We start from the raw sequence: 576716 nt of genomic DNA, 5'->3' as shown, positions 1-576716 counted from the left end.
AAATAAGTATAGGGTATCAAAATTATAATGCGCTGCAAGCCACACCTTTTTCAACTATTTTTTTAGATTCCGCTATATTTTGCAAACTAACGCATTCACCTTCGGTCTTCATATAAAAATATCTCCAGAAGAAACTGAAAGGCATGAGTTTAAAATAAGTACCTGCCATTAGTTTAAAGGATTTAACAAGATCGATTATCAGAAATAAATGTCAAGAAATAACATCTAATATTAATTTCAACATCGGATAAAGTTATCCATTAGGCAATTCCAAAAACGACGTCAGAGTACAGAAGAAATTATTTTCAAAAAAAGCATAATAACATGAAATAAAATATTCGAGGAGAGAGAGAGAGAGAGAGGACAAAATAGGATACAAAATATGACGCTAAAATGCAACCAAACTGCAATAAAATTTCCAGGACTGCCATATAAATCAGAAGGGGGGGGGGGGAACTAGAGAGAGGAAATAAAATTGAAAATAGAAATAATGAAAAGATTAATAATACTTTTACCAAATGTACAAGGAACTTTTTCATTAAACATAGATATTACTTACCAAAATAATTCCGGCAGGAATTATTGGCGGAGGGAAAATGACCACCTAGTAAGGGGAATCTCATTCTTTTACGAGCTTTCATAAACAGAGGCAGCTATTGTAAAGGCTCATGACACATCTTCAAACCCTTGTTTAATATGTGATCGCACTGTCATGCTGACAAGTTGAAGAACTCAATTTTTTACGCTATTCGTTTAGCAATTCCATTGCCCGGTGTGAGACTACAATTCTGCTTACTGCAGGCTTGAAAAAGTTCAGTGTTTTGTTTCTAGAGCAGAGTTTATAGATTATGTAAAAAGTAATAAAAATACAAAAAAAAGTATAAATTGATTTAAAAATATATAAAATAACGAACAAATGATTTTTGCATTTTATGATCATTCGAGTAAAAAAAAAAAAATAAACTCAAATTAAATTTAAAACGTTTCAAAATTCTCTGAGCAATTACATTAAAATAATTCTCTATAAACACCATACAAGAGAATCTTATTTACGCAAATATTGTATAGACAACACTATCACGTTCAGTTCTAATTGCAGCACACTCCACATAATACAATATTCTAGCTTACATTGCGATTATAGTCGTGGAATAATAACATGATCTATATGAAAGTGAGTTACGATTATAATCGTGCTATAATAACCAGCTTCGTCTACTAAATGATAACTTTGTTTAGTTTAGTTAATCGCTGAGTCCAATTGATCCTTTCCTGTTGCGCTAATGGATATCACATTCACAAGCTGGCTGCTAGAAGTAACATGATAAAATCAGAATCCGTCGGAGTACAGGACGGAAAACGAATCGCTCTAATAGCTGTTGTCATGAATATATATTACTTTATGCCTGAAGGATTAAATGGTTGATCGCAGATGGGCGTAACAAGTCAAATAATGTTCATCTCTAAGATTACCCAGTCTTTCGCTTGTATATAAGAAGACATTTACGCTTAAAAATAGTTTAAATGTAATTAGATGGGAATGAATTAGGCTAGAAATACATGTTTGAATTTATACTGGATACGCGTGTGTACACACACACACACACACACACACACACACACACACACACACACACACACACACACACACACACACACACACACACAGACTTTTCTTCTTCATTATTTCCGTTCAAAATGAAAAAAAATTAGATGTCATGGATAAAAATTTTTTTAATTATTTTCAAATATGGTAATAATATATAAATGCTAATATGTTAAAAATCTTGACAGACTTTTCGATAGTTGTCATCAGGGGCGACCAACAAAATATGAGAAATGTAGTTCCCTGGAATGCATGCTTCTCCATAGCATTGCACAGTGTACAGGTAAAACATCTTTCCAGTGGTTCAAGAATCTCTGGAAACATCACTCCTTATGAGATTTGTTTCTTCTCACCATAAAGTTATAAACAATCAAATAAAAATATGAAGATAAATTAAAAGGATGTTAGAAAACACGGCCCCTTTATATGAAAATAAATATCTGATTTTCTTATTTTATGGCGAGGCTTTGACTAATTAAATACTGTACGTAATCTTATTAACAAGAAAACCACTTCTTTGACTAAAAGACCCAATAGGATGGAATTTTAAAAGGACCATATTAATTTATTTTACTCACCCTGTACTTATTAAATTAATTATCTGACCAATAAAACACCGATACGCAAGGAAAATTTGACTTTTTTTTTTTTTTTTATTTGGACCTGAGCGCGTTCTCAAGAATTGGAAATTCTTTCTAGGAATAACGATTTATTATTATTATTATTATTATTTGTCACCTCCAGGGAGCCAAAGACTCATAAATGCTAACCACTCGGCCAGACTGGCTGGCCGAGTGGTTAGCATTTATGTATCCACAAATCAGAAGAGAATTCAGCCATTTCCAATTTAAAAAAAAGAAATACCTAACGGAGTAAAATTTTGGAATCCAATTACGAAGAGTGTCCCAAATCTCCGAGGTCAGTTACATTACAGTTCATTTGAACATGAAAAAGTTATGCTCAACACGTAATTTATTTTACTCACTTCTGTGCTTACTAAATTAATTACATGTACAATAAAACACTGACGAATACGCAAAGAAATTGTGACTTTTATATTTGGAAATTATGGGCGTCCTCGAAGAAATGGAAATTCTTTCTGGGAATGAACATTTACCCACCCACTAATCAAAAGAGGATTCAGCCATTTCCGATTTAACAAAAAAAAAAAAAAAAAAAAGTAATTTCGTGCTATTAAAATGTACTAGAAATTTAGCTTTGCAGAATATTGTAGAAACTACAATATTCTGTATTCCCCACTGAATATTTTAATGATCAGAGTACATAAAAACGAAGCAAATAATGTGATGGAAAAAATAAAATACACAGCTCTCAACAGTTTCCAGTATCGCTTTTTTCAGAATAAAAGATTAAAAAAAAAAAAAGAAAGAAAAGAAAAAGAATAACACAAATATTCCACTTTCTAAACTAGAAAGAAATGCCGCTGGAAAGTTTTATGTTTACACATGCTACTTTATTCCAACCAAGAGAACTTCACATCGCATGGATAAATAAAGAGCTCCGGTTATATACTTCTCTAGTGCTTCCGCTTTCTTTAGCCATGCCGGGAAACAAACGAGCACACAAAAAATGCATGGCAGTTTGATATATTGAAGCCATCTAATACAAAAGATACGTCTTGTGGCAGATTTTTCTTACAACGAAGTTTTTCAAAGGAGGAGCGCACCTGTTTTTAATATTTAAAGTGAATGAGGTACACACAAACACATATCTACAACTTCTTGTTCTTCTAAATGGTATAAAAAAGAAAAGAAAATGAAGTTAAAGGCATGTCCATGTAGTTCAAACTTTCAGACATTTTGAAACGCCATGAGATCAAACATGTAGATGGCAACATTCATCGTAGCTTGTTTACCATATAAGTATTTTAACTGAAATATGCAACGATTCGCATTTGTTATGTTTTCGTTTTGTTTTGTTTTTAAAAAAAGAATGAAAGTATGAAATAGATAAAAGCACACATCAGAGTTGACACTTAATCGTCATAGAAAATGGGCACCAACATGGAGTGCCGTTCAGAGTACAGTCTGAACAACGTCAAGAATGCTTTAGTTGGAAAGGCCTGATCCCCCCCCCAAGGCACCTGATGTATGAATCCCGCCTAGAAAGTAATGGGCATTTATAAATTTTTTTTTAAAATTTTTTATTATTATTAAACACAGGTGAACAGGTCACATACGTTTTTAACAACGCAAAACAGAAAAACCACCTGAAGAACAGACGCAGATGACAGATATAATTACACTCGCTTCAGGAACTCAGTTGCTTCTGCGCAATATTCAATCCTAGCAGTAGGAACAACATTAAAAACTCGCAACTAAGAAACGTTGTATAAAAAAAGAATGTCTACAGGATGAATCCATATTAAATGTGCAACTGCAGAGTATTCTGTAAAATCATTTTCGCTCCATTCAATTTTGTTATAAATCTCTTCGATATGATTATATCCAACAGTACTGGAATTGTTACTTGATTGTTTAACCCGGGAAAGGGGAAAAATTAAAAATAAAAACTTTACATTGTATAAAAAAATAAAAATAAATTCAATCTACAAACGACTTTATAAAAGGAAGAAAGTAACACTCAGTTTTAGTTAAAGTGAAAATTTGAAAATCGATGGTCGATGATCACCATCATCTACCATCACTAGAATGCAACTCAACTGTGTTGAGTTGCATTCTAGCGATCGTGCCAGATGAGTATGGCCGATGTTCCTAATCCTAACTAGTTTTATTTGTATGTACGCGTGTGTGTTCTGCAGATTTAGCTTAAAAAATAGCAAAAGTTTTCTAGTTTTCTTAAAAGTCCTAGATTTTCTAGATTTTCTACCTGTCACTAGAAACGTTTTTACGTTTCTGGTGACAAGAATGATTATCACCTATACAAGCCTTCTTATTAATTATCGTCATGTTACACAACACCCAGGACCGAGTTAGCAAGAGGCTACCTGGGCATCGAAATCTTGGATTCTGAAGACATAAGGTCTACTGTTCTTAATTTTGTTTGAACCATTGCAAAAGAAGACAGCCAGTTAGAGTTGCCAACTATTTCACATGGGCTTATCTTTATAGATCAAACAATGGTCATCAGTCACTCTTGCAAAAACTGAAGGTTTGTGACGCGCTGTAGCTTGAGACAGCAACGTGTGGATTGCACATCTGTCACGGTGTCTCAGCAGGCCAAAAGAATCATATTAATGGACAAAGTAATATACGAGTGGCAATTTCCCGAGAGAAAGCTGATAGCGATTGTTTCCTTCATGATAAAAATTGTTTTGTTCATAATAAAAGTCCTGAAAGCAATAAATGAAACATAATATATTAAAATGAGATATTATATATACATCTCATTTTAATGCGATATTACGACCTTTTCAAAAATAAAAGCCCAGTACACCCTGTGCAAATAAAATAGCACGTAAACAGTGAGGGTATTAACGTGAAAATAAAACGTGACGACAAAGTAGTATCAATGAAGAATGGTCATTGAAACAAACACCGAAGTAAATGCATCAAGAATCCTCAAGTGACAGCATCATGTGGGGTGGGGGGGAAATAAGTCAGCAATAAAGAAAAGAGTAGTAAATAGTGTCATAAATTCTCTTAGGATTCAAAAGGATGGTGATAAACAATTCTAAACAATATGTTTTATTGCAACGTCAGAAAGAAGACAACTCTACAGAGACTGCATTTAGTTCGCAATATAATATCTAAAAAAAAAAAAAAAATTTGTCGCTAAGAAAGTTTTACAAGAAAGATAGCATTCCTTCTGGGATTCATTTAGGACTGACTTGCTCGTTGGTTCTAAAACTGCTATTTTTTTCGTGAAAATGTACAGCGTCAGAAGCTTAAATACAAAATCCATAACTATTAATCAAAAAATATAACGTTCATATGACGCATGAACGTATCGAGAATATTGAACAGATATATGTACATCGTATGACAAAATAAAAAGAGGAACACTTCACGAAATTAAAAATCCTTTATCATATAAAAAACGTATTTAAACAATAAGAACTCACTGACGAACATATGCTCTCCATATTGAATATTTGATTTAAGCCAGTCAACTGTTGAGGTTAAGTACTTCAAGCTTCGTGATGGTTTCAAGATCGAAGAGAGGAATATACTGTGGGTGTACTGAACGAATGAGCAATAGACTCGTTTGTATATCGTCAAAAACTGATGTCAGATGATTCAATTTAAGTGATTACCAGAAAGCAAACTGTTGTTCTAGTGACAGTGCTACACTTTTTCCTGAAAATGTATAGCACGTTAGGAGCTTAAATACACATTAGAATATGACTATTAGTTGCAACAAAATAGATAGCGTTCATATGACACATGTACTTAATAAAATCTAAAAGAGGTATGTACAGCGTACGACAAAATAAAAAGAGGAATTTCGTGAAATTAAAAAAATCCTATATTATATAAAAAAGTCATTGAAAGAATAAGAAGATACTTATTGAAACGATGAGTATCTTCACGACTAGTCGTGAAGATTTGTTGGCTTACACTTGGATAAATTATTTAACAAGAATATCATTTTTGCAAGTTGAATTTAATTTCCAACCAAGCAGATAAACTTTCTACAACTACTAAGTATGTTAGAAGTCGGTTTTGCGTCCGTGAGAAGGTAAACCAACCCCGCAGCCAAAACAAACAACTAACTCAATACTAAAAAACAAAGATCAGCAGGTGAACCATATATTGAGTAATTACTACTGCAGCCAAGTTTAAACGCGTAACACGAGAATAACCACTTACCGCATAAAATGGATTGTGTATATTCGCACGTACTGCTCATCTTCTCTATCTGCAAACATCCGTTTTCATTTCTTTTTTTCTTTATTTATCCTTTACATACCTACTTAACAACAATACTAACAAGTTCAACCATGCTTCGTCAGACAATCATTATACTCTCTCTCTCTCTCCAGACTGCTTCTAAACCCTGTTGCTGTAGGTTATCGCACGTATTTTCAACTCTCACAATGAACTTCATTTATTGATTTTACCTTTTTTTTCCCTTCACTATCGCAACAAAACATGAAGATTTTGTGATTTATTATCACATGCATTGTATTAGGCACAACTATTTACAAAGAAGATCTGGTCATTCAAATACAGAAAAAATTCAAATAACATTTTCCTGCATTCACGTGACAGGGAAGGGTTAATTGAGTGCACCGTGACTTAAAGAGGTCAAATTTGTGGAAGGTTCTTCGCAATGCGAACTGGCTTTTATGTAGGGAATTTCAGTGCATTATTTTCTTTTCCAAGACCAACTTTCGTTTATTTCTGTGTCTGTTTTATGAAGCACTCAATCTATCAGAATGACTGCAGAGCTAACATAGAACATTAAGTCTAAAGGAATTCTAAAATTGATTTCTTGGAAGACATTTCTTTAAGTACTACAAGTACTTAAAGAATTGCGAAAATGGCATTTCTTTAAGTACAACTGCCAACTGAAAATGACAATGGTACTTATCCATTGCTGTTTTCCGAGTTTTTCGACTTCGATCTATTTATCCTTTCGTATGGTTCAACGACACTTGTATCATAGAACGTTTAACGCCGAATAATGAACCAGAACATTTGATGTGCACGCCACCACTATCGAAAATAAATAACATCTTTCGAAATTCTTTGGATTACGGTTTAATTTTTTTCCTCGTTGCATATACTATTCCGAATTTATTTTAACAGTTCACATTTTTCTACATTAAAACAGCTCTCTAACCATGCGTATAATTTACTACGCTTCAGAAAACGATTTCGCGGTTTTCTACCGCGAAACAGTTTCGTGGTAGAAATCCACGGAATCGAAAATCATTTAGAATGAGCTGAAAAAGTAAACAAACTGCCCTTCTCTCAGTAAGCCAGCGCTCAAGATCGGTACTAAGCAAATAAGGGTAGCCAGTTTTCTGTAGATACATATAAGCATCGCATGCAACGCAACCGAATCACGATAGAGTGATCTATAAAGTTAGAATAACAGAGCATGCCGAGTGAAGCGAGCGTTAAAACTTACCACCTGTGGCAGCTTCATAATGATCAGAAGTGCAGTAATAGAAGAGGAAGAGATTCGAAGAGACTGGAAGTTTATTCCACTATTTCCCCCTTTGGAGTGCTAGCAAAAGATTCCGCAGATTATTCTAGCCGTCTGTCTCCTTGAAAGGCGAGCTTATTTTGCAAATAGCTATACTCTGTAGTAGCTGCGATTTGGATGCGATAAATTCTTAGCGTCTTGCATGTTGGTACAAGTCTGCCTTGTGTTGTACTGAGAGTGGCGGGAACAACACGTGGAAAGGAAAGAAGATTTCGATGATGTTCACTATCCAATCGTTAGCAAGACGACTTCTGCGCTTGAGCATTACCATGGGAACCGAAAGAGTAGCAGTTGCAGCGAAACTCAGGTGCGTTCACCATCTTTTTTGTATATTTTTTTATTCTCTCCTAAATATCTCAGTGGTGACTAGAGATAAGACCACAAGATAAACAATCGCCCGAATAACATAGCCCTACAGCTGAGAACTTGACTGATTAACGGCCATAATGTAATGAAAGTATATAGCAAACTAAACTTAACATAGTTATTTTCAAAATATCTCAAAAAACAAACAAAAAAAAACATATATCGTGAATAGATACACTCGTGTGTGTGCGGAGTCGTGCGTTTGTCTGTGTACATAAGACAAAAGTGCGATTAAAATATACTTTCGTACTTTCGATGTTCATGACATTTGCTATTTACCTTAGCGATTTGCTCGGATCACTAGTCGGTTGTTTCACATTTCATAGCACAAATGTCGTCTGCTGTTCGGTAGCGTTGCAGCTTACGCTCTAATAATTACATGACTAGATCTAACTGCGGCACCGATGCACTATCTTTGATGAGCAAATACGAATTACATTAATGTTCCAAACTGGTGATATGAAAAAGAAGGTTAGTTTTAAACTATTTATCCGATCGTTTATGAAGCACTAAGAGAAAACAGGCTTAAAAAAAAAAAAAAAAAAAAGGGGGGGGAGAAGGATATTTGGAAGGGAAAAATAATTCAAAAATAAAATCCTCCATAGGTTTGAAGTTTCTTCAATTGGTATATAAAGTGGAGACGTATTCATCTCGTCCTATCTGCGTTTATTAATTATATCGATCTAGGAATGTTTAATGTCAAAATTTCCTGACGATGCGAGAAGGGTGGTTAATAATAACAAGGACTGCCAATTTAAATATTCTATTTCAGTGGTCTTAGAAGTAGCAATTAAAAATTAACAATTCAAACAAATCTTTTGGGGATATACTTATTATTTGGTACGAATAAATTCAAAACAATGGCGGATAAAATTTTCTAACCAGCGCAATAATTACTAACCTGGTTTGCCGAGTACAGTCTTCACTCTCTCAACCGACAAGCCGTAGGCTCGAATTCCACTGTAGCATGGATGTTTGTAAAGGTGATGGAATCAATGCCTGACGAGAGAGACTATTACCCTGCTCAGTGGAGATCTGAAGTGGCTTGAAAAGTTTATGTTTCGTAGGGAGTGCAGATTCATTATTTAATCCTCAACCCACTTACAGTTCTAATGCATTGTAGATTTTCAACTTTCGTGAGTGGAATCCACATAAAAATAAACTAAAAATAAGAGCGACAAATGGTTCTTTTATTGACTGCAAATCAATGAAAGAATCCCGTGGAATTATTCTAGTATAAAATAACAAAACGTCCGTACGCAGCCAGTTTTAAATGACAAGATCTGGATTCGAATTCTCTTCTGGGCGGAATTTAGTTTTCAACTGAAGGAGAAATAACCAAAATCATATGGATATTATAAGCTCCTCCACATACGGAAACAAGTTTTATTTACCTGTAAAGAAGACAAACTGGCCAGAGAACACTCAACTTCACAGGTACAGAGAATTGTGGCGATATGATTAACCGTCTCCTTTAATTACTAAAATTAAGTTTATAGGAAGACAAGTTTCTTGACAATATAAGGCCACTGGTTCTAACTTCACAGACAGGTTTTATAGAATGGCAACTATGAAGGGATATTAATATTCTTAGGGAAAGGGGGGAGGGTTGCACAGGAGACAGTGATATCTAGTGTAAGGGAAGGACTTAAGTGAAGTTGACTCACTCTGTTAAATATATTTTAACATTTTCTCAAGAACAGCGCATATTAGAAACCTCAAATTTTGAATAAACTGTTGAAACATTGTAGAATTACATACTAGGTTCCTTAAATGTAGTGAAGGATTTATAAGTGTTCATTTAATGAGACTCCCTTAGTTGTACAGAAAAGAGAGGCTGTTAGCCTATAAAAATTGGCAGCTTTAGAATTCCGTTAGCATTTTGATACCGATATTTAGCAATTGCTTCAGCGGCGGATTATACAAATGCTAATACTAACATTAGAATGGTGGTGTGGGAAAATTCTATTCGTCTCTATTCATAGAAAATGAATCAACGGTGGCAAGATATTATCATAACATTTCCGAAAACTTCAGAAAAGATAAAACAAACGAAAATCAGTGAGCCGTATTAAAGAAACAGATAAAAAAGGTATTCGAGCGAAACAATATAAAACACAAAGTATCACGACCAATCACACTTTATCTCAAATATTTCCTCTTTTGCTGATATCATCCTGCGATAAGATGTCTGGGAGGATCTTTCTCTGTCCTCTGTCTGTGTGTGTGTGTGTGCGCGCGCGCCCTGAAAATGCGAAGTGTCTCCCAGCAAAGTACGTTATCAATAAATCAGTAAATTCGTTTATTTATTCAAAGTGAACCATTTCACAGACTGCATGGAAAGTTCAAGGCGAACTTCTTTACAACGTATTTGACACTTTGATAGCTTTCTGGAGAACAGTTTGGATGCTCGCCCAGTAGAAATCGTATAAAAACCAAGTCGGGTTAAAAGAAATGATCAAAAGTCACGAAAATAAGAAAAGCCCCCAAGAGTGGGTTATCGTGAAATATTTATGAAGACGTACGGCAGACATTCAAACAGTGATGGAGCAGTGTAAGCACACTCCCATCGAACCAGTAAAGTGCAGCAAGATTTTTTCTGTGTTTTGTTTTGACGGCATCGAAGCTAATTGCTCTTGAAAGATCGGTCTGCCTAGCGAGTGCCACTCCAAGTATGGCGCTTTTATAAATGGTTTTATTAAATTATAGCTAAAATGAACTTTAATTCTATTCAGGATTTTTTATGCCATTAGCGTAAGAAAATATGTGAGAAATTAAGAAGGGGAAAATCTTTAAGCGTTTTTTTATGAAAAATAACACACGAAGGTGCTTTCAGAATAACATTCCAGCAACTTTTCTTTCTCGTTCATCATGTAGAACCTTTACGTACCGAGGCTGCATATTAAATATAACCCAAGATAGTCGTGTTTTGAATAACACAACGTATCAATAATCTTACTTATAATTTTTTTTCTATCGAATATTCAATCAAGAGAAATTAGATTAAACTATTTAGCATAAACTCTCAAGTATTTAACCCGGCGTTAGTAAGATGTTAAGACTGATTGGCTGTTTAGATTGCATCTTCTCGTACTATGATAGCAATTAAACCAACACTTTTCGAAGAACGTCTGGTTCTTCGAAAGACTGCAAGCTATGAATGAAGTGACTGTTTCAAGGATTTACTGGCCTATTTGACTGCTTTGAGGTGTGTCCCACCACCTGTTCAAAAAGTCCCACCTCCCCCCCCCCACAAAAAAAAAAAAACTGGAAAAAAAAGTCCACTACGTATAAGACTAAATAATCATCCTTCAAATGAAAAGATACGGGAACAATTTCACGGTACTTGATAGGTATTACAAAAAGGGAAAATTTTGATTCGGTGAGTGCGTATGTTTATGCAAATACGTACGATAAATATCTGTATAGATATTTCTCGTATCTAGTTTTTGTTTGTTTGCTTAAAGAGTAAATAACATTAACATCACCACCAGTGTTAGACGATTCACCACGTAGTCAGAAATAACAACAGTGAATCAAAGAAAACCTAAAAATAGGATGTACTGAAAAAAGTGGATTGCCGTCACTCCCCAGACACATGTTATAGATCGGCTATTTGGTTGTTTAGAATTAAAATCCAGGATAAGATCATGAAGCGAGAGATAGTACGTCTGTTAACTGTATGTTTTCACCAGCTAGCCGTTCTACTGACTGCCTGACGAGAGCGTTCGTGTTGCATATTTAGTTATTTTATTTAGCGTATGATAATATAACGGTTATGAAGCCTGTACGGGTAGGGAATGCAGAATCTTATGAAACCAATATAATAAACTGATTATAATTTAATTTTAAACTGCAAATTGCCTGTGTTTTCCTGGGCGATTTGCCTGGTTGCTAGAGGAAATCCGAGTTTTGAAGGGGAAATCCATGTTACCTCTGTATTGAGACCAGCTAACTTACCTTCAGTTGAAAAGTCTCTCGATAAATGTTCTCCACGTCCTAGACAAGAACCGAACTCCTTTCAGCAATAGGGTATCGTCAAAACCGACTGAGCTGCTGAGGCTCTTTCAGGTTTCCCATATCACACGTAATGCATAAAAGAGAAAACACTTAAATTTATGAAGGTCACACAACTAACTCATGCGATTTTTGTGCGACTATTAAAAAGAAATGAAATAAATATACAATTATGAGAAAAGAAAGAAATGTTTCAAAACGAGCTGAATCATGCCACGGGGGGGGGGGGTATTCAAACTTATAAAAATGGTAAGGGATCACCAATTCTCCTTCCTCCGTTTAGATTATGCATAAGGGAGTGAAGACACATGGTGGACTTCGATCAGAATGCGAGGAATGTTCTAAAAGGAGACTTTTCAACTGAACCAGTTTTCATACGAGGATGACAGGGTTTTTGTTCAAGGAAACTGGGGTTTTATCCCAGTAAAAAACTAAATCGATAGAACACATACAATTATCGGACCTAACGCGCTTGCCTCGTTGCCTTATTTGCAGTATAATTATAAATAACAAACTTGTTTAATACGTACTTGTTGTACGTATTAAATGAATGAAACTTTCGCATCTACACGCTTCCAGCTTGAGCTCTTCATTATCTCTACTTCTCCCTTAAACACAAAGGTCATTACTCCCCAAACCAGATAGGAGAAGTCGTACATTGCAGATAACCCCTGGAAATACTCCATTTCTCTCGAATATCGCAACCGTTTTCTTCTTGATGTCGCTATCCATCGAAGTGGGAAGCAAGCTGCACACATCGATCACAAGTGACCCGAATAAAGGTGTCCACCAGTGGGCGGTAAGACTGACAGTATCTGAACACAGTGCCTTATGGCATGTTAAGGGAGGCACCCACTAATCCAGCCACCTGGAAGGAAGATACTGTGCACGCAGCGACACAAGCCCCCATTACTGCAAAACTGTCATCAACAGACGGTGCCAACCCTTTAGTACATGCACAACGGTAGTAAACGCATGCTAACCCAAAACGACTTGCACGTGACAAACCCGTCTAGCAAGGATCAACAGTCAAAAGTAACTCCCCGTCAATTATATTCATTCATTCAAAATGGGAGAAGTTTAAACGAATATCCTTTAAAGTTCATTAGAAAAGGCTCACTGGGAAAAAAATTTAATGAACTGCCTTTATAATGATGCACGCTGGATCGCACACCAACAGAAGCATTAACAGACATTTTCATCCTCTGTTAATTCTTTCACTGCTGTAAGATTAATACGCACGTACAATTATAAAACAACGCCTTTATAATTTGTTTTAAACGTGTAATACCGTACGTAGTCTTATTAACAAGAATAATACAAGACGTGAGTTTTTAGTCTTTTATTCTTATTATTAGAACGCCTTTATAACTAACAGTAATCCGAGGAATTGTCTACTCATCAGGCAGTTAATCAGAAAGATCTGTTTCAATTTGTGTCAATAACTATATTTTCATTCCATATCGCCATTTAAAAGGCACTGAAAGGTATCATGAATCTATCTCAAATAGCTGTGCTAATTTTCGAACTCATTCATCTTACCTCATAAAAATTCCACTAGAATGCAGGTAAATAACAGCTCCCCCCCACCCACACACACACACATAATCACGTACTTCAGAACACGACGAAATTTTACAAATTGGAGCGTAAATGAATCCCATTAATAAATATTCTTTACCAGTGAAGTGATGATAATCGTGGAAGACGACTATCCTCATTACAAGTTAATTTCAAATAGTATTCGGGATCTTTCTAGGAATTAAAATTTCTACTTTGCTTAATTGCGCTGATTAAGAATATGATTTGAGTTTATCCGGCCTGTTCGTCTGACTCCGCAATGGTTAAAGATGTTTGTGATTCTTTCGTTGAGAAATGAAATTCATCGCGCGGTGTGAGGCTACCGCTCTGCTCTATTGGATATTTTAAATGGCTTGAAAAAGTGTGGTTTTTAGAGCAGGGTTTCCGGACTATGCAAAAAATACCAAAAAAATAATAATAATAATAATAATAATAATCCTTAGCCCACCTACAGATTTACAAAACCTTTCGTGGGTAGAGAGTCACTAAAAAAGAAAAAAAGAAATCTAATCCTTGATTCCTGTGACTAGATCAAGGATTATATGGATTAAAAAAAAAAAAAGAAAGACGGAAAAAAAAAGTTCTTGTATAATACTAATACATCTGAAAGGTAGCATTGTTTCAAGTATGGAGTATGCACTTCTTGTAAAATTATTGTTGCAGCGCATAAATTTTATTGCATGTGTAATTTAATAAATGAATAATGAAGTTTTATGTGAATTCTATCCACGAAAGACAGTTGACATATGGTACGTTTAGTGTAGTGGGTTGGGCTTGGGAGGGGGAGATAATCTAGGAAACCAAACATGGCAACTTCTCCAGGTTACTTCAGGCCTCTGATAAACAGGGTGGAGATCTTTCCACCTCACCATGAAAATCGTATAACAGCTAACTAACTTAGATAATTTATTTAATTTCTGTAATTAAATAAATTGGATCATAATGATGAAGATAATTATTTAGTAGCGAAGTTTGCCATTGTCTGTTGCAGGTCATGTTTACCGATTTTTTTTTTTTTGACCGATTTAAAATAAATATGCCTCTACATTTCGGTACACTGTTTATGCACACTAACCGTATAGCAAAAAGGCTCTTTCTCTTTTGTGCAAAGCGCGATGGACAAACTAAATCATAAAATTATCTCTCAAAAATATTTTGGATTAAGCCGGCCGAGAGATATTTTTAGTAAAAACTTTAATTATAATTAAGGTTGCAATTTTATTATAGTAGAGGTTTTTAATTCAATACTTGCACTGAGATAGTGGGTAAGTTTAATCTAGTTACATATTCCATTAGACACATTTTTCTTCTTGCTCTCATATTCATGGCAAATTGCCAAACAGTAACAGAAAATTGAATGTGACAAGGAAGTAAAACTTAGACATGCATAAAAATGTTTTACGCTGTCTTCAAAGCTCGCTTGCTGCAACAACATACCAAGATACAGTAGACTTGCTAATTAGGGAGATATGTAAAGAATCTCTGCATTAGTAAGGTCAGGTAAACGAACCTAGAATTGTTAATATTATTAAACTCATGTGATGTGAATTGCTTTATAGCTAAGGTATGAAAGATTTTGTGCTATCATTAAAGTTATTATATGTTGCGCTAGCGAGAACATTAATGGGACTGTTTATATTCCTTGAGGCCTTTAAAGAGATCTTTAATTATCATATTTCTCATAGGAATCTCAAAGCCATTTTTCCTATCGTACGTCATCTGGGAATTTAAAAATCACGGCAGCAACAAAATGTACATTATTTTGCCCATCTGGCTGAAAGAATTGCCCATTATAAGAAAATTGGTTTTAAAAACATTCCCTCAAGTTTCTATTTCATTTTCACCTGCGAAGCTCTTTACCCAGTTGAAAAGTCTTCCGCCCGTTACACTGTGTGCGTGTCGCTGCCTTGAAATGAAACGAAAATATGTATTTAAAAAATATAACAACAGACAGATAAATCATACCTGAGATGAAACCATAACTCTTAGACTGCACTGTTCAAATATTGAAATATTCTTTTAAACTGTAGGTGAATTATAATTTCAATACTTTCGAAACGTAAATCTTAGTAGTTCCGAATATCGATGTGAAATTATTTTTAGAAACTAAACCAATTTACACGATGCACATATATGCATGTGTTGTTGTTGTAGAAGAAAAGAACTAAAAGGCTCTTTTCTAAAAGCTTTTATTAGTATTATTATTTAGGAAATTAGTTCCTAACCGAAACAAGAATCATTCAGGGGAAAAAAAAAGATCACCCAAACCTATAAACCTTCAGAACAAAACTGTAAGGAGACTATCCTTCAATGGTCACCGTCTTTTGGGGAGAAAGAGAGGTTCTGAATTCCCCCCTTCCAATTGTCACAAGGCGGCACACTACTTTAGGCATTTCTTTCGTTTTCTTTTTAATAAATGTTTTTAGATAAATGAAGTATTATCACATCTATAATATGACATTTTACCTTTATTATTTTCAGATAAATATATTTCTATTTTTGTAACTTTAATCATTTATAAATAGTCTGCTTACATGTTTTGTTACCATAAAATATCACATTCTATTCGTATTCAGTATTTTTCCCTATTTTCAAAATGATTTTTAGGATTTCATTCCTAATCCATTTCTAGTCTTAAAATATTTTAAATTTTCCGCTGAAAATACTGACTTCTTTGTGACGTGAGATTGTTTCAGCATCCCCCACCCTGCAAATATCTTCTGATACCTGATTTCTACACTACGACAATAGTTCATGCCAGAGACCCTGCGTCTCCAGAAATTCTTAGCCGAGCATAGTATTTCGTGGTTCAGCAATGTCTTAGTCAAGGAATTTGTAGCCCTGAGATTTATTCCTATTACCTAGGCTGAAACGCATCCTAAAGTGAAAACCATTTCAAGACGGTGACGATATAAACTAATATTATACGACCTATCACAGAAGCAGCGAGCTGAGACAAATCGATGCATAACATTCAGAAGGATCGTGCTTTGTAGAAGATAATTCAAAGTAACTTGTATGTACTTTTAATTTCTCTATAAAAATTCTATTCGGGATATATTTAATTGGCTCTCGTAGAACTAGCTCAGCAACTGAGCATAAATGTAAATATAATCAATAAATCTGAGTCTTCTTTAATAACATCATTAAAGAATTTCTTTTACATCACTTATGAATAGACACTGCTGAAGATAAAAAAATACTTGAAAGGTGATATTTGAGTTGGAGGAAGAATTAAGTACTATTTATAATCTGTAGGTTATTAGTTCAAGCTTTTTTATGTTATTATTTCCACTGGAAATTTTTCAGTCGCAATTATAACCTTTTTTAAAGACATTAGTCCTCAATAGAGCCTTTCATTTAGTAGCATTCAATTATATGAATACAAAGAAGAATATAATTTATATTCTTTCTTAGAATTTTTAAATTTTAAGAAAATGTGTTAATATATTTTTTAGAATAAAATTTTAAAAACGACAAATAACAGACATATACTAAACGATGCATTTTTTAATGCTTGAAATACTTATTGAAAAAATCAAGAAAAAAAGAGAGGGGGGGATGAATATCTCTATATCTCATGATATAAGTCAAAAATCAGATAAGACGCAAGATGTAAAAATATCAGGTCCAAATAACTTCCCGGACTCAATTGTAGTTTAAAATTCAGTGATGCGAATTTGAAGTAAGATGACTAAGAAACAAACCATGTCTTTGAACGTAAGTTAAGGACTAGGAATCCTGATGTACTGGTTCTTTCGCTAATTTCTTTACTGAAATAGTGGAGACGGATTGCACTGTCGAAGCAAACGAGATGATTCTGATAATAAAATTTTGACAACACAATTTACAATTCAAATTCCGAAAAACCAACCAGTTAACTTCAACGTAAGTAGAACAGTCACATCTCGATCAGATTAATCAAACAAACTGAGAATTATCTCATCGATCGTGGGGAAAAATATTACTTAACATTTCAATTTTAAACTTCTGTATTACAGCAATCAGAAATCTTACAATGGGAATTTGTTGCTGCTGAACTATTAAGTTTGGAATTAAAACAGCGCATTTCTTGTGACTATACGTTTTATTTTACTTTATTTTTCTTTTTTTTTTTTTCGCCCATTATTTGTAAGTGTATATCTCCGTTGTTTTGATGTCGTTTGGAGGAATGATTAAGCAATTTTAAAGTGCACATTTATCAACGGTATAAAATAATGGACGTATGTCACGTGGTTATAAATGAACGTTTCCTTTATTCCATTAAGTTGCAAATAGTTCTGTCTATTAATGATGAGATGGCGAGTCAAACGGAACAAGTTCTATCAAAGATAGTTTAGATTACTAAGAAACACACCTAGTGAAAAATGGTTTTACGTTCTTTGTGAGTCCGATTCACATCTTAGCAGCCGTTGTTTCCATGCCGAATTTGCACGATCCCGTTCACCTTTCTGTGCTAGTGCAATGCACCAGGTAGGTTAACATCGATTAGCAACGAGCTCCACGTGTTCCATTTCATGCTGTTTTTTTTTCTTTTCTCTCTCTCTCTCTCTCTCTCTCTCTCTCTCTCTCTCTCTCTCTCTGTCTGTCTGTCTCTCTCTCTCTCTCTTGAATGAATGAATGAATGAGATGATGCCCCAGCTCGAGGAAGCCTCAATTCAATAACATCCTCAAAAGAGCCATACGAAACGACCAATCGAATCATTGCAAGTTAATTAGTAGACAACGTCTCTGAAAGAAGATATCAGCACGCCAGATCGAACTCAATAACAAATCCCGAAAAAAATAGAAAACTAAAATGCCATCCATAATTTCGTTATTTACACCGGCCATTGATACGGCAAAATGCAGAGACTGAAAGTATATAAGAGGCTCCGTAGCTCAGTCGATATAGACGAAACCATTTGGTAGGAATGACCTGGTTTCGATTCCGTCCATGACATCAGGGATCTTTATTTGGTCTCTTTCGACTAAAGGTGAGTTAGCCAGTCTCATGCGGATGGGTAGAGGATTTTTTTCACCGGGAAATCGTGTTTTTCGTCTCTCAGAACAGGCAAACGGCCCCCATTAACACACACAGTGATCTACAGTCATAAATACTTACCTTTAGGGGATGCAGCAGAAGAGTGACGAGCCGGCTGCATTAATTCGTCGTAAACTCCTTATTAGGGGATTCTTCCCTTCTCATCCGTCCCTTAGGACGGATGAGAAGGGAAGGAAGGAAGGAAAAGTATAATATTGAGAAACAGACAACATTAGCATGATCGAGTTGTCAACCATAGCATCACGTTTTCTAGGACATTTTAACAAAGACTGAGTTAGCTAGTGTTTGAAATTGATTATAGTTGCAGGATTTTCCTTTTTTCAGAAACGAGTTGTTCTTTCCGAAGAATAGACGAACAAATAGGTCTGAAAATATATGCAACTCAATGACATAATGCTGATGTCTTGTGGGCCTTGGCGATAATGATGTACAACTCAGTACGTACTTTCGTATAGTTAGTTCCTTTGAAGAAAAGAAAAGTGGATAGATCAGGTAGCTGGCAGTAAAACCAGCTATTTGATGAGCTAGTTCCTTGTTTGTTGATTCTTCGAGAAATCATGAGTTGTTATTCTAACTGGAGTGCGATCTCTTCAATTAGTAACCAGTTTCACGGATTCTTGAAGGCCTTCGAACACTGGTCTTTCCAACCCAAGTCTTTTAAGTCTTTTCGGCAGCTTGATAACGGCAGCATCGTGCTGGACGAGAGAGAGAGAGAGTGGAAGAAAAAAAAATCAAAAATTAGATTCATATTTATTATATGAAAGCGGTAAAAACTTGTTTACCACAAACACACGCACACTAGCTCCTATCTCTACATTTTTGCCAGCCTAACTACTACAAGTATATTCCACAACATTATGTGCTAAGTGAATCAAAAATAAATAATTCACGACGGACTTAGATATTCACTACTTGAATTTCTTCACTATTTCTACCGAGTAAACATCATTAAAATGTTGCTGTCATTTACAAGAAATACCAAGAACAAAATGAGTAGGATAGCGGAGATGAAAGGCTATACGACAGTGTCATGAAACACGTTTTGGAGAAAAAGAATGGACTCTTTCTCCAAACTACGGACGTATTTTAGAGGAAGAGAGAGAGCAAGAAGCGTATAAAAGGTGAGCTATTTCTTTATGCGAAAGAAACAGTCGGTTCCGCGAGTCGATGCAGCACGAAAGTAGCAAGGTGATAGGATAGCACAGAGCTCATTAAAATTTTAGAGTACTTGGAATTAGAGATGAAACGAAGTTAGAGTTCGTATCGAAAGCTTCTGCTTTAAATTTTAAACAGGTGAGAGGGTTTTCTAATCGCATGAGAAATAATCGATAGGAAAATCCCGGATGAGAGTTCACTTCATTTAATGCTCCAGAATTTAGCAAGCTAGCAAGTGTGCCAACTATTGAATGCCGTTTGTTTGCCTCCTCCGGAAATTTGCTGAAGTGCTTTAACGAATATTTTACTACATTGCGCCACCTATCGAAGATTGAGATCACTTTAATTTTATTTTGCTATTTTATTATTGATTTTCAGCTACAATTCCTTCGCCAAAAAAAAAAAAAAAAAAAAAAAAAAAAAAAAAAAAAAAAAAAAGGTTTATAAATATTTAAGTATGCACTTTACAGAGAAATGGATACAATATTACTAAGACCTCCTTTTGTTTATTGGATATGAACAATAACAAAAAACTCAAAAAAAAATCACCATCAAAATTGCGTTCAAATTTAGTGTTGTCACTCTTATGTAAATAAATTTATAAATTCATAAGTGTGTGTGTGTGTGTGCGAGCGCGCGTGCGTGCGTGCGATTTATAAATTTATTAATAACACCAGACGCTCACAATAAACTAAACAGATGCTCTACTTAGAACCAATCAAACACAAAATGCGATAACTCCGCTATATAACCAACCTGTTGCTATAAATTCGACTCAATAGGGAATAGTTTTTCTTCTTTTTTTTTTTAACTACCAACAATATCCTTAAGACATAATGATGACAAAGTGGCCTAGAGAAATGTGTTCTGATCAAATCCGTTGTTTGCTGTGAGAATTACGTACAATTACGTGCTCTAACAAGCTCCTGCCTTTCAGCAGAAGTCAAAGGACCGTGATAATTCCTCGGCTTACAGACTTAGCGCTTTACTAGTGTGTTTTAAGAGGGTGCTTTTCCGAAAGGAAGCAGACGAAGAAGTCATCAGTTGACTTATTATTAAGACCCCCTTTCAGAGAAACTAAAGCAACTGTCGATGCCTTTGCTCTTCACCACGCTAAGAGGTTGGCATAGCAACCAAAACTGATTTTGAGATGTTTTGGTAACCAACAAGCTACAGAATAGTAATGGAAAATTCTGCCCTGTTCAATAAAGCAGAGTCGAATTATGATTTTTTTATCTATAAGTGTAAATAAAATAGTTTTTTTTGTGATATGTCCACAATAAAGATCATTTTAAACAAAACTTTGAAATCAACTGAAATTAAGTTGCGTGTATGACCTGTTTTTCTGAAATATCTTGGTAAAATAAACATAGTTATTCAACTTACTATACTTTTCTTCTTTTACATTGCCTCTTGTGATAAAAGTAACGAAACCCAATTGAATAAAGCCTATCTAGAACAAACAGGAACAAGATGAGGAGTGCGTAGACTTTATTTTAGCACATTACTTTCTTGATGACCACTGAGGTGAAATTCCAGTCAACTTTACTAAGCTAGGATAATAAATTTTGTTGCTTCTGAAGTTAATAAAAAAAACTGCTACTTTGCATCGCCACCAGAAATAAAAAAAAAAACTTCTAGATTCTTCGCTACATAAATAAAAATAAGATAGAAAATTCGCTTCACTGATGACGCTGACGAGCGGTATCTTATATCACAGACGCAGCATCGTAGAAGGGATGCAATCCAAACGCCGATGCAGTTAGCGTTAGGCAAGTGTTAAAAAAATAAATAAAAATAAAAAAGTCAAGAAACTGAGTTGCTGTCCTAGTGTAGAGAGCAGGGAGGACTGAACATAATAATCGATTTTGTTAATTAAAGTATTTAAATTACTGTAATTACCAAATTTCATACATATATAACAAATACGATATCAAGGCATATGCGGCTGCACAATGATAGTTCTAGTTTGTATAAAACATACTGGTGTCTGGGTTGGCAAAAAATTGGCGACCTTTCTATAACAAAATGCTATTTGTGACAACGTTTGGCAGTCAGGTAAACGACTGTTATTTGAAAAAAAAGTGATGTTAGTAGCAAGTTTGACGTTTCCAGATTTCTTGCGAACAAAACGTTTAAATTAGACATATTTGGTCATAAAATACTTAAAAATGAGACGTTTTGTGGTTATGAGACCATCGGTACTTTATTAATATAATCCTATCCTGCCTACAGTCGCTAGCGAAATTAGTAGGCAGGAGTATATATTAATAAAGTACCGATGGTCTCAAAACCCCAAAAAGTCTCATTTTTAAAATGTTTAAAGACAAATATAATTTTTATTATCAGAAATAATTTTAGTAAATCAAATTTCGCTTGAAGAAGCAATTAACTACTATGTCTCAGCGTAGCAATATAGTGAACCATGTTATTTAATGTCAATACTTTTAATTATTTCATTTAGTGATTAAAGTAAATCAGTAGAAAACAGGTAATAAGATTCATTAAAAAAATAGTTTTCAACTCGTAAACACAGTATTAACCATTCTGATTTTTGAAAAAGGAGTACCGATACATAATATATGTTTCAGTTAATAGGTAATGATATTTAGATTGCTTTTATGAACTTTTGGCAAGTGATATCGTACGTGATACCGAATAGCGACGATGGTAATGACATTAAAAAGCACGCAAAATATGTTGCATGGGTAAACAGATAAATTCGGGAATGCTTAGTATTTTATTACCTTCATTTACTGAGTAAGAAACAGCAATTCATCTCGAGTATTTATTAACAAGAGATCGTATCTTTTATAATTTTTCCAGTATCCTCATGTAGAAAGCTTTATTTGATATCGGTACTGGAACCTAAATTTGGCAATGTAATGGTTTATTTACTTAGTGTTTGATATCTAACATGTAACTTACACATTTAGCATTTCGTACCATAACACTGCCTTATGTTGTTCTTAATTCTGCAAATGCAGCTTCGTGGACTTCGTTTGTCATAAATTTACTACTAAGTTGATAATGTCATTGAACAAATTATTAATGGAGGCAGATAAATAAATAAATGATTGCTTCATTCGTACACGTAAGTTTCGGTGGTTTAGTAGTTCTGTGGGAAGTTTCGGTATTGAGTCCACATTGTAATATAAATAATGAGTTTAATAAAAATAAACAATTAAAACCCGACAAGTTTCGTACGTCGTAAGACTTACATCATCAGGGGTAGTAGTAGTAGTACATGAAAGTTGTACATCTTAACAATTAATTACACATATTAGATGTTTTTGGTAACTTCACAACTGTAACATATAATTGATAAATCAGAATACAAATGGCAAATTCGTTACTGTATGCGTGTTGGAACATTGCTAGTTGTTGCTACCACGTTCTGTGGTATGTATCACGCATCCTAAGACCCTGGCAATTAAATTTTTGATGAAAACAGACCATACTTGATGTAAAATTAAGCCTTGATTTTTATTGCGCTCTGTGGGGATCCTAATCATTTGCGAGGCTTCTTTAAATTTTCTTGTAAAACAGTTATGATCAATATATGGCATTTTTGTTTGTTGCCAGAGTACTTGATGACCAGTAGTGGTTGTGTAGAATGCTAGGCCTGATTTATGCTCTCTTCTTTTTTCGACGTATTTTACGTGTTCAGACGTGCGGATCTCTTCCGACCACCCTGTCTGGCCTACATAACAAACTCCACATCATCCCATGTTTTTTCATGGGATGATGTGGAGGTTTTGGTTGATGTAAGAATCTTGTAGGAAACTCTGTCAACAAACAAAAATGTCATATATTGATGGTAACTGTTTTACAAGAAAATTTAAAGAAGCCTCGCGAATGCTTAGGATCCCCACACAGCGCAATAAAAATCAAGGCTTAATTTTACATCAAGTACGGTCTGCTTTCATCAAAAATTTAATTGCCAGGGTCTTAGGATATAGCATGCGTGATACCACAGAACGTGGTAGCAACAACTAGCAATGTTCCAATTCCATACAGTAACCAATTTAGCATTTGCATTCTGGTTTATCAATCATACTTAACAGTTGTGAAGTTATCGAAAACACCTAATGCGTGTAATTAATTGTTAATAGGCTTTTGTTGTGAAAATTTATGTACCATTACCCCTGATGGTGTAAGTCTTACGACGCATGAAACTTGTCATGTTTAAATTGCTTATTTTTTTTTTTATTAAACTCCTTATTTATATTATAATTTGATCTAAATACCGAAATATTCCCACAGATTGTTTCATTCACCACTAAATTTCCCTTGTTGACTTGTATTTGGCTTGCAGGAAAATGTTTTCCTTAATTTTAAACCTTAATTTTGTAGTTTTAGTTTATGATACCAATTCAGTTCTTTCGGTGAAATAAGCTATGACTTTAAGTATATCAAGTTAATTAATTAGATTCTTAAGAAATGAAATGCTTTTTATGTAAGTTGTTTCAGTCATCAACGATAAAAAGACATGAAGTTGAAGATCTCGATTCCTTTCTTTTGGCAGCTTTAAATCAAAGACGACTCTATTCTGAGAAGAAAAAAACAACAAAAAGTACTTTGAAGGTAATGTAATTCCACAGTTGTTATTAGGGATCAAAACAAAATAACACCGAAGGAAGAAAAAAAAAGTAAAATATCTCATGCACATGTTCCATATTCACCGACGACGGAGTTGCGTTCTCTGCACCAGTCAAAAAAAAAAAAAAAAAAAGTCTCGGGGAAGTTAATCCTAGAGCAACATATTTTCTTTTCCTTTTTACGCATAGCGAGATGAGCGAATCGGTTTATTTCATACCAACACATCGTAACTCTCGCAACTAATAGAGGGAAGTGACACCACCACACCACCATTCCAAATCAGTGTCTCCATGGTTACCAGGAACTGCGGAACAATGAGGGTTATCGACTCATTTTCGCTGATTTTAGTCCTAGCCGAAGCCCCAAATAGCAAGAGTTCGATGCCACACACACATTGGGTTTTGTAGGGAGCAAAAGTGTGGGGTCGACAAGGCCGCAAATTATGACAGACGTTCTATCCACCCGCGGTAAGACACGGAGTCGTAAGAAGCTTTGTTGCCTTTACTTAAGGAGTAAATAACGCAATTTGGCCAGCAGATAAGTAGTCGTTAGGAGGAAATCTAGCGAAGGAAGTTTTTGTCTTCGAAAGGGAGAAAAATCGTTACTTTTAGAAGTAAGAAACAGCTCGTGATCACACACCTGAGTAAAGGCTTCGCAGAAAGTTTTAAATCACTTTCCCTGCTGCCGTTAGGGTTTAATATTTCCCTTGGTGAGCCAACACCGCCAAAACTCTTCGAGGATAAGCAATCTTATCTCTGTATGATATTGCCAATATCTCAGAAATGTCGATGCACTGCGAAAAAAGAATAATAAATCATCTAAAATGCACTCATTTTATATATTTTAGTTAAATGTTTCACGTTATTTTCAGTTGGCTGTTGATGTACTTTCTAAAAATTGCATGGTGTTTCTACGGACCTTTAAAAGCACAATTACAAAAATTATGAGTTCAGTGCTATAAATTAAGATTTAAGTTTGAGTTTGATTGCATGAAATTACTGAAAAAGCAACTAGAGACTTCAGGGAGATCTCTCTCTCTCTCTCTCTCTCTCTGTGTGTGTGTGTGTGTGTGTGTGTGTGTGTGTGTGTGTGTGTGTGTGTGTGTGTGTGTGTGTGTGTGTGTGTGTGTGTGTGTGTGTGTGTGTGTGTGTGTGTGTGTGTGTGTGTGTGTGTTCTCTGCCGATTTTGGAACGAAAAACCAGATATTTCGGGAAAACATGCACGTAAAGATGGCATGACGTGAGTCAAACTTCAGCCATTCCAAATGAGAGATACATGCCCTTCTCCTCCTCCTACTAAACCAAGAAGGCAGCCTTAATCTTTCAGACCGCTTTGATGGAAACAGTAGAATGTGTTACTTGTTTCAAATCACTTAACAGTTTTAAGTACAGGTCACAACATAATCTTTTAACTGGAATATGTGATATGCTAAATACTAGTTGCACATCCTTGGTTATAATCACTATTCGGAATCAGATAGCTATTTGTGCCATCATGATTGAAAAAAAAAAAAGTTTCTTGAGGGGAGGATTCGCTAGAGACGTGTGGTCAGGAGAACATGCCATTACGTGGTGTATCCTATGGGGTATCTGAACTGAGAAACTAATGAAACAGAAACAGGAAATTAGACATTCGTCTGGCACAAATACGTTCGAGGAGTTAATTACTTGCAACGGGCCAGCGATGCTGGAAGAAGCTCGATGAACCTTTTGAACTGGGAGCGAGAGTATTTACTCCTCTCAACTGTGTGCTGATGAATCTTGGTGGGAAGACAGATTTCTGGTATTACAACATTGCATGCAACGCAAATTAACATTACATTGGTTATACTGCCGAATTAAACAATGAACAGGCAAATGAAGTTTCTGCAGATTCGAATACCTTAGATGCCTTTCCTTAGAAAACAAATTTACATTTGAACAGTTTGTTTTCCTTTGCTTTCACCAATAGCAAGAAGACAAAATGCAGTTACAGAAAACCGGCAGCATAGACATTATTGTTACGTCAGTGTAGCTATGACAACAGAGCAGTTGTTTTTGTTTAAAGCAGGGTTTTCGAAAATTTTGTTTTATTATTAATTTAAAATGCTCTCATAAATAATTCAAATCCTACCAGTAATGTCAACATCGCCGAGGAAAAAGAAGAGAAGGAACTAAATCCATAGTCATTTCTTAATGCGTGTGTACTTGGCTAACTCCATAAACAGCTGGAAATGTCCATACCACCTGTTATCAAGCATGTTAACGGTACCCACTTCGATTTCGATAATAAGCGAGGAACAATTACTTAAAAAAAAAAAAAGGAAAGGAAAAAGGAATCTTGGATCTAATTACTGTAGAAGTGAAAATATGTACCATTAGGAAGATTTCGCCGTAGTGATTTTTGTGTGGCCCTAAATGCATTTCGGTATCGTCTTTCAACAGAATCAAGTGCAGTTAGCAGAGTTGGGTTTAAAAAAAATCTCTTATAAAGACTTTCTTTTAAGATTGCTTGCTTCTCCATCCATCGTGACTTTTAAAGGTTATTTAATTTTGTCTGAAGCAGTAGGAGAAAGATTTCCAATGCAGTCCTCATCATTAAGGAAGGATAATTATTAGAAAAGAACATTCCTGAGAAAACGATTATAAATCGAAAGGCAGTTAAAAAAAAGTTCATCATTTCGAGCTCGTGAGACATAACTGCTGCAATATTCCTTTCTCATCTCTGATCGTTACCTTTTTAAAAAATTTTTTCTCCCTTAGCGGACATTAATAAAGCCAAATCATTAACGGTTTGTCTTTATTACGGGACGCAATGCGACGTTAAAAACACTGCGTTTGTTCTTAAAAATCAAAGAAAGTTTTTCTGTCTTTCAACTAAAGGAAGGAATGCTGGCAGCATCTGAGTTCTTATCCAAATAGCTCGTAATGAGATCAACACGCCCGCATCGTTTCTCTCTTTATTTCTCCGCTGATGCAAAAATTAAATAAAAGAAAACTGAAACGTGTACGGAACCAGTTTCGAATTAGGAAAAGTGAAAAGTAAGTTTGAAAAGTTGACAAATTTTCTTCTCAGTTCATTGCGTGATCAAATGAGAAAAACGACCAGAATGGAAGCGCGGATTTCTTGAATTATCTCTGCGGAATAACGAGCGAATATTCTCTTTGTGAGGCAAGAGCCTTGCAGAAAAGTCACACGAAGTCTATCAGAAAGTAAGTTCGTAATCTACTTTTTTTACTTGAAAAATCAACAGAATTTTACAAAACAATCAAAAGTTAATAACGGGATGTGAGTATAGTTTATGCACCTGTTCTCCAGTGGTCTTAAAATGTAGTTTAAGTCTTAAAACCTTACAAATAGTAAACAAGCTGAAAGATTAGGTGTAAATGTTAGTAAAGATTAGTAAATATAAAACCAGGAGTCCTTAGGACCAATGTTATTTTTAATATTTATATAAATGCCATTTGTAATTTATAATTACATGACTTTCTGATTCTTGTTCGCAAATGATGTAACCTGAATTTGCTTAATAAAACAGCAGATTTAAGACTTCGATCAAAAATTTTATTTAAAAAAATAAAGTATGTGCAAATGGGATGTTCTTATGAAAGATCAAAGCATTGGAATATGATAGAACCAAGGAGAAGGAAAGTAAACGTTTAGGGAAAACTAAACCGCTCCGTCTCTTTCTTTCTTTTTTTTTTTTTTTTTTCAGACGTAGATAAGAAAGAAAAGTAAGAGTTTGCGAGGGATACATTCCTCTTATATGTACAGTTAAGTGTGGGAAAAAAAAAAAAAAAAAAAAAACCATTTAATATGCAAGCTTCTCAAGTATACAATATCTCAAGATACTATTTTCGTAACTCAAGACAGATCTACCTATGTAAATTACCGACATTCCTTCATTTAAATAAACACTAATAACCCTTCACGGTTTAAAAGTATAGTGAAGAAGCATATCCTAAGTGAGATTCCTCAGCTCAGTCGGTATAGACGAAGCCCTTTGGTTGGAAAGATCTGGATTCGATTCCCGTCACTCCGTATCTCATACGGAGATAGGGGTGTTTTTTTCACCCGGAAACTCTGGTTTTTCGTCCCACAGAACAAGCTAACCGGTCCTGTGAACACAAACAGCTACAGTCATAAATACTTATGGCAAGGAAATCAACGGGAAACCACCTTGCGTCATATCTCCCTAGCTGCAACCCTCTCGAAGAGAGGAGGCCACAGGATTAGGATTAGGATATCCTAAGTACTTATTTAGTTCACATCCCAAGATAATTCAAGCTAATGAAAGACCTTTAGATAGAGAGGTGCTGTCTCTGACCTAGGTCTCAAGAAGTAATATAAAGAGCTCTGTTTCAGTATTGACTAGATTGTATATGGTATTGTGCTGTGTTATTTTGTGAAACATTTTATTTTATTGGATTGTGTTTTGTTCCTTGTATGGTATAAGAGAGGAACCATATTATTTTGTTTGGTTTTCATTGTAGTGGTATTCTGCTTCATGCATTATACTAATCTTATTTCTAAAGTGCATGGGATGTTCAAGAAATTTTTACATAGGAGAAACCATCCGTTATGGATGTGCAATTGTAGCAGCTTGCACCACCTTTGCCACGTGATACCCTCGGTATTGCACTACATTAAACTGAATAGGAGAATCTGGAAGGACTATTTTCGCGGTCCTTTTATTATAGCCCCTCTCTCTCTCTCTCTCTCTGTGTGTGTGTGTGTGTGTGTGTGTGTGTGTGTGTGTGTGTGTGTGTGTGTGTGTGTGTGTGTGTGTGTGTGTGTGTGTGTGTGTGTGCGTGCGTGCGCGCGTGCGTGTGTGTGCGTGCGAGCGTGTGTGTGCGCGCGCGTGCGCCCGCGCAATTGAAGCCCTCCATTTTCCTGTAAAATTTACTATTCTGTGTCCCAATTTATATATAAATGAATGCACATAGCGCGCACACGCGCGAGAGAGAGACACGGTTGGTTCTCGGAATTTTTTTTAATAAATAAAGCACACACACATGCGAAATGTTGCTCGGGCATATACATTTATGTACGTAACCGTCTTACTGACAAATCAGATATTAGTCATAATGGCCAGCTTCGATTCACATACAAAGAGATAATCACGTATCGATTAATGCACAAATGCGAAGCTGCATTTCTCTTTCTAGTGAGTATGAACAATACTTACATAAAGCGCCAGATCTAGGTTCGCATGAAACTAATAAGCAATTCTCTTCGTAGGTCTGGACCACAGAATTACTCTATTTGCTTATTCAAACGACCAAAACGTTGGGAAGAGAAGTGATGCCTGGTGAGCGGTACTTTCTCTGTCTTCTATTTGCCATGCCAGAATATTATAGATTAGCATTATAAAAATGAATTAATTAAATGAAATAAAAATGCATTAAGTAGATTTATTAAAATGTTATGTGATAGCTTTGTTTCTCAACGTAACCATCGCTACAACAGTTCCAAAACTCAACCACTTTGTCGACGGTGTTCATATAAGTTTGTATAAAAGAGACCTATTTGTGCACCACTTAAAACTACTAAAAGCCGCCTACTAAGCGAAAGTAGATTTCGTCATTTAATTTCAGTATAAAGCTGAAAAAATATCACGTTTCATCATCATCCGTTCAATGAGAATAACGCATGTTCAATGAGAACAATCAGAATAACGCAGTCGTTTGCGCAATGACAAATTGGTGCTGATAAGTGGGTATTGTAAACATGATCCTAATAGGACTGGTAAGAGGAAAAGCAATGTATGGCGTTATTATTCAAGAAATGGATAAAGTGATCTGTGAAAACAGAATTTCTACATCAGCAAAATAATATTTCGATCTCTCTCTCTCTCTCTCTCTCTCTCTCTCTCTCTCTCTCTCTCTCTCTCTCTCTCTTCCTCTCTATCTATCTCTTTTTTTCTATTTGAGCAAATGACATCGGTACTTCACTCGTTCAAGGTTGACTAACAATATATGCCTGTTTGTAAACATTGACTAGTTGTAAATTGTTTTTAAGTACTGATCCTTATATAAATAAATAAATACTCCTCGAATTAATGCTTTGTGGACGACAAACGTATCACATGAAAGAATAATTTAAAATATAAATCAATAATTCTTAATATGAATTTGCCACTAGACTACCAATATACAGTCATGAAATATTCAAAGCTTTATGAAACATTGTGAAATGTTCCTGTGAATATGGCCTATGTTCGAAGGTGAAGTGGCCTGCGAAATCAAAAATACCACAACTATGGAAATGATTCGAGACTATCATAAACGACGCATTTTGCAATCCATTCTTCTAACGTTGCGTCATTCATCATCACTCTATTATGACAACCGAATTTAGAACCATTGGAACGTGTTTTGCAACAAAACAGTTTCCGGTTGAAACTAAAATTGAGATGCTTTTTAATAGATGAATTTTAATAGTCAATAAATTTTAGTAGTTATTTAAGTAAATTTTAGTTATTAAATTTACTTAAATAACTTTATTTAAATTTAACTTAAATTTATTAAATTAAAAAATTTTAATTAAATTTGTTATTAAAAGTAAATTAAAATAAATTTTAATTTACTTTTTATAATTTAATTCCAAATGTCCAAATTTCATTAAAATCTGTCAAGACAGATTAGTTGTATACGTAGATGTTATATGTGCAAACAAAATTCCAGGTGAATAGGCTTTTGCATTTTGTAAAATTTACCTACAAAAGTAGTGAAAATAGATCAGTTCTATGAGGATGCATTACTCATCTTGATATGATTTAAGGAGAATTCTTGTTGAAAATAATATAATACATTCACATAAGTATATTAAGGATCTTCTATCATTACGTGAATAACATAAGAAATCAACTGGTGTGTTCCCATATTTAAAAGGTGAAGATTTATCATTTGCGCTTTTGCAGTAAGACATTTTAAGGTGGGCTTTTAAAGAAGAATCACAACTCCATTGCGTCCGTACTAATTCTGATAATTATGTGAACATGTTCGTTTTCTGTGTTGGGTTTAGCCAGAGGTGTCTTATTTGTTCAGTCGCGTGAGAAAACTTTTTTTTTTCACCGCTATTCACTTGGGTCTTTTACTTTTCCCTTCGTTGAATAAGAAAAGATAAGGAAAAAGCCCAAAGAAACGATAGCTTTCGAGTAGTGCTGGTCATCTGGAAAGTTTTTCTTGTCTAAGATGATGTGACAGTGCTACGCCACCAGACCACCATTAGAGGAAAAAAGTGCTACCTATCGATCAATACGAGAGCGAGTAGAGTCGAGCTGATTCAGCTGATGTTCCAGACGTAGGAGGTGTGATAGCGAAAGGTAGCAAGTTGATATCACGGAATTACCTCCACGGTTTGCTTGTGCACTTTTTCCTTCTTAAACTCGTTGTCCAACTTAAACGAACTAAACCAGGCAAGAAAGTTGTGAGAAGAAGAAAAAAAAAAAAACCTTCATTTCAAGGCATGGTACATGGTACGTTTTGAACCGTTTTTGAGTTGAGTGGTTCTCTTAACAAGTGAACACACAGGGGACAAACACCTTTGCTTTAGGTAATTTTCATTAGCAAGAAACCCTCCGGAGTATATTTTGTTAGAGACTGGTGCAAGGAGAACGTAAACTGGTTTGGAAAAACAATTCAAGAAAGGGGGAAAAAATCCTCTGCAATAAATTTCAGTTAACTTTCCAAATATCAATTTCATTAAAATCTACGACGCACCTAAAATTTCAGGCAAAAAAAGAAAAAAGTCTTTCTTTTAACTTTTCCCAAATAATACTAGTAAATTTTAACGAGGACGTTGACGGATATACATTTAACTATAAATGCGAAACACGCTACAGCATTTTCTGGTAACAAAACACGTACTTGCCAGCAAAAGCACTTACGAGGGCTAATAATAATTTCTTCGAGTATAGTGTTTACCTGTGCAGTGAAACTTGCTACTTGTATTCTTCTGTTCACAAGAAATAGTACAGCAGGCGTTAATTTCTGAAATTAATACTAGAATTTCACTATAAAAAAAAAAGTTTATTTCAAGAACATATTTTCAAAAACAAACGTGCACAGAGAACCTAAAATAGATCTGCCTAGACCAACGCTAGAGCTGGAGTTAAAGCTTGGTTATTTAGGATTTATGGCAGAAGCAACTAAGTCTATGAAGCCAATGTATTGTGTATGTTAATTGCGTGTGCTCAACTATCCAGTTTGCCTGTTTTGTGGGAGGGAAAAACCCTTCCACCTCCATATGAGACTGGCTAACTCGCCTTCGGTTGAAAAGCTCTGATAAGCGTTCTTCGCGTCCCAGACTGGATTCAAACCCAGGTCTTTCCAACCAAAGGGCATTGCCGATATCGACGGAGTTACAGAGTCTCAGAGCTAAAGCCTTGAGCTTTTGGCATTCGTGTTTTATTGTATGCATCCTGTCGATTACAATACACAGAGTTCTTTCGGTAATAATTGACGAGCAACTGTAATAAATCAACCGGTATCTCTCTCTCTCTCTCTCTCTCTCTCTTTTCCATAACCAGAGAACGTCCTGCTTTTGTCAGAGAAACAATACTTAAACACAACGAAAAAAAAAAAAAAAATCCAGCGGTTCAGCATATCATATTTTAGCAATAAGCTTGCACTTAGCAAATGATATAATCAGATACTTTTTTTTTTTTTGCAGTCGAAAGCTGTGCAATACAACAGCCATCCCACTTAATAAAGTTTCATTAAATGATAGATTCCCTCAATAAAGCTAGCCAACAATTTCAAAATTGGCAATTGTCCACAAAACAAAATAAATACAGTATATGGGTTTCGTTTTACTTCTTTCCAAATGTTGCATTACTTTTAGAATTTTTTTTATATTATTAAAGTGAATCGATGCAATGGCTACACATTTCATCCGAAGTATTTCAGCCAACAAACCAACATCACTAACAATACCATCCTCTTCTCTGCAGTAAATGTGGCTTTCAATCCAAATGACACCACACAATAGTAAGTGCCAATGGATCTCATTTCAAAATAGCTTAATGATAAAAAGAAAACGAAATTAAAGCGATCAATGGTCCGTCCGCAATGACTTCAACATCCCACCCACTGTCTACACCTTACCAGCACTATCCATCACAAGTTGCGATGATGATGACCTGGAATCTCAAGACCAACAACTCGCCGTCACAGTATGGGGTTAAAAGCAACTGAAAAGCTCTGCATTTTCGTATGGCGCTCTCTTGCACACCGGGGAGATAGAGCAATAGATTATTTTCTGCCAATATCATATTTTCTTCCTTTGTTGAAACATTGCTATCTTTGTGTGTGTGTGTGTGTGTGTGTGTGTGTGTGTGTGTGTGTGTGTGTGTGTGTGTGTGTGTGTGTGTGTGTGTGTGTGTGTGTGTGTGTGTGTGTGTGTGTGTGTTTTTTTCAGTCATGACTTCCTACTGCCTTGTTTGTGCAAAATTGTAACGAGAGAGAGAGAAAGAGAAAGATTGTTTACATCTAATGCTAAGGCAACAACACGAAGAAAGAGGTAATCTTTAGATAGTTGAGGGTCATACTAAAGGAAAAGGGAAATGCTAGTTTCGTCATCGTCACATACCAATCTTAAATTATCTACACATCATGTATACATCTACAAAAGTACAACACCGATGATTCGATCCTATTATACTAAAACCATAAGACACGTAATAGGAAGAAGCCGCACCGCATCCTCTTTTGAAAACGCAAAAGAAAAACCGACATTTTAACAGTGTCTTCGAAGGAGTCATCTCACATTCAAGATGCGTCAGCACTGATGTTCTGCATACTAAAAGTTTCTTTGACCAAATAAAGTTTCGTTGTGTCAACAGGAAATGTTATCCTCCTTGACTTTTTCTGTTACTAGCGAGAAAGACTAAGGGAAATCTGCAAACCCACTCTTCGTTAATCTAATCTCACAGACACCGATTGCATGAAAAGATGGTGCGGCGATAGAATTTCTTCCCAGTGTCTTCACTTCTCTGCTGTTTTTCGTGTAAAAGACTAAAAGAAAACGTCTACTGTTCACATTTAAGACGATTTTCTCTAAGTAATTCCATAGTTGTTAACACTAATGGATTTGTTACTGCAGTTCGCGTAATGCAACAGATGGCAAATCTGCGGGTTTTACAGAACACTTTTACAGATTACGGACTACGGTGGGAAAATGGTGATAACGTGGTGCATCATGGGCCCTTTCTGTTATATACAGGAACCCTTTTTGAAACAAAGAGAAAGACTTCTATCCTAATTATGATACATTACAAAGAATAACTGGTACCCGATGAATGGAAGCATGTGCTAACATAATGCTATTCTTCCCAAGAGGGCTGCCTAATATTATTCGCCCTTTAAGTTAACAAGCCTCTAAGACTAGCGCGTTTTCCTTCGAACATTACGGTTTCCTGAAAGGAGTCATAAATCTTGCATCAACACATACACACGTGTATAAACCTAGTAGCCAGATGTTAATTCCCCACACCAAGTTTCAGTGGAGACGCCTAAACGGGTGATTTCTCTCTGAGGGGTAGTATATTGTTGGAGACGAGGAGTTCCTTACATAGTTGAGGAATGTGCAAACAATTAAGCTTCAGCTCCTCCTGCTATATTTCTTATTTTGGACGCACACACACATTACGCTAGGTGCTAAGGGCATGGGGCTATCAAATCACGTCCTACTACCAAGGTGCTAGGTATATGTGGGAAACAGATCGTTAGACTGCTTTATGGCTGTCAGCCAAAGATCTGAATTCCCTTAAGTCTCTCTCTTTCTCTCTCTCTAAATAACAGCCAACAAGCAAAGTGAGCACGAGCAGACACACCCTTTATGAGCTTAATGCAGTGTTAGAGAATGTTTCCATTCTCTGGAAAGTTTCACATGTTAGGAACTTTCCGTTAGTCAATATGAAAGTAAGTTATATTTCAATACAGCTGCTTCGAAATATCTTGGGGTAACAAAGGCGTTTCAGAGGGAAAATTTCTACGTGATACATCTACTACATGTAAGACTGTCACATAAACGATTTTGGAGGAATTGTGAAAAATCAAATCAAATAATATTTAATTACCGCGTAAAGTAACAAGCAGAATCACGAGAACGCTTTATACGAAATAATATTTTTTTCATAGCATTGCACTAATGAATAAAATGAAGTAAAATTTTTAGCTTTTTTATGCTATTTTATTAAAAAAAAGCTTTTTTTGTATTAATAAGACTTTACAGAATAGGCCATTCATCCAAGAGGCAGTGATTCTCGGTATTCTACCAGAAAATGAAGTCCGATAACAAAGAGGAAGAAGAGTTGAACAGTTTCGCTGGTTGCTTCCCCTGCCTTTCTTCAAACGGTTATATAACAGTTATTAAGGAATTATGTTCGTTTTATTTTATAGTAAATTATAAACGCTATCTTTGCTCACAAACAAAGGTTGTCAGCAAGCCGTATGGCAAGTTTCTTTTCTCTTCATCATCACTATTGTCTAATAATTCCTGATATGTACCCTCAAAGGGTCTAGGTGTACAGAATACTAAGACAGTACTACATGAAAAGTTTACGCTATCACTAACTTTCCATTTACAGCTTTCTTTAAAATTATTCAGTTATGTGCCAGAACTCCAATGCTGTCAGATCTTATAATTCGATCTTCTAAGACATTTCTAACTGCATCAATCCACCTAGATCTTGTTCGTCCTCTTAGTCTTTTTTTTTCTCTACCATTCTGAGAGTTAGCTCCGTTCACTTCTTAAATGTAAACAACGTTCAATTCCTTTCAAATATCTTCATTTTAATCTGATTCTGCCAATGATGTAATTTCTTCACTTGCCTGATTGTTCTCAGACTCTCATATCTGTGGTCCGCAATCTTTGATCAAACAAACCCAGCTCCCAGTTCTGTAAGTTAAAACTGATTTGGACAACGTCTTATATACGGCAACTTCATATTTTGACTAAATTTCTCTCTTATCCATGTAAGTTCATTCAGCTGACTCCCTATCACACCAGCTTTGCTGATTTTGTTGTCTATTTCATTTGGCATCTTCATTAAAAATGTGCTGAACAGCTGGAATGTTTCATTTGAACTACAGGTTCTCCATTCAGGATGAAACTGGTGTAGTCAATGTTCCCACCTATTTTCATAGTTCTGTTCTTCTTATTGTTGATTTTTATGCCAAATTTGTTGCAGCAGCTATTCAATTTTAGTTAAGGAATCCTGAAGGCTTGTATTCGAATTATTTAAAAGTACAGTATGATCTGCATAAAGTAAAGAGCAGAGGTGAGCATCTCCAATTGCAATACCACGTTTAATACAACTTTTTTTCATATTATAATCCATATAGCTTATTAATAATAGTAAGGATAGTGTAAAGTGAAAATCTGATCCCTACAACCCGTATGTGGCCTGAACCCAGCTTGTTCTCCTTCAAGTTTCTTATGTACACATGCATAAGTGTTATATGGAACACTCAGGGGAAATTCCTCTGTAATTCCATATAAACAGGGGACTGGTTTCCTTACTGTATGTATTTCGGGTATTTAATAGATTTTTTTTTTCAAACTACAATTATATATATCACACCCTTTGCTCCTTAATAATATATATAAAAGTATTATTTCTATTAACATATACTGTGTATGAGAATCCTAACTTACTAAAAGTCGTAAACGTGTCGTATAATAGTTCTAGGAGGTGGACAAATTACTAATATACAGTATTATGAATTATATATAAAATTCAATATACAGAAAGTCGGTGCAGTTTCGTTTCCATTCCTGATAGAATACGTAACAATCAAATCTAAAACATTTATGGCTCATTAAATTAATTTAGATTTCTCTCAAAGTATTTTAAGTTGTTTCTGAAAACATGAAATGACAAATTTCGAAAAACGAAAAATTTCGGCAAGAAAGAACGAGCATCCTACCACAATGTCGAAGTATATATTTCGACATTGTGTAGTGTGTATGTGTGCGTGTGTGTGTGATACATTCTTATAATATAATTATTATAAGAGGATGTAGTTTCTATTAAGGAGAAATTGAGCTGACATACAAAACAAAATTCTAGTCGTTTTTATGCATATCAAAAATGTAATCGTATTGGCCATTTCGAAACAGAGAAAAGTCGCCGAAAAAATACATAATTTCGATATAATTTCGAACCTCGTCCTGATATGTAATGACTTTTTGTTTATAATCAAGTATGGAGATTTAAAAAAAAAAATAATTTAAGTCGACTACAAAATTTGCTACCGCAAGATAAAGTGTAAAGTAAGCAAGCAACCCGCTCTTCTGTCATTCCTGCATAAAGGGAAGCGAAAAGTCATCCACCATGTGGACATAAACAATTAGTTTACGCCTAATATTAATTACGTGCGGGTGGTTGACAAGCATGCGGTGCTGTGGAGCTATTATAAATCATCGAAGCTCAAGAGCAGCATCTCTCGCAAAAGATACACGTACAGACCCTTGGGAAATGATTCTACTGTCTCATCTCTCACACCCAGTGCGGCTATAGCGAACAAGACCACTCGTTCAATTGCAATTATGAATTAGGACTGGCCGGTTGACTAGCTAGCGCACGCACACAAACACGTCCCATCTCGCAGTGAAATTATGAGTACTGTACTTCCAACTACATGCTCCATGACTGGATTAAATCCAGTCATGGAGCATGCAGCTAACGGGAAAAAAAAAAAAAAAAAAAAAAAAAAAAAAAAGGGGGGGGTGGATACTGAACATTCTTTGTTTTTCATGCCGACGTCTTCATCTTTTATTTGTTTGTTATCACGTGATCTCGTTATAATGATGTCGTCATACAACCTATAAAATTGCACTCTGTTGTGTTCTATTGTCCACAACCAAGGACAGAAGTGCTAAGTAAAACGCTAACCTTGTCTGGCAGAACAGCAATGAAGTTCTATTCCGATTCCGCCAATGAGACCGCTATCAATTTCTACTTAGCAGCGTCCTGAGATCTATCCCATTAATCACGTTTCTTCTTTCATTCCAGACACAGATTAACTCCTAATGACAGAAGATTCCGCGATGAACGCTTCTAACATGCGCCAGCTGTTTGCTCATGACACAGAAAGAAGTTGCACCATAAGCATCCCAACTTCTTATCTATAAACACATCAAGTCTGTCTGAGAACAAAAGATCGCGTTAATAGCGACTGGCACAATCTGGCAATCCATCGAAACAAAAAATGTCTCGTAAGGAGGTCAAAAGCTGTGGTAAAAATGCACAAATAAATCAAAATTAACGAACACTTTTTTGAAGTAATTTGACTTATTCTGATGCAGAAAAGATAACCTGTTGATGAATCCACATATTGGTTTACGTAATACATAAGATAAATTGCAGTTCTGCGAATTCGTCATAATAGTCACTATGGTTTCACAAGGATACTCCATTTCCCAATCTCCAATTACGGAAATTTATGACGTGAAAGAGAAGAGAAAACATATATTGCAGTCCTCCGTATAAATTACAATACTCGATATTGCGTTAGTTTTGCGTATTTTGAGTATACAACTTAATGCGCCTAAGCAAAGGAAAGTATTACCACCCTGGCGTTCTCACCAGTGAATACAAACTATACGATCAGATTAACTATGAAGCAGAGTAAGTAGTAACGTGTACGCAATACACATAGTCTAATTACAGCCAAGCATACTTGTCATCAGGAGAGACGGACCACACACACACACACACACACACACACACACGCATGAAGTTCGTATGAAGCTATTTTAGAGTGACGGAACTTACCAGATGGAATCATTCAACCTGTGACCACGTCAATATCGTAGCACGTGAACGAGCAGGTGACAAAGCTTCGTGTTTGGAAATTAATGCTGTAATTAATATTCCGACAGTTCTGCAATGGGTCAGTCTGATATAGAACCGTGACGTCCAAACGCGGTTAATATGAGGACTGGGGGGGGGGGGGGGTAGAGTGGTACCGCTTCTCACCCAAACTCCCCATTAGCACTCGCATAACCCTTCTGGAGAAACGCCCAACGGTGTAGTGTAGACACTTGTTTTTCTCTCAGTGAACACACTCCAGTCACACAAGCTAATCAATCTCTGACTGCACATAAATAGCACGGATCGTTGGACATGTTTGGCTACACGCCTTTGTTAGCTGAACTGCATTAGTGCACTATATCAATGTATGCTAATCGCCTACTCAGTTAGTTATTACTGTTAGACAATAAACTAAGCTTGTCAGACAATGAGATATCATCCACTCAGAGGAGAGGAGAGAGGACTAATCATTAGTAAAGAATAATATTATGACAGACCTTAGAGGTCAGAATAAATCTATGTTGGCAAAAGCTACTGGCGAGAAACACTACGACAATAAAGAAGAATCTATTTTTTTATGCATTATTATAACAATAAATGCAGTATAATCATTCAGAAGTTAGAAGCTAGTTTTATATATTTAAAATACGTTACTTTTATGTAAATTACACAAAACTAAAGTCTTCAAAAAAAAAAAAAAAAGGAAAAAAAGTGTTATTCCACAAGTGTCGCACACTTGTGGAATAACACTAAGTTATTTCGAATGAAAAGCAAGTGATTTATATTACTGTTTTGCTACTTTATTTATATACAGAATTTTTATATATACACAATATTTATACAGCCTATTCTCTGAGCATAGCAAATAGCTGTCAGGACAGTGAAACCATAATCCCAAACACTAGCTAAAATACGATTCTATAGGCCTCATTGAGTTCATTTTTTTTAAGTCGTTCCAAACTTTTTAAGTTTTAAAGGCAGACACAGTTTTGTCACATGGCTATAAAACGGTAATGGATAATAACTTTCATTTCTTTTAATAATTACTTAATTATTATTTTTTTTCCTTCCAAATACCGTATTTTATATACCAAAATAAGAATACGAATTTAGCATATATGAAATATTGCAATCTTTCTGTTGGTATATCTTACTCGGAATTATGTTAATGTTTGCATATCAGGTTCATTTAAATAACCGTTTATTTAAATAACCATATATTATAAACCTGCTAGTTATGAGAACTTTTAACTCTTCATTCGGCGTTGAATCTGATTCCATAACTAGCTTGCTTTGTTTCTGTATGGAGCGCTTAGTGGGCAAATAGAAAACAGAAGCATGCCTATGAATAGAAAGCCCTGCGTTTCTTGACTAGGATGCGACGAACAGCCAAAGGGGCTTTACAATCGAAAGCGAATTAGATGGCCTCATACGAATGCGACAGCTTTTCTCTTTAAAATGGAGAAAAGTTACTTCAGGCGCAAACTTTGTTTGCTTACATTTGGATAAAGGATTAAACCAAGAATATAATTTCTTGGCATCTTTAATTCATGGCGTTTCTCGTTTTCAGAAAATTTTCCCCATATCCAGATACAGATAAACACATAAACACATAAAATACACTGTTAAGAGAGAGAGAGAGAGAGAGAGAGAGAGAGAGGAGATATTTCTGGATTCGCATTGTTAATTATCAGAAAGGCACTCTTTTCTGATAATTAATAATGAAGGATGCGCAATTGACACACAGGATAACAAAAAAATAAATAAATAAATAAATACCAAAGCATCCATACAGTATATCCACTTTTTAACTAACAAGGTGTGGGTTGGAAACCTGCCCTGCCCATCGATGTTTGCAAATGTCTTGAGACAATAAATGAATTTCGTCAACTGGTGAGGATACTATCTTGCTTACAGGAGCTTAAAGTGGTGTCATAAGTAACCTAATCAGAAAACTACCATATCTGGTAGTTTTCTGATTAGCTTACTTTCGAAAATAATGAAGTATAATTTACAGCTATTATTGCTGTTGGTGGGATTCATCTAAAAAAAATGTGACGTCAGATTCTCCTTAAACCAGTAAGGAAATCAACAGAGAAATAATAATAAAACAGATCGTAATTACATTCTTATTGAGCAGCATCATTAATTAACACAATTGAACCTAGAGCCCTTTTTGGCTTATCCTGCTAAAAACATAATTTTGCACTATAAATGGCTATGTTCAAACCTCTTACTATTATAATTAATGTTTCGTACTTCGGGGAGGGGGATATGATATGGCAATGCCAAAAAAAAAAAAAAAAAGAAAAAAGAAAAAAGTGTCACAATTGGAACTGCAGTCACGAAAAGCATCTTGGATATCATTTCCGCAACACAAGTTTTTCATATTTCATTATTAGTTTATTTAAAACACAATTCAGGTAAAGTAATTTTAAAACTATGTAAATTTTATTAACCGGTTATTTATAATTACGCATGTCTTATAAATAGCATGACATCTTTGAGGGGGGGGGGGGGGTTGTTTAAACTTATAATAACAGGCTCATTTTATTTATTTGTGAAAAGTTCCGCTAGGAGAATATATATTTAGCAAAGGATGATCATTACCGCGTATATGGGTTGTTCTGTAGCAGAATCCCACTGTGAACTGAATGCTCTGATTAAAATAAAGAAAATATGTGTACAAATTATGTATACAACATGATTTGTACAAATATGTTATACAAATATGTACACATATGTTATACAAATATGTACACATATTCAAGTTTGTTCAAGTTTGTTAATAGTCAATAGAATAAATTTAGTGCTGTGCTTTTAACTTTTGTTTATCATTCATAACTTTATATCCTTCGCTCTTTATAGAAAACAGATACCATTTCATTGTTCAGATACTTTTGATAATGTGGTTGGAATAACCTGGTTTTGAATCCTGTTTAGGATACGAAGAATCTATATAAGGTTTTTTTTTTTTTTTTTTTCCCCCAATTGAAGGCGAGTTAGTCTCAGGCAGAGGTCGCGTGGTTTTCCTTCTTGACTGACTGATTTTCCCATTCAGTCGTTTCCGACCGTAGGCGACTTTGTAGGAATTGCCCACAAAGCATTCCTATGAGATTTTTACAGGGTAGCTCACCATTGCTTCCTCCCCCCTATTTTATCCAGTCTCGGCACCGGCATATGGCTGGGACGTATTCATGACTGCAATCCATGTGTTCACGGAGCCGGTTTGCCTGTTCTGGGGGACGAAAAACCCCAGTATCCGGGTATAAAAAAAAACCTTACCTCCGTATGAGACTGGCTAACTCACCTTTAGTCGAAAGACACCAGATAAAGGTTCCTCACGTCATTGAAAATCGAACCCAGATCTTTCCGACCAAAGGGCTTCGTCTATACTGACTGAGCTATGGAGGCTCTTCCTGAATTTTTTTTTTTTTTTTTTAAATCTCTCACACCAGACAAACTGGCCTCACACGTAAACTTACAGACCTGATAGTAGCATCGGTTTCATGGTCTTAGTCGCTTCAACTGAAATCCAAAACAACATATTTCTGACAAATCACTAGAAATATTGCAAATTCTGCCGCTACTTCTCACGTGACCTTCAAAGTATTATAAACGAAATTCATCTTGATAGAATTTTTTTTCTTTTCAAAACACAGTAGATACAAAGTGGATACTACCAACAACGAAAAACATATTTGAGTATACAACCTATCACTTCTCATCACATTTCTCTGATAAAAGCTTTGTATGAATGTAATTTTGTATTTAATTCTACTTCGGCATTAAGCACCAGACTCACACAGAGAATACATGCAGTATTATGTTTCCATACTCAGAGTGTATGTGTGCGTGTGAAAGGGATGATAAATGTTGAGGGATTTTATGTTAAGAAAATGGCGCTGTTGCGTGAGAAGAAATTCGAAACTACACGTAAAGATTAAACTCCGATGGACAATTGTGTACTACTAAACCAGTAAAGGGGAAAACTTCCTTATCGTACCTCCTCCCTCCTTTAAGCATCATTGCTTAATCTTGGTTCGATGCGTGTCATTTTAAGACTGGAATAGCTACCGCATTGCAGGAATATCGTTCCGCGTTCGTTTCAAGCACGAACACATCAAGAAACTATTCATTCGACTTGAAGTGTAAGGACTGCCCGACGATCAACGAGATAATTTCATGAATGTATTCACTGTAATAAGATGTTAAATATCTCTCCTCTAACGTATAATTGTGCAAAGCTTTTTTTATTTAGTTATCGCGTAAATCATATTAGGCAAGAAATTTGTTTTAATCCAATCCCCAAATGTATGCAAAGTTTGCACGTGAAGTATCTTCAACACCAGACTACCAACTAAGCGAAAAAGCTTCCTACAACTATCTCTGCTTCAGAGCATTTTAAAAATATGGTGATACACAATTTTACTACTTGTATATGGGAAATATAGGATTTCTGTATTGATTTAGCTTAATCCCACTTAACTTAATTGATTTAACTTAAATCCACTGAGGAGACCTCAATAAAGGTCGAAGCGGATCTGGGTAGTGAACTTTCTCATAATGCACAACAATCTACACGTCCCGAAAGGAAGTGTGCTTTGCATTATGGGATACTAAGGCAATCGATGAAGTGTGAAACTAAAGCAACTGATATGAGAGACTTTGCTCGCAAACTTTTTGCTTACACTAGGATATAATATAAAAACAAGAATATAATTTATTATACGTTATAATATAGAATAGTATTCAAATAGAGGATATTATAGATAGATCCAATTTTATAGCCAATTGTAGAAACTTAAAATTTCAAAATTTACCAGCGAGCTATGAGAATTTAACCTTGGGCATCCGAATTGCCTTGGTATAAACTGCTTAAAAAAAAGGATCTCTGCTAGGAATCCGTAGGTTCGCGTAAATTAGGTTTCACTAACCTGAGAGCTGTTTCGAACCGTTGGTTCTCATCAGAGACCGAGCAGAACCAAAAGTTCAAATAGTCAAATTCCAAAAACGTGTAAGTCACAAAAGATGACTCTCTCTAGTAGATGCAAACTTGTGTGACCTGAAGAGGCCATTCTCACAAGTAGCTGACAATAACTGTCAACAAACTGGATGTCCTGTGGATCTATGGGTTCTACCCGAAAACTGTGTCGAACCTCAGTCCGGCACAGTCACTGGCAAGTACTGCCACCGCGCCAAGCCTCCGCTCAGCGCAGCACAGAACTCTCTCTCTGACAAGAACAGTAGACCAGGAAGAAACATAAAGAGAGCAAAACGAATCTGTTTAATGCCATAGCAATCATATGTCAGAAAATTATATTTATCATAAATGAACTCTCGGTGGTGCATAATCAATTACTAAAGGATAGAGCCGCAAAGCTTCAGTTTGGCTTAAGATATTAAAATGGTGGATATTATGGATCCATCCATATTTTATAGCCAAGTGCAGAACGAAATTTAAAAGTTTCGTAAATTACCAGAGAGCTTACAATAATGAAGCCTTTTAGCTATATACTTAATTGATTAGCGTGTCTTATGCTTTAATAAAAGGCGAACATACGGATTGATGGACAGAGCTCGTATCTTTTAAGTAGAGCATACTAATGACAAAGGTTATATTTTCATAATGTCTCTCTAGTAAATCTCGAAACGTTTACGTTTCTTTCTACATTTGGCTACAAAATATGGATGGATTCATAATATCCTTCATTTTAAAATCTTACTTATGCAGAATTGAAGCATTTCGGATCTATACTTTAGTTAATAACGTATAATGTTCCTGTTTAACTCAAGTTTTATCTCATGATTCAAAAGTGTCATCAGTTTCTCTATGTCAGCCATTTTTTTTCCTGATTCAAAAAAAAAAAAAAAAAAATTACTATATGCTCTAATTCTACGAAGATACATAAAGATTTTCTTATCTTTATATATTTAAAGATTATTTTGCTTCCATCATTCTAGGAAACTTGTGAAGTGAAAACGATTCGGACAAAAACTAAGACAGAAAAGTTACACGAACCATTTGTTTATTAGATAATCAGATAATTAATAATCCAAAAACGGTACACAACAGAATATGTATTCTTAAGAAAAACTTTAGATATAAAGCAAACGTTCCAGAAGCACTTATAACAGAAATTTCGATTGAAATGCTTATAAATAAGGAAACAAAGCAGCAGCACATTATTAAAGCAGGCTACAATAATGATCACATGCAAATGACTTTTATTTTCTGAATCAACGCACTACAAGGAATTTTAATTTTCGCGATAATATCGAAGTACTTAAGTTTCCAGTTGACATCTATTCGCGAAGTTACGAAAGTGGTAATGCTTCACCTGGTGACTGGAGCTCTTAATATGTCTGCAGAGGCCAATTTCTTACTTCTTTGGCTCGTTAATGGAAGCAATGAGCCCTGAGCGCCATCGTTCACCATGACAAACAACTATTATGACTATGTTCAGGATGACGACAATGAAAAGTGATTGCTGTATACTCACGTGACAGTAAAGCCTGCTTAATAACTCCTTCAGTCTACCAAACTAACGTTATTATCCGTGGGAGGACCTAAAATTTATGTACTCAAGATGGAATCTTCATTTTCCCTTCTTGACCAACATGACGTATAACTACATGCCATAAAAGTTTCTAGTGCCTGTCTTAACGTCATGTCAGAGTCAAATTACTGAAAACATCCCTCGCTACCGGACCATAACTAAATTACGTTAGTGTTCCGTAATTCGGAAGACTTATAGCGACTATGTCTCATCAACAATGTCACGCAAATAGACAGCTTATGAAATATTAACTTTTATTTGGTGGTGCTAATGCATCCTCTTTACAAAGTGTCAAAACACTAAACAAACTCTCCGTCAATAAACATTAAAATGCAGTCGGGTACTTAAAAAAAATGTGTGTATTTTTTAAATCGCTTACAACGAAGATAAAAAAGTGGATTAAAATGAGAAAAGAACAATAAAGATGAAAGAACTTTCTTTTTAATGATAGATCAAATAGATTTCCGCTGAAAGAACTCACTTTAAAATGACATACAACAAGCAGCGCAGAGGTTTAAATAAGTAATAAGTAAAGCAGTAGAAATTTTGGAAGCCCTGAGTGTTGGAAAATTTTGGTTGATATGTAGCAGAGAAAATGGATCTCGTTCGCTTTTATTTTTATTTAACTTAAATCACTTTGCTTTAAGTTAAGCATATGTAAAGAGAATTCATTAAATATTCTTATATATATATATATATATATATATATAAAGGAGAGTGCGCATGACAAAGGAGCTCCGTCTACGATGTCGGACTATGATGATGTTTTCCTGAAAAGCAAATAAATAATACAAATTCCTATTTTAAGTCACGAACATAAATATATTCCAACTATACAGATTCCCACAAAATCAGGGCTTACTGGATAGCATAGGTTACAAAGTAGTGAGGATTTTCCTGTAATGCAGAAGTGTAATACAGTGAAGTGAGATCTTTAGGGTGAATGACTACCATCACTCATCTACATAACCATATATACGTGTGTATTTACGTGTGAGCACAATTCCTCTATCTAAACAACAAGTTGCTGTGCGGCTGGCAAATAGTGATGAGGTTCCGGTGGGAAAGGGGAAAGGGTGTATGAGGATGTAAAGCCGAAGTCATAGAGATCAACATGCCAAGTTCCTACCTCTGATGGGGCGACCTTCTATATCCTCATACGGATTACATCAAGAGAAAGAGAGAGAAAGAAAGAGAGAGAGAGCGAATGCAGAGGGAAGCGTTATCCCGGGAACGAAATCATGCGAGACAGTAGTAATGGTAGGCAGTGTAACGAAACCTGATTTGACATGGAAGGATCCCCCCACTAGCAACACGAGATCGCAGGATATCCGTGTACAAGTGTTGTGTGTATTATTCACCTTTCGGTAGTTTGAAGGCGAGAGCCACGTTCACGGTGATCTTATCTCTTAAATCCCCCCCAAGCTAGTCTCTTCTCTTTCCCTCCCCCATCTCATTCTCAGCTGACATCAGAGTACACTTTCACTGGATTTGTGGGTGGGTGGGAAGAGAAGGAGATAAGATGCCCTTTTCTATGATGGGTACGATGCATTATTCATGTCATATGTTATTCAACAGTCTTTGGATCTGAAACCAGCTTGCTAGGCTTTACGCAAACGTAGGTCATCTAAATGCAAGTCTTCCCTCTCATATAGCAATACCGGATATCCAAAATAGGCCGTCGTTTTCATCATTCATTCAAAAATTCTATGCGGTTCTCATATGCTGGGTCATCCACCTAAAAAAAAAAAAAAAAGCACCGACGGGATAACCATAAATTCACATTTCCTCCACCTCTTTAATGAGAAGTAGTTGAGAATGTAATCAGTAATTCAGGTGCTCTTTATTATCATACATACATACAAGCTAATACCCGAATACGGCATTTAACAGGTACAAAGTCGCTCACAAGGTAATAGCAACTATCGCAAATAAGATGGATTAAAGAAACAGTTGTACTATTTTTTTTTATGAATCCCAACCAGCGAAAGGTTGTTAATTTACAGTACAGGTAGCTCTCGATTTGTGCTGGCAATGGATACCACGAAGTATGTGCATTATTCGAATTCGCACTATTTGAACTATATATATATATATATATATATATATATAGTAAAGAATAAAAACAAGAGATACTTATAATTTAAATTTATTGTTAACAAAGTCACAGAGGAGTTATAGAGTGCAAAATAAAAACATCTTTATGACCTTTCGAAATATTTTAGCAACACAGAGTGAATTGTTTTTTCTTTCTTTCTTAGAAATGTAAGTTCTGGAAGGCGTCCTTTTTCAGAATAAACTGGTTTCATCCACGATAAATATTTATTAATCAATGTATCCACTACCTTCGATTAATTTTTAAAACATCAACATATTTCGATGCTGTGTCCTCATTTGCATTGGTCGCTTCACCGGTAATTTTAAAATTATGCAGCTGAACTCGATTTTTAAATGGATCAAGCCAACACTTGCATTAAACGTTTCTTCTACTTCATTACTTTTTTCTTTCACCCTCTTAAAAAATTTAAAGCTTTTGTCTGAATGAATACTTCCCTTGGAATGAGTTTTTGATTGTAATCCACACAATTAAAAGACACTCTATTTCTATCATTGTAACAAGTGTATTCCATGTAGATGTTTGAAGACAACAAAAAAGCTGATGCAACTTTGTCTTTTTTTTTTATTATTATTAGGGCATTCCGACATCTCATCCTATTTTAAAGTTGCTATGACCACGTTCATATTGCTCATTGTTCATGTTCAGTCGCATCAAATTTTTGCTCTAGTGAGTAGGTAGGGAAGAAAGTAGTCAAGTTAAAAAAAATAAAGGTTTTCAGAAGTTCATGATGAATGAATTGTATGTAATAACGAGACTCTTCTTCTTCTTTTTCATTTACTTATAGATCATCTGGCATCGGTCACGAACGGTGGCTACTTCCCCGATCAGCTTTCTTCTAATCTAAAATATGTTTCTAAAGGTCTCGTTCAAAAATTTTAGGATGGATATTTCTCCGCAAATCGATGCAGTGATAACTTTTGTTTGTGATGTTTTTGAGCCCCAATAGGACAGCATTCAATTACTGTTACCTATTGCACTCAAATTAATGCATATTGATTTTCAATTGGGTATTTTTAATATTAGCAATTCAAATGTGAGCGAGATGGTTAAACCAACAATGTACAACGATGTAGCACGTATTTTTATTATTGCTAATAAAAATACGTGCTACATATTTTTATTATGTAGCACGATACAGTAAGAAGCAGCAATACAACAATTATATATAATCATGAAAAATCTATATTCCTTCAAGACATTTTATTCTTTTTTTTTTTTCGAAATTAGCGCGTTATTATTATTAACATAAAAAAAAAATTCAGCTGAACCATAAATGGAAATAAAAGCACCGCCGCACTTCTTGATTTATTTGCATGTCTTACTAATACTGTTTTGTCCTACGCCATAAAAGACTTCATGTTCGTTACCAAACAAGATTATTCGCAAAGCATTTTTAAAAATGTTTTCTCGTCTCTTCTTAATTTAATAAAAATAGCTTTCTGTGAAGTTGTTCAAATCCTTATAAGAGTGCAAGATTTTTGTTTTTTATTTTTATTTTTGCACAGTATGAAACAAGCGTTTTACAAACCTCCCAAAAGATGCGATGCAATCTAGAAACTTATTAAAAGTCCCATCTTCAATAGAATACATTATCTCTTTGCGCTGGCTGCAGATTACCTGAGCTAATACGCAATACATAATTCAACACGTTTTCATACGGAAAGAAGAAAATAATCTTCGGCTAACATTCATTAAATATTAAATGGAAATGAGCGAAAAAAAGCGCGGAGAGAGAGAGAGAAAGAGAGAGAAGCCCGCTTCTTTCATGATCAGCTTAATATCTGGGGTAAAACATATCGTTTACTGAGCAGACAAGATTTAAACACAGCAATGCTCAGGTTTGTTGTACAGAAGGTAGGAGGAGGAGGAAGAGTAGCAAGAAGATTAAGAAGATAAAAAATATTTAAAAAAAAAACCAATGAATTATCCAATGTAACTAGCTTTTTAATAGGGCTATTTTATGAAGTATCGAATGCAGTGAGAATGTATCATATTCAGTGAGTAGAGTCAATACAAATTTACGACATACATAATCTAACCAACTGATTCAATTAAAAAGAAAAGAAACAGGCATGATGGGAAAATACTTGACAATGCGAATCGGAAGATGTTAGGTTTAGATTTCAGAGGCTCGGAGGTTTAGAATTAAATTTAATTTTTCGCAGTAAATCCTGAGAAAAATAAAAGTATCCATAAATCCCTTTACAATTCATCCAAAGTATCTACAGATTCCGTTGTAATTTAATAGATTGTCTGCAAACTTTTTGATTGTCCACTATATTAATACGTGTGTATAGGTGTACACAAGTCGACATACTATAAGAAAAAATGCTCCACTAAACAATGTCCAAATGTGATAAACTTAGCTGGTTTAAATTAGCTGGTGTTAAAAAAGAAAAATAAAACCTGCTGATGTCTTTGAATTTCATGCTTAATCTTTAGATATGCGGATATCTTAGTTGTAAGGAAACTTTGTTTACAATTTCACAATCCTAAAGAGAAAATTACAACATTTTTCTAGGATCGTCGCAATTTCTAAGAATACCGAAATATTGACGAATTTAAACAGCACTCGAGGAAGGGAATATCGATATTGATTTATTAGCGAAGCAGCCGGATGGACCAGTTCTAGTAATGAGCTCTCTTTCTTTCACCTTTTCTAGTTGGAAAATTTGCTAAGCAATTCTTATTGCTTCCATCTTAGTAAATCGGGAGTAGTAAGACTTTAGAGTGTTCGAAAGAAGATGCTTCTGGCGATAATTTTAATGCATTTATGAATAGTTTCGTGACTTGAAGAAAGTCGACACAAATGCACGAAGCATAAGCAGCTGCCACTAGAGGATTCTCTAACAAGAAGGATATTCACAGCAAATGAAAATAACAGACAAGTTGGGTCTGATTAAAGGTCTAACTCAGATGATATTAATTAGGGTAGGCTGAAGCGTAAACAACAGTAAAAGTATGAAATAGATTACTATGAATAAATTAGCACGCCAGCAACAACAACCACGGGAAAAAGCAAACTGGAAAGTATGCTTTTGTCATTGTAAATTACAAAACGGGAATCTATTGGCAAAATAAAATTCTACTCCACGATAAACAAGTAGACAAAAACTGAAGGTATTTAGGCATCAACTTGTGGATTTAATCTTCATGATATCCGCATATCCCAAAATTATTTTACAACAGGGATTTGTGTAGATTAGCGATTTTTTAAAGAACCATACTACTGCCAAAAAGGGGGAAAAATGGTTTCATAACAACGTGGCAAGTTAGAAGGAACGAAAAATACTTAAGTTAAAAGCTATCATTATTATATTACAGTTAGAGAGGTCTCGCCTGCAAGCTGAATTATTACAACAAGTCATCCTTTGGGTTATACAAAAATCTGCCGCACTTCTTTTAAATACATTTTTTGTTACAAACATAAAATGTTACAAACATTTTATTACGTTACATCATTTTATTAAAATGTTACATCATTTTGTTACAAACAGGATGATGTCTTGTGGATTATATCCACAAAACATCATCTTGTGGATGTAATCTTCATGATATCCGCATATCCCAAAATTATTTTACAACTGGGAATTGTGTAGATTAGCGATTTTTTAAGGAACCATACTACTGCCAAAAAGGAGAAAAAATAATGTTATAACAACATGGCAAGTTAGAAGGAACGAAAAATACTTAAGTTAAAAGCTATCGTTATTATATTAGAATTAGAGAAGTCTCGCCTGCAAGCTGAATTATTACAACGAGCCATCCTTTGGTTATACAAAAATCTGCCGCACTTCTTTTAAATACATTTTTTGTTACAAACATAAAAAAAGTTGATAACCAACCAACCTAATCTGAAAAGCATCTGCTGAAGCTGTACCGCACTGTACTTTGCATGTTTTCGAAGTAAACAACAAGCGAGGGGAGGGGAAGCTACATTCCCCATTTACGAAGGAAAAGCTAATGAGCATGGAAACATGTCAGAATGAAGATGGTGTTACAGAATTTTTTTTTTGAAGGTTAGTAATTAACCACTCGTTTCCCTAGGCAACCTAATGCTTTTAGCAAAATTTTGATGTAAACATGTTTTCTAGAACTTTTATGAAATTATAGAACTTATAAAAACAGGTTTATGTTTGTGTCTATCCTAATAATTATGAAATTAAGTTGTGCAATGTGATTATTTTGTAGTGATTAATTTATGAACAACACCTGATCAAAATGATTTGAGGTTTTCACAAGCTTTCTGCTAATACTGATTGCTATTTATCTCAAATATTTATACGTATATTCATCTTTATGTTTACCTCATTCTATGAGATAAAGAGATAGATAGATTAGACAATATAAGAATTAAAACATGAAGTTGATGATGATGATAACAAAAATTAATAGAAAAATTGATAAATTAGAAAAATTACATATATGTCGTGTTTGGGCCTATAATTCCAGTACTGCAAAAGTCACGTGTAATAATCTAGGAACAGGATAATCAAAAGTCAACGTCGTAAGGAACGAAAAATACCTAATTTAAAAGCTATCATTATTATTATATGAGCGTTAGAAAAGTCTCAGCTGCGAGTTACAACACCCAAAACTTCCGGACGAAGACATTGAGAGACACCTTGAAATTGTATTACATATTTCGTATGTTACAACTAAATACCGAGAAGGTCTTATTCTCGGAGGCAAATGTTTTATGCAGAAGTTCTCAGACTTTGTTCTCAGCATTAGAAAAAGTGAAATTCCAAAATATAAGCAGAAATGACGAGTCAAAATCTTTTATTTTATTTTTTTTCCAATAATAATAATACTGTATATTTTAAATATGACACATTTTATAGATGCAGGTGTTGTTAGGTCAGTAAAAGGATTGTACGATTCATTAGTGCTGCACATTTTGCAATTGAATATACCGTATATTCGGTTCCTAACCAGTAATGAGAAATATCACACGTTAAGCATAAGCAGAACGCTCAGGAAGTGAAATGCCAATTTCAAGTTTGAACTTTCCAAAGATAGATTTTCCGTAATTCAGTAATAACGGTGCACTTTGGGCTAAAAAAGAGGATTCGAATTCCATCTAAAGCGCGAAAATCTTTATATGGGCTTTTCAAATGAATTTAAATTAGCTGGTCTCATGCAGCTAGGCAGCATTCTTTCCCAAACCTCATGTTTAGAAAAGGATTTAAGTTACGGTTTTAGTCTTAAAGCTATGCGTGATGCTTTGAGGATAAAATGGCATCGAGTCCAATACATCACTAAACAATTGGCTTTATGTTCACCTTGTAACAACTGTGAATGTGTGTGTGTTCAAATAATGATCGTGGTGTCGATGGCTTTGATAAATCTGATAAATGGACCTAATCATAGCATTTCGAGCCACGAAATGCATCTTTTACTCAGAAAGCCTAATTCATATCAAAATCCATTTACATGGCGATGGCTAGTTGTATACCAAGAGAAAGGGGTCACAGTCAAGTAACAGACAAACAGTGGAAGTAATCTCTCGAGAAGTCTCCCATGCAAAATAAACACTGCTCTTGAAGGTCTACCAGTGACAGCCTGTATCTACAAACACTTAGTCTAAAGCGCAAATAGAATATTTACAATGCGACGGAAAGCCAGAATTCTAAATGAAAACTCTAATGGGAAAACGGCACGGTGAATAACCATATTCCATTATTCATTATATAGCAATCGTTATTATTTCTCCTGAAAGACATTAGTTGACTCTTATGCCTTTAGTATATCTAACATATGCTCGTGTTATCGACAGGATAAATGTGCTAGTTATTGTATAATAATCCCCGTGGCGAACGGATTGGCCCAGTGGTAGCGTATCCGCTCTTCAACCAACAGGCTGTAGGTGCGAATGCCACCATGAACATCGATGTTTGAGATGCGTTTACATGAATTTAATTTCTCAGTGTGAGATCACCACCTTGTTTATTGAAGGCCTGAAGTGGCTGGAATGACTTTCATGTTTGGTCACTAGGGCAAGATTATGGGATTATCCTAGTCCTTAGTCCACATACGGTACTTATACCAATGTACTATAGGCTAACAATCTTTCGAGAGTGGAATTCACGTTTAAAAAATAATAATAATTCAAGACGATTCAGATGCTCCAATTCATGTTTTTTTTTTTTGTTTGTTTGTATAATTTTCAGGGGTAGATCAGTAGAATGATGCATGTTAATAATGCACTCTTTATGATAACGATGCAAATGAGGAAGCGCTCTGTAGCTCATTATAAACGTAATTATTTATCGAGCGTCACTAATAGAGAGAGAGAGAGAGAGAGATGGTTTATAATTAGTGACTGAATAGTATAATAACTTAATTATTATAGTGAATATTATCGATAAATCCCAATTTATCGATAATATTTACAATTACGGGGCTTGTACTGGCTTTTGGAACTTTTATAGACTGCCAAGCATCCGAATTCGTTTTATGATAAAAAAAGAAGGAAACACAGCTATGAAATTGTAGTTAAATAGAAAATGCTATGACTTGCAATGTACAGCCAAGGCACGAGGATTAAACGTATAAAACTAGTATTCGTAAAGGAGGTGAATACGACTACTGAAGCCTTGTTTTTGCATAACACATCAGGGAGCTCGAACAGAATATTTTTCGCTATTGGCGACTAGCGGAATGTGAGTACTGTATATGGACATGCACCTTCTCCTCTCAATTAGCGGCGGATAAAGTGATGGTTGGGTGGATGGTTTAGTGAATTTGTAATAAAAAGAATAAGTTCAAATGTTCAAGTGATCTGGAAAGTAGTACGGTGTAATGTGATGTACGTGTGGTGCCCGAGACTGTGGTATCAAATACAGCTTAAATAGAATAGTCATCGTTGGTAGATCATCCTCTCATTAAAGGGGAGGATCTGCCAAATGTGAGGAGTAAATTTGAAGGATAAAGATAACATTGGCTAAGTAACGTTCTAATTTCAATGTCATATTTTTTAACCTTACAGAAAAACAAAAGTAGAGACCCAACTGATAACATAACGTAATGGCAAAAAAAAAATAAAGGACAAAATTAAAACGAAAAAAAAAATAATAATATATTAACCTATTTCTTTCACATCAAAATGCTCTAACTTCATTTAATTTTTTTTTAAATAAATAAAACTATGAAGCCTTTGCACGTTTATTATTTTTTAAAGTGCACTTAATATAGAAATTAAGAATACCAGCATTGTTTTTTTTTTTTTTTTCTTCCCCAGTGCCAAGTTCACTGGCAAAATTCGTGACATCGCCGCATTCCTGTTACTAAATTCCGTCACCGTAACAAGATACTGCATGTATGGACCATCCCATCAACGGTGTTTGAGCTTTCACTGAATAGTCGGATAACGTGATACAATCCAAGATTGTTTCTTATGTTTGTGTGCAGGCGCAAGCACTGTTGCGGAGTAAGGAATGTTTTTCTTTTGTGCTCTCCGGCAAGTTTAATTAATGAACCCGCTTCTCCTTTGTATCGATTGTTTAAACTCCCTATTGATCTTTTCTTCCTTCTAAGAATTGACTGTACTCCTGTTCTCAGCTCCAATAACGCACTTAATAAGAAATCTTTTGGTTGCGTCTGTTTTTTTTTTCCCTTCGCATCTGTTCGATTTTTTTTTTTTAATGTAAACGTATTTAGCAGGTTTAATGAATTCTTAAAACGAGTAGGCAACGAGTTAAAATAGTGGCAATAATTTAAATAATATGCAACAAATTGCGCCAAAGATTAGAATAAGCTCTAATTAGACAAAAAAGTACAAACGTGTTGATAAAGTAAAATAGCTTATCTTTTTGTTTTTTCCCCTATCGGTAAATAAATATTGACAACGTCAGTTTCTTGTCATTTTATGGCAGATATTACTTCTGTGTAATCCAAATATGGACTTTAAAAAAGTAAGATTTTTAAGTTTGAAGTTATTGCTATTTGCAAATGATAATAAGATACCGGTTGATGTTAAATACGTCACTTGGTTGGCACTACCGAATACTGAGTTAATTATTACGGCTTTTTTTTTTCTTCAGTTCTTCACGCTTGTAATCTAAAATACTTAATTAGGTTTGTCTTAATTTTCGACTTTATTTTTACAAACCAAACATAAAAGGTCGAAATTTTCAATTTTAATTTTCACAGCATTTCTAAATGCTTTCAGAAAAAAAGACTAGATTCATAACAAAGGATTCCTGGCGTTTAAGATATTTTATCACATAAATAAAGGTGGAGAAATGAGAGACACTGCCACAGTGTCAAGCGCCTTAAATGACTCACTTTTCTTTTCTTTCTTTTTTTTTTTCGATCTTTGGAAGATCTTCCTCCGCAGTATCTATTCGCATAAATTCTTATCAACTAGTCAAAATTATCTAACATTTTATAAATCACTGCAAGTTACATTTTTTTAAATAGGTTTTCGATGTATCCATATATCACAGTGTGGCAATCTATTCGGGCACGTGAAACTTAAAAAAAAATAATTACCCTTTTTTTACTGCAAAAACTGTGGAATAAAGATCCACAAGTTTATAATTCTTATAATCCTATTAAAAGAACTTTTAAAATACAAATTATTTTTAGATCAAAAATAAAAAAAAACTGCCGACTATGTCCAATGCCAAATATTTTATAGAAAAAAAAACTATAAAATAAATTATAATTAAGAAGAAAAAATTTTTTTTCATTATGCTTCAGTTAAAAAGTGGTGGCATCTGATATCATTACAGGAAGCAATTTCAATACTAAGTATTTTCAAGTTATTGATCAAAATCTCCACTGTGCAGTTGTTAAAAATAGTAATTTAATTTTTATATAATCACCATATGTTAAGTTTTGATGGCTTTGGGAAGAATATATAAATACCTAAAATTAAAAGATACTTGAGAATTTCGAATAGCATTTAACCAGTAGTTTTAACGTAAATAACATTTTAGGTTGAAATTTTGATCATTTTGAAAGAAGTATTGGGGAACAGCGCTATATTTATAGAAACCTAAATTGCGTACGCACAGGCACACACATCAAAAAAAAAAAAAAAGTCAGATAATCAGGATTTCCAAATGATCTAACCCTTAGCCCGGTGCTAATGTGCTCTACGTTTACAACCTTTCTTAGATAACATCCACATAAATAATAATAACATTATTACCCAAACCGTGTTTCAATAGCACGTACAATAAGACATGGTGTATTATTGTGTTGAATGGCACCAGGCTGGTCGTAAAACTAATACAATGTAGCATTGCATTATCCATAAGTGTTGGATATCGGCTGACATTCACCCTTTCAGGCACTACAACCTGAAGTTCATACCAGCAGAAATAGTTCCCGATCACCACACTTTCACAACCAAACTTCACAGTTCAAACTTCACACCCAGGTATAAAAAGGTGTTTCCCAAGCATCCGACACGCCCACCCAACTGTAATAGTATAACCTGATTTTTCATATTTTCAAAATTAAAGGATACTTTCATTTTGATCGTCAGGACAGCAACGATCTTAACACATCGCACAACTGTTTTATGAGCTGTTGACTATTATGGATGACTTGGCTTATGTCAGCCTGAGCTTCCGTGGAAACGGACACTCCTGCAGCTCTTTGCGTAGCATCCTACTAACCTGAAACCTTGTAAGAATTATTGACTTCCGGGTTAAGCGTCTTCATATTAGACCATAGATTTCCGTGTGCTACCCTTCCAAAAAGTCATGGTTGGTCTCCTGGTGCTAGTTTACTGGATGTTTCCTAGCTGAGGCGGCGCTGTCATAGTTCCACCTACTGATGTGGCCACATATGATAACAGCTCTTTCGAGGTGTCCGCGCTTCTTCTCCATATGTAATTGACAGTGTCTATCCAGACAGACAGTCGACTTTTCGTGTCTTATATATAGTATAGGTCCCATATGATGGGAGGATTATACATATCAGTGGCTTTCATTCTAAAATAGGGTTGTTGTTTTGGAATTACCCCGAAGCAACTAAGACTAAGAGCCAATGTTATATGACAAATGCCTGTGCATTGGCAGATTTTTCTGTCGCCTCCTTATGAGACCCAAAACAGAGATGTCCGAATATTTATTTAAATATGGTGTATTGTTAAAATATCTATTAATCAAGGTCTCTTCTTTTGTAATTATATTATCTATACTGACAACCAATTTGAAAAAAAGCGCGTGTGTGATTATTTACTGTTGAAATTTTGAATTCAAAACCATACGGATAACATTCTTTGTACGATTTATAAAACAAGAGAATTCAGGGAAAACAAACAAAAAAGTGCAAAACAAATAGGGGATCTTTTTTTTTTTTTTTAGCTTTATAAACAAGCATCTTTTATAAAAGAAACAGCATTTTGCTCATATTTTTGCAGTATTTCTTCGGGTGAAAAACAAACTACATACGTATAAAGAAACAACAAAAGAACGAGTACAATTCCAATTTTAGTTCTTCGTTGCAAGGTATGAACTAATATTCCAACTTCCACAGCGTTCAGTGAATCAAATCTCCAAACACGCTCGAAAGAGACGCCTACTAATTTAGTTTCATCTGCTTGGCACGCTGTAAATTACTGCGAAACAAGGAAAACCACGTTCATCAGTTAGAACGACATGAAAACTAGCAACCAAATGCTTTGCATATCCTTCAAGACAGGCTATTGCAATGCTAAGCAATTAGAGACGGTCGATTCTATTGAGGATATTAACGTTATCTCTATAAATCAAACTAACAGTTCTACTTTTGCCTCGTTGCTATAGTAACAAAGCTCACAACAAAGAGGCATCTAATAAAAACTTACACACACTGAACTGATTATCTGAAAGTTAATTTCTGTCCCTTATTTGTATTCAGTATGTAGTATTTACCAAAGGATATTGTATTATTATTACAATCCATATATATATAAGTTGGCAGAGGAAGCTCGCGTTGGTTGCAATTATAAGAATTATATCGCAGTCTTATGCCGAACCAACAAACACCAAAGACCCTGCAATTTTGCAGTTTTTAAAACATCACACGCCCACAGATACTCGGATCAGGTTTCACCATCTAGTATTTCACGAAGAATTAACTCCCTTAATGACCTAAATTAATTAGGTCATTAAGGGAGTTAATTATATTGTTTACAAGGGGCGGATGTGGACAGATTACAAAACCGGTTCATGGTGCTCTAGCGATTATAATGAAACTATAAAACTCTTGGAAATTTTCCAAATGAGCCTTTCTGCATTAAATAACAATAAATTGTTAGATGTATCTAATAAATGTGGTACCAAATGAAGAAATAATCGAAGTAAAACGTATAGAAAATATTCTCGAATAAAGGAACGAAGAAAGTAAACAGGTAATGGAAGAACTTCTAAACAAGGAAGAAAAACACAGAGTTCATTCTCAAAATAAAAATCTCTGTTCGCAGCTAACCGGGGTGGTCTCTTGGGAACAATCGAATTGCAATTTAACCCTAAGAAGGAAAAAACCTTAACACAAGAAGAAAAAATCAAAAGACGTAAACAACACCTCGGATAACATTTGATTGCATGGCATGGAAACGTGTGTTATTTTACTAAATCCAATGAACATCCCCTCCCCCCTCTTCCTGAAAAGAAAGAACACGTGTGAAGAAACATGATTACAAAAACTTTCGCTCTAGTTAGTAAGAAGATTGTATTTTTGTAGCCATTAACAGGTTGGTCTATTACCTCGTCTCGATGGGAATCGGAGAAGAAAAAGACTGACAGGAGAGACAACAAAGAGATCACGGAAAAGACACAGGCTTCTATCAGCAGGAAAATATCAGTTATGGATGCGTATTGAAAGAATAAATTCACATAAAGCAATTTCTCAAATTCTTAAAGCAATTTCTGTCATGACAAGGAATATACCGAAGGAAAACTTGAGAGGAAACTTTTGAAATGCTCAGCTAGTAGTTTGCAAACAAACAGCAATTATCCCAATATGAATTGAGTTGTTTACTGCCTTTGAAGCAACTGACTGTTATTGTTTCAAAGGATGAACACGAAACTATTGCAAACCAGATGCTATAAATTCAGTTCTGATATTAAATCCAAAATATCTGATGTGCGCAATTTCAATTGTTACATAGAATTCTAAGAATCAGCGCTCTCTTTACGAAAATAATTTTGAAAATAAATTCTTATTCATAGATTAAGTAATATACTAAGTGTGTAATGTTAATATAACGGAATTCATTTAGTAAAATTTGCCTATTTTTAGGAAGTTATGATTAAGCATTCTCTCGATTTGTTCATAAGATCAATAACATCTTCTTGCACGACACCTTTAAACCAGCTACACACTTACGTTTAATAACTTTAATATAGAACAACGCAGTTAATTGCGAAACTGACCGAATTTATTTATGTTTGTATTCACTAGAAAGCTTTTCCCTTAGGAATTTCTCGTGCATGTATAAATAAAGTTCACCACGATTTCTTAGATAAACTTCGTCCAATAGTTCAGCACATGCTTAAAATCATTTAAATATGCTGGAAAGAATAATTTGCGCATGATTGTAAATAATTTACTCCGAAACAAGGAAGATATAGCAGGGTAGGATAAAACAGCCCTGAATGAGTTATAAGGGTTCTCCGGAAGTTTTAGCTAGCTCATTGCCATCTTCATCAAACCCGTCAAACTTCTCCAGCAATTGTCCTCTCTAATTAAGGAGAGACCTGTCCCTTTGTCGTTAGCAGATGCTTCGACCTACTTACTTTCAGACAAACAGACCATTCAGTTTAGAAACGAATCTTTGAATATCGGCACTATATTAGGCCGATAAAACCTCCTAATTCTGGATTGGCCCAGCACGGAGTTGACACTACCCATGTAATAATACCAAATTACTTCTTCGAAGTATTTTTAAATATGAAAGTTTGTTTCTAAGAAAGTTCCGAAGCCTTATTACAAACCTCCGATTTTAATCGCAATGATACACTTTCTCTTCCTAAAGTGTGGGAAACTGTAATTTCTAATTGGGTAAATTAAAGCATGTTCCCCTTATGTTACTAACGAGTATATCTGAATTTTCCATTATTCCCTTACTGACTATGTTTAGTGATACCCAAATCGAAATATTTGTTAAGTAGTTTAGTTAATGAAACATTCTACCTTCTCAGTGTGATTCCGTGTTCCGACAATCTGCAGGTTCCTCTACGTCACAGAATTAGAAAAGTAGTGACTGAATGTACATTGGCATCGGATATTAAGTAAACAAAATGTCCTATATTTTTCCGCAGTTAATTTCATCATAATAGTTTAATGGTCCAAATTCTTCTCTAATACGTGTGACTTTTAGGAGTTTTATAGGCGGTTTTAAACAAATAAATAAATAATATACGGCGTACTGTCTTAATCCGATTAAGTTGCGATTCTTGAGTTTGATTCGTTGTGAATATTGCATAGGATAGATCGATACAGAAAGAGTTGCATAAGCCTTACCAGTGCACTGGCCTTTACATGGTATGTCATACGATTTTTATCTGCTGCTATTCTGAGATGGCATGGCCAATCTACATGTGCATTCCACTTAGTGCTGATTACTATTTTCCGTTGACCAAGTGGATAGCATACGTGCTCTCCAAATCAACAGTCTGCGTGTTCAAATCCTGCTGCGGTCATGGATGTTCGTGATTATCCTTCGGCGAGAGATAAATTTCACACTGATGATCACTGAAGGATCCCGAATACCGGAAAAATGATCCAGACGAAATCTCCATCTAGAAATCATTGCTCCGATTCACTTGTATGATTCACTTCTGGCAACAGACTCGCTTGCCTTGCGAGTCTGTTGCCAGAAGATGTGGTGTTTATATCCTTTTAATCTATTATTATTTCATTGAAAATGTCATGATTTGCCTCGACTTTCATATTCTTGTTTCAAATCATATTTTTATGTTTGTTATTTGTATCGGATAGAAGCATTGTTCTTAATTCTTTTGTGTTATTTGGTTTCTTAGTTTACAGAATTCTTGGTTTAGTGGACTATGCTTTGTATTGCAATTTTTTGAAAGCTCACTTTTTCCCTTAATTTTATTGCATCTCATGTTCTCTATTCTTTGTGATTTTTAATTATGGATGGAGACTGCTGTATACGATCTCTAATACTGCTAATTTTCTCTTTGTACAGTATAACTGTACAGTATCTCTGCATTCATGATTTCGTTCCAGATTTAGGCTTTTCTCTCAAATAATTTCATAACTGTTCCTTCCGAAGCTCCTAGCGTTTTTAATTTGTCGCCGTCTTTTTTTTTTTTAATTTTTTATACTAATACCTGATTGGCAGTGCTTCTGTTAATCTCGTCGTTTATAACCCGTGCATGTGCAACCCGTTTATGACCCGTGTTCCTGAAAGTAAAACTTACCGATAAGAATGAGTAAATAGCGGCAGTTACAAATAAGCCGGTCTACACATCGTTTAGGAAATTTCTTCAACTGAGTAATATATAAGCTATTTGATATATCTGTAAATTCTCCCCTTTTTCAACTAGAAGTTCACTGTACTGATACTGATGATCCATTCTATTCATGATGAGAATATTTAATTATAAAAGAGCGCTGTACCTTTACTCTCTCCTTTTTCGACGTCCACACATATTTGATCGTTACTATTTCACCTCATCTCCCATTAACATAAATTAACGCTACCCACCTAACAGTTCATGTGAATATGGTTGGTTGTTTTCCCAACAACTAAGGGAGTATTCTTTGCCGGTTTGAATAATTCACCGGATGACGAAAAACTCTCTCACCTCGACATGAAATTGGTTACCTCATCTTTGAAATAATAATTTTTTTTTAAATATTCCTCTCCAAAATCGAATTCGGGTTTTTCCAAACTAAGGATGGCATCCCTATCGATTGGAGAACAGAGACGCTTTCTGTGTACACGGAACAAACAACAGAAATCAATGAAGTATTTACACTTAGTACCAAATAATTGAAGTACTATATATTCCCAGTAACGCAATTACAGATGCGATAATAATTGTCAGTAATTAGTCTTCATAATAAAGAAAGAGATGGGGAAGTAATGCCAATATCAATGTGATTAATCATTTCCTTTGGAGTTACAATTATGAAATTAATGCTAGGTTAGGTTAATCGCGACAAGAGAGAGATTCGTCTTCTCACATCGAATTCAGAAAGGAGTTAAATATGCCGTTATAAGTGGTCTATTACAAAATTTAAAAAGAAAAAATACTTAAATCATTCCTACAGTAACAAACCATAAAAGTAATTCGGCTATTCCCACAATGTTTAGATCGGGAAATAAGCTGAAACAAGTTCTGAAGAGGTTTTAATTCCCAGAAGATAATTCTAATATTTTTCTCTTTCAAGTGATCTTTATCACGAAGACTATTTTATTCTCTGAAAAGAATGCATATTTTAAAATAGCTGATCGCCTTAATGATCTCGAATGCTGTCGGAGTTCGCTGCGCACACACATCGATAATTTGGCCTGAATAACAGTGAAGATGTATGTTTGAGCTATAACAAATGACCCAGTGATTCATTCTTTCCATAATTGTAATGAGGTGTCCAAGGAGTTGCTGCTTGGAATGAACAGCATTCCCAAGAGAGAGAGAGAGAGAGAGAGAGAGAGAGAGAGAGAGCTGTATGTGTGTGTGTGTGTGTGTGTGTTGATCAGTCACACCTTAGTGCAGTCTAGAATCTTCCCAATCTGTACAAACTCATGAAGCTCGTCCTTCCCACTGTTTCCAAACAAACAATAAAAAAACAATTTTTGTAAATGTTGTTTGAATTGAAATAACTAAAAACAAAGTTTTCCTTAATAACTAAACTTCTATGTTTCCATCTCTCGAGGGAAAGAAATAAAAAAAAATCGCCTAATACAATATCAGTTTTTCGTTTCGTTCCTTGACTGTTTTTTTAAACCATATTTTTTTTATAAAGTTTCGTTTTCTGCGGTTCTTTTTTATTTCCTCTTCAAATTGGCCAAGGTTTCCAATACTTAGATTAGTTGAAGGCTCCTTTATCTCTTTTTTCCCCTTTTAGTAAATCCCCTTTTCGTTTTTCATCCTTGAGCAATTTTAGACAGAAACTTTCTTTTCTATCAAAGTACTTAATGTCGTCCCTCGCTCTCATGATGTGAAATGTTATTAAAACAGAAGCAAGCAAACACAAGAAACGCACCAACACGTATTACATGCTCAATGATAGCTTACAGAAAGAGAGAGAAAGATGAAATTCTTTTCGTTTAAGTACAGAAAAAAAAAATGTTCATTATACACTATTTTAAAGCTGAATACTTTTCGAGAAGAAGAGTATTTCGTCAAGTGTTTTAGTTCTCGAAAATGCAGACAAGATTTAACATTATTTTATGCTTAAAGAAGCGTTTACCAATGAATGATACCAACATCTTCGAAGAATTCGTGGTAATACAAATAATAAATCATTTAGCATGCCATTAATAATTCAATTAAAATAGCTACAGGAACTAATGAAGCATATTATTTTTGGAACAGTGATTGTTGTGTTAGGGGAACTGCCTTGAAATTTTCAAAGTACTTTCCTACCTAAGCCGAGTGTCCTGAAAAGACACTTGGCTATCATGCAATGATTAACATCACACCTAAAATGAACTGAACATTAGGTAAAAAGATTGGGGAAAGCTCTTGTTCTTCAAGATGCGTTACACTTATAAACAGATTATTAAATTCTTTTAACTTCGATAAAGAAAAAAAAAAAAAGAAAAGAATTTTTTTTATATATTTTGTAAATAAAAGAAAGATAAACTGAGAGTTTATCTTAAAAGCAACCTTGCTTTACAAGCATGTAACAGCCTTGTAGCATTTATTCGTGAATATTGAAAGCTTTTTTTTCCCCTTAATGTATACCTTCAGGGATGAAGTTTTGTCCATTTTATCAAGTTACTTCTGTGATAACATTGGCAGTTATATTAATACAAAAGCTATGGAGGGAACAGATGCGATCTCAATGCACCTTATATTTGAGACATGGTGAAAATCGTAATCTATCGCCAACACGTTGATGATAAGACTAAAAATATAAAAAGGTTTAAACATTACTAAATGAATGCAGCGTGTCGGGATTAGAGATCGAATCGAGTCACAAAGACGTATACAGCCTGCAGGAAGAAGCTGGTGAACAGGACAATATAGCACAAATCTCCAAAGGCGAATAAGTAATATAACATGTAAGAAATTATCTTCTGAAGCTAGTAGTAACTTTGGAATGTACTGGAGATTAAATAAGATCTAAATGAAAGTCCTTGAATATAAGTTTTTTTTTTTTTTTTTTTTTTTTGTATTAGTAAACGCAGATCATGACTAGGAAAGAGAAAAGGAAAGAATCATTACCGCGAAATAAATTGACAACGAAGCAAAGAATCTAGTATGAATGGCAATTTGCTTGTTCGTTAAGGATAAACAGTCGCTATTTCGAGACGCTCTTAAATCTTTTTAAGACCGGCAGAGGCTGTTCATGAATTCACCAACTATGTAACTTTAACAAACTCATTATTGTCCCGAAGATGCTCTCGCTAATAATTAAACTCGGGGCATTTTCATTTGCAGACATTTAAAAGGGAATGCACGGTTTACGAATTCATTTTTCATTACTTCTGTGACTGAAATGAGGCGATGAAAAACTGCACATGTCAAAAGAGGCAACTCATTTCCAAGTAGCTGCATTACAGTCTGCATTTGTCTTGCCAGCCTCCGGCGGTGATGACTATACTCTAGTCCTCAGTGCATTCTTTTGTATCCTATTTGATATTATGTGACAAACCACTGATTACTGAATTCAAAATTCAAAATAAAAAATATAAAAATTCCTGTCGCACTTCGCCAGTAGGTATTCAAGTTTCTGTTTGCAAGAATGTCTGTCACGCTGAATAACCAACCTTCGTGAGAATAATTGATAAAACACATTTTGGTCTCCACGGGTTTAGTATGTTACGCGATGATAGATCACGTTACTGTAACTTATTATTCCAGTCTTTTCTTAATTATCTGTAAAGCAATGACTACAATTTGAACCTTTCAGAAAACCTTTCTATCTCACTACTTGAGTAAATTAGAAAAGCGTAGTATTAAAACCATTTTATGAAGTGAAATAAGACCATTTATCTTTGACTTCTACTCGAAATGAACAAAACTGTGGCTTGCCTCCGGGTTCTTTAATGTTTATTTCAGTTCCTGTTTATCCATTTCTTAAAAATAAAAAAAGACTGAGTTGAGAGAAATGGATTTCATTTAAGCCTTCATTAATATTTCTAAATACGAGTAGGTCACGCATCTGATATATGTTTTTCGATTAGCTTTTAAGTGCAGAAGTTAAATTTCCAAATAAAATTTCCAGTAAACTTCCAAAGAAACAATTGTTTTCAACAATCAAGTATACACGCAAAAATAAATAATTTATCATATCGAGCTGCCAATTTAACTGGAGTTTTACTCTGACACTCTCTTATATGACTCTTTCAACTGAGTAAAGGAAATAAATTTGTTAATTTATCCCACAAAAACTAATTTTAAGGAAACATGGTTAGAAAGAAGTATATTTTTATGTAACTCCCATCTACCTGTGGTACATTAATATAGTGTGTGCTATTTTATTTGTCATAGTTTTGTTTATTTTTTTGGACAAAATCCAAAATTCTATTCGGAAGACCAAACAGGAACTTACAGGCCACTTCAGGACTTCAATAAGAGGGACGATGAATGAGCAACGAGCGTTGATTTCATCATCCACCTAAAGACATTAACAAACGTGCATGGCTGACAGGATGAAAGCTTGCAGCCTATTTAGTTGGTTGGTAAAGAGGGTACGGTATTCATTCCGTCAACCTGTCCATAACTAACTTCAACACGAATATAAAAATAATAATCAAACAACTCTCCCCAGAGAAAACAAAAAATAACTCGTAACTTAAAATAATAACTTAAGTCAAAATTAACTTTACTTCCATTCTAATGAACGTCATATTTCCACTTCCATATTTCGATTCCGTTTGCATACGTTTATGGAACAGTCCCCCAAACTATTTGCAAACATGGATTACGGAGTTAGTCTATCATAGTTAGCCTTCGGAAAAAAGAAACTCGGATTTCAATCTACGGACGCAATAAAAGACCGGGAGAACATACAACGAATACGTAAAATAAACAGCGGGATTAGAAGCACCGCCTTTCGTCTAGCATGCAATGAACAGCAACGATTAGAATAGGTGGAGATCAGCTTTCTGCCAATTTGTAAAAAATTGGGATATAAAAAGTGCTGTTTTTCATGACTCATATAATAAAAGTGGATTATTAGTCGCGTCTTCTTTTAGTCAATCTCCCCATGACAGAACTTGTGACCCAGTGTATTAGATTTCTCCATTTATCTCTATCTTCTGTCACTCTAACCGCATCTTCCAACCTTAGTCCTGTAAAAACAGGAATTCGATCTCGCCATCTCCCACAGGCCTACCTTTTTTTCTGCTCCTGGCATCTTTCTCTGCATGAAGAGTGTTTTCAGTATTCTTTTCTTTTTTTCTTGAGATGTATCCAGTCTGTTTTAAAAAGATACGAGCCTTGAAGTCATTATTAATTATTTCTTTGATTTTACTTACGGATGGCCAGACGCCAGTAGCCTAAATTTGATTGTATAATCTCAGCATCACTGGAGTTCCTGCTCTGCCATGCTCTTATCACACTGGCATAAATTCTATCATTACTTTGGCGTTTTCATATTTTTGATAGCTAGTCCCACCTCCTCTCTGGGGAAAGGAGGTTCATTTTTCTGTTTGTATCAAATATTCATTATCTAATATACATTTTTTATAGATCCTGAAAGTATTCTTTCTATATTGCTCTCTAATTTTGTTTTGTCAGTTAGAAGGGTGTCTATCACTTTATCTTCTATGAAACTATTAGCGAGCGCTTTGAATTTTGAAAAGAAAAACTTTGTTTCATCACTGTCTGTCTGTCTGGGACACATTTTATTCACGTATGTTTCTTCCTACAAGATTTCTCTATTGCCTTACTGACTTCTTTTTAATAATTTCTATTTCTTTCATTGGTTATTCACCTGGATTTAATTAGTCGAGTAAGGAGTCTGATATCGAGACCCACAAGAACAGTTGCTTGTTTCCATGGGTTATTACTGTGCAGGTTATGGCTGATTACCGCGCACAGCAGTAATCAGCATGTTTTTGCTATTGTCTGAAAGATATCCTCAATATTTTTTTAAGCTGCATGCTAATTGCAAATAAATTAAGTAAATTAACTAATCTGCATTTAAAACGGTGGGCTTTCAGTTTTAGAGATCTACTACCGCCTGTAGGCAATTAGGCGTGCTTCGGTGTGTGTGTGTGTGTGTGTGTTCGCGCTCTCTAATTTACTAATAAAAAATATTTATTAGTAAATCCCGATCACTTTCGAAAACTACACGTAAAGTAAATCAGTAAATGTGTATTACTTTTTAAGCTAGAATAAATTTCTGTAATAATCAACAAATACAAATTTGTGGATTTGAAAAACAACTATCAGGTAATTCTATTAATGGGCTAAATTAAGATTGATACAACAAAGTGCAAATGATAGAACCCTGTAGAAAAAATTTAAATATGTAAAGAGAACCACATTTATCATTTAGACAAAGATTAACATCTGTTTTTGAATGTTGATTATGTAAATTAGTTTAATAATAATCATCTACTAAACTTCTTCATTAAGGAATAGTTTTTTTTAGGTAAAAAAAAAGCAGGTTGCGTATGAAAAACATACTTTCTCGATAGTGAAAAAGCGTTCATAGTACATTTCATACTGGTATCATTTAACGAAATTGCATGTCCATGCTATTCCTAGTATGACTATTGACTAAAAGTAATTATTCAAAACATTAAAAATGACAAAAAAAAAGTCGATAACAAACGATTGTTCTTATATTATATTACCTTCAACATTCATTTCAGATCATATATATATATATTATTATACTCTGAAGATTTCATTTCGAAAACGAAAAATTTAAAACTCGAGAATTCTGACAGAATAGTCAGTTTTGACATTGTTTCTCTTTTTACAAATGTGCCAACAGAAGAAGTACTCAAAATACTTAAAAACAAAGTTTCCAAGAAAAATTTTGCTCTATTAGTGCACTGCATAAACTCCGGCTATTTCTCTTTTGAAGGTAAAATATATAAACAAACCATCGACTTAGCTATGAGCAGCCCATTATCTCCGGTCTTAGCCAATATTTTTCTAGACGACTTTGAAGAGAGAGCTATTTCAAACGCAACATTAAAACCTAAACTGTGGCTGCGATACATGGACGACATCTTCCTTATCTGTAAATATGAACTAGAGGAGCTACAAATCTTCCTAGATCATTTAAATAATCAACACCAGAACATCAAATTCACGTCAGAACTAGAGATGAACGGCGTCCTCCCTTTTTTGGACTTAAAGATCACCAGAATGCCTGATTGTCTTAAATTTTCGATTTTTCGAAAAACTACTCACACAGATAGATACTTGCATGCCTCTTTTCATCACTTCCCTCCACAGAAACTTGGTATTATTTCCACTCTAGCCTATCAGGCAAGATCTTTTATTTCAGTAGAAGAAGCCCTTCAAACAGAACTCAATCATCTGAAAAGCACATTCTTAAACAACGGCTATTCTTCTCGAAGCATCACTAAACATCTACACCCACGTACCCAACCTCGACAAGAAGATAACTCCAATCCTATTACTCACATCCAATTGCCGTCCATAAGCTCTCTATCTACAAAACTGGCAAAAATAATGAAGAAATTCAACATTAAAACCTACTTCACCACCCTACCAAAGCTTCGTTCTTTTCTGAGTCGCCCAAACCAAAACACAACCAGTTTCAGTTTCCAGGAGTGTATAAAGTGGCCTGCAACTGCGGTAAACCTTATTATGGACAGACTGATAAGTCTATTTCACTACGTCTTGAGGAACACCGGCGTGACGTCTCTTACAAAAGAACCCGTGCAAGCGCACTCTCCAGTCATGTTCTTTTCTCCACTAACTCTAATCTAGAAGAGCTTCAACACCAGATAGACTGGAATCTTACGACCAATCTCCATAAATGCGGTGACGAACTTGAGAGACGCATCGTAGAATCAAAAGAAATAGTTCTGGACCCATCACACAAAAACAACAATTTAAACTACAGTTTGCCTGACGCCCACAGCGCAGTGATTGAGTTCTGGCGCTCTCGAATCAGTTGCCACTCACTTACAACTCACGCTAGTCCTGCCACGCGGACACCAGTTCAAATATGACTGTTGCTATTCCTATTTTGTTAATTTGAGAAGTCCATGTTTTTTACCTTGTTATTTTTCTAGTTTTATGTTTTTATTTACACACCTGAAGAAATCGGCGTTCCGACGAAACTAATCGTGTTATATTAAAGTTTTTCTTACCTTTCTAGATGTTCTTAGTCAGTATAATTATTAACTTTTAAAATATTTAATATATATATATATATATATATATATATATTAAAGATACCAAGCAATTTTATACTTGGTTTAAATCCTTTTCTCAAGTAAGCAAAATAAAGTTTTGCACGTGAAATATATTCACGTCTGAGCTACTTGTATATAGAGGCTAATGACTTCATATCACTTGCCTTAGTATGTATCCCATAATGCAAAGCAGCACACTCCCTTTCGGGCGTGTATAATGGAATGCATGATGGGAAAGGCCACTACCCAGACCGGTTTCGACCTTTATTGAGGTCTCGTCAGTGGGAGCCAGACCTGGGAGAGATACCAAGGTTGAAGTAATGCAGACGGTCGAAACCGGCATCTCTCCCGGGTCTGGCTCACACTGATGAGACCTCAGTAAAGGTCAAAACCGTCTGGATAGTAACCCTTCCCACTATGCATTGCATTATATACGTCCGAAAGGGGGATCGTGCTTTGGATTATGGGATACATACCAAGGCAAGTGATATGAAGTCATTAGCTTCTATACAAATATGCAAATTCACCGCCAATTTCAAGACCTTTATGGTGAAAGATCGATACGCGTGCAATTCTGTACGTAGTAGAGAACGAAGAACAAAAAATGACAATGGCAGAGTTGACACAGTTTTTCTTACTTGGGAAAAGGATTTAAACCAAGTATAAAATTTCTTGGTATCTTTAATGTATAATACACATCAGACTATACATCAGACCTAAGGTAAAAAACTTTCTACATATATATATATAAACCAAGTTTATATAAAATCACTTGGTATCTTGAATACATAATATACCCAAGTTAAAAAAAAAACTTTCTACATATATATATATATATATATATATATATATATATATATATATATATATATATATATATATATATATATATGATCAAAATTGAAGTATCCCTGTTTAAGCCCCTTGTGCAGAGCCACTCAGTGATCCAAATACTACAAAATTTTACAGGAACACATGCAGAAGCGATATATGAGGGAGTAGTTCCAAAATTCACCGCCCGGGGAGCTTGTATGTTGTACTGAATTGGGACTATTCTTCTCCCCTCAGATGTTGCTTCCGCGTGACGCATAATGTACTCGTGTTCCAGCAAAAGTCTGCAGCACTGGATCACTGCGTGACGCTCCAAAAGGCCTTAAACAAGAATACTCTAATTTTGATCACCCTGTGTGTGTGTGTAAATATACATATTCCCGAGTTCCAGAGTTAGAACTTGGATTGTTCATCCCGCAAACTCAACAAAAACCGCCCTATTTCAGATACTAAGTATATCGTGTTCGGGTTAAGGATCACGAGATGACGACAATGTCTGCCGTGTATTCAGTCTCAGGCTCCACAAAGTGAAGGCTAAGAGGCCTTGCCTACTCCGTGCAGGGGAATAAATGTATTAGCAGATTCATTTTATTTTATTTTCATAGTTTGAAACCCTCCTCTAAAGATCAAACATGGAACTTTTCAAGCCACTTCAGATTATTTCTTTCATCACTTCTGCTACAAATTTTAGTGCACAGTGGTTTATTATCGAAGACATATTTCTCGTTTTGACAAGTTTGTCGAAGAGTGCTAAACAGCGTGCAATGATCGATTATTTCAAACAGACAAAAATTGAGTGATATTTAAATTCACCGCCAATTTCAAGACTTTTATGGTGAAACATCGATACGCGTGCAATTCTGTACGTAGTAGAGAACGAAGAACAAAAAATGACAATAGCAGAGTTGACACAGATGGTCGATTTGAAGTGGGTGACCAAAAACCAAGCCATTTTCCTTTCCGATATAAATTATGCCATCTCCTCCTTATAAACTGGACCGGGTTCCATCGAACTTCGGGCTTAAAGCACATCTCAAAGATATACGCAGACAATTTGAAAATGACGACAGGTCAAACCGAAGATGAGAAAATGGTTCCGATGCTAAAGAGATTTTCTAAGGCAGCTTTGAAAAATTTGCTAAGCAGTGAAGAAAATGCATTGAAATGGAGGTAAGAAGATTATTGTGTTGAGATAGTCAATAAAAATAAAGTACAGAATTCCAACTATCTTATTTATTTCCCCGATATATGTCTTTTGTGCGAGGAGCCATCACTATGGAGCCATTACTTTCGGAATCGCTTTCGTACGAAAGCTTCCCACGATCTCAATTGCGAGCCATGTATCCCATATAATGGAGAACCAGATCAAAATACTCATGTATTTTGATCTGGTATGTCAAGAGGCCAGCCTCATCAAGTCCTCCGACAATAATGTGGACAACCTGTAAGCAGCAGAGTCTATACTTCAGGTTGTTTGCTTTATGAAGTGTTTTCTTTGTAAATTTTGGACACACCAAAATTTATGCAAGCATTGGATGAGGAAAAAGTGAAGGAATTAGACCATTAACTTCTTTGGTTGGAAAGCCATATGTTCAAGAAGCGGTATTTTCACTTTATTACTAGATAAAAGAGATTAAAAAATCACTTTTCATCTTAAAATGAATTACAGTCTTGAAGGCAGATGAACAGGATTTTTTTTCATTTTCGAAATTCCTGTGTTTCTCATACCATAAGGCATAACATAACACAAACTCTCCAGATAATAATAGTAAAGCATGCAAATAGGATTATAACTGAACTATCGGAACATTAACCGGGTTTCTATTAAGTCCAAGTTACTTGGCCATAACGGTTGTTTCATCCTCCCCTAAAATATGCCACAGCCTAGCACAACTGCTTATTTTCACAGAGGTTTGTCAAATCTCACTTACTCGATGGTGTTAAGCATACTGTAGAGGAGCTAATATAGCTTTTTTGAGGTTTGTGTTGAAAATGAAAACAAAAATATATAATCACAATTCTACATACTTAATTTTGATTTATTATCAACTCCGAATTATATATTTGATGAATAAACTTAGCAGAGAATAAAAATTTGGTAATCCGAAGGCCAATGTATCTACCATATAAGATATAATCTAAAAGATTATAACTACAGAATATTTTTATCTAAGTTTTTTTATTAAAAAAAAAAACAGTTTAAGCTATAGGACAACAATTGTTTACATATCAACAACAACATTTAAGCTGAAACAATTCTTAGGCGCAGTTATTATTACAAAACATAAAAAACGATTCTCACTTCAGAGACAAAGCTCAAGACGTGTACCGAAAGTCTTGTTACAAATTCTGACACTTCCGTGCTAATCATGGAGAGAGGAAACAAGGCACATATTTATATTTCACCATCCAGCAATGGAACAGTGAAGCTAGAGAGCCAGGATTCCAATTCAAAATTGGAGCATGCTATGAATGGATTGGATCACGATATAGAACGTGGTATGCGAGCATTGGATCACAGTATGGAACGTAGTATGCAAGCAATGGAGAAAGGAATGCAAGCGTTCGAGAATGATATGAAAGCATTTGATCATCGTATGAAAAAACAGGATTTCGTAATGAAGGGCATGAGCCACACCATGCAGAATGTGAGTCGCGATGACAAAACTAAAACCAATTCCAAGCAGAAGGTGAACATCTTTAAACAACGGGAATATTAACATTAAATGCAACAATATAAAAACAGTTCGTCGACCAGCATCAAACAATCCAGATAATTCACAACGGGAAAGGATTCCTAAGTCAAAAATATTGGACAATGCTGGAGGACCTAACGCTGCTAATGAAAATGAAGACATTCAAGAGGACGTTCACAAAGAGGTAAAGGGGAAAGAACAGAAAACCAGTAACCAAAAACGTAAATTTTATTAATCTCTCAAAGCAAGACGATGAATTTTCTTCAATTTAATTTAGTGTAATGTAAACGAATCTTAATTCAGTGGATGTTTCAAAATTTGTTCAAGCATTATTTATTGTAAAATTTTCGCTTTATGTAGTACAAGAAGTGAGGTTATGTTCCAGAATAGCCGTTCGTGTAAAATGCATTCTGATTTACAAATATAAGTACGATTAACGCGAAAAAGAAAAGAAAATCTTTTACTTATCAGTATTGTAGTTCATTTCCAGTTTGAGTAATTAATCATTATGTCGCTAATTTTTCTTCGATAATTTAACTTCTAAACTAAATTAAGCGTGACTTATTCTTATTTTAATATAATAAAATGTGTCTTTGTAGCCATGTGGGAATATCTAAAGCCTCACAATCCTGACTGTTAACAATCACCGACCAGAGGAAATTTTTTTCCATCCTGGTCCCGAGATAGTCGATTTTTGGTTGCGTAATCTCCCGGAAACGTGAGTTTGTAAATCGACAGTTTAGAAATATCTCCTACATAACTCACATTATTTCGGACAACGGTTAATACCAGTTCTGAAACACGAGATGACAACAGCTGTCTTGTCAATCTCTCTTTTCCAAGTCTTTAAACTTATCACCAGCCATAAACTCGGCTGTTGGTGAGTACTAGAGTTGAAGACCTTCCTAAAATTACAAAAAGAAAAAGGGGTTTGTCTGTTCCCTTTGATTGATAAAAAAAAAATGCATTACACAGTTTATTTGATTTTTAGTTATAACTAGTTCGATAAATAATTAAATAAAATAGGGAAAGGTTCATTATGAGTTGGTGTTAAATATCTTCTTAGTCTAAGAAGTCTCGGAAGTGAAACTATCTTCTTAGATTAGCGTAGAACCATAAATACTAAAAGGAAGATTATATATATGTTACGGTTAAAGTGATAAATCCGGTTATTATTACTAAATTACCGGTTGTTATTATTAATAATTACCGGTTAAAGTGAATAATTTATGAGAATTAATCACTTTTACCAGCTAAAGTGAATAATTCCTAGAGGAGTCTGGTAAATGTAATAAAAACATGTTTATAGGTTTTATATATAGGTTTTCATTCTTAATAGAAATTATAACAGCTTAGGTTAGGTTAGATTAGGTTATCTTATAATGAAAACAGTAAGGAAAGTACTTCTTTTGCACTCAATGAAATCAGAAATCGTTATAAACTAACCTACCCTACCCTACCCTACCCTACCCTACCCTAACCTTTATCGGTTGGAAATCATTATAAACTAACCTAACCTAACATAAACTAAACTAACCTTTATTGGTTAGGCTAATTTAGGTTAGGTTAGTTTTTAATGAAAAAAGTAAGGAAAGTACTTCTTTTGCACTCAATGAAATCAGAAATCAGAAATCGTTATAAACTAACGTACCCTAACCTGGATGTCGCATGTCGAACCAGAGTGTAGTCGTAGTTTGTCGTGGGCAGATTAATGGGGATGAAAGATAAACGTTGTTGTGGACGAGCTTAATGATTGCAGGCAGATAAATGGGGATAACAAAGAAATGTTGTTGTGGGCAGATGAATAGGGATAATAGATAAATCAGAGAGGAACTGATCAGTGTTTTTCTCCATTGATGAGGAAAGAGGTACAGCAACAACAACTTTTATCTATTATCCCCATTCATCTGCTCACAACAACTTTTATTTGTTATCCCCATTTATCTGCCCACGACAAACTACGACTACACTCTGGTTCGACATCCAAGTTAGTTTGGGTTAGGTTATAATGATTTCTGATTTCATAGAGTGCAAAAGAAGTACTTTCCTTACTTTTTTTCATTATAACCTAACCTAAACTAACCCAACCAATAAAGGTTAGGTTAGTTTAGGCTAGTTTATAATGATTTCCAACCGATAAGGTTAGTTTAGGTTAGGTTGGTTTATAATGATTTCTGACTTTTTTCATTATAAACTAACCTAACCTAAGTTGTTATAATTTCTATTGAGAATGAGAACCCATATATAAAACCTATAAAAATGTTTTTATTACATTTACTAGACTTCTCTAGGAATTATTCACTTTAACCGGTAATTATTAATAATAACCGGATTTATCACTTTAACCGTAATATAAATGTGTGTGTGTGTGTGTGTGTGTGTGTGTGTGTGTGTGTGTGTGTGTGTGTGTGTGTGTGTGTGTGTGTGTGTGTTAAAGATACCAAGCAATTTTATAAGTAGGATTTAATCCTTTTTCCCAAGTAAGCAAACAGACAGGTAAGTCAAGTTTGCTCCTGAACATAGTTCAGGTCTGAGGCAACTCGTAGTAAAGGTGGAGCAAGTTCCGATCATTTTCCTTAGTACCCAAGGTAAAAAACTTTCTACATATATATATATATATATATATATATATATATATATATATATATATATATATATATATATATATATATATATATATATATATACACCGTTAGCAGAGAGAAACTGGAGAGGAGAACAGAGTTATCCTAATTGTCTCACGCCAAATCTTAGAAGGTATAAAATAAATAATATATTATATATATATTTTGTTACTGAGATAAAATTTAATTCGTACACGGGTGGTCTCTGAAAAGTTATAACTTAGATCCACAACATCCTTAAATAGGGCCTGAATTTTTTTAATGCGGGTCCCACCCACGAAGGGTTATTAGTAACCTTTAGTACATTTGTACCGTGGGTGGGCTAAGAATTTTTTTTTTATTTTATCAGTTTTATATATATATATATATAAAGATAAGCCGAAATTTGAAACATTTTTATGTCATGTTTTTTGTCTCTTCATTATTTTCAGCCGGGTTAAGCCGATAAGCTGTTAAGCTGATAAGCCGAAATTTGAAACGTTTTTTTGTCCCTTCATTGTTTTGAAACGTCCAACAATGTGTTTGCCTTCAAGAATCGTTTCAAAACAATGGAGAACCGGCTTACCAGCACTTACTTACCAGTAATTTTTTAATCGGCATTTCGATAAATAAAAATATTTTAATGAATGTTGTAACAGTTTCAATGTTGACAAATTATTTTAAATATAGTTCCTTGTTTGAATATAGTTCCTTTCGAACATTATAAATATATATATAAAGAAACTTAGAAGCTGAATCACATTATTATCTCTTTATATTAAAAAATAAAATAATAAAAAAAGTCAAAACTTTTCATGAAACAGCACAACTGATTTAGAATTTTACGAAGGTAGTGCAGGAACTGAGAAACTGGGACATACGCAAGAAACCAAAAGAGTGGCAAATGTAGCAAAAGCAGGGGATAAAGAGAGCACAAACGGAGGGATGCATGTAAGGCAGCTTTGCCTCCATTAAGACTTTTTCCTAACTTAGAAGCCCTGCGCATTTTTCTATCTCTAGGGAAGCGAACGTACCATCGGAATTTGACGAATACCATGGCGGTCAGTAGCCCGTCTATCGGAGCAACGCCATGACTTATTTTACAGGAATAACCACTTTATTTTTCAATATAAATGCACATAAAGAAAAGAAAAAGAAACCACGGGATTCTCTCACATATCACTCGAAAAGCTGGGATTAGTGTTAGCAGAGAGAAACTGAAGAGGAGAACAGCGTTATCCTAATTGTTTCAGGCAAAATCTTAGAAGATATGAAATAAATAAATATATATGACGAGCATGCGTCAATAGCATGATGGATAATAAGTTTAAATTTAATATAAATAGTGTATGAACATAAAGACAGTGATAAGAACTACGGTTCAGAGTAGCAATTGGAAGTTTTTTGAAGGATTGTTAGATCGAGAGGTCTTAGACGATAGTTTAACAGTATTCCAGGACATGTGACACAAACGTTCAAAATGAATGGCTACGTAGACAGATATTACTCTGTGCGCTAGGTTCCTAATAATCGACTAAGAGTAAAAGCGCTCGAATCAACCAATATAATGTGGTTGTAATGGAAACGCATGGCAATTATCCTTAACTTTTTGAATTTTCGGTGTATATGCTAGAAAGTTAGCAGTAGAGATGGACGTCTGACATTATTAGTGATCTAACGTGACCTTGCATAAGACAGCTGTTTGTATTCGCTCATGGATTGGATTTTCTCCCTCTTTTCTCTTCCATCATCTATGTGAATGATGATGAGGCCGAATGAACTCTCCACTTCTGTCAGTCCCTAGAGAGTCCGAACAGTTTGGTGTCGCTTGTTGTGATCTGATTTTCAGGTCCTCTTTTATTCTGTCTATCCTTCGAATTCTGGGCACCCTTTGGATCTTTTACTTTCCATCCTTGTATTCAGGGCTTTAGTTGGTAATCTTTCTGATCCCATTCTAGTCATATGGTCAAACCATCGCAGTCTTCTTTCTTGGGTTTTGTCTATCATTGTTATTTGTTGTTATAGTCGTTTCCTTATGTCTTCGTTTCTTAGTTGGATTGGATCACGTGATAAAAATTGTTTGTTACACTGCGATACACGTCTTCATGTTATTAATATTCTGCGTATTTATTCATGACATTGTTTGTATATTACAAAATATGAATTACGGCAATTGGTGTTCTCCCCCCCCCGAAAAGTCGTTGTCAAGTAACACATGATTCACAGCTATGTAAGCAGTGAGAATGCGATTGATTATCCTAACAAGAAGGGATCAAATGTTACTAAATACTGCAATAAATACTCTAATTAAAATCGATTTTCTTTGAAATGGTCATCTCAACTAGGGAAAATGGTTTACCTACAGAACTAATACAGTGGACTAGCATAGAAACAAAGTAGGTCATAAGAGACCATGAATGGAAAATTAGTTCCAAAAATAGAAGAAAAGAATGAAGGGGAGAGAAATTCCGTTTGGTAAGCTTGGATTGGATTCGTGAATTTCTGTACAAGTGGGTACACAGACTGCTCTTTCTTGTCCAGGGAACAATTATACCTTGAGGGAAGGTGAATGATCTGACAATAACGAAGACTGTACTGAAGTCCTATCTCTGCATAAATATCCTATGTGAACACTGTAGGTATGAAAGGTCCTGCTGCCTCGTCAAATACTGAATAAGTTTAGACAATCTCTTCAGTGCGTACAGGGTGAGGGTTCGAAGCCTACGGGAACAAATGTTTTGAATATCTTTAGGTAGAAGATGATTTCTTCGCCTGTGAGTCTCATGCTTACTCGAGACCTGAAGTGGCTTGAAAAGGAACAGTTTAATCCCTAAAAGAGGGTTTTAAAATTATCTTACCATTAGCCTACCAATAGTACTAAACACTAAATATAGTGTTCAGTCCTATTGTTCTATAGGTTTTGTTATTCTATACTGTTCTATAGGTTTTGTTGTACGATACTGTTCTATAGGTTTTGTTGTTCGATACTGTTCTATAGGTTTTGTTGTTCTATACTGTTCTATAGGTTTTGTTGTTCGATACTGTTCTATAGGTTTTCAACCTTTCATGGATGAGAATGATATTAAGAAAAAAGAAGCAACAAAACCGACGGAGTAATTCAGAAAGGAATCGCGTTTTGGATAATAGCTTAGATTCGTTATTCGTTCTAATCCAAGATTTCCTATAATAATATAATAGTTCAATATCTATTATGAAATGCCTAATGGGGTGGCCCTCTACTCAACCAAACTTAAAAAGACAAGTGAAAGACAGAACAATCGCTCCTTGGTGAAAATAAAAATTAAGCTGAAGTCTCCATGATTGAGTTATATTTTGTGGCAACGCATCACACTATTGGGGGGGGGGGGGAGAAAATGTTGCTTAAAGATTTGGTCTTGCGAAATATACTCGTAATATGCATTTCCTTTGTGATAGTCGGCGGTTTGAATTATGAAAGTGAAAATTATGTATGGGATGAAAAAATACTGTCATCGCCCACTGAGCCCGGCTAACCCACTTTCAGCTCAAAAAAAACATTCTTAAAGTCCTTTATAATCGAATACCAATGCTGATCAGAATCCAAGGATGCTTGTTCAGCTTTAAAACTGCAAAATTCCTTGAAATGCTATTTACAAGAATTCGAAAACCGATTTTTTGCACAGTGTTCCTGATTCTCAAAACTAATGGTAAATTGGATTAATGATAAATGTTCGTTCCAGATGGACGTTCCACGAACGTCCATCTTTACTCGCAGAGTTTTTAAATATTATTTATAAATTCCAGATTCAGTATTTTCATGCAGATGACATATTTCACCTATGGCTAGTAACTTTTTATTCGATGGGTGCTCCATCTTATGTTCACATAATCTGCCAAAAATAAATAAATAATGATAAACATCTCACTTACTGGATGGTGTTAAAAGAATGCTGTAGAGAAGCTAATATAGCTTTTTTGCGTTTTTGAGGTTTGTGTTAAAAATGAAAACAAAAATATATAATCACAATTCTACATAGTTAATTTTTGATTTATTATCAGCTCCGAATTTATATTTGATGAGTAAACTTAGAAAATAAAAATTTGGTAATCCGAAGGCCAATATATCTATCATATAAGATATAATCTAAAAGATTATAACTACATGATATTTTTTATCTATTAATCTTATAAAAAAAGTTTTAAGCTACAGGGCAACAATTGTTTACATATCACAATACTCTCCATTGTTATCAGCAACAACATTTAAAGCTGAAACAATTGTTAGGCGCAGTTATTATTACAAAACGTAAAAACCGATTCTCACTTCAGAGACAAGGCGTGTACTGAAAGCCTTGTTACAAATCCTGACGCTTCCGTGCCAATCATGAACAGAAGAATCAAGTTGCTTGTTCAAAATATGAACAAGTACCTCGCTTTAGAAATGGGATCGTCGGAAAAACAGAGCCAGGATTTCAATTGGAATCGTTGGAAATCGTTAGAAATGGAATCGTCGGAGCATGGTATGAATGCATTTGATAATAGCATGACACATGCTATGAATGCATTGGATCACGGTATGAAACGTGGCATGCAAACATCGGAAAATCATATGAAAGCGCAGGATTTCGCAATGAAGAGCATGAGCCACACCGTGCAGGATGTGGGTCGCGATGACAATCATGGTATGAAAGCATTTGATCATGGTATGAAACATGATATGAAAGCATTTGACCATGGCATAAAACCATTTGACCATGGTATGAAAGAACAGGGTTTCGCAATGCAGAGCATGAGCCGCACCATGCAGAATGTGGGTCGCTATTACAATCATGGTATGAAACATGATATGAAACCATTTGATCATGGTATGAAAGAACAGGATTTCGCAATGAACAGCATGAGCCACACCATGCAGAATGTGGGTCACAATGACAAACCTAAAATCAGTTCCAAGCTAGAGGTGAACATCTTTAACAGCCAGAATGTTAACATTAAATTCAACAATTTTTATGACCATGGTATGAAAGAACAGGATTTCGCAATGAAGAGCATGATCAACACCATGAGGAATGTGAGTGGCGATGACAAAACTAAAATCATTTCCAAGCTAGAGGTGAACATCTTTAACAGCCAGAATGTTAACATCATACACTGCAACGATATGGATATTTTCGGTCGACTAGCATTAAACAATCCAGATAATTCACAGTGGGACAGGATTTCTAAGTCAAAGACAATCGCAAGCAATGATACCAATATTTTTCGTCGACCAGCAATAAATAATCCAGATAATTCGTGGGACAGGATTCGTGAGTCAAAAATATTGGACAATGCTGGAGAATCTTACGCTGGTAGTGGAAATGGACATTCAGAAGGACGTTCACAAAGCCGTGATGGGGGAAGAACAGAAAACCAGCGATCATTAAAACGCCCAGATACCACCGCTTTCTCAGAATACAGCGCATCCAAAAAACGTAAATTTTATTAATCTCTCAAAGCAAGACGATGAATTTTCTTCAATTTAATTTAGTGTAATGTAAACGAATCTTAATTCAGTGGATGTTTCAAAATTTGTTCAAGCATTATTTATTGTAAAATTTTCGCTTTATGTAGTACAAGAAGTGAGGTTATGTTCCAGAATAGCCGTTCGTGTAAAATGCATTCTGATTTACAAATGTAAGTACGATTAACACGAAAAAGAAAAGAAAATCTTTTACTTATCAGTTCATTTCTAGTTTGAGTAATTAATCATTATGTCGCTAATTTTTCTTCGATAATCTAACTTCTAAACTAAATTAAGCGTGACTTATTCTTATTTTAATATAATAAAATGTGTTAAGTTGACCAGAGAGCTTACTGGAATACACCCGCCGGCATTTACCAATCTCCCTAGCGCGGACCACTTTAGAAAACATGAACGCTGCACAGGCGTCCATATATTCGCTTTCTAATTTGGTCCATTTTTTGATAGGGTTTCATTGGCCTGACAGCTATTTCGAACTGGTTGGTTCTCCTCAGAGACCGATTTATAAGTAAAGGCCTCTCTAAAAATTAGGCGATCCCCCAGATCTACGAGTGACCGAAAGATCGTCCAACTCAGCTTTGGTTCCACTCAGTGTTTTTGAATATTATTATATAAATTCCAAATTCAGTATTTTCATGCAGATGACATATTTCACCGATGGCTAGTAACAAAATATTCGATGGGTGCTCCACCTTGTATGTTCACATAATCTGGCAAAAATGATAAATATTAAATATGCTGTTTGTATATAAGGTGGTGGATTCAGCTGCGATCTTTGACCACAAATAAATATGGTTAATGCTGAACTTCAGTGAATTCAACGAAAATTTTATAAATTTGAAAATTTTACGAATTATTAAGCGGAACATATGACGGCCAGACGGGACAGGGCCCCTTTTTGGAGCTGTCCTACTAAAGATAGCGCAAAAATAATCTGAATAGGCGAAGATAAATTATCAAGTTGTGATGTTTTTTTTTTTTTTAAGTTTATAAGTTAACGAAACTCGAACTCTTTCCCATCGTTTTCGGAAAAATCATATTATTGAAAGCGGGGGGGGGGGGGAACATCTTGGTTGAAAGAAAAATAAAAATCCCTTTAAGGCATTGAATTTTTTTTTCACTCAAGTAGTGTTTCAATAATTTCTTATTGACCGTCGAACTGTTTCCAGTTGACTGAACACTATACGAAATCTTGAACAAGATAAAAAAAAATGTCTCACTTTGACACTGAATTTAGGTTTACAAAATTATTTCATGAGATTAAAAGAGTCGAATATCAAAAATATTCATTAAAAAAAAATACCAGAATAAATAAATAAAAACCTTACTTGAAAGGCTTTGTTCGGAGGTTGCTACGTCTATAACTTTAAAGACGATAAAAAAAAAAAAAAAAGTCAGACCTACTGAGTTACATTCATTAATGATATAAAAGCCAGTTTCAGTCAATCCACCGCTCACTTCACATCAAAAAGATTGCTTTGAATAGTACAAAAAAAAAAAAAAAAGTTTTCATTTCCTACAACGACGCTTCGCTTCCAAATATCCGGAGTAATTATGTCAAATAAACACATTTAATTAGCATCGCAGAAATAGCCTGACGGAAAAAAGATCTCGAAGCCTTTCTCAACTCCAGTGCCTTCATTGGGAAATTTATCAGTAGTTTGGTTCGAGTTACACTCTCTTTGTGCAGTTTCCTTGAAAAGAGTCTTCTAACGTAAGGAAAAATAACACAATCAACAAAATACGTAATTTCCACGTGTGATGTTTACCTGTCCTTTCATTATCTGTGCACAACATAGAAAATCGCTCGCTGTGAAATCGATTCCAAGAATTGTACCGTTAGGACATCGTGTTAATTTGCTCTTGGTAGAAATAAGATTCTTTGTTTAATTTAAATAGTGTGTTGACAAACATGCATTTCATCTGCTAAGTTACTACGTTAAAAGTCTGTAGAACTACGACTGACTTCTCTCTGCAACGAGAGATGAAAAAATAGTCTTCATTTAAATTTCTCAGCGATTTCCCACTGTTAGTGCTGTACACTTTCGAGAGGATGAAATGTGAATAACGTACAAAAATTCTCTGACAGTAATTCTTTACGGGTGTACACGTGCACAACTTCCTACGCATTTCCACACGTCAGAGTGAACACGGACAAAAGTATTATTATAAGATTTTTTTAAAGATTAATTTAAGCTAATTAAAGTTTTTTTTTATGGTTAGGGTTTTTATGGCAACTATGGAATAACAGTTCTTTATTAATTTATGCCATATTTAGATTCATCCACGTACGCTGTCACATGAAGAAGAAATTCCATTATTTTCTTCTGGACTTAATCTGCTTTCTATTTCAAACGCTTCGGGAAAAAAACGTCACTTATTTTTAAGGACTACTTGCCATTAAATATGTAATCATTTAATTGCAAGCATGTAATAATTTAGACGGACATCTGGGAAAAACACAGAAATTATCTTGGACAAATAACGCAAAATATATTACTTCAATCTGTTCAATTTACGTTCCTTAATTTTTTCGTGACTATTAACAGCAGTCATTAAACAAATGGAAAAGCGTTTACATATTAAAATAAAGATTAACGGCAGGTAATCACACGTTAATACTGTATTACACAATGAGATCAGGTACGGTCGGCGTTTCCCACAGACACAAGGACACAAATGAACTATGAATAATTTTTACAATTTGCCCTGGGGAATTGCGTTATAGGGTCTCGAATATCACAAACACACACAAAAAACAAATTTATTAAATAAAAGATAAAAATGAAATATTCAGAAGCAAATCCCATAACATAATAGTTAAGAACGACATACGCAACTAACCAATTTTATCACTTTATCTTGTATGGAATACAGGAATGAAATATAGAGTGTAAATGCAGCTAATTCTGCCAGCCACGCGTTCACTAGATCGTGATGTGATGCACTAGTGTTGTGCATCACATCACGATGATGTCGAATTGTGGACTTAGGCAGAAAATGAAATTAATTTTGAATTTGTATAATCCATAGTTATTTGGTATGAACTGTTGCTTGCTATTAACAATGTTAGCAAAAGCTTACAAAAAATAAAATAAAATAAAAATCATTTTGGCTATTTCATTTTTAAAAAAAGATTTCCTTTCTTTAACATTGTGATAACTAGCACTGAAAATTTTAAAAGGAAAAGAAGAAAATTCGTATCTAGATAATACTTTAAGAGGTGCTGAAAATCACAATATGTGATCATGTGATTTATCTGATGAAATTAAAGTATTTCGTAACATTTTCTGCGATAACATTTCAATGTTTGAACATAATATGTAAAATTCATGACTCATTTCCGAATCTTAGTATTTTTTCAAGAAATGCATTGATAATTTGCTACTGCCTCAGGAGAACGAAGCTTCTCCAAACTAAAATTAATAAGAAACCATCTAAGAAATACAATAAACTCAAGAAAGTTGTCTAATTTAGCATGACTGTCAATAGAACGTAAATTATGTGATCATATTGATATAACATAATTAGCGATTTTTCAGAAATGAAGGCAAGATAAATACATTTCATTGAATAAGTCTATAATAATTTATGAATTATGCATGTCTTTATTTTAGTACTCATCCAAACATATCACTGTTCTATCACAACAGAATACCCAGACATGCGCAATCGTAAATAAATTCAGTTCTTTGATATTTTGCCGACTTTCATTCATATAAATATCATAGCTTCACACGTATATTTCGATTTTGCCGTTATGAAGGTATATGTGTCGAGGTGGGAGGATAGAACATATTTTATTTAACAGTCTATTAGTTTCATTTAAGTTTTAAATGTTTAGCCATGTGGTATGTAGGCATTCATTTATAATCTTTCCCTGGGCCCCGCAAATGTTAGGGAGGCCTGCGCTTGTCCGTACAAAATTTGCTCCAATTTAAAAAGAAAGAAACCACTCATATCATTCGTTTATGATATCATGTTGGTTTGCTGGTTGTATGGAGAGGGGGAAAACTATACAATTACTTCTCAAGTAGGATCCAGATCTCCAGCTCAAACACTTTCCTATTTCAGGTTCTCTTAATCTAGTTTTCTTCCACACAATATCCAAGATTAATTGCCACTACTATTTCTCCACGTTCTTCTAACCATGTAAGAACAAGAGTAGCTACTGGCAAGCACCCATACAATGCCCAAATATACCGAACAAACTTCTCATCATTCTCCTTAATTCCATCCACCTCTATTGTTTGGAACAATCCCCCCCCCATATTGTTTTTCCCACCAAATACAACCTACAACTGTTAAGAAACATATCAATAGATTACGTCTTTATCTATAAACACATTTACCACAGATGGCACTGTTAAGTTATTGGTCCTGTGACTTTTCATGTGTGGGGGTGTTCATTGAAAAAAATAAAAAATAAATAAATAAATAATAAATGCTCTCGATATTTATCTTACAGGGAAATCTTCCACCAGATCTGTTAATCAGCATCCTGCACTCGTCGCTTACGGGTATATCCCAATATCCATGATTGACTTCACTGTCTGTTCTAGGACCAATTGGTCTTTTAGTGGGATGTAGCTTTCTAGGAGAGAAACCCTGCACCTGCCACCTCCGTATTACACCCTAACCACTTCAACTTCAATATAAAAAAAAATTTCTTTGATTTCAGAGAAATATTCCTCGTATTGGCGAGAATCGAATCCGAGATATGTTCCAACCAAATATGGCAAGTCGTGAAGTCGTGTTATCTTTCAACTTCGTAAGAAAGCCAAGCATTAGGTAAGAATTTTGCCAAGGATGATCAATGTTGGGAGGGGGGGGGGGACAACGCTGTATTTCCTATCGTATGGATATTTCTGGGGTCACTAATCATCACACATAGCATCTATAATTACACGGTTCTCTTAAATCTGTCACAAAGCAAATACCAAAAACCAAACATTACTAATTGCATTTCAGCTCCTCCTCCTCCTCATCATCATCAAATTCCTGCCATGTACCCTCAAGGGGTGTACAGGATATGATAGTACTACATGAAAAAATTATATCATTACTAACTTCCTATCTACAATTTCCTCCAAATCAGTCTGTTACTTGTCAAGACTCCAACATTATCAGATCTTATATTCCTATCGTCCAAGGCACTTTGTACCATATCAATCCACCTATATCTTGGTCTTCCTCTGGGTCGTTTTGCTGCCAACCTGGCAGAGAACACTTGATTTGCTAATCATTCCTCGCCCATTCTGTTTAAGTGACCATACCACCTGAGATTAGCTCTGCTAACGCATTCCTGGATGCTGACAATGTCAAGTTCTTTCCTAATATCCTCGTTTTTAATATGATATTGCCATTGATGCCATCTGTTCACGCCTCTAATCTTTCTCAGGACTCTCATATCTGCGGTCTCTAGTCTTTGGTCAAGTGTTTTACTTCTGACCCAGCTCTCAGATCCATAAGTTAAAACTGGTTTGAACACTGTCTTGTATACAGCTAATTTAGTGTTCCGACTAATTTCTCTCTTATTCCATATGAATTTATTCAATTGACTTCCCACCATACCAGCTTTGCTGATTCTGTTGTCTATTTCTATATTTAATTTACCATCTTCAGTAAAAATCGTGCCTAAGTAGCTGAAATGTTTTACTTGTTCCACAGCTTCTCCATTCACAACACAGTTGATATTTTCGATGATTCTGCCTATTTTCATTGTCTTTGTCTTTTTATTGCTTACCTTCATACCATATCTATTACAACAGTTATTCAATTTAGTCAGAGAATCTTGCAGACTTGTAGCGGATTTATTTAGAAGTATAACATCATCTGCATAAAGCAAAGAGCTGACATTAACATCTCCAATTTTGAAATCATGTTTAATACCACTTTCCTTCATAATGTGATCCATATATATAATGAATAATAGAGGGGATAATGTACATCCTTGTCTCACACCAGATTTAACATTAAACCATCTTCGTGCACTTCCTTCAATTCTAACTGCTGACTTACAACTCAAATAAAGACTAAGTATTGCTCGATATAATGCCCCATTGACACCATATAACTGCAGCGTATTGAATAGCTTCTCTCTTGGCACCTTGTCATATGCCTTTTCCAAATCGACAAAACTTAAATACAGATCTTTGTTATATTCCCATGCTTTCTCGCCTATTTGTCGTAAAGTGAAGATCTGATCCTGACAGCCTCTGTTTGGCCTGAATCCAGCTAGCTTTTCTTCTACAATTCTTCTCAACCGTTTCTCAAGTATACTTGCATAGATCTTGCCAGGAACACTCAGTAGGGAAATACCTCTGTAATTCTCACATTCACTTTTATTTCCCTTTTTTATACATGGGTAATTTGAGAGCACTACTCCAATCATCGGGAATTCGTCCCTCTGTCCAGACTTTCTGTACTATGCAGTGCAGCCACTGTAAGACTCTTATACCACCATACTTCAGCATTTCTGCTCGAATATCATCTACTCGATCTGCCTTTCCACATTTCAAGCCTTTGAAGGCTTTTTCTACTTCAAGTATGGATATGTATTTCTGCCTGCATGCCTGGTCAGTGTTTTTTATCACTGTGCTGTCTTCACTGCTTGTTTCATTTAGTAGTTTTTCAAAGTAATTACTCCATACTTCAAGGATATCTTTTTCTCCTATTTTCATGTAACCTTTATCATCTCTAACTCCTTTTACAGCACTCTTTCCTCCGTTTTTAAGCTTCTTCAACAACCTCCAGAATATCTTACCACTTCTTGATATTTATTTTCTATATTCTTGCCAAAGTCCTCCCATGACTTTTGTTTAGCTAGTTTTACACAGCGTTTAGCATTCTTGCATTTGTCTCTATATTCTCTACGAGCACAAGGTGACTTATTTGACAGGAACTTTTGATATGCTTTTTTCTTTTCCTTCACTGCCTCTTTAACTTCCTGTGTCCCCCAGGGAGTTCTGATTTTTTTATCCTTGCAGACAACCTCACCACATGCCTCTCTGGCAGAATCAATCAATGTTTTCTTCAGAATTTGCCACTGAATCTCCAAGGTTTGGTTGCTGTTCTCAAACTCTTTCATTTTTTCTTCAATAATCTTTGTGTATTTTAGTCTACAGTTCACATCTGAAAGCTGCTCAACTTTTATTCGCTTTAAAACTTTCTTACATGTTATTCTTTTCAATATGAAATTCAATTTTATCCTGCTCAAGACTAAATAGTGATCACTTCCAATTTCAAATCCTCGTTACACTCTGGTGTCCTGCACCAGGGAGAAAACATCACTATTAACAATAACATAGTCAATGAGATTTTTCTTATTCCTAGCCTCTTCTCTCCATGTGAATTTGTGCACATTTTTATGTTGGAACATGGTGTTAGTAATAACCAGTCCATGTCCTGCGCAGAAATCCAACAGATATTTGCCATTATTATTAGCTTTCCTCTGTTCTCCAAATTTTCCCAAAATATTTTTGTATGTCTCACAATCATTTCCTACTCTGTTATTTAGATCCCCAACAAGGACCAATTTTTCCCTTTCCATTGTGTCAGTTGCTTTTTCTAAAGACTCAAAAAATTCCTCCACTTCTAGAACTTAGTAGAACCTTCTGTGGGACCATAGGCACAAATAAGTCTCATTGTCCAGTTCCCCGTTCTCATATTTGCCCACATTACTCTACTTGAGACTGACTGCCATTCAAGAAGATTAGCCTCGTATTTTGTGTTGAATACTATGGCTACTCCTTCTTTTCCTTGATTGTCATTGCCTGAATATAACATTTTATATTTATTGCTCAGAAAGAACTCACCCGTTTTGGTCTTTTTTGTGTCAATCACCCCTATTATGTCGATCTGGTACTTATCTAATTCTTCAGCTAGCTCCATTTCTTTGCTATTCAGGCTTCTTACGTTGATAGTACCGATCTTTAATTCTGGTGATGTTGAGTTGGGGTTTGTTTTCAGATTTGTTCCAGTAGCTGACTTTTCGTTGTTCGCCCTGGTTCCCTGGCGAAAACAACGGGGGCCTTGTCTATGTTAATGATGGTACAATATGTCATGAAATTTTGTCATGTTGTACCATCATTTTTTTTATTTTGGTTTAACCAATAAGAATACAATTTGGTCGCCTAAATCCCAAATTGCCAGCCCATCCTCGTTCGTTCAGTATCAAAGTAGATACCCAACAGGGTGCACCATGAGAAGGTGAGGATTGGACATTAGGTCAGAAGCCCTGGTCGGTTCTCCGCATTCCTTTAAAGGCTATGTGGAGGTCTCCTCTCAGTTATATAGCTTTGACCCTGAAGCACCCCCATTTCAGCTCCAAGCTTACCAAATTAACCTTTATAAGTTTCTCCTTTGGTTTCGATTATTTTTACCTGTCTATCACAATTAGAATACTAAAAAGAATTCGTCTTTCAAAACGCCGCTATTAAAAAAAAGATTCAAAAAGAACCACTTCGAGTGTGTGTGTGTGTGTGTGTGTGTGTGTGTGTGTGTGTGTGTGTGTGTGTGTGTGTGTGTGTGTGTGTGTGTGTGTGTGTGTGTGTGTGTGTGTGTGTGTGTGTAATTGATGTTAATTGAATATTGTTAACGAAGCATTATGTAAGTATTATTTTTATCGAGGATGAGATCCAAGAAGAACAAGATATAAAAGTATGGAATATGTAGCATGAGTATCTAGTTTAATTAGGTTTCAGTAAAAATCAACGTTTGAAGTAAAATTGTATCGCTGTTTACTCTTGGAGGGGGGGGGGAAGGACTGCTAAGCTTTAGTTTTAAAGCGAGTTATAAGGTTTGTTAATTGATATTCAGAATACTGCCAGAAGCAAGTTCCCAATACAAATAAAGAGAGAAATTAACAAGCTTTCAAAATCGACCAATCAATGCAAATTACAAGTAACACTAAAACGCCATCTACTAACAAAAGAGGTAACCCTTAAGATTGTTATAATAATTAAAGTTTTCCATCATTAATAAGTGACTTGTGTTTCGCCTCGATGCACACCTGTATATCACTTAATTCCTTGAAGCACTTTGAGGGATTTCTGCCCGAGGCGAATAGTGAAAGGAGCTTAGCGCTCAGCAATGCATGAAGGACATGCAGATATTTCGTGATAATGAACTCTCGGTCTGAATTTCTAATATGGTACCTGTTTGGCAACCAACAGGATATGGATGAGAACGAAAACTGCCGTTAGAAATTCGTTAGCTAAAATGACTCGTTGATATAAGCATAAAGGGTGCACTATTCCTCTTTAAGCTTCTTACGAACTCTGTTCATTTACTTTCAAGATGTATTTTTGCACATTCAATTTAGTCTGTATCACTAAAGATTAAAAAAAAAAAAAAGAACGAAATGGAAATCAATATCTTAAATTGATATTTAAATAACTCGTAAAAGTACATCATTATTACAAAACACCATTCTAGTTTTTATTACAAGCTGATTTTTCTTCATTGATCCGTTAAATATTTGCGAGATTACGATCCAGTAAACTGCAACGGGTAGTTCCAAGAATTCTTGTTAAATAGATAATGATATTGAAGAGTGATAGCGTGAGGACCACTCACACAATCAATAATCAGAGCAAATCAATCCATTCAACACTCGACTGTTCGATTTAATGTTAAAGATGCCATGATCTCGTTACCAAACAAATTTAATTAAGGGGGTGTAGTTCACGACGTGCATGCCATTCTTAGTCATCGTAAAGTTAAATTTGGAATCACAGTTCCATTCTATATTGCTCATCTCATACGTTATTTCCTCTTGCGTTTGCGCCAAGAATCAGAAATAAAGAGGAAGAAATAATTTTGGGACGACTGTCTCTTTAACTCTATAGGCTCTTGTTAAAATTATTCGAGTAGATAAAGGAAAACGATCCGGAATATCAGTAATAGTTATGCCAAGGCTGGACTTCGTGACAATATAAAATCAATAGCAGATAGAAGTGTAGAAAGTTTGGGACATAGAATTATTGATATTCTGTCACGAACCGAATTTCATAATTCGGAGAAGCTTCAGCCCAAGAATTCGGGAAGCGCGCAACTAAGAAAGATTTTGTCAGTACTTAGATGCCAATGTTTTAATTAGAAATTCGATTCTAGTGAAGGCAATATGAGTGCATATATCTTAGAAATATATGTGAAGATTGCCAAGTGAGAACCGTAAGCAAGAGAGTTTCTTTGATGCTGCAGATAACTAGCAGTAGTGACATTTACGGAGCGGTACTTACGTGGGTGTTTCATAACAAGAAAAACTAACATTTGAGCGATATGACGTTTCCGGTATTCATTTAAAACTTCATCGGCAGATTTCGCGATAAATCCGTTCCGATTTATATATATTTTTATAAATCCGAAATATATATATATACACAACGTTTTATACATGCGTATATTCGTTAACTAGAAACAGAAACTGCGCAAAATAAAAATCGGTCAGAAACTTCTCAGTAAGTACTTTCCTATTGTTCGAAGAGAATCACAGAGAAAGATTTGAATTTCAGGAAAAAGATGAGATGTCTGGTTGTCCATGTCACAAAATAAATAAATAAATAAATAAATAAATAAAGTATGTATATTATTTCTGGGAAAACTCCCATGTTACTCCTCTTAATAAACTATTATAATTACGGCTATTTTGCCTGCTTCAGTTTAGGAGTGCCCCTGTTTAAATGTCATTGGCTATTTACTCATGGATTCTTAGGGCATTGTGTGTGTAAATGTACCAAAAAGAAGTATATGTAGCATAAGGAATAGAAATTTACGCATACCTTTTTCTGGCTTTTCCTCTTTCTGCGATGTCGAAAAACTACTGAGTGTGTGTGGGGGGGGGGGTAGGCAGTTTGGTAGAATTAAGTTAGAAAAACCCGAGTTTTTTTTTTCGTAATATATATAAACATATATATTATATTATATAGGTATTATATATATATTACGGGAAAAAAACCGGGTTTTTCTAACTTAATTCTACCAAACTGCCTACCCCCCCCACACACACTCAGTAGTTTTTCGACATCGCAGAAAGAGGAAAAGCCAGAAAAAGGTATGCGTAAATTTCTATTCCTTATGCTACATATACTTTTTGGTACATTTACACACACAATGCCCTAAGAATCCATGAGTAAATAGCCAATGACATTTAAACAGGGGCACTTCTAAACTGAAGCAGGCAAAATAGCCGTAATTATAATAAATAAATAAAATCATTACAATCTAAGAGAGGGGAGGAAAATTTTTCTTATTGCCATTATAGGATTAACCGATAATGAAAAGCTAAATATGTCGGTTCAGCTCATCAAGACAGAAACTTTTACCCACGCTTGAGGATTCGCGTACAAACATGTCAACTTTCTACTTCAGCAATCAAGTTATTTGAGAGAAAAAGCAAACTTCGACTCACCATGGAGGTCGTGCATGACATTCCTTTCCGTTAGAGCATTTCTACTGTCCGCCCGCCTCGGCTGGCAGGGGACAAGAATATGGCACGGAGTCGTCACGGAGAGAAAGGCCTCTCAATAGGCTGACGAAGAAGGTTAGGTGAGGGGAAAGAAGTGGGTGGGTGATAATGTAAAGGGAAAGAGAGAGAGAGTTTCGTGCAAGCTGTTTACATCGTTAAAACGTAAAACCGTGTCTCGGGTGGGCAACGTCCCGTACCCAGTGAAAGCGCCTGACACCCCTAACTTCGGTAACTCGGTTAGGTGAATACGGTAGCCATGAGCTTTTCTGTGGATGGCCAACGGTACATTGAGGCTCGGGAAGTTTAGAATGCCCGAAGGGAGTTGAAGAATGAAAATAAACACGACCTTAAACCTACAGCAGAAACTCGTTAGAATGTGGTATGAGTTGTGCTCACATGCGTTCAAAAACTGTTATACCATAATTAATTCATAGCTTGAAGAATAAAGCCGACCTCCATTTTAAATGGATCCACTCATTTCGGCGTGACGTCACCGTAAAAATTTATTAAAATCGTTATACAACCACTTTTTTCGCTTAGAACTCAACTTGCTTATCCTAAACATGATCGTACTGTAGTTCTTTGTTTACGGTAAGACGAAGAAGAAAGACCCTATTAGATGTAAGAATGAAATACAATAGTTGCTGCTAACGATGGCTTTTAGATTTGCGCAACCAACAAAAGATTCCTTCAACGATGATCCTGACCTTGAGAAGTAGATCGAATAAACTTTAGGAGGCAGCACACGAGGGTGAGTGAAGTAAAAACAACACAACGGAAAAAGAATGAACAGATAAAATATCAAAGTACAGTAAAAATAATAATAAAAAAACTTCACAGTGATGTTATTAACAATGAAATAAAGAACGGTATTATAGGATAAAAAAGACTATTTTTAACAAAAAATTATTTGCTTCAGTTTAGGTAATATGATTGTTCTTTACTTTATCATCTTCCATGTAAGCTTGAATTTAAATTCCACTTTCAGTATTTTTAAACTATGTTCCTTTTTCTATGTTTGTATATAATATGACATTTCAGATTTATTATAGCACACTATTATTCAATAGCTAACATAATAGGATGCGCTTTGGTTTTGTCACTGCATTACAAAACTGATATGAAGAAAGGAGATAAATGATCGGAATTATGAAATTGTTCGACGTAACCACCATTCTTCTCCTTTGAAATATGTTAGGAAATAATTTCCTTTGAAATACAAGACACCGAACTGTATTACATAATAAATAAAAAGACGAAAAATCAACTTTCCTTCAACCTAGTCAATATTTTTTTTTTTTTGGATTGTTCTCTTTAGATAGTGTAATCCTGACATGGCACCTCCTCTACACTTGAATCCGATATGATATTTAAATATCTGTCTGCGTATCTCCGATACTATGTTCAACACGCGTGGTCTTTAATATCTTAAATACTTTAAATTAAGTTCCATTTGCTAAGAAAAACCGTATACAAAGGTTTCATATCACTCGAAAACTCAGGCTTTTATGCAACATTAAAAAAAAAAAAAAAAAAAAAACAGCCACAGAACACACGAAGCTGGTCGGAAGAGCTAAACATATGAGATGAGTATTTTGTTTTGTTGTTATGTTCCAACGAGTCGTTTTTGACTCCAGGTGATTCTATGAACATACATTCTCCATTCAGATCTGTCCCTGGTCATATCTTTCAGAATTTTCAAGCGTATTCCAGTTGCTTCTTTAACTCCATCCGCCCATCTAATTCTTGGTCTTCCTCTTCTCCTGCTTCCATCAACTTTAGCAAGCATCCTCATCTTCTCCAGACTGTCATTTGCTCGCATAATATGTCCGAAGTATGACAATTTTTGCTTGATGATCATAGCTTCGAGGGAGCAATCTGGCTTTATTCTTTCTATCGCTGATTTATTGGTTTGCTTTGCAGTCCATGGTATTCTTAGTAAGCGTCTCCAAACCCATAATTCAAATGCATCTATCTTCCTTCTTTCACTCTTTCTCAGGGTCCAATTTTCACATCCATACAGTACCACAGGGAATACCATTGCTTTCACGATTCTGATTTTTGTTGCGAGGCTAATATCTTAATCTTAAAGATCTTGCTTAAATTTGTCATTGCTTTCTTTCCGAGTAATAATCTTCTTTTAACTTCCTCAGTACAATAACCATCTTGATCAATTCGGGATCTTAGGAGCACAAAATTGTTCACTGCTTCCATTTTCTCCCCATCTACTTCAAAATCATTAAGTTCACATGTTGCCATAACTTTTGTCTTTTTGAGGTTAGGTTTAAGGCCATATTTAGCATTTTCTTCTTTAACTTTCATAATAAGTATGAGTATACTGTCGGTAAATTTAATGTAGCATGTTTGCATATAATGCGAAATCAAAAAACCTGTTATGTATGCATTGCATATACGAATTTTTAAGTAACTCTTCAATGTTTACATTTATCACATTAATACCATTTAATACTACCTGAGTACAAGTAGGTATTTTGACTTTATTGCATTGCAGAAGGACAATGAAGAAAAAGATTCGATCACTTTTCTCATCTTTTATGATGTTTCACATTTTAAATGCTAGCAGAATAAATACGCTTTACAATACACAATGCTGTGCATTTCTTTTCAAATTGTGCAACAGGACGGAATTTTCGATATTTGCTGTAAAGACTTGCGATGTTTTTATTCAATCTGCATGGTAACAACTTCAAATTTACAAAAAAAAAAAAAAAAAAGAAAGAAAAAAGAAAAAACTAAGAGACAGCGAATTATTTCGACATTCATCGAAAGGCGATACTATTGTAAGAATGCCCCAAAACAGCACTCTGATCTTTAATACAACCAGGAATTTCGATCAGCTAGGAAACAAACACTCTTGTTTCTCTCTCTCTCTCTCTCTCTGTGGACGGGACGTGAATAGCAGAAACAAAACCAAAAAAAAAAAAAAAGAAAGAAAGAAACTTGCTTTAACAGCACAGCATTTCTTTCATCACAATAAGAAACAGCGGATCGACCAAGCTTATCAGAAAATTCACAAATATCCAAAGACGAGATTGCAAACAACATTGTCTCAGTATTTCATTATTCAGAACCTAAACACGTCAGATCTGTTTGTTATTTTAGTAAACGGAATGTTTCAACAAGAAATCTCAAATCGATTTTATTTCCATTACATGGAAATAAGATCGGCCGAGGAAATCACGAACACACACACACACACACACACAAAGCATATTTATTCAATGTCAAATAAAAAATAAAAATAAGTGCGATTGTGTGAACAGATTAGTGAGAAGTGAAGTGAGACGGCGTTTCAGTCGATTTAAACCAATCTCGTTTACAAAAATAATGGGATATGAACGACCACACACGCATACCGATTTATATGGTCGATAGATTGTTGATAATCAGACTGTAGCTGAATTTCAACTTCTTTTAGTTAAGCTAAAAGAGGCTGAAAGTGTGCACATGAACAATGTTGTTGCGACAGCGGATGTGGGTGAGAAGTGCTACTGACACACACACAAACCCATCAGAGAAGTTAAAGATTAATGTTGATAAATTTGAATATACTAATATTTATTTTCTCTCATACTAAAACGCAGTCTGGTTTTATTTCCCAAAAGAATGATCCCACTTCATTACCTTTGATAATACTCGGATCTACGAATCTGATCACATTTTTCTTCTTCAACTGATGTCCGCATTACACATTTCCAAACATCACAGCCTGTGCAACCTCTAAAATATTGTCCTTTCAGGTTCAAAACCCTACTTCTTTGCCTGTATATAAATTCCAAACCCTCCCTACCTTAGAATATTGTTCTCGTAGTTGCTTTGGTGGACCAAAAATCTCCTTAAGAAAGACAACCAGAAAAGGGCTAATCCGATTTACCTGCTATTCCCACATAGGGCCATAACTATTCTCTCTCTCTCTCTCTCATAAACGCTCTATTACTGTCCTTAGACTTATTCTATAGATATTTTCCTGCGCACCATTCTGCTTGATATGAATAGCTACCACCACTTTCTTCTAAGACAAGAAGAATATAAACATCTGTTGATCAACTTCTATTTCCAACCAACTTCGTTCATCCTACTATTTCTTTCCTACCTCTGTTTTTTGACAACCTCCCGCAATCTTTATCCTCCCTATCCAAAAAGAATAAACCTACAAACTCCAGCTGTTCAATAAATATATCAATAAATTCCTTCATCCCCAGCATGGTGCTGATGTGCTATAGGTTTTGCAACTTTTTGTAAGTGCGGGTAGGGGCTGATATAAATACATATATAAAATATAATTGTGTGGCTGGACTGCGTTTGGAACATCGCCGTACAGTCTGGGGAAAGAAACATGTTGAGAAGAAAAAAAAAATACTTCGGTGAATTCAAAGTATATAATCAATGTACATAATCAGCAATACAGCTCCTAGAGGCTGTATTGCTGATTTCCACATTATGGTTTCCACATTATGGGTAAATACCAAGAATAGTGAACAGAGATTGCTCCACCCTTACTATGAGTTGCCTCAGTGTTGCACTAGCAAATGGGTCAGGTTTTGCACTATCCAGGTATTTGCTTACGCTTGGACTCGCCGAACTTTATATAGTTTCTATATTCGGCATGAAACTCTTTGAGTTTCTTATTCGGCTATGAAACAATATGGGATGTAATATCCCTTAACTTAAATATAATCGATGTTTCTATACGGATGTTTGGAAGAAATTTCCAGTTACTAGAAAATACATGTCCGTTTTTCGTCCTGGCACAGCTAATTAGGAAAGTTTATATCAGTGAAGTAACATTTACAGTTAGAGATTTACAGCAAGAACATACCAAACTAATGACATCTTCTCCGAAGAATTTACACTAAATGAACTAAATTCATCAATCGAGAAAACTGCACCTAATAAATCTCCTCGTAATGATCTTACCTTTGGTCATATGGTCAAACACCTTTGCAAAAACGCCAAAGGACAACTTCTGGACATTCTCAATACCTCTTGGCGAACAGGCAAACTCCCAAAAAATGGAAAAAATCAGTTATTGTACCCATCCTGAAACCTGACAAAAATGCTGCGGAATGTCAAAGCTATAGAATCGCATTAACTAGCATACTCTGTAAAATTACTGAAAGAATCATGCACTCCAGGCTCATGCACTGGCTGACAAAAAATAAGAAACTTAACTACTACCAAACTGCCTATAGAGCCCGTCATTCGATAACAGATCAATTATTCCACTTCTGCCAAACAATAATAGACTCATTTCAGGAAAAACCAACAAAAAAGACAACTGCCATATTCCTTAATATGACTGCTGCTTTCGATCGTGTTTGGATCAAAAAATTAATACAAACAATTTTCCTCTAATTCCTCATGGAATTAGAGGAAACGCTTTAATCTGGATTGCTGATTTCATTGGAGGAAGAAAGATCGAGGTTAGAATCAATGCAGCAATATCAAGAGAGAGGAGAACCTGGGCTGGTGTTCCCCAGGGCTCAGTACTCAGTCCCTTACTATTCCTTTTATATGTCAATACTATTCATCCTTACTTTACAGAAGACACAAAAGTAGCTTGTAACGCAGACGATATAGCCATCTGTCACACTAGTGATAAAATTAATGAATCGGAAGAGATTCTAAACGAATCCATGAGAGGATTAGAAAAATGGTCAAATGAACTTAAACTCAAAATCAACCCAGACAAAACAAAACTAAACACCTTTAGTACAGAGAGGAAAAATAGACATTCCTACAATCCCAAAGTCATGATCAACAACAAGCTAATTGAAAAAGTCGCAAATCCAAAATATCTCGGTATTACGCTCGATCAGGAATTACGTTTTGCACAACACATCTCTAACACTTCCAACAGAGCTCTAAAAAAATTAAATATACTGAAAAGGCTTTGTGGAACAAATTGGAGCGCAAAGCCAAAAATCCTCAAAACTACTTACACTATACTAATAAGGCCAATAATGGAATATGCAGCACCCATCTGGTCACCTTCAGCCTCATCGGTAAAGGAAAAATTAGACAAAATACAAGCAAAAGCATCCAAGATTATCGTTGGTGCAGTCTCATCCACTACCAACATCAGAGCCCAACAGGAAATGTGGGCTCGACCTGCTGGAGGACAGACGAAAATTTGCCACCATAAAATTCATAAATAATATCAGAAGCTACGATCATATCTCCATAAAAACTTATGAACATTAGAATCAAAAATGCAGACTTCACAGATCATCAACTTTACAATATGATGACACTCTCAGGAAGGAAATAGGCTTGATCAGCTAAATGCCCAGATAAACAAAGAACTTCTATTTTCCAGTCCTTTACCTCCATAAATCTAAACCTTACCAAACTCTGTACAAAAAAAGAATCAAAAGAAATGCTCAAAGAAAAAAGGCCTAAAGACTATGAACCTTCTTTCATCCTCCAAACAGGTTATTTGTTATACCGATGGATTGTGAGACACCAATATGATTAACGTAGGCGCTGGTGTTCTCCTTCTACTCCTGAAAGGTGAAAAACTTTCAATAAAAGTTGGATCTGGGAAAATTGCTTCCAATTTTACCAGCGAACTTTACGAAATAAATAAAGCACTCGAAGCCTACTTAAAATTATCATCATTCCAACAATCTGAGGGAATTATAATTTACAGTGACTCAAGAACAGCTATGGAGGCAATCAAAAATGGCAATACCAAGCTCATACAAGACACCCATAAACTCTTAAATCAACTAAAGTGTTTAGAAAAACGTTGCATTTTACAATGGATTCCTGCTCATCTAGGCATTGATTACAATGAAGCAGCTGATAAATTAGCAAAAGAGGCCAGAGAGCTCAACCCAGAAACTCACATGATAACTCTTGCTGATGCTAACGCACTAGCAAAAGCTAAATTCAAAAAACTAATTCCACTGAAATCAGTGATACATCAAATTCCCGAAATCAATGCTGACAGAAAGACCTCCATCACGATAGCAAGACTACGAACAGGACATTATAGAGGAATGAAGATCAATACAGATGATACGAGAACATATAGAAACTGCAACAACTGCCCCAATACTGAACTGACACCCACTCACATCTTTACCTGTCCAGCAATTACAGCAGCCTTGCAAGAAATAGATCCTAATCCTGAACAACAGCTCTATACAAACAAAATCATCGACATAGCCAAAGCAGTTCAAGGAGCACATGGAAACATCTAAGACTCTTCAAAGGACAACAACAACAACAACATTTACGGTAATTGAAGGTCTGGCAGCTCTTCAAATTGCGCATATTGCGTATACAAATTATTTTTTTAGGTATCTTAATCTTCTATCTTAAGATAATAAAAAACCACCACGTAAACAAAGCATCGATTTCAGAGTGTAGACAGAATTGTTCGCGCAGCCACTATCTCAGCAACGCTGCGTAAGTATAACTCACCTTGCAGCAATCTTTACATAGGCTCTTGAAAGCTTAAGAACTGGGCCTTCGCTGAGTGACAAATTCTCGACCACCCAAAGTATTGTTTTCGGAAAGAGTTATTCTAAGATATTAATATCCTTCAGGATATTAATTTCAGGAACGAAATTCTGAAAATCGCTTAACATATTACAAAAAAAATACAATATTATTAAGTTTAACATGTGATTGTAACGACTTAATTATGACAGTATTCATGTTACCATCGTACTTATTATAAGTCAACGATATTAAAGGAGAAAAGGACTATGATTGTGTTCGTATATAAAAGGTCATTATATGTATTTAGTTTTTATCCCTTGTTTTTAAAAAAGGCAAGGTCAACTGTTAAAGGATTAAGGCCGAGATGGGAAGGCAACGGCTCTTGCGATATTTTCGAAGTTTTTCTTGTATGAGTATAGCAATACCGCTTACTGGTAAAATCGATTTCCTCTTAAATAAATGAATAAACAAATCTGCATTGTTTTAAAAATATAAAACAAGATTACTCATTCCAGTTTGACGGGAATTATGATGTATATTTTGTCTATTAATTATGTACATAATGATTGCTTGTTTTGATAAAAGAAAAAAAAAGGCTTCCCTCGTTCCCATGAACCGAATGTCTACAAGAACAGTAACTATGTCACCTCACTCCTTTGCAACACGTTTCAAGATTTTTACAGGATCTTGAAATCTTAAGATTTTTTTTTTTCTTTTGGGGCTGTCTTTAAAGCTTTCGTTGAGTGGTTTAAGTCTTCTCTCTCCTCTTCAACACTGAGGGATTTAGAGGTATGATAGTTATGATAGTTAAAAATGTTCTTGAAATAAATCGAGGCGTAATACAAATAAAATTCAGTTTTGACCTTGCTAAGACATTTAACAAATTAAACCTATCATCTGAAAGAAGAAAAAAAAATCTTTCAATACAAAAATTATTTCATTCAAGAAGGAAGAAGTTTTACCTGGGAGAATTTTGCTCTTGAATGAAACAAGAACAGCAACTAATTCCTATGTTTATAGACCATAGCACCATGCTTACCATGGAGGAAGGGGATAACTGTCGTGAACATCCAGTATCAGCGAAATGAGATGTATATATATATATATATATATATTCAGAGAACGCTATTCGAATCACGGCTAACGAAGTAAACATTATTCAAGAATGTGTTCAAGAATAAGACCTACTTGTTTTGACTGATTTTCTAAGGGCCAGCACAGAACTCAATAAGGACACATCAACGCCTTAATAAAACAGCAGCCTAACAACAGAGTGGAATATTCCTCACTTGCCACGAGACAATTATTGTCAAAAATAAAAAAAAGCAACGGGAAAATATCATTTGCATGATCTGATTGGTAGGTGGATGACGTTTCCGTTCTCCAACCAACAGACTGTGGGTTCGAATCCTGCTGTGAGCATGGATGTCTGTGAATGTCTCTAGGCCCCTTGTATGAGACTACCAGTCTACTTTATTAGAGGCGTGAAGTGACTTGAAAACTTACCATGTTTTGCGGGTGATATGATGAAAAGAAATGTTATATTTACTAAGCTGCTTTATTGCATTCCGCATGGTATCATCACCGTTTGCATTACAAACTGCGAATTCTGAGAAAGAAACCGGTCCTTTTTTTTTTTAATCCATTTATTTGCAGAAATGGTGCTTCTGAAATCCACTGAGTTGTTTGTTTAGTTACAATATAAAAAAAAGTTCGGGGGGATGGGAAAGAAAAAAAATCTATGGGAAAAGGAAAATAACTTATAAAGGAAGTCTGTAGATTCTTTCTTTTTCTTTTCTTTTTTTTTTTTTTAACCTGGATGAAAGAGAACGATTTACATACATCTGACAGCACGTGCTGAGGCAGTATTAAAGCTTTCTTACATAGCTTTGTGCATCTTTCTAACTATAAATAAACAAATAAAAAGAAACGAATAAAATGCGTGAACACGAGTCTCGACTCGAGTTACAGTATTTGCCTAAGTTTGTCGTTCTATTCGCATGAGACCTTATTCCATCAAGCCAGATTGAAATGGCGAATTCATACAACTGCAAGTTCCAATCATTTTATGTGTTGTGTGAAATTCCATAAACTCTGAAAGCCACGTTCAACCTATTATAGTGAGTCATTGGGGAACTAGTTCGCCATCATAAAAAAGTTTCCTTCCACAGTAACTTATAAGTCCCTGCACGTCGACAGAAGACAACCAACGGAGAGAGAATTGGGTCTGCGTTTCTAAAATACGATGGAAAGAAATGTATTGATGAGCCAAATGGGACGAATTCCATAATTGCCTAGAAAGCAGCTAAATAAGATCGGCACGTGGGGGGGGGGGATGGTTAGAAGCTTCGGCTCATTACCGTTAGAAAAATAAAATCTTTTAGTGGAGTGTAGCAGTTTATTTCTAAGTTTTGAATTACGAAGAACAAAAACATCCATTTAAAAAGAAATTCCTAGATGCAAAAGACGAGTACTGACACACAATAATCTAAGATGGCACTATCAAGAGAAAGCCAACACGATTTTGCGAAGTCTATAATGTCTTCCTATAGTAGAAAACGTGAATTTTTGTAAACAGCTTCATAATCCCAGCCGCCTCATTTTCGAACGTGGACTACTTTTCACTCAGAATGGTATTCCCTGATGACAATTCCCCATGTGGACTATTAGATAAAGTCGCAGTTACTTCAGCAGGCATGATAAATAGAAAAGAATGCCTTAGATGAAAATACATTCACGAAGAAGAAAGAATTCTCCGAAGTAGCAGAAACAAGGCAATTTTTACTACTTTAGGTATTCGATATATTCTTGTTTTATGTGTCGGCAAGAAGCCTTCTTTGATGCTTTATCGAACAAACCAATGAGAATCTACATTTAGCAAAGCCAATCAACGTTTGCTTTTTTCCCAAACCGAATGAATAAATTAAACCCAATTTTAAGGTTTAACTTATTTAATTTATTTCGCCAAAAAATAAACGCAAAACCGAAAAAAAAACACGAGTTCTTTATTTTCTTAAAATCTGAAGAGTTCACTCAATATTCCAAAAGAGGGCGCCAAAAGCTAGTACGTAGTGTGCGGTAATAGAACCAAGCTAAATGCTAAACGTGGCGTTATTCTGACAGAGAACGAGTAAGACGTGAAAGCGACGAATTAATTCTCGTGCTGCTGTTGGGAAAGAATTTTTACATTATTGACATTGCTGCATTGAAGTGGAGCTCAATCAGGACTCGCTTGCGGGCAATAAATTAATTAGTTCCCCTTCCAATAACGACTTGGTCGTTCAGCCTTCAGTGACGTTAGATGTCGTTATCTCCTTCCGGCAGTCAACAACTTCCAATAACCTCCGTGTCGGCAGTTATCAGATCCTGAAGTTTTCCGTAGGTTTTGCTGTTATGAACGTCGTCGCGGACAGTTAATGTGTGGAACCATGGCATCAACAACCCCATCAGGACGCTCTCTTAAATCTCGTCCCCTGCTACGAAGTGGACAGTAGAAGAAAGCGAACTACCTTCGCACTCCAATTAAATGAATTTCTCGTTGCAAGATAGTGTTGTGGTGCGAAGGGAGAGGGAACACGTGCCACTGAATGAATGGATTTTTCGGGGTAACAAGAGACCCAGAGTTCAAGGATAAGAAATTGTGAGAAAATATTTTCTAGATCACTCGAATTCCTTCAATAAATATAGGAGAGAACGTCTTTTTTTTTTTTTTTTTTAATATATATAACTACCCGAAGACAGAGCGGCTTCTTAACGTAACCAACCGCTGTTTCAGTGAATTAATCTCATTTCCAATACACAGCAGTTAGTAACGTTGCCTTTGTCACTCCACGTAGTTTAATAAAATACGGGATGAGGGGAGGGGAGGAGAAACAAGTTTACTATCACCCGAGTTCAATAAGTTTACTTACCTATAAACTGAACGCACGCACGCACGCACACACATACACACATAAACCCACATTGAGGTTCTAAAGATGGTACACCAATTCGCAATAAATAATGATAATCATCTGACATCCTAGTTTTGAATCCATTCAGTACTATATTACCAGAAAAATTTACTTTTTCTGGTAATCTAAAGACGTGTTGATGTGATTGAAATTAAAACTAAAATAGAAGTAACAAACAATTCACTTCAATTTGTGGGTGTCTTCTGTTGAATAGCTCTTTGAATAAAATACAACATAAACAATATTCCGCCTGGAATTGGAGTTACAGCTGGTCGAAATTTGGGCACTGATGATTTTCCTGTAATCCTGCTTATATACAATTCATAACTGTCGATGACCGGTACTTTCTGGTTTGGTTTCATATAGATGTTTTGTTTTGTTAATACTAACTTCCCAATATATTCTCGATAATAGGATTAAAATGGTTCGAAAGCCGAAAGTTGAAATATCCGAAGTTGGAGGTCGCTACACTTTCTTTTAAGAAGCTGCAGAGATGATGTAGCGATTTGGTAGCTACATTTTGGGCGAGGGAGAAAATAGTTATAGGCGGCTGTGCATAAAAATTTCTCTGGTTGCGTAGGTTTTTCGATCCCTTTTATGCCAATTAATGGCATAAAAGGGATCGAACAGATTTATAGGGTTTTTTTTTGTTTTTTTTAAGTGGTAGTGGTGTTTGAGAACGCATGCCCTAACCAATAAACGCGAAAATTCTCGCTAATCAGTACAAATTCGCAAACAGAAGATTACCAGACCTTTTCCTACATATACACACATGATAAACATTATACGCAAAATAATAATAAAAAAATTAAATCGCTCAGGATTTAAAAAAAAAAATGTTAATAAAAACTCATCATATATGGTTATGGGTAGGATTCACATAAAGCAGTAAAACAAAAAATGATATGATTGGCAAACATAAGAAAGCATGGACTAGAGTAGATACTTCGCATCCCAATCGATATAGGCGAAGCCCTCTGACTGGAAAGACCTGAGTTTGAAGGGCTTGTCAACTGAAAGTGAGTTATCCACTCTCAGGGGATATCAAGGGTTTTTACTCCGGGTTTTTCTTGCGAGTAGTTAAAAGAATCCGGTAAACACATATCTACAGACAAAAATAATCATCCTTAGAGAGATGCAGCAGAGGAATGGTAAGTCGGCTGCGTTAAATTGCCTAAACCTCCTAATCAGGGGACTCAACACGTCTCGGACGGACGAAAACTGGATGGATAGCCTAGAGTAACAAAAATATTACTCCATGCCATGCCATGCTCTGTTATGTTCACCGATCATGTCATTGTTTTAATTTATTTTTCTTTAGATGATCTTCGGCATATCTGTAAACAGATACGCTAGAGTTGTTTGTTTTGGATTTACAGCCGAAGCAACTAAGGCTATGAATTGAGGCAGTGGATTACGTCTGTAAATTGCGTGTGTTCTACTGGCTGATTTTCCTGTTTTGCGGGATGAAAACCCGGGTTTTTGGAGAGGAACATTTTACCTCCGTATGAGGCCGGCTAACTCAGCTTCGTTTGAGAAACCCCAATAAAGATTCTTCACATCCTGCATGGGATTGGAACCCAAGTCTTTCCAAACAAAGGGCATCGTTGATTCCGAATGAGCTACGGAAGTTAAGATATTTAAGTGGTTGCACAGGATAGGAGTAGGAATCATTCAGGATGTTGATCCCCAAGTTCATAAAATGAGTCAACCAAAACAGTGAGAGAGAGAGAGAGAGAGAGAGAGAGAGAGAGAGAGAGTAAAATTGAAACAGATCGCATTACTTAACTTTTGTGAAAAGCAGTGGCGGATCTGGGAGGAAATAGAAGGAATTACCTCTGTCTCAAGAAATCGAAGTGAAAAACTATCGTGAATTATAGGATAACAAATATAATCTAAACATTAAAAAAAAACAGAACATAACAAAAACAAAATCCTCTTTTGTTTAATTGTAACACAAAAGTTAAAAATAAATTTTATTAATGAAAACCGGAAGTGAAGTGCATTATTTAAAAATGTAATTCTTAAAAAAATGATTAAATATTTTTAGTTGTCTCGTAATATCTCAATCTTCTGATCTAAGAAAGCTAAATGCTGATTCCTCTCCTAGGTAAAGGCGAATAAAAAAATTGCAACAGAAATGAAGTCGGTTAGAACTTCAAATAATCCAAATGTTAGATGGATGCACGTCCTGCAATTCAGTGTAGTGATATATATAAAATAAACTGTTTATATTAGTTGCATTTTTAAGAATTATTTCAATTTATCTTTATTAAATTACGCACGAAAAAAAAACAGATCTCTACCTTCATAATCCTATTGATAATGATAACGGAAACTAGTAACGAGTTTTTGTTCATATTTATCTGCAAGTGGACATGCACTGCTATGGAAATCTTAGGTTAGGAGTGGGTTGCACACACCGTGAAAGAAGTGGGACGTAAACTACCAACAGCCAGCATCGCCATTCTCAGCTGCCATGTTGAAAGACGAGAATCGATCTTTTTAAGTGTTTTCACATTACGTGCCTTCAAGGTTACATCAGTGGGCGTTTCTGCAAGGATTTCCATTAAGGAATGGGGTGTAATTTGTTGTTACGGCAAGTTCATAGACAATATCCGTATCTTTGTTCAAAATGTCAGAATCTCTGTTCTCCAGGTATTGTATAAAATAATGTCGAATAGGTGTGTTTTACTCAATTTAATTGTAATCCTTAACCAAAAAGCAACTCCATTAGTTAGAAAACTAAAATAGGTGCCTATTAACTGAATACGCTAATATGGCACGGTCCACTATATTGTAGTTATGATCTATAGCAAGAAGTCCCTGCGAGCCTCTCCAGTTCGGTCGGTTTCGACAATGTAATTTAGTTGAAAAGACCAGAGTTCGAATCCCATCTGGGACATGAAGTATCTTTATCAGGGCTTCTCAAATAAAAGTGAGTTAGTCGGTCTATTACGATGATGGAAGGATTTTTTCTTCCCAGAAATTCGTTTTTTTTTAATCCTGCCAAACAGGCAAATCGGTCAGAAGAACACACGAATTGATCACCCGATTCTGTGGGATGCGATTTCGAAAACCTGTATGGCAGGGTGTCTACGCGTAAGCGTAAAACAGTTCTTCTTATTCCTTCCCTCCTCTTTAATCCTGCAGTGTCGAGGATTTTCTACATTTAACCGCTGCCGTATCGAGGTGGTGAGCCCTATGCCTCCTATGTCTGCAGATGCGTGTGTTCACGGGTCGGTTTGCCTGTTCTGGGGGACGAAAAACCCGATTTTCCAGGTGAAAGAAAAAACCGTACCTCTGTATGATACCGGCTAACTCACCATTTGTCGAAAGAGACCAGATAAAGGTTCCTCACGTCACTGATCACTGACGGGAATCGAATCCAGGTCTTTCCGAACAAAGGGCTTTGCCAATACTGACTGAGCTGCGGAGAGTCGCGCAAAATAGTTCAAACGCAACACTGAATGCCTTGAACATCCATAAAGACAACCCATATTTGCAGATATATTAGTTCAGAACTAAAAAGAAATAAAAATAGTCCAACAGTTACTTGTGCCAATCTAGCAATCATTGGCAGTACTTTCAATCATTTAAAGTAATGCGTTTGCTGTTAGAACTGATGCCATACATTAAGGTCTCTATGAACGTAAAGAAAATCATAAGGTCAATAGGTTTAAAAAAAAAAAATACTATTCTGCATCACTAATCTACAAGAAATTTAATTTATAATAAAAAAAAGAAACATTATGTACAACATCGTCCTAAATTCACATAATCATAAAGTGAAGTCCGAATATGCTGAGCACAAGTCAACTGTTTCTTCTGTACATGCAAACACCAATGGAAGACCAGACCAGCCAAGTGGAATTACCGAATTCATTTTCGATTTATCGCATTGTATTTATTCCTTAATGATCCAATTCAGAGGGGAACTAAACGAAACAGTCGGAAGCGATTCAGGATTGAAACAGCCCAGTTATTGGTCGATTGCAAAACACCAACAGTACACGAGAATAGTTTCTGCTAAAGCCGTTACTTTATGCAAAAACGGTGTATAAGACATATTAAAGATATGTTAGAAATATAACGTTTTTTTTTTCTGTATATCATGAAGCAGCATGTTTACAACAATCATTTTCCAGAACAGAATAAACATCAGAAATAAATAGCAAAGTTAACTCGTGATTATTCGGCAAATTAGTATTTAACTTTAGTACTCCCTTTTTTTCTTTAGAAATCGGTTTATTTTTAGCAATCTAGTTAGGAATATCCCCCCCCCCGTAGTAAACTGTAGTCAAATAATCTGCAATCTCTGAGGAGGAGCAAAACAAAAGAATGTGATTGCTTAAACAATAACAAGGTTTTATTTACATCAATAAACATGACAATCAGAAGAATTTGAAATTTATTTTACCTTTCGTCTCCGTACTTTTTCGTACACTCTTCTATTCGTTCTTTCTCCGTAACGATCCCGTTCTCTCGTTCTTCGATCATACTGACTTCGATCCTTATGTCTAGTTCGATTTCGAGCTCGTTCTTCGGAGCGATTCCGGGTTCGTTCGCTGGAGCGATTACGATGTTGAGTCATGGTGTACTCCGCAGACGCCAACACCCACAGAGCAACCTGCAGATCCCGGGATGATCTTTCACTACTTCTCGGTCCCCGTTTACAACAACAACAACAACAGGACGTCCAAAGCGAGCCAAAAAGCTCGCTGAGTAATTTTACGGCTCGGCAGGTTATGGTGGTGGTCACTCTACAAATCGGTTCGCCCGCACACTCCCACACTCCCAGAGAGAGAGAGAGAGAGAGCAACACTGACCCTGACTGCGGGACGGCACGTGGAATTTATTTCCGGTTTGCAGTGCCAGGATAGGAGCACGTGAACTGTTGCGAACAACAGTTGTGTTTTGTAGCTGTTGCTTAGCAGTTTATTTGCACTCCCACAAGTTGCCATTCTTAGAACTCATCCTACGCCGGGAGAAAATGTAATTTTTGTCAGCGAGGTTAAGGGTTAGAATGGGATTTAGTTTCATTATAGGATCATAACAGACGAGTTACAGAAATAGACTTCCGTGTACTCATTTCATAATCAAGCAGTGAACTCTTACTGGGAGTTAGAATAAAATCGATGTAGTTTCTTAAATTAGAAATGGATTCATACACGCAATCCATTATTGATCCAAATTTTAGCAACCAAATGATTATTTCATTAATATATATTCGTGACGCCGCTGACAGTTCGTTCTGAAGTATGGAATATATGTTGTTGCGCTGGGTTGTAACCGAAGTGTCGAAATATGACACCAGTTGTGATTGGTAGCGGCTGTCTCCGCTAAACGCCGAGCAGCATAAGGTGTAATTTAAGGCAGTGAAATGCAAAGGTCATCGGCTTTGTAGCTGGTGGTCGTCATAGCTAAAGCGTTGCAGATCGGCATATGACACAAGAATTTCCACGTGCACAATTCGTACTAAAGGCAATGCAGTCAATCACGTCTTAGTAAATATGGTTCACTACTGTGGAACATATATCGGAAATAGTGTAGGCCATAATTTCCCTTAACATCTGTTAATTATATTTGTGGTAAGAGGACAAAGATGACGACAACTGGGCGATTCAGTAGCGAATGCATCAAAGTTAGGGTAAGGATGACACTAATTGAATGAATGATAAGAAACATCTCACCGCACTGTAAAATAGTGACCTCTTCGTAGAATAATAGTGGGAAAGTATTCTTCTTCTTTTTTTTTTTTCTAATTTGGGGCAAATGGGAATAAAGATTATTAGAAGAAACTCTTCGCTAGTTATTTTAATCTAACTCGATTGGTTTCTGCACGCAGAAAGATACCTTCTCTTCTTGTTCTTTTTTTTTTTTCTCAAAGCAACCTAATCTCTTTGAACTTTATTCTACAATTTTACCCTGTTATTTATTCTAATCATCTCTGCAATCGATATACTTCCACAACGCCCAGGCAGTTTCATAAATCGTCATGACAGAACTGGGCGTGTTGATGACAGAACCACATCATCACAGTTGCCTTGTCTTCAACATCTGATGCGAAGTGATGGTCTCCCAAATGTTACTTCAGCTTCGGGAAAAGATGAGGATTGTATGGAGCTATCTTGGGACGTAATTAAAATAATAATAAAAAAAACCAGCTGCATGTTACAACAAACTAGAAGTGTTTGTACTGACATGAAGCATTAAATAGTGCTCAGAGTTAATAACGGTGCCAGTAAACATGCTCTTTGGTTCTCACAAAAATTTCTTAGGGTTTTCCAAAGCTTTCGTGTCTGAAATGATGTGCTCAGTTTCCTCTCTATGTCACAAGGGACGGAAACTGGGTGCAAGAATTCGTTTCTTTCTCTTTCATAACAATATGAAGGAGAATTATCAACAAATGTCCACTCGCTTTAGTTTCGGTTCCTTGGTGAACCGAAATGTTGGTGATAGTGTTCATTCCTAGATGAACACTATCACCAGCACTCTCTCAAGTGATAAATCGGTTTAGTTTCCTGTGGTGTCTGCTTCAAACATACGATTCTCTTGGATCACATTTCATCAGCGATCCATGTGAGTTGTTGTTCTACACCTTCAGCTACGCTGACTGAAATTCGTATTCGCGTTGGCATATCTATAGTTTGTATTGTACAAACGTGCAGTCAGTGCAGATATCGAACAGCAGATATCTACACAATCATCTTCACAAAATAGCTGCGATATTTCAGAGAACTCTAGTGGCAGAACTGTGAAAGTTCTCATGCAAAAGCAGGGAAACGCCTAACGAATGAGTACAGCCAGGTTCGCGGAGCTACGTGGGTTTGTTTTGTAAAAAAAATAAATAAATAAATAAAAGAAAACAAAACAAAATTTCTAGTTCAAGCAGCTTAAGGCATTTCTTAAGCTGTCTGAGAAAATTCCTTCTGAATTAATCTTCTCTCTCTCCCTTTTTTTTTCTTTTTCATCCACAGCCGAAATTAATTTTACTATTAATTGTACGCAAATTAACAGAGTAATGCGCGCTACTGGTAGAAAACCAAAAATAAAATTAAAAAAAAAAGAAAAGAAATAACAATAAAAGAAAGGATAATTAATGCGGGACGTTGTTTAAAATATTTATTTAATGTAAACGAGAATATGACAAGTTTCTTTAATTAAATCTAAAAAAAAAAAGACGTGTGCGTAGCAGTTACACATAAATTGTGTGGTTAGGGTGTTGCGCGATGACGCAAAGCTTAGAGAATTTTGGCTAAAATACACGAAGAATATACAAGCAACTACGGTTATTAACAACCAGTGGTTCTCAACTATAAGGCAACTTCCTATTGAAAAAAGAGCCATGAAAGCATCTAGGAATTAAGCTGTTCGCTAAAAATTTGATCAAAATCAGTTCTGCCTTTAAATTCCATGTGTGTGTGAGGAGGGGGGGGGGGGGGGTCTTAAAAAAACCTAAACTTCAAATGCTTTCATTAACACTCTCAAAATAAAGCGACAACAACAATCTGGATATTGAAAAACCATGTTTTTATGACTAAGAAATCAAGGTAAATTTCATAGTTATTTTAATTTATTATTACCATTATTTTTCTCGGTTATTCTTGGGTTTATTGTAATCCTCAAGAATAACATTTTTTTTTTTTTTTTTACTTATATGCATAATCTTAGAATTGTTTATTGAATAAAAAAAAAAAAGGTGGAACTACGCAGTAGGTTTGAACTTTTTCAGTGTGTATGAGGAGACGGGAAAAGAAAGTTGCCCAAATGGTCGAAGCAGATTGCAGGTTTAAATATACGAAAAAGAAACCAGGAGGTGATTGGTTATGTTCTATACACAAATACCAGGAGCATCTGATTGAGTTTGTTGCCTTGATGAATACGTTGTGGCCAAAGACTGTTGGCATTAGTGAAACTTGGCTCTCAGAGTCAGATGTAGTAATTAGAATCGCGTGTAACGGCTAGCATATTTCTGATGATATCAGAACTAATGATATCAGATGATATGAGTCCAGGTATGGTAAAATCTCAAAATGCAATAATATTTTTTTTATTTATTTATTAATATTTTTACTTCCCTCTCTCTCTCTCTCTCTCTCTCTCCAAACTTGTCTAGGCTTTATAATTAAAATGCCTAAAAAATGCAATGCAATCCTGCTACGATGATAATATATTAATTTAAAAAAAAAAAGTGTTCTTCTTACTCAGCAGTTCTCTTTTGTCTCTCAGAGAGAAGAAAGCATAAAAATGTGCAATCTTAAGGGAAAAGCCGCTCCTCCAAAAGCGATTTCTTTGCTTTTTCAAATGGTCAGCAAATCCTCATAAACACTAACGTTTTTTAATAGACGACTAGAAACTTAATTCAATTAAATATTGCACCAAAAAGGGGAAAGTATTATCGAAGCTAAAAATATTTTTTTAAAAAATTGTTCGTTTCAACAGTGCTAAGTATCTTACATATAAAGAGAAGCTTTACTGTAGCATTTCTAACGAGAATGCAGTTGCTACAGGAACCATATAATAATCCAATTATAAGCAAAGAGTCTTTTTATGGGAGTCTTCTTAAAATACAAATGGTTGCTGTACTTATTAATGATAAAGAGAATGGTTGAAAAGTTGCGTAAATAAATATAATAGATTTAGTTAGGTACTGCACACGTATTGTTATCAAGTTTAGAGATAACGTGAGAACACGTGTCGATGATGATAAATGATGACCAGGGAAATATCTACAGAAGTGCATTTAGCAAAAACTAAAGTCTATTTGTGTAGGAAGTGATGTGAGGAAAAAGACATTAATCAGGTTAATTGTCCTCTTTTCTAATTCAAGAATTTTTCCGGAACCGCTCTACGTGTGTGAAAAGCATTCTCAGTTTCCTCAAACGAATTTTGGATTTGCTTTCTTCTGCGATGATGGGGGAAATCGCGTTTTTAAAAGAACAACCATTTCTACTGAAGGCAGATAAACTTAGATTTGCCAGAAACAGGCAAGACATTTCTCTGTCGTAAACGGCATTTGAATGCAGGTGTTCTATAGTGGAATGCCACTCAGTGATGAAGGGACTGCATTATCGAAGATAAGAATAGAAATTTCGTTGGCTTCTGTAATGACAAGTTTCTCAAATAACAAATATATGTAATCATCTACTTAGAACAGACTGGTATACGAACAGTAAAAGACAGAAGGTGAATTATAAAAACAGAAGTTGAATATAAAGCCTTTCTTCGAAATCTAATCAATTAGCTGAGAAAAATGAACAAATCCCACCTGCGTTTCTTCAACTTTTCCTCTGCATTTATTCCAAGATGAATTGAAGTAAGAAAGATCTGCTTATCGATAAGCGTATTGGCGATCATTAATTAGCAAAGGCTGTCAAACAGATTGACAATGGATTTCTTTATTGTTTTTACAAGGATCGAATTGGGAGAGGAGTATGAGAAGGATTCAATGATAAAAATGTCTTTCTTTTTAGAATAAGTCATTTTATAATTCATATAAATACCAGTAAATAGAAATGTATAAAAGATGTCTCAAAATGTCCAGGCTTATTGGAAATTGTCATCAGGACCATGCTGTTTTATTTTTTTTTTTTTAACCACTCAGACTGGTCAAGACTGACTATTGGTCACATTGATGAAGATTGTGTGAAGTTTGTCATTGAAGTACGTGTACTTTGCCATTGAAATAGATAAAAAATCAGATGGCTGAATAATCTTGTATAAGGAAATCACCTTATGTGTCATCACATCTTTCTGCACGTGCAGCTATGACAGACGAGTCGCTACCTCGAGTTCCTGTTCTTCACCATGGAATAAAACCATCGTTCATGCAAATAAAGAGAAGGAAAGAGATGAGGAGGATCAAGTGACGTCATGCGTCCGAAACCAGCGACAACGTCGAGATGTTTTCCGCACAGTTGTTGCGAAAAGGCGTGGAAGTAAAGAACGCTAGGGATTGCCTCAGAGAAAGATAATAATCCACCGCTAATGGACTCGAACGGCAGTCGGAAGCTATGCAGTGGTAACTAACTGGCATTCCCTTTCCGTCAGGTTAGCGTCTCGCGATTAGCAGTTACTCGGAGCGAACTAAAGCACACCACAGTGAAGTAAATGGCACGGAAAGCGGCTTTACGTGGTAGTTCCCGACACTAATAACCTCCGCTACTTACCTCTGGCTTCCTGCAGGCCATAAGTATTCCACATTAACACACAGAAACACCGATGGCTGCTCTGCACTGATTGAAAAATTGAATTTTAGGATCGTAGATCAAAGTTCACCTCGAGTGCCCCTTTCTTCCTCGCGGCACAAATACTTCCCTATGAGTTCTGTTTTATTCTTCCGGAACATCGTTATTATTGCATTGTCTCGAGTGTCCCTTTCGACATATTCTAGACAGCGCTGAACTCACTTCAGAGTAGCGCAGTTAATTCAACTCAGTGAGTGATGAAGAACAGCGGGATTTTGTAAGAAAGTACAAAGGAACTCGAATCGAATAGCGTCGGGGGAGGGGGAATAAATAAACAAATACTTCCCTATGAGTTCTGTTTTATTCTTCCGGAACATCGTTATTATTGCATTGTCTCGAGTGTCCCTTTCGACATATTCTAGACAGCGCTGAACTCACTTCAGAGTAGCGCAGTTAATTCAACTCAGTGAGTGATGAAGAACAGCGGGATTTTGTAAGAAAGTACAAAGGAACTCGAATCGAATAGCGTCGGGGGAGGGGGAATAAATAAACAAAGTCTAAGTAGTTTTTGTTGCAACAGATAACGTCATAAAAAAACAGACTACAGTTCTTTGTCAAATACTAAAAAAAAAAAAAAAAAAAAAAATCCCGAAACAGCTCATCATTTCAAACAGGCCCTGAAGGGTGTCCAGAATGAGTTGATCATTTGCATGTGATTGAAATCTTGCATCATTCAGTAATTACTTTTACATGAAATCATTACCATAACAGAGAAATGACGTATTGTGTCCTAATCATTGCTTAACGATTCGGTTATTGATTGCTTAATTGATTTTGAATATGTTACTATTCATATTCTAACTTTTTTTGCGATATTAAATAGTGTATTTAAAATTTTTAGTTTCCTACGTTGATTTTACAGACCTACCTTACAAAGTAATCCAAAACTTCCGAGTACTAATTCTTTCGAAATTACGCCATCTAGTGGAGTAAATGCGAATTTGCATTTACTCCAGGCGCCACCAGGAGCTTACTGTAATGTAACCCAATTGATGTAAACCGATTAACCACAATTTCGCCAGATGGCGATGTGGTTAATCGGTTTACATTAATTGGCATGCATAGACCGTTCCGGTCTGCCATCGATATCGTGCGAAATGGGATACTAACAGTGTAACTGGCGATCTACAACGTTGTCGACAAAGCGTCTTGTGTCGTTAATTATGGATAAAAATAGTTTGAATGTAGCCCTTCAGTCCGCAATTTCACGCACCACACACAGACCTCTATATGACCTCAACTGGTTGGCGCTGCACGCACACTCTAAATTGTTTTTGGATTTCATTACTTTGAGTGGAGCCCAACTCTCTCTCTCTCTCTCTCTGTGTGTGTGTGTGTGTGTGTGTGTGTGTGTGTGTGTGTGTGTGTGTGTGTGTGTGTGTGTGTGTGTGTGTCTTGAAGAATCACGAGAATAAGAAAAAAGATGTGCGGAGCGCCACGTTCGTTAAGTGCTCTGAAAGTCTCATTCTTAAAAGCAAGTTTTCTTCCTATCATTAACTGCACTGTGATTAAGCGAATGTGTTCGTAACTAAAAAAAAAGGATTTGCCTTTTATAATGTAGAGAAAAACAGAATATCGTTATAGCATGATAAAAAGCACTGTGCATAACATTGACAATACACCATACTCATAAATTTGTTGAAAATATGAATTGAAAACCAAAACAACAGGAACATCCGTGTTTGCTTATATATATATATACTGAATGGGCAGTTCATTATGGTCCATGAAACCACCATTTTTAATTTACTGGTTCTGTAATCCTTAAAAAAACAACTATAGTCTTATGACCAGAGAGCAGTCTGTTCACGTGAAAGGACTATGCAGGACTGACACACGCAATATGTCGTGTGAATGAGGTACAGCAGGAAGATCTCGCCGAGTTCCATGCCTGTTAGCTAAAAACAAGTCGAGTGCTCAACTGACACAGAAGCACTGATATTTGACGCTTCAAGAGTGGCAAAAAGATCGCCTGCAACGTATCTACGTTCCAGTTGTTCTACGCTGAATGCAGAAGGATACATCGACAGTAGCACGAATGAATAAAACCATCGTTCCAGATGATGTCAATATAGAATGGTGGGGTCGAGTGTTTTCCTGATACTTGAACATTATTGACCGCCAGATACGGCCCTTCATGCTCACAATTTATCGATGCTGATTGAAATTATAGTCGAAGCAATAAGGTGCGAGATCAATATTATGCCCATTAATTGCATGGTTTTTGTGACCATCCCGTTTTGTAGGATAAAAAACCCAAGTTTTCGGAAGGAAACTCTGCAATCTCAAACTGACAACCCGAACGGAGTTTCAAATACCTTCATTTGAAACTCCGTCGGTGAAAGTGAAACGATCTGTTCGAGAAAACCGCAAGAACCTATAAGAAGCATGGAGACCACATAACGTCTGTAGGATGATTTCGGAACCTTGAATTAAATTCATTTCGAAGCCGAAGGCTAAAAGGAAGTGCTGATGCTATTAGACTGGCCACCTAGAGGTATACGTTTACAGACAATGATAATTAATGTTTAAGTTTTCGTATGCTGCCTTTCAAACGCTGGCATTTTTGTCGAATGGAAATGCTTAAAATTGCAACAGATCTTCTCCATGGTGTGATATGAATTTTAAACAGATTATTTAAAAATAATTAATGAGGGAAGTAGCTAGAGATATTTCATTTTCTTACAGGTCAATGTTTTGTTCACACTTTCGAGAATTTACGGAAATGATGTCAAAGAAACAAAAGGCTTCGATCAAAGATGAGGAAGGAATAACTTGAAATTACTATTACGACATGCGATATGTTTTAGGAACAAATCAAGTCTGAAGATAACCAAAGAAACAATGGAATGAACAGTGCTATGCATATTCATATATCACACAAAATCATGTAAAAATGAAAAAAAAAATTTGAAAAATATTTAAAAATTATTAATATGAATTTAGAAAGCTTTTCAGCAGAATAGTAAGTTCCAAAATATGCAATTTGGCAGCAATGATTTTTTTTTTTTTTTAATATCTGCTGAACTTACTGGAGTTGGCAAATAAATTCATATCACTAGTTGTTTTGATGTTTTTAATAGCACTGTTTCCGTGAATGATTTTGGGATTATCCATATCGCAATATACAAAAGAAAGGGATTATCTATATCACAATACTACATGAGCTATTCAATTTGACACTGATTTCAGTCAGACTGATAACCTGTACATAACAATCTCAACTGTTGGTATCGTAATTTGGCTCGTGAAAATTACGCTGAGGAAATCTTTTGCTTTCTTAGCTCAGACATTTTTTTTTTTTTGGTGAACTCAAGTTTATCTAATAAGGCAAACACCATATTTGTACCGCGTTTTAACACGACAGAAATGTCATTTATCAAAATTGGTTACAAAAGTTGTCATCAAATCAACGTAACCGGAGGATACCAATGATATCAACACTGTAGGTGAACCAAACAGTGCTGTTCCTCCGGCACAATAAATTACAATAAATACTCAAATTGTGAGCACGTCATTACTTCGCACAAGAAAATTGACTGGAAAAAAAATCGATACAAATAATTAGGCAATAAATCATAAAAGTGTATTTGACTTTAAAAAAAGTGCGCTTATATTATTAACATTCTAGAGAATAATCTGTAGCATTGTAAGCACATTGGTTTGAAGTACGCCATAAAACTTTTCGGATACTTTAGCCGGTCTTCCTCAATAACTCTTCGGGCATTTGTCTCCCCTTATTTCCATATGCATACTCATGCAGATAATTATTTTACACTATTAACTCCTTTCTAATTAGCCATTCTAGTCTGCTTTATTAATTTCTGTGTGCCACATTTTTTTTTTTTTCATCCGAGGTTTGCAAACACCGCAAGAAAGAAAGAGACTACTTTTTTTTCCCGCTCACGACATTAATTAATAGAAATGCAAACTTTCTTTGAAGTCGCTCTCCAAATTAACGTAGATAACTCTTGGGAGGGGAGGAGAGGACGTAACCAGTCAGAGGAAGAAGGGAAACCGGTGCGCAAGTATGAATAGGTACAGTTCTGTTGATTTCGTTGTTGAAGATGGAACAAACAGAGAAAGACGTGATTTTAGAAAAGTAATAGAGGGGGGAGAAAGAGAGCGGGAGGGCATGAGAGGCCTTCACGCGAGGTAACCTTTCATCTCAGGTATACCGTTGGTGAACGGCATGGATCCGAACGAAATGAAACGACTTCGAGGACCTTTTGTTAGAGACTTTTAAGGAAGTCAACATGCTGGTAATACACGGCGACAAAAGACCCCCCGCCCCACCTTCTCTAAGAGGGGCGGAGAGTGGTTGGAATATGTATTAATATTCTGCTTTTACGTCTCGTGAAACGGATTGCATTTTTGTGAATGTGGAAGAAGCGAGAGTGCCTTATAGCTAAAGGAAGAATTGAAATACTCCGCAAAGGAAACATGGAAAAGAAATGCGAAGAAGTAACGCATTCAGTCGTGAGATGCACTGACATGCAATAACCTTAGGCAGCCGGATCAGAAATTTTGTACCAAAGGATCGGAATCTAATACTGAACTAGCAAGAGTACAGTAGTAGTAACCACAAAATGCGTCACACTCTAAGGAAGCTTTCCCGCATTGTAGGTGAGCTATGCAACCGAGCTGCTTTGGAGGATTACATTTTTTTCTCCAGTACAAATAGCTTCTAAAGTGATTCAAATGAGTGAAATATTCAATTACGCAGAAAGCGTTTACAAATGAAGCAAGAAAGAGAAAACATCGTAACTAAATCGTAAAAAATATAATCGACAGTTTAAAAACTATAGCAAAGAAAAGACAGCAGTTACTTACAACTTCCTCTACTGGTTCTGTGAACGTCTCTGTAAAACATGCTTTTTCAGGATATTTTGTGGGAGAGGATGATTCGCTGTCAGCTGGCCCGGGAGGAGACGGTGCCCCATTTCCATCTGCATCACTACAAAAAAATAAAATAAAATAATAATAAATGCTATATAAGAAGGCTGAATATATAAAATAGAACAAATTTGCAATGTACAATGAAAGCATCCCAAGCCTTGGTATGAGATGAGTTGCAATATCTTTCACTAGAAGCTGCAACTCGTCTTGTGAAAAGATAGCAAGTGTCCATATTTGTAAAATATGTTGTCGCTTAGGATGGAATTTGTTGGTTCCAGGTGAACTGTTATTATCTATTTCCTTGCGTTTATTTATTAGCAAGTACTCATAATGTTAGTAAGTTTGCAAAATGGTGTAAAAATGCAGGTAGCGAAAGTTCTGCTTGTACGTATTCTGCTACTAAACACAGAAATGCACCTTACCACAATCCAGAAACAGGAACAGTCACTTACCGATTGTTTGCTTTCGGAGAAATGCTCTCGAGACTTGCGATGGCTCTGTCCCTCTCGTTTTTCATCTCGCTGTACTGTCTTAAGGCGCTGATCTTCTGTTGGACAGCAACGGCGTTTTCTCGAAGGACTACGTTGCGCTCTTTCAGTGCCAGTTCAAGACCAAGTTTTAGTGCTTGGTTGGAGGATTTATCCTCTGTCAAAAATTCTAGAAGAAAGAAGGGGAAAAAATGAATAAAAACAAAGAGACATTCGCTAATGATGTTTTATTATTGGAAAAGAACATTGGGTTTTAATCATGTCTACGAACGAGTAGTCTACAAATTCATGATGACAAAAAAAAGTTTCATAATGATGGCCAAAAGCTCGGGTTATCTAAAAGATCTATAAGAAAGCAGAACAAACCTAGTGGAGGAACGGTCTAGGGATGTGTTGCCATGACAACAAAAATGTGTTTAACAAGGCCAATGATTGAGCGTGTTCTTGATCCTGAACTGCTTTGTCCAGGTTGTACTCAGGAAATATGATCACTAAGGCTCCTATTCAGTACCACGTGACAGCCTGCACAACTGAAACATCACCGCCAACGAACATAATCAGGCAGCGTCAATCGCCGGCGGGACTCTCGCAGTAACCCGAAGCAGACAATTAAATCATAGGAATCTAATTTCGAGTTCGCCCGTGCTGTTGCTACTTCCCTCAGTACAGAGCAGATTAGGCGCTAATTGGCACTTTTCCTTGCTTTTGGGATCCTAAGTGAACATCCGTACGTTGAAGTGCGCTATCTTATTAAGGATTTTTTTTTCTTTTCCTTGAACAGCACAAAACACGCCACAAATCTTTAGTAGAAGCTAGTCTTTATCACTCTCATCCCAAATAGTAATTATAAACTTAAATAACTTTGGAATAACCTGCAGGTAACTGAACAGAGGCTCACTGATAGTTAATTACGTATCATAACAAATTCTTTTCTAGTGATAAAAAAAAATAAAACTTCATGGTTATCTCAACTCTCCCCATTGTGTAATTGTAAGAAAGATGAATCATTTACGTTTTTGTACTTCTAAGAAGGATAATAAAAGCAAATTTCAAGTTATTTGAAATGAAAGTTTTATAATGAAATACAAAACAAGACTTTTTTCGATTGTTTTTCTATCCATAAACAGTATAATTACGTGAAAAGAAAATATCCCGATCTTCATTCATGATCAAGATAATATTTTATCCCAGATTTTAATTTCCGCTAACTGGAAGTCAAAAAAAAATTCAACTTCCGGTTAGCAGCAGAAGTTGACACTTTCAACTTTTAACTTCCGTTTATCTAACGGATGCTTATGGATAATCTTTCGGCTTACTATTATTGCCATTCGTTAGCTACCGGTGACATTTTGGTATGATTATGATTAAAAATGTATTTTTTTTCTCTTACCACTTTCAAAGAAAAGAAAACAAATCTGTCATAGATCTTTTGATGATTTTGATAAGAATTACGATGTACTCAGTAACTGTCCTGTTTTTCTGCCTCGTGCTGAATGATTACAAAAATGGAACACACTGTATTTTAATAATGAAGAGAGTTAAATGATGTGCAAGTGCTCTTGTGACGCAACGAATGTTGCAAAGAAAAATAAATAAATAATAAACATAAAGCTAAATATTTTGAATTGGAGTAATCCGTTATGCACATATATAACCGGTTCCCATGCAAAATATTCCTATAGCAAATCATACTGAAATATTTAAATAACCGCCATGTAAGTAGTTCTGTAAAACGAGTATGGGCGGTATAACCCTAGCACTGAAAGTATTAGAAATGCCTGTCTAGAGGCTATAGGTAGTAGCAACCCTACCACTGGAGTGTTACTCGGCAACAAGCTAGTAAACTGTCTTGGGGAAATTAGATTCCTTTCAAGTCTGAACCAAAGGAAAGCCAAGAAAAAAGATCATGACCTTCGGAAAATGTAAATGATATTGGATAAAAGAATATATAAATAATGAAACTGTAACATAAAGAAGAGGAACGTGTTGACCACTAAACCAATTAGTTTTATCTAGTAAAACTAATAGTTATTAGTTTTATTTATTAATAGATTTAACGGCCAAAACAGGAAACAGAAAATTCTAAAACAAACATACGTAAATTTAATGAAGACATCTATAATCGTAATGGAAGCGAAATGAGATTTGTAATTTATAATAATATGACAAATAATGAACTTATTATTAGAATTCCATGTGATCTCACCAGGCGTACAGGTTATAATGATAGTACTACATGAAAAACTTACTTCATTGCAACAATTTTCCTCCAAATCAATCTATTACCTGTCAAGACTCCAATATTATCAGGTCTTATATTTCTGTCTTCTAAGGCACTTTTTACTGTATCAATCCACCTATATCTTGGTCTTCCCTTGGGTCTTTTTCCTGCCAACCTTGCAGAGAACACTTGTTTTGCTAATCTTTCATCTCTCATTCTGTTTAAAGTGACCATAAGTACCACCTGAGATTAGCTCAGCTAATTTCTGGATGCTGACAATGTCAAGTTCTTTCCTAAATATCCTAGTTTTTAATATTGATATTGCCATTGATGCCATCTGTTCACGCCTCTAATCTTCCTCAGGACTGTCATATCTGCGGTCTCTAGTCTTTGGTCAAGTGTTTTACCTCTAAACTAGCTCTCAGATCCATAAGTTAAAACTGGTTTGAACACTGTCTTCTATACAGCTAATTTAGTGTTCCGACTAATTTCTCTCTTATTCCATATGAATTTATTCAGTTGACTTCCTACCATACCAGCTTTATTGATTCTGTTGTCTATTTCCATATTTAATTTACCATCTTCACTAAAAATCGTGCCTAAGTAGCTGAAATGTTTCACTTATTCCACAGGTTCTCCATTCACAAAACAGTGGAAATTTTCAACAATTCTACCTATTTTCATTGTCTTTGTCTTTTTAATGCTGACCTTCATACCATTAGAATTACATTATTTGTCATATTATTCATGATCACCTGGATGACAAATGAATTATCGATTACATAATTTCAAATTTTAGGCTGATTTAATCCTAGATTGAGCATATCGAGGTTTTGAATAATATTCTTCTATAATATTCTGAATTTTGTTATCATATAATTATGATGATAACAAAATTCAATTTAAACCGATAAAATGATTAAAAAAAAAAAATAGAAAATGCTTATCAACAAAGTTACAAAATTTTTTCGCTTCAATATTTTAGAATTAAACAGCAGTATCAATAATGCAGTGATCTTAAAAGCTACAGAAGAATCAAATCACATAGAGAAATGGGAAAATATATAACATATCCTGATAAAAGTAACAAGAGAAAGCTTAGGAATAACGAGTAGATGTAAAAGTAAAAGGGAACTACACAACTGAAACAGAGAAATGGAAATGAAATCTGGACAATAAAACAAAAAGACAAACAAAGATTAATAACAGCAGAAATGAAGTTTATGAGAAAAATTGCAAAGTATACTCTATTTGATCACAAAAGAAACGAAGAAATTATGAAAGAATTAAACCAAGAACCAGTAATATAAAAAATTAAAAAATATAAACATAAATGGATGGAACACTTTGAAAGAATGAAAACAGAAAGATTACCAAAACAAGCCTTAAAGTACAAGCCATTAGGAAAAAGAAAACCAGGACGTCCTCTTAAATGATTCAACGATGACGTCTAAGGCCGGAACAGGCCATGCTAGGCTTAAATCCTTGATACGCTTGATGATGATGATGATAAATAAAAAAAAATGTGAAAAAATAAAAAAAGATGTAGAAAGATGGGCAACCCATTTTCAGAATCGTTAGATTGATGATTATAAAGAAGTAAAAATGCACAGAATGACGTAACAGAAAATATTAAAATGTTAGAACTGCAAAATATAATGAATAAAATGAAGAACAGAAAATCAACAAGAGAAACTATAAATATGACCAGACAAAGATGTTCCTTTTTTTGTTGTTCGTTTTAGTCTGCGCACAGAAAAATGATGACTAAAACAAAACAAAAAAGAAACATGAATTTCATGAAGCTTTTCTGGAAAAGTCTGGTGTTTCGAAATAAGCTCATATGTTCGAAGATATTGGGAATTCGTCATTGTCGACATCAGATCTTTTCGTGGTGTATTAAATTATACACATTCCTCTTATACGAAAGCAAATCTCATCACCACTTTATTAAGTATATCCCTTTCAGAACACTTTACTAATTGGATAATATAACCGGGAATACATCATGATGATAAATAACAGTTTTGGATTTGAGCTACATCCATTCCCCGTCCAACTTTTTTTTTTCTTTCACCACAAATTCTCCCAAAGCATGAGAATATAACAACTTGAACATTCGCTCCCAGTGATTTGTTTCCATGGCAAAAATAGGTTCTGCTTACACCGCAAGTTGAGTGGTCAAGTGCTGGTCCCTTCCAAAAATTCTGCATTCTAGTCCAACTTATGCCACAAATTATTTTTTAGTAAATAATAATAATAATAATAATAATAATAATAATAAAGAATAAATATACAGTGCAGTTCAGTTGCATTCCGTGAGATATTTAGGATAAGATATTTTTCTTTTGATTAATATGAATACTTTTTTTTCCCTATAGGAATCCAATATTTATGAATATTATTCTTGGGAGGAGGGGCCGGGAGTCTCAAAGTACCCCTTTAATCACATAAGTCGTGTTCTGGTAAAACATTAACTTCAGAACGTTTCATTTTTGATTTTAGTTCTGAAATCAGAGAAGCCACAAAAATTTCCCGACTGTGTGGTAAAAGTTCTTCGTAGGAGAAGATTTGAATAAGGATTAACTCGGACGAGTTGAAAGGAAATAATTCCATTTTATACAAATCAAACAAGTCTGAATTTCATTTCCTCGGAAAATGGCTTAATTTAAACCATTTGTTACAAAATACAGACGTAAGTGAAATCCACACTATTAAGAAAAACTCTCGACGCCATTGCACCAATGATAGCGCAATATACGCTGACAGCCTTGGATAGCCGGTTATCTATGATGACTGAGGGTGGAAACTGGCTGCCCATTAGTCTTCAAAAGTTAATTAGGGGTAAATGGCCTCATCTACTCCCTTTGAGGAATAAAAGACGTTAGCGGACGGATAAAAGCGTAGAGGATCGCGAGTCACGCCACGAATCACAAGCGGAGATGAAGCGAGTGCCAAGTAGCGTAGGACCGATAAGCAGTAAAGGGGAGGGATCTTTCAACTACCAAAAATTAATAATAATCTACGGTACTTACAGACTTTTAAGACCCACAATGTTAACAGACTAGTTTTCGAAAACCATAATTTTAGAATAAGGTAGTTAGTCTTACGCCTAACGATATATTTTTGTGTGTAAAGTGCGTGTGTTCACCTGACCGATTTGCGGGATGAAAAACCCGAGTTTAAAGGAGGGGAGGATCATCTCACTTCTGTAACAGGATTAAGGTTCTACGCGTCCCACTGAAACCCGGGTTCTTTCCAACTAAGCCGAAACAGCATAGTTGGGATGAAAATATAAAATAAAAAGAGACACTACAAAATAAAGATTTATTGTTACAAAGACCATATATTTACATCGTACTTAAGCTCTTACAAATTGCCTACCGGTTTCGCTAGTAACTGACCAGCTTTCTCAAGGCTTGCATAGTACAAAAAAGAGGTAAATGCAAAAAAAGGTTTCAAAATACAAAGAACCGTTAGGTGACAAAGAACCGTTAGAACCGTTTCAAAATACAAAGAACCGTTAGGTGTCACCCTAGCTACCTGTTAGGTAGCTAGGGTGACACGTTCGCGTGACATAACTACTCAGCATCATGAACACGCGTTACATGCAAACGCGTAATATGATTATTTGCGTACTGTAGCTCTGTTGAACTGAGGGAGTTAATTAGATTTTTCCAGGAATCGTTCAGAATGGCCCTTGATTTCTGTTTAGGTTACTTCCCGTACGTAGTACAACTGCCGCTTCTTTAAATACTCGATGTCTGTAATCCTCGTCCACGTAGGGCATGGAGCTGTTATTCCAGTCTATAGTGTGGTTCGAAGTTGAAAAGTGATGTGCCAATCCTGAGGTGATCGTTCTGTTGTGATTAACATCGCCTATATGTTCTTTCTGTCTTATTTCCAGGCTTCTCGAAGTCTGTCCGATGTAGGAAAGACCGCACGTGCATGGAATATTATACACACCTGGATATTTATAAAATGGCACACTGTCTTTAGGGGATCTTAGGACCTGTCTTATGCTATTTGTTGGTTTAAATACAACCCTGATGTTATGTGTCTTTAACAATCTTGCAATTTTTGTTGAAGTTGAACCTATAAAGGGGATGACTGCTGTTGAGATATGCTGGGCGACTGTTCTTTCTTGTTGGTTATCTATGTATAGAAATTTGTTGATGATGTGTCTAGGATAACCATTTTGTGATAGAGTTGTAGCTATTTGAGACAGTTCTGTTTGAACTTCTTCCTCGTCAGAGATAAATTTTCTAGCTCGATTTCTTAGCATGTGGATGATGCTGTGTTTCTGTGACCTATGATGGTTAGAAGAGTAATGTAGATATCTTCCCGTGTCGGTTGGTTTTTTGTAAATCGACAGTTTGATGCTGTTTCCTTGTCTTTTTACTAGTAAGTCCAAGAAGTGTAGCTGTTCGTTATTTTCTACTTCTAGAGTAAATTTTATTTTATTGTGGAGTGCATTGATTCTGTTAACAAACAGATGTAGGCTTTCTAAGTTGTCTTTTCATATGATGAAGATGTCATCCGCATATCTCCACCATATAGAAGGTTTAGGAGTAATGCTGGTGAATATTTCATCTTCAAATTTCTCCATCTTCATCATATGGAAAGACAACTTAGAAAGCCTACATCTGTTTGTTAACAGAATCAATGCACTCCACATAAAATAAAATTTACTCTAGAAGTAGAAAATAACGAACAGCTACACTTCTTGGACTTACTAGTAAAAAGACAAGGAAACAGCATCAAACTGTCGATTTACAAAAAACCAACCGACACGGGAAGATATCTACATTACTCTTCTAACCATCATAGGTCACAGAAACACAGCATCATCCACATGCTAAGAAATCGAGCTAGAAAATTTATCTCTGACGAGGAAGAAGTTCAAACAGAACTGTCTCAAATAGCTACAACTCTATCACAAAATGGTTATCCTAGACACATCATCAACAAATTTCTATACATAGATAACCAACAAGAAAGAACAGTCGCCCAGCATATCTCAACAGCAGTCATCCCCTTTATAGGTTCAACTTCAACAAAAATTGCAAGATTGTTAAAGACACATAACATCAGGGTTGTATTTAAACCAACAAATAGCATAAGACAGGTCCTAAGATCCCCTAAAGACAGTGTGCCATTTTATAAATATCCAGGTGTGTATAATATTCCATGCACGTGCGGTCTTTCCTACATCGGACAGACTTCGAGAAGCCTGGAAATAAGACAGAAAGAACATATAGGCGATGTTAATCACAACAGAACGATCACCTCAGGATTGGCACATCACTTTTCAACTTCGAACCACACTATAGACTGGAATAACAGCTCCATGCCCTACGTGGACGAGGATTACAGACATCGAGTATTTAAAGAAGCGGCAGTTGTACTACGTACGGGAAGTAACCTAAACAGAAATCAAGGGCCATTCTGAACGATTCCTGGAAAAATCTAATTAACTCCCTCAGTTCAACAGAGCTACAGTACGCAAATAATCATATTACGCGTTTGCATGTAACGCGTGTTCATGATGCTGAGTAGTTATGTCACACGAACGTGTCACCCTAGCTACCTAACAGGTACTAACGGTCTTTGTATTTTGAAACCTTTTTTTGCATTTACCTCTTTTTTGTACTATGCAAGCCTTGAGAAAGCTGGTCAGTTACTAGCGAAACCGGTAGGCAATTTGTAAGAGTTTAAGTACGTTGTAAATATATGGTCTTTGTAACAATAAATCTTTATTTTGTAATACTTTATGACCAAAACATGTACAATTTAAAAAGAGACACTTTTTATTTTATAAATTTTCATAATATTGAGAATTATATGAAGATAATATTCGCGTAAGTTTTTTCTTCTTTTTATCAGTTATTTGAATTCCTTTCATAAAGATAAATGCAACAAACCACTTCATAACAAGTGATTTGCGGTTGCGAAGAGAATACCGTCATTCTGTTTACAGTGTCGTTTGGTTATAACGCTTACATTTTTCATTAATTATGAAGGGAAGGGACGACGACCTTGATTTGTAGCAGTGGATGAAACCTCCGCTTTTCTACAAAAGGTGGATTAGAATCCCACATTTGTGGATATTGAAAATCTTTAGGCAGCAGATGATCATAATAGTTTACTGGAAGTTTATTATTTTGCTAATTGGAGCAAATAACATGCCTGAACAGCCGCATTAAAATACTCTTGCCGTTTGGTATCCCGATCATATCTCATGACATTTAATTCTTAGCTCGCCTAACGCTAATGTGCTCATAAGTTCCCAACTTTTCGTTGGTAGGAGGTGCTGTGAAATTTAAAGCCATATTTGGTGATACAATAATCTAATAGGCTTATAACACACCGGATATTTCCCGTTACTTATGGCATTACAAATACCTGTTCTGTCGGTAATTACTGATTTTGTTGTAACGGCATACGACCAGTGAAAGGATTGGGATACGTGCAAATCATTTTATTTTATAGAGTGCTCAGTCATGCCACGAGGTAACCAAAACAGATAACGTAAAAGAGATAAACAGCGAACAGCGGTAATTACCTTATTTCTTACTCAGTGGTGGAATACGTAGAATTTGACCGTTAATACTGAATATTAAAAAACTTCGAAATTTGAGAAAGAAGTACTTATTTTCCGAAAATATTTCGTTATATTGATTTTAATTTAAATTTCCATAAAAGCAATTAAAGGCATAACAGTTAGGATTGAGATTATAGTGAATATTAATAATAATAAATGATTTTGTATTACTTATAAAATGCGTGATTTTTTTCTTCACAGACTGATAAACATACTAAATATATGAGAAGGTACCATATTTGCTTCAACACTGATAATTATACACAGTTAAAATTAGCCGCAGACAAAGCTTATAAACGGACCACATCCAGGAATAAACACGTGCCTATAATACATCAGGCGACCGTGGTAGAATACATCTAAGCCAACATCTGACGAGTGAGATATTTGCCTGACTGGTGAGCCAGTGCAAATTTTTTCAAGGCCTGCCTACGCGCTTCAAAGCCGCATTTCCTCGATGCGCCTGGTTATTGATCAGTTGTTTGTATCTGAATGGAGCATCTTTTGCTTGTACAACGGACTCATCGTGAACTAGGAATATTTTGATTTCTGCTCATTCATTTGAAGCTATTAATTAGTAGCATCCATAGCTAATCAAGCAGCCTGCTTTCCAACGTGAATAACAGGAGTGATCAACTAAAGCACGCGGACCGTGCATTCCAACAGAAGACATGTAAAATTCCATATCTGCACGTTATCACGACGCTACAGCCAGAAACTGGCGTGGCTCAACCCAGATTAAATTTGCCATAGTGAAACACACTGAATAAGAAAGCGGAAGAAAAGAAACTGCAGTATCATTAGTTGCAGATAACTAATTGAGAACGAAACCACGCTGAAAAGATAAATTAAATCTAAAGTTTAATTTAGTTTCTGGTATGATTTCGTTTACGGAACATGTTTCGCTTACGGAACATGTTTCGTTTACGATTAATGAGAAAGAGAGAGAGAGGGATGGCAGCACACACACACAGTATTCTGTTGCGTGAATGTGTGTATGACATGTTACTTCCTAGAAGAATTTCTGCATTACGATTCGTGCTGGAAAAATTCAGCGAAAAATATTATTTTTATTACCTTTCTTTACAAAAATGGAAAAAGCGAAGCAGAAAATTCTGTTTAAGAATGAATCATGCGATGTGAAGTTTTAACGTGGCGCTCCCTAACGTGAAGGCATGAAAAGTTAAACCTTAAACACCGAAACCGAAAGGGGAAAAAAATTATATACGTTTGGGTGCGCAAAGGCGTCTTGCTATTTAAATATTTTCTACAGTGCTTCTGTTTTAAGTTGTTTTTTTTTTATTAAAAAAAAAAAGTTCTTTAGTAATAGAGAGCAAAATTTTGTGCACTGAATAGACGAAAATGTTCCATCTAAATGAAACAATAGTAACGTCATGTTTTAGTATTTATGTGTAGCCATCCCTACCGGTATAGGTGGGGAATCCGCACTCCAAATAACGCGCATATTTATCAGTAACAAGACCACGATTCTGAATCATACTAATGATGTTGAATGCTAAATTGTGCACTCAAAAATCGAACCTTTTTTTATATAACAGGACTGATAACTAAAATAAATGTAATTGGGCCAAAATAGCAAAGATCACCTCTGCCAGAGGCCTCCACGTCAGTCGGCTGTTCAGAAAGGTGTTGATATCCACTGAAGTCTTTCAACAGGGTTTCTTATAATAAATAGAGGAAATTTTATTCGGAATTATCTCATTAAAAATCATTTGAAAATTATACAAAAGACATGTGCATAACCGGGAACAATAACTCAACTGATTTACAAAATGTATTAAGATAACACATATCGTACATAGAGCATAATAGTGCAGTATACGAAACAGTATTGTGATTGGCACATTTAACAAATTTTCGTCTTCGTAGCTACTGCTAATGACATTTAAAAGGTAATATGCAAACAAATAAAGTAGCAACGAGTCATTGAATTATGCCCTGATGCAAATTTGGTTTATATTAAAACTAGCAAAGATACCCAAAACATTTAGAGGTGAATGTGCAGAGGATTCAGGAAGTTGACCGAAATGTGTTCGTGGAAAAGTAGCTGAATCCCGAAGTTCTTTTGAAGACTGTAGAGGTCAGTGTATTATGTTTGTTAACCACGTGTGTTTTTCTAGCCAGCTATCTGCGGGATGAAAAATCGGAGTTTCCAGAAGGAAAACTGTGCCAACTCTGTATCAGAGAATCTCGAAGATGGCTGATCTGCACGGGTGCACGTTACAAGAGAAAGAAACATTCCTAACCAACCGTAAAATACATGTAATAAAAGATAACTTTTCGAAAGTGTTAAATCATTATTCAATAATAATATACCTTAAAAACAATAAAAATTAAATAAATATAGATCCTACAAACGTTTTTCGATTGTCGTGTAATATTTTAGTTACTCGGCATATTATTTGTGATCAAGCTATCATTAGTGATAAAAGATGATTCAAACGGAGTAGCCATGTTGCTTGCGCGAAACAGTAGGGCTCCCCGTGGCCAACAGTACATCCAACAGCTTGTAGGATGATTTGTCAGTTGGCGCTACATAATTTGTACGCTCTTGTTTTCTAAAACGAATGAGAACAGAAAGAGTGGAGTTGTGTATGGAATGTAACCCTAAAAAATTAAAACTAGATAAACGAGAAGTGTTGAGTCGTTATTAAAGATAAATCATAGTTCTGTTCATTAGCTGCTGGGGATGTTTTTATTTATTTATTTATTCTCTCCCTGACAGTATTATGATACATTTTAGAAGAGTTTGTTACTCACTTTCTCAGATAGAGGCGAGAATCAAGCAATCGAAATGTGAGAAGGGATTAATAATGTGTAACGTACATTAGATGGATTTGAATTTGGATCAAATCTTGGTCGTTCAAATTCAAATATGAACAGTCAAGATTCATTCTTCATGTTTGTTCATCCCTGAATAAACATAAAGAAAGCGAATGCTTTTTTAAGCAACTTTCGCACAACTGAATACCAACTTGTATTTCGCAAACACCAATTTGATTGAATACTTATTTATTTCTCCCGTCCATTTCCTTTCCTATCAATTTTCACTTGCAGTAGTAGGAAAATGTGTTATCACTGATATCAATTTATATTCCTGTATATAAGCAGGAAGGAATATATGAATAGATGATAATTCATCACGTGATCAACACACAGCGTTATGGGCGACGCATCTTCATTTTCATTTTATAAAGATAAATAACGGAATTCGTTAGAGTGACATAACGCCGTAAAAATCCATCTATGTCTCGATAAAAACTAAAATTTAAAATGGAAGAAACATTTTACTTCCTTTGCTTTCATCGTTATTTACTACAGAAAATGAGGTGAAAAATCAAAGTAGTACTGTAAATTGTGTGTGTGTGGGGGGGGGGATGCCCATTTTCACCTTTATCATATCACGGTATTTCTAAATCTGATAGCCCATTAAAACGAACTGTTCCTCCTTTAAGTTGTCTTTTCCTCTTTTATTTATTTGTTATTATTTTTTGTTGCTGTTCCTTGGGCTCGTTTTCTTGTCATTTTTTTTTATTTTAATTTAAGTGGTTTAAACGGAAAACCTGCAAACGAAATAATCATCCGAAATGATTGCCTGTCGCCCTAGCAAGCTTAAAATGTTAAATCGTCATTCAAATATGCAGAAGTTCGCTGCTACTTCAATTTATGCTGAAATCAATCTGCATATGTAACTCTTGAGGAGGAAATCGGAAACAAGCTTGGAAAAATGTAATGTGGTCAGAAGACTCCGATTTGCATTCAACACGTCCACAGTGCAACTGGAAGAATGACTCTTTGGTTGATAAAGACTAAGTTTGATTCTTTACAAGTGAGGAATATTTTCTAAGCCTTTCTTAAGAAAATAAAGCGAAGATGGAAGTTTTTCATCCGATAACGCAGACAGGTCAGGCGGAGATCACACACACATTTGATATAATGCATTTGTTTCACAGCATGGCCTTATGCATCGGGACAAATTTTATATAACTCGGAGAGCTACCGTCGGTAGTCGGTATCGATGACAACCTTCGGCTGATAAAACCTGGAATCAAATTCTCTCGTATCATGAGAATTAGATTTATAGTTATAAACAGAAAGTTAACCAATATCAGAGAGACAGACAGAGAGAGAGAGAGGGGGAGAGATTGCAAGATTTTTCTCTAGAGGAAGCTCTTATTTTTTAGCGCAATAATACGTAGGAACACAAGATGTTGTCAGCTTAAAATTTGTTAAAGTCGCATATTGTGGTGTTATAATAATCTTACTATGGTGTAATCTGAACTCAGGAGAACTCAGATTTACATCTTTTGCACAGTTACGTAAAAAGATGGAAGAGTTGGTTTCTCGCCTCCATTTCAATGCACGATGCTCTAATATTAGCAGAACATAATATGGGTAGCGGGAAGTGCCGTAGCCTGCTAGAATAACTTAAAATATTATTTGCAAGCAGAATTATTAAAAATTAATATTCTATTAATAAAAATTAATTCTTCTATTTAGTACGGAAACTGTGGTTGAGCTTCTAATCTACTTGCCAGAGAGCGTATTTGTTTGCACAAATGCAATGCATTATTACAATGTATGGGTTTGCACTCGTATGTGACTTCCGACGGTGACTTCTATTCAGGAGAAACTAAAACACTAAATAATTTGCATACGCACGATGTACATAGAAGTATGCAAATTATTTAACATATTTATTATTCAGCAATTGCAGCTCGGTTGGTCATGATGATACTCTTTCGGTGGAAAGATCTGAATACCACTCCCCTCTATGTCGCTAAGGTATTTATAAGAGCTTTTTCAACGTTCAATTACCCATTCTAATTGCTAAGGCACCGTGATTGCTTATTTTCTCTTTATTTATTTTCATAGTCTGTCATACCAAATATTTAGACTCCATGTTATTGAGCATAAAATATGACATAAAAATAGGAAAAGTAGGAAACATGAGGATGAATATTGCGCAATTTGGGTAGGGAAAACTAATAGCGTCTAATCGTCATTGATATATTTTACGATGAATTTTAAATACTACACAAAGAAATAAAAACACTTAAGAACTGCGAGTTCTTAACAAAAATAAAATTCAATAATAAAACAATAGGGTACTATCAAAAGAAAAGTTCCCGTCATTCTTCTCTTTAAATACATTTCCGTATCTGTCGATAGATGGCAGCACAGCATAGCATATTGTAGAAACTCACAGGCGAGTTCTGTAATACAACTTACAAAGAGAAGCACAATCATTTTACGGTTTTTTTTTTTTTTTTTCATACTGAGGTTACAGATGTTCACGAATGCGAAGCAATTCTTTTAAATAGCAGGAAAAATGAATAAATTAAATGAAATAATATATGATTATTTGAAATGTTGGAGGATGTTTCCGTAAAAATGCTAGATCTCACTTAATAATAAAAGTTATTATTAAGTGATGATTGTTCTTGTTATTCGATCAGCCAGGGAGCAACTCATCGCCTATTTCCACTTCTGATGGAATTGCTTAGGCCAACGATAGCAAACCTATGGTATGCAAGACAATATGTATATAGACATAGACAATGAAAAATATTCAAAAATCATATTCGTAAGACAACTAGCAAAGCTCAGAAGATTTCTGTTAGATCACTTGTCAGGCCAATAATCAATTATAGCTCTCAACTTTACTCATCTGCACGAGAAAGAATAATATACAATATAGATATCTAAGTTGTACTGCACTTAGCTGAGTTGGGAGGGGGGGGGGAATAACAAGTTAATGAAGTAAAAATAATAATAAAGTACAATGTTTAGGACAGATATCTGAATCGTTAATTGATGTAAATCAGACAATACATTAGTAATAATATTGACATGTTAGTAAAATCATAATTAGAAGTACAGAATACTTAATTATATTATTATCACTAATTGCTATTGTTAACCGCACTAAATTTTTCGGTGACAGTTAATATAGCAATAAGTGTATGAATAATAACTAGTTTTTTGTGGTGTACAGATGGTGAATGTACGTAACGACCTGTGTGATTAGGCTTGCGATATACACCGAGTGAAAGTCTTGATCATCTTTTTGGTAATAGTCGCTCAGTCCTTAATGTCCCGTGGTACATGAACCTAAAGTCGTTCAGTTCATGCAGTTACCACAGTATGACCATACTGGCCAGTGCAATATCAATACCTAGATTATTTAGGTTATCGCCTGATTTTTATGTCGCTAACGCAAGGACAAGCGCCTGCCTTAGATTTGGCCTAAAATTTGCACCTATACTGAATTTTTAAATATTTGACCAAGCACATGATTATTATTGACTCTCATTTAAACCTAGCTTACATACGCCCTTAAATCTAAACTAATACTAGCTGCTAGTAACCCCCCCCCCTAGCCCTAACTGAGAGTTCAAACTTGGAAATTAATTCATCTCACAGAGTAGCTCATTACTGGTGCTGTTGAGTCGCACAAATCACTGAGAACAGCAATGCCTGTGAGTCAGAATAAAAACCTCCCTACGGTGCATGTGCATAGGGACACAGTGAGAGTCTTTAAGGGCACTCCACCTCTTCTCAACTCGGGCAATGGAAGTCTGATAGCCAATTCCCTACGGTAAGGCGTGTGTGATAAGTATTTTGTATTTTGTATATGCTGTTATTAGAGTTTTTTACTAAATTTAACGAAAGTTAATTATAAAGGACGACAAGTTAAAAATTAGAATGCAGCTAACTTCCAAATGTCGGCTTTATTATTATTATTATTATTATTATTATTATTATTATTATTATTATTATTATTACTGGCGTTATTGTTGATCTTTGACATTTAATATTATGACTTAAGAGATTAGCAATTTCGATGACAATTAGTATCATTAAATTGCTATCGTTTGTGCATGAATAAAAACAAACAAAAAAAATGAAGAACAGTAAAAAAATATGAAGAGTACTTTGAGGGTGAATAAACATAAGCGAATGGGGACGAAACATCGCATTACGTGCTGTTTCGTCGGATCAGAGATTCGTTATACATATACATATTAGGTCACAGAACAACGCGTAACAGATACACTGCAATCGCCAGTTCCCCCCCCCCCCCTCCTCGCAATGAACTAGTTCGTTGTTGAGGCTGGTTGGTTCTTAGTGTAGTTTGTCGTCTTGGATTGTGGTTTAGAGAAAAGTTTCGTCCAGGTGTTCTGGTTTACCCGATTAAAAAATAAATAAATAAAGTCTCTCTCTCTCTCTCTCTCACACACACACACACACACACACACACACACACACACACACACACACACACACACACACACACACACACACACACATACCGTATAAATATAAAATGATAAGCCTTTTTATGAAACGTTTTTGTGTCACGTTTTTTTTTGTCAAGTTATTTGAAACGTTTTGAAACTCAGGGGCTACCCTGAGTGTCGAGTCTTCAAAATTCGAGTCATCAGAATTCAAGGAGAACCGGCCTACCAGTCCGGAACTCAAGGGGGGGGGGGGGAGAGAAACCCCTAGTGTATATATATATATATATATATATATATATATATATATATATATATATATAAGTAAAAAGTCTTATGCTTACTTTAATATTGTTTCCATTATAAATTGTGTAATAATAATCATATTAATAACGTTCTGGCATACCACTGAAATATTAAGATATTCAACTTTTATCTCTATAATAAGCATATTTGTTTAGAAGAGGAACGTATGGGATTGTTTTGTAAGTAAAACTTATAATCTAATTCGGAAGCCAAACTCACAAAGTGGCATTTTTCTGGGATTTTTGAAACCGACGAGAAAAAACAAAATGGATTATTCATTTCATACTGAACATTATAAGGCGAAGAACACAATCTAATCAAAGTGAATATCAAAGCCAACGTAGCCATGCGACACTATTCTTGACACACATGCACACTTAGAGGGAGATGGAGAATTGTGTTCAGAGTAATTAAACTGTTAGCGCAAAAGTATGATGATGCAAAATATCTCCTGTTCGGCAATACCAGATTTTATAGATTGTTTTTTAAAATAGCAACGACCGATCTTTTTTAAAAAACTAAATATGCGATCTCATTCTTTTTAATTAATATTTCTTTAATAAGTTCATATAAAAGAAATCTTTACGTATAGTTACGATCTGTCGCAAACTGATTACGATATTTATTTGAAAGGGAAAAAAGGACTCATCTCGAAAGTTGATGGGAGAAAAAAAATATTAAAATTTCAGATAAAGTTTTTACGCAATTAAAGAAACGCACGTCTTGTTTATATGTAACAAGCGAAGACTTTCCTTTTCTTTTTTTTTTTTCTTTTCTTTCTGTCTCTCTTTTGTTTTTTTTTGTTTTTTTTTTCCCGCGTCACCAGGAGGTAGTGCATTTGAGCAAAGATGTATTGTGAGAATAAGAAAAGCTGTTGATTAGAAACAGAAAACTTCTGGAAGACAGAGTTTCATCTCTTCCACCTTTTCTGTTTCTACAGTACAAGGGAAGAACGGATTTTATATTAGAAAGCAGAATCTTCAGATGCAGAACTTCAAGAACCACATAGGATCTCAGTGATATGTATGATTTTGCAAAAAAAAAAAAAAAAACCAGTTATCAGTAGTTATCAGTTGCTTAATTATATTGAATGAATCCCAACTGTCAAAGGAAGAATCAAGAATTTATTTACCTTAAAGGAAATAACTGTGATTTTTTGTTGTTTCTTCGTTCTTCTCAATTCCTGTGATTTTCAACCAGATGTTTGCTTGTATTTTATTTATTTATTTATACCACAAAGAACATTAATGATGTTTATTTTGTAATTACAAATTATAGTTTGAATTTATTTTTTGCTCTTACTCAACCGTTTCGGTTGTCCTTTTCCAAGAGCAATGCTTAAGCATTGCTCTTGGAAAAGATAATTAAATATAAATATAATAAAATATAAATGAACGGATGATGATAATTTTCTTTTTTTTTCTTCTTTCTGGTCTTCATCTATTTTAAACGTCGAAACGTTCACAAGATGTGTCATTAGGAAATGTTATTGATAATCTCAGACCCAAGTGTTCAACTCAATCCAAAGAAACCTTATCTGAATTCTCCGAGATGAAGTCAGAAATTACTCCAAATATATCCAAATAAATAATTTAGATAATCAAATATTATTTACAGTAATTTTATACAAACTCATTTAGTAGCTAGAGTTAAAAATAAATTTTCAATTTAAACATTTTTTTCCAATTAAAATTACAGTAAACAAAGATGGCTGTGCATCGAGCTCAAGTAAAATTAAGAAACTCGTAATGAAACCAAGAAAGAGCATCACATAAGCCATCAAACTTCTCTTCAAGAAAACGTCAAGTTCTGCATTCCGTGAGTGGACTAAGCAGAGTCGCTAAATTATATCAACCCTGGTATTGAATTCTCAATTCAAAGTTTATTAGTGGTCATCCTTTCCCTTTTCAACAAGAGAGAAAACTTTTAACAAAAGAAACCAAGCATTCTTACCTTCCGGCAACAAAGGAAAATATCCACGAACAGAAACGTTTACCACTTCCACCGGGAAATATGAAGAAATGGCAGTTCTTACATAGCGCAACGGAGACACAGATATTAAAATAATGTCTTCTCTTCTAATTGCAAAATCTATCTGAATTTCATTTAAAAAAATTATGAAGAGAATGAAACTGAATTTTTAACAGTCGTATTGGAACCTTGGCAGTTATTCACAACGAACAATAGAAAATCGGAGCATTTGGCCTTTTTCCCGAGCAGTATACAAACGCTTTACGCTTTGCCGCAATCACAAATTTATTCAGTGGACATCGACGATGTTTCTCAATGATTTGAGTGCCAAAAGATTTGCTGAATACAGTTTGTATTTGTCTGATACAGTTTGTATACGATCGTATCGCAGGGAATACACAGAACCAATATCACTTGTGTATTTGATCGCTGCGTCAGATATTAAAATATAATTTGTGATCTTGTCTATCTACTGACTGTTTACATCCATTATTAACGAAGGCAGTATTATTTTCCCCTTAACACTGATTTATCATAATATTTAGATGGAGAATTTTTCTCCTTCCCTTTTTATTTCTTATAGCATATGATTATCACTTTTCACCGCTTTTTTTATTATTGTTTTCATTATTGTTTTGTTTACTTTTTAATTTTTTTTTTATTTTAAGTTATTCGTTGTTGATTTTAAATTTGAAATATAACGGAGTGTCACGACGAAGAGAATATCCAGTAAACACAGAAGAGAGAGAAACATGCAACACGCTAGATGTCAGCACAGACCAACGTCCGAGAGCAACGTAGAGCAATGGATCGCGCGCACACACATCAAATAGAAACGTCTTTGAAATCCGCAGGAAAGTTTCGAGGAACGAATGTCTCAAGTAAAATTATCTGCTAAGTACTCAAAATAAATGAGGGTGGGTGTAGAAGTGAAGTATTTTTAAAGTATAAAATTTTGTTTCGACTAAGTGAAGTTCAGAAATATTTTTTTTTTTTAATTTTCTTTTTCCCCCCCCCTCCCTCCACCCACAGATCAGCAAACCAATGATATTCAGCGACTTTTCTTTTTTTTAATTTGCAAGCAGCGACCACTTGTCCGCTGAGGCTAAAACCAATCCTTTTCACTATATACTGCGAACTTTGCTCTTTTTTTTTTTTTTCTAAGTATACTTTTAATAAGTACTTCCCGCCCCCCATAAAGAGGTGATCTGCGTAAATAACTGGCAATTTTCTCAGATCGGACACATCGGCTGCGGTAAGATTATTGTAATTTCAATTCTAGTCAGCGATTAGAGTGACATTTACTGGACTTTCAGTCGGTTCCCAAGTTAGTTGATTTCTGGAGCAGGTTTTTTATTTTTCCGCCCGTTTTTTTTTTGTAATTACGGCCGAAGCAACTAAGACTATGAGGCCACAGTTGTGTTTGTTACTTGCGTGTTCTACGTGCCGGTTTGCCTGTTTTTGCAGGATGAACATCCCGAATTTCGGGAAAGGAAACTCTCTACGGAGGTGGAGAGAACCAGATAAAAGTTCCTCACGTCACGGACGGGAATCGAACCCAGGTCTTTCCGTAACTCAGTCGGTGCCTTTTGGTCGGAAAGACCTGGGTTCGATTCCCGTCCGTGACGTGAGGAACCTTTATCTGTCTCTTTCGACGAAAGGTGAGTTAGCCGGTCTCATACGGAGGTAGGAGTTTTTTTCACCCGGAAACTCGGGTTTTTCTTCCCCCAGAACAGACAAACCGGCCTCATGTGTGTGTACACGGATTACAGTGAGGAATACTTAAGACCCAGCCATGTGCTTGATTCTTCAGCTATAGGCCGGTCCCAAGCCCGGGTAAAAATGGGGCGGGGAGAATTGAGATGGTGCTGTACTTCAACGTAAAAGGGGCCTCGCGGCAGTTGTATCATACCCTAAATAAATAAATAAATCTAACTCATCTTCAGTTCGTTAGGGTTATAGAAGCTCTCTGACTGCTCCCTCTGAGATATCAAAAGGCATTACGGAGTTTATTATTTATTTACACACAATTTCGCTAGTCAGACTTCCAATGTTGTGGTGGTGAGAAGTTATTACGTGGCTCCATAATCTTCTTTATAAACATTCTGCATTTTCGTTAAAAACGAAGAGAAAAAGCATCAAGCCGAGTCAAAATAAAATAATATTGTACGCAATGTTATCAACGATAGGTTAGGAACAACATAAAAGTTCTTAAGAACAAGTCATGAATCACGTGTATTGTTATTCTGGGAAGAAAAAAAAAACTTCCGTCTTTGTATGAAACCGAAGAACTTACCTGTAGTTAAACAGCCTTTAACGGCTGCCTCGAGTTCCAGACAAGATTCGAAACCTAAGTAAAAAACCCAACGAGAGGACAAGTTTCGCTCTTGAGAGTGCTACGTAACCTCCTCTGAAATCTCTGAAAAGTTGAATCAAAATAAATTCCACGCGTTAACAACAGAAGGGAAGAATTATGGTTTTAAACGCCTAGACGAATTCTTTGGTTGGAAAGACCCGGGTTCGATCCCGCCTATGACGTGAGGAACCACCACTGTCGAGTGTTTTCAATCAAATGGTGAGCTAGCCCGTTCGGTTGTTACATTTCATATCGTATCAGACCAGAAGAACACACGCAATATATAGACAAAGGACACCACGTTAATAAGGATTAACAGTCCTATTCCGCTGGATCTGGTTTCGTACTCGTAAGAATGAAGGAGAAGTGGATGCCAAAAGACTGTCCGATGAACACATAGGTGCGGAAGTAATAGTGTTTGCATTTTACGAGTTCACAGAGTATAATAAAAAATTAAGTTTCTAGAAGAGTAATGGATAAATAAATATATAAAGGATAATAAATAAATAAGGATAAACACTTTATTTATTGTGACTTTCTTACAATACTGACGGTACAGAATTAATTGATACAAAATACAAAATGCATGTTTTTTTTAAAGGTGCGTGGATAAAACATCTTCATTTTGTATTAGCGTTCAGGTATATCAGTGTTCGTTCTCTGTGCGGTGACATTATATATTGAATACCTTTAGTAAACAAAAAAAAATAATAATAAATAAGAACTTGCGAAGAAAATTTGTTCTCTTTCTGAAACACCAAAAAGTTCGGTTGTTTGTTCGTTAGACGTTAAAGTACAATTTCATATCATATTTTTCCTTATATTTATCCCTAACCAATATATTTCTCAAAAAATATTTATTCCATATATTTCATAGATTACTCTTCTTATACGTAAGACTGTTTAAAGTAAATGTGGACACTGCGAACTTGAACTTGACCCACACTCAGAGCTGGTTGTCACAAGGAGAAATCAAAAAGTAGTTTTCAGAAGTATGCTAATTCCCCAAAACACAGATATAAATGGAAGTTCGAAATCTAATCTAAGCACTTAAAAATAACTCATTTATGTTTGCATAAAGACATTTTAAAACAAAATAATAAAATCGCGCTGATTTATTATTTTGTTTTAATGGAGAATTTAATACAGTACTTGTAATATTTCATATATAACGGAAGAAGATAATAATAATATTTTTTCTACCTTCCCAAAAGATGGCAGCACCATGGCTGTATATGTGTTCTTTAGTAAAGTAAGCGGCAGTCGGCAAGCGTCATCCTTGCTTGCTGACAATAGCCTTTCCCATATACAATATCTTCATTTTAATAAAGAATGAATTTCAGGTTCACTACCATATGTGTCACGTGATATTCGGCTGTAAATAAAACTCCGACAAAGACAACGGAGAAGCGCAGTGATTTATATTATTTTCTTCATTAAAATTATTTTGCTACTACTTAAAAGTAAGGGGGATATTATATATCTCCCTTGACACCCCTACAAAATTTGGGTAATAAAATCTTCAAAAAAAAAAAAAAAAAAATCTTCAAGCTCATAACATGACCGGAATTCGTTCCTACCTAAAATTAACTCTGATAATATCCCCTTAACTGTTTCCTTATAACTTAGATATCCCTAACACGGCTCTCTCTCTCTCTCTCTCTCTCTCTCTCTCTGTCATGCATCGCACTCTTAAGAGAATTTTTAAATCGCAATTTAAATTCCTAATTTCATTCTTTTCTTTTTCTGGCGAAATTCTGTCAAACAGTAGAGAAAAAAAAGGACTACAACTCTGCTCCCTAAAACAGCCTCCTCCCAGGGTATACACGAAAGTCCCCTAGCGGTTTGGCACCCGCATAACTACAAGAGGCCTCTCGGTTCGTGCGTTTCTTCTCAGTTTAGCTCGAGGGAGAAGAGCTATGCAAACAAACCTCGAATGGATGATTCCTCACTCACGAATTAAAAGCGATGCAAGGTTATGTCCAACATCAGGACCTGACTATCGGGTTCTATTTATATCTCGGTTCGCAGTTCTCCTATCATTTAGGAGGCGAAATATGGGGGAACGACGGAATAGAAATTAAGATGGAAAGGATAAAAATTGTTTGTGTAACCTTGACTGCACAGATTTGGTTCAACCCACTTCGGCTACGAAACGTGAAATACCTTCTGTGAATGACATCTCTCCGGAAATGCTTAGTATGCCTATAAACATTGTCACCAACCAGTTATACAAGACGCATCCGGACTACGTCATGTGCAATCCTGCTGTCATTGTATCACTTGCAAAGCACTCAATGGGGAGGAAGGGGGATGCTAAGAAATATAAAGAGCATTTATATCATGAATTCCATGAAGTAGAAAAGACAGGAACCTGAACATAACTGCGCATACTATGGTAGTGAAATTAGATTATCAGTAAAGTAGAAAATTTTATGTGTGTGTATTATCGTGCATTAACTGTATCCGAAAGGGGAGACAAATAACTTTTCTTCTTCCCTGTTGTGAGAAGGACAGAGGTGGTAATATTACTCATATTATGCATAAAGCGGTAAACATGTAATTAAGCCTTCAAAGTCCACCTTGCTACTAGCCATGAAGATTTCAGTTTTTCAGCAACTACAAAAACATTCGTAAGGCGGGAACAAGTCACCGGAAGAATGAAAAAAGCCTCACACCACTATCTCCAGACGTTAAATAGCTATTATTATTCGATGTACGAACAGCTTCTGCTTGACATTTATTCAATGTCCTCCCCTATGCACTCTGACCGGCCATAATGGACCAGTGTGAATGGTACAGCGAAGTCTGCAATCCATCTGCGCTCTTCCATCGTGGAAAATGATATTCAAGTTCAAGCACATCGCTTGAAGAAATAAAAAAAAGAAGAAAGAAAGAAAGAAAGAAAAAAGAAAACCATCTGGGACAGCTTTATACTTATTGTTATGCTGTGGTGAAAGACACAGCAGGTCACTACGTACATCACGACAAGCTATGCCAGATGAGCGAGATATGCAAGAAGAACATAAAGAAGACAAAGAATAACTTATTATTTAAGAAACTGAAAAGCATGCGCATTATATTATTTTTTTTTAAATATGTATAAGCTACTGACGAGTATTTGTAGCCCAGTAGAGGGGGTGAGGAATAGGAAACTGAAGAACATGTCGATTCAGTACTATTCAGTTTGGTTTCTCCCCAATTAACAGGGCAACTAAGGTGCTATTTATGTTGTGAGAAAAATACAAATAAAGAGTACTCGAAAAAAAAAAAAATTGATAGATAGTTACGCTGTCTTGTTGAACTTGAAAAATATAGGAAGGTCTTTTGCAAAAGACCTTAATGAGGAATTAAAACGTGAACATTGCAAATGGAAAAGCGATGTTACGAAGGGTAGGAAGAGTTCGAAAAGTAGCGACAGATTTTCTGCATCAATAAAAATAAATAAATAAATAAATAATACCGAAGGGAATCGCAATGTTCTTGAGAGTTATAACCGATGCTTGACCTTCGACCTTACTGGACATAAGGTTCCAAAATTAAATGTCTTCATCAAAGCATTCACAGCATATACGTCTATCTGAACGAAAAGCAAAATGCATTGCAATAAAAATGCTTTTCATGCCACACTGCATGAAAAACTTCGTGTCTCTGAACACAAAAATACAATTTCAACTGTGATATATCCAGGCGTATACGCACAAATAAACAAAAAAGAGCGCAGCCTCTCAGAGAACACCCAATTCTGAGCCTAAATATAGGAACACACTCTGAAGCACAGTGAGTAGCAAAGAATCCTGACGCACCCAATGACTCGAACTGTTTTTTTTTTGAAAGGTGAAATAAGACTAATAGACAAAAATGGGTGATTAAAGTGTAAACGTAACAAAGCACCACTGGTGAAAATTTCTGTAGGAATACTTCGAATTTCAAATGAGTTCAAAATTACGTGTGGGAAAGGAAGGCTTCAAATTCAGTTCGATATCTGCTTATGAGGCTATCGTAGAGTGGGTTAATCAAAAGGAAACAACAACAACAAAAAAACAAAAAGAGGAAAAACATCCGGTTATTTCTGGTTATGGAGAGCAGCTAAACAACCTTCAAATAAGCCTTTATTCAGTCCATCCTTAGCAAAGCTGAACTTATACAGCAATGTTTCGATTGGCTGACACACGCACGTTTCAGATTTTAAATAATACCTTTTACACGTTACTTTTTTTCGCGAACTTAATTGAATAAATTCTTCAACGAAAAATAATATGCGTTATTAGGTGTTGCCTACTTCCTTTGGTACAACCGCGGAATCAATTCATTCGGCGCTCCAGTGGAATCGGCGACACGTGTTAACGAAAATGTCCAATTTTCAATGATGCGGGGTTATTTATGTCGAGATCTACGTTAAAAGATCCTACGGTGATGTTTAAAAAGTATTCTATTGAAAAGGGATTGCAAATGATAACACACTGATTTAGGACACATTTCGCGCTCGTTCAAGGATGCTTGCATTCCATTTTCAAAGGGTGCTTCCAGCTTAAAAACCGTTTCTAAAAATCAGTGCGATCTACTGTAGTCTATCTAGAGAGCAGCTAAGCAATGCGGATGGTGATTATTATGATTGTTTAGTATTACGTAAGTCAACTAATGAAAGATGTTTTCTTCGGCAGGTTTGTCAGTTATAATGAAGGAAAAACTCGCCTTTTAGGTCAATGATGAATGGTCTCATCTCATGAATCACTTCAGAAAAGTCTTGACTGCATCCTACATGGAGTTTCATCAACCCAAAAGACAGATGTTTTGTTTTGTTTTTACTGGACTACGTGGTAATAAGAAACACGATTAAGTCGTCGAGTTGGAGATGGGGGGGGGGGAATAATGAGTAAAGTGCAAAAATGTTAAGCTTTTTTTTTTTCTTACAAAGTTCCTCAAATGTGTGAAGTCCCAGGATTGAGCTGATTTCTATCGGAAAGCAAGTCTGAATGAGAAGTGACCCATTGAATGGAAGAAATAGTACTGTATTTCTTGCATGTTAGCTATCTTAGATGCGATGAGGGGTAGCCAGACACAATTACGAAATACTGGACTGGATGAAAATATTAGGAATAAGAGCCTGGAGTTCTCCGACTGGCATGTGTTCAAAAGTGAGTGACGTAGGCACGACGTCTCCTATGGAGACTTTGGTAGATTCCGTACTGGTTATCACGAATTAATTAAAGGCGAGAGGTTTCCAGGAAGTGCAGACACTAGCTGCTACTAACGGGTTGTCACGGGTAGTGAGTCGTCCACGGAATTCTTTTACTGAGCGAAAAATGTAAAAATTAAATAACACATTCATTTCTCAGATGGATCTTCTGAAGAGGTCGTGTCGCACGCAGAGTTAGCACAAGCCCTTTCGCAATTACAAAAGTACCGAAGCAAATTTCAATTTTGGCGTCTGATAAGTAGCTTGCGTTCTGCAAGTGAATTAAAACTCGTTTGTAAAGATTTAATAACTTCAAGTTATTCCCAATGGTGAATGAATTTTGTCTATTAAAAAAATTATTTAATAATAAATATAAGCATTTATTTACAGAAAAGGTACTCGTGTTTATCCAAAAAAAAGGAAGGAAAAAAAAAACTTTGTATTCAGTCACTAAATAAGCTTCATTACACCCCCCCCTTACTTCTCGCAATGCTCGAATTTCCGAATAAGATCGGATTTCTTTTCTTGGACTGACCCACATCTTTAGCCTTTACTGGCAAACAAACCTCAGCTACAACCTCTTCAGACTCCAAAAACCTTTCGCCAACACACTACTCTTTCTCTTCCATAACTCCCAACGCTATACAAATCCCAAATCAGCCAACCTTAGAATATTTTCTCATATCTGCGGTGGAAAAACAAAATATTTCCGAATGGTTGATGCTTTCTAGAAGATTCATCATCAATTTAACTGAAGAACTTTCTCTCTCTCTCTCTCTATTACTGTGTGTGTCTATTACTGTGCGTGTGCGCACGCACGCACGCACACGCACACGCGCACACACAGATTCACTCCAGTCACTCTTACAGACGTTCTGTTTCTGCTCAATAGCAGAAAGTACGTTCTCGTGGACGCTGTTCTGCTGAACTGCCACCAAGGACTGCCGCTTTCTTCTCAGACTGTAAGAACATCAGCAACTTCTCTTCCACGTCCATTTACTGTCCAACATTAAAACTATCGAATCTCCGTTCTCCCAAGGATATTAGCTGCTTAGGAAAAACATCAGTGTCGCAGGACCGTTGTTAGGCTAGTATTTCTTCTTCTAAGTAAGCACTATTTTGTCGTCCTTAAATTCTAGAAAATATAATTTACAAAAATGTTTTTATGGTTGCGATACAATTCTGCCACCCTTCAAATTTGAGGCTATTAAACGATGCCCTTAGTGGGTTACGACGGCCTGAGTGTATTTGTGTATTCCTACTTTTTGCCTCAACTTCTTGCCCACAAAACGCCATTGACGGTTAGGTTTTGTAACACTTCTGGAGATATAAAAATAAAAAAGTCCATTAGCAGTAACGTGGTGAACTGTTTTTTTTGAGGTATTTTTAAAGGATGTGAAATGGTCCCCGTCAAAAGAATGAAACCAAGGAAGCTGGTAACAAAGGGATTAAGTACCTAACGTATCAGAAGCAACTGTTTAAACTTCTCTTTATTTGTGAAAACCTATGTAATAAATAAGCACTCCTTTCTAATATAAGAACCAATTTTTACTCAAAAAAAAAAAAAAAAAAATTGGCTAAACAGTTTGTTAGCCTAGTTCTCCAACAGGCTGCCGGTTCGAATCCCACCGTCAGCATAGATGCACGTGATTGCCTTTATGCGGAAGATGAGTTTCATAGCCCAGTGCGAAATCATCGTCTACTTATGGAAGACCTGAAAAACGTTCCGTATTTGGTCATTTTCCGGATTATGTAATCTACAATTTTTAACATCATACACTATTGAGGTCATTACAGGTCCATCTAGCTCATAATTAGGTGTTATTTAAAAATATATAAAAAAACTCGAAATTCTGAAGATATTAACATATGTCATAATACGTAGTACAGAAGTAAAACATAAAATTTCATCTTATAAAATAAATTTATCCGAATTTTGTAAATGAACTTACAAATATATATAAAAATCAAATATCTCTAAGAGTCTGTCGTCCGTCAAAATACAACTTTCTAAGTGGACGCTTGGTTGTTTGATCCATCCTGGTTATGAACTAATGATCTATTAAGTTTCAATTCTGTATTTTTCTGTGCCCCGATTATTCACTCTTCTAAACATCTTCAAGCACTAAGCTTTCTGAAGACCAGTTTGGAAGTCGCAGTTTGGTGTGATTAGAAAAATCTTCCCCACATTTCTTACCTATCACCAAAGATACATTCCGTCTTTTTCGACTAAATGCAAACTGCAACGTAGAAGCAACGGTAATATTATATTGCTGATGATAAAATACAAAAAGAAAGAAAAAAAAAAAAAAAAAAAAGAGGAATATATGTTCGGAACCTCAAGTAAGGAGAGCGCATGCGCGGTGTTTAGCAATGACTGCGCTAAGAAAAGTTGACTCACTGCAGACGTCTACTAACAAGAGGAGACACACAGAGAGAGTTCAGTGCCCAAGAGAACGAAACAGCTGATCGCAGAACGAGAAGTCGGTGAACTTACCAACATTCAAGGATATCTACTTATTGTTGTTGTTGTTAATAGTTTGCCAAATAAATTAAAGAAATAATAAAATAAGGAATTTATGGCACAACTATATAACCTGATGAATTCTAAACCTATGCATACCAATGGACACCATTAAGCACACATTTACATAAATGAAATGCGAATTCCGTTTCCTCTTGTTTCCGCTAGTGATTTGGAAAGGATACAAAACTGTGGCGCGGAAAGTTCGCCAATAATTCCAGTCACCCCCTTCAGTTCGAGAGGGAAAAAAAAGTTTCCAAAAGTGATGGGGAAGGGGGCACTTGCGGAACACGTTAAGACGATATAATTACTCTCAAAGTTGTTCTCTTCTGTCAACGATCCCTTCTCAGAGGACTCTTACTCAACCTGTCACGAGGGAGGAAAGAAAACAGATCACGTTGCCGAGGAAAGAACGCCGGCTGAATCATTAGTTTCGTGGCAAACGTGGCCAACAGGTCTTTCAGAAACAGGAATGAAAGAAAGAAAGGCTGATTTCATTCGGCACGTCTGAGCAGGTGGGATGTTGTAAATATAGACTGGACCAACTAAATGATCGCCTGTCAAGACAAAATTCTTGTATAGGGCGGACACTCCAAAAATAGTCTCGAAACAGAGTACATGGAGAGAGAGAGAGAGAAAGTGTGTGTGTGTGTGTGTGTGTGTGTGTGTGTGTGTGTGTGTGTGTGTGTGTGTGTGTGTGTGTGTGTGTGTGTGTGTGTGTGTGTGTGTGTGTGTGCGTTGCTCCCCTTATATCACTTTCACAACAGATGAAGCCCTAACATTACTCAAGGACAAGTTATCCAAAAAAATGTTAGCCTTGCTTACGCATTGCATCAGGTCCGGTTACTTCAAATTTCAAGATAATATATACAAACAAAATCATGGACTGGCTATGGGTAATCCTTTATCCCTTGTACTCGCAAATATTTACTTAGGGGATTTTGAAACCAAGGCTATCTCTTCCTTTATTTTAACATCTAAAGTTTGGAAACGTTATGTGGATGATGTCTTCATTGTTTGGAGCCATGGACATGATTCCCTTATGGTTTTCCTCGAACATCTCAATAGCCGACATCACAGTAAGTTTACTGCCGAGCTTGAAACGGATAATTCCCTGCCTTTTCTTGATGTCAAACTGACCCGCTCTTCTGGTAAACTCAAAATATCGATATACAGAAAGTCCACACATACGAACAGATATCTGCATAGTCAGTCCTATCACTTCCCTCCTTATAAGCTTGGAATAATTTCCACCTTGGGACATAGAGCCCGTTCTCTTCTGGATGACCCAAATGAACTTCTTACAGAAATAAACCATCTCAAAACTTCTTTCGAAGTTAATGGATATTCCAAGAGAATCATTGAAAGATTCCTTCTTAATCCTCCTACACATCGTTCAGAAGAAACAAATAGATTCAAAGGCAATATATCTATTCCTTACATAAGTACAGTTTCACATAAATTAGCAAATGTTCTAAGAAAATACAATATCAGAACCTTGTTCACTCCACTTCCAGAGATCCGTTTCTTAATAAGCCACCCAAAACCTTGTCATCATCATCTCAAATACCCTGGTGTATATAAAATATTGTGTGATTGTGATAGTCCTTATTTTGGGCAGACAGACAAATCTGTTGAATTGCGTATGGAAGAACATATGAGGGGCATTACTTACAAGAGACAGAGAGCCAGTGCATTATCAAGTGATATCCTTTTCTCGGCTAATCCTAATGATGATAACCAAAGTCACAAAGTCTGCTGGGAAAAATCTACTAACATCTTCCGTTGCAATGATGAACTAGAGAGAAAAATCGTGGAATCTAGGGAAATCATCTTCAATCCTTTTCATCTAAATAATAAATTGGGCTACAACCTCCCAGATAGTCATTCAGCTGTAATCACGTACTGGCGTTCACGAGATGCTACTAGCACGCACTTTCCCAACAATACAACAAACAAAAGAACAGCTTTAAATACAACGATTTAATGTCAATTATGTATAGAGACTCTCTATGATGTTCATAGTTTATTTAAGCTCCAGTGTTTTAGTGTTTTTTTCTTTTTTCTTTCTTGTATAATGTCACCTGATGAAGACTGTTACAAGCCGAAACTAGTCGTGTTTTTATATTAAAACCTTTTTACTTAAATCTCGGTTCTAGTCATTCATTTCTTTTTAAAAAATATGTATGTTAACCGAGTTAATGATCATTCTTTCATATATATATATATATATATACTAGGGGGATAGCCCTCCCCGTCACCTACGGCGCCCAACCCCCCGCGTTCCGGACTGGTAGGCCGGTTCTCCTTAAATTCTGATAACTCGAATTTTAAAGACTGGACACTCAGGGTAGCCCCTGAGTTTCAAAACTTTTCAAAAAAACATGACATACAAGCGCTTACATATATATATATATATATATAAAATAAGTTTAATGACTATTACTTATTTTATAATATTTCTACCGAGTAAAAATGAATTCTCCTAATATATATATATATATATATATATATATACAGTATATATATATATATATATATAAACGACTGTATATAATTTTCACCTTGCCTCATAGACCTGATATCGATTTCCGTCTAAACCGCGAGGAACTTTATGAGGTCTATTCGACTAAAGATAAGTATCCTGCCTCATACGGAGGTGGAGGGTTTTTCCCGGAAACTCGAGTTTTTTTATCTCTCAGAGCAGGCAAGTTGACCACACAGAGACAGAACACTTCTGAGAATGATGGTAGCCTGCACTGCCCTGGCTAGAAATTAGTAACTCCTGACGAATACGTCATCTCAAATCCAGATGCCAACATTGGTATCCTGCATACGCCCATACACTGACAACAACTTTCAGTACATGAATTCTTCGTCGGTATTCATGATGTCCTTTGGAAAGAACTGCGTTCGAAACCGTCTAGGACGCGAATAATCTTTACAACGGCTTTTTAACTGAAAGTGAGTTAGCCAGTATGGAAGGGTAGCGCTTTTCTACCCGGGAAAACAGACCAACCGATATGCAATTAACAGACATAATACAAGGGCTTCATAATCTTAGTTGGTTCGGCCATAACTTCGAAGAGTAGTTCAATATATGAAAGTGAAGATCACGTACATATTTTCAACCTTCCGAGGGTAGGATTTAGGGAAAAATAATCTCACCTTTAAAGGTATCAGTCAATTAGATCGTCCACTCTACATAACGTTTTCACTTTCATATACGCTACCGACACATGACATGTTAGCCTGTCGGCAGAGAAGTTAGCGTCTCCAACCAACGGGCTATGGATTCGAATCCCACTGTATGCAAGGATGTTTGTGGTTAAATAATCCGGAAACGCTGTTTAGAGAAAACTAAACATGGAACTTTTTTGCAGCTTCTTCAGGCCTTCAATAAGTAGGGCGGCAGTCTTCTCTAAACAGTGTTTTCAGATTATTTAACCCTTAGTCATCTTATGATAACGACGATATGTTTACAAGCTTTTATAGATGATGTGTATTAAAAAAAAATATATTCACTGAAAGATTAAAAGATTTTTGTCTACTAGAAAGCTTCGAACAAATGCTACCGTAAAATTTTAACTCATTTAATTAACCCAATAATTAATTTCTAGAAAATTATAAAATTTTTATTACTGATGCTTAGTTAAATAAAGAAGTGGGAAAAAATGCAGCGATCAGTACAGTGCAGGGAGAAGTACTTGGCTTAGATGCAGTTTATAGTCAGCAATGAGAGAAGTCACATTAAAAACAACAATAAAAAATAAGAAACTGTTCGCCATATTACGTAGTTCAATTGTAGGTGGAGTCGAGGATATCACTTGTCAATTGCAACTTTGGCACATTTCAAGGTTTAAAAAAAAAACAAAGTTGTCTTCTCTCTAGACAACTCGCAGTTGTCCAGAGAGAAGACAAGGGAAGCTGACGTGCACGATACCATCACAATGATGCGTGACGTGTATAGCCAAGGTAATTAGAAACTTGTCTGAGTATTATTTTTTTTTTTTTGTCGTTTTCATGGACAATCAGTAAAAAGGTCCATCTCCAAGAACTGAATTTGCCGCTATCAAAATTCCTATGACTTAAGTTTCCTCAGGAAAACAAATGCAAAAACTACGACTTGTTTCCGAGGTCATAACAGCTGAAATAAAACAAAATGCTGAGGTAGCAGCGCCATCTAAAGTTAGCAGCTCCAGTGAAGGTCGGATGTCTATAGCACTAATTGCGTACACAAAGGAAATGGCACTGCGCAAACTCGGTGTAACAAGCCGTCGGAAATTTAGGGTTAGCCGTCGTAATCCCCCATACACTAACTTGAGTTGCTATTGCAATCTTGCTGTACTAAGACTCTTATTAAAGCAGCGTGAATCCTGACTTTCTTCACCAATGAGGACTTACAAATCTCTGGGGAAGGGGATTTATTAACTGTCCAAGAAAGGCAAGCAGAATGAACGTGTGTCGTTCTGCCTAAGTTTGGCAAAGCGTGCCAAACTTACACAATTACAGAAGATCGCCGAAAGGACCATCACTTGAATGTTAAATAAAATTTAATTTACAAGTTTGCATTTAAATGTGCATTCTTGAGTATATAATGTTTGTATTTTTAGTATTTATTTTAAAGCAATAAAAATAAATTATTAATAAAGGTATTATTAATTTATTAAATCGTTCGTATAATTTTAATAAATTTGTTATTTTACTGTATTATTATATATTTAAATAATATACAATTAAGCAAATATTGATAAAGTAATTAATCATTAAAATCAGCTTCCAAAAAAAAAAAAAAGTCACTCTTTTAAGGAGGGTGAATAGTCAACATAATGTTTGAGTTCTGAAATTTCAAACGAAGTTTCAAAATGCAATCAAGCAGGAGTAACTACTTAAAAGAACCATCCGAAGAGTCTGAAGTCCCTTTTATAAGAGCTTTAATTAAGGTCCGGCTTACCCTTAACCACAGGTTACGCAGGTTCGTTTCAGTATTGATTGCTCTTCAATGTTTTTTTTTCTATGACAGACGAAGCCTTTTTTATTCTTTCTTTAATAAACGAGGTCATTCTGTGTAGACAGAAGACGCAAAGATGAGTTCATGATCGCATGTTTGTTGTCTGTCACATGCAGACAGCGAAGCTTTCAACAATACAGACTCATCATTGAAAAACTGAAAGTTTTAAAAGTGTTGCAGTGAAAGGCGTTGTATATTTAACACCCGGTTATTTCTGTAAAAGACCTCCGAGATAATGAAAGGCATTTGTCATTTATATTCCTTTAAAAAGCGCCAAGTTTTGCCATTCATTTCTTTCACTGAAGAACTATGTTTTGATAACATAATAGCACTCTACGGTATTCTATCGATTTCACTAGAAAACATTTCCATCAAGATATCATTGATTTTATTTACTATCTCTGAAATTACTAGTTTAAAGACCGGCAATTATAACTCGTGTTGATACCACTGGTGTAAAAAAAAAAAAAAAATGGAATAAGAAACACAGAACTTGTCAAAGAATAATAGCGATGATGATGATTGCATATTATAAAAAGAAGCCGGCTATTCTGAAAGAATATTACGTTTACGGAATGTCCATACTACATTAATCATGAAAATTTAATATTTCATGACAACAATAATGCAACAAAATTATAAGAACATTCAATTTTTTTTCCTTTTCAAGTCACTTCAACTTGCTTCATTTTATAAATGAAATGTCCAAGCTGTAACTTGCTGTTCCAATATTCTCTCTCACGCGTGATACGACCAATGGCAACTTGAATTCGATATTATAATGCATTCAATATTTTGTACCTTTAAACTTAACATAAAACAAGGTAAGAAAATTCCAATATGATGATGTGTGAACATCAAAGAAACAGATATCGGACTGCTTCGTCATTTACTACATAAGCAAAAAAACATCAAACCTCCAGGCTCGGGCCTTCAAAGAGATATTCCACTTGCAGAAGATAACAAAAATAAAATGAAATAAAAATCATGCTGGTCAGAGTGACGAATCATAAACTGCTATTATAGGGAGGACCTCACGTGAGATGTTCCCGTAGCAACTCTAGATTTTGTTTCCGTATAACAGATGACAAAAGGATTGATGTGTTTTCAATGTCAACATAATAAGATGGAGCTGGACATGATGAAATATTTCGATGTTTCCATGGCAACTATAGCTTCCGCTCACGTATAGCAGATTATGTTGAGTAGATTATGCATATTGGCAATAAATGCCATTATAAAATAGGGGTGCAATATACCATACTTATTGTTAACCAGGGATTCGTCGTGTTATTCCAGGAAATCTAAATCTATTTAAAGCAGAACTGTTGAACAATTAACATTAGCAGCTATCAACCGTCAAGTGCTTTGTTAACGTACAGATGCAGTAAGCAATCCAAGTCATATTTTGATTGAGATCATCAACGTTAACACAAAGTTTTGCAATGAACACGACATATATTGTCGTGTTCTTTGCAACATATGTCGTATCTATATTGTCATACAGGCAATATGTATCATGACGTTCGTGCTCATATGTGCTGCTGTTTTCTGACGTGATAAGAGCAGCTTACGTGTAAAACGTTTTCTTTTAACTTTCTGACGTTAAAACTATTGAGACGAGCAGCGATTTATAATCTGCGTAATGAAAATGTGCCAAACAGGTTCTAGGAGCTGAGATTCAGATAACTGCAGTCCAATCTGATGATGTCAGAATTTGATTTTAAGAACTGATGTGGTTATTTCCACATCAGTAGCCGCATATAAAACGTTATAAGCATGTTCTTTGAAGCGCGAGGCGATTAATTTCTCTTTTAGCGCTTAAAAAAATAAGAATTATGTAATATTTATATACTTTTTCACGGAAATCACATACCTTCACTACCTTCTACTGTCACGCGGAATGTTTCCATTTATGTATTAAATTAGAAAATGTCTGCAATGATCCTTTGCTTAAAATTAGTGTCAGAGGTCGAAAGGAATAAAAACCTCCCAGTTTCCGAGCAAATTTCGACTGAAAGCCGACCAACCTTTCATTCCGAAGATATCCCGTACAAAGTCACATTATCTCTCTTTCGACCAGCGAACATTCCTCCCGAACACATCCATCACCCCCACCACTATCCGTGTTCCAAATACGAATACGATATCTCTGGTCGGAAGGTCTTTGTTGTTTGCCGTCCCGTCTGTGACAAGGACACGGGCTTCAAGGCAGGTAATTCTGCCATTCCTCTGTCACCAGCGCTCTTCTCCCCCCCTCCCCCTAAATGAAGATCAACATTTAACGATCCGTCCCGTCACGAGGGAGTGCTGTTTTGGCCCAAAGGATGCCGGAAGTGCCAAGCATTTTATGAGAGGGATAATTAATGTTCAAGTGTAATTAAAATGTCACCTTAAATACATCTCCATCTATAATCAGAACGGTGTTAACAAATTTGCTGGTCTTCATTGCTGCCTTTCGAAAAAAAAAAAAAAAAAAAGTTTCAATTAACTTCAAGAATATTAAATTAATATTCTTTTTCAATTAACTTTTGCATTTTGTCGAAATTCGTTCAATCAAAAGAGTTAAATTTAAAACTTTGGTATTTTTACCTATCTTTTAAAAGATAGGTAAAAATATCCAACACATCCAAAGAGATGTGTTTCTTTTCTATGTAATGACAAGGTCAATGCTTTCCGCTGTTTTAATCATTTGAAAGTAGAGCAGGCCAACAGAGACAGACGGACTCTTCTCTCCGCAGGAAGCAACCAATTACAAGATAAAAGAGTTTTTGTGTCGTAGAAGACAGTCACAGAGCGCCCAGTTGTATAACGCTATTGGATCTAAGTTCTCCCTAATGACAGCTACCAGCACACATTAACATCAGCAGAACACGTTTTACGACACTGTCGAAACGGTACGCTTCCGACACACCCTGCCGCCTAAATATAATAAAAATTGTAGGACGGGGGGGGGGGGTGTTGCACGCGACGCCTAGTGCAGCAGTTAAAAGGGGCTTTGGGAGTTTATCCCAGGCTTCTTAGAAGTGGCAGTGAACCTTGGAGGAAGGACACCACAGGGATGCTTGGAGACAAAGAGACACTTGTGCATCCCGCCAACTGCCCAATGGCAAGTGAAGGCAGAAAAAAAAAATAGATGGTTCAGCACGTTTTGTTAATTTTTTTTTTTTTTTTTTTTTTTTTTACCCAGGTGCATCGAAGTGATTACTTAATTATACCTTTCTAATATTATCATGAAGCACGAAATTTCCTTTAGGTAACGGTAGCCATGAATTAAACACACGCATGTTTATGATGCAACGGTATTAAGAATGTCATCTCATTCTTAATCCAAAAACATTTCAAACCTACTTTTAATTTTTGTTTTTCCAAATTTATTGTGGCTCCCATCGAAATCGTTGATATAAGGGGGACTCGAACGTAATCAATTATTTTTCATAAGTCATTTTTAGCCGATCGTTTTTTTCTTAAATAACACATAAATTATTAAACTTGATTTTTATTTAAATATTAGCATTACTTCTCTATTTAAAAAACCTTTTTTTTTTTAATTTTAGACTTTTTTTTTTAATATGGCGGACTTTAAAGTTGAAGAGCACCATTTACGTCATTGTATGCTGTTTTTGTTTCACCAAGGAAAGAATGCTACCGAGGCTACCAAAATCATTTGCTCAACTTTATGGAGACGTATTGAAAGTTAACAAATGTGCGATGATTTAGGAGATTTGCAGAAAAAAAATTTTGATCTCTCTGATCGTCCTCGATCTGGAAGACCTCTTACTCTAGATGATGATGCTCTTAACTCTCGTTGAATCAGATCCAAAACTAACCATATAAGAATTAGCAGAGAACTTAATTCATCATGGTCAACTGTCCAAGAGCACTTACATAAGAGTGTCAAGGTTCTTAAACAGGGTGTATGGGTACCGCATGAACTGTCAGAAAATAATAAAGCACAGAGATGGGCGATTTGCAATTCATTGTGGACCAGACAACAAAATGACCCTTTTTTGGAACGAGTCGATTTTTTTTTTTTTTTAATAGCGATCATCCGTTATTCGTTTTGTTGATGGCGATGGGAATATTTTTAATCATCACCCCATTTTTGTAGGGGTTGATTTGACAGGAGAAAATGAACAAACCACAGGACGTGGTGTTAATCCTTATGTAACAATCGATGGTGTGGCTGGAGGAAGTCGCGATCTCCCCCAAAATTTATATAATTTACATTCAATTTCTGGATGTGAAACTAAAGTCTCTACTTCTACTTCTATTATTGAACCCTCACTCTTACAGGGATTTTTATACTGTTTCGGTGGCCCGATCACGTAATTCTATCAAGTATCAAACTCGTCAATTGGAATATCAAATTCGATTACGTGATCTTGAACTATTTTCACCAGATTGTTTTTTTGAAATGTTTCGAGATATGCTTAATGAGATTATTCAGCGTTTATCAAGTATAGGAACTTTTTCTCATGTTCAGTTGGGTGTTAGTGCATCCCGTTTAGAAAGCAACATTAAATTAGCTTTCATTTTTTTAGATAACAGTAAAGTTATCCAAGATGCCAGGTTAGTTTCAGAAGAGCAGATGATGGTTGCCTACTCTCCTATTGAAGGCACTGAGCCTGAAAATAGGAAAGGGAATGCTGTCATCTCCTCATTTGTAGCTGCCTACAGTAGGATAAAGTTATATGAGGTCATGGAACCTTTGCAAAGACGGTTTTTATACACAAATACTGATTCTGTCATTTTCAGTGAAAAACCGGGAGATTACTCACCATCCACTGGTGAGTAAACCTTGGGGAGCTAGGCGACGAACTCGACGGTGACTTTATTGTTGAGTTTATTACCACAGGCCCCAAATCTTATTCCTACAGAACGCGGGGGGGGGGGGGGTAAGATTGTGATCAAATGCAAAGGCATTACTTTAAATTCTCGCGCGGCCACTGAGATTAATCTGGAATCTATGATAGCAGCAATAAGGGATGAGCCACAAAACATCCAAATTCCTGTACCATTTTCTGTCCATAGAGACAAATAGAGCTGTCAACTCAAAACGACCTCCGTAACAAAAAGATTTGGATGCACTTTTGCGAAGTGCATAGTGTCAACAGACACATGCACTTTTCCCTATGGGTATTTTAAAGGATAATTCCTTACACTCACATACCCCATAAGCAAAAGATGCCATCTATGGGACAGAAAACTACACAACATTCTACCTGGTAGGTAAAAATCCATGGTTGTTTCCCAACACGATAATTTGCAGTGTCGCCCTTCTCTTGTACAATTTTCACATCACTGTTATTGTTACTATTATTCCACAATAGCTTTTTTTTTTCTTTTTTAATTCTTAGAATTAAAAAAGAAAAAATTCGTCTTGGCATGATTACATTGGTGATTGTGATAAAAAAAAATAAAATAAAATAAAATAAATCTTGATAGGGATATTTTTTGATATTAAAAGCAAGTATCTATTTGTTTTTACATGATCTCTGATTATATAAAAATAATCACAGTCTAATTATGTTATCATTTTAGATATGTTCATACATCCATTTACATGCATTATTTCGGGAGCTACTCAGTCAGGAAAAACAACATTCGTGTTGTCTCCCATAGAACATTGTAATCAACTAATCTAACCACCACCGGAGCGAATCGTTGACTGTTACAGTGAAAATCAAGATAAATATAAAAAATTTACCAATATAGAATTCGTGGATGGTTTGAAGTTACCTGAATTTGATTCTGATGTGAGAAATTTACTCGTAATTGATGATTTGGTTCACCAGGCTAAGGACAGCACGGAAATAGCTGATGTTTTCATAAAAGGTTCACATCACCGTAACCTCAGTGTCATTCTACTGACACAAAATTTATTCTGTAAAGGTACACATTTTCGTATAATTTCTCTCAATAGTCATTATGTTATTGCTTTTAAAAATCCCTGAGACTCTTTACAGTTTTCTCATTTAGCTTCCATGAAAGTATTTCCAGGAAAAACGAACGTGTTAGTTCAGATTTATAAAGATGCAACACGCGAATCCCACTCATATTTAGTTTTAGACTTTAGACAGGAAACACCTGATATTTTACGCTTAAGGTCACGGATTTTGCCAGCAGAAGAACCCAATACGGTATTTATCCCTGAATGGCTGATAGACTCAAACGCTATGAATAGCTCATCAAGTACTTATCTCATTCCTCTCCCAAACAAACAAATGATGCTTTAAAATATTGCACCTCCAGCCAAATCACCACACTCTGTGAAATCTGCAAAAATGTTTCATGTGGAAATATTCCATTAAAACATAAACAGAAGTCATGCCTACGAAGGAAAAAAAAATTATAAGAGCACTAAGTAACAAATCGCTTCCCTTCATTACTAGAAGAAAACTGGTTTTACAGCACGGGGGAGCACTGTTCCCATTATTAGGCAGTATCATTGTTCCTTTATTGAGTTCACTTATTAGAAGATGAATATGTTTAAAAAATTTACACTACTCCATTCACCAGAGGAGCGTGAACTATACACATTAGATGATGAAATGAGTGCCATTTTAAAAATAAGAAATAAACATGCAGATGAAAAAGTAAAAGTATATTTAAATGTTCTGCAAAAGTATTTAGGGTTGAAAAACCAATTGGATCACACAGAAGGAGAGCAACAGGAACATAGACTGCCACATCCAGAACCTTCACTGAACAAACTGAATAACCAGAACCATTCCCATCAAAATCAGCCAGTCCCTGTGAGGAAAATGCTTCCACTCCAATCCCTCCCCGCAAGAGAGCTCGAAGAAGGAGTACCAAATTCATCTCTTTATCTCCCCGAAAGCTGCGTGGGAATAAGAAACTGGTTTGGAAAAAAATGGTAGGTGAAAAAAAGTTTTTTTTTTTAATTCTTTTTTATTTTCAGTAAATGATCTGTAACAGCATTAGTTACTACAATATCATTTAACCACAAATCCTTAGAATAATATTTGCTAATATTTTGCATAGAAAGACCACGACATCTCAATATTAAAAAATATACACAATGCAAACCACACGCGACAGATTCCTTAGCTTGTACAGCTATAGAATTATAATGCCATTTATTAGTGTTGATATTCAGAAAGTTAACAATATCGTTTTCGGGTGGACGACCGAAGCTATCGAAAAAAATCACCGTGTTTGTCTTTAATATAGATAGCTTGCCAATATTGTCCTGGCAATCAGGTCGGATCTGTGTTCACGACGAACATCGACTGTTGTTTTCTGATCGAATGTTGTGGCAATTCATCACGAGCACAAACTCCTAAACCCACTTTTCTTGTGGTGGGTTCTAACTCTAGTATGCTTACTAATTGTTCAGTGTTCATACTCCAGTAACACAGAACGATCCTTTGTTACGGATAACGTACACTCAAATTCTGCATAAAGAATCACTGTGGTGTTTTCAGGAAGAGGTTGAGCAAATATGACTTCGAGTCGCACACTTCCTCTTCTTAATAGGCTGACATGGGGGGGGGGGGCAACGGCATTTTGATCTGGCGATAAGTCAAATCCATAGAGAACGTTTCCCTTTACGTATTCCTCATAAGAAATGTCATTATCACAGTCTCTGTTCCATTTGCCTAGCGATGTGAACAGTGACATGTAACATCTGCTGTAATGCCTTTCTTTGAAGTTCGGAGTCAAAGGTTGTGAGGGATACTGAATACCGTCAGCTGTCACTACAAGAAAATTCAGATTGAAATGATGAAAATTGAATGGATTTCTGTTGAAAGTGCCATTAAATTCATCACTAGCGACTAGTCCAATAATTAATCTAGATGGTATTTCACCCAGATACAGTTGTCTCGTGTGGCATCTGACATACCCTTGGGAATCGAAAAATAAGACACTTGCACACGATTGATGGGATATACCATGTTTGACTTGTCTAACACAGACAGGTGACTAGTTGAATCTTTGGATTTATTTTGACTTTGCGGACAAAAAGTGTAGCCTCTTCAATTTGCACTTTAGCCTTAGAATCAGCATTTGCAGTCGGTAAACAAAATTCGGGAGAACTGCGAACCAAACGAACACGAACAGTAACGTTGTTTATCAAGTACCGGTCTTGATGCATGATGTCAGCGTGTATTCGCCCAAGCATCTCGACACTTTTCGATTGGTTAATTCAAGCTTGTCGTCTACGCATCCCACATTCACTTTTGGTAAACATATCACTAACATTAACCACATCATCTTTAACAAATAGTTCATTTGTCAGTTGACTGTTTTTAGCATCTCTGTCATAATTTAGTAGGTTTTCAATATAAGCTCTATAAGGATGTGTCTGATGCCACATTCACTAGTTTCTCTTGGAGAAAAACGTCAATTTGACTGAACAGGGAATGTAAAAAATTATTCACAACACCAACAGAAGAATCTTCGATAAGTTTATTATCATTGTCAGTGATGCGCACACGAACGCGTATAGGTATGATTTTCCCAAATCCAAGTATTCTTCAGATGTACCTGGTATGAAAAATTCCACAGGACCTCCACTGTCAGTACTGGATATTGGTTGGTAAGTGACATAAGAACTTCTTTCCACACATATGTTGACACGAGGGTGGGAAAAAAGATCAAACTCTGACATCATATCCTCAGCAAAAGATGTCATCTCGCTTGCGCTTTTTAGTGTTCGTTTTTTTCTTCTTGCTTCCTTGACCTCTCTGAAGTAATCGAATCTGAGCCTTTTCAGCAATGGTTTTCCCAGCTTCTGATGCTCGGTTTATAAAGGCTCGACGTACAGGTACCCCTTCCAATACATCTCCTATCATATGCTGAACGGCTTTTAAGGCTGGACGACCGACAAATTGAGCTGCATGTTTTAAAAGTGGATTTAGAAAGGAGAAGGCACTTCTGAAAATGCTACCTAATCCGTACCCACGCTGTATTGGGGGCCCCATAAACATTTGAGTTACACATTGCAGGCAGGTGAAGGATGACTGATTATCTGAGATAATCAGTCATCCTTCACTTGTCGGAACTGTAATTTAACTTGTCTCGCCGCCACGAAAGTGGAACAACTCGCCGCTGTCAGAATGAATTTCAATACTAATTGACTGAAATGTTTGTTTTCGTAACGGATAATAATCAGGTTGAGCAAAAACGAAGGAACACTTGGTGCTGCACTGAACAACTCGTAACAATGGTGCACATGTATCACCAACTATCTGTCCTTGGATTAAATCAGAATAAACAAAATATGCGGCTACACCCCTCTTTATATCAATTGGATATTTCCCTGTGATTGTACCTTTCAGTTTAACACCAATCTGATTAAAACCCAGTAGAAGGCCCAAACCCGAGACCTCCTTGGGAAACAACTGGTTATAATCTTTTGGGACTGTCAGAGAAATAGTGTTGTTTGGGTTCTTTTCTCCAGTAATCACAGAACTCACATCAAACACTGCTTGAAGAGTTCAGAGGGTGAATTGTAACTGCCATGGGGAATCTTGTACGCTTTGTAAAATTCTTCTTTAGACTTTTCGAAAATTTTATTTCCTGTGATGTTGTTGTCGATATTGTTGACTCCTCCTCCTCCTCCAACTGCACGTATCATATGAAACTCATCGTAACCGGAATCGATGTTATTAAATTCTCCCGGAAGATGAATTTCGGCAACAGCAACTTCCCGTTTACCTTTAAGTCTGATCTCGTGTGGTAATTCCACTTGAAATTTCGTTTGCGTGTTTGTAGGAAATATTTTCATACTGGCGTTACTGGAAAGGGTTAAGTAAAACATCTTCGCTACGAACCCAAGAATTATACGATGAGGGATAACCGAGCCACTTAACAAAATACTGAAGCTTTCCTTTCTGTTTGCGGTGTTTAAGTACTTGTTCGATTAGATACACATCTTCCGGAAGTTCATTGGGTATATCAGCTTTTTGCAGTTGAGGTTCATAGAAAGTTCCCTCCACTATCTCTCCATCCCGACTGTGAACTCTATATACTACAGGGTTTCTATCAATAACCTGAGCAATAGTGAACAATTCTCGTGTCCAGTTACTCCAATACCCTTTTCTAAATTTGTGGGTATCATCACTTAAACCACACTATCACCTACTTGATATTTTGGTTTGGTAGGCTCCTCTTGGGTTCCGTACAAATATTTCCAAACACGATCCTCGTTGTGAAGGTTAACTTGCGAAGGAGCCATAACGATAGCGCGGTGTGGTGTGAGGTTATAAGTATGTACAAGGGTCGGCAAAACATTCGTATAACTTTTACTTTTAGTATACGTCATCCACTTGTAGATCTTTGTTTTCAATGTTCTGATAAATCTTTCTGCAATGGGTGCTTTCATTTCGCTCCTGGTCGTGTAGAAATGAATATTATGGTTCTTAAACAATGCACGAACTTTCTTGTTGCAAAACTCTTTTCCTTGATCAGTGTTTATGTAACATGGCACTTCCTCTTTAAAAATAGACTCGAAAGCATTAACAACAGCTTCTGCTGATTTCTTCTTCAGGGTTCGAACCCACGCAAATCGGGAAAAACAATAAATGCATACAAGAAGGAAACACACACCCCCCATTCTCTTTTGCATGGGATGACATATCTGCCAAATCACATTGAAAAATGTGTAAAAGTGTCGGGACTTTGATTTGATTGCGTTTAAACTTTCTTCTAATGGGTTTATGTCTCACATAAGTAGGTTGTGTTGCTAACCAACTTTTCACGGTTTCATGTGGCAAATTTGTATATTTCTGTAAAGCTTTGATACTTCCAAAACTAACTACTGTATTAGGATTATAGTAATCTGCTAACTTTTCCATTACTATGAATGGCTTTTTTTTCTCTGCAGGTGAAAATCAAGAACCATCGCAAAAGTGGCAGATACTTGCTTTTATAGCAGTACTGCTAATATTAGTGACCGCAGAAATTGCCATAATCATCTGGGAAACAGCATCAAAATCAAGCAATCAAGCATGGCTCATCAAAGAAATGTTACAAGAAAAACACCATATGCATTGGTGTTTCTATCACAATTCCATAGCCAAACCTAAACACCGACAGAGAGAGACATATGTTCCCCAGAAATTTCCGAACACATAACGTCACGATTTCTGTAAATTTCAATTTCTGCATATTGCATTGTAAATAATATCTGTGAAATAAATGTGTAAACTTAAAAGAACAAACAGTGTCATTGATGTGTTATGTATGTTTAAGTAAGATCACTTTTGAAATCACCGTGAATTCACACACGATTTGTTTATTTATTTATTTATTGAACTTTAAGATCTTAATTTTAGACAAATCAAAATATTCGGATGAATTATGAATAAAATATGAATTTGAATTAGAATATGAATATAGAAGAAAATACGGATGAGCTATGGAAAAAAAAAAAAAGTGTGTGTTTAAGGGACACCAATATATAATTAAATTATTCAGAAAAGCTCGAAACACTGCCGCCATCACGACTTTCTCTAAGAATTCCCACCCTTTAACAGGAAAGAAATACCCCAAAATGTATGTGGAAAATTAGTACACTCATCTATAGACAACCAAACACAAAACATGAAGACAATGACGGATGTGTGTCACCCTGGGAAAATTCCAAGATATCTTATCTCAAAAACATCGCCCACAATTCCATAGCCAAACCTAAACACCGTGTGATATCACAGAGAGAGACATATGTTCCCCAGAAATTTCCGAACACATAACGTCACGATTCTTATCTCTAAATATCAACCACAAGGCAATAAAAGAACCAAACGTACCACGTGATGTCCCTGACAGACGAGGGGCCCCCAGCGAAATTCCAAACATTCCAAACTATAACAATAAACATTCACGTCACGATTCCTTATCTTATCTTAATCTTGTTAGAAGTGTCCCACCAATCACGACACGAATCCTTATCTCTACCATCACCCATAATTCCATACGCGAACCAAAACACAAGAACTCACGTCACTAACACATATGCCCCAATCACGACACTATCCCAGGGAAATTCCAAACATTCCAATCTCATGACGTCACACCCACAATGACGCCATCTTCTTATCAACCCAATCACGTCATGATTCCTTATCTTATCTTGATCTTGTTCAAACCGCCTGGACTACTACTACTACTACGGATGCCTGTCACCCTGGGAAAATTCCACGATATCTTATCTCAAAAACATCGCCAACAATTCTATAGGCAAACCAAAACACCGTGTGATATCACAGAGACATATGTTCCCCAGAAATTTCCAAACACATAACGTCACGATTCTTATCTCTAAAAAGCACCCACAATACAATACGCGAACCCAACACACCACCCTGACAGAAGGATTGGCGAAACTCCAAACATTCCAAACTCTATAATAGCACACATCCACGTCACGATTCCTTATCTTATCTTGATTTGGTTAAAAGTGTCCCACCAATCACAACACTATCCCTTATCCACTAATATATCTTCCTTTTCCTTCAAAACAATAACGTCATTTATTTACAACTAACAAATGACGTCACTTATCTTCATCTGATAACAACAAACATTCACGTCACGATTCCTTATCTTATCTTGATCTGGTTAAAAGTGTCCCACCAATCACGACACGATTCCTTATTTCTACCATCACCCATAATTCCATACGTGAACCAAAACACAAGAACTGAAGCCATTGACACATATACCCCCAGGGAAATTCCAAACCCATGACGTCATACACAATGCCGTCATCAGATGAACAACCAATCACGTCACGATTCCTTATCTTGATATGGTTATTGGCTACCATACTACTGATCTTCTCCAGGAGAATGCGAGCAAGAGATTTTTTTTTTAATCGCTCTCGACTATCAAAAAGACTATCACATTTATCCTGGTGCATAATATCTTCTATTTTAATTGTTTCAGAACACAAACGTATTTAAAAGTACGATAAAGGTGGTTCAGAAGCAATTCAAAAAAAAAAAAAAAAACATTTAGTACAAAAAAAGATTAATCGAAAATGGGTACCATGGTACAAATAAGAAATTAAAAAAAAAAAGAAAGTAGCAAAAGAAAAGAAGATTGTATTTAAAACAGATTTACAGGATTTTCTTTTACAGCAACAAATTTGCATTTATTACTATAAAACAAATAGTGAGATAAGAATATTTAAACCAGAATGCGGGATAATTAATAATAAGAAATACTGAGAAAAAATCTAACAAACCCAATATTAAAAGAGAGAGAGAGAGAAGCAAAATCCAGAAACTACAAAGGAATAAACTGCCCTGCACAACATTCAAATTATATATAAAAATAATTGGAAATATCATAAATAAAAAATAACTGATGAGCTAAAATATGAATTATATAGATGAGCAGTGGTGGAAACAGAAGTCATTAGAATATAAGACCTACTCCCCCCCCCGCCTCTATTTTATAAAACTAGAGTATTGACATAATCACCACACACACACACAAATAACAGTTCTATAATAATTACAAAACAAGGAAAATCTCAATAAATTAAACATTAAAATCTAAGAATAAAAAACTAATCGGATTTGTTGTTGACATCAAATCCGATTAGTTTTTTATTCTTAGACTAGTTTTTTATTCTTATACTTTTATTCCTAATAAACAACTAAAGATCGGATAGTAGAATATCTGGATGTCATAAGTCTTCTGGAAGAATAAAAATATAAATAAAGAATGAGGATCTATAATAATAATTTCGTATGATGATACAACGGCCGTGAGTTCCTTTTATGGGGAGGTACGGCACCAGCTTAGTTCCCCCCAAATTTTATCCGGACTCGGAACCGGCATAGCTGACGAATCAGGCCTATGGCTGGGTCAGTATTCTTGACTGTAATCCGTGTGTGTTCACGGAGTCGGTTTGCCTGCTTGCGGGAGGAAAAACCACAGAGAGATTGGCGGAAAAAACCCTGCTGTCCACGCCCAAGACCGGCTAATTTGGCTATGGCTGAGGAAGATCCTTAAGCTGCTCACGTTGGCGATGGGAATCGAACCCAGGACACTCCTTCGCCAGGCATATGGTTGCGAAGCGCAAAGCCACTAGGCTAACCGCGCGGGCCTGAGGATCTATAAAAGGAATTATTCGCCTAGCGCTATCATATGTAGCAGAAAATACGAAAAATTAAATAAATAAAAAGTGTAGTGAAAACATTGAGAGAAAATTGAAGATGTAACAATAAAACAGATTAGGAGTGCATGAGAAGAAACTTGTAAAACAGGCGAATGAATGATTAGCTCCAACACGAAAATATGACAATTGAATGCTGAAAAGAAGAAGTTTATTTTCCATTTCTAGGAGGAAAGAGTATTCGAAATTCAAGATTTCGAATTTTTCTGAGTATTTTTAACGTGTCTGTCATCCACGAAAAGTTGTAAACGCATCAGTACCGTGGGTGGGCTAAAGAATTTTTATTATTATTTTATTTTATTATTATTTGTATTTATTATTCTACACAGTTCTCAACTCCTACTCTAGAGACCAAATATGAAAGTTTGCAGACGTTTTAGGCCTCTTAACTGTAGAACTTATCTGTTACCCACGGATAAGTTCTACAATGGGTAGCAGTTGTCCATGCATACGAAAATATCCAAAGATCAACCTTCATCGCAAGTACAAAACTTAGAGTTGCTTCTTGTTGGTCATGTTCTTCAGCATTTTGAAATCATTTATAACAAGGTATGGAGTTTTAAAAACGTAAGCTAGTCCTTAATCATTATATTTTCAAATAAGTTACTGAATGATAAAAATTTTGTCAATGATTAACAAAGGATCTTTACCATTAATTTAACTCTTAATACATTTTATGGCGAAATGCATCAGATATACAGTATATTAAATAACAAAAATATACACTAGATCCCCTCTTTAAGACCTGAGAAACCATCGTTAAATTAAACGCGTCGTCGTAAATCGAACCCTAATTTTCCATAGGCACGGTGTTATGAAATAAGATTACGTTCAGTTTCAAATCTATAATATAACTTTTTTTAAAAAAATACAGTCTTTAAGAGTGTTTATCGCACATTGAGAAAAATGAAACTTGGAGCAGGTTTCATCAGTTTCATTCCGGTTCCTGAAGACTAAAAATTTCCTACTTCTAAGGATTTTGTAGTCTCAAATTCACTTTTCCTCTTTCTCAACATTTTTGAAGGTATAAACATGCATTGCACTGTAAGTAACTTAAAACTAAAATGACAATAAAGGAAGAGCGAGGCAAATTACAACAGTTCGCTTTAACCAAAGGCTTATCTTCTGCATCCAGACACAAGGAATCATAGTCACGTTTTTTTGTTTTTTTTTTCCTTACACGCAAATAGGTATGACTATTTTATGATGTAAAACTCAATCATTGGATAAACAATAAACCATGTTGATTAGTCATTAGAAACCATTCACACTAATGTTTTATTCTCAGTTTTCTGTGATCTCAAATAGAAAGATAGCATTCCATTGCCAGGCTTCTGCTGTAGTCCGTTATTTCGAAAATACAGTTTTTTTTTTTTTTTTTTTTTTTTTTTTTTTTTTTTTTTTTTTTACCCTGATCGTAGCGCGGGTTGGTCTACTGTATTAAATGACAAAGCATTACAGTAATTGAAAAATATTTCAAAAATTCCTTCAGTTTAAATACATTTTGAAGAGATCAGGTGTCCGCCTCGCGCATCAGCTTGATGCTAACCCGTCTCTGATTCGTCTCGCTCTGTTTCAGTTCGTAGTTTGTAACGACGCACGACGTCTGGGGAATTACTTATGAGCCCTACCCTTCCTCCCCCCCCATACCATTTTTACCATCTAGAAGAAGATTTTTGTTAATATGTTTATTTCAAACTTTCACATCAGTGGCTCAACAGATAGGATTAAATAAAGTAACATCTGTGAGTGTTAGCAGTGGTACATTAAAGGTCTTATCAGAATAACCGCAAAAGCTATTATGACGAAGGTCCACAGAAGAAACGTCGGGTATAATTAGTAAATATTTCCGTGATAGAACATTGGAAAGCTGGCTTATTATACCTCTGTAACTACGAGATGGGACTCCAGGAGTGTCCTATGTCTGTATGTGTTCACAGGGCCGGTTTGCCTGTTCCGGGAAACGAAAAAACCCGAGTTTCAGGGTAAAAAAAAAAAAAAAAAACGTACAACCGTATGAGACCGGCTAACTCACCTTTCGTCGAAAGAGACAGATAAAGGATCCTCACGTCACTGACGAGAATCGAACCCAGGTCTTTCCAACCAAGGGCTTCGTGTATCTGAGCTACAGTGGCGTAGCTAGTTTTTGCCGCCCGGGGCGGTCCCTGAGTTTGTCGCCCCTCTCAATACACACCAAAAATATTACAAAAATATATTTTAAAAATATTACAAAAAGTCATTGTTTATGTTTATTTTAGTTGTTGAAAACAAATTATTACTTAAGTAATAAAATTACTAAGTTACATAAATATAAGAATCGTCGAAAAATAAAATTGTGTCTCAGGTGAAAAATACCGCCCGGGGAGGATCTCCCATCCACTCCCCTCCCTAGCTATGCTACTGCTGAACTACGAAGGCTCAAAGCAGATTATATCATGATAACTGATTTTTTTTTTTCATCTCATACTTGTGGAATATAGCCTTGTACACACTTAAAGTGTTTTATATGTAGAAAAGGATAAGCAGTTTGAGCAACTCAATAAATAAAATATTGTTAAGTAAAACTGCCCTTTCCACCTAAAATGGGGGTAGAGGGGGGGGGGGTTGATGTTTGTTAATCCTGTGCACATGTGTTCCCGATCTATTCGCCACAAGTGGGTGTGCACGTATCTTTCTCTAGTTCCGTTTGTCCATGACACGCACAAAAGTCGACCTCGCCCGGCAAACAATGGGCTGTCGCCAGATGTCGTGAGCACGTGCCGCATGATACACAATCACCGATTGCATTTAGAAACATCCGTAACGCGTGTGCTAGAGTAAAATTGGTCGTAAACAGCATGGATACTTTTTTACGGAGAATTAAAAAAAAAAAAAGAATGCAAATAACGAAAAGGAAAGCTGATTAAACACTTATGGAGAAGTTAACGAAGCAGAAAAATGAATAGGGCATATCAGAAACAAAAGATTCTATTTTAAATTCCTGTTTGGTTTCGCAACAGAAGCAAAAAAAAAGTGCTACTTTAAATTCATGTTTGGTTTGTTCTCAAGCACAGATGCTTTGAATACGGAATACACTAATCCGGTGTAATTGACACATTACGAATTAAAGGTTATTAAATCCCAAAATGGAGAGATCATGTATATAACAGCCTACAGCGATTTTTTTCCCTATCTACTATATAAATAAGAGCTTGCGTTTTCTTTTCCTCTTTTCCAAGTAAAATCACTCCACTGATAATAACGTTGCCAGAAGATCGATAGCTTGTTAAATTCCTAATATCAAAACATACTTTACTTTCTTAAAGTGCATTCAAACGCAAATGATAACCGCTAGCGGGTTTTTTTTTTTCTCCTGTTTTGACAGGAGCAAAAGATGATTGATCACACAACAGTATACACATTAAAAAAAAAAAGTGGCACGGTTTACTTTTCTCTTTGAAGCTCGCTAGTGTTTTAATTATGGTTGAAAGAGGGTGGGGAGATGGCTATTTTATAAAATTGTAACAGCCGTAACAATCCATTCGAATAATTCAATTAAGAATACATAAATGATTAACATATTAATAGCAGGACGATAATCTCGAAAGGAGATAGAGTATGCTAAATCCAAGAAAAATTTGTTTAAAACAATGAAATATTACTTGCATTCTGCCATTAGAATATAAGTCTTGAGCTTCTACAAATTTAAGGAAATGATATGGCATCCTGAGCCTTTTTAAGCTAAAAAGGAACCATTTCAAGCCTCCTCCAGTCAGCTTATGACTTTTGCTTTTTATAGCTTTAATCGAAACAAATTAAGGCTATGAGACCGTTTATTATGTCTGCTAATTGCGTGTGTTCTTCTGGTCGGTATGTCTATTTTGCTGGATGAAAAACAGCTCATAAAGCCTAACGTGTTTTCAATATAAAGGTTGTTATAACAGGTATCCGATTGGATTCCGAAACTTCCATTGACTAGAAACAGCTTCCAGAAAATCAAATGATAAACACCATGTAAAGTTTAAAAAAAAAAAAAAGAAGGTTAATTTCAATCCTTACCCAAGATAAAAAAACATTTTAATTCGTATGAATAAATACGGAAGCGGCAAAGTTTTTCATCCCGCAAAATAAGCAAACTGGCTAGAAATGGCTGACAATACTGCATCAGCAATGACTAATGAATGACCTTTAAGAATACTGGTGTTCTTTGACCCCGTAAAGTCAAAGATCACTAATGGATCATCTTCTTTGTGTTATGTTAAGGAAAGCCATGTATTAGGAATAATTCAAATTAAAGTCGGTGAAGGACTACTTACAAAGATAAAGCGAAAGCCTTGCTGTAATATTTTTCAATGCATTTTTAAGATGATATTAAAAATTAATCCTGGTTTGCATTTTGTCCCAAAATAATGTTGCAATCAGCTGCATCAGAAACAGACATACTGATAATCGATTCTCTACTATAACACTGCATAATACAGTAGAATCCGCTTATTGTGATCGCGGATAATATTATCAATCGGCAATAGTTATCAAAATCAGTGTCCCAAAACACACCATTTAATGAATTAAAAAATAATCCGTCTATTATAATCAAAGTTCCGGTTATTGTTATCAAAATCTTCGAATGTTTAGCCTTTTGCGTTTCAGAATTCTGAGAAATAAGGGTTAATCGGGAGAAAATTGGATAAAGAACATTTGTCGAAACCTGACTTTTCTTCATTTAATCTTATTCTTCCGTAAATCTTATATCTTCCAGGGAAATGCAGGTGGGTAATCTTAATCTTTTTTCAACCTTAACCTTCCTTAATTCTTAAATCTTCCAGACAAACAAGGGGGAGGGAGTATAAATACAGTCTGTGATTTTCCGTGCTTTCTTTCAGTAAGTGAATTTGACTTTAAGTGCTCGTTAAAACAGCCTTAGCATTATGGCAAAAGCAAGTAAAAAACGTAAAGATTTATCTTCTCAAGAAAAGCAAAGAATTTTGGAGTGCTATGATAAGTTGCCCAAAATGATTCAGCGTAGTGCGGATGTACATTTAAAAATTTCACAACCACTCTTGTAGAGGATCTTAAAAAAAAAAAAAAAAAAAAACAGATCAAACATTGAAACTTCAGCTTTAGTAATGAGAACATGGATCGGAAGAGAGCCAGATCTGCTGAGAGTACTCAAGTTGAATCAACATTAAAAATTTGGTTTAGTAATGTTTGTGAAAAGACTGCTTCGATTAATGGGCCTCTGATGGTCAAAAAGCAGAAAAAGCAATGGGCAAAGAAAATTTCACCGCAACTGATGGATGGTTTAACAGGTGGAAAAAACGAGAGAATGTTGTGTATAAGCGTATTCATGGTGGAGAAAAAAGTGCAGATTCTTTAACAGCTGATGCGTGGATTAAGACCGAGTGGCTAAAAATTATTGCTGAATATTCTTTCTCCCGAGGATATTTACAATGCAGACGAAACAGAACTCTATTCGTGCAATGCCTGAGCATAGTTATTTGTTTAAAAGTGAAAGTACTAAAGGATTTAAATATTCAAAACAGCGAGTGACAGTTCTTTGTTGTGCTAATATGAAAGATGAGAAACGTGGGTCCTAGTGATTGGAAAAAGTAAAAATCCTCTGTGTTTTAAAGGTGTCAAAAGTTTGCCTGTTGACTGTTGTTCGAGTGCAAATGCTTGGATGACTAATGACATTTTCAACAATTGGTTAGTTAAGTGGGATCTTAAAGTAAAGCGAAAAATTGTCTTGTTAGTAGACAACTGCACTGCACACACAAACAATTTATCGTTAAAGAACATCAAAATAATTTTCTTGCCTTCGAACACTACATCATTAATTCAACCATGTGACCAAAGCATCATACGAGCTTTTAAAGCTTATTATCGCAGGGAATTCGTGCGAGAATTATAGCTGAACTTGATTATATAATAAAAGAGCAATCTGGTGCAAGTACAATTGCAAAAAAGATTCCTCTTCTTGATGCATTGCATTTGGTAGCAATGTCATGGAAGCAAGTCTCAGAGAAGACTATTGAAAACTGCTTCCAAAAAAAAAGGTGAATTTTTAAGACAAACTCTGAAACTCCTTCCGAAGAATTTGAATATCATACAAATGAAATTTTTGATAAAATCCCACACAGTATGTTCAAAGAAGAATTTGAAATTTGGTTGGATATTGATAACAACGTTAAAGTGGTGGCTACAATGACAGTGTCGGAAATGTGTCAAGTTGCTTCCGATGAGAACTTTAAACTAATAGAAGAAAGTGAACCTAATGCAAGTATAGAGCGAATTTTAGAAGCTCCTCCAACCCAGATGAAAGAAGCTCTACAAATACTTCGTCGCGGTGTGTGTGCAATATAAAGGACAAACTTCGAAAGGCATTATGAGTATGAGCAATTTATTCATGAACTACTATATTCAAAGAACGAGAGACAACACTAGATAAGTTTTTTAAATAAATTTTGTGTTGTTGTTGCTTATTAAAAAGTTGTTTATAACAATAAATTAAATGAAATAATGTTCATAACAATAAACTGAAATAAATGATGCAATTTTTTATATCCTTTGCTTAATATTATCAGCCGGTTATTGTTATCGAAAAGAGACTGTCCCAAAGTGATCGCAATAAGCGGCGTCTACTGTATATGCAAGGAAGAATTCACACTTCAAGTTTACAAAATGAACGTGTAAAACAATAACTTCAACTTTCAAAAAAGTATGATGTATAAAATTGTTAGCACTTCAAAACACACACACACACGGATATGCCAAAATTTCGATAAGTTGTTTAAATCTTATTCGTCCACAGCAAAGCCAGAAACAATAATAAATATAGGCCATTATATTTATTAAGGAAGTTACGTCTATGCATCTCAAAGTCCCCCGTTCCTCCCAATCCGCCACACACATACACACGGCCTTTCTCTACCCAATGACGATCGAAGCTGTGTTACAGCATTACAAATACATTCAAGAAAACCATTAATAAGTGCACTCACCTCTTATAGAGTCATGCAGCTGAAGTACAGAAGGTCTATTGCGATTACAGCGATTTAGTACTTGACCAGCGACAGCAATGACCGATGTTAAATCTGTCTGGTTCACTTTAAAGTCCTAATGCGGATGTTACGTTGGTATTATTGATTAACAGCTCATATACACTATAAGAAAATGGAGAGGGTGAAAAACAAAAAAACGGAATACGATAGTTGGATGGATGATATGTACATTGCGCATGTTCACAATAGGAGATATCCCGCCACGTAAGGCCCGAGGTCATGAAATATTTTGCTTTAATCAATGAGGTCGACTAAAGTGGCACATCGTTCGCTGCAGGAGTCCTTATTCTATCAACCAGGAGCCAAAGAGGGCCAAAGCCTGCTTTCCTCTAGACAATGCGCATTTATTTGCATATCAGCCAGAAAGTGTTACCTTGAAACGGATACCAATGCCAATATGAACTCTTAGCGTTATATGCACTTGGTTACCTCAACCTTGAATTAAAAGTATTCTAAACGATTTCATGTTGTTAGTTTTAAATTAGAAATATTTGTATAGAATCGGAAAGGATAACTGCAGCAAGTTCGTAGTAATTCATCACTTTATTGCGTGCTTCAGAAAAATGATCCAGCACGATAATGTCTTTCTAGAAGGATTTAGATCAAATTATCCTGCATTAATTATAAATGTATTGTTATAACGTTTTGAAATTTTAAATAATGTAAATTGTTTATTTTCTTCCAGTATGACCTTCTCGCATGCTGGCTCTGAGGTTTTTAGAATCATGCAGTCAATGGTTCGAACAAAATATCAGATTATTATTATTATTATTACGTCTACCACCGGGTGACCTGGGTTCATTAAGGGTATCATTAACTCTCAATTACTTTTAAAAAGTGCGCTGGATCTTATGAGGTAAAAACTGGAGAATCAGTAAGAAAACTACATATTAGCAATTGAGCCGTGTACTGGATGACAAGACCGGTTACGACAAAAGCATATAATCTCTTAAATTCTCAGTCTTGAAAAGGATGGATTGAGCATTGAGCTTTTTTACATTTGTAATATTTCCCTTGCAATTCCTCTCATCGTTTTATTTATTATTATTATTTCACATAAGCAGTGAAAATAATATTAACATGTTCAACGGCGCTGTCTCACGCGATGAGTCTTCTCACTCCATGGGGACGCTCGTTATGATGTTAATAATAATAATAATAATAATAATAATAATAATAATCAATGTCTCACGCGATGAGTCTTCTCACTCCATGGGGACGCTCGTTATGATGTTAATAATAATAATAATAATCAATGTCTTGTTATTGCATCACACCTCCATAGAGTCCCAGGAATCATCGCCGGAGATTGCACGGTCCTATCGTGGGGTATACTATCCTTAATCACCATCTGCAATACACCATACTACGCCCTACACACAGCATTTTTGTCTTTTAATGCGTGTGTTCTCTGGCTGGTTCGACTATTTTAAAGAGGAAAAATATCTGATACCTCTGTACGAGATCAGCTAATTAATCTTCACCTGTAAAAACCCATACAAATATTCTTTGCAGTTTGACAAAAATCGGGTCCAGATCTTTTTCAATCGAAGGTCGCTGTCCTGTCTCATCCTTTTTCCAACTGCGCTAGGAACGAAGGAACTTATAGATAAAGTGAAGGAAACACGTTTCCTTCGTGGAATTTCCTAATCAACTGCATATGATACGATACATAATTCAAAATTGCATAACCTTTTCATTCCTTTATTATTTTTTTATTTGCGCTAATCGGAGTTCGTAAAGCGAGTAAATGCTTTAACTTAAAATTCCTGTGAATTCCTTGTGTACTAAACGAAGAATTACTGAATTTAACTTCCTTATTTTCTCATTATTTTTATATGCCTCATGTAAAATAAGTGTAATAGTAACTTAAATCTGAAAGTTGTTTTTCCCAGTTAAAATATTCAAGAGGAGGTTGAGATAAGTTACACAAATAGTTTGCAATGTCAAACTAACTGGGTATTCCATCTAATCTTCCAAGCACTAATTCAACAGGAACTCCTATCGCTTCTGTACCCTTCAGAACTCAGTAAATATCCCAAGGGTAAATAAAGAAGGAGAAAGTGAACTCCTTAATCTGTATTTCCAAGAACTCGAGATATCTAAGTCTCTTAAGGAGGACTTTAGCTTCGCAGCTGTACTGGGGATAATACAGAATTGGAAATCAGCAACAATGAGAAATCCATTGTTTTACTTTCGGCATAAAAAAAAAATAATAATGAATAAAAATTCATTCCCCTACTACAAGCCGCAGTTTTTACATTTTAATAATGTGTAATATAAGAATTCAATTAAATTTATTGAATTTAAAGTAATTAATGATTTAATAAAAAATAAAAAAGAGAAAGAGAAGCAAAAATCAGAACTTAGTTAAAAAGAAACATGAAATATATAAATCAGATAATGTGATTTAGTATTTTTTTGTTTTGTTTTCATTTCCGCGTCGTCACTCATAATTTTGAGCCTCCGTAGCTGTCGGTATAGACGAAGCTCTTTGGTTGGAAAGACCTGGGTTCGATTCGAGAGACCAGATAAAGGTTCCTAACGAACCTTTATCTGGTTTCTTTCGACGAGAGGTGAATTAGCCGGTCTCATACGGCGGTAGGATTTTTTCACCCGGAAACTCGGGTTTTTCGTCCCCCAGAACAGGCAAACTGGCCCGTGAACACGCGCTTCTACAGACATAGGACACAGGGGGTGATAGGTGAGCTGGCCAGCTCATACGGATCTTCTTTTTTTTTTTCTCTCCCGAAAACTCGGATTTTTCGTCCAGACAAACCGGCATCCTGAACGCACATACAGACATAGACAATACAATACAATGCTATTGGACAAGGAACCATCTTGTTTTATATAGATCCCTAGTAAAGCAGCACTGCTACCTCCCCCCCCCCCCCACAACCAACAACAACCGTTGAGTTGAGAGAAAACACACGCTCACAGTTAACATGAGTAGTACGCAAACCTTGAGTGAAAAATTGTCTTATATCTGAAGTTCGGCTGAGTAATTCGGCATTCATATCATGCACAATTTTTTAATGTCGATCCCAACAACGAAAGATTATAAACTTGTAGCACATTAGTACACCGTGGTAGGCCGAGGGTTTTCTAATCAAACATTTTATTCTAGAGATCAAACATGCAATGTTTTCAAAGTACGGTTAGGATATCATAATTTATGCTTTGAAGTATTAAATTTTGGTCGTTGTGGACCAAAATTTCAACCTATCCAGATCCTTTAATAGAATAATACTGTCACCGCTGTTGTTCACTCTCGTGCCAATTTAATTATTCTGTAAATGTAAACAAGACTGCAGCGACAGCGTTAGAAACCAAATCTTATGTACATTCTTCATAATTCCAATTTCAAGGATAAATATTTTTGGAGTTCTATAGTAAGCTAAAAGGATCGCACAGGAACGGACACTCTGGCGTATCATGATTGCTAACCTCCAAATTGGAGAAGCTACATAAGAAGGAAAAGAAGTGGTAAGCTAGGAAACTATTCTAATCCTTAACTCTAAAGCAGTTGCTAAATTCATAAACTTTCTAAATCAGTTCTTCACGATTTGTGAAAAATGTATTAATTTTTTAAGAATATATTTCATTCAGTTGCAAATGTTTTAAAATGTCAGAGCATTTAGAGTTTTCAAAGGACTGATCAATGTTTTCGAAGTCACATCTTCGTAATCAGTACAGATAAACACAAAATATAAACGTGCGTGTGTGGACTAAAACCTGAACTATTTCCGATTAGCAGCAGGCTAAATTACGCGTTAATTCTCATACATCGTACTGAAACTTTTAGATAAAATGGAATTTTAAAACTTAAAACGACTTGAACACGAATGGACAACTAGTTACGTGTTCCATTAAAACTAAAAAAAAAATTAATTCAGATACACGGAGAAGATCTTTAGAAAATAACTACGAATTTTGGAGGTGATAAAAATCATTCTCATAAAAAAAATCCTAAAAACTTATCATCCAGATGATCATGACTATTCGGCTCTTATCATTATGTACGGTTATTTGCATACCTGTAGCTATCCATTGGCACTGATAATTATCATAGACGTATAGTTTTTCATTAGGTAATTAAAGGAAAAATAGCACAAGGTGATCTGTATATAGAAACTCGTACATAAAAAAATAATAATAATAAAAAAACTAGGGAATGTTAATGATTGGTGAGAAGACGATCAGCTAACAAAGCCAATCGTCTACGCAGCCTTAATCTTGAAATTGCATCACACCCTGTGACCCATTTAAAAGCCTCCCTTCGGCAGGTGGAAAGGTTGTAAGCATAATCTTTTGTCTAACCTATATACGTTGTTAATGTGCTTGAGAAAGAAAATAAATGTTTTCCTCATAAAAGAGCATCTGCTGTTAATGACGCTGCTAGATAGTTGCGGATGAAAACTTCATAAGCAGTCCCCAAATCAAACATTGAATTGCAAGGATGAGAGAAAAATGTATAAATTCTCAAAGTAACAGCGGAAGTCAAACACATGACCACTTTCGATAAGAAAAGGAAACAATTGTCAATGAAAATCCTAACAGTATTCAAAGAAAATTCAATTGTGAAACGAAGACACAAAGGAATGGGTTTTAGTAGTTGCCACGATAGAAACTATTAACTAGTATATTATATAACCATTATTAAGAGGATGTTGTACTGATTTGATCTGTATGCTAATACCAAAAGGTGAGATGATCATGTGTGTGTGTGTTCTCAAGCAGTTGGCTAGCACCTCCGTAGCGCAACTGCGGGAACAGCGCGACATTTGTTCCTTTCATTTGAAAACGTGGAGTCGAAGTAAAGTCAGTCGGTCTCATACCTAGTCGGAAGGATTTTTCTTCTAATTTTTTTTTTTTTTCATCTAGTAAAGCAGACAAACTGACCAGAAGAAATATACGTAATTAATTCAGTTGTTCTAATAGAATGAACCCATGGCCATAGTTGTTGAAGCCGTAATTCCAGCCTAATACCAGTCAGTTCTGCAAGTCAAAGTTTTATCTTCCTGAAGTCTCAAACTTCAGGAAAGTAAAACCACGCTACCCTCATTATGAGACTAGATAACTTACCTCTGATTGCAAAGCCATTGTAAAGGTTCTTTGTGTCCTAGACGGGATTTGAATCCATGTAGAAATACAAGGATAACAGGGTGCAATAAAATAAAATCTAAATATTTAGAGAGATTTCATAGATTTACCCCAGGAATAGAATGAAATTAATCCCCACTCACATTATTGAATACTATCAGCAAGACTTTTAACCACCGTGCAGGCCACAAAGAAAAGTATTCCTTTTTTGAGACATGATAGTTATTCTCTACATTAACGTTTTTTTTGTATTTTTTTAAATTTATTTTTCTGAAATTCAAAATGTGCTTTTTTTGAAAGATCTGCAAAACTTAATCAGACACTTTACTATAGAAAAATCTCATGAATAAACATAAAACAATTTACTTCACGCTAAACGTCTCCGCTGTATTAATTCCTCCTATCGTTTGCTCAGTCACGACAATGCCAGTGAAAAAACTGACGTACGGTTTCAAAAAAGCTGGGTTTGAATGTCGTCTAAGACGCAAGAAATCTTTACAAGAGCTTTTTAATAAGGGCCAATCTTATAAAGAGTTTCTCATGGTTTTTTTATCCGGAAAAGTTTTCCATTCACAAAACAGGCCAATTGGTGGAGAGAAAACTTGTGGTTAAGACATAGTACACGTAGCGTAAATCACATCGATCCACTTATATTGGAATGCTGTGGCTGAAAATTAACTTCCTTACACAAGGACAGGAAGAAGAAATCACGCTGTAGCTACACACATGTTAAGGGACTAAGGGTCGTCTATAACTACGTAACACTAATTTTCGGATTACTAAGATCCTCTCCTCGATCACAGTCTACCTCAAAAACTGAATCCTTTCTCCTACTGAAGACTATCCCTACGAAGTTAATTTTGGATCACGGATTGGGATTATGTCTCGGAAACATCATAAAGATAAGATGTCATAATCGACTTATCTCTTTCGTGTTAGGAACAGCCTGGAAGGTTTTAAAAATTACGACTGTAGTTTCTCTCTATTTCACTTTTTTTTAATTTTTTTTTACTATTCTCAGTTTTGAATGACAGAGATAATTACACTCGAGGATGTTAAAATAATAAAAATGGACAGAACCCAGTATACAATATCGAATAAGTGACAATGCAATGAGAGTAATTTTTATTTCTCAATGACACAAAGGAGGTGAATACCACCGGAATGAATTCTTCCACTTTATTTGATGATTTGTAGTGAACAAATAAAACGTGATGTGAAAGCAGCCATGCGAGTCCGCTACCAAATGATTTTTCTCAGCACATGAACTCTTGTGCACCCCACAAAGAGAGAGAGCGTTCAGCTGTACCCCCACCTGCTGCTTACGATGACCTTATAAAGCCAGTCATTGCTCTCTCCTTCACGTGGTGCTACTATTACTACTATACGAGTATGCTTTATTTTTATAGCGCCACCTGTCGGGGAAAGAACGGCTGATCAATCACTGTCATGTCTGAATTACACAGCAACTCTTTCTGAAAGCCCTCTCAACAGGTTGATGGGCGTTTTTTTTTTTTTTTTTTTTTTAAGACGAAAGATGTGGCAGGAGACCTTAGAGATTACGTAGTATCACCAGACTGCAGAGACAAACTAAAGAAATAATAACACACGATTTCAATTAATAAAGGCTTGTGACACTAGGATTTAGCATGTGATTAAATCACGTGATCTCAACTGAAATTTTATGCTTTCGATAGCAGTTGTTTAGGAATGTGAAAGAGGGAGTTCACTGAACACACCACAACATTTGGAAGTCGTTCTCCAGCAATATGTTAAGGTCAGCAATCGTATTTTTCCTTCTATCATCCTACTATACACTGAATAATTTTTTGAGTCAATAACAGGGGTAATTTTAGAATCTTAAAATTACCTTCTTTTTAAACTAGCTACGCCGTAAATTATATTTAACAATAGCTAGTTTTAAAAGAAGATACATTAACCTTAAAGCTTTAGAAGTATTCTGACAAAACCAAGTTTATATATACAGGCATATTCCGGGCATACGACACGTTAGGTTCCAGACCACCGTTGTATAGCGAATCAATGTTTCAATGTTGATTTTTCTTCTTCTTCTTCACTTGTAGATATATAATGACTTAATAACATTTGAAGAAGTCACATATGTGCACCAATTCTCTAAATATGATTATAATCTTCTAATTCTAATAATTACTCTAATTATTAGAATTAGATTATTCTAATAATTAATCTTATTCTAATCTGGAAATAACATCCACGAAAAGTTTGTTGTCGGATGTTAAAAGACAACAAGACGAGTGTTGCTGTTTCACATTTAGGAGATAATGCCAGTGCAGAAAGTATTGCTTGAACAAGAAATGTCCACTGTTGGTTTTCCCAAGTTTCTTCTGAGAGAAGGTGTTGCTTGGAAATGATGGCCAAAGTCTCCGCGGAAAGTTTTATTGCCCCTGTGTGAGTATCTTCATCTTGGTTTATAATGTCGACATTACAAAGAAGCACAGCGTTTCCTTCTGTGACACTTTGTGAAAAGTCCGATCTTTCTCAAATGTGTATACCTGGGTTCGAATTCCGTCTAAGATTTGAATTGTCATAAGATTTTTTTTTTTTTTCATCTGATGGTGAGGTAGCCGGCAGACTAGCTTTCCCTACCGAAAACCGTTTTTTTTTTTTCAGGAAAATCGGCCAGAAGAATATACTGGTGCCTTCATTTCAGTTTCTTCAGCTCCATAAGCAGCAATTCTAATACAGAATAGATAAAATGAAATGGAAGACGGGTTGAGTCCCTTTGCCAGGAGTTTTGCGCAATTATAGTGCAGGCAGTTTGAGGGATGAATAACCCTAGTTTCCAGGAGGAAAACCTCCACATGTCAGCAGTAACTCCGTCAGTATAGACAAACCCGTTTGACTGAAAACACTTGCTTTCGAATCCTGTCTAGGACATGAAGAACCCTCATCAGAAGTTTCCAGATGAAGGTGAATTGTCTGGTCTCCTATATGGAGGTTTTCCTCCTGGAAACTAGGGTTATTATATTCAACCCTAGTTTCCAGGATTATATTCAACATTCAACATTAAATCGTTTGTAATTTTAATGGATGAAGAGAGAATTTCCGCTCCGAGAAGATGTTTTACATTTATTCAGTTAGTTATTTTATTTTAATTTTTTTCGGACTGCCGATAATTATATTCGGACTAAAGTCATACGACTGAAATTCAATGTGGCACGAACTAGTCCTTATCCTTATAAGGACTGGCTTAAAGGGGCGAAGCAAGAATGCTTTTCATATTCCCCGTTGTCTGTAGAGGACAGTGTAAGGATAAAGTGTTATTCAGCTATTAAAGCTCTGATCATGCCAAGAGGGTAACAGCAATAGCCGAGCCTCAGTTAGAACTTCATTGGCTACACCACTGCCATCCATTACCCTCCCTGGGAACCCATTTTAGTCGCCTCGTACGACATGCATGAGCTACATTGGTGCTATTCTTATCTCGGCAACCACACGGGGAAAATGATCTTGGCACGAACTAGAACACACACCCAATTCTTAAATGATTATGTCATCTAAGGATAGAAAAGGTTTATTTATGAAAATGTTTTGTATAACTCTGCTTTAGTAAAATATGCCAGCAAGGAACAGAGACAGTGAAACGTGAGAAATGCGTTCAACATTTACAGAAAAAATACATCTTCATGTTCATTTTTGAGAACTAGAATTAAAAAAGGAAATCGTAGTAATATTGCAGATTGCTAATCCCAATGCAATTTGAATATACAAAATAATCAGGATTTTTTAAATCGATCCTTTTGGCCACCTTCATTTTTTTTTCATCTACAGTTCCCCTCCCCCCCCCCTTTATTTGCAAATATTTGATTCTGATGCATCAACGTGTTCTTTCTCACAGTTACTACAATCATGTACAATTCCTTCACTATTTTCTATTCTATGCAAGTATTCAGTTTTTAACCAGCGATCCAAATTAAAGTGATTAAGAAATACAAATGAGAGATATTATTATTCAATATTTTTAATATCAATTTTAGACTGCATTTCATGATTTGTTAAAAACTATCAAAACAACTACTAAAAAACTGAAAGTATTATCTGTGCCTAATAACCTGTTAATCCATCACAACGTTTGACAACATGTGCAGGTGTACGCATTGTAACGGTTACAATTTCACATACGAACCATTCACAAATTTATTAAAGCTGAATGAAAAGAAAGAAAGATGCATCAAAAAGAGATTAATATGTACAATGTTTATATAAACCTCTTATATATATATATATATATACATGTATATTTAAGTGAACACACATTCATTAATGTTATGTCTTTTTATATATATATAAGAAGACATTACTTAATTTTTTGTGCTAGGTGTTAATCAAAACTTTTCAGATCTTTCCCCTCGTACAATGATAACATTATAAATTCGATCATTTGTTTTCTTTGCTTGAATAATGTCGAATTGTTTGTAATGTGATGAGGGATTCTCAAAACTGTTTCTTCTAGGGCTCCAGACGGCTAAACAATGTGAAATTTCAAAAGTTAAGGTATGGACTTTTTAAAAAAAATCAAATTGTCACCCGATGAACTCTAAAAGATTTCTATTGCACTCTGCACAGTAAAAGGAGACAAACCATAAAAAAGTAACAGACACAAGAAGTTTCGAGAAAAATAAGTTTTATTGCTTCTACTACTTCAGTTACAGAGACTCTACTTCGATAGCGGGATTAAAAACCCGAGTTTCCGGGAGGAAAAACCCTGCTATCTCCGTATGAGAGCGATTAACTTACAACGAAAAAATCTACATAAACATTCTTCTCGTCATGATGACAACTGAAGTCGGGTTTTTGCAATCGAAGGGACGCTACGGACGGTCATTCATCCAACTGCTTTATGAAGGCGCATTGCAGACAGGTTTCTGAAAGTAGCTTCCAGAATGTCGTCTTCTCTAATCGAGAGGAGTCTTCTGGATTCAGCACCGGCAATTCTTCCATGTTTGACTGCAAACTCTCTCTCTCTCTCTCTCTCTCTCTCTGTTACCTGTAACAAAGGGAACAGAATTCATTATTCAACCGGATCTTTAGACGGGATTTCCCTTTTCGGAAGGACACCAGCACGAACAATGAGTGTCACCGTTTCCTCCCCCTCCTAACGGGCAAACATGTGCTGCACGGGTGGCCCCACCCCATCGTCCGGATCCGGTTGTGCTGATCGATACTCAACTTAACCTAACTTAAAGAACTAAACCTGGCTCGTGGCTGCCAGCTCAGAAGAGCGGCTCTACACGGCCTGTAATGCTGTGACGTACCCCTTCTGGATGGACGCGCCGGATTTCAACTACGCAAGACGTCGTGTAGGAACAATTGGCGTATCCTCCAACTCCTAACGACAAAGTTCGACTACAACAAAGTGCTGTTCAGTTGGAAACCAACACGCCCATCGTACATCACTTGGGTTTCTCAACGAATGAGAATGGTCACCTTCAAAAAAAAACAAAAAAAAACAAAAAACAAATAAATAAAATAAAAAATAACAAATAAAATAAAAATAGAAAAATCACCTGAAAACGACAAGAATACAAGAATACGGGTGAAAAATTAAAACCTATTCTGAAAGCAAAGTTGAATTTGCTAATCAATGCTTAGAATTATTATTAAAGGAGAAAATAAAGACCAGATAAATAAATTAAACACTATCATTGAATAATTTTCACTAACTACTCGTGACACCATTTACTCATTCATTCGCTCGCATGCAAGTTACCAATATAACACCGATTTGATGTTTCCTTGTTTTTGCCATCTTCTGCAAATTCACTTGTGACATCGCAAATGTACTCATCGAAGACTCGACGTTATGTCTTCCGGATGAAGAATTAATCATTGTGGTAAATTCTGTATTCCTTTGTAATTTCAACAAAAGAAACCAAACAATGATCCAGAATTAGTGAAAGTGAATTTAAGCTTTCCTGTCAACAATGAATGCATCCTAACAGAGTCATCTGCTGTTGAAAGAACGATTATTGAATTTTCATTGTTTAATGGAATTCCCATGCGCATCGGATAAATAAATGCAGGACTGATTTTGAAACGAATGGGAGGTAATGTGAAAGGTGTCGGTGAAAATGGAATGTGTGAAATATGTTGATTGCATTTAAAGGAAATTTAAGTGTAATCAACATATTTCACACCTTTCAATACGAAAATAGAACGCCGAGTCTTCGATGAGTATATTTGCGATGTCACAAGTGAATTTGCAGAAGATGGCAAAAACAAGGAAACATCAAATCGGTGTTATATTGGTAACTTGAATGAGAGCGAATGAATGAATGAGTAAATGGTGTCACGAGTAGTTAGTGAAACTTATTCAATGATAGTGTTTAATTTATTTATCTGGTCTTTATTTTCTCCTTTAATAATAATTCTAAGCATTGTTTAGCAAATTCAACTTTGCTTTCAGAATAGGTTTTAATTTTTCACCCGTATTCTTGTATTCTTGTCGTTTTCAGGTGATTTTCTATTTTTATTTTATTTGTTATTTTTTATTTTATTTATTTGTTTTTTGTTTTTTTTTTTGTTTTTTTTGAAGGTGACCATTCTCATTCGTTGAGAAACCCAAGTGATGTACGATGGGCGTGTTGGTTTCCAACTGAACAGCACTTTGTTGTAGTCGAACTTTGTCGTTAGGAGTTGGAGGATACGCCAATTGTTCCTACACGACGTCTTGCGTAGTTGAAATCCGGCGCGTCCATCCAGAAGGGGTACGTCACAGCATTACAGGCCGTGTAGAGCCGCTCTTCTGAGCTGGCAGCCACGAGCCAGGTTTAGTTCTTTAAGTTAGGTTAAGTTGAGTATCGATCAGCACAACTGGATCCGGACGATGGGGTGGGGCCACCCGTGCAGCACATGTTTGCCCGTTAGGAGGGGGAGGAAACGGTGACACTCATTGTTCGTGCTGGTGTCCTTCCGAAAAGGGAAATCCCATCTAAAGATCCGGTTGAATAATGAATTCTGTTCCCTTTGTTACAGGTAACAGAGAGAGAGAGAGTTTGCAGTCAAACATGGAAGAATTGCCGGTGCTGAATCCAGAAGACTCCTCTCGATTAGAGAAGACGACATTCTGGAAGCTACTTTCAGAAACCTGTCTGCAATGCGCCTTCATAAAGCAGTTGGATGAATGACCGTCCGTAGCGTCCCTTCGATTGCAAAAACCCGACTTCAGTTGTCATCACGACGAGAAGAATGTTTATGTAGATTTTTTCGTTGTAAGTTAACCGCTCTCATACGGAGATAGCAGGGTTTTTCCTCCCGGAAACTCGGGTTTTTAATCCCGCTATCGAAGTAGAGTCTCTGTAACTGAAGTAGTAGAAGCAATAAAACTTATTTTTCTTGAAACTTCTTGTGTCTGTTACTTTTTTGTGTTTTGACTCCTTTTACTGTGCAGAGTGCAATAGAAATCTTTTAGAGTTCATCCGGTAACAATTTTATTTTATTTATTTATTTTTAATGCATAATTTGAAATGGATTTTTTAAAATTTCATCCATTTCAAGTTTAAAACCTTGAAATGGATGAAAATAATGTCGAATTACAAATAATTCGACATTATTCAAGCAAATAAAACAAATGATCGAATTTATAATGTTATCATTGTACGAGGGGGAAGATCTGAAAAGTTATGTAATGATAAGTAATGTCTTCTTATATATATATATATATATATAAGAAGACATTACTTAATTAATATATATATATATATATATATATATATATATATATATATATATGGGAATAAATATATTCCCATATATATATATATTTATATATATATAAATATATATATAAATATGGGAATATTATATATATATATAATACGTTCTTTCTTGTGGCTAGATTAGTAGCTTTAATATAATTTTTGTTGTAGGTGTTTTTCAGAACTTTCCAGACCCCCCCCCCTATAGTATTGCATTTAATGGGACTTATTCCCAATTTTGGAAATAATACAATTTTTCCGCTTTACATAAGATTTATTTTATTTTTAAAATATTTTTCCTTTATCAAGTCAATATATATATATCGGTTGGCATGATAAGAGGCTAAGTTATTACTGTGTGTGTGTGTGTGTGTGTGTGTGTGTTTATATATACACACCTATGTATATATGTAAGGGGTTTATATAAGCATTAAGAATATTAATCTCTTTTTTGATGTCTCTTTCTTTCTTTTCATTCCGCTTTAATGTTCGTCTTCACCTAATGAAGCCATCATGCTCACAATTCCCTTCTTTCCAAGATAAAAAGATGTTGTTTAGAATTAGTTGCCGAACTTGATTTTCCATTCCCGTCAGTCTAGCTCTCAAGAGTTCGATTACCGTCAACAGTATTCTGAAAAACCAAAGAACTCTTTAGAGTGTACAGTCATGCACCAATATTTAGCCCATCTACGATACAGTACGTTGTTTTTGCGAAAATACGGCTATCTGTATTTTCGCAAAAGGCAAGTGATCTGTCACACACAGATCACTCCCAAATATAGTATTTGCCTTTTTGCTGTAGGTTAGCCTTTTGTTCATAACAACTCAGAAGCAAATCAGACTGAATTATTAAAAAATTATAAATAATCATAAAATAAAAATAAATCGATAAAACATATTTAAAGCAAATCAGAAATTAAAATAAAATAAAATTTCTTGCAAAAAACTGCAATCATTTACAAAACTTAGGCCAACTAGAATTCTCAGAAACAGAAAAAAATCAATTCAGAAAAATACTCTAAAATAAAGTGTTTATTCCAGAAAAATAAAATAAAGATCTGAAAGGAAAGGAAAGGAAAGCCATTGCGTTTAGGGAAACTAAGAAGATCTATTCGAGTATGAGGTGCTCAATTCACAGCGAATAATATGCAGAGTGTTAACCCAAAAGAGGAATCAAAGTAAAACGCTAATGATTATCTTTTAGTGTCAAACTACAAATCAGGGCTCGAAGCTACTGTTCGAGAATGCAGGCTGCCTTGCCACGACTCACGTTTTTTTCTATACTTTTCTCTAGGGTGTTAGTTTTAAAAATACGAAAAAAGACAATTACTGTGAACATACGATAAAATCAAGGAAAATTCTCTTATTCATTCACCTTAAAAGATTCTTTGTGGGAAGGAGGGTTACTGGCAAGCAGGCCGTGAGATGTGCTTATCCCTCATCTACATGCTATTCTCAGTCAAGTTTGTTCATTATATAAAAAAAAAAAATCCTGCCACATCAGCCGTTTATATTAAGGTGGATGATTTTTCAATGATTCACGCTTGCCGGGTTAACTTCACCTTCTTTACACTAAGTTTAAACATGAGCCACATGAAATTGCTGCAGGTGAGCTGTTCGTATTTTTTTGCCAAACGTTCCAGTTAACAAAAAGTAAACTCATCGTTAATATGTAAGTTAAGTTAGATTCTACTCTCGAGAATTTAAAATAAATAAAATTTTAATCAGGCATCTCAACACCAAGATAATTAATCCACTAAGTCACAGGACGCCGTGCTTTACACAACTACGGCAGTGATTTCGAGCTGTAATATGTGGGTAGCATCAAATAAACATAAATTTCTTTAAACCTGCTTGTGCATGAATAAACCAATCCTAGAGCATTCATTTGTCTGTCTGCCTTTCTCAATGTACCGAGTCTCATTTACGAGAGTAGAAACCTTCGATATATAAATGAGTTCTGAACATGTAGGAAGTTGCGTGAGAACATAAAACGTCCTTAAAGTTGTTTTCGTCTTTCAGCAAAGTGTAGTGTGGATGTCTTATTTATTTGGAAAGCACTCAATTAGTGAGATTAGTCTGCACTTTCACCACGTCTCTGATTTCTAGCATAGCGATCATTAAATGTCACTTTCGCTTAACTAAAATAAAGAGGCATCACGAATTTTAGTCAGTTTTTTTTTTTTTTTTTTTTTCTACATCTTCATTTGGCACCATCATAAGACAGCTGCGGCGTGTTGATTTTGGGTACAGTTCAAGAAAAGATGAATGAGACCGAAGTAACCTTTCAACTATGTTTACATCTAACACCGCGGAAACGTCGACAGTCAAAATATCGATAGATGAAGCACCAACACATCAAAGAGAGAACAAACTAAAAAGCTAGAACATCGACATATAATGAAGGCACTTAGGGGATAAATTTACTCATGTTTCTGATTCTCCCTACTTGTATTCCCGATTTTCTACATGTGTTTTCCTTAAAACTTTTCTTTCACATAAAACAAACAAGAAACATCTGTTGTATAAACAAATAAAGAAGCAGAAAGCTGAATGGTTGCAATTAGAAGCGGCTACTTTGACATTATTTTTGATAATCGGTGGCAGTGCGACAGCTTCTGCTGTTATAATAGTGCTTGAATTGCAGAGTGAAACTCCCAACGATTAAAGCAATAATCAGGCAGTCGATTCTAAATGGCAGCCAACTTTCTATTTCCTCAGTACTCAATTTATATTTGCATATAAAAGTTCTGAACTATCTCTTATTTTTTCGATGAAGTAGTCGAAGAATAACTGGTCGAAAATCAACTGAACAATGTATTTATTGTATTTTACTTTCTCTTCCACCTTTACAATCCAGCCTTCCATTTTAGTCAAATTACGAGGAAACTGTCACATGAACTATACAAGAAAAAAACTATATTGCAAATTTGATCGAAATCAGTTGAACCACGTAATCTGCATGTAGAGGAATCCGAGAAAGAGAAGAATAAAAAGAAAAAATATATATATATATAAATATAAAAACTGCATCCTTTGGGCACTTTTCGCTATATTCAAGGGATTCCAGTTCTTTATGAATTTCACGTGTCAAATTGAGTACACTGTATCCCAGTAAACACGGCTGTTGAATAAAAACGGCAAGTCGATAATATTCATCTTGCAGCGGATGCTATGGTTCTTGTAAAAGTAGTCAATGACTATAGAACTCAGATTAAGTCACTGTCGAGGCTAGATATCAGCATTCATCAGGATTCCTTAATATGTTCTTATTCATTGATTCTGAAAATATGCAGTGGAATCTCTGCATTAATAAAACCAACTACTGCATAGTGGAATAGCCTGATTTTTTTTTTTTTTAAATTTCAGAAAGCTGACTTCCCCTCTTCAAATAAAAATTAAGGTGATTAAAATCACTCGTTTGGAAGTCATGAAAATTAGCAAGACGCTAATTATCTTTTGTTTAAAAGGTAAATTGTATTCGTTTTATGATGGAACAGATCATCGAGCATAATCCATCTTTGAACAGGCAATATCATTTCATCGACAGAAAGATTTGTAAAACTGAAGTTCGTGGTTTTTTATTTATTTATTTTATTATAAATATACATTCTCATATACACATTATCATCATCATTGGGATGAAGGAAATATTTCGCTAACTAAGATACTTCCCTTAGAATTTACAGATTCTTTCTATTTTCATTTGCAGATCTCGAAAAAGTTGTGAACGATTTTTTTTTTTTTTTTTTTCACAATTCTCGAACAGCATCCATCGCAGTTGCCTTGATTTAGTTTAGATGAATTCCTAGAAATCGCCGAAAAAGTAAGTCCCTGTAGTAATTGTCCTTTTCGAATGTCTATTTAACATTTATATTTAGCTAAGCCTAAATCGTCGGGGAACATGGCCTGACACTTGCAATATGAAACAGCGAATGCAGTGATAACGTTTATAGATGTTTTATCTTTAAGCACACGAAAATGTATCATTTCAAAAAATTCTGTTTAGGTTTTAGAAGATCTTACTTGATCCTTAGCCCAATCATAGTATTAGTGCATTGCATATTTTTCAACTATTTTGAAAAGACAGAAATACAAAAAGAGAGGCATTCAGCTAACTATAGAAAACAAAAATGAACAATCAGATATTTGAGAAGGAATATCAGCGGTTATGATAACATGAAAGCTCTTCGCATGATACGCACGTTGAGAATTCCCTGAAACTGAAGATCGGACGTATTTAGTATTTGTGGTTGATAATGCGCCATCTGTGCAGGTTGCAAATACACCAAATCAAAATAAAAAGGAACTGACTCAAAAAAAAAAAAAAAAAAAAAAAAATGTAATCAAAATTCCGTTAATTTTTTGTTCTTCTGGACATGTGTTAATGAGTAGTTATGAATGAAATCGGCTTTTCACTCGAAGCTATTACTGGCTCTTTATATAAATACGTGATAACAACACCTTAAAAATTGAAACTTTTTGATGTTAACTTATGGTCTTAACCATAAGAATATCGAATTTTTTTTTTTCAAACATGATATTAATAATTCTTAATGAACAGCCTTGGGCACATTTACACGTCCACTCTTAAACAGAACATAACGACGATGCCCTTTAGTTTTGAAAGACCCAGGTTCTAATCCCGTCTAGGATGCGCAGAACCTTTACAAGAACTTTTTAACTGGCAACGAGGTAGCCAATCTCATGACGGTAGCAGGTTTTATTTTACTCTTTCTTCTCCCTCCTACAAACTCATATTCAGGTTTGTTTTCCGTCCTACAAAACAGGTAAACCGACCGAAGAAAGCATGCAACTGACAGATAAAATAAATAAACAAACCCTTCCCCATCTCTTATGGTTAAATTCTAAACGTAATAACCCGGACTGAATGAGTACTATAGGGCTAAAATTATTATGCAATTATTAATTCAACATCCCTGTAATTCTGCTTTTCTTCTAGATCACTTTCTTAACCCAAATGTGGAAAATATATTTTAACGAATCGAGAAAAAAAAAAAAAAACGATGGTGGAAGCTAGGGGTTGCTTTTATTGTTCCATATCCGTTAATAATTTTTTTCTTTATTATTATTACTTCATTTCATTTATTTATTATTTTTATTATTTATTTTCTGTGATTCAAAAATAGAATAGTAATCCACAAATTTCTTGAGCGTGTCTTCTGACGGAGGGTAGTCATCAAACATTCGTGACGGCACGCTAAAGTGTTTACAAATAATGTTTGATATGTCTCATATTCAAATTTTATAACTTTAAGAATTCAGAAGAGGAAGTGAACATTTAGAAACTAAGAAGCAAAGATCATTGGTAATAAGTTTTCTGTCAGATAAAAATCTTCAACGGACCGGCAGTCGGAAAAACAGTTCTCGGTTATAAGCTCACTTCGGCATCTCTCTCTCTCTCTCTCAGGCTGCAGCCCGTAATGAAGCGAGCTACTGTGACACCCAATCAATGAAGACCGGTTAACTTAATGTTCACTTAAATATCAAAGACTGCGGCTTTCTTGAATTGTTGTAGTGTTTGTTATTCCAACACCAAGGCTAACAACGATTGCATTATGTAATTTGACGAATTGTGTGGCAGTCTGTTAAAACGTGTAAAAGCTTTATAACATAAAGGGATACTATATTACATCATTGGATCCTGCGTGATTTTAGACCTCCAGTTAAAACTTATTTGTTTATATGCCAGTAAAACTAACTCACAGCCTTTGATCTTTAGGAAATTACTATCTCCTTTGCCCCTTTTCCCCCTCTCTACCCGTTTGACTTAAGAATGTGTGATGGTTTACGAATGAATGGGGTGAGGAGAGGTCGCAATTCCATGAAAACGATCACGTGATAAATTATTATTTCCTTGTGTGGAGATGTCTAATAAAAACGCAAATATGTAATGAGTAGTCATGAATGAAATCGACTTTTCAGTCGAAGCTATTACTGGCTCTTTATATAAATACGTAATAATAACGCCTTAAAAATTGAAACTATTCTGATGTTAACTTATGGTCTTAACCATAAGAATATTGACATCAGTTTGGCTTAGAAGTAAATACTATTAGTGAAACAAATACACACATTTCAAAACAGTTTTCAAAGAACAGTCGCTGGAAAAAGGATGTCTGTAGCAGAATTTTTTTAATTATTATTTTTCCCTTCAAGGGTAAGTAAAATGCACTTAGATGGCGGTGCTCAAAAGTCTGAATCCTAGCCGCACTAGAATAAAATAAAAATTGGGTTCCCCAAACAATGCGACTTTAAAGCTAAAGACCTTCAATTCCACGATTGAAAGAAAATAATTCTGATAAAATAATCCAGCATATTTTTTGCAACTTTTGTTCTTGCCTACCAACCACTCTCCAACTTCAAGAACATGATAGTTTCATGCAGCAACCTCTCTCCATCCCCTTACAATTACAGATATGACTTTACTCAACGAGATAAATTATTCAAATTGCTTGAAAATAAAAACATGTTTTGCAATCATAGGATCTCACTGATTAAATAATATGCAGTGACATTCAACCGTTGTCCTGCGCAGTGTACGTTGCTATGCGTTCCCTATGAGGTCATGCTATTACACATGTATTTTAGTGACAATCATTTTTATAATATTTATATAATATATATATATATATATTTTAATATAAATATTTTCATAAATATTATAAAAATCTAATATTACTCCATTCGGTGTTCAGTTGTCAGTCCAAACAAACTATAAAAAGGCAGACTTAATTCCACTGGAATACCCGATCAATATATATAAATATAAATAAATATCCCATTGAAATATTTAATCAACCCACATAAACTCCAGAAGACTTTTTAAAAAGGATGTTTTTAAAAAAACATCTGGTACATGTTAATCTCTTCACTAGAATGAAGCTGTGCTATTCTTCATACTTTACCAATCAACTTTAATATTCTGCTTAATCTCAATTTCCGATATTAATTTTTGTCTATGACACGAAGAATATTTATATGGACTTTTCAACTGAAGGTGAGTTAGGTCTCATACGGGAGATAGAAAGGTTTCCCTCTCAGAAAACAGACAAATCGGCCATAAGAACTCACGCAATTAACAGGCTTCATACACTGGCCTCATCGCCTGAGTTACTTCGACCGTAAATACAAAACAACCAACATTTAATTTTTGTGAAAAAAAAAAAAAATTCCGATTTTCTGTTCCTAAAAGCGTTCGTTTTCAATTATATTCGTGTGGTATATGGTTCGACTGCAAACACGTCCTGACCGAAAGTCTTCACGTGATAACAAATGTCCAGGCAGGGATTATGTACGCTTTCTGTTACATTATCAGATTACCAAGGAATAATTTTAATTATTATTATTACGTGACACCTCCAGGGAGTCCAAATAGTCATCGAGGGAGGGCTTACTCTACAACTCTCTATCTCCTCCACGCAATCCATCACCATCTACCGCCCACCACTAGTATTTTCACAGACATTTATGCCCACGGCGGGATTCGAACTCGCAGCCTTTTGACTAGAGAGCGGATACGCTAACCACTCGGCCAGCATAATGGTATTCGACAATTGATAGCTTGAAGAAAACATAAATTCAACATATGTTCTCATTTACATTTGCCCTACTGCTGTAATATGAAGTGATATGCAAAGTTGATTGTCTAGTATAACACTGTACAAGAGAATAAATAAAGAGTAAATACATGCAAACGTGCCATAGGCGGAAGTGCAACAGGTTTCGTAACATGTTTATCAGTGATAAATAAGACAATAAACTATGGAAACAGATTTTTTCTTACTTTCTCACGACTGTTATTACACTTTTTGATGCTCCAATAGTCGAGGAATTACAGACGAGAGGATATCGCTCAATCTTTCGAAAGAGTAAAATACAAGTACTCGTGTGTGTGTGTGTGTGTGTGTGTGTGTGTGTTAATAAAGAAGGTTTACTTTTAAAAGGCAAACTATTTCGAATTCTACCTAATATTGTTAGTTAAATTATATTTAATGTGTGCTATTTTTTCAAACATACATTAATGATCTCCTCTGGTCATGCATGTATTAATGACTATAGTGATGGAATCCATACTCGAGATATACAAAGTACCCACGGGAGGGGAGAAGAAAAAAAAAGCAAAAGCCAGCAGAATTGCATAACGACACGAAGACAATAAAAATCAGTGACGCCATCCACAAATAATTGCACTAGCACACGGAGAGAAACTTGTTTTCAATGCAAATATTTTTAGGATGTTCGTGGTTACGATAACGATGGGAAAGGATAATCTCTGCAGGCAGGAAGTAAATAATCTCTACTGAGGTGACCGTCACGCGAGCGTCAGTTGTTACCAATTTACAGTCCACCAAATAGCAAACAAATGGATCTTTTTATCAGCTCCATTTCGTAGAGGTAAGTTATATCTCACTTTTTTTCCACCTAGTGGGTTTAGAGGGAGAGAATGCGAACATGCTAAAGGATGGTGTAACCTTTTGTACAAAGGTTATATCAACCAGGGCACCTCGACTCTTTTTACAAAGACAAAACACCTCGACTCTTTTACTGCACTAGAAAACTAAACAATTGCTATCTACATCGACGTGCACCTCTGCCCTGCTAACCTAGTTAAGAGTATCACCCTCCCGTAAAATTATAATCGTAATGGGAGAGCCATATGAAACGAGTATAAATAAGTGTCCAAATATTGAGTCAAAAGCAGTTCATAATACATACACACAGCAGTCAGCCCTTGACTTACCACGGAATTCCACTTTGACAATTCCATTTTCAGTGGGAAAGGTCGTAAGTCGGAAATCACTATATGAACCATGAGGATATGTTTACCATTAACACGCCCGATTAACGAAACATGAGTATACAGTGCTTCTGTGTATTAACCAATAAAATAATCAGGATGTTTTAGGAGTACTTGATATCAATAGAAGTTCCAGGAAGACCATCCAGTTGTATTTTCAATTAAAAAGCAATTTCGATTTCTGTTTCTTGCGTATATATACATACAATTAGGAAGCAGATTCTTTTCTTTAAAAAAAAAAAAAAGGTTCGAATCCTATAAAGGGAAGAAAGAACGTTGGCTTCAGAAAACTGTTGTTTTCTTTTGGGAAAATATAATGATAATAAAGAACTATACAGTAATAGCAACTTGAGCTACTTCAAAGTTAAGTCATCTAAAGATAATGAACTTTGTGTTGAATTCTTCCAGAGATAACACACAAAGGGGAAACTTCTTAAAACGGAAATGTACTTCTAACATCACACAGAAATGGCGCACTAACTGTCATGTGGCACAACGTTTAAACAGTAGCTGACTAAAAAAGCCAACTCGACGGTCCACAGCACACACATCCTTGTGGGTTATATTCAATAAAGGCGGTTGCAAGTTTTATAATGAGCAGGAAGTATAAGGTGTTGTTCGTGCTTGAACTACAAGAACAATAAATCTAAGAAGATGCAGGGGGTTCGCAGCATGAGAAGTCATGCATGGCGTAAGCTGCAGATGTAGAACAGCAGACTACAGTGGCAGTTACTTGCACGTGATTTAACCCCCCCCCATCCCCCAGTACTTTTCATTGTGTACACTTTCGCCGGATAGTGTAACGCGACCCGTTAAGTGGGCGAATGAACTGAGGATACATTCCTACTTGGAATGTCTTAGAGGTCAATGGTGACTGGACGTTGAAAACGACGAACAGATGATAGACTCCACACGTCTTCGTGTGTAGTTAGTCGTATTAGCTGGAACGTAGTTTAATTAGGAATGTGGAAGGGGGCAATAACTCACCGCAGTGATCTATCTATTAGTGCATGCCTTGCACTTATTGCTTATCAACGTGTTTTTAAGGATACATGATACATGCGGCTATTAAAGAAAATAATAAAAAAAAAAAAAACGTGGTAAGGGCAACTATGTGAAAAAGGAATTATATTTCTGATCGCGTGGAACCCAAGCGGCGAACAGCTAACTAACGGCTATATATCGTAGACGTTTACAAATTCCCATCTGGTTTTTTCTGTTCTTTTTAAAAACTGCCACGATTTCAAAATGAGCTGAAATGTCTATGGCACGTGATGAATGTACACGCAAAGTGATTCATCGCATTGTCACTGCACGTGCGAGTTTCTCTCTCTGTCGTTTTGTTAACACAATATTAGTGCTATCTTTGCCGTAGTCTGTTCTCCTGATTTTGAATATATTTGGACGTAAAAGATTTTCTTTTCTTTGATAAAGACATTAAAAAGATCTTTCATGTCCTTTTTTTCCCTGATTCAGTATAGCCCACAATACATGATACTGAGATATTAAATTTAAACTTAGCGCTGAACAATAAAAACAACTTGTGTACGTAATCATGGCTGGGAGGAAAATTTTTGCCGACCTAAAATTCACTCATAAATGCTTCAACTTTATACACCGATAATAAATTCTTCCTTTTATTGTAATAAAACAGTTTTGCTGAAGACAGTGTGTGCTTTCTTGTTTCCATGGCAATAGGTTTCGCTTGTATTGACAAGATGCTTGTAGTAAATGTTGCCACCAGCGTCCTAAAGATATCGTAAGAAATTGTTAGAATTATTTTTTCTCTTGTGGTTTATTAAGTAAATTACGATGCTTATTTAATAACATTTTTGCTTAATTAATTACATGTTAAAATTAATAACATGTAATTAATTAATAAAAATGGTTCAAATTTCAGCCTATATTAGACAACTGTCATAATAAATGTCTAAACATTTTCTAAACTTTTTTTTTTGAAAATTAAATTGTAAAAAAAAAAAATGAACTGTTTCGTCGCAGTCATTGTACGATTTTTCAATTTTTCTCTTTAATTATTATTGTAATGTAATTATTATTATTGCTAAACATTTTCTATTAAAAATGATCGTGAAGCAGCATCAGTGAGTTAAAAAAAAAAACATCTCCAAGGCTGGTAACAATGTCGACCTCCTCTGATTATATTTTCTACTGTCCAGACATATAATGCAACGACAATCTCAGGAAATCCTGCTGACTTGTAGAATATATTTACCACATGTGGCCATGATATGATATGATAAGGCAGTTTCTCCTTTACATCTTTGATTTCCGAAGTTTCGATTCTAGACCTTGAGTAGAGGACAAAGATACTTACATTCAAAAGTCTGACCTTTAAAAGTTTGACCCCATCCATGGAAATTCCACCCACACGTTAGTCATCATTCTTGAGTTTCCTGCAAAATTGTTTTCACTGGTGATACTTAACAGATGCTTACGCTGACGACCAAGCTGAAAAATCTACTAGGGGGCGTCTCAGTACTGCTCCCGCACGTGGTTTATTTGTCTTCCTTTCTGTTCAAACAAGAACACTCCTTGGGCAAGTAAATTATAAACATGAATGAAGTAAAATAAAACGTAACCGACATATTTAGTTTCATAAGCTATTTTCGCTATACGCTGTTCATTGACCCCGGGGAAAGAATGAAATGTTGGCAAAGAACTTACGTCACGTCCATTGAGACGATCACGATTCGTGAGCGCATGCACTTTAATTGGATTATATTTCAATCACTCTTCAGGACATGCTTGACAGGATAATCAGAATACTGAGCATAGCTGCACGAGACTGGTTTCAAATTCTTTATCCCGTGGAGAACATCTGTTCATATGTGAGCACAGTTATGCTTCCAACACTAGCTTGCCTCAGTTCTGGATTTTTACAAATTTTCTTCTAGAGGGAATGGCGATGATTGTTTTCATATCTTCGGTATTCGCTGGGAAATATTCTCCACAATTCCTCATTGTAGGTTTGGGCTTCGAGACGATCTTATCATATCATGCCATACCATAGCCTCACCCAATCCATCGTTTTCTGAATATTTAGATATTCAACAAACACAAGATCATTATGTGACGCTACACCTTACTGCTAAAGGGTGAATTATGAATTGAGATGTCTCTCATACAGCTGTTACATTTGCAACTACAGTGGAACCTCCGTTGTCGAACTTAATTCGTTCCCGAAGGCTGTTCGGAAACCGAATTGTTCGAAAACTGACACCATTTTCCCATAAGAATTAATGTAAAATGGATTAATCCGTTCCCGAATCCCAGATGATGATTTATTTAAACCTTTACAACAGTACTTCATGCATAAGATCGTATACAAACATAATGAAAATGCATAAAATCTTACATAAAAAGAATAAACACAATAAATAGATAAAATATAGACGAAAATTGATCGCCTCTTTATTTTTGAGTATTGTACAGATCGGTGATTTCGCCATACCGAACTGCATAGCAAGATCCGAGACACGAACGCCATTTTCATGTTTGGATATGATTTCTTCTTTCATCTCTATCGTGGTTCCAACAACTTTTCTTTTCGCTTTGCTGCTATCGCTATTCTTCTGCGGCCCAATGGTGGCTTAAATTAATAATAATTTATGAAAAAAAAAAAAAAACATAAAGAAAATCAAGAAAACTCACTGCAAATTCGAGTAGGTGGCTGCACTGAACGAAGGGTGCCTCGTTACTGACGCTTTCCCGCCTTACAGCTCAGCACGCAGAGCACTTGGTTGCCGTTTGTCTGTTCGGAAACCGGGGTGTTTTTTGTTCGGAAAATATGTTCGGGAACAGAGGCGTTCGATAACCGAGGTTCCACTGTAATGTTTAATAAAGGTTCCGTTGAAACGACTGCATGTATTAACGATGGAGAGTTTAATTATAATATTCTATAATGTGCATCTTAAAAACAGTTCTTCCATACATCTCTGTTCAGTTCTTCCATACATTAGTCAGTAAAGGAAGGCTGGGATTCTAATCCTATCTAGAAGCCGAAGAACCTCTAAAAGAGTCTTTTCGAGTAAAGGTGAGTTAACCGCTCTCATATGGCAGTGACAGCTTTTTTTTTTTTACTCCCTCCTTCTCACCCGGAAACTGTTGCTCATCCCACAAACTAGCATGCAAAACACATACAAAGAATACACTGGTCTCATGGCCTTTGCTGCTTCAGCCATAATTCCAAAACAATGACGATGTTCGTTAACACGGTCAGCGAAATATTTCTTTTAATTCTTCTGACTACAGAAAAGGAGGAAAATACTTCGGACATAATTATTCGAGCTATCATTTAATAACTTCCTTCGCCCCCCCCTTTTTTTTTCACCTTTGATCGTGATATCAATATCAACAAAAGTAATATCCCTTCACTTCCTTTGTAACGCATGCACTGGACTACGCAAAATCTTCAATAAGAATATGGCACACTCTCTGAACAATTACAATGCAAAGATATAATGGCCTTTGTAAAATATGTGGAAATGCCAATCCTTGAACATTTAACTCTTAGCTCACCTGCAGGCTAATGTGCGGCAGGCCTATTCTTCCTGGATAAGATTATCATAAACATTTATTTTTAAAAAAACTTGGAAAAGATTAATTCTATTCATTCCCAGCACAGAAACCTCACACGTCGACAATCTTGCTAGCACAGAGCAACTGTTGCATACTTTCTACAAAAAAAATATATATATATCACTTCCGCAGTAACTGGATTCTTAAATGATATTTCATTCGGATGCAAATAATAATTGCATTTGAGAGTGGGAAAAAATGTTTTACCACGAAGACCTCCACCCTCTACAGTGTAGATAAGGATAATCGTTTTCAGTTTCAGTAAGTGGTGACAACATAACTTCTGTCAAATATTACATTTTTTTAAATCTACGGTCATAAAATGTGTGTCTTAATCGCATGGTATAGTGATACCGTTTCATTATTACAATTGCACTGTAGACTTTTGTTTCGCAATAAGTTTGACACTGCAAAGGATCCAATGAAGTCAAAAACTGAAATGACGAGATAAATTTTCATAGACGTACCAAATTTCATCCAGCCAGTACTGAATGATTATTAGTATCAGTCTGAATCAGGGAAAAGAAGAGCAAGGAGCAAGTTTGAGTTCAAAAAATCTTCAACAAAAAACCAGGTGATTTGATTTTGCTAAAGCCGAGTTGAGTGGCTGTTTAATTTGGCCGCCCGTGGATTTGTTCACTACATCCCTATGGTTAGCACGGACCAGCCTATCATGCATTTCCTTCATGTAACCGACCATCGATCTACTCAACATCCATGCAAAGAATGCATTCTATTCATTCACCTCTCTCTCTCTCTCTCTCTCTCTCTTTCTCTCGAAAAACTCGCCTTTTGTTTCCTGATAACCCTACTGATGCGTCTCGATTTTCAAGGATAGCTCTCTTACTTCGTTCCCCTTTCGTATTATTAAAAAACCTTCACGTTTTCTTCATATAAACTTCTCTCCAACTTATTATGCTGAGGTATGGAAATATTCTTATATTCAACATTTCAAAATTAAAATATTATCTTTGTTAAGTGCCTTTGCACCTTCTTCATTGTATCCTTATGTCCATAAAATGTAAGTGACCAATGCTGTGCACAAGTCCAGATGAGATGTGATCAAAATTGTGGACAAAGGTATAATAACTTTTCTCTGCTTGTGAAAGTCCTTCAAACTTCAATGTGGGATAACATAGACAAAGAAGATATGTGTTGACACTCCCCTTCTATTACACCAGGATCTTTTCTTTCTTCTACTTCCTGCGCCAATATCTGGCAATGGCATGCCAACTCTCTGATCTAAAATGCAATATATATATATATATATATATATATATGTGTGTGTGTGTGTGTGTGTGTGTGTGTGTGCGTGTGTTAAAGATACCAAGCTATTTTATATATAAACTTGGTTTTAATCCTATTTCCCAAGTAAGCAAACAGACAAGTAAGTCAAGTTTGCGCCTGCACGTAGTGCAAGTCTGGGCAACTCCGCACGTAGTGCAAGTCTGAGGCAACTCGTGGTAAAGGTGGAATAAGCTCTGATCACTATTCTTAGTATTTACCCCTAATGCAAAGCACATCTCCGCAAGGAGATGTATGATGCTATGCATTAAAGGCAAGGGACAGACCGGTTTCGACCTTTATTCAGGTCTCACCAGTGGAAGCTAGGCTTAGAAATACCAAGTATAATACTCAATAAAGGTCGAAACCGGTCTGGGTAGTGGCCCTTGCCTTTAATGCATAGCATCATACATCTCCGCAAGGAGATGGGCTTTGCATTAAGGGTAAATACTAAGAATAGTAATCAGAGCTTATTCCACCTTTACCACGAGTTACCTCAGACTTACACTACGTGCGGAGTTGCCCAAACTTGCACTACGTGCAGGCGCAAACTTGACTTACTTGTCTGTTTGCTTACTTGGGAAATAGGATTAAAACCAAGTTTATATATATAATAGCTTGGTATCTTTAACGTATATTATACCCAAGGTAAAAAAAACTGCAATATATAAAAATGCAATATATATATATATATATATATATATCGCATTTTGGCACGCTACTTCACGTTTTCTCTAGCACGACAAGTTGAAAACATTATGCAAAAACAAAAAAACAAAAAAAAAAAAGATCGAACAGACAAGTGAAGCTCCACTATAAACATGACCATCCTTTATTATCAATTTTGGCACACTACTTGGTGTAAAATTCAGTGAAAAGATAGGAGGGTTGGTTGAGTGGATAGCTTCTTCACGCTCCAACCAGGTTGTAAATTCGAATCTTACCGTACGATATAGATGTTAGGGAATATCTTTCGTAAATGAATCATGCTTACTGGAGATGCCTGAATTGGCTTGAAAACAGTTCCATATTTAGTCTTTAAAGTAGGATTTGTGAATTATATAACCTTTCGCCCACCTACGACACTGTTATAGGGTTAAGAATCTTTCTTGGGTGGAATTCACATAAAAACAAAACAAAAATACGCCTCTAATAGCAAATATGGAAGCGGGCGTTGCCTCTACAAGATACAGCTTACTGTTTTTAGGCAATTTCAGTCTACCCACCAAAAACACGTTTTCTCGAGCAGGACAAGTTGAAAACACATTATGAAAAAAAAAAAACCAGACAAGTGACGCTCCACTATAAACATGACCATCTGCTTTATTATTCTGAAACATGGTTTGCTTAACGTTGAGAGGGCGGGGTAAGTATAATATGCGCAATGAAATTTTTGTGAGTTGATCGTAGCCGCTAATAAAACAACGGTTTGTTTAACAACCAAGCCTACCATCCACTTTAATATTTTCATATGTGGGTTACAGTGACATTTCAAATTCATCTCAGCCGATTTTCACAAACTAAATTTAAAAACTGGTATAGTACGCAATTTTTACAGTCCTGTATAAGAACGCCGCCCTACTTGAACGACTGAAAAAAGCACCGTGTTTGGGATCTAATAGAGTGCCTGGATTATCTAATCCTTAGTTCCTCTACGCCATTAATTTGTTATAGTTTCGTGAAAGGTATTATTATGAAAAGAAATAATAATTAAAATAATTTTAATCAGATGACTTCTTTAAGTACAATTATGGACATTTTTTTAAAAAGCAAATTAAAATAATAGACTGCATTAAAAAAAAAAAAGCGCTAAAGTACTTCGTGTTAGCATTTTCTTGCAACTTTTAGGACTCCAGTGGCGAATTCAAATAAAGAAAGCAGGCTGTCCTTTTCCTAAGGAAATCAGATCAAATGACTACAAATTTAGTAAAATAATCGTAAAGAAGCTGATGTATATATAATCCTGCATAATTCGATATCAGTATTGTGAGTACGATATAACACTTATTTTTACATTAAAAGTATGATAAATATATATTTACCCAGTGTTCTTTAAAAAAAAATCCCCCCAGCGTTCTTTTTATTATTATTTTTTAAACTAAGGAAGGGGAAAGCTAGTTCACCTTCCCCCAAGCCTACGAACGGCCTTAGTTATCATGACCTTCAAATCGTGCATGGTCCTGTGTACTTAACCATCAACTGAACATCGTGTTTTGGAGGGTTTGGTAAGTTACAGTCCCATTAGTCCACTGGTTACGGTGTCATCAACACTACGTAATTGAAGATAAAAATCTACCTACAACACGCAATCCCGAAGGAGAGCAGACTATCATAATTACAGTAATTACAGTGCCCCAAGTTCCTCCAAAGTGTCCGCTAAGCAGATAATAAAATCTGCACTGTATTAATGTCTCGAGTCAAAATCTACGGCTCGCCTTAATATCATTCGGATATTACTAGCATTAAATTGCGAATTACTTGCCGAAAAAGAATTGTTTCAAAAGGTAAGATGCGAATGAGCACGCAATGCTAATTTTTACATTCGAATGTGGGTAATGGGAGAAGGAGGGTGCGAAGCAGGCTCAAATTGAAGGTCCTCTTCCTTTCGCACATCCGCCACCACCGTGGTTTGTCAAAAAAAAAAAAACTTGATGTTGGGTGAGGTAACAGATCTTCCCGCTACCTACATCAAGGCCACTGCAGCTTCTCCCTTGGGGAGAAGATGAATGAAAGCTCCGGTCTTATCATCTCATTTAGACCATAAGTCGAGAAGAAAAAAAAAAAAAAAAAAAACACCTTCATTCAATATATTTAATTCAATATTTAAATGAAATTATTATTATAAGATCGTTCTCAAATATATCTTTTGTGGATTTTTTTTTAATTTTAATGTTAATCCTTCGAAACTGCATATAGGTTTTGCATATACGTGCTATAGGTTTTGCTAACCTGCAAAACTATAGCACGTCCGTGCGGTGTGGACAAATACTTGAGCAAAAAAAAAGTGATATTCTGATATCACTGATATTCTTCTTGAAGAAATGGAGATTATAGTCATAATGAAACACGTGAGGAAAATTCTTCCAGAGGAGAGAGGTAGAGAAAAGATGAAATGAAAGAGGTAGATCAGATGGAATGAATCTGAACCTGTGAATGGGTGTTGATGGTCAGCTACTCTTATTTTAACATGGTTACTATGGGGGAACGATGGAAGCAAGTTCAGAAGACAAGTTCGTGAACATATCTACAGAAAATGTATAAGGAAACAAAAAGAAAAAAAAACCTATGAACCTATGGGAGAGGAGAAAGTGGTCATCAATTATTAACGAGTGTCCTCTTCTACACAATGTTTCGAATTCGTATAGTGTTAGCTCAGAGGCGAAAAGTATTGTCTAGAAGAAACGAACCTAGGTTTTTAGAAGTAGATGAGGTTAGTGACGTAATATGAATCTTACGCATTCATACCAGCAAAAGTAACAAATATAAAGTAAGAGAAGAAATATGAGAGAAAAAATGCATCATTATTATGCTTTGTTTTATACCAAGTGAAAAAACGTATAGAGAGTATGTTTAAGTAGCATTGAAGTTCACGAGTTGTCCTAACCTAACTGAAGAATGAAGGTGTTGAGGAACCATTATCTTGTCGCTGATTAAGAAAGTACAAGTTTTAAAGCTGATGAAGACCTGCCGACTTTCTTCCGTTAGCATTTATTTCGGACTGGAATTCTCAGGCAACATAAAGTTGCGTTCGTTGATTTGTTTGGTAACTAGTTCGACATTCCTTCTATCCTTTTTTTGGCATCTATATATATATATATATATATATATGAGGTAGTGTATATATATATCCGCGCGGTTAGCCTAGTGGCTGTGCGCTTCGCAACCATATGGCAGGTTCGATTCTCGTCGGAGACGGAGACGTGAGGAGCTGACGGATCTTCCTCAGCCATAGCCAAGTTAGCTGGTCTTGGGTGTAGACAGTAGGGTTTTTTCCTCAGTTTATCCTGGGGGTTTTCATCCCGCAAAGCAGCAAACCGACCTTGAGAACTCAAACTACAGGACATAGGAACACCGGGGCGTAGGGCTGACCACCTTATCCTGTGAATGGTTTGAGGTCCGATGATTAATAAACCCGCGAGACAAAAGGAAGATGAGATGATATACTGTATATATTTATTACTTCATGGGGCTATTTTTTGCAGATCTGCAATATGTATAAACCACAGAAATTTAAAAATGCCTAGAATCTACTAATGTCTTGGAATGTTTTCTATCGAAGTAGTAGATTCCCTATTTCCTTATCATATTTCCTAAGATATCTGTAAATATGACGTGAAGCATTGAGAGGAGATAATGAACCAGTTTCGTTTCTGATATCGTGAAATTATGATCACCAGTTTAGGAACCATAGTACAAACAAGGAACTGCTCAATGAATATGTCATGCTAAACACAAATATGTTTAGTGTGACCATTTAAGTAAATCAAATGTTTTAATCAAATAGAGAAACACAACTACGGATATTTCCCGGAACGTCTCCTGTCTCAAAGAACTTATCTTTTCCATCGAAATGTCCATTCTTACATGGTCCATTTTTTTTCTGTGTACAGCAGACAGTTAGTTCTGCTATGTACTTCGCAAAACAAATGGAACACGTGAAAATAAAAATTCCAACAGGAAAGGAAAGTTACTCGGTAGGGGACGTGAAATGGAAAATTGTGCTAATGCGTTTCGCAGATATACCACTGATCTGTTTCTGCATACACAGCATTCTGATAGCGAGAAATATGATAAAAATCTCTGAATTTTTATCGAACTGTCTCAATTTTTCAATTTTACCATTTTTTTTTTTAATCGGCATGTTTTCATTTAGTAAGCTGTTTAAATTTTACTAGAAAAATTTAAATTATGACATGAATTTTGGAGATGGTTTATTTTTGCATTCTCTTCTCAGTCGTATTATTTACTTTTACTTTCTCATTGCTCAGTAGGATGTCACTGCCTTGTTTATTGGTTTTGAAGTAACTTGAAAAAGAACCATGTTTCCAGATTATGTAACTCGGCTAGTCCAGAGTACTAAAGTGTCATAGGTTTACAATTTTCGCAAGCAAAATTATCATAAAAATGAATAAATTAGTAATAATAATAATAATAATAATAACTTTTTTAACACTAATCCCCAACCCCTGCTTCTATAATAGCTAGTAGCTATTCATCTATCGCCTAAAGAAACAAATATCCATGCCAAAGTGGAATTGAAATACGCAGCCAGTTGTGGAGTACTTATTCACTTGGTCAACGTTGCGACATTTACCCTTCGGCTGTAAAGAGATCCGAATTCCCTCCAAGATGCAATAATATTTTATACGAATTTTTCAAAAGAAGGTGAGTTAGCCAGTTTCATATAGAGACAGAGCTTTTTTTTTTTTCTTTCCCAGAAACTAAGGTTTTCATTCTACAAAGATAAGAAAACCAAGCAACCGGAAAACAATTAAGAGAACATAATATCCTGGCCTCATTAGCAAAAGCTGATCGGCCTTAATTCCAACTAATTCAACCCAATTGGCATTAGTTAAACAGCAAGTTAAAGCGTTCTAATTTTCAATAGCCTCTCTTAAAAGCTCTGGATAGGCTCTTTTGCAGATTTTGTAGAGCCCACTTAGCGCTTTATTAGGGTCCATTAAATCGTTCGAATCTACCCATCCAACTCCACTCCCGCATGGCAAAGTTCCGAGGGATAGTTACACCGCTGATGCCTTAGCGTTGTTGATTTATGGTTCAGTCCTTTTAGTTAAAAGAAAATTGGTTTCACAATATATTCAATGCTGTCATTTGCTTGTATTATTTATTTAATTTTTATTTTTGACATAGCTGTACGGATCACTGGGTGGTCGCGCGCCAAACCCTGGCCGTTACTCGTAATCTATAATTACCTCCGTTTACAATTATTATGTAAGTATTTCTTGAGCTTTCTCCCTTGTTTGGAGACCGATCAACCAACAGACAGTCCTGATCAGTTAAGAGTAAAGAAGAAGAAAAAAGTACCAACATTTTTGAAATAAAGACTGCTCACGCATTAAACAAAACCTCAAACAAAATCGATATTAAAAGGAGGGGGAGTGTTAATGAATGTGAATAATTCTTTTTTTTTTTTTCTGTTAGTGACACCGAAAGCATGGATTCCACTGTGCTTCACTGCTAATTATTACGGACAAATTTTTATTTACGCTGTCTCCTTCAGGAGAGTAGCGCATATTTTTGAAAAACATAATATGCACACAAACAGTAAACAATCTGTTATATGAATTTAATGGGATCGAGCAAAAAAAAAAAAAAAAATCGGGTTGTCTGTTTTCAAACAAGTTTTACGGCTTATTCAACCACGTATTTCTTCTTCTTTCAATTCCTTCTCGATACAACGAACTGCGCACTTCCTTTTATTTCCATTGTTCTCTGAAGAACTACAAAACTATTATTAGATGACCAGGGGAAACTTTAAACATAGGCAAAGCAAGGCAGACACTTTACATCGCACTAATTATCTAGTCAGTGGCCTTAAATCACGGCATGAACGACATGTCTATTGAAAGAGTTACATTTATTATGTTCGATAACAATCACCAACAAGGAGAATACAAAGAACCACATCTAAAAAGAATGTTGTCTGGATATATATATATATATTTTTTTTTTTTTTGCATCCTTTTTACATTCTTTTTTCAGTTCCTTGTGAAAGAGACAAGCGATGTTTTATGTATGCCAAACATGGATCGATAGTTGGTTACACTGAAATATTCTGATAGCATCTGTTCATTATATTTGTTATGTTTCATATTATTGCTTAACAAGTATGACATCTATAGGGTAAACAGTGCATTGATGACATCAGCGTATCCGTGGGCAGTCGTAGACAAAGGTACAAAACAGAGGTATAAACAAAGGTATAAAAATAAAAAAATTGGCATATCAAAATAATATCAAAATCCTTAAATAGAGGATTAATCTCTTACTCTGCAACACATCAAATCTTATTTATATCTACTGTTTTGGGGGAATAGCGGAGTGAGGGGTCTATGTCCATCAGTATAATGTTTATCGCTGTATTTTATTTAAAAATGAAATAGTCATCAACAAAAACTATACGCGATATCTCTGGTGAACAAATATTTTAGGAATGTAAGATGATAATTCACTCGACACTTTAAGGAGGAATAATGATTTCAACTTTGGCCTGTTACAAACATAAATAACAAAAAAATAAACATAAAACGGCAGAGCAGAAATGAGTGACGTAGGCAATTTATAACTTAAAAAGATTATTAATACTTGCCAACTTAAACTATAATGGCACATATTTTGTGCATTTTTCTTTTTATGTGAAGAAAACTCTAAGGGCAACGCTTCGTTGAAAGTTCCATCCAGCACAGGCATCTAAGTCACAAAACAACGATAATTTACGATTCCACTCATATCACAGCTGTTGTTTAGGACCATGATAAAACTAAAGCTATGCGGTGACTGCGCTATTCGCTGATAATTGCATGTTCTCCGATCGGTTTGTCTATTTCGAAGGAAACTCGAGTTTGTTTTCGAGAGGGGAAAAAATTCAACTGAAGGTGACTTAGTCGGTGTCATATCGATTTGACACCGACTAATTCACCTTCAGTCGAATTTGTATTACAGTAACCACTAAAATATAATTTCGTTTAACACTTTTGGTTTACTATTTCTTTTTCTTTCCTAAATATCATAATAAATAAGTAAACATACGCACGCGAGGGTCAAAGTTCTGCACATTGACGAAATAGAAAACCAGCAAAACTGACGTGAAAGTGGAAACTATCACACCGCTCTGCTGACCACAAATACGCAGTGTACAAACCTTTTAAATAATCCACGTATTTATTTTAAAAAATACAAGTTTAATAAAATAGGTATATAGAATGTCACAGAACGCAGCCTTTATCAAGAGTCCTCATAAGACCGAAGTTTGAAGACATTTCTGAAGGTTTGATGCATGTACTCCTACTGACCAACAAAAAACATAAGGTTGTCCAGTAGAGATCACAAGACTTGCAGAGTCTCTTACATGTTTTAGCAAAAATAAATAAATCTTATTCTTCCTTATTTTTAGTATCCTTCCCCTAGTAACTAGCCAGCAGTTACTAGGGGAAGGGGAAGCGTTACTCTTCTCATCCATTCCAGCATCTTCCACAATTTGCACACAATTATTATAAATGGCAGCCCTGATTATAAAGTAAAACGAAAAATATGTGAGCCTGTCAATTAATATGACCTTAAATTGCCATTCCCCCCCCCGTTCGCAGTAAAATGATCGTAGCTTCCATGTTTCGAAAATAAAGATGAGTATTTCCTGAATCTTCCCTCTCCCCCCCTCCAAAAAAAAAAAAAAAAACACGCCACCACCAATATTTACAGAAAAAACTGAATGACAAACACATAAAGATAGCATGATGTTTTTTCAGAAAAAAAAAAAAAAAAAAACACGACTTCGCAGTTGAACTGGGCTATCTTTTAAAAAAAAATTCCGGGTGGTTCACATTTTCACAAGTTTAAAAAGAGAAAGATTTCACTTCGACTGACAAAACATGACCTAACAACTATGAGAGAATAATAATGAGCCAACCCTATGAATTTGTAGGCTTGGCTCATTATTATTCAGGAACCCCAACGTAACAACTCAAATTCCAGATATCTGGTGTAGATGACGCCTTATGTAGCTTAGTAACAGCTTAATTGCATACATTGAATCTTTGTAAGAAACTACTTTTGTAACTTTTATTTTCGGATACAGGAAGAATACAGCTCATCACTTTAAAAGCAGAAAATTAACTTCATACAAGTAATCTTAGTAGCATGTGATTCGTTATAAGACTGCGGAAAAGAGCTAGTAATTATTTTCTTAGCTGAGGCATTATTAGTATTTAAGGAGTTTTTAATTACAGCCGAAGACGCTACGGCTATAGGCTAGTGTACTCTTTATAAATTGCGTGTTCTTCTGACCGATTTGCTTGCTTTACAGGATTCCCTGGAGGAAATTCCCTTCAGCTTAAATAAATTTATATAAAGGTTCTTCGCGTCTTAGACAGGAATCCAACCGACGTCCTTTCCAACCAAAGGACGTTGTCACCACTGATTCGGCAATATTTCTACGAATCAAAAGTAAAACCTAAGGTAACTGCATCGTCCTTTACGGTAGATGTGCATGATCTCATACATTTAAAGAACGAAATCGAATGCATGCTGCATGTATTAACAGTTAAAAATATTATTTAAATTAAGGGGATATTAAATCCCACATTGTTTTAAAACCGAATAAGAAACTCAAAGATTGGAATCAGAGAGTTTCATGCCGAATATAGTAAACTATAAAGTATCGGCGACCACTAGCGTGAGCTAATGCAAGTGACCCTAGTACGTAGTACAATACCGGAGAACTCGCAGCAAAGTCGGTAAAGTTATAATTTAAATAATGTTTATATCGCCGAAATGAAGCTTATTAGCTCTTTATATTTAAGTAAAAATATTATATTTAATTTGTTTAATAATGTTTAGCATATTTGTTTCTTTTATTTCAACCCCTAGTAGCCGTTTACCTTGATAAGTTTAGTAAAAATAAAGTCATTTTTCTTAAGACCCATAAGGAATCGAATTTCCAATTTTAATATTGCTCCTATGGGAAATTATTCGCATAACAAGCATATTTCCAGGAACCAATTAGGGACGTTCGTGAATAATGAGTGTATTATTATGTATGTATGTGCGTGTACGAATGCTTGATCAGCGTATATATTATTACAATTAAGCGGAGACAAAGGTCGTTCAATTTCGGAATTCTTTAAACCCCTATTTAAGTAGTATGCAATTTTTACCGTAGAATTTTTTATTTATTTATTTATTTTATTTTATTTTTTTTTTGAACAGATATTATAACAGGCTAGATCGTTTCTGTGGATCTCGGGGGAAATCTTCAGTTCCTTCTGAAAACATCTCCACTTCCTAAATGATGCGTCCTGGATAATAGTAAAGGGGTCAATGGAAAGTCTCAGGCGCTTATAACTAACAAGTAGCAGTTGTGTGAATCCTGTTGATGGCGAGGACAACCCGATACCATCCACTCTATAAGTCAAACTTTGGTAGCAGATATGCATAAGAAAACAGGTGAGAGAGATAAATAATAAAACACTGTCGCCATCCAAGAGAATACTAGCATAAAGTCAAAAGTAGACGTTACGAGAATGTTACAGTGTACCATAAGCATGACGTTGTTGCAACTAATATAACAATCCCCACATTGCAAAGAAACTGTCAACAAATGAAGTATGGGGGGAGGGATCTATCATTGGATTACACGAAGTCAAAAACATGGTTAACAAGATTTTTCAGGGAAAGAAAAGGGTAATTTAAAAGAATCTTTTTCTAAAGATTTTTCAGGGAAAGAAAAGGGTAGGTTAAAAGAATTTTTTTTCCGAACATATTTTGACTTCAAAAGCAGTCGCTATACAAGGCGAAACCAAGGCACTATTTCAAGAATTGTAGTTGACGAGCTGACAAGCTATTAGTGGAATACTAGTGAATAAAATAATCAGTTTATTCAAGCGTTTGACAGGTTATACTTCTGAACTCCATAAAATGAAATTTAAAAAAATGATATTGTTCCATGAATTCTGAAAATACTTCAGTGAATTTATGAAGCAAACATAACATCTTCTGTGACAAGATTCTTGGTATTTTCATAGACATTTTTTTTTCTTTTACGGACAGTCAACTTCCAGTTAATTTGATGGATAATCTGTAAATCAAAACGCTTTATTTGTTTATTTTAAGGTTAATCTTAGTTAATTTTATGTTATATAAAAGTTAATTTTATGGATAATCTGTAAATCAAAACGCTTGACAATCCTAATCAGATTCCTTAGGGATGAAGGATGATTTTCATGGTGATATGATGAGAGTTTGTCTGAAAGACGAAAAGAAAAGAAATAGCTATCAGTTTCGAACAAGAATGAAAGTACATAACTGACAGAATTATGATGATTAAATCTGTGAGTTGCATCAACGGATATTATTCTTATTTAGATTTTTATGACTACAGACAACCCATACAAAGAACGGGGATGATCATATGTAGGAGCCAATTAAGGAATTCAGTGTAGAACAGAAAAAGATATTGGAATACGGAAACAAAAGTGGAGTGGAACATTGTGAGAAATTATGGCTAGGAATAAGAAACCAAACAAGATGAGAAGTAGAAAACAGTTTAGTTCTGAACGAGCTTAAGAAATCCAACGGAAGAAGTCAGAAGACACTGAAAGATATCATAGTGTTCATTTGTTAAAACAACACTTTGGAAATAGTAAAAATCTTTTTTTTTTTTAATCTATGTTCAGATGGGCATTTAATCAACTACTATTGACTTTTATTTCTCTCTCTCTCTTTTTTCAGCAGTGAGTTAGTCGATCTCAAACTAGAGCTGTTGGATTGGCTTTCCTCTGGGTGCTGATGTTTTTACCTCACAAACATAAAACTGAACACATTTTTACTTCAGTTACATTCATATCGTGATATAAATATAAATTTCGGTATTTCGTGGAGTTCACGTCGTTGCCACCCTAGATGGACATAAGTCTTTGGATGGAAGACATATTAATTCCTTCATAACAAAGACAGAGTGGAAATGGCGGCATAGGAGGTATATTTTTCAACCCGTCGGTGAGAAAACTTTTTTCTTCTTTAAAATATTCAAGGGATTGCCAAATTTGAACGATACTATAAAATTATGGCTTCCATCCCTAAAAAAAAACACACACAAAAAAAAAAAAAAGCGGGTGTTTTCAAGATATTATTTTGATTCCATGTATGTGGAGAAGAAGGAAACCCTTCTTAGTTAAGAATAATTCGATTTAGAAAAAGGAACATGGCAATTCGAAAGCTGACGATTCTAATGAGAAATAGACTCATCGAGGGAGGCCCTAAACATCATGTCAAGCACTATCCAACATTTGTGCAGTATCCATCATACTTTGCTTTGAACTCATTCAGTCCTTGAAGGAATAACTCCAAACTTCTCGCTGACCTAGTCTGCAAAAAAGGTTTGACTGCAGAAAAATATGCTGAATAACATAGCAGAGAATATTTCTGAAGAAGTGCTGCTGTTTGATGGTAGAAAGTGGGGGGGGGGGGGCGACCCAGAGTGCTAGAGCATCCGTTAAAAACTCAAAAATAAAAGTTCAGGACGCTAAATACAAGATTATTAAAAAAATAAAAAAAATAATAATAACAATCCCTTTTACAAAAAAAAGTCCATCAACGTTGGTTAATTATCAAAATAATTAGAACGCAAACATTTCATAACCATTGCCAGAAAGCCAACCGTCACTGAAAACCACGAGCTAGCAAGCCTCATTCAAGGACATACATTTCAGTTGTACGGGACCACTATAACCAATCCTCCAATATCAAAATTTTTCTTCGAATTTGAATCCTTCTTTTGAGTCAGTCCTGACCATTTTAGAGCACGAATACATCAAAAGATTATTACATTTCATTTCAATTTATTCATCCTTCAGGATCAATTTTACATTATTTTAATAAAAACCAAGTCAGAAAATGAGTTTGACAATTCATAACGTAATGCTTTCAAATGGACAAAATGGTTAAAAGAATAAGAAAGCTGTGCAGTAACAGAATATGCACAAGTTACCGAAGCACTTAGTAGAATTCAGTTGCATTTTCGAAGGTAACTTTAATGTCGAAAACCGAGAATTGCTTCCGTCGTCAGCTAGCGATTAATCAGACATTGAACAGCCATAACTTCCAAGTTGTGCTATCATTACGGTCATTATATTTTGAAACCGGTTTACCAACAAACCCGAACAAGATTATCTGACCCACTGACCGTGGCCTATTCGTTACAACGTACAACGCACTCCATGTATTTATGTGTACATATGTGTGCACACCAGCCCTGCGTGTGTGTGTGTGTGTGTGTGGGCAACCTCTCTGTCGCTGCCCTTAGCTGCTTATATCGTGTAGACAGGTGCTCATGGCCCACGTACACACTTCAGAGAAAGCAACTTTGTCAAACAAACGTTAAGCCTAAGTATACCATGCGGTTAGCAAACAATGCTACCTATAAATTATTTTATTATTATTATTTTTTTTTAAACAACAGTTTGAAATTATACGGCTAAAGAAATCAATATAAACACACTTTTCTAAGTTGCAAGGAAGTCGCGTAAGAAGTTTTTCATGTGCGATCGATGTAACTTCGTCTGCAACAAGTTACACTTATGCGCCATATGGTGTCGTATTATCATTTACACAGACTTCACGCAAACTATATCATCAACAAAGACAAAAGACTTACCAGCATTATCCAAAGCAAACCTGGTGAGTAGCTGTGGTGACACAGTTTCCAAAGTTACACAAAACTCACGGAAAGCAGTGTAACCTTTCCGAGATAATAAACTTATAAATGTCTCCGTCCTTTTCTGGGCACTTTTTTCCTCTTCTATGTTCCTTACATCCTCTGTTGCAAAAATATTTTTCTGACACAAGGAAGAAATAATTTTTATCACATCTAATTCGCAAATATCGGCCTTGTGCTTTTCCAGCAGCCTCTCTAGACCTGTAACCCCCGCCATTTTGAATTTTCCGCACGGTAAGCGATTTACCTGTGGCGACATCTGTTGTGCTGATGATTTACTTCTACAGTCACTGAGTTATACGTTTGGATATTCAATGAACAACCCTTCACTGTAAACTTCCTGTATGTAATGGAAATACTGCTCTTCTCGCTTAAACTTAAATGTAAAAGAGGAAGCAACAGTGATGAATGGTGAGTCACAAAGTTTGCGATATCTCTAAAAAATTTCGCAGTTTTTAATACCTGCCACAATGTCAAAATTTTATATTCATCCAAGTAAAAAAATTAATAAAATAATATAAATGAATGCTCTGAAATAATTATATTAATGATAAAATCATCTAAATTAACAACAATACGAAATTATAAAAGTTAATATAAAATATTTGCATTGACACTAATAAAGGGAAGAGAGTATTCTCTTGAGAGAAGAACAAATACTGGGTACCATATTTCTTGGGGGGGGGGGGGAAGCGGATGGAAATTTTGTGGATAAGAAAAAAAAAAAAAAAAAAACTCGAATTTTATTCCAAGCCTGCATGTCGTATTCTGGATAGAAAAATTAAAATTTTTTATAAATGCAAAACTGCGTATTTATTAAATTTTGTACATGCCAATTGACGTGAGTGGGACACCAACTTAGATATTCACCCTTGCATATGTTCAGTGCTCTTACTCTCTTCAGACCAACTAATGGATGCAGAAGAAAAAAGATAGGTCGAGAAAAAAAGTCTTTGACATTACCAGTTGGCAATATAACAGAGCAATTTGGCACATAATAGGACAACTTGGTTCACGTTCACTTAGTAGACTTTATGAGTTGTTAGATGCATGTTTCTGCAGATATTTCCCTATTCATACGTGAATAATCTGTGATAATTATAGTTGCGGAATACACACAGAATTCGATTATTGATTTTTCATATGATTTCAAAATATGGACATGTAATAATATATGTTACTGTTGACGATGAAAAAATAAAAATAAAACCTGAAAAATTCAAATGTTGAAATTACGTTTCCGTGTGTTACGGACATATATCAGTGATAAATATTCAAAGTGTGCGGTGCTCATGCACCGAATAGCAATATCACGGTTATTATCTTTTTGCATTTATTTCCGTTAAAGACTCCCCTAATTGTTTCCAGACTTCGCGTGATTCCTAAAAAGTAAACACAATATACTAATGCTTCACTTTTCGACGCGTAAGCATTGCATCACATTCGCGTTAATAGCCTGGGTATTGTTTCAAAATACATACATCTTTGAAATGATATACAGATGGCGCAGCGGGTCAAATTTTTAGCGTCCTAGTAGTTTTAAACGGCCCAGAAGGCGAGGCTGGGTGAGCTCTGAGACAATACTACTTGGAGGCTGTAATTGGTTATTATTGTCAACCAATCCAATTGAACGTTGTCATATGTTGCTGTTTTTGTTTTCCAAGTTTTATCTGTTTTCGTGCGTGAACTGACGTGGTAGGGAAATTTTTCTATTAATATAGACAAGTTTTTAATATATAACTTTCGATAAATTTATAATTTTTTGCCCATATTTACAATGGGAAGAAACAGTACTGTAGTCGAAGGAGGTAAGCCTCGTCCTCTTCTTCCAAATTTTATACCTTTGAGTAATTCAAAAACACCAACCAAATACAGCATTCTTTTTCATTATTGTTTTCGAATATATTTCTTAAATCGTCCCCACTCTGTGCAGATTTGGTTACAATTAATTGCATTAGTCTAATAAAAATCATTAGACTATATTAATTGGTCTAATGATTAGACCAATTAAGATGAGCACTGATATGCTATACACTCTTAACACTTTCGTACATCGATAAAAATGCAATCATTCGGTCAAACTGACGTGAATTTTGTAGCGCGGGTTGCATAAGCCACGACAGCACACCCAACCAAAATGGGTACACGATGCCACTGATATATATATATATATATATAATTTCATAATTTCAGAATAACACTTAAGAAGTTCATAAACCGAATTATATATATATATATATATATATATCAGTGACATCGTGTACCCATTATCTCTGCAAGTAGACAGCACCGATAAATGCAAATGTCATTCAACAACTAAGTTTATTTACCTGCTAGGTAAATTTGTACAATAAAATAAAATAAATTACTGAATATAAAAATTTCAAAATATATCGCATGTTACATGTCACCGTTAATAAAAGTGTCGGTATAAACGTCGTACCGATCAAAACGTACTACAGTAGTAATCCAAACTGCGGTTTGAAAGGAAAAAAAAAGTTTTATTTATTACGTATTACTATTTTGTGTACTATTATTTTTATTTAATAATTATTATTTTAACTATTATTATTTATTTTATTATTATTACAGTACAGTATATATTTTTTCATACTGTCGATTGTATGGTTACACTGTAGGCCTATTTTGATTTATTGTGTGTTCACGTTTGCTTTTTTATACTGTACTGTATTGTCGGCATGAATCACCGCTGCCGAGCGTCATGGAAAAAACTGTGGTCTTCTAGAATTTACGAAGATAACTACGGTGATACACAAAGAAGCGGAAATTCAAAACGGGCATAATTTGGTTAAAAATATAAATCCAAATGTTGAAATTTCACAAACAGATGTTACGGAATGGATTACAGGCAGAACTAAAAGTGAATTCGAAATCAAATCAGATGCTTAAATTATAAATATGACGCGACAGAATGAATTAGCAGACGATGATGACGATAAAGAATTCGAAGAAAAAAAAAAGTAAAACACGAAGAAGCAGTTGACAGTTTTAATATGTGTATAGAATGGGCTAAGCAGAATGATACACCATTCCACAAAATTTTATTGCTAATGCAGCTCCGCGAAGAAGCATTCGAAAAAAGTTTAGCTTCCAAGAAGCAAAAGAAAATCAGTGACTTTTTTACAAAGAAATAAAAAAAAAAATTTTTGTGTGTGTGTTGTGTACAAGAAAGTTATATTTTTTACGCAAATTTAGTTATGTACTGAACTATGCAATTTTATTAAATCAGAATCCTCACCAATACAGGTACATGCAAACTAAATTTTTTACTAAAATAAACTTGTGTACTGTATTATTTTTTAAGTTTTATATTACAGTACAGTAGTATTTTTTCTATCAGTTAATTCATTTATTTACATTGGAATCTGATTATTTTTGTCTTAAACGCTAGTTATTGTTGCCTCTTGGGGGAAAATTCTCTAAATCCGAACTTTTCGCTAATCTGAACGAACTCGGTTTTTATTAATTCGGATCGAGATACCACTATATATATATATATTAAATGAAGGAATTTAATGACTAGACACCGAGATATAACAAAATAGAAAAAACTATTTATTATTTGAATGCACAACTAGTTTCGTCTTCTTAGAAGACTTCATCCTGTGTATAACATGAAAAGAGAAATACAAAAAATATACGAGATGAAAACAACAGCTATAAATTAAGTTGAACACGTATTGTACATTCGAAGGCGCTCTGGATACCATAGTATGGTTAGGCATATTCACTCCGGCATAGTTAGACAGTTGAAGAGTGACAATCACATAGGTTATAGCTAAAGTTAGTGTTAAGATGGACCGGATTGCTCGCAATTCTTCTCTCGAGCTCTGAAACAAATTAGAAAACGACTAAAGATGTTTTCTAATTTGTTCCAGATCACTGGGTGAGTGACAGGATCTTCATCGTTAGGGTTAGCAGAGTAGAGAACGCGATTAGATAGTGCGCTGTCTCTAGTTCTGCCATATGCGATGTCTCCAACATGTTCTTCCGTATGCAACTCAATGGATTTCTCCGTCTGACGAAAATCGAGCGCATTGCAGTCACGTCAAATTTTATAAAACTTTTATTTTAATTTAAAAGCATATTACTGATATGCATATTATTAATAAGACATCGTGAAGATTGGTTGAGAAATGCACCGTTTCTCCTCTAAGAGTGCCGAAAACATTTATGGAAAATTAAAGTGGCATCAGATCACAATTTCCTGAACTTTTTAAAGTGAGAATAGCGGAATTTGTACTTTTAAAAATTTGATATGAAGTTTATCTATAATATAATAATGACTCGGTGTTTTTAGATTGAAGATAATTAAATCAGTATTCCGATTCTCGTGTTTAGATGAAGTGTTTATATTAAGAATTAAGAATAATAGTTATATAATTGACAAGAGGAATCTTTATATGGGCTTTTTCAGTTGAAGGTGACTTACCCAATGTCATACAGAGGTAGCAGAGTTTTTTCGACCAGAATAGGGTTTTTCATCCGGCATACAGGCAAATCTGCCAAGAGAGCACGCACAATTTGCAGACCTAGTGGAAGGTATATGGCGCTGTGTGTTGATGGTAGTAGTGTCCTACAGTTGGAGGATTAAGTAAAGGAGACGGTGAGTTGTAGTGGAGTAGCGTGCACTCCACAATGAGTACTTGGACTCCTTAATAGTGTCATCTAATAATAATAATCATCTAGGTGTACTTTTCTCTTTGTGATAAGGATAAGAGTGCAGGCACAAGAAACTATCCTCCAATAACATGCCTACCAATTATGCTTAAGCTGTTTACTGCAAAATTCCATATACGTACCACTACTTATCAGATGTATCCGATTGAACTAGAGGAAAAAAAAGACCAGATCCTTATAGATAAAATGATCCTCAAAAAGACGAAACACTAACTTGAATATGGCATAGATAGACTACAAGAAAGCATTCGATTCCCTTCCACACTCCTGGATCCAAAAATCACTATAAATATTTGGAATTAGCAAAAACAAAATTTCGTTTCTGGCTGCTGTTATGAAATCATGGAAAACAACTTTAATGTCAATAATGAACAATTCGAAGATATTAGTACAAAACATGGGATTTTCCACGGTGATTCCATTGCTCTTCAACATTTCTTTGATACCTTTATCTATGATTTTGAAGAAAATAAAACATGTATAGGAAATTCCTAAATATAATATTAAAATTTCCCATCTGTTGTATATGGATGACTTGAGGTTATATGGAAAATCGGCACAACACATAGACTCTTTACTGAACACAGTTCGTATTTTCAGTCAGGACATCAAAATGGAATCTGGTTTAGATAAATGCGCAATTTTATCCATTAAACGAGGAAAAATTAATAATGCTAGCAAATTTTAATTTTGTTCAAGAGCAATATTATTATTATTATTATTACCCAAACTCCATGGAATCAAAGTCTCCCATATAAAAGTAGTTTCAGCTGACGAACACTATAAATACCTAGGAATATTAGAAGTCAATGATATTCTCAACTCGAAAGTTAAGCTACAGGCAGGAGCGGAATACACCAAAAGAGTAAGATATAGTCTGAAAACAAAACTTAATGGATTGAACACAATTATAGCAATGAACTCTTGGGTTATACCAGTGATCCGATACATGACTAGCATAATAATACAAATTGTCCCGCAAAAATAGAAAATTAATCACTGTGCATCATGCATTTCATCCACGAAATGATGTTGACCCGCTGTACCTACCAAGGAGAATAGATGAATGGAGTCTGCTGCAAGTGACACAGACTGTGGAAGAAAAGGAAGTTAGTTTAAAAAATCACATCGACAATAGCTTTGAGCAAATGCTTCAAACTATTTCAGAAGACCTTCTAAAAGCACTAGGAAACAAATAACAGTAAATGCAGATTATGCTATCAGAAAGATGAGACTGTAGAACATCGAATCAGAGCCTGCAGCAAGATAGCTCAAACTCATTACAAATACCGCCATGATCAAGTGGCCAAAATAATTCATTGCATGTATGCAAAAAATATGGTTTTCCTACTTCTAATAAATAATGGCAGCATAAAGGAGAGACTGTATTAGAAAACGAAACAGCAAAAATTCTCTGAAACTTGAGAATACAAACTGATCAGCATTTAGAACACAATAGACCTGACATTACAATATTGAACATCGATAGGTTTGGATTATTGATATCGCAGTACCCAGTGATAAATAACAATAACAACATTAACAAAATTACTAAATATCGAGATCTGGTAATCGAAGTTAGCCGGCTGCGGCTTAAACACACCAACGTCATCGTAATTATCTGATACTTTTATATGAATTCCTTTTTCTGGTAAATAGCAACGAAGTAAAATTGGGCTAATTTTATGTCAACATGAGTTGAGCCATCAACTGGAAAGGCAACAAATTTAAGTGATTAAAATCAGTAATTGTTCCATTGCCAATGGGAAAACAGCATTCACAGTTATTCCTTTGGCATACAGTTTATTATTATTATTGTGATCGTGCAATCCATTGATCGCAACTACAATTATGTTTTATTGTATAATAGGCAAATGTAGCTTTATTAAAGCAGCAACTATTTCTTTCTTTCTTTCTTTTGGTTCCTGTTGTTTGAAATAATTATGGAACTTTGCTTGCTTGTGCTTGTTTATTTGCGTTTCTTTGTTTTGATATGTTGTGTTGCGAAACATCAGAACGTCTGCCATGTCCGATACAAAAATTTTACATTACATATGGAACAATGAACCATTTCAATGCTATTATGTTCGTGAAATTTTCAAAAACGCAAATTCTTCCTTTACTAATTCATTAAATTTACATCTTATTTTTGGCATGGTGGCATGGCTATTGATTTCAACGAGCAATTTAAATTTTGTTTTAATTGTAACAATAAACGGTAACTCAAACATCGACCGAGCACCTTTATGAAGTCCTAAAGGCATTTGGCTATGGTCCTCTCATCATTGAAACAGTGCAATTGCTATACAGAGATGCACTCTTCTGTTTAAAACTCAACAACAGGCTCACTCCCACTTTATCATACTCTCGAGGGATCAAGCAAGAATGTCCTCTCTCTGGACAATTATACACACTGGCCATAGAACCCTTCTTAAAAAGAGTACACAGCGCCATAATCTCCAAACGAACCAGAATAATAGAGCCACATCAAAAAATAACCCTATCAACATATGCCGATGACGTCATCGGCATGAAATGAAGAAGAAATGACAGTAACCAAGGAAGCACACAGACTATATGCACACGCCTCAAGGGACAAATTAATTTCTGCAAAAACCACTGGTTTGTGGGCAGGCAAATGGAAGGCTAGAAATGATTCTCCAACAGTGGCGGCCGGTGAAAATTTTAAGTGGGGGTGCTGCATATACAAAATAAAAAGTATTATTTTTCCTAATCAGTAACCAATTTATTAATAAATAAATTTACATATTAAAAAATTACTTTATTAAAAATATTTTTCCCTCACCACGAACAAACACCAATAATAAAAGTTTCATATCTCACAAAAATGACGAGCAAGATACGATACACACTGCTCGTTTGAGCAGTGTCGGAATGACTTGTAACGTGCAATCACAAGCGCAAACGAATGTCAGCGAGACTGACTGCAATTGGTCGAACGTAATAATATGGACACTGAGTTAGATCACAGTGCATTTGTTTTGTAATCTAAAGCATTAATCGAACAATTCCAATTATTAACTATTCAATCACTGTCGAAACATAAGCTGTAACCTTTAACACATTGTATTGCATTTATATAATGTTGTGAGCATTGTTATTATTTATAAACACAAACAAAATTTAAATTTTTCATTTTTTTCCTTGGGGGTGCTGCAGTGTCGCAGTGCTTATGCCACTGTTCTCCAATCAAATGTACCTGGTCAAGTGAAGGACAAACATACTTAGGTGTGCACCTTGGCAACACCAAAATATATAATACACTGAACTGAACACAGCTGCACAACTGATTTAAATAGGTGCTAGGTAAATAGAACAGCATTCATTCCATGTCTTCCCTTAGAGGAAGAGTAGTAATAGTTAACCAGATGGCTGCGAGTGTGCTATGGCATTCCCTCAAAGTACTCGCATCCCCCCCCCCCCCTGAAGAATTTCTCCGCCATATTCAAAAAGCAATGAAATGTTTCCTCTGGAACAATACTAACTGGACAACATATCCTGCAAACCACTCAGTAAGGGAGGTCAAGGCCTGATTTCCCTTGAAAGCAAGATTAGATCCTTCAGGATAATCTTCCTCCTAAAGACACTTCAGTGCAATCATACTTAGGTAACCACCTTCGATTACATCACAAAATCATCCACCAGAGGACTTCCAGTTCTACACCATCTCCTAAACTACCTCATTTTTACAGAGATGCTCTACAACAGTGGAAAAACACAGAACTTCATCACACACACTGAGAGGATCAACAGAGTCAGCTGTACTTAGAGAACCACTATTTTCTAACAGAAACATAACAAGTCTCACAACTGGCCAGCCCTTTCTTTTCCCTACATGGAACTGGGCAGGAATAAGAATCAGTGGTGAATTCTCCATGCTTGCTACACAAGCTCATTAATTGAGAAAGAAGTAATATTCATTTCTTAATAAACGCATGCATTTATAAGCATTCCATTTAAGCTTTTATTTTTGTATACAGAAGACGTCTTAAGCTTGTGCGGCAATAATTGAGCTTTGCGTTGTGCATCGAAGGCCAATGCTTGCTCGTCTAGTCAAAGCTACCTTGGCTTGCTCGGTTGTAGGAGCTTCCAGGTCCTCGTAGCAGCACTGTGATTTCATGTATGTGCATAGCCATTTCACGTTGTCTCACTCTGTTGCTTAAACACAGGCCATAAGCAGTCAACGTAGCTCTAGCCAGTGAACTTCAGCCAGCCTTTACAAGTGTGCGTGTTGCTTGGGAAAATTAAGTTACAACCAACTTTTTATGATGATGTTATTGACCAGTTCATAAAGAAGAACTGTAGGGTAGAATTTGTATTCAAGTAGCTAAATCGAAAAAGACAGAATATCATTTGTAAAATAAATATTGTATTTGTATGATTAAATGTACATAAATTTCTAAATATATAGTTTTTAAATGGTCAGTAATTCATTATTCCGCTAATCAGACTTCAATCACACCTCTCATTCCTTGAATGATAACAAGAGCAAGCATGAATTTCAAGACCAGCATTCGCCCCTGATAAGAATCATGAGGAACCTCCTGACCCAGACCCTAAAATGGAAAACATTCACAAGCCTACCAATGAAGAATCCAAAAACTGAAAAGCAATATCAACAGATGCAAGCTGCTATTATAAAAGCCTATCCAGATATTGCTACACCTCAGGGAGTCTGTATTCCTTCTAGAAACTGCTCAGAGCTGATATTTCATCTTGTATCATCTGAAGCTTACTTCCAATTCTTCCCTCCAACTACAAGAAAATATACCCCTTCCTCATGTCAGTGCCTCCAACTCTGCCCTTCATATATTCATCCTTAACCCTCTCATCTACAAGGCTGCACATGCCACTCAGTTTTCAATGGGATCTTCCATATAAATCGAAGTGTGCCAAACCAGATTCTGACATACAGTGGAGACTATGGCATAACATCTTGCTAACTCCTTCTAAGCTCTACAAATTTCAGCTCAGAGAAATGGATCTGTGTCTATTCTGCGAAGTTTCAGGTACCTTGGAACACACATATCCAACCTGTTCCACAAACAAAGCAATGATCACCTATTTCCTGAATCCTCTAGCACCTGTAACCATGCACACAGCCAAGAAGACTACTGGAATTTAGTCCATACATAAGAGAACAGACACGGAATATGCAATTTCCTCTTCATCTGTGCTAAGGCCATCATCTACAGCTTCTACCTAAAACACACAAGAAATAACCAGCACTCATCCATAACCAAATCGGCACAAACCCTCATGTATAGCCTACATCAGAAACTACAAAGCAAGCTTTCACTAGAACTTGATTATTACAAAGAAACAAGAACTGCCGTGAAATTCATAGAGGAGTGGAATCCAACTGGTACCCTGTTCTGGATTGCCGATGAAAATACACTTCATCTGAAATATAACTAAGAGTGAAACTGAACTGTTGATTCATTTATTGCATTTTCTATTGTATATCCAAAAGGAAAATCATCCTTTCTCTGTAATATATTTAATTATATATTTATAATATGTAAATAGTCCTTTTGTTACCTATTGTCTAATGTATATTTTATTAAGTTAAATAAAATAAAAAAATCTCTCTCTCTCTCTCTCTCTCTCTATATATATATATATATATATATATATAACTCAGTTGTAGAGATTATTAATTAACACTTTTACTAACATATCTAATTATCCATTCATGAAGTATTCCAGTTAAATATGGTAATACTTCATTGAGGGTTGACACTATATGCTACTGCACAGTATTTTTGTTACCATCATGCCTTTGACTAGTTGACTCAATAAAAAAAAAAGTCTCATATTTTGATAATAGAAATAAATCCATATATAACTTACAAGTTAACAGATTATAATAATGAAGAAATGAATCATCTCTGGAAATTTATTAAGTGGCTAGCAGGGATGGGTGTGAGAACTAGATTTTTTTTTTGCTCAAAGAGAGTGGTGAATGAATGGAATAGATTGTAGAGTCTGGTGTGAATGCTTTGTCAGTCAGTGAGTTCAAGTAGAGGATGATGAATGTTGTGTGGATAGTTTGAATCTCTTGCAATGAGTCTTTGGACTCTATAAAAGTATTGCTATTACAATAATAATAATAATAATAATAATATTGATAACTAAAATATGTAGGAAGAGAGGACTTGAACACATGGATATATAGAGATAAAGTTGAAGTTAGGAGAGAGCTGTTTTGTACAGATGGTCTGCATTTGAGTGAGAGCAGCAGTATGAAGCTGGATAGATTGTTGTTGTTGAGAGGAGGTGAGGTGAGGTATGGCGAGTCAGGGAAATGAAAACTAGATGGTGGTACTATGAGTGTAAGATACCTGGATCTGTGTGAGATAAACAATGAAGAAAGGCAAGATGAAGATGCAAGGATGGCCTCAGTGGGAAGCAACAAGGGCAGAGGATTTGAGTGATGAGTGAGGAATTGTTGGAAGGAGAGGAGGGGAAGACAAGGGGTCAAACTACTGCACTTATATGCCAATGTAAAGAGTATTAGGAATAAGGGTGCAAAGTCTGGGACCTTAATACAGTTAAAAGTTTATTTTTCACTTGGTTCGAGTATAATAAAATTAGTTTAATCCTTTATCCAAGTGTGAGCAAACAAAGTTTGCACCTGAAAGTATCTTCAGGACTGGGGTAAGGTGGTACAACACCATTTGGCAACTCCTATAGGTAGAGATGACCTGCTAATGCTTCTGCCTGGTATCTCCACTTGGGCCTGGCTCCCACTGAAGAGACCTCAATAAAGGTCGAAACTAGTCTGGGTAGTGGCCCTTCCCTTAATGCATAACATTAGACATATCCGCAAGGAGATGTGTTTTGCATTATAGGAGATACTGAGATAGGAGGGTTGGTATCTTGCTCCACCTTTGCAACGAGTTTCCCTGGTGTTGTACCACCTTACCCCAGTCCTGAAGAAGAGCATTCAGCTTACCTTTGTAGTCCTTTTGGTTAAGTACTACTACAGTTGCATTTCCTTTATCCACTTTGGTGATAACTAATTCTTTATTATTTCTCAATTCCTGTAGGGCTTCAAATTCCTTGATGGATATATTGGTTTTGGGTGGTTTTGCTATGGAAAGGACACAAGCTACATCCAGTTACACCCCTCTACAGATGAAGAAATTCGATAAATTAAAAAAGAATTCCACCGTCAATCCAAAACTTGCTACCAACACCGTAATCAACCTTTCTTCAGTCACCCTGAAGCCTGAAGCTCTCAACGTGCTTTCACGTGGCCACAACTTTGCCATAGCTCCCAAAAAAAAAAAAAAAATACCAAGTGAGGATATTATGATCCAGATTGAAAGAGGAATCCGCCACCTTCCACATCAAATCACCAACAGTGTAAGACTGGATGTAGCTTGTGTCCTTTCCATAGCAAAACCACCCAAAACCAATATATCCAACAAGGAATTTGAAGCCCTACAGGAATTGAGAAATAATAAAGAATTAGTTATCACCAAAGCGGATAAAGGAAATGCAACTGTAGTACTTAACCAAAAGGACTACAAAGGTAAGCTGAATGCTTTTCTATTAGATCGGGCTACTTACCTCCCTATCAATTACAATCCCACCAACTCACAAATTAGAAAACTTCACAGCCTCCTTAAGAAAGTCACTTCTTGGCCTGTAGAAGTTACCAATAGATTAAAACCGTTAACTTTATACCCCCCCCATATTTACGGACTCACAAAAATACATAAAGAAAATGTGCCATTACGTCCCATAGTGGATGGCATTGATTCCCCCACATACAAATTAGTTAAACATTTGGCCAAAGAGCTCACACACTATACTGGCAACACACCATCACACATAAAAAACTCAGCCCACTTCAAAACCAGCATAGAAAACCTTACACTCCAACATACTGACATAATGGTCAGCTTCAACGTCTCCTCCTTATTCACAAATGTCCCACTCAAGGATACTTTAGAGCTAATCCAAGCTAAATTTACCCCCGATATCTCAGCCCTATTTCAGTTCACAATGAACTCAGGCTACTTCGTTTGGCAGGGAAAATTCTACAAACAAATAGAGGGGACAGCCATGGGCTCACCACTCTCCCCACCCTTAGCCAATTTCTTTATGGAGACCTTTGAGGAAAAAGCCTTAGCTTCTGCCCCACAAAAACCAACCATATGGCTTCGCTACGTTGATGATGTGTTCGCTATTTGGCCACATGGCTCTGAAACACTCCTCTCCTTCCTTACACACTTAAACAACCAACACGCCAGAATCAAGTTCACCCTGGAAAAAGAGGAAAACAGCTGCCTCTCCTTCCTAGACACACTAGTCACCCGCCAGCCTGATGGAACTTTGGTTTTCTCAGTTTACAGAAAACCCACCCATACAGGCAGATACATCCACCAACAATCCTACCGCCCCCCTCACAACAATATGGAGTGGTAAAAACACTGTACAACAGGGCTAAACTAATCTGTTCTAATGACATAGCCCTTAACACTGAACTAAATCACATCCTCAACACTTCCTCAGCCAATGGCTACCCCCCCAAAAAAAATCCAAAAAATATTAAAACCTACAAACCACAGCCCCCCCCCCTCCTCCTCCCCTCCACAAAAAAGATTACTCTAAATCCATCACCATTCCCTACATCCGAGGCACCTCAGAAAAAATTACCAAAATTCTAAAAAAACATGACCTCACCTCCTGTTACAGGCCTTACAGAAAATTGGCATCCCTTATCCGCTCTACCAAAGACCAACCACTTCCCCTAGACCTACCTGGTGTATACCAGGTCCCTTGCAGTTGTAAACTGTCATACTTTGACCAAACAGGCAGGACAGCGAATATCAGAATTTCTGAACACAAGGACTACATCCGGTTTTACAAATATAGCCATTCTGGTCTTGCAGACCATGCTCTGGATACTCGCCACAGAATACGGTGGAAGAAAGCAACAATAATACACCGGAGCAAATATAAATTCGAAAGATTATTTATGGAATCAGCCTCTGCCCTAAGAAACTCCAAACCTCAACAAATTTGGTTGTATGCGACTGCCCCAAATTTGGGAGGCGTACATCAGCAGACCTTCAGCCCAACGGCCAAGAACACCTACTTAGCCTGCCAGAGGGCACCATCAGGACTTCTAGGAGAACGATAGCTTCATATCTTCATTTCCAGTTGTGTATTGTTAGGGCCTGTGTGCACCTGCCTTTTTGTAAGTTCCTTTAGAAAATGGCAATGAGACATTGCCGAAATATCGGAAATATCTATTAAAGAATTATTTAATTTATATTCGGATCTACATTGTTTCAATTCCCTAAGTGATTTAGAAATGCATAACCAACGTATAAGCCTGTCTACGAGAAGTAGTGTGATAGGAGAGAATGAAAAAAAGATATATATGAATGAGCAAATAATAGTTGATAGTGTGGAAGGTGTGAGTGACTGTGAAAGTTTAGGAGATGGTTTTGTTTGGGAGAGTCAATTTAGATTAAGAGTGACTGACCTGCAGAGGGAGATAGATGAGTTGAAAGAGGAGGTGGAATGTCTTGTGAATGAGAGCAGAAGTATGAAAGATAAGATTAGGAGAATGGAAGAGATAAATACAAGGAGAATCAGAGTAGGAGAGAGAGAGAATTTAGGGAGTATGAGTGAGAGGTATGGGGGGGTGCTAGAAGAGGAGAGAATAGAAACAGTAGAAGAGAGGGAATGAGAGAGAGATATGGAAGTGCTAGAAGAGGAGAGAATGGAAATGGTAGGAGAGATGGAATGAGAGAGAGAGGTATGGGAATGCTAGAAGATGAGAGGATGGAAACAGTAGGAGAGACAGAATGAGAGAGGGATATGGAAGTGCTAGAAGTGGAGAAAATGGAAACAGTAGGAGAGAGGGAATGGTAAGAGGTGTAATGTATTGCGACTCAATGATCCGTGGTGCTCAAGATAGGATGCGTGAGGAGTGTTTGCCTGGAGGAACAATAGAAAGGGTGGCTATGGCAATTAAGAGAGGTGAAAAGGTGGATGAGATGATTGTGATGGTAGGAATGAATCACTTGAGTGGTAATGTAAGTCGGGCAGCGAGAGATATGAGGTTTTTGCTTGAGACCATACAGAAGAAGACAGAGAGAGGAAAAATAGTGTGTATGTTGCCTAGGTATGATAATGATGAGCTGAGCAGAAGAGCGGTGATATTGAATGGCATAATAGCAGGAATGTCTGACAAGAGAGGACTGGTATATGTGGATGCTTGGAGTGCGTTTGAGGAAAGAGAGGAATTGTATGCAAGAGACCGTTTACATTTGAATGAGGAAGGACGTAGGCATCTGGAGAGATTGTTGTTCTGAACGATTCAGTGTGTCCCAGGGAAGATGATAGCAGGGGTGGCCTTTTGTGGGAATGGATACTTGGGAGAAGGGAGACGATGTCAGGTAACACTAAGCCCAGTGGAGTCTAGAAGGGATAATGCTGGGTATAGAAACAATGGCATTTATATGCTTTATACTAATGCCAGGAGTATCCGGAATAAGAGAGAGGAATTGGTGGCGCATGTAGCATCAGCCTGGCCAAAAATTATTGGGATCACTGAGACGTGGTTGACAGAAGGGGATATAATAACAGGAATAGAAGTCGCTGGGTATAGCATTTTTCGTCAGGATAGGAGGGGAAAGCATGATGGTGGTGTACTGCTTAGATAAGTGATGACCTATGTCCTCTAAGAGTGGAGGCTTTGGAAGGAAGTGAGACAAATGATTTTGAGAGCATATGGTGTGAGGTAGAGGTAGACAAGACAGGATATTTAGTGGGGTGTTGCTACAGACCCAGGAGCACGCAGGATGGGGAGCAGGAGATGTTTAGATAGCTAAGTTTGGGAAGTGCAAGAAGAATGATTGTTATGAGAGATTTTAATTACAGTAGTATAAATTGGAGAGAGGAAGATGCATGTAGCAATAGTGGAATGGAATTTCTAGAATTCTTGAGGGACAAATGTCTTAGGCAACATGTACCAGAGGGAACAAGAGGTTCAAGAGTTTTAGATTTGGTTATAGCATCAGAAGAGTTGATAATAACTGAGATGACATCTCTCTCCCATCAGTTGGAGAGAGTGACCATATGGTTTTGACTTGGAAAATGAATAGACATGCAGGAGTATCAAAGAGATGGGAACTCATATGGAATTATAATGCAAGTGATTATAATAGTCTTAGACATCAACTTCGGGAAGTTTCATGGAGGGAGGAATTGGAAGGCTGGGATATCGTTAGTGCGTGGGAAATTGTGAAAGAATATTTGTTAGCAGCAATGGTAAGTTGTATACCACGAGTGAAAAAGAGGACACAATTTGGAGTAAAGTGGATGACAAACAATATTAAACACGAATTGCATGTGAAAAAGAGGCTATGGAAGAGATATAAGGAGACAGGTGAAGAGAGGATGCGTGAAGAATATAAGACACAGGCCAGAAGAGTGGCTAATGTAGTAAGGAAAGTAAAACTGGAATATGAGAGGAGATTGGCCCTAAGATCCAAAGAAAATCCTAGGAAATTTTTTAGCTATGTGGCCAGTAGGAGGAGAAATGACTGTGGAAGAATGATATTGTGGGATAAAAATGGGAATAGAGTGACTGATGCAGAGGACATAGTGGAATTGTTCAATGACCACTTTATTGGAGTATTTCATCCTGGAGGAGTCAGTTTTAATGCTAGAGGGATAGGGCAGGTTCAATTAGAGGTACAGGAGGAGAGTGTGTTTCAGATACTGAGAACTCTGGATGTCAATAAAGCTTTGGGACTGGATGGTATTTCACCACGAGTTTTGAGAGAATGTGCTAGGGAACTGACAGTGCCTTTAACTTGGCTTTTCAATGAAAGTCTGGCTTCAGCAAAGGTGCCCAGGGAATGGAAGGAAGGTAGGATAGTGCCATTGCATAAGGGTGGTAACAGACTGGAAGTGTCTAATTATAGACCAGTCTGTGTGTCATCAGTAGTTAAGATCTTGGAGAAAGTAGTGAGGGACCATATACAGCACTGGGCAGATGAGGATAATGTTATCTGTGAGAGTCAACATGGATTTGTGAAAGGGTGCTCTTGTTTTAGCAATATGCTAGCCTTTTATAATAAAGTTACAAGAACATTAGATGAGGGAAAGGCATATACTGCAATTTTCTTAGACTTAGCAAAGGCATTTGACAGGGTGCCACATGATAAGCTGATATTTAAGTTGCAACACATGGGTCCATGGGTCTGGATGTCAGATTGGTCAACTGGATTCAGGATTGGCTGTCTGATAGGTATCAGAGAGTTGTGTATGGTGGAGCAGTTTCAAGGAGACAGAAGGTTGCAAGTGGGGCCCACAGGGCTCAGTACTAGGACCTATATTGTTTAACCTTTATATCAATGACATTGCAAGGGGATATTCAGTTGTTTGCGGATGATGTGAAGCTGGGAAGGATTATTAGTAATAGTGCAGATGTGGTAGCCCTGCAAGAGGATTTGAATAAGCTAGATAGATGGGCAAATGAATGGGGGTCTCAGTTTAATGCCACAAAATGTAAGGTCTTGAGGTTTGGGAAACATCGATGGGATGCTGCATACTCTATGGGAGGAGTTATACTGGAGGAAGTTGGGGAGACAAGAGATCTAGGGTTGATGATTGATAGAAACCTGAAGTTTAGGGGACATGTTGCAAAGGTGGTGAAGGTAACACAGAGGATTGCTGCAATTATGAGAAGGACACTGACCTGCAGAGATAAGAGGGTTATCATTCCATTTTATAAGTCTCTGATCAGACCACACTTGGATTATTGTTCTCAGATTTGGTCCCCAGGATTTGAAGGGGATAAATTAACTGTGGAAAGGATACAAAGACGGATGACAAAGATGGTCTCAGGACTGTACAAGGATAGTTATGAGAATCGGCTGAGGGAATGTGGACTGCAGAGTTTGGTGGATAGAAGGAGAGGTGATATGATTGAGACTTTTAAACTGTTGAGAGGTGGTTACAGGGTTGACACTGGGGAGTTCTTTCACTTGGTTGAACAGCGGGAAGGAGTGATGACAAGAGGCCATCCCTGAATTTACGAAAGGAAACTGTGAGCAAGAGGGTGAGGAGTGGTTTCTTTGCATGGAGGGTGGTTGAGCCATGGAATGCATTGCCTGATAGAGTGGTGAGGGTGAGAACGGTCAATGAGTTTAAGGAGTGGTATGATAGACTTTGTGTTTCTTAGGAGGAACCTCCCCTCGATGAGTGTTGACAGACTTTATGTTTTTAGGAAGGACCTCCCACGATGAGTCTTTTGACTCCATGGAGCCCTGAAGAATAATAATAATAATAATAATAATAATAATAAAATAAGTCATTTCTCTCAAGATGCTAGATCTGATACACTAATTCTCAAGATATGCCATTTGCAGAACAAGCAATGCAATATAAATCCCAAATTCATCAAAACTTGAAATTAAGTCACACATTTAAAGTGGTGTAAATTAACCTTCTATTAATGTCTGATATTATCCAGAAGAGGGACCTCCAGTTATTTAATAACCCTGCTATCATCACAGATTCACTCCTTTTTATGGATAATATTTGAAAAAACTGTCGCTCATTATTCCTGAAATTTCTTCTCAGACTGCAAGAATACAAGCAATGCTGGTCAACATCCATATGCTATTCAACATCAAACCCACCAAACCAAGTTCTTTTCATCCTCTTTCATTCCATGTACCTCAGTTTCTTGGAATTTCTTCCCTACTCTTCCATCCCTTTCCACAGTCTTCTTCAAAAGATTACAACCACCAGCTATTCAAGAAACATAAGCAGATAAGCAGATTCTTACCTTCAGTCTGTTTCCAATTCAGCAGATGTTAACGCTCTCTCCTCCAAATTTTTCTACAAATCCTTCTGTATGCTTAGGAAACATTTACATTATAAGAATTTCATCTGTGCAACTGTCCCCTGCTTATTTGGAGTTCTAAAGTGGCTAGAAAAAGTTGTTGGAAGTTTTTCCACTTGGTAATACTATAAATTAAAGATTAAAGATACCAAGAAATTATATACTTGGTTTAATCCTTTATCCAAGTGTAAGCAAACAAGTTTATGCCTGAGCTATTTTCAGGACTTGGGCAACTTGTATAAAGAAGCTAATGACTTCACATCACTTGCCTTAGTATTCCATAATGCAAAGCACATCTCCTTGTGAACATGCATAATGCTATGCATTATGAGAAGGGTCACTACCCATACCAGTTTTGACCTTCATTGAAGTTGGTGCCTTTAATCTTTAATTTATAGTATAACCAAATGGGAAAACTTCCAACTTTCTCTAATTTAGAGTATTTTAATAATAAGGTGTGGCATCTTTTGGCTACTCGTATATATGACTTCTGCATTACTTCAACCTTAGTATCACCTCTGGGTCTGGTTCCCACTGATGAGACCTCAATAGAGATCGAAACCGGTCTGGGTAATGACCCTTCCCATAATGCATAGCATTATACATGTCTGCAAGGAGATGTGCTTTGCATTATGGGATACTAAGGCAGGTGGTGTGAAGTCATCAGCTTCTTTATATGAGTTTCCTCAGTCCTGAAAATAGTTAAGGTGCAAACTTGTTTGCTTACACTTGGATAAAGGATTAAAACAAGTATATAATTTCTTGGTATCTTTAATCTCTAATTTATGGCTGGAAAACATTTCATGTTTAGTCTTAGAGCAGAATTAAAAATTTTTTTTAAATTTCTCTACCTTTCAGTCCACTTATGGTAACATAAGTTCATGGGGTTGGGATTCACATGAAAAATAAAATATGTGAAAGCCAGATGTAAAAAAAAAAAAAAAAAAAAAAAAAAGTACAGTATAAATTTGGACTAGGGTACACCATTAGCTTCATGATGATGATGATGATCATCATCATCATCATTAATTTCCTGATATATATCCCCAAGGGGTGTTCAGGCTACTATGACAGCACTACATGATTAAGTTTACTTTAATATTAATTTCCTATACAACAATTTTCCTCCAAATTGTTCTATCACTTCTCAGCACTCTAATAATGTCAAATGTAACAGTTTGTTCTTCTAAGGCACATTCTGACTGAATCAATCTACATACATCTTGATCTTCCTCTGGATCTCTTTCCTGCCTGGTTAGCAAAACAGGTGATCAAACTCCTGATTTACTAACCAGGCAGGATTAAGTTCCTTCATAATATCTTAATTTTTAATATCATTAACCACCTTACCGGCCATCAAATACACACCCTCAAAAGCTTCGTATCCATTACAAATTTCAATGTAATATCAATGGTATTACAATTTTAATATGCACTTATCAACCATGGAAATGCGGACGTATATATACGTCCTGGCCAGTAGCGTGGTTAATGCCATCTGTTTACTTTCCTAATTTTTTCAGAACTCTCATATCTTTAGTCTCTAGTCTTTGATCAAGTGCTTTATTTCTTAACCCAACAATCAGATCCAGGGCCGTTGCCAGATTAGATCGCACCATAAGGCAAACAATTAAATATCGCCCCTGATGGATTATAAGACAAAAATATAAGAAAATCTCCAATTGCTATTTTGTTTTTATTACAAGAGAAACATTAATGCAAAACAATTACATAATAATAATAATTAAATGTTTGCTCTATAGGGATATTGCACAATAAAACTGTTTATAAGCTCTTCTAACTTTAAATTATAAGATATGTCTGCCTCTATCGATATAGTTGCTAGACCAACCAATCTTTCTTGGGGTCATTGTTGTTCCTAAATAATTTTAATCAGTTTAAGCTTGGAAAAACTTCTTTCTGCACTTGCTACGCTAACAAGAATTGTTAGCATAGCGACGGCACCTACTGCAATATGGCTGAACAAGTGCCCTTATTAAACCGCACCATGAGGCAGACTTCCCCTATGCTACACCCTGTCGATGGTACTGATCAGATCTATAACTTAAAATTGGTTTGAACATTGTCTTGTATACTGTTAGTTTGGTGTTTTTGCTAATTTCTCTCTTATTCCATTTAAATGTATTCCAGTGGCTCTCTACCATACTGGCTTTGCTTATTCTGTTGTATATTTCCAAATTTAATTCGCAATTTTCACTAAAAACTGTGCTTAAATAACTGAAATATTTGACCGGTTCTATAGGTTTTCCATTTAGAATACAGCCTATGTTCCTGGCTATTTTTATATTTTGGTCTTTTTATTTTTTTATGTGCTGATTTTTTATGCCAAATTTGTTACAGCTCTTACTGGATGCGTTTAGGAGCAGTGATGCACCCAGAAGGGGGAGCCAAGGGGTCCTCCCCCAAAAGAAGAAGAAAAAACACTAGAAAATTTTCCAAAAATCTTTTCCTAATTAATAAAATTCATTTTTTTTAAATTTATGTTGTGTCGGGTCTTCTATTGCTATACTACTTATGAATTAGCAATCATTGCAGATGCTCAGTTATAGGTTGTATGCGATGCGTAGCATTTTTTTTTTTTTTTTTGAACTTAGTTCATTTTTTTTTTTAATGAACTAAATGAATATAAGCTGAACACGAGTATTTCTGTGGGTTAGCAAATTTTCATTTAATTTCTAGCATGGAGACTACGTTTCTAAAATAAATAAATTTATTAAAATAAACAATATAACTCTGGGGATCATATTTTTTTGGAGAAAATCAAGGACAAATCAGAAATTGTTTCATAATAAAAAAAAGGGCAGGTTGTGTTTATTTGTTTCACAAAAACTAGAAAGCCTTATAACATTTATTATAAAATATAAGCATATACATAGCATTTTAAACAATCATTTATTACTTTAAAAATTAATAAATTTAGTTTAATTCATTTCCCAAGTGTCAAACAAAGCTTGCACCTGAAAATATCTTCAGGACTGGGGTAAGGTAGTACAACATCTTCAGGACTGGGGTAAGGTAATACAACACCGGGGAAGGTTCACCATGCTACCATCACTCCTATCTCAGTATCTCCCATAATGCAAAACACATCCCCTTGCAGATTTGTATATATAACGTTATGCATTAAGGGAAGGGCCACTACCCAGACTAGTTTCGACCTTTATTCAGGTCTCTTCAGTGGGAGCCAGGTCCAGAAGTGGAGATGGAGATACCAGGCAGAAGCAATGGCGAGGTCATCTTTACCTATAGGAGTTGCCAAAAGGTGTGCCACCTTTTTATTAAATTACTCTGGATTTAGAGAAAGATGTTGAAAGTTTAAATTAAAGGGAGATGGTAAATCCCGTTTTATTTTATAGCCGGGTACGAAACTCGGATCGAAATCCATCGAATCAATAGAGTTTCATGCCGAAAAAACTATCGGCGAGCCCCCAAGTGTAAGTGATCACTTGGGTAATACAACACCAGGACAACTCCAAGCAAAGGTGGAGCAAGCTCCCTCACTAACTTTAATATTCTCTCATAATGTAAAAGCCAGCTCCTAAGAGATGTATATATATTGTTTTATATTACGAGAAGAGGTCACTACCTAGACCGGTTTCAACCTTTTTTTTCAGGTCTCATCAGTGAGTAGGTAGACCTGGAATATCAGACCTGATTTCGGTATGAAACTATGGATTCGATGGATTTCGATCTGAGTTTCGTACCCAGCTATAAAATAAAACGGGATTTACCATTTCCCTTTAACTTAACTTGTGAAGTAACCTTTTGGCTTATTATATGTTAAAAGTTTATTTTTTACCATACCCCATTTCACCTTACCCCAGTCTTGAAGATATTTTCAGGTGCAAACTTTGTTTGCTCACACTTGGATAAAGGATTAAACTAAATTTATTATAGTCTAACCAATGAAAAATAAACTTTCAACATCTTTCTCTAAATCCAGAGTAATTTAATAAAAAGGTGGCACACCTTTTGGTAACTCCAATAGGTAAAGGTGACGTCGCCGTTGCTTCTGCCTGGTATCTCCGGGGTGATTAATACCCTTGGAGGGTTATGGATGGCAATGCTGTACCAATGAAGTTTAACTGAGGTTCAGCTGTTGCAGTTACCCCCCCCCCTCGGGGTGCTGAGATTTGAGAGTTTTGAGTTCACTCTCTTAAGGTTTTTGCCCTAAGGGAGCAATTTGAAAGTGTTCTAGGGAAAGTGTTCTCCAGCACGGCCCGCTGAGGGGCTTTGTCGGTGAATGTTTTTCCTCGGAATATGAGCGGTTCTGCTCGGTGGTGGTGTGTGGGTGGAAGGCCATCACTGAGTGGAGCCAACGCTAAGATGGACGGTCTTTCGCCCACGATTGAGTGGCCTAGGGAACGTCCGAATTTTTAGAGACAGCTTTACCTTTAAATAAGGCAATGCTGTAGCCAATGAAGTTCTAACTGAGGCTCAGCTATTGCTGTTACCCTCCTGACATGATCAGAGCTTTAATAGCTCAATAACACCTTACCCCTACACTGTCCTCTACAGATAACGGGGAAGATGAAAAGCATTCTTGCTTTTCCCTTTTAAGCCAGTCCTTATAAGGACTGGTATCTCCGAATAAAAAGATGGATTGTGAATGGCGATTTTGATGAGAACGGACGTGTTATTTTAGACTGAGCCTGATTACATTGCATACAAGGTTTCTCAGTAATCTCACATTGCACTGGTGCTAACACAGTGTGATTCCTACTGTCTCCCCCCTCTGCACGAAATGTGCAGGAGGTCAAATGGCCGGCAGGCCCCACCCGCAATGAGGACCAGTGGTGGAATTAAGGTTTTATAGGGAGGTAGGTTTCTAAACTGTGGCAAAGTGAGATATTGATACTCCTTTTCCCCAATTAGTAGGTTGCAACAAGACTTTGCTAGTAGACCAACTCAGTCTACAGGACACTTGCTGGCGGGCTTCAAGCCCTGCTGGATTATACACTGCTAGTAGTCCATCTAGGTCTACAGGGTACTTTGCTGGCAGGCCCCTGGCCCTGCGGGATTATTTATACTGCTATTAACCAATTTCTGCTGGCAGAAATCGCCAATTTGACATGGGAAAACATCAAAGATCAGATCCAGATCCTTAACAAGGAGCAGTCCCTAGAGGTACTCAAACTCATAATAAGCAAGTTAGAATCTGACTGGCCAGGATTTATAAAACAATATATTCACTCTAATGATTAGGATGGAGAGGAGGAGGAGAATGAGATCTGACAAGATGACCTCATTGCTGCTCTGTCACCAAAATCCCCCTGTCAAATCATCTCTCAAGGGGAGCACTCTAACAAAAGAAGAACTATAGAAGACCAGATGGATGAAGACATACCAACATCAGATGTCCCGAGGAATGCCGAAACGGTTCCACCAGTAATACCAAGAGATAAGGACAAATTGACCACAGTCACCTCAGCCCTTAGGGAACACAAAATCTCATATTCCTGGGCTAAAAATCAAGATGAAGGAGTCAAAATCCAGCCAGCCTCAGTCACTGACTACAGACAGTTGATAAGATTAATGGATAACAAAAGTATTTCATATCCCACTTTTGCCTTTACCCAGTGAGAAGAATCTCGAAGTGGTGCTTCGTGGAGTGACCGAAGGTGTCACCTGTGAAGAAATCACTGCTGACCTTATGAGTCAGAGCCTAACACCAGTGAAAGTGAGCAGGATGCTCAGGGAAGATAAACGGCCAATGCCACTGGTACTCGTAGAAATTGATAAGACACAGAAAGAGATATATGAACTGACAATGCTCTGCCTCAGAATTTCTACTGAACCACTAAGGAAAAAGTAGACAGCTGGGCAGTGCCATAGGTGCCAAAGATTTGGCCATGCCCAAAAACTTTGCAAGGCAAATTACAGATGTTTAAAATGTGGTGAGGGGCACCAGACTGTCATATGTACAAAACCAAGATCTGCTCCAGCTAAATGCGCCAATTGTGGAGGACCTCATCCTGCCAACTACAAGGGATGTATTACACACCCAAATAACCGAGGGTCAGCAAAAACTACCCTTCCAACACATTTCAGCGATGCTCAAGACAGCTGTTCAAGTCACACCCGGGTCCAAATTATCTCCAGCTTGACAACTCAAGAAAGGAAACAAATGCCTAAAACTTATGCAGAGGAAGCATGAACAAAGGCTACTCCATCTCATGATCATATAAGCTCAAATCTAACATCAGTACTAACTGCCTCACTAGCTACCATGTTACAAGAATTCAGTATGACAAATTCTTCGCCGTCCTCCACGAAAAAATTCCTACAAGGTACCCACTCAATTCTAACAGCCCTCAATAATGAATAAAAGAAAATCCATCCCAACTTCTCATGATCACTACATGGAACGCCAATGGACTTAATAATAAAATCCTAGAACTACAAGAGTTCTCTCACAGACACAATCCTGACATAATACTGGTAAATGAAACACATCTCAGGCCAGCTAATAACCCCAGATTACGGAACTATATTATGTACAAAACAGATAGGCTCACCAGCAGTGGAGGAGGAACAGCTATATACATTAAAAACTACCTAAGTCACAATGTTCTAACCAATCCACAAACCAAGAACCTAGAGATAACAGGCATTGAAGTTCATACCAACAATGCTAGCAGGATCAAAATCTATGCTGTATATAATTCACCCAGCATTCTATTACTGGTATCTGACTTGGACACTATTCTCGGCTTCACAGACTCCATCATCATCGCTGGTGACTTTAACGCCAAACATACAGCCTGGCATAGCTCCACAATCAATGGAAGGTCGAACTCTAAACCATTATTCAACGCAACATTCTATTGTAACTGAACCCACGGAGTCCACCCATAACAGCTCAACTGGAAGTTCAGATGTACTTGACATAGTCGTCCTCAAAAACATCAGATACCAATACCAGCTGGAAACAATAAATGAACTTTCGTCTGATCACAACCCTATTCTACTTCAACTCGGTACACAAGAACAATTCTCCCCTCCATACTCTTTCATATCTTGATCCTACCTGATCACATTGGCCCAGTCCCTGCTATTCACACTAAAGAGGAGGTAGAATTGGCTGCAAACAACCTTACCAATCAAATCAAATAAAGTGCAATAAAGTCAATTACCCAAACTACAGTCTTTCACCCAAGTGGTTGGATCTCCGAGGAAATCATGGATTTAATCAGACTGAAAAACAAAACCAGAAAGAGGTATCATAACACAAGAGCCCTCAAGATAAAACAAATTTGAATAAATTAAAAACAGACAAGTCCGAGAAGCCCTCCAGAAACATCGAAACCAAGAATGGGAATCTAAGCTAACGAAATTAAACCCAGAAGACAACTCCATTTGGAAGTTTCTGAGAACCTTCCGCACTAAAAGACAACTTTTATCCCAATTCAGACCATGAAAGGAATAGCCCACACTGACAAGGAAAAGGCAGAAGCTCTGGCTGACAGCTAAGAAACTCAATGCAACCCCTCTTATGAAAATTTGAACAATCTCATCTACAAGATTCACCGCTGAGTCAGGCAGGCCATAACAAAAAAAAAAGATGACTTAGAACCTCTCACACCCACTTCTCCAACAGAAGTTATATAAATATTATAACCCACCTAAACAACAATAAAGCTCCAGGTTCAGATGGAATTACAGACAAAATAATCAAATTTCTCTCCAGAAAAGCCATTGTACATCTAGTCAACATAATTAATGCCATCCTCAGGCTCAAGTATTTCCCTTTAACATGGAAGATAGCAGATGTCACACCAATCAAAAAAATTGGAAAAAACATCCGATTCCCTGAAAGCTACAGACTTATTAGTCTTCTGTCTAACCTTGGAAAGATCGCAGAAAAAGTAATCCTTACTAGGCTTCAATCACAAATGGATAAACTAGGTATAATCCCAAATGAACAATTTGGATTTAGAAAAAACCACTCCACCGTTCAGCAGATCCACAAGCTGATCGAATACATCTCCGAAGGCTTCAACCGGAACCTTCACACAGCTGCAGTCGTTTTAGATGCTGCAAAGGCTTTTGATAAGGTGTGCCATCAGGGTCTTCTCTACAAGCTCATCACATTCAATATGCCTACTAATCTAGTTAAAATAATTCACTCTTACCTCAGAGACAGATACATGCAAGTCAAAATAAATGAAACTGTATCAACCAGATGCAAGGTTCTGGCGGGAGTGCCGCAGGGCTTACTCTTGGCCCCCCTTGCTATTTTCTATCTATATTGCTGATATCCCTCAAAACCCAAGCTCAGCAATCACTGCATTATTAGCAAGATCTCTCAGCCCCAAACTAGCTATCAAAAGACTCCAAAACTGTATTCACTCACTAGAGAAATGGTTGATGGACTAGAGAATCCAAGCCAACCCACAGAAGAGTTCAGCCATACTGTTCACTAGAAAAAAACCTCAAATCATGGATGATATACATTTACTAGGTGTTAAAATCCCATGGCAGAATACAGTCAAATATCTCGGCGTAATTCTCGATAAAAAAACAATAATTCACCAATCATATAGAACACATAAGTTCAAAGACATCCAAAGTAATAGCGCAGCTCTACCCCATAATCAACAGAAAAAGTAAATTCGATACTCAGAACAAACTACTCATATACAAAATGGTAATACGTCTAGTTATCACTTATGCATCTCCTGCATGGAGTCATACTTCGAACACAAATATTAAAAGCTGCAGAGAATACAGAACAAATGTCTGCAAATGAGTTTGGATGCTCCGTGGTTTATCAGAAACTCCCAAATTCACAGAGAAGTCAACAGTCCCTACATCACATCTCTCCTTCATGACCTAGCTGAAAAGTTCTTCATCAAGACAATTAATCATCCGAACCCACCGATCAAGCAAGCTTCAGATTATAATGAAGCAGATTTCTGCAAATACAAGAGACCCAAATCAATTCTATGCTCAGCTGAACATAGTTAATCTCACTGCCCTTTCAGGGCGAGCTTAAAACTCAATAATTCTCCACCCAAAGAACTTTCCATTTCAGATGGAGGGGAATATGAAAAGCATTTATGCTTCATCCATCAAGTCAATATCGTTCTGCATTATGCTTGGTATCTCCACGTTTGGGTCTGCCTCCTATGCTGGATATATATGAGAGGCTCTGCTTGGGGTAGGTTTATGCTCTGAGTAGAGCCACCGCTGAGATTATGGCTCTGTCTGGTGGTGGGATGAGCCTGTCACTGAGTGGAACAAAGCTGAGTTGGGCGATCTTTCGGAATCGTCTAATTTTTAGAGAGGTCTTTACTTAAATATACCTCAATAAAGGTCGAAACTAGTCTGGGTAGTGGCCCTTCCCTTAATGCATAATATTATACATATCTGCAAGGAGATGTGTTTTGCATTACGGGAGATACCGAGATAGGAGTGATGGTAGCTTGGCCCACCTTTGCTACGAGTTTACCGGTGTTGTACTACCTTACCGCAGTCCTGAAGATATTTTCATGCATAAACTTTGTTTGCTCACACTTGGATAAAGGATGAAATGAAACTAAATTTATTATAGTCTAACCAAGTGAAAAATAAACTTTTAAAAATTAATTTTGATACTTTTCACAAGAATGAACTTTTTTTTTTTTAATAAATCAGACGTGTTTTAAAAATTCATAAAAATGCATACAATTCATGTCAAAGTTGCATTTGGTATAAATGCATGCTTCCAATGTTTTTAATCGGGTTTTTTCACTGGTTCACATTGTTCACTAACCCAGGGAGACATAAGCAAAACTTCCAGACGTCCATTCACAACTACCACAGCTTCTACACTCCACACAGTTAAGTACGATATGTACACACGCATATCAACGATGCAGCCATATATGCCGAGCCGCTAGCGAGTGACGGTGAAATGACAGTTTCATGTTTTTCTATGGGCCGTGTGCTGCGCGCCAATATTCAATTCACAAAATAAAGGACAAAATGGCCATTTTAGAAAAAAATAAAAATAAAAAAAATCTAAAGGACAGAGCAGTAAAATAAGGACTGTCCTCTTAAATAAAGGACGTATGGTCACCGTAAATATAACGCATGTTTTGGAAGTTGTCAGACTTATATCATCAGAGGAATAAGACTTGTGGAATAGAGTAGAGTGTCCTTCCACGATGAGTCCACGGACTCCTTGGTGTCAGGTAATAATAATAGAAAAATTAAGTACACACAACAGATGTTACAAGAACTTCAATACTAGTACATATAAATAGTGACAAATCAAAACAAAAGTTGTATTAACTAAAATGCAAGCATTCAAGCAGTCCAAACAAAACTTGTCGGTTTATATTGTTCATTTTTAATAAATCGCTTTATGTTTAGAAACATGTGGTTCCTATACGGGCAATTAAATGAATGTAAACTATTCCGATATGATGACTAGGGTCGTCGTAACCTACTCAGCTACTAAGGCGGCAAATTGGAAGACAGCAAACACCGATACTCTCAAAAATCAATAATTGGCTGTACTTTCGTTTCATATTTTACTTTTTATCTCAAATATTTAAATTAATAGTTTAATAAACTATAATAATATAGATACTCGTGAGCAAAATGATATTTGGATACCCATTGATTTTTTTATTCGTCATTGCTAATGACAATACATTCAGTCAGAAAGTATTTTGAAACCGCTTGCATTGTTTTGTTGTATGTTTATTTTATTTTATATTTTATAATATAAAATATCTCTTCATTTAAAATGACTTTATTATTATTGTTACAGGACATCTCCAAGGAGCCTAATGACTCATTTTGGGAAGGCCTTCCACTGTACTAGGTGCATCTCACTGTTTTTGTCTTACATAATCCTTCAATCACAAAGGGACACTATTACCATAAATACACAGCGCCATCTACCGCCTGACACCACTACTACCAATAACAATAGTATTTTTGTGTATAAATGGCGTGTTCGCATGGCCGATTTGCCTCTGTAAGGGGTGAAAAACCCGAGTTTCAAGAAAAAGCTTGCTACCTCCGTAGGATAAGATCAACTCACCTTCAATGGAAAAAGCCCATATAAAGATTCTTCTTCACGACAAAGATCGAACTCAGGTTTTCTATTCTTTCCCTATCAATTTACCAAAAATCTGGGAGACAGTCATTTCAAGAACAAATTAATACTTGCTAATTCTTTCTTTATACAACAATAGATGGCGCCTATTAAGATTAGTTCTTTGTGTAGTCCGTTACAATTTATAAATGGTCCCATCGTTAATTAATTGCTGCTGTTCATGCAGTGGCGTAGCTAGAGCTTTTGCCGTCAGGGGCGATCCCTCAGTTTGCCGCCCTTTTCAATAAAAAAAAAAAAAAAAAACTAATAGTGGATGACCAACATATTTTGCAAGCAGATTTACAAATCCTGCTTCCTTAGCAATCATATTGGGCGCACCATCTGTTGTGGCAGATACCACTTTTGAAATATCAGTTTGCCGAATAGATAATTCGTTCATAACTGCTTTACATATTTCAATTCAACTCCACTGATACGCTCAGGTAGTGTTACAAGGTTAATCGTCTCTTCTCATACTTCGTCATCCCTACAAAATCGAGCAAAGATTGCCAGCCTAGCTGATGATGTAATGTCTGTGCTCTCATCAACACAAATAGAAAAGAACTTACATGAAGCCAAATCTTTTGTTAATTGTTCTGCTGTATTCCTTTCCAACTTAATTATTCTATCTTTAATTGTTTTTCTACTCACAGACAATTCTTTAATGTGCTGAATAATTTTTATCTTTTCTGAAAGATTGTCAAAAAAGAAAGGAGCACATTCTAGTTATGCTTCTTTAATATACTCCCCATCACTGATTGATTTTACATGTGGGGCAATAACTTTTGAAACCTCAAAACTAGCAACAATTAAGTTGGAATTAGGCCTACCTGAAATAAATTTCATCAATGTATCGGACTTTTTCTTTGTGTTGCTCAGTTCACGAGAAATTAATTCTCTTTGTTCTTGCTCACTTTTGTTACTTAATTTCTTATGAACAGTTTCGAAATGTCTCTTTATAGAACATAAAATGCATAATACTTTATTATCTTTCTTAATCATGCCAAATTTTTCAGTGCAGTATTCTTTAACTTGTCTAATATCCTTTTCATTTGAATGTCTATGTTTCTTTGCTGGTGGTTGTGAAATTCTGCTCAATCTGTAAAGAGTACGAAGCATATTTTTATATTATATATATATATATATATACACACAGGTAACCCTCGTATAACGCGGTACATATACAATGCGGTTTCGATATAACGCGGTCTAAAATTGTAGTAACCCTTGTTGAACGCGGTACTTATACAACACGGTCTACAAATTGTAGTAACTCTTTATCTTTTCATATGTTTTTCACCACACGACTTAAAAATTAAATTTTATCTTCGTTAAATTTGTGTCTGCCTGTATCCCGCATGTAATTATAAGTAGTGAATTTATATTAGGGGAAATACCCTTTAGCACGCATGTACCTCAAGTGTTTACCGTATATTATAAAACGTTTATTGTTGAAAATTGTCCTCGTTTCTTCCAGGAAAGTACATTAAAATCATAAGTGTGTTCATCTCAAGCTGAGCACTTTATTTTCTGGTGAGTTACATACAATATGTAATGCTTGCTTTTTTGTGTAAAAAAATATTTTTATAGTAATGGCCACAAACTGCAACGAAAGGGAAAAACCAGCATTGAAAACAAAATTAATTTCTCTCGAAGAAAAATATTCAAAATCTTGGATCGGTTGAAAAATGGAGAAAAATCAACAGTTTTTGCAGGGACTTTGAATTTAAATGAATCAACAATTCGAACAATCAAACAAAATCAACATAAAATTCGAGAAAGTGTTCATTGCTGGGTCAACGATAAGTGCAAAGCGCGCTGCTCGTGTATGTACGCAATGTTCTAATGGAAAAATGGAGAAATCTCTAATGATTTCGATAGAAGATTGCACATCAAAAGAAAATTCCTATGGATGGAAATCTTAATTAAACAAAAAACTCCCAAAGTTTATAAACATTTATAGTGCAGACCAGGTGTTCAATGCGGATGAATCCGGGTTATATTGGAAAAAAGTGCAAAAACACACCTATATTTCGAAAAAATGAAAGATCAGCTCCTGGATTCAAAGTTTCCAAAGATAGAATTACTCTACTGTTTTGTAGTAATGCATCAGGTGATTACATGACAAAACCAGTTTATTAACCAAATCCTCAAATATTATCCTCAAATCCTTGCTATGAAAGATTAAAATATGCACTATTTTATTTTGCCTAAAACATTTATGCATTATGTGCAATGAAGTTTAAGTACAATTCGTAATTTTTATAATTTTATACTACGTATTTGTTTCATAGTTTAGATGTTTTTTAACTTACATGAATTACTTGAATTAAATAAAAATATTTTTTTATTGGATATGTCATTGTTGTTTATATAATTAAAAAAACAACGATTTCGGAACATAACCCTACTTTTTCCATGTGATCTGAGACTTGCATAACGCGATTTATATAACGCGGCATTTCTGCGGAACCTAACATCCGTGTTATACGAGGGCAGTACTGTGGACCTTTTTATTGTTCATAATGTCCCCTAAAATCTTGATTGTTACTGCCATGCTCATAATTTCTGTTTCTGAAATTGTAAAAAATTTTCTTTGTTCTGGGCAGATATCTTTTGTGAATGTGCACAATTGTCCATGCCTCTTCAGTTATCTAACATGAAGTTGGTTTCACAAAATGAGTTATTCTTTACCACCACAAATACACACACACTCAGACAAAACCACACACATAATCCACCACACACACACACACAGTAATATTCTTCTTTAGTACATGATAACACACAACCACCCATGTTATACACATATACATTCCCCCACATATATTATATGACACACACACACACACACACACACACACACCAGAGAAAGAGTTTTTCTTTCCTCCATGGAGCTGGCGAAGCGTGAGGATCTTGGATGACATTCTTTCTCCAAGCCTCACCTGGCGCTTTCCAAATTCTCTCGAAAACCTGGAATATGGGAATCAGTCTGAGCAGATAGACAACGTAAAGGCCGCCTTTCAAGCCGCTATGCCTGATAGCATAACAGAAGAGGGGCTTAGCCCTCTCAACTGAGAAGATCTGGCGCCTATCTTTCTGATAAAAACCAATAACTCATGGGGGAAACTTACACCCAGCAACACCAACAAGATCTACAGCACTCTAACACAACAGTCGAACCAAAGCACTTTATTGGAAAATCCTGCATCATCGGATCAAACACTATTTCAATGGGATCTACCATATCGCACAAGAGCCATCAAACCTGACGCAGATATTCAGTGGAGAATGTGGCACAATATATTACCCACTCCTACTATATTACGAAAATTTAACTCAAACGTCTCAGATAACTGCCTGTTCTGCTACCAATTAGGAACAGTCCGGCATATCTACTTGGAATGCCCAGTCGACACCCAATTAATCAGTTTGTCTCGGGAAACGGCAGCTCTCACCTGTGGTAGTCTTCATACAGAAGAGGAATATTTCAATCTCGTCCATGCGGAGTCAAATAACCATTCATTCTGCAACTACCTTTTTTTCATCACCGCGAAAGCGGTAATATACAACTTCTACCTCAGACATACAAGATCAGACAGCACAGCAACTTCACAGAGAGAGGCAACTGACCAACTCACTGCAGCCTTCCAACAAAAGGTGAGAAGTCGGATCCTACACGAGTATCACCACCACAGGCAATATAACACCTTAGATCTTTTCCACCAAGACTGGAATCCACGGAATCAACTCCTGGCTGAGCAGGGCGACTGCATTATAATTCACTTTCCAGCATAGAAGTGACACCCCCCCCCCAAAGAAAGGGGAAAAAAGAAGGATTGTTGGGCTTAACAGTGCGAAAATTAATCAGCTGGCACTCTCATGTAAATAGATAATATTGTGCAATAGAAACTCCTATGTTCTTCCACTTTTATGATCTTATACAGTATCATGTTAGAATAACTCTTAATGGCTTTAATCCAAAAAAAAAAAAAAATGTAATTTTCTTTTAAATGACTTCAATGTAATACCTCAACAAGAATATGAGCATGTAACCTCTCTGCCTGACTGCAGAGAACCAAAAACCGGTTAATCCTGTAAATAAGATTGTTATGTTCACAATAAAAAAAAAAAATCTATCTATCTATATATCTATATATATATATATGACAGAATGATCATTGACTCGGTTAACATACATAGTTTTATGAAGAATTAAATGACTAGAACCGAGATTTAAGTAAAAAGGTTTTAATATAAACACACTACTAGTTTCGGCCTGTTACAGGCCGAAACTAGTAGTGTGTTTACATTAAAACCTTTTTACTTAAATCTCGGTTCTAGTCATTTAATTCTTCCTAAAACTATATATATATATATATAAGAAAGCAATTAAATAATTCCTTTCTCCATACAGCTTTTAACTTTAATGAAAATCAGATTATGGAGTGTAAAAATGTGGACAGAAACATATAGACACTGACAAAAATTATACTTTGGACTCGGAAAATCTCATCATAATCACTCTCTGCATACACCTACCAAGTTTAAGCAAACCAAAAATTAGTAAAATTATAAGCCGCCCTACACACACACACACATGCAAATGAAAGAGAAGAGTATGCATGCAATCTAATCACGTGCAGATAACACTTCATAATCCTGAATATTGATAATACATTTCATATAGCTTTAAAAATAACTTACCGTATTTACTCGAATATAACTCGAACCCCTGATTTTACTTTACGAAAAAATAAATTTAAAAATTTCGTGTATACCTCGCACAGGAAAAAAAAAAGTTCATGCACGTTCACGTCAGGACGATAGTAACTCGCGTCCCATGGTAAATCATACGCCCTCCCCAGTAGCCAATAGTGACTGCAGACACAAGTAAAAACAGGTCGTTTTATTGTATCACTGAATAAGGTACAAACATTTGCAGTCTGTGTAATATATTTCTCAACAAATATTGCAATTAGAGACAACTGGGATAAAAATGGCACTAACTAATGAATCGCATGTCCCCTTCCCACAGAAACTATGCTATTTAGCAAAAGCATATGTTGCACCAGCAAACACAGTATCTAACTGAAAACTGGATGTGCGGGAGTCTGCCCCTCCAGCTCAAGTGCAAGGCAGCAATAAATATAAATGGAAAGTGTCAAAATTCGTAAAACGTATTAAAACTAAGAAATGTATCGTGAATATTTTTATGGCAGGCTCAGATATTGAATTTGGTTGAAGAGAATTAGCATTTCAATTCAAAAATTGTAGGCCAGTAAAGATAGCTGCTCTATCTTTACTGGCCTAGTACCATAGCAGTCCATTCATTAGTCATTCGTGAAGGATTGTTCATTAAGTATCTCAAGTCTTGTAAATTATTGGTAATTTTTGCTTGAAATAATGGGAAAGAAGATGGCACTATTTGGGTAGGATGCGCACAAGGAAACCGCTCTCTAGACAGGAAATAGCAATCGTGATGCGAGATATATGCGAGGATTTTGCGAAAAAAACTGAAACCTTTAGTTTCCGAAAATCCCCACATATTATCTCGCACCACGATTTTTAGCTTTAATTTTGGGGGGAAAAAGTGCGAGTTATATTCGAGTAAATAAGGTATGTTTATGGCAATGTAAAGGAAATTTGCTTTTATATCTAATAAGTTAAACATATTAATTGACAATAAATACTTCCAATCCACATTTTAATGACTTACGATTTAATAAAATCCAAATCGACACTTTAGAAAACGGATACGTTCTTTAAGAAACACGAAAAGATATATCAAATGATGATAAAGGAGTCTCGCCACGTCTGGCTGCCTGATGAATGATGCAACACTGAACTGGGCAAAGCTTATACATCAGTATATCGCGGAGGTAGATGGCTTGGAAATAGGATCTTTGTTTCTTATTTTCCTATTACTTCTCTTACGTAGTCCTAAATGGACCGTTGGGTCATTCATGGCTGGTGGGTGATATTCTTTGTTAGCCTCCTCGAGTCATCTCGGTCTCTTGTTGTTGATGTCAGTTGAGAAAGGGAGGAATTTGTCCATTTTGTGATGTTATCAGTCCATTTTAATCGAGGTCGGCCCTAACCCTTGGTCCCGGAACGATTCCTTCTTGTGCTTGCTTTGGAATGCCATTAACCCTCTCCACATGTCCGAACCATTTCATCTGTCTTCTTCTGATGACTGTCAGATTTTCCCGTCTATTGAATCAATCAGCTTCCGGACATTTTCATTGGTTTCGTGAGCGCTATAGGAAATTCTCAAAAGTCTTCTGTAAGATTTCATTTCAAAAGACAGGAGTCTCCTCTCATCTTCCCTCAATAAAGTCTGGGCCTCACAACCATACAAGAGGTGTCAATTAGTCTTAGTCTCGTTGTGATTGCTATTCTATTATCTCCCCACAATGGTTTTAACTTCTGTAGGGCCCCGGTTGACTTAGCAATTCGGTATTTAACATCCGTTTTTGAACGCCCATCTTGACTCAACGTGCTTCCTAGGTAAGTGAACTTGTTTACATTCTCAATTTGTTTATTGCTAATTTGTATCTTTAAGAATTCAATGTCTGATTTTGAGGTTATTTTTGTTTTTTGTAGGTTTATGTATAATCCATACTTTTTTAATGTTCCGAAAACGCAGCTGGTTATCTCTTGTAATTCTTCTTCACTTTTTGCCAGAAGATCGATATCGTCAGCGAAACGTAAGTTATTTATTCTTAGTCCGCCAACTACTATTCCAGTGTCATAATCATGAAGGGCTTCATCTATGACATATTCCAGAAAACAATTAATAAAGAAGAGGGGACAAGATGCATCCCTCTCTTATCCCCCCCTCCCGTTCTGCCCAGAACGGTTCACTGCTGTAATTTTTAATTTCAATTCTCATGAATATCAGATGCGGAATAAAGAGATTTAATAATAGTAATGATTTTGTTGTCAATACCATAATGTTCTAAAATTTTCCATAATGCCTCGTGCCTTATTGAATGAAAAGCTTTTTTGAAGGTCTAAGAAAGTTATGTTCTATGTATTTTTTGCCTAGTATGTGTATTGTAAAAATATGGTCGATTCGATTGTACTTCTGGACTTCCGGAAACCCGCTTGTTCATCTGATAGTCTGCTTTCTATTTTCTTTTCGATTCTTGACAATAATATTTTTAACAGGATTTTGCTTGGATGACTAATAAGGCTTATTATTCTGTAGTTGCTACATTTATTGCTGTTTCCCTTTTTAGGAATAGGTACAAGGACAGAAGTCTGCCAATCAGAAGGCCAAGTCTCTGTGTTTCATACGTCCTGGAATTAATTTAGCAAGGTGTCTATGATGATGCCACCTCCTTCGCGTATCAGTTCCATTGTAACACCATCAATTCCCAGCGATTTTCCTATTTTTGAGGAGCTAACTGCTGCAATGACTTCTTCTTTTAATATCGGGTAATCTCCTTCCTCCGAATCTCCTGGCAAAATTCCGTCCAAAATATCGTCAGTCAGTTGAGGGTCCTTTTTAAAAAACTTGGTTGCGTAATATTTCCATCAATCAACTATTTTCTGGTTGTCCATGATAGGAGTTCACTTATTGATAATTTGAAAAGCACTTTTAGAATTATTTTTATTTAAATCCTCTTCTATATTTTTGCATTCATCTAATATCCATAGGTTTCTAGTATGTTTGATTTCTTTTTTAATAATCTTAGTAATATTTTTATACTGTTCTCTATTATCACCGCTATTAATATGAGATTTCAAATATCTTCTTTCGTCGCATAAGTCCAAATATTTTTGGTTATCCATGGTTTATTTATTTTCCTTTTGTATCCAAGGATTTCTTCAGCTGTCTCAGTTATCTTTTGTCAGAAGTATGTGGTTTTAGATTCGATATTATTATATTTCTTGAAGCTTGTGTCAAGAAATTTGTATTTATATAGTATATTTATTTGGGGATCTTTTAATTTTTCTATATTATATCTTTTACGAGTTGATTTTGTAGATACTATTTGTCTCATTTTCATATTCATAGTTGCGATGACCATGTTGTGATCACTGTCAATGTCGGCTCCAGGAAATGATCTGGTTCTTGTGAGGTTGATGGAGTTTTTAAATCTTGTGCTAACAAGGATAAAGCCAATTTGGTTGTGTGTTTTACCATCAGGGGAAGTCCATGTCCATCTTCTGGAAGGTTTATGGGGGAAATAGAGTGCTAGTAATGGTGAGCTCATTTTGTGAGGCAAAACTGCCCATAGCCATACGGTCCGACAAATGGGAGATAATCCTTGCCGATGTCTGTTCCAATTTTGGCATTCCAATCGCCCTGTACAATCAAAAGGTCTTTCTATTCGCTCCGGTGATTGCATTAAGTTGACCATAAAACTTTTCTACTTCGGAGTCCTCGTGGCCTGTGGTTGAGGCATAAATCTGTATGATGGTAATATTGAGTTGGTTATGGTTTCCCTCTTAGGCGAACTAGAGCAATTCTTATTACTTATTATTACTAAAACTTGGTAGGGTTTGCTTTTTTATTTGGTATCGCTGTACTTAATAAAATTGCATTATATTAAGTTAAAATATACAAGTCATCGAAGATGTTTGAAATGCATTTATTTATTTAATTATTTTTTAAGGTGAGCACTGAGTTGCGTGCTGGAAAAAAGGCGTTGGCGTGCCACGTTTGGCATACATGCGAAGGGTTGCCCATCCTTGCTCTAGAGTAACTATAGATAAAGAATACAATAAATGTTTTCAACGGTTTCGATAACGACCCGAATGATATAAATATGTAGCATTAAAAAAAAAAAAAACACTAATGATGAATCAGGCAGAGTAATTATTTGGACAATAGATCAAGTGTTAACTAATAAATATTTATTAAACCTACTAGTTTCAATACTGATACTCAATAAATCAAAACTATCGCAATTCCGTATGTGAGTGGCATCTCCAACAAGCTTGCTAGTCTCCTCAAACCACACAAAATAAGAGTGACATTCAAACCTATAGAAACAATTCGTAAACTACTAAGATCTCCAAAAGATAACCATCCTTTCTGTAAATATGCTGGAGTTTACAATATTCCATGCTCATGTGGTTCAAGTTACATCGGGCAGACATCAAGAAGCCTCGAAATTAGAAGGAGCACATTGGTTACGTCAAAAACAACAGACAAGACATATCAGGCCTGTCAGCTCATTTTGCTATAACTAACCATGTCATTGAATGTGATAAAAGAAGAAGACTACCATTCCCGAATGTTTAAAGCAGTAGCTACAGTCGCTCGCTCTGTTGATAATCTTAACAGGAACCAGGGTTTAATACTCCCAGAGATATGGAAAATCCTAATTAGATCTCTTAACACACAGGAAATGAACTTCAATGCAAACTATAGAACGTTCCTTAGCAACAACTAGTTAATCATGTACACGCGATACGTATATCACTCACGTTCAATGCTACTTTACTTTGTATAATCGTTAGAATTTTACACTTATTCATATTTGTGTGATGTTTTTTAACCTAAGTGCTTGTACCCCGAAGATGCCAACAGCTAAAGTTTGGTGAAACTAGTAGGCTTAATAAATATTTATTAGTTAGCACTTGATCTATTGTCCAAATAATTACTCTAGTTAGATGATCAAGAAAATAAACATTTATAATGAATTAGGCATTTTAGCAGTTTTTAGGGTAAGAACGGAATGATGCTTGTTAATTTTTATACACGCATCAAAAGGGTTAAGCAAAAACCCTAATATAATAGGGAACCGCAGAAATATTATTATTACCGGGATCCTAAAACCCTGTCGATGGCTTTAGTTATACGCAAAATTAGAAGATAAAACAAACAAACAAACAAAAAAACAATACGTTTTCGCAAATGTGTACTGACTGTTCGGTGCCTGCTGCTGAGACGCAGCCGCCACGGTATATGCAGTAATCAATAAAGCAATCGTCACACCATGCATTTTATTGTTTAATTTTAAGAATTTGAATTATAGTATGATAAGGAAATGTAACGGTTTTGTTATATTTATATTTTGCTTATTTTAGTTGTGTATAGTTGTTAAAAACTAATTATTAATTAAGTAATAAAAATTACTAATTTAACATAAATAAAAGAATGGTCGACAAGTAAAACTGTCTCACTTGAAACTCCCCAAAAAGTGCTGCCCGGGACGAATCACCCCTCTATCCCTAGCTACGCCACTGTGTTCACGTACTGTGATAATTTTTTTTTTTTTTTTTGAAGATGCTCGGTATAATACCAGCGAAATATAAACAAATAAGTTAATTATTAATGATTTTTTTTTTATTATTAAACCCACGTTAAATAAACTAAATACAAGCTGCCAACATATAACAAGCAGGCTGCCTTTCTACCTGTTTGTTTTTGGTGCAGTAGATATCATGTAGAATCCTCTTGTATGTTTGTACAGCATGTGCAAAATGAAGAAATGTCTGAAGTTTTTTTTTTTTTTTTTTTTTTTTTTTTTTGTGGACATGCTATAGAGGTTAAGAGCACGACACGTAAACAAGGAAGCAGAGGCGGATCAAGCTGATATGACCTGGAGGCCGTCAGGGGCCCCAAGCAATGTGGAAATTTTAAGAGATCTATAAGAACGATATAGATATTATGCATTTTGATGATGAATTGGAACTGTTTATACTATTAAGATAAAGACAAATTCAATACCAACACACAAGTATACCAGGCTGCAAAATAAATGTCAACTTTTCCAAATGTAAAAATTTTTAGGGGTCTCGTAAATTTTACTGCCAGCAGCCTCAGCCGGCTTAATCTCCCCCTGCACGAAAGAGAAGAAATTTATTCTAATAACCTAGGCAAGAAACCAAAAGGTACGACAGCTTTTAAAAAATAGGCTAGTATTCCCTATTTAGGAATAAATAACATTAAATATAGGAGTAATACTACTTATGATAATTAATGCACTACAACTAGAGATATAAAGACCTCTGGAAATTATTTCCCTCCTTTTATTAGTATAATATTGAGAGAATTTATATTCGTTGCGATTTTTTTTTTCTTTCACAAATAGTATCGAAAACTTCGAAACCATCAGTTTTCGGAGCAAACTTAATAAATAAGTTAGATAATACCAGCAGAGCACTACTTTTAGAAAATGCTTGAGATAGATGCAACCAAGAAACCAAAAGGTACGACAAATCTCAGTCTTAGCCTAATGTTATATCTATTCTCATCATCATCAATCATCCTTTCAGGGATTCAGGTCCAGTGGCCTGTTCTAGTTGCATTCCATCTTTTCCTTCGTCTTTCTTGACTTCTTTGTCCTACGACTAGGTGGTATCGAAGTTTCTTTTTGGGTAATCTTGAACTAGTCTTGCTCCCCACCCAGAAAGTATAACCTACTGTCCATCGTAGAAATTTCATTTCTTCGATTTCTATTCGTTTTTCTTCTGCAGTTTTATGGTCATTCCGTAAAATTCATTTCCGTACAGTAGAGAGAGAGTCTTAACAAAATCTATAACTTATATCTGTGTCTATAGTTCAAGCAAATTAAATGCAGATATTAAAAACGTACATGCCATTCTAAATGGGAATCATAATAAAAGGGTAAGCTAATGCGAAATAAACTTGCTACGTTACTAACATATTTAAAAAAAAATGCTAATGTCTTTTATTCCTCCAAGGCAGAGCAAAGGCATTTTAGCCATAATTATCTTCTTTTTGAAGATTGGTGGTCAAACTCACCTTCCCCCACTCTTTAGCCTTCACTGATAGCTGGCTTAAGACTATCAACGATAGAAAGGTGTCCAAGAAGAGTACAGCAGACAACTGCTGCCATCTTGCACACCTGAACCCCCCCACAAGCATATTATTTTATTGGCTGAAATAGCAGGAGCTTGAGTTATATGGTCGATCTACCTTTCCCCCTTTAGCCTTCACTGATAGTTGGCTTAAGACTATCAATGATACATAGGGATCCAAGGAGACAACTGCTACCATTTTGTATGGATGAAACCCCCAAGCACCACATATTATTGTCTGAAAAAGTGGGAGTTATATGCTTGATCTACCTTTCAAGATTCTTCTTATGATGGTAAGCAGGACCACTTTCACACCAAATCAAGTGGCGTCCCTAATTGGGGGAAAGACTAAAATGACTATCATCTGTAAAGAGTACATTAGCCCATTGGTGTCTTGTCCAATTTTTATGGATACAACTCTACTGAAAACGTGCTCTACAATGAGCTGCAGATAGGATGCAGAGTACAGGCCTTCAGGTATATAATCCTACTTGTCGCAGACGTCTCCACAGTTCGTTGAGATATCCACGTATCTGTGCTTGAATGGATCTGACTTGCAAGTTGATCGACCGTGGTATGTCAGTTACGTGTTGCTGTTATAACCAAAAATCTATCTTCATGCTCTGTGGTAGAGCGAGGACGACTCTTAAACGTCTGGAACACATTCCATTGGTTTGAAACGTTGCCCAGAGCTTGGATAGTACTAGTTAAGATTGTAAACTCTTACAATATCAGTAATTCTGCAGCCTTCCAATAATTCTTCCCCACATGGAATCATCTAGATCAGCGCTTCCCAAACTGTGGGCCGCGGCCCCCTTGGGGCCTTAGGTTTTGTTGAGGGGGGCCGTGAAATAATGAAAACAAATTTAAAATGTTAAGTAGATTTTTTTTATTTTAGAAGAAACGTATTTAACTATTATTATTTATTTTTTGTTATTTTTTATATTTTAATGGAAAAATTCACACATTGGTGTTGGTTCACAAGCTTTGCTTCCTGCGTATTTCAGCGCTTAATGAATATTAGTAAATATTGCTTATTCGTATGTTTCATTTCAAAGCAGCGGTTAATTGTATTTACTTCGAATACTCTCCAGGGAAGCTCCAAATCTTTCTGTCCCTTTCATCACGCGTTCGTAATCAGGGACTGTTGATATTAACTTTATATACATATCAAACTTCGTTTTATATTATCACTGTCATCCGAGCTAGTTTTCGGTTACCAATAAAAGTTTCACATATACTTCACACATGAAAAAAAGCTTAAACAAGTTCATGTGGGGAGATAGTAACTAGCTTGCAGTGGTAAACAACACGCCCTCTCACTATACTGCAGAGGCAATAAAAACAAGTACTTTTATTATGCCAGTGAATAAGGTATGAGGAGTCTGTGTAATATATTTCTCAACAAATAGTGCAATTAGAGACAACTGGGATAAAAACACACTAATTAATGAATCACATTTCCCCTCATACAGAAACTACTATAGACTGAAACAAAACCATATGTTGCATGGGCAAACACAGTATCTAACTAAAAACAACTGTTATTAATTAGATGTGTGTGAGTTCGATTTCCCAAGGCAGCAATAAAATTCAACCGAACGTGTTAAAATTCGTAAAAGTGTTAAAACTAAGTAATATATATATAATGAATGTTATGGCAGTTTCACATATGGAATTCGGTTGAAGAGAGTTAGCATGTCAGCTATGCTTTTATCTTTCGGTTGGGCGATCTTTTGTTAATACCGCACCAATCATATGCACGTTTTAATAACCTGCCTTTAGTCTGTTTCGCGTTAGGCTTAATTACCGTACAAGGGAGAAAAGTCACAAAAGAGAAAAATGTTCCTGGTCCTGGGATTCCCTTATTCAGGTAATATTCACTAATTTCATGTTATCAGTCTGTGGTGTGCCGGTATCGGTAAGTGGTGATATTATTTGATCTATTCTACGTTAAAAAAAAATTAACCCTGAGATGGATAAGTGGCCGATAAAAAATAAAAAAATTCCCGCGAACAATCAGCAGAAACAGACTCAAAAAAAGGACAGTATTTCATATTTTACCAGAACAGCCCGCATCGTCTTCAGAACCAAACGGTAAGAGGCAAAAAAATGTAATATATGCATTTGATTTTTGCAATATTCGCTGTGTATGTTTTGTATTGAATATAAATACAATAAATATTATAATAATATATCTCTCTATTACGATTTTTTTTCGAGGGGGGGGCGTGAAATATTTTAATTTTTGCAAAGGGGGCCCTGACATCCAGAAGTTTGGGAAGCACTGATCTAGATGATGTCTTTGAGACATTACAAGTCATCTAACTTTGCAACTTTATTCCTTCACGAAAAGAACTTCTTTCAAACACAATTTGCTTAGCACAGCCTTTTATCCTACAACGTTATTCCTTTGTGCGCGATTCGAAAATTTGAATGTGTGCCTGCTTTCTACTCGAAATCATCACTTACACAAATTGCCACAAGCTGATTCGAATATATTTCATCATCACCACCACGAACCATGGGCTCACTGCCCATTGGTCTCCAATGCCTCCTTCACCATCTTCTTCCACCTTTCTTTGTCCAGTGAATGTCGCAGTTTCTGTACATCCATTCCACGCCAGTCGTTTGTTGTCTATCGATTCTCTGTATGGTCTTCCTCTTTTGTTTACACCAGTCAACGCATGGCCGCCAGAGCTCTTTGCCGTGGCCCACCGGCCATTTTGAAAAAATAACTATTTAACATTAAAACGCGATTAAATAAAAAATAATTTCGATGAAGCCCGCAGGCCACTAAGCTATACTTTATGTATAGCTTAGTGGCCTTAGTATTTAGAATTGTAATATGCTTCCCAGATTCACAAGGAGTGCTGTGCATTTGCTACTTTACATAAAATCCTATAAAAATAAATATATTAAATAGACATGCTTCTTCAGTCATCTACCAGTGCCACTTAAGTACTAGTACTAATCGCAGGTAGATTGCTGAAGCAGTAGTTCGTTCGAGCGCTGTCCAGTGCCTTCCGGATACATCTTGAAGGTTCTTGATACCTCGTTATTTTCATATAAATACATACAAGGATCTCATCCACAGTCGGTTGTGAACAGTGATATTCGTGTATAAGCGCACGCAGGTTCGTCGTATCAGCCATAGCCTATTGTGGGTTTATATTGCCAGATTTCTTCATTAGTGCGAGACATATTCAGTGGATAATAACCGTTACGCGGCCATTTTGGATCATTTTTTGAGTTCACCTTCCATTACTATGGCGTCTACGAGTAAAAAGCGTAAATCAAGTGATTCTTGTTAGGTTTTTAATGAAAAGTGAACCAATGTGTACTTTTCTGTGTCAATCGATGATAAGCCAGTGTATTTAATTTGTCGTGAGTCAGTATCAAAAGAATACAATATAAAACGACACTATGAGCCAAAGTATGCGTCCAATTTCGATTACTTTCAAGGGCGGCTTCGTGTGGACAAAGTGAACCGTCTCCAAATTGAACAGCGAGTTTATGAAAGAGTGTCTATCGCTGCTGGGGATATTCTGTGCCCAAATAATAAGGAAGTGTTTGAAAAAAAAAAACGAGTTTGTCTGGGGTAACTGTAGCACGACGTGCTAGTTATTGTAGAACTTGTTGGAAATGCAATTTCCAACAAGTTCTTGCCAATGGCATTGAAGGAACTTTAAAAAAAAAAATATTTTACGTCATATTCACTTGCTTTAGATGAGAGCACACATGGGAAGGATACAGCACAACTGGCTATCTTTGTCCGTGGCATTGATCAACAATTCAATGTGACAGAACTGCTAGCGCTCGTACCTATGAAGGGAACGACGAAAGGCAGTGATATTCTTGAAGCCGCCAAGAAAACACTCCAGAATTTCGACCTCAGCTTAATCAACCTTGAGGATGTGGCAACGAACCAAGGGTTTGTTGCACTGCTACAGAAAGAACAGGAACTAGAAGGAAACAATTTCGTCCATTACCACTGTTTAATCCACTAGAATTTGTGGAAGAAAACTATTGGATTTGAGAATGTCATGAAAGTTATTGTAACTGTCGTCAACATTATTAGGACAAGAGGATTGAATCATCATTTCCAAGAGTTTTTGACCTAGGAGTGCGAAGCGGAACATGACAATATGGTTTATTAGTGATGTGCATTGGTTGAACAGAGGGAAAGTTCTTAAAAAGTCTTTGACTTAAGGAGCGAAATACTGTAGTTCATGCAAACCAAGGGGAATCCGATTGCGGAATTTAACAATCCAAAGTGGATGACAGACTTTGCCTATGTGACCGACATCTCATTGCATATGAATGATCTAAATACGCGGCTACAATCCAAAGATCAACTGGTGCACAGTCTGTTTGATCACATCAAAGCTCTTTTGTGGCCAAGCTCAAACTTTGGGAGGCACAACTCACAAAAAAAGACAACTAATTTTCAGCCTCTCGCTGAGTCCAGCTGTTCGTCTCTTGATGAATATGCTACAAAATTAGCTGTGTTGCGAAGTGAATTCGAAGAGATATTTAGTGATTTTCGTAACCAATTTAGATTTATTTTCAATGCCATTCAGTGTCAATGCTGTCGAAATGCCAGGCTCATGTACAAATGGAGCTGCTTGAAACTCCAAAACAACTCTTCTTTGAGAGAAAAATTATTCAATGTGCCCTTGCTTACATTTTACAAAGACTTACATTTCTGAGGATGCATTCCCTAATCTTCATGATGTTAGGAGCACATACTTATGTGAGCAGTTCTTCTCCAGAATGAAGCATGTGAAGTCCAAGACAAGAACTCAGATTACGGACCAACAGCTCGAGAATACTCTGCACATAGCGATTTCCAATATTGATAAGCTGGTCAAGGAAAAACTTTGCCAAATTGCCCATTGACATTGTAAAAATTGAATATTTTCTTCATTGAATTATCTTTTTTCAAGTATCAATTGTATTTACTTATCATGAAAACCTGACTCCTACCTATGCTCTTAAAGCTGAGTTTGTTTATTTTTATAGGATTTTATGTAAAGTATCAAATGCACAGCGTTCCTTGTGAATCTGGAAAGCATCTTACAATTCTAAATACTGCAGTATAGCTTAGTGGCCCACAGGCTTCATTGAATTTTTAATGCGGCCCACACTGTCTGAAAGGTTGAAGACCCCCTGGTTTACATCATATATAATACCAAACACGAATGTCTTTATCTTCCGGTCCTCACTCATTCTACAGATGTGTCCAAATAATTGTATCTTCCATTTTATAATTTTCTGCATTAGATTCTCCTTTGGTTGTATCTTCCGACAGAGCTCATCTGTGATTTTCTGTATCCATCCTATTCTTAGAATCTTCCTGTAACAAGTTCTTTCAAATGCCAAAATTCCTTTTCTTGATTCCTTATTTACTATCCATGTTTCAGATTTATACAGTACACCAGTGCTTCCCAAACTTCTAGATGTCAGGGCTCCCTTTGGAAAAATTAAAATATTTCACGGCCCCCCTCGAAATAAAATCGTAATATAGACATATATTATTATAATATTTTTTATATTTATACTCAATACAAAACACACACAGCAAATATTGCAAAAATTAAATGCAAATATTACATTTTTAGCATCTTACATACGCATTTGACATGGCACATTATCTCATACTTTTATATAGATAGATCGTTATTGTACATTTGCAGTACAAGCACATGAAACGTAAAATGATTAGTAATAAAGAAAGAATTAAAGACATAAAAGAAGTTTAATAACAATTTAATGTGATGGATGTGCTTCAATACTGACAGGAAGCAAAATTTGTGAACCCACACCAATGTCTGATTTTTTCCCATTAAAACATAAAAAATAACAAAAAAGAAATAATAAAAATTAAATACGTTTCTTTTAAGATAAAAAAAATCTTAGTCTTAAAACATTTTAAATTTGTTTTCATTATTTCACGTCCCCCCCCCCCCCAACATAACGTATGGCCCCCAAGGGGGAGGCAGCCCATAGTTTGGGAAGCGCTGCAGTACACCAATAAAGATGCATGTTTCCAGCACTCTTAGTTTTTTTGTTTGCAGGTTGATCACTTTACTTTTCCAGATGTTATCCATGTCCTTCAGATTTGTTCTTCCCTTTGCAATCCTGATCTTTATTTCTTTATTATAGTCCAAATCATGTCATTTTACTTCCCAAATATGTGAACTGTTCTACATTTTCTATATCAATTCCATCCACTGTATCTCGTTTCATGTTCTTCTCACCAAATACCACTGTCTGTTTTTCTCCAAGTTCATAACAAGTCCAAATTCTTTCCTTTCTCATTTAATAGTTTCGATGTTTTTTGTATTGTAGTTCTCTTTCTTCTTCCATAATAACAATGTCATCTGGAAATCTCAGATTGTTAATTCTCATCACATGTACCGATATTTCTTTTGCAACTCAATCATTGTCACAGAAACAATTTAAACTGTTTATGCAACAATCTGAATGGATGCTGTAAGTCTTTACCACAGTTGTAATTTATGCTTTGAGGTTACTGGTTTGAAATTTAGTATAATGTTAGTAGTGTAAATTAAACACTACCAATTTCTTGATATGTACATTCACAGGATATTCAGGCTGCTATGACAATACTATGAGAGAGAGAGGGGCTGGAAAGTTCTAATAAATACCTAGAACATGGTCCTACCTCAATTCCTTCATGGATTATTTTTCAGCACACCCTCATACATGATATAAGTTTACATTATTATCATCTCCGATCAACAAATTTCCTCCAAATTAATCTATTGCTTGTTAACATTCCCATATCTAACATTTATTCTTCTAAGGCACTTCTGAATGAATCAATCCACCAAGATTTTGGTCTTCCACTGAATCTCTTCTTATCATCAAACACCTATTTTACTAACCTTTCCTCACCCATTCTATTTAAGTGTGGCCATACCACTTTAGATCAGCCCTGCTCACACATTCTTGAATGCTAACAATGTTAAGTCCCTTTCTAATATCTTAATTTTTAATATGATTTTGTTATTAATGCCACTATTCACTCCTATGTACACTCATATCCTGAACCAACATAAAGATATCACTATCAACGATAACACAGTCAATGAGGCTTTTCTTATTTCTTGTGGCTTCTCTTCATGTGAACTTATATACATCTTTGATCAAGTGCTTTATTTCTAACCCAAATCTCAGATCCTTACTCTTAAAACTGGTTTGAACACTGTCTTGTATACTGCTAGTTGGGTGTATTGACTAATTTCTCACTTATTTCATATAAATTTATTCAACTGGTTACCTACCATACCAGCTTTACTTATTCTGTTGTAAATTTGTAATATTCACTAAATCTGTGCTTAAATAGCTGAAATATTTTACTTGTTCTATAGGTTTTCCACTGAGAATGTAGCTAAAGTTTAATAAAGCTAATGTTCCTGCCTATTTTCCGAGTTTTCACTTTTTATTGCTGATTTTCATGCCAAATTTGTTATATTCATCAATTTAGTCAGAGAATTCTGGAGACAATCACTGGATCTTTTTTAGGATCATATCATCTGCATAAAGAAGAGCTAAGTTTGATATCCTGAATTGTAATATCTGGTTTAATGACAATTTCTTTCATAAAGTAATCCATACTGTTTACTTTGTGAAAGAAATGAATAGGGGTGGAGATAATGTGCATCTTATCTTACATCAAACATCTTGCCACTAATTTTACAAACCATCCTCCTGTATTTCCTTCATTTCTAATTGCTGACTTACAATTCAAATATAGACTACGTACTGCTCTATATGTTTCATTTAACCCATTTAATTGTAATGTTTTGAAAGCTTGTCTATTGGGCCACCTGTCTTATGTCTTTTCCAGACCTACAAAACTGAAGTACAAATCCTTGTCATATTTCCATGGTTTCTCAATTATTTGTCATAAAGTGAAAATCTGATCTTCACCTGACAATCACAATTTTTCTCAATTTCACTTCAAGTATGCTTGTATAAATCTCTTACCCAGCAGAAAAATTTCTCTGCAATTTTCAGATTTAGCCTCATTCATTTTTTTTTTTGATGGGAACTACAAGAGCTCTACTCCATTCATTTGAAATTCGAATTTCCAACCAGGCCAACTGAATTATGCAGTGTGTAGTGGCCACACACACTGCAAAACTTTTATACCTCCATATTTAAGCATTTCTGGTTGAATATCATCTACTCCAGCTGTCTTTCCACATTTCAAGTTTTTGATAGCTTTTTCCACTCTGAGTATTGATATGTACTCCTGTTTGCATTCCTCTTGAAAATTTTCTACTACTGTTCTGTCCTCACTGTGTTATTTAACTTTTTTCATAGTAATTACTCCAGACATCCAGGATATCCTTATGTTCAGTTTTCATGTCAGCTTTATTATCTTTTATATTTTTTCAACAGCCTCCAGAACATTTTGCTTCTTTTCTGATATTTATTATTTATATCCTTACCAAAAGTCTTCCCATTACTTTTGTTTAGCTACTTTCATACACAGCTTAGCTATCTTATTTTTTTCTCTCTATTCTTTCAAGGCATCTGCTGACTTTGCTGGGAACTTTCCTTATGCTTTATTCTTGTCCAAGACTGCTTTTTTAACATCTTATTTTATCCTTGCAGATAAATTCACCACATGCCTAGCTGAATCAATGGTTTCTTCCAGTGGCATCATGTGATTATTTCGGTTGGGTGTGCTGTCATGTTTTCCAGGAAAGGGGGGGGGGAAGCTTGGAGACAAATAATTACATCAATAAACGTCTTTTATCTTTTTTTATGTAATTATTTGTCGATGTAAAACTATAAATACATTATTTTCATTTTGCAACGATTTTAATGATCTTTAATTCTTGGAGAAAAAAAAAAGGTATTCAGAATTAATAGTTCTTAGCACAATTTCATATATTAAAAAATTGACCGGCATAATTTTTTAAAAATCAACTAATTAATTCATCCTAAATTAAATTATTTCAGTTTAAAAGCAAAAAAAATCATAAAACTAACAAATAAAATAATATTAAATTACATACACTTAGCTTTTAAAATTTTTTTTTGTTAAAATTTGTTTCACTATAAATTCAAATTCACACTTCACTCTGTAACTTACTAGACAGAGGGCAAACTAACCGGTCACTGTTCACAAATCAGAAAAAGATGAGCCCAAAACAGGAACACGTGTTTTATTACTGCAATAAAACACGTGTTCTATAGCTACCCTGCAACAGGCCAACCCATAAAAAAATTTTAAGACAGACAAAGCGTTCCTAGGGTCGAGGGTGTAAGATTACATATCTCAATCAATCCCAGGGTAAAGTGCCCCGTCCCCCCCATGACCATGGGATTGCATTTTATTGATGTATGAGTTTTGAGAGGGCATAACGCACCAGCACTAATCTTAATTGGTCCGATGCAATTAATTGCAGGATAACATTGAATACTTATGCGTAGAGTGGGGGAACAACCTGTTTATGATTGATTACAAAACAACAACGAAGGAGAATGCTATATTTGAAATACTCTCTTGGGGGGACCCTGTAACCCCTAGAGAGCATGTCCCCTGGGTGGAGGATAGGGGAGCCCACCATGTGTGTGTGTGGTAGGGTGGTCTGAATATACTGAATAAGGACTCGTGGACCAACAGGGCCATCATCTTAATTGTAAGGGAAGCGGCACTCCCATGGACCCCAAGCTGGATCTATCCTCTTCTACTTTGAGGAAGATCCACTTACTTTAATCTTTCCTATAAGGCCTTATCAGCCAACTCTTCTTATTTTATGACCCTTATGCTATTACAGTACTCGAGGGCCATGGGGTCTTTTCATTTCTGGCCTTACAACTACGCCCTCTATAAACCTTACTATAATTCTTCTATAATCTACTCCTTCCCCCTTCAATATATCCTATTCCTCCTATGGGTTTAAATTCGGAAGAAGGCTAGTTCAGAAGCCTTAAGGTAGAGGACCTATGAACTATTCCATCGTCAGCCTAGTCCCCTTACATGGAGAACATAATTCTACTTGTAAGTTGACAGAAAAAGATAATCGGTATATAAAAGATAAAAGGTAATCACTGAAACAAAAAAAAAATTAAAAGGAACTATGAGAACCGAAAATTTTAATGTGATATACAGTGGAGTCGACAGAGACCAAAGAGCACAAGCAGGAGTCATGATTTGGATTCATAACTCCCTTTCAAAACAGTTAAAACATTATAAATTATGGAATGAAAGAATAATAGAAGCTAGAATAAAAATAGATAGAGGCTATTTAACAATAATTGGTTTATATGCCCCAGAAGAAGGAAGAGAACAGGATAATATTGATTTTTATAATCAGTACAAAACATGTATAATAAAATAAATAAAAATGATTACGTAATTTTAGCAGGAGACTTAAATGCAAGAATTGGAAACACGAAAATTAATAATAATATAGGAATACATGGAGAATATACTCTAAACAGGAATGGCAAAAACTGATTAACTTTAGTTTATAAAAACCTAAAAACAATGAATTCCTTCTATAAACATAAAGACATATATAAATATACTTGGGCAGCAAGAGGATGGAAATCAATATTAGATTATTTTATATTAAATGAAAAGACATCAAAATTTTCATTAGATGTTAGAGTTCAGAGAGGATATGAAATAAGCAGTGACCACTTCCTTGTTAAAATAAAATTAAGATAACCACCTAAATGGCTACAAGTAACAAGAACAGAAAGAAAATTTGAAACATTTGTTTATAAAACTAGACTATTGAATGACATAAATGTACAATGGCTATATGAACAAAGAATTAGCCAATATCTAGATAAAATAAAACAAAATGAAGAAATAGAAATAGAATGACTTAATATAAAAAGGATACTAAATGAAGCAGCAAATGAAAGCTTAGGAAAGACCAAAAAATTCAATAAAAGGAAAACACTGAAGATCTGGGATGATACAATCAAAGAAATAATCAAAAGGAAGCCTATCACAAATGGTTAAGCAGTAAAAGATTAGAAGATGAAATAGAATATAAAAGAATAAGAGCCATAGCTAAAAGAGAAGTCAGCAAAAGACATAGGGAATCAGAACAAATTTGTTTCTAATTTAGAATATGACTTATATAAAATAAGACCCAATGTATATAAGATTTTGAAACACTTAAATGCAGATAGCAAAGAAAACATAAAATTAAACACCGAATTGAAATTAGAAGAATTTCTAAATTACTACACAGAATTGTGGACAGACAAATATTTTAAAAAAGACAACTGGCAAACAATAAACGCAAATGAAATAACTAAAGAAGAATTAGAAATCAGCCTGAAAGAAACAAGAAACGGAAAATCACCTGGAGAAGATAAGCTAGGTTCAGAACTATATAAATACGCAGGAACAAGATTCAAAGAAAGACTCTTATTATTTTTAAATAAAATTTATTCAACTGGTATCCCACCAATAGAAAATGGAAAAAAGCAATTGTGATTCCTATCTTTAAAAAAGGTAATAGAGATGACCCTAAACACTATAGAGGTATCAGTATATTAAATTCCTGTTACAAAATATATAGCAGAATCTTAAATAGCAAACTAATGAAATATTCCAAAAACTTTATCTTAGAAGTACAGAATGGATTTAGAAAAGGACGATCATGTATAGACCCGGCCTTTTGCCTAAAATTAATAATAGAGAAAAGAAGAGAATACAATTTAGAAACACATAATGCATTTATTGACTTTGAAAAAGCATTTGACAAAGTTAAAAGAAACATATTATTTAACATATTAAAAGAAAGACAAATACCAAATAATATCCTAAAAGATATAACAAGTATATATGAAAATAATTAAATACAAATAAGATTAAATCACAAGCTATAATATATGAGAGAGAGATAAACCCAAGGGGTCCGACAGGGATGTCCCCTCTCAGCAACTCTTTTTAATATCTACTTAAATCAAATAATAAAATGGAATAAAAATTTACGTCAAGGAATTAAACTTTCTCCTACAGTGAACTTAAACACTCTCCTTTTTACCGATGACCAAATAATAATTACAAATTTCTGAAATTAAGAAAAAATCTGAAAAATAACTTACAGAAAGCTATTTCAGATCTAAATGAGATAGCCAAAGATTATGGTATGATAATATCAACAGAAAAATCAAAAACTATGGCCTTTAAAGGACAAGATGCAGCAAGAACTAAAATAGTAATAGATAACAAGATCTTAGAACAAGTGAATTCATTTAACTACCTAGGATGTACGATCACATATGAAAATGAAAAAGATATAAACATAAAAATTGCAAAAGATTTAAAAATAACAGATGTAATTAACTCTATATTTAAACCAAACCTAGTTCAAAAACAAACCAGACTAAAAGTATACAATACATTAGCCCTACCAGTCTTAATGTATGGAAGCGAAATCTGGACAATAAAACAAAAAGACAAAGATTAATAACAGCAGAAATGAAGTTTGTGAGAAAAACTGCAAAGTATACCCTATTTGATCACAAAAGAGATGAAGAAATTATGAAAGAATTAAACCAAGAACCAATAATAGAAAAAATTAAAAAATATAAACATAAATGGATGGAACAAGTTCAAAGAATGAAAACAGAAAGATTACCAAAACAAGCCTTAAAGTACAAGCCGTTAGGAAAAAGAAAACCAAGACATCCTCTTATTAAACGATGACTTCTAAGGCCGGATGTCGAAAGTTTATTTTTCACTTGGTTAGATTATTAATAAATTTAGTTTAATCCTTTATCTAAGTGTGAGCAAAGAAAGTTTGCGCCTGAAAGTATCTTCAGGACTGGAGTAAGGTGGCACAACACTGGGCAACTCGTTGCAAAGGTGGAGCAAGATAACATCACTTCTATCTCAGTATCTCCCATAATGCAAAACACATCTCCTTGCAGATATGTATAAAGTTATGCATTAAGGGAAGGGCCACTACCCAGACTAGTTTCGACCTTTACTGAGGTCTCTTCAGTGGGAGAGGTCGAAACCTTCAAGGGAAGGTTTCGACCTTAATGCATAACATTATACATATCCACAAGGAGATGTGTTTTGCATTGTGGGAGACACTGAGTTAGGGGTGGTGGTAGCTTGCTCCACCTTTGCAACGAGTTGCCCTGTGTTGTACCACCTTACTCCAGTCCTGAAGATAATTTCAGGCGCAAACTTTCTTTGCTCACACTTGGATAAAGGATTAAACTAAATTTATTATAGTCTAACCAAGTGAAAAATAAACTTTCAACATCTTTCTCTAAATCCAGAGTAATTTAATAAAAAGGTGGCATGCCTTTTGGCAACTCCTATAGGTAAAGATGACCTCGCCATTGCTTCTGCGTGGTATCTCCACTTCTGGGCCTGGCTCCCACTGAAGAGACCTCAATAAAGGTCGAAACTAGTCTGGGTCGTGGCCCTTCCCCATATCTGCAAGGAGATGTGTTTTGCATTATGGGAGATACTGAGATGGGAGTGATGTTAGCTTGCTCCACCTTTGCAACGAGTTGCCCAGTGTTGTACCACCTTACTCCAGTCTCGAAGATACTTTCAGGTGCAAACTTTGTTTGCTCACACTTGGATAAAGGATTAAACTAAATTTATTCTAAGGCCAGAACAGGCCATGCTAGGCCTAAATCCTTGATATGCACGATGATGATGATTTGAAATACTCAAAGATGAAAATATGTGAACCATCATTTATAAGACATGTGAGAATAGGAAGGAATAAGTGTGAATAGAAACACTTTCATTAATGGTAAACGAATAATTATCATTTTTGGTATGTGTGTCCTATAAGTTGCTGGGTAGAGCGAATAGCACAATCCTATAAATTCTAAACACGAATAAGTGAATTTATGATGGCATAATTAAAAAAAAAAAAAAAAAACTTATGAGAGAGAGTATTGCAGGAATAAATATGGTTTGATGATCATCAAATCATCTTGTAAAATTTGTTGCACATGTTATGTGTATTTCTCTGGTTTGTGTATATTTCACTCCATTTTCCAAGAATTTTATTTTGTTTACTGAGACTCAGTATACATAATATCCGATCATTATCGGCATTATCCACACTTTCAAGAATCCTAAATTCATTAGTTTTTTTTTAGTATCAGCAGTTCTTCTGTGTTATCAATCTCACATATGCTGGTATTTTGTTGTAGATCAACGTCTTATAATACACAGAATATTCATTTTTATTCAGGAATAGATATTTTTTACTGTCTTTTGTTTCTGAAGACTAGAATAAAAATGTCTCTATACCGTTAAAAAACTTTGCAACCTCAACAGATGCTATACTGCACAAGCAAAAGAAAAAACAATTAGCATTTTCCTCCTGACTTTCACTTTCAAATTTTCAGTTCCAGAAAGCATGTGTAACAGCTGTTTGAATAAAGCCATTGGATATAGTAATCTCTCAACTCATGACAACATTCAATTGGATTGGTTGACACAATAACCAATCACAGCCTCTAGGTGCTGAGTGAGCTCAAAATTTAAGCTCACCTAGTCACGCCCTCTCAGCGATTTAAAAATAATGCGACACTAAGAATTTGACATGCTGCGCACTCTTTACACTTTTCAAATGGCTCAAAGGTGTATGATTTTTAAAGCACATCCAGGCTATTAATGCGAATGTGAACCAATGTTTAAGTGGTGAAAAGCACCTTCTTCATGAAGCACTAATACTTTATTATCCCCATGAAGAGGACAATGAAGCATTAGTACAGTGTATTGTATTCAATTTTAGGAATCATGCGCAAAGTCTGCAAACAATTGGGTGAGTCTTTAACTGGAATAAATGCAAAATATCGGTGATACTGATATTTCGTGGATGAACACTGCACACCCGGAATATTCGCTCCTGGTTTCTTCAGAGTTTGCCATTGAGACTCCTAGGTTAGGTTGTTTTTGCTTTCAAACTGTTCCCCCCCCCCCCTTCAGTAATGCTTGTATAGTTGAGTCTAAAGTTTTGCTGTAAAAGGTGCTCAACTAATTTTTGTTAGTAAACTTTCTTCTAATGTGATTTTCTTTATTTTCCTACTAAGCACTAAGTGATGGTCAGTTCCAATTTCAAATCCTATCTACACTCTTGTATCCTGAACCAGCATGAAGATATCACTATCCACAATGACAGTCACTGTGGATAGCGATATCTTTATGAACTTGTGTACATCTTTACTTTGGAACAGGTGTTAGTAATGGCTAGATCATATCCAGAACAGAAATCCAGCAGATACTTACCAATGTCATTAGCTTTGGCACCTTTTGTCCAAATTTTTCCATGTTTCTATATGTCAGGTGGGATTCATTTCTTACTCTACTGTTTAGGTCTCCAACAATGACCACTTTTTCTTTCTTTATGTCAGCTGTTTGTTCTAATGACTCAAAAAAATTCCTCCACTTCTTAGAACCTTCTGTGTGACCATAGGCACAAATAAATTTCATTATCCATTTCCTCATTGTAAAGTTTGCCTGTATAATTTGCTTGAAACTGACTTCCAATCAAGAAGTTTTTCATGTTTGGTGTTGAATGCTATCACTATTCCTTCCTTTCCTTGATCATTATTGCCCAAATATAACATCCTATATTTATTATTTAATAAGATCTTGCCTGGTTTTGTCTTGACAATGCCAATTATGTCCATGTAGTACTTTTCCAGTTCTTCTGCAAGTCTGATTTCCTTTCCATTAATACTCCTTTGATAGTTCCTATCTTCAGTTACTCTGATGTTGTGTTTCTTCAAGATGTTCAGTCAGAGTTTGTTCCAGTAGCTGACTTTGTTTGTCCTGCTCCCCTAGTGAAGAAAATGAGGGTCTTTTCTATCAATGTAATGTCCTAGCTGGCATGAAATCTCATCATGTTATACCATCATATGTATTTGTGGTTTAAAGTCCACAAGAGAGTAAAATTTGGTCTACTAAGTGTTAAACTGCCAAACCATCCTTGTTTGTTCAGTACCCAGTGGATACCTATTAATAGGGAATACCACATGAAGGTGAGGACTGGACGTTAGGTCAGAAGCCCCAATTGGATTTCTACATTCCTTAAAAACAATGTGGAGGTCTTCTCCCAGTTATTTGGCTTTGACCTTTAAGTGACCCTAGTAAATCAATAAGTTATTGTTTTTTGGTGGTATATAATAAAGCGATATATGAATAATTACATATTAAGACATCTATGTGTCAACAGTTTCATTTCCAATTGCTACTTAAGGAGCAAGAAAATATACAACTGTATACTTCCCAGAGATAAAGTCTAAATACTGTACATTAAGGCTGACCATTATGGAGATGTTGATGATCAGATAATCCAGGAATTCTATTCAGGACACTAAATACTATGTTTTTCTTTTTCTTTTTGAGCCATTTAAGAAATCATCTACCCCTACCACAACAGTGATATCAGAACCAAAACCACTGATTTCAAATTGGAAAATATCCACTTAGCCAGACTGGCTGTTAAATTTAGGCCTGAGATTTAGGTCTAGCAATGTCAACATTCTATATTCTTTATGAAGCCCAGAGTCAAAGACAAAAAAATTCAATGTAAACAATCATTTTGATTCAATAATCTACAGATACTCTTCACCAGAACATCCTCCTGTCACAGTAAAATAGTATGATTGCTGTGGGATTTATCAATGGCTCGTTTCATTTCTGCATAGTAATTCTTATTGTCAAGTCTGGCCAAAAAAAGAATATGACACATGAATCTATTTCATGTACTCCAGGGGAACGTTCCTTCTAAGCTGTGTCCATGCATATGGTCAAAAAAAAGAGTGCACATGCCTGTTAATTGCATGCAAAAAAATTTTTTTTTCAAAATTTTGAACGTACTATAAAAACGAATTATATGATATATCATACTTTTCACTTATTTTATTTAGTAATTTCTCCAGTGTCTCCACTCCGATATCACTAACCCATTCCAACTTAATGCATTCTAATTAGTTAGTTAGTTTTTAGCTTGCATCATGTGGGCAAATTGGTGCTGACATCAGCAAGTCGCAGAAGCATATTTATTTCAACTGTCTGCCATCCAGACAGTAGTCACTTGAACTTCTGCAAATGGTGATGGATTTTTGCTACATAGATTTAAGCAAGTTAATTTAGTGCTCACAATTTTACAGGTTATAGCTAGATGAAAAAAAAGGAAAATATTATTATTATTACATAACACCTCCAGGGAGTCCAAAGACTCATCGAGGAAGTCGAGGAAGGGCACCCACTCTACAACTCTCTGTCTTCACCACTCAATCCACCATCCGCAAATACAACAATGCCATATACTGCCCACTACCACCACTATTTTTACAGACAATCACAAACATCCTTGTCCATTTCTCATATTAATACGAGAAATATTACATCAGTGGATATAAGTGCATTAAACCATCAACATAGGATCGGACCACAACCCAGTGATTGCAAAAATCAAAATAAAACTTAAGATACCAAGCCAACCATTCATAAGAGAAACTTATAATTCAGACTCACTTAACAACCAAGAAGTTAAAGACTGCTTTATAAAAGAATTCACAAAATCCCTTAACAAGTCTGACACCACAACTCACACAGCAAATAGAACACCAATTGACGAAATTAACATGAACTGGCAAACATTCAAGAATAGCATCAATGAAGCAGCGAAAAATACACTCCCACAATTAAAAAGGAAAAGGAATAAACCCTGGATGAATGAAAAAATACTAACTTCGATGGAACAAAGAAATAAAAAAAGAATGCAGGAAAGCCAAAGAGGAATGGATTAAGAATAAATGTATATAGAAAACTTTGATAGAAAACACAGAAGCAGAGAAATGTATGAAAAGATCAGAGAAATGACAAGCAGGACAAATACAGCAAATTATGCAAGTGTCAATAGACACTCAAGAGACCATATTCTAATGGATAAAAAAGAAATCATGGAAAGATGGATTGAACACACAAGGAAATTATACGAACAACAAAGAAATGATATTCCTGAACAGACTGATTTAGAAGGGCCATCTATTTTACTCTGTGAAGTTGAAAATGCCGTCAGAAAACTAAAACCACATAAAGCTGCAGGAATTCTTGGCAGAATGGGTTGAAGGCTCTCGATGAAGGAGGAGTAAAATTTGTAACAAAATTATGCAATAAAATATATGAGACTGGATTTCTACCCAAAGATATTGATCACTCAATTTTTGTTCCAATTCCCCAAAAAAACAAAAGCCCCAAGATGTGAAGGGTTCAGGACAATCAGCCTCATCAGTCAAGTATCAAAAGTCCTCCTATACGTTATTCTTGAAAGAAATAAAAGAAAAATAAACATAGAAATAAATGATAACCAAAGTAGCTTCAAGGAAAATATAGGTACAAGAGAAGGCTTCAACGTCAGAACCATCATAGAAAGATATCTAGAAAAACAAAAAGATGTGTACCTCTGCTTCATACATTACAAAAAGGCATTCGAATTGAAAAAATGTAATTGAAATCCTTTCAAAAATAGGCATGGATGGAAAAGACATTAGGCTATTAACTAATCTTTACTGGGAACAGACTGCATCTTTGAAAATAAATAGCGAGACCTCAGAAGAATTCCCAGTTCAGAAAGGTCGTGTGAGACAAGGCTGTGTCTTTTCTCCGATTCTCTTTAACCTGTACATAGAAGAAATATTTAATAAAATTAGTAACCTCAAAGGAATCATTGTAGGGGGCAGAAATATTAATAACCTAAGATATGCAGATGACACAGTTCTTCTAGCTGAAAACAAATATGACCTCAAAACTCTTATAGATGAAACCCTCAAGTATGGCCTCAGTTTCAACTTTAAAAAGACAAAAATCATGATAATTTCAAGAGAAAAGGAAATATCAAAAATATGCATCAATATAAAAGGAAATAAATTAGAACAGGTGTAAACATACATATACCTCGGACACTTGATCACAGAGAATGGCAGGACAGAAGATGAAATTAGAAAAAGGATTGAAATTGCAAGGTCAACTTTCAACAGTATGAAAAATCTACTAACATCTAGAGAATTAAATCTGAAAACAAGACTAAGAATCTCCAAATGCTACATATGGTCTACATTATTATATGAAGTAGAGACACATGGACACTCTCCAATCTGAGCATGAAAAAACTGGAGGCCTTTGAAATGTGGATGCTGCGAAGAATTATGAGGATATCATGGAAAGACAAATGAAGAGATACTAGAGATGGTAGGCATAAACAGGAGCCTGATGAAAGAAATTAAAAAGAGAAAAGTCAGCTATTTTGGACATATTCTGTGACATAACTGCTTACAAAGGACAATTCTCGAAGGAACTGTTGAGGGAAAGAGAAAGAGAGGAAGACAAAGACTGGAATGGATGAAAAATATAGAAGACCGGACCTATCTCTCATATGAGGAATGTAGCAGAGAGGCGCAGAATAGGACATGGTGGAGACACATGGTAGTCAATCTCCTGAAGGGAGAAGACGAAGATACCTGACAGGACAGGAAACCATCAAAATATCACTGTCAAAAATAAAGTAGAAAAGAACAGCAAATTTGTTTATGTTCGAGTGGCTGGACAAATGTGACAATCTGTTTATAAACAGCATGAAATGTGCAAGATCTTTTAACAAAGATGTCACCAATGAAGAGTTTGTGGCTTGTAACTTTCACTATTATGAGCATGGGCAACATTGAGTCTAAGACTGGAAACTTGCACACAAAATGTTTTATTATGCGCACATGGGCCAGCAAAAATTAGAGGAAATGTTACTGCAGGATATTTTTACCCAAAGGATGTGGAATTTTTGGAGAATGAACAAAGAATAATTTGGTCAATCAACTGAAACCACTTTGATGTTATACTTCTGAAGGAATGCTACACGGCATGATACTTTGAATACAAAGGACAGAATAACTGCTCAGCAAAATCTTAGAATATTGTCTTCTCAATAAGCGAGATGTAGGTCTTTCATCCATGATATTATCAACATATCTGACATTAGAGCCTTTCTGTAGGAAGGATACCCTTCAAATATAACTCAATCTTTAGTAGGGTTGCTTGTTTTAGCAAAAATTCTTATGCCCTCCGAATTCCAACAGTAGTTAGACCTTGTATACAGATAAAAGGTTGGTTGATTGGTAGAGCCTCTGCTACTAATGGCTCACAAAAAGTTAAGCAAGTTTGAGCGCGGTTAGCAGTTGGAAGGGAAATAATCGTTCGATGCTGTTGGCACACTCTCCCTCGATGAGTCTTTCGACTCCCTGGAGGTGTCACATAATAATAATAATAATGTTCTCTACTTGTGGGTTCAAGTTTAACATTTAAATTGAGCCTGTCATTTGATTTCACGATTAGTATATTATGTTATTTAATAAGTAAATAGATATAAGATGTGAAAGTTATTATTTGCAAAGGTCATACCTAAAACAAATCATAGAAGCCCATTTCATAAAACAGATTGGTATATTATGCAAAACTACCACAGTATGTTACTAATTAAGTAAACCTTTCTTAAAAGGAGCTACCTAATGATTAAAAGAAGAATGAAAAAGAAAAGAAAAAACTAATAATAAAATTATATTGAAGGAAATGCTGCATGTGAAACTGTGTTATTCATTCATGATCTGAAAGTATAATGTAACTAGTAGCGAACTATATGAATCTAACATAGTGCAATGATACACCATGGCAGATTCACACCATTCACAGTTGCGTAACTGTACTAATAATTTCTGTGGTTTTTCAACATGACAGTCAACTCTCACTATAGCAAATAAACACCACTATAACAAAGTATTCTGGTGGTTTCCCTTTATAAGTTTATACATTATAATGAGATTCAACTGTATTTCCATAATAATGGTGAATGTAATCTGTTGTCATAACAGATCAATAACCGACACACATTTTACAAAAGTTACAAAATTAAGGCACTTCAATAATACCTCAGTGAGAAACATAATGATTTTATTTATTTATTCTATATATTTTTTCTTAAATGAACAACAACTGACTGTTCTCATTATTTACAACAGGCTCTGAGTTTGTGAAGATACAAAACTAATCATTAACATTATAGTATAATTGGACATTCCATGGCAGAAGCTTCTAAGTGGAAGATGTTGTATTTCTGATAATGAGACAGACTTTTTTTTTTTTTTTTTTCAACTGACAAGTTTTATTTTAAGTATACTGTACAAATTTTTAATATTGATGTACAGAGATGTGCACAGACTATGCAAGTGCAATAACTATTCATTTCACTATAGTTTCATCAGTATAAAAGGTGTTATGAAATAATGTCAAACATTTACAGGGTGAATACTTGGGTTAAAGTTTTCAGATGTGAGATGAAAATCTCGTTATATTTAAATAAAAAATTCCTATAAAAATAGGAAAATTTTGCTATTTAAATTATATCTATTAATTTCATTTTATAATTGATAAGAATTTTACTGGCGACTGCTAAAGTCAAAAGATCTTAAAATGCAGAACAAAATTTCTAAAAACTTATAACATATAAACTTTTCAAATGTTTTATAACAACAGCAGTGATATAAAATGTTAAACCTATGGCACATAAAAGATTGCTAACTAAAAATCATAAAATAGAAACAATGTTAAATGATTTCACTAACTGCTGAAATAATGTACATTTTTCAAGTAAGGATTAATCAGTCAACATGCTTAATTCATATCAGATTCAACAAACAATCTTTAAAGTTCTACTACCCTTAAATGAATTCATAAAACTAAGATTACTATTATGGAAGCAAAATACAATGTTATAAAACACTTCTTTTTTTATTTATTGTTGTAAATATCTCAGTATTTAAATGTTCAGGTGATCTATCAATTATTTAACCCACCCTGAAATTACTTGTCCTTGAATGAGTTAGATTTAGTGTCATCTAACTTGTAGAACAGCACTATCTGACTGCACTTAACAGCAAGCCCAGTTATGACCAGGAAATTGATTTTCTATCATAACTGGATAACTGAGAGATAAATAACTATGTCATCTATTACAAGTTCATCTTATACAGAAATCAAAATTTTAAAACAGTTATCAACCATGAATATTGTTAAAGGCAAGTGATTCCAAATAAAGAATATGCATTGCTTGCTGCATCAAAGAAAGGAAATAAAATTCACAAGAGAAAAGAGGAATACATAAATATCAATCAATGGAGTAATCCTGGTGTCCAAGATAAATAAACAATGAAACTTTTGGCAGAGAAAATACTATTTGGCAGGAAGCACAAGCATAATCTCTAATTCAGTTATTTTTTAAACATAAATCCTGAACCATCAAAATCAGAGATATTAAACTCAGCTCTTTACAGCTGATATCATACCCCAAAATAAATCCACTATAAGCTTTCAGGATTCTTTAACTGAATAATAACTGCTATAACAAATCTGGTATAAAAAACAATAAAAAGACAAAAACTATAAAAGGCAGGAATGTGGAAAAAACATTAATCACATGAAGACCCAATGGAAAAAATGCAAAACATTTCTGTTTCATAATTTTTATTTAATTTCCATATTTACTTCAAAGATGGCAAAATTAAATATGGACAAAATAAGCAAACCAGGCATGATGGGGAGTCAGGTAAAAAATTTATGTGATAAGAGAAATTAGCTAAAACACTAAGCTAGCTCTAAATTCGCCTGCGCTGATTGGATAGCATATATCATGGATGGTTGTGAATATCCTTAGGAGTAGTGCATGAATGTCATTGTCTAGTGAGAGAACACAACCCTACTTATTGGAGGCATGAAGGGGCTTGAAATAAAATCTAATTTAAATTCTGCAAAATAATACATTCTCTAGGTCTCCTATTTAATAAATTTAGTTTAATCCGTTATTCAAGTGTGAGCAAACAAACTTTGCACCTGAAAGTATCTTCAGGACTGGGGTAAGGTAGCACAACACTGGCCAACTCATTGCAAAGGTGGACCAAACTAACACCACTCCTATCTCAGTATCTCCCATAATGCAAAACACATATCTCCTTGCGGATATGTATAATGTTATGCATTAAGGGAAGGGCCACTACCCAGACATGGAGATACCAGGCAGAAGCAATAGCGAGGTCATCTTTACCTATAGGAGTTGCCAAAAGGTGTGCCACCTTTATATTAAATTACTCTGGATTTAGAGAAAGATGTTGAAAGTTTATTTTACACTTGGTTAGACTATAATAAATTTAGTTTAATCCTTTATCCAAGTGTGAGCAAACAAAGTTTGCGCCTGAGTGTATCTTCAGGACTGGGGTAAGGTAGTACAACACTGGGCAACTCGTTGCAAAGGTGGACCAAGCTACCATCACTCCTATCTCAGTATCCCCCATGATGCGAAACACATCTCCTTGCAGATATGTATAATGTTATGCATTAAGGGAAGGGCCACTACCCAGACTAGTTTCGACCTTTATTGAGGTCTCTTCAGTGGGAGCCAGGCCCAGAAGTGGAGATACCAGGCAGAAGCAATGGCGAGGTCATCTTTACCTATTGGAGTTGCCAAAAGGTACCTTTTTATTTAATTACTCTGGATTTAGAGGAATATGTTGAAAGTTTATTTCTCACCATACCCCAGTCCTGAAGATATTTTCAGGAGCAAACTTTGTTTGCTCACACTTGGATAAAGGATTAAACTAAATTTATTATAGTCTAACCAAGTGGAAAATAAACTTTCAACATCTTTCTCTAAATCCAGAGTAATTTAATATAAAGGTGGCACACCTTTTGGCAACTCCTATAAGTAAAGATGACCTCGCTATTGCTTCTGTCTGGTATCTCCACGTCTGGGCCTGGCTCCCACTGAAGAGACCTCAATAAAGGTCGAAACTAGTCTGGGTAGTGGCCCCTCCCTTAATGCATAACATCATACATATCCGCAAGGAGATGTGTTTTGCATTATGGGAGATACTGAGATAGAAGTGATAGTTTGATAGTTTGAAAGTGATAGTTTGGTGCATCTTTGCAAAGAGTTGCCCGGTCTCCTATTTAAGTTTTACTTTCTTATCTATGAATTTAAATTTTGCTTTTGATATCAGTGATTACTTTTTTTCCCCATGAGAATTTGTAGTTATGCAAACCTTTTCTTTTATGTATAGATTCCTTATTTTACCTGAATCTAGATTTCATGATACACATCTGATATTTTTGCCTCTTTTCTGATTCTCTGCAAAATAAAATTATGCATCCCACCAAAAAACATATCTTTCTTCTCTTAAGTATTACAAATTATTAAAAAAAAAAAAATGAAGTTTTTAGCTACTTGATTAAAAAAAACAAATTTATCTTAATTTACTCCTGATTTAAAAGATCTCAAATTCCATAATTATGAGCCTTGTAATATTTAAAGATATATATTTTTGAAAAGAAAAATTAAGAGCCATATATGAATGCTCTGATGCATGTTATGTATAGCAATGTCCACAGAGGTAAACAAATGCACTACAATGTGCAAGATAGAGAATTCGCTTAATAATTATCTTATCAATTTCTCCAATATAATTTTATCTTGTTAGATTAAAGTAGATATATATATATATACAAAGATAACTTAGCAAAATACTTCTGAGTGAAAAATATATTTTAATATGTCCAATTGATTTGTCAAACTGTTGCTTGATAAAATTCAGCTGCCACAAAATTCATGGAAAAAATAAATTATCAAACAGGAACTATTAAAACTTTTATAGCTGAATACAACATGAAACTTTTTTTTTTTTGCTCTATTATGTTCAAAAAAAAGATATTATAATTCAGTGTAATAAACAGGTTAATGATACTACAGCATGATATCATTTGTGTGTGAAAAAAAAAATAAATAAAATAAAATAAAGTAATGAATTTAAATGTTTTTAGAAGTTAACAACAGAGATGAAACTACGAAATTTTAAATGAAAGGTTGTTAAAACTGATTTTTTTTCTTTTCTTTCTTTTAAATACAATTTGAGGTAGCATTAATACTACATTACTCTGTATTAATAGAAATAAAGTATTGCTATAATTTAATTAATGAAAACAAAATCTGTAATTAGTTTGGTGATGCTTATAATATGCATAACATGCCACAAAGAAAAATGGAATTTTGCAGGTATATCTTTCCTTCCTAAAGGATTCTAGATTTCCAGTCTCATCGACACTGGTTTCTATAAATTAAGGAACAAAGAGGAAAAATCACAATAACTTAATATGTATGATGAATTTTTATGCAATTCAGTGAATAGGAGTATGATATGAGATGTGAAAGAAACACTCACAAAAATTGTAAATGAATAATTTAATTCATTAACAAATGGGTACATGAAGACAGCAGTCAAAACAGAAGGTCAAAATGAGACTGTTTGAGTGCCTCAATAAGGAATGCGGTCAACATAGTGCTCACAATTGGTAATAACTATCGTTCTTGAAAAGATCTCCTAAGTCCCTTAAAGTTTTGGAGAGGGGGGATCAAAAGCAGCAACACTTCTACCTAGAGCACCCAGATGCTCAATGGGATTAAGGTAAGGAGACCTGGTTGGCCAGTACACATGATAGTCTCCTTGAAGATATTTGTCCATGAGCTCTGCTTGATGAGGACAAGCATTACTGTCTTAGGATAAATGTCTCCCCTATCACATCCATATATAGATGCACAAAGAAGAGATATTATTCTTACAAGTTCTTAAAAGATGAGAATGCTTATTCTCATAAAGCAAAGCTAGTGGCCCACTATCTTTGAGAAGAGATGACTATCACATGTATAGACTGGCTAGCCAGGTCTGCTGAGCTAATCCTATTGAGCATGTCTGGGATGCTCTAGGTAGATGTGTTGCTGCTCTCAATGCCCTTCCTCCCAAAACCTTGAAGGACTTAGGAGACATTTGCAGGAGCAATGGTTGTTATTAACAGCTGAGAACTATACTGCTATGAGGGGGTCGCCGCATTCCTTACTGAGGTACTCTGTCAATCTCATTTCGACCACTCTCTTCATGTACCCATTTCTCCCAGAATTAAACTATTCATTTACAATTTTTGTGAGTGTCTTTCACATCTCATATCACACTGCTTTTCACTGAATTTCATAAAAATTTATCATACAGGTTTTGAGTTGTGATTTTTCTCTCTTTGTTCATTATGGAAACCCGTGTACACACACATTTTTTCCCCTCAAAAAATGTTTATATATTTCACTTTTGCAATCAAATCACTGACTAAAATTATAGTTTTCTCATTTTTCAACATTTCCGAGGAAAGCCCTGAAAACAGGAAAGCACTAATCATAAAATTGAGAAGTGAAATTAAATAACGACAGTAACTCATCTAAGCAAAGAGCAAACTAAGATATATTTACAAAAGATAAATATATCTTTTGCAAATATATTCTAGTTTTGCAAACTAAGACAAATATTTATCTTAATTATCTTTTATTTTTCATTATGTGCTGGTATACCTGAAAAGTATGATATCGTGCTATCACATTTCAAGAGAAAGAGAGAAATTTGTACACAATGGTCCCAGGTTAAAGGGCAGATTAAGAACTGCAGACACCTGCATTACGTTGGCCGCAGTATAAAAGACCCACCTCCTATGCACATGTGTAATACTTAATTTCACTTGCATGCATTAGCTTAATTTTTACTTCTTGGGTATAGAATTAATGGTGCCCATTTATTTATTTATTCATATGGAGTTTCCTCCCCCATCCCTATTGGGGCGAGTTGAGTCCCCTCATGAGGGACTAAGTATTTATGGCTGTAGATCCGTGTGTTCACGGGGCCAGTTTGTGGGATGAACACCCCCAGATAAACTGAGGGGAAAAATCCTGCTGTTCACGCCCAAGACCGACTAACTTGGCTATGGCTGAGGAAGATCCTTAGAAAGCTCCTCAGGTCGGCGACAGAAATCGAATCCAGGACACTCCTTCCCCAGGCATACGGTTGCGAAGCGCAAAGCCGCTAGGCTAACTGTGCGGACTCGCGGAATGCATAATGGAATGATATCATTCCATTATGCATTCCAAAGCATAATGGAATGATATCTTGTATATATATTTTATTAATTAATTAATTAGCTTTTTAGGTATGCATTGCATTTCTATGTTGAATATAAATCAATCACAGAGTACAAAACATTACAGTAACATAATGAAATTAATATTAAATCAAATATTTAAAAAGGTTACATTTTTCAGTTTTACATACTGAATTTTACAGATGAAAACAAAAATCATAATTTCCAAGATGCTAACTACAAATAAGTTTTGCTGTTTCCACATTCTGTTGTTTATCTAGTTATATCACTAGAAATTGTAAACTTGGTAGCAGACAAACACTTGAAGAATTACATCATATAAAAATTCACTGCATTTTTATTTATTTATGTTTTCAACTTACCACAAAACATTGTAAACTTATGACATATTAGTACTATAGATGGGCTAAGGGTTAACCTAATGTGGTCACTGCTACATTTAGAAGCCCAACTTTTTTTAAGCCACTTAAGGCCTTCAAATAAGCAGTGTAATGATCTCATCCCAAGCAATGAAAATCATCTAACCTATAAAGATTTTTTTCCATCCAACAATCTATGAGATTTGAACCCATATCCTCTTAGCTGGAAAGCAGAAATGCCATCAAGTCAGCCAACACAGCTGGCATATGCGACAACATTATAACCATGGACCACTATATAAAGAATCGAAGTGATATATATATACAGGGTGTTCGGGATAAATTTGACATATTTATAATTAATTATATTTTTCCGTAAGTTACATGTATTAACACACACTTCTCTTCATTTAAAAGTTTGGACCCTTCTTCATTCATATACAAGATGTCAGAAAGGATGGATAGCTGGAACCCACCTGAATCATGGAAGAGAATAACTTGTATCATGATGATTCGTGCCCGCCATCAAAATAAGGATATTACGACTGCTGCCCAATGCTCCCTGAATACAGTAAAAACAATCAGGCATGAACTAGAGACTTGCAATGGTGACTACGAGGATGTAGCAAGAAGAAAGATCCCTAGCAGACGATCTGATTGCGTTCGTACAGCAGAATTCCTCGCAAATCTGCAGGAACAGGTGTTGAAGAACCCTGGCATTGGAATTCGGGCTTTGTTCGTGGAGTTGCTAACTGTAGTCAAGCCCTGGATAACAAGGGTAGCCAATGGTAGGCCGTATGTATGGCAGCAGGATTCGGCCCCTTGCCACACCTCTGGGAAAAGTCAAAAATGGTTGTCTGAAAATTTCTACGACTTCACCAGTCCAAATGTTTGGCCTCCAAACTCCCCAGACCTTAACCCCATGGATTATTTTGTATGGGGCGCAGTTGAAAAAGACACCAATCGCACTTCCAGTAATACAAAAGCCCAGTTAATGGATAAATTTAAAACAGTTTTTGCGGCCCTTCCCAGGGAGACTATAGCATCAGCTTGTTCGAGGTTCCGAAGCAGAATTGAAGCTGTGATCGATGCTAATGGTGGTTATTTTGAGTAAATCTTGTTGATAGTATTGTAATTAACTCTGCCTGTAATGTTGTTTTGTCAATTCATTAAATTTAATAGATACAAAGAAGATTTTCTTTTTCCTTACGAAACTGTCAAATTTATCCCGAACACCCTGTATATATATATATATATATATATATATATATATTACAAAATTTATCCTACTTTTCATTGAATTTTCATTCTATTCAATTAGTCCTCAAAAAATTAAGTAAATGACAACTGAGTAATTATTCACAAGAAACTATATCTGCTTTAGTCCTTTACCCAAGTGTGACAAACAAAAGTTTGTGCTTGAAGTATCTTCAATTAGACTATTTGTGCATTTAACAGACAGAGGTTGCAAAATTCACTTCAGTATTCCACAATGCATACCACAATACCTTTTGGAGATTTTCTGCTAAGCATTAAGGAAGGGGCCAGGCTTTGAACTTTATTGAAGTCTCATCAGTGGGTGCTAGGCCTTTGGAAATAATGCGAGCAAAATCAATGCAGAAGTCATATTTTTTACATGCAAGTAGAAAAATTGTATAGCACTATATTATTAAGATACACGGGATGATTAGATACTTTATGTACAAACTTTTGTTTGCTCATGTTTGAGTAAAGGATTAAAACAAGAATATAGTTTCTTATTAAATATAATTTACTTTCTAACCAAATGAAGAAACCTGCTACACCTTTGAATCACAGTCTGTATGTGAATAACACATATTCTGTATTTTCTTTGATATTCAAGCAGTACAATTGTTTCAATTAATGGTATATAGAAACTACATTTGTATTCATCTTATACATAACAACAATATGGAGATTTGTGATAATTCAACACTGATATTTCTTGACAAACAATCATTTGTCATTTAAGCAAAATAATTTTTATAAATTCATGTGTGCTGAATTCAAATGTGATCTCAAACTTTGTTATTGCACATTACTTTATTAAGATAATTTTATTCAACATCAAATGTTGAATAAAAATCTTATATATATAAAAAAAAAAAAATAATAATAAATAAAATTATTATAAAACTGACAGAATTTTTGTTTATGTAAGCACCTTCTGGAATATCTCTGACAAGAACTTTCTCTAGAATTTCATCTTCCTTGCTTTTGTATAGTTCTGATTTTGTCTACAGATTAGCTTATTGTGTCCAGCAAGAAGCAAAGTACTCTTGAACTTTTGTAATTTTTTGAATGATTTCATGTCATACCATTATAGAAATCATTCAACTCTGATGAACAATGCATTAATGCATAAAGTTTAGACTATAAATAGTTTATTAAAGTAAGATTGTATTTATAAATAAGGCTAGAATCTGCCATTTTCATTTTTATTGATATGGACAGGACACCAAGGGAAAAAATGAACATAATTAATCCTGAAGAATGAGATTTGGGTCAGAAGGAATGACTACATAACTATTATATATATCTGGTTATTCTGATCACGTGTGTGGCAGTTTTATTAGGTTCATTTGTAAGAAATGCTTAGAAATAGTTAACGAAAGCAAATACTGCAGATTAACCAGGTATGGATTAACCGATGGTCGGTCGGTCGGTCGGTCGGTCACTCACTCACTCACACACACACACACACACACACACACACAGTAAGATATAGTAAAGACAGTTTGTTTAAAAAGAGAATTCACTGGGTATAGGAGATAGCAGCTTAATGATGAAGGTGAATTAGTAGAAGAAAAAGGTTCTGATAGGTTGACTAAGTGCAGGATGACTTAGATAGATTGGAGTTCTGGGCTAAGGAGAATGGATGTCAATTTAATGTGACAAAATGTAAGGTTATGCATTTTGGGGTGAAAAGATTAGCAGCAGTATACCACATTGGTGGAACTGTACTCCAAGAGATTGATGAGGCCAGGGACTTGGGAGTGTTGGTGGATAGGGAGATGAAGTTTAGGGGGCACACTGCAAAAGTAGCTAAATCAGCTCATCAACTCGCTTGGTTGTTGAAAAATACCTTGACGAGCAGAGACAAGCAAGTTATTGTACCTCTGTACCGAGCCTTGATAAGACCTCATCTCGACTACTGTGCCCAGATTTGGTCACCTCGGTTCCTTCTTGATGGGGAGAAAGTGGGGAGGATCCAGAGGCGAGTGACTAAGATGATAACAGGTCTATGGAATGAACCATATGAGAACAGGTTGAAGATTTGTGGGTTGCAGAAACTAGTTGATAGGCGGAGGAGGGGAGATATGATTGAGACATTCAAATTGCTAAAGGGATTCTATAGGATTAATTCAGAGGATATTTTTGAGATCAGGACTGGTGGTGGGAGAACTAGGGGACACCTATGGAAGCTGGGCAAGAGTGTGGTTAGCAGGGGTGTTAGAGCTGGGTTCTTTACTTTTAGAGTGGTAAATGAGTGGAATAAGCTGCCAGAGTCTGTTGTGGGTGCTATGACGGTGAACGAGTTCAAGACAAGGTATGATAGATGCTGTGAGAATGTAATTGCATAGTTGTGTGGACATGATGTTTAGGGCCTCCCTCGATGAGTCTAAGGACTCCTGGAGTCGCCCGAAATAATAATAATAATAATAATGAGAGCAACTAACTGGGTCTATCAGATTCATTTGCTTTCAGCAGATGAATCTGATGAGAAGGAAAAGGATTTTAATAAGTAGGATCCCCCTTGTTGGAATGTAGTTAGATGTGCAGTTTCCACTAAAAGTCTGAGCATTAAAATCTCTGATAAGAAACATAGAGAATGGAGCTAGAGTAAGTCATCACTTGAATAAAGCTGTCTATAAAGAGAAAGATAAAAATTCCAAGGTGTTTATGCTAGTGGAAAAAATGATTTAAAACTGGGATTATTTGAAAGACAACTGGAGAATACTTCACACAGTATTACCCGTTAAATCCAAAATTAAAAAGGTCAACTTTCATCAATATAATGCTTAGGCTTGATGCTGAGAAATCCATAGTTAGAGCAATAGAAGCTAACTGAATTCTGAACAGGCTAATTATGCTGTACAAAACTATGTCTATATTTATGGTATCAGCCTGTTAATAGTCAGAAATGATTTGGAAATAATTTATGGCAAATGACTTGAAGTAAAGATGAAGGGTTTTCTGAATAACAACAGGAAGGGAGTATTTGCATTAATAAGGGAATTGCAAATGTTAAACTCATGTTTATTTACTGCAGAAATTAAACTGCATATTGTGGGAATTTCTGAGTTGTCACTTAATGAGGATTGTCTCCATACTGATGTGTACAATGATAATTACGATGTTGTCAGAAGAGATTAAAAAAAAAAAAAAGGATGCGGGGTATATGTTATTGCTTATGAGGAATGATTTAGACTAACATCAATGATATACTGAATTTTTATTTAGTGGCATCAACAATATGATTATCAATGTGGTGCATAATAGGAATGGAGTCTGTACAGATTGAAAAGTGTTACATAGTAACATGTAATGAAAATATGAGTGATTAGTGTTTGTGGCTGGTACTTGAAAGTGAGAAGGGACACTATGGTAGATAACTATTTGGAGAATGAGACAGCTGATAATACAGCTAGTAGAAATCATGCAGTTGGCCAAGCAATGCAAACTTACTAGAAGAGACAGGGAGCTTGGGTTTCATAGCAAAACATCAGAGAAGTAGTGACAGGCCTTATTAGTGATCATTTGATCTCTAAGCAAGAATTAAGACTAAAGGGTAAGGAAAGAAATGTTATTTAGAAACAAAAAATTTAGGGTGGAATGTCACCTTGATAATTTAATGTCAAAATTTATTTTCTGAGAAATAAACTTCAAATAAATATGGAGTCAGCTAGATGAATAATTGAGTTCTTCAGGAAATTAAGTTGAGCTAAAAATGTTAATCAGCTATTAACATAAAATCAGAAACAAGCAACATTAACCAAACTGTTAATAAATGAATGTAAAACAAAATTCAAATTACAACTAGCTAGGATTACTAAAATTAATCAAAAATGCTTTTATAGATAAGTAAAAAAATGGGGTAGGAATAACAAACAAATTAAGCTTCTCAAGAATAATTCCAAATGATCCTGCTATAGTTGCAAAATAATTTAATAAGTGTTTTGCAAGCATCATTTAGAAAGGAAATACATACTGAGATGCAAGATTCATATACTGATATAATACATAAGAAAACCTGATATCATAAATGATTTGGCAACTTAATAGTTGGTAGCAGGAATTCTCTCTCTCTCCTTTGGCAGTAAGCAAAATGTGCATTAGAGGTTTTGACATACATATTTACTTCCGATTGTTTTCAAAGAACTGTTGAGCTCAGAAATAGCATCTTTTGCATGGAAATTTGAAGAAAGGGTGGTTCATCACATAAGATCAGAATTATAGGCCATTTAGTCTTATCAGTATTATAATCAAGGTAACTGAAAAATTAATTAGGATTTGGGCAGGGCACAATATGGGTTTATTAAAGAGGATGTTGACTATTTAGTGAAATTAATAAGAAACTGGTTTACAAGTCAACAACAGGCAGTAATGGTGTTTAGAGAGGAGATAATAACTAGGAGTCATGATTAGTAGACTGCCCCAGAATTCAGTTTTAAAGATCTCGTTTATTATCATAAATGATTTAGAATCAAATATCAACAGTAAAATTTTTTTTCTCTCTGTTAAGACGTGAAGTTGGGTAGATTAGTCAATTGTTCAGATCTGGGGTCTCTACAGTACAACCTTAAAAGACTGAAAGAGTATACAGGGAAGGAAGATTTAAAATTTTATTTGAACAAATATAAGATTTGGTCAGATGGTGATATTAGATGGATATAAGTTGAACTGACAGGTTTTAGAAAGGGTGAATGAATACATAGATTTGAGCATTTTGCTTGACAGGAAATTTAAGTTCAAAATCATATTGGTAAACTAGCTAATAAAATTCAGCATATTGTAAGTTTAATTAAAGGAAGTTATGATTTTATAGCAGGTATTACAGAATATATGTAAAGTTTATTTATTACTGCTAGGGTTGAATATATTTGGATATCCTTCAGTAACAAGGTTATATAACTGGTGAATTTATGTAAACTTTAAGAAAGAATCAGACATTACTTATTATTGTTAGAGAATAGTTAGTTAAAAATTTATGTATAATGATTATTAATTTTTTTTATTTTTGGGGGGGGGGGGGTAGAGAGATAATCTGGGAACCCCACCATAGAAACTAAACATGGAATTTTTCAAACTACTTCTTTCATGCTTCACATAAAGTTATACACTGGCTCATATGGATTAGAGTCAGTTTAATAACTTCATATGGATATCATGAATGTTGAAGGACTGAAACACTATTTACTTGGCCAACCAGGTTGGCAATTTAGTTTACACTAATTAATGAGTCAATATCATAGTTATGCAAAAAAATTAAAATAAAATAAAAATTAAAGAAAATGATATTTACAGTATATTATTTGTCTGTCATTCTCTTCCTACCACCCATTTTAATACTCCAGTTTTTCCCTCACAAATAATCTTGAACACATGATAGAAGTTAAATGCAATGATATACAAAGTATGAATTTGGGTAATTCATAAATATATGCCATTACCACACTAAATGGACTTTAGTTTATTAGTGCTAGATTAAAAAAGTACAGCTGATATGGATCAGCCTTGACTTATGACCATTCATACTTATGACATTATTTAAGAAAAGTATTTCTTAAATAATCTGCAGGAGGTTTCTCACCCAGCTGACACTGAAAGGTGAGAAACTTCCCACAGACTTTTGGAAGGAATATAATATCTTGCACCCTACAAAGAACATAGATGCAACATGGAGTGAAGTGACAAAAGAGTGTATGAATGCAATTTGGAAGAAGTTTTTTCTGAAAATATACGTCCATGCATTTGCAGGATTCAACAAAGACAAAGCCTTAAAGAGACTGTGACAATAATATGTGACAATAACTAATAAAAGAATTCAGGTGTAGAACAGTTGGTGGAAATTGTGAAAGAAGAGCTTTTAAATAAAGCTCTTATAGAAGCACAGAAGGTTGCAAAAGAGAGAAAAAAACAATAACTAGAAGGAGCAGCCAAGCCCTCAAAAAGTTGATAATGAAAAAATTGGCAGAGGCATTTGACTATTAAGGAAATTCAATTGTTTGAAGAAACTGACTCCTACCTGAAGAGAAAGAGAGATTTAGCAAATCAGAATGATGTCATTGTTTGCTACAAATAAATTTATGCAGAAAAGAAAAGGCAAACTGTACAAGACTAATTAGATGGAATATAAAAATTTTTAAGGAAGCTCACTCCTGTTTGTACCTCCCCTCCCTTAAAAAAAAAAAAGCCTAGACCTTCCACAAGTTATACAAGTGGCAAATCATCCTCAGAACACTTTGTTCCAATTGCAGAATTTGAAGAATCTGTCAATGACCTAGCCTTCCCTGTCTCTTTCAATGAATCATCCAACTAATAAAGCAACAGATTTGAAGAACTACTTTCTCCATGTATTTCTAGATGATTATTTTACTAAGCACACAGAAACATTATATACTCATGTTTCATTATTTATTACAGTACAGTAGTACTGTAATAAATATCTACAGTAAATGTCTACAGTAATTTTACAATTTGTACATTGTAATATTTGGCTAAAAATGAAGAGTAAAAGTAGTTAAAAAAATAACAAAGCAGACTTACACATTTCAGCATTCAACATATCCTTAAGGTTCACATGGTGATTTCAGTTTACATTGAGCTAATTGGAACAGAACCCTGTTCAAAATCGAGGGCTGACTGTATATTTGTAATCGGTATGATACAATAAACAAAAATCAGTCAAATTTTTGCACAAAAGGACAAAACTCATGTTACATTATGCCTATTTTTACAAAACAATTTTGGTGGCATAATTCAAATGTGATGCTTTATTACTTGGATGCAATGTAAAAATTTTTAAGGAAGCCAACTCCTGTTGTTACCTTATTCCCCCCCACCCCCAGGGACTGTACTACAGAGAATGACAGGGATTTAGGTGTGATGGTGGACTAACAGATTGAGTTTTTCAGGAAATATACTGCAAACATGGTAAAGATAATGCAAAGGATGACTGCTATGTTGACACTAATGAACAGGAATAAGAAAGTTATTTTTTCTCTTAATCTGATATCTTTACTACTAATCTGGTTTCTTGGATTTCAAGAAGATGGGAAACAGTGGAGAAAGTAGGTAACTATGATAACAAGACCACTGCTAATCACAAGGACAGATTAAGGGACTGAATTGCAGAATATAGCAAACAGGAATAGAAAATAAGAATACAATGTAGAGATATATGTTGGTGAATGAATTTTATAGGTAGATACAGAGTTGATGGGGAAAGCATGAGAAAGTCAGAAGCAGATTCTTCTCTGGTGAGTGACCTGATAATTACTTTAAAAAGAAGCATAATAGGTATTGTAGAATGGGAAGCATAACAGAATGGCCTACTGTGATGAATCTAAGGAATATTTTCATGGAGGTACACATCTAATAATAATTACTGCAGAAAATGTAAAATATTATAATTTTTATTTTTGTATTCTTGTGCTGTTATTTGGTAATGCTGACAGTGGATGTCTGTTGAAAAAATCTGATGTTGCAATGGTAAATGTGCCCTTATGAATTAATCACAAATATGTTGGTGAATGAATTTTATAGGTAGATACAGAGTTGATGGGGAAAGCATGAGAAAGTCAGAAGCAGATTCTTCTCTGGTGAGTGACCTGATAATTACTTTAAAAAGAAGCATAATAGGTATTGTAGAATGGGAAGCATAACAGAATGGCCTACTGTGATGAATCTAAGGAATATTTTCATGGAGGTACACATCTAATAATAATTACTGCAGAAAATGTAAAATATTATAATTTTTATTTTTGTATTCTTGTGCTGTTATTTGGTAATGCTGACAGTGGATGTCTGTTGAAAAAATCTGATGTTGCAATGGTAAATGTGCCCTTATGAATTAATCACAAATCTCTGAAGTAAATTAACTTCAACCCTATCAATCTGAGAAACTAATGTTATGGGCTGTGTTTATCAGGAAGGGGGGGGGGGGTGTTTTTGTCACCATGAAGGAAAAATTTTAATTTTCCACCGAAGATGGTATATGGCAGCATTTTGATGCTACAAAGGTATTCCCTAGAAGCTGAATGTTTCTCAATATTTACAACCACATTAAATTTTAATATTTCTCTCAGAGATATTGGAGGAGAGCAGATAAAGATAAGGTGGACAGCCTGATGATAATCTTATCCAGAATGCTACTTCGAAGTAAAACACCACCAGGACAAAAGAATTTATTGACTTACTGATGTTCTGCTGGATTTCAACCAGCATCTTTAGAGTAAAAATTATATCTGTGGTAAGAAAAACACAGCACCCAGTTTTTTGTTTGTTTTTTTTTGAAATGTGACTCCTACTCACAAAAAAAAAAAAAAAAGAAAAAAAGATTCTATAATAGATTTTTTTTCCTGTTTGATACATTTTTTTATTACATAGTATAGAAACCCAGCTCTAGAGACCAAACATGGAACTTTTCAAGCCTCCTATAGGCAAAACAGTAATTTCACACAGCAATAATTCATCTTCCATCTTAGATTATTACAAAAACAAATCAAATTATAACCGAAAAGGAAATAATGTACTATTAAAGTGTCCTTTTAGGGACAAGATAAAAAACAAAGTTAATCCAGAGACATCAAGCTAAATGTGACCTTAAAATAACTGTCTCCCAGGTCTTTAGCAAATTAATGTAGCCATACTTATCGAAGTCAGAGGAGTGTTTCATAGCTGATGCTGATTTTAAAAATAGTTCTCTCAGACCAATAGCAACGTAAATTTAGCATAGCTGTATTTTGGTATCTAATCCTGTGTGAAAGTATCCAGACAGAAGAAGTTCTGGCTTGCTGCAAAGATGACCAGGAAAGTAATTTTTATATTCCTCAAGGCAGATGTAGGAACAATGAACCTTATACTCCAGGATATGTAAAAGGCTGCTGATTCTTTGTAGAATGAATACGAAGTTCAAAAGAAGTAGTATGAAGAATTATATTCATGTTTAGCTATTTTTTCAGATGTAGTCATGGATATAAGGGATGAAAACAGTTTTGTTGTGATCTTGTGTGTCAGGTGTGGGAGGACATATAGTATTTTGTCAATTTTATAAGGGTTGTAAAAAAAGGAACTGTCTATTTCAATAGTGCAGTGTATTTTTAGATTGTTTAACTAGTGTGTCTAGTTACACAATTAGATTACCAAATGGTTCATTATCTTTTTCTGTTTACAGGAAACCTACCGACACACATTATACTGGAAAGTACTTGATGATACCAAGATCATAACAAAAGCTATTTCTATCCCATATATGGGGTACATCTGAAAAGATAGCTCAAGTTCTTCATAAATATAATCTTTATGCCACTTTCAAATCATATCTAGCAAGCAGTCTTCATTCATTCTAAAAAGGATCCGCATCATCCTTTTACACATCTTGTAGTACAAGGTTCATCGTGTCTGCATCTTAGCCTATTTGAACAGACTGATAGGACTGTTAACTTCTGCCCTGAAGAATGTGAAAACTATTTTACTGATCATCTGTATGGAAAGTCAGAACTTGCAGACTATGCCGTGGATACTCCCTTACACAGGATTAAATGTAGAAGACAACTATGATATATTTAAGTTGCTATTGTTGTGAGAGATTATTTTTAGAATCAGCATCATCTGATTTCTAAAATTTTATAACCACATTTATTTCTACTTCTCTGAATGAACTTTTTTTTTTATTATCAAACTTCTAGATGGCACTTTGTCAGGATATCAGTTTCTTTTCAGTTACAATATAAAATGTTCCTGCAACTGAGTGCTGGTGTGTCTTACCACAGTTATAATTTGGGCTCCAAAGATGTTAGATTAGAATCTAGGAAATACAATAACTCAGTAAATTATTTATTTTATTCTTCTAGTAGTGTTTATACCATAAAGTGCTATTAGGAATAACTACCAATACCTAAGTCAATCATTATAGTAACCTGATCACATGTTTACTTAAATTGTTTTATGTAATAAGTGAATACAAACTTTATACGTCAGATTTAATATCACAGAGAAAGGTGAAATTTTTGCATGTTATAGTAAAATTCTGATAATTTAATTTTATTTTTTGGCATTCAATGGATCAGTGAGGCTCCTTCCCTGAAAGTGTGTTGTTCTTGTCCCTTCACCTCACACAAGCAGAACAGTGCCACATGTTTGTATCACAGGACAGATAGCTTTGAAGATTTCAGGATTGCCAAAATTAGAGTAGAAATGAGAAAAATGAAGAAAACTATAAGATAGTAAAAATTGCATACCATAAAGAAATAAAGCAGGAGAAGTTATGCTAATATTACACCGATTTCAAATGTAAATGGTGACAATAATTTAAAAAGGAAAATAAATTCCGAAGGTGCGAATGTGGGTGGGAAGAAAAATGAATTCTGCGCAGTTAGTCTGGAAATATATATCGCAACTGGAAACAGACTATTAAAGAAAGAAAATGGAGGACTTCATGTATGGTGTTGAGCAACGACAGCACATAATGGTTTGGAAATTAAGAAACAATGAAAGAGCTAAATTGCTTAGGCACACTGAAGAATTTCAATTCCAGCCTTCCCATTAAATAATATTAGTGTTAATGTGAGAGCAAGTATTCAAAGCCTAAAGGATTTATTACTTCAGGTGACAAAGCAGATGATTTTCATTGTCTAGTATGAAACAACTACCCAGTCTTAATGGAAGCCTAAGCGTTTTGGAAAAAAACGTTTTGTGTGAAACATATAAAAATGCTACAGATAAGGGAAAAATAAAGAAGCTTGGTTACTAACTCTTTTAGAGAAATGCATGAATCTCTTCTGATTTCATCATTTGCAGACATTAAAGCAATGAGTGCTTTTATTATATTTACTTTTAATATAATGTTCACAATGCACAACATTTTAATTACTTGAATATGTACTCATGAATAAAAAAAAAATTATAATTACAAATTAAAAAAAAAAGCAGATCTCATTTTCTATAAAATTTCATTCAAAAACTTAAACATAGCACAGCTGAATAAAATGAGCATGTTTGTATCAAATACTAAAATATTCATATTCTGTTTTGCATATGTTTGGCATTTCATGTAATCTTTAAAAATTCTATAGTAAAACATCACAGAATATCATTATGTAAAGGTAACATTTTAAATCTAATCAGAGGATAAAATAAATAAATGATAACTAAAACACGCTGATATATAAAAACCTGTACTACTCTTTGAAGATAAAACATTCAATATCTAAGTCACAACCCAAGAAAAAATAAAATTTTATATTAATTTTCATAGTACATTAATCTTTCCACCCTTCCTCCTATTAGTTCCATTAGGTTGCATTTATGTTTTAATAATGTTCATTTATAATGTATTTCATATAAAAATCATTCCTATATGGCATTTATAAAACAGATTTACATCTTTACTACATCTGAAAGCTTTACTCAGTTACCTTCTGCACACATCTCTGCCCTATCACAAACATATAATAATTCACTTCTATACTAGTCATGAGGACGAGGATCATGAATTGGCATTGTATGTAAAACTTCATCAAGCAACTGAAGAGCTCTGTGAAGATGAACTTCGATCCAGCATGGTGTTTCTTTAATGCTCTGTCTTGGATAATCAGGGCCCCAACCCTTAACAAAGCTGAGACGTAAAATACACAAGCGTCTTAAATCATCAACTCCAATGCCAGCAGCTGCTGATAAACCTGTTTAAATATTAAATTACATTAAGGGAATTTTCTTAAAATTACATTTAACAATGAGTATTATGGTACTTCATTCAAATACAGAATAATATCATTATTATTGTGTGACACCTCCAAGGAGTCCAAAGACTCATCAACGGAGGGCACCTACTCTACAGCTCTCCATCCCCACCACTCATCCACACTGAACTGCACAATCTACACCAATACTATCTACTGGCCACCATCATCACTAGTATTTTCACAGACAATCATAATTTAACATCCATGCCCACAGTGGGATTCGAACCTGCAGCCTTTTCGCTGGAGAGCGGATATGCTAACCACTCGACCAACCAGGCCGGCTATCTATTTCAGGTTTGTCACCAGTCTATAAAAGCTCTACAATCATACTTTCATTAACAGAAAGCAGATTTTTATAACTATTCTTGAATATAAATTTCAAGCAAAACTGTCAGATGCAAATCATAGAGAAAATTTTGAGAAATCAGCATGCCTTTCTATTGCTTGGTGCTGAATCTTAGCATGAAATAGAGCATGATGTGTATTGCGAAGGGCAAAAAGCTGTGTTACTTTATCCTAAAGTAACACAGATAAATGAGAAATATAATCAGTATCAAAAAAAGATAAATACAAAAATGTTTTAAAATAAAAACTTCCTTATTGATTTTTACCATGACTAGGCAGAGGAACTAATTGCGGTGTTCACTATATCTGTCTGAAAAACATATTGCAGCATAAGATTTCTTGATGCATGGATAAAAACTATCCCATAAACAATTTCTGGATATTTCAGCATAAGCACACACACTTTGTGATTTCCACTATCAAAATTTTCAGAAGACAAGCAGATCGCTGTTTTCAAGCTCAAGCTCAACTCTAGAAACAGAGCTCTATTTCAAGCTGAATGTAATGTAAAAGGGAAAGAATCTTTCTGTATACCAATATATTTTGGTGATGCAAAAATTATTGAAGGGTGCAGTGATTTGCATGTAAACTTTTAGTATATAGACATGAACTTACTAATGCACATGAGCAAGGAAAAAACCTCAGTTTTTTCTTGCTCAAATGTTTTAAAATAAAGAAATTCAATACAGGAATAAATAATTCAACAATTCTGAGGATTTCTGAATGTGAGTGACACAATATTAGTAGGAGGTGAAAGGAATTATCTATGAGCCAAAAATCTATATTGACTCAGGTGTGCATTATGATGAGCTCAAGGTAGAAAAGAAAAAAAAAAAGAGAATTTGCTACAAAAAAATAAGTAAAATTGTAAAAACTCGATTGTAGCTCAAATATTCAAAAGCGCTTTACATTGATTTTTTACTTGGGTTAAGACCCATGAGAATGTTGTAAAAATAACTTGTTTGTCTCTGTATATTTTGTACTAAATATTTTTGTAAATGACCCTTTGGAAGTTAACTGTATAAGAATATTTCAGAGTGTTAAAAAACAAGGCAATGTTTTGCCGCCGGAACTTTATGTAATAGATCTACATGGCGGCATAAGAAAGGTTGTTTATAAAATTTGTGTATGAGAAAGGCTTACAAGCTCTGCACGTAAACACCTCCAAAGTCAGTCAGAAAGGTTCAAACAACTTTCCGATGGCTGGCAACTTACAATCAAAAGAAGGTACAGAAGAGAACAAAGAGCGGGCCGAACTTGAAACTTAAGATGAAAGAATCATGCCGAATTCTTCGGGGGTTACAAACTTCGTGCAAGGTCTCAGAGAAGATATAATAAAAAGGGACAGAGCCAAGCATAGAGAAGCTGCCCGGTTCCAGACGTCACCAGAGAGAGGGCTTCCCAGATTCAAAAGTCACTAGAGAAAAGGGCTGCCTGGTTCCAGACATTGCCAAAGGGCCTCCCGGATTCAAAAGTCGCTAGAGAAAAGAGCTACCTAGTTCCAGACATCATCAGAGAGTTTCCCGTTTCCAGCAGTTGCAGAGACAGAGCTTCTAGGCTGCAGACAGGGCTTCAAATTGCCGAAAGGAGAAGTTCCAATTGCCGGAGAAAAGTTTCCAGTCCAGAGAGAGGGATCCTGGTGAGACAGTTGGCGGCAGTTCGAGTTAGTGGAAGTGGCAATTCGAGCTATTTTGAGACGGCAGACAAAAGCTGCAGTCATCCAGGCATTTTTGGTGAGCCCAAACAGAGGAGAAAAGGCGAGGCAAATTACCCTAAGAATCTTCGCTCGGAAGTTTTTCTTTTTGTAGTGGGAAAGCAACCTTTTGCCGGAGCTGTATGAGTTTACAGCCCGCTATTTTTCTGATGAGATACTACAGAAGCCAAATTTCCTGAAGGAAGCTAGATCTGAGATGAAAGAATTGCCATAGAACTTTTAGTAAAAGACTTTTGACTGAATGTTCAATACAGAGCCTTTGTAAGTTACATACTTTTGTATTTTCCCCTCTTATAGTTGTTATAGAAGGACATTTAAGATTTTTGTTTAATAGTGATAAGAAGTGTCCTTAAGAGAGTCAATTGGCATGTTGGAAATTGATATCAGATTTGTAAAAATAACTCTAACCTCTTTGCAAGTAAACTAGGAGTTTAATAAGTTGAATTTGTAAGCAGAGATTTAATAGGTTTTTGAGTTAAAGAGATTAATTAATGTTGAAGTAAAAAGGTTCTAATTTGTGCTAAAGAATTTTTATAGATGGATAGAGAAAGCAATCTCCCTATTGTTTAATTCATGTATATTTCATAGTAATGTAAATAAAATGTGTTTTAATTTTTTTGTTAAAGGAGTGCTGCCTGTTTGTTTATTTTTACAACAGCACTGTTCTTAAATAAATTGAACTTGTGAGCGGGAAAAGTGAGATAGCCGAAGCGTAAAATTTTATTGAAGGAATGTGTGTTACAGAGAGAAATCTGCTGGCCGTATTATTGAGTTTTATGCTAATTAAATGATATTAGTGGGGCAGTCTAAATTAAATAAATTTTCTGGTATCTTAGACATAAGACTCGTAGTGTGAAGGGTAGATAAACATAGCACGTAAAAATATAAACAAGAAAGATTCAGAGAGAGAGAAAGTGCGCAAAGCTAATTAGAATAAAGTATAAAGATAAATATTTTAAGAATAACGGTATATAAGGTATAGAAAAAAAATAAAGACGCATAAAATAAAGAGAAATTAACAGCATATGATTATAATGGAAAAAAATATTATTACAAAATAACCAGGATACAGTGTGGTAGGAAAGGTAGTCAGAGCGTCTCCCAGGTATGATAGTGATGAGATGAGATGGCAAGTGAGGATTATGAATGGGATGCTAGTTGAGAGGTGTGAAGAGAAAGGATTTCATTTTGTGAATGTATAGGGTGAATTTGAGGAACAGACGGAACTGTATAAAAAGGATGGGCTGCATCCAAATGGATTTAGTGTAAGTCAGCTGGAGAAACTGTTGCTGCAAGAGAGAGTGATGACTAAAGGGAATGGAAGACCTAACAAAGTGAGAAGTGACATGGAACAGCAGGAAGTAGAGCAAGAGGGCTTGTGAATGCAGAGGCAAGTGGCATGAGTGAAGAGAATGAGAGAGGAGCACAAGACAAACAGGAAGGTCAGGGTGAACAGGCACATAGAGCATGAGAAGAGTGGATGAGGGATACAGGAGCAGAGGTATGTGTATACAAGACAGGGAACAGATCTGAGGAGAGGTGTAAGACCAGTGGTCACTGGGGGAGGTATGGAGGAGTCACATCTGAGGAGTGGGGTTGGGGAGGCTTATTATAGAACCAGAAATAAGCTAGTATGTATGTTTACAAATGCCAGAAGTATGTATAAATTTGTGAATGAGTGAGACATGGTTCAGATGAGGATGACATTCTGACAAGAATAGAGATGGATAGACATGTTTTTCATGAGAATAGGCAAGACAAAGGACGGGGGGGGGACTGTTGATGGTAGCAGAGGAGTTATCTCCAATTAAGGTGGAGGTGAACATAATGAAGTATCTAGTCAGACACTGAGAAGGAAATATACAGGCAAATCAATCTTGCTACTAAGAAAAGGGTGATCGTTATGGCAATATAGACTGGAATGAAGAGAGACATCTGGGAGCAAAGAGAATGAATTTCTTGAGCTTTTGAGGGACAACTACCTTAGGCAGTATGCAACAGAGAGTAAATGCAGATCAAGAGTCTTGGATTTGATTATCTCATCAGAGAATGTTAGTGCAATAGGTAAATGAGGTACTGAATCTCACTCCAATTGTTGAGAGTGACCACAAGGTGATTACATGGGCAATGGCTGGGTCATATGAGGACTTCTGTGAGAAAGTGATATATGTGGAACTTTAAGGCTGGTGATTATGAGAAACTTAGGAGACAGTTTGCAGCTATATGATGGAATGAAGAATTGGAAGGAAGGATATCAATGCTTCTTTGGATCTGTTCAGGAACTGTCTAAATGCATTTCAAAGGTCAAGAGGTCAAATAAGGTGGGTGTGAAATGGATGAATGAAGAGGAAAAGCATGCAATTTGGAAGAAGATGGCATTATGAAGTCTCACCACTACTCATCTCATAAGATGAGTAGTGGTGAGAGTTCGATGCACAAGGAGTACAAAGAGCAAGCAAGAGAGGTAACTTGCATGATAAGGATTGCAAAAGTGCAGTACGAAAAGTTAACTAATGAGGCCAAAAGGAATCCCAGGGAGGTTTTTTTGATATGTGGCCAGTAGAAGAAAGAATGGTAACTTTAAATAAATTATAATACTGGAATTAACTCGCGTAAAATATGGATGAATGAAGAGGAAAAGCATGCAATTTGGAAGAAGATGGCATTATGAAGTCTCACCACTACTCATCTCATAAGATGAGTAGTGGTGAGAGTTCGATGCACAAGGAGTACAAAGAGCAAGCAAGAGAGGTAACTTGCATGATAAGGATTGCAAAAGTGCAGTACGAAAAGTTAACTAATGAGGCCAAAAGGAATCCCAGGGAGGTTTTTTTGATATGTGGCCAGTAGAGGAAAGAATGGTAACTTTAAATAAATTATAATACTGGAATTAACTCGCGTAAAATATTATTTATTAGTATAATTTTCCCCTGAGTATCAAAGGCATCTTCAGTACAAAGCTAAAATAGAACAACTGACAATTCCAAAAGGCACCACCTAAGGTAAGATAACTAAAAAAAGGTCACTAAATTTCCTAACTTATTAAAAAAAAAAATATTAAACACACACACACACACACACACACACACACACACACACACACACACACACACACACACACACACACACACAAATAACTCTCGTATAACGCGGTACTTATACAATGCGGTCTACAAATTGTAGTAAGTCTTGTTCAACGTGGTATTTATACAACATGGTTTTGATAAAAACACGGCCTAAAAATTCTAGTAACCCTTTATCTTTTCATATATTTTATACCGCGCGACTTAAAAATCAAATTTTATCTTCGTTAAATTTGCGACTGCCTGTATCGGGCATGTAGTTATAAGTAGCAAATTTATATTAGGGGAAATATCCTTTAGCATGCATGTACGTCAATTGTTTACTGTTGAAAGTTGTCTTCTTTTTCTGCCACGAAAGCACATTAAAAATAATTGTGTTAGTCTCAAGTTAAACACTATTTTTTGGTGAGTGACATACAATATGTAATGTTTTTTTTTTATGTAAAAAACTTATTTGTATATTAATGGCCACTTAGAGGGCTTTTGCGATATGGTTGAAAATGAAATTAGTGAATTAATTGATGGGGAAATAGATTTAAATTAGGAGGAACTGGTACAATTAATAGATGCCGTCGAACCAAATGGCAGGGAAAGTTCTGCCGAAGATTCTGATTGTGATGAATCCTTTAAAGAAATTAGCAGAAGGATTGGACTTGGCAAGAAAGTTAGGTCATTTTACGGTTAATGATCACTCAATGGAGTGCTCCGGATAATTCACGAGCCAGTTGGATATTTGTTTAGCTCCATATTATGAACTTAATAAAAAAATGCAGCATAGTGGTAAGCAATGAGATTTATACAAATGATGTCCAAGAGATTTCAAGTGATGACGATGTCCGGCCACTTGTAAATAAAGAACATCTACGAAATGTTAGTTTTGAAGACAATGATGATGACTAAAATATGCATTATGTGCAATGAAGCTTACCTACAATTTGTAATTTTTATAAATTTATACTATGTATTTTGTTTCATAGTTTATACGTTTTCTTAATTTACACGAATTACCTGAATTAAATAAAAATATTTTTTTGTTGGATATATAATTATTGTCATTGTTGTTTATATAATTAAAAAGAAAATGATTTCGGAACATAACCCTACTTTTTCTATGTGATCTGAGTCTCGCATAATGTGATTTATATAGCGCAGCATTTCTATGGAACCTAGCATCCACGTTATATGAGGGTTACCTGTATATATACAATTAAAAAAAAAGTTAGGAAAGATTATTTGATTTAAAAAGTACTCTCTTCCACAAAGAGGATAGACGTAGACCATCGGATCTGTTTAAGTTAGAAGAGTGAAATAAAGTTTCACAATAAAGCAGCTCCACGAGGAACCGACTTTTGTGAAGGACTTGTCTTGTTCCAGTGAACTCTATGTCTAGTGTTGATGGCATGCTCTGCAAGTTCAGACTATTCAGGTTCAAGGTATTGAATATAAGACTTGTGTTCTTCTAGCTGAATAAGATAACCCACAAGAGCAAAGTATCTGGTAGACATCTTATATTCAATACCTTGAACCTGAACAGTCTGGACTTGCAGAGCATGCCATCAACACTAGACACAGAGTTCACTGGAACAAGACGAGTCCTTCACAAAAGTCGGTTCCTCATGGAACAGCTTTATACAGAAACATGTGCAACTTATAATCTCCATATAATCAGCTAATCTTTATTAACTTTTTCTTTTAAATTGTATATACATATATATATATATCATCAAATTCCTGACATGTACCCTCACAGGGTGTACAGGATATAATGATAATACTACATGAAAAACTTACTTCATTTCAACAATTTTCCTCCAAATCAATCTGTTATCTGTCAAGACTCCAACATTATCAGATCTTATATTTCTGTCTTCTAAGGCACTTTTTACCATATCAATCCACCTATATCTTGGTCTTCCTCTGGGTCTCTTCCTGTCAACATGGCAGAGAACACTTGTTTTGCTAATCTTTCCTCTCCCATTCTGTTTAAGTGACCATCTGAGATTAGCTCTGCTAACACATTCCTGGATGCTAAAAATGCCAAGTTCTTTCCTAATATCCTCGTTTTTAATATGATACTGCCATTGATGCCATCTGTTCATACCCCCTAATCTTTCTAAGGACTCTCATACCTGCAGTCTCTGGTCTTTGGTAAAGTGTTTTATTTCTAACCAGCTCTCAGATCCACAAGTTAAAATTGATTTAAAAATTTGATTTTTCTACTGTACCAGCTTTGTTGATTATTATTATTATGCAACACCTCCAGGGAGTCCAAAGACTCATCACCTACTCTATAAGTCTCTGTCTCCACCACTCACCAACCGCAACTAATTCATCATCTACACCAAAGCCACCGACCACCACCACTAGTATTTTCACAGACAGTTACAAATATCCATGCCCACGGCAGGATTCGAACCTACGGCCTTTTGGCTGGAGAGCGGATACGCTAACCACTCGGCCAACCAGGCTGGCAATTCCAATTTTGTTGTGTATTTCCATATTTAATTTACCATCTTCACTAAAAATTGTGCCTAAGTAGTTGAAATGTTTTACTTGTTCTATAGGTTCTCCATTCACAATGCAGTTGATATTTTCAATGCTTCTGCCTATTTTCATTGTCTTTGTCTTCTTATTGCTGATATATATTTTTATTCATTTATTTATTTTAATTTCATTTTTTTAAAAAATAAGTTAGGAAATTTAATGACCTTTTAAAGACTCATCGCGAGAGACCCAATCTTTCATACCTCTCCTTGAACACATTAACAAAAAAAAGCACTCACAACTGACTCTGGCAACCCATTCCATTCATTCACAACTCTCCAAGCAAATCTAGTACTCACCCCCAACTTAACCACAACTTCCAGGGATGACCCTTGTTCTGGTCCTTCTAGCCATGTGCTGAAACATTTTGCTTGCATCTATCCTATAAAACTCTTTAAGCAACTTAAATGTTTCTATCATATCCCCTTCTTTTTCTCCTATCAACCAACTTCTGCAATCCACACACCCTCAATCTATCCTCATAGGGAATATTCCACAGGCCACTCGCCTCTGAATCCTTTCCACTGCTTTCCCCAGGAAACACAGGGAACCAGACTCGAGCACAGTAATCCAGATGTGGGTGTATCAAGACCTTATAAAGAGGAATAACAACTTCCTTATCTCTACTCATTAATGTGTTTTTCAATAGCCAAGTAATGTAATGGACTACCTTAGCAATATGTCCTCTAAACTTTAGCTCTCTGTCTACCACCACCCTTAAATCTCTAGCTTCATCTATTTTGTGGAGTAGAGTGCCATCAATGTGTTACGTAGATTGTAATCTATTTATCCTAAAATGCATAACTTTACATTTCTCCACATTAAATTGACACCCATTATCTTTTGTCCATACCGATAGCCTAATCATTCTGAAAGCTCTCCACATCACCTGATTAATTATTATTCTACCTAATTTTGCATCATTAGCAAACAATTGAATATTTCCTTTCAGGTTATTTCCTATATTATTTATGTACAAATTAAACAGCAATGGTCCGAAATTGAATCTTGCAGCACACCAGTAGTCACTTGTATTTTTGCCTTTATTCTGCCCCTCCATATACCAGTTTTTGATATCTGTTGAGCAGCCACCTTCTTATCAACTTCATACCAGTGAATACAATTGTAAAATGAACATTATCCTCTGCGATCGCGCTACCTACATCCCGCTAGAACACGACCCCACAAAAACACAAGTTAAGAAAATAAAAATCTTACTTAAAAAAAGTATTTTCCTGGTGCCCTGACGTCACGGAAAAAACTTAAACCTTTCCACTCCCCCCTCAAATATACGGTTTACCAAAAATCCACAAACCCAATTCCCCACTCAGGCCTATAGTAGATGCCACCAATGCACCTTGCTACAGACTGTCTAAACAGCTGGCCAACTCTCTGACCCCCCCCTCACCGGAAGGTCCACTTCCTATATAAAAAACTCAACCCACTTTAAAGTCCTCACTGAAAATTTAACCTTGAATAATGCAGACATATTGGTAAGCTTTGATATCTCCTCCTTAACTGACACCTTATCTCTCTTAGAAAAGGTTTTTCTTTCTGACATCTTAGATCTCTTTTCCTTTGCCATCAACTCTGGGTATTTCTCTTGGAAGAACAAAATCTACAAGCAGATAGAGGGAACCACCATGGGTTCCCCCCTCTCACCCCCCTTGCCTTCTATATGGAAGATTTCGAAAAACGAGCCATAGACTCAGCCCCACTCAAACCTTCTATTTGGCTAAGATATGTAGATGATGTGTTCTCTATTTGGCCTTATGGCCCAGACACGTTAGACTCCTTCCTCAGTCATCTCAATAGCCTACGTCCAAGAATCCAGTTTACTATGGAAAAGGAAAAGAACAATTGTTTACCCTTCCTAGACACCTTAGTCACACGCCTGCCTAATGATACACTTGCCTTCACTGTATACAGAAAACCCACACACACAGGCAGATACATTCACAAACTCTCCCACCACCAGCCCTCTCAACAATATGGCATTATTAAAACTCTTACCAAGAGAGCCCACAATCTTTGTTCCAGTGGAACCACCCTCACTACTGAGCTTAACCACATACAGCACTTTCCTCTCCAATGGCTACAGCGAACACAGTATCAAAAAAATAAATCAGTTCCTCCCCCATTCCCCGTCCTTCTCGTCAACAAGATTTTAAAAATGCCATCACCATACCCTACATCCGTGGCACATCCGAAAAAATAGCCAAGATACTAAAAAAGTACAACCTACACAAAGCATATAAGCCCCACCGCAAACTTGTTACCCTTATCCGTTCTACGAAAGATCAGCTCCCTCCTCTCTCTCTCTGCCTGGAGTTTACAAAGTACCTTGTTCCTGTAAGCTGGCATACTTTGGACAGACAGGCAGATCAGCATTCATCCGCCTGGAGGAACACAAGTCTTACATCTGTAAACACAACTATGGTCATTCAGGCTTGGCTGACCATGTCTTGGACACCACCCATAGGGTATCATGGAAGAAAACCACCATGCTCCACCACAGCAAATTCAAGAAAGAGAGACTTTTCTTAGAAGCAGCAGCAGCTCTCAAAAACCAACCAAATCTAAATAAATACGGTTGCATTAAGCTTCCGAAGATTTGGGAAACACTCATCACCAGAGGTCCCACCTTACATTCCAGGCCACCTCCTACCGCCCTTAGAGGGCGCTCCACCTAGATAGGACTTTAGTGTCACCCACATGGTTGGGCTTAGTATTGTATGATATTTGTGTGCATGTTACATTAAGGCCTTGTTTGGAGTCCTTGTTTTTGTAATCCCCGTAGATGTCCTAGTGACTAGGACGGAATATAGGAAGTATTAAATTCTATTTTAATTCTTTTTGAGTGTTGTAAAAATCCATTAAGCCTCCAACATGATAGAGTATATCAAGTCAGAATGGGTTAGAATAATATTGGAGTGGAGACAATGGATCCAGCAAGAACTAAAATAGTAATAGATAACAAGATCTTAGAACAGGTGAAGTCATTTAACTAGCTAGGATGTACGATCACATATGAAAACGAAAAATATATAAACGTAAAAATCGCAAAATATTTAAAAATAACTGGTGTAATTAACTCTATATTTAAACCAAACCTACTTCAAAAACAAACCAGACTAAAAGTATACAATACATTACAAATTTTGCAACTTTAAATAGGCCATGAGTATTAAACTGAAATGTATTAACTGAGGCAAAATAAAGTCCTAACTATAGTCATGGGATATATGCAGGTATAAATAAAGCATGCCTTTTCATTAGAAATCAAGACCTATAATAACTGGTACTACGGAAAGCTTTTTTATTAATTCTAGTAAAAAAAAAAATGCTGATGATACTGTTCTTAAACTGCTTTAAAGCATTTGCCAACCTGTTTGGATGAGTAATTAATGTACCCATCTCACAACCTAGTCCTTTGCAACCCATAAGTTGTTTGTGATTATCTTTAGGCAGGAGATTAAGTCCACTGCCTGATGTGAGACAACTGCCTGCTCATTGGAGGCCTCAAGTGGACTGATAAAGTTCCATGGTTGGTCTCAAAGCAGGGCTTTTGCATTATACAAAAAAATACACAAAAAATAAAATAAAAAGTCCTTAGTTCACCCACATTACCAGAGGTGCTGTGGATGGACTAAGGTCTGCAACAGTTTGTAGGAAACACATAACAAGTTCCACTAATGCGAAAAGTCATTTCTGCCGTGCCTTAATTCAGCACTCTAATTCACCTTAAAGATATTCTACCAGATTTCGGATGGGATTCTGCGCTAGCCATTACAATATTCTGATGTTATTCTCTTCAAAATATGTGTAATATAGTATTATTGTATTCACATGTAGAAGAGCTGGTATCAAATCTGCTTTTAAAGTTGTAATATATAGTGTTAGATGTAAGTAATAATAGTAAACATTAATATTAAATAATGGACTACTTGTATGAAATAACATTTCTTATTTCTATTTTTTTTTTTTTAACTGCTCATTGTAGACATCTTTGGTATGAAAAATGAAATAAAAGCACAAGAATAAATGACAAGAGGATCAACAAAGCAGATATGAAATCATGAGTTGTAGACCAGAACAATGTCATTACCATATGACCAAACCCTTAGCAATAGTCAAAAAGATAACTTAATCATTGTAAGTGCAGTTAAAGTGATAAGGATAGCTGTTATTCAAAATAAAAAAAACCATACTACAGAATGTTTACCTTGATGCTTTGAGAGAAGTCCACATATTCACTCATTCATAATCCTATTAGATGTCAAATTATGTAACAGACTAAAGATATTACTAAACAAACGTGCTAACTGGAACATTGAATTCAAGAAAAAACTGACCACTTAACTCAAATTATGACTTCCAAAAGATTTATAAAGAAGGTACTCCATTAAGACTTGTAACAGATTGTAATGGCAGTGTCTCCTATAAGCTTGTAAAACAATTAATTCATGGTGTCACATAATAATAATAATAATTCAATATGGGGTGCTTAAGGGTCAAAGCTGTATAACTGGGAGGAGACCTTCACACAGCCTTTAAAGGAATGTGGAGAACCGACCAGGGCTTATGACCTAATGTCCAATCCTCACCATCTCATGGTGCACCCTGTTGAGTATCTACCTGGATACTGAATGAACGAGGATGGGCTGATAATTTGGGATTTGGCCGACCAAATTGTATTCTTATTGGCTTAAACCAATATAGAAAATGATGGTACAACATGACGAAATTTCATGCCGGCTGGGGCATCGCCCAGTTAAATACCCCCCCCCCCCATTGTTTTAGCCAGGGAACCAGGGCGAACAGGAAAAGTCAGCTAATGGAACAAATCTGAAAGCACACCTCAACTCAACATCACCAGAGTTAAAGATGGGTACTATCAACATAAGAAGCCTGAATGGCAAAGAAACGGAGCTAGATGAGGAATTTGATACCAGATCAACATAATATGGGTGATTGAAACAAAAAAGACAAAACTGGTGAGATCTTTCTGAGCAATAAATGCAAAATGTTATATTCAGGAAATGACAATCAAGGGAAAGAAGGAGTAGCCATAGTATTCAACACAAAATACGAGGCTAATCTTCTTGAATGGCAGGCAGTCTCAAGTAGAGTAATGTGGGCAAATATGAGAATGGGGAACTGGACAATGAGACTTATTTGTGCCTATGGTCCCACAGAAGGTTCTACTAAGGTAGAAGTGGAGGAATTTTTTGATGCTTTATAAAAAGCAATTGACACAATGAAAAAGGAAAAGTTGGTCCTTGTTGGGGATCTAAATAGCAGAGTAGGAAATGATTGTCAGACATACAAAAATATTTTGGGAAAATTTGGAGAAAAGCTAATAATAATGGCAAATATCTGTTGGATTTCTGCTCAGGACATGGACAGGTTATTACTAACACCATGTTCCAACATAAATATGTGCACAAATTCACATGGAGAGAAGAGGCAAGGAAAAAGAAAAGTCTCATTGATTATGTTCTTGTTGATAGTGATGTTTTCTCCCTGGTGCAGGACAACAGAGTGTACAGAGAATTTGAAATTGGAAGTGATCACTATTTAGTCTTGAGCAGGATAAAATTGAATTTCATATTGAAAAGAATAACATGTAAGAAAGTTTTAAAGCGAATAAAAGTTGAGCAGCTCTCAGATGTGAACTGTAGACTAAAATACACAAAGATTATTGAAGAAAAAATGAAAGAGTTTGAGAACAGGAACCAAACCTTGGAGATTCAGTGGCAAGCCTTGAAGAAAACCCTGATTGATTCAGCCAGAGAGACATGTGGTGAGGTTGTCTGCAAGGATAGAAAAATCAGAACTCCATGGTGGACACATGAAGTTAAAGAGGCAGTGAAGGAAAAAAAGAAAGCATATCAAAAGTTCCTGGCAAATAAGTCGGCTTGTGCTCTTAGAGAATACAAAGACAAATGTGAGAAAGTGAAACACTGTGTAAAACTAGCTAAACAAAAGTCATGGGAGGACTTTGGCAAGAATATAGAAAATAAATATCAAGAAGGTGCCAAATATTCTGGAGGTTGTTGAAGAATCTCAGAAATGGAGGAAAGATTGCTGTAAAAGGGGTTAGAGATGATAATGGTGAAATGAAAACAGGAGAAAAAGATATCCTTGAAGTATGGAGTAATTACTTCGAAAAATTGCTAAATGAAACAAGCAGTGATAGCACACTGGTAAAAAAGACTCAACAGGCATACAGTCAGGAATACATATCCATACTTGAAGTAGAAAAAGCCATCAAAGGCTTGAAATGTGGAAAGGCAGTAGGAGTAGATGATATTCAACCAGAAATGCTGAAGTATGGTGGCATAAAAGTTTTACAGTGGCTGCACTGCATAGTTCAGAAAGCCTGGACAGAGGAAAGAATTCCTGATGATTGGAGTAGAGCTCTAATAGCAACCATATATATATAAAGGGAAATAAAACTGAATGTGAGAATTACAGAGGTATTTCCCTACTGAGTGTTCCTGGCAAGATCTATGCAAGTATACTTGAGAAACTGTTGAGAAGAATTGTGGAAGAAAAGCTTGGTGAAGAACAAGCTGGATTCAGGCCAAACAGAGGCTGTCAGGATCAGATCTTCACTTTACGACAAATAGTTGAGAAAGCATGGGAATATAACAAAGATCTGTATTTAATTTTTGTCGATCTGGAAAAGGCAAATGACAAGGTGCCAAGAGAGAAGCTATTCAATATGCTACAGTTATATGGTGTTAATGGGGCATTATATCAAGCAATACTTAGTCTGTATTTGAGTTGTAAGTCAGTAGTTAGAATTGAAGGAAGTACAGAAAGATGGTTTAATGTTAAATCTGGTGTGAGACAAGGATGTACATTATCCCCTCTGTTATTCATTATCTATATGGATCACATTATGAAGGAAAGTGGTATTAAACATGATATCAGAATTGGAGATGCTAATGTCAGCTCTTTGCTTTATGCAGACGATGTTATACTTCTAAATAAATCCGCTACAAGTTTGCAAGATTTCCTGACTAAATTGAATAGCTGTTGTAATAGATATGGTATGAAGGTCAGCATTAAAAAGACAAAGACAATGAAAATAGGTAGAATTGTTGAAAATTTCCACTGTTTTGTGAATGGGGAACCTGTGGAACAAGTAAAACATTTCAGCTACTTAGGCACAATTTTTACTGAAGATGGTAAATTAAATATGGAAATAGACAACAGAATCAACAAAGCTGGTATGGTAGGAAGTCAATTGAATAAATTCATATGGAATAAGAGAGAAATTAGTTGGAACACTAAATTAGCTGTATACAAGACAGTGTTCAAACCAGTTTTAACTTATGGATCTGAGAGCTGGGTCAGAAGTAAAACACTTGACCAAACACTAGAGACCGCAGATATGAGAGTCCTGAGAAAGATTAGAGGCGTGAACAGATGACATCAATGGCAATATCATATTAAAAATGAGGATATTAGGAAAGAACTTGAAATTGTCAGCATCCAGGAATGCATTAGCAGAGCTAAACAGAATGGGCAAGAAAAAGACCCAGAGGAACACCAAGATATAGGTGGATTGATACGGTACGATGTGCTTTAGACGATAGAAATATAAGATCTGATAATGACAATATTGGAGTCTTGACAAGTAACAGACTGATTTGGAGGAAAATTGTAGATAGGAAGTTAGTAAAGATGTAAATTTTTCATGTAGTATTATCATATCCTGTACACCCTTCGAGAGTACATGTCAGGAATTTGATGATGATGATGATAATTCGATATTATTTTCAGCTTTTCTTACACAAATCTCCTTTATATATCAAAAATACCTAACTACTTCATGGAGAATTCTGAAGCATATCTTTTCCACAATATTTACCTCAAGCTTTTAGTTGGTACGGATATGTTGTGGCATTTTTGCAGTGAGACAAGGCTCAATAACTGAGCGCCAACAATTTATAACCCAAAATGAATGCTGTTCACACCACGATATAGTTTATATGAAAAATAAAAATTATCTCAAACACAGATTCTCTATGATATGACAGCGAGATGAGATAATAAGCCTTTTCAAGGAGGACTGGCTCCTATCAGTATTTTAGACCAAGATACACCTTGAAAACAGTGTTACCAATGGCCTTCACTGTTTTCAGCATGCTATCAACTATCGATATGGCTTAAATGCTTCATAACAGCATATACAAAATCCCCCCCCCCCAAGTTACACTCGAACATCATTCCTATCTGTACTGTAATTGTTTGCAGCTAGAAATCTCTTCATGTATTGTTTGACATACTAGATCAAAAAAATGACACCAAGAGAACTGTCAATCTTCATTATAGGATATAAGATTTGCATATTATACAGATGCATCCATTTTCTTGCAATAGGAGAGTGAATGCAGTGCACTATGGTATTAAGGGGACTTCCTATACAACACATCAATATTCAGAAGCAGCAAGAAACTAGCAAGAGTGATTCTAGGTTTACAAAATTAGAACCACCAAACATAATTAGTAAACACACAATCTGAGCTCAAGAATGAATAATTAGGTCTAATGGAATGAATACAGCAGAGAGAAATAATTAAACACAAGTTTAATTTAATAGTGCCTATATTTTGTCTGTTACAGCGACATCTTCAGGGATACAATATTAAAACTGTAATAACACACACACAAAATAGAAAATAATAAGTAGAAAAAGTTAGAGTAGAAGCCTAAAGTCCTAAGAATTAATGTTTCCCAAATCTTGGGAAGTTTAACACAATAATATTTATTTAGATTAGGCTGTTTTTTTTTTAAAACCTGCAGATTCTTAAAAAAAAAAAGCAGTCAAGTTTGTTGCAGTGATGTATAGTCATTATTCCCCCTCCATCTGATTTGGTACAAGGTATCCAATCCAAGGCATGGTCAGTGAGACCTGACTGACCATAGTTAGTCAGGTCTCGCTGACTAACTATGGTCAGTCAGCGAGATTCGTATTATGCTTAAACTGGGAGATGCTTGCAGATCTCCCAGTTTAAGCATACGATAAGTTACAAGAACAGGAACCTTGTAAACACCTGGACCAGAGAGGGGAGGGACTGGATCCTTAGGAGAGCAGATAAGGGTAGTCAGCTTCAAATGAGATTTGAAAGCAATACAGAGATTTCTTTATAAAGTTACGTCCGCTTTGTCTGAGGAGTCCCAGATATAGAGAAACATAGCAGCATTGCTATAATCTGCATGTTGTGAGGAATGTGAGGAGATGGGAGAAACAATTTTGTTAATCATTCTGGTACTGCAGCCATGGATAGGAAGATATGGTTGCAGACTTTGTTGATAATGATTTTAATAATACCACATTGATAAGTTAATTAGGGCAGATGATGGGAAAGTTTGTGTGTATCTACTTGTGTTGTAGGTTAATTGAGAAGATGTGTGATCAGAGTATCTACAAAACATAGGCTATTGTTATTTTCTGTTTCTATGAACTGGAGTCTGGTATGCTGACTGTTGTGGTGGAGGAGTAAAGAGAAATGTGTCAGAGCCATGTGCCAAATAGAGAACACATCATCAATGTACTTAGCTAGATAGAAGGTTCTTCTCTCTCTAGCCAATTTCTATATTGAAAAACAGGCTCTTGATACTGCCATTCTTAAACCTTCTATCTGGCTAAGATACACTAATGACGTGTTCTCTATTTGGCTAGCCGCTCTGACATATTATTCTGTCCTCCTCTTCTACCTCACATTCACCACCCCAGAATCCAGTTCATTATAGAAAAAGAAAATAACAATAACTTGCTTTTTCTAAATACAGTTACTACACATTTTCCCAATGGAATCCTTCCTTTCTTAGTTTAGAGAAAACTAACCCACACAGGTAGGTAGATACATACACAAACTTTCTCATCTACCCCTCCCTCGATAATATGGTATTATTAAAATCCTTATCAACAGAATCTCCGACCAGAACTTCCCTCGCAACTGAACTCTTTTTTATTACTATGCCTTCTTGTACAATGCCAGAAAGATTAACAAAATAATTATGCCTTAAATCCATCTCAACATACAGATTATAGCACTTAACCACATCTGCACTACTTTCTATTTGAAAGCACTGCACAGGTAGTGAAGCAAAAAGATTACTTTGCTTCACCACAGCAAATACAAACTCAAAATACTTTTTTTTTTTTTTTTTTGAATCGGTAACAGATTTAAAAAATCAACCCAATCTAAATAAATGCGATTGTGTTAAACTTCAAGATTTGGGAAGCATTAATTTTTACACAGCCTGTTCTACAGCCACCGGTATTCATAGAGGGTGCTCCCCCACCCCACAACTTCAGGATTTTAGTCTACCATCTTCTACTTACTGTTTTCATGTGTGTTATTACAATTTTTATATTGTACCCGAGAATATGTCTTTCTGACAGAGGTGAAATATAGGAGCTATTAAAATTGGATCTAATTAGTTCTCTGTGCTGTATTTATTCCATTAAAACTAATTATGAGTGTTCTTACTTAAGCAAAAATCACTGTATTCTGTCCTGAGAGAGAGGAGTTTTTCTTTAAGCACTGTGAAACAATAATAAAGTTCACATTTAATGGTGCATAAAACTTTATTATTTTAATTATACCATAAAGAGAGCAGGTTCTGTTTCTCTATATTGTTTAACTAGGAGACTTCTCAGCTGTCATGATATCTGATTATGATGCAAACATTAATGTACGCATAGTTTAATAAGCCAGTGCAGAAAAAATTTTTTGCCAATTCCCAAATTGCCAATCCATTCATCCTTTGTTCATTAGGTATTTTAATGGATACCTACTTAGAGAGATTGCACTTGGGAAAGGTAAGTACTGGACATCAGGTCAGAAGCCCCAACTGCTTCTCTGCATTCCTCAGTTACCTAGTTTCAACTCTTAAGTGATCCTATTAATGTATTACAGGCCCTCAAATACATTCATTGAAAGAGCTGAAATCTCTAATGAAGAAGCAAAGTATTTTAGTTACCTTCATCCAGAATTACATTTTGTATTTTATTTTGTTATTATGAAACAAAATGCCATTCTGTTATTGTGAAACAAATAAGCCAAAAATTACATACTTAAGTATAACTTTTTAAGAATAAAATACTAAATAACACATGAGAATAATCTAACATAAATACTTACTAATAGCGGGAGCAATTCCACCAACAGAATTGGGTCCAGGAATGTGACCAGCTACAGCTGCTGCTTGAGCTGCTGCAGCAGCTTGGGCCGTAGCCGCTTGCTGTTGCATCTGCCGGTGGCACTGACGGAGGTCAAAAACCTAAATTTATAGAAATTATAAACAGTCCATTAGCTAACTGCATGCGTAGACTTGGGATGAGAACAATATTTAATGAATGGATGGATTTGTGATTTATACAGTTAACTGTTTAGAGGTAAAATAACATATGGAATGAAGTCAAGAAGAGAAATCTGTTTCTGTAAACACTTTTTTTTATTATCATGAGAGTGGTAATGGGAGAGTAGTAGGGTATATTTTTGTGAGAAATAATACAAGACTGCATTTTATTAGCAATGAAGCTATCAGAATCTGAATGAAAAAGGATTTGAAGATTAAAATAAAGCTGCAGAAGAAAAAGATATGCTGATTGTCACAAAAAGATGCAAGAACAGACTTCCAGGTGCCATCCCCAAGATTCTGTTCTTTCATCTTGACACTTTGAGACCTTATGACAAAATCGATCAAATATTTTAGATATCAAGAGTCAACTACTTAAGCTGAACGTAATACGCAATTTTGTGTTCACTTCACGGTGTGTGAAATATATTCATTATGATGGGTAGAAAGATTTATGGAATTTTCAAAATGCTTTCTACATGCTTTCTCACCGGTTTCACCAGAGTGAGACTGGTGAGTAAGAAGTGCTTTGAACAGTGGAGTCGCATGCTGTTTAGTGCTGTCGTGTGCCTTATGCAACCTGCGCTACAAAATTCATGTCAATCTGACCATATGAATTGCATTTTTATTGATGTATATGAAAGTTTTAAGCATGCATAGTGCATGAGTGCTGCTCATCTTAATTGATCCAATGCAATTAATTGTAGGATAACTTCATCATCATCATCAAATTCCTGCCATGTACCCTCAAGGGGCGTACAGGATATGATAGTACTACATGAAAAATTTACATCATTACTAACTTCATATCTACAATTTTCCTCCAAATCAGTCTGTTACTTGTCAAGACTCCAACATTATCAGATCTTATATTTCTATCGTCTAAGGCACTTTGTACCGTATCAATCCACCTATATCTTGGTCTTCCTCTGGGTCGTTTTCCTGCCAACTTGGCAGGAAAACGACCCAGAAAAGATTAGCAGGAATTTTGCTAATCTTTCCTCGCTCATTCTGTTTAAGTGACCATACCACCTGAGATTAGCTCTGCTAACGCATTCCTGGATGCTGACAATGTCAAGTTCTTTCCTAATATTCTCGTTTTTAATATGATATTGCCATTGATGCCATCTGTTCACGCCTCTAATCTTTCTCAGGACTCTCATATCTGCGGTCTCTAGTTTTTGGTCAAGTGTTTTACTTCTGACCCAGCTGTCAGATCCATAAGTTAAAACTGGTTTGAACACTGTCATGTATACAGCTAATTTAGTATTCCAACTAATTTCTCTCTTATTCCAAATGAATTTATTCAATTGACTTCCTACCATACCAGCTTTGCTGATTCTGTTGTCTATTTCCATATTTAATTTACCATCTTCACTAAAAATCGTGCCTAAGTAGCTGAAATGTTTTACTTGTTCCACAGGTTCTCCATTCACAACACAGTTGACATTTTCAATGATTCTGCTGATTTTCATTGTCTTTGTCTTTTTATTGCTGACCTTCATACCATATCTATTACAACAGTTATTCAATTTAGTCAGAGTAGGATAACTTTGAATACTTTAATTTATCAATTAATAAAATTTTAAATATGGAAAACATAAAGGTCAAATGAATAATAGCTATGCTTCATGAGCGCTATTCATGTGAAAGCACAAAGGGATTTTGAGATGAGAACAATATTTAATGAATGGATGGATTTGTGATTTATACAGTTAACTGTTTGGAGGTAAAATAACATATGGAATGAAGTCAAGAAGCATCCAGGAATGCGTTAGCAGAGCTAATCTCAGATGGTATGGTCACTTAAATAGAATGGGAGAGGAAAGATTAGCAAAACAAGTGTTCTCTGCCAGGTTGGCAGGAAAACGACCCAGAGGAAGACCAAGATATAGGTGGATTGATACTGTACAAAGTGCCTTAGACGATAGAAATATAAGATCTGATAATGTTGGAGTCTTGACAAGTAACAGACTGATTTGGAGGAAAATTGTAGATAGGAAGTTAGTAATGATGTAATTTTTTCATGTAGTACTGTCATATCCTGTACACCCCTTGAGGGTACATGGCAGGAATTTGATGATGATGAAGTCAAGAAGAGAAATCTGTTTCTGTAAACACTTTTTTATTATCATGAGAGTGGTAATGGGAGAGTAGTAGAATCAATGTAGTAGTAGAGTGAATGCACTGCATTCACTCTCCTATTGCAAGAAAATGGATGCATCTGTATAATATGCAAATCTTATATCCTATAATGAAGATTGTAAGTTCTCTTGGTGTCATTTTTTTGATCTAGTATGTCGAACAATACATGGAGAGATTCCTAGCTGCAAACAATTACAGTACAGATAGGAAGGATGTTTGAGTGTAATTTGGGGGGGGAAGAATTGTGTATATGCTGTTGTGAAGCAGTTAAGCCATATCGACAGTTGATAGCATGCTGAAGAAAGTGAAGGTAACACTGATTTCAAGGTGTATCTTGGTCTAAAATACTGATGGGAGCCAGTCCTCCTTGAAAAGGCTTATTTAAAACGAGGATATTAGGAAAGAACTAGACATTGTCAGCATCCAGGAATGCGTTAGCAGAGCTAATCTCAGGTGGTATGGTCACTTAAACAGAATAGGCAAGGAAAGATTAGCAAAACAAGTGTTCTCTGCCAGGTTGGCAGGAAAAAGACCCAGAGGAAGACCAAGATATAGGTGGATTGATACAGTATGATGTGCTTTAGATGATAGAAATATAAGATCTGATAATGACAATATTGAAGTCTTGACAAGTAACAGACTGATTTGGAGGAAAATTGTAGATAGGAAGTTAGTAAAGATGTAAATTTTTCATGTAGTACTATCATATCCTGTACACCCCTCGAGGGTACATGTCAGGAATTTGATGATGATGATGATAATTCAATATTATTTTCAGCTTTTCTTTCACAAATCTCCTTTATATATCAAAAATACCTAACTACTTCATGGAGAATTCTGAAGCATATCTTTTCCACAATATTTACCTCAAGCTTTTAGTTGGTACGGATAAGTTGTGGCATTTTTGCAGTGAGACAAGGCTCAATAACTGAGAGCGCCAACAATTTATAACTCACTTCATGGTAAGATTAGATTATCACTGGCAAATACTAGGGTGACAGATAATTTGAATTTTGATATGATTTTTAAATATAGCCATATAAAATGCACAGAGCAATCACTTGGGAAATTATTATTTTTCTGGGATGAACCAAAGAAAGGCTGAAATAACTTGTTTTACTTACTTATTTATACACAAGTTCAAACTTCCTTCGATTATAATCATACAATCCATGAAAGCTCTGGCAGAAAATGGGATATACAGAGTCAGCACTGTTTCCCCATTGTAAATATGGGCAAAAAAGTTATAAATTATTTATAGAAAATTCTATATTAAAAATTTGTCTATATCGGTGTCCTAAACACATCAGTTCACAGTTCACACACAAAACAGATGAAACTCAAAAAACAAAAATAACAACTCATGACAAATCACAACATTCAATTGGATTGGTTGACACAATAACTAATTACAACCACTGATTTCTATGTGTTACATAGAAATCAGTGGTTGTGCGCACACACCCTGCCTCACTTTATGGGTGGTTTAAAACCACTGAAATGCTAAGAATTTGACCCACTGCACTATTTGTATGTGTGTTCAAAGGTCCAAAGGTCTGTATTTGTCCGAGAGGCATGTGGTAAGGTTGTCTGCAAGGATAGAAAAATCACAACTCCATGGTGAACACAGGAAGTTAAAGAGGCAGTGAAGGAAAAAAAGAAAGCATATCAAAAGTTCCTGGCAAATAAGTCAGATTATTATTTATTATCTTCGAGAATACAGAGACAAATGTAACAAAGCTAAACACTGTGTACAACTAGCTAAACAAAAGTCATGGGAAGACTTTGGTAAGAACATAGAAAATAAATATCAAAAAGGTGGCAAAATATTCTGGAGGCTGTTGGAAAAGCTCAGAAATGGAGGAAAGAGTGCTGTAAAAGGAATCAGAGATGATAAAGGTGACATGAAAAAGATATCCTTGATGTATGGAGTAATAACTTCGAAAAATTGCTAAATGAAACAATCAGTGACAGAATTGTAGTAAAAAACACTCAACAGGCATGCAATCAGGAATAATATCCATACTTGAGGTAGAAAAAGGCATCAAAACAGTGAAATGTAGAAAGGCAGTGAGAGTAGATGATATTCGACCAGAAACGCTCAAGTATGGAGGTATAAAAGTCTTATAGTGGCTGCACTCCATATTCCTGAGAGACGAATCCCAAATGATTGGATTCGTTATGGGTACTATGAGAGCTACAATACCTGTAGCTCTCATAGTACCCATATATATATAAAAAGGGGAATAAAACTGAATGTGAAAATTACAGAGGTATTTCACTACTTAGTGTTCCTGGTAAGATTTATGCAAGTATACTTGAGAAACAGTTCAGAAGGATTGTGGAAGGGAAGCCTGGTGAAGAAGTGGGATTCAGGCCAAATAGAGGCTGTCAAGATCAGATTTTCACTTTATGACAAATAGTTGAGAAATCATGGGAATATAACAAAGATTTGTATTTAAGTGTTGTAGATCTGGAAAAGGCATATTACAAGTTGCCAAGAGAAAAGCTATTCAAAATGCTACAGTTGTATGGAGTCCAAGGAACATTATATCAAGCAATACCTAAGTTTTTATTTGAGTTTTAATCTGAGTCAGCAGTTAGAATTGGAGGAAGTACAGGAAGATGGTTTAATGTTAAATCTGGTGTCAGACAAGGATGTACATTATCCCCAATGTTATTTATTATCAATATGGATCACATTATGAAGGAAAGTGGTATTCAAACTGATATCAAAATTGGAGATGTTAATCTCAGCTCTTTACTTTATGCTGATGATGTTATACACCCTCTGTCCAAAAAGAAACCGAACTTTTGATAGAAAATAAAACAGGCCAATTATAATTATTCAAATCATTTATTTCAATCAATATACTCTCCCACAGCTTCGATACAGTGTTTGGCATTGAAAAATAGATTACTCGTTATTGTTCTTGAATTTATTGTGTGAAAGTGTTACAGCAGCACAAGCTAGGGAATAGTTACTGGAGTCTGATTCAGAGAACATTCTTAACAGCAAATATACTGATTCAAGAATGATTCTGAAAGTGAATATAGTAATTTTGAGCCTTCTGATAGTGGGTTACTTGTTCCAGTAATATTCCTGGGTCAACAGAAAATATTTCATTTTTGAGCCACAGATATCAAATTTCAATCTGGTTTTGTTGACACTGGAAAATACAGGTTAAAAACACCTTAATTCAATTTCAAGTAAGAGCACAATGCTGGATTTTTTTCCCACTGTTTTGGGATATATACATATGGAATGTCATAGGAAATGAATCCTAAAAAAATGTACTGAGCATAAAGCAATATCTGAAAGATAAACCTAATCAAATGGAGCCAAAAAACATTTCTAGTATGTGAATGTAAAATTTCACAAGGATGTCTGCTGTCTACAACACTTTCTAATATTTATATTAATGAAACATCAATACAGCGGAACACTTCAAATAGCCCAGGTATACAGAAATTTCCCAGAATAATATAATAAATACTCTATTATTATTATTTGGAGATGATCAGGTAATAATATCAGATGAGGAAGACAATTTACAAAGAGCAATATATAATTTAAACATTATAGAAGAACAGTTTGAAATGAAAATATACATAGATAAAACTAAAACAATGGCATTTTGTGGAGAAACTTTTATCATGGTGTAGCATATAGATGTACAGAGCAGCCTCAGTATTAAGTCACCTTTTTCATCTTTCCTTTGACAGTTGTTATCTTCATTTCTAAACTCTCCAACTCCATTAGCCTTCAGAATAGAACATTGTCACTTTCCTGATATTTATCCTTTTTATTCTTAACAAATGATCCCTCATGATTTTTTGTTAAGCTCTTTACCAAACAGCTAGATTCATTATATATTTTTCTCTGTATAGTCTCAGAGGATATTCTAACTTACATACTGGTAAGTTGCAATTTTTCTATCCTTGCTGAATCAATCTATGCATTATTTAGTCTACCTGAGTCTCCAAGGTTTGGTTTTTGTTTTTGGCACCATTTTTTTTCCCCCTTGAATAATATTTGTACATTTGAGTCTATAGTACACTTCTGAAAGCTGCTCAACTTTGATTCTTATTAAACTTGTGTAAATATTTTTCCTTTAAGTAGGAAATTAATTTTTATCCTACTCAAAACTAAACGTTACTCAATTCATATAATTCTCTTTATACTCTTGCATCCTAAATCAGTACAAAGATATCATTACCAACAATAACACAGTTAAAGAGATTGTGTGTGTGTTGGAAGTTTTTTCACTTGGTTTAATCCTTTATCCAAGCATGGATACCAAGCCATTATCCTGTTCACCTCTTGATTCGAAGAAAATGCTGACTAGCGAGGAAGAGTTTTAGTTTGGGGAAGAGATAGAAGTCAGAGAGAGCCACTGGGGGAATAGGGTGGATGTTCCAACAATTCACAATGCAGGTCACTTGATTTTCCCATTGCCAAAACACCTTTGTGGGCAGGTGCGTTGTCCTGATGAAAGATGATTTTTTTCTTCTACAAACTGGGTCTTTTCTCATGAATTTTTTTGTCTAGTCTAGTTAAAGGATCGGAATAATATTTCCCAGTTATTCTTTTACCCTTTTCAAGATAATTAGTGAACAAAATGCTTTTAGCATCCCAAAAGACCGATGCATGACCTTTAGTGCTGATGGAACAGACTTTGTCTTCTTTGGCACTGAACAACTGCCTTCTGTCCATTGCTTTGACTGCTGTTTAGATTCTGGTGTGTAATGATGAATCCAAGTCTCATCCATAGTAATAAATCGACATACAAAATCAGTTTTATTCTTGTTAAAATGCTCCAAGCACTGTTCAGAGATTTTCATGCGAGTGCATTTTTGATCTGCTATGGGCAAGCGTAACACTCATCTTGCGCAAAGCTTCATGCAATTCTTCATGCAAAACATATCTTACACGTCCTTTTGAAATGCCTATAGTCTCAGCGATTTCAAGCACTTTGACTCGCTGGTCATCCAATACCATATCGTGCACTTGATCAATGATTTCTGGTATTGTTACACTTTTTGGACATCCTTCATGTGGATTATCTTCAAGGCTGGTACCGCCACGTTTAAACTCGGCAGCCCATTTCTTAATTGTCAAAAACGAGTGTGCCCATAAACTTTTATGAACTTCAAATGAATTTCTTTTGCCGTTAAACCTTCTTTTGCAAGAATTTTATAACCACATGATACTTAATTTTATCCATTTCAAGGGATACAGATGATAGTTTTGCTTCAGACAGCTGTATAAAACAAACTACTTGATAGAATGACTTGCAATTTCGCTGAATGCTTATGACAGATGTATCAACTTAGAAAAAAATAATCTCGCTGCTAGTGTTACCATCTATGGTAGAGGATGAGAATTTTTCAGACCACCCTTGAATTTATGCACATCTCATCATCATCATCATCATCATCAAATTCCTGCCATGTACCCTCAAGGGGTGTACAGGATATGACAGTACTACATGAAAAAATTACATCATTACTAACTTCCTATCTACAATTTTCCTCCAAATCAGTCTGTTACTTGTCAAGACTCCAACATTATCAGATCTTATATTTCTGTCGTCTAAGGCACTTTGTACCGTATCAATCCACCTATATCTTGGTCTTCCTCTGGGTCGTTTTCCTGCTAACCTGGCAGAGAACACTTGTTTTGCTAATCTTTCCTCTCCCATTCTATTTAAGTGACCATACCTTCTGAGATTAGCTCTGCTAATGCATTCCTGGATGCTGACAATGTCAAGTTCTTTCCTAATATCCTCATTTTTAATATGATATTGCCATTGATGCCATCTGTTCACGCCTCTAATCTTTCTCAGGACTCTCATATCTGCGGTCTCTAGTCTTTGGTCAAGTGTTTTACTTCTGACCCAGCTCTCAGATCCATAAGTTAAAATTGGTTTGAACACAGTCTTGTATACAGCTAATTTAGTGTTCCGACTAATTTCTTTCTTATTCCATATGAATTTATTCAATTGACTTCCCACGATACCAGCTTTGCTGATTCTGTTGTCTATTTCTATATTTAGTTTACCATCTTCAGTAAATATTGTGCCTAGGTAGCTGAAATGTTTTACTTGTTCCACAGGTTCTCCATTCACAACACAGTTGACATTTTCAATGATTCTGCCTATTTTCATTGTCTTTGTCTTTTTATTGCTGACCTTCATACCATATCTATTACAACAGCTATTCAATTTAGTCAGAGAATCTTGCAGACTTGTAGCGGATTTATTTAGAAGTATAACATCATCCGCATAAAGCAAAGAGCTGACATTAACATCTCCAATTTTGATATCAGGTTTAATACCACATTCCTTCATAATGTGATCCATATAGATAATGAATAACAGAGGGGATAATGTACATCCTTGTCTCACGCCAGATTTAACATTAAACCATCTTCCTGTACTTCCTTCAATTCTAACTGCTGACTCACAACTCAAATAAAGACTAAGTATTGCTCGATATAATGCCCCATTGACACCATATAACTGCAGCGTATTGAATAGCTTCTCTCTTGGCACCTTGTCATATGCCTTTTCCAAATCGACAAAACTTAAATACAGATCTTTGTTATATTCCCATGCTTTCTCGACTATTTGTCGTAAAGTGAAGATCTGATCCTGACAGCCTCTATTTGGCCTGAATCCAGCTTGTTCTTCACCCAGCTTTTCTTCCACAATTCTTCTCAACCGTTTCTCAAGTATACTTGCATAGATCTTGCCAGGAACACTCAGTAGGGAAATACCTCTGTAATTCTCACATTCAGTTTTATTTCCCTTTTTATATATGGGTACTATGAGAGCTCTACTCCAATCATCGGGAATTCGTCCCTCTGTCCAGGCTTTCTGAACTATGCAGTGCAGCCACTGTAAGACTCTTATACCACCATACTTCAGCATTTCTGGTCGAATATCATCTACTCCTGCTGCCTTTCCACATTTCAAGCCTTTGATGGCTTTTTCTACTTCAAGTATGGATATGTATTCCTGACTGCATGCCTGGTCAGTGTTTTTTATCACTGTGCTGTCATCACTGCTTGTTTCATTTAGCAGTTTTTCAAAGTAATTACTCCATACTTCAAGGATATCTTTTTCTCCTGTTTTCATTTCACCTTTATCATCTCTAATTCCTTTTACAGCACTCTTTCCTCCATTCCTAAGCTTCTTCAACAACCTCCAGAATATTTTGCCACCTTCTTGATATTTATTTTCTATATTCTTGCCAAAGTCCTCCCATGACTTTTGTTTAGCTAGTTTTACACACTGTTTAGCTTTCTTACATTTGTCTCTGTATTCTGTAAGAGTAAAAGCTGACTTATTTGCCAGGAACTTTTGATATGCTTTCTTCTTTTCCTTCACTGCCTCTTTAACTTCCTGTGTCCACCAGGGAGTTCTGATTTTTTTATCTTTGCACACAACCTCACCACATGCCTCTCTGGCAGAATCAATCAATGTTTCCTTCAGAGTTTGCCACTGAATCTCCAAGGTTTGATTCGTGTTCTCAAACTCTTTCATTTTCTTTTCAATAATATTTCTGTATTTTAGTCTACAGTTTACATCTGAGAGCTGCTCAACTTTTATTCGCTTTAAAACTTTCTTACATGTTATTCTTTTCAATATGAAATTCAATTTTATCCTGCTCAAGACTAAATAGTGATCACTTCCAATTTCAAATCCTCTGTACACTCTGGTGTCCTGCACCAGGGAGAAAACATCACTATCAACAATAACATAGTCAATGAGACTTTTCTTATTCCTAGCCTCTTCTCTCCATGTGAATTTGTGCACATTTTTATGTTGGAACATGGTGTTAGTAATAACCAGTCCATGTCCTGAGCAGAAATCCAACAGATATTTGCCATTATTATTAGCTTTGCTCTTTTCTCCAAATTTTCCCAAAATATTTTTGTATGTCTCACAATCATTTCCTACTCTACTATTTAGATCCCCAACAAGGACCAACTTTTCCTTTTTCATTGTGTCAGTTGCTTTTTCTAAAGCCTCAAAAAATTCCTCCACTTCTACCTTAGTAGAACCTTCTGTGGGACCATAGGCACAAATAAGTCTCATTGTCCAGTTCCCCATTCTCATATTTGCCCACATCACTCTACTTGAGACTGACTGCCATTCAAGAAGATTAGCATCGTATTTTGTGTTGAATACTATGGCTACTCCTTCTTTTCCTTGATTGTTATTGCCTGAATATAACATTTTGTATTTATTGCTCAGAAAGATCTCACCAGTTTTGGTCTTTTTTGTTTCAGTCACCCCTATTATGTCGATCTGGTACTTATCTAATTCCTCAGCTAGCTCCATTTCTTTGCCATTCAGGCTTCTTACGTTGATAGTACCGATCTTTAACTCTGGTGATGTCGAGTTGGGGTTTGTTTTCAGATTTGTTCCAGTAGCTGACTTTTCGCTGTTCGCCCTGGTTCCCTGGCGAAAACAACGGGGGTCTTGTTTAACCGGGCGACGCCCCAGCCGGCATGAAATTTTGTCATGTTGTACCATCATTTTTTATTTTGGTTTAACCAATAAGAATACAATTTGGTCGGCTAAATCCCAAATTGCCAGCCCATCCTCGTTCGTTCAGTATCAAAGTAGATACCCAACAGGGTGCACCACGAGAAGGTGAGGATTGGACATTAGGTCAGAAGCCCTGGTCGGTTCTCCGCATTCTTTTAAAGGCTATGTGGAGGTCTCCTCTCAGTTATACAGCTTTGACCCTTAAGCACCCCTTTATGCACATCTTTATGTTGCAATATGGTATATGATTGACTAGTCCATGTTGTGAATAGAAATCTGGGTATATTCATTACAATTGGCTTTGCTCTTTTCTCTAAATTTTCTGAAAACATGTCGTGTGTCTGGTATTTATTTCCTACTCTGCTCTTTGGATCTCCAACAAGGAACAATTTTTTTCCTTTGTCACTTGCTTTCTGTAATAAACTGAAACATTCCACTGCTTCTGCCTTAGTAGAACTTTCTGTGAGAATAGAGGTACAAATAACTCTTGTAGTCAAATTTTCTATTTTGATGTTTCTCTGTTTCACTACTTGAAAATGCCTACCATTCAAGCAATTAATTATCTTCACGTTTAGTGTTGAATGCTATAGCTATTGCTTTTTTTACCTGATGGCAATGGCCTTCTCACCTGTTTTCTTTGTTTGCTAACAATAATTATGATGATGTGGATCTCAGAAGAATTAAAACACACAGCAAATAATTGATATGGCAAGCCTTAAGGGACCAGAGACATAGTTCATTATAATGCAAAGTTCACCATAGTGAATTAGGGTAAAAATACTAATTCTCACAACTCCATTTCCATGAAACAAAACAATGGAATAAAAACTGCAAGAAATAAAAGAAATTACGAGAAACAGAACAAAAGAAAATTGAGGAAATAGAATAAAGAAAATTCATCAGAAATAGAAGAAAAGAAATCACAGGAAAAAGAGAGGAAATCTGAAAAAAACATAAGAAAGAGAACAAAAAGAAACCACAAGAAACAGAATAAAGAAAATTGTACATTGCAGAGAAGAAAAGACTAGCAGGAACCATACATAAAGCACACAAAATTACAACATGACAATGTACAAACACAAACAATAATGAGAGACAAAGGAAAGAACTACAGGGTGTCCCAAAATTCATGAAAGATTTAAATGTAGCGCCATTTGTGCGGTAAAGTGTTGCCAACAAGAAAAAAAAGACAGCGTGACAGCTGCAGTTCAGGGTTATTAAAAATGACCACACACAGTGAAGAGAGTTTGTTGAATGGATTATGGAACAACAACAAGTGGATGCTTATTTTTCGAACAAAATCATCTTCAACGATGAGGCTCATTTTCATCTTGATGGCTTCGTTAATCGACATTTGGGGTTCAGAAAATCCACGAGTGATTGTTGAGAAACAAATACATCCACAACGTGTCACTGTTTGGTGCAGATTTTGGGCTGGAGGCATCATCGGTCTATTCTTCTTCGAAAATGCGGCTGGTAAGGCAATAACAGTTAATGGTGCTTGCTATCGCGACATGATAATCCAGTGTTTTGTGCCTAAATTGCAAGATATGGATGTGGACAACATGTGGTTTCAACAAGGCAGTGCCACATGCCATACAGCCCGAGAAACAATTCAATTACTGCATGAGTCATTTCCTGGTCGTGTAATTTCCCGTTTTGGTGATCAGAATTGGCCGCCCAGATCATGTGACTTAATGCCGTTGGACTTTTTTCTTTGGGGTTTTTTTGAAGTCTAAGGTTTATGCCAACAAGCCCACGACCACCCATGCCTTGAAGGAGGAAATTGAGCGCTGTATCAACGAAATTCAGCCACATTTATGCAAAACGGTCATGGAAAATTTTGACAAAAGAGTGCATATGTGCAAGCAAAGCCGTGGAGGCCATTTACCCGATATGCTATTCCATGCATAACCCTATACTGTATACTTTATGAATCAATAAGAAATTACAATTTTTAATTAAAAACCTGTGCTTTCTATCAAAATTACTTCTTGCGTGAATTTTGGGACACCCTGTAGAAGAGTATGAAAGTATAAAAATGAAAATCCAAAATAATGCTTAGTATTGAAATGCCATTAGCTTAAATTAATGTCACTTAGCTGAAATCGTCATAATAAACTAAATATGTGCAGTCTGCACCATTAAATCAAAATTAACCTGAAAACCCAGTAGTCAACTTGGTCACCTCCAATTACAAAGAAGGGAAGAGAGGTGATGAATATTAACCAGTATCAGTCAGCCTGAGAGGAGGGGAAAAGTGACAGAACATGGTGTGAAATGTCAGCTTCCTGACTGGACAGAGACCCAAGTGCACAGCTGGCAATAATACTGTTCTCTTAGAGCTGTAACTTAAAGAAATCTTGCACAATATACAAGACATATATTATGAAACATTTCCTTAATTTGAAGTTAAGTAAACAGCTGTGAAACTTGTTTGGGTAGCTGCTCATTTTGTGTATGAAAGACTTTATCTATAAGGTAAAAAATTCTAAATTTCTGATTTAGAAATTGTGTTTTTGACCTAAATTTGATTTTAATTGTAAAAACCTAAATTTTCACAGTGTGTACATATTTTATGTTGTTTATTATGAAGGGTATTATTATTATTATTATTATTATTAGACACCTCCAGGGAGTCCAAAGACTCACCGAGGAGTGCACCTGCTCTACAGCTTAGTCTCCACCAACTACAACGAACCAAAGATCAGAGGTAAGTGACATTAATTTAAACTTAAAGTAACCTTTTAAGATTTAAATGTGAATTCCAGATTTTTTCACTCTTTTAGTTCTTTCTTATGTCTCTTATTATTGTTTGCATTTGCATTTTTTATGTTGTCATTATATGTATGATTCCTGCCAAGGCTTCTGGGAAAAACAGCTCGAGGTTTTTCATAAATTTAAAAGTCTGAAATAGATATAGCATTAGTTTATCATAATTTTTATTTCAGCAAAAAATGAGTATTGTATCATACTAATTACAGACAATGATTAAAATTTTATTATGAATTAATGGAACTATTTAATGACTGCAATCAGCAGAGCTAATCTCAGGTGGTATAGTCACTTAAACAGAATGGGAGAGGAAAGATTAGCAAACAAGTGTTCTCTGCCAGGTTGGTAGGAAAAAGACCCAGTAAGACCAAGATATAGGTGGATTGATAAAGTAAAAAGTGCCTTAGAAGACAAAAATATAAGACCTGAATTTCTTCCAAATCAGACTGGTTTAGAGGAAAATTGTAGATAGGAAGTTAGTAATGATGTAAATTTTTCATGTAGTACTATCATATCCTGTACACCCCTTGAAGGTATATATCAGAAACATGATGAATGAGAAATATAATGTTATCTGTCATTTTATATACCAATTTGTGGTTATCTTAAATATAATACAGCGATATTATTACATGAATAATGACTATAAATCAAATGCAACAAAACAGCTACACTTAATAAACATGTCTATTATACTTATCTGCTTCGAGTTAGTTCATTTGCAGAATGAATCATATCAGGTGGTTAATTAGTTTAACGAAAAATCAGTACCAATAGTGAATGGACATTCATGTTGTAATGCAGGGCTTTACATCGCATCGGATGTGGCTTTACTGAGGGCCGCATCCAATGCATATCTAGTAATTTAGTAAGCAGCAGCGACACAACCTTGATAGCTGAACAAACTAACTGCATGCTCACGTTCCCCACGAGTGCCTAGAGCATGTGCGTTAGAGCAAAACAGTGAAAGACTCTTCTTTCTTCTTCTTCTTCATGTAGCTTCCTCAGTGAGAAGGAGCAGCACCATGTCCTTCCAGTTCTCTCTGTTGGTGGCTTTCCTTTTTGTTTCTGCATAGCCATGTGATCCTGTCCATGATCTTATATCTTCAAGCCATGTCCGTTTTTTGCCTCTTGATCCTTTTCTCATAATTTTTCCTTCTAAAACTGTTAGTATCCTCTGTCCTGCTGAACCTCTCAGTACATGTCCTGCCAATCTCATCCTTCTCTGGATCATTTCCAGTAATAAAGATCTCTGTGTTCTCATTTTCTGTAGGACATCTGTATTTGTCACATGTTCTGTCCATGGGATTTTCAGAGTTCTCCTATAGCACCGCATTTCAAAGGCCATTATCTGTTGCCTTACTTCAGGCCGCAGAGAGGTTCTTGAATATCCAGGTCTCACTTCCATATGTGAAAATTGGTCACACTAATGTTCTTATCATTCTTTTCTTTGTCTTGATACTCACAGAACTTCTGAGCAGATCCTTATTTTTATTTCTTTATCTTGCTTTCCATCTGCTGTAAAGTAGGTGCCTAAATTTTTGTATTCTGTTGTATGTTTAATTTACATATTGTTTATGAATATCTCTGGTTCGGATCTGCTTTCTTTTAGATTTCCATAAATTTGGTCTTTTTTTGCATTTATATCTAATTCAAATTCTTTACCTTCTTCAATTAGTAGGTGTGCACTAAATAAAATAACTAACACTGAGGTTATTGATTAGTGATAGAATTAAAATATCTAATACGCATTCGGTTCAAACTGTTATTTTATTTTTTTGCTTGTGAAAATCAAAACCCACAGGTAGGCTGCACAAAATCGCACCGAGGGTCGCATGTGGCCTGCAGGCCGTGTTTTGGACAGCCCTGCTGTAATGTATGGTGGTGAAATTATTATTGTCCAGTTTTATTTTTAAATTTGGATCACATTTAATAACTTGTTAAGTTAAAAATTATAGATGATAATTTCAATTTATTTTTTCTTAAGTTTATAATTAAAATTTTTTTTTCCCCACTTCCCCACAATGAAAACAAATCAATCTGATTTGGAAACACTTTATGAAATGTAAAAAATAGGAAGCAGCTCAATGAAACAAGCAGTGACAGCACAGTTTAGAAAACAATGAGGAATGTAACTAGGAGTACATATTAATACTTGAGGTAGAAAAAACTATCAAAAACCTGAAATGTGGAAGATCAGTTGGAGCAGATGATATTTGAAAAATGTTATAGTGGCTACACTGCATTCAGAAAGCCTGGTCAATGGTTTTTCTGAATGCAGTGAGAAAAGACCCTTTGAAAAAAAGGCTTTCACAATGCAGTGAGAAAGACCCTTTGACCAGGTTTTCTGAATGAAAGTCTGGTGAAAGGGTCAAATTCTAGATGACTTGATAGAGCTCTCATATACCCATCTATAAGAGGGAAATAAATCTGAATATGAGAATTACAGAGGAATTTCAGTACTTGAGTGTTCCTGATAAGATTTATGCAAACATGCTGGGTTCAAGACCATACAGAATTTCACAAGAATCTGTATTAGTTAAGTTTAAGTTTGAACAGCTTTTCTCTTGACAAGGTGTCAAGAGAAAAGCTGTTCAAAGCTCTACAATTATATAGTGTAAATGGGACATTATATCATACAATACAGTCTGTATTTGAGTTTTAAGGCAGTTGTTAGAATTGGAGATGATATGATGAGATCAGGTGTGAGACAAAGCTGTACATTATGAAGGAAAATGACATTAAACCTGCTACCAGAATTAATCTCTGCTCTTTACTTTATTTAGATGATGTTATACTCTTAAATAACTCCAGTACAAGCCTGCAGATTCCCTAACTAAACTGAATAACTCTGTTATAAATTAAGTATGAAAATTGGCAATAAAAAAACAGAATATTGAAAACATCAACTACGTCCTGAAAGAAAAAGTAAAACATTTCTACTATTTAGCCACAATTTAGGAAATAGACAACAAAATTAGAAAAGTTGGTATGATAGGAAATCAACTACATAAACTTATATGAAACAACAGAAAAATTAAATTTCTCATAATTTTCGTTAATACAATAAAATAAGTTACTCCTTGAGTCCTTTGAATTCACATTCTGTTAGAATCAAATCTTTCATTAAAAAAAAAAAAAAAAACAGATAAAAGACTCAAAAAAATGCTGAAAGTATTATTGTCATAGGGTTTATCAGTTCACTGGAATCAATTACATCATTTAAAACTTACTTTAATATAGGCACTGGGATAGATTTTATGTACAGCATCTCCAGGAGCCCTTCCTGCTTCTCTGTCAAGGTAATAACTCTGCACAAAAACACTATGATCACTCAGACATCTTAACCAAACATCTCCTTCTCCTCTTAAATCTAGCTGAACCCCTTTTCCAATATGTAATCTGCAATTCATATAATTTTATAGTTTAGATATATATAAGTTTACACATAAGGAAAAGGCATAAAGAAAAAAAAAAGCATAATATAACAATTATAGAGGTCTGTGTTCAGATTTCTTGAACATACCCAAACTAAACTTGAAAAAGTTGGTTTATGCTAAATAGAACTGCCAAGAGCAGATTTTTACTTTATGAAAAACATCTTTGCTAATTCAGCTGTCAAATAGACAGCAGAATTAGAAAAGTGTTCCAAGTAAGATTTGTACAAGCATACTTGAAAAGGGGTTGAGAAAAACTGCGGAAGGGAAACTTGAACAAGATGGGTTCAGGACAAATAGAGGTTGTCAAGATCACATTTTCACTTTACGACAAATCGTTGAGAAATCATGGGAACATGACTGTATTTATATCTGAATTTAAGTTTAGTAGATATGGAAAAGGCATTGACAAGATGCCCAGAAGAAAGCATTTGAAAACTATAATTATATGGAGTAAACGGAACACTATACAGAGCAATACATAGTCTATATTTAAGTTGTCACTTGGCAGTTAGAATTGAGGAAAATATATGAAGATAGTTTGACGTAAAATCAGGGGTAAAACAAAGACATCATCTCCACTCTTATTCATCATCTGTATGGATCACTTTATGAAAGAAAGTGACATTAAACCAGATATTAGAATTGGAGATATTAAAACTTAGCTCTTTGCTTTATGCAGGTGATGCACTCCTGTTATTATTATTTGTTACAGATTTATTGAGGAAAGTGAATAATATCTTTAACAAATTTGGCATGAAAATCAGCAATAAAAAAAACAAAAACTATGAAAATAGGTAGGAACATAGAAAACTTCAGCTGCATTTTTAGTGGAAAGAAAATCTATAGTACAAGTAAATTATTTCAGCTATTGATGCACAGTTTTTAGTGAGGATGGCAAATTAAATTTGGAGATAGACAACAACATAATAAGCAAAAATGGTATGGTGGGGAGCAGGATGAATAAATTTATATGGAATAAGAGTGAAATTAGTCAAACACAAAACCAGCAGTATACGTGATAGCATTCAAACCAGTTTTAAATCATGGATCTGAGTGCTGGATTAGAAATAAAATCAAAGACTAGAGACTACAGCTATGAGAAAAATTAGGCGAGTAAATAGATGGCATCAATGGCAGAATCACATTAAAAATTAAGATATTAGAAAGGAACTAGACATTGTTAGCATTGTTAGAGATGAAAGCAACTTATGAGATGTACAATCTAATATGCTACGTTCACTTCAAAAAAAAAAACTAAATAATAATAATAATTATTATTATTCAGGCCTCCATGGAGTCAAAAGACTCATCGTGGGAGGTCCTTCCTAAGAACATAAAGTCTGTCAAGACTCATCGAGGGGAGGTCCCCCCCTAAGAAACACAAAGTCTATCATACCACTCCTTAAACTCATTGACCGTTCTTGCTCTCGCCACTCCATCAGGCAGCGCATTCCATGGTTCAACTACCCTCCATGCAAAGAAACCACTTCTCACCCTCTTGCTCACAGTTTCCTTTCGTAACTTCCAGGGATGGCCTCTTGTCATCACTCCTTCCCGCTGTTCAACCAAGCGAAAGAACTCCCCAGTGTCAACCCTGTAACCACCTCTCAACAGTTTAAAAGTATCACCTCTCCTTCTATCCACCAAACTCTGCAGTCCACATTCTCTCAGCCGATCCTCATAACTATCCTTGTACAGTCCTGAAACCATCTTTGTCATCCGTCTTTGTATCATTTCCACAGTTAATTTATCCCCTTCAAATCCTGGGGACCAAATCTGAGAACAATTCTAAGTGTGGTCTGATCAGAGACTTATACAATGGAATGATAACCCTTTTATATCTGCAGGTCAGTGTCCTCATAATTACAGCAATCCTCTGTGTCACCTTCACCACCTTTGCAATATGTCCCCTAAATTTCAGGTTTCTATCAATCATCAACCCCAGATCTCATCTCCCCTACTTCCTCCAGTATAACTCCTCCCATAGAGTATGCAGCATCCCATCGATGTTTCCCAAACGTCAAGACCTTACATTTTCTGCATTCAACTGAGACCCCCATTCATTTGCCCATCTATCTAGCTTATTCAAATCCTCTTGCAGGGCTACCACATCTGCATTATTACTAATAATCCTTCCCAGCTTCGCATCATCCACAAACAACCGAATATCCCCTTGGTCAAACATGTCGGTTGGAAAGCAGATATTCTAACCAGGCTGGCAACCTGGTATGCTAGCTGAGGATATACACAAGAAAATATTAATGGAAAAAAATAATAAAATAATAAATAAATAAAAATATATAACATAATGTCCAACATGAAGCAAAAGGTAAAAATCTGCAGATATAAATTTTCAGGAATAATCTGCCGGAATGTCTATTTATTATTATTATTATTAACTGACACCTCCAGGGAGCCCAAAGACTCATCGAGGGAGGGGCACCTACTCTACAGCTCTGTCTCCACCACTCAGTCGATCAACTACAACAAAACTGCAACTACACCACCACCATCATTAGTATTTCCATAGACAATCATAAACATCCATGCTCACGGCGGGATTTGAACCCACAGCCTTTTGGCTGGAGAGCGGATACGCTTACCACTCTGCCAACTAGGCCGGCTTATTATTTAATGATATTAATTGGCCCCATTATTATTTAATAATAATAATGGGACCAATTTCTTCTTGAGGAAGACAACCAGTTCAAGGTTATCCTTTCACACAAATCCCAGCAAGTATGAAAAAAAAAAATGGGTACAGAATTAATATTACTGATGTTGAACAGTTAAATCAGCAGCCATGTTTAAATCATCACAAGAGATGGAATATTACTTATGGAATTCAAGATAATGGTATTTCTTTTAATAAGCCATTCTCTCATATATTTTCCATCTACTGAGCTACCTCATATATAATATTAGCTGTAACGATATGATTCTGTTTACTCTGCTACTGCCTTTTATCTACTTTTTTTCTACTAGCTTTAATCTTAATTTGCCTTCTAGTAAGTTTATGGCACTCACATCATGCTACAAAATATCTGAATCACATAGAAATACATAAAATTCCATGATCTGCTTTCAACATTTCAACTATTCATCTCCTCTCTCTCTCTCTCTCTCTTCCCCCACCCACCACATCACATCACCACTGAATATTTCTTATATTTTAAAAATTTTGAAATCTTGATGATTTCTGTAGGGTTGGCAACAAATTTCTGTATTATTATTTAAAAAAAAAAAAAAAAAAAAAAAAAAAAAAAAAAAAAAAAAAAAAAGCTATTTGTAATGTAAATTCTTGGTTTAATCCTTTATCCAAGTGTAAAGAAACAAAGTTTACACATGAAGTATCTTCACAGCTGGGCTACTTGTATATAGAGGCTAATGACTTCACATCAATTGTCTTAGTATCCCATAATACAAAGCACACCCCCTTTCAGACATATATATAATGCAACGAAACTGGTCTGGATAGTGTCCCTTCTTATAAGGCTTTTCATTATACACATCTGAAAGAAAGTGTGCTTTGTATTATGGGATGCAAAGGCAATTGATGTGAAATCATTAACATCTATATACAAGCAGCCCAGTCCTGAAGTTATTTCAAGCACAAATTTCGTTTGCTTACACTTGGATAAAAGGATTAAACCAAGAATATAATTTCTTGGCATCTCTAATTTAAAAAGTGTGGCATGTTGTGTTTCAATACTGGTCTTTGGAAAAAAAATAAAAAAATACAGGTCTTTGGAAAAATATATAATCTAATCTATAGATATAAAATGATAAGCATTTTTATGTAACGTTTTTGTGTCACATTTTTTGTCAGGCTTCTTAATATTATATTATATATAATTGATATAATATATATTTAATAGTAATTAATAATAACAATAATTTGGTATAGAGAGTGTAATTATTTTTATATACAGGGTGTTCGGGATAAATTTGACAGTTTCGTAAGGAAAAAGAAAATCTTCTTTGTATCTATTAAATTTAATGAATTGACAAAAAAACATTACAGGCAGAGTTAATTACAATACTATCAACAAGATTTACTCAAAATAACCACCATTAGCATCGATCACAGCTTCAATTCTGCTTCGGAACCTCGAACAAGCTGATGCTACAGTCTCCCTGGGAAGGGCCGCAAAAACTGTTTTAATTTTATCCATTAACTGGGCTTTTGTATTACTGGAAGTGCGATTGGTATCTTTTTCAACTGCGCCCCATACAAAATAATCCATGGGGTTAAGGTCTGGGGAGTTTGGAGGCCAAACATTTGGACTGGTGAAGTCGTAGAAATTTTCAGACAACCATTTTTGACTTTTCCCAGAGGTGTGGCAAGGGGCCGAATCCTGCTGCCATACATACGGCCTACCATTGGCTACCCTTGTTATCCAGGCTTGACTACAGTTAGCAACTCCACGAACAAAGCCCGAATTCCAATGCCAGGGTTCTTCAACACCTGTTCCTGCAGATTTGCGAGGAATTCTGCTGTACGAACGCAATCAGATCGTCTGCTAGGGATCTTTCTTCTTGCTACATCCTCGTAGTCACCATTGCAAGTCTCTAGTTCATGCCTGATTGTTTTTACTGTATTCAGGGAGCATTGGGCAGCAGTCGTAATATCCTTATTTTGATGGCGGGCACGAATCATCATGATACAAGTTATTCTCTTCCATGATTCAGGTGGGTTCCAGCTATCCATCCTTTCTGACATCTTGTATATGAATGAAGAAGGGTCCAAACTTTTAAATGAAGAGAAGTGTGTGTTAATACATGCAACTTACGGAAAAATATAATTAATTATAAATATGTCAAATTTATCCCGAACACCCTGTAAAAAATTTGAGGAAAATAATAAATTTTTCTAAAGTAGAAAAATATTAAACTTTGCACTATTTTTATAGATATATAAGACAAAGCTAATATTGAACAAAAATGACTGTTTTCAAGTCTTAGCAAGTAGTGCAACATGAGGGCAACTCGGAAGTAGTACAAGAAGGGGCAACTCGCGGCAAAGGTGAAGCAAGCTCCGAGCATCTGATCCAAAAATAACCAGCTTACCAGCCCGGAACTGGAGGGTTGGGCGCCGTAGGCACCAGGGGGTACCCCTCCTTTTCAGTTTTCAAAATTCAAGGCATCAGAATTCAAGAACCGTCCTACCAGTCTGGAACTCGGGGGTTTGGGCGTCGTAGGAGGAAGGGGGGGGGGGGGCATAGAGCCGTCCTTTCAAGTCATCAGAATTCAAGGAGAACTGGCCTACCAGTCCGGAACTCGGGGGATCAGGTGCCGCAGCGGCAGAACCTCCTTTTTTGAGTCTTCAAAATTCGAGTCATCAGAATACAAGGAGAACCGGCCTACCAGCCCAGAACTCAGGGGGTTGAATGACGTAGGCACTGGGGATCCCCTTTCAAGTCTTTAAAATTCGAGTCATCAGAATTCAAGGAGAACCGGCCTACCAGTCCAGAACACACGGGGGGGGGGGGGCTATGTCCCCCCAGTTCAAATATAACAATATAAGCTACTGATAGACAAAATCAGGGAATAAATGACAACAAAAAAAAGAAAAAGAATTAAATTAATTAAACAAGACAAATGTGTAATTGCTGTTTATTCTGAGTGGTTAGCATATCTGCTCTCCAACTAAAGGACGTAAGTTCAAATCCTGTGACAGGCATGGATGTTTATCATCTTTAGGTGGGAGATGAATTTCATCACTTGCTGTGAGACCACCATCCTACTTATTGTCTGAAGTGGCTGAAAAAAGTTCCATGTCTGGTCTCTAGTGCAGGATTTCCAAACTAAAAACCTTATTTACTCATGGTACATTAGTACCATGAGCAAAATAAGGATTTTTTTTAAAAGTATTTTTCCTATTCCAACAATACCACCCATCCCTAATAGCTACTCCAGATTTGTTAAACTAATCAAATCTGCAGCCAATGCCTCTATTCCCAGAGGAACTTTTAGGCCAAAAATGAAGAAACTGAAGACCTAACTGCTGTTAAGGAGCTCATGGCAATGCTCGATAAACATAGAAAAGATAGATGGATCTCAACCATTCATGGACTTGACTTCATCAAGACTGGCCAAAAAAGCTGGTCACTTATGAGAAAATTAGGTGGGATTAGGTGTACCATCAACATACAAACCACCAGAGATAACTCCAAACCAAATGGCTAATCATCTACTGAAAACCTCCAAGATACGTCCCAGCTCTACCAGGGAAATAATCATGCAATCTACCAGCAGAAAAAACCTGAAGATGGGCCCAAGCTTCCTGAACTTGTATGTCCAGTATCTCTTGGAGAGGTACAGGAAGCCATAAAACTCAAGAATGGCAAGGCTGCAGGAGTGGATGGTCTCCTCTCCATCAACTTTCTTAAACATCTCAGCCAACGAGGTCAAACATGGCTGGCTGTTCTGTTCTCAAAAATTATAACAACTGGAGAACTGAAACTATGGCAGGAAGCCAAAATAATTGCTGTGCCCAAACCAAGAACAATCCAAATAATGTCAAGAATCTACAACCTATCTCCTTGATTTGCTCTATCTTAAACCTCTTTGAAAGAATCCTCCTTAAAAGAATTTCACCCATTCATTGAAAGAGCACTCCCTGATTGAACAAGCTGGTTTCAGGCTGGAAGGAAGTTACTGTGACCAGGTCCTGGCCCTGACAACACAGATGAAGTAGGCTTCCAGAAGAAACTTAAATCCGGAGTCACTTTCATTGACCTAACATCAGCTTATGGCACAGTCTGAATCAGAGGCCTCCTAAAACTAGGCAATATCATAAGGTGCAAAAAAAACTTTCCCACTTTTTGAATCCATTCTCTCCAACAAAAAGATCCAGGTCCATACTGGTGGAAAAAAAGAGCAGGCCCAGATTCCTCCACAACTGTCTCTCACAGGGCTCTGTGTTAGCCCCTATACTCTTCAACATCTACATGTCCGACATACAACATACCAGCTCAAGCAAATACATGTATACATACATATACAAGCAAATACAAATACCAGTCTACCTCCTTTGCCAACCTGGAAGAGTATTCAAACAGTGGTACCTGAAGCTAAATCCAACAAAAACTGTGTCTGCAGCATTCCACTTAAACAATGAAGAGGCAAATCGACACCTCAACTTCTCTTTCTGCATCGAGATGGTAGAACATGAGCCACACCCAAAATACCTTGGAGTGAGCTTGAACAGAAGCCTAACCTACAAAAGGCACATCACCAACCTGTCCAACAAGAATAAAATGACAAATAATATCATTTCACAGCTTGCTGGAACAACCTGGGGTTATGGGGCAGAAGTCCTAGGGTCATCTGTACTAGCCCTCACACTCTCTGCAGCAGAATGTTGTGTCCCCATCTGGGAAAGAAGTGTGCACACAAACATCATAGATACTCAGTTAAACTCTACTATGTGCACAATTAGTGGGACACTGAGAAGCACTCCCTCTCCTATGGCTGCCTGTCCAATCCAACATTGCTCCACCAAATATATGGAGAAGACAAGCCTCGATTAAAGAATTTAATAAAGTAATGAGCAACTCACTCCTGCCTCTGCATTGGACTCTCAAAAATCCACCTGGTCATCACCTAAAGTCAAGAAACCCTTTCTGGTCAATGGACGAACTCTCTTCAGCTGCCTTATCAACATCTGACATGTGGATAGAACACCGGTCCAACAATCTCCCAACAAATGGCTTCCTGGCTGAATGAGCAACTCACTCCTGCTCTGCATTGGACTCTCAAAAATCCACCTGGTCATTACCTAAAGTCAAAAAACCCTTTCTGGTCAATGGACGAACTCTCTTCAGCTGCCTTATGTGTAGAGCACCGGTCCAACAATCTCCCAACAAATGGCTTCCTGGCTGAAGATCCCTGTATTCCATAGCTTGGTTTTGCTCTTTCTAGGAAGATTTGGTCATCTATCAACAGGATATCAGAACTAACCAGGGCAGATGCAACTACCTACTACACAAATAGAAACTGTCAGACCACCCTTCATGGTAACCTCCAAGACATCCACAAGGTGATGGATGAGGTCCTTCATTGGCTTTCTGGGCTAGACGTTAACCTAGCAGCATTGTATTCTTCTCACCATAAAAATAAATAAAAATAAAAAGCGCCATGAGCAGATCAAGGAATTTTTTCTATTTTTTTAAAAAAATTTTGTGAGTGGAAATTGCATAAAATAAAATCTTCAAATTTAATAACATGCCCATATTAATCACATAGAAAATACACACTTAGTCTTTGCCTGATTGCTTAATATTAGTTAGTTAAAAAAAAAATATCAGTTTTTATCTCCTCCAGCATTAATCCAGCAAATTACATATTCAAAAATATTCAACATATACATACATATATACATACATAAAACACACTGAAAAAATCCTGTCCGCAGCTATGTAATATTTGGTAAATGTTGATGTAGACAAATTAAAACTTCATATTCAGAGCAAAAATAGTAGCAAGCTTATAGCTGTTCTGTCAATATCAACATAAAGCTTATTTTATTCCGTTTGCAAGGCACAACTGCCACTAAAATAAACTCTGTAGTACAAGCATGCAACAATAATATATATTTTTTCAATGCACAAACTATTGTTTCAACTTTACATATATTTTTGTTGCTCTTATTGATATAAAATAGAGAAGAAAAACAATATTAGAACAGGGAAGATTCTGCAGGAATGGAAAGAATGCATGGTAATCCCATTGTACGATGGTGGTAAAAAGACTGATATATCACACTATCGACCAATACTGAGGGAAGGTCATGTTTTAGCAACTTGCTCACATTCTGTAATGTTATCATTGAATTAGACAAGGGGAATGGACTGAAGTTAAGGCACATTGCTAAGGCTTTTGACATAATACAGCACTTTAGACTGTTGCATAAATTCGCTAATATGGGTTTGGATTATGAACTATTGGAATAGATAAGAGGATGGCTAACTGACAGATATCAAAAAATGGTATACAGGGGACGTGAGTCTGCAAGATTTGGAAGGTGCTGCTGAAGATTCTTCAAGACTTAGTGGACATTCTCCTTTCCAGTAAAGTAATACCACTATACTTACGTGCTTCAAGAACTATCTTCATTCCGAAGAAAGAAAGAAAATTCAAGCTGTGCATCAGACTTTAGACCTATTACCATCTCCCCTGTGTTACTTAGACTCTATCATAAAATATTAGTTAAATAACTTCAGCAACATATACAGCATGATTATAGACAGAGAGCTTTTGTCCCTTCGGACGGCTGTGCTGAGAATATATATCTTCTTTCTTCTCTCTGATTCCTGACGGCACCTTAAGCCTCTATGTATGGTGGCATCGCTGGACCTCCAAAAGGCCTTTGATAGCATCTCCCTTCCTTCTCTCCTACGAGTGCTGTCTATTGCTGGATGTCCAGAACCTTTTCTTTCCTATGTTACGGAGCTATACTTGGGTGGCTCCATCACTATCACTACAGGGTCCAGTGCAACTTCTATTCCCGCAGTGCAGGGTATTCGCCAGGGTGATCCTCTATCTCCCCTTTTCTTTAACTGCGTCATAGATGAGTTTCTTCATTCTCTTCCTAGCCATATAGGCTACTTTCTAGGCGCTTCTTCCTTTAATGCTATGGCCTTTGCGGACGATCTCGTTCTCGTAGCCTCTACTAAGATAGGCTTGCAGGAACTCCTTGACCGGGTGACTTCTCTATTCGAGGCCTTTCTATTAATGTAGAGAAATCCTGCTCTTTAGCTCTTATCCCCCTCTGGTCGTGACAAGAAGCTTAAGGTCGAGACTATAGAGTTTTCCCTGCACAGGAGGCCGTTGCATGCTTTGCTCATCCTGGAAGAGTGGAGATACCTCGGTATCATGTTCACCCCAAAGGTAAAGTCTTCTGTCCCTTCTATCCTAGAAGCTGGGATCGCTTCTTTGGGGAAAGCTCCTCTCAAGCCCTAGCAAAGACTATTTCTCCTTTCCTACTATCTCCTACCTCGCTTTTACCACAAGTTGGTGCTTGGTAGGACATATATCTCGGTACTGTCCCGAATGGACAGGGCTATCCGTTCAGCCATGAGATCATGGCTCCGACTGCCGCCTGACACTCATACTGCATATTTCCATGCAAGGGTGAAGGATGGTGGGCTTGGGGTTCCATCACTTAGATGGCTGATCCCATGCCTGCGGCTGTCAAGAATCGCGCAGTTAGAACTATCTTCTTCCCCCATCTGCAGAGAGGCTTTCTATAGCCCATTAATACAAGAAGACTTTAGGCAGGCTAAAGGCTGGTCCCATTATCAAGGTACCTTAATTGAGTCAGCACCTGCAGAACACAAGAGATAGGCATCTTTGTTGCACTGTTCTGTAGATGGTGCTCCTTTAAAAGAGTCATATCTGGTGCCTCCCGAGCATGATTGGGTAAGGGATGGCACCAGACTCCTCCCTGGGTTGAGTATATTGACCTTATCAGGACGAGGATCAATGCGCTGCCTACTCGAGCCCGCACAGCTCGATGGGGTAGTGACAACTCCAACTGTAGAGCTGGCTGTCACTACAGTGAGACATTGTCTCATATAGTCCAGTGATGCTTCCGCACCTATGGGGTCAGCGTGAGGAGGCATGATGCCGTGGTCTCCATTCTAAACAACCGCTTTAAGAACAAAGGTTGGGAGACTGCAGTGGAACCACATTATAGGACCTCCGTGGGTTTGCGTAAGACAGACTTAGTGATTAAAAGAAATGGTGACATTTGGGTAGGTGATGCCCAGGTGGTGGGAACAGGGTGCCTACTAGCCTATAGCCATAATAATAAAGTAATCAGGAATGTGCTGTTTATGCAGTATTTGCAGAATGATTTGAATAGGCTAGCATGGGAAAATGATGTCAGTAAATGTAAAGGCATACATGTTGGTGTGATTAGATATCCAATGTCGTATTATATTGGTGGGATTATACTAAAAAACTGATCAGGCTAAGGATCTTGGAGTGTTAGTACATAGCAAGATGAAATTTAGGGACTGCATAGCAAAGACTGCAAATACAACTGAAAATATAATTGCAATGCTGAAACATTCACATGTAAAGATAAGGATGTCATTTTGCCTCTTTACAAGGCCTTGATAAGATTTCATTTGGACTATTGTGCACAGGTCTAGTCTCCTGGTTTCCGTTGTGATTCTGATACAGGAGAGAGAGAGCAAAGGAGAGTGTTAAAAAATATATCAGGTTTGTGGAATACTGATTATGAAGAACAGATTGAGAATTTGTAGAGTGCAAAGACTAGTACACAGGAGAAAGAGGGATGATATGATTGAGACATACAAACTTCTGAAAGGGTCATACAGGATTTTAGTTAATGGATTTTTTTTTTCATTTTATGGAGGGTGGGGAAAGGACAAGAGGGGATCCTTGGAAGCTGAGAAGAATGAATGCCACTAAGAAGGGAATGAGGGCTAGATTTTTCTCTCAGTAGGATGGTGCATGATTGGAATGGACTGCCACTGGATGTGGTATGTGGAAGCAGTGTGAACGAACTCAAGAATAAGTATGATAGCTGGTGCATGAAGTATGTGGCCTTCGATGAATCCCTGACTCCCTGGAGGTCTCTCTCTTAATAATAATAATATTAAAATGATGAACACAAAAATAATTTCTTGAAGGAGAATACTTCATTTACAGTTTTTATAAATGAAGTACAGTAAAACCCCGAAGTTACGCAGCAGGTGGGACCAACAAAAAGTGTGCAAGTTGAATTTGCGTAACTCGGGGTATAATTTTGCATGTAATTTATATATACAAACATACAAAATATTAGTTAATTGGGACCAAAGGTTTACAAAAACACCTCTTTTTTTTAATATAATCATAGTTTTTCGTACATAAAAAAAAAAAAAGAAAGTTATTTCGATGTTGATGGTTTCATAAAATCTAATGGATTCGTCAGATGGCATAATGTCTTTTTCTTGTCACGCAAAATTTCTTCATAGCAAACCCACGATTTTTTTATTACTTGCCTAGTGGCTACAATTCGTTCCTCGTTAGAATCTATGTCCTCCAAAATCTGTAAACCTTTCTTAATTAAGCTGAGACTTTCTGTTAATTTTGCAATTGTCATGTGCTTTTTTGGTAGAACTGGATCTGAGGTTTCGGTCTCTTCAGTAGCGTTTTGCTCACACATCTCTATGAGCTCGTCGATTGTAAGCTCTTTGTTATACGAGTCTAACAGCTCGCTGACATCTTCACTGTCGACTTCTAAATCTAATTGCCTGGCAAGGTTGACAACTTATTCTATTGCCTCAGCAACTTGATCAGTTTCTGGCAACATTTCCGTTTCACATTTAAAAAAGGATGGACAAAGTTTTTTCCAGACGCAATTCAAGGTTTTTTGGGAAATTTCACCCCAAGAATCTCCAATAATTCTTACAGCATCTAAAACATTAAACTATTTCCAAAACTCTTTAACAGACAGTTGCTCATTTTGCCTCATAGCTTCATTCAGACTTGCAAATGAACGGTGTGTGCAGTATGCTTTGAATGTTTTGATAACTCCTTGGTCTATCGGTTGAAGTAAGCTGGTTGTATTTGGAGGCAAGAAAACAACTTTTACACGTGGATCAAAATCAATTAAAGTTGCAGGAGGGTGACCAGGTGCATTATCAATAATGAGCATAACTTTAAACGTCAATGTTTTTTTTTCTTGCTAGCTGTAGAAGAATCAGACTTGTTTCTTTTGGACGACATTATTATTTTTTATGTGATAAAATTTTTATCAAGAACATAACATTAAACAATCACAAGGTTTGTAGACTATAAAAATCGTGTATGAATGGAGACTGCACGAAACGTGTAAGCGTTTGTTCACAGCATGTGCGACACTGGTGAATGTGGCCGGCGCCAGAAATATACAACTAATGGTGAGGCCTGAAGCAGTATCTGAATATATATCTAGAATTAAAAGAACAAATAGGTAATAGTGAAATGGATGTGCAAGGAATATTGTGCAAATAAGAGTGACAAGAGTTATGAAATATATAAAGCCCAGGATAGAAAAGTTACAAGTATCATGCAGAAAACTAAACTGAAATACAAAAAAGAAATTGACTGTGTAGGCTAAAAGCAGTCCAAAAGGATATTATCATTATGCCACAAGTAAAAAAATGAACAAATGTGGAAGAACAACTTTACTAATGCATTCAGTCTTGTTATTCTTGTGTCAGAAGAAGATGAGATTGTTCAATTAATGAGTGCTCACTTTGATAAGATATAACAACTGGGTGAATGCAACATGGTGCACAGTGTTATTACTACATTGGATAAAGAGAGAGAGAGAGAGGTGTATAATAATGAGGTTAAAGAGCTGCTGCATAACCAGGATAAGAATTCAGCATAGGGAAACGGAATAGCGGCATGTATGCTTAAGTTGCATTCAGCTGAATTTGATACTCTCTGATGAAATTTTTTGTTATATGGAAGGCAAGGAGAGAACACAGGACATCCATGAAAGTTAAGTTTGTTCTTGGTCAAGAAAGGGGTAAGAGCTAGATTTTTCTGTCACAGAGCAGTGAGTGGAAGAGTTTGCTTGATGAATGCATCTAGTGTGCATGAGTTTAAGAGAAAGTGTGACAAGGTGGCACGAGTGATGTATATCCTCTCTCAATGAGTCCTGACTTCCCCTGGAGGGTTAACATAATAGCAATAATGAAATGGAAAATTTCATTACTGAAGTGAAAAATCACTTCTTTTCTTCAGAAGAAGAAAAGAAGGAACAAAATTTGTGCACTTGGAGAGAATGCACATGCACACACACAAATATGGCATACACTGAAGTAGCATTTCTCATCCTAAGAAAACTCTTCTTTCAGATGTGTGTGTATATAGATATACACTGAAAGTTAAAAAATTAGACATTTCTAAATATACCTCGGTCTTTCACTTTGTTCTGTTCGATGGACATTAGAGAGTGCTCCTAAACAAAAACGATTTCCTCCAGACGGGTCCACATAACCATCTACAATAACACTGCTGTAAGACGATGATACTTTGAAGGTTTCACCCACTTGCTGATCTAGTTCAAAGTATGCTATGGAACACCAGTATTCAGGAGCTATTCAGTAGAGAAAGAAAGAAAGGAAGGAAGAAAAAAAAAAAAAAAAGAACAAATTATACACATATTATTCAACTTCGATCCACAGCATTATCAGGCAAAATAATGAGACATAGCATATTTCAAGACATTAATTAAGCAGCTCTTTTTTTTAACTTAATCTGGTTTCTTCCACTACTCATGACATTTCCATCCTTGAAGTTACAATTTCGAATTGGTGAACAAAAAAGTCACAGGAAGTGACATTTGAGAGTACAGAAGGTATCATTGTGTGTCCTTAGCACTAGGCAGTGAGATGAATATACCTGTTAACTTTGTGTGTTTTGGCCAACTCACTGCTTTGCAGGAAGAAGAACCCATGTTCCATAAGAGACTGACCTATCATTTATATATAGTCTGCAACTCCTCATGTGCAGGACTGATAAATATATAAAGCCAATTCAAGACATCTTAATTCTGATCTCCTTGCCATTCTTTAATTTAACCTTGTGAACCATAATGTTAGTAAGTAAAGTCCTATCATATTTCTTGAAAAAAAAAAAAAAAAAACCCTCACTTCTCTACCTTTTACCTCTGATATCAGATCTCTAGACAGGATCATGCATCAGCTCTAAGCATTCCTGTTATATCACATAACATCCATGGCTTTTTAAGACTCCAAAAAGTGGTGTCCTTTTCTGACAACTGGCTACTCAGCTTCACCTGTAAAACTGCTACCACATTTGGGGGCAATACACCAAAAGACTCCTAAAAGAGTCTGATAGCAAATAGCACACTGTCTTCATGGCTGCATGAGGTGTTCTTTAAGGATAATCCCTTTCTGTGAGAAAGTGATTGGAGTTAATCCTGAAGTTTCTATTTATGTTTCTTCCACCAGTATTTTTACAATGTTTTGCTGAAATGGCCACCATTGTTTCTTCATGTTCTTCTAAGATAGTCAGGACACAACATGAGCAGCTACTGGTCAACACCCATTTGCTGTCTAGCTCCCAGTCTAACTAACCAAATTTTCTTCCTCTTTCCTTCTCAGTGTTTTATGGAGTAGCCTCTAGCAAGCTGTATTCCATAAAAACTAGTCTTTAGTTGTTAAAAAAAAAAAAAAAAAAAACTAAACAGCAGATTCCTGCTCTTCCTTTAATATATGGCGCTTATATGTTATGTATACTGGTTGCTATACACCCACATTTTATTATCTTATTATTTTATTATCCCACCTGCATATATAATATGAGGTGGGATAATAAAAAAACCTAGGTCCAGTTAAAAGCGAGTGGCCCAATTGCACTGTGGAGGTGTTGTTCTTTACAAAAAAAATATATTGCAAAGAGCAAAGATAATGTTATGCTGGCACACAGAACTGAATTTCTGACGTAAAACTCTTTCGGTGAAAAAAACGATCTCATCAAGCTCGTGACTGTTTGACCAGATCTGTCTGGAGTTCTTTGAATGACAGATGATGGTTGTTTGGAAGTGCAAAAAGATTTGAAGCAGTTTTAATGAGTTTAAAACAAAATCTGTCAGTTTTTTTTAATCACTCATTTCAAAAATTGCAGAACACAGTAACTAATTGTCTCACTGGCCAAGTTGTTAGTGTATCTGCTCTCTCTGACCAGTAGGTTTCAGGTTTGAATCCTGCCACGGGCACGAACATTTGCAATAGTCTTCAGCGGAGATGAACTTCATTGAGGATGTGAGACCACCAACTCCACTTGAAAGTGGCTTCGAAAAAGTTCTATGTTTTTCAATTATATATTTGGTTTAATCCTTTATCCAAATGTAAGCAAACAAAGTTTGCGCCTGAAGTATTTTCAGTACTGGGGCAACTCGTGGAAAAGGGTCTCATCACTTGCCTTAGTATCTCATAATGCAAAACACATTTCCTTGCACACATGTATACTGCTATGTATTAAGGGAAGGATCACTACCCAGACTTGTTTCGACTTTTATTGAGGTCTTGTCAGTGGGAGCCAGACCCAGAGGTAGTGATACTAAGGTGGAGTTGCCCCAGTCCTGAAAATACTACAGGTGCAAACTTTGTTTGCTTACACTTGGATAAAGGATTAAACCACATATATAATTGGTAGCATGGCCAAGTGAAAAAACTTCCATCAACTATCTCTAATCTAAGAATTTTAGTAATAAGGTGTTGACACCTTTTGGCAACTGGTGTATGACTTCTGCATTACTTCCACCTTAGTATCACTACCTCTGGGTCTGGCTCCCACTGACGAGATCTCAATAAAGGTCGAAACCAGTCTGGGTAGTGACCCTTCCCTTAATGCATAGCAGTATACATGTCCACAAGGAGATGTGCTTTGCATTATGGGATACTAAGGCAAGCTTATGACACCTTTACCACGAGTTGCCCCAGTCCTGAAAATACTTCAGGCACAAACTTTGTTTGCTTATACTTGGATAAAGGATTAAACTAAATATATAATTGGTAGCATAGCCAAGTGAAAAAACTTCCGTCAGTTCTATGTTTTGTCTCCAGCGCAGGTTTTCTGGCCTAAGTAAAAATAAATAAATAAATAAATAAATAAACAATAAAATAAAAAATATATATATACACACATATGCATAAATTAATAAAACATTAAAAAAATCCTTAGCACAACCATGGTACAAATGTACTATTATAGGTGTTTGATTTTGTTTTATTTCTCTTTGAGGCCACTCTTGAAACTTCCAGGTAGCACTGATGTGAGTGTTATATATATTTTATAATGGGTTGTACTCTGTAAAGTAATGAAGATACTTTCTGGATGCTTCATTTCATTCTTCGTTGCAGAACTCATACAAGAATTACTAAACTAAACTAAATTGTATCCATATGCATGAAATAAACATACAAATTAGACTTTTTCAGATACTATGTAATTTTAATAAATTCTATGTGTGGCCTCACTGTTATTATGATCACAAATATTCTACTCCCTGTTAGATTTGCAAGGAAGCAAAACTTGGGCTGATAATGATATGTGTATGTCATAGTTTGTATGATAATGTTGGAAGTTTTTCCCCATTTGGTTAGACTATAATAAATTTAGTTTAATCCTTTATCCAAGTGCAAGCAAACAAAGTTTGCAGCTGAAGTATCTTCAGGACTGAGGCAACTTGTGGTAAAGGTGGACCAAGCTCTCATCACTCCTTGTCTCAGTATCTCCCATAATGCGAACCACATCTCCTTGTGGACATGTATATCGCTATGCATTAAGGGAAGGGCCATTACCCAGACCGGTTTCGACCTTCATTGAATGTTAAAGTACAGGTCATATTCCAAAAACTCAGCGTTGTTCCCCTCAGTAACAGGCTCACCCTGCCACTGAGAAAACTCTCAGAACTGGTTGGCTCTATACCGTGACAGGCTCACCCCCACCACAGAGCAGAGCAGCTCATTTGCTCATATCTTGAGGGGTAACAGCAACAGCCATGCCTCAGTTAACTTCACAGGCTACAGCATTGCCATTCATTACCCCCCCCCCCCCCTGGAACTGGGTGACAGCGTTGCCATTCATCATCCAAGCTTCCAACCGGTTTCGACCTTTATTGAGGTCTCGTCAGTGGGAGCCAGACCCAGAAGCAATGGAGAAGTCATATTTACCTATATGAGTTGCCAAAAGGTGTACCACCTTATTATTAAATTACTCTGGATTTAGAGAAAGATGTTGGAAGTTTTTTATAGTCTAACCAAGTGGAAAAAAATTTCCAACATGTTTCTCTAAATCTAGAGTAATTTAATAATAAGGTGGTACAACACCTTTTGGCAACTTGTATAGGTAAATATGACTTCTCCATTGCTTCTGCCTTAGTATCACCACTTCTGGGTCTGGCTCCCACTGACGAGACCTCAATAAAGATCGAAACCAGTCTGGGTAGTGGTCCTTTCCTTAATGCATAGCATTATACATGTTCGCAAGGAGATGTGCTTTGCATTATGGGAGATACTGAGAGAACGAGTGATGAGAGCTTGGTCCACCTTTACCACGAATTGCCTGAGTCCTGAAGATACTTCAGGCGAAACTTTGTTTGCTTACACTTGGATAAAGGATTAAACTAAATTTATTATTTGTAGGATAATGCACTTCCATATTTCTAAGTATGACTAATATAGCTAATTCTTCTTGATAAATTATATATATACTAGTTGTGGAATGTCTGGTGCCCACATATGTTTATAGAGAGGTAGTATTCATATATTTTATATTTCATACCTTTATTGTGGTGTTTTTTGTTCTCTTCTTTCAGTCTGTCCACAGTAATTCATCCATGTTAAGAATCAAACCACAATTCTTATTAAGAATTCCATATGAATAAATAATTTCAAATTCTTTAAAATGACAAGCTAAGAAATTATCTTTCAAATATGCTATAGTAGCTATATCCTAATTAAAGATGTAGTTCTGTGGGTGCGATGTGTATCATTAAACTTGACTTTTTGTCAAGTTTAACTGCACACATTATGTATTATATTCTCATGGATATCACTGGATCATCTCATTCCTACTGAACACACTTTGACTACGAATTCTTATCTTGGAGATTGTTTCAGACAGGGTATTGTCCTACACGGTGATGTGTCCCGATTAAGCATGATTCAAGCATTCTGTGTGCTCCCTTGGATACCTGATTCTCCTCATTTCAATCCCATCAAACGTTTGTGGGACCATATGGAATGTAGCATCCGCTGGTTGATACCAGTTTCTGACCAGTCGTTGACCTTGGGAGACTTTGCGGTCTCTCAAGGTCAGTGGAGTCAGTGCCAAGATGGGTACAACTGATAATCTTGGTCAAAGAAGGGTAAACACACCACCAGGCAGGTGGTCATAATGTTTTGACTCATAAGTGTATGTGTCAGGACTTCAATATTGTCACATCTTACATTTTAATCTTCTACTACACTAGTATTTGCATCAATCCACTCAGATCTTGGTCTTTCTCTGGGTCTTTTCCTCTATCATCACACAACTGCTTTGATAACATTTCCTCTACCATACTACCATCTCATATGGAAGAAATATGACATTGTTAGACTTCAAGAAACTAACAATGTCATATTCCTTCCTAATATCTTCATTTTCATACAATTCAGCCAGTGATGCCATGTGTTCACTCTCTTCAGGATTTTTCTCAGGACATATTTGTGGTTCAACTTTGATGGCATGATAATGTGTAACATCCATTAGAATAAGATAAAAGAACATACATCAACAACAAAGAAGTTTAACTAAAAGTAAAAATTAGTTAAGTATTTCAGTTTATGTTTTATATGCCATCATTAGTATTAACCATCAAACTGTATTTCTTAATTATATAAGGATCCAAATAGTGCAATAATTTATGACCTGGTGTTCTAGTGACTAAACATGAAAATATACCATTCATAATGCACTTTTTTTTTTATGTTGTTTTTGATTTTGTTTTATTTCTAAACCAATTCTCAGATCCATAAGTTTAAATTGATTTCAATGGTGGCCCATATATGGAAAAAAAAGACAACAGAATAAACAAAGCAGACACGTAGGGGAGCTAATTTATCTAACATTCCATATAAATTTATTCAATTAGCTTCTAACCATACCCTAGTTATTAATTTTTATTTATTTATTTAGGTGGTTTCGTTTAATTATTGCTTTTTTTATGCTGAGTAGAAAGAGAAACAGATTTGTTTCTGGATGATAATGTAATTCTCATACAAGCAAACAGCAAGATAAAGAACTTTTTTTCCAGTTTTCAGAAGAGAGACATAATATAAATTAAACATGCTTTAATAACAATAATAAATAATGTAAAAATATCGAACAAAAAATTAAGTGATTGTACTACATATAGAATTATTATAAGAAAAGGAGTCATTTCAATATATTACTTAATGAGACTCTGAGCTTAGTTTATCCTTAGGAAAAAACTAACTGACATATAAAGATTCTAACTCACTCTCTCTTGCCTTTCTCACATTAACAATATTTAAATCAATGAATCAAGGAATTTCCTCACTCTTTTTTTTTAGCATAAACTTGCACAAACTTTCCCACATGATCAAATGCCAAAAACAAATTTTAAATGATTTTTCTGCAATGATTGGAGATTTCAGTTCAATGAATCTCTCATTTATTATTAATTCCTTGGATGTATCTTCCTTAAATTACTGTTCAACAATGAAGTATTCTCTCTCTCTGTCTCCCATTTTCCAGAAGGAAAAAAAAATTCTCACTTCTATCTCTTAAAATAGCAACAGAATAGTCATCCAACCTTACTTTTTGTCAATTCTGTATAGTCTGAGCTTGATTTCACAAAAATTAAATGAAGACTAAATTTTAGATTCCTTCATTTACTATTTTCATAAAAGAAAAACTACTATATTAAATCTTCTATCTTATTCTTCTTTAGGAAGCTTACATGCCACAATTTTTGTTTCTATTAACAGAAATACCATTCATAGGGTATTTTCCTAAAGTTCTTAACCACACAGCCATGACATAAATATGATGTATATTTATGTCAACCAAAACATGGAAACAAAATGGTCATTAAAATTACAATACCACTGATATTCCACTGAAATAAGATATGAAGTGTAAGATGGTCGATATATTTCTTCCACATAGACATTTGGAAGGCTAATAAATCATTCTTGCTTTTCTGCTTTAAATGTTCAAATCAATTTTCTTTCGAAGTAGTTTATATTTTTTCTTGATTGCTGTGCTTATGGGAACTTTATTTTTCCAGTGAAAAAAATTTTATCTAACAAACCAAATTCTCTTGACTCCACTGCAATCTTCATATTCCCTATTTCATTCAATTGTTCTAAGCAACTTCCACTCCTTTTAATATTTTTATACTCAGCTGTTGACATCTCAATTCTTTTCTGTGATCTGGTGATAGAAAAATAAGAAGACAGAATCCTCACACTCAGAACAGCTCTAAGCTTCAATTATGGTTTTGTGTTGCATAAGTACACAATGCAGAGTTCAGAATACAACCTTTTTTTTTCTTTTTTCAAGAGTAAATTCTTCATCTTACACTTTCATTTATTAGAAATGTCAGTAATGTATACAAAAACATTCACACACATACAGATTCCATACACAAGAGGTTGAAGAACCATGAACAATCAGTGCTGAGTCTGGGATCCAAGTGAGGAGTCAGAAGTTTGACATTTTTTTTTTTTTTTTGACGAGTAGCAGGAAAAACTGACTGGAAACACTTCATGTGGTAGGCCATTCCAGCATATGAAGGTAGATGGAATAAAAGAGGAAGACAATCAGGTTATAACCAGCGTTGCATATTCTATTGTCTATTTCCACATTACTATCACACAGACAATGCCATAGCATCTGATGAGTCATCATGGTAGGTCCACACTAACCATGATTGCCAGAATGTCTATAATAATACTTCTTAAATGCTTCCACCAATAAAGCATTCTTGACTCTCTCTCTCTGGCAATCCATTTCATTCATTTACCACTCCCTAAATAAAAAAATTATGCCTTTACTAACCATACACTTACACTATTTCCAGGACCGATTCCCTATTAACTTTTATTTATTATCTCTCATCGAGTCATATAATGAAAGATTTCTATAGAGTAGATAGTATTTACTCCATAAAAAACTTTTTTTATCGCCAAAATTCTCTTTTTCCCTCCCTAATATTTAAATCTTCAATAAAAATTGTGCCTAATAGTGTGGGCAGTTTGTTGTTAAAACTACTGAAAGATTAGTCATTTTTTCAAAATTTAGTTAATAATAATAAATCAATTAATTATAGTTTTTGTTTTATATGAGTGTGTGATAGACTGCATTATTTAGTTTTAAGTAAAACATGTATATTTGTTTATATTGTTGGTATTGGTCAGAGGCATTGCCAGTTCCCTTGCACATTCCTGCAAAACCCAAGCTGATATCCCATCTAATCCCATGTATTTATGTTGAGGTTCTGCAATATGCTAAGAATCTCCAATTCATCCATCTAAATATTTAAAGTGTAAATTAAGCTCATTTCAAAATATCAGAATTAAAAAAGTATATCAGCTAACAAAGAGGATTAGATACATTCTAAATAAGGTATATCAACTATCTGATACCAAATTATGTGAGGTTCATTTGCTCATACTGGAATTCTACCTTTTTTTTTTGATAATATATGCAGTTAAAACACAGCACTCTGAATTGAAACACACAAGTTTGTAATATAAGCTATAAGTTGTCTCCAGGATCGAGTAGTTTCCCTGTGCATTAGCTGTGATATATGGGGATGCCTCCCACATGTGACAGAATGGAAATAACTATTTTTTCAAGTACAGCTGTTAGCTAGCATTATTTGCAAATCCTTGTAATTTTGACTTTTTATCTGCAAAACAGGCATATGGCCCATGAACATATTCACTAGCCCTGATTTTAACAGAAAAAGTTCCCTATAAGTTCAGGATCCTTGTTAATAAACTCCTGAACCCACTGACTTGGTATTACAAGGTTTTAATAATGATATCTATTTATCAGTCCACATAAGCAAGCATGTACACAGACATTTTTAATTAAATGCACATCATGTTAGTCATATAATGATTTTCTATAAATTAAACGGATTTGAATAAATGCATAGGTGGGACTGGTGCATACCTGGTTGACTGGAAAGAGTACCTTGTAAAGCCATATCATTATGGAGCTGGCTATGATGCTGCCCTAGAAAGAACAAAGAAAATCATATACAACTCCTACTTCTCTATTGTCTTTTCCCTTCAATTTAATATAGCAGATTAAAAGAAACCTCATTCATGAAATGAATAACTGACTTATTTTGTAAAAATTTCATTTTCTTTAATCTTTTTAATATGTGATTTTTACAGTAATTTGTAATATATAATTTTTAGTGTTAGAGTAATAAATGAACTGTTAAAGTGACTTCCACAAGTTTTGTTAACACTATTCTAAGCAGCTGTCAGCAGATTTCGTACTTATTCAGAAACTAAATAACACATTCTTGCATTAGGGCTCCATAACAGTTATGCCCCCATCTTCAATTAATTTACATTGACACCAAACTGATATTTTGCTCTGCATTTTCTTCCAGCAGTGGTTAGTGCCATAAATGAAGATGTCCTATTCTTATTCCCATAGGGTTCCACGCTAGTCACAAAATGTTGTACTACTGTTATTCCGTATTGGTTTCCCACCAAACCTGCACTATAGTGCATACAAGACTACCATGACTGGCAGCAAGATGAATCAACAATCTGGTCAAAATTAAATAAAGTAGTCATGCATCATGAGATTTCTTCCTCAAAATTTCATTGAAAAAAGGTCAATCTATGGGACACATGCATCATTAGAACAAAGAAGAATGTCAGACATTCCCAAAAATTTCATTCCATCAGTCTGTAATAGATACTATTATGATGAATGCATGTGCGCGCGCACACACACACACACACACAGAAGCAGTTCCATAATGATTGCAAGCATTTAGAGCTATTATGCTGGTATTCAAAGTTCAATATCAACAAACAAGGGAAATAAATAAATTTTGTTTAGTTTAGTAAAATTACAGCCAAAGGAACTAATGTCATGAAGCCCCTGTATTATATCTGTTAACCGTGTATATTCTTCAGCTAACTGTGACTTTTGTGAGATGAAAATTCCAACCTCAGCTGCCCTTCTGGCTCAATACAAGACAAGCTAACTTGTCTTCAACTGAAAACAACAACAACAACAACAAAAAAAAGCATTGTAAAGGTTCTTCACATCCTAAATTCAGACCTTGCCAACCAAAGAATGTCACTGACTTAGAAGTAAAAATTAATACCTCTAGTATGTGGATATTCTGTTAGGCTTTGCAGATGATTTATATTAGTGGCCAGATATTAGATATGTATAGATACAAATATATATAAAATACTACAACATTACATTTTTTATATTATGAAATGAATTGCTAGAATTTAAAAGCATCATGACAATAAAGTATTTCCTTCCCTCTTTTCAGGAAAAACAAAGCAGTAATTATTGTTTTTGTCACATAATATTAGTCTGAAGTGCTTGTCATACAAATGTGATAAGGTCTTCAGAGACATTAACCTGGAAAAAATAATATAAATATATATTTCACTGCTGGTTCCAAGTTAAACTATGTTTAACACAGTTCAGATCACACTCAATATTAGAATTATACTCTTCAATTATTTTGTCACAATAGGTGCATGTAAACAGAATTCTACCCCCCCCCCCCAGTTATCTTTTCTTGGTTAAGATAACAAACATTATCTATTCTGGTATTAAGAGATCCTTAACCAGCCTTTTTCTTTAAGTGAACGAATATCTTCAAATCTTGTTTCAAGGATTAATTTCTTTTAGATCACTCATTTTAATGGGTTTTTCTTATTTCCTCTCTCCCCAGTCATCATAAGTAATTGCATTTTTCCTGTATTATGAAAATTCTGAATAGACTTTGGGAATAATGACTAGAAAGAGTAGCCCTTCCTTTATGTACTTTATCTATACTGCCGGCCTCTGGTACATTCTGGATATTGGTTAACAGTTGTTCTTTCAATACAGCACTCACTGCTCATAATTCTGAGATTTCTCATTCTTCAGAGAGACATTGCTGCTGACATTCTCTTCCTCGAACTATTCCAGGGTAGCTCCAATCAAATGGTCAGGTGTAGTACTGAAGTAACAATACTCAATGGGAATTTTTTCTCAAAACTGGAATGAAATAACCATTGAATGGCACACTTAATTTCAATACCACATACATCAGCTGCAGACGTTCAAGAAGGGGAGGAGAAAGCCTTTTCAAAAAGTTTCATTAGTTGTTAGCATATGATAGTACGGTTCTTCTGAGACAGTTGAAGATATGTAAATTTTAGCATTACTGAGATGAACTCAAATTCCACGTGTAGTCACCATCATCATCATCATGCAATTCCTGACATATACCCCTCAGGGGGCATATGTACAGATATGATAGTACTATATGAAAAAGTTACATCATTACCAACTTCCTGTCAATGATTTTTCTTCAAATTAATCTGTTATTTGTCAAGATCCAATATTATCAGATCTTATATTTCTGTCTTTTTAGGACTTTTTTTTACTATATCAATTGACCTAGATCTTGGTCTCCCTCTAGATCTTTTCTGCCATCCTTACAAAGAAAAAACTTGTTTTGCTAATCTTTCCTCTCTCAATCTGTTTAAGTGGCCATACCACCCAAGATAAGCTCTGCTAACACATTCTTGAATGTTAACAATGTCAAGTTATTTCAGAATATCCTCATTTTTAATATGTTACTGCTAATGATACCATCTGTTCACTATCCTAATGTTTCTCAGAACTCATATCTGTGGTCTCTAGTAGTCACATCCACAAGTTAAAACTGGTTTGCATACAGTCTTATATACAGCTAGTTTAGTGTTTGACTTAATTTCTCTCTTATTCCATATAAATTTATTCAGTTGACTTTGTACAATTAGCTTTGCCAATTCTGTTGTCTATTTCTATATTACCTTTATCATCTTCACTAAAAAAAAAACTGTGCTTATTAGCTGAAATGTTTTACTTGTTCAATAGGTTTGCCATTCAGAATGCTAATTTTCACTGTCTTTGTCTTTTTATTGCTGACTTTCATACCAAATTTATTCAAGTTATTCAATTTAGTCAGGAAATCCTGCAGACTTATACTGCATTTGTTTAGAAGTATAATGTCTAAATAAATACGGTATAATTCTCCAAGATTCCTTGACTAAATTAAATAATTGTTGTAATTATAAAGAGCTGAAATTAACATATCCAATTTTGATATAGAGTTTAATACCCCTTTCCTTCATAATGTAATCCATATAGATGAAGAATAAGAGTGAAGATTATGTGCACCCTGGTCTCACACTGACTTAACATCAAGTCATTTTCCTGTACATCTTTTATTTCTAACTGCATATACAACTCAAATATAGACCAAGTATTGATTGATATAATGTCCCATTTATATCATATAACTTTAGTGTATTGAACAGCTTTTCTCTTAGCACCTTCTTGTGTGACTTTTCCCATATCTACAAAACTTACTCTAGCTTGTTCCTCTCTAAGCTTCCCTTCCACAATTTTTCTTAGCAATTTCTCAAGAATACTTGCATAAATCTTATAAGGAATTTACCTACTAAGTAAGAAAATTCCACTGAATTCTCATGTTTAGTTTTAATTCCCTTTTTTTTACAGGTGGGTAGGATGAGCTTTACTGCAGTCAGATGAAATTCGACCCCCTGTGACAAGGCCTTCTGAATTATGCAGTGTAGCCACTGCAAAACTTTTATACTCCACATCTAGTAAAAGCTGCAATTAATCATATGGCAATGTATACTAGCATTGTGTATGAAAAATATACATTGATGGTTCTAGATTTGACTTCTTCCATATATTTTGCAACCATTTTGAGGCTATAATAATATAATTTATACAGACAAAATACCCAATTTACTGCATTGATTCTGTTACTGAACAGTAACTCTAAACAGCTGAGTATCTTACTAGGACCAATGAAGAGGGATAACATAATAAATAATCCAGTTGTGTAGAAGTTTATTTGCATAACATAATGCAACTGATGTGAAGTCATTACCTTCTATATACAAGTAGCCCAGTCAGTCCAACCAACCAAACTTTTTAAATTTGTGCAAAAGTGACTGACTGAATGTGCAATTAGTATTAGCCCATTTGACCTGATATTAATTGCTGGCCTGGCTAAGAGAGTGGTTAAGCATATCTGCTCTCAAAGGCTGCAGGTTTCAATTTCACCATAGGCATGGATGGGATTTGTTATTGTGTAGGAAGATGAATTTTATCAACCAGTGTGAAACCATTGTCCCACTTATTGAATGCCTGAAGTGGCTTGCAAGTTTCACGTTTGGTCCTTAGACCAAGATTTTGAAAGTTTTTTTCACTTAATTATACTAGAAATTAAAGATGCCAAAAAATTATATCCCTGGTTTCATCCTTTATCCAAGTCAAAGCAAACAATGTTTGTGCATGAAGTAACTTCATGATTGGACTACTTGCATATAGAGACTAATGACTTCACATCAACTGCCTTAGTATAATATGCCTTAGTAATGCAGAAGTCATATTGGAAATATGACTTCTGCATTACTTCAACCTTGGTGTCACTCCCACTGATGAGACCTCAATAAAGTTGAAAATCAGTCTGGGTAGCAGCCCTTCCCATAATGTATAGCATTATATATGCTATATATAATGCTATACATTATATAGCATTACATATATAATTCTATACTGCATTATATAGGTAATGACCATAATGCAACTGATATGAAGTCATTACCTTCTATATACAAGTAGTCCAGTCCTGAAGTTACTCCACACACAAACTTTGTTTGCTTACACTTGGATAAAGTAGTCATATATATATATATATATATATATATGTGGCGATCAGCTTTTACTCGGTTGTTATACATTTGAAAAAAATAGATTTAATGACTCCAAGACCGAGATAACATATAAAGATTTTAATGATAAATACTACTAGTACCACAGATTTTGTTTCTCATATTAAAGATATTCCCATCGATGATAATGATATTCTAGTTAGTTTTGACATTATATCTTTATTTACTAACGTTCCTACGGACGAGGTACTTACATTACTACAGGACAAATTATCCAAAAAAATGTTCACTTTATTAAAGCATTGGATTCATTCTGGTTACTTCAGATATAAGGACTCCATTTACCAACAAAAACAAGGCCTGGCAATGGGCAACCCTTTGTCCCCAGTGCTAGCTAACATCTTCCTTGAAGACTTTGAAAAGAAAGCCATATCTTCCTTCTCATTTAAACCAAAAGTTTGGAAAAGATGTTGATGATATATTCATTATTTGGAATCATGGGCACACAGCTCTCACAGATTTTCTTCGTCATCTAAACATCCAACATCCTAATATAAAATTTACTGCTGATATAGAAAATAATAACTCTTTACCTTTTTTGGATGTTATGCTTACACGATGCTCTGAAAGATTAAAAATCTCTATGTACAGAAAACCTACGCATACCAATAGATATCTGCATAATCTTTCTCATCATATTCCACCACAAAAACTTGGAATTATATCTACCTTAGGACACAAAGCACGTTCTCTCTTAAATGAACAAGATGAACTACAAAAAGAAATGAATCACCTCACTCTTATTTTTAAACAAAATGGATACTCTGAAAAAACAATTAAGAAATTTCTTCTGAACCCTCCTAAGCAGTGCACAACAGAGACTATTAATTTTAAAGGTAGCATCTCCATTCCATACATTAGCACAGTCTCTAAGAAAATAGCTAAAGTCCTTAAAAAATATAATATCAGGACCTTCTTCACCATACTTCCAAAAATCCGCTCTCTAATCAGCCATCCAAAACCTACTCATCACAACCTTAAGTACCCTGGAGTATATAAATTGTGGTGTGATTGCAATATCCCATACTTTGGTCAAACTAACAAATCTATTGAACAACGCATAGAAGAGCATAAGAGAGACATCTCATACAAAAGATCTCATGCAACTGCGTTATCCAGTCATGTTCTTTTTTCAAATAATCCTAATGATGACCAACAAAGCCACTCTGTATGCTGGAATAGATCAGAAAATATTTTTCGCTGTGAAGATGAGTTTGAAAGGAAAATCGTAGTATCAAGGGAAATCCTACTGAACCCGGTCCACTTAAATAATAATTTAAGTTATAACATCCCAGATAGCCATGCTGCAGTTATTCAATATTGGCGTTCACGTGAACTTGCACGCACAATTGCAACAAACAATGGCACGCCAGTTGGAACAACTTGAAAAATACAACGTTTTTATGTATCGATTATGTGAGGCAATTTGTACCTGTAATTTCCAGTTTGTTTAAATAAGTCAATGTTTATTAGTATTCCTTTCCTTTATAAATACCCGAAGAAGGCTGCTATATGCCAAAATAGTAGTATTTATCATTAAAATCTTTATATGTTATCTCGGTCTTGGAGTCATTAAATCTATTTTTTTCAAATATATATATATATATAGAAAGTATTTTACCTTGGGTATAATAAATGTTAAAAAATACCAAGTAATTTTAAACCTGGTTTTACTCCATTTCCCAAGTAAGCAAACAGACAAACAAGTCAAGTTTGCGCCTGCAAGTGATGCAAGTCTAGCTGATCCTACAGGCAGTGCAAGACCAAGGCAACTCGTGGTAAAGGTGGCATAAGCTCTGATCACTAATCTTAATATTTACTCTTAATGCCAAAACACATCTCCAAGGAGGGGATGTATGCTGTTTTGTATTAAAGGCAAGGGGCCACTACCCAGACCGGTTTCGACCTTTATTGAGGTCTCATCAGTGGGAGCCAGGCTAGAAATACCAAGATTTAGTAATACAGAGCTTATAAGTATTTTACCAGAACAAGTAACTTGTTCTGGTAAAATATATATAATTATAAGTATACCATAATATAATTATAATATAATTATATTATATTATATTTTATATATAATATTATATATAAGATATATAATTATAAGTATACCATACGTATACCATATAATTACAAGTTACCATAAGGTGTTTTAACCTTGGTTAAAACACCTTATGGTAACTTGTTCTGGTAAAATACTTATAAGCTCTGTATTACTAAATCTTGGTATTTCTAGCCTGGCTCCCACCGATGAGACCTCAATAAAGGTCGAAACCGGTCTGGGTAGTGGCCCCTTGCCTTTAATACAAAACAGCATACATCCCCTCCTTGGAGATATGTTTTGGCATTAAGGGTAAATATTAAGATTAGTGATCAGAGCTTACGCCACCTTTACCACGAGTTGCCTTGGTCTTGCACTACCTGTAGGATCAGCTAGACTTGCATCACTTGCAGGCGCAAACTTGACTTGTTTGTCTGTTTGCTTACTTGGGAAATGGAGTAAAACCAGGTTTAAAATTACTTGGTATTTTTTAACACATATATATATATATATATAACTACTACTATTAACTCGAAGTTCGGATATGTTCATTTTAATATAAACTGACTAAAAATCTGAGAATTATAGCAAATTGAAATTTATTTGAAAAGGCAACATGTTTCGTCAGGATCGACTTCTTCAGGCGTTAAGAACATAGAAAGCTATTAAAAGACACTGAAAAAACATTGAGACACTCTAAAACTATAGCTTTAGAGTGTCTCAATGTTCTCTATATAAGGATTTGTGCTTTGCATTATGGGATACTAAGGCAACTGATGTGAAGTCATTAGCTTCTATATATTGAGTTAGCAAATAAGTTCATTCGGTTTATGCGTTAGTACAAGTTTACGCCGCTTCGCCTGTCGCTATTGTTGAGCTACCGCGCAACACTATTGTGCAGTTGAAAGGCGACATTTCATATAACCTTTCAGTGAATTTTCGTTCGGCCTACTTCAGTTGCGTGTGTGTGTGTGTAACATATTTTTAGAAATGGAAGGAAATAACGTACATTACCGGCATATTTTGCTTTTTTATTTCAAAAAAGGCAAACGAGATGCAGAGGCCCATAACAAAATATGCAGAATATATGGGGATGGTGTCTTAACAGAAAGCATATGCCAAAAATGGTTTGCCAAATTCCGTTCTGGAGATTTCGACATCAGTGATGCGCCTCACGCTGGTTGCCCGATTGAGGTTGATTCGAGTGTTGTGAAGGATATCATCGACAATAATCCATCACAAACAGTGTGGGAGATTGCTGCAGTACTGAACATATCCCATACAAGCATTGAAAACCATTTGCACAAGCTGGGATATGTTTCAAAACTCAATGTTTGGGTGCCACATGAATTGACTGAGGCCAATATGACTGCTTGCACATCCATCTGTGATTTGCTGCTATGTCGTCAAGAAAATGACCCATTTTTGAAGCGGATGATTACAGGAGATGAAAAATGGGTCGTGTACGATAACGTGGTATGTAAAAGATCATGGGGGCACAAGAGCGAACTGCTGAAAACAACCTCAAAAGCAGGATTGCACCCAAAGAAGATAATGCTCTCTGTGTGGTGGGATTATAAAGGTGTTGTCCACTATGAGGTGTTAATGTCAGACAGAACGATTGATTCAACTGTCTATTGCTCACAGTTAACGCAACTGGCCCATGCGTCCTGAATTGGCAAATCGGAAAGGAGTTGTCTTTCACCACGACAATGCCAGACCCCACATATTGTTAACAACCCGGAGTAAATTGTTACGTCTTGGCTGGGATGTTTTGCCACATCCTCCGTATTCACCGGACCTGGCACCTTCCGATTACCACTTATTCCGATCGTTGCAGAATTCTCTGAACAAGAAAACCTTTGCTAATGAGGAGACTGTCAAAAGACACCTGGATCAGTTTTTTGCCAGTAAAGCTCAGGAGTTTTATGAACGCAGCTTAATGAAGTTGGTGGACAGATGGCAAGAGGTCATTGATAAAGAGAGTCAATATATAACTGACTAGTATGTATTATATATATTAAATAAAATGCGTTTCATTCCACTCTGAAAAACCGAACGAACTTATTTGCCAACCCAATACAAGTAACACAATTGTGAAGTTACTTCATGTGCAAACTTTTTTTGCACATGAAGTAAATGGAAAAACTCATAATAAAATAAACATATCAGTACAACAGATTTTTGGATTCTACAATTAACACATTTTTTGTATGACATATGTATTATATACTGTATTCTTAAAGTAAAATAAGGTAGAGAAAAGAAAACATTATTAAGAAATCATAAGGAAGAGAAAATATATTTACAGTACTAGTTTATATTGTCTGTCAACAAGATGAATTGTCCGTCTGTCAGTGCCTACATCAACATTGTCTTATATGATACAAAACAATGTAGATGTTATATGTTTTACTAACACTAGAAATCAAAAATGCAAAGATAATGTGAAAAAGAAATTCATATTTATTTTTCTTTACAGGTATAACAAACACAGCAATATGATTGCTTTACAGTAGCTTAGCCTATACACTAATAAATGAATAATTATAAAATTTTTATTTTATGCTAATTAAGTAATTAATTAAACTATAGCAGTTAATTTTATGCAGTTATTATTTAATACTACATCTTTACGTTTGTTTACATTTCTTTCAAGTGCAAATGGCGCCATGTATGGTCTGTAAGTGTTTGTGTGAGTAAGTTTTGATAAATTTTAACTTTTTATAATAGATTTGTGTATATTTTATGATAGTAAATGATAAAAAAACTAGCATCTACATATATTTTGTGCATTCATGACATACCTAATTTTTACTTAATTTTTTCTAGGCTATGTGGTTCATCTTTTTTTTTCTAATTTTCGCAAATCTCAAAAAATTTTCCAATATATTTATTGAAAAAAAAAATCCGCATATAAGTGGACCTGTGCAGCTCAAACCTGTGTTGTTCAAGGGTAAACTGTACTTTTAATCATTTTCTAGTGCAGTTTTGCTCCATTAAACTTTTATCATTGTTTGCTTACACTTGGATAAAGGATGAAACCAAGAATATAATTTCTTGCTATCTTGAATTTATACTCTAGAGCAGGAGTTTCTGGGATTATGTAAAAATGAAACATAAAATTAATAAACAAATGAAAAAATTCTTTAGCTACCAGCAGTACTAATGTACTATAAGTTTACAACTTTCTTAAAGAAGAAGATGATATTGATTTAAAAATAAATAAACTACCGAGTTTACAAAATTCTGAATATAATGCATAAGATATCCAAACATTTTTTTTTATATATTTAATTTCACACAGAAATGCACTGATATAAAGTAAAATCATCATAATACACCCTCCAAGCATTATTTTTTTATATATTTATGCATATATCATGAAAATTTACAACTGACAGATTTCAACATTAACATGCCTTAAGGTTAAGCAGTTTCATTTAAAAAAAAAAAAAAAAACTCTTTACTAAGTAAGCTGATTGATTTAAGTGGAAATTTTTATAGTAACCTATCTAGGAAAAGTTAGAAGCTTATAATACATTAGTAAGTGAATAGCTAGAGGGGAAACAAACTAAAAACTGTTCTACTTTTTCAAGACATTTTAGACCTTCAACAATAATGATGGTAGTCTTATACCAAATGATTTAAGTTATCTACCACCTATCTTGCCCATTGCCTAAACAACAGTTAAGCATTTTGCTTATCAAGGCTTAGGCAAAACTGATTATTCAATCTATCATTTCTCTCAAAATTAGATGGTACCATTATAATATTTCCCAAAGTTAAGGTTTATCCAGTGGCATCATTCATCACTGCCATCTCTGTAAAAAAAAATCAAAAATAATAAAGACAATATAACAACCAAATACAGATATTATGGATTAATTTACTTTGAAAGATAAATGAGATAAAAAGTGACAGAACAGTGAAGAAAATACCAAGAGGAATGCAATCAAGACTTGAAGTAGAAAAAGCCACCAGAGTTAGGTTACATTATGAAATGAAACTGCCATATATTGGTTGTATGATATCTACTGTATTTTCTTTGTGGGAGTCTCATAACATTTTTGTAACTTTGTATGATGTAGTTTGCTCTTGCCAAACATCTTTTTAGTATTTTATATTTATTCCTGAAGAAGCACACCATAAGACATGAGATACTAGCTGAACTAATAAAAAAAAATTATATTTATGTTTATACCAGAAATTAATTTAACATTTTTATATCAGTTCAAAAATAGAACTGAAATTTTGTGAAAACTTTTTTTAGTTTTCACAAAATATTTATAGTTATAGTGATAAAAGAAAAAAAAAAAAGAAAAAAGGTAACTACTTACAGTAGCCTGGATGCTGAGATCTGATGTTTTCTGGAGGAACCATTGTCTGAGTATAGGAAAGTGTGCTACCACCACTCCAGGTATTTGTTCCAGCTAAATTAACAGAAAAATATAACTGTAATATATATATTATCTTCATCACTCAAGGAATCTAGTCTCATCATTTAATACAGTAAATATGAATTAAACAATATGCTACAGCTATAAAACAAGGTAGTAAAGGTTCATATCAATGTAAATGACATAGTATTTAGACAAAAAGTCTGAATTGCAATGCATTATATTTCCTTTCTATATATATTTAAGTTATTTATAAATACGTTTATTATGTTTTATCACTACTGCCACCAGCATATATAACACAAATACAAAGCAATTCCCACTCTACTCTTTGCAACTGGGTGATCAATTTCTTCTGTTGCTACATGGTGTTATGACAGATGGCTGTCCATTTAAATCTTTCTAATTCATGAGCACCTCAGAGATTCATTCTTTCACCTCTTCCTGCAACATCAATAACCTTCTCTCACCAACTTTAAATTCTATTCATAGTTTCACTGAACAGCAGATTTTATTGCTTCACATTTGACACACCTCTCAGTGTGCTCAAAAATCCACACTTCACTATCATTTACAAACTGTCTTTCATGTTGTTGATTTCCATGTTATCTTATAGAAGGGCAGAGATTAATCTACTTGGAGTTCATAAGAATCCAGATATCTTTTCTAAAAATTATCCCCAGTTTTTCCTAGCACTAATACCTTATATTAAAGAATATAAAGAACAACCATGCTAGAAGCAGATAGAATAATTTATATTACATAATTTATTTAATCAATATTTTGATATTCATAATGAGGTATACAGCAAAGGGAAGTCAGCATGATAAAAAAATAATTAATGTAATAGTATAATGTACTCTAAATGTGAGCTGTGGATCATAACCATGAGTCTTAATAAACTATAAGAATAAAACAAACAAAAATAAAAACGTTTTTTTTTTTTTTATAAGAGGAGGAGGGATAAACAAATTCCCATAGTTCTTATTCCTTTTAGAAGGTAAAAAAATATTTTATACCATCTTCTATTTTATATTTTTTTCAGGCAATTATTTTCACTTTAAAACAATGATACAAATATACAATGGCTATATGAACAAAGAATTAACCAATATTTAAGTAAAATAAAATAAAAAGAAGAAATAGAAATAGAATGGCTTAATATAAAAATGATGCTAAATACAGCAAATGAAAGCTTAGGAAAGATCAAAAATTTCAATAAAAGGAAAAACTGAAGATATGAGATTATGCAATCAAAGAAATAATCAAAATGAAAAAAGAAGCATATTATAAATGGTCAAGCAGTAAAAGATTAGAAGATGAAATAGAATATAAAAGAATAAGAGCCATAGTTAAAAGAGAAGTCAGAAAAAGACAGAGACTCACGGAACAAATTTCTTTCTAATTTAGAACATGATTTATATAAAATAAAACCCAATGTATATAAGATTTTGAAATATTTAAGTACAGATACTAAAGAAAACATAAAATTAAACACCGAATTGAAATTAGAAGAATTTCTAAATTTCAGTACAGAATTGCGGACAGATAAATATTTAAAAAAAGATAACTGGCAAACATTTAATGAAAAGGAAATAACGATAGAAGAATTAGAAATCAGCCTGAAAGAAACAAGAAACAGAAAATCACCTGGAGAAGATAAGTTAGGTTCAGAATTATATAAATATGCAAGAATAAGGTTCAAAGAAAGGCTCCTAGTATTTTTAAATAAAATCTATTCAACTAGTAACCCCCCAATAGAATGGAAAAAAGCAATTGTGATCCCTATCTTTATAAAAGGTAGTAGAGATGACCCTAAAAATTATAGAGGTATAAGTATACTAAATTCCTGTTACAAAATATATAGCAGAATTTTAAATAACAAACTAATAAAATATTCTGAAAACTTTATTTTAGAAATACAGAATGGATTTAGAAAAGGATGATCATGTATAGACCTGGCCTGGCCTTTTGCCTAAAGTTAATAACAGAGAAAAGAAGAGAATATAACTTAGAAACACATATTACATTTATTGACTTTGAAAAAGCATTTGAGAAAGTTAAAAGAAGCATTTTATTTAACACATTAAAAGAAAGACAAATACCATATAACATTCTGAATGATATCATAAGTATATATGAAAATAATCAAATACAAATAAGATTAAATCATGAGCTATCACATATGAGAGAGACAAACCAAGGAGACCGAGAGGGATGTCCTCTTTCAGCAACTCTTTCTAATATTTATCTAAATGAAATAATAATAAAATGGAATAAAAATTTCCATCAAAGTATTAAACTTTCTCCTACTGTGAACTTAAACACTCTCCTTTTTGCCGATGACCAAACAATAATTACAAATTCTGAAGATAACTTACAGAAAGCTATTTTAAATCTAAATGAAATAGTCAAAGATTATGGAATGATAATATCAACAGAAAAATCAAAAGCAATGGTCTTTAAAGGACAAGATCCAGTAAGAACTAAAATTGCAATAAATAACAAGATATTTTAGAACAGGTGAATTCATTTAACTACCTGGGATTACATATGAAAAAGATATAAACCTAAAATGGGCAAAATATTTCAAAATAACAGGTGTAATTAATTCTATATTTAAACCAAACCTAGTAAAAAAACAAACCAAACTAAAAGTATACAATAATTAGCCCTACCAGTCCTATTGTATGGAAGTGAAATCTGGACAATAAAATAAAAAGATTAATAACAGCTGAAATGAAGTTTATGAGAAAAACTACAAAGTATACTCCATCCGATCACAAAAGAAATGAAGAAATTATGAAAGAATGAAAACAGAAAGATTACCAAAACAAGCCTTAAATTATAAACCATTAGAAAAAAGAAAACTTAAACCCTTGACAACGTTATTATAGTTGTGCAAATTATTGTGTGACTATAATAACTGTTGAAAGACTGTTAAAAGTGAAAAACCAACAAATAAGCATGTCAAAATATAGCAGTGATAAAAGATGAATAAAACTAATAAAAGATGGTGAATTAAGAAAATGAACTTTAAAAGTTGGAAAATTAAAATTTAAAGAAATAAAAACTAGTGATAAACATGACAAGCCAGAGATGTTGAGTTAATCATCCAATTTTAAAAAGAGAAAAACTAGCTACGAGTTTGTCATGTGGTTCATGAAAGAATGAGGTATTAGGTAGAGTTTGACTTGTTCAAGAGTAAGAGAGCATAATTGCCAAGAGGACAGGATATTGGAGTGTATTGTGTATTGGTAGATTCATATCAATTGAGCTTGAGAGCAATGTAATCTAGTTTCATTTTCTTGGAAATCAATAATGGTATATCTTAATTTCACAAGCTCACAGCTAGTTCTCCCTCTCTAAATTCTGATGATGAATCCAATGAAATAGCCATCAAACTGTCACTCACAATACTGGCTTGTCATGTATATCAAAAGGTACTTATTCTTCATCTTCAACATAGTTTCCAAATATTATTTTCAGCTCAATTATCAAGTTTTGTACTAAACACTGTTTCATTCTTACCTTCAAAAATACCAACATACATATAATTAACATCTAGAAGATGAATAAAACCAATGTAAGAAGTACCAAGTTAGGAATCATCAATATAAGGAGTATTAATGAAAAGGAAATTGAGCTTCCAGAAGAACTTGAAAAGAACCATGTGTACATAATTGGTATTACTGACACAAAGACAAAAAACAGGTGATATCTTACTAAACAATAAGTATAGTATGTCATATTCAGGCAATAACAATCAAGGAAAGGAAGGAGTAGCAATAGCATTCAGCACTGAACACGAAGATAAACTTCTTGTTTGGAAGGTAGTTTCAAGTAGAGTTAAGTGGGCAAACTGCAAAATGGAAAAACTGACAATGCAACTTATTTGTGCCTTGGGCTCATAGAAGGTTCTCCTAAAGAAGACGTGGAGGAATTTTTGAATCATCAGAGCAGGCAGCTGACATAATAAAAATGGAAAAAGAAGTCCTAGTTAGAGATCTAAACAATAGAGTAGGAAATGAATTCCACCAGGCATATAAGAAAGTTTTGGGAAAATTTGGAGAAAAGGGTAAAGCTAACATTAATGGTATTTGCTGGACTTCTGCTCAAGTCATAGACTAGTCATTCAGCATATATTAATGCTGGTTTAGGATACAAGAGTGTACAGAAGATTTGAAATTGGAGGTGACTATCACTTAGTTCTAAGTAGAGTAAAAAATTAATATTACATTGAAAATAATAGTATCTAAGAAAATTAAAGATACCGATAAATTATATACTTGGTTTAATCCTTTATCCAAGTGTAAGCAAACAAAGTTTGCACCTGAAATATTTTCAGGTGCAAACTAATGACTTCACATCACTTGCTTAGTATCCCATAATGCAAAGCACATATCCTTGCAGATATGTATAATGCTATGCATTATGGGAAGGATCACTACCCAGACCTAGAGGTGATACTAAGGTTGTAATGCAGAAGTCATATTTTCATATGAATTAAAGCTGAGCAGTTTTTACAGGTAACTGTAGACTCAACTATACAAATATTATTGAAGGAAAAATTAAACAGTTTGAAAGCAAACAACACCTTAGAGCCTCAGTGGCAAACTCTGGAGGGAAGAAAAAAAAAAAAAGATCCAGTTAGGGAGGTATGTGGTGAAGTTACATGCAAATAGAAAAATAAGAACACCATGGTGGTCACAAGATGTTTAAGAACAGTTCTGGACAATAAGAAAGCATACTGAAAGTTCCTAGCAAATAAGTCTGCAGATGCCCTAAAAGAATATATTAAAAAAAAAAAAAAATGTAAGAGCTACACTATGTGTAAAAGTATCAAAAGAGAAGTCATGGGATCACTTTGGTAAGAATATAGAAAATAAATATCAGAAAGTGGCAAAATGTTCTGGAGACTATTGAAAAATAATTAGAAAATGAGAAAAGAGTAATGTAAAAGGAGTCAAAGATGATAAAGGTGACATAACTAAAGAGAAGGATATCCTAGATGTCTAAAGTAATTACTTTGCAAGACTGTTAAACAGAACCAGCAGTGACAGAACAGTAGTAGAAATTTTCAGGAGGAATGCAAACAGGACTACATATCAATACTTAAGGTAGAAAAAGTCATCCAAAAACTTGAAATGTAGAAAGGCAGCTGAAGCAAATAATATATTTGACCAGAAATGCTTAAATATGTAGGTACAAAAAGGTTCTGCAATGGCTACGCTGCATAAATCAGAGGCCCTAGTCAGAAGATTGAAATCCAGTTGATTGCAGTAGAACTCTCATAGTTCTCAACCATGAAAAAAGGGAATGAAGCTGAATGTGAGAAATACAGAGGAAGAATTTCTCTATTAAGTGTTCTAGGTAAGATTTATACAAGCATACTTGAAAAAAGGTTGAGAAAGATTGTAGAAGAGAAACTTGGAGAAGAACAAGGTTCCAGCCCAATAGAGGTTGTCAAGATTGGCTTTTCACTTTATGGCAATTGTTGAGAAATCATGGGAATATGACAAGGATCTGTACTTAAGTTTTATAAATCTGGAAAAGACATATGACAAGTTGCCTAGGGAAATCCTTTTTGAAACACTACAACTATATGGGGTAAATGGAATATGAGCAATACAGTCTATATTTAAGTTGTAATTCAGCAGTTAGAATTGAAGGAAATACAGGAATATGGTTTGATGTAAAATCAACGGTAAGACAAGAATGCACATTATCTCCCCTCTTGTTCATCATCCATATGGATCAACATTATAAAAGAAAGTGGCATTAGGCTTGATATTAGAATTGGAGATGTCAAACTTAGATCTTTGCTTTATGCAAAGATCTAAGTTTGGCATCTTCAATCTGACATTTCCATCATCTGGTCAAACGATGCAGATGATGGACTCCTAAAAACATCCAGTGCAAGTCTCCAGGATTCTCTAATTAAATTGACTAAATTAAATTAATACTGTAACAAATTTGGCATGAAAATCAACAGCATAGAGACAAAAACTATGAAAATAGCAGGAACATAGAAAACTTCAGCTGCATTCGCAATGGAGAACCTAAAAAACAAGTAAAATATTATTAGACATTTAGGCATAGTTTTTAGTGCAAATTGCATATTAAATTTGGAAATAGACAACAGAATAAGGAAAGCTGGTATGGTGGGTAGCCAGTTGAATAAATTTATATGAAATAAGAGAGAGAAATTAGCCAAAACGCTAAACTAACAGTATACAAGACAATGTTCAAACCAGTTTTAAGTTATAGATCTGATTGCTGGGTTAAGAAATAAAGCACTTGATCAAAGACTAGAGACCAAAGATATAAGAGTTCTGAAAAAAATTACGAAAGTGAATAGATGGCATCAATGACAGAATCATATAAAAATGGGGATATTCAAAAGGGACTTGACATTGTTAGCATTCAAGAATGTGTGAGTAGGGTTAATCTAAAGCATCGGTTCCCAACCAGTAGTACATGCACCCCTGGGGGTACATGAAAAAATAATCAGAAAAACAAGTAAACTATTTTATGGTAAGATAGGCATTGAACAAAAGTGTCAGTATTTAAAAACAGCTATTTTAAAAACAAGGGGTACAATTTATAGAAATGGGTTTAAAAGAGGTACACAAGTGGAAAAAGGTTGGGAACCACTGATCTAAAGTGGTTCCCAACCTTAGATAGAATGGTTGAGGATAGGTTAGCAAAACAGGTGTTTGATGCCAAGATGACAGTAAAGAGATCCAGAGAAAGATCAAGGTCTTCCTCTGGGTGTCTTAGAAGCATGAAATGTTAGATATGACATTATTGGGGTGCTGACAAGTAATATATTAATTTGGAAGAAAATTGTTGATAGGAGATTAATAATAATGTAAACTTAATCATGTGCTGTAATAGTGGTCTGAAGACCCCATGAGGGTACATGTGAGGAAACTGATGAAGATGGTCTAATTAATACTCTGAAATATAATAAATTCACAAATAACTTAATTTTTAGCATATGCTTGGAATACAGTAGAATCTTCATTACAAACCTATGCCATTTTTACTTCATGTACACTTTGATTTAAACTTTCTTTGGAGACGTAAGCAGTTTCCCAAATATTTGTGAGCTTAGCCATAGTAGAGTGACCTAAATTTAATCTGTGTTTAATCAGAGACAAATCATGACAACTATTAATGCCTATGTAATAAAACCTTGTTTTTTATCTTTTAAAAAACTTGTTCTATTTTACTGTGATCTACTTCAGAATTAAGTGCTTTTTACTTGTAATTGAACTATTTTCGATTTCCTAAAGTTTATTATGCACTGCATAGTCCTTGCTACTTTTATAAAGATATTCATTCTATCATAAATATTAATTTTCTTCATTATTTGTAAATAATAATATATATGTTTATTTTACATGGTGAAATTTTTGCTCATTTGCAAATATCCAAAATTTTCCATCTCAGAAAATTTTGGATATTTGCAAATGATGCAACCAACTCCAATGCAAAAGTTGAAACAAATACAGGAAAATCTCGCTTAACAAGAATTCAATATGCACACTTTTTTTTTTACGCTATGCGAAATTTTATAGTACGCAAAATTTTTTGTCACCAATCTGCAGCAGCACTTGTCAATGTAGCAGCCAGTTGGCAGTGCTGCAGGTGGTGTCCGGCAAAACTCGGCAGTTGACTCAAAGCTATCATTGCAAGTGCACGTGCAAACACTGTTCTCTTGCTTAATCACTTTTCCTTCATTTTGCTTTAATAGATACCAATAAGACTTTATTACATGGGTATCCAACCTTTTGGCTAAGTGAAGAGGAATTGTCTTGGGGCCGCATATAAAATGTATAATATAATTAATGTATATAAGTAACAAAACGTCATTTATTTTAAAAATTTTTTTATTATAACATTAAAAAAAAGAGGGCAGCATAAACACAAAACTAGTGAGATATTTGGCTTTGTTTATGTGAAACCAATGCATCAATGTCTGGTTCAATTACAATGATTGCAATTCATTGTAAGTTCTCAAGGTTCTTGTCAGAAATTTTTGATCCAACTTTACTCTTTGTATGCTTCATTCTTGAAAATAGTTGTTCACAAATGTAAGCACTACCAAAAAGCAATGACATGAATAAAGCATGATTATGAAGTGAAGGATTTGGGATTTAGCCGACCAAACTGTATTATTTATATTGGCTTAAACCAAATAAAAAATGATGGTACAACATGACAGAATTTCATGCAGGCTGGGGCGTCGCCTGGTTGAACAAGGGGCCACTATTGTTTTTGCCAGGGAACCAGAGCAAACATTAAAAACTCAGCTACTGGAACAAAACCTAAAACCCACCCCAACTCAGTATCACCAAAGTTCAAGATTGGTACTATCAACATAAGAAGCCTGAATGGCAATGAAATGGAGCTAGCCGAGGAAATGGATAAGTACCAGATTGACATAATAGAGGTGACTGAAACAAAAATGAAAAAAAAAAAAAAAATTGGTGAGCTCTTTCTGAGCTTTTTGTTCTTGTTGAGCAAAATGTTATATTCAGGCAATGACAATCGAGGAAAATAAGGAGTAGCCATAGTAGTCAACACTAAATATGTGGCTAATCTTCTTGAATGGCAGGCAATTTCAAGCAGAGTGAGGAACTGATATTTTGGGCAAATATCAGAATGAGGAACTGGACAATGAGACTTATTTGTGATTATGGTCCCACAGAAGGTTCCACTAAGGCAGAAGTGAAGGAATTTTGTGAAGCTTTAGAGAAAGCAACTGACACAATGAAAAATGAAAAGTTCGTCCTTATTGGGGATCTAAATAGCAGAGTAGGAAATGATTGTCAAACAAACCAAAATATTTTGGGAAAATTTGGAGAAAAGAGCAAAGCTAATAATAATAGCAAATACCTGTTGGATTTCTGCTCAGGACATGGACTAGTTATAACTAACATGTTCCAACATAAAAATGTGCACAAATTCACATGGAGAGAAGAGACAAGGAACAAGAAAAGTCTCATTGACTATGTTATTGTTGATAGTGATGTTTTCTCCCTGGTACAGGACACCAGAGTGTACATAGGAATTTGAAATTGGAAGTGATCACCATTTAGTCTTGAGCAGGATAAAACTGAATTTCATATTGAAAAGAATAACATGTAAGAAAGTTGTAAAGCAAATAAAAGTTGAGCAGCTCTCAGATGTGAACTGCAGACTAAAATACACAAACATGATTGAAGAAAAAATGAAAGAGTTTGAGAACAGGAACCAAACCTTGGAGATTCAGTGGCAAGCCCTGAAGAAAACACTGATTCATTCAGCCAGAGAGGCATGTGGTGAGGTTTTTTGTAAGGATAGAAAAATCAGAACTCCATGGTGGACACAGGAAGTTAAAGAGGCAGTGAAAGAAAAGAAGAAATTATATCAAAAGTTCCTGGCAAATAAGTCAGCTTGTGCTCTTAGAGAATACAGAGACAAATGTAAGAAAGATAAACACTCTGTAAAACTAGTTAAACAAAAGTCAAGGGAGGATTTTGGTAAGAACATAGAAAATAAATATCAAGAAAGTGGTAAGATATTCTGGAGGTGTTGTTGAAGAAGCTCAGAAATGGAGGAAAGAGTGCTGTAAAAGGAATTAGAGATGATAATGGTGACATGAAAATGGGAGAAAAAGATATCCTTGAACTATGGAGTAATTACTTCGAAAAATTGATAAATGAAACAAGCAGTGATGATGCACAGTGGTAAAAAAAAAAAAACACTGACAGGCATGCAGTGAGGAATACATATCCATACTTGAAGTAGAAAAAGCCATCAAAAGCCTGAAATGTGGAAAAGCAGCAGGAGTAGACGATATTCGACCAGAAATGCTGAAATATGGTCGAATAAAAGTCTTACAGTGGCTGCACTGCATAGTTCAGAAAGCCTGGACAGAGGGACGAATTCCTGATGATTGGAGTAGAACTCTCATAGTACCCATGTATAAAAAGGATAATAAAACTGAATGTGAGAATTACACAGGTACTTCTCTACTGAGTGTTCCCGGTAAGATATATGAAAGTATACTTTAGAAACGGTTGAGAAGGATTGTGGAAGACAAGCTGGATTCAGACGAAATAGAGGTTGTCAGGATCAGATTTTCACTTTGCGACAGATAGTTGAGAAATCGTGGGAATATAACAAAGATCTGTAATATACGTTTTGTAGATCTGGAAAAGGCATATGACAAGGTGCCAAGAGAGAAGTTATTCAATACGCTGCAGTTGCATGGTGTCAGTGGGGCATTATATCAAGAAGTACCGGGTCTTTATTTGAGTTGTAAGTCAACAGTTAGAATTGAAGAAAGTACAGGAAGACGATTTAATGTTAAATCTGGTGTGAGACAAGGATGTACATTATCCCCTCTGTTATTCATTACCTATATGGATCACATTATGAAGGAAAGTGGTATTAAAACTGATATCAAAATTGGAGATGTTAATCTCAGCTCTTTGCTTTATGCAGATGATGTTATACTTCTAAATAAATCCGCTACAAGTCTGCAAGATTCCCTGAATAAATTGAATAACTGTTGTAGTAGATATGGTAATGAAAGTCAGCATTAAAAATACAAAGACAATGATAATAGGCAGAAACATTGAAAATATCAACTGCATTGTGAATGGAGAACCTATAGAACAAGTAAAATATTTCAGCTACTTAGGCACGATTTTTAGTGATGATAGTAAATTAAATATGGAAATAGACAACAGAATCAACAAAGCTGGTATGTTAGGCAGTCAACTGAATAAATTCATATAGGATAAGAGAGAAATTAGCCAAAACACTAAATTGGCTGTATACAAGACAGTATTCAAGCCAGTTTTGACTTATGGAACTGAGAGCTGGATCAGAATTAAAACATTTACCAAAGCCTGGAGACCGCAGATATGAGAATCCTCAGAAAGATTAGGGGCATGAACAGATGGCATCAATGGCAATATCATATTAAAAACGAGGATATTAGGAAAGAACTTGCCACTGTCAGCATCCAGGAATGTGTTAGCAGAGTTAATCTCAGGTGGTATGGTCACTTAAACAGAATGGGAGAGAAAAGATTAGCAAAACAAGTCTCTGCCAGGTTGGCAGGAAAAACACTCAGAAGAAGACCAAGATATAGGTGGATTGATATGGTAAAAAGTGCCTTAGAAGATAAAAACATAAGATATGATAATGTTGGAGTCTTGACAGGTAACAGAATGATTTGGAGGAAAATTGTAGATAGGAATTGTAGATAGGTCTTATAAAAATTTAGCAAAGAGACATAATCAAATTTTTCTTTCAGTTGAATATCTGATTGCAACTCTGTACATTCTTTTTGAAATTCGAAGGTAACGTATTTTTGTTGACTGAAAATGGAGTTGCAAATATACAAAAAAATTGATTTTTTTTTCTGAAATCTTGAAACTTATTCTCAAATTCCTGTATCAAAATGGAAAGAAAGATAGCATGTTTTTCACATCACATAATAATATTACAAGTTGAAGATCTTATGGGGCTGCAAGTGGCCTGGACACCTCTGCTTTATTATATTAAACTCCTGATATGGAAAAGAGAAGAAAGCAGCAGTAATTGGACTGCATAATATAAAAATAACTGGGAATCTACTAGTGCTAATGAAGATTCTGCAGTCAGGTTTCCTGAAGAATTGCAAAGGATAATTCAGGAGGGTGATTATGACAATTGTCAAATATTGAACGTCAATGAAACTGGTCACTTTTGGAAGTGTATGCCAACAAAAACTTTCCTAGCTAAAACTGAAGCATCTCAACCAGGATACAAAGAATCTAAAGATTGTCTTATGCTTTTATTAGAAGGCAATGCAGAAAGCAACTTTAAACTGAAGCCTATGTTAGTTTATTGTGGGCAAAATCCAATATCATTAAGAGGATGTAACTAACAAAAACTGCCAGTAATTTTGAAATCAAATAAGAATGCTTAGGTGACCAAAACTCTTTTCGAAGAGTGGTTGAGCTTTTATTTTTGTCCCTTGGTTGCAGACTACTGCCAGAAAAACAATCTTACCTTTAAAGCCCTTTTGTTATTGGATAATGATCCCAGTGCATCCTAGGGGGGCTTGCCGATCTTAATGAAAATGTGACGATTGTTTTTTCTGCCCCGAAATAGAACTTCTTTACTTCAGCCAATGGACCATGGGGTCATGTCATTGTTTAAAGCATATTACCTTCATAGAACCTTCACCCAGGCCCTTCAAGCAACAAGTAAAGAGAATGCAATTTCTTTACTCGAGTTTTGGAAAAAATACGATATCAAGCAAGCAGTAGAAAATATTTATTTAGCATGGGAGGAAGTCACCGCCAGCAATACGAGAGCTGTGTGCCAAAAGGTCTTACCTCACTGTGCAAATGATTTCATTGGTTTTAATAACCCAGCTGATAACATTATTGAAGAAATTAGCACAATTGGAAAAGAACTTGGATTTAATGAACTGGATAATGAAGAAACTTGCTCGAATCCCATTCAGAACAATTAAGCAAGAATGATCTCCTTCAACTAGAAGAACAGCATGCATATGAAGAAGAAGAAGATGATAAAGAGTGCAAACAAGAAAAGAATGTTACGACTAAGAAGCTAACTGCAAAAGAATTTGAGCTAGTTTTCAATCAGACTAAGCATGTTAAGGAAATTTTGTTTGATGTTGATCCTGATATGGAACAAAGCTTCAAAATCTGCTGAAATCTTGATAAAGCGATTGCCAGCTATCGCAAACTGCATGACAAGATGAAAAAGTCTAGAACTATTGAAACATCTTTACTTAATTTATTTTGTAAAAATGTAGCTCAATTAAATGTTTAGACATTAAATAAAAATTTAAGCAATTGATTTTTATTAACTGTCATGATTTTATTCTCTAATATAGCACATAATTACTTAAGTATAAAGAGCTAATAAGCTTCATTTCGGCAATGAAAACATTACTTAAATTAAGGGGATATTAAATCCCACATAGTTTTAAAACCGAATAAGAAACTCAAAGATTTGAATCAGAGAGTTTCTTGCCAAATATAGTAAACACTATAAAGTATCGGCGACACTAGCGTTAGCCAATGCAAGTGATCTTAGTACGTAGTACAATATCGGACGACTCGTTGCAAAGGTGGGGGAAGTTCAGATCGCTATTCTTAGGTATTTTCCATAATGTAAAAACACATTTCCTAGGAAATGTATGCTGTTATTACATTATGGAGGGAGGTCACTACCCAGACTGGTTTCAGCCTTTTTTGAGGCCTCATCAGTGAGTAGCTAGACCTAATACCAAAGTGTATAGCGAAAAGAACTTATATACTCTGCAAACGAGTTTTCCAAACAGGTGCAACCATTAAGTTACTTAAGTATAAAGAGCTAATAAGCTTCATTTCGGCAATGAAAACATTACTTAAATTAAGGGGATATTAAATCCTACATAGTTTTAAAACCGAATAAGAAACTCAAAGATTTGAATCAGAGAATGTGTTTTTACATTATGGAAAATATCTAAGAATAGCGATCTGAACTTCCCCCACCTTTGCAACGAGTCGTCCGATATTGTACTATGTACTAGGATCACTTGCATTGGCTAACGCTAGTGTCGCCGATACTTTATAGTGTTTACTATATTCGGCAAGAAACTCTCTGATTCAAATCTTTGAGTTTCTTATTCGGTTTTAAAACTATGTGGGATTTAATATCCCCTTAATTTAAGTAGCACATAATTTTTTTTCAAGCACATTAATTGATGGATTAATTAATCGCGTTAAGTAAGGTTTTCCTGTATAGTGCAGAAAGTCATTTTTTCATTATTCTCTATGAAAGGTGTTTCAAAGTTTCAACTGAACTGTACTGTTGAAGTTGACTTTTATATTAGAGAATAACAGTAAATATTTTTTACTTTTATTTTTTGTTTTCACATTTAAATTTATTTTATTATTATTATTTTATTGTTGCTTAAGAACTTCAATGTCTGTTTAAAGTTTTTATAAAACAGCATAAAATTTCCATTTTTTTTACCCCTACATCAGTTTCGATAATTGTGATAATATTGAATCTTTCTTTCTTAAATCCCACCTGCTCTTCTCCTATATGTTGTTCATAAGATTTGTTCCATCTGTTTTGTATAGTTCTTATAATACACATACAGCTTATGGATTATATATATAATTATTCATTACTTGATACTGCTTTTTTAATATTCAGTGATGATGAATCCCAAATCAAATGTACATAAATTCACATGGAGAACATAAGTATTTAGATCTGGGCTAGAATTAAAATATATCATGCATATATAAAAGTTTCGAAACGATCAAAGTTAAGAAGTCAACTACAGACTCAAATATACCAATATTACTGGAGAAAGAGAAAATTTGAAAACAAGAATGAAACTTCAGAGACCAGTAGCAAAATATGAAATTCTACAAAACAGAAAATAATTTAAGAAAGCTAGATGATATGTAAAGTAACTAAACAAAATTAATGTGAAGACTTTTGGAAAAATATAGAAAATCAATATCAAAGTCTGTACTATTATCTACTTAAGTAGATCAGCAACCTGAAAATGTCAAGTACAGAATTTAAATACTATTCTGAGCCCCTTAAAAAAATTAATGAAGAATTTCCTAACCCAAAAGGGTTAAGAAATGCTCCATTCTTAATGGAATTTGAATTCAGATTTTTTTGTTTTCTCTCTCTCTCATACATACGCACACATACACTACAATGCTGTTATAGACCATTAATCCCCTAACGCACTCAACCGAGTTAACTTGGGTCCAAGAAACTGAATTTTTTTCACGCGCCTGAGTTAACTAGTGTGACCGTGAATTTTGGTTTCACATATAAATACAGCCGAATATACACGCTAGAATTTTTACTTTATATTTATTACCCTATCATGGATAGTGATCAAGACTGGTTATTTAGTTCAGAAGATGAAAGTGGGAAACGCTTCGAGGCCATAAAACAGTCTACATTTTTCAAATAATGATGAATTTGATCCAGCAAATCACCATCGCCAAAAGGAAATTGGAGGAAAAATGACTGCTTTCTGATTTTTAATTGGTGCGTTAAGGGGCTAATAACCACCCTACTTGTAATAATGCATACCTGACAGTAGAGAATAATTGATGACTTGCACTAATCATCGTCCTTATGTCAAGCACATCATCTATTCTGAAAAATGATCGCAATGATGTAAGTAATGTAAGAACGGCAGCTAAGAGCTGACATATGTGCTATGTTCTTAAACACAAATAAACGACTCATTTAGTTACTCAATAAGTGAAGAGTACACTTGCTTATTTTCTTTTAATTTTCAATATACAAAAGCTTTCATTTCAATTCCTTGATTTCCAAGAAAATGAAAACTGGTTACAGTGTTCAGAATCTCTAGTTATAATAACCAGTCAAATATGCAATAAACACCCAAAGACCATATTTAATCTTGCCCTCTTGGAAATAAAATAAACTACTCCCTTTACTTCATGTGTAGAGGCTTAAGTGCTGTGAGACATCATGTTGGAGGCTTAATGGATTTTTTACAACACTCAGAAAGGATTAAAACAGAATTTAATACTTCCTATATTCCTAGTCACTCATCTACAGGAATTACAAAAACAACTAATGTAACATTAACACAAATATCATACAATACTAAGCCCAACCACGTGGGTGACACTAAAGTCCTATCAAGGTGGAGCGCCCTCTAAGGGCAGTTCGGTTGTAGGTGGCCTGGAATGTAAGGTGGGACCTCTGGTGATGAGTGTTTCCCAAATCTTCGGAAGCATAATGCAACTGTATTTATTAAGAGTTGGTTGATTTCTGAGAGCTGCTGCTGCTGCTTCTAAGAATAGCCTCTCTCTTTGTAAAATTTGCTGTGGTGGAGCATGGTGGTTTTCTTCCATGATACCCTGTGGGTGGTGTCCAAGACATGGTCAGCCAAGCCTGAATGACCATAGTTGTGTTTACAGATGTAAGACTTGTGTTCCTCCAGGTGGATGGATGCTGATCTACCTGTCTGTCCAAAGTATGCCAGCTTACAGGAACAAGGTACTTTGTAAACTCCAGGCAGAGAGAGAGGAGGGAGCCGATCTTTCGTAGAACGGATAAGGGTAACAAGTTTGCGGTGGGGCTTATATGCTTTGTGTAGGTTGTACTTTTTTAGAATCTTGGTTATTTTTTTGGGATGTGCCACGGATGTAGGGTATGGTGATGGCATTTTTAAAATATTGTTGACGAGAAGGACAGGGAATGGGGGAGGAACTGATTATTTTTTTGATACTGTGTTCGCTGTAGCCATTGGAGAGGAAAGTGCTGTATGTGGTTAAGCTCAGTAGTGAGGGTGGTTCCACTAGAACTAAGATTGTGGGCTCTCTTGGTAAGAGTTTTAATAATGCCATATTGTTGAGAGGGGTGGTGGTGGGAAAGTTTGTGAATGTATCTGCATGTGTGTGTGGGTTTTCTGTATACAGTGAAGGCAAGTGTATCATTAGGCAGGTGTGTAACTAAGGTGTCTAGGAAGGGTAAACAATTGTTCTTTTCCTTTTCCATAGTAAACTGGATTCTTGGATGTAGGCTATTGAGACTGAGGGAGTCTAACGTGTCTGGGCCATGAGGCCAAATAGAGAACACATCATCTACATATATTAGCCAGATAGAAGGTTTGAGTGGGGCTGAGTCTATGGCTTGTTTTTCGAAATCTTCCATATAGAAATTGGCAAGAGGTGGTGAGAGGGGGGGGGGGAACCCATGGTGGTTCCCTCTATCTGCTTGTAGATTTTGTTCTTCCAAGAAAAATACCCGAAGTTAATGGCAAAGGAAAAGAGATCTAAGATGTCAGAAAGAAAAACGTTTTCTAAGAGAGATAAGGTGTCAGTTAGGGGAATATTGGTAAACAAAGAGGAGATATCAAAGTTTACCAATTTATTGCTTACCAATACACTCATCACCAGAGGTCCCACCTTACATTCCAGGCCACCTACAACCGCCCTTAGAGGGCGCTCCACCTAGATAGGACTTTAGTGTCACCCACATGGTTGGGCTTAGTATTGTATGACATTTGTGTTAATGTTACATTAGTTGTTTTTGTAATCCCCATAGATGTCCTAGTGACTAGGACGAAATATAGGAAGTATTAAATTCTGTTTTAATCCTTTCTGAGTGTTGTAAAAAATCCATTAAGCCTCCACCATGATACACCCTTTACTCTCAAATCAACCTAATTCTAATAATATCTAGCAAACCTCAGGAATACTACTTTCTTGAAACAACAACGTTACAAGATTCACTTTTTTCTTCTAAACTAGCTTTACACTTTGCTTCTTGTTCATTCATATTGTACTTGACAGCAATGCACAGAATGCTCAAAATATCTAAATGAAAACAAGAGACCCTGAATGAGTAATTTATCAATTTGAAATATCTAAGAAATCCTGGATTTTTTGGCATAAATAGAAACATAAGCTTACCAATATTGATATAACTTTACAGCACAAATACACAAAACGCAGTATTTTGCAAAGTGCCCAACCACCAGTAGTATACATACCCTCATCATCAAATTCATGCCATATACCCTCACGGGGTGTACAGGATATGATAGTACTACATGAAAAATTTACATCAATACTAATTTCCTATCTACAATTTTCCTTCAAATCAGTCTGTTACCTGTCAAGACTCCAACATTATCAGATCTTAAAATACAAACTTATTTAATACTCACCATTTACAAACAAACTTACATTATAGCCTACCAGTTTTGCCAGCAAACTGTCTGGCTTTTTGAAGGCGTTTACGGAAAGACATAAAAACTAGTAAATGCAAATTGAAAGGAACATAAAAAACGTTGTAAACCAACTAGTAGCTAAGGTTACACGTTCGCATGAGAGAGAGAACTTATTGTTCTTATTCATTATCATGCATGAGTGTTTGTTGTAAACGTGTAATGTGATTACTGGCTAGCTGTAGTTCAGATTGATTTAGAGAGAGTATCAGGTTTTTCCACGAACTGTTTAGTTTCCAGGTTTCCTGAAATCAGGTTTCCGCCAGTTATTAACACTATTGTGGCTTCCTTGAATAAACGATGTCTGTAGTCATCATCCAGATATGGCATGGAGCTGTTTCTATCGTGTGGTTAGATGTACAGAAATGATGTGCTAAGCTGGAAGAGATACTTCTGTTGTGGTTTACATCACCAACATGTTCTTTTTGTCTGATTTCTAAACTCCGTGAAGTTTGTCTGATGTAGGCAAGACCACAGGAATAAGGAAGGTAATATACTCCTGGATATTTGTAGAATGGCACCTTATCTTTTGGGGATCCTAAAACTTGTCTGATGCTGGTAGTACAGACATCGTTTATTCAAGGAAGCCACAATAGTGTTAATAACCGACGGAAACCTCAACAGAAATCAGGGTGCAATCCTAAACAGTTCGTGGAAAAACCTGATACTCTCTCTAAATCAATCTGAACGACAGTTAGCCAGTAATCACATTACATGTTTACAACAAACACGCATGCGTGATAATGAATAAGAATAATAAGTCCTCTCTATCATGCGAACGTGTAACCTTAGCTACTAGTTGGTTTACAACATTTTTTATGTTCCTTTCAATTTGCATTTACTAGTTTTTATGTCTTTCCGTAAACACCTTGAAAAATCCAGACAGTTTGCTGCCGAAACTGGTAGGCTATAATGTAAGTTTGTTTGTAAATGGTCAGTATTAAATACGTTTCTATTTTAATTATAAAACGACCAAATATGTTTAGTTTATTATCAGATCTTATATTTCTATCTTCTAGGGCACTTTTTTACCGTATCAATTCACCTATATCTTGGTCTTCCTCTGGGTCTTTTCTCTGCCAGCCTAGCAGAGAACACTTGTTTTGCTAATCTTTCCTTGCCCATTCTGTTTAAGTGACCATACCATCTGAGATTAGCTCTGCTAAATCATTCCTGGATGCAGACAATCTGAAGTTATTTTCTAATATAATCGTTTTTAATATGATATTGTCATTGATGCTATCTATTCATGCCTCTAATCTTTCTCAGGACTTGCACATCTGCGGCCTCTAGTCTTTGGTCAAGTGTTTTGCTTCTGACGCAGCTCTTAGATCCATAAGTTAAAACTGGTTTGAACACTGTCTTGTATACAGCTAATTTAGTATTTTGACTAATTTCTCTTATTCCATATACATTTATTCAACTGACTTCCTATGTGTCCGTGTGGTAAGCGCACAGCCACTAGGCTAGTGGCTGTGCGCTTCGCAACCATATGCCTGGGGAAGGAGTGTCCTAGGTTTGATTCCCGTTAATGACGTGAGGAGCTGAAGGATCTTCCTCAGCCATAGCCAAGTTAGCCAGTCTTGGGCATGGACAGTAGGGTTTTTTCCCCAGTTTATCCTGGGGTTTTTCATCTCGCAAAGCAGGCAAACCGGCCTTGAGAACTCAACACTACAGACATAGGATATACCGGGGTGTAGGGCTGACCACCTTATGCTGCGAACGGTTTGAGGTCCGATGATTAATAAACCCTCGACACTGCAAGGTAAAAGAGGGAATGGAAGATTAGATGAGATGATGACTTCCTACCATACCAATTTTGTTGATTCTGTTGTCTATTTCCATATTTAATTTACCATCTTCACTAAAAATTGTGCCTAAATAGCCGAAATGTTTCACATGTTCTATAGGTTCTCCATTCACAATGCAGTTGATATTTTCATTATCTTTGTTTTGTTATTGCTGGCCTTCATACCATATCTACTACAACAGTTATCCAATTTAGTCTGGGAATCTTGCAGAGCCAATACCACTTTCCTTCATAATGTGATCCACACAGAAAATTAATAACAGAGGGGATAATGTACATCCTTGTCTGACACTACATTTAATATTAAACCATCTTCCTGTACTTCCTTCAATTCTAACTGCTGATTTACAACTCAAATAAAGACTAAGTATTGCTTGATACAATGCCCCATTGACACCATACAAATTTAGCGCTTTGAATAGCTTCTCTCTCTTGGCACCTTGTCATATTCCTTTTCCAGATTTACTGAACTTTAATACAGATTTTTTTTTTTTATATTCCCACAAATTCTTAACTATTTATCGTAAAGTGAAAATCTGATCCTGACAGCCTCTATTTGGCCTGAATCCAGCTTGTTCTTCACCATGATTCCCTTCTACAATCCTCCTCAACCGTTTCTCAAGTATACTTGTGTAAATCTTACCAGGAACACTCAGAAGAGAAATACCTCTGTAATTCTCACATTCAGTTTTATTTCCCTTTTTTTATATGGGTACTATGAGAGTTCTACTCCAATCATCTGGAATTCTTCCCGTCCAGGCCTTCTGAACTATGCAGTATAGTCACTGTAAGACTTTTATACCTCCTGCTGCCTTTCCAGATTTCAGGCTTTTGATGGCTTTTTCTACTTCAAGTGTGGATATGTATTCCTGACTGCATGCCTGCTGAGTGTTTTTTTATCACTGTGTTATCACTGCTTGTTTCATTTAGCAATTTTTCGAAGTAATTACTCCACACTTCAAGGATATCTTGTTCTCCAGTTTTCATGTGACTTTTACCATCTCTAATTCTTTTTACAGTACTCTTTCCTACATTTCTGAGCTTCTTCAACAACCTCCAGAAATATCTTGCCACCTTGTTGATATTTATTTTCTATGTTCTTACCAAAGTCCTCCAAATGACTTTTGTTTAGCTAGTTTTACACAGTGTTTAGCAATCTTACATTTGTCTCTGTATTCTCTAAGAGCACAAGCTGACTTATTTGCCAGGAACTTTTGATATGCTTTCTTCTTTTCCTTCATTGCCTCTTTAACTTCCTATGTCCACCATAAAGTTCTGATTTTGCTATACTTATACATATCCTTGGGTATGTAAGAGAGAGTGCAGTTTTATAATGTTTTAAAAAATAAGTAATATATAAAGAAAAAATCGATTTATACATTTTACCCCACAGGGATCAGCACAAAGCTAAAACACAATATGGCTACTTCATTTATCAAGAAGTCTTTAGGATAAGTTTAGATAAAATTTCTCTCCCTCTTCTTTCACATCATAACATTTAAAGACTCATAAGTTGCTAAAAACATTTCACAGAGATAGTGGTTCATGAAAATTTGAATGAATTTTATAGTACTCATTGACTTGACTATACTGTGGTGGAACAGGTTAATGATGCATGGTGAAGTCATTTACATAGGCTTGCAACAATTCATGAATTATCTGTTCCATGTTACATTATCCTGTGGAAGTATTTATTACCAGATGAATGGATAAACCAAGATCACATTCAGCACCAATGAGCAAGTAGGCGGTGACATTTTTAAAGTTTATCAAATCAAACATTACCCAGTATTAGGTGAATGCCAACAAAATACTCTCTATGCCATCACACTACCACCACCACCACTAGTGGTCTAGTCATTCCTCCAAATTGAACTCCCCCACACAAAACGTGATGGCGAGTAAACACATGCCATGACATTAGCATGGAACAGCAGGAATCGAGGGAATGACCTTTACCTACTCCTCAAGTGTCCCATGCCAGCTGTTTTGTACTCAACTGCACTCACAGTGTATTTTTTATCTGACAAGAGGAGAACTCGGTGAGATCACATGCTACTAAACAGTGTCTGTGATATGATCATAATGGATTTCTTTTCATGAAAAAATATATTTACAGTATACACACTATAGCAGAAGCTACTATAATCAATTAATGCACTAAAACAAAACTATGGGGAAAAAAGTTCCAGTCAAATGCTACAGAATTAATGCTATCTTAAGCTCACTATTACAAACATTAAAAATTCAAAACCTTCATGATATTTAACTGTTCCTACCAGATGCTGTCATAATCAGTAGACAAGGGAAATTACAGGAAATTGTACAGTGACAGAACACTAACTTCAAATTAAAGAACAGATAGTACATATTTAGTTTATTGAAGATTTTAGGTAAGTGCCATTCATTTAAGCTAAATGAACGGCATTTAGCCATTCATTTAGATATGAATGGCTAAATGTCACTTCTTTAAATATCACTTCTGCATTTTTATTTTTATAATTTCATACACTTTTAGTTCTTTCTTATATGTCTTCCATTATTGTTTGCATTTTTACTTCTTCATGTTTGGCTCTTGTCAATCCTTTGTGTACTGTGATCAATACAGATTTCCTGAATACCTTTGTTCTAATTCCTGTGACTTCTATTTTGTTTTCTGCCATTTCCTATGTTTCATGGGAATGGAATGGGAGCTCGATCTTTTTTCTGCTAAATTCACTACAGCAAACAATTACTCTGGTCCCTAGGAATCTGTTATAGGAAGCATCTACTGTGTTGGCTATGATATCTACATTCTCTAAATTTGTTTCTCAGCTCTCATCTATTTATTACTTTCTTTAGTTTTATAACAATTATAACAATCATCTCTGTTTTATAATTATGCAATTTTTACAAAAAATAATAAATAAGTTAAAAACTCATCTGTCACTATTTTTAAGCACATTTCTACATCAGATGTTAGATCAGAAGTTTGGATGCTTCCAGGTCTTTCCAACTTCCAATTTCTGAATGGTACCCTGATTACAAATTGCTTAGTGAAATACTGTTAATAAAAAATTCTATTAGTCCAATTTCATGCTTGATGGTATTAAGAATTTAGCACAATTCTTAATACCATTAAGAATAAACTTGAAGAAATCTACTGAAAACAAGCAATGAGATCTTGTGACAGGCTATCATTAACAGATTGTACATTCCTTAAGGGTACATGATAGGATATAATATATAAATATCATCTCAACATACTTCGTCATTAACTCAAAGGATGTTTCAAGCTCTTTCATGCCTTCAAACACCAATTCAGTCTTAAACATCAGTCTTATAGTTATTCTCAAGTGGCTACCAGCTTTTTTTGGAGCTGAAGAGGCTATGATTATGATGTGTTTATGCTAGGATAGGCTAAATTTGAATGATACCAAAATGCAATCCTGTCTCATTTTTCATAAGAAAGACCATGCTTCATTCTCACTCACTTTCAATAACACTTCAATCTAGCCTACACCCTGGCATAAACACATCACAATCAAAGCTCTTCAGCTCCAAAAAAGCTGGTTTTCTTTTTGTTCTAATCATTACTTCTCTTCTGCTCAATTCTCTAACATTTTTAAATTCTAAACCTGTAAGCTAGAATACTGCTCTAACATCTAGCGTGGCACACTACCCCCCCCCCCCCTTCAGTGCTAGACTGTATACAGAAGAGAGCTATTCACTTAATTGATGAATCTTCTCCAACTCCCTACAATCGTTTTCTCATAGACACTGTTTCTACATTACATAGGTATTTTCATGGAAGCTGAACTGGCTGCCACTATTCCACCACCTCTCCTTTAATCATGTACAAACAGCTGCTAGTCAATATTCCTGTATCATTCAACTTCAGTCCATATAGCACCTTTCTTTTAAATTTTCCAAGAAATACATTAACAAATTCCTTTCTTATCTCTAATCACTTGCCCCCCCATCCCAGTGCTGTTATGTCTTGTGACTGCTCATGAATGGGTTGATTATTAAAAAAAATGAATGAATAAATGAAAATTTACTATGACCCTATATCAAACTAACTTGAATGTTTAAATGTCAATTCTTCCAAAAGAATGCTTAATTTTAATCGAAGAAAAGTAATTATGGTACTCACTATTATTGGTAAATGGCTGTGATGCAGGTGGCTGAGATGAACCAAGCCCATTCATTCCGTTTTGTTGAAGGTGTGATGAAAGTGCTTCAATAGTTGTATTTCCATTTACTAGGAAAGAGATAACAGCAGTAAGCTTTTATTAAACAGGCAATTACTAAATAATGCACTGAAGTTTTCCATTAGTTTTGATAACAACCAGAAATGCTCAAATATATGGTCTTATAGTGGCTACACTGGATAATTTAGAGGACCTTGCAGAAAACTAAATCACAGTATTGGACAAGAGATCTCATAGTAATGATCTATAAATCAGAACATTACATTAAATGCAAGAACTATAAAGCAATTCCCCTATGAGTGTTCCAGACAAGATCCATGTATGAATACTAAGAGACTAAGAAAATCTACTGTACTTGTGAGGTAAGCCAGATTAAGGTCAAACTGACTGTCAAAAGCAGATTTTCACCTTAACACATTCATAACTGGCAGTGTTTCACATGTTTTGCTGCTTGGGAACTCACTTTTACAGTATATTATGGCAGGGGTATTTTCACAAAGTTTATACGGCATGTTAGCTGCAACTTTTTCAGCAGATTATCAGCAGAAAATGCAATCTGTACTGATTTCAACACACACACACACACACACACACACACAGACTTTCAAGTTTTAGCAAATCTCTATATGGAAACATTCAAAAACAAGGTACTAGAAAAATACCATCATAAACCAAAATTATGGAAAGGTATGGTGATGATTTTTTATTTTATTTTATTTTTTATGTTGGGCCCATATACAGGAGGTTGGCTGGTCAATCTATAGTACGTTAGTACAGTATATGGGTGATGGGTTGTGGAGAAAAGGAGAAACTTGTTTATATTTGATTTGAATGCCTGTATATTGTAATCCTTGGGAAATACATCAGGGGAAGACTGTTCCACAGTACCGCAGTAGCATGGATGAATGAGGAGGAAAAGAAACTTGTTCTGTGGGTTGCGACATGTACTGTAAAAGGATGTTAGGCAGCAGTTGTACGTGTTCCAATGGGCTTAGTACAGGGTGGGGGAATTATTGATGCTGTTTCAGATGAACCTTTCCTGTGAAAGTATTTATAGAAAATACAATCTGTATTTATAGAATACAGATTGCAGAGACCAAGCATCTATGTGAAAGTGGGGGGGGGGGGGGGGAGCGAGTTGGTTAGGGATGGGTCATTTATTATTCTAATTGCTCTCCTCTGTATTGAGTCAAGCATTTTGAGGGAGCTTTTTGGAGCCCCCTCCAGATGTGAGAGCAGTATTCAAGAGCTGGGCAGATTTGTGACTTGTATAGTGTTAACAGCTGTTTAGAGGTGAAGTAGCATCTTGAGAGAAAGAAAAAACCTGGTGCATGGTTCTGATGCCAGGAGAGGCTTGATGTCAAAGTAATTCTGAGAAGAGAAATTTCATCTTGTCTGTGAATTTGAGTGTTATCGAAAACAATGCTGGGGGAATCTTTTTTGTGAGAAATAAGCAGAACTGGGTTTTACTAGCGTTGAAGTTGACAAGGTTGTCTGAGCCCCATCGGAGGATGGCTTGGAGGTCGGAATTAAGAGCAGTGGTGATGTTCTGTGGATTGAAGTGAGTTGTGTAGAGTAGGGTTTGTCAAATGAAAGGGAGGAATGTAGTGTGCTGTCATCTGCAAAACTGTATATTGGGTTAGAGGTCAACCGAAGTAGGTCATTGATATATAGAAGGAAGAGGGTCGGTGAGAGAACTGAGCCTCGAAGGACCCCGGAATTAGTTGGATGGAGAGAGGATAGGGAGCCGTCTACCATCGCACATAGTGTGCGATGGTAGACGGCTCCCTATCCTCTCTCCATCCAACTAATTCCGGGGTCCTTCAAGGCTCAGTATGCACTTATGCAGATGGCAATCCATCTTCATAAGTCCCGAGGCAGTCCAAATGATGGGAGTTTGTTTATTAAGCCTTTGTGCCAGACTCGGTCAAAGGCTTTGGAGATATCAAGTGCAACTACTTGGGATTTGCCAAATTTCTCCATAGTGTTTGTCCAGTGATGGGTGATGTATGAGAGTAGATCTCCTGTTGAACGGCTTTGGTGGAATCCATACTGGTGATTGCTTAATAGCTGGGTACCTTCAAAGTAGATTAGGAGTTGAGAGTTGATGATTTTCTCCATTACTTTCGATAGGCCTGAAGTGAGTGAGATAGGGCAGTAGTTAGATGGCAGTGATTTGTCACCCTTTTAGGAATGGGTTGAATATAGGCCAGTTTCCAGGTTTTGGGATATATATATATATATACACACACACACATATATACACCAGTGGAGTAAGAGAGTGTGTACAGGTGACATAGGATAGGAGTCAGTTCAGATGCACAGATCTTCAGGATAAATGGAGGAATTCCATCTGGGCTTTTTTGTGTCTAATTTAGACAGCAGGTTTGTGATGGCTTTTTGGCAAAAGGATATAGGAGGCATTGTATGTTGGGCAGTTTGAATGACTGGAAGGAATTTACCATTGACAGTTATGTGTGCATTGGAGGCAAAGTGTGATGCCAGGAGGTTAGCTTTTTCTATGAGTGATGTTGCAAATGAGCCATCTGGATATGATAGAGGTGGGAATAGTGTAGGGCAAAAATTACGGCCAACTGCCTTGGCAAGGGACCAAAAGGCATGGCTGCCGTTTGACAGGCTGCAAGCTTCCTGCTTTTTGCCTTCAAAATCTGTTTTGGAAGTATTGATAGTTTCTTGCATTTGTTTCGGGCTTCAGTGTAGGCATTGAATGAGGATGGGGGTTCTTGATTTGAGCCAGTTGTAGTATGCCTGATTTTTCATTTGTACAGCCTTGGCACATTTTTTTTTGGAGAACCAGGGTTTAGTTAGGGGATGGCAGGTCTGAGTAGTGTGGGGAATATATGCTTTTATGCCAGCGAATATCACTTTGGTGATGCGTTTGGTGCATATGTCTGGACCGGAAACAATAGTCTAATCATGGGAATGAAGCATAGTAGTGTCGGAGAGTGTCCCATTTGGCACTATTATAATGCCAAACTACTCTTGTGTAGGAGTAACTGTGTAGACATTATTGCATGGGGGAGGAGATGAGCACTAAGTTGTGGTCAGAATTACCCAGGGGGCTTACTACATTCACGGCATATTTGGAGGGGTCATTAGTAAAGAAGAGATCTAGGGTATTTGAGGAGTGGTTTGGGTTATCTGGTATTTTGGTCAGTTTTTGAACAATTTGCATGAGGTCATTAGTGACGGCAAATGTTTCAGCATCTCTGCTTGCAGGATCTGTATGACTGGAAGAGGAAAGATAATTGGTGTTATGGATGTTGAAATCACCCAGGAGGATGATTTTGATGTTTGGGGAGTGGAACTGGAGAAAATCAACTTTCAAGGAGAGGAAATGAAAGGGCTTTGAGTGATTGGTGGTATTAGGAGAGTGCATATAGAGACAGCAGATGAATTTGACTGAGTGGAGGAGGGATATCTTTCAGCCAAAGAAGGTGAAAGTTGGGCGATTCCAAGCTAGTTGTTCTCTGGCAGGGTATGTCAGAGCGGATATATGCACAGATGCCACCCTTGGGTAGAAAGGAGTTAAATAGTGTATAGTTAGGAAGGTTGAGATGAATAGTGCTGGGGGAGGTGAGATTTGAGTTTCGGTTAAAAAAGCATAGGTGGGGTTTGGCGGACTGCAGGTAGTAATGATGCTGTTGAGGTTAGAGTTGAGGCCACGGATGTTGGTGAAGTGGATATGCAAGGTTCCGTGAGGCATGGATTTGATCTCAAGAGTCCTGCACGTTTCCTATGCAGTGCCTGCATGCTGGTGTTCTTGGTGGCTACTGGCGTCACTTGGTTTTTGTATTAGTTTGGATTGTTTGTAGTCTATTACCCAACTGTTGTCTCCATTTTGGAGTTTTTCTTCTAGTGGTTTTCGAAGTTGGCGTCTTTGTTCTCTCTGAGCAAAGGTTAAATCAGGTTGAGCACGTATGAGCGAAAGGGGGAAAGTGTCCTTTAGCTTGTTGTTTATCACTGTTATAAATTTGGTTGTGTTTATTGGTGAGTCGCAGGTCACTTTCACGAGATGTGGATAGTTCATTCCATCCTTTCTTTTGTTTATTGGTCCGATTTGATGGCATTTGACGATGTTTCTGGGATCGACATTGGCAAACTTGCAGGAAAATGCAATGTCTTCTTTTAGGGATTTACCGTTTTCTGTCAGAAAGTTCAGGATAACAGCGTTGAGTTTCCTATTTTCGGCCTTGAGTGACTCAAGTACCGATGATGTGATTAGTTCACAAAGTTCGTTAGCAGGCACGGGTGCTGATCGTTGAGTGTCTCGAGCATAGTTTCCAACTTTCTGATTTTGGAGGAGAAGGTATCGATCACGATATTAAGCTGCTGCTCGAGGTTTGTGACTCTTTTGCCTAGGTTTAGTATCTGTTTTACAGAAGGGAAGCACATCGTACAGAAGTAGGGCTGGTTTAGATCGGTGAAAAGCTTGTGCGCCGATTCATTTATTTTCGTGCAAGAAATATATATCCAGTTGCAGCAGGAATTGCACAATATACCTTTTTTCCTTTCTTTGACTTCGGTTTCACAGCTGCGGCACTTCGTAATGTCATTCAGTTTGTTGGTGATTGGCGACGCTACACTGACGGGACTCAAGGTAGTCTTCCGTTGTTGCCATCTTTATTTCGGATGGTAGGCATAGTGTTTTCACATGGCTGTTTTTTTAGTTGTAAAATATAGCAGATTTAATAGACTATGGGTACTTATGAGTTGTATTATAGTAGTCAACTGCTTAGTACCTTCTGTTACTTTTCCGTTTGCTGCTTATTTTGTACAAAAAACACTTGCAGTTATCTTCACTTCACTTCTGATACCTTCACTTCTGCTTTTTCATGAGTACCTGAATCATCAACACCATAACATAAAATTCACCTATGAATTAGAATCTAATGGTTCACTCCCATTTCTGGACTTTGACTAACTAAGGAATCAGAAAAATTAAAAGTCTTTATATTTTGAAAGCCTACACAGAACTTATGAGGTAAGCCAGATTAAGGATAAACTGACTGTCAGGAGAAGACTTTTACCTTAACACATTCATGACTGGCAGAGTTTCACATGTTTTGTTGCTTGGGAACTCACTTTACAGTATATTATGATCCTTCCGCACAGGGCAGGCACATTTTCTCTCATCTCATTGTAGATGAGAGATATCTACATGTCTCTTCTGATCAATATAGACTTCAAAAATTGAGTATTATTTCCACACTAGTAGCAAGAGCCCACCAACTCGTCACTGACAAGGATGACATACCAAAGAACTTCAACATTTAAAAAATGCTTTCCTTCAAACTGATGGCAATAATAACCACATCACCTTCATCTAATGAAGAAAAAAACAGAGGATTCATCATGCTTCCATATATTAATCCAATTTCCATAAAACTGGCAAAAATACTTAAGGAATATAAAATCAAAGTAGTATTTACCTCCTTTATCAAGATGAGATCTCTACTCCAATCCACAAAACATAGCCCACTTTAATATCCAGGTGTTTATCAGCTATGGTGCAATTGCAAGTCATCTTACTATGGACAAATAGAAAAATCAATTGAACAACGTATTGAATACCGGAGTGAAATGTCAGCTTTGTTATCACGTGTACTCTCTTCAGCTGATCCACAAGATGCTTTGCAATTGAGACATCAAGTGTTACGGGATAAATCGGAACTATTACACCATTGCTATGATACAATTGAGAGAAAAATCTGAGTCTTTGGAAATGGCATTAGATCCTAAACATTTAAATATCGAAATACCTTGTATAGTGTGGTTTTTATTATTACACTTATCATTATTACACTAACATTGTCAACACTGAGTGGTGACTCCAGGGCGCCGCAAGTGACAGTCGAGAGCCACGTTTATGCAGTAGTTATTCGATTGGCTCTCATGTAGACACGTTCTTTCCCCACGGCATTTTATTATTTACGTTAATATTAGTATTTAATATTTTTTAAGTATGAGTGAAAAGAGACAAAACAAAGAAGACACTCTTGGAGTAACAAAAAAAAACGCAAGTGGTTGACATCAGAGAAGAAACTTGAAATTATGCAGTTTATGCAGTAGTTATTCGATTGGCTCTCACGTAGACACGTTCTTTTCCCGCTGCATTTTATTATTTACGTTAATATTAGTATTTAATATTTTTTTTATTATTTAAGTATGAGTGAAAAGAGACAAAACAAAGAAGACACTGTTGGAGTAACAAAAAAAAACGCAAGTGGTTGACATCAGAGAAGAAACTTGAAATTATAAAATGTCATGAGAATGGTGCTTCGTTTGCTAAAATAGCATGTGAGCATTCAATGAATGAGTCATCTGTACGAACAATTATTCTGAGCAAAGAAAAGATTAAACAACATGGAATGAGCACTTTTTCTTATATGTCAAAGTGATCATGAGAAATTGATCTTCTACAATGGAAAATATGGAGCGCCATCTGTGTTGAAGATTGTAATCAGAAAAAGAATCCTTTGAGTCAAATGATAATCCAGGCAAAAGCAACAAGTCTATATGACAAAATAAAAGAAAATGAAAGTGAAAATGAAGGAGGTACAACACCGAACTTTTATAGCAAGTCACAGGTGGTTCTACAATTTCAAAAAGCGTATGGGATTCCATAATGTAAGAATCCAAGGTGAAAGTGCAAGTGCTGACACTAAAACTGCAGAATTATTTCCCAATGAATTGAAGGAGCTTATTGCTCCTTCAATTCATTGGGAATTGAATCAATTCCCAATGAATCAAATTTTTAACGCCGACGAGACCGGCTTGTTCTGGAAAAGAATGCCATCGCGCACATTTCTAGCAGAGAAGGAAAACACACAAGCTGGGCATAAAGTGTCAAAAGACCGATTGACACTTTTACTGGGAGGTAATGCATCAGGTGATTTAAAATTGAAGCCACTGTTAGTGTACAGAGCAGAAAACCCAAGAGCTCTTAAGGGCTTTACAAAGAACAATTTACCTGTTCATTGGCGTTCGAATAAAAAAGCGTGGGTGATTCGTTCGATTTTCGAAGACTGGTTTAAAACTTGTTTTTGCCCTGAAGTTAAAAGCTATTGTAAAAAGAATGATATTCCTTTCAAAATTTTGCTTTTCTTAGACAATGCACCAGGACATCCAACTCTATTGACTGACTTAGATGAAAATGTCAAGATTCATTTTCTTCCCTCCAAACACAACATCAATTCTGCAGCCGATGGATCAAGGCGTTATCTACACTTTCAAGGCTTACTATTTAAGACGAACTTTTGCTCAAGCTATTAAAGCTGCAGCAGAAGAAGATTCTTGGACTTTGAGTGACTTTTGGAAGAAATTTAACATAAAAGATGCCATTCAAAATATTTATGAATCTTGGCAAGGGGTGACTCAAAGCAACATGCGAGCTGTGGCATAATATCTTGCCGCATTGTTCAAAGGACTTTGTTGCCTTTGCAACACAGAAAGAGGAAATCTCAACAGAAATTGTGCAGATGGGCAAAGATCTTGGTTTTACAAGTTTAGATAGTAGCAATGTGAACGAATGTATTGATTCTCATTCAAATGATCTGGATGATGAAACCCTTTTGGAGTTGGAACAACAACGAGCCTATGAAGCAGAAGAAGACAAAGATGATCTCCACTGATGTCATGGTTGAAGAATTTTCCTTTGCTGACCTTTCAACTTTTGTGAGAAAAATTGACGAAGCTTCCAATTTTCTCATAAATGCTGACCCGAATTTGGTAAGAAGCATCAAAGTGAGACAAAGTCTCAATAATGCCATCAAATGCTACAGAGATACAGGATGGTTCAACGAACACTAAAAGACTACTTTAGTAAAAAGTAAATTACTGTAAGCTAAAATTGAAGCAATATTTGTTTTGTTTTCTAAACTTTTATATCAGTTTAAAAGGACTTAAAAAAGATCAAAAAGGATCAGAACTTTCCCCACCTTTGCAATGAGTTGCCTGAGATTGTACTACGTACTAGGACTACTTGCATTAGCTCATGCTAGTAACCGCCGATACTTTTATAGTTTACTATATTCGGCATGAAACTCTCTGATTCCAATCTTTGAGTTTCTTATTCGGTTTTAAAACAATGTGGGATTTAATATCCCCTTAATTTGAATAATGTTTATATCGCCGAAATGAAGCCTATTGGCTCTTTATATTTAAGTAACTTAATGGTTGCACCTGTTTGACAACTCGTATAGCAGAGTATATAAGTTCTTTTTGCTATACCCTTTGGTATCTATTTGGTCTAGTTACTCACTGATGAAGCCTCAAAAAAGGCTGAAACCGGTCTGGGTAATGACCTCCCACCATAATGTAATAACAGCATACATTTCCTAGGAAATGTGTTTTTACATTATGGAAAATACCAAGATTAGCGATCAGAACTTTCCCCACCTTTGCAACGAGTTGCCTGAGATTGTACTACGTACTAGGACTACTTGCATTAGCTCACGCTAGTAACCGCTGATACTTTTATAGTTTACTATATTCGGCATGAAACTCTCTGATTCCAATCTTTGAGTTTCTTATTCGGTTTTAAAACAATGTGGGATTTAATATCCCCTTAATTTGAATAAAGTTTAAAAGGATTTTATTTGTTATTTAGTTAATAAAAATAACAATTTTTTTTCAGTTTTAAGCATTTTTATTATCCTAAATTTTTGTAATAAACAAATTAAATTGAAAACCTTTATAAATAGACCTCGAACAACGCGGTTTTGCATAGTGCAGACGCTTCTTGGAACCAATTAACCGCGCTATACAAGGTATTCCTGTATTAACCCATGTATCAACTTGTCTGAATACATCCTAGCCTTCATTAGCTAAACATGTGCAAGTGAATGTGTGCATAAACACGCACAATGTTCTGAGAAGTGCAACATACAATTAGAAATTTTTTCAATAACATCAGTCTCTTCTATAATTACATAATAGCTGTCACCTTTGTTAGTCCTTACTGTTTTATCTACTAGTTTGGTTTGTATACGCCACAAGAAATCGTGAGCATTAGGATGAAAAATTGTGTTATCAATTAAAATAAATATTGTCATCTTATTCCAGTGTTCTGCCTTATAAACTCTTAGTCACATACTCAAGAAATGGCAAAGTCTACATATTTCTCTCTCTCTCTCTATATATATATATCTTTATTTGTTTTACATAAATTGTTTGCTTTCTGTACCCAGTGACTGCATTATTAAGAGGTATTATCACATATTTTCTACACCTGAAAATTTGAAAGAAAATGCACTTACTAAGACAAATGTATTTAGTCAGATATTGTTGTAAAAATCTGATATAACTGTTTTACTTTTTATGTTAGTTTTTTAAAGCGATATATATCCTGAGTGTAAATTTCATTAATGTGGAATACATTTTTATTATACAATAACATAACATAAAAATATGTGTGTATTCATTTATTAAAGCAACTGCATACATTAGTATTATTGGAACAGTAAACTTGCCCACTGTATATTGTAACCCTTAGGGAATAACACACAAATGCTGTACTGTACATATAAGATGTATGTTTATTTATAGTAGTGTTTGTATGCCACACTATTACTGTACAACATGCGAGCACTGTAGTAATGGAAGCCATGTTGTTGCTCAAGTTTCACTTTGAATCTCAGTAATGGACATGAGTGTTAGAAATTGTTTGTAGAGCAGCTGTTGCTAGGTAACAAGAATGCTAGCCAGCATAGAAGAACCGAAAAGGTGGAATAAACTAAAAAAAAAAAAGTCAAATTCTCTAATCTTGGAAAAGTTTTCTATATGCATCTTTAACTACTCTCCAAGAAGGAACTGTGAAGTTAATAACTGAAAGACAGTATAATGTATCAAGTCTTCATATATGAGAAGTAAGTGATATATGTTCCAAGGAGCAATGTGGAATCTACAATAAAGTTCCTTTTATTGAGTAGTTTGGAACTACTCCATTAAATGTATTCCTATTGTCTGAGAGCAATTATTCTTCATGCCTACTTCAGAAAAATGAAAGAAAGAGATGTTTAAGGAAACTTGTGCACTTAACTAATATACAAGTCTATTAGTTAAGTGAGACCTTTTAACAGATTGTATTCTAAGGAATTTGAGAGATAAGGACAATAAAATAAAGAAAAAACAAAAAGGAAGATAAAGACAGGAAGTTCACAGTCAAGTGAAAGTTTAAAAATTTCAGCTGAATGCTTTGTTTAGTTTGTTTTGTTAGTATTTGATGTTATCCCTCAGGAATGTATTTTAACTGAGAGAGAGAGAGAGAGTGAGAGATAGTATTTTCTTTGAGCTCATTATCTGATTGTAGAATGTATTTACAGATGTGCTTTAACATATACTAAGAATTTAAATGTTACATATATAGAATATTAGAATTTTACTAATTACAAAGAATATGAATGTCAGATCTCCTTAGAGAGATAAAGTGAATTACTTAGCATACAGAATTTGTATCTGTTGTATATATTTATATGTTTACAGTAACTATTTAAATTTCTTTATATACTCAAGCATTATTCTTTGGATGCAAATCTGAAACATTCTAACCAACTAAAATAAAATATATATAATATATTGTTATCTTATTCCATGACTGACTTTAATATATAGATTGGATATACAGTAGTGAACAAATTAATCTGAACACTCACATTTTAAAGAAAAATTTTAATTTTAGAAGAAAATAAGTAAAAAATTAAACTCCAACTTTACCTAATAATTTATATGTGCTCCTCTGTTACTAATAAGTTCATTAATTCACTTAGGCATGGACTCTACCAACATAGAACACATTTTTCTTATTTCTACATCTTGAAACCATACATTTATAATGGATTGTATTAAGTTATCCTTTATATCACAATTTACTTTTCCAAGTCTCTTTTTCACTATGGCCTATAAATTTTCTATTGGGTTAATGTCAGGAGAGTTACCTAGCCACTGAAGCAATTGATGTTGCGATTTTTGAGGAATTCTTTCACTTTTTTTGAAGTGTGGCATGGAGCAAGATCCTATATGAAGATGAGTTCTTTGTCATTCTGTACCCCTGTGGGAACACTTTTTCCTTCAGCATTTTTATGTATTGGTCACTTTTCATCATACTGTCAACAGGCTCAAGTGATCCTGGACTATCATGTAAAACAACCCCAGAACATTCATTGTAATGTTCTTTTTGACTACTGATTATATACAAAACACATAAATTGGGTTTAACTGGTGGGAGGTTTTTTTATTGTAAAGTAATAGCCTATTAGTTTCGCCGACTTGACTGCTGGCTTTGTTTGGGCATACAAGGTGACAACAAAACAGCTTAAAAAAGATTAAAAAACAAGCTAAGGATATCAGGTTAAAACATAAACGAATGTTAAATATTATCTAAATTCAAATAAAACATTACATCAAATAACGCTGTATGCTTATTTACGTCAAATAAGCATACAGCGTGCATGTTATCAATTATAGATCGTACATGTATAACAATGACTGATAACATACACGCTCCATGCATTTGATGTAACATTTTATTTGAATTTAGATAATATTTAACATTCGTTCATGTTTTAACCTGATATCCGTCTCTTGTTTTTTGATCTTTCTTAAGCTGTTTTGTCACCTTGTATGCCCAGACGAAGCCAACAGTCAAGTCGTCGAAACTAGTAGTAGGCCATTACTTTACAATAAAAAAACCTCCGACCAGTTAAACCCAGTTTATATGTTTAGTAAACCCCCAGAACATCTTTTTAGCTGGGTGTTTAGGAGCTTGTTTTTCTTCTCAGTCACTGATTTATGAACATAGAGTACTCGCTCTACTTGGACAAAGAAATGGCTCTCATCTGAAAATATGATCTTCTTCCACCTCTCAAAAGTCTAATTTTTGTACACTTTTGCCTGATGGAGCCTCTTTTCTGCATAGCTTTCATCAACAGTTGTTTCTTCTTTTTTGGTCTATGGGCAGTTCTCCCTGCTTCCAACAATCTTTGAAGGACTCTCATGTCAGAAACATTAATGCTACTAGTTACCAAGTCAGCATTTAATATTTAAGTCTACAGCAGACAATCTTGGATTCATTTTGCTTTTTCTAACTAGTAAATGATCTTGAGTTAGTGTAGTTTTCCTTTTTTGCCTATATTTTCTTTTCTGTCAGGAGAAAAGGTACCTGTCTCCCTAAACCTCTTTAAAATAACATTAACAGTACTAAAACCAACACTGCGCTCGTTGGCATTCTGTTTTTGAGTCATAGATTTTAAGTAGTGCATGGGAGATAGTTAAGAGTTATCTAGAGGAAGCTATATTAAACTGTATACCTAAGTATACAATTTAATATAGCTTCTCTATTCTCTAGCTTTTCTCTAGAAATTCTCTAGCTTTTCTATCCAACAAGTTGGATAGAAAAGAAAACAAACAGCACAGTCAGACAAGAATTATTGTATAAAAAGACAATAACAGAAAAAAATTAGAAAACAACAACTGAGATGGTTTGGCCACACTGTACGCATGGACGCAGACAGACTTCCTAATGTCCTAATCAATACTTTTCCAACTGAAAAAAGAAGACCTGGAAGGGCAAGAATTACCTGGCTGAAATTAATAAAGAACATTTCGGGATGTAGAACATATAAGGAACTTTTTTCAAACAGCAAGGAATAGAGAAGACTAAAAGATCCTGCTCAAGGGAAGACTCAATCCGTCTTAGACGGAAGAGAAGAAGAAGGTAAGAAGAGTGTAAATCAGGTAGAAGTTAGATGGATAACCAATATCATTAAGAATGAATTTCAGAAAAGGAAAATGTTGTGGAGAGCATATATGGAGAAAGGCAAACAGCAAACTCATGAACAGTACAAAGGTCAGGCAAAAAAGGTGACTAGTGTGGTAAGGAAGGCAAAATCTAATTAAGAAACTACCCAAGCAGGCCAAAGGAAATCCTGAAGAGTTCTTTCACTATGTGGCAAATAAGTTGAAAAATGACTACAGAAGAATAACCTTAATGAGTGCTGATGGTCATGAGGTAAGAGAAGCAGATATAATAGTTGAGTTAGTAACCACTTAGCAAAGGTATGTCATACAATTGGAGGGCAAAGTCTGACTGTCACCTCCTCGTGGTGCCCTCTGGATGATCTAACGACAGCAGCATTTCTTCTTTTTCCCACCATAGAGACAAATTTCAGTGATCATACTTATGCTACTGCATACGGGGAAGCCGACGCGACTCTTGATTTGGAAATGAGCTAATCATTCCACCCATTACAAAAAATATTAATATCATCCAATGTAATTTAAATGGTATCGTTACCCCAGCAAGCAAAAAAAAAACTAAATGAACTATAACTACTAGCTGACAAACATGATGATATTATCTGCATCCAGGAAACCAAACTATGACAAACCAACAGACTAAACATTAAAAACTATGAAATCATAGGACAAGATAGGCCTATGGACCAAAATGGAGAAGGGCTTCTGACACTAATCCGAAACTTGTCATATAAAGTTGTTGAGTTAGACATAGCATCAGAAGGAACTGAAATACAAGGAATCCAAATACTGGAACCAAGTAAAATGCCATTAAACATATTCAATTGTTATCATCCTCCTGACAAACCTGGACCAAATCTTTCCAACCTATTCCATCTCATTGAAGAAAACTCCATTATCTTCGGAGATATGAATAGCAAACACCTGTTATGGAGTTCTGAGGAAATAAACCCAAGAGGAGAAAACCTGAGTAATTTCTTAGATGAAACAGGACTAAATAACTCTGAACAGTGGAGAACTACTTATCTGTCTCATTCTTATGGTACAAAAGATGCCCTAGATATCACTGCGGTGTCTCCTGATCTTCACGACAAAGCTATTTGGTCTGTTTTGGAACCAGTAGGAAGTGACCGTACTCCAATTTTAATCAATCTGAACCCAAAAATGACTAGACCCATCCAAAAAAGAAAATATCATTGGAACTTCCAGAAGGCAAATTGGGAGAAATACAAAGATGAAGTAAGTAAAATGCTGAAAGATTACACATACCATGATGACTTAGACAAAGACTATTTAACTTGGAAGAATACTATCCTAAATGCAGCAAAGAAAAGTATACCGAAGGACTACAGGAGAAAAGTTATTTCAAACTACACAAAGGTTCACCAGGAACTTGCTAGTAAAATAACTAAACAAAATGAATTATTTAACATCTTTAAAATTGGAAGCCCTCCAGAAACCAGGATCGAGTACAATATAAATGCTGAAATTAAACAAAAATATAATATATTACAAAGAACTAGGTGGCAAGAATTTTGCCACAACTTAAATCCAAACTTCAGATACCAAACTTTGGAAACTGACTGCTAATTTACAAAGAGACCTACCAAAGGCAAGTGAGACTAACACGCTGAAAGATCCAGATGGAAATATCAAAATTGGATATAGGGAGATCGCAAATACCTTGGCCTTTCATTTTCAAAATATAAGCAAACTAGAGATGAATACTAGGAAAGACCATCAAATATCCAAACAGGCTCGACAGCAGAAAAATGCTGCAAACTCCCCAAAACATCAAAACAAACTATTCTGGGATCCATTTACAATCTCTGAATTGGGAGATGCCTTGGAGAGACTAGATATAAATAAATCATGTGGACCAGTAACATACAAGGAATTATGATCAAGCATCTTCCTTCCCTAGGCATAGATTGGCTACTTCGCCTATACAACAATAGCCTAAAACAAGGAAAAGTTCCAAAAGACTGGAAGACAGCCACAATCATACCAATCTTAAAGCCTAACAAATCGCAAGTCCAACCAGGAAGTTATAGACCAATATCACTGACTTCAATTCCAGGCAAATTAATGGAAAAAATGATACTCCAAACTTGAATTACTATCTAAACAAAAATAGTATACTACCACATTTTCAGGCTGCCTTTAGAAGAAATCACTCAACAACTGATCAACTTTTCTACTTAACCCAGACAATTCAAGATAACTTCCAGACCAAACCTATCAAATCCACCATTGCAGCTTTTATAGATTTTAGCAATGCCTTTGACAAGGTGTGGAGGCAGAAACTCTTTTCCAAACTTTGTCATATTGGAATAGAAGGGAAAGTTCTTAACTGGATCTTTGACTTCCTAAGAAATAGAACAATTTGAGTTAAAGTAAATAATACCTTTTCCAAGAAAGTGAAAATAAGACAGGGACTCCCGCAAGGTAGCATTTTGAGCCCACTCCTTTTTTCCATCTACTTAAATGACTTACATAAAAATATAAATAAAGAAACAAAAGATAGCTATGTTTGCTGATGATTTGGTCCTATTCTCAGCTCATAACAACCTAGAAACAGCAGAAGGCCACTTAAACAAAGCCATTGAAAGTTTAGCTACATACTGTGAAAACCAAAAAATCAAAATTAACCATACTAAATCAGTAATCTGTGTTTTTACTATTAATAACCACCTCACAAAGTGGAGACCAAAGATTAAGCTAAACAGTCAGCTAATTACATTTAATGAAAACTCCAAATACCTTGGAGTTACTCTGGATCCTTCGCTAAGCTTCAATAAACATATCAACAATGTTGCAGTCAGAGCAAAAAGAAGACTAAATATCATGAAAAGTATCTCAGGTAAAGAGTGGGGAACCGATGCTAAAACCTTAAAAGTCACATATACACCTCCATTATCCATCCCATAATGGAATATGCTTCACCTATCTGGATGCAAACATCACAAACAGGTTAGACAAGCTTATAAAAATGCAGCTTAAATCATATGTGGACTAAGGAATACAACTCCTGGAAAAATAGCTGAATTCGAATCCAACCTTGTTCCTTTAAAAATTAGGTGGCAAGAAAATCTTACCAAATTTGTAGAAAAAAAGAGCCAACCTTACACAGAACAAGTGAACTTTTTAAGAACTGGAAACCAACAAACAGAATAAAGAAAAAATCAACAATGCATGAAATCATAGAAAATAAAATTCCCTTGGATTGTCCAAATAAAATAGCCGACTACCCAGCATTTCCTCCAAATCAAGACAGGAAAAATATAGTTATCAACTCTGAAATAGGGAAACATGAGAAAAAAAGCCTAGAAAACCCTGAAATCTTGAGATCATTAGCCCTTTCAAAAATAATGAAATATGGACCTGACTCAATAAAGATCTACACAGATGGCTCCAAAAATCCAAATGGCAATTTTGGGAGTGGCGTACTCATCTATGGCTCTCATAACATAGAACTAAAAACAACAGTATTGGATGCAACTCATACCATGCAGAATTCATAGCAATTAACACAGCACTGCAATATTTGGACAAACAAAACCCGAAGGAGGTTATATTTTTCACAGATTCCTTAGCAGCCCTTCAAGCTATTAAGAACTGCTACACTAGCCATCAAGAAATACTTAGAGACATAGCAAAAAACATAAACAAACTACATAAGGATTCTGAAATAATCTTCCAATGGATTCCATCCCATGTGGGATTAAAGGGAAACGAAACTGCAGATAAAGTAGCAAAAATGGCCGCAACATCAAGTGATACCACAGATTTTGATCTTTTTAAAACCACCCAAAAAGAAAACATAAAAAGAACAATTCTTCAGGACATGACTCACCACTGGTACTTAGCAGAAAATCCAGGAGCTACCATCAACTCCAAGTTTAATCGCAGTGCCACTACCATGATCTCTCGCCTCAAGACTGGCCACACAAGACCAATCAAGTTTAGCAATGGCATAAAAGTCTTCCCCACCTGCAAAATCTGTAACATCGAGGAAGCATCACCAATGCATTTGCTAAACTGTATGAACATTTCCAAATGTGAACTCTATAACAACCCAGAAAAGGTGCTGTATAAAATACATGAACTTGACCTCTATGATCTGGTGTAATAATACCATGGGATAAAAAAAAAAAAATGTCATACAAGCGAGGTTTATCCTGTGACAGAGACTTACATGAGAACAGAGGTGGATGAATTGGAGGTTCTTAGGATATTGCAGAATCTCACTATAAATACAGCTGTAGGATTAGATGGGATATCAGCTCGGGTTTTGCCAGAATGCAAAAGAACTAGCAATGCCTCTGACTAGGCTGTTTAATTTAAGTCAGCTCTGGTAGAGTTTCAAGGGAGTGGAAAGAGGGCAAAATAATTCACTTGCTTAAGATATGTTCTAAGACTGCAGTAGCAAATTATAGACCAATCAGTATCTCAGGAGTGGTGGAAAATTGGTCAAAAAGAGAATTCAAGAATAGACGGATAAGAATATGATACTCTGTGAGAGGCACCATGGCTTTGTGAAGGGTCAATCATGCCTTAGTAATTTACTAATTTTTTATGATAGAGTGACAGCTAAGTTGGATAAAGGAATTGGCTACATAATGATTCTGCTCGATTTTGCAAAGGCATTTGACAGAATACCACATGGAACTCTCTTACATAAATTAGAACAAATGGGGGATGGAATATCAAATTGGTTATGTGGATAAGAGGGTTGCTGCTCCTGAAAGGGGAGACAGCGATTTGAAGTTTAGAGGACATATTGTTAAGGTTGCTAAGGTAGCTTATAAAAATTTACATACATTTCTAGAGTGCTTTAAACAGATATCAAAAAGTGGTATATGGGGGAGGCAGAATCCAGGCGAAAGCTGGTGACTAGTGGTGTGTGCCGCAAGGTTCAGTGCTAGAACCGCTACTGTTCAACTGTACATTAATGATATAGGAAATAATCTTGAAAGGAAATATTCAGTTATTTGCTGATGACAAAATTAGATGGAGTAATAGTGAATCAAGGTGATGTGGAGAGTTTGTGGCTCTCCACATCACCTTGATAAAATAGGCTGTCAATTTAATATGGGGAAAAAAATGTAAACTTATGCATTTTGGGACAAATAGATTACAAGCTGTGAATCACATTGATGGAACTGCACCTCAAGAAATAGACGAAGTTAGTCATTTGAAGTTTAGAGAACATATTGTTTAAAGTCGCTAAGGTATCTTATAAGATTACTTGGCTATTGAAGAACACACTAACAAGCAGAGATAAGGAAGTTATTTACTTTATACACCCTCTGTCCAAAAAGAAACTAACTTTTCAAAAATAGAAGAAACTAGTGGAACCACCTGTTGTAGAAAGCGGCAACCTTCATTAGTGTTATGTCAACTGTTGATGACATCTGTTTCATTAGAAGCCGTTATAGTTAAGAGTGACAGTGTGTTTTGATGAACGGTCGGAAAATGAGTTTCAAACAGAGAGCTGCAATTGACTTTTGTGTTAAACTCGGTAAAAGGTTTACCAAAACGCATCAAATGCTTCAAAAAGCTTACGGTGAATGTATGAATGCTTATCCTACTCAAGTTTACGAGCGCTTTAAGCGATTTCAAAGTGGTCTTGAGACTTGAGGACGACGAAAATCCAGGCCGTCCAAAAACTGGACAATGAAGTTAACATCCAAAAAAGTGTGTGATTTCATCAAAGAAAACCCGAAATCATCAGTGAGACTGATTGAAGATGAATTGGGGATTCCAAAATCAACTGTACACACAACATTTTGACCGAGAGTTTGGACGTTAGTAAATTGAATTCGCGATTTGTTCCCCACAAGTTGACCGATGACCAAAAAGTGTTCGAATTGAACACTGCAAGGACCTCATTAAAACCGCTTTGTAAGAACCCAAACTTCCTTAAAATGATCGTTACTGGTGATGAAAAGTGGTGTTCTGAGTATGAGCCCGAAACAAAGCGCCAGAGTGGAGACCACCAGAAGACGGGCATCCGAAAAAAAGTCGCTTGGAGAAGTCAAAAGTAAAGACAATGCTGATTTGTTTCTACGATTTCAAGGGCATTATCCACAAAGAATTCATTCCACCTGGCTAAACGGTTAATGGTGAGTTTTATCTCAAAGTTTTGAAGCGATTGATAGCGAAAATTCATCGCGTATGGCATGAATATCGTGATGCAGGCAGCTGGTCACTTTCGCACGATAATGCACCATCTCATCGTTCGAACATTGTGAGACAGTTTTTGAGCATAAACCAAGTTTGTGTGTTGGATCACTCACCGTATTCACCTGATTTAGAACCCTTGACTTCTTTCTCTTCCCCTAACTTCATTTGCCGATGAAAAGAAAGTGATATGACACCATTGAAAACATTCAAGCGGCAGTAACCACGACCCTCAACAGTATCCCAAAAATCGATATAAAAAACTCATTTAACAAATCAATTGATCATGCTAAATGCTGTATTGAAGCTGAGGGAGGGTATATTGATTGAAATAAATGATTTGAATAATTATAATTAGCCTGTGTTTTATTTTCTATCAAAAGTTCGGTTTCTTTTTTGGACAAAGGGTGTAAGGCCTTGATATGTCCACATTTAAATTATTTTGCTCAGGTCTGGTCTGGGATGAAGAAGTGTGGTTTAGAGGAGTCAGAGGAAAGCAACCAAGATGGTGAGTGGGATGTGGAACGTTTCCTATGAGGATAGATTGAGGGTGGGTTAGCTGCAGAAATGAAGTCCCAAATGAAGAGCTCTATTGGAAGATACAACCAAAGGAGAATCTAATGCAGAAGATTATAAAATGGAAGCTGCAATTATTTGAACACATCTGCAAAATGAGTGAGGACTGGAAGATAAAGACATTAATGTTTGGTATTACGGATGGTATGAACAGAAGATGTAGACCATACAGAGAATGGATAGACAACATAAAGGACTGGTGTGGAATGGGTGTACAAAAACTGCAACACTGTGCACTGGACAAAGAAAGGTAGAAAAAAATAGTGAAGGAGGCATTGGAGACCAATGGGCAGTGAACCCATGGTTCGTGACGATGATGAGCTGCAAAAGTTGGATAATAGGCATAATAGAAACATTTAAGTTACTTAAAGGGTTTTATAGGATTGATGCAGGAGAAATGTTTCTGCACTTGGCTAGAGGGGGAGGAAGAAGAAAAGATCATCTCTGGAAGTTGAGTAAAAGTGTAGTTAGGAGGGGGGGAAGGGAGAGGACTAGATTTTTTGCTTTGAGAGTTGTGGATGAATTGAATGGGTTGCCAGAGTCGGTTGTTAGTGCTTTGTCTGTTAATGGGTTCAAGGAGAGACATGATGCATTGTGTGGATATTTTTGGTTCTCCTGCAATGAGTCTTTAGACTCCATGGAGGAGCCCATATAATAATAATAATAATAATAATATAGGTGGTGGCAAATGGAACATTATACAGAGAAATACATAGTCTCCATTTAAGCTGTTACTCAGAAGTTAGAAATGAAGGAGATACAGGAAGAGGATTTGATGTAAAACAAGGATGTTCATTATTTCCCCTCTTATTCATCATCTATATGGATTACATGAAGCAAAGTGGTATTAAGCCTGATGTCAAAAATTGAAGATGTTAATCTTAGCGCCTCACTTTATGCAGATAATGTTATAATTCTAAATAAATCTAGTATAAGTGTGCAAGATTCACTGTCTAACTTGAATAACTGTTGTAATAAATTTTGGTATGAAAATCAACAACAAAAATCCAAAGACAATGAAAATAGGCACAAAAATTGAAATTATGAATTGCATTCTGAGGTAGAGAACCTATAAAACTAAAATTTCTTTACTAAGATACAATTTCAAGGAAAATGGCAAATTAAATAAGGAAACAAATTAGAAAAGCTGATATCATAGGCAGTCAACTGAATAAATTTATTCAGAATAAGAGAGAAATAAGTCAAAACACTAAATGAGCAGTATAAAAAGCAGTGTTCAAGATAACTTATGGATCCGAGATATATGTTAGAAATAAAACACTTAATCCAAGACTGGACACCACAGATATGAGAATCCCGAGAAAGATTAGGGGGGGGGGAGCAAATAGATGGCACCAATAACAGTATCATATTAAAAATGAGGATATAAGGAAAGAAGTTGACAATGTTAGCAAAACAAGTTTTCTTTGCAAGGATAGCAGAAAAAAGACCCAGAGGGAGACCAAGATCTAGGTGGATTGATATAGTAAAAAAGTCCTGAGAAAACAGAAATATAAGATCTGATAATATTGGATCTTGACAGATAGCAGATTAATTTGAGGACAATTGTTGACAGAAGTTGGTAATGATGTAACATTTTCATGTAGTACTATCATAATATCTCATATACTCCTTGAGGATACATTTCTGGAATTTGATGATGATGATGATGATGAGTATTTTGAAAATATTAAATACATATTCTATCTTTAAAAGTAAGATATAATGTATCTTAATATTATATTATATATATTATACAATTCATACTTGGGCCTACGGTAGATGTTTCTTGTCCCTGGGTGAAGAACCCTTGTGGCTGATTAGTTATTTGTGCAACAGCAGTAGCTGATGTACCAGGAACTGATGTTGGAGGAGGTTGTTGCTGTTGCTGTGGTGGTGTCTGTTGCTGACATACTCCAATGGATTGTTGAGCAGGCTGAGAAAGCTGTATATTTGTAATAGGTACTGCTCCTAAAAATAACACAAAACTGTCTTTTAAAAATTTACATACATTTCTAGAGTGATTTAAAATAATGCTGTCACGTTTTCAGTTTGAAGCAATTTACAGATAAAAAGCTATCCCATTATACAACTTTTAAAATGTGCTTAACTGCAGTTTCTAAAACATTATTGCATTTTTAATAACTGAAATATGCTGCAAATTATAATGCACACCTTGCAACAAAAATATGCTGCAGTTAGTTGGTGAATTCTGATGGATTTGATTAGTATATTGCATATTGAGTCACCTTCACATACCCTGTAAGGCATGCAGATAAGTGGCCAAGGCTTCTCAACCGATGCCCTATCTTCACCTTCTCAATGCATACACACTGTAAGGTTTCCAACAGGATACCAAATGAATAAGGAACTGGAACTCTGGGACCTAGCCAACCAAACTGTACTGTGTACGAACTTACACTCAAAGCAAAATGATAGTACAGTATGATGCGGGCTGAGTCCCTGCCATTTTTATCATGAAAATGCCAAATTTTATCTATTGTACCTTTGATGTAGGACAGAAATATGGTGTATATATAGTCTCTCTCTTTGGAGGAAAAGGTTTCTTTTTTATAAGATATTGGGTGAGAATTTTTCTGTTGAAAGTTTTTTCATTTGGTTGCAAAGCAAATTATACTTGCCAAGAAATTGTTTAATCCTTTGGCCAAGTGTAAGCCAATAAATTTTGCACATGAAATATCTTCATGACTAGGCCACTTGTATACAAAGGCTGTTTGTTAACTTCACATAAATTGTCTCTGTACCCCATAATGTAAAGCACGCTTCCTTTTGGACAAGTATATTGCTATGCATTAATTATAGGAGTAATATTAATTATTTTCCTGCTGTATCTATTTCATTCAAATTATGTAAGCAGACCTAGTTCCAGGTACAGTGCGAGTCTTAAGCACAAAACATGATTTGACCTGGAGGCTGAAGTTTTAAAAATTGAGTGGTGATGTAAAAGTGCCATATAGGAATCTACCTCTGTGCGCGTGTGTGTGTGTGGTCTTGGAGTAGATTAAAGACCAGAGAGACCCATTTCAAATGCCTTGCAAGAGTCTCCCTCCTTTTTTATTCAATGGTAAAACTAATTACCATTGAATTTATATCCATCAATATCAACAATATCCATCTTTAGGGACGGATATTGTTGAGGACCAAGTTAGAGCATGTGTGGCCAAATGGCAAAGACATCGTCTATATACCCCAGTTCTGCTTCAAGCTTGAGGTGGGTGGGTAGGGGGAGTTAAGTGCCAAAGTTTTAAAACATTTCATGTCTAAGTTAGCTATAGGAGGGAGCCCGTTGTTAAACCTTCAATTTGTTAAAAGAGCTCGTTGATCCAGCTTAACAATATTCATCTCCAAAGTAGTTTTCTTATTGAAAAAAAAGAAAAAAAAAGAAAAAAGCAAGCAACTCTAGCCTTGTTGGATATGTTCATTACAAGGCAACTGGATGGATCCCTCGATGTGTTCAGTCTACCATAAGCCCACAAACACACATGGGCAGACAAACACCTACATACCACTTCACATTACCATAATTTTTAAAACTTCTTTAGCCTCCGGGGCAGAGCAAATCTTGTTCTCAGGATCTGCACTGCATCATTCAAACAAAATGGATACAAAACAAGAAAAACCTTGCCAAATTCCTTAACAAGAACCTATCACCAAATAGACTATATATAGCATTATATCTTTACGTCAAACAGATAAACTCAGCTTCCTCCTAAAACAACACAATATTAGAACAGCATATACAACCCTCTAAACAAAGCTTCAACTTCATGAGGCAGTCAAAGACTGCCAGGTATTTTGGATGGACAGGACAGACCACTTTGGTTAGAAAAACAGAAAAATAAGAAATACATCTGGTATAGGCAAACAACAAAAAAGCAGACTAGGACAACATGCCCTGCATGAAGACCATTTCATCAGGTGAAAGAAACTCAGGCTACTTCATAAATCTTAGTTTAAATCAGACTGTTCTAAAAAGTTCTACAAAATCTTGTACTGCAGTAGAACTGATGATGTGATCCTATATAAATTTTGGTGCACCACCCTATCCTTCCCTTCAGCCATGAAGTTCCCTTCGTGGTAACAAAAGATTGTGACTGTCCTTGTCTGCAAGGTCATTTAATTTTCTGTCTTTGCTGAGCATGGCTGGTAAATATATAATTTCAGTCACTAAATTATTTACTAACATTTGAGTTTTCAAGTAGCTTTCATTCAATAAAGTTTGACATGAATCTAAGCGACAGAGTAGGAAATAAGTACTATATATACCGTGTGTGTGTGCGTGTGTGTGTGTGTGTGTGTGTGTGTGTGTGTGTGTGTGTGTGTACATATAGAAATGTTTTGGAAATATTTCAGGAATAGAGGAAAGGAAATAAAGACCCATGTAGGAAATGACATTTGCATCTAGACCACTGAAAGAAAGTGCCTTTTTTTTGGGTGGTCTAGCCTTTCTTCAGTTCCTGGGTTAGTAGATCTCTGTCATGGGTAAGTAGGGCTTTTTTTCTTCTAGAAACTCAGAGATTTTAATCCTGTAAATCAAGAAAATCGACTACACTACAGACAATAATATATTCTGTTAGGGAACACAAGATGGCAGCATTGTCTACCACACTCTCTTCCTTGTATGCAGTTTAAAATCACTGATAGTTTGGACCAGTTATCTCTGATTGGCCTAGGGTAGTTTGACTTCCCCTCATCTCCAAAAGTTGGAAAGTGCTAAAATGCCCAAAAGGGACATTTTTGCTCTATCTAACTCCATTTGGGGAATAAAAGTCATTAGTAGATAGTGGAGAAAAGGGAATAATAATAATGGCAAGTACCTGTTACATATCTATTCAGGGACATAGAATTGGCCATTACTAATGCAGCATTTTAACTAATAAGTAAAAATGTATATGCAGACAACACACAGAAAATAAGACAAAAGCCTTAATGAATATGTTACTGTTCATAGTAATATCTTCACACTGATGCAGGTTATAAGAGAATACAGATATGGAATGGAAATTGATAATTTAATTTTGTACAGGATAAAAATGAGTATTATACTGAGCAATGAAATATTAAGAAAGTTCTATAAAAGAAACTGAATTTTCTACAAAAAAAATATTGAAGATGTGATGAAGGTGGCAAAATGACCAAGTTTTAAAAAAAATAAGAGATGATAGAGATGACATAACACTGCGGATACAGATATTCTGAATTATAACAGAAGAATTGTATATTCTAGTTTTAATATTATACTGTAAGTAAACAACGTTTGTGTATAAAGTATCTTCACGACTAGGTCACTTATATACAAAGGCTTCACATCAATTACCTTAGTATCCCATAATGCAAAGCACTTTGGATGTGTATATTGCTATGCATTATGGAAAGGAGCACTACCCAGAACAGTTTTGATCTTTATTTATGTCTTCTCAGTGAGAACTACACCCAGGATAATACCGAGGTTAAATGAGCGTAGAAGTCATATGTTCCACATGCATTTCCGTTTGCTTATGGTCAGGGATAATATTAAAACAATAATATAATTTCTTGTTTTAATAGTTTCTATTATAATTTTCTTAATTACCAAATGAAAGAATTTTCTTCGACTATCTCTGATCCAGAGCATTTTAAAAATATGGCGACTTAATCTCAGTATCTTTCTGGGTCTTGCTAAGAAGTTCACAATAAAGGTTGAAATTAGTGTGGGTCATGACCCTTCCCATAATGCATAGCAATATAAACATTTGAAAGGAATTCTGCTTTGCATTATGTGATACTAAGGCAACTTATGTGAAGTGAACAGCCTCTATAATACCAGCAGCCCTAGTTGTGAGAATACTTCGAGCAAAAACAAGAATATAATCTGTGTATTATAAGTGACTTATTTACCAAGTGTGTGTGTGTGGGGGGGGGGGGAATTCTACACAGATGTGTGGAGAAATTAAATTGAAAGTGATTTCTCCACACATGCAGAAAATAATCAAGAATTAAACACCAACCAGGAATATCACTACTTTAGGTATAAAAACAAGCCTGCATCGACAAGTTTGTCCTTCGTTCATTCTTTGATGCTACGAACTCAGTAACAGCTAGGATTCAGAAAATAAATTGTAGCTTAGGTTTAACTTGGAATATGATATATAAAAAAATATACAGTTATACCCCGACTTACACGAATCTGGAGTTGTGCGGTTTCATATATGTATGTATTCCCGTCCCGCTTCACGCCTCACCACTAGTCGTATCTTTCAGCTGCCAGCCACATTCGCCAGTGTCGCACATGCTGTGAACAAGCACTGACATGTTTTGCATGGTCTCCATTCATACACAATTTTTATAGTCTACAAACCTTGCCATTGTTTAATGTTATGTTCTTGATAAACATTTTATCACATAAAAAATAATAATGTCGTCCAAAAGAAGCAAGTCCAATTCTTCTTCAGCTAGCAAGAAAAGAAAAACATTGACTTTGGAAACAAAACTCAACATTATTAAGGATTTTGAAGGCGGATTGAAAATTTGTGAGCTAGCTTGAAAGAAGTTTGATCTACAGGCATCCACAGTAAGAACAATCATAAAAGAAAGGTTTACAGATTTCGGAGGACACAGATTCTGACAAGGAATGAATTGTAGCCACAAGGTAAGGAATAAAAACATCAATAGCTTGCTATGAAGAAATTTTGCGTGACAAGAAAAAGACATTATGCCATTAGACAAATCTATTAGATTTTATGAAACCATTGACATCGAAATAACTTTCTTTTTTTATGTATGAAAAACTACAATTATGATTATATTTCTTAAAAAATATACGTGTTTTTGTAAGCCTTTGGTTCCAATTAACTAATATTTTGTATGTTTTTATGCAAAATTATACCCGAGTTACGCGAATTCGACTTATGCGCTTTTTGTTGGTCCCACCTACCGCGTAACTTCAGGGTATGACTGAACTTAAAACGATACCATCAAACACTATATATTCAATAGTTCAGAGCAAGCTAGACGATAACCACTTTTGCATCTGTTGACTCATGACAAGGTCAGATTTTTGAGGTCTCACTGTCCTCTCACCCAGCTGGCTTGTCACTCAAATGTCTACATATACAGGTTTTATCTACATAATCTGAAACAACCTCAAGTTTAATGAACTCCTCAGTATTTCATTCATTATCATCATTCAGCTGGTCCAACAACAGTTCAAATGTTTCCAGAACATAGCCTGTTGCCTAGTTTGCTGTTGTCAGATGTCCCTGAACATAACTTGCAGCTTGACGACCAACACATTGAGCTGCTGGATCAAAAGGAAATGAATCCTTCATTTCCCTTACCCTCTCTCTCTCACTCACTCTCATAGGTTCATCATCCACAGTGCCTCACTGCAATTTCCAGAATTCCATTCTTAAACAAAAATAGCATCCTAAAATTACTCATAATATCCCACTTGAACCATTTCCTTGACCACCTTCAGAGGCCACTGCTACCAGCTGATGCACCAGGCTAATGGTGATGTTATCAGATAATCTCAAACTTCTCACCTGACCACCAGCTGATATCCCCAGGAGGTAACATGACATCACTAATCCTTTAATCCCATCCCTACTTTTCACCTCTGTTTGGTTCATAGTGATGGAAAGTAGGGATGGGATTAAAGGATTAGTGATGTCATGTTACCGCCTGAGGATATCAGCTGGTGGTCAAGTGAGAAGTTTGAGATTATATTTGAGAAATCTACAGTCGTAGATTGTATAGGTTGCTCCACTTACAAAATCTCAAAATTTTTATCAAATTTACTCTCTGCTTCAACTAGAAGAACTGATACTTATATAAAAAATACTTTGGATTTCAAAAATAAAATTTTAGATCTTCATTTGGACGTGTCTGATATCACAATCAGTTTAGATGTTGTTTCTTTATTTACGAATGTGCCTCTTTCTGAAGGCACTGAATTACTACGACAGGAATTTCCTTCAGACATTGTAAACGTGTTTGATTTTGTAATACATTCTGGTTATTTTTCCTTTAAAAATAAGTTGTATCAACAAATTGAAGGAACAGCAATGGGCAATCCTCTTTCTCCTGCTATCTCCAATTTCTTTATGGAACATTTTGAACAACGTATCTTTAACAACATTTCTCCCAGACCTACTCATTGGCTGAGCTATGTCGATGACATTTTTGCTGTATGGAATGGCTCTCTTCGGATGAACTTCAACAATTTCTCACTAAGTTAAACGCACTTCATCCTAGGATCACGTTTACCCTAGAAGTAGAATCAAATAAGTAGTTAGCGTTTTTAGATCTTCTAATTCTTCGCCAACCAGATGGTAACCTACATTTCTCAGTTTATAGAAAGATGACTCATACAGGCCATTATATCCATGGGAATCTCATCACCACTGGTTCATCGGGCCCACTCCTTTTGTTCTTCAGACGATCTTTTACAGAAAGAACTACAATATATAACTTCTTCCTTTCTACCTAATGGTAATAAGAATTGCTTCATTAAAAGAACTTTCAGTAGTTTTAATATGTCTTCCTCTTCAAACACAGAAGAAATAACGCGCATTCCTATCCCTCATGTACAAGGCATCAGTGAACATATAGCAAAAGTTTGAAAACCACTGAATATTTTTGTTGCCTTTCGACCGTTTAGAAAAATCTCCACCTTTCTCACTCCTCCTAAGGACAAGCTTCCACATCTTAATCATCCAGGTGTCTACCAGATTTCGTGCTCTTGTGGATTATCTTATTTCGGACAAACGGGAAGATCTGCCTCTATTTGGCTAGAAGAACACCGATCTTATATTGAATACTTTAAGCCTGAAAAGTCTGGACTTGCAGAACATGCCATCTTCACTAGACATAGAGTTCATTGGAGAAAGACAAGAGTTCTTCACAAAAGTCAGTTCCTCATGGAACACCTTTATAAAGAAAGGTGAAATTCTACTTCATTCTCCTAACTTAAACAGATCAGATGGCTTACGTCTATCCTCTTTATGGGAGATAGTAGCTAATCTTTCTTAACTTTTTATTGTATTGATTTTTTATTTATTTATTTTTTAGGAAATTTATTGACAGCTACTTAGGTGGCACTTTTTGGAATTGTCAGTTATTGTTTCATTTGAGCTTAATATGTACTGAAGATGCCTGTGACACACAGGCGAAAATTATACTATTAAATAATCTTTGTATGTGAGTTTTTTCTGTTATTAATTTTGTATCAATAATAATTACATAATTACCTGAAGAAGGTGGAGGTGGTGGTGGAGGGGGCGGAGGTAGAATAGGTCTCCCAAAAGAATCTGTCTGAGACTGAGGTGGATGATGCTGAACAGTTTGAGGAGTGTGCTGAATAGTTTGAAGACCACTGGGACCACAGTCCATGTCACCAAACTCATTCTTCACTAGTTGTCCATCACCTAAATTAAATACAAATTCTGTTGTGTTTAAAATTGCAAAACAATCTAACAAAACTTGCTTTGGAGACCTATAGATGGGGAACATGCTGAAAGTCTACGTCTAATATAAATGTCACATGGAGATTGCTAAAAAAAATTAGTTTTAATCACTACTATTTCAGTAGAGCAAAGTAAAAATTCAATTTATTACATTGATCGTGTTTTGCAAAAAAAGAAAGCTAATGGTATTAGTAACAGAAAATATTTGAAATACTAACAATTTTGTGCACAGAAGCAATTCAAGTTATTTCATAATGACCATGAGTGTAATGTACAAAATGTCTGAGATACAAGTATGCGTATCATGTTTTGGATGAAAAAACTAAATGTGATGTAGGAATCCGTGAAACAAGAAAAAAGCTTTCTTCTTACAGTGATTAGACATTCATGTTTCTGACGATTTTCTTAATAGTATAATGAAGAAACTATAATCAATGTAGTCCACTTTACACTGCCAGAATACTTGAATTTTCTTCTGTTGTATACACTGCTAGTCCTGATTTATGCTTTCTTTTTACTCCCACATCCTGAGGTGTTCTGACATGCTTGTTTTTTCCATGTAACAAATCTCACATAAATAAACTGATCTTGTATACTCCTGCTTTTTTAGCTAGTGAGCTAAAAAAGCAGGAGTGAAAGTTTTTGAAAGCACGTGAGAAAGTTTTTGCATCTTTGATGCAAAAACTTTCTCGCGTGCCAACCGAAATTTTGGGGAACATATTATTATTTGGTGTCTTAAGTATTGGGAGAACCTTTTCAAATGATCAAAAATCACACTAGATATAAAATCAAAGATTACAAGAGTGATTATATATCTAATAAATTAAACATTAATTGACAGTAAATACTCCCAATCCATATTTTAATGACTTACAATTTAATTAAATCTAAATATATATACACTTTAGAAAATCTATAAATTCTTTACAAAACATGAAAAAAAAAAATAACATGAAGGTAAAGGAGTCTGGCTGCCTAGGCGAATGATGCAACAACTGAATTGAACAAAACTTGTCTGTCAGTATATCATTGAGATAGATGGCTTGGAAATACGATGTTTGTTTCATTTTCTTATCACTTATTATTACTAAAACAGTTGCTAGTGTTTGTTTCTTTATTGCATTTTATTTGGTATCACTCTACTTAATAAAATTGTATTCTATTAAGTTAAAATATACTACTCAGTGAAGATGTTGGATATATATTTATTTATTTAATTATTTTTTAAGGTGAACCTGGGTTGAATGCTGGAAAAAAGTTGTTGGTTTGCCACGTTTGGCATGCGTGCCAAGGGTTCCCCACCCATTTTAAGATATTCTTTCTTAAGAAGGATAAGACTAGGTATTTGATGTCTTGGCTTTTTTTCTGTACTGCTGGAAATAATACCTACGTCCTATCTTGTAGGATTTTTATAACACTAATCTTTTGGTATGAATGGTGAATCAAAATATGAAGATATCTTCCTCTGTGCATTGGTTTTCTGTAGAATGAATAACTAAGTTTATTTTATTCAAAGACCTTAAGGAGAGTTAAAAAAAACTTGTTTTCCAATTCAACAGTGAACTTTGTACAGGGATGTATTTTTATTAAGTGTTTATTAGCCACTGAAATTACAACCAAATAAAATATAACTGGGTTTCTCACAATGGATGAGTGGCTTCTTCAGAATGGTAGATGAATTAATGAACACAAAGTAAATACAAATTTTAAAAACTGATATAAACTATCTGGGCATTAACAATCATAGAACAAGGAGCTAGTGATGTGTGACATGCATCATCTACCTTTTAGGATTATTTGGAGGCAAATGTTTGACTAGTTAAAGTCAGTTATGTTGTGATATCTAATTAAAGACTTTCAGGCATCTAAGATGAGCTCTTGGTTTGTTTGTTGAAGGAACCATGCGAGTAAATGATGGTAGCGGATTCTTTGATAAGACATGAAAGGAAGTTCCTTCAAGATAGAAATGATAGCTTTATCCTAACTGATAAAGTGATGTGCTGAAAGAATGATAAGTCCCGATTTTTCTGTATGCCATATCACCGAGATGTTCATTCATTCTTATTTCAAAACTCACATGTTTAACGTATGTAAGGTAGACCACAAGAATAATCACTGCTGTCAGCTCGATTTCTTTAAATGAAATAGTCCTCTTTACAAGCAACTTTCTGTCCTGGTCATAAGAAGGCCATTATCTTCTCTGCAGAACTGTTACCGGAGAACTTTGAGAACATTTCATTCCAAAACCTGCTATTAGTAAAGATATGTCGACATCATTTTTATTATTTTGAGACATAACTAAGTTAGTTAGAGAGTTTAGAATTCAGAAAGTTTAACTTCCTAAACTCCTTCCATCCAATAATTCAATTTACATTACAATTAAAGAATAAAGGCAAACTATATGCAAATGTAAGTTTCAATGGTTTAGAAGTTCTGTGGGAAGTTTTCGGTACTGAGACTACATTATTATGTCATTAAAGAGTTAAACAAAAATAAGCAATTAAAACTGACAGGTTTTGTAAGTCATAAGACTTACATTATGAGGGGTACTGGTACCTGAAAGTTTTACACAACAAAAGCCTATTAACAATTAATTACACATATTAGATGTTTTTGATAACTTCACAACTGTAACATAATTGATAAACCAGAATACAAATGGTAAATTTGTATGCGTGTTGGAACACGTTCTGCGGTATCATGTATGTTATATCCTAGGTCCGTGGCAGTTAAATTTTTGATGAAAGCAGACCATACTTTATGTCATATTAAGCCTTGATTTTCAATGCATTGTGTAGGGATCCTAAGCATTTGTGAGGCTTCTTTAAATTTTCTTGTAAAACAGAAAAAGTCCTGATACCACAGAATGTGTTACAACAACTAACAATGTTCCAACATGCATACAGTAATGAATTTACCATTTGTATTCCGGTTTATCAATTATATGTTACAGTTGTCACTTTATCAAAAACGTGTAATTAATTGTTAATAGGCTTTTGTTGTGTAAAACTTTCAGTTACCAGTACCCTGATGATGTAAATCTTACGACTTATGAAACTTGTTGGGTTTTAATTTCTTATTTTTATTACACTCTTTAATTACATAATAATGTGCTCTCAATATCAAAAACTTCCCACAAACGGCAAACTATATTTTCTAGATGTTCTGATCTCAAAAACACTAGGGAACAGAATTTCCTTGGAAATTTATTGAAAGTCCACTTACAATGGATACTATTTTCATGCCTTATCTCTTCGTGACCCATTGCAAAAAGAGCACAATTCATACCTTAAAAAAAAAGTGAGAAATTTCCATTTTAAAGAGGGAACAGAAAAAGAAACTCCAGTTTCTATTCAGCCAGTTTTCCTTAATGGGTATTTAAGAAGCACTGTTCTAAAAAAAAATACTATTTTCTAATCCTCCACAACAACAACTTATATCCATTATAGACATTCCCTTTTTTATTCCATACACCAGAAATTTCTCCATCAAAATAGCAGTCTACTCAGAAGTCATAATATCAGAGTTGTCCATAAGCACATCCAAACCATACATAGTCTCCTTGGCTCTCCAAAAGACAGTAAACACTTCTATAAATGTCCAGGTGTATTTACAGAATTCCTTGTTCTTGTGGTCTCCTACCTAGTTAGGCTTGCAGAAGTTCCAAAATAAGAAAGAGAGGGGAACTTAGTAGTAACATGACACATAGACGAGAAGATCGATCAGGACTTTTTTTTAATTTTTTTCATTCTTCCAAAACAAATCAAACCATCAACTGGAAAAACCTTCCTTTCATGTTGTATCAAAGAATCCCTTACCACCATTCCCTGGCTCCTTGTTCTTTGATTGTTAATATTCAATGGTTCATGCAAGTGGCTGGACCATATGACAAATATAACATCCACATAGCACAAAGTTTAGGTCATAATTCATAGTTCCCCAGCACCTTCAAAAAATTCTATAAACAGGCTAAAAGGGGGAATGCTGGCAAGCTCATTGCTAGGCTTTATTTTATTTTATTATTATTTTTTTTTTGCTCACAGAATTTGTCTAAGAATTGGAAGAATGAACTGTCAATAGTATTCAAATAACATCAGTGTCCAGTGGAAATAGTTCTCGTAATAGTCCCTTTGTTTTCTGTTTAAGATGTATCTCAAGCTACAGTGGTTAACAGGTAAGTGAACTCTCGGCTTGCTATTAGGTCAGAGAGTGTTTTAGTACAACATCCTTAGTTTTTTTTTTTTTTTTTTTTTTTTTTTTTTTTTTAAATATGCATTATTTTATAAATAAGTGTCTATCTTGCCTGTAAGTTGAGCTGCCAACTATGTGAAACATTTAGAGTAAAAAAAAAGTGAATGAATATATGGCATTAATTATGAACTGCAGTATCTCACTTGTGTGCTTTTGGAGCTCCATAAATCCTGACAATTTGAAGACGTGTAGAAGACAGATGGTCCTTGCTATCCTCAAGCTAGTTCAAAAGGTCTATAAGCAAATGATAGTCATGTTGTGGGTATGCCACGTGGGGTCACAGTCCAGCAGTATAGGTATTTATGTCGCTGAGGAAGTTCTGCATTTTGCCAAAACACAAGTGTCAATGACTATTGAAGCACTGCCTTTGCCTGCTTTTAACATTATGATGTTCTTGTCATGTGATATTTTCTGAAACAGATCATTTCATTTTTTGGAATATAATGGAGTATCTTTTGGTAATTTCATTAGTCCCTTCTCTACATTAGCAATGACATCAACCTTGATGTTAGAAAGAAATATATTATTCTATGCAACACATCACTAGTCCATTTCAAATATTCTTTATTACTGATACATCAGTTAGTTGTTGCAAAACAGTGCTTTAACATATTAACAACACCAAAAGAGGAAAAATATAAATTACTTTATTGAATTTAATAATATTCTACTGGTTTTCTACCCATCATCTTCAGAACACAAATTAACTGTCACAAGCACTACACCTACAATATTAGAAACAATTCAGTTTACAACTGACACAGAACTAATGTCCTAACAAGGGACCCTCTATGAGTTGGTTAACTGTAAAGATATTGCAAAGGTCCCTGAGCTCAATTTTACAGGCTGTGTCATTTGAACAAACAGTCCTAGCTTGGTGAGTAAGTGTTTGCAGGATGCCATGGCCTGACTTCTTCAAATTAACTTTACGGGTAACCGACCCAATAAGGATGCTATGTTAGGACATTAGTTCTGTGTCAGTTACAAACTGAATTGTTTCTAATGTTTTAGTGTGGTGCTTATCACAGTTATAATTTGTGCTCTGAAGATGCTGGGTAGAAAACCAGCGAATATTAGTAAGTTCAATAAATTAATCTACATATAGTTTTAGTTTTCGATTAGAAATAAAAAAATATATAAACTGATAATATAAAATGCATAACTGATTCTTCAAGGGCTCATTGTAGTGAGTATAGGAGCGGTGAACCTGAAGTATCTGATAATGATGGATCATGCCTTACTTCATGTAATATATGTCTGCTATATTAAATGTAGACTGGTCCCCACTCCTTTTCTCTCCTGTTCACCTTGCTCCTTCCCCTCAATGCTGTTAGAGTATTCGAGGACTAGGGGACGAGATATTTTATTTTACTTGTTTTCATCTCAACTTTTCCTGAGCCAATAGGACATAATCTCAGGTGGGAGATCAGTAGACATTAGACTATATAGAAGAATCCACAAGTCAATACCTTCATTCACAAGATCCAGTTAGCAGGCATCAAGGTGTCAACCAGCTGTAAAACTAAAGCCATTAACTAAAACTTCTAATAATAAAAAGTGCAATGAAATGGGCAAATAAAAATGCTAGCCCCCCCCCCCCCCCCAAACAACAGAGATATAAGAAATACTGGGGCATACTCCCAAAGCGATGAGGCAGTCAATCAGGCCCACCAACGGATAATAAAATTGCAGATAGCAACCTGGAATGCAGGCATGACAACTAGATGAAGTGCTGAATTAGGTGAAGTTTTAAATTGAAGATGCATCAACATCTGTTGTATGAAATGGACAAAATGGAAGGGGTCTAAATCAAGGAATATTGGATTTTGATTTGATTTTTTTTTTTTTAATGGTACAAAGACATCAAAGGTCTTACTGCACAGGACACAGGTCACAGCAGTACATATGGTAATTGCTTAGTAGGACAATAAAGATCCATGCCCTTGGTGGGATTCGAACCCACAATCTCTTGGCTGGAGAGTGGATACGCTAACCATTCGGCCAACCAGGATGGCAGGAATATTGGAAATGGATATAAACTCATCTACCATGACATGGTAGAAATCGTAATGGAGTCAATGTGGTGATCAACGGCAAACTTCAGAAGCATGTTACAGAAGTTACTTGAATAAGTGATCACATAATCACTGTTAAATTGGCATTTGATGAGCAACCATGCATGAACATCATCTCTGATTATGTCCCATCCCATTATTTCAAGTAAAAATTACAAGTAATTTACAAGATTTGAGGTACATAATGAACAATCCTTCATGAATGACTAATGGGGATATGAAGACGTGCATATGATTGGTGCGGTATAGAATAATAGATCGCGTGACTAAAAGACAAAGGCAAGCCGACAATTTTTGAGTTTAAATGCTAATTCTCATCAACCAAATTCCATAATATCTGAAACTGACATAACAACATTCACTATGTAAGTCTTAGTTTTAACATGTTTACGAATTTCACTGGTGTTTTGCATTTAGGCTGGTGGGAGAACTCACACACATGTAACTAAAAACAATAGTCTTTAGTTAGATACTGTGTTTGCCGGTGCAACATATGGTTTTGCTTGAGTCTAAACAGCATAGTTAATATGGGAGGGGGTCATGCGATTCATTAGTTAGTGCCATTTTTATCTCAGTCATCTCTAATTGCACTATTTGTTGAGAAATATATTACACAGACAGCAAATGTTTCTGTACTTTATTCAGTGACACAATAAAACTACTTGTTTTTCTTGCATCTGCAGTATAGTGGCAGTTGGGGAGGGCTACCACGGGAAGCGAGTTATCGCCCCGACGTGAAAGTGTTTAAACTTTTTTTTCGTGCATGATGTATATGCAAAACCTTTTGATTTCTTTTTTCGTAAAGTAAAATCAGGGGTGTGACTCATAAGCAAGGGCAAGTCATATTCAAGTAAATACAGTATTTCTGTTTTATTATAAAAAAGCAACCGCCCCCTTTTAAACTTTCCTTGAGGTATCGTGGGCCACATGCAGCCCAAGGGACGCCAGTTTGACACCCCTGATCTAGAAAACCAGAAAACAAACCCCCTCTCTATCTCTTGCATGCACACACACACAACACACCCTCATCATCATCCCTCAATAAGAAGGAATATGTGAGATGACTCTGACCTGTGAGGAGCCCAGAAAGAATTGCACAGACTAGACTGCCATATAACTTAATTTCAAGCTTAATTTGATAGAGCTTATTATTAGTCTCTCTATTCCAAGATGGCTGTTTGGGATTAAAGTTTGTGTCTGATAATCTGCCAGTAATCAATGTATGGTGCAGGCAAATGGGAGATAAATGAAAATGTTATGCTTAATTGGGAAGCAAGTGGCATATGTACCATGAAATGAAATGGAATCACCATTAGCTTTTTTTTTTTCTTCTTTTTTTTTTGAGATATTTTTGGAACTGATTAATTAAACATAATCACTCTGGCAATAGGAATATTTTGCATGCCTACTTCAGAAAATGCATTTTTAGTGAAATTTGCTTGCTAGAATAAAATATATGCAAGCATTATAATCAAGTCAGATCTTTTATCTTTTATTGTATACTAAGGAATTTCAGAGATAAAAACAATCAATGAATGGATAAAAAAATAATTAAAAAACAAAGGAAGATTAAGAAGACAGTGATGAAATGAATATGCAGTAAGAGAGTTCCTATATAGTTAAGTGAAACTAGAACTTCTAGATGAATGCAATATTGAATTGCATATTTGAAGTTATCCCTCAGAACTGAATTTGAGAATCACAAGGTGAGAGAATTTTCTTGGGCACTTATTTTGCAATTCTTAGAGTGGCCATTTAATTATTCTTTGTGTATATTAATAATTTAGATATATAGAATTATTAGAAATTAATTTTTACTAACTGAAATTCTAGAGAAAATATCTGAGATATTTTCTCTAGAAGAACCAACCAATAAACAAATAAAATTATACATAAATAAAATGAAATTATTCTCAAACAACTGGCTTTTAACATAAAGGTTGATATGGACAAAGTGGGGAGGGGTTAATAATAGATATGATCAAAACAGAGGTAGAAGCTATCTTCTGTTAAGGTTTGCTTATGCTTGGATCCGCTGAAACTTTTATAGTTTCTATAATTCGGCATGAAATTCTTGTAGTTTCTCTATTCGGCTTTGTTTGAAATAATGTTGGATTCAATATCTACTTAAATTAAATAATTTTGCATTGCTGAAGTGAAGCCTTTTGGCTCTCTTTTTCAGTAATTTTTGGTGCCTTTTGTGATGCGACACCTTCTTTAGCAACTCGTATGGTAAAGTATAAGTTCTGCATCATTTCAACCTGAGTATTTACATTTACATCTGGGTCTGGCTCCCACTGATGAGACCTCAAAAAAGGTTCGAAACTGGTCTGGGCAGTGACCCCCCCCCCCATAATGTATAACATCATACATGTCCGCTAGAACAGTGCTTCCCAAACTTATGGATGCCAAGCCCCCCCCCCCCGGAAAGATTTAAATATTTCACAGCCCCCATCGAAAAAAATATCGTAATATAGACATATATTATAATAATATTTATTGTATTTATATTCAATACAATTTATATTCAAGATTTTGCATTTGTAATCTTTTTTGTGTTTCTTATCAATACCTTTTGAAATGAAATTTATACGAATAAGCAAATATTCACTAATATTCATTAATCGCCGAAATACACAGGAAGCAAAATTTGTGATCCAACACCAATGTGCGATTTTTTTTCATTAAAATATAAAAAAGAAATAATACATAATAAGAATTAAATACGTTTCTTTTAAGATTAAAAAAATCTACTTAGTCTTAAAACATTTTAAATTTGTTTTCATTCTTTCACAGCCCCCAAGGGGGCCGCAGCCCACAGTTTGGGAAGCGCTGCGCTAGAAGATGTGTTTTACATTATGGGAAATATTAAGGATAGTGATCAGAGCTTACTCCACCTTTACTATGAGTTTCCCTTGTCACGAAAGGTTTGCTTATGCTTGGATCCACCGAAACCTTTATAGTTTCTATCTATATTCGGCATGAAACTCTCGTAGTTTCTCTATTCGGCTTTGAAATAATGTTGGATTCAATATCCACTTAATTTAAATAATCTTTCAAAGGTGTCCATAAATAAGTTTGACAGCCCCCAGTGACAGGAAAAAGTCTATTGTGAAGTCTCATGTTTGTTTCCAGTATGTGTCCTGGAACCTAAAGTTTTCCATGTAGTGTCTGAATAGAACAAGAGTATCTAGAAGAAAAAGATCTCAAAGAAGATCCAGTCCTCTCTGAGGACAATTGTGAAAGGCTGACACCTTGGCTTGCCAAAATGCCTGATGCTTCTATTACTATATTGTTTTAAAGCTTTTTTTTTATTATTTTTTTAAGTGTATGACTCCATTTTTCCAACATGCAATATTACCAGTTAAGCCAGGTATTTTGTTAGGTTGGCTGTAGGAATATCTCTGGTGTTTATGATAGGTTGTAAGGGTACACTGGAAAGGATAAGAAGTATAGCAATACTAGGCATAGTTTAAGGAAACCAAAATAAACAAATGAATATGCTTGTTTTGGTTAAGAATGAGACTTTTTGTATGATGCAAACTTTTCCAACAATTCAGCTGTATCCAGGATAAATGCAAATAGCTGATTTTTATTTATTTATTTTTGGAGAAATAATGAATCAAGAATTAATGATAATTAGGAATTAAACAGCTAACTTACCTGAAGGCTGCAAAGTCAATCCTGAGAGATCTAAGAAAGGGGAAAAAAATTTATAAAGATATCCAAAGCACAGTCAACTGATCATGTCTGTAGCAAAAAAAAGTTTTGATCCTTTTCTATTTAATCAACTACTTTGGTCATGCAATTATGACAAATGCTTACCTTATAAAAATATTAGATGAAAAGAAAAAAAAAAAGAATTACAAGAATAATTAAATAAATAGAAAGAAAATTAGTAACTATAAATTCACATGTATGCCACAGTAATCAACTTTTTAATAATATGTAAATTTTCGTCTTAAGTATCATAAGACATCAGTACAGTTATAAACAACAATAGGAATTACATAAAAAACACATTAGTATGCATGCTTACATTGGAATCCCTCTATGTATACAGTAGCATGTTTAAGGACTAAATACTATTGGGCTGTAATTAAATTCAATTAAAACTGATAAATTTATTTTATATAGTTGAGGATAACAATTTCCCAAATTTCTGTGATAGTGAGACAGTCGTTACGGTTAAGATTAGGTCTGTGCACTAAGGCTTCAGCACTTTTTTTTATATAAACGCTCATGTTTATATATGGATCGATGTAGTAGCTCATTTTTAACTCCATGTTGTGCGAGACCAGATTTGTGAGGTTGATAAGACAGATGTAGTTGTGATGTTCAGAGATGCTTTTATTTACAGATCCTTCTGTTTGTCCATAGTAAGATAAATTCCAAGAACATGGCACTTTGTATAGTTTGTCTTTTGGAGAAGGTAAGAAATTGTGAATTTGGTTTATAGGTAGCAGCAAGTTTGTAATTCTTCAAAATTTTTGACAAACGTTAGGAGATGCCTTTGATATACGGTAACGGAGTCCTGTGTGCTTCTTCTTGTCTAGGTTGCTGTTTTGGAGGGTGGCTAATAATTTTTGAGTTGTTATTGGATTAAATCCATTTAGTGAGGCTGTAATGCTAATAATTTCCAACTCTTGTTTTAAATATTCTTCAGAGGAACAAAATTTGTGTGATCTGGATACCAAAGATTTTATGATGCCGTATTTTTGAGATGTATGGTGAGCCTATGTATTGTGGATATAACAACCTGAAAAAAAAGTTGGTTTTCGATAGACCAAAGTGGAAATGGAACCATCTTGATTATGTTGGATGTGTACATCAAGGAAGAAAATAACCTTGCGATGATTCCTTTTCTAGTGTGAATTTGATGCGAGGATGTAGGCTGTTGATATTATTTAGAAATGAGTTCCTGTTCCGTGCGACTCCAGACTGCAAAGATGTTATCACCGTATCGTAGCCATATTGTTGGTTTTGGGTCAAGAGCTAAAATTCTTTCTTCTAAGTGTTCAAGAAAAAAGTTGGCTAAGTTAGGTAATAAAGGTAAGCCCACTGCTGTTTTCCTTCCTCTTGTTTATATATTTTATTTTTCCATGTGAAGTAACCTGATGTGATTGTAAATTTGAATAATTCCACAATATTGGATGGAAATTTTTGGGTTAACAATTCTATTGTCTCTTTATGAGGGATATTAGTGAAGAGAGAGAAATAATGTCGAAGCTTATTAACATGTCCATTTCTCTATATAAGAAAGAAAATTAGTCTTGATTCAATAAAAAAAAAAAAAAAGAAAGTCAACGATGTCTACATGACTAACCTTTTCAAATCAAATTTCTTTACAGCACATTATTATTAGCTATAAAAATGCTGTTGTAACAAACAAAGAAGTTGTCATTTGATTAAAAGTTGTTTTATGATAATGACAATAAAAAAGTAAAAAAAGGTTTTAAATCTAGGGCATATCAGCATACTGAGTGGAGAGTTGTGTAATCCAGAAACACTTCTTAGACAAAATATAGTCTTTTTTTTTTCCAAAGAAGCTCATATAATTATTTCACAATGTTCATACACTACCACTAATTTCTTCCAGGTAAAAACGTTTTTTTAAAGAATAGTTTGACAATCCAGGAATTCACCTTTTAAAATATTGTACTCCTTCAAGCCCTCAAGGGTTTCCAAATAAGTAGAGTGACAATTGTCTCACAGAGGACAATGAAAATCACCTACTGCCTAAAATCAATGATATCCTAAATATTACTCATATAAACTTTCATACATATTATAGTCAGTAATTCCAAATGAATCTAAGAGAAATGCTAGCCCATAAGTGATTTTCTGATCAATATATAAATTCTGGATACCTTAAAGGTCAAATCTAGATAACTGGAAGGAGACCTCCACATAACCTTTAAGGAATGAGGAGAGCCACCGACTGAGCTTCTCACCTAATATCCAATCTATGCTCCTTACAAACTTTTTGAAAAGGATTATCAACTCTAGAATTTCCCCAAAATAGAAGCTCATCTTACGCAGTGAACAAGCTGGGTTTAGACCTGGCAGAAGTTGCTGCGACCAGATTCTAGCTCTTACAACCCATATAGAAACTGGATACCAAAAGGGTTTAAAAACAGGTACTATCTTTATAGACCTAACATCAACTTTGGATGCTGTATGGAAGAAAGGTTTACTGTATAAAGCAGCCAAAATAATTAACTACCAAAAAAACTCTAAAATTCTAGAACAAATTCCCTCCAACAGGAAAATAAAGTTCATCTGAATTTGAAAAAAAAGCATAACTTGTATCCTACAGGATAGATTGATACAAGGATCTGTCCTCACCCCAGTTTTATTCAACCAGTGCACAAATGATATCCCTCCAACAGCTAGTGAACAGTTTATCTATGCTGATGACATAGCTATCACCAAAATAGTAACTTCCAAGGCTTGAGGAACCACTGAACAAAGATCTGAGCTCACTATAAAATTACTTTGAATGCTGGGGACTATCTCCTAATCCCAGGAAAAATGTTTTTTTCCTGGGATTAGGAAAAAAAACAGTTTTTTTTGCTTTCTACTTAAATAACCGTAGATCCTAGGTGTTTTAACATGGAAGGGCTTGAGTTTGTAAACTGTGTCTTTGGGCCAGGAAGTGACTTTTTTCAATAATTTTCGTGCCTTATTCTTTTGTGTGTTGGTGATTTGCGATCTATAATTTTGTATGTTGACTGATCTTGTAACAGTGTGTGCATTTTGTTTTCATATGCTGTTGTGTCCATCACCACAGTAGCATTTCCTTTGTCTGCTTTTGTTATGTTAATCTGGCTGTTGTTCTGTAGCTCTTTTATAGCAATGATTTCCTTATGTGGGATATTATTTTTGGGAGGCTTGGACTTGATTAGGATGTTGGCCACATCTAAACGTTTGTTGGAGGCAGGTCGTATATTCCTCATTCGATGGACGCCGTTATTTCGGCTTTTGGAACTTGTTTGGGCGTCACGGCAAAATTGTGCCCTTGACTTAAAGCACTAGTGGCTTCTTTGCTTAAGGTGAGCGACGATAAATTCATGATGACGAGGTCTTGTTGTAATTGCAGTCGTTGTATAGTGTTGCATTGTTGGAGATTTTCAAACTTATTTTGGTGCTGGTTTTTGACTCTGTTGAATTCTTTTTTTAGCCGTTGCGTTGGTGATGTTATCTAGGATCTCCCTTTTATCTATGGAGCACCAAAAATTCACAAACAAGGTTCACCCTTACGCCCAATTGTGGACAGTATAAATAGTCCCACATACAAACTGGCTAGACATTTAGCGAAGCTACTAGCCACTCTCACAAACAATTCTCCCTCCTTTGTCAAAAATTCAGCCCACCTAAAAAGCATCTTACAACACCTTACCCTAAAAAGCTCAGACTTAATAGCTTTGATATCACCTCACTATTCACAAATGTACCACTAATAGAAACCCTCAATCTTGAAGTCACATTTCACCCCTGATATATTTGAACTATTCAAATTCACAATACATGTAGGATATTTCACATGGAAAGGGAAAATATAGAAAAACAAATAGATGGAACAGCCATGGGCTCCCCCCCCCTCCTCCCACAGCCAACTTTTACTTGGCCTGGAAAAACTAGCAATCAATACAGCCACTCTCAAACCAACACTTTGGCTACGCTATGTTGACGATCTGCTTGCTATTTGGCCACATGGCCCAGAGACATTGGAAACATTCTTAGCGCATTTAAATAGCCAAAATCCAAAAATCCACTTTACAATGGAACTGGAAGCTAATAACTGTCTGCCCTTCCTGGATACACTTATCACACGTCTTCCAGATGGTTACTTATCATTTTCAGTTTTTAGAAAACCCACACATACAGGGAGATACTTACACAAACAATCACACCATCATCTTTCCCAACAATATGGCAATTTAAAAACGCTAACCCATAGAGCGAGAGCAATCTGTTCCAATGACAATGCTCTTGCTGCTGAACTGGCTCACTTACACCACACCTTCTTGGCCAATGGCTATAACCCACATAAGATAAACAAAATACTAAACGCTCCTAAGAAACCCCTCCCACCATCCACCACAGAGAACTACAACAAAACAGTCACCATCCCATACATAAAAGGCACGTCCGATAAGATTTCAAGAATTCTTAATAAACATAAACTATGCACTACATTCAGACCACGTAGCAAATTAGCAACCCTTATCCACTCGCCTGCTTGTGTGTTCGCTGATGCGGATGTTCACAGTTCTTCCTGCTTGACCGTAGTAGGCTTGATTACATGAGCATCAGCGAACACAAAAGAGATATGTCCGGAATTATCACTATGGCAAGTCGGGCCTAACAGACCATGCTCTGGATACCCCTGCACAGAGGATCAGCTGGAAAAACACAAAAGTACTACACAGAAGCTCTTACAAGTCGGAGAGATTGTTCTTAGAGGCGACAGAAGCCCTGAAACACACTCCAAATCTCAACAAATATGGCCGTATTAACTTGCCTAAGATCTGGGAGACAGTCATCTTAAGAAAAAACTAGTACCTTTTTTTTAGGACTCTAGTCTTATGTGATAGCTACAATTTTTTATTTTTTTTTCCAGATAGAGGGTGCCAAAAATCAGGACTCTAGTCTTTGTGTTGCTGCGACAATTTTGTTTAGTCTGTTGATTACACCATGTTGTTATAGTCTCGCGCATTGTGACAAACTGTGTTTTTGTGCTCTGAAGATGCTGGTTATAACACCAGCAAAATATCAGCAATAAGTTAATTATTTACTTAGTTTCTGTGTTCTAATATATACCGTTAAAAAATAAGCAACATGTTCGACAAACACATAAGTCTGTCCACACGTTTAAGGTATGAAGAGAAAAGCTGTTCAAAACATTACAGTTATATGGTGTAAATAGGAAATTATATACTCAGTTTAATCCTTTATCCAAGTGTAAGCAAACAAGTTTGTGCCTGAACTATTTTCAGAACTGGGGCAACTTGTATATAGAAGATTATGACCTCACATCACTTGCCTTAGTATCTCATAATGCAAAGCGTATATCCTTACACGTATACGCTATGATATAATGCTATAATTAGGATATGATGCTATGCATTATGGGAAAGTCACTACCCAGACAGGTTTTGGCCTTTACTGAGGTGATATAAGGTCGAAGTAATGCAGAGGTCATATTTTCATTGAGTTGCCAAAAGGCATAACACCTTATTATTAGAATAATCTAAATAATATTCTAATAAGGTGTGACATCTTTTTGGCAACTCATATATGAAAATATGACCTCTGCATTACTTCAACCTTGGTATCACCTCTGGCTCCCACCGAAGAGACCTCAATAAAGGTCAAAACCAGTCTGGGTAGTGACCCTTTCCATAACGCATAGCATTATAAAAATGACATGTCTGTAAGGATACGTGCTTTGCATTATGGGATACTAAGGCAAGTGATGCGAGGTCATACGCTTTTATATACAAGTTGTCCCAGTCCTGAAAATAGTTTATGAACAAACTTGTTTGCTTACACTTGGATAAAGGATTAAATCAAAAGTATAATTTCTTGGTATCTTTAATTTATAGTATAACCAAGTGGAAAAACTTCCAACAATATCTAGTCTATATTGGAGTTGTAAGTCAGCAGTTAGAATTGCTAACTGTTGAGTTACAAAAATGTACAGGAAGATGGTTTGATTTTAAATCAGGTGTGAGACAAGGGTGCATATTATCTCAACTGGTATTTATCATCTATATGGATCACATTATGAAGCAAGGTATGAAATCTGGTATCAAAATTGAATTCTGGTGTATGTAGTAGCTAGTGAAGACAGGTTTGCAGTAAACAGAAGTAGCTCATCAGAAGGAGAATGACAGAGTAAGGCAGTTTATTATCATTTTCTACTTCCACGGAGTAGTTTATATAGGTGTGAGGGCAATTTATTTTTGTTATAAAGACTGGTACAGTATTTTTGGGATTGGAAGACACCATCTAAGTAGCATACCCAGAATATTGGATTGTATGGAGGAGAAAAGAATTTCCTGTAAATTCAAGGTTAAAATTCACTAGTGCCAACAAGAGTAGGCTTTCCATCGAAGTACTTTCAATCTGCTCGTAGAGTTTATTTTCATAGATAAAGCATTGGGGGGGGGGGGCAGATGACAAACCCAAATAATCTATCAAGTAGGAAGGCTTGTGGTAGCAAATTAAGGGAATCATCAAAAGGTGCATTTATAAATAACAGGATTCAATGTCAAAACTGATCACGTCAGCTGATAGAAGAGATAAGTTTTTCACTTTAGCAAAAGAAATAGTTTCTTTTTTTCCTTTTTTTTATGAGACGAATAAGGAAGAATTACTAATTCTTCCTTGTTCTATTTGAGACCTTAATTTTGCTTAAGGGGGATGCATTCTTCAGAAGATTGTTAAAAAAAAACAAGCAAAACGAATCTTTAGTTTTCAGTAGTATCTCAGTCCAGACTGGTAACTTCATCATGTAATGAGTTTTCAGGAAATGACAACGTATACTAAAATATTAATTAAAAAACTTTAATCAATACCGTCCTATATTTCTGCAACATTACATTGCCATCTTCTGGGAACATAAAACTATGATATGTGCATGCAGTCACAGGCACTAACAATGAGCAAATGAGGCTGAAGAAGGCAACTGAAGTTGGTCCTAGAGTCTTAAAGATTCCCCCTAGTGGACTAAATTGGGTTGTCTTGACTGTTAGGCTGTTCTTAGGATGCAAGCTTCCCAAACTTGGAGCAGTCTCATGCACCCAAATTTGTTGAGGTTTGGGAAGTTTTTTTTAGAGCTGAGGCTGATTCCAGGAATAATTTTTCATACTTATATTTTCTGCAATGTAGTAAAGTGGCTTTCTTCCAGAGTATTCTGTGGTGGGTATCTACTGCATGGTCAGCAAGTCCTGAGTGGCTGTATTGGTGAAACAGAATTTAGTCTTTGTGTTCAGATATCCTGATATTAGCTGTCCTGCCTGTTTGGTTGTAGTAGGACAGTTTACAACTGCAAGGGACCTGGTATACTCCAGGTAGGTCTCAGGGAAGTGACTGGTCTTTGGTGGAGCGGATAAGGGATGCCAATTTCTTATATGGTTTGTAACAGGTAGTCAGGTCATACTCTTTTATAGGATTTTTGTTAGCTTTACAGACGTGCCCCGTATATATAAGGAATGGTGATAGATTTAGTGTAATCTCTGTAATGAAGTGGGGGGGGGGGAGAGAGAGAGGTTTAACTGGTTTTAATATTTTCTGAATTTTTGGGGGTTGTAGCCTTGGCCAAGAAGGTGTTAATTAAGGATATAGTTAAGTTCAGTAGTTAGGGCATTGTTATCTGAACAGAATAATTTGGCTCTGTTATATAGGGTTTTTATAATCCCATATTGTTGTGAGGGGGAGGGTGTTTGCTGATGAATGTATCTACCTGTATGGGTTGGTTTTTTTTTTGAAAACAGAGAAAGCCAAGGATCCATGAGGCTGGGTGTAATCAGAGTGTCTAGGAAAGAGAGACTGTTGTTTTCCTTTCCCAAGGTGACTATTTTAGTATACGTTGTCATTTCCTGAAAAATTTAAAGTCACATGTAACTAATGTATAAGTTTATCTACAAGAAGTAATGAGTTTTGTTTAGTCTGGCTGTCAGTGGAGTTGCAGCCAATATCCTAATAAGTTCTGTCACAGAGTAGAAGGGTTATCTTTCTATTCTAATCATAGGTATCCATGATGATAATGACAAATCTTCCATTGTCAGCCTTGGTAATCAGATAGTTCTTTCATTTTAGAGACTGTAAGGCTTTAATTTCTGTAAAACAGATATCAGTAGTGGTGGTGGTGGGAGAGTTTTTACTTCTAAGTAGTACAGAAGTGACTTCCAAAGTTGTTAACATTACTGGAGAGAGTGGATAAGTTTCATTCTATATTATGGGGGAATTCCAAATTATTATTTTTTTGAACTATTGCAAAAAATTATGTACTTTGGAGAGGAAGCAGATATCTTTCTGACTGAGAGCATCCAGAAATGCTGACCTTCCTCCCTTCCCTTTTTAATTGGAGTTGATGGCCAATGGTTTCTGTTTAGCTTGGTAGGGATCAAACAAATTTGTCTTTTGATAAACACAAGACACTGTGCTTATTAAAAGAGTGATGAAAAGAATGTTCAGTTATGCATAATATGATATTTAACAGGTCAGAGTCTAATATGGAAACAACGGTTTCTTGTAGCTCAGCAAGTGATGAATGTTACTGCAAAATCATGCTGCCGATTGAAAGGCCCATGGTGCAATAAGTTTGATGAGTTATAGGTGATTTGATTGTTTTCTTAAATCTGAGATTCAATGTTAGGAATTAACTCAGAATTGTGGCATTTCTTTAGAACTGAAAGCCAACCACCTTGTTGTACCTGAAACTTTGCCTGGTTTACTGGTCTTCTTGGTTAGTTCTTCCCTATGAACTAAACTTTACACATAGACATAAGAATATAAAATAAAGCTTTGTTTCTGACAGACATTAAAATCTGAAACTAACAGATCACCTTCAGTGTTAAGCCATTTCAAATAAGTTCGAATACTAACAATGGATTTTTTAAAAAAATCTTGCAGTCACATGATGACATAATGAACATGCTCTCAAACTGGCAATTCTCCTTCATTCATAAAAAAAAAACTTTTCAGATTTTGTGGCTATGTGAAAAACATCTCTTTAGACAAATAACATGATGGTCAGTTAGACATCAAGCCCTTATTTTACAAACATTCTTGATGATTCCCATCAACTGCTATCACAAGCCTTCTCACCTCACATATTATTTGACTTGGTCATTCACTCCAGCTACTTTATTTGTCAAAATAAATTTTACATTGAGATTGAAGATACATCAATGGGAAGCCCACTCTCACTGGCATAAGCAAATGTTTACCTTGAAAATCTAGAAGGAAATTCTCTTCTCCTACACATAATTCCAGCCATCATTCTGGGTATGCTACATAGATGGTGTATTTGACCCCATCCCAAAGATATGCTATCAACCTTTCTAAAACAAAATAGCCTACCCCTCCCCCTCCACACACAAACTTTTCCATGAAAGTAGAAAGTGACGGTAAACTGGCCTTCTTTACTATTCTCCTTCTGGTGAACTAACCACCTTTGTTTATCATAAACCTATTGTCACAGGCTGCTAAATACTGTGGAATTTTTTTGCACATCTCCTATCTAAAAAAAATGACATCATGTAAACTTTACTAAGTTTACGTCATGTAAGCTTCATCCATGAACAAAACACGAGTTGGAAAATCCAGGTCTACGGCACTTTTCTGCAGAAACCACTGCGCGAATTCCACACATCGAGGATAATCTTTGGCCATCAGTAACTGGAGCCGTTGCAGATGAAATGGATGTAAGGACTCAGAGTGCAAAATGCACAATACACTGGATTGTGATACTCCTGTAGCAGAGGCAATGACACACGTGCTTGTCTCTGGATTATTGTCCATTGCATGCAACACCTCCTCTTCTATGGCAGGATTTTGCGCTGATTGTGGCCGTCGACTATTATGCCTGTGATCCCCGAATGATCCACAGTCACACAAATTCTGATGCAAATGCGCAAACTTTGGTGATGCAGTACACGTCTGTTTGGGTACCTTTCGCAATACATTCATACAGCAGCTTGTCCATTACCGTCAGCTAACCCGTAAACGAGGTGCATGCCTGCCATCTCAGCATTCGTAAAATGACGCATGTTCTTTGTACAACGCTGAAAGCTTGAATGAGGAAGCCCCCAATTGCTTACCTGGAGTGCTGGCGAACAGTGCCACCTATCACTTTCAGGTGGCATTTCCAGTCATGCTTTCCTATGTGAATATGGTTGATTTTGATGTTCTCTACCTTTCCTCAAAGTTTGTACATGGAATTTTGAACCACCCTGTATACATCTCAGATCTAATAGTTTCCTATGACATATTTACCTTTAATTCAAACGTAACAAGAAATAATAGAAAGCAGTACAAAGTGCCATTACAGAATTATGTACTTTATTCAGTTATGTTGAAGATAACCTTTTCAAAGTGAGTACACGAACATTAAACTCTTGATATAAGGTAACCAAGGTATTCAAAAAAGGTACTGTCAGGTCAGTAATAACCAGAGTAAAAGTGATAATGAAAAGGTAACTATTACATAATTCTTATTCTTAAGGAACTATGTTTTTTAAGTAGTATAATAACAAAGCAACTCATGCCAAAACTTGTAAGCTATATGATTCTTGTTGGTATTGCTATTTTACATATTATCTGTGTGTTGAGGGTTAAGTGCTGTGAGGACATCATGTTGGAGGCTTAATGGCATATATACAGCACTTGGAAAGGATTAAAACTGATTTTAATGCTTCAAATATTTCATCTCAGTCACTGAGACATCTTCAGGGATTACAAAAAAACTAATGTAACACACACACTCAAATACAACACAATACTAAGTGAAATACGTGGGTGACTAAAGTCCTATCTAGGTGAGCAGCCTCTATGGGCATTTGTAGGTGGTCTAGGATGTAAGGTGGGATCTATGATAATTAATGTTTCCCAAATTTTGGGAAGTTTTATGCAACCATATTTATTTAAATTTGGTTGATTTCTGAGAGCCGCCGCAGATTCTAAAAATAGACTTTCTTTTTTGAATTTCTTTTTAATCCTCCAACATGATTACTTATTATCTGTGTATTTTTCATAGAATGAATACCAGATCTCAAATGCAATACATTAAAATAATAATAATAACATATCCGACACTTTTTCTCATTAATTTTTAATACAATAAGTGTTTCTTTCTCAGCAAACAAACCATGTTAAAAAGTGAATTGCTGGAATTTTTTTAATAGCTACAAATAAAAGGTAGTTCTTTAAATTGTTTTGACTATTGCACCTCCAGTATGTAAATCAAATCCATAACTCAATTAACTAATGCTTTCAGTTTTTTTATCTTCAAATATTAGATGGACTATGGACTTATCAGAAAAAAACAAACAAACTGGATGCATAATTTACTATACAGCAATCCCTCGATTAATGTGCCTCCAATTAGTGCATCCTTTTTGTCTATACCCAAATTCGATTAGTGTGCCTATATACATATTAAAAATAAATGTTACAGATTTTAAAAAGTTTCTATCTATACATTTTATATGGCTAACTATTTTAAAAAATCACTCACCAGGGTGAAATAATTTAGTTACCAATTTAAAACATTTTACAAATGTTATTTTTTAATGGCATACTACACTATTTTCATGTACACTATGTTCCAAATTTACCACCAAAATTTACATCGTCTGCTAATTACATTGCATTTTGTTGATCATATCTCGTGCCTCCTTTGCAGTTGTTTTCCTTACGCTTACTTTTTATTTTAAAGTATTTTCCCGACCTTTCATCATGAGTAAAAGAATTAGTGAGCAAAATAGTGGAAGTGTGAAAATGATTTGAAAAGTAATCTCATTGGAAGAAAACTAGAAATAATAAAGAAAAATGAACAAGGCGAGTCCAGAGTAAAGATAGGACAAGAATGCAACAATGGGTGAATCAAAGCAAAGCTACTGAATACAAAGAGAAAAGTAAGGCTCCTTCAAGTTCATCATGCATGCATGCACTCAAAATCAAAGTATTCTAATGATTGAATTAGAGAGACTTTTTTCTACATGGATCGAAGATTGTAACCAAAAATGGATTCCACTAAGCACTGACCTTATTAAATCACAAGAATCAAGTCTCTTTGCAACCTTGAAAGAAAGAGCTATCAATGGTGGAAAAGAAGAATTCCATGTTAGTGCTGGGTGGTTTGAGTGTTTCATAAACAAAAATAGCCTACATAATATTCTAATCACAGAAGAAGCTGCAAGTGTAGATAAGGAGGTGGCTGCAAATTATCTAGAGATTTTGAAGAAAATTGTGGAAAAAGGGGACTATTGTAATCAACAAATATTGAATGTCGATGAAACCAGCCTCCTTTTTTGGAAGCGAAAGCCTTCCAAGATTTTTCTAGACAAATCAGAGAAATCTCAGCCTGGTTATAAAGTCGCAAAGTCGAATGAAAATTACTGCTAACAATATGTGAGCCATTTGGAAGCACATTCTTCCACTTTGTGCAAATGATTTTAGAGGCTTTTCAAATTAATCTATGCTAATTAAATCTCATTCTGAAAAATTGAGCGATTCCGACTTGCTAAATCTAGATGCACAGCGGGAAGATCCTGAAGAATATGAAGAAAATTTAATCACTGACAAGTTCAAAGAGATTTCACAGAAACAATTTGAAAATATTTTTCATACAATCAAAGTTTTTAAGCAGCAATGCTTAGAGGCTGGCCCTGATAAAGAGAGAAAAAGTGAAATTTGCATAAATAGTAGAAGAGGAAATAGAGTCATATCGTCAGTTATGAAAAAAAGAAACAGAATGCACACCAAACTACGTTAGTTCAATTATTTGTAAGAAGTAGAATAATAAATTTATATTCTGAATATGTTTTATTTATTGTCTTTCAGCTTCATGGTTTTCCTTTAACTAGGCCCTGAGATATACCCTAATTCTTTCATAAAAAAAAATTAAGGGTCAAAAAATAAATTTGAGGAATAAATTATACTTTTTCTCATAGGTTATTATATTAAATTAGTGTGTTTTCGATTAATGCACTTGTTTTAAAGAACACATTAGGCACATTAATTGAGGGATTGCTGTATACCAAACCAATAAAGCCAAGATAGACAACTTAAACATGTTCTAATAAACATTCCAAAAGTTACCTATTGCCGGAGATACAACTCTCTCATAGTGATATGGATTGACACAAACGCTATCACATTTTAAATCAAAGGCATATTGGCAATATTTCACGTGTTTCAATTCATTTTTGTGAAGGTCTGGCCATCTCCAAATGCGTGCATAAATTACATGAGGAAATCCTTTCCTACCAGCAACCTGCAAATAGAAACAAACAAACAAAAAAAAATTATCCATTAAAAGTTTTTAGCTGCAAAGCAAAAAAAAAAAAAAAATAATTAATTAAAAAAAACTACCATTTATATAATATATAAATCATATACTACTACGAACTCCTATACAAATATGAGAAAAATGAAATAAAGCCAGAAATAAAAGCTGAAGAATTTTTTCAACATACATCCATAACACAGTGACAGTGAAGAAGATCTGAGTTCAGATCTTGTCTAAGATGTTAGGAATATTTATAAGGGAGGGAAGTTATCTGCTCGAATATGGTATCAAGTTTTTTCCTCTGGAAACTCTTGCAAAAAGACAAATTAGCCAGAAGGCATGTGCTGAAAAACAAAGCAGACTAGAGACAGGATCAACCACCCTTATCATTACCAAAAAATTATATTAATAAGCCATTACTTATTAATTAATCTTTGGCAGTAGAAGCAATTATGAAAAAAAAAAAGTTTACCAGTATAAATTATATATTTAGTTTAATCCTTTATCCAAGTGTAAGCAAACAAAGTTTGCACCTGAAGTATCTTCAGGACTGGAGCAACTCGTGGCAAAGGTGTACTGAGTTCCGATCACTTTCCTTAGTATCCCATAATGCAAAGCATATCTCCTTGTAGACATGCTGAGTCTTTTGACTCCATGGAGGACTGAATAATAATAATGCCTATGCATTATGGGAAGGGTCAGACCGGTTGAAGCAATGCAGAAGTCATATTTCCATATGCCAGTTGAAATATGATTTCTGCATTGCTTCAACCTTGGTATTACCTCTGGGTCGTGACCCTTCCCACAATGCATAGCATTATACATGTCTGCAAGGATATGTGCTTTGGATTATGGGATACTAAAGAAAGTGATCAGAACTCAGTCAATGTTTGCCACGAGTTGCTCCAGTCCCGAAGATACCTCAGACGCAAACTTCATTTGCTCACACTTGGATAAAGGATTAAACTAAATATATAATTTATAGTCTAACCAAGTGAGAAAAAAAAAACTTCCAAGTTTACCACAAGAGTTCAGGTTTAATTAATGATACACTTTTTAAATGAAAAACTCAAATTGCACAAGTGTGTGTCCAGGACTTACTGGAAAATAGAGAGCTATCGTTTTCAGGCATTTTGTGTGTGTGGGGGGGGGGGGGGGAAATAAAACTACATATATGTTACCCCAGCTGTGTTCTTCAAACTAGCAACCCTTATCCCCTTTCTTCCATTCCTCTGGCTCACCGTGCACATAGAAGATATCATGAGCCTGCAAATTAGCCTATTTTAGTCAAACTAAAAGAATTTAACATCCCTTGAAAAACAAAACATATACACTGCATGGAAAGAGGTCAATGAATATCCCCATGGACAAGGTGCATCATGCTATGTAATGAGGCGTGTTTATAGCCAGAAATTGGAAGAATGTGATGCTTCCAAGTCAGTGCAACTGTGTCCGAGTGAAATGGCTGCTGACAGAGTTTGAAAGAGGCATTGTAACAGGATGTCATGTTGTAACCTATCTGTTTGGCAAAGTGGGCCATCCAAGGTCAGTAATCAGTGATAACATATTGAGCTGGAAGCACAGGGAGTCAACTGCAAGTGTACCTGCAGTGGATGACCCACCACACTCACTGAACATGACTGTAAGGTGATATGAAGATTAACATAAAAATCGCCATTCAAAACTGAGATTTAAGCAGGTTTCCATGGTGGGACTGCAATATGCAAGCTCCACATTTGTTACCTTTTTCGTGACTAGAAATTCATAAAAAAAGGTAACAAAGAAGACCTTAAAAATTTCAGTAGTGTACAGTAGTAAACACTCAAAATTAATCCCAAACACTCACATTTTAAAAAAAAAAACATTTATTTTTTAGAAGAAAATAAGTATAAAAATTAAACTCCAACTTTACCTAATAATTTATATGTGCTCTTCTGTTCTTAATAAGTTCATTAATTTGCTTAGGCATGGATTCTACCAAAGTAGAACACATTTTTCTTATTTCTGCATCTGAAACCATACTTTTATAATGGATTGTATTAAGTTATCCTTTGTATCACAATTTAATTTGCCAAGTCTCTTTTTCACTGGTCCACAAATTTTCTATTGGGTAAATGTCAGGAGAGTTACCTGGCCACTGAAGCAACTGGGTGTTGTGATTTTTGAGGAACTCTTTCACATTTTTTGAAGTGCGGCATGAAGTAAGATCCTGTTAGGAAATGAATTCTTTGTCTTTCTGGATCTGTGGAACCACTCTTTTCTCCAATATTTTTTATATATTGGTCACTTTTTATCATATCATCATATCATCAACACAGGTGATCCTGGATCGTCATGTGTAAAACAACTCCATAAAATTTTTTTAGCTAGGTGTGTTTAGGAGCTTGAAGGTGGTTATGAGAAGTCTTCTAAGCTGCTGATTTGTGAACATAGAGTACTTGCTCTCCTTGGCTGTCATCTGAGAATGTTCCACTTCTCAACAGTCCAATCTCTTCAGTTTTCCCCACTAGAACTTCTTTTTTTGCATAGCATTCATCAACAGTTGTTTCTTTTGTTTTGGTCTGTGGGCAGTCCTTCCTGCTTCCAACAATCTTCGAAGGACTGTCATGTCAGAAACATTCATCCAACTAGCTGCCAAGTCTCTATTTAAGTCTATAGCATACAATCTTAGATTCATTTTGATTTTCCTAACTAGTAAACAATCTTGAGTAAGTGTAGTTTTCCTTTTTCATCCACATGTCAGGAGAAAATACCTGTCTCCCTAAACCTCTTTAGGCAATTTGTCTTTGAGTCATGGAGGTGTGCTGAGAAAGAGTACATATTTTCAACACTTTCTTGGAGATGTGAATTAACACTATGAATGTCAACTTGTTTACACTATTAAAACTGCAGAACACTATTAATAAACATCTTAAAGACAGTTAAAACACACAGAACTGAACCAAAATAGTGAATTAAAATCAAAACTGAAAATAGTAAAACGGAAGCAAATTTGGCTTGTCAGGATTAATTTGCTTGTTATTGTATAATTATTCTGAATTCCAGTTACTCTGAAGACTATTCTGGATGCACACAATGGTTATAGAAAAAGACATTCACACATCAATTCAGCTTTCTGTTTAAAATTAATATCAGAAATAAGGAGATTACAAACCAGAAAAACACATGACAATGATTTGTTTAAGTTAAGGGATATTACATCCCATATCGTTTCTTAGCCGAATAAGAAACTCAAAGAGTTTCTAGCCGAATATAGTAGAAACTATATAAAGTTCCGCGATTCCAAGCGTAAGCAAATACCTGAATATGCAGCTACTGACCCTTAAGGTAGTGCAAGCTGTGGCAACTCATGTCAAAGGTGGAGCAAGTTCCGATCCCTATTCTTGATATTTACCCATAATGTGAACTTAGCTCCTAGGAGCTGTATTACTGTTCAACATTATGAGAGAAGGTCACTACCCAGACCAGTTACAACCTTTATTGATAGTTTCTACCATATTCGGCATGAAACTCTTTGAGTTTCTTATTCGGCTAAGAAACGATATGGGATGTAATATCCCTTAACTTAAACAAGTCATATGTCGCCGAATTGAAGCCTTTGACTCTTCATATATATAATAATTTATTAGGACACCTCTCGGCAATACTCATAGAAGGGTTGTAAGTTCTGTTTGCTACAAACTTGATATTAACTAGATCTACCTACTCACTGATGAGACCACAATGAGGGTGGAAACCGGTGCGGGGCAGATCTGGCTTTGAGAGGCTCCACTTGGAGGTAGGTTTTTGCCTGTCTCTGAGTGGGGCCACCACTGAGATTATGGCTCTGCTTGGTGGTGGGGTGAGCCTGCCACTGGGTAGAGCCAATGCTGAGAAGTTCTTCTCGGTGACGGGGTGAGCCTGTCATCGAGTGGAACAACGCTGAGTTGGGCGATCTTCTGGGATCGTTTTATTTTTAGAGCCCGCTTCACCTATACATAAGGTTGAAACTGGTCTGGGTAGTGACCTTCTCTCATAATGTTGAACAGTAATACGGCTCCTAGGAGCTAAGTTCACATTATGGGTAAATATCAAGAATAGTGATCGGATCTTGCTCCACCTTTGACACGAGTTGCCTCAGCTTGCACTACCTTAAGGGTCAGTTGCTGCATATCCAGGTATTTGCTTACGCTTGGAATTGCCAAACTTTATATAGTTTCTACTATATTCGGCATGAAACTCTTTGAGTTTCTTATTCGGCTAAGAAACGATATGGGATGTAATATCCCTTAACTTAAACAAGTCATATGTCGCCGAATTGAAGCCTTTGGCTGTTCATATATCTAATAACATGACAATGATTTTGAAAAAGCACCTGATAAGATAAAAACAAATATTCTGTTTAACATATTACATGAAAGGCAAATACCATTCTAAGAACTATTATATGCATATTATTATTACATGATACCTCCAGGATAGAGTTATTATAGAGTATACAGTTAAGTGAAATAATAAAATCAAACAGAAAAAACCATCAAGGTATTAAACACTTCTTTTTTGCTGATGACCAGGAGGTAATTACAGATTTTGAAGATAATCTTCAGAAAGTTATTCTACACCTAAAAGAAATAGCCAAGGATTTTAGAATGATAATTTCAACAGGAAAATTCAGATAATTCTATACTTAAACCAAAACCTCATATGGACTTGATTAAAAGTTTTTAATACACTAGCTTTACTATCACAACTACAGGGTGGCACATAAGTCATGGAACATTCCATAGATAGGGCCTGTCTTTGTAAAGCCAAAAATGGAAAGCATTTACATGATGTGTTTTTTCATAACTAATAAAAAAAATCTGATGGATGTTAAAAAGCTTATTCAGTTGCTTCACAAAGATGGACCCATTCTACAGCATGTTCCATGAATTATGGGCCACTCTGTATATATACAGAAGTGAAATTTGGACAATCAAATACAAAGCTAAGCAAAGTTTAATAGCATTTTAATACTGGTATTAAAATGTTCAGGTATTTGTGGTCACTTTTTACTATTGATTTTTTTTCAAACTATTCTGTGAGGTGTTACCCAAAGAGTTTGAGAAATTTGACCACTTAAAAAAAAAAAAAAACTTAACTCCTAATTTTCTATCATCTCCTTGTTTCCATTATTCAATGCATCCTTGGAAATCATGTGTTGAATTTAGGATTTGGGAAATTTTACAAGGCCCAATAAGCTACACTATGTTATTATTTTTTATGGCTATATAGCCTGCTTTCATTTAGGAGTGCCCTTTTTTTTATGATGTCATTGGCTTTTTACTCAAATCTTAGGGCATTACTGATGTGTTATAAAACTAATATATGAAGAATAATATAGGTGGAAAATTCAGACATACCTTTTTTTGGATGTTGTTGGCTGTCTCCTTATCCCAGCAATATGCATTCCTCTGCTGTTAAAGGAAGGGGGTTTGGGTAAAGTGGAGAATTATTTGAGAAAAAACAGTTTTTTTACATATATGAATATTATTATGATTAAGGTGGGTAGAGTGCACTTTGGGGGGGGGGATGAAAGAAGGATCAGAAAATAGAAACTATTTCTTGGGGAAGAGGAAGGATTGATGGGAAAAGATCAGGAGTAGGAGTAACGGGGTGCGAGCTGTTTTGACAGTGAGTCGTCTTCAGAACTTGTGGGGAAAGTGAAAGCTATGCCATGTCAGCTTTCATTTGTCATTTCCCCAACGAGTTCCGAAGACAATGCACTATTGAAACGGCTCATGCCCCGTTACTCCCACTCTTGATCTTTTCCCATCAATCCTTCTTCACCAAAAAAAAAAAAAGAAAAAAAGTTTCTATTTTCCGATCCTTCTTTCGCCCCCCCCAAAGTGCACTCTACCCACCCTTAATGTAATAATATTCATACATATAAACAACTCGGGGTTTTTTCAAATAATTCCCCCACACTGCTTTACACCCACTTTTTCCAAAACCTTCCTTTAACAGTTTAACAGCAGAGGAATGCATATTGCCTAGATAAGGAACAGCCAACAACATCCAAAAAAGGTATGTCTGAATTTTCCTCCTATATTATTCTTCACATATTTGTTTTATAACACATCAGTAATGCTCTAAGATTTAAGTAAAAAGCTAATAACATTGTAAAAAAGAGGCATTCCTAAACAAAAATAGGCTATAGAGCCATAAAAAATAATAGCGTATTCTAGAGGAGTAACATGGGAATTTTCCCAGAAATAATACCTTCTTCTCTCCCATAGTCCTAAATGGACCATTGGGTCACTCATGGCTGATAGGTGATATTCTTTGTTAGCCTCTTCCAATCATCTCGGTTTCTTGTTCTTGATGTCAGTTGAGAAAGGGGGAGGGGGGATTTGTCCATTTTTTGATGTTATCAGTCCATTTTAATCAAGGTCAGCCCCTAATCCTTGATCCTGGAACGATTCCTTCTAGTGCTTGCTTTGGAATGCCATTAGCCCTCTCTACATGTCCGAACCATTTCATCTGTCTTCTTCTGATGACTGTCAGAATATTTTCCCCTTTTCTCCCGTCTATTGAATCAATCAGTTTTTAGACATTTTCATTGGTTATGTGAGCGGTATAGGGAATTCTCAAAAGTCTTCTGTAAATTTTAATTTCAAAAGACAGGAGTCTCCTCTCATCTTCCCTCAATAAAGTCCAGGCCTCAGAACCATACAAGAGGAAAGAATTCACCAAGGTGTCAATTAGTCTTAGTCTAGTTACAATTGCTATTCTGTTATCTCCCCACAATGGTTTTAACTTCTGTAGGGCCACGGTTGCCTTAGCAATTCGGTATTTAATGTCGGTTTTTGAGCGACCATCTTGACTCAATGTACTTCCTAGATAAGTGAATTTGTTTAAGTTCTCAATTTGTTTATTGCAAATTTGTATCTTTAAGAATTCAATGTCTGATTTTGAGGTTATCATTGTTTTTTGTAGGTTTATGTATAATCCATATTTTTTTAATGTTCCTAAAATGTGACTGGTTATCTGTTGCAATTCTTCTTCACTTTCTGCCAGAGGATCAATATCAACTGCAAAACATAGTTATTTATTCTTAGTCTGTCAACTACTATTCCAGTGTCATATTCATGAAGAGCTTCATCTATGAGATATTCCAGAAAACAAAAAGAAGAGGGGACAAGATGCATCCCAGTCTTACCCCCCCGTTCTTCCTGGGAACGGTTCACTGCTGTAAATTTTAATTTCCATTCTCATATCAGATGAGGAATAAAGAGATTTAATAATCCTAATAATTCTGTTATCAATACCACAATGTTCTAAAATTTTCTATAATGCCTCGTGCCATACTGAGCTTTTTTAAAGTCTAAAAAGTTGTGACAGATTATTTTGTTATGTTCTATGTATTTTCCACTTAGTATGTGTATTGTAAAAATATGGTCGATTGTACTTCTGGAAACCTGCTTGTTCATCTGATAATCTGCTTTCTATTTTCTTTTTGATTCTTGACAATAGTATTTTTAACAGGATTTTGCTTGAATGACTAATAAGGCTTATTGTTCTGTAGTTGCTACATTTATTGCTGTTTCCCTTTTTAGGAATAGATACAAGGACAGAAGTCTGCCAATCAGAAGGCCAAGTCTCTGTGTTCCATACATCCTGGAATAAATTTAGCAAGGTGTATATGATGATGTCACCTCCTTCGCGTATCATTGTAACACCATCAATTCCCGGTGATTTTCCTATTTTTGAGAAGCTAACTGCTGCAATGACTTCTTCTTTTAATATCGGGTAATCTCCTTCCTCCGAACCTCCTGGCAAAATTCCGTCAGTCAGTTGAGAGTCCTTTTAAAAAAAAACTTGGTTGCATAACATTTCCATCTATCAACTATTTTCTGGTTATCGCGATAGGAGTTCCATCTTTGTCTTCTATGCTCCAATTAATTGCAGTAAAAGGTTTGGTTAACTTATTGATAATTTGAAAAGGACTTTTAGGATTATTTTTATTTAAGTCCTCTTGTATATTTTTGCATTCATCTAGTATCCATAAGTTTCTAGCATGTTTGATTTCTTTTTTAATATTAATATTTTAGTAATATTAATATTAGTAATATTTTTATACTGTTCTCAATTATCACCACTATTAATATGAGATTTCAAATATCTTCTTTCGTCGCATAGGTCCAAAATATTTTTGGTTATCCATGGTTTATTGACTTTCCTTTTGTATCAGCTGTCTCAGTTATCTTTTGTGAGAAGTATTTGGTTTTAGATTCGATAATGTATTTATTTGGGGATCTTTTAATTTTTCTATATTATATCTTTTACGAGTTGATTTTGTAGGCAATATTTCCCTCATTTTCATATAATAAATACACTATGTTAAATTTAAGTCTTAAAGGATGCTTGACAAAAATTCTTCACTTGCTTAGTAACAAATCTTTTGTTTCTAAACTTTATCTGATTTGCAGTGTCCACATATATACAGCAATTGGCTTCCTATTCTGAAGAAATTGGTATGAAATCAGCAAAATATGAACAAGACATAATACAATCTACTTTTGGTCTATTTAACATTAATCAATAAACTGATGCTCCATTCAAGAATAAAGCAACTAAAGGTCTCGTTATTTGATGATTGGTTAAATGATAGCTAGCACCCAGGCATTATGATATAAGAAATGAGGCTGATAACCTTCTGCTTTCAAAAATTATTCAATAAATCACATTTCATTTTTAAGGTAATCCCAAACACAATGTTGTTCAACCTATAGCACCATGGATGAGCAGAAAGCGGCGAAAGAAGAAACTTATTAATACTGGATTTCAAGATCTGTGGAAGAGGAAGAAAAATATACTGTTAGTCTGTAAATGAACTGTAAAGGAGTGGCACACAGCACTTGTACATGATTTAAGAGATTCAGAGAAGGGTAGAGGAATTAACAATAAATTCTGATGAATAATAAGCACAGAATCATTTGTTGAGAATGCAAATGGAAACTGAATGTTCATGTAAGAGTATAGAGTTAATGAGAGATGGGTTACTAATCAACAAATTGCTTTCTTCTTCTTCTGTAGGACACAATAAAAACCATCTGAATTCAAATTACACAAAAGCAGATTTGAGCAAGAGTTATGGGCAGCTCTGGTATGGGACAAGAAAGCAAGATTGCAATTTGAATGTAATGCAAGCTTCCTGATTTTTTTTTTTTTTTTTGCCCTGTCAAAATCTCAACATTTCTAACTGCTTTATCAGTGCTGATGGAAAAAAAAGTCAGTTGGAATTATGAACATTAAAATCTCAAAAGGGATGCTTAAGGGTCAAAGCTATATAACTGAAAGGAAGCCAACACATGGGCCTTAAAGGAATGTGGCGAACCCTGTTAGGTATCTGCCTGGATACTGAACAAACGAGGATGGACTGGCAATTTGTGATTTAGTCGACCAAATTGTATTCTTATTATCTTACACCACAAATAAAATGATGGTACAACCTGACATAACTTCATCTCAGATGAAGTTACGTCATGTTGTACCTATGAGGCTAATCCTTTTGCTGTTTGCCCTGTTTAAACAAGACAGGGCCTTGTTTAAACAGGGCAAACAGCAAAATTAAAAAAAATAATTTTTTTTTTTAAATTTAAAATAAAAAAATTTAAATTTAAAAAACAGCAAAATTTAAAGTTTTCGCCAGAGAACCTGGGCAAACAGCAAAAAGTCAGTTACTGAAAGAAATCCTGAAACACACCCCAACTCAGCATCACCAGAGTTTAAGATCAGTACTATCAACATAAGAAGCCTGAATGGCAAAGAAATTGGATAAGTACCAGCTCAACATAATATGGGTGACTGAAACAAAAAAGACAAAAACTGGTGAAATCTTTCTAAGCAATAAATACAAAATGTTATATTCAGACAATAACAATCAGGGAAAAGGAATAGTAGTTATAGTATTCAACACAAAATATGAGGCTAATCTTCTTGAATGGCAGGCAATATCAAGTAGAGTGATATGGGCAAATATCAGAATGGGGAACTGGACAATGAGACTTATTTGTGACTACAGTCCCACAGAATGTTTTACCAAGGAAGAAATGGAGCAATTTTTTTGAGGCATTAGAGAAGTCAGCTGGCTCAGTGAAAAAGAAAAAGTTGGTCCTTGTTGGGGATTTAAATAGCAGAGTAGGAAATGATTGTCAAACATACAAAATTATTTTGGGAAAATTTGGAGAAAAGAGCAAAGCTAATAATAATGGCAAATACCTGTTGGATTTCTGCTCAGGACATGGATTAATTATTATTAACACACCATATTCCAACATAAAAATGTGCATAAATTTACATGGAGAGAAGAGGCAAGGAATAAGAAAACTCTGATTGACTATGTTATTGTTGGTAGGGATGTTTTTTTTTTTTTTTTCACACTGGTGCAAGACAATATAGCGTATAGAGGATTTCAAATTGGAAGTGATCATCATTTAGTCTTGAGGGATAAAATTGAATTTCATATTGAAAAGAAAAACATATAAGAAAGTTTTAAAGCGAATAAAAGTTGAGCAGCTCTCAGATGTGAACAGTAGACTAAAATACACAAACATAATTCAAGAAAAAATTAAAGAGTTTGAAAACTGGAAGCAAACCTTGGAGATTTAGTGGCCAACCCTGAAGAAAAGAGATTGATTCAGTCAGAGAGGCATGTGGTAAGTAATGTGGTCTGTAAGGATAGAAAAATCAGAACTCCATGGTGGACATAGAAAGTTAAAAAGGCAGTGAAGGTAAAGAAGAAAGCATATCAAAAGTTCCTGGCAGATAAGCCAGCTTCTGCTCTTTGAGAATACAGAGACAAATGTAAGAAAGCCAAACACTGTAAAACTAGCTAAACAAATGACATGGGAAGACTTTGGCAGTATCATACAAAATAAATATTAGTGGCAAATATTCTGGAGGCTGTTGAAAAAGCTCAGAAATGGAGGAAGGAGTGTAAAAGGAATTATAGATGATAAAGGTGTCATGAAAACTGGAGAAAAAGATATCCTTGATGTATGGAGCAATTACTTTGAAAAATTGCAATGAAACAAGCAGTGACAGCACAGTGGTAAAAAACACTCAAAAAGCATGCATATCAAGAATACATATCTATACTTGAAGTAAAAAAAGGCATCAAAAGTCTGAAATGTGGAAAGGCAGCAGGAGTAGATGATATTCAATCAGAAATGCTCAAGTATGGAGGTATAAAAGTCTTGCAGTGGCTGCACTGCATAGTTCAGAAGTCCTGGACAGAGAGATGAATTCCAGATGATTGGAGTAGAGCTCTCATAGTACCAATATACAAAAAAGGGAAATAAAACTGAATATGAGAATTACAACGGTATTTCCCTACTGAGTGTTCCTGGTAAGATTTATGCAAGTATATTTGGGAAGGATTATATATAGAAGGGAAGCTTGGTGAAGAACAAGCTAGATTCAGGCCAAATAGAGGCTGTCAGGATCAGCTTTTCACTTGATGACAAATAGTTGAGAAATCATGGGAATATAACAAAGATCTGTATTTAAGATTTGTAGACCTGAAAAAGGCATATGACAAGATGCCAAGAGAAAAGCTATTCAAAATGCTACAATTATGTGGTGTCAATGGGACATCAAGCAATAGTTGGTCTTTATTTGAGTTGTAAGTCAGCAGTTAGAATTGAAGTACAGAAAGATAGTTTAATGTTAAATCTGGTGTCAGACAAGGATGTACATTATGAAGGAAAGTGGTATTAAACCTGATATCAAAATTGGAGGTGTTAACCCCAGCTCTTTACTTGATGCAGATTATGTTACACTTTTATCTAAATCCACTACAAGTCTTCAAGATTCCATGACTAAATTGAATAACTGTTGTAATAGATATGTTATGAAAATCAGCAATAACAACATAAAGAAAATGAAATAGGTAGAAACATTGAAAACATCAAGTGCATCGTGAATGGAGAACCTATAGAACAAGTAAAACATTTCAGCTACTTAGGCACAGTTTTTAGTGAAGATGGTAAATTAAATATGGAAATAGACAACAGAATCAACAAAGCTGGTATGGTAGGAAGTCAACTGAATAAATTTATATTCAGTTGACTGAATATAAATTAGCTGTATACAAGACAGTGTTCAAACCAATTTTAACATACAGATCCAAGAGCTGGGTTAGAAATAAAACACTTGACCAAAGACTAGAAACCACAGATATGAGAGTCCTGGAAAGGATTAGAGGCATGAACAGATGGCATCAATGGCAATATCATATTAAAAACAAGGATATTAGGAAAGAACTTGACATCGTCAGCATCCAGGAATGCGTTTGCAGTGCTAATCTCAGGTGCTATGGTCACTTAAACAGAATGGGAGAGGAAAAAACAAGATATAGGTGGATTGATATAGTAAAAATTGCCTTAGAAGACAGAAATATAAGATCTGATAATATTGGAGTCTTGACAGATAACAGATTGATCTGGAGGAAAATTGTTGATAGGAAGTTAGTAATGATGCAAGTTCTTCATGTAGTACTATCATAATATCTTGTACAATTCCTTGGGAGTACGTGTCAGGAATTTGATGATGATGAAAATCCCAAAGAAAGATTACTTCACAATTAAGGAAGTTCAAAATGACATTAGGAAAGAGATAGTGACAGAAAATGAAATAATTTTAATGTAGGTTTAACTTTTTTCCATGCATAATCAGTTTTTCTTTGCTTGACTTTTCATGGTTATGAAGTTTAGCTGAAATTAGGAGGGATAAGGAATATATAATAACAAATTTTTTCACTAAACCATACAATGGTTAGTAAAAAATCATCTGCAAATGGTGGCTTTAGCAATGTCTCCCTCTAAGATTATTCACTAGCTGACTCAGAAGTCTTCCAAAGCATTTAGTTTAATCATGGAGAGACATGTTTCATCTCTCTCTCCGCAATGTTTGATGCAACCCTGAAAGCACTCATACTGCATTCTGTAAAAAATTTAGAAAATGAAACAGGCATTTGCTCTGAAGTCCATACATGATTTTTTGGCACTTTAAGCTTCTAATAAGAATTCTGGTAATATTACACTGGATAATGAAACTCATCTACTAACTAGTGGTGCCTAGTATTACATATGGTTTGGCCTTTCCTCTATAAAGTGAGGACACGACACCACACCACGCCTCAACCTACATTAGTTAACTTCTAGGCAGTTTACTCCAGTTGAATGCCTGTTGGCTAGAGGATATATCCAGGGATATTAACAGACCCACCAACATGAAAGTCACAGAGAATTTGGTTAGTGCAGATCAACTAGACTTCAAAGTTCAATGTACTTCACATTACAGTGGCCAAAACATCATGTCAAACTTTTTAGGTTTAGTCCTAGACAGTGCATCATGCAATCTATCTTGGCTATATATATCTATCTCAAGTTTTTACAAATTTCCATATATCTTAAATACAAACCTTGTATGTATTTCTCTTTTCCTGTCTACAAAAGCCTATAACAAGACAAGACATTCTGTAATCATCACTGGCAATACTATCCATCCCTGTGAAAGACAAAATGGCTTAGTTTGAATTGCACAGTAAATATAGCAGATGGATATTCTTTAGTGAGTTCTGTATTAAATTGTTTATTTCACCATCACTACTTTCAGATATGTACCTTCAAGGGATGCACAGAATACCATAAGAGTATGGCATAATTAACTTTTACATTATTACCACCTTCCTCAATTTTTTCTCCCCAAAATTAATCTGCATTTGTCAATTCTCTGATAGTGTCAGATCTTACAATTTAGTTTTCTAACACACTGTTAACTGCATCAATCTATCTAGATTTTGTTGTTCGCTAGATCTTTTCCTACTGTCCTTGCATAAAATATCTGTTTGCTAACATTTTCTTTCCCATTCTGTTAAGTGATCCCAGCACCTTAAATTAGTTCTGTCAGACATTCTTGAATGCTACAAGTGTCAAGTTCCTTCCTAATATTTTTAATTATAATGATATGGGTTTAAACACAATCTCGCATATTGCTAATTTAGTATTTTGACTAATTTCTCTCATATTTCCTTATAAATTTTTCAACTGGCTACCCATGATACTAGCTTTGCTTATTCCGTTATCTATTTCCATATTTAATTTTTCACGTTCCTTATAAATTGTCCCTAAATTTTCATACCAAATTTTTCCCAGCATTTGTTGAATTAGTTAAAGAGCTTTAAAGTAGATTTATTCAGAAGTGTAATACTGTCTGCAGAAAGTAATCCAATGAGTTGATGAACATGACAATTTACTACTAAATAAACTGGTAATAGTCTGCAGTATCCCTTAATTAAATGGCTGTAATAAATTCAGGAATAAAAAGATAGCTATGAAAATAGGCAAGCACACTGAAGGAATCAACTGCATCCTGAATGGAGAACCTATAAAAGAAGTAAAACATTTAAACTATTTCAGCACAAAATTAAGTGAAGATGGCAAATTAAATATGGAAATAGACAACAGAATTAGTAAAGCTAATTCTGTTTTCAAACTAATTTTAACTTATGGATCTGAGAGATGGATTAGAAATAAGTACTTGATCAACGACCAGAGACCAGATATGAAAGTTCTAAGAAAAATTAGGTGAGTGAACAGATGACATCAATAGCAGAATCATATTAAAAATGATGATATTAGGAAGGAACTTGATATTGTTAGCATTCAGGAGTGTGCAAGTAGAGCTAATATCAGGGAGTATAGCTACTTAAACATAATGGGAGAGAGAGTAGGTTACCAAAACAAGTGTTCTTTGTCAGGATGGCAGAAAGATTCACAGGAAGACATAGACATACTTTAAAATTATGGGTCAAGATTTTTTAATATGTTTAAATAGTCTGTAGACACAAGCTATAAATTAAACATACACAAAATGTTGACAGTCAAAGAAAATTGACTAATCTAGTCCTCAAAACTTCAAAATGCACCTCTTCATTACATACTTGAAGAATCAAATCCTGTAGAGATTTCTCAATAGAAGCAGCAAATGTTTTTTTCACACAGTCACATCTAAAAGAATAATCCACACCCGTATTTTATTGTATATACATTTAATATCTATTTAGGCAAGAACCAGATGCATTAATGATAATTTCACAAACTTTACTACATAGAGATCAACAAGAGCAGACTAGTTTGGAACATTTCTTTTTTATTTAACAGTTATCAAGTATATAAACACACTGTATGGTTCATCTTTCAATCGCAAAAATTCACAACACATTTACCACCAATTTAATTTTTCAATAGGAACTTAATAACAAAAACAAAGAAAACACTATTCATTCCTAGTCTTAATTTCTTTATTTCTTAAGGAATCATTAACAATTCTACCGTATTCATTCCTTTATAACACCTTTTAGCACATTCTTTTTTTTGTGTGTAATCTAGTATGCTATACTGATTCCACAGTAAAGCATAGCATACTTCACTGTATTTTCAATTATCATGACTGTGCGAATGATGTCAAAACAGCAGGTACTACAACCAATAAAGGTAGTTCAATCATGGCAGACACAGTATTGCTATTTAGAAGTAATTACAGGTCCAAAAGATTTTTTAGACCCAGTCAAAGTTAAGAAGAATTCTCCTAACCTGAACAAGTATGTCTGCATTAATATACCAAAACTTTGGTTGACTGTTATTTAAGAACAACTCCTGCATAGCTGTAATACCCCTTTCTTTACATTAGAGGGTGCCAAATTAGGACTTTAGATCTTTTCTCCATTACAATTTGAATTCTTTCACTTATTCATTGTCACGTGTAAACTATAAGATGCTGCTTTGTGCTCTGAAGATGCTGATTAGAAATTCAGCAAAATATAAGCCAGTTAATAAGCATTTTTTTTTATAAAATAGTTTGTTTAGTGTTGTTAATACTATTAAAATATGTTATAAATAACGTTCTATTATATTTTTCAAATAATGATAGCAAAACAACAAGCACTACTGCTGCACTCTTTTTACACTGAAATATCATTCAAACAGGTTATTAAAAGCCTATCAGCATAACTTTCACATATACCTTTTTATTCTATATTTAATAATACTACCAACAAATAAAACTCGTCCATAGACAAATTATGTAAAGACATTTAAATGAATTTAAAATCTTTACATATGCTCCTCCTCCTTGTGAAAATAAAAAACTGTCTTTTTATATTAAAATTATATGTAATTTTAATATTATATATATAATATCTATTATATATATATATATATTTATTTATTATATATATATAAAATTAGAAATCAGCCTGAAAGAAACAAGAAATGGAAAATCACCTGGAGAAGATAAGCTAGGTTCAGAACTATATAAATACGCAGGAACAAGATTCAAAAAAGACTCTTATTATTTTTAAATAAAATTTACTCAACTGGTATCCCCCCAATAGAATGGAAAAAAGCAATTGTGATTCCTATCTTTAAAAAAGGTAATAGAGATGACCCTAAAAACTATAGAGGTATCAGTATACTAAATTCCTGTTACAAAATATATAGCAGAATCTTAAATAACAAACTAATGAAATATTCCGAAAACTTTATTCTAGAGGTACAGAATGGATTTAGAAAAGGACGATCATGTATAGACCCAGCCTTTTGCCTAAAATTAATAGTAGAGAAAAGAAGAGAATATAATATAGAAACACATATTGCATTTATTGACTTTGAAAAAGCATTTGACAAAGTTAAAAGAAACATATTATTTAACATATTAAAAGAAAGACAAATACCAAATAATATTCTAAAAACTGTCACAAGTATATATGAAAATAATCAAATACAAATAAGATTAAATCATGAGCTATCATATACAAGAGAGATAAACCAAGGGGTCCAACAGGGATGTCCCCTCTCAGCAACTCTTTTTAATATCTACTTAAATGAAATAATAATAAAATGGAGTAAAAATTTACATCAAGGAATTAAACTTTCACCTACAGTTAACTTAAACACTCTCCTCTTTGCAGACGACCAAATAATAATTACAAATTCTGAAGATAACTTACAGAAAGCTATTTTAAATCTAAATGAGATATCCAAAGATTATGGTATGATAATATCAACAGAAAAATCAAAAACTATTGCCTTTAAAGGACAAGATCCAGCAAGAACTAAAATAGTAATAGATAACAAGATCTTAGAACAGGTGAATTCATTTAACTACCTAGGATGTATGATCACATATGAAAATGAAAAAGATATAAACGTAAAAATTGCAAAATACTTAAAAATAACAGGTGTAATTAACTCTATATTTAAACCAAACCTAGTTCAAAAACAAACCAGGCTAAAAGTATACAATACATTAGCCTTACCGGTCTTAATGTATGGAAGTGAAATCTGGACAATAAAACAAAAAGACAAACAAAGATTAACAACAGCAGAAATGAAGTTTATGAGAAAAACTGCAAAGTATACCCTATCTGATCACAAAAGAAACGAAGATATTATGAAAGAATTAAACCAAGAACCAGTAATAGAAAAAATTAAAAAATATAAACATAAATGGATGGAACACGTTCAAAGAATGAAAACAGAAAGATTACCAAAACAAGCCTTAAAGTACAAGCCATTAGGAAAAAGAAAACCAGGACGTTCTCTTAAACGATGACTTCTAAGGCCGGAATAGGCCATGCTAGGCCTAAATCCTTGATACGTATGATGATATATAATATATATATATATATATATAAAATTAGATTAATTATAATGTATTACTGTTGTATTATATTGTTAACCCTAATTTACATATCTTTTTACAGCAAGCCTAAGATAATGAAAACTTTTTTTTTTTTTTTTTTAATTATAGTGATCATACCTTTGTATTTTAATATCTGGCCTTAAATAGTAATTGCTAAAATCTGTCTGAATGAGTGGATGCTTCACAGATGATTGAGATATACTCTCACTTTCTAATTTATAAACATTCCCATCAACTGATTCCAACTGTTGATCATGAGATGATTCTGGATTACTTATAATAAATTTAGTTTAATCCTTTATCCAAGGGTAAGCAAACAAAGTTTGCACCTGAAGTATCTTCAGGACTGAGGTAACTCATGGTAAAAGTGGACCAAGCTCTCATCACTCCTTATCTCAGTATCTCCCATATCCTATAATGCAAAGCACATCTCCTTGCAGACATGTATAATGCTATGCATTAAGGGGAGGGCCATTACCTAGACCGGTTTCAACCTTTATTGAATGTTCAAGTACAGGTCAAACTCCAAAAACACAGTGTTGTTCCCCTCAGTAACAGGCTCACCCTGCCACTGAGAACTCTCAGAACCGGTTGGCTCTACACCATGGCAGGCTCACCCCACCACCAAACAGAGCCGCTCATTTGCTCATATCTCATCTGAGGGGTAACAGCAACAGCCGTGCCTCAGTTAAAACTTCATGGGCTACAGCATTGCCATTCATCACCCAAGCTTCCAACCGGTTTTGACCTTTGTTGAGGTCTCATCAGTGGGAGCCAGACTAAGAAGTGATGATAATAAGGCAGAAGCAATGGAGAAGTCATATTTACCTATACGAGTTGCCAAAAGGAGTACCACCTTATTCCCACTTGGTTAGACTATAATAAATTTAGTTTAATCCTTTATCCAAGTGTAACCAAACAAAGTTTGCACCTGAAGTATCTTCAGGACTGAGGCAACTTGTGGTAAAGGTGGACCAAGCTCTCATCACCCCTTGTCTCAGTATCTCAGATGTGCTTTGCATTATGGGATATGGGAGATACTGAGACAAGGAGTGATGAGAGTTTGGTCCACCTTTACCACGAGTTGCCTCAGTACTGAAGATACTTCAGGTGCAAACTTTGTTTGCTCACACTTGGATAAAGGATTAAATCAAGATTATAACTTCTTGAAATTTTAAATTTATAGTATAACCAAGTGAAAAAACTTTCAACATTTCTAATCCAGAGTATTTTAGTAATAAGGTGTGTGTAGTAGACACCTTTTGACTACTTGTACATGGAAATATGACTTGGTATCACTTCTGGGTCTGGCTCCCACTGATGAGACCTCAATAAAGGTTAGAAAAAAACATGGATTTGAAAAACAGCAATATGACATACAAATACTTTATAATATTTTATTGTGGAAATGTTGTTGTTTAGTCAGATGATTTTTGTACTTAGAAAGAAACATTCTAGGAGATATTAAATTTTTGACTAGGTAGTATAAACCACCCACATTATGCAATATTCACCAGGGGGAGATAAAATTCTGTCGATTCTTGCTATGAGAGGTTTTTTAAATATCTCCATCCTCTTAATTCAATGTGGTCTTATAGTCACTTGCAAGGATAACTGGAGAGCAATCCCAGGCAGAGAAGGCCAACTCAAGATAAGGCTAACCACCTGGCTATCAGTCATCTTTGCACTTTAGTTCCGATTGGTCTATTGGTAGTTCATCTATATGAAATTGGTGAAAAAGGAAAAGTGATAGCCTTTGGCTATATGATGATATAAAATAAGATGATTCCTTTTTGCATTATGGGATACTAATGCAACTGATGTGAAGTTATTAGTCTATATATATATATATATATATATATATAAGTAGCCCAGACGTGAAGTTACTTCACATGCAAACTGTGCTTGCTTACACTTTGATAATGGATGAAACCAAGAATATAATTTCTTGGCATCATTAATTTATAGTATAACCAAGTCAAAAAATGTTCAACTCTAATTAGTTATTTTTCAGTCTGCACCTGTCTGGGTGAACTAACATTTATGTCAGCAAGTTGTAGAGGATCAGTATTCCTTTAATTTTTACCAGCCCATCTGTGCATGAAAAACATTTTGTGGGCAACTTTCCAGTTTCAGACTCAGTGTGTGCAGTACCTGTGCTAATAGCGAGTCACAAAATAGCAATGGATTTTTGTAGCTATGTGGATATAAGTGAATTAATTTAGTGTTCACAATTTTACAGGTTATAGCTAGACCAAAAAGAGGGGCAATATTAATATGAGAAATATTACATCGCGGTTTAGTACATTAAATCCTCAAAATGCCACTGTTGAAATTAAAGTAAAAAAGAACTGCAAACTTTTTTAAATCTGAGTGGCTGGACAAATGTGCATAACTATTTTATAAACTGCATTTTATAGTATTTTAGAAGGAGGAAGCATTTAAGTTGCTCTTATAGAAATTTTTCATGCAATATATAAGATCTTTTGACAAAGATGTCATAAATTTTTGGCATAACAAATTAAGAGTCTGTGGCTTGTGACTCGCTATTCTGAGGACAGGCTATCACACACACACACACACACACACACACACACACACTGATTCCACCTGAAACTTGTACAAAAAATGTTTTTCATGCACACACTGGCTGGTAAAAATTAAAGAAATACTGATCCTGAAGTTTCCTTTTTTTAATACCAGATAGCAAAGAATTTCCTTTTCTCGTCTTTAAGTTTCCTTCACTTCTAACAGCTTCCTGAGGTTGATTCCTGGTATTATTGCAGTATCCATTTGACAAAAACACTTATGCAGTAATGAATTTATCAGGGTGTTTGATGTCTATCAATTTATAAGTCACAGAAGATATGGCAATTTACTCATTAAATTTGTGCTCAAGGATCACTACTTTGAGCTTTCCAGTAGCAACAATGAGAAACAGAAATGCAAAGTGAAAGTGATGGTGGTGCTCATAGGAGCAATACAGTATGAAAGAAAGGATATGAAAGCATTGGTGGAAGAAGTGAGAGAGAAAATTGTTAATCTATTATTAGGCTAAGATAGTAATGAGTTAGGAAGGAGGCTATGATAGCAAATGATTCAATGCACTGGTCATGTAGAAAAAAATGGATGCAAGCTTTTGGACGTGCAGAGTGTGTTTGTTGGTAGAAAAGATTTGTATTAAAGGGTTGGATGGCCTGCACTTGAATGGATTTGGCATCAGGATCCTAGAGAAATTATTTTCTTCAGTGAGGTCCAATGCAGAGAGTTAGGGAAACTAGATCATTATGGGAGGAATAGTGCAGCTAAGGTATATGCAAATATCATAATGATATAAATGCCATAATCAAGATTAGGAATCTAGTAAAGATGTGGACCTGTACACTTTGGGTTATGGACTTTTTTGAATGTATGTGGGAGATGAGGAGTTGCTCAACTAGACCAAGATGATTACAGATACATACAAAAAAAAAAGGTAGAGATAACTGGTTATGTTTATACATAAATGCTAGGATAATCAGGAATAAATGGGTTGGGCTTGTTACCTTGGTGAACACTTCATAGCCAGGGTGACCATACATCCTGATTTGGCTGGGATTGTCCCGGTTTAGGCTGTTGTCTCGATATCCTATTCAGTTAAGTATTTGTCCTAGTTTTTATTATTATTATTATTTTTTTAATGCCATCTTCTTTTTTTCTGACCTTTTCCCAGAGTAACATAGCACTTCTTTTTTAAGACAGCATGCAGAGTGCTTGCTGATAAAATGAAAAATGCTTAGACACAAGAGTGGCTAGAGACAGCTTTAGGTAAGGGTGGTGGGAGAAGTATTCACCACTGTAACCCTGCAAGCTACCTTAGTTTATCAGCAAGTTGCTATCGCTTTCATGTATGCCTCATATCACAATCTTCAAGATACACAAAGCCAACAGGCTATCAATTAACAGTGTCAATTGAAAACAATGGAAATTATGTTTGAAAGTACATGCAAATGTGTGCAGAAAATAAAGACTGAATAGTCCTAGCATTTATTTTCATTTACTAATCTTAAAATATTTATTTATTTATTGTTTGGTAATGCCTTTTTATTTTGCAATAAACCCTTTGGAAGAAATGAGCTCAAAAACAGTTTAATGCAAAATTAAACTGCTTTTTGAAAATTTCCATTTCTCAAGGAAGTTGAAGATGAATAGGCAACTTGCACAAATTGTATATGAACATTTACCATCCACCATGATGGGTGTAGTGATATCACTAACCAGAAGAGACAAATCTTTTGAAGAAGCATCAGTATTTATTTCAAAACTTAGTAGTTATTTTAAAAAGACTGCACCCGAAGACAACAAGCTGAAGAAGGAGTATTTACATATTATTCTATGAAACTTCACTTTTCGTTTAGATGAAATGACTGTTCTTCTAAATTAATAAGACACATTTTCAATTCCAAATTTTTGCACATGTAAGAAAAGTGAAGCATATGTGTTGGTTCCATTAGCCAGGGTTCCAGAAATCCACTTTACATTCACGCTACACTTGTCAGAGATAAGTGTAGAGTGAATTTTCAGCCTCATTATGAATGCTCAAAATATACTGCCTTATTTTCTTTGCATAATTTACATATTATTTTTCTTTTTCATTTTCTATAAGGAGATAATATCTCATGTAAGTAATTTAATAAGTCAATTTCTTCATAAAAAATTTGTCCTGCACAGAGACATGCCTCACTTGAAGTAATTTCAATCTATGACAACAGGTGGCACTATTGATCTCTTACTCTATTATAAACTTAAGCCTACTCTGTATCTGCAAATAAATTTTGAAATAAAGTATACTCAAACAACATTTTATTTTGCATAACTTGCAAGTTATCATGATTCTTACAAAAATCAAAAATACCATTAAACAAAAAGAAATTTATTTAACATGACTGATTTTCATTTGTTTCACTGCCGACTGTGAAACAAAATAAGACAATTATTTAAATTATGAGGATATCAAATCCCACATTGTTTCAAAACCGAATAAGAAACTCAAAGATCAGAATAAATAAAATAAAATAAATAAAAGTAAAAAAGTAACTAAATAAACTAAGACAACTTTATATTCTTATTCTCCCAACAACCTCTTTAACGTTTAAGTAGGTATGCAGTTGTAATTATGTACAAACAAGGACAACTGAGCAACCATTGATGGTGGCTGTTTTCTCCAATGAGTGCAACTCCCAAATCCGGAAGAAACACAGTGACAGAGTTTGATTCTTCTCTCAAATCACCTGCCCATGCATTTATAGGTCTTGAGGCCTTTTGTGCGGAGTGTCATTGTCTTTCAAGACAAGTTACATAGCGCATGTGAAGGTTCTCTATCATCTTGGAGAACAAGAGTTGGGACATCTGCTGGACATATTGTGTAATTTTATCTTTCAGTTCATCAAGGTTTGAAGGCAAGTCATGGTGGAATACCTATTCCTTCAACATATCCCAAACGAAAGCATCAACATCAAGGCATCAAGTGATGGGTACAGGAATTCTGTGAACCACAAAATGAGCCTCTCAGGGAAGTGTTCTGATAAACAGGCTCTAGAATCACGTGATGGGTGAGAGGTTGCTCCATTCTGTTGGAATATCTCTGCATGAAATGAAATGTTTTTTTGCAGGAAGACGTTTCTCTGGACAAATTCAGGTCTCGAGAAACCAAGAAAACTGTAGGTTCGTTCTATTTATATGGCCACTTAGATAGAAATACACTTCACCTGAGAACCAGACATCATGGAGGAAAGATGGATCTTCATAGAGAACATGTGCACAATATTCCTGACAAACAGCATAATCCACCACTGTTAAACACTGACCCACCTGAATGAAGTAGAAAAGGCATCCAGTGCCTTAAGGATTGGTTTTTCTGTAGTAACTACCTCGGTATCCCAAGTTTTACTGCTGTTCAGCACTGACTGCATTTCAGAGATTGTAATACTTGCTCCAGCACTGCACATGACTTTAATTCTCATCTGTGTTAACAGTTCATGGTCTCCCTGAATGCCATTTGCAGTGAGGCAGAACACTCCTGGTATCCTGGAACTCTCAATTAAGGCAATGATGATACTTTGGGGCACACTTACAGAAATGATGAACAAACTTCATGTCATAGGCTTGGACTACTTGCTCTACCAAGTCCGTATGAAGGAAAATAATGTTCAACAATAAAAGTCTTTTCTGCCAATGTCAACACCATTGCCACAGCTAAATGTAATAGCACAGACTCTACACTTGCTCTTCTATTAATGCCCATGCAGTCGAACAGCATATCTCATAGTGTGTGTGTGTACTGAAAGGGGTGTTGAAGTTCAGTACGTTTTTTTTTTTTGCACCATACTGTATCAATTATATATTTTTACTTTACTTTTCAATTCTGCATTTCCACTATCTCATTTTGTTGGCTAGTGTGATGACTCCTAAATACTGTATTTAAATTGTTCCACTTTTTCTATTTCAAGGTTCCCAATTTTTTATACTTGTATCACTCTGCAGGGATTTTATCTATTCCTGTGGATTTATTGTTCTCAAGTGATTATATTGTTAAGTTCTTGCCTCAGTGGTGGTTTTACAGAATCATCTTCTTCAACAGTAGTCAGTATACAATTTTGAATTTTAGAGCTAACTCACTAATTATTCAGCAATTCATGGAAATATTTTCTCCATCTAGAAATGTTATTATTATTATTTTTTTTTTGGGTAGTATTACTGAACAAGAACAAACCAGATAGACAGGATATAATGCTAATTTTTTTTTTTATTGAATACTCTTCTAGACCAGGCTAATATTTTCTTTTAATTTGTAAAGAACTTGTCTTTTCTTCCTTTAACCGATTTTATCTGCTTCTTGTTTCAGTTCTTTATATTTGTCTTCTTTAATCGAAGTTGGTCTTGCAGTAAATTCTTTATATAATTTATTTCTTTTTATTACTGCTTGAGCGCACTCTTCATCAAACTAATATCTTTTCTCTTGGATATTTTTGTATCCCAGAATTTCTTCTGCAGTATTCAGAATTCATTGTATAACATATGTCCAGTTTCTTTCTACATTCTGTTCTACAGTATGATGCAAAAAAAAAGTACTGAACTTCAACGTAACATATATCATTGTAGTTATTCAGTACTTTTTTTTCCATCTTTTCCTTGGTCGTGCCTGACTTCTATATCCCCCAACTGGGTGGTATTGGAGTATTTTTTTTGGCAGTCTTGAACCATCCACTCTTTCGATATGTTCAATCCGCTTCTTTCGATATGTTCAATCCGCTTCTTTCGATATTTATACACTTTGTCAAATACCGAGTATATTTTTAGCTCTTTAAGTATTTCTGTGCTGTTCCTTTTTTTTTTTCATAAAGTATAATCTGCTGTTCTTCACAGGAATTTCATTTCTCTAGTTTCTATTCCTTTTTCTTCTGCAGTTTTTATGGTCCATAATTCACTTCCGTACAGTAGAGAAGGTCTTGCCAAAACTATAACCTCTTATTCTTGTATGCTTTTAAACTTGGTTAGGTTTGAAAATATTATTCATTATTTCTGTTATCTTTAGAAAACTGGAAATTTTGATGTTAACGTCAACCTCTTTTGTATATGATACAGCACATCCAAGGTTATTTCAAGCAGCTAATTTGTTCTAAAATTTTATTTTCAATCATGATTTTACTTCTGACTGGAAATGGTCCTTTAAAAGCCATGATTTTTGTTTTGTCTGCTGATTCTTTCATCTCTCATTCTTGCATTTTAATTTTTTTTTTTGCATTTATGTTTAAGGTGTATATTGATTTTTGGAGTTCATCTTCACTTCTTTCTATTAACTTAAATTTCTTTAACTGTGCTTTAAGGTCTTTCTTGCTTCTTCACTGAGATTCTGCATCTCCATTTATTTTTGACAGATACCAATCTGAATCACAACAAGCTCCTCTATATGATCTTACATGCATAATACTTGACGCCCATATCTTTTATCTACAAGCACATGATCAATTTGATTAAATATGTGCAATTTAAGGGTATTCATATTTTTACTTATGGCAAAATCAAAGCGTTTCTCTCCATTATTATTAGAATGTGTACTGTGTTCTCCAGTTGTTCTTTTATAAATATCTTCCTGTCCAACTTTGGTATTGAAATCCCTACTGTTCAACAAAATTAAAAAATTAAAATATTTAAGATTATTTGCTCAGACTATGTGTTTATGATGATTAATTTTTGATTAGCTGCATTAAGCTTTCAAACTGTTTGTTTGTTATAAGATACACTAATAATTTCTGTCATTAGACAGATGAATCATATAACACCTTTCCAATTTGCAGAAGAAATCTCTTTTTTCTGTATCTTCCTTTTCTTCTGTAGATGCATGAGCATTTATAATCCATGAATTAAAAAAATTGTTCAGATTCTTAGTGTGCATAATTTTTTATTCTATGTACTCTCTATCTACTATAAATGCTACTTCAAATTCATGTTTCCCTGATTCTTTTCCCCTTGAGAAAATTATAAATTTTCCAAAATTCTGGATTTCTACAGTGTCACCATGTCCCATTCTAAACTAATCATGGTGCCACAAGCAAGACCCAATGTTTATCCTAGAAAACAGTTGCCATGATTTTGCCCACAGAAGGCAGGCTTCTGAATTTTTTTTTGTGCATGGTGAACTGAGCCAATGCTATTCCACTGACTGCCTGTGCATTTCCAGGTTCATAATGGTGGACCCATGTTTCATCACCCAATTATGTATGACAAGAAAACCTCCCTCTCATTCTTGTACAAGTTTTCAAATTTTGAGTCATGTTATATGCTACATCACAGAAGTTACTGTATATAGAGAGGGTTATTGTATATAAAAGGGGTGTAAGCTCAAGGAGGTCATCTGATGAATCTAAAGAGTGTCAGAAGCCATGAATCTGAAAATCAGTTAGAAAAGTTGGACCATCTAATAATCATGATGACAGGAGAATTGTAGAAATGGAAAGCACAAGAGAGAAGAAGAATAAAAAAGAGGAGCAAACCAAAAAGTGCCAGAAAAGGAAAGACAATAATGGCAGCTCTGCTGGAACAGCAAGACAATGAATCCATCGTTGCTATTTACTCATTAACTTTTGAGAAAAAAAAATTATAAAGAAAGTACTCAGAAGGAAAATTTTCACTAAGGTATTTACTTCAAGCTCCTAATAAAGTCAGTCATTCGGAATGGTAGACTCTCGACTATGCAGAGTATCATCCAAAATTTTCTGATATATCTTTACAGATAATTCTCATGGAGGCCATGAGAATTATCTGTAAAGAATGTTCCAGAATTATTCCATGGACTGATCAAAACATGGGAACCTATTAATGCTCTAGTGTGATTTAGTTGAATTTCTCTGTGCATGTGAATTTGTACTCATACCTCAAAACAAACCTGACTTCATTCATACAAAATTCCAGAGTGTGTATGAATATGCACCTGCTTGCTCTTTCCCAGTTTATATAATAGGGACTTTAGATGTCACTATATGTTAACATAATCAGAGGTAAGCTATTTAAGATTATTTGCTCAGACTATGTGTCTATGATGATTAATTTTTGATTAGCTGCATTAAGCTTACAAACTGTTTGTTTGTTATAAGATACACCAATTATTTTCATAATTGACTAGTAAGAAAGCTAACTGTTATAGTTATTGTATTCTTATTAAAAATAGAAAAGATAAAAATACTAGTGACATGGTTTTAGAGGTAGATATACCCAACTAAGTAAAGTACATGAATAATTACCAAGAACAATTATTTTGCTTATGTTATTTTTTAATGTGTAGATAATATAATGAAGTTTTTTGATTTTGCTTTAATGTACACAGGCATACATTGTTATTATTTTCTTTAGAAAGAATTTGTCTTGAAAATAGTTTAACAGAACTATTTTATAGTTCCACCAATATAATAAAATCAATGTGTCAGTCAATATATAAATATTTCAAAATATATAATTTTAATTCTTTTTAGCTCCCCCCCCTTCACTCTCAAAAAATGTCCTGGTTTGGATGATAAATTATATGGTCACCCTAGTTATTAACAAATTATGACTAAGATCCTGGAGTACTCCAGTCATAATTATTAAGGCCTGTTATAACAAAAGGTTATGTGGATCGAATATGTACCACCCATATTTTGAAATTTTTAGACCACCATTATGGTTGAAATTAGGGTGGTTGATTATAATTTCATAAGCTTCTTCAATAAATTTGCACTCACACCAGGCTTTGGTATATATAAGGAACAAGTGTCTTTCCAGTTAATTCTGTGCAGAATATCCATGACATCTCCATACTATGAAGATGCAAGGTATGATAAAATCATGTCCTTGGACAATGTATATGACTACTGGTGCTACCAGAGAAGTTATGGATTTCTCTTCTGTAAAATATAACAAGAGGTGAAAACTGGCCATTTCTTACATCAACCTCAAAATGACAGTCATCAAATCTTCAACTCACTATCCTCTCTAACAAAAAATAAAAATTAAATTAAATTAAATTAAAAAATAAAAATGCACTACAAATTCATACCACATAATGCAACAGTTAATAAAGAAAGATATAATACATGGTCAGTGGCATAACATCTTTGAGGAAAAATTCACAAAAAATCGTTAGCACACGCTGACTCACTAGTTAGTAATAAGTCAATTGAGCTAGCTAACAGGTATAAGCACTCCCCAATCCACCTACCCCTCTCACTAAAAAAATAAAAAATTAAATAAATAAATAAAAACAATCATATCCCACATGATTTCCACTTGTTCTTTTCTGTATCCATGCTTGATACAGAAATGTCATCTGAAATGGTTAGCAAATATGTATGTATATGTGAAGAAAAGAGCCATAAAAGCTCATCTTTCATTGTAAACTATAAAGAGCAAAGATAAAACAATAATTTCTTGTAAGTTTACAATGCCAAGATGATATTTGTTACCCCAGAAGTACCAAAATAAATAAACATGGCCAAGAATCAAGAGTTCAGATGCATATGTAGGTTTTTGTGGTTAAACAGTTCTATAGGGAGAGTTCAGTACTGAGACCACATTGTAATGCAAGGAGTTTATTAAAAATAAACAATTAAAGCCCAACAAGTTTCATGTAAGTCTTATGATGCACAAAACGTAATCGGGTTTTAATTGCTTATTTTGAATAAATTCCTTAAATCAAGAGTTCATTTATATAAAATATGACATTCAAAAAATGAGATGTCATGACATTGAGAAGGGTTTTTCATGGTTCTTGATAAGGACTGGCAGTTAAAAACAGTTATCAGGCAAGTGAACTCCCAATCATGCTGAGGGGTTGTACCCCCAGGTCTTTCTCACTTTTAGCCAATAATGATGTTTAGCAATTTCACAACACAGTGATAATGACCCCCCCCCCAATCCCCAAATGCACTATATATCCCAGCCATGCATGGGCAAAATGTACCTTCTACAACAGGGAAAAATGTTTTGGCATTATTTATCTCAGAGCAAAATGGATTCAAGTTCAAAAGTAAAATGTCAATTTAAGGGATAACAAACCAAAATACAAGTTTACATCCAAAATAAAAAGTGACTTATCATTTGAGAGAATGAGGCAAAGTATTTTAATGATAGGGTGTGACACCTTTTAGCTACTCATATATGGAAATATGACTTCAGCATTACTTCAACCTTGGGATCACCTCTCTGACTGGCTCCTACTGATGAGATCTCAATAAAGGTTGAAACTGGTCTTGACAGTGATCCTTCCCATAATGCCTATCATTATACATGAGTGTAGGGATACGTGCTTTGCATCATGGGATACTAAGGCAAGTGATGTGAAGTCATTAGCTTCTATATACGAGTAGCCCAGTCCTGAAATAGTTCAGGTGCAAACTTTGTTTGCTTATGCTTGGAGAAAGGATTAAACCAAGAATGTGATTTCTTGGCATCTTTAATTTATAGTAATAAATAAGTGGAAAAGCTTCCAACAACTCATACTCTTTTCAGTTCTGTGGAAAAGAATATGTTACAGATAAATTGTCCGTAACAGCATAAAATGCTGAAAACCCCATAAGAGAATGAAATTATGATTATTTTGAAGGATCCAACACTAGTGATGGTTTGTGGTTGTTTGTAACTATGGCTGAAGCTTCTAAGGTTATGAGGCAAGTATATCTGTAACTTGGATGTTCCTCTAGCCCAATCTGTCAGGATGAAAAGCAGCTTTCCTGGAGCAAAAACCCTGCCATCTCTGAATGAGACTAGCCACACAACACAATATCAAGAATTACAATCAATCTGTAGCCAAAAATTTCAATATATATAGCAAAACTAGATAATTAACAAATTACTCTATTCAATGCTTTATAGGGTATAAAAAAACACAAAACTGAAAGCAAATGGGTATTTTCAATTGCAATTTCATAACTAAAAGAACAAAAACTGAGCTTCAAATAATAGAATGTTTTTTAAAATATTATTTGAGGCATAAGTAAATCCTTTTAATACATTCTGTATTTTCCACTTCTGGCAATTAATGCGATAATATAACATTAACTGTGATTATATAAATTAAGTGGATATTAAATCCAACATTATTTCAAAGCCGAATACAAAAACTATAAGAGTTTCATGCTGAATATAGTTAAAAACTATAAAACTTTCAGTGAAGTTTGACCAGAGAGTTTATGAGAATACACTCGCCGCCATACTAAGAGTTGCCCCCAGCCAAACGATAGGAAGCATGATTGCTAGTAAGCATCCGTATATTCGCCTCCTATTGTTTGTTTGATAAGGTTTCACTAGCCTGACAGCTGTTTCAAACTCATTGGTTTTCATCAGAGACTAAGCAGAAAACTAAGAGAGCGAAAGCTCTTAGTACTAAGAAACTCGAAGTGCGGGAGAGATGCATTTTCCGAAAGCGAACTCTCGGTCGGTGCGTAACCTATTCACTAAAGTATTTACTGAAATAGAGAGCCAAAAGGTTTCACTTCGGCGATAACCCTTGATTTAATGGACTAATAGGGGCTAAGGGGTTTCCGTTAAATCACAAATTTTTTAAAATAAAAATATCTGTAACATTATACTGCAAATTTTATTAATATTAGCACTGTAATAACAAAAAAATTGTTTTGCACACAATTTTCACACTTTTAGATAAGTTAATGTGAACTTAATGTTTGATGTTGAGGCGCTTGTTTTTGATAATCCTGCTTGGAAAAAACCATCAAGTTTTTTTGAACTTTGCTGAACATGTCTTATGAGTGGTGACTCATTCATGTTGGCTAAATTACTAGTGTTTTTCTAACATATGATTGCATATTCGCCAAAATTTGTTAAAAATAACAGGAAATTAATAACAAAAAATAACCTGTTAATTTAATTATAAGCATATCTTGGTTAAAAGCATTTTAAAATTAGTAGGGTGTTAATTTTCACTTGACATACGGACAAGAAATTTTGTCCATTAAATCGAGGGTTAACTGTATGTAAATTAAGTGGATATTAAATCCAACATTACTTCAAAGCTGAATACAGAAACTATAAAAGTTTCATGCCGAATATAGTTAAAAACTATAAACGTTTTGGCAAAGTTTGACCAAGACAGCTTACGGGAATACACTTGCCGCCATACTACGAGTTGTCCGAGCCAAACGATAGGAAGCACGATCGCTAGTAAGTGTTCGTATATTTGCTTCCTATCGTTTGTTTGATAAGGTTTCACTAGCCTGAAAGCTGTTTCAAACTCACTGGTTTTCATCAGAGACTAAGCAGAAACCTAACAGAGCAAAAACTCTCAGTACTAAGGAACTCTAAGTGTGGGAGAGATGCATTTTCCATAAGCGAAGTTTTAAAAACTTCAAAAAAACGTCGAAACTTTTATGGTTTTTCACTATATTCGCAATGAAACTTTTATAGTTTTTCACTATATTCGCAATGAAACTTTTATAGTTTTTCACTATATTCGCAATGAAACTTTTATAGTTTCTGTATTTGGCTTTGAAATAATGTTGGATTGAATATCCACTTAATTTATATAATTTTGCATCGTCGAAGTGAAGCCTTTTGGCTCTTTATTTCAGTAAATATACTGTGATAAAACAAAGGAGAGTATTTTAGTTATATATTTAATAATTTCACTGTACCATTTAATTATTAGTTTTATAACTATATTGAACTACCCAACTGCACATCATAAAATATAATTTTGCAACTAATCCTCAATTAGAATCATTACTATCACTACATTGTTTCCTCTGTGAAAAAAGAGTATGCCAAAGACAAGCTGTAACAAAATACTGAGAAATCCATAAGTACCAAAATAAATAAACAGAGGTGAGAAACTGTTAATTAATAAAAAAAAGTGACAATGATACCATGCAAACATTTTTATTAATATAGGAAGGACTAAGACTATTTTTGCAATTATGAAACAAGAAAAACGTAAATCTTCCAGAACCAAGCAAGAGCCATTAATATTATGAAAGTGAGGCTATTATTGTTTATTAAGCATTTGGTACACAATAATGAATCATAACAATAAGGAATTCAATATAAACCACTCATTCTTTTAGTGTTGCATGGTGATCAGCATTCATTTTAGAAATTATAGACTTTACAACAGTGTCATAAATAACTATTTTAATTTCCTGATGTTTCGACCTTCATATTAAGGTCGAAACATCAGGAAACATCTGGAAGTATATACAAATATACAAGGACAAGCTGAGTTACATTTCTCACAGTAAGCTAAAGGAACAATGATTTGATCATTGGTTATTCTACTGGCATGACCTCTAGTAAAAAAAAAAAAAAAATCAGATAAAGTTAAAAATTAATTAATTATTTAGAAACTACATCAAAGGTAAATTCTATTTAAGATAACATGAGAGAAACATTCTTTCTTATAGATAGTTTTCTTACAGTAACAATGATGTCCTATTTTCAACATTACAATTGTTATATTAGATTTAGGATTCTGGATTACCTACATTCCTGTTTATAGTTAACTCTTAGGGAGAAAGGTTCTGTGGGTAGAATATGTGCCTTCCATGTGCTTGGGATTTTTAGACCATCATTATTGTTCAGATTGGGGTGGTTGATAAGAATCTCACAGGCTTCCTTAAATTTGCATTCATACCAAGTTTTGGTGCAATGTAAACAACTGGTTCTTTTCCAGTCAATTCTATGTAAGGTGTTCAGGGCATGATCGGAAAGGCCAGCTTCACCATAGTTATTATATTTAATGTGTCGTTTATGTTACTTTTGTCTGACAGGAATTGTGCATCCTGTTTCCCCTATATATGGTAGATTACAGGTGCAATAAATACGGTGTACTCCAGCGTGGGCCAGTGGAGGAAGTGGGTCTTTGGATGAATTGAGTAAGCATTTATGCAGGAGGTTTAAAGGTGGCTTTGAGGTTGTATTTCTGTAGTATTCTATTTATTTTATCATATATCCATTTAATGTAAGGAATGGTTATATCTTTATTGTAGTCTAGTTTATCTTTGTTTTTTATTGAGGTCTTGAGAGAATTTTGTTAATAGTGTTTTGGCTGTAACCATTTTTTAGAAAAGTATTGGTGATAACTTTAAATTCGTCTTTCAGAGCTTGTTCATTGGAGCAGATCTTCAAAGCCCTGTTTTTTAGAGTAGTAATGATATCTAGTTTTTGTGTTGGGTGGTAGGGGTTTATGTGCATATATTGGCCAATATGTGTCTTTCCAGTAAACAGTGAAGGATTGCCAGAAGGAAGACATGTGACAAGTGTATCTAGAAACGGAAGTGTATTCTGTTTTTCAATCTCAATTGTAAACTGTATGAGTTTGTGTTGTTTGTTTAGATGGTTATGGAAAGTGTCTAGTGCCTGGTAGCCATGGGGCCAGATCGCGAAAACATCATCAAAGTATCTAAGCCAGACTTTGGGTTTTATAGGAGAGGAATCTAGAACATGTTGCTCAAAATGTTCCACATAAAATTTAGCAATGGGGGGGGGATAATGGTGAGCCTATGGCTGTGCCTTCTTTTTGTAGGTAGAAAGTGTTTTGCCATACAAAATAACCAGAACGTAATACATGTGCAAAGAGCACTGTGATATCTAGAGGGAATTTGTTCTGTAAAAGAAGGATTGTGTCACTGATTGGGACTTTTGTAAAGAGGGCAGAGATGACAAAACTGACTAATATATCATCTTTTTCTAATGTAATGTTTTTGATTATGTTTAGGAAGGATTGTGTGTTTCTGATATTGGAGGGGGAATGACCTACCAACTCCTTGGGTGTTGCCGCTAATTTCTTGGCTACGTTATAATTCAGGCTGTCTACACCTTCGACTATCGGCCGGAGTGATGCGTTTTGTTGTGTATCTTTGGTACATAAATTCTCGGGTAAACGAGCATAGTGTGGAAGTAATTTTTTTACTGTAACTTCGGGCAATGTAGTAAGTAATTGATTTAAGTAGTTTCTCTATTTTCTTTTTTATTCTATTGGTTGGGTCATAGTTAACAATTTCATCACCATCATAAATTCCTGTACACCTCAAGGAGTGTATAGGATATGATAGTACTACATGAAAAATTTACATCATTACTAACTTCCTATCTACAATTTTCCTCCAAATCAGTCTGTTCTGTTACTTGTCAAGACTCCAAAATTACCAGAACTCATATTTCTATCACCTAAGGCACTTTGTACTGTATCAATCCACCTATATCTTGGCCTTCCTTTAGGTCGTTTTCCTGCCAACGTGGCAGAGAACACTTGTTTTTCTAATCTTTCCTTGTCCATTCTGTTTAAGTGACCATTCCACCAGAGATTAGCTCTGCTAATGCATTCCTGGATGCTGACAATGTCAAGTTCTTTCCTAACATCCTCATTTTTAATATGATATTGCCATTGATGCCATCTGTTTACGCATCTAATCTTTCTCAGGACTCTCATATCTGTAGTCTCTAGTCTTTGGTCAAGTGTTTTACTTCTGACCCAGCTCTCAGATCCATAAGTTAAAACTGGTTTGAACACTGTCTTGTATACAGCTAATTTAGTGTTCCGACTAATTTCTCTCTTATTCCATATGAATTTATTCAACTGACTTCCTACTATACCAGCTTTGTTGATTCTTTTGTCTATTTCCATATTTAATTTACAATCTTCACTAAAAATAGTGCCAAAGTAGCTGAAATGCTTTACCTGTTCCACAGGTTCTCCGTTCACAACACAGTTGACATTTTCAACAATTCTACCTATTTTCATTGTCTTTGTCTTTTTAATGCTGACCTTCATACCATATCTATTACAACATTTATTCAATTTAGTCAGAGAATCTTGCAAACTTGCAGTGGATTTATTAAGAAGTATAACATCGTCCACATAAGGCAAAGAGTTGACATTAACATCTCCAATTCTGATATCATGTTTAATACCACTTTCCTTCATAATGTGATCCATACAGATAATAATTAACAGAGGGGATAATGAACATCCTTGGTTCACACCAGCTTTAACATTAACCATCTTCCTTTACATCCTTCAATTCTAACTGCTGACTTACAACTCAAATAAAGACTAAGTATTGCTTGACATAATTTCCCATTGACACCATATAACGTATTGAATAGCTTCTCTCTTGGCACCTTGTCATATACCTTTTCCAGATCGACAAAACTTAAATACAGATCTTTGTTATATGCCCATGCTTTCTCAACAATTTGTCTTAAAGTGAAGACCTGATCCTGACAACCTCTATTTGGCCTGAATCCAGCTTGTTCTTCACCAAGCTTTTCTTCCACAATTTTTCTCAACCGTTTCTCAAGTATACTTGCATAAATCTTGCCAGGAACACTCAGTAGGGAAATACCTTTGTAATTCTCACATTCGATTTTATTTCCCTTTTTATATATGGGTACCATGAGAGCTCTACTCCAATCATCTGGAATTCGTCCCTCTGTCCAGGCCTTTTGAACTATGCAGTTCAGCCACTGTAAGACTTTTATACCACCATACTTCAGCAGTTCGGGTCGAATATTATCTACTCCTACTGCCTTTCCACATTTCAAGCCTTTGATGGCTTTTTCTACTTCAAGTATATATAGGTATTCCAGACTGTATGCCTGGTCAGTGTTTTTTACCACTGTGCTGTCATCACTGCTTGTTTCATTTAGCAATTTTTCAAAGTAGTTACTCCATACTTCAAGGATATCTTTTTCTCCCTGTTTTCATCTCACCTTTATCATCTCTAATTCCTTTTACAGCACACTTTACTCCATTACTAAGCTTCTTCAACAACATCCAGAATATTTTGCCACCTTCTTGATATCTATTTTCTATGTTCTTGCCAAAGTCCTCCCTTGACTTTTGTCTTACATTCGTCTCTGTATTCTCTAAGAGCACCAGCTGACATATTTGCCAGGAGCTTTTGATATGTTTTCTTCTTTTCCTTCACTGCCTCTTTAACTTCCTGTGTCCACCATGGAGTTCTGATTTTTATATCCTTCCAGACAACCTCACCACATGCTTCTCGGGCTGAATCAATCAGGGTTTTCTTCAAGGATTGCCACTGAATCTCCAAGGTTTGGTTCCTGTTCTCAAACTCTTTCATTTTTTCTTCAATAATCTTAGTGTACTTCAGTTCACATAAAAGCTGCTCAACTTTTATTCTCTTTAAAAATTTCTTACATGTTATTGTTTTCAATATGAAATTCAATTTTATCCTGCTCAAGACTAAATAGTGATCACTTCCAATTTTAAATCCTCTGTACACTCTGGTGTCCTGCACCAGGAGAAAACATCACGATCATCAAAATAACATAGTCAATGAGACTTTTCTTACTCCTTGCCTCTTCTCTCCATGTGAATTTGTGCACATTTTTATGTTGGAATATTGCGTTAGTAATAATCAGTCCATGTCCTGAGCAGAAATCCAACAGGTATTTGCCATTATTATTAGCTTTCTCTGTTCTACAAATTTTCCCAAAATATTTTTGTATGTCTCACAATCATTTCCTACTCTGCTATTTAGATCCCCAACAAGGACAAACTTCTCCATTTCCATTGTATCAGTTGCTTTTTCTAAAGCATCAAAATATTTCTCCACTTCTACCTTACTAGAACCTTCTGTGGGACCATAGGCACAAATAAGTCTCATTGTCCAGTTCCCCATTCTGATATTTGCCCACATCACTCTACTTGAGACTGCCTGCCATTCAAGAAGATTAGCCTTGCATTTTGTGTTGAATACTATGGCTACTCCTTCTTTTCCTTGGTTGTCATTGCTTGAATATAACATTTTGTATTTATTGCTCAGAAAGATCTCACCAGTTTTTGTCTTTTTTGTTTCAGTCACCCCTATTATGTCGATCTGGTACTTATCTAATTCCTCAGCTAGTTCCATTTCTTTGCCATTCAGGCTTCTTATGCTGATAGTACAAATATTTAACTCTGGTGATGTTGAGTTGGGGTTTGTTTTCAGATTTGTTCCAGTAGCTGACTTTTCGCTGTTCGCCTTGGTTCCCTAGCGAAAACAACAGGGCCCTTGTTTAACCGGGCGACGCCCCAGCCGGCATGAAATTTTGTATATTGGTTTAAGCCAATAAGAATACAATTTGGTCGGCTAAATCCCAAATTGCCAGCCCATCCTGGTTCATTCAGTATCCAGGTAGATACCCAACAGGGTGCACCACGAGAAGGTGAGGATTGGACGTTAGGTCAAAAGCCCTGGTCGGTTGTTCACATTCTTTTAAAGGCTATGTGGAGGTCTCCTCTCAGTTATACAGCTTGACTCTTAAGCACCCCTTGTTAACAAGTTGGTATGTACTATTGTCTGAGACTAGCAGATTCATTTTTTCTAAATAAGTGGTTTGGTTTAGAATAATGGTGGCACTTCCTTTATCGGCTTTATTTATTATGTTTGGATTTGATTTTAATGATTTCACCTGTTAATTTGTGTTTCGTTAAGTTGCTTGTTATTGTTTTCTTATGATTTATATTTAAAATGTTGGTGGTTTCTAAACGAATTTTATCTGCTATGTTATTTGGGATGAATCTTAAACCTCTTTCAATATTACAAATAAAATGCGATTTGTTAATTGATCTGGGTGCTACATCAAAATTTAGACCTTTGCTAAGTAGCGAGAGTTCATCTTTGTTTAAGGCATGGTTGGATAAGTTAACTACATTCCTGTTACCTGCAGGCAATTGGTGGCTCCTGTTGTTTCTTGCTTCTGGTTGGTTGTTAACGTTCACTGTGAAGAAATTCGAATATGTCCGTTGGTTTTGTCGCTCTTTTAGTCTACAAAATTTGGATATGAGATTTTCTTTCTTAGTTTGAAGGATATGATCTGCCGTGTTGTCCGTAATCTTTTCGAGGACAATCTAAATATCTGCGTTCAAGTAACTTGAAAGTTCAGATATTACATTTTGTACCTGGTCTTGGGTAACGGCCAAGTTTTGTCTCGTAGCCTGGATCTGTTCTCTGGGTAACGCTTTCTCCATGCGGTGGTATATTGGTTGCATATTTGTTGAGGTAAATTTTCTCTTTAGTTTGATGCAATTCGGAATGATATTGCTGTCCCTACAACATTTTAAAAATGCCAGTCGATTGATCAAACCAGAAACACGAATCTTCAACTTACCGTATTGATTGCATCGCTTGTGGGTCGAATCTCCATGAATTATCAGAATCCTTTCTTTTAGTGTTGCACGGTGATCAGCATTCATTTTAGAAGCTATGGACTTTACAACCATGTTATAAATAACTATTTTAAATTCCCGACATTTCGACCTTCATATTAAAGTCCACACTACAGAAATACAACTTCAAAGCCACCTTTAAACCTCCTGCATAAAAAGCTTAGTCAATTCATCCAAAGACCCACTCCCTCCACTAGCCCACCCTGGAGTATACTGTATTTATTGCACCTGTAATCTACCATATATAGGGGAAACAGGATGCACAATTCCTATCAGACAAAAGGAACATAAACGACACATTAAATATGATAACTATGGTGAAACTGGCCTTTCCGATCATGTCCTGAACACCTTACATAGAATTGACTGGAAAAGAACTAGTTGTTTACATCGCACCAAACATGGTATGAAAGCAAATTTAAGGAAGCCTGTGAGATTCTTATCAACCACCCCAATCTGAACAATAATGATGGTCTAAAAATCCCAAGCACATGGAAGGCACATATTCTACCCACAGAACCTTTCTCCCTAAGAGTTAACTATAAACAGGAATGTAGGTAATCCAGAATCCTAAATCTAATATAACAATTGTAATGTTAAAAATATGACATCATTGTTACTGTAAGAAAACTATCTATAAGAAAGAATGTTTCTCTCATGTTATCTTAAATAGAATTTACCTTTGATGTAGTTTCTAAATAATTAATTCATTTATAACTTTATCTGATTTTTTTTTTTCACTAGAGGTCATGCCAGTAGAATAACCAGCGATCAAATCATTGTTTCTTTAGCTTACTGTGAGAAATGTAACTCAGCTTGTCCTTGTATATTTGTATATACTCCAGATGATGACCTTAATATGAAGATCAAAACATACGGAAATTAAAATAGTTATTTATAACACGGTTGTAAAGTACATAATTTCTAAAATTAATATAAAAAAAAAAAAATTAATATAAACTACTTATATTTTGTGATGAGTTATATCATCATGTTAGCAGAGAGAATACACAGAAAAGAATGGACCATTGCATGAAGATAGGAAAGTATGACCAGACATTACACAGTGCTTTTGTTAATGCCACTATCTGGCCAGTTACATGATACTATCGGAAACCCATGGGAACCAAGAACCAGTGGGAGATTTACACACAGGCTACACAAGCTACAGCTCAAGGCCTCACATTACAAGAGGCCTCTACTTCAGTGTGTGTGTGTGTGTGTGTGTGTGTGTGTGTGTGTGTTATGTTTCATCCAGTCGTTTTCGACTCCTGGTGATTCTATGAACATACGCTCTCCATTCAGATCTATCCCTGGCCATATCTTTCAGAATTTCCAGGTGCATTCCAGTTGCTTCTTTAACTCCATCCACACATCTAATTCTTGGTCTTCCTCTTCTCCTGCTTCCACCAACTTTAGCAAGCATCATCATCTTCTCCAGACTGTAACTTTCTCGCATAATATGTCCAAGTATGACAATTTTTAAATGATGATCATAACTTCAAAGGAGCAATCTGGCTTTATTCTGTCTATCACTGAATTATTGGTTTGCTTTGCAGTCCATGGTATTCTTAGTAAGCATCTCCAAACCCATAATTCAAATGCATCTATCTTCCTTCTTTCACTCTCTCTCAGAGTCCAACTTTCACATCCATACAGTACCACAGGGAATACCATTGATTTCACGATTCTGATTTTTGTTGCGAGACTAATATCTTTAAAGATATTGCTTAAATTTGTCAATTGCTTTCTTTCCAAGTAATAATCTTCTTCTAACTTCTTCTTCAGTACGATACCCATCTTTATCAATTCAGGATCCTAGGAGTACAAAATTGTTAACTGCTTCCATTTTCTCCCCATCAACTTCAAAATCATTAAGTTCACGTGTTGCCATAACTTTTGTCTTTTTGAGGTTAAGTTTAAGGCCATATTTAGCACTTTCTTCTTTAACTTTCATAATAAGTTCCTCCAAATCTTCTTTGAATTCTGCTAGCAAGGTGGTATCATCTGCATACCTCAAATTATTAATATTTCTTCCACCAATTTTAATTCCAACTGAAGACTCCTTCAGCCCTGCAATTCTTAAAATATATTTACTATACAAGTTAAACAGATACAGAGATAAAATACATCCTTGTCGTACCCCTTTACGTATTGTGAAATACTCAGTTTCTCCAAGATCTGTTCGGACAATAGCTTCTTGTTCATAGTAAAGATTCCTCAGAAAGATAATGAAATGCTCTGGTACTCCCATTGTTCTTAACACATTCCACAGTTTCACATGATTTACAGAGTCAAAAGCCTTGTTATAGTCAAGGAAACAAATGTAGACATTCTTTTGATATTCTTGTGCTCTTTCTATTATCCATCTCACATTGGTGATCTGATCCCTTGTTCCTCTGCCATTTTGAAATCCTGCCTGTTCATCTGGCATTTCTCTCTTCACGAATGTTCCAGTCTTTTCTGAATGATCTTATGTAAGACTTTACTTGCATGAGAATCATGGTATAGTTCTGTAATTTTCGCACTCACTTGCATTGCCTTTCTTCAATAAAGGTATATAAACTTTTTCCATTTTATTCCATTCCCTAAGACATATGGTTGTGATCCAAATTCGCTGACATAGAGCTGTTAAAATTTTAACTGCCTCTTCTCCCAGAGCTTTGAGCAGCTCAATAAGTATTCCATCCCCTCCTGGTGCTTTCTTACTGGTTAGCTGTTGCAGTGCCCACTCACTTCACTCTCCAGTGGTACTGGCTCCTGCATATGATCCTGATCTTCAAATTTCTCAGTAATTTTGGAGTCCTTTCAGTAAAGAGCTTCTGTATACTCTTGACATCTTTCTTTGATGTCTGCAGCTTCTGTAAGATATCCTTTGTGTTTACTTTTCAATATTGTCACCTTGATGCTGAACTTCCCTGATCTTTTTGAAAAGATCTGCTTTTCCTTTATTGTTTTGGTCTTCTATTTGTTGGCATGGCATTCCTGGTTAAAGTTTCCTTGTCTCTTATGGCTTGTTGTTGAAACTCTGCATTCAAATGCCATACTTCCTGCGGCCTTCATTTTCCTCCTTTCATGAGCAGTTCTGATGGCATCTTCTGACAGCCATTTAAACTTCTTCTTACAATCTGTTGGAATATTCTTCTTTGCTTCTGTTTTAATTATATCTTTAATCTCTTCCCATAGTTCATCTGGTTCTCTTTCACACAAATTGAGTGTATTGAATTTGCTCTGCATACTAATATTGTATTCACCAGTATGTTTCCAAGATCATATCTGATCAACATTTGTGCGTTTTCAGTTTCCATATTGAAAGTTTATTTTCCACTTGGTTAGAGTATAATAAATTTAGTTTAATCCTTTATCCAAGTGTGAGCAAACAAAGTTTGCGCCTGAAAGTATCTTCAGAACTGGGTTAAGGTGATACAACACCAGGGCAACTCGTTGCAAAGGTGGAGCAAGCTACCAACACTCCTATCTTAGTATCTCCTTGCGGATATGTCTAATGTTATGCATTAAGGGAAGGGCCACTACCCAGACCGGTTTCGACCTTTATTGAGGTCTCTTCAGTGGGAGCCAGGCCCAAGTCGAGATATCAGGCAGAAGCATTAGCAGGTCATCTCCACCTATAGGAATTGCCAATTGGTGTGCCACCCTTTTTTAATAAATTACTCTGGATTTAGAGAAAGATGTTGAAAGTTTATTTTCCACTTGGTTAGAGTATAATAAATTTAGTTTAATCCTTTATCCAAGTGTGAGCAAACAAAGTTTGCGCCTGAAAGTATCTTCAGGACTGGGTTAAGGTGATACAACACCAGGGCAACTCGTTGCAAAGGTGGAGCAAGCTACCAACAGTCCTATCTTAGTATCTCCTATAATGCAAAACACATCTCCTTGCGGATATGTCTAATGTTATGCATTAAGGGAAGGGCCACTACCCAGACCGGTTTCGACCTTTATTGAGGTCTCTTCAGTGGGAGCCAGGCCCAAGTCGAGATATCAGGCAGAAGCATTAGCAGGTCATCTCCACCTATAGGAATTGCCAATTGGTGTGCCACCCTTTTTTAATAAATTACTCTGGATTTAGAGAAAGATGTTGAAAGTTTATTTTCCACTTGGTTAGAGTATAATAAATTTAGTTTAATCCTATCCGCAAGGAGATGTGTTTTGCATTATAGGAGATACTAAGATAGGAGTGTTGGTAGCTTGCTCCACCTTTGCAACGAGTTGCCCTGGTGTTGTATCACCTTAACCCAGTCCTGAAGATACTTTCAGGCGCAAACTTTGTTTGCTCACACTTGGATAAAGGATTAAACTAAATTTATTATACTCTAACCAAGTGGAAAATAAACTTTCAACATCTTTCTCTAAATCCAGAGTAATTTATTAAAAAAGGGTGGCACACCAATTGGCAATTCCTATAGGTGGAGATGACCTGCTAATGCTTCTGCCTGATATCTCGACTTGGGCCTGGCTCCCACTGAAGAGACCTCAATAAAGGTCGAAACCGGTCTGGGTAGTGGCCCTTCCCTTAATGCATAACATTAGACATATCCGCAAGGAGATACTAAGATAGGAGTGTTGGTAGCTTGCTCCACCTTTGCAACGAGTTGCCCTGGTGTTGTATCACCTTAACCCAGTCCTGAAGATACTTTCAGGCGCAAACTTTGTTTGCTCACACTTGGATAAAGGATTAAACTAAATTTATTATCAGTTTCCATAATTTCACATGTATTGTAGCCACTAATAATTCATGGTCTGTTCCACAGTCTGCACCTGGAAAAAATTGCACTTCTCCATCTTCTTTGTCCAAGTATACAGTCAATTTGATTTCTGTATTGTTCATCAAGTGATATCCATGTGTACAATCTCCGTTTGTGCTATTTAAAACAGGAGTTAGAAACAAATCTCTGATAAGTAGTCATAAATTTCGCTTTGGTGTTGCATCTATCACTTCTTGTGACTTGCCACAAAGTTATGTATTTAGGTTATCTATACCTCAGTATAGATAACCTAAAATTTACTCAGTATTTTTGTTACAGCTTTTCCTCTTTTACACAGAGGAAAGAACATAGTGATATTGATAATTCTAATCGAGGATTAGTTTCAAACTGAAAGCACAACTAGTTTCGTCTTCTTAGAGGACCTCGTCAGATGCATAACATGAAAGGAGAAAAACAAAAAAATATACATTACAAGAGAACAGTTATAAATTAAATTGCAAACTTATCTGACTGCAACGTGCATGAGAGATCACGTCCACATGAATGTGACAACAATAATATAACATTCAGAATGTCTTCAAATGTCAGCAATACAACTGCACCTTAATTTACAGCTGTTGTTCTCTTGTATTGCTGACATTTGAAGGCATTCAAGAAGTTTACAGATAAATCAGACATGTATATTGAAGATGTAATACTGGGAAATGTGAATACCTATATCTACACACATCAAAAGAATACAGATTATGGCAAAATCCAGGGAGAAATAGACAGATATGTGAAACTGTCATGGAGTGCATTTGGTAAAAGCCATAATATTTTTACGAGTACCCTATGGTACCTTATGTCTGAAGAGAAACGTCTTTAACGATTATGGATTGGAGACTTAGACCCTTACCCAAAGAGAGAGACATATCCAAAGGTCGAGACACTTATAGAAGTATGGAAGATAGGAATTACAAACAGAGATAAGAAATGTAATATATGGATAAGAAATGACCAGAATCAAAGACATAATCACTTGTGTGAAAAACCTAAAATGGCAATGGGCAGGCAGTCCTGCTAGAAGAACTGACCAATGATGGACTACAGCAATAATGAACGATCCCAGAAGACTGTAAAACACATAGAAGATGACTATTTAGCCAGGGAAGAGATGAAATCAAGAAACAAAACATGCTGGATTGGTCTGGCAACAAACCACCTGGGAAAAAAATCAAGCAAAGATATCTTTGATCAATCTGCTACTGGATTTCATCCAGTAGCAGATTGAGAGAAGTTGATGTTGATATAAAAAAAAGAGGATATATAAAGATATACTGTACCACTTTATATATATCATCACAGAACATCGGTAAAACCAACGTGCAAGCATTACAGATACTTATTATAAATGAATGATGGAAGAACCTTTCATAATCAACCTAATCTTAAATTGGAACAATGGTCAAAAATTTCATATTCTAACTTTGAATGCTAATCCATCGTTCATTTGTAATATGTATCTGCAATGCTCACACAAAGAATTATACACACACAACTTGAAACATATTTTTTTGTAGTTTTATATATATATATATATATATACACTCTTTTACTCTTTTTATATATTTAATTACAAATACATGCATGTGGTTTCATGTTAATTTATTCATCATGTCATGCATACACTTTCTATTCAATGTATGCAAATAATCTTTTTAATGTATGCCTCTATATGCAGTTTTAAAATACAAACATCTTAATGTTAAATTTATTTTTAGTTTTTTTTTTAAACCTTCTCCATATCACATGCTTTTACATCTTTGTAACAAGCTTTGTGCTCATTTGCTTTTCTCCAATATTTGTTTATAACTGTGATGAACAAAAGTACTGCTGCAATGATGATGATAATTTATCTGAGGATAAGTTAACATTAGAAATATGTTAATTAAAAGAAATCATTAGAAAATCTACCAAGAAAAAGGATCATAACAAGAACAGGCAGGAAAGTACTGAACTTGGTAGTCAAAATATTAATAACAAGATAAGTCACTTAAAATCTAAGAAAAAAGAGGTCATATGGTATAGTGACTCAATTTTAAAATTTGCGCTTGCCAAGGGAGTCCCACTTCTAGTTTCATGGGAGCGAAAATTAAAAATATGACAAACATAATTGAAAACAAAAAAGAAAAGTAAAAGAGATGGTAGTTCTGGTAGGTACAAATAATTTAAGTAGTGACAAATATAGTATGAGAGAAGATATGAAAGGTCTGTTGGAAGAAGCGAGAAAGAAATGTGAGAGCAAAAATTGTTGGATTATTACCCAGATATGACAGTACTGAGTTAAGGAGGGCGATGATAGCAAATGATTTCATGTGCAAGCTGTGTAGAAGATATGGATGCGAGTTTTTAGATGTGTGGGGTGTGTTTGATGGCAGAAAAGACTTGTATAAAAAGGATGGCCAGCACTTAAATTCATTTGGCATCAGATGGTATAGTGACTCAATTTTAAAATTTGTGCTTGCCAAGGGAGTCCCACTTCTAGTTTCCTGGGAGCAAAAATTAAAAATATGACATACATAATTTTAACGAGTTTTTAGATGTGTGGGTGGCAGAAAAGACTTATATAAGAAGGATGGCCAGCACTTGAATTCATTTGCCGTCAGAAGCTTGGAGAAATTACTTCTTGGTATGAGACCTAATGCAGAGAGTCGGGGAAACTAGATCATCAAGGGAGAAATGGAAAAAATGTTTGTGAAAGTTCAGCTATGATATGCAAACGTGATAAACATATGAATGTCTTTGAACATGGTTATGTATGTGGCGAATGGGTGGAAAAATATATTTTAGGTTTGGATGTTTTAAGTATATCTGAGGAGGGAAAAGAGAAAATTCTAGAACAAGACCAAACAGATTGCATATCTAATTATAAGAATAGGCAAGGTGGTAATTTATTATGTCTATACACAAATGCCTGGAGCATCAGAAACAAAGGGATTGAGTTCGTTGCTTTATTGAATACATTGTATCCTAAGATTGTTGGCATTAGCGAAACCTGGCTATCAGAATCAGATATGGTAAGTGGGATCGAGTGTAATGGGTATACTATTTTTAGGAATCACAGAAGAGATAGGAGAGGAGGAGAAGTGCTACTAATGATATCAGATGACTTGGGTCCAGTTAGGGTAGAAACACAAGAAAACAATGATGGTAACAATGTCCCATGTAGTGGTGAGTTTGAGTCTATCTGGTGTGAAGTGGAGGTTAACAGAATGAAATATATTGTGGGGTGTTGCTACAGACCTGGTGGCTCAGTTGCAGGGGATGAAGCATTGCCAATTTAGCCTTATGGGTACCAAACAAATGATCATTATGGGTGACTTTAATTTTCCAAATATTCATTGGGTAGAAGAGAAATCGCATGATAAGAAAGAATAGGAATTTATTGAATTGTTGCGAGACAACTTTCTCAAGCAGCATGTGAAAGAAGGAACTCGAGGTCAGAGAGTGTTGAATTTACTCATAGCATCAGAAGGGGGTCTCTGTTAAGAATATGGCTATTTTACCACCAATTGGTGACAGCGATCATGCTGTATTTCTTGGGAAGTATCAAATTGTATTGTTGCTCCAATTAAAACAGGTTACATGCCGAACTACAAAGCTGGAAATTATGATCAACTTGGGAGAATATTATCTTTGGTCCAATGATATCAGTTACTGAATGGGAAAAATGTCAGCAATGCATGGGAATCTGAAAAAGTGCTTAAATGAGGCGGTATCTGAATGTATCCCTCGTGTTCAAAGAATAAATAGGTTGGAAGTGAAATGGGTGTCCAACCTTATTAAGCAAGAAATTCACAAGAAGAAGAAGATATGGAAAGAATATCGTGAGAATAAGAATGAGACATGTTGTGAAATATACAAAGCTCAGGCCAGAAAAGTAATAAGTATTGGGGGGAAAGCTAAATCAGAGTATGAAAAGAAATTGACAATGCAACTAAAGGCAATCCAAAAGAATTTCATCATTATGCTGCAAGCAAAAGAGAGAACGAATGTGAAAGAATAACTATTGAATGCAGATGGTACTCGAGTGTCGGAAGCTAATGAGATTGTTCAGTTAATGAGTGCTCATTTTGCTCCAGGTGTATGTAACATGGGCTACTGCTACATTGGATGAAGAGTTAGAAGTTCATTAAATTGAGGTTGAAGAGCTATTGCATAAATTGGATAAGAATTTGTCTAGAGGGATGGATGGAATATCAGACCATTTGCTAAAGGAATGTTCAGCCAAATTTGCTACACCTTTCACATGTTTGTATAACTTGAGTCTCAGCTCAGGAATGATACCACAGGAATGGAAGGAATGTATGACAGTTCCATTGTACAAGGGTGGTGCAAAAACTGATGTGTCTAACTACAGACCTATCAGTATCTCTGGTGTGGTAGTGAAGATTTTAGAGAAGTTGGTAGGAATTTGCATACAGAAATGGGTAGACAAACATGCTATACTCTGCAAGGAACAGCATGGGTTTACTAAAGGAAGGTCATGTTTTAGCAATTTGCTAATATTTTATAACAATGTTACAACTGAGTTGGATAAAGGAAATGGATACACTCTGATAATGTTGGATTTTTCTAGGAAATTTAATAGGATACCACATGAAAGGCTATTGAATAAACTGGAGAATATGGAATTGGAATATAAACTCTTGACTTGGATCAGGGGATGGTTGACAGACAGATATCAAAAAGTGGTATATGGTGGGTGTGAATCTGCCAGATTTAAGGTGAACAGTGGTATACCTCAGTGTTCAGTCCTTGGGAATCAGGAAGGATCCAACATCAGATGCGAAACTGTTTGCTGATGATGCAAAGATAGGCAGGGCAATTAGGGATGCTACTAACATTCAGCAATTACAAAATGATTTGAAGAGACTGGAAATTTGGGTAAACGAAAATGGCTATCAATTTAATGTTAGTAAGTGTAAAGTAAAGTTATACACTTTGGCGTGATCAGAGTTCCAGGGGCATATTATATTAGCGGGGTTATGCTACAAGAAACTGAAGTGACAAGGGATCTTGGAATGTTGGTGGATAGGAATTTAAAGTTCAAAGGTCACATAGCAAAAGTTGTAAATACAACTCAGAGAATAATTGCGATGTTGAAGCAAATCTTGACCAGTAAGGATAAGGAAGTCATTTTGCCTAAGATATAAGTCATTTTGATAAGACCACACCTGGATTACTGTGCACAGATTTGATCTCCCAGATTCCAAGGGGATAAAGAAGCTGTGGAAAGGGTGCAGATAAGAGTTACAAAGATTATATCTGGATTATGGGATTTAGATTATGAGGACAGACTGCGAGTATGTGGATTTCAGACTGGTTAACAGGAGAAGGAGAGGGGGGGGTGATATGATAGAGGTCTATAAACGTTTGAATGGGTGTTTATAGGATATCGAATGATGAAATTTTTTGTTACATGGAAGGTGGGAAGAGAACACGGGGGCATCCATGGAAGTTAAATTTATTTGCAGTCAAGAAATGGGTAAGAGCCAGGTTTTTCTCTCAGAGAGCAGTGAGTGAGTGGAATAATTTGCCCTTAGGGGTAGTGAGTGCATCTAGTGTGAATTAATTTAAGGAAAGGTAGGTTAGCTGGTTTGGGTGATTTATAGCCTCCCTCGATGAGTCCTTAACTCCCTGGAGGTCTCAGATAATAATAATAATAATGATCATTCTATGCTCAGCTCCCATGGGTTCCTAATAGTATCATGTGACTGGCTGGCGAGTGGAATAGAGGCATTCTAACTTGTGTTAGAGTGCCTCTGTTACTTTCTCTGTTACTTCATGTAATGGTCCATTCTATTCGTGTGTTCTCTCTCTGATGATGTGATGATATGTTCACCACAAAGTAGTTTATATTAAATTCCTAATTTTCCAGATGTAATTTATATTTGTATTTAGTCTGGCTAATTCAACTCATTCTTTATTAAAACTAATGAAAAATGACATTTTATTTTTTATACTATAAAATAGTATCTCTAAAAAGAGCATTCAATGGAATTTATCTTCTGTTTAAATCCTAAAACACACCCCAACTCAATATCAGCAGAGTTCAAGATCTGTACTATCAACATAAGAAGCCTGAATGGCAAAGAAATGGAGCTAGCTGAATAATAGGGGTGACTGACACAAAAAAGACAATAACTAGTGAGATCTTTCTGAGCAATACAAAATGTTATATTCAGGGAATGGCAATCAAGGAAAAGGAGTAGCAGCCATAGTATTCAACACTAAATATGAGGCTAATCTTCTTGAATGGCAGTCAATATCAAGTAGAGTGATGTGGGCAAATATCAGAATGGGGAACTGGATGACAATGAGACTTATTTATGCCAATGGTCTCACAGAAGGTTATAATAAGGTAAAAGTAGAGGAATTTTCAAGGCTTTAGAGAAAGCAACTGACGCAATGAAAAAGGAAAAATTGGTCATTGTTGGGGATCTAAATAGTAGAGTAGGAAATGATTGTCAGACATACAAAAATATTTTGGGAAGATTTGGAGAAAAGAGCAAAGCAAATACCTGTTGTATTTCTGCTCAGAACGACTGGTTGCTAACACAATGTTCCAACATAAAAATGTGCATAAATTCACATGGAGAGAAGAGGATAGGAATAAGAAAATTCTCACTGACTAATGTTCTTTTTTATTTTCAGCTAGCAGTACTGTATCATCTGCATATCTTAAGATGTTTATATTCCTGCCTCCTAAATTCCTGTTACTGTGATGTTTGCTCTCTAGTGCAGGACACTGGAGTGTACAGAGGATTTGAAATTGGAAGTGATCACCATTTAGTCTTGAGCAGAATAAAATTGAATTTCATATTGAAAAGCTGGAACATGTAAGAAAGTTTTAAATCGAATAAAAGTTGAGCAGCTCTTAGATGTGAACTGTAGACTAAGATACAAAAACGTTATTGAAGAAAAAATGAAAGAGTTTGAGAACAGGAATCAAACCTTGGAAATTCAGTGGCAAGCCTTGAATAAAACATTGATTGATTCAGCCAGAGGCATGGCGAGATTGCTACAAAAATAGAAAAATCAGAACCCTATGGTGGACACAAGTTAAAAAGACAGTGAAGGAAAAGAAGAAAGCATATCAAATGTTCCTGGCAAATAAGTCAGCTTGTGCTCTTAGAGATTATAAAGACAAATGTAAGAAAGCTAAACACCATGTAAAACTAGCTAAACAAAAGTCATGGGAAGAATTTGGTAAGAACATAGAAAATAAATATCAAGAAGGTGGCAAGATATTCTGGAGGTTGTTGAAAAAGCTCAGAAATGGAGGAAAGAGTTCTGTAAAAAGGAATTAGAGATGATAAAGGTGTCATGAAAACTGTAGAAAAGGATATTCTTGATGTATGGAGTAATTACTTTGAAGGATTGCTAAATGAAACAGTTAGCTACTGTGCTGTTGCTAACTGTTTCATTTAGCAATCCTTCAAAGTAATTACTCCATATATCAAGAATATCCTTTTCTACAGTTTTCATGACACCTTTTGTGGAAAGCATTGACCAGGCATGCAATCAGGAATACATATCCACACTTGAAGTAGAAAAAGCCATTAAAAAGCCTGAAATGTGGAAAGGTAAGGTAGCTGGAGTAGATGATATTCGACCAGAAATGCTCAAGTATGGAGGTATAAAAGTCTTAGTGGCTGCAATACATAGTTCAGCAGGCTCTGAACAGAGGGATGAATTTCAGATGATTGGAGTAGAGCTCTCATAGTACCATTTTTTATATGCTATCTCATAGCATATAAAAAAAAGTGAAATAAAACTGAATGTGAGAATTATTACAGAGGTATTTCTCCTCTGAGTGTCCCTGGTAAGATTTACACAAGTATACTTGAGAAACAGTTGAGGAGGATTGTAGAAAGGAAGCTTGGTGAAGAACAAGCTGGATTCACGCCAAATAGAGGCTGTCAGGATCAGATTTTCACTTTACGACAAATAGTTAAGAAATCATTGGAATATAAAAAAAGATCTGAATTTAAGTTCAGTAGAGCTGGAAAAGGCATATGACAAGGTGCCAATAGAGAGAAAGAGAGAGAGAGAGAAGCTATTCAAAACGCTACATTTGAATGGTGTCAATGAGGCATTATATCAAGCAATACTTAGTCTTTATTTGAGTTGTAAGTCAGCAGTTAGAATTGAAGGAAGTACAGGAAGATGGTTTAGTGTTACATGTGGTATCAGACAAGGATGTATAATTATCTCCTCTGTTATTCATTATCTATATGGATCAGATTGTGAAGGAAAGTGGTATTAAACCTGATATCAAAATTAGATATGTTAGTCTCAGCTCTTACCTTATGTGGATGATGTTATCTTGTCTTGTCAGATGTCATCTCCTTCCAGGAGGTTGACTACCATGAGCTTCCACCATGTACAGTTTTGTGCTTCTCTTTTGCATTCTTCATAGGACAGAAAGGTCCAGTCCTTAACATTTCCCATCCAATCAGTTCTTTGTCTTCCTTCTTTTTCCTTGTATCATTCCTTCTAGAAGTTTTTTGTAGGGATTCATGTCTTAATATGTGACCAAGGTAGGTGCTTTTCCTTTTCTTAATGGTTTTTCAACAGATTCCTATCTTCTCCAATCATTTCTAATATTTCTAAATGAGTTTTTTTTGGCAGTCCATGGGACTCTAATAATTCTTCTGAGGATTCACAGCTCAAAGGCTTTTAGTTTATTTTCACAATATTTTGATATTGTCCAGGTTTCTGCTCAATATTGCATTGTTGACCATACATAGCATTTAGACAGCCTAATTCTTGTTTTTGTGTGAATTTCCCTTGAGGTCAGAATGTTTTTCACACTAATGAAAGTTGATCTAGCAATTTCTATTCTTCTTAATATTTCCTTATCACACTTTCCATTCTCTGTAATTAGTTGACCCAAATATATATAACTCAATACTTGATCTAAAGTATTTCCTCTGATTTTAATATTTATATTGGATATTTTCCCTTTTTCTCTTGTTACCAGCATAGTTTTGGTTTTTTTGAAGTTGAAATTAAGTCCATATTTTTCACTTAGCTTCAGCGTCTCTTCTAGAAGGTTTTAAAGATATTTCTTATTTTCAGCTAGCAGTACTGTATCATCTGCATATCTTAAGTTGTTTATATGAAAGTCCTGAGAAACATTAAGGGGGGGGGGGTTAACAGATGGCATCAATGGCGATATCAACATAAAAACAAGGATATTAGGAAAGAACCTGACATTATTAGGATCCAGAAATGTGTTAGCAGAGCTAATCTCAGGTGGTATGGTCACTTAAACAAAATGGGAGAGGAAAGATTAGCAAAACAAGTGTTGTCTGCCAGGAAAAGACCCAGAGAAAGACCAAGTTATAGGTGGATTAATACAATTAAAAGTGTCTTAGAAGACAGAAATATAAGATCTCATAATGCTGGAGTCTTGACAGGTAACACTAATTTGGAGGAAAATAGTAGATAGGAAGTTAGTAATGATGTAAGTTTTTCATGTAGTACTATCATATCCTATATACCCCTTGAGGGCATATATCAGGAAATTGATGATGATGATACATCAGTTATTATAGACCTAGTAGAAAAGATGTTTGTTTTCCATCAGGAATGTTATCATTAAAGGAATAAGGTCACATGGAAGAAATGTGGTTTAAAGTTTTATATTTTCTTAATATCATCCTGAGATAATTAAATGTTTTGTATTAAAAATGAATATATTTTTATCATTTTATACGAGAACTAAGCACTTTATCGAACAACCAATTAAGGGAAGCTATATGTAACTGCTTAATGATTAAAAACATGGTGCTCATTATTAAAGCCACTAAATTTGTTAAGAAACAGATTAATTTGTTTAATTAAGAAAGTTTGCAATTGAAATATAATCAGGACAGGTAACTCGTGTATAGAAGCTGATGACTTCATATCACTTGCCTTAGTAATCCATAATGCAAAGCACATATCCTTAGAGGTATATAATGCTGGCATTATGGGAAAGGTCACTAACCAGACCGGTTTCAACCTTTATTCAGGTCTCATCTGTGGGAGCCAGTCCCAAAGGTGATACCAAAGTTGAAGTAATGCAGAAGTCATATTTCCATATATGAGTTACCAAAGGGGTCACACCTTATTATTAAAATACTCTGGATTAGATATAGTTGTTGGAAGTTTTTCCAGTTGGTTATACTATAAATTAAAGATACCAAGAAATTATATTCTTGGTTTAATCCTTTATCCAAGTGTAAGCAAACAAAGTTTGTGCCTGAAATCCCATAATGCATTGCAGTATACATAACCGTAAGGTATGTGCTTTGCATTATGAGATACTGAGGCAAACGATGTGAAGTCATCAGCTTCTATATACGAGTTGCCCTGTCCTGATTATATTTCAGGTGCAAACTTTGTTTGCTTACACTTGGATAAAGGATTAAACCAAGTATATAATTTCTTTGTATCTTTAATTTAAGGTGCAACTGACGTTTTCACCTATTTTCATGGTCTCTCTTTTTATTGCTGATTTTCATATCAAATTTATTACAACAATTATTCAAATTAATCATGGAATCTTGCAGACTTGTACTGGATTTATTCAGAAGTATAACATCATATGCATAAAGTAAAGAGCTAGGATTAACATCACCAATTTTGATATCAGATTTAATACCACTTTCATTCATAATGTGATCCACATAGATAATAAATAACAGAAGAGATAATGTACACCCTTGTTACACACCTGATTTTACCCCAAACCATCATCCTGTATCTCCTTCAAATCAAACTGCTGACTTTAGCTTAAACAAAGACTATGTATTGCTTGATATAATGTCCCATTTACACCATATAACTGTAGCATTTTGAAGATCTTTCTTCTTGGTACCTTGTCATATGCCTTTTCCAGATCAAGAAAACTTAAATACAAATCCTTGTTATATTCCCAAGATTTCTCAACTGTTTCTTTTGTAGTGAAAATCTGATCCTGACAACGTTTATTTCTCCTGAATCCAGCTTTCACAATTTTTCTTAGCCGTTTCTCAAGTATACTTGTACCAATCTTTCCAGGAACATTCAATAGGGAAATGCCTCTAACTCTCACATTATTTTATTTCCCTTTTCATAGATGGATACTATGTGAGTTCTGCTCCAATCATCTGGAATTCGACCCTCTGACCAGGCTTTCTGGATTATGCAATGCAGCCATGTAAAACTTATTTCCAGCTGCCTTTCCAAATTTCAGGTTTTTTATGCCTTTTTTTTGTACCATCATTCTGACACTGCTTGTTTCATTTAGCAGTCTTTCAAAGTAATTACTTCAGACATCTAGAATATCTTTATCTTTCTTCAGTTATCTCATCTCCTTTATCATCTTTGATTCCTTTTACAGTACTCTTTCCTCCATTTATAAGCTTTTTCAATAGCCTGTAATCTTCCTGATATTTTCTATATTCTTACCAAAGTCTTTCCAAGACTAAATTTAGCTAGTTTTACACACTGCTTCGCTTTCTTACATTTTTCTCTGTATTCTCAAAGAGCACAAGCTGACTTACTTGTCAGGAACTTTCTATATGCTTTCTTCTTTTCCTTTACTGCCTCTTTAACTTCCTGAGTCTACCATGGAGTTCTGACTTTTCTATCCTTACAGACAACCTCACCACGTGCCTCTCTGGCTGAATCAATCAATGTTTTCTTCAGGATTTGAATCTCCAAGGTTTGGTTCTTGTGCTCAAATTCTTTAATTTTTTTTCTTCAATATTGTTTGTGTATTTGAATTTACAGTTCAACTTTGAAAGCTGCTCGATTGTCATTTGTTTTAAAATTTATTTACACACTCTTCTTTTCAATATGAAATTCAATTTTATCTTGCTCAAAACAGGATTTGAATCTCCAAGGTTTGGTTCTTGTGCTCAAATTCTTTAATTTTTTTTCTTCAATACTGTTTGTGTATTTGAATTTACAGTTCAACTCTGAAAGCTGCTCAATTGTCATTTGTTTTAAAATTTATTTACACACTCTTCTTTTCAATATGAAATTCAATTTTATCTTGCTCAAAACTAACCAATGATCACTTCCTATTTGAAATCTTCTGTATACTCTTGTGTCCTGAACCAGTAGGAAAGCATCGCTATTAACTAGAACACAGTCAATGAGACATTTTTTATTTCTTGCATATTCTCTCCATGTGAATTTGTGCACATTTTTATGTTGGAACATAGTGTTAGTAATAACTAATTCATATCCTGAACAGAAATCCAGCAAGCATTTAGCATTATTATCAACTTTCTGCCTTTTTCCAAATTTTCCCCAAACATCTGAGAAGAGTTAAGAAATATATAAAGTACAGGCCAGAAAAGTTATGATGACTATTGCATGCAAAGCTAAATTGGAGTATGAAAAGAAATTGGTTATGCATGGCAATGTAAAAGAATTTCATTGTTATGCCACAAGTAAAAAAAAGAATATGGAAGAATAATTTTACTGAATGCAAAAGGTATTATTGCGTCAGATGCTGATGAAATTGTTTAACTAATGAGTGCTCACTTTGCTAAGATATCAAAAACGAGGAGTATGTAATATGGTGCACAGTGCTACTACTACATTGGATGGAGAGATAGAGGTGCATAAGAATAAGGCTGAAGAGCTGTTGCATAACCCGGATAAGAATTTGGCAATAGGATCATATGGAATATCAGCCGAATTGGCAAGGACTTTGAAATGTTTGTATAACTTGAGTTTCAGCTCAGGAATGATACCAGTGGAATGGAAAGAATGTATGATTCTGATGAACAAGGGTGATGAAAAATCCAATGTGTAACTACTGACTGTAGCTTTTTAACAGCTATTCACAGAAGTGTGGTGAAGTTTTAGAGACGTTGGTAAGAGTTCACATACAGAAATGAGTTGATAAACAAGCTATACTTTGCAAGGAACAGCATGCACTTACTAAAGGGAGGTCATGCCTAAGTAATTTGCTCATATTCTTTAATAATGATTCAAGGATTGATCCTTATTGTTTAATATATATATATATTAAACCACTTCTTTGATGAGATTATGCTACAAGAAACTGAAATGGAAAGGGATCATGGTGTATTGGTGGATAAGGATTTAAAGTTCAAAGGTCACATAGCAAAAGTTGCAAATTCAACTCGGAGGATAATTACTATGTTGAAGAAAACCTTGATATGTAAGGATAAGGAAGTCATTTTTGGTCTCCCGGGTTCCAAGGTGATAAAGAAGCTGTGAAAAGGGTGCAAAGAAGAGTTACAAAGATTATATCTGGATTATGGGATTTAGATTATGTGGACAGATTGCAAGTATGTGGATTGCAACTCTGGTAAACAGGAGAAAGAGTGGATGATATGACAGAGGTCTATAAACTTTTGAATGGGTGTTATAGCATTTCAAATGATGAAATTTTTCGTTATATGGAAGACAGGGAGAGAACACGGGGACATCCATGGAAGATAAGTTTGTTCACAGTCAAGAAAGGGGTAAGAGCCAGGTTTTTCTCTCAGAGAGCAGTGAGTGAGTGGAATAATTTGCCCTTAGGGGTAGTGAGTGCATCTAGTGTAAACAAATTTAAGGTAAGGTATGATAGCTGGGTTAGGTAATTTACAGCCTCCCTCGATGAGTCCTTGACTCCCTGGAGGTCTCGGATAATAATAATAATTATTTCTAAATGTTTTGGGATTCAATCAGGATGGTATTATTTTTTCCAACATCACAATGTGAAACTGAAAAAATTGCAATGCAGAGTGCTATTCTTATTCATTTCACATTTCAAATAAATTGGAAGTTTTTCCTAAGGTTCAGTCCATATTGATAAATTAATCTATCAGTATATACTACAACTATTATACACTATCTGACTATAATCAGTCTTTCCCTATGACGCACTTTCCAGTAGTGGATATTAATATGGGGTGGGTCCACCCTTTGCTTCTATGACAGCTCTTAACTCTACTGGGGAGACTTTCTACCAGGTGTCAGAATGTCTCTGAAGGAATGGCAGCCCATTCTTCCTGAAGAGCTGTAGCCAGAGCAGTTCGTGATGTGGGTTGTTGAGGTCTAGAAATGAAGTCAGCATTCTAATTCATCCCAAAGGTGTTCTATAGGATTCAGGTCAGGGCTCTTGGCCGGCCAGTCCATTTCTGGAATGTTATTGTCCACAAACCATACCCTCACAGACCTTGCTTTATGGCAGGTAGCAATGTCGTGATGATACAGACAAAAGTCATCACCGAAGAGATCTTCTACCGTAGACAGTATGCAATGGGTCAAAATGTCCTTGTACCCTTCCGCATTTAGATTTCCATGTAGTGTTACGAGAGGACCAAGTCAATTACATGACAAACACCCCACACTGTAACGCCACCTCCTCCAAATTTCACTGTTGGCACTATGAATGCTTGCAGGAATCGTTCTACAGGCATTTGCCACACCCAGATCCTACCATTGGACTGCCACAAGGTAAAGCGTGATTCATCACTCCAAATCAAACATTTCCAGTTGTCCACTGTTCAGTAGTATCACTCTTTACACCATTGCAGGTGGCACAGCATTCACAGGAGAAATATTTGGTTTATGGGCAACTGCTCGACCATGGAACCCAATTCCTCTTAACTCTCAACACACAGTCATGGTGCTGGTTGGACAGTTAGTAGCACTGCGGAACTCCCAGGTGATTGTTTCGCTCGATGTCTGGCGATTTCCACGAACCACCTTCTTCAACACTCAAGGGTTCCTGTCTGTCATTAAACGCAGCCTACCCGACCATGGTTTTGTTGTAGTTGTGCCTTCATGTTTCCACTTCACAATCACATCACCAACTTTTGACTTGGGCAACTTGAGGAAGGTTGAAAGACAGATTTCTTACTGATGTGGCAATCAATAACTAGTACACATTCGAAGTCACTGAGCTCCCTTGACCTACCCATTCTGCTAGTACTTCTTATCACTGAACAACACACATCTCCATGCCTCCTCTTATACCAGTAAGCGAAGTCGTAGTGACATCTGAAGTCAGTTTATGAATTATAGAGTGGTGTCCGGATACTTCTGATCAGATAGTGTATATTCTGACTACTCCAACACCGACTCTGGTTGGAAAGGTCTCAGGTCAATAATTTTCTGGATTCTAAAAGGAACAGAGTTAAAAGTCATTGCACCAACTGGATTGAACTCTTGTGTAAATTACTTAACACTCAGTGTAAAAACAATCTTTTTAAAGAAATGAAAAAAGATAAATAATAACAAGGCTATGGGTTCTAACCTTCTTAACTCATGCGGAGCACATTTTATTTATCTAATCTGTATGCTAATTATAAATGCTAGAACAGTCATTACTTAGATTTCTTATAGACTCCCAGTTGAAAGCATTAAGGATGAAATTAGGTGTTGTGGAGGATATCAGGAAAAAAAAAAAAGAAAATACTTAATGAATAAAATATATAAAGTAATTCCATGACTTCATAAATTTTTAAATCTAAAAATTCAATGTAAACAACAGTGGTGGCTATTTTAAGCATAACTAGTTTTTTTTTTTTTTTTAAATTATATGATGGTAGTAACAGCATTATGATAGCAATGATACTAAGCAAACTGCCATCATTAGGTCTGTCCCAGGACTTTTGTAGTTGGATTGCCAGCTTTCTGTTTGGATGCACATTGAGTGTGATGGTTCCCTATCCGCTCACCATTCAACTAATGCTGGGGTTCCACAAGGTTCTGTCCTCTCACCAACCCTCCTACTGCTATATATCAATGACCTACTTCAGTTGACCTCCAACCCAATACACAGTTTTGCAGATGACAGCACATTACACCTCCTCGCTTTCATTTGATATACCCCACCCTACACCTCAACCTACAGAGTATCAACCTCCACCCTCAATTCCGATCTCCAAGCCATCCTCCAGTGGGGTTCGGATAACCTCATAAATTTCAATGCTAATAAAACCCAGTTCTATCATATTTCCCATAAAAAAGAATCATTTTTCTCCAAGTATTCTTTTTGACAATACCCAAACTTCCAGACAGTTTGAGATTTCTCTTCTTGGAATTACCCTCACATCAAACCTCTCCTGGCATAAACGTATCATAACCATTGCATCCTCAGCTTCAAAAAAACTAGGATTTCTCTTTCATTCAAGATGTTACTTCACCTCTGAACAGCTGTTAACATTATACAAATCCACCAAGGTATTGAATACTGCTCCCACATATGGAGGTGGGGCACCTAAAAGCTCCCTCAAAATGCTTGACTCAATACAGAGGAGAGCAATTAGACTTATTAATGACCCATCTCTTAACAACTCACTCCCCCTCAACTTTCACACAGAGGTTTGGTTTCTGCAATATGTATATTCTACAAATATTTCCATCAGAAATAAAATCAATAATTTCTCCACTCAGTACGAAGCTCACTGGAACACGTGCAGCTGCTGCTCAACATCCCTACACAGTACACCAAGAAACAAACAGAACAAGTTTCTTTTCCTCTTCCTCCATTCCTGCAACTGCTGCACTGTGAAACAGTTTTCCCCCACCGTTGTGTTTCCCAATGAATACAATTTAAGTCATTTAAATCAAATGTAAACAAGTTCCTCCTTATCCAACCCACTCCCCATACATGATACTAATGTACTATAGGTTGATCAACCAACCCCTTGTGTATGGGCACAACATTAAAAATAAAAAAAAAACTGATAATGCTATAGAATAAGCATAAAGAGCAACAGTATTATGATAGCAGTAATTTTTATAATTTCCTCTGTCTCCAGCTCTCCTTTCTCTCACTCCTAAAATCCCTCCTCTCCTGTTCAACTCCTAACATTTTATCATCATCATCAAATTCCTGCCATGTAATACTATCCTGTATATCAAGGGGTGTACAGGATAGTACTACATGAAAAATTTACATCATTACTAACTTCCTATCTACAATTTTCCTCCAAATCAGTCTGTTACTTGTCAAGGCTCTAACATTACCAGATCTTATATTTCTATCGTCTAAGGCACTTTGTACCGTATCAATCCACCTATATCTTCGTCTTTCTCTTGGTGGTTTTCCTGCCAACTTGGCAGAAAACACTTGTTTTGTTAATCTTTCCTGGCCTATTCTGTTTAAGTGACCATACCACCTGAGATTAGCTCTGCTAAAGCATTCCTGGATGCTGACAATTTCTCAGGACTCTCATATCTGCGGTCTCTAGTATTTGGTCAAATGTTTTACTTCTGACCCAGTTCTCAGATCTATAAGTTAAAACTGGTTTGAACACTGTCCTATATACAGCTAATTTAGTGTTCCAACTAATTTCTCTCTTATTCCATATGAATTTGTTCAATTGACTTCCTACCATACCAGCTTTGTTGATTCTGTTGTCTATTTCCATATTTAATTTACCATCTTCACTAAAAATCGTGCTTAAATAGCTGAAATATTTTACTTGTTCCACAGGTTCTCCATTCACAACACAGTTGACAAATTTTCATTGTCTTTGTCTTTTTATTGCTCACCTTCATATCATATCTATTACAACAGCTATTCAATTTAGTCAGAGAATCTTGCAGACTTGTAGCGGATTTATTTAGAAGTATAACATCATCCGCATAAAGCAAAGAGCTGACATTAACATCTCCAATTTTGATATCATGTTTAATACCACTTTCCTTCATAATGTGATCGATATAGATAATGAATAACAGAGGGGATAATGTACATCCTTGTCTCACACCAGCTTTAACATTAAACCATCTTCCTGTACATCCTTCAATTCTACCTGCTGACTTACAACTCAAATAAAGACTAGGTGTTGCTTGATATAATGCCCCATTGACACCATATAACTGTATCATATTGAATAGCTTCTCTCTTGGCATCTTGTCATATGCCTTTTCCAAATCAACAAAACTTAAATACAGATCTTTGTTATATTCCCATGCTTTCTCGACTATTTGTCGTAAAGTGAAGATCTGATCCTGACAACCTCTATTTGGCCTGAATCCAGCTTGTTCTTCACCAAGCTTTTCTTCCACAATTCTTCTCAACCGTTTCTCAAGTATACTTGCATAGATCTTGCCAGGAACACTCAGTAGGGAAATACCTCTGTAATTCTCACATTCAGTTTTATTTCCCTTTTTATATATGGGTACTATGAGAGCTCTACTCCAATCATCGGGAATTCGTCCCTCTGTCCAGGCATTCTGAACTATGCAGTGCAGCCACTGTAAGACTTTTATACCACCATACTTCAGCATTTTTGGTCGAATATCATCTATTCCTGCTGCCTTTCCACATTTCAAGCCTTTGATGGCTTTTTCTACTTCAAGTATGGATATGTATTCCTGACTGCATGCCTGGTCAGTGTTTTTTTTATCACTGTGCTGTCATCACTGCTTGTTTCATTTAGCAAATTTTCAAAGTAATTACTCCATACTTCAAGGATATCTTTTTCTCCTGTTTTCATGTCACCTTTATCATCTTTAACTCCTTTTACAGCACTCTCTCCTCATACCTAAGCTTCTTCAACAACCTCCAGAATATTTTGCCACCTTCCTGATATTTATTTTCTATGTTCTTGCCAAAGTCCTCCCATGACTTTTGTTTAGCTTTCTTATATTTGTCTCTGTATTCTCTAAGAGCACAAGCTGACTTATTTGACAGGAACTTTTGATATGCTTTCTTCTTTTCCTTCACTGCCTCTTTAACTGCCTGTGTCCACCACGAGTTCTAATTTTTCTATCCTTGCAGACAACTTCACCACATGCCTCTCTCTAGCTGAATCAATCAGGGTTTTCTTCAAGGCTTCCCATTGAATCTCCAAGGTTTGTTTCCTGTTCTCAAACTCTTTCATTTTTCCTTCAATAATCTTTGTGTATTTTAGTCTACAGTTCACATCTGAGAGCAGCACAACTTTTATTCGCTTTAAAACTTTCTTACATGTCATTCTTTTCAATATGAAATTCAATTTTATCCTGCTCAAGACTAATAGTGATCACTTCCAATTTCAAATCCTCTGTACACTCTGTTGTCCTGCACCAGGGAGAAAACATCACTATCAACAAGAACATAATCAATGAGACTTTTCTTTTTCCTTGCCTCTCTCCATGTGAATTTGTGCACATTTTTATGTTGGAACATGGTGTTAGTAATAACCAGTCCATGTCCTGAGCAGAAATCCAACAGGTATTTGCCATTATTAGCTTTGCTCTTTTCTCCAAATTTTCCCAAAACATTTTTGTATGTCTGACAATAACTTCATACTCTGCTATTTAGATCCCCAACAAGGACCAACTTTTCCTTTTTCATTGTGTCAGTAGCTTTCTCTAGAGCCTCAAAAAATTCCTCCACTTCTACCTTAGTAGAACCTTCTGTGGGATCATAGGCACAAATAAGTCTCATTGTCCAGTTCCCCATTCTCATATTTGCCTAAATCACTCTACTTGACACTGCCTGCCATTCAAGAAGATGAGCCTCATATTTTGTGTTGAATACTATGGCTACTTCTTCTTTTCCTTGATTGTCATTGCCTGAATATAACATTTGGTATTTATTGCTCAGAAAGATCTCACCAGTTTTTGTCTTTTTTGTTTCAGTCACCCGTATTATGTCGATCTGGTACTTATCTAATTCCTCAGCTAGCTCCATATCTTTGCCATTCAGGCTTCTTACGTTGATAGTACCGATCTTTAACTCTGGTGATGTTGAGTTGGGGTTTGTTTTCAGATTTGTTCCAGTAGCTGACTTTTCGCTGTTCGCCCTGGTTCCCTGGCGAAAACAACAGGGGCCTTGTTTAACCGGGCGATGCCCCAGCCGGCATGAAATTTTGTCATTTTGTATTTTCGTTTAACCAATGGGAATACAATTTGGTCAGCTAAATCCCAAATTTCCAGCCCATCCTCATTCATTCAGTATCCAGGTAGATACCCAACAGGGTGCACCACGAGAAGGTGAGGATGGGACATTAGGTCAGAGCCCTGGTCGGTTCTCCGCATTCCTTTAAAGGCTATGTGGAGGTCTCCTCTCAGTTTTACAGCTTTTATAAAGCCCAAATTCATTTGACCTTAGAATATTTTCACATTTGGGGTGGTGCACCCAAAACATCTCTAAAAATTCTTGATTGAATGTGGAAATGAGCAATCCACCTAACAGGTGATTCTTCTTTCAAAGACTTGTTCAGTCACTTTCTCATAAGTTTCTGACATGCTTTTTAAACAGTACTTGCACAAGCATTGTTCCCCTGAGGAACAATGCTCATGAAAGGTCATGCTAAAGTAACTCCCTGTGAAGTGTGGCTTCTCCATTAAAATGCCACTCAGTCACTGCACTGAGTGCAATAAAAATATACACATTTATATCATGCAAAACAATAATATCACATTTAGGAGATGTAGGGAGAGGTTCTTCCCTGAAATTTTTTTGTTAAAAGTTTTGAAGATATGTAAAAAATAACTGTTTCAAATATTAAAAAACAATGCATAAAAGCTGATTAAAATGTATACTTGGTTTATAAATGGCATTCACTGCCCACTGATTGGAATAATGCTTTTGATTTGAAAGACCTGGTGCAAATCTCATTTAAGAAAATGAAAAAAATATTAATAAGGGATTTTCAAGTGAAGGCACATTAGTCTACATCATAGATGTGATAAAGTTTTTTTCCTAGAAACTTGTCTCTCCCCAGTCCCTTTACAAAAAGACAAAGCAGACTACAGAGATGGGATGTGGGTTAGAATCCAGGTGCCAAATAGATCTGTTATGTGTTGCTTTAAGAGACCTAGACCTATTGTTTTGGGTCATGTTTCAAATCAAAATTTGACTAAGATGTGTGCACTGTACAACTTAAAAATCAGTTGATCTACTGATGGTAGGAATGTGACAAAGCATTTTGCTAAGCATGTATCTTGCAACTTCAAAAGTATATGCATATTCATGTTTTTGCCATAATGCTAGTGTTTTTGTGGAAAATTAGGCTTTCATTTATTATTATTTCACAGCAATTTCACCATAGAACTATTGATTTTACTCTTTAAAATGTATGAAAAGAGAAGTTCTAGTGCTGGTAATGTTTCTAATTCTAAAAATAAGAAAGGTGTAACAAAGGCCATAAAGACTGATGTAACTAATCACTCTGAAAGAAGGTTAAAAAGGCAACCTCTATCAGTCAAGCCTTGGCTTGGCTGACATAAAAAAAAAAAAAAATGCAAGCATTAAGAAGAATATTAAAAGCAACAGCAATAGCTCGCTGCTAATCAATGGTGATAGCAGTGAGCAGGACTTACTGTTCACGTTGAAAACTTTTTGATGATATGGATTCAGGTTCAAAATCAACATCACATGCCTTTCAGTTTAATTGAAGAAAATGCAAGAAAATTCAAGAAAAAAACTGGAGTTTTCTTGAGCATCTCAACTAAGAGCAGGAAAGCATTCCAATATAGAATCTTTAATGCTGGTGGAGGTTTGTTTGCTAGATATGAAATGAGGACTAATTTATAAAGTATCAAGGTTAGTGGTTAATCTAGTTCAGATGAAGAGACAGCTTGTACTTTTCAAAAAAAAAAAAAAAAAAAAACTAAATTTATCGAGGAATGTAAGTATTGTTTGTCAACTTTTTAATGTGAATGAAACTGGGCTGTACTGAAAGAAAATGCCATCTAAAATGTATGCTGAAATAGAGGACTGATCATTACCAGGTCACAAAGCCAACACGTGTCTGGCAACCCTTTGATGATTTACACTCAAACATCAAAGTCATGTATTTATCCTCCACCACAACATTCATTCTGCAATCAATGGATTAGGGAGTTACTGCATCTTTTAAAGTTTATTATCTCAGGTGGTATCAGTCAAGAATGGGAGAGGAAAGATTAGCAAAACAAGTGTTCTCTGCCAGGTTGGCAGGAAAAAGACCCGACCCAGAGGAAGACCAAGATATAGGTGGATTGATATAGTAAAAGTGCTTTAGAAGATAGAAATATAAGATCTGATAATATTGGAGTCTTGACAGGTAACAGACTGATTTGGAGGAAAATTGTAGATAGGAATTTAGTAATGATATAATTGCTCATGTAGTCCTATCATATCCTGTACACCCCTTGAGGGTATATATATATATATCAGGAATTTGATGATGATGATATCTCCGAAGAACATATGTTCATGCCATTAGCATAACAGATGGGGCACACTCAGGGAGTTTTGGAAAACTTAATATTTATCATGCAGTGATGTTACTTCTGGAACAAGGTAAAGCAAGCTAATTTTATGGGGATGTGGAGAATGCATGTGCTCAGAAAATTGTGCCTTGATTTGATTACTGAACCCCAAGAATTTTCAAAACTGTTTTTAATGGTGACTAAAAATGTAAAAATAGATAATAAAACACTCAACACTGAAGTTACAAAAGAGAAATGTGAAGGAAGTGCTATTCAAGTGCTGATGACCAAAGTGATACAAGAAGCTTTTTAACATTTATAGTGAGTCATGAATTTGATTTTTAGAAAATGAACCTGACCACAAATGCAGCACTTTTGTGATCTGAGGAATAATAAAGTGATATAGTTATTACAGGGAATTTTACCAGCAAAAGGAGAAAGTAGTTCAACCTTTGTTGAACATTATCTAATAATGCAATGGAAACCTGAACTTGTGGAGGAACCCTAGGAGTAACACCTGTTTGCTTATATATTTGCTGTCCATCTAAACAGTAAAAAATATGAACTTTAAATAAATTTTAATTTCTTTTCATCAGTAATTTCTCCTTTTGTTGTTAAATAATTAATCAGAAGCTATTTAATGTAAATACAGTAATGATTAGAAGTTGAAAGTTTATTTTTCACTTGGTTAGACTATAATAAATTTAGTTTAATCCTTTATCCAAGTGTGAGCAAGATAACATTACTCCTATCTCAGTATCTCCCATAATGCAAAACACATCTCCTTGCGGATATGTCTAATGGTATGCATTAAGGGAAGGGCCACTAACCAGACTAGTTTCGACCCTTATTGAGGTCTCTTCAGCAGGAGCCAGGCCCAAGTGGAGATACCAGGCAGAAGCATTAGCAAGGTCATCTCTACTTATAGGAGTTGCCAAACGGTGTGCAACCTTTTTAATTTGCCCGGTGTTGTACCACCTTACCCCAGTCCTGAAGGTACTTTCAGGTGCAAACTTTGTTTGCTCACACTTTGATAAAGCATTAAACTAAATTTATTATAGTCTAACCAAGTGAAAAATAAACTTTTAACATCTTTCTCTACATCCAGAGTAATTTATTAAAAAGGTGGCACACCATTTGGCAACTCCTATAGGTAGAGATGACCTTGCTAATGCTTCTGCCTGGTATCTCCACTTGGGCCTGGCTCCCACTGGAGAGACCTCAATAAAGGTCGAAACTAGTCTGGGTAGTGGCCCTTCCCTTAATGCATAACATTAGACATATCCGCAAGGAGATGTGTTTTGCATCATGGGAGATACTGAGATAGGAGTGATGTTAGCTTGTTCCACCTTTGCAACGAGTTACCCGGTGTTGTACCACCTTACCCCAGTCCTGAAGATACTTTCAGGTGCAAACTTTGTTTGCTCACACTTAGATAAAGGATTAAACTAAATTTATTACAGTAATGATTAGAATAAAAATATGAGGTATTTTTTACTTGTCTGTTTAATCTTTAATATAAGTAACACCCACAAAGTGACTTATTAGAAGAGAACAAAAAATTAGACAATAATTAAGCATGGAAATATTAAATAATGAATTTAATTTTTAATTAACAGTGCAGCAAAAAAAATATGATTTGACCTACAATTCAACTATCAGGAACCTACTCTGTGTTGTAAGTATGAGGATTGTCTGTATTTTAATACTATTTTGCATTCTCAAGCTCACAAAGAAATGTATGTAATCAGGAAAAGTAATTAAGTTCACTTACTTGTAATCTACCATCTAATGTCCTCTGAATAGTGACACATTTGCTAGGATGAGCACCATTTGTGGTAATGGCTGTTATTAAGCTGTCTAATTCATCTCGCTTTTCTTTCAGTTTTTTCACTAAACTTTCAATGGCTCTTTTTGCAAAACTTTCAGATTCACCTCCTTGTCGATGACACATTAGACTATGTACAATACTAAGACAGGCATCGGCAGATGTTGGGGCACTTGCTGTCATCTTGTTATTACCTTAGCTACAGGTTGTAGCTATATAATTTGAATGCCTAAATTTTACTAAAAAATTTACACCAAAATCAAGATAATAAATCTATATAATATAAACTTCTAATTATTTCTCTAACTAAAATTATTAACATAATACAGTATTTATTATAACTCTAAATATATATGTGTGAAGCATAGAGAGAAAGCACTTGACATGTTTAATATTTTATTTGTACAAGATGAGCATTATAGACATGTATGGAAAAATGCACAGAAGAACATCATCCAGTGATTTTTATCCACTATGGAAAGTAGATATTTGTTACTGGTATGGAGATAGTGGGAAGAAGGAGAACTACAATTATACACCATGGCTATTTCACCCTAACTGGACTCAGCACGCTGTGGAGCAGGGTGCAAATATGGCTACTTTTTCCAAATGTGCAAAGGGATCTGTTTTAAACTACCATCATTCTGGGTGTGGTTTTTTTCGAGTTTATCTATATCATTTATTAATCAAAAATCTATGTGCATGTTATTAGTTTTTATGAGTGGCACACAGAGCATGTCAAAACTTACAGGATTTGTAGAAAGTGCTGCAATGAAATTTTTTTCTTTCTTTCTCTTTTCAAGTGTAGTGTAGTTTGTATTTTCCATAATATTGTTCATATTCCATGGATCCCAGTAATAAACACTGGAAAAACAAATATACAGGTCTTATATTAACAAATAATGTGAATATACCAAGAAAAGTGAAAGTAAATATACCAAGAAAGTGACATATTTCAAGAGATATTTTGGTAATTATTATTATTATTATTACAATAGTGTCTCCTTAGAGTCAGAAAGTTCATTGCGAGAGACCCTGCATTGACATACTAACTATTATTCATGCAATACTTGTCACTACTCCTTAAACTCATTTGCAGATGAAGCACTAACAACTATCTCTGGCAATTCATTTCACACATTCATCACCCTCGAACCAAAAAATCTAGTCCTAACACCCAGGAATGATCCCTTGTTCTCTCCCTTCTTGCACTGCACAGAAAAAAACTCATCAGTATCAATCCTATAAAACTCCTTTAATAACTTAAATGCTTCTAATCGTATCTCTTCTCTTACACCTATCAGCTAGTTTCTGGAGTCCACAGACCATCAATCTTTTCTCATAAGAAACGTTCCACAGACTTGCAACAATCTGTCACTTGCTTCAGGATACTCTCCACTATTTCTTCATCACTAAGGAATACAGGTGATCAGATCTGTGTGCAATAGTCCAGATGTGGCCTTATTAATGTCCTATAAATTGGAACAATAACTTCCCTATCTCTGCTTGTCAGTGTATTCTTCAATAACAATGTAATTTGATGCTGTTTTGTGCCTCTTTATGCCCTCTAAGCTTAATTCTCTGCCCACAATAACAACTAAGTCCCTTGCTTCGTCAACATCTTGCAGTTCAATTCCATTAATATAATACACAGCATGTGATTGCATCCTCCTGAAGTGTAATCACCTTACACTTAGTAAAGATAAACTGACAGCCATTTACCTTTGTTCATACTGACAGCATATTTAAGTCATCTGCAAGATATCTACATCACTTTCGTTGACTATCGTTCTTCCCAATTTTGCATCATCGGTAAACAAGTGGATATTTCTTGTCAAATTATTTCCAGTATCATTAATGTACAAATTAAACAACAGACGACCAAGAACTGAGTCCTGAGATACACCACTAGTCAACTACCCTCTCCTGGACTCAGTTCCTCCATAAACCACTCTTTGATATCTGTCCATTAGCCACCCTCTAATCCAAATCACCAGCTTTGGATCCATTTCCATTTGCTCCAATTCATGCAACAGAGTTCCATGTGAAATCCTGTTAAATGCCTTTGCAAAGTCCAGCAGTATCACTAAGGATTTCCTTTATCCAACTGCACAGTTACTAAGAAAAGACCTACCCTTTGCAAAACCCTTATAAAGCATTATATTTCTGTCCATCTAGTCCTGAATTCTAATTTTTATCAATTTCTCCAAAACCTTAACCATCACTCCTGGTATACTAATTGGCCTATAATTTGCTATTTCTGTCTTGGAGCTTTCCTTATGCAGTGGAATTATTTTCCCCTCTTTCTAATCTATTGGAACTCTACCAGAACTGAGACTTAAATTAAACAGCTTGATCAGAGGAGGTGCTAATTCTCTTGAACATTCACATAACACATGGGCCAATATGCCATCTAACCCTATGGCAGTGTTAGCATTAAAGTTGTGTAATATACTAAGAACCTCTATTTCTTCTATCTCTAGACTCTCATTGGATATTTTTTAAAGCCATCCTTTCACATTGGACTTATCAGTTAGCTTCCTCTCATAATTAGCTTTTTCCTTCCTTACCACACAAATCACCCTCCTTGCCTGCACCTTGTACTGCTCATGGGTATGTTGATCACCTTTTTCTTTATACTTCCTCCACAACCATATCTTCATCTGCAACTCCTGCTTAATAATACTATTCATCCATCTTACTCCTACTATTGTTACTATGTTGTTCGTCCTGCTTTCATAGGATTCTAAGTACAGAGAATCATATTGTGATTGAGACCACAACTATCAAAGAACTTAATTTTTCTTCTATTTACAAATCACACTATACAACAGTTCATGAAATACATCTAAAAAACACACACACACCACAACAATTTAATTACTAAAATTTGGCAGGTATTATTTCAAGTGGTTCTGTTTGCTTTTTCTACTGCACATATATGCAGATGATGATGGGTATATATATATATATATATATATATATATATATATATATATATACACCCATTAGCAGCCTTATAAAATCAATTTTATATACTGACTGAACTGCTACTTCTTGATGAAATTATTTTGCATGATATGACAATACTCAACTTCTTTTGTAAAAAAATGAAAAGTGTTTTTTTCTATGAAATTCAGTGGAGTATCCCAAGCCCCAGCACCCTTTTCTGAATAATTTTTCTGGCTACACTTTCTTCTACATCATCTGAATTTGATCTCTACTGATGTTGTAAATATGATATAGCTTTGATGCATGTTTTTTTTTTTTTTAGATTAGAGATCAGGCCAGAAGAATGATGTGTGAATTACTGTTGCTTTGGTATACTGTTTAAAATGTAATATAGCTTGTCTCTCTCTCTCTGCGCGTGTGTGTAAATATATATATATATATTAGGGTTATCAAGTAATTTTATAAACTTGGTAATTTTACTCCTAATCCCAAGTAAGCAAACAGTTACGTTTGCGACTGAACGTAGTTCAAGTCTAAAGGTGGTGTAACACCAGGGCAACTCATTGTAAAGGTGGGTAAAGCTCTGATCACTATTCTTAGTATTTTCCATAATGTAAAGCACATCTCACTAAGAATAGTGAGATGTGCTTTACATCTCACTGCAATACATTATGGGTGGGGTCACTATTTAGGGTCTAGCTACTCACTGAGGAGGCCTCAAAAAAGGTTGAAACCGGTCTGGGTAGTGACCCCACCCATACTGCAATACATTATGGGTGGGGTCACTACCCAGACCGGTTTCAACCTTTTTTGAGGTCTCCTCAGTGAGTAGCTAGACCCTAAATAGTGACCCCGCCCAATATGTATTGCAGTATACATCTCTTAGTGAGATGTGCTTTACATTATGGAAAATACTAAGAATAGTGATTAGAGGTTTACTCACCTTTACAATGAGTTGCCCTGATGTTGCACCACCTTTAGACTTGAACTACGTACGTTCAGGCACAAACTTAACTGTTTGCTTACTTGGGATTAGGAGTAAAATAACTAAGTTTATAAAATTACTTGGTAACCTTAATATACATTATTCCCAAGGTAAAAAAACTTATTTACATCTATATCTCCTCCAGAGATTCTTATTGAAAATAAAAACACCTGTAGCAACTTGTATAGGCAAAGTTGATAAAGCTCTGTATTACTAAAACCTTGGTGTTTAGGGTCTAGCTACTCACTGAGGAGACCTCAAAAAAGGTTGAAACTGGTCTGGGTAGTGACCCCACCCATTATGTATTGCTGTATACATCTCTTAGTGAGATGTGCTTTACATTATGGAAAATACTAAGAATAGTGATCAGAGCTTTACCCACCTTTACAATGAGTTGCCCTGATGTTGCACCACCTTTAGACTTGAACTACATTCAGATGCAAACTTAACTGTTTGCTTACTTGGGATTAGGAGTAAAATAACTAAGTTTATAAAATTACTTGGTAACCCTAATATACATTATTCCTTATACATTATATAAGATAAAAAACTTATTTACACACACACACGTGTGTGTGTGTCACTATCACAAAGTAAGGTCTGTTCAAAATTTACCACCAAATAAGATATGGAAGAGGGATGACACAAGTGTGGTAGCACAGAGTGATTCGTTAGGTAGTTGTTGTGACCATTTTACTTTTGTTCTATTATAATTTGTTGTCTTCTACAAATAATTTATAATGAGTGCTGTGGTAAAAAGTCATGCCAATTGTGAGGTTTGTGGTGCAATATGGTTTTTGTTGGCAAAAAACAACAGTGCTAAGAAATTCACAAATGATTGTGTAAGGTTTATGGGTCTAACATAATGAGTGACAGTAAGGTTAGGCAATGGTGTCATTTTCACCAAATCTGTCACCACACTTGGCCAACCACTGTGATCATCATGAACATTGTTGCACTCTTTTAAAAGCAAATGACACATTTATCTAACCTTACTGTTACTTGTTATGTTAGTCCTGTAAACCCTATACAGTTGTCAGTGAATTTCTGCAGCATTGTTGTTTTCTGCTAACAAAAACCGTATAGCACCACAAACCTTACAACTGGAAGGATTTTTTTTAATCACAGCACTCATATTATTCATAGAAGATAACAAATTATAACAGAATGAAAATGGTACACAGCTAGCTAATGAGTCACTATGCTACCAAGCATGCACTATCCCCTCTCCCATATCTTATTTGGCAGTAAATTTGGAACAGACCTTACTTTCTTCAGATGTTGACCATAATATGAAGGTCAAAATGTCATGAAATTGAAGTAATTATTCTTAACACAATTGTAGTCTACGTAATTTTATGGAAATGAATGATGATTACCATGTAACATTAAAAGAAAGGATCAAAATGACTATGTTTTGGGATAAAACCAATACAAGATAGTCTTTGGTTGGATAAGTCCCAAAGTAGCAAGATCTGCAGAAAAGGTTGATCAATTTATTCAGGGAAGCATGTGGTGAAGGTTTTTTTTTTTTTTTTTTTTTTTTTTTTTTTTTTTTTTATAAAGAGAGAGAGAGAGATCAAAACTTCCTAGCAGACTCAAGGAGTTCAAGAGGCAGTACAAAAGAAATCATATCAAAAGTTAAATCAGCAGGGGTCCACAAAAATACACAGTAAAACAAATAAAGGTACAGACAAGGTAGCTAAAAAAAATTCATAGGAAGGTTTAAGAAAGAATACAGAAGATAAATATCATAGGGGTGGAAGTCAGTGCAACCGTGTCTGGGTGAAATGGTTGTGAGAAGGGAACTGACAGAGTTGAAAGAGGTGTTGTGATAGGATGCCATTTTGCAGAACTATTCTGTTCAGTGATTGTAAGGTGCTACAAAGGATAATATGTATAAACCCCACCATTTGTCAGTGAACACGTTGAATGCAGAGTTTTCTGGACATCAACTAGAACATGAATCTGCACAAAAACATTCAGAACTGAGGTTCACAACATTATGCATATATATATATATATTTTAAAAAAAAAAAAAAAAAAAAAAAAAAAAAAAGAATTGAATGACAAACCGAGAGAAATGTAAAAAACAGTTTATTAGTACTACACAACTAGTTCCAGCTTTTTAACAGCCTTCATCAGGTGCACATTAGAAAAGAAATAACCATTAAACATGGAGGAAAAAACTGTAAATCACGGGAAGTAAATGTATATATGTAACGTTAAAACATTGAAGTCAACGTATTCAAAGCTGTTCCCTTGTTGGCTACATTGTTAGATGTGTGCGTGCGTATAGCATCTTGTAAGTGCCAGTATTTGATCACAGCAGAATGACAGTCTGAAAGGTTGTAGCTTAGGTTGTTGTTTAGATGTACAGGGTTGAGAATGATTTCCTTAGATTCTATAATCTTCCTTTCCAATTCGTCATGGCAAATGGAAAATGTTGTTAGATTTGTCCCAAAGGATTGTATGGCTATGGTTTTCTTCATCAGAATTGGCCGAAAACAGAACATGGCTAAATAAAGCACTGGCACGTGTTCTCTTGTAAGTGATGTCTCTCTTGTGCTCCTCAATGTGTAAATCGATTGACTTATCTGTTTGACCAAAGTAAGGAATATTACAGTCACACCAGATCTGATAAACACCAGGATATTTAAGATTATGATGACTAGGTTTTGGATGGCTGACTAGAGAACGGATTTTTGGAAGAGGAGTAAATAAAGTTCTTATGTTGTATTTTTTAAGAACTTTGGCTAATTTGGGAGAAACAGAGCTTATGTATGGTATAGAGATATTGCCTTTTACATTATTCGTCTCTTCATTATGGCGACCAGGAGGATTAAATAGGAATTTTTTAGTAATTTTTTGAGAATATCCATTTAGTTGAAAAGTAGATCTAAGAAAATTGATTTCTTTATGAAGTCCAATCGGGTCATCAAGACGAGAGCAAGCTCTATGTCTCAAAGTAGAAATTATTCCAAATTTCAGAGGAGGATAATGATAATGTTTTCGGCCAGTTCTGATGAAGAAACCCATAGCCATACAATCCTTTAGGACAAATCTAACATTTTCTGTTGCCATGACGAATCGGAAAGGAAGATAATAAAATCTAAGAAAATCATCCTCAACCCTGTACATCTAAACAACAACCTAAGCTACAACCTTTCAGACTGTCATTCTGCTGTGATCAAATACTGGCGCTCACGAGATGCTACACGCATGCACACGTCTAACAATGTAGCCAATGAGGGAACAGCTTTGAATACGTTGACTTCAACATTTTAACGTTAAATATATATATTTACTTTCCGTGATGTTTACAGTTTTTTTCTCCATGTTTAATGGTTATTTCTTTTATAATGTGCACCTCACGAAGGCTGTTAAAAAGCTGAAACTAGTTGTGTAGTACTAATAAACTGTTTTTTCCATTTCTCTCAGTTTAAGTCATTCAATTCTTTTTAAACATATGTATAACAACCGAGTAAATCAATCTTCATACACACACACTGAAGTACCTTTGAATTAAGGATAGCTACCTAGTAATTTGCTGAATGCCCCCCCCCCCTCTGGCGCTGATAATGGTCACCACATGATGAGGCAAGGGGCTCCAAAAGTTTGCGAAAATGTTTCACAGGTATGGTGACCCATGTATCCTTCAGAGCTGTCCACAATTCGCTCAAGTTCAACAGTGATGAGATATGGGCCCAAACACTCTGCTCAATAGTATCCCAAAGATTTTAGATGGGATTTAAATCAGGTCTTCTAGGTAGCCACTTCATTATTTCAAAGTCTGGTCCTGTGAGATGAACAGTTGTCTTGCTGGTAGATGCCATCTCCATTGAGATGTATGATGGACATAAATGAAACATTTAACTTTTGATATGATTTCTTTTGTATTGCCTCTTGAACTCCTTAAGTCTGCTGGAAGTTTTGATATCTCTCTTTTTATAAAAAAAAAAAAAAAAGGTCATCTATGAGTTCCATGTACTGAGATGCATCGAGAGTCGCTGGTATGCTGACAAAAGGTCCCAGAGATGTCCAAATGAAGACACCCCCTGAGCTGAAGGATCCATGGTTTCATGGGGTTGGTGCCATATCCTCAGCCTCCCATTAGAGTTATAAGTTTAAATAGTGATTCATCACTTCAGGCTACAAGCAAGCATTCAAACACAGTGTCATGCCATTAGAAGTGGACTTGTGTAGGTCCAGCTCCCAAAGCCGAGACAGTGGGCTGAACGTTACGTCCTTGCACTGACTTTCCGGCTGGAACCCTCGTTCGGATGGGAGGTGATTTGAGATAATGTCTGGCCCCTATCGGCCATTATGATGCAAGTCAGACAGCGAAGCCTACAATCATTCAAGGCTGGTTAACTTTTGCAGTTTGTCCGAGTGCTTGTTTTTCTGCCAGAATTTTCATATTCCCGGAACACTCTTGAAACTGTCATACAAGAAAATCCAAGTTCGTTGACAATTTCGGAGATTGACTAACCCATCCTTCGGACATCTATGATTTGCCCTCTGTCAAATGCACCTAAATCCCCTACCTTTTCCATTATGCTTCTCACGACAAATGCTTGGAGAAGCCAATTCTGACAGCTAAATATAACCACAGTTTTGCTCCACATGTGTGCAAATGCAGGAGTTGCAGTACAGAATTTGCATAGCGTCTCCTATCCCTAATTCAATTGCATTTCTGTTTGTCTGTGTGTGTGTTTTGAAGAAATTCAATGACTAAAAGCCAAGGGATAACAAAATATAAAAAACTATTATTTGAACGCATAACTAGTTTCATCTTCTTAGAAGACTTCATCGGGTGCATTCCTTGTAAAGAGAAATACAAAAAATCTAGATTACAAGAGAATAACTGCTATAAATTAAATTGCAAATGGATTGCTGATGTCTGAAGGCATTCTGGATGCCATAGCATTGTTGAGCACATTCATGAATGCATGATCTCACACTAAAACTGGATAGCTGAGGAGTGAGGTTATCGCCATACCTCAGCTACAACCTCTCTGATTATGTGGCAACTTTAGCATATGTGAGAACATGCCTGCATGAATGTGCTCAACAATAACGTGGCATCCAGAAAACCTTCAAATGTAAGCAATAACTTAATTTATAGCTGTAACGTATATATTTGTAAATTTATTAACGTATTTATGTAATGTATATTTCTGATGAAGTCTTCAAAAAATACAAAACTAGTTGTGCATTCAAATAATAAATAGTTTTTTGTATTTTGTTATCCCTAACTTTAGTCTTAAATTTCTTCAAATTATATTCATACTGTTTGTGTAAGAATTGCATATGCATATCATATTATGAATATAACTGGATTATTAGTGAGAGTTTTAAGTCTCCATTTAGCAGAATTTTGTAATTTTTACACTACCACTGCAATTTAGATTAAGCTGATTGTGAAGAGCTTCATAACATCATTCGAAGAGTCTCTAATTTGAAAGAACTTAAGAATTTTTGTGTTGTCATATGGAATCCTGTGGCTAGTATGCTCTGTAAGATTATTCAGCTTGGAGAAAATGGATTCAATCCATATGTTCTATTTATAAGATGTCTACAGTACACCCTGTCTGGATAAAATAGTATAGAATGCAAGAACAAAGGATCTGGTACACTCATGGGTGAGCAAAGAGAGGAAGTTTGTCATTCATGGAGATCTCTAACAAGAACCAGTTTTCTCTATATCATTTGTCCTTAATTACTCTAAAAACTTCTACTTGTTTAGTAGAACCTTCTATAGGACTATTGGTGTAAATAAATATCATATTCAATTTACCTATTTGCTTTGGTCATTACTCAAAACAACCCAACTTCCCATTTTTTTTTTTTTTTACATTTGCCCATATTACTTAAAATGTCTTGCCATTCAAGAAGTTGTTTTCCAATGACACTTCCAATGGTGTCCATATAGTAAATTCTTCTAACAGTGAGTCTGTTCAATTGAAGGTGAAGATGGCATAAAATTACATCATATATCATCATTTGCATGATTTAAGCCAACACAGAATACCATCTGCTCAGTTAAGTCTCAATTTTCCAGCCCATCCTTGTTCATATTCAGTATCTAAGAAGTCACCTAATAATGGAATACACCACAAGAGAGTCAAGGATAGGACAATGGGTGAGATGTCACAGTCAGTTCTCCATATTCCTTATAACTATGTATAGGTCTCCTAATTATCTAGCTTTGATCCTGAAGTGACCCCATTATAATGCCTCCATAGCAGAGATGGAAGAATAGGATACACTCTTCGTTTAAAAAACACCTGCTACTGCCATGTGCCAATCTCACATGGCAGTAGCAGGTTTTTTCCACCTGAATACAGTCAAATTGTCTGGAGAACACATAATTAACATATAAAAATACTATTAATGGGCAGTAAATGGCATAGTGCAGATAGTGGATTATGTTGCAAGTGCTTTAGTGTCCTTCTGCAATGAGTCCTTAAACTCAATAGAGGTGTCATGTAATAATAAAGCCATTATCGAAGCAATATATTTTTCAAGGTCAGTTAATACATGGGGCTAATGTGTTATTACCTATTTAGAGGGCTTGAAAAGGTTTGTGCAAGCAACCAGTCAGGCAAGTATCTCATTATTAAAATGTTAGCATGGCAGGTGTACTCTACTACAGTCACCTAATATATCACTGTCACATGGTTTTTCCTGGATCTAGTCAATTTATAAACTTTTGTTAATACTATGGCTAATTTTAACGCAATAACTTCAAATCAAAAATGTTACCTACTATGTAGGGCCGGTACGAGAGTATCTGATGCCCCTAGGCAAAGAAAATTTAGCCGCCCCTATACATTGTCTCTATATATATTTTGTCATACTCACACAAGCACACATACACATGTGATGCCTAGGTTCGCCTAATGGTAAAACCGGCCCTGCTACTATGTATTGATGTGTTTAATCAATCTGTGAAGAAAAAATTTCATGCATTTTATAAGTGATACAAGACCAATTATTGTTTTTTTTTTTATTAACAATACCATTTTTTACTACATTTTCACTCCTAACATTTATACAGCGTGGCCCATAAGTCACAAAGGGATTTAAACATTTAATAACTTTTTTATTTATTAATTATTTTTATTATTATTATTATTTTTTTTTTTTTTGTTAAAATGAGATACAGAACCTGGAGATTTTTTTTTTTATTAGTATAAGAGCCACATCACATAACTTCCATTTTCGGCTTCACAAAGACAGGCTCTTTCTACAGTGTTGTGTCCCATTTTATGATTATTAAACTTTCCTTTTCTCCTTTCAAGTGAATCTCTATACTTTCTTTAATCAAAACTTAACTATGCACGAGATATTACAAAATTCAAATATTTAAGCTTTTCTCCCCTTAGTGTCCCTAATATTTATATTATACTGCGCCTTTCAGGACATTTAGCTTAAGATATATAATTTGAAAACAAGGAGCAAAATACAAAAATATGTCTGAGCGTGAAACTATTAAGCAGTTGTGACCCTCTATCTCGTAACTTAACACATTAATTTCCCATTTGACTAGGTTCGTACATTTTTCAAGTGGTGCATTAGGCAGCAATTACAGACAACTGTATTATTAGTGAACAAAAGTTTATTTAAAATCTCAAACATGGTACAATTCAATTTCTATTATATAAAGCACAATTCAATACTAAGAATAAAAATTACAAAATTACACAAGCAAAATACAAGTATTAGGGCAAAATCCTAAGTGGGAATTTGCGATCTTGCCGTCAAAACAGACTTTATACATAATAATATACACATATAATCCTGGAACAAATTAACACTTTACTTAATCTTATACTAGTCAGAATGCTCTATATTGCTATAATACCATGGACATTAATGTTTATTTTCAGTTTACCTTATCTAACTGACAAAACAAAACAATATAGGTTAAACTATCCTTTCGCTATACCCATACGTACATTTGACCTTTAAGACACTCTCATATATGATTACCATGCTCATACATAAATCTCTAGCACATGAATGCTTATCAAATAATATAAACTAGTTTACTCTCATTCTACTCTGATTTGTACTAAAGTCCTAGTATATCTTCGACTGTCCAGTAATTAACAATGATTGCAATTATATGTGATTTCAATTGATACATGATTTTACAGTACCTTTCTAGGACGAACCCTGGTTTTCACGATCTATACCTTTCATGCTTGAATTAAGGACACACACAGGATCTTCTATTCTATAACTATGGAACTCATCACGTGGGCACGGACTTCTGTATGGATTTTCTTTCCCTCGATACAAGTACTGGATGATGAGATACATAGACAATTCCTTCCTTCTTGTAACTATACGGCATTCCTCATCTCTTGCAATAGGAATATGGGATCAAATTCACACACACTTTGTTTCCTTGTTGCATCGGACGGAGATAGCTCCTATGCCGTCACTCAGGAAAACCCGTGTTACCTATATGAAAATTTCGTGAAGAAACTCTGAGGAAAAAAAGCCCTGTGTGTGTGTGTGTGGGGGTATTCCTAACCCTTTTATCTGCATGGCCCCTATCGGCACTTTCTTCAATTTCTTCCCCCCCCCCCATTGGAGTCGATCCCATTCACCAATTAAAGTCGCGTTTTTTCTGCACAAAACATGCTACGGTCCCTTGCACGCGACTCTCACGTGACGATGTCTCACTTCGGGAATTGACCTTGAGCGATTGTCATTTGTTTTAAGCTAGCCTCTATACTAAATTAATCCCCTTTTTAGAATTTACTTCAATATTTTAATCTCCTCTTTTTGAGTGTTAAACTAGCCTCTCACATACAAATTCTTATCTCTAATCTTCTTTGTCTTACTTAACCTATTTTTTCCATATCCTTTTTTTTTTGTAATAAGAATCCCTTTTTTATTATTTAGTTAAACAAACAATTTCTGCTATAATTAATTTTCTTGGATGCAAGCATATTTTCTGTCTTTAAATATCTTGTATTAGATACTTACATAGAATTTTATATTTTTATTTTCTTGTTACACCATGATAACTGAAATTTTTACATTCTTGGTTATCAGGGTGTAACAACAGCATGTTTCCTAACAGCTGCAGGAATTAGGACTGCAGTGTACTAATTTCTGCACAAATGTTCTCCTTCAGTTGTTGGATAGTCTGGAGCTTGTTCCCATACACCTTTTCCTTCAGGTAGGAAGAAGTCGAGAGCCATTAGATCTGTAAAACGTGATGGCCAATTAACTGCAGATCTTTGTGAAATTATTTGTTCTTTGTGTTAGAATAATTAAATGCTGATTTTCAAAATAAAACTGATAAAACGAATAAAATAATTTTTCAAAATTGCACGATTTTGGTTTGTTGTTAGGTTGTGAATTTTTCCATGATTAATTTCCACATATTCCTTAGTATACCTGAAAAAAAAAAAAAAAAAAAAAAAAAAAAAAAAAAAAAAAAAAAAATTAATAATTAAAAAAAGTTATTCACATTTTGAACTCCGTAACTTACAGGCCAACCTCTAATATGTCTTGAATCAGTTTAATGGAAAAAAAGCAAATAAATTCTTCACCATTAATAAGCAAACAGTGAAAACATTCAGTATCATAAAAACTCACAATAAATAAACAAACAAACATTAGGTCTACACATAGAACTATGTTAGTTCATATGAATGGAGAGGGCCAGTGCCACCATGTCACGTGACACAGTGGCAACTCAGAAAACATTTTAAACTGAATCAATATAATATTTTGGAAAAACAAAGATTTCTTTCTCAAAAAAAAAAAAAAAAAAAAAAAAAAAAAAAAAAAAAAAAAAAAAAATCAGCTAACGCCTTTTTATTCCCATACACGGGAGTAGGCAAGGCCATTTAGCCCTATCTAACTTTTGGAGACTGAGTGGGCAGTTCAATCTCCACTGGTACCAATCAGAGATAGATAGCCCAAGGCTATCACTAATTAAGCAGTACACAGTGAAGAGAGACGGCTCAAATGTGCCGCCATCTCGTGGTCCCTAACGCAATATATTTAATGTCTGAAATAATGTGGGTTCTACAGTCGATTTTCTTGAGTTTACGGGAGGAAAAACCCGCTTGCCTGTGCCAGAGATCGACTAACTTGGGAACCGGTCAAAAAAAGGCTTAGAAAAATTTCTTCTAGTCGCCGACTAGACTCGAAACCAAGTCTTCCTTCGTGCGGCCAAGTGCCGTGGTGTGCAAACGCCACATCCACTGAGCTACACAGGCTCTAGATTTCTTTCTCAATTTTCCAAATTTCAATATCCACAATTAACCGTCAAATTCAACATATTCCATCACTGGGTAAGAAACAGAAAATTACTGCTGTCTACCATGTATCTATTTTATATTGTCATGTTGTGATTAACTGGTTACCTCTCAGTACAAATGATACATGCGTATATTGTAATCTTCTCATTGATCATATTCCATTATGAAAAATTCAGTGAAAATTGACAAAACAGGGTATTTATAATGACTGGTTTATATGTGTGATATATGCATAAAGTAAAATAAACAAACTATTTATGACATAAAACATGAAACAGATGGCACTGTGTAAAAACTAATGATTAAATTGAAACCTCAGATTTTTATTTATTTTATTTTTATTCAGCAACTAAAAATTCTCACTTGTCATAATGAGCAAATGAGTGCATTTTTCTAGCCCCGCTTATTTCTACACTTATAAATTAAGACTGACCAATCCAAGAACACATGATTTTCATTAACAAATGCAATCACTTTATATTTATTAACATGCTTTTTGTTCATATCTAAAATAGGTATTTCTCGCTAAGACAATATTTCACATATCAAAACGTTTTACCAGTTTGCAAGAAATATACATGAAAAATAACCATAACTTATTCTGTTTTCTAGTCTTATAGGTATAAGCTATTTTTATGAGCTAGAAGCAAGTCACTGGTGGAAATCACAAAAACTGTATTGCAGACTATTGCAAAATGTTGCCAATACCACCTGTGATTGAAATTTGGTTTACTATTGATACTGATATAAATATTGAGGTCTGAACATCAATAAATATAAGATGAAAATTTTGCAGGCAGGCATTTTTCACACTTTCAAAAATAATAATTACAAAAAATCAGAAAATAAGCAAGCTAAATAATCTGGAAAAAAAAAAAATCTTTACTGGTGTCATGGTTTTAATCATACACCATCTGATTACCTATTTGCATTGCATCTGTTTATATTTTAGCCTGATGCTTAAATAAGAACAGGTGCAATTATCTAAGTTTTAAACTGCTACAAACAACAAATAATAAAAGGTAACAAAGTAGTGAACTGTTAGGTCTCTATGGATCAACTATTAAACTAAATGAATCAATATCAACATGAGGACAGCAAAATGGAGTTGCTGGTAGTGCTGTGGTTGAATGTTAAGTAATTTATAAGTGGTAATAAGTACTTATTTCTATGTATTTACCTTGACTAGAATGGGCTCTAAGCCATGTAGCTGATTGTGTAGGTCTTACTATTTCCTAAACACAAATCTTGCTGCCCATGACATAGATCAGTACTCACATAAAGGATGTACATGGATTGAAAGTTTAAACTTCATGAACTTGAGGGAAAGAAAAAAAAGGAATTACAATTATGATACAAGACATCTAATACAGTTTAGTTCAAATACAAATAAACTTATTCTGAACTAAAATATTCAAATTTATGTATATTTATTCATTCAAATTTTTATTTTTTCAGCAAAGTGTATTTTAATATTGAAAAAACAATGTAAAAAAATCATTCATTCATTAAAATCAATTATTTTATTGATGCTTATTATTGCCATTTTCCTGCTAGAAGATTTTTACTTTACGCTGTTTCACAAATTCTTAATTTTTTCTTCTTCTTTGTATTCTGCATATGTTATTACATTAATGTGACACAAAAAAAAAAAAAAAAAAAAACGGTATGTCGAAGGAGGGACCCCCCCCCATCCCCCCGAAACTTAAATTGCTCATAAGTGGTGCAATTTTGACTAAAAACTGCATTTTATTACAGCAGTATATCCTGAAAAATAAAGGATAGAACATTATTTACTCTGTATGTAGCATTTCTGTCACATCTTTAACATAAGAAAACATGCCATTCTTTACTAAAATGAATCAATACCCTGAAATCAGTAACCTGATTTTCAGTGAAAAACTGAAACTAATATTAAGTTTCTAAAATTCAATTCACCATTATGCATGTGAACAAAATAATACCTATAGGTAGGTTACTACCTAAAAGAAAGTGGTTCAACAATATTAATACAAATTCAAAGACAGAGATACAATAACAGCTGCTAATAAATAAAATGACTTTTTTTGAGGGGGGGGGGGGAGATTTATAGTTTAGAGACAGTAATATCCAGAAGAGGACAGTGCAATTCACTCCCTTTTCTCTCAGACATTTTCTATCTCTGCCAGGTTTCTGATTATAGAAGAATAATGAATAATTATTCATTATTCTTCTATAAAGAATAATTATAGAAGAAGAAAATACCTACAGAAGAGGTATTTTCAGGGGCAATGTTCTGCTGAACTGGCCACCATTTTCTTCTAAAAACCCAAGCACTACTGGTCAACATTCTTTTGGTATACAGCTTCAAACCCTAAATCAACTTCTCTTTATTCTATCTATCTCTAGCTTTTGGAACATCCTTCCCCAGGTTGTATCCTGCCTTAAAGAATACAACCACTAGCTATTCAAGAGTTTTCTTTTAAATCCCAAAGAAAGCAAATTTACAGTATAGCAGTAGTGTGGAGATAAGTTAGATAATATGGCTGGTTGGTTGCTTTATTGTTTATTGGTGCAAGAATAGCAAAAGTTATACTGAGTCATAGCAAAGGTTACAGTAGTAACCAAGGTCAAAGGTTACAACAATGCATAAATAGTCAAAGATAAATTAGTAAATAATATGTATATATGTAATACAAAAATCAATATGGTACTGTTACACAGTACATAGAAAGAGTAAGAGCTAATCTAGCAGCCGCAGTCTCATTTTCCTTAATTCCAATGTGGCTGGGAATCCAGCACAACGAAACATCAAAATTAAGGGTTTTCATTTTTTACCACAGGTGTAACACCACACACATAGTGTAACACCATACACATAGTGTAACAGAAGCTGTATTTTGCACCTTTGTAATATCTTTACTCTATTTATATTTGTAATATCCTCTTTATTCTTTATAAGCAGTGCGTGCTTTTTCTCTCGTAACCTTTCTTATTTATTCTATTGCGTACTATGTTTATCTACCTTTCGCACTATAAGTCTTATGCCTATGGATACTAGAAATTTATTTTTTTAGACTGTGCCACTAGCATTTTTAAATTGGCAGATTCAGTAACACGTCTGGTAGATTTCTCTCTTACTAGCGTATATTCCTTCAACAAAGTTTATATAAACAGTCGTGGTTCTTAAGTAATTAAACTGCGCTTTTAATGCCTTAGTTGTTTCCCGCTCACAAGTCTGATTATTTTTAGAAGCAGTGCATTGTAAAATAAAAGATCAGGCAGCACGCTTTTAACAAATAATTAAAACACATTTATTTACATTAGTATGAAATATACATGAATCAAACGATAGGAGATTGCTTTCTCTACCCATCTATAAAATCTTTAGCATAAAATTAGAACCTTTTTACTTCAACACTAAACAATTTCTTTAACTCAAAAACTTATTTACTCTCTGCTTACAAATTAAACTTCTAGTTTACTCGCAAAGAGGTTAGCTAACTCTGTTAAGCCATTTTACAAATTTGATATCAATTTCTAACATGTCCATTAACTCTTTTATAGATACTTCTTATTACTATTAAACTAATTCTTAACAGTCCATCTATAACATATCTCCTAGATTATAAGAGGAAATGTACAAAAGGATGGAACTTACAGAGGCTGTGTCGCACACTCTTCCAAAAGGTCCTGCACTAAAGTCTTTATGGCTTTTCTTTCATCTCAAGTTTTAGGCTTCCTTCAGGAGTATCTTGCTTCAGCGGTATCACGTCGGGATATTGGTGGGCTTTTGGACTGCAATCTGCGGTACTCGAATAGCACATGCAAGAGGTTTTCAGCATACGGCAAATTCTCCTCTGGATCCTACTTCGGGAACTTCTGCTTCTAATTACAAATAACAGTGCCTCTAACTGCCGACCATCGATGACTGTAATTGCCGCCGACTGGCTCTCTTCGGTAACAACACTTCGCCTTTGCTCTCTCGGCAACTGGATCTTGGCTCTCCTCTGTCTGCAACTGGACCTGGACTCTCCTGCTATATAGTGACTGAGGCCTTGCCTCTCCTCTCAATGATCGGTTCAGTCCCCTTTTATTTTGCGATTCAGGACCTTGCACCAAGGGTTGAAAACCCCGAAGAATCAGCACATTTCCTTGATCTTTTTTTGTTAATGATGACCCGTTCTTTCTTCTACTCCGTGAACTCCCTTTTTTTTTTTTTTTTTTAATCTTGCTGGTTAGCGGAAACTTGTCTGAACCTAGCAGCACTCTTAGATACCAACTTTAAAGGTGTTATGCGCAGAGCTCGCAAACAACTTTCTCATACTCATAACAATCGGAACATTATATATATACAACGTTCCGATGGCAAAGCATTGCCTTTGTTTTTGATGTTAAAACAGTAAATACAGTCACTTTCCATAGGGTTGACTGCATTAATATTTGCAAAATATACATAGAAACAAACAAGATTATTTACAGTTCTCATGAGACTTGACCTCTGTAAAAATTGATGTAAAGTGCTTTGGTATTTTTAAGCTACATCAAATTTTACAAAGGCCCACCCCTTCATGAAAAAATTTTAATCATGAACGTGGGTAAAATTTTTTTCTTTAATCTGTTTCTGTGTCGTGTCTCATGCATTCTCTGGGTCGGACAATACTCAGATTTGTCATTTCATTTCGAGGAGGGAGCACCGACAGCCTGATTTGTGGGCTCTTCTTGACGCGACTGGCACTGTGACTCATGTTTGATATTATCCCTCGGGCATTTTACCCCTTTATGATACCCTGCCCTCCTCCTAATTTTCCCATTGCCTGGGAGGTGATTTCTATTACTTTTCTCTAGAATGTTTACTTCTATCTCTTTTTGATTATCCTCCCTTAATTCTTTTTTCGTTACGTTTTGATCATTAATTAATTTTTACGCTTGAGAAGAGGTAAGTCTCAGATTGACTGTTACTTTCGGATGTTGAAGCTATTGAAGGATCAGTATGATTATTTCGAGATATTTCATCACCTCTTTTAGTCGGCCCGACATTTCTTTCATTCTGCTTTCTCTCTTCACGAGATTTCCCCACTCTATTTTTAAATTTATGGTTTCCTTTACCAGATCGTTTATTACCTATTAGGAATATTTCATTTCTAGAGAAGTTGCATGAGAACTTGTACCTCTCTAGAAAGTCAGTTCCTAGGATAATCTGTGCACTTGTGCGAGATGTCCTGGGAAGGACCAACAACTCTTGCCAAACACACAAATTAAATTCTGGCAAGTACATTTTTAACTTAACCTTCTTTGTTGCATAAAACACAGAAGTTGAAAGTCCCGATAATCTGATTGGTCTCTTCAGCTTAGTAATGCCTCTCCATATCTTGGATTTTATTGCTTGAAAATAATCTCCAGTTATGATAGAGACGTGTGAAACCAGTATCTAATAATATGTCACAATATGATCCTTGTTCCTTCCCTTCTATGATCATTTTAGACTTCCATGGGTGCTCTCGATTCCTGTTCTCTCCTCTCCTCTTCATGGTTTGTTTGCATAATTATGATGAGGGCACCCAAAGCAGCAACAGAAAACTTAACAATAAAGAGTAAATGAAACAGAAAAAGAGAACTATGTAACTAAAACAAAGAAACAGAAAATATAATAACAAAAAGAGTTACCAAAAATGGCTATATTCCAAGATGATAGAAACAGAATAGAGTACAAAAGAAACAGCACAGAACTAGAAAAGCATATATATATCTAAGCTACAAACAAAAACCTAAAAAATAATAAAATACATGAACAAAGAAATAAAAAAAAAAGTCAAAATAAGAACAAAAGAATAAAATAAAATAATAATAATAATAAAAAAAAGAATGAAACAGAAAATATTACAATGTTAGAATTATAAAAATAAAGTATGGCACAAAAACAAAAAACAGTACTGAACTTTGACTCCTCTCCCTCCATACACAAGCTATTAAATATGCCATTTGAGTGCATGCACATTAATAGAAGAGCATGTGTAGAGTATGATATTACATCGAATCAAGTAATAGCATCTGAAAATCCTATAAACGAGGTTAAGTTTCCAACTGGTGAAAGTAATTATGCAAGTTTGGGTGAGGTAAAATGAATGTGAGAGTTTTGACTAAGAAAGGACATGAGTAATAAGACAAGTGATTATAATAAACTGATGATGAAAGTTTTTTCACTTAGTTATAACATACGATGGGGAGAGTCTGGACTGTAGCAAAACTACACATAAATGAGGTGGTGACATAGAAAGAAAAGCCATTTATTGTCGAGCATTATTTTTCTTCATACGGAGTTGGTATGAGCAGTTTCTTCATCGTTTCTGATAGTTATCCTCAGTAACTCTATAAATTCTCTTTCACTTGTCTTGCATGTTTTTACCCCAGTCCATGTTCCCAAAACCTATACTAATACACACCTTATATCCCCACAGTTGAAATTATGAGAGTTTTATTTGCATCCATAAAGCTTATGCCCATGTAATTTGCAGCCTTCTTCAGATGAGCCTATTCTGTAGCAGCATCCAACTATATAATTTTTCACTCAACCTCACAACAGACCACCTCATACCCACTGCAATAGTGTTTTCATCATTGTCTTATTCGAGAGGTTCCAATGTACCAAGAGTGTTCTGCCGCAATGCAAAGGGCATTCAGGGAGACCATGAACTATTAACACAAATGAAAACGATGGGCATGTGCTGTGCTGAAGCAAGTGTCTCCGAAATGCAGTCAAAACCACACAGCAGTATAACTCGGGATACTGAGGAGTCACTACAGAGAATCCTTAAAGAGCTGGATGCCTTTTCATATGTCATTCAGGTAAGTCAGTGTTTAACAGCAATGGATTTTGCTGCATGGCAGGAATACTGTGCTGGCAATGTCTATGAAGATCAGTCTTTCATCCATAATGCCTGGTTCTTGGATGAAGCACATTTCCATCTAAGTGGAATACTCATTCCTTCAACATGTAAACAGACAAACCTACAGATTTCTTGGTCTCTCGAGATCTGAATTTGTCCTAAAAAAAAAAAAAAAACCTCTTCACAGCGAGAAGGTAACCGCATGGTATGTGGTTTCCAGCCTTGACATAATTGGACACTACTTCATTGAAGAGGGTGGTGTAACTGTGATGTTGAATAGCAAACGCTGCATCAAAAATGTATTGGTTCCATTCACCCAGGATTTGCATAGGATGTGCATGCAAAAAACATTCCATTTCATGCACAAGTATTCCAACAGAACGGAGCAACCTGTCATACATCATCATGTGGTTTTGTTGGAATACCTGCATGAAATCGGATGTTTTTGCATGCACATCCTATGCAAATCCTGGGTGAATGGAACCAATACATTTTTGATGTAACGTTTGCTATTCAACATCACAGTTACACCACCCTCTTCAATGAAGTAGTAGAGGTAAATAATGATATATCCAGTAGATGTCCCAACCCTTGTTCTCCAAGATGACGGAGAACCTTCAGATGTGATACAAACCTGTCTTGAAAGACAAGGTATCCATTTCGAGCATATAATCTACTGTCATTAATGCTTTAATTAACCAAATTCCACCAATAGCTTTGGATGTACATATCATCATGTACATATATTTCATTATAATTATTCAGTACTAGTTTTTTTTTTTTTTTTGCATACAATAAATAAGATGAAAAATAGGAAAGTACCAGTTGAAGACAATATCAATACAGAACTATACAAAAATGCAGATGAAAAATTCAATGAAAGATGCTTGATATACTTTACTTAAAGACTCTTGATTTCTGGGAAAAACTCAACTCTTGGGGGAAAAAAATTGAATTTATTAATCGAACAGAGAAAAGAATTTCAAAAAGAAACACATTAACTGATAATAAAAAAGCCTTTGATAAAATTAATAGAACCAAATTGTTTAAATCATTAATCAATTTAAATATACCAATCAGCTGTAAAAGTCTATTCAAGAAATATATACAGGAAATAAAACAGCAGTAAAATTAGAAAAAATATCAGAACTGGAAGACATATCAAGAGGAGTATGGCAAGGATATATCCTATAACCTCTACTTTTATATATACATATCAGTGGTGTAGTGCCCATTTAGGTTGGTGGTTGTGCTAATGTGGCTTATGCGACCCTGTGCTACAAATTTCACGTGAATTTGCATTTTCATTAATGTATGAAAGTTTTAAGAGTACAAAGTACATTAGCACTCATCTTAATTGGTCGAAGGCAATTAATTGTAGGATAACTTTGAATATTTTAATTTATCAATTAATAAAATTTTAAATATGGAAAGCATAAAGATCAAGTTAACAATGGCTATGCTTCATGTGTGCCGTATATGTGAGAAGCAGAAAGGGTTTCTGTTCAAGATTTTACTGTAAATTTTGTAACCTCTATTTAATAAACTTATTCCTCTGTAATTTCCATAATCATCTCTGTCTCCATTCTTAAATATAACCTTAACTTTTAATTAATCTGATGAAACCTCACATTTCCTCCAACAGTTATTTATTAATTTTAAGAATCTGTGTTGTAAATATTCTCTGCGATATTTCCAAAGCTGTCTTTATGCTATCTAATCGGGGTGATTTTCTTTTTTTTTTTTTGATATTTTCATTGCTTCTTTTAGTTCTTCCAATTTGATTGGTTCTATATCAGTGCTGATTTCTTCATTATTATTTTCTGTTATTAAATCTGGGTCATACCATAAATTCTTATAATGTTCTATCCATTGTTTCTCTTATATTTCTCTTATACTGATTTGTGTAGTATCTTTCTTTGTTGTTAAATTTCCTTAATATTTTGTAGGCTATGGCTTGTCTTCTATTTTATTAATAAATCTGTCCCAAAGAGTCTAGATGAGCTTTCTGTACTATGGGTTTAGCTATATTTCTTTTGTTTTTGTATATTTCTTCTGTTTCCTTTGTATGTTTTTGAAGGAGTGATTTCTATGCCATTTATTGTTGTTTTTTTCTTTCATTGCATTTTCTATATCTGTGTTCCAGATTTTTAATGTTTTTCTTTTTAATATTTTCTTTTTCTTTTCAAGCACTACAGAGGCTGCTTTATGAATTATCTTTATTAAAGTTTTCCATTCTTCTTCTTCTATATCTTCACTGATTTGGGCTTCTTTTAGGTAATCTGTTAATCGTGATTGACATAGCATTCTAATGCTTTCTTCTTGTAATAGATATCTTTCTATACTTGTTCTATTTCTTGTTTTTTCTTATTTACTTCCTTTCTCCATTTTGTTAATATTTTAGAGACTACTAAATAATGATCTGAAAAAATTTCATGTAAACATGTACATCTCTCACACCATGCACGCAAGACAGATGAAACTCAGTAAACAAAAACAGCAAATTATGACAAATGACAATGTTAATTGGATTGGCTGACACAATAACCAATCACAGTCACTGATTTCTGGGTTCCACTGTCTCAGTACACACTGTGCCTTGCCTTCTGGATGGTTTAAACCCATTGGAATGCTAAGAATTTAATCTGCTGTGCCATCTGTATGTCAATTCAAAGGTGTACGTATTTGTGACTGTACACCCGGGCTATTAACATGAATGTGAATGTTTACGCATCGAAAAGTATTCTTGTGTTTCACTTTAGGAATCGCACAAAGCCAAGAACAATTAGGGGTTTTTAACAGAATAAATGCAAAAAAGATAACATCGGTGATATTGCTATTCCATGGGCGAGCACTGCACAAATACCGCACCTTGAATATACGCCCCTGATATATAATTATAGCAAACTGGAAAATAGCATAACCTATTTGGTATACAAATAAACACACAGATAATGATACACTATTACTTGCAGATAATCAAAGTCATTAAATAAAATTTTTGAACAATATAATACGACAAAATCTGAAGTAAAGATAAAAATAATGGCTTTCAGAGGAGAAAACCCAATAAGAAGTAAAATAGTCACAGATGATAAAATACAGAACATGTATCATCATCAATTTCCTGATATGTACTCTCAAGGGGTATTCAGGCTACTATGACAGTATTACATGATTAATTTCACATTATAGTTGATCTCCTATCAACAATTTTGTTTTTCTATTTCTTGTCAGCACTCCAATATCGTCACATCTAATATTTTGTGCTTCTAAGGCACTTGTCATACTCCCACGATTTCTAAACTATTTCTCATAAAGTAATATCTGATCTTGATAACCTCTATTTGGCCTGAAGTCAACTTGTTCTTCTCTTGTACAATTATTCTCAATCTCTTTTAAAGTATGCTTACATAAATCTTATGCAAAACACTTACCAGAGAAATTCCTCTGTAATTCTCAACATTCAGCTTTATTTCCTTCTTTATAGATGGGAATTATGAGTGCTTTTTTTGACCTTCTGACCAGGTCGTGTGTAGAGGCTTAAGTGCTGTGAGGACATCATGTTGGAGGCTTAATGGATTTTTTACAACACTCAAAAAGAATTAAAATAGAATTTAATACTTCCTATATTTCGTCCTAGTCACTAGGACATCTACGGGGATTACACAAACAATTAATGTAACATATTTCTATTTCTAACAAACAATAACAAACATAACAAACAATACTAAGCCCAACCACGTGGGTGACACTAAAGTCCTATCTAGGTAGAGCGCCCTCTAAGGGCAGTAGTAGGTGGCCTGGAATGTAAGGTGGGAACTCTGGTGATGAGTGTTTCCCAAATCTTCGGAAGCTTGATGCAACCATATTTATTGAGATTTGGTTGGTTTTTGAGAGCTGCTGCTGCTTCTAAGAAAAGTCTCTCTTTCTTGAATTTGCTGTGGTGGAGCATGGTGGTTTTCTTCCATGATACTCTGTGGGTGGTGTCCAAAACATGGTCAGCCAAGCCTGAATGGCCATAGTTGTGTTTGAAGATGTAAGACTTGCGTTCCTCTAGACGGATGGATGCTGATCTGCCTGTCTGTCCAAAGTATGCCAGCTTACAGGAACAGGGTACTTTGTAAACTCCAGGCAGAGAGAGAGGAGGGAGCTGATCTTTCGTAGATCCATTAAGCCTCCAACATGAAGTTCTGACCAGGTCCTCTGAATTACGTAGTACACTGTAAAACTTTTATACCTCCATTTTTAGTCAAGATGACAAAATAATCAGTCCAAGGATCCAGCTAACAATAGACTAGACAATGTCAGAATGAATTTTAACATTTAGCTAGGGTAGAAATAAAATTTGGCCAAAGCCTACAAAACACAGATGAGAAAAGTCAGGTAAGTGATCATATGGTATGGTTGGCAGAACCACATTAAAAATGAAGATATACGAAAAAACTGATATTAATGATATACAAGAATGTAAACAGAGTTAATCAGAGAAAGCATAGTCACTGAAACAGAATAGAAAATGAAAGATTAGCAAAATTGGCATGAGGTAGCAGAAAACATATCCAACTGAAGGCCAGGAATTAAAAAAAGCTGACTGAGGCAGAGATTTGACAAATAATATTGATTTCAAAAAAGTTCTGAATCAGTGATTAGTCATGAAATATTAATTGCAAAATTGTTATATCTGGTAAGGCAGGACTGTATACTATCTGCATTACTATTTATAATTCCCATGCAAATGCACCATGATGTTACACCATCAGAAAATGGTGATGTAACATCTATGTAACCTGAAATATAAATTTTTAACATAATTTTATATAAAGGGAAAGAAAGATACAAATGAAAAATGAGCTTCAATTAAATTACTATTATAATTAACACCAGAGGTATTATAACAACAACAACAGTTGTATTTTGATGAAAGAAGCAGGCACAATCCTCAAAGAAAAAATGTCACAAAATACATTTTGTTGGAAGTTTTTTCTCTATAGTTATACTATAAATTAAAGATACCAAGAAATTATATACACTTGGTTTAATCCTTTATCCAAGTGTAAGCAAACAAAGTTTGCACCTGAAGTATTTTCAGGACTGGGGCAACTTGTATAAGGAAGCTAAGACTTCACACTTGCCTTAGTAGTATTATACATGTCAGCAAGGAGATGTGCTTTGCATTATGGGATACAAAGGCAAGTGATGTGAAGTCTTAGCTTTCTTATACGAGTTGCCCCAGTCCTGAAAATACTTCAGGCGCAAACTCTGTTTACTTACACTTGGATAAAGGATTAAACCAAGTATATAATTTCTTGGTATCTTTAATTTACAAAATACATTTATTTTCTTTTAAATGGATACAAATAAAACAATTATGCAATGCGATCAAGATTACTGCACCTAATTCATGTTACATCTAGGGATAGATAACTTATCTTCCAATCACGTGATTAAGATTATTGTGAACATACAAAACATTTCTATTTCTTAATTTTGTAGAGCAATTATAAAGAATCTGAAACTAGTGGATGCCATCCTTTGTAGTATCACTAAGCTGGTATTATACTTATCAGTCAGATTATCAGGGCCGTTTTATTATTAGGCGAACCTAGGCAATCCAAATTTCAAAATCTGGCGCCAAGACTTCGGGGCACCAGATTTTGCTACATATAAAACTATATAAAACTAACAGGAACTACTGTATTCCATAAAATTCATATATGTAAGTGTACCATTTCTTTACTGGACTTATATACACGTCCAGCAAACCTGGATAATATTCTGTCCACCTGCTGAAAGAACATGGATAAGAAGTGTAGTTTAACAGTCATGTCCATTAGAAAGGGCAATAATCCTTCACGCTGAAAAGAACACTTAACTAGATTACTTGGCATATGTAGTAGCTATGCTCAGTTGCCTACAGCAAGAAACGAGTTGCTTGCCGTTTGCTCGGTAACCGGAATCCAAGTTATATCAGACTAAATACCTATGAGTTATATTCATTTTGCTGCTTGTTTTTATCATATAATTATAGTTTTTAATGCCAGCGCAAAATAAGAAATCCTTTCATACTTTCCTCATTTCATATTGTATCACTTTGGAAGATCAATGTCACTATCAATTTTTTGGCTAATTATTTTAATCATCAATACATTTTAAACTTCTCCCTGAACTTGATTGAAGATAATTATTTTTGCCAAACAATTATTTTATAAATTCATGAAAATCTGAATCTAAAAATAAATACAGCCTCCATCTGTTCCTAATTAAGTTTTCTTTTTTATCCATAATCTTAGTTCGAAGGTTAGTTCACAGATTGCGCGAAGGTTCGCACTTTTAAATTTTGCTTTATAGAGAATCATATGTAAATCTTGAATCATATCATGTAATGCGTAATTTTTATAAAAGTAATCTGGAGGTTTTTGCATTTCAACTTTCTTGGTTTCCCCCAATCACTCCCTACAAATCGAAATAAACGGCAGTTATGAAATCAACTGTTATGTACATATTTTGCGGCAGTTTTGAAGTAGCGATATTTTCCCTACACGTTATCCTTCGAAACATGTGTAGGTGCATGCGTCAAAATGAAATTTTATTTCCAAAATTTTCATAACAGAATTAATTCGCCTTTAATGGCTAACCCCCATCCCAAAATTATCACCCCCACACACACACGAAAAAAATACTGCTAGATAACATATGTGCACTTTCTTTTTGTTTGAATTCGTTATTTTTCCAAAGTAATTGTACTGTTGCAGTTTTAAGCAAAAGACAAAGGTGAAGAATCTCTGATAAAATACCATTGGATATAAATTTTTGATATTAAAAAGACTCACAATCTGTAGAATGCTAATGAAGTTTCATCAGCATTCTACATTTTTATTAGGTCAAAGGGATTTTGAGGAGTATATTTGCAAACAGATATATTCAACATAACTTAGCCAGTTTCATTGTAAAAAGTGTCGCATTTGAAGAAATATTAGCGGCATAATAAAACAGTAAAATTCATAATGCTTCAGAATAATTTGATAATACTAAAACATGATGAGACACATCTGTAGAAATCTATTATTATTATTAGTCCTTTTAATTATGAACTCTATAAATATATATTTAATAAATTGGTTGTATTTTTGTGTTTTTAATTATGTCACAGATGGTTTTTGCTTCTGAACTACCTGGTCTATTGTTCTTATCAATATTACTAAATTCCAATCTCCTTCTTTGGAAATTTACTCTTAGTAAATGTTTGACTTATATTGACTAACCATTGAGTGACTCAGCAGTTTAATCCAGAGATTAAATACATGGTCAGTTTAATCCATAACATTCTTAAGAATATTCCACCCTGTGATTTCTCAGAATCCTGTTAAGAAAGAACAGATAGCAGAGTATTCAACTTGCGATCATTTTGAAACACATTCCTGAAACAGAGGTTTTTTTGTGTGCTGCTGCTATTTGTATTAATTAGTTGGGTAAGAGCAATTTCTATATCACATAAACAGAGCATTTGATTTTCAAGTTTATTATTATTTATAAATTAAATGATTTTTCAGGGGTGCTTAAGGGTCAAGCTGTATAACTGAGAGGAGACCTCCACATAGCCTTTAAAGGAATGCGGAGAACCGACCAGGGCTTCTGACCTAATGTCCAATCCTCACCTTCTCGTGATCCACCCTGTTGGGTATCTACTTGGATACTGAACGAACAAGGATGGGCTGGCAATTTGGGATTTAGCCGACCAAACTGTATTCTTATTGGTTAAACCAAAATAAATGATGGTACAACATGACAAAATTTCATGCCGGCTGGAGCGTCGCCCGGTTAAACAAGGCCTCCGTTGTTTTCGCCAGGGAACCAGGGCGAACAGCGAAAAGTCAGCTACTGGAACAAATCTGAAAACAAACCCCAACTCAACATCACCAGAGTTAAAGATCGGTACTATCAACGTAAGAAGCCTGAATGGCAAAGATATGGAGCTAGCTGAGGAATTAGATAAGTACCAGATCGACATAATAGGAGAGACTGAAACAAAAAAGGCAAAAACTGGTGAGATCTTTCTGAGCAATAAATACAAAATGTTATATTCAGGCAATGACAATCAAGGAAAAGAAGGAGTAGCCATAGTATTCAACACAAAATACGAGGCTAATCTTCTTGAATGGCAGTCAGTCTCAAGTAGAGTAATGTGGGCAAATATGAGAATGGAGAACTGGACAATGAGACTTATTTGTGCCTATGGTCCCACAGAAGGTTCTACTGAGGTAGAAGTGGAGGAATTTTTTGAGGCTTTAGAAAAAGCAACTGACACAATGAAAAGGGAAAAGTTGGTCCTTGTTGGGGATCTAAATAGCAGAGTAGGAAATGATTGTGAGACATACAAAAATATTTTGGGAAAATTTGGAGAAAAGAGCAAAGCTAATAATAATGGCAAATACTTGTTGGATTTCTGCTCAGGACATGGACTGGTTATTACTAACACCATGTTCCAACATAAAAATGTGCACAAATTCACATGGAGAGAAGAGGCAAGGAATAAGAAAAGTCTCATCGACTATGTTATTGTTGATAATGATGTTTTCTTCCTGGTGCAGGACACCAGAGTGTACAGAGGATTTGAAATTGGAAGTGATCACTATTTAATCTTGAGCAGGATAAAATTAAATTTCACATTGAAAAGAATGACATGTAAGAAAGTTTTAAAGCGAATAAAAGTTGAGCAGCTCTCAGATGTGAACTGTAGACTAAAACACACAAAGATTATTGAAGAAAAAATGAAAGAGTTTGAGAACAGGAATCAAACCTTGGAGATTCAGTGGCAAACTCTGAAGAAAACATTGATTCAGCCAGAGAGGCATGTGGTGAGGTTGTCTGCGAGGATAAAAAAATCAGAACTCCCTGGTGAACACAGGAAGTTAAAGAGGCAGTGAAGGAAAAGAAGAAAGCATATCAAACGTTTCTGTCAAATAAGTCAGCTTGTGCTCTTAGAGAATATAGAGACAAATGCAAGAATGCTAAACACTGTGTAAAACTAGCTAAACAAAAGTCATGGGAGGACTTTGGCAAGAATATAGAAAATAAATATCAAGAAGGTGGCAAAATATTCTGGAGGTTGTTGAAGAAGCTTAGAAATGGAGGAAAGAGTGCTGTAAAAGCAGTTAGAGATGATAAAGGTGACATGAAAACGGGAGAAAAAGATATCCTTGAAGTATGGAGTAATTACTTTGAAAAACTGCTAAATGAAACAAGCAGTGATGACAGCACAGTGGTAAAAAACACTGACCAGGCATACAGTCAGGAATACATATCCATACTTGAAGTAGAAAAAGCCATCAAAGTCTTGAAATGTGGAAAGGCAGCAGGAGTAGATGATATCTGACCAGAAATGCTGAAGCATGGTGTATAAAAGTACAGTGGCTGCACTGCATAGTTCAGAAAGCCTGGACAGAGGGACGAATTCCCGATGATTGGAGTAGAGCTCTCATAGTACCCATATATAAAAAGGGAAATAAAACTGAATGTGAGAATTACAGAGGTATTTCCCTACTACTGAGCGTTCCTGGCAAGATCTATGCAAGTATACTTGAGAAACGGTTCAGAAGAATTGTGGAAGAAAAGCTTGGTGAAGAACAAGCTGGATTCAGGTCAAATAGAGGCTGTCAGTATCAGATCTTCACTTTACGACAAATAGTTGAGAAAGCATGGGAATATAACAAAGATCTGTATTTAAGTTTTGTCGATTTGGAAAAGGCATATGACAAGGTGCCAAGAGAGAAGCTATTCAATAAGCTGCAGTTATATGGTGTCAATGGGGCATGATATCAAGCAATACTTAGTCTTTATTTGAGTTGTAAGTCAGCAGTTAGAATTGAAGGAAATACAGGAAGATGGTTTAATGTTAAATCTGGTGTGAGACAAGGATGTACATTATCCCCTCTGTTATTCATTATCTATATGGATCACATTATGAAGGAAAGTGGTATTAAACATGATATCAAAATTGGAGATGTTAATGTCAGCTCTTTGCTTTTATGCGGATGATGTTATACTTCTAAATAAATCCACTACAAGTTTGCAAGATTCTCTGACTAAATTGAACAGCTGTTGTAATAGATATGTTATGAAAGTCAGCAATAAAAAGACAAAGACAATGAAAATAGGCAGAATCATTGAAAATGTCAACTGTGTTGTGAATGGAGAACCTGTGGAACAAGTAAAACATTTCAGCTACTTAGGCACGATTTTTACTGAAGATGGTAAATTAAATATAGAAATAGACAACAGAATCAGCAAAGCTGGTATAGTGGGAAATCAATTGAATAAATTCATATGGAATAAGAGAGAAATTAGTCGGAACACTAAATTAGCTGTATACAAGACAGTGTTCAAACCAGTTTTAACTTATGGGAGAGCTGGGTCAGAAGTAAAACACTTGACCAGACTAGAGACGGCAGATATGAGAGTCCTGAGAAAGATTATAGGTGTGAACAGATGGCATCAACGGAAATATCACATTAAAAACGAGGATATTGGGAAAGAACTTGACATTGTCAGCATCCAGGAATGCGTTAGCAGAGCTAATCTCAGGTGGTATGATCACTTAAACAGAATGGGCGAGGAAAGATTAGCAAAACAAGTGTTCTCTGCCAGGTTGGCAGCAAAACAACCCAGAGGAAGACCAAGATATAGGTGGATTGATGCAGTACAAAGTGCCTTAGACGATAGAAATATAAGAACTGATAATGTTGGAGTCTTGACAAGTAACAGACTGATTTGGAGGAAAATTGTAGATAGGAAGTTAGTAATGATGTAATTTTTTTCATGTAGTACTATCATATCCTGTACACCCCTTGAGGGTACATGGCAGGAATTTGATGATGATGATTTTTCAGTTCATTTTTTTGTGCATCATGATTCTAGTCATTTTAGGATAATATGTCGAGTAAAAAGTGGATGTCAGCGAGAATAGCAAGTTATTGTTACTATTCATTGTCTCTACGTTTTAACTCAAGCTGGAATTATTATGCTTATTACTGCAACTTAAAAGATCAAATCTGGAGTTATATATATATATATATGAATATGTGAATCCCATGCTTCCACTAAGTAAGGTGGTCTCGCATTAGGCAACAAAATTTACCTTTCACCTAAAGTTGTGTGGTTGGAAAGCAGATACATTAACCATTCTGTCAACCAGAGAGGCATACTATGCATATTACTGCAAACTGAAACGTTTTATATTTATATTTAGATCTATGTTGTAATTCCATAAATATAATGATTTTTGCTACAATTTTTATTACCACAAATTCAAAATTTTTATTTTAGTGAGAATATCTGAACTTTAAAGTTGATGAAGTTCCTATTTTTACCTTGATTAGCAAGCTTAATTGGATTGCATTTAAATTATTTTCTTTTCTTTTTTTAAAAAAAAAAAACTTTTATCCTTATACTAAATTATTACCATACCTTTTAATATTTTTTCAGTATTCAGAATTTTTGTAGCAACTATGATGCTTGTCAACGAAGCTTGTCAAACAAAACCATCACTGCAATTGAAATCTTTCACAGAAAGATTTTGGATATATTTGGATATAAACGTAGATATAAAGAAATTAAAGATGCATTACTTGTACTATCCATTTCTCCTCGTGAAAATCCTATTTCCAAATTAGAGAGTCATCATTGGCTGAACATTTTGAGAAACCAGAAACAGCAATTTTAACAGTTGTGTGGGACAAAAGTTTACAACAAATAGATGCTACTAGTAAATCTCTACAAGATCCCGATATGGATTTGTTTTTAGCTAATAATTTGTTGCTGCCTTTAGTTGGTTTTATTTTAGATATAAGAAATAGTTTTGCAGCTGTAAATGAAGAAGCAAATTTATTATCAGATGAGACAAAATTTAAAGATGAAAAGGAAAGAGTTAGAAAACGAAGAAAAAAAAATTAGTGACAAAGTTTCACAATCTAACAATGAGATTATGTTACATGAGAAAGAAAATTTCGCTGTGAACACTTTTAATGTCATTTGCAATAAGCTAATTTTGGAATATCTATTTTGACAGATTAGATATGTTTGGCTTTTTTTTTTTTTTAAGAGATATAGATCAAGACAAGTACAAGACTACTATTAATAAAATTTTACAAACAAACTTATAGGACTGATGTTCATCCAGAAAAATTTACTGATGAAGTTAAGCAATTTTTAATAATGATGAAGGAAGAAAATTCTTCAATTAAAAATATGTACAAATTTATAAACGATGGGTTAAGATCTACTTTTCCGCACGTAGAAACCATTTTAAAAATATTTTTGACGATGCCTATTTCAAATGCTTAACACTCACTTTCAGCATTGAAACGAATAAAAAATTATTTAAGCAACTTGCACCAAAATAAAACAAGTGACCTGTCATTATTATGCATTGATTAAGATGTAATAGACTCGATTAATTATGACATCATTTTAGATATATTTGCTAAAACCAAAGCAAGAAAAAAAAAAAAAACTTTGTTATTGATTTTTTTAAATTTAAATTTGAACTGATTTATTTTTATACTTTTTTTAAAATGCAAATATATGCATACCAATGTTGTATTGTGTTATTAAAATTAGTTATTATGGAAATGTTGACTTTTATTTTCAATAAACTAAAAAAAAGTGCTTATTTTTGAGGCCTCATAATGATGTTGCGCCTCAGGCCTCCAAAAGTATAAATGTGGCCCTGGACACTGCCCTGTTTGTAGTGCTAGTGGTGAACGCTCATTTTCTGTACTTAAACACGTTAAAAATATTTACACAATTCGTTAAGTCAGATGCCTTTGAGAAATTTGTCAATTATGTTCATAGAAAACGATATTGTTGAATTATTAGATTATAAATGTATGATAGATAAGTTATATAGTTATAAGGTATATATAATTGATAAATACCTCATTAAGTAAATGTATAAAAATTTATTTGCGAATTACTGAACAGTTTAAAGTCCATGCTTTTTTTATAATTAAGTTTATTTTTATTTATAAATATTTCAGTTACTGGATTTTGAAAATGGATAAAAAGAAATCGGGTTTTCAATATCACAAATGTAAAGCGAAAAAGGAAGAAAGATTGAAAAAACAAGGTGCATTTTTAAAATATCTTTGCCGAGAAGATCGTAATCACATACAAGAAGAAAATCTTCAAGATTATTCATTGGATAATTCATCTAGAGTTTCGATTAATGAATTGGAGAATTCTACAGATGCCAAAAATTGGATTAAAACATCGAAGGAGAAATCTACAGATCATATGAGTATTGTTGATTCTGAAGCTGGTTGTTCTACAGATCCATCATGAAAGGATTTGATTTTACAAATTTAAATTATAATGATCCAGCAACTTGGTGTCCTGTAAAATTTTCCAATATCAATCAATTACGTCAACTATTAGTTGAACATGGACCCGAACAGATTCATAATTTTGATTTTCTGAAAGATAACAATAGAAGATTTTCAATGACTCATTATACTCAAAGCGAGACAATGCAGCGTCTGTGGTTATTGTACTCAAAATCCACAGACTCCGCATTTTGCTTCTGCTGTTTATTATTTGATCAATGGCAGATTAACCTTGCTGATTCTGGACTGAGGGACTGGAAAAATGCTACTATTTTAGCTGCACATGAAAAAAGTCAAAGACACATTGAAAATTACCATAAGTGGAAAGAATTAGAAATTCGAATAAAAGAAAACCACTGATGAAGAGAACTCGCTAGTTATTAGAAATGAGGAGAAACACTGGGTGCAAGTATTAGAACAACTCTTTGCTTTAGTTCAGACGTTAGCTATTCAAAATTTATCATTTCGAGGAATAAATGAGACATTGTTTTCGCATGGAAACAGAAATTTTTTGAAATTTTCTATCCAAGTTTGATCCAATAATGAATGAACATCTTCAAAGAATAAAAAGATAAAGATACATATGTGCATTATCTTGGAAAAGATATTCAAAATGAAATAATAAACATCTTCGCCAATGGGATAAAAAAGAAAATTTTAGAATGTGTTGTTGCCGCAAAATATTATTCCATAATTATTGACTGTACATCCGACATTGGTCACACGGAACAAATGAGTATAGTACTTCGATTCGTAGACACTAGTAATAGCACAGTTTCTATAAAAGAACACTTTTTTGGATTTATAGAAATAAAAAATACCACTGGAGAATTTTTATCAAATACTAGGAACTCGAGACAAATTTTCATTACCAATACAAGATTTACAAAGTCAAGGATACGATAACGCCAGTAATATGAAAGGTGATGTAAAATGTGTGCAGTGACGAATTTCAAATATTAACCTGAGAGCAATGTATGTACCCTGTGGTTCACATTCATTAAATTTAGTAGTGAATTGCACTGCTAATACTTTAGATGCCACAGCATTTTATGACGTGGTACATCGTCTATATGTATTTTTTTCCGGTTCGACTCGTCGATGGGAATATCTCAAAAGACACATAAGTAATTTTACATTCAAACCAGTCTGTGATACACGATGGGAGAATCAAATTGATTCATTAAAGTCCCTAAGATATAATTTTTCTGAAGTCTGCGAAGCACTGCAAGAAATATCTCAAGATGATAGTTTATGTGGATTAAGTGGAAATACCATGAAATTAGATGCAAGTAGCCTTCTTAAAACTTTAGTTCAAATTTATTGCATCCTTAGTCACGTGATATAATATACTTTTTGAAATATACTTTACAAGTAAACAACTTCAGAATACAAGCCTTGATATAAATGGTGCCATAAATTGTATTAATGATACAAAGAATTTCTTAATGAAGATCCGAAATGAGGATGAATTTGAAAAGATGTTAACAGATGCAGAAAAAAATCACTGTCTTAGGTGGAATGCCTAATTTTGAACAAGAAAAAGTTAGGCTTAGAAAAAAAAAGGAAACAACTTGTGTATGAAGCAGAGAATGAATTCATAACAGATTGTAAACAAAAATTTAAGGTAGATTTTTATTTTTCAATTATTGATACCGCAATTGCATCTGTTGATGAAAAATTCAAGCACATATGTCTACAATTAACGAAAAGTTTGGTTTTCTTTTAAATATATATGAATTTCAAAAAATTACTTCAGCAGAACTGCTTAAAAAATGTGATATTGGAAAATTATTTAACACATGATAATTCTAGAGATATTGACGGAACAGATTTATGTAGTGAATAACAAATAATAGCAAGGCGAATTCCAGAAAATACTTCATTAGATGTCCTGTCATACATATGCAAATATAATTTAGAGAATAGTGTTCCAAATGTGTTTATTGCTCTGAGAATTTTTTCGACATTGCCAGTATCGGTAGCAAGTTCAGAAAGGAGTTTCTCGAAATTAAAACTTACAAAAACTTACACTCGCTCTACGATGGCTCAGGAACGACTCACTGGTCTATCAATAATATCTATAGAGCATGAAATTGCATCTACAATCAATATAGATGAATTAATTCAAAACTTTGCCAGAGCAAAAGCCCAAAAGATTAATTTTTCACAATTTTTGTATTAAAGATTAATTTTCTTGCTATAGATATTAGAAGTAATGATATATGTATACAAATGTATTGGTTTTGATTAATAAATTTTATATATATAAATGTTCTTAATGATATTATTTTTATAAATATCCATGTGTAGGAGTACGTGTGCTTGTGTGAGTATGACAAAATATATATACAGCACTCCCTCAATTAGTGCACCTAATGCGTTCTTTAAAACAGGCGCATTAATCGAATATAACAACCTATGGGAAAAAGTATAATTCATTTCTCAAATTTCTTTTTAGAACCTTAATTTTTTTATAAAAGAATGAAGGTACGTCTCAGGGCCTAGTTAGAAGCTGGAAGACAATAAAACATATTCAGAATATAAATTTTATTATTCTACTTCTTAACAAAGAATTGAGCTAAATTTTGTACGAAAAATATTATACGCCGCCATTTGTTGTAATCGGCTTGCAGGCAATTTTTACAATTGGCCATAAACAGCGGTATTCTCTTTCTCAATTGTTGAAAGATTTCGATGCTACTTGGTCACTGACATTTGCTAAACAAATGTCATTTCCTTCAGTTTTCAGAACAGAGGACGCCACTGATTGTTATAATCCGCTTGCAGGCAATTTTTATGACCGATCATAAACAGCGGTATTCCCTTTCCCAAATGTTGAAAGGTTTCGATGTGTAAAAATAACGATATGCAAATATTAGGCATTCTGAGTCTGAGCTTTTCTACATATTCTCGAATATTATTCTCCTCAGAATATTTCCACTATAAAATACTTATTCATAAAAAATGCCTCGCAAACTAAAATGACAAATTCCAGGAACTTCTCGTGGAACACAGTTTAGGAAACCCAGGTATACATAGTGTACATGGAAGTAGTGTAGTATGCCATTAAAAATAACTTCGTAAAATGTTTTAAATTGGTAACTAAATTATTTCATTCTGGTGAGTGATTTTTTAAAATAGTTAGCTGTAAAAATGTATAGAGAGAAAATTTTTAAAATCTGTAACATTTATTTTTAAGATGTATATAGGCACACTAATTGAATTTGGGTATCGAAAAAATGACGCACTAATTACTGCATAGTGACAATGTATAGGGGTGCCTAAATTTTCTTTGCCTAGGGGCGCCAGATACTCTCGCACTGGCCCTGCAGATTATCAGTCATGTTTTAGTTTCACATAAGAAGCAGATGTTAGCAATGCAATAATAATTAACTATTTATTTATTATTCAATTATCAACGGATATTTCATTTTGATCACCAAGACAGAAGGATATGAGATATGCATGTGCACAAAGGCACAATAGCAAAAGGCAAATATGGACTCATTTCAAAATGGTGTAACCTCAAGATAAGACTCAACAACACACGTGATAGCAAGAATAAGGATGAATAAAGTACACTTGACCCTTGAAGAACAGGTTTCAAATGTGTGATCAACTTATACGTGAATTTTTATGAATAAATACGTTGGAAAATTTTGGAGAATTTGAAAAACCTCGCAGACGAACTGCGTAGCTTAGAAATATCGAAAAAATTATGAAAAAGTTTGGTATCTCATGAATGCATAAAATATACACAGATACTAGTTTATTTTATCATTTACTACCATAAAGTATACACAAATCAAGTTAAAATTTATCAAACTTATGCACAGAAACATTTAGACCATACACGGCCATTTGCAGTCAAGAGAAATGTAAACAAATGTAAAGATGCTGTGCTAAATCATAACCACGTAAAATTAACTGTTATTAATTAGTATGAAAATAAAAATTTTATAACAATTCATTCATTAGTGTACAGGCTAGACCAGGGTTTCTCAAACTTTTTCTACAACGTAACACTTCACAAATCCTGAAATTTTCACGGAACACCTTGATTAATTTGTAATGTATTTATTAATAATTAATTGGCAATTTAGCTGATTTTTATGATTAATTACACAAAAATTAAACTAATTTGTGCTGATTTTAATTGACATATCCGATTCTGATCACCAAAAATTTATATTATAAGTATTATGAGTGAATGCAGACTTTTTCTCCTGTGTGACGGTAGTTTCCCCCTCTTGTACATCCTGGAGATTGCTTTGTAGACTGGTGGTGGATGACTCACTATCTGTTACGCACCTTCAATAAAAAATTTCTTAATACCAAAATTAAATAAACAAAGTGCCTTGTCTCTTATTCATATTAAGAATTTAAATCTGTATTCCTATTACTTTAAAAAAAAATCAAGGCACTCCGGTTTTAGAACAAGCACTTACACACTGCAACAAGAACTTGCGAAGAAAGTATTCGGTATTAATAGATTTGAGAACCGGATACAGACTACCTTGATCTTCAATTTCAGTGGAAAAATTTTATTTATACTTCCTTGCTGATTGGTAACTGACATTTGCAACACAGATGTTATTTCTTCCAGTTTAGAGAACACGCCGCCCATTGATGTAATCGGCATGCAGGCAATTTTTATGATCAGTCATTAACTATTCTCTTTCCCGATTGTTGAAAGATTTCGATGTGCGAAAATTAATGATAATTCATGAATATTTCCATGTTTAAAAATATGCTGCTTGGTCACTGACATTTGCTACACAGATGTCATTTCCTCCAGTTTTGAGAACTGAGGATATGCCACCCATTATTATAATCCGCTTGTAGGCAATTTTTATGACCCGTCATAAACAGCAGTATTCCCTTTCCCAAATGTTGAAAGGTTTCAATGTGTAAAAATTAACGATACACAGATGTTATTAGGCGTTCTGGGTCTGAGCTTTTCGACATATTCACTAATATTATTCTCCTCAGAATATTTCTACTATAAAATATTTATTCTTGAATAATGCTTAGAAAATTAAAATGACAAATTTCAGAAACTTCTCGTGGAACACCTATTCACCTTCTGCGGAACACAGTTTGAGAAACCCTGGGCTAGACTATCACGAAGCAATCGTATTGATTGCACCACGTTACCATAAAGCAATCACATTGCTACTGCTTTGTTATCAATGCATGAACTGTTATACCTGTAATTAAATTTTTTTTTCACGTTATCTTTTCATTTTTGATGTCTAGTATTAGGAATACATATAACATCTACAGTGTTTTGTATCATATAAGATGTAACCTCAAGTTCTAATGGATCTCCCTCCCCATGGGAATAATAAGATCTTGTTTAATAATGACAGTCTTATAATGATAGCATCTCAAAGATTTGGAAGCGTGATGTAGCCATATTTATTTAGGTTAGAAGAATACTGCAGAGCTGTAACAGATTCCAAAAACAGGTTCATATTTGCATTTGTATAATAGTTTTCTCCTCCAATGAATCTGATGATCTGTGTCAACTGAATGGTCTACAACCAAGAGCAACTGTAGATACTAGATGTTCTTTTCTAACCAGTTGATGTAGGTTGTTCTTCCATGCTAACCAAAATGCAAATTTTCAGGAGAAAGTAACTGTAGATGCTTAGCATCTATGGAAACACTACCAGAAATTGGGGAACTATCACTGCTTTTATTTCTTGAAAAAAAGGTGCTGGTACTCACCATGAAGATGTTATTACAGCAACTTTCACACTTTTAACATATCCTCCGATATACCCTCGTAGTCTCTAGATCACTTCTTACTTTTGGTATTAACTGCAGAATGACGACCTCAGAGCTGCCATGAGTTAGGCTGACCATATGTGCCGTTTTGAATGGGACAATACAGTTTTTTTTTTTTTTTAATATTTCCCGGCTGTCCCGTCATTTTAACAAAAATGTCAATTTTGTCCCATTTTTAATAAAAACTATAAATATACTTTAATATTGGTCAATCATAAATTGTTATTCATAAGCTATAATGATATATCAATATCGTGGATATGGATACCAGTAATTTGTATAACCATGGAATCGCATTGTCCGATCTTAAATATCGATATCTGCAGTGAAAAAAAATACATGCTGGCAACACTTGCGTGTCTCAGACGGGGCATCTGTTCTGCTGTAAGATAAGTTTTTGTTTTGCCTGTATGCTACCCAGTGGCTTTTTTATTCAATGCTGGTGGTTTAAATTTCATATTTTTAAAGCGTCTATCCTTGCAATGTCAAAGAGAGGCAAAACTGCAATTTTAATGACGATCTGCAGAAAAAATTCAAATTTATTAAAATTGGGAAGCTGGGTAGTGATGGAACAAAAGTGGTATCCCAACATTTTAATTTCCATTTTTCTGTTGCTCATGGAAGCAGAAGCGACATCAACATCTACGTAGCCAAAAACATAAGGATGCTGAAAAGACTCTGGCTTCAGTTAAAAACATCAGTTCATTTAAGGTGAGACATGGTGATAGTGAAAGCGATAAAAATGCAGCAAGTACTTGTTGCTTATTATACTGTGCGTCACGGACAAAGTTTTTGCACAAATGACTGCTTGTCGACATTGATAAATAAAATTTATGAACCAAAATTTTCTTCAGCAAGTACCAAATCAGAAGCAGGAATTACCAACATTTTATCACAACACATACTGGGCGAAGTAATAGAGAATTTGAGTAAAACAAACATCATTACAGCAGTTTCGATGCAACAAACAAAAAATAAATCAAACTTATTTAAGTTAAGGGATATTACACATTGTTTCATAGCCGAATAAGAAACTCAAAGAGTTTCATGCCGAATATAGTAAATATATAAAGTTCGGCGAGTCCAAGCGTAAGCAAATACCTGGATAGTGTTACAACTGACCCTTTAGGGAGTGCAACACTGAAGCAACTCATGAAAATACCAAGTTTGTAGCAAACAGAACTTACATATACCCTACTATAAGAATTGCCAAGAAGGTGTCCTAATAAATTATTAATTATATGAAGAGCCAAAGGCTTCAATTCGACGACATATACACACGACAACTTGGTATTTCTAGGTCTACCTACTCACTGATGAGACCTCAATAAAGGTTGAAACCGGTCTGGGTAGTGTCCTTCTCTCACTCATAATGTAGAACAGTAATACAGCTCCTAGGAGCTGGGCTTCACATTATGGGGAAATATCAAGAATAGCGATCGGAGCTTGCTCCACCCTTATCATGAGTTGCCTCAGTGTTGCACTCCCTTAAGGGTTGTAAGTTGTAACACTATCCAGGTATCTGCTTACACTTGGACTCGCCGAACTTTATATATTTACTATATTCGGCATGAAACTCTTTGAGTTTCTTATTCGGCTATGAAACAATATGGGATGTAATATCCCTTAACTTAAATAAGTTTATATATCGCCGAATTGAAGCCTTTGGCTCTTCATATAATTAATAATAAATCAAACTTTCTCCAATCTTTATGCAGTACTTTTTGCCAAATTGTGGCCTTCAAGACAAAATTATAGACTTTATTTCCTTACATGGTGAAACATTCGACATACAGTGTGCTGTGTTGAAGGAAGTAAGTGACATATTTGCCTTACAAACCAAAATTGTTGCTTTGTGTGCAGATAACACGAACAGAAGAACAAAAGACTTGGCAAAAATAATGTGTTTATGCTATAAAACTTTTTTATCATCTTACTTTTTCATGAATACCGAACATTACTTAACCCACATTCCGTTTTTGTCTCAAGGAAATGTGGTCAGCCTACCATGAGTACACATATTTGCTAGGGTTGAACTGTGTGAGAGGAGGACCTACTATCCTGATGAACATCAGTGCAGAAGTTGTCTGTACAAGCAGAGATGACTTAGATGAAGTTACTATAAGATTCATCTGAGAGAAACCCCTTTCACGTTCACCGAAAGATATTGCAATTGTGCCCAAAGTGTGCTTTAGAGGAAATAGTATGTCCGGGACTTTATTTTCTTGAAGATATTCATGGAAACCATGAACTGCTTCTCTTCATTTAAGTGAAATTTGCATGCTAACTTTTTAATTTCAGCTTCACCAAATGTCAGATGCTTCCCAGGATTTTCTAGCCAATACTTGAAATCTAAAATCTTAGCACATTCAGGCAAATCAGCATCATCTCCTTCAAGCAGATGCATTCCAACAGCTTCTTTCAGACTTTTATAGAAAGCAGATGAACTTATTGCAGGACTGTGCCTTTCATTTTTGTGGAGCTCAATCACTCTGAACCTCATGTTCTTCTGACTTTGAAGAGGAATACTGTACAGACAAGGATTTTCAATCCTTTCTTCAAAAAGTTGAACTGTATTCTTTATCTTCCTGTCAATATTTCTCTCTTGTAAATCTAGACTTAGTTCACTAAGTTCTTGGATAGCATTACACATAAGACCCAAATCAAGAACAAACTCGCATGACGTTATTTTTCTTAAAAGGCCCTCATAAAGAAAGCAATCTGTTTTGCTTCTTCTGCCTCCAGAAAGTGATGGACGAGGGATTCAAAGTCTTGCCACACTGCAGAAAGTGCGAAATCTAGATGAAACCCAGCGAGTTCTTAAAATTCTGCCAATTTTAAGAAGTTGAAGTTCTAGAGTCGCTGCAAATTCCTGCAGTTCCCTAGTATTCTTAGGTGAAGCATGATAAGTCACATAAAGTTTGTCCATGAAACTCTTAAAGCGATTCACTCCTGCCACATTGTTCACTGTGTCACTAACAGACAATTTAAGGCGATGGCTAGCACAATGCCAGAAAATAACACTAGAAAACGTTTTTTGCATTAGCCTCCTTACACCATTACGCACACCAAACAACACGGCTGCACCATCACAAGTTACAGATAATAAATACTCCTTTAAGTAATCTTCAGATAATCCTAAACACTCAAGATGACTAATTAAAGAGTTTAGAATTCCTCTAGCAGTTACATCTGATAATTCGATCAAATCTAGGAAAAGACTCACAGGAGCCAAAAGTTCAGAAAGAACTACATGAACAATAACAATCAATGTTACTCACAGCTGTCGATTCATTAATAGGTAACGATAATTTGTTGTTGGAGTTCACTATATTGTCTATTAATGTTTTCTCATTTCGTTTGCAATATGGCTCACAATGTTAATGCAAGCATTTGCAGAATGAAGAATATATCCCATGTCTAAGCCATTAAGTTCCTGTAAATTTATTTCGTCTTCAAAGTTGTTAATTTTTTTATTATCATTATTATTATTCCGGGCAACTCCTAGGAGTCGACAGACTCATCGAGGGAGGCCCTAACATCATGTCAAGAACAACTATTCGACATTCACACAGTATTTATCACACCTTGCCTTGAACTCGTTCACGGTCGTAGCACCCACAACAGACTCTGGAAGCTTATTCCACTTATTCACCACTCTCCAAGTAAAAAACCTAGCTCTAACACCCTTGTCAACCAGACTCTTGCCCAGCTTCCATGCATGGCCCCTAGTCCTCCCACCACCAGTCCTATTTTCAAAAATATCTTCTGGATCAATCTTATAGAAACCCTTCAGTAATTTGAATGTCTCAATCATATCACCCCTCCTCCGCCTATCGACCAATTTCTGCAACCCCCAAATCTTCAACCTATTCTCATAAGGTTCATTCCACAGACCTGCTATCATCTTGGGTACTCGTCTCTGGATCCTCTCCACTTCCTCCCCATCACGAAGAAACCCTGGTGCAAATAACTGGGCACAGTAGTCCAGATGGGATCAAGGCTCGATACAGAGGAACAACAACTTGTTTGTCTCTGCATGTTAAAGTATTTTTCAGAAGCCAAGTGATTTGATGAGCTGATTTAGCCACTTTTGTAATGTGCCCCCTAAACTTCAATTCCCTATCCACCAACACTCCCAAATCCCTGGCCTCATCAATCTCCTGGAGTATGGTTCCACCAATGTGATATACTGCTGCTATTCTTTTCACCCCAAAGTGCATAACCTTACACTTTGCCACATTAAATTGACATCCATTTTTCCTAGCCCAGTCCTCCAAACTATTCAAATCATCCTGTAAAATTTTGACATCCTGTACACTCACAATTGCTCTACCCAACTTTGCATCCAGCAAACAAGTGAACACTTCCTCTCAGATCCTTTCCTATATCATTAATGAACAAAACAGAGCCCTGTGGCACACCACTAGTCACAGGCCGTCTTTTAGACTCCACTCCTGAAAAAACCACTCTCTGGTATCTCTCCATCAACCACCCTCCTATCCATCTCACTAACCCTATATCCATCCCCATCTACTCCAGTTTACTGATTAGGGTTCCTTGTGGTATCCTGTCAAAGGCCTTGGCAAGGTCCAGTAGTATCACTGTAAACCCATTACCCATATCCAGTTCAGCCGTCACTGTGTTATAAAATGTGAGCAAGTAACTGAGGCATGATCTACCCTTCACAAAACCATGTTGTCCCCCATACAATATCCCATTTTCATCTATCCAATCCTGTATTCTTTTCTTGACTAATTTCTCTAAGACCTTGACAATGATTCCTAATATGCTAATCGGTCAGTAATTTACAACAGCAGTCTTGGAACCACCTTTATGCAGTGGAACTATTTTCCCCTCTTTCCACCCCCTCGGGACTAACCCAGACCCGAGACTCAAATTAAACAAAATGGTCAAGGGTACCGACAATTCTTTAGCTGCTTCTCGTACGACACGAGCTGGTATACCATCCAATCCCACAGATGTATTGACATTGAGGTTATGCAATAGACCACTCACCTCCACTTCATTCACCACAATTCCTGTATAATCTACTGGTTCATTTGTTTCTGCAATGTCACCACCTGGATGATATATTCTTGCAAAGTGCTCACTCAGTAACTCAACTATATCAACTGATTCAGTTACCTCCCTACCATCAGCTTTATTTAAATTATTAATATAATAATAGTTAAATTATTAATTTCTCCTCGCAACTTTGTAAGCAGTTCGAAACACTTTTCCTGTTACGTCTTTATTATGAGACAAAGTATTTAGGAAAACTTTCTCTAATATTTCATTTTTTGCTTCAGATTTTATTTTTTGGCATGCTTTGTGCACTGCACTCTTCTTATGCTTGTAAATCTTTTTTTTTAATGACATTAACTGTTGTTTGCGAGATTCTCCAAAATGACTGATTTTACCATTCGCCCACTCCGCTAAAATTATCGTTCCCATGTGTTTACCAATGGTATGACTTCCGACATCACTACACACTTTACAACCCAACATTTTATTGTTGACATATAGCCACTCGTTTCTCTCACAGAAGTCATTTTTCTGCAAAAGTGCCCAACATTCAGGCCAATCATTATCAGAATCTGCTTCCTTTTGACCACATTGATCTTCGGTCTTGGTTTTGTGATCTTCTTCACCAAGTGTATTTTTGGTGGTAGTTTTGTTTTACAGGATCACAAGTAGATTCAACAATGTCTGCTTCTTCAGCCTTCCTTTTTTACTCATTGACATAAAGTATAACTACTTATTTTACTGGTGGTGATACAAAGACAGAAACAATGGAGAAGACATATTTACCTATATGAGTTGCCAAAAGGTGTCTCACCTTATTATTAAATTACTCTGGATTTAGAGAAAGATGTTAAAAGTTTTTTTTTTCACTTGGTTAGACTATAATAAATTTAGTTTAATCCTTTATCCAAGTGTAAGCAAACAAAGTTTGCTCCTGAAGTATCTTCAGGACTGAGGCAACTCTTGGTAAAGTGGACCAAGCTCTCATCACTCCTTGTCTTAGTATCTCCCATAATGCAAAGCACATCTCCTTCTGGACATGTATAATGCTATGCATTAAGGGAAGAGCCACTACCCAGATAGGTAACTATGACTTGTCCATTGCTTCTGCCTTAGTATCACCACCTCTGGGTCTGGCTCCCACTGACGAGACCTCAATAAAGGTTGAAGCTGGCCTAGGTAGTGGCCCTTCCCTTAATGTATAGCATTATACATGTCCGCAAGGAGATGTGCTTTGTATTATGGGAGATACTAAGACAAGGAGTGATGAGAGCTTGGTCCACCTTTACCACGTGTTGCCTCACTCCCGAAGATACTTCAGACAAACTTTGTTTGCTTACACTTGGATAAAGGATTAAACTAAATTTATTATAGTCTAACCAAGCGGGAAAAAACTTCCAATAACTACTTATTTTACTCATTTTGGACAATGATTGCACTGATTTAACTTAGATTAATTCAAAACTCACGTGAACACCTGCCTCTTGCAGAGTGAATATAGAACTGATCAACTGATATTGGAAGCAATCGGAAGTGAGCACAACTTCCTATTTCCGGTTGCATACCAACCTATAAAAGAGGAAAGCAGGTACCAACTTATGAGTAATCAAAACTGAAAATTCAATTCGTGAACACAGTACCATCTACTGGAATATTTTAATACATTTTGCTGTCAATAAATAGCAAATTTTTAAAAACTTAAGAAAAAAAGGTGCCAGTACTGCTTTCAGTTAAGTACCGCCAGAAAAAAAAAAAAAAAAACACTGGAAACTATCATCATTAAACTGTCAACTCGATAGTCAAGATTCCCTTGCCAATAGTAGGTACAAGTTAGAACATGGGGTTGTGTCATTTTGATGTCGGTTTGTGTTTGCCTTCTTGCTGTTGTGCCTGTACGTAAGTATATATCTCATATCCTTGCATCTATGAAAATGTCTTGATCACAAAAACGAAATATTAATTAATAACTAAATAAAAGGTGGTTAATAATAATACCTAGACATGTTTTTTCCCCTTAAACAAAAATAAACGAGTGATTAGTGTATCATATGTCAAAGTTTATCTGCATTTAAGAATACAAAGTCTACCTACAATTTAGTATCATCATGATCATCATCAAATTCCTGGTATACATCCTCAAGGGGTATATCATGATAGTACTACATGAAAAATTTACATCATTACTAACTTCTTATCTACAATTTTCTTCCAAATCAGTCTGTTACCTGTCAAGACTCCAATATTATCAGATCTTATATTTCTATCTTCTAAGGAACTTTTTACCATATCAATCCACCCATATCTTGGTCTTCCTCTGGCTCTTTTTCCTGCCAACCTGGCAGTGAATACTTGTTTTGCTAATCTTTCCTCGTCTATTCTGTTTAAGTGACCATACCACCTGAGATCAGCTCTGCTAACACATTCCTGGATACTGACAATGTCAAGTTTTTTCCTAATATAATCGTTTTTAATATGATATTCCCATTTGTGCCATCTGTTCATGCTTGTAATCTTTCTCAGGACTCTCATATCTGCAGTCTCTAATCTTTGGATAAGTGTTTTACTTCTGACCCAGCTCCCAGATCCATAAGTTAAAATTGGTTTGAACTCTGACTTGTATACAGCTAATTTAGTGTTTTGGCTAATTTCTCTCTTATTCCATATAAATTTATTCAGCTGACTTCCTACCATACCAGCTTTGTTTATTCTGTTGTCTATTTTCATATGTAATTTACCACCTTCCATTAAAAATCGTGCCTAAGTAGCTGAAATGTTTTACTTGTTCTATAGATTCTCCATTCATAATTCAGTTGATATATTCAATGTTTCTGCCTATTTTCATCATCATCATCATCATCAAATTCCTGCCATGTACCCTCAAGGGGTGTACAGGATATGACAGTACTACATGAAAAAATTACATCATCACTAACTTCCTATCTACAATTTTCCTCCAAATCAGTCTGTTACTTGTCAAGACTCCAACATTATCAGATCTTATATTTCTATCGTCTAAGGCACTTTGTACCGTATCAATCCACCTATATCTTGGTCTTCCTCTGGGTCGTTTTCCTGCCAACCTGGCAGAGAACACTTGTTTTGCTAATCTTTCCTCTCCCATTCTATTTAAGTGACCATACCATCTGAGATTAGCTCTGCTAACGCATTCCTGGATGCTGACAATGTCAAGTTCTTTCCTAATATCCTCATTTTTAATATGATATTGCCATTGATGCCATCTGTTCACGCCTCTAATCTTTCTCAGGACTCTCATATCTGCGGTCTCTAGTCTTTGGTCAAGTGATTTACTTCTGACCCAGCTCTCAGATCCATAAGTTAAAATTGGTTTGAACACAGTCTTGTATACAGCTAATTTAGTGTTCCGACTAATTTCTTTCTTATTCCATATGAATTTATTCAATTGACTTCCCACGATACTAGCTTTGCTGATTCTGTTGTCTATTTCTATATTTAGTTTACCATCTTCAGTAAAAATTGTGCCTAAGTAGCTGAAATGTTTTACTTGTTCCACCGGTTCTCCATTCACAACACAGTTGACATTTTCAATGATTCTGCCTATTTTCATTGTCTTTGTCTTTTTATTGCTGACCTTCATACCATATCTATTACAACAGCTATTCAATTTAGTCAGAGAATCTTGCAGACTTGTAGCGGATTTATTTAGAAGTATAACATCATCCGCATAAAGCAAAGAGCTGACATTAACATCTCCAATTTTGATATCAGGTTTAATACCACATTCCTTCACAATGTGATCCATATAGATAATGAATAACAGAGGGGATAATGTACATCCTTGTCTCACACCAGATTTAACATTAAACCATCTTCCTGTACTTCCTTCAATTCTAACTGCTGACTCACAACTCAAATAAAGACTAAGTATTGCTTGATATAATGCCCCATTGACACCATATAACTGCAGCGTATTGAATAGCTTCTCTCTTGGCACCTTGTCATATGCCTTTTCCAAATCGACAAAACTTAAATACAGATCTTTGTTATATTCCCATGCTTTCTCGACTATTTGTCGTAAAGTGAAGATCTGATCCTGACAGCCTCTATTTGGCCTGAATCCAGCTTGTTCTTCACCAAGCTTTTCTTCCACAATTCTTCTCAACCGTTTCTCAAGTATACTTGCATAGATCTTTCCAGGAACACTCAATTCTCACATTCAGTTTTATTTCCCTTTTTATATATGGGCTATGAGAGCTCTACTCCAATCATCGGGAATTCGTCCCTCTGTCCAGGCTTTCTGAACTATGCAGTGCAGCCACTGTACTTTTATACACCATGCTTCAGCATTTCTGGTCAAATATCATCTACTCCTGCTGATTTTCCACATTTCAAGCCTTTGATGGCTTTTTCTACTTCAAGTATGGATATGTATTCCTGACTGCATGCCTGGTCAGTGTTTTTTATCACTGTGCTGTCATCACTACTTGTTTCATTTAGCAGTTTTTCAAAGTAATTACTCCATACTTCAAGGATATCTTTTTCTCCTGTTTTCATTTCACCTTAACATCTCTAATTCCTTTTACAGCACTCTTTCCTCCATTCCTAAGCTTCTTCAACAACCTCCAGAATATTTTGCCACCTTCTTGATATTTATTTTCTATATTCTTGCCAAATGACTTTTGTTTAGCTAGTTTTACACACTGTTTAGCTTTCTTACATTTGTCTCTGTATTCTGTAAGAGTAAACGCTGACTTATTTGCCAGGAACTTTTGATATGCTTTCTTCTTTTCCTTCACTGCCTCTTTAACTTCCTGTGTCCACCAGGGAGTTCTGATTTTTTTATCCTTGCACACAACCTCACCACATGCCTCTCTGGCAGAATCAATCAATGTTTCCTTCAGAGTTTGCCACTGAATCTCCAAGGCTTGATTCCTGTTCTCAAACTCTTTCATTTTCTTTTCAATAATATTTTTGTATTTTAGTCTACAGTTCACGTCTGAGAGCTGCTCAACTTTTATTCGCTTTAAAACTTTCTTACATGTTATTCTTTTCAATATGAAATTCAATTTTATCCTGCTCAAGACTAAATAGTGATCACTTCCAATTTCAAATCCTCTGTACACTCTGGTGTCCTGCACCAGGGAGAAAACATCACTAACAACAATAACATAGTCAATGAGACTTTTCTTATTCCTAGCCTCTTCTCTCCATGTGAATTTGTGCACATTTTTATGTTGGAACATGGTGTTAGTAATAACCAGTCCATGTCCTGAGCAGAAATCCAACAGATATTTGCCATTATTATTAGCTTTGCTCTTTTCTCCAAATTTTCCCAAAATATTTTTGTATGTCTCACAATCATTTCCTACTCTACTATTTAGATCCCCAACAAGGACCAACTTTTCCTTTTTCATTGTGTCAGTTGCTTTTTCTAAAGCCTCAAAAAATTCCTCCACTTCTACCTTAGTAGAACTTTCTGTGGGACCATAGGCACAAATAAGTCTCATTGTCCAGTTCCCCATTCTCATATTTGCCCACATTACTCTACTTGAGACTGACTGCCATTCAAGAAGATTAGCCTCGTATTTTGTGTTGAATACTATGGCTACTCCTTCTTTTCCTTGATTGTCATTGCCTGAATATAACATTTTGTATTTATTGCTCAGAAAGATCTCACCAGTTTTGGTCTTTTTTGTTTCAATCACCCCTATTATGTCGATCTGGTACTTATCTAATTCCTCAGCTAGCTCCATTTCTTTGCCATTCAGGCTTCTTACATTGATAGTACCGATCTTTAACTCTGGTGATGTTGAGTTGGGGTTTGTTTTCAGATTTGTTCCAGTAGCTGACTTTTCGCTGTTCGCCCTGGTTCCCTGGCGAAAACAACGGGGGCCTTGTTTAACCGGGCGACACCCCAGCCGGCATGAAATTTTGTCATATTGTATTATCATTTTTTATTTTGGTTTAACCAATAAGAATACAATTTGGTCGGCTAAATCCCAAATTGCCAGCCCATCCTCGTTCGTTCAGTATCAAAGTAGATACCCAACAGGGTGCACCACGAGAAGGTGAGGATTGGACATTAGGTCAGAAGCCCTGGTCGGTTCTCCGCATTCCTTTAAAGGCTATGTGGAGGTCTCCTCTCAGTTATACAGCTTTGACCCTTAAGCACCCCTGCCTATTTTCATTGTCTTTTTAATGCTGACCTTCATACCATATCTATTACAACAATTATTCAATTTAGTCAGGAAATCTTGCAGACTTGTAGCGGATTTATTTAGAAGTATAACATCATCTGTATAAAGCAAAGAGCTTGAGGTTAACACCTCCAATTTTGATCAGGTTTAATACCACTTTCCTTCGTAATGTGATCCATATAGATAATGAATAACAGAGGAGATAATGTGCATCCTTTACTGACACTAGATTTAACATTAAACCACCTTCCTGTACTTCCTTCAATTCTAACTGCTGATTTACAACTCAAATAAAGACTAAGTATTGCTTGATATAATGCCCCATAGACAGCATATAACTGTAGCATTTCGAATAGTTTCTCTCTTGGCATGTTGTCATATGCCTTTTCCAGATCGACAAAACTTAAATACAGATCTTTGATTTATATTCCCATGATTTCTCAACGATCTGCCATAAAGTGAAAATCTGATTCTGACAGCCTCTATTTGGCCTGAATCCAGCTTGTTCTTCACCAAGCTTCTCTTCCATAATCCTTCACAACCATTTTTCAAGTATACTTGCATATATCTTACCAGGAACACTCCGTAATGAAATACCTCTGTAATTCTCTCATTCAGTTTTACTTCCCTTGTTATATATGGGTACTATGAGAGCTCTACTCCAATCATCAAGAATTCGTCCCTCTGTCCAGACCTTCTGAAATATGCAGCGCAACCAATGTAAGACTATTCTACCTCCATACTTGAGCATTTCTGGTTGAATATCACCTACTTCTGCCAGCCACACATTTCAGGTTTTTAGTTGGCTTTTTCTACTTCAAGTATGGATATGTATTCCTGACTGCATGCCTGGTCAGTGTTTTTTTACTACTGTGCGGTCATCACTGCTTGTTTCATTTAGCAATTTTTCGAAGTAATTACTCCATACTTCAAGGATATCTTTTTCCCCTGTTATCATGTCACCTTTACCATCTCTAATTCCTTTTACAGTACTCTTTCCTCCATTTCTGAGTGCATTTTTGTTTAGCTAGTTTTACACAGTGTTTAGCTTTCTTACATTTGTCTCTGTACTCTCTAAGAACACAAGCTGAATTATTTGCCAGGAACTTTTGATATGCTTTCTTCTTTTCCTTCACTGCCTCTTTAACTTCCTGTGTCCACCATGGAGTTTTGATTTTTCTATCCTTGCAGACAACCTCACCACATAACTCTCTGGCTGAATCAATCAGTATTTTCTTCAGGGCTTACCACTGAGTCTCCAAGGTTTGGTTCCTGTTCTCAAACTCTTTCATTTTTTCTTGAATAATATTTGTGTATTTTAGTGTACAGTTCACATCTGAGAAATGCTCAACTTTTATTTGCTTTAAAACTTTCTTGTATGTTCTTCTTTTCAATATGAAATTCAATTTATTTCAATTATTCAATTATTAAATTCAATTATTATTTAAAACGTTACAATTCTACATAGTTTTTTTTTATTGTTAATGTTGCATTAATAATGTTTTATAGCATATTTAAGAATATTATATTTTCATATGCTATTCCCCCCCCCCCCCACACACATACAAACCCTTTAGGTAACATGCAAATTTTTGGCAGGATGGTTGCAAACTTATAGTATGTTCTTAGCACATGTAAGCTGATGGGTGAAATAATAAAAAAAAACTGTCCTTAAAGTCAAACATGGCATTTTGAGCCACTTTAGCCATGCTGAACAAATAGAGTGGATATCTCAAAGGGTAATTAAAGTCATTTACCATCTAAAGATGCAGATATCAATTCCATGCAAGATCTGAGCTTAGTATCTCTACACTAGAGAGCAAAGATAAATAAGCTAGTCGACCAGGCTAAATGACTAGATTATCCTGATCTTCTTCACTAGATTATCAAAACCTGATAATCTAGTGAATAATCTAGTTCCAAATCCAAATTGTTAATTTGGATTTGGGACTTTGTACTTGTATTAGCAATGAAAGACACTACATCACATTTTAATTATATGATTTATTTTACCAGAGTTAGTGAAAAGTAAATCTCAAGGTATTCTGCAGGTGTTATTTTAAACTTACCTTTTAAATAAAACCACATTTTCAATTTAGTTTTTACAATTCTCACCAGCATCTGCAACAATGATAAAAACAACATATTGAAATTCAGAGTGATAATTTTAATTGCAAGGTTTTATTGCATGAAACTGATTACTCTAACAAAAAGGATTCACTTTCTTCCCAACGGTACAGTATTAAAGCAGAGAACACACACACACACACACAAGATGATCTTGAAATAAATGTTGCAGAAGTATATTTTACTTTTTTGAGACTACTTTTAATCATTTTCTCCATAAGTGAATATATATTATTAGCATTCTAATATTAGTTTAGATGGGATAGCAATACTATGCAAATAGCTCAGTAATAATAACTTTCATCAAATTCCTTTATACTAATAAAAAAAAAAAAAATCACAGTTTAAATTGTTTTACATAAGACTGTCACCATTACTTGCTTAAAATATTAAAAACGTTCACAAAATACAATCAAAACAAACTTAGGTTTGTTCTTTTAGAGATACTTCTGCCATAACGTTTCTGATGCTAGTTTCTTGCCTATCATCTAGCCAAGACTCTAGCATCAACACTCAAGGAGTGGGTAGGTCATTCCCCCTCCTATATTAAAAACACACAACACTTTGTAAACAAAATCAAAGACATCACACTGAAAAAAACTGATTTATTAGTCAGCTTTGTACTTGTATATTTGTGAAGAGGGCAGACGTCTCTGCCCTCTTCACAAATGTCCCAATCAATGACAATTCTTCTGTTAGAGGACAAATTCCCTCCTGATATCATAGTGCTCTTTGCACACGTACTATGTTCTGGCTATTTTGTGTAGCAAAATACTTTCTACCTACAAAAAGAAGGCACAGCTATCGGGCTCACCATTATTCCCTGCACCCCCAATTGTTAACTTTTATATGGAAGCTTTTGAGCAACGTGCTCTAGATTCCTCTCCTTTAAAGCCCAAAGTTGGAGGAGGAACCCTGGTGCGTTTCCTCTCAAGACGACAAGTTTCCTCTCCTTTAAAGCCCAAAGTCCTTAGATACGTTGACTATGTTTTCACTATCTGGTCCCATGGCCACCTTTCTCCCTAAGAGTTAATTTTAAATAGAACCACAGGTAATCCAGGATCCTAAATCTAATATAACAATGGTCATGTTAAATTAGGATATCATTTTCACTGTAACAAAATTATCTATATTAAAGAATGTTGTCTTAAATAGAATATAGCTTTGATGCAGTTAATTTATTTTGTTTTATTTCATTTATTTATTGTAATTTTATTTTATTTTCACTAGAGGTCAGGCTAGTAGAATAATCGTTGATCAAATCATTGTCTCTTCAGCATACTATGTGAGAGTGTAATTTAGCTTGTCTCTGTATATATATATATATATATATATATATATATATATATATATATGTGTGTGTGTGTGTATACTCCAGATGATGATCTTAATATGAAGGTCGAAACGTCAGGAAATTAAATAATTATTTCTAACACAGTTGTCTCCATAATTTGTCTGAAATAATGATCACTTACTTTGCACTTACCAAACTAATTTGCCTAAACATTTCTTGCTCATCAACAGTTATATTCTTTGGTCTATTGCAACATCCCACTAAATATCTTGTTGTATAAACAGCTATCTTGTACCATATACTCTCAAAACCATTAATGAATCTCCACTGTGATTCTCCAACACTGAGAGGGCACAATTCATCTCTTATCATGAGTAATATTCCAACATTATGTTTTTCTTCAATATCCTGCCAAAATATGCTATACCCCTTGATTTCTATCCCTGTTAGAGCATCCTTCTCAGTTAACTAAGTTTCACCGATACCAATAACCTTTGGAGAGGCGAAGTCAATGCCACAAACTCATCCCCTTTATTTCTAATACTCCTAGCATTTTATACAGAAAAACCAGTGCATTGCCAATATTTTTATAACTGTTATTACACCCCTTATACTTTATCTGGCTCTGTAATATAGTGTACACCCTCTCATTTTTCAGCCACTATATGAAGCCATCCCTGCTACATTCCATCTGTGAAATTCTAGTTACTTGCCCCCCCCATACACTCACTTGCTCATAAAACAGTATCTCCAAATGACTGAGCCCCTCTGCATTCAAACATAATCTATCTCTCTGATATTTTATTATCTATGACTATTTTACTTGTTATTGGGTTTTCTCCTTTGAATGCCATTATTTTTTCCTTCTTCGGATATGGTCATATTATATTGTTTTGAGATATAATTTAATGATAAATCACCATTAAATGTATTTCATTTAATGATGATTTATCATTAAATGAAAAATTATATTTGATCATCTGCAAATAATAGCATATCTATCTTCATTTCTGGGATTATTTATATACCAAATAGATTATATAACCCATAAAACCTAATTTTGGAAATTTCTTAGGAGAGATTGCTACTTCAATCACTCCCAAACCTGATACATTCACCTATACAGTGGCAAGCCAAAACATTGCTAGGATCAGCTTGACTCTGAATAAGTTCAGTTGGTAACTCAATCACCAAAATCCCTAAAGCCTCCATAGCTCAGTCAGTATAGGTGAAGCCCTTTGGTCGGAAAGACCTAGGTTCAATTCTCGTCAATGACATGAGAAACCTTTATCTGGTGTCTTTTGACTAAAGGCAAGTTAGCCAGTCTCATACAAAGGTAGTGATTTTTTTCTCTTGGAGACTCAGGTTTTTCATCCCTCAGAAAAAGCAAACCAGCCAGGAGAACACACACACACAACTGACAGACAAAAATACATTATAACCAACAGTTTTGTGTTGGTTTCATAAGATGGTGCCATACATCCCATATGGGACTCACGGCCACTGTATCATTATATGCTAATAATAATAATAATGAAAAAATACCTAGGAAGTTATTTCAATATGTAGCCAGCAAAAGAAAGAATGATCACAGAAGGATGATACTGATTCGTGAAAATGGCAAAAGGATAACCACTACAAAGGATATAGTTGAGTTGAATCAGTTCATAAAGGTATTTCATTCTTATGAATGTGACTTCATGCAGAGTCTGAGTGTAGTGGAAAGTCAGGAGGGACTGATTGAGTGAGCAGGAGGTATATGAGGAAATGATAAGGCCGTGGGACTTGATATATCACTGCATGTCTTGCAGTGATATATCAAGTGAACGTGCTAGAGAGTTGACATCTGACTTGACATAGTTCTTTAATATGAGTCTTAAAGTGGAGTGAAGGAAGGCAAGACTGTATTGCTTCATAAGGGATGTGACATGACTCAAGCTTCAAATGGTAGGACAATCTGTGTGTCAGGTGTTGTGAGTAAACTGTTGGAGAGGTCAGTAAGGGCAAAGAGTCAGAACTTGGTTGACAACAGTAACAATCTCTTTGATGATAACATGTGTTTGCAAAAGGAAGATCGCATGTTTTAGCAATTGGTTTACTTATTACAATAAGGTGACAGGTGCACTGGACTAGGGAGATGCATACACAGTGATATGCTTTGATTTTGCAAAGGCTTTTGATAGACTGCCACACACGTTGATAGTTAAACTTTAACAAATGGTATTGGATATTTTTTTAATTCATGTTGGAGGTTTAATGGAATATTATCAGCACTGAGAAAGGATTAAAACAAATTTTAATGCTTCCAATATTTCGTCTCAGTCACAGAGACATTTTTCAGGGATTACAAAAAACTTTTTGTAACAACACACAAAAATACAATGCAACAGTGAGTGAAACTAAAGTCCTATCTAGGTGGTGTGCCCTCTATGGGTGTCTGTAGGTGGCCTAGGATGTAAAGAGAGGTCTCTGATAATTAATGTTTCCCAAATTTTGGGCAGTTTTATGCAACCGTATTTTTTTTAAATTAGGTTGATTCCTGAGTGCAGATGCAGATTCAAAGAACAGTCTTTCTTTTCTGAATTTACTATGGTGGAGCATGGTGGTTTTTTTTCAGGAGATCCTGTGGGTTGTATCCAAAACATGGTCTGCAAGGCCAGATTGACCATAATCGTGATTGCAGATGTATGACTTGTGTTGTTCTAATCGGATCGTTGCAGATCTGCCTGAAGTAGACCAGTTTACAAGAACAAGGTACTCTATATATTCCAGGCACTGAGAGAGGCGGGAGCTGATCTGTGGTGGAATGGATAAGGGTATAGTTCGCCCACTGATGGGATGAGTTTCTTTATTATTACAGGTCGGAAAATTTAACTTTTCTTTTATGAACATTGTAGTTTTTAAAGTGTAACTATTTTGCTTGTATAACAGTTGGAAAAATGTACGTAGAGTATTAACAAAATTAAAAATGGTATAGCATAAAACAAAAATTTAACAAGTTTATTTTTAAGAAAGTTTTCTATAAAATAAAAATAATTATACAGAAAAACAGAAATTTTTTCAAATGAACTTAGATATTCCAAACTTACAGTTGAGAGAACTGAGACACTTTAATGTCCTAAACCGATTAATTATTTATGACTTGTTGTGACTCTTAACAAACCCATGCAAAAAAAAGTTGGAAAAAAATACCATTATCAAATCCTTTTAATCTTCAGAGTCATCTGAAGATTAAAAGAATTGGTGTCCGAATCGCCATCACTTTCACTTAAACTGATCACCAAAGATTTGCACATAATTCTTCGATAATTCCGTCTCTGTTCCAATACATATTTTCCAATGAGGTGACACGAGAGCAATATTTTCCCCAGTTTTGAAATGTAATACTTTCAATCGCCTGTTCTGAAAGCTTAAAAAGTTTGGACATGTCAATATTCCCAGTTACGTTGCGATGGCGGATGAAACTTTTCACTTCTGCCCAAACATACTCAATAGCATTAATATCGCAATGATATGGTGGTAGCCTCAAAGCTAGAAATCCATGCGCTTTGAGCATCGTGTCGAATTTAAATAGTTTAGTTGTGGGCGAGTTTCTTTTGACCAAATTAAGCAATTCAATTTTTTGCATATCTGGGGAATGAGAAATGTTATTTGCAGAGAGCCAATCCATAAGAACTTGCTTCTTATTAGACCAATTTGGAACTTTATTTAATTGAAAGTGATATGAAGCGTTATCAATTATAACAACAGCATTTTTAGGAAGGTTTGGAATCAGTTTTTCTTCTGCCCACTTTTCAAAGATCATAGAATTCATTTGCCCATGGTAATCTCCAGTAGTTGAATTGGCTTTGTATAGTAAGTTTGAATTTGGTAAAAACCCATTTCGCAACCAGCACACAAAATTATTATACGGCGCGAGGCATTTCCGGTTTGTAACACTCCACATTCTTCTTTAGACTGCCAACATTTTCCATAAGTTAAATTACTATCTATCCAAGTTTCATCTAGATACACAATCGGTTTTTTCTCCTCACTGAAACGTCTTATTGCTCTCAAATACTGCGTTCTAGATAACACAATGTCACTTCGCTCCATGATAAGTTTCCTTTTATTCTGGGACTTTTTAAAACAAAATCTGATTTCATGAAGTATTACCCTTAAAGTTTCTTTTTTCCAAGGAAAATTAATTTTTTCTTTAAGCACAGGAATCAATTTCGGAACAGTTGGCACTCTTTTCTTGACCACGTAAAATTCGTGAATAGTTCTTCTTATAACGTCTACATCAAAATCATTCAAAGCTATTGATGGTTTTCTTTCTCTGGTGCTTTTTTTTAGGAGATTCAAATTTTGGCTTACCTTCACCTTTTGATTCCCTACGAATTCTTTTAACAGTCGACCCCGATACGCCTGCAATTGCACTTGCGTGTTTTATGACTTGAGAAAGGGGAACAAGGAGACGGCCTTCTGACGATTCTTTTTTGCAGAATGTCAGCACATTATTCAATATTCTTTTGCAAGAGCTACTGAAACATTTAACAACAGAACTTATTGACTGTACTGGATCCATCATGCAAATTAATAATAAAAAAATAATGCAAAAAAGTGACAAAAAAATCAGGCTAGTACAGCGACAGACAAGAAAACACGTGATTTCGCATGTTAGCGACCAATTCGTACATCCTTCATTTCTTTCTCCCCTTCAGCATGAATTGACTATTCTTGGCAAAATGCCGAGGAGAGATCTACAAACGGTGGGCGAACTATAGCAAATTTACGGTGGGGCTTAAAAGCTGTATGGAGGTTGTACTTTTTTAACAATCTGGCTATTTTTTCTGATGTGCCATAGATGTAAGGTATGGTGATGGCATTTCTGAAGTCCTTCTGAAGAGATGATCGGGGAATGGGGAAGGACTTGATTATTTTTTTAATTCTGCAATCATTGCAGCCATTGGAAAGGAAGGTGTTATGTATGTGTTTGAATTCGGTTGAAAGGGCAGTTTCACTGGAACAAAGATTGTGGGCTCTATTGGTTAGCGTTTTAATAATGCCATATTGCTGAGAGTGGTGGTGGTGGTGGGAGAGTTTGTGAATGTATCTATCTGCCTGTATGAGTAGGTTTTCTATATACAGAGAAAGAAAGGTTACCATTAGGAAGGCATGTTACTAAGGTGTCTAAGGAAGGGTAAACTATTGTTATTTTCCTTTTCCATTGTAAACTGGATTCTTGGATGTAGACTATTGAGGTGACTGAGGAAGGAGTCTAATGTGTCTAGGCCATGAGGTCAAATAGAGAACACATCATCTACATATCTTAGCCAGATAGAAGGTTTTAGAGGGGAAGAGTCTATGGCTTGTGTTTCAAAATTTTCCATGTAAAAATTGGCAAGAGGAGGGAACCCATGGCAGTTTCCTCTATCTGTTTGTAGATTGTTCTTCCAAGAAAAATAACCAGAATTGATGGCAAAGGGGAAAAACTCTAAGATATCAGAAGGAAAAATTTTTTAAGAGTGTTAAGGTGTCAATTAGGGGAATATTGGTAAACAATGAGATGATGTCAAAGCTGACCAATATGTCTATATTATTTAAAGTAAGAGTTTCAATTAAGTTTTTAAAATGGGTAGAGTTTTTTTACATAAGATGTGGTAAGTCTAGTGAGGGGGGGGGAGGGTCTGTCCTTCCTTTGTTTCTAATTGATCATACAGATCTTGATATGCCATGGCCTTTGCCTGTGCCACAACTCTCTTGGCTTCTTGCTTTCTCTTTCTGTCCTTTTCCACTCTTGACTCATCCCACTTCTGCTTTGCCTTCCTCTTAGCTGTCACTGCCACTTGTACATTATTATTCCACCACCAACCCTCCTTCTGCTCTCTAATCTTTCCAGATGTTTCACCAAGCACCTCGATTGCACAGCTCAGGATTACTTTTGAATTATGTTTCCACCAATCTTGTACACTTTCCAGTCCATCCGAAATCCTCTCTAACACCCTCTCCCTAAAACGATTCCTCACACTCTCTTCTTTTAAGCGAAACCACTTAATTGTCTTCATCCCATGGCTTCCAGTTCTTATCTTCGATCTTATTTTAAAGTCTGCGCACAGCAGTCGGTGTTGCTGTGCCACTTGATCTGTTGGAATTACTTTACAATTTGTCACAACCTTAAGATGTTTTCTTCTAGTCAAAATGTAGTCAATTTGTGAACTGTTGTTACCACTCCTAAATGTTATCAAATGTTCTTCCCTCTTGTAGAAAAACGAGTTCACAATTGCCAGATCAAACGCTACTTTGCCCTTCATTCTGCCACACACCACAATTCCTACACCATTCTTCCCTCGTTATTCGCTCCAGAGTAGAACAATTTATATCCATCTCCAACTAATGCTGAGGCATTACATGCTTCAGCATTAGTTGTTTCAAGGGTGAAGTGCTATCCACTCACAGTCTGATTGGGTAACTGGAGAGTACTTCCACTCTCTAATTATATTCAAATTCCACTGTGAGCATGGAGGATTGTGAATGATTTAGATAGTAGGTGAATTTCCTCACATATTGCGAGATTGCCACCATGTTTATCAAAGGTCTAAAGTGGCTTGAAAAAGTTCCGAGTTTGGTCCCTTTAGAGCAGGGATTTTAGATTAGTAACATAGGGGGATTAAAGGTTACACAATGTACTGTGGTTTAAAATCTTTTGTGGGCAGGATTCATACATATATTTAAAAAATCTATAGTTAACCAAGTCTATTCCACAGTTTTGCTAATTATTATACAATGAACTCATTTCTTTTTTGACAAACCTACAAATACACAAAACTTATCTAGTTCTGCAAGTATTCAGTGGTGAGTTTGGCATGTCCAATGTGCAACAAAACTTAATTCTGTCATATTGTTTACAAACGTTAACTCTTTTCTTCAACTCTTATTTTAAGAGCCCATATATATGAATTTATATGAAATATACAAATTTAGTTGTGTTTTTTTTTGTCTTGCTGAAGGCTTTTGCTTTGGATGGCCACATCTATAAAAATCACAAATCTGCTATTCAGCTAAATGCTTCTGACATTCTCTCACATTTGGAAGCCTGAAACAGTTTGAAAAGCATGCCTGATATCTCAAGCAGGAGTCCCAGATTATCAAATTCTTATCCACCCACTGCACTATGGATTTACAAAACTTTTATTGGGTGATTCTTGTGTAGAGGCTTAAGTGCTGTGAGGACATTTTATTGGGTGAGATTTTCTTAAAAATAAACAAATTAGGCAGTTAATGATCTATCCTTTATAATATGCTTTACTCTGTCAGTGTAAAAGAGTAAAGCCCCTTATATGCTTTACTCTTTCACACTGATATTTACCTTCTGCTGAATTTTTTTTTTCTACAGATGGTCACTGGGCATATGAATGATCATCAGTAATCCTTAAACTCTTCTCATCTGTTAGGATGAGAGGAATTTAAAGGAGTTCAGAGGAGTTAGTCACTGCATACTTCCCAAACTAATTTATCTTCCTTTTCATTCACTGCCTCCAACTTTAAAACAAATTTTTCTTCTTATGTATTTCCTAAAGAGCACAATCACTTGAAATCTACTGTTAATTCCTTTGACCATCACATATTAGTACAGTAGGTTGAATAACCTCTCGTGTTCCATATAAAAAAAAAATAATAATAAATAAATACATAAAATAAAATAAAATGTCTAAGTGAATATGCATAAAAGATACATTTAAAATGTAGAATGCTCCAACATAAAAAAAAAAGAAGTTAAATGATTATTTTCCCTATTCATCAATATCAATAACAATCTCCAGGAGGAATTATAATTTCCTCAATTAGGAATTAAAATATCAAATCATATACATGAATACTGAAACATTTTTCGTTTATATAATAGGAATAATCATATATGTTCTCCTCATAATACTTAAAATACACTATCAGAATATTAAAATATTTATAACATAAAGCGCTAATGAATATTATGTTTTAAAATATCTTTTTAGATGCACAAATAATTTATGCAAGACTCTCACTCCTTTTTTTTTTTTTACGTTTAAAATGAAGTTTTAACATAGATATTGATTAATATCTGCATTCATTCATTCATTCCAGTAATCTAAATGCACCGATCAGAGCATTAACAACTGGGACAGGAAGACGATAAAAAAAAGTACTGATCCAACTCTTCTATGCAGAGTTTTGGTCATTTGGATTCTGTGGCGATGCGGATAATTAGAATGATGGATCCAGAAACAAATCCTAAAAGCAATATCAAAGTACACAATACTGCTGTACAGGAAAATAAATAAATTATTTATTTACAGGACTCAGTAGAAAGAAAGAAAGAAAAAAAAATCCTAGACTGTTTAAATGAAGCACTTGATGAACGGTTTTTTTTTTTTTTTTTCGTTGTTGTTGTTTGTTTCTTGGAAATGTAGGATTGTTAATCCGTTAACAAAGTACATTTCAGCTGTTATTCAAATTAATATACTTACAAGCTAAAAAAAAAGAAAAAAGTAAAAACTGCTTACAAAACGCGGTGACGATTATTTGTATGGCACCTCAAATATTTAGTTAGAACAGGTTTTCATGAAAATACATATAAATGATGTATACAGTGTGTAATCACACAATTTAAAGTCAGTAAATAATGCAACTTTACCCTATTAAACATATTTGAATTTCACGCTTTTGCACTAAATGAAGGATTCCTACACAAATGAACAATGACTGGTTTGATCAGAAAATTTCTTCTCTTCTAAAAAACTATCTGATAATATAATAACTTTTTTCATTGATATGCATAATCAGCTGTTGATAATATATTCATAATCTGTAAAGGACTGTGACTGGGAGGGGGGGGGAGCTTCCTATTTTCATGAAAATACATATAAATGATGTATACAGTGTGTAATAACACAATTTAAAGTCAGTAAATAATGCAATTTTACCCTGCTAAACATATTTGAAATTCACGCTTTTGCACTAAATGAGGGATTCCTATACAAATGGAACATGACTGATTTGATCAGAAAATTTCTTCTCTTCTAAAAAACTATCTGATAATATAATAACTTTTTTCACTGATATGCATAATCAGCTGTTGATAATATATTCATAATCTGTAAAGGACTGTGATTGGGGGGAAAAAGCTTCCTATTCTTTGTTTCTTACTGAGGGCAATGCCAGCTTCCTAGACATTTCCTATTCAATTTTAAAAAAGAAAAAAAAAAGATTCTGGTGATGACAACCACTCTGTTACTCCACTCTGCTCGTAATTTGACGCTCACCCCCCCCCCCCCACATACACACATCAAAAAAAAAAAAAAAAAAATACCGCGCGGGAGCGCACACACGCACACTACTGGAGGGGGGGAAAGAAAAAGAAAAGGAAAAAGTAACGCTGAGCATGTGCTCAACAATGGATGTATACGTTATAGGAAGCAAATAACAAGAATAAAGAAACACTAAATATAATAAACCACCTGAATAAATATCACTGTGAATAAATGTTTCGCACCTAATTATTTGATAGGCCATCTACATATTGCAAACTTAAAGCAATTCCGACACTACTACCTCTTATACAAGCACATGACACAGAACCTAGATTGCATTTTCATAAACAAACACATACACGCACACTACACAACGCGGAATCGACGACTAGGCTTAACAACAACATCAGTTAAAAAAATACATAATAGCTGCGCATGTCTGCTTAGCGCCGCCTCAATTAGAATACAGTTCATTTATTTTCCATCTTTAACTGGTCCATTTTTTTTAAACCTCTTTCAGCTCAGACGGTACTCTCAAGCACTTTTCAACCAGAAACTCGAATGTTATCGCTTTCTCAAGAGACTGACTTGTGAAAAGAAGCGATTCACCAGAAAGAGATAATCATCACTTTCCAGCAAGTTGTATAGCTTATCAATTACAGACAGAGCTGAGAAGGATAGATTAATTTGCGTAACTCTGGTAGTCGAGTTTGCACAGCGCAGCGTTAGGCCACCCTAAAAATTACCTAGGTCTGGTCGCCAACTTGAGGAATGTTTCTCTGAACCGTTCTTTGACCGTTAGCGAATTAGTCTATATCTGCACGGACAAACGGGTTTCTGTCCCGTAAACTGTAGAAAATCGATCGTAGAACTGACGTTATTTCAGATAGTAACATATCCTATTAGAGTTAGATACAAAGGGATGGAAGCACTTGTTTGCCAGTCTCTTCCTCGGTTGCCGCTTATAATTAGTGATAGTCATG

General features: G+C 35.3%; 2 protein-coding genes across 2 annotated transcripts in view; both read right to left on the bottom strand.

The window, feature by feature from the left end:
• Positions 1-216503, bottom strand: part of LOC150093598 (tight junction protein 1-like) — a 712683-nt gene extending 496180 nt beyond the window's left edge. The window contains exons 1-3 of the mRNA XM_090413230.1: positions 216227-216503; positions 120620-120824; positions 120102-120225 (exon numbers count right to left, since the gene is read on the bottom strand). Of these exons, the coding sequence (XP_090269356.1) occupies positions 120102-120225; positions 120620-120824; positions 216227-216503 (606 nt within the window). The remainder of the gene's footprint in view (positions 1-120101; positions 120226-120619; positions 120825-216226) is intronic.
• Positions 216504-297891: 81388 nt separating this feature from the next.
• Positions 297892-576054, bottom strand: Med (Smad/Smad4 homolog Medea). The gene is made up of 15 exons (XM_090413229.1): positions 575976-576054; positions 565113-565164; positions 526976-527113; positions 511510-511802; positions 444203-444377; positions 431030-431059; positions 420825-421001; positions 413341-413544; positions 391977-392084; positions 368157-368249; positions 356935-356997; positions 348127-348310; positions 333994-334162; positions 317063-317201; positions 297892-298145 (listed from the first exon to the last, which is right to left on the bottom strand). The coding sequence occupies exons 4-15, from the start codon at positions 511744-511746 to the stop codon at positions 297934-297936; spliced, it is 1791 nt and encodes a 596-aa protein (XP_090269355.1). The 5' UTR covers positions 511747-511802; positions 526976-527113; positions 565113-565164; positions 575976-576054; the 3' UTR covers positions 297892-297933.
• Between the last annotated feature and the right edge of the window lie 662 nt (positions 576055-576716).

The sequence above is a fragment of the Typopeltis vanoorti genome, chromosome 23, assembly GCF_054136105.1.
Source record: "Typopeltis vanoorti isolate ZY-2024b chromosome 23, IOZ_Tvanoo_1.0, whole genome shotgun sequence".
In the NCBI taxonomy this organism is placed as follows: Eukaryota; Metazoa; Arthropoda; class Arachnida; order Uropygi; family Thelyphonidae; genus Typopeltis; species Typopeltis vanoorti.
The sequence above is the reverse complement of the archived record's forward strand: the minus strand, read 5'-3'. Positions and strand labels throughout refer to the sequence as shown.

What these genes read in the sequence shown, in the direction of transcription:
- Med (XM_090413229.1), bottom strand. Translation starts at nt 511,746, where the DNA reads ATGACAGCAAGTGCCCCAACATCTGCCGATGCCTGTCTTAGTATTGTA. An exon ending in ACAGCCATTTACCAATAATA is followed by an intron (nt 368,250 to 391,976) that starts GTGAGTACCATA and finishes CTGTTAATTTAG; the next exon opens with CTGGAACAAATACCTGGAGT. An exon ending in ATCTCAGCATCCAGGCTACT is followed by an intron (nt 356,998 to 368,156) that starts GTAAGTAGTTAC and finishes TGTTCTTTCTAG; the next exon opens with GGCAGCATCATAGCCAGCTC.